Raw genomic sequence first — 448180 nt, forward strand, 5'->3', positions numbered from 1 at the left:
AGCAGAGACAAGGAGATGTTTTCTGTGTCTATCATTGCAATAATGAAGAAAATGGAATGTAAAGGTTCAAAAATTCCACAAACTATTAAGAAAAATACTCTGAATGGCACTGCACTAGTGGTTTGGAACACACAAGGTCAGATTTTTCAGCATATTCAAAATAAAGCAGCATTCTCTACATGTTACTTGGCAACAGAGGCTACCGGGTTCTGAAGAGGTCACAAATAAACATACTTAATATAAAAACATTAAATATAGAGAGAATTATTTTCACACATAAATTGGCACCTCTTAAATTCATTTAAAGTCTTTGGGATGTGCTGGAGGAGACTTTACAGAGTGCTCACCTCTTGCATTGTCAATACAAGATCTTGACCAAAAATTGATGATCTTGATGGAAATAAATGTTGTGATGTTATTTCCATCAAGAGGTGCATCAGAACTGTTCCCAAACATATAACATGCTAGAAACATAACAATCACTGCAATAATGATCCATTCATAGACTCTTAAAGGGATAGTTCACCCAAAAATGAAAAATTATTCCATATTTTACTCACCCTCAAGCCATCCTAGATGTAATATGACTATATTTTTTCAGACGAACACAACCGGATATATACAGTATTTAAAAATATCTTACAAGGCTGGCTCTTACAAGGCTGTACAAATCGATTTGCAGTGGAAGAGTAACCTCTGATCCAACGCGTGACATAATGACAAACACAGAAGCACAAAGGATAGAGCAAAACAAAACACCGGTCAAGAATTAGAAGTCTAAAACAAGAAATTTTAAAAAGAAATGACAGAGGATTTCAATATAAGAGAAGAGGAGCTTGAGTTTGTTGCCCAGCCCTATTTGTTTGAGGCGTCTAAGCTTGCGATACTCCTACATCCTGCATCACATCACGTCAGAGGTTACTCTTTTGGCCTAAGTCGACTTACGCAGTGTGCGTACAGTCGTCTGGCGGAAGCTAGTTATTTTACTTCATTAAGTTTTAAATATGGATATTTTCTTACAAAAACACATCAATTTACTTCAGAAGGCCTTTATTAACCCCCTGGAGCCGTATGGATTATATTTATGATGGACGGATGCATTTATTTTCAGCTTCAAAACATTCCACTGTTTACTACAATTATAAAGCTTTTATAAAGCAATTATAAAGGATATTTTTAAATATGTCTCCGATTGTGTTCGTCTGAAAGAAGATAGTCATACACACCTAGGATGGCTTGAGGTTGAGTCAGTCATGGGATATTTTACATTTTTGGGTGAACTATCCCTTTAAGAATTTGCCTAAATCCAAACAGCATTTTTTTTTTTTCTTTTTTTTTTTTTTTTTTTGCTGGGCAGTGTACATTAGTGTACTTATATCAAGTATATTTATAACCAACATTTTTCAATTTGTCGAAATTTGGCCAAATGAAAAAATCTTTCACATCATGAGCATGACTATGATGACTTTAAATGTTGCCTATGTAGGCAGCTCAATAGGTTTTGGAACAGATTCCTTTTTAGTTTCATATTCCTTAAATTTTGTATGACTGGCATTTACACCACATTTATTTAACCTTATGGCTTGCACCATATCCAAAGGAAGCCAGATAGTTGGTATCATTTGGAAAAACCCTGCGTATTTTGAACAGATTGCTGAATACTTTAGACATGTTTTATCAACAAATGTTCTTATGTGCTCCAAAGACATCAGACTGCAATCCAAGGTCTCTGATTGTCTCAGCCATCCCAAGGCCTCAAGTTCTGAGCCAACATGGCTGGGTACCCATGGGAAACGTGGGAGTTATCACTGCGGTCCGAGCCAGGACAGCGGTTTACCTCTGCGAAGGAGTTCATGCAGGCTCTCTGCGCTCTGGTTCAGCACGGCCCAGACCTCCTCCTCCTGCAGGGGCCCTCCTCTCACCTGCAGCGCCTCAGCCAGAGACACATGCATGCTGCCTGTGGGATCACAAAACACATCAATGTCATTCTTACAATAATCATCAGCATTGTACATAACACATCCAGGACATTTACAAGTGCTCTCTGAGGATTTTAAATTCTGAAGAACCCTTTTTTTTCAAATATATATCAGGTATTTGCTATTATTGCTAACTTTTGGCAAAACTGTAGAAAGTCTGCATCACCTACAACAGTAGCCTAAAACAATTTCTATGGTAAATAGATGTTTGGCTATTTTTTTACCAAGTGATGTCAGCCAACACACACTCACACATAGTCATTTAGACTTAGAGGAGGAGCAAGTAATGAAAGATTACAAAGATATTACAGATTACAAATTCATGTCAACACCGTTGAGTATTTTGTCTTTAGTCTTTGCCTTTGTCTTTTTTAAATATTATAAAGCGACGATAATATTTTTGGAGTGCCAAAAAAAAAAAACTAAATAACATCTTATTTAGTGATGGCCGATTTCAAAACACTGCTTCGAATCACAAATGAATCAGTGTATCGAATCTGCTGTTCAGAGCGCCAAAGTCACGTGATTTCAGCCATTGACAGTTTGACAAGCGATCTGAAGCATGATTCGATACGCTGATTCATTATGTTCCGATGCGTCCTGAAGCAGTGTTTTGAAATCGGCCTTCGCTAAATAAGTCGTTATTTTGTTTTTTTGGTGCACCAAAAATATTCTCGTCACTTTATAATATTAATATTGAACCACTGTACTCACACGAACTGATTTAAATATGTTTTTAGTACCTTTATGGATCTTGAGAGAGGAAATGTCATTGCTCCTTATGGAGGCCTCACAAAGCTATCAGATTTCAACTAAAATATCTTAATTTGTGTTCCGAAGATTAACAAAGGTTTTACGGGTGTGGGCAAGTAATAAATGACAGAATTTTCATTTTTGGGTGAACTAACCCTTTAAAAATGCGGTTTGAAATCGCTGGTGTTTCTTACGCCACAAACTACCTTGTAACCAATCATGTCAACGTGCCGGTGAGCTTTAGCATATCACTAACTATGACCGCTCTGAAGCATGGGAGTCATGTAACATTAGCAACACATTGTTAGCTGTTTGATAACGTAGTCAAGCAAAACGCTAATCATATTAAATACCGTTATGTGTCTGACCAATGTTGTAAAAAGCGATACCATTGTGGAGCGTTTACTTCAGTAAGTTAACCGAGTGGATTTCTGAGCTTGTGCGAGTGAGTGGAGGTGGGGCTAATTAGCATATTCATAGATCTGCATATACTAAATCAAGCAAGGTTGTAGAGTTACATTCAAGCTATTTTAAAGCATGAAGAAATTTTTTTAGGAGGAAAAAAAGTTTAAATATGTCATTTTGGTGATCAAAGAGTTTTATCGGATATTATTGACTACAGGGGGACTTTAGGTAGGCCTGAATGGGGTTCATTTTGATTTCATTCTGACTTAAAGAAACAGCCGCACATTTAACTTGTACCATAAAATGTACCATATTTCTGAGTGTAACAATTCCTCAGGCAATAATGTAGGGCAAAGCTTGATTTTAACCATTAGGATTGAATGGAACATTAAAAGTAGGCTATGAATATATATTATTTGCTCCACCCACATGGCCATGGTTGCATTCACCAGCAGACCAATGGAATATAGAGTGGGTGGAAGAAACCTTCTAAAACATTCATGATTATGATTGCAATTCCATTTGGTGCCATTAGTGGTGCAGAAATTATATACTTCAGCATTAAGAACATAAACAGATAGATGTAGAAAAAGAATTAACAAGGTATTATGCTTGTGTGCATGTGCTCTTCCTAGAAAGAACAGTTCATTCATCCTCTCTCCTGAAGCATGATTTCAGAAGTCATGCTGTTGACCCCAGGAGGCTGAATCATATGTTTGCTGAAGCTAAAGTGAGATCTCTACAGAATACCACACAGCCTACCAGGAATTAGGTGAGGAGAAATCTGTGATTCATTTCATTTTAAATGCGATTCTGTAAAAGAAAACACTACTGAAATTGTACAGCTGATCCAAATAACAGTCCATCAATCGTCTTAATGCCCAAAAAAAATAATAATAAATAAATTAAAAAAAATAAAAATCTGTGTGTCCCATTAGGTCTAATTGTCAGGGTGGGGTTGGTTACACTTGCAGTTAAATTGTTCTTCATTATGTCCAAACCTCTGCACTGCTGCCACAGCTGTAGTTACAAAGAGCCATAAACCCCTGGAAATCCCAGCATGCTGTGAGGCAAGAGAGACAGAGGAAGCTCAGGGTTTAAGGGATTACTTTTGAGCGGGCATTACACGGGGCTACCTAAATAGTAATGTGTCACATTTCAATTGAACTGTGGAGTCAGACTTTTCAGGCAGCGTGTACATGCTTGGAACATCAATGTTTTAGGAGATCAACTTTGTGAATTTTTCATTTTTGTATAAATATTTGATAAGTGATAAAAGAAGTTTAAACAAAAATAATTAATAAAGCCTGAGACAACAATGGGGGGAAAATACTCTCAAATATTTGTAAAATAATAATAATAATTATTATTATTTAAATATATTTAAATATATATATATATATATATATATATATATATATATATATATATATATATATATATATATATATATATATATATATATATACACACAAACAATAAATAAATCAGAATCAATAACCCTGATTTATCAAGTCACATTATACCAAAGTGAAATTATATTATATATAGCTTGTATATATGTACAACTTGCTGCTCAATATTTAAATAGCTGGTTAGCATTCACTATAGCAGTTTGCAACACACTAGAACTCCTCTGAAACTCTCCACCTTCCCCAGCTCCACCTGTATTGATCTGCTATGGGTAATTCTATACGCTATTTGTGCTGAAACAATATGTCTTACATGCTCACAGCAGTGTATCAGTGTATGTATTGGCAGTAGCAAGTTTCTGTACTTGCTCTGCAGCAGCAGCAGTAATAAACTACAACAGCAATAATCAACAGCAGCAGTGTAGCAGATATATTCCACCAAAACTAAATACATCCATTACCATGCTAAAAATCTTCAGAGAGTTGTGATGATTTGCATATATTCATACATACCTATGTATGTATTATTAACACTGGCAGCTTCCAGCATTTACAAGCAGATATGTTTAAAAGCCCTAAATCTGATTTTCTGAAACCAAACCCCATCAAGAATGCACTAAAATAAAGAGATGGTAATCACTTTCCATCTAAGATACTCAAAGCCCCAACAAAAACGGGTCATTCCACATAAGAGATAGAAAGCACTACAGATAGGCACATATTTATGCAGGAATGCCTTTGGGGATGTGAAACTCTGTGAAAGAGGGATATGAGGGGAGGAAAGTATGATCCAGACCCCTCCCGCATGCCTCATTAGCCTTTAGTGTGGGGGGCTGTCGTATGCAGATTGTTTTCCTCAGCTTTTGTTATTCCAACACAGCCACCGAGAGGAATGTTTTCCCCCGTCTCTCAGGGTGCTGTGGAGCACTGGGTCATTCCCACCGGTATGTTTAGCCACAGGAGAGAACCAGTGTAAGAATAAGGCAGATATTCATTCCTGTAGAGCAACACCAAGGTCATAGGTTTGATTCTAAGGGAATGCATGAACTGATAAAATGTCACTTTGAATAAAAGTGTCAGACAAGTGCATAAAATGTAAATATTTGGAATAGGAAACTGCCAACTATTTTTTTAAAAGCTGTATTGTGTAGTTTGCACAGCATGCACTGAATACTTGCATGACCTACTACAAGGAATACTATATCTCACAATGCAATGGATTTGATTTCACTTTAAAAGGAATAGTTCCGGTTTAGAACAGGCATAATTTGGATTACCACAAAAATTAACTTCTACGTTTTTTTTTTTTTTTAAAAAGCAAAAAGACTACACTGAGGCACTTAGGCCCTGTTTCCACCATGTATTAAGATACGTTTTGGTCGATTGGATCACAAGTGGCAATCCTAAATACAGGTGTAAACGGGGTTTACAATGTTTTGAGCTTGTCCACTCATTCAACCAGATTGTTTTCGTAGTGGAAAAGCTCATGTGGTTGAATGTGTTCAAACAGCCACAAAAGACCACCTCCTCTCCACCTACGGATCTAACGTGTAAGGTAAGTGTGCGCTAGCCAAACGGGATCTAAACTTTGTCGGCTGAGTCCCGTTTGGTTTGAAGATGAAATACGTTACCAGGCACAATGTTCTTAACCATTCCTGATTTCTAACACGCACTCACAACGTTCGGTGAAAACGGGTATGTGTCTCCCTCGTCCACTTGTGATCCGATCGACCACAACAAATCTTAATACATGGTGGAAACAGGGCCCTAGTGTTGTCAAAAGTCGATGTCACGATACCAGCATTTCCCTCTAGCTAGCATTTTGAGTACTGTTGAACGGATTCTCTGATTGGCCTTTGTGTGCTCAACAGATGTCTGTGATATATATATATATATATCACTCTAAAAAACAATGTGTTGGCTCAACAACAACAACAAAAATGCAACAGTTTGCATCAATTTTTTGGAGTTATGACAACTTTGGCACTTAAACAAAATGACTAACCTTATCCATTAAAGATTTTTCCAAATTTTCAATTTTACAAATTTGTTACCATAAACAACTAAAACAACTGTAAAATTATTATTTAAACAGCTTTAAAGTGCTAATAATACAAGTTAACAGAAGCATGAATTTAAAGGTTTTATAAAATTATACACTTCACATTTCTGGTTTTAAATCCTCCAAAAATTGGCCTCAATCTAAACGCCTCAGCATAACTCAAAAAATGATGCAATTGGATCGGTCCAATTCGTGAATGATTCATTCAGTGCAGTGTTAATCAAAAGCATTGGAAGCCTAAGTAGATCATACATCCATTGACACCATTGATCTCTATGATCAACTTAGCTAATCAATATGTTTTCAAGAAATGTATAGTACAGTAGAGTACAGAAACAAAGCAAAAATACTGTGTTACTGTCCATCACTGAAAAAAGGCATTTTAACTGTACTTACTGTAGGAGCCAAATTACACATGCAACTTGGTCATGTGTGAACAATATGTTACATACTGCAGACAGGATACAATATAAACCATGCAGTATGAAGCACGCTAGCATTCCATTCCGAACATACTGTAGCATACAGTATGTTACACCTTCCTAACAATGTGAGATCTCACACCCGGCTGTTTATTTAATTATGTAAATTTCAGAAAAAGTTTCTTTTCCCAGTCATTATGCATGATGGGAGTTATTTCAAAAAAAATGTTAAAAGGCATCAAGCAACTCAGGATAGGACTGCAGGGGAATTTGGGTTATGCGGTATGTAATCACTTAAAGGAGAAATCATACGCATCTGGGGAAAATGTTTCAAGAGGAGGAACAAGAAGGTTTTTTTTGTTTGTTTTTTTGTTTTTTTAACAACCAAAACCACACAAAAATAACACCGCTTCGAACTACTTCTGTAAGCTTTGGAAAATAAATAAATAAATAAAAGGCCATTTTTAAATGTTTTCCCTGATGTCCTTTAATAATTTTAGTCAAAGTTTCATGCAGAAAAATATACAAACATTACATTAAAAAGGCATAACATATGAGATTAATTACACCCCACCAGTGTTGTTTTAGTATCAGAGATTATATATTATATATCAGAGATAAATATTATAGTTATTAACATTTAGTCTTTTTATATTGTCTGTTTTGTTTAATTTTAGTTCAAAGTTTTAGTAATTTAATTTTATATATCAGTTTTACTTTTAGTTTATTAGCTAAAATAAAATAAGTTTAAATCGACATGAACCGGAAGTTGTAATATTCTTTTCTTCCTTATTGTGACTCAAACGAGAAAAAAAATGTAGGGCAGGACTTGACTTTGTCCATGGAGAATTGATTGGTTGGTTGTGGTTTGCTACTGGTCAATCTGACGTGAGTGACAGGTTGTCCCACCCTCGCGCCAGAAGAGAAGAGAAGAGAAGAGAAGAGAAGAGAAGAGAAGAGAAGAGAAGAGAAGAGAAGAGAAGAGAAGAGAAGAGAAGAGAAGAGAAGAGAAGAGAAGAGAAGAGAAGAGAAGAGAAGAGAAGAGAAGAGATCCCAACACGTTACTGAACACTGATTTTGATTTGCTATGTAAATGTGGACAGTTATATACCAAGTTGCTCAGTGTTGTGAATTTCTTAATGAGCCAATTTTGCTTATTTTCCATAAAGATCTAGGTGAATCTTTTAAATTATGGATATTTAAGATTTTCTCTGGACAGCAGCAATAAGCTGAGATGTGAAACTTTAAGCCCTTAAACTAGACAGTATTGAAAGAAGAGCTGCAATGGATAGTAGATTCAGGCCAAGATTATTCCCTCAGTGCCGAGAGAGCTGGGGAAACACAAACAATGAGCATGGTCAGGGTTTTCCTGGTCACAGCAATGAGGATTTTAAAGGGATTAATCTTTGAAACGTGATATTTCATCACGCTCCACATGCACCCCTTTACCCAAAACAAACTTTCCTGGTCTTGCAAACTCTTTCTACTTCACCTTCAAAATGTCACATTTAATTCAATGTGTTACTTGCCATTTCTTTATAACCATTTGTGAAAATTACTACAAATTTCTGAGTGAAAATCGTTTAGAAGTAAATCCTACACCAATTTTATTCAGACAAAGGGTTAATGAGATAGGCGAACAGCGCTTGTTTTAAGTCATCTTCCAGATGATACAAGCACTCTGTTTTTCCCATAAATGCCTGAGACCGGAGTCATCATTTCAGTATTTTCCATTTAGTTGCAGAACTTGGCAGTATGCAGATTCAAGAATAAAACTCTAGAAGCAATCCGTTTAAAAAAAGAAAGAAAGAAAAGAAAAAGCATGGGGTAACAGTTTCCAACAGAACACCAAAGCCCAATAGAGAGGATGTTTAATTTTCTCATAACATTAATCTGTGGTTGGACCCAGTTAAATCATCTGTAATTCTAAAAACAGCCTGATGCCAGTAAGCTGAGCCGAAAATCTTTCTTGGAGATGCTTTTGACCGAAAAAAAGCAAAAAAACACTCCAAACTCCCAGAATCCTTTACTGGATCCCCTTACCTCTTTCTCTCTTACTTGATCTCTGTTAAAAATAAGGAAAACTTGAGAGTCAGAAATGCCTCATACAAAGATTTTCCAAATACAGATCATTGAGACCTAAAAAGCTTGTATGACATAAAACAGAAGCAACTATGCTTCCTTCAATTAAGTTCAAAAGTGAGCATTAAAACAGTAGTTCTCAACTGATGGGCCAGGACTCAAAAATGGGTCAGTAGTGATAAGGCCATGGACAAAAAAAAACATGTAAAAAGTGAATAATAAAAAGCAACTATCCATATAATCACACAATTAGTAGAGTAAAAAAAAAAATCCATTAACAGGCTAGAATATGTTATTATTATTGACGGTGTTCAAATGGGCATGGGCAAAAATATAGGGTCAGTCCATGTCCAAGGTCCGCGGCTCAAATTTTTGATTTTGTTAATATTTCTTTCTGTAGAAAAACAAACATAAAAAGTGATGAAAGCCAAAATATTAAATGTCACAGATGTATATTTACTGATTAATTCACTATTTTGTAGAGGGGGCTCAAAATGACCATTTTCACCTGAGATATGGAGTCAAATTAGAGGGGTGTAAAATGACTCTAGAAAGATGGCAGCATCATTATTTATTTTTTACACAGAGATTGGTAGGTCTATTAGTAAAATCTGTTGACTTTAGCAATCTTTGTTTCATTATACCAACAATGAAAGTTCAAAAATGGCAAAAAGCACTTCTTGTGTTTGCATGCCTGTAACTCAAGAAGTATTAAAGATATCGTAATATCTTTAAAATTCTGGTTCTTAAAGTTTCCTTTTGGTATCTTCCTTTTAAAGGCCCTCGATGGCTCAATCCCAGAGATATGGAGATCTTAATGTGGCTTCATGAGTAAATCTGTAAATTGTTCACATTTTCAGAGGTCAAAACGCAAATGTGGGTCACTTTGCATACAGCTGATACTTTTTAATCTTTTAATCTAAAAGGGAATAATCTAAAGAAAAAAAATAATGATAAAACTAGAAATATATATTATATATATTACATACATACATACACCAATGAGTATTACACAATAATCCCTGACAACACACTTCGCTAAAGGCAGATCAGAAGAGTAGGCTTCTGTCTGCAGTATACAGGGCAGTAACACAGGCGACTGGAAGGACCAGATTACTGCACCATGATAAATCTGTGCATATTTTCTGCAGCAAAAACAAAACACACTTTAACAAGGTAGAGGCAGAACACCCTTTTACCCTGGATGAGTCACTACTTGGCTAAAAGATTGACCCCACCCCTGATCTTCATTTCTATTTCCCTATTCCACTACTTTGCTTGTTCAAGTTCATGATTGTTCATTGTGCAGGAAGCCATTTCTACACTCATCCCTGGCCCTTACTACTTTAATTTCTCCCATTTGTAGTAATAACAAGGTTGCTATGGGGAACAGAATTACGCCAAACAACTCTGCCTCTTCCCTTCTTCTTTCTTCCACAAGCTCCACCAGAGATGTCATGAAATTCCTAAATGAAATGTATTTAGCCAAATGAAAACCGTTTTAAAATCTTTGTGATATTCACAATCATCAGCAAAATCATTGCACAATTGTGAGTGGATATACAGTACGTCTGTACACAGGGTTGGACAATGAAACTGAAACACCTGGTTTTAGACAATAATTTGTTAGTATGGTGTACCATCAATTCATCTCGACAGGAATGACAGGTCTGAGTCCTTCACAGTGACCAGAGGGATTTTGAGCCATTCCTTTTCCAGAACAGTGGCCAGATCACTATGTGATGCTGGTGGAGGAAAATTAATGTTTTAAACTCGCTTTGAGTGTTTAAACTGACAGGACTTAAAAATCAGTCTATGATGGTTTAATTTTGCAATTAATCCACGGAATCACATGCATTCCAAACCTGGTCCGTACGGATCATGGATCAACTACAATTGTACATCCTGCAATGGATGCACATTGCACACATCTCGATGTCAATGCTGAAACGATATATTGTGCAGCCCTAATTTCATCAACTTCCAATGTACTTTAATGCCAAACACCATTTCTACAATGTTTGCTAGATCCCCCCCAGATTCAATGTCAGTTTTGTGATCCATTATGTAATGGTAATGCTTGTAATTCTCACAGGGCGGCTCTGATCCCAGTTCAGTGTGGGTGAGCCTTGAGCGGTTTCTTTTTTCTCCTCCCAATGGTGTGATTAATCAAACCTCTAAAGTAGAGCTCTGGAGAAATCCAGAGGCCTCCGGAATAAAACTGCCCACTCGTCGCTACTACTCAGGGTCAAGCGCACCAATATCCTCCACGTGTTGAGCCTTGGCCAAACGTATAAACACTGCGCCTGGGGCAACAGCCCGGTTGTGTTTACTTATAGATCACACAATATACAAGCTTTCAATAAGTTCCCATTCTGGAAAAAAAAAATCCAAAATATGTGAATTATCCAAGGAATGATTTGTTTACTGCACTCCTAAAAAAGAAAATTAACCCAAGCAAGAAAACAAAAACACCCTGGCAACCACCCAAGCATTGTGTTAACACAAAAGTTAAAAAGTTACTCGTCATATCAAATGACACTGCTGTTCAAAAGTTTGGGCAAGTAAGATTTTTTAAAAGTTTTTTAAAATAAATCTCTACACTCACCAAGGATGGATATATTTGATCAAAAATACAGTAAAAACAGTAATACTGTGAAATATTATAACAATTTAAAATAACTATAATATATGTTAAAATGTAATTTATTCCTATGATGACAAAGCTGAATTTGGAGCAATCATTCTAATATGCTAATCCGCTGCTCAAAAAACATTATTATTATCAATGTTAATATTGCTGCGCAATATTTTTATGGAAACCATGATACTTTTTTATTTTCAGGATTCTATGATGAATAGAAAGTTCAAAAGAACAGCATTTATTTGAAACAGAAATCTTTAATCTCACTTTTGATCAGTTTAATATGGAAGCTTGTTTCCGCCATGAAATAAAAAAAAAGTTAATTGCGACTTTTTATCTCATAATTCTGACCTCTTCTCGCAATTGTGAGTTTATATCTAATAATTCTGACTTTTTTTCCTCTGAATTGCGAGATATAATCTCAAAATTGTGAATTATAATGTGAGAATTGTGTGATATAAAGTTGCGAGTTATAAAGTCAGAAGTGTGCGATATACATTTAGAACTGCGAGTTAGGCTATAAAGTCAGAATTGTGAGATATAAACTCGCAATTGCATGTTATAATGTCCAATTGTGAGGGTAAAAAGACTGACATGAGTTTATAGGCCTATCTCACAATTCCGACTTTATAACTTTATAACAATTGCGAGTTATGAAGTCAGAATTGTGAGATATAAACTCGCAATTCAGAGAAAAAAAAAGTTTATATATTATATATAGTTGTATCTTGCAATTCTGACTTTGTAAGATGCAATTGCAAGTTTATATCATGCAATTCTGAAAAAAGTCAGAATTGCGTGATAACTCGCAATTGCGAGAAAAAAAAAAGTCAGAATTGTGACTTTTTATCTTGCAATTCTGACTTTATAACATACAATTGTAAGTTTAAATCTCGCACTTGCGAGATGAAAAGTCAGAATTGTGAGATAAAAATTCTCAATTTACAATGTTTTTTTTTTTACTTTATTTAGTGGTGAAAACAAGCTTCCATAATTTAATGCATCCTTGTTGTATAAAAATATTAATTTCTTTAAAAAAAAATCTTACTGACCCTAAACTTTTAAACAGGAGTGTATCATACTATCAAAGCTTTATTTCCGTGCCTAAAATGGCAATTTATTTCAACAGATCATTTAAAAATATGTATCAGCGCTGACTCAAAAACATAAATATGTCTGTAGTATAAAGACAAAAATGTTTTAAATTTTTTTTTTTTTTTAAAGAATGAGCACAAAGCAGAGTGCAAAAGAGATTGCAAATGCACGTTCTAAAGAAAAACACCTCACATAGATGGTTGAATTTAGCTGAACTAAAAACCTGAGCTGTGCGCGCCTGGCGTGTAAAAGCGCAGTGAACTGCGGTTCAGCAGAGATGGAATTTCCTCAGTGGAGACAGGCCAGAACAAAATAACACGCTGAAAGAGCAGAATTAGCATCAAAGGTGTGAGGGTGGGGCTTGATCCAGGAGGCCATCAAAACTGAGACTTCCGTTCAACACATTTCTCAATCCAGTGAGAAAGATCTCATCAGAGCACGAGCCGAAAAACACGTTGACACAATGCTTATGTTATTCATTTTGTAAAAGGAGAGGCCAACCAAGAATGTTGTGCCACTTTATCAAAGTCGCCTACAGAAGCTTCCTGTTCACCCAAATGTTAGGAAACAGAATAAACATTTACACACACGAAACACAAGCAAGCAAACCAACACTCGTGCCCTTTCTTACCCACCTGTCAAATGCACCATCCAAATGGCTGTTACATCACATAATCCATCTGAAAGGCTCATAGCACACAGAAATACATGGATTCAGACAGTCAGAGGTGACTTCATCCACTGGATGTAGGTAAACCTCTTTCACTGTCGGCCTACTTTCACATCCATCCAATTTCGGTACAAGGCTAAGACTGATGGACTGAATTGCAGAAATTCAAAAATAACTACATTAGCATCCACACCAACGCACAATGACATTCTGTTTATTTTAAGCACAAACTGCAAGTTTGTTGTCTGCCACTTTAAATGCTTAAGCTCTTTAAGGTCCAGTGGATTCTGATTGGCTGTCAATTTTTTAATCATTAATCATCTGGAAAAAAAGTTTTGAAGGTGATTTCAATGAAACCGTTCCTCTGTGTCGTTATGATATTTTATTTATTATACGTGCACACTGCAGTTACATCGTCTGCCACTTTAAATGCTCAAGCTCTTTAAAGTCCAGTGGATTCTGATTGGCTGTCAATGTTTTTATCGTTCATTAGCTAGAAAAATCATTTGAAAATAATTCTAATGATATCGTTCCTCAGTGTTGTTATCTTTATAATTGTAGTGTGGACATCTTTAATGCTTGTTCACACCAAGAATGCTAACTATAACGATATATTGGTAATCAAAACCAACAGATGGCAACAGTTTATTTCGTCTGCCGCTTTAAATGCTCAAGCTCTTTAAAGCAGGATGGATTCTGATTGGCTGTCAGTGTTTTTATTGTTCATCAGTTGGAAAACCATCAGTTTTGTGCGTGATCAAAACGATATTGTTTCTCTGTGTGCCGATATCATTAGAGTTGTGGTGTGGACACTGCTATTCTTTTTAAACTTAGAACTATTCTTTACCGTTATCATCCTTGGTGTGAACGGGCCTTAAAGTCGGCATGAAACAAACAAATTCGCCATAGTCTTTTCCTCCCTATTGTGATGTATATCCAAAGGAAACGCTTTTGTAACAACAAAAAAAATGTAGGATGAGACTTACGCTGCATCCGAAATTGCATACTGTCTGAGTAGGTAACTACATTTGAATTCACTTCATGACTGTTAAAGTATACACTCTATAAACTATGAATAGGTCTATGGGTAGTATGAATGAAATTCGGACATACTATAACCGCCAAATTGTTACGGTCACATGACCTAACAATGTCAAGTTGCGTTGCTTCACTTTCATTCATAAATCCTCTCCCGTGGCCTCACGGGATAGTAAAGCATCCATCGAATGTACACTTCAGAATCTCGGCGGTAGTAGTAAGTCATTTTAGGGAACTTTTCACCTACTGTTTTTCGAATTCCATAACTGCGTCCCAATTCAAAGGCTGCATCTTTCAAAGGCCGACTGCCTCAACGCGGCGCAACGAAGGCCGTCCCAATTCGAAGGCTCCTTCAAATACAACCTCCAAACACATCTTTCGTTTGCCATTAAATGATGGAAAAACAGATGGATCCTTTGCAGTCTTGCTAACCCCAGAATTCATTGCGCGACAGTGATGATGGAACATTTAAACGCAAGTACAGGGTTTCAACTTACTCAAATATCGAATGACACAAATGTAAAAAAAAAAAAAAAAAAAAAAAAACTGGACTTATATCTTATCAAGATGTGATTATATATATTTATATATATATATATATATATATATATATATATATATATATATATATATATATATATATATATATATATAGTTATATATATATATATAGTTTATACTCTTTATTATATGCAGAAATGGACCATGGTGAACATATTTAGACCGTTTGTGAACACTGTTTTGTTTACAGACAGTTTAATAGATATAACTTTCAAAAAAGTTGTTACTTCCACTCATCAACGGCAGCAGTCACGGTTACTATGAGACAAGAACAATCCTAGAAATTCTAAGTAAGCTATAGCGTTGCATTTAACAATGCTCTGTCCAATCTTCACAGCTTTTGAAGGATGCAGCCTCTGAATTGGGACACAGCTTATGTATTTGGACATATCTTTTTGCATACTGTTTTACGCATACTATACAGTAGGGAGGTATTCGATTTGGGATGCAGCATTGATTTTGCCCATCGAGACTTAATCATTAGATGGTTGTGATTTGCTTTTGCTGTGATCTCATGTGAGTGACAGGTTGTCTCGACCTCACGTCAGTAAACACGAGAAGAGAAGAAATGTGCAAGAGGGAGGTGAAGTTATTTTGATTTATGAAGTTACGAGAGCACATTAATTTAAAAAATAATGATGTGCATGGATACTCCACTTATAATAAATACCACAATATTCCATTAAAAAAAAGTCCATTTTTAATGTCAAGGTGACTAAGTCTAAACCATCTCCTGTCCTGAACAAACGAACTTTGAGATGTTTAGCTAGGCAAGACTACCGAGCCAGATTCACACAACCCAGATGCAAGCAGTGCCTGGACTGTATGAACTGCAATAGAGACATGAAACAAAAGATCCATTGAGCTCAGTGCAGAGGATAAAACAAACCTTCGGACCACCGCACAAATGAAAACAAGAACTTGTATTGGCCCCTATAACTATGGCTGGATGAATCAGACACCCTCAGTGTCGGGAACATTCCTCCATGGAAGAACCTTCTCTTTCACTGGTAATTCTGTGAACTGTAAACCACACAGCATAATTTCATGAGAACTTCTCATGTTTACACTGGAAAGAGACAGTTCCGCCTGCCATTAGATCAGGAGTGGGATCGTGAGATATAAGCAGACTAAAAATGACAAGTTTCAGCTCTCAAATGACAGCTTTGGAGAGCTGAAGTGCATGGGGATGAAAGGTTCCTCAAACTCATGATGATGGTCATTAGGATATAAAAAGCATAGTACAACCTTCTAACTTTTGCAAAAAAGTTCTGTGGAGGTATGTGAATGGTCTGGGATGATAATACTATTGCACTAAATGCAGCCATGCTTTATACATTACTTTCAGGTCATTTATGATTTCCGGATTTTATTCATATTATTTTATAGAGATGCGGATTTTTATGTCAGATAATAATCCATAGAATTACTAGATTGATAGCGCCACTCAAAAAGAATTGACTTTACTAGGCCTGGACATAATATTAAAATTCTCTTTCATTACCATCATAATGTATGAAAGATTATCATATCCATGTACAATGGTCATCAAATTAGTATGGAATTTGTTTCTAGCAATAAATACCATGGTACTTTACTGTTAGTTTGTATATACTGTAGTAGTATCACATTCAGACATATTTTATATACTAGAATATCCATGACATTAAACTTGTTGTGTGACGATCTGGCGGTCATGCTACAAAAAAGGAGCCAAAACAATGACACGCCTACAATAATTATACCAAATAAAGATAAAAAAGTCTTTAATGCCATTATTACCAACTGAAATTACATGTTAAAAGGCACAAAACTATCCAAAAAGACCCTCATGTGGACCAGTGACCATCAGGAAAACACCTGCGGTGCTTCACCATCCAACACTGCAACATTTCACACATTTGGTATTTTTACACATATAACACCTTCTTGAAACTTGCTGTAGGCTGTGATAATGAAACTCGAATAAAGTTCGGATAAAAGTCGCATTTTTGCTCGAAAACACATAAACCTTTCCTAATCCAAAGCCTGGTGCCTCATGGTGTGTAAAGCTACATGCGCCGTTTATAGACCAATATAAAAGCTGGTAAACTTTGCAAGCAGCAGCATCAAACTCAACAAAGTATTGATGTAAAAACAAAAACTTACCTCGCAAATAAGTGGCCTAACAGTTACAACTTCAAACTTCGCTCCAACTACCAGCCAGTGCGCAAATAAGAGTCCAGCATCGCATCCACCAGCAAACCTGAAATGGAAAACCAGCCCGGGTCGAACTGGCAACAGGTTTTACTTCATAAGATCTACTTCGACCGTAAGGTCCATAATCTCCATTTAAAAAAAAAAGTAACTCGGACTCCTTGGATTGTCCTTAAAAATTAATGCATAAAATCTTGCAGACTGCGAGTAAACGGAGAATATCTTTTACGCGGCTGAAAACAGGCAGCGCGTCTTAAGTTCCTTTGGGAAGCCGAGTCACCCTTCCAGCCCGAGAGGTTCAGATCTCTCTCCGTCTGTGAGCCCTTCTGCTCGCTGGAGAGAGGGAGTAACCAGACACCGCACTCCTGCCGCTCATTGGTTACTTTCCACCGGAGCAGGAACCGTCACACCAGCAACAAGAGGCGTCTCTATAGAAACTGTCCTCGACTGGGAGGAAAATACCACGAAAAGTTGTTATAGTGAGGCGCAGTCCACGGTGGCCACGCATCCAGATATGTAAGGCAACAAAAACAAAACATTTGAAGAAATGAACAGGTTTGCGTGTAGGTTTTCCTTATCCTTACCCCTTTAAACTTTTAAATGTGACGCATCTCATTAAATACCCACATATTTGCATATTAAGCGATAAGGCCTAACCAAGCTATTTAACAACAAATGTGATGCAAATTTGATTTAATTAAAAATGAATTCACGATTTTAGGCTTTTCAAAACGTGGAAGATATGATAGACTCGTCAGAAGATGGCTCAATTTTTTTTTTTTTTTTTTTTTTTTTTTTTTAATTGTTTTGTCTTATGGAATCAAATGTTTAGTTGGCTGCTAAATGTATTTAAATATAAAATCAGAATATTTAAATTAAGCACTTTTGTGTATGTGTAAAACAAACGTTTTTCTATGAATAGCCTATATAACATAATCCTTAAAAAATAATCAATAATCAAAGTGGCAAAATATGAAATTACAGGACAATTTGATGATATTTGTTATGAAACTTTACAAACTGTAAAACCTATTTTTTTTACAGTCTATGTGTAAAACATTATTGTTCATTTAACTTAAAAAAGTAAGTTACCTGGTTGCCGTAAAATTCTGAGTTCATTGAAATTGTTAATACAATGAAAGAGGTTGTTTTAATATATAGAATCTCAAAAATTATATGTACCACAATAATTATCTAAGTTGATTTGACAAAAGAAAAAAAAAAAGTTGTGATAGCAAATCATGACAATATATATATAATATATATATATATAATTTTTTTTACAGTATTGTGTTCACTTTAAGTACAATTTCACTTGTTTTAAAGTTGGGTGAGATGAAAAATAACATATTTATTCATTCTTTTAGCTTCATTTTGACCCTGGACCACAACACCAGTCATAAAATTGAGATGTTTACATAATATAAATATCCAGGTTTATAAGGATAGGACAATGTTTGGCCGAGATACAACTATTTGAAAATCTGGAATCTGAGGTTGCAAAAAAAAAAAAAAAAAAAAAAAAAAATCTAAATATTGAGAAAATCGCCTTTAAAGTTATCCAAATGAAGTCCTTAGCAATGCATATCCACTCACAAAAATACATTTTTGATATATTTACAATAGGAAATTTACAAAATATCTTCATGGAACATGATCTTTACTTAATATCCTAATGATTTTTGGCATAAAAGAAAAATCGATAACTTTGACCTATACAATGTATTGTTGGCTATTGCTACAAATATACTCGTGTTACTTATATACATTTTTTTCAGTTGCAAAATATTGTGAAGAATCCAAGTAGGTAATCCTTTATCATCATTGATCTCCCATTAGGAAAAAGAAGAAATATTGCTAGGTTATGTTTTAAGAGTTCACGCTGTTACACTTCACTTGAAATTCTGTTCTGGGGTCAGTCATACTCCCTAATGCTTGCCGTGTGTTGCCTGAGAGCTACTGAGGAATGAGAGTTTAGTACTCCAACCACAGAATTCCACCTCCACCCCTCCTCCCATCCCATATCATCTCCAGTCCTCTTCCCTTCACGCTCCTTTCCCTCACCCTGTGCCATTATTGACCCTGGAAGTCTTTCTTTTAAACTTGAGCAGAGCTTCCTACTTTACCTGGGGCCATAGGGATCACCACACATGCCTGCATGTGACCCCTGCAAGAGGTTATAGGTTGTTGCATACATATTGTTTTGATCAGAAAGACTTATTTTACTTTAATGCTTTCATTCATTCAACATTTCTGGAGCACTTAAACAGGGTCTTGAAAATGTCTTTTCAAAATGCATAATAGTATAACATGTCCGATGTAGGAAAGTAAGGGTGTGTGCGCAGTGAGTTAGCACTGTTCATATGACTAACGGGGGAAAACTGAGTTTCAAGCCACAAATAGCAGGGTTCGGATGAACCAAATGTCACTCTGAGGTACTGTGCTACAGCTTTGACATTTCTTCCTCTAAAACAGAATCCGGAGAAAGGCAGAATGAGTGCTATTTTAAAACAGACCGCTGGATTTTTGTTTTTGGGCCTGAATTGCCCACCTCCAAAAAGTGGGGCAAAAGGAGGTGGTGGCTAGACTGAACATGAGGGCCCTGAGGAACAGGATATGAAGAATTAGATGAGGAATATGGGACATGAAGTGAATGGAAATGCAATACCATTTTCCCCATATTTCATATATGTACACTAAATTTAGCTGAATTAGCAGATTAATTGAATGAAAAGACAAGTCATAAGTGAGAAAATGAATAAAACATTTTCAAAACACAGTTGAAAGCTGGGCATGATGTGACCCTTAAAAAATGAACAGAAAATTGACCAAAAACAAGCTAAATGAGGACAACTCCAAAATAAATCAGAGCATGTTTCAGCATGTAAACCACAAACTGTACAAAATATATCAATATGACAAAAAAATCTGTTTACAAGATTGTAATTGCAAGGGTAATGTTTATAAATGAGTTTAAGAGATTTTCTTTTATGTTATTTGTGATTAAAGATTTATGAGATGGTTTCTGAGTCTTATTTCCCAACAGACCATCAACACAGCCATTCCAAAATGTTATAAGAGTAGTACTGGAAACAATATATCTTTAAAACTAAGCCCGAATACATCAATAATGGGGGAAAGAGAGAAACAGATTCAACCAGCTACAGTATCGACAGGATACAATGATTGTAGAGAGAGCTGAGGACAGGGATTTTTAAGAAACTTGTCTTTTATCACTGTAAAAAAAAAAAAAAAAAAACTGTGAAATTTACGGTAAAAAAACAGGCAGCTGTGGTTGCCCAAAATTTACTATAAATAATGCGGTAGCTGCATTTTAGATTTTGTAGATTTAACTTAAATTTACAGTAAAAAATAAATAAATAAAATAACTAATATAATGTTAATTTACCAACCTATTGAAGTACTGATATGTTTTGTACCTTTGTAATACACTGACAACCACCAAAAACAGGTGGTGATGAGAAAGTCACATGATGACTCAAAGTTCTTCACAAGCTAAGAATGTAAATATTGCAGTAATATATAAAAGCTGCACAATGTCATTCACATAAATAATAAACACCATCATAGTAACACACACAGCACTAAAGTAATGCAATAAACATTAATTTAACAGCATCAGATGTAACATAAAACCTTAATGTACATAACTGAAAAAAAAAAAGAAGAAACAGTTTTTTAACGAAAATACATAAAATGTGAAAAGTCACACAGGGAATTCTGTAAATGTTTCACTGTAAAAGCTGATTTATACTTCTGCGTCGAGTGTACGCTGTAGCTACGTCATAGGCTGATGTGCACCTCTCCAAAAATTGTAACAACGCATCAATTCTACATGGACCGCAAACGCTGTGAGAAAAATCCGACGCAGACACCGACGTAGAAGAATAAATCAGACTTAAATTATACAATGACTTGTTCTTTTTCACTTCCAAAAACGGTTAATTTAACAGTAATTTACTGTAAAATTACAGTAAATGTACGGTTAGATCTATTACAGTTATTAAAGGTGCAATAGGTGATCTGAGAAATGCTAACTTTAGCCTGCTAGCATTGAAAGCGTACGTCCCATCCCCCCGGCAAATCGACGTCCAAAGCCACGCCTCCTCCAAAACACATGAACGCATACAGACCACAAGCGAGATGACCAGAGACAGCGTTATTGCATTACATCATGTGTCATTCACCGGTGAGAAACTTTACAGTACAATGAGCAACAGTACTACTAAACTGAAGTTTAGGTTGTTGCTGTTTGCCTGCCATTCTCGCTCTGTCTGCACAGCGTCCGCAAACACGCTGATGACGTATGATGTCTGCATGAACAAGCTGCACAGTGGTATGCAAACACACGTTGACTGACAGGGAACACATGCTTTCATTTCATTTGGACCGAATGTAATGATCGAACAAACATTTTATGGTCCTACATCTTCCACAGATGATATAAAAAAACATTTAGACCGCCTAACATAGTGATTGCCAGCATAATATAAAACGTTTCTGTAGAGAAACACCTATTGCACTTTTAAGGACCAATTAACATGTTGCATTTTCACAGTATTTATAGAGGTCAAACTTGTTGTTATGCTTTCTTGCTTCAAAATTGAAATTTGATACTGTGATTAATCTTGGAACTGTTTAGTTTATGACTTCTCTATAGAAGAATTTTTTTGGAATCCCCCAGAGAACCAATAGAAGAAACACTTTCAGAACAAGTCTCCATTTTTCACAAATTATCAGCTTTCCTTGTTATTTTTTTTTTTGTAGGTCATTAACTTTTAGAGAATGGGATATTCCTTGTCTGTTTGCATTTTATTTGTTTATGATGTCTGAAAATGTTCCACCACGACTTAATGGCGAGTGACGGCAGGCTTTCTCTATCCAGGGCTTTGGAGGTTTGTATCTACAGGGCAAAGCAGCACAGAGCTCTCCTGGCTCTCGACCAGGCCATTAAAACCTCTGTGGGGATGCCGGAAAGGAAAAGGGGAGGGAAAGAAGGCTTGATTGGTGGGTTTGGTAATTGCATGCCCTGGTTTTGCAAATATGCTTCCTCATGCACTTTTGCTACACCTCTGAGGGCCCTGAGTAAAACAGCATGTCCCAAAGAGATTCGAGTTTTCGACAGAACTGTATTGTTTTTGACTCTAAAGTTGTACTATAACAACTAAATGTTGTTCTTTTGCTCCCTAAAGGCCCAGTTAAAGGCATAAGCTGAATACGCTTTAATCCATCTGATCTCATACATCTGATTTGTACTGTTTACGTATACTTTACATAAGAAGCTGAACTCCAGGGTTAAAGTCCAAATGCAGTGGCTTGCAGATCACATAAGCCACTGACTCTCAGATTCAGTATGTTTAGTTTGGTTTACTATTTTCAACACTGATAATAATAATAATATAAGCTTTTTTAGCACCAAATTAGCATATAAGGAGTCTCTCACGCATCTCGAGCAAGCCTATTGCTTTCTGAAGGATCATGTGACACAAATGCATCCTTGATGAGCAGAATCTTCTTTCAAAAACATAAAAATAATTCAAGATAACACTTTGTTTCGATGGTCAGCCCAAATAAATACAACTAACTAATAACATGCATATTTTTATTTAGAGTTTTTTAGAGAAAGTTACCCCCATAAACATAAACAGAGAAATATAAAAGTCAGAGATTATCTTATCAGCATCACTCAGCACTTGAAATGTGGCTTTCAATAGCCAGAGGTCAATTCTAAGTTTGTCAGGAAGTAATTCAGCTTTAATGGCTTCCTTCCACTGAGTGTTCTGATGCTTTTGCGTTTATAATGCAAGACACGCCCCCTAGTGGAATTTTAGTGTCATTATAAAAATTAATTTCTCTTTGCACAGGAGGATTTAAAAATGTGTTCTTTATAACAAATCATATTCACTCTTTCTTGAATATGAATTCCAGTTTGTTGATTTTTTTTTTTTTTTTTTTTTTTTTTGGAATAAATATTAAGAACTTCACCGCCAGCAAAATGGAGCCATGTTCTCCAACAATCATGAAATATGTATCTGATTCTCCTTGAAAACACTGAAAGCCTTTTTATGTTCCACTCTGCTGAGTGTAACAGAGTGTATTAGTGTATGAAGCAAATACCGCATCTGGAAGATGGAAATTCAACAATAGGAGGTTAAATGTTAAACACAGTTGTGTTTATGTGGATTGATTATGTGAACGGGCTCATAACTTTCCCTGCACAGCATCGGCAATGTCTGCAGAGTAAGCCGATAATTTCCATAATGATATTACGTAAAGATTTTTTCGAGTGCTCTTGATTTCCAAAGTGGACCACTTCACTCTGGCACGGTCATTGTGAGGTATTTGTCTTCTAAAAGGCACAAATGCAGGCTTGGTCAATATTTACAGATGTCCAGACGCTGGAAGAACTTTGCTTGTTCTGTCACAAAATGTGAGCCAGTTGAGCTGTAATACCTATTTTGTGTTTGCAAACAACGATGACGTTTTTTGTGAGCCTACCTTGTGACAGTTCTGCAGTAATGTTTGCAGTCTGTGGAAGACACAAAATAAAAGAATAAACAAGTTATTGAGTTTATATCTCACAATTTTTAGAAGGAAAAACGGAATTGTGAGATATGTTTTGAGTTTATATCCTGCAATTCTGACTCTTTTCACACAAAATTGTGATATCACATAAAATAATACGCTTTATTTTCTAAGCACTTGGAGAAGAAATGTGTTGAAATAACAAATTATGTAACATTTAACATTTAATTTATTTGAGCATTTTGGAAAATTAATTGGCATAAACTCATACATTTTCAAATTAAAAAAGGCCTGTATATAAATTTACTGTATTTTAGCACTGTTAAAAAAAATCTTAAAGTGCCCCTTTGGTGAAAATCAAGTTTTTAATGTTAGTTATATGTCTATTTGGTGTTTTAACATGTTTCAAGTGCAAACCATGTGCAAAATTCATAAGTCAATACCATTGCTGAGTTTGTTCTCTTTAAAACTGCAGTGATCTAAAGACAGTTTCAAAAAACATGGTTTGAAATCGCTGGTGTTTCTGAGGTCACAAGCTACCTTGTAACCAATCACGTCAATGCGGATGGGCTCGAGTCGACCGAGTGGATCTCCGAGCTCGTGCGAGTGAGTGGAGGCAGGGCTAATTAGCATATTCATAATAATAACAATAAAAGTTTTTAGAGTTACATTCAAGTTATTTTAAGGCATGAAGACATTTTTTCACCTGGAAAACATTTAAATATGTCATTTTGGTGATCTAAATATGTCTACTTATTGACTACAGGGGGACTTTCCAGGTCTTTTTATTACTATAGGCTATTCATTCATGTTGCCTAGTGCCTAGGTTAAAGGATTAGTTCACTTTCAAATTAAAATTTCCTGCTAATTTACTCACCCCCATGTCATCCAAGATGTTCATGTCTTTCTTTCTTCAGTTGAAAATAAATTAAGGTTTTTGATGAAAACATTCCAGGATTTTTCTCCATATAGTGGAATTCAATGGAGCCAAAACGGTTAAAGGTCAAAATTACAGTTTTCTAAAAAAAAAATAATAATTTTATACGTTTTAACCATAAATGCACATCTTGAACTAGCTCTCTTCTTTTTCTTCTCTATTTGAATTCCGGCAGTGTAGACACTGCTAAGTGTATTACTGCCCTCCACAGGTCAAAGTTTGAACTAATTGTTATATACGTGCACTAGCATATTATATATCCCGCCAAAAACGCACTCCCTCAGCTGGACTGAGTGGCAAAAGAAGCTGCTGCGTGACTGGATTTAATAGGGGAAACTGCTAAAACGCGAGTAAAACAAACAAATTACACTAAAGGTTAGACTCGAAAGTGTTTCTTACAACTTGTCAAATAAACCTAATCCATGGATATTGACATGCAGCCTGGAGTCGTGTTTCCTGATATTTATATGTGCCTGATTTCGACGGCGGGGAGACACATAAAGCAAATCTGCCAGTGAATATTTTATGTAACTACAATATAGGTAGGTTTAAATCCGCGTAACCACTTATATCAATGTTATATTGTCATATTGTCCAGCCCTAAAACATATATAGTTTTATAGTATAGTTTTTGTCAGTGTTGTTTATTGAAAAACACCCACTTATGCAGAATATAAGATGGAAAATATTTAATTGATGAGTTGTCAACATAATATATAACAATACAATATATACGGTATGATTTTACCTCAAAATCCAACAATTTGACACAATGATAACTGCAAATCCATGTTTCTCTGCCTGGAGTCGAGCTGTTTCTGTGAATTGCAGTGATCAGTTTGCTTTTTTCCCCTGTTGCTTTCTTTAGTTTTTAAATGGGTTTGAGTCAAAGCTATTTGTACAGTCAATCACAAAGCTCTTTCCCGTTTTGGATGTGTTTTGTGTGTTTTTCGCAACATTCACGCTGAAAACCAATGCTGCCGCTCAAGGGGCTCGCACACCGGGCGTGAAGCTCAGTCTTTCAAATTCGAACGCATTGTTTTATATTTTTTTTCTGAGTCGTAGCTGGGCGCCGCGGACAGGCGCCGAATGTCGCCGCCGGTGTTCGTACACTCATAGAAAACAATGCATTCCAATTTTAAGACGTGGCGAGGCGCTGAGCTTCGCGTCCGGTGTGTGAGCCCCTTCAGTCTTTTGCCACTCAGTGGGCGTGACCGCAGTCGTAACGGTCGACTGTGACGTCACGTGCATACCCTCTATAAGGAGAATAATCCTGGAATGTTTTCATCAAAAACCTTAATTTCTTTTCGACTGAAGAAAGAAAAACATGAACATCATGGATGACATGAGGGTGAGTAAATTATCAGGAAATTTTAATTTGAAAGTGAACTAATCCTTTAATATCAGGAATAATATCCTAATATCGTGCGTGGGGTCGTTTTTTGACGAATGATTCGAAAGAATGTACGAGTCGATTCCTTTGAACTGATTCCCCGGAAAGAGTCGTTCGAATGAACCGACTGTTCCAAATGAACCGAAAGATCTGTGAAGCTGGCTGCTTTTTCTCCGCCCGCCTCCAAACACGCAGTCGGCGGTCATGTGCGCAAAGGCCCACCAATCTACAGATGCGAGATCAGAGCGCCGCTCCTCTCCATCTCCTCACTCCTATGAGACCGCTCTGGGCTTTGACGTCATCGTGTGCTCCCTCCGGTTGCTACGGCAACCCGTCTCCCGCACCCCCTCCCCTTCCCATCCCATCCCTACGCTGGTAGGATCCATAATGGTACAGGCAGCATCCTGCAGCACAATGGTGAGCGCGCAGTGATTCAGCATCGCAAACTCAGGCTTTAATCCTTCTCTTTTTATTTCAACTACATTTCTTTCTTTATATCTGTTTAATTCGTCCTCACAGTGGTCTTTAAAACCGTCGCCTACCGGCATGTTTTGAACTGAACAGAACTGGACTGTCACCGGACCGGGAACGTCGGACGGGCAGCTGGCACGGAATGGTAGGTCCGTGGGAGATGTTGTTGATGCGGGAACCTGAAGGGTGGGGTGATGAATATTGATCGCTATGAAGGTTAATGAAGTCGATGCCTTTGTGGCAAAGGAAAATAAATGATCAGTCACGATTGGCGGTGCGCGCGAGAACGATCAGACTCGTTAACGGCAGGATTTCTCCGGTGTTTACCAGATCCATCCATGTTTTTCCTGCATCACTCGCAGTCCTGCATCATATGTCCTGTTTGCAGTGACGGCAGGCCTTTGTTATTAGAATATAGACTGATAGAATCTGGAGTCACAATAATGACATGTATATGCAAATGCAGGTCTTATGTATAGGCTGGTTAATTGTAATATTCTACTTAAATTGGCTATATTTATTGAATTTGGTCAAATTATTGCCGTTGAAGAATTTAAATTGCATATCTTGAGACTATTTTTTGCAATTGATATTTTGAAACTGTTATGTGAGTTCATCCTGGAGTCTGAGATGGGGCATATGGGAAATGCACTTGGTTGATGTTTTTTCATGTAGGTGTGCTACTAAACAGGAGGAAGCAAATGTGTGAAACCACCTTAAAAATAGGGAATTAAAACATTTTAAAATTAGGATACACAAATTGATGATAATTTAGCTTGCCAAGCTTTTATTTACTTGTTTATTTCAACCCATTGTTGAATCTAAACATGATTCAGTAACAATTAAAATGTCATGAAACACAATTTTTTGCACATAATTTTTGAAATAAACGTCACGTAAACATCACATTTTTCATAAGACTGCATTGAATAAAAGCGATTAAAAATGCATAAGCACGTTGATCATATATATATATATATATATATATATATATATATATATATATATATATATATGTATATATATGCAATGCAGAATACAAATGGCTCTGCCTTTATAAAAAAATGGAATATAATATTTTTATGCATTTTGTTGCATAATATTGTTGCATAAGAATTTTGACGTTGCGCTTCGCCACTCAGGCTTTCTATGTTCTACCTTTTGTTTTTTTCGTGATCCGACGTGTGCTGAAATGTTTCTTGACACTTTAAAGGGGCTATATGTAGAATCAAAGACTATAGAATAACACAAGACGCGTCACTCGTATTGTTTTGAATGGGAGAAAGTGTAACGCGCAATATGGCGGAATAAGTCCCGCCTTCTAAATAAGAGCCAATCGCCAACTGGTAAAGTCATCGCGTCACTTCAACGGCCGTTAGAATCTCCGAAGAGACGCGCATTTAGGTCTGCGCATGCGCATTAGCTTGATCCAGCCTGAAAAATACCTTTTTTTTTGTCATGATTCGAGCGTTTAGAAACTAAATTTATGAGCCGATTGTTGTTAGATTTCATTGGTGATTTCAAATATGAAATTTAATCATAAGGTTGGCGAACAGTTTTGAAGAATTTGATGTTTCCCCATTCAAACAGATTGCATGATGCCCAGGATGCCCGAGAGGCGTTTCAAAGATGGCCGCCGAGTGAAATGACTTGTCTTAAAGGGACTTTGGTAGAATTCAGAAACACTTGTTATTAGCGACACTGGTGGCCGTTAAGTGAACTGCAGCCAGCAACTTATTGTACTAGAGACTGAATGTGATTCAAGGCCTTGATTCTTTTTCATTCTTTGTTTAGAAGTAAATACCTTGCAGTGAACATCCAGGCTCCATCCACGCTGCTTAGAGCGACATTTAGATGAATATGTAAATATGTTATGCGTGCTTTCCTCTCAGTAACAAAACACACAACAAAAATAACCGGTGAGAAAGCGGCAGTTAAGAAAGCATCTGATCATATGATGTGGATACAGTATGTTTGCACCAGCTCTCTCACTGACTTGATTTTGAAGTATATTTGAGACTATAGACTGTAGATCTGATTTTGTAAGACTATAGAGTGAATTAATACCTTTCATGTGTCTCTCGAAAGCGTGCATAACCGGCGAATCCTTTGGACTTTTCTTGGCAAAACTGGCCTGAGTCCCTGTGTTGCCAAGTCCTGTGGGTTGAAACGACCCCAAATAACATGATATTTATCCCCTGGAATGCGAATTTAACCAAGGGAACCCCGCCAAAAATATGGATTGAACGCAATTTTTACCAGGAGACCCCCCTGAAATGCTATTGGGCTAGTTTGAGTACCAATTGGGTGGGATTTGTTGTGAAAACCTGGCAACCCTGCTGAGTCCTTCACATAAAAATCAGTCCACAGGCTTTCATAGACAAACTAGTTTCATTACAAGCTGTTCACACGTTGGCAATACAAAAAGCGATTGATACATGAAAATTCTCGCATATGATCCCTTTAACCTGTTATATATAATCTCCACTGTATCACCCGTGGTACACATACCTTTCAAAAGAGACCAAAACCATGCATATACTCCAAATGGTTCAAGAACAGCATGCAATATACTTTAAGTATGGTTTTTTTGGGCGTTTTAGGCAATTTTTTACAGGAAAGCAGCGGCACAATGTGGCTTTTAAACATCAGTACTCTATTAAAATAAGGCCAATTACTGCAGGGCTTGGCAAGGCACAGTGCATAATTCTAAGGGACGCCCATGAACCAATCAACCGGAGCCCCCAAAAAGACCCCATATGGCTAATTAGGCTGTTCTATTGTGTCTGTATATTGTTAAATCACATACCAGTGGGTGCCCTTGTTAGACTCTGCTCACGGTTTAGTGTCAGAGGTTATCGTGATCGCCTGTATTCTCATATTCTCCAGGTATGCTGATATCAATAGAGTGATTTGGGAATGAATTAGTGAAGTGCTCAGCCTTGAGAAGCTGGCTTGGATGGTTCAGCAAACATTCCTTCTCTGCAAACTGACCTCGCTCCTAGGGAATTGTCACTGTTTTTTCAAGGAGTCTTTTACCTGAATAGTTTGTTGTAAATAGATGCTTGACCTATCCAGTTATGTAGTCCACTGCAATAGACAGGGTTAAACTTGTTATTTCTTGTTATTTATTGGCTTTCTTGTTTGGTTGTATGCATATTTAGCTATTGTTTGCATTCATGTTGGATCAGTAACCTCTATGAATCTTGATTTCTTGTGCCACGTCTATTGGACTGCAAAAGTAGTGTTTTGTATTACCAGCTAATTGCAGTTAATATAACAATATACAGTATTATGCTGTGGTCATCAAGTTTTGAGGTCTAAAATGAAAATTACACGTTTCTAAATGTCATGTACAAGCTCTGCAGGATTGCAAAATCATAATTTTAGTCTCTGCTGTACAGTCAAAGAACACTTAATATTGTATGTTTTGGAGCCAATAGCTTGTTTTGTCTCTGGTTGATTGTGGTTTGGATTAGTCGACCCCAGTTAAGCCATCTCAATGTTGTAATGTTTCTATCGCAGGCCTACATTATGCAACTAAATTCTGTGTGTTACAGGCCAAAGCCATTTTTAATGAGTTTGTAGATGATGTCAGTGCTAACCAGGGAAAACAATGGTATCAATGTTATTGGAATGGTATCAAGCATTACCAATCTGCTGTTATTAACACTTTTTAATGTCAATGTTTGAGACATTCAATGAATTTCTTGGCTTATGCCATGGCACATTTTCAGCGATACCTTTTTTTTTAAGGTCATTCATTTTGTAAGAGGGATTATTGGTAAATCGAATGTCTTTCTTTCTCATGCAAGGCTGCCATTTTAGAGCGAGTACTAGCAAATTTATAAATCACTCAATCAAAAAGACTTAAATGGGCAATTCTGGCATCATTTAGTCACCCTTATGTTGTTTTGAACCAGTATGACTTGGAAAGATTTTTATATGGACAAATAAATGTAAATAAGGACTATTGAAGTTTATTTTTGCTATGGATTAAAAGTATAAAAAAAGGTAACTTATCTCACAATTCAGACTTTTTCCCCCAAAAATGGCAGTTTCATATCTTAGATTTGTGAGTTTACGTCCCACAATTCTGAGGTTTTTTTCCTCCAAATTCTAATTTTACATCTTGGATTTCTATAATTTTTTTCTCAAGTTTCCCCCCAGAAATTTTAGACACCTAAACTGCATGAACATGCAGAATTATGATTAAAAAAGTCAGAATTGCAAGTTTATAACTCAATTGTGAGAAGTTGCAGTGTAGTGGTAGTGATATTTTTATAATCATGCTTAAATTTTGGATCTTTCAGTTGTTTTAAAGGCTCAGAACTCTGAATTGGGACTTATTGTAGGCATGTGTCCAGGATGGATGATGTCATTTGTGGGTGTGGGGTTACAGGATGCTCATTATACTAGTAATTATGCGAGAAGAGGGGCGTGGCTTTAGAAAGATCTCCACCTGCTCCTGTTCTGAGTGATTAGCACTCACTTTCTGATTATCAGTTGCTCTCTTTTATTATATATGCTGTAAAAGCAGATCTTGTTCAACAATAACCAACCCACACCATCTGTAGCATAGAATAGAATTTCAGATTTTTTTGTCTGTACTCCCACAAGCTTCCAGTGTACCATAAAGAGGTTTAGCACCACATTTGACTTTCTGTATGCCGTAAAATAATGTTTATCATCAGAACTGTGGTATTCTGTGAAATTTCAGCCTGGAGGAGAATGTTTCCTGTACAAGCCGATGGTTTTAAGATACATACCACAAAGGCTGCTGGGATTGATTCTGAGATTGCTGAACACAGCAGCCCACAGGAAGAAAACTTTATCAATAGCTTTCCACTTTAATGTTTCACCTCCCTGCATCACTTCAGAGGGAAAGTTAATCATGACTTAGTTTGCTAAATGTATGTGGGAAAATATTTTAGAGGATAAATTGTTTTTATATTTATTTAAAAAATATTTTAATTAGAAATTAGCTCTTTTTTTGAAACAAGATAGCAGAAAAAAATGTCCAATCTATCTGCATCTGTACTGGCAGACGTTGCTTTAAGTAATATCAGTATTGGTATCAACTTCTATGCCAAACAGACAGAAATTTATGTCCATAGTATACTCTATGAGCAATGTTAATCTACAATCCTCTGGTAAGTCGCCTTCGCTTTGATGAAAGCTCTTGAATTGACAGATGGTGCAGTTATTGACTTGCTGTTTGTATATATAATTACTTTCAGTTGTTCATTTGCATTTTATCTTATATAACTGATTGTCTCTCTGTAGTTGTAAATCCAGTAGCACTGCATCAACACACTTCTAGAGTTGTTTGACTTCTCTAGGCTGCTGTCATAGATTAGTGTTTGTTATTATTTTATAGTGATTGTGTCCTAGTGATGTCTTTTTTGTACATTTATTTGGTATTTGGTATTGCTATTTGGATAGATTAAATATGTCATAATGTAATGCTTGATATACAGTGATTCCAAGATTCCAGATTTTATTCCTTTGGCAGAATGCAAATGGAGATATTTTGCTTAATGTCCAATCTGTTCCATACAAATGACTATAGTGGGCAATGATTCATATTCAACTGACAATGCATTCATCATGGTATAGATTTCATCAGTTCATAAATTCCCTGGGAATTGAACCCATGACTTGCTATTGCTAGTGCGATCAGACATTCACTCTTTGAAGATCCAGAAGTATAAAACAAAATAAAGTGGTCAAATTGAAGTCTTCTGAAGCCACATAATATCTTTGTGTGGGGAATAGCATGAAAATGAAAAGGGACCTATTACAAGATGAAATATAAATCTCTGGTGTCCCCAGAATGTGTCTGTGAATTTTCAGCTCAAAATACCCCACAGATCATTTATTATAATTTGCTTCTATTTAGGTACGAGTAAAAACACAGTGTTTTTGTGTGTGTCCCTTTAAATGCAAATGAGCTGCTGCTCCCGGCCCCCTTTCCAGAAAAAGGGAGAAGCTTAAAACCTTGCAATTCGGTTGCTCAACAACAACAAAGCTGGAGAATCTCACGCTGCCAAAATGATTTTCAGTAACGGTGTTCAGCCTTACATTGTTCAAACCGGAGTCGGACACTGATAGAGAGACTTTTAGAATGAAACTGGACATTTCTGAATGGTTAGTGGATAAATTTATGTAGTTGCTGTAGAGTTGATTCAACTCGTCGACTAGCATGTGCCGTCATGTTAATCTTTTGTGCAAATTTAGCGTTGAATTGACCCTCGTTTGTGAAGCAGTCTGGGGTAAAATGACAGCATTGGTAACGAAACTACTACAACAACACTTCCTCTTCTCTAAAGCAGCCAGACATGGCCTCACCCCCTTTGTTGCTTGTTTGGGCAGGGTTTATGTAAATTTCAGGGTTAGTGATGTCACTAAGCTTGCTGTAGTCCCTAAACAGCAAAATCTTTAAAAGAAAATATCTTAACTTTGCAGATGTATATGCTCAAACAGCAACATTACACACAAATTAAAGTTAAAAAAGTGAAATCATAATCAACCACCCTTTAAGTCAAGAGATTGTGATGTGCCAGATTGTGAACAAGAAAGATTTCAGAGAACTGAGTGAACTATTCCTTTAAATACAGTACATCAAAACATCATTACTACTGGAGATAATAGCATCTTAAAGCTCAAATAGTAGAGCATGGCACTAGCCATGCCAAGGTCGTGGGTTTGATTCCCTGATTAAATGTATATCTTAAATCCATTGTAAGCTGATGTGGATAAAATTGTCTGTCAAGCACATAAAATGTAGATTCAGTGATGTTTAAGCGTCTTGACTATATAGTGTCGAATGAACGTTGATTAATGTCTCTGAACCATTGTTTTGTCAGAGAAATTAATCTCTAGAGGCATTAGAGTAAATGTCATGAATTCATATCTGTTACATAAATAGATTTCTACTTAATTGGTTTTATTAGGTGTGTGCTATGCTCATTTGTGACTATAGGTGTTTGTGTGTGAGTGAGTGTATTCAGTTTCATTTTCCAACACACAAGAGGGAAAGTGTAAGTCATCGTGCTCAGCTCAGTTTAGAGAGAGTTCTGATTAAAGCTGGGAATGTAACTGCAGCTGTCAGCAAAGGATTTATCTGATAGTATTAATGTGGACTGGAATTGTGGGATGTCAAACCACCTGAACATCTGCACTCACTATTTTTGTATTACTATATAGTGTATCTCTCAGAGTATTATGAAATTCAATGATGTGATTATTCATGTTCAGGTATAGCACATTCAAAATGAAGGAATATCACTTTTAAAGACATTATATATCTGTATGTTTAACAAAGATATGGAGATATGGAGGTTTCTAGTTCACTTTGTTCCAAGTATCTGAACCATGTTGAATTTGTTTACTGTAGACGCCATATTTGTTTCACATTCAAACAGAAATGACTCATAGCTGTTCAAAACGCTCAGTGACAGTACAGAAGAGCTGTTTGTGAACCCTCAACCTATGAGGCGTTTTGAAAGGTTCTTCTTATCAAGAATCATTCCTCTGTATTGGGGTTCCTGAGTTAGCTCTATGGATCTTAAGAGATTTTAAAAGGCCTTGATGTTACATTAAAGGATTTTTGGATCAGTGTATTGGGAGTGAAGTACTCATGGTTTCTTTTAAGTAAGAAAGTGGATTTGCTGTGGTTTGGAGACAGCAAGCATAAGGCACAGAGGAAAAGAGGAATATTAGGAAACACCAAACTTTAGCTCAGGGAAAATGAAAAAGAAAGAAAGAAAAGAAAAAAAAAACTGGCATTTGAGAAGTGGAGGGGTCAGGGCTTAAGGAGTGGGTTGGCCCCTGCCATCCGGTATGATTTGGTCTCATGCTGATCAGGGAGGAGAAAGGAATGAATGAACAAGTGTGTTTACTGCCTGGGAAAAACCGAAGACTCAGCATGTTACCGTGAAACCTCACCATATAATATAGATAGATAAAAAGGTAGATAGATAGATACATATACAGATACATAGATAGATTGATTGATTGATTGATTGATTGATTGATTGATTGATTGATTGATTGATTATGAATATGGATGGATGGATGGATGGATGGATGGATGGATGGATGCTTTATTGTTTTATAGGATGGATGGATGCATGGATGGATGATTAGATAGATAGATAGATAGATAGATAGATAGATAGATAGATAGATAGATAGATAGATAGATAGATAGATAGATAGATAGATAGATAGATAGATAGATAGATAGATAGATAGATGATTGGGTAGATAGATAGATAGATAGATAGATAGATAGATAGATAGATAGATAGATAGATAGATAGATAGATAGATAGATAGATAGATAGATAGATAGATAGATAGATAGATAGATAGATTAGATAGATGATTGGGTAGACAGACAGATGATAGAGAGGATAGATAGATAAACCATCTAAACTACAATCATTCTTTCGGCCTTTGAGTTTTTTACTCTCTGTATTTTGAAATGAGTTCAATGGCTGCATCTGTTAATCAGACTGCAGGAATGTGAATAATTTAGATGTTTTTGCTTTGCCCTATAGAGGCAGACCGTGTTATGCAAGAGACAACTTTAATTGCCTCTGCACACTAATGAGATGTTATTATCGCTGCGCTTTGTTTGTGTTCTTCTAAATAGTCATCCAAACAAGTGTTTGGACAAATGTCATTCCCCCCAGGATAACCCCCTGTCCTGGTGACTGCTTTCCTTCCACTCTTGAATCTACTACATGTGTTTGTTTAATTACACACATTTTGTCTTCCTAAAACTGAGGAAGGCGAGAGTTTATCCTTTTTAAAAATGTTTTTCACTTAATTTGGTTATCTTTCTAAATGATCAGCTGGTTATAGAGGCTGATTTTAAGATCTCAGGTCTCGAAAATGTACTATTGTCTTTCCAAATATTTCACTGAAGTAACTGCAAGCTATCCACTTCTACTCCGCTCTGAGCTGTGAGCCTGTGAGGTTCAGTTGTATGTCTTTCTTTAGTGTTTGGTTGAATGCATCTGCTGCTGCGGAGCTCACTTGACAGGATTTTAGGTTCCCCACAGCACCGTGGACAGAGAGAGAGTGAGAGAGGGAGGAGAAAGAGAGAGGAAGGAATGATGAGAAATATGGGACCAATGTGGAATTACTGGCATATTTATGTGATGCTTGTAAGCCGACTTAAGGTTTGCCTCCGGTGCACAGCAGAAAAGAACAAACTAAAAGCACTCTCACACACACACACACACACACACACACACACACATACAACAAGAGCTGTAAATAAACACACACAGACAGCTTGATGTGACTGTCATACACCTATAAGTCATTGAGAAACCAATCAATATGATATATTGTTCAAAAACATTTTTCAGATCGACATAAAATATTATAATTTAGGTGGGTTGTATACAGAAAAAATGGTAATATTGTCAAATTTTCTATTTGAATATATTTTAAAATGTAATTTCTTCCTGAGTCTCTCCATCAGTGTTCGACTCCGGTTTGATCAATGTAAGGCTGAACACCGTTATTGACAAACCTCATTTTGGCTGTGTGAGATTCTCCAGTTTTGTTGTTGTTGAGCAACTGAAGCTTGAGCTGTTAAAGCGCCGCCCTCTTCTAGAGAGAGGGCCGGGAGCAGCAGCTCATTAACATTTAAAGGGACACACACAAAAAAAGTGTGTTTTTCCTCACGGCCAAATAGGGGCAAATTTGTCAAGCTATAATAAATGATCTGAGTGGTATTTTGAGCTGAAACTTCACAGAGACATTCTGGAGACACCAGAGACCTATATTACATCTTGTAAAAGGGGCATTATAGGTCCCTTTAAAAATCTCATTAACACAGAACTTTTGAACTGTAGTGTATATTTTTTCCTAAAAAAATATTGGATGGATGGATAGACAGAAAGACAGACAGACACTATGCCCTCATGATGGATCTCCTAATTTGCTGTGTGGGCTCTGCCCCTAAGGGATGCTGCACTGTGATTGGCTGAGTTCAGATCGAGACCATGCTGTTTCCACAGAAAAGAGGATTTCATATTAACAGAACAGTGAGTGACATTTGCTTTGGACACTCAATGGCATCTGCCATTGTTAGCTCAGTCGTTCAGCTTGTTTTCTTCTATTGTTTTTAGGATGAAGGTGGTACAGCAAGTCAAACAGCTGACAAGATAATAAGAATCATAGTCAAAGTGGTGGAGAACATTGCTATTGACATCTTGAGTGTTTCGGCAGTTGCTAAGAAACTCGTTGAGTCACTGCAGAGAGTTTGAGTACATGATGAATGCTGAGAATAAGAGAGACATTATGACTGACTGATTGTAGGGGGTGTTTGTTATTTACTCCTCCCACCCAATGGAGGAAGGTATGGATCTGTCAAAAAGGTTGATGTGTCATATGAGAGTTTTGTGGTTTATAACATATTAGCTGTTTTTGAGCTCCTTACAGACTACTACTTTTTAAGGCGTCATAGGCAATAAGTCTATAATTGTATAAGTTAATACAATAAATTACGTTGCCTTCTCATTTTGGCATTATCATGTAAGAGGGCGATCCCAGAATGCCCTGTGACAAGGGAAAAACAAAATGGCGGAGTAGAAAGAAATGCATCAATATAGTATGGAAGCTTGTTTCCGCCACTAAGTAAAAAAAAATAAAAGAGGTAATTGTGACTTTTTATGTCACAATTCTGACTTTTTTTCTCACAATTGTGACTTTGCGAGATATAAACTCACAATTGCGAGTTATAAAGTCAGAATTCTGACTTTTTTCAGTTGCAGTTGCATGATATAAAGTGAGAATTGCGAGATATAAAGTCAGAATTGTGAGATATAAACTCGCAATTCTGAGAAAAAAAACGTCAGTCTTTTTTCCCTCACAATTGGACTTTATAACTCTCAATTCTGATTTTATATCACACAATCCTGACTTTATAACTTGCAATTCTGACTTTATAACTCGCAATTCTGACTTTATAGCACGCAATTTTGACTTTATAACTCAGAATTCTGACTTTATATCTCACAATCCTGACTTTATAACTTGCAATTCTGACTTTATATCTCACAATTCTGACTTTATATCTCACAATTCTGACTATATATCTCACAATTCTGACTTTATATCACGCAATTCTTACTTTATAACTCAGAATTCTTACTTTATAACCCACAATTCTGACTTTATAGCTCACAATTTTCACTTTATATCATGCAATTCTGACTTTATAACTCACAATTCTGACTTTATATCTCGTAACTGAGAAAAAAAATGTTGTATTTCATGGCAGAAACAAGCTTCCATAATATAGTCATTCATCAGTACTGAAAATATTAATAAATTGTGCAAAACTAATAAAAATGAACTATTTTAAACAATATTTTCATTTTTATTAGTGTTGTTTAATATACACTAGCATCAAACTATTGGAATCAGTGTTGTTATTGTTAACTAAATAAAATATAAATAGTAAATTATAAATAAAAAAAAAACCTTAAAATTAGAAATGTTGTGTTGAATTAACTGAACGAAGTACATTTAAGCTTAAGTACCAAAATTACTAAAACTAAAATAAAAAATAGAAATAAAAAACAAAAAATTAATAGAAGTGACAAGCACATCACAAAATTACTAACATGTAAACTACTGATTCAAGTAGTAGATTCAAATAGGAAAAAAAAAAAAAACAACCATAAAAAATGATAAAAATGACATAATAAAAGTATTAACTTAAACGACTGATTCAAAATATGACAAACATTCATATAAATATTAATATAAACAAAATCGAATATAAAATATTAATAAATAATATAATAGTATATAAATAGAATGAAAATAACACATTTGATTGGAATCAAATATGAGACTTTATCCAACATTTTGTACTAATTTTATATTTTGTCTTGATTTATTTTATTTTTGTTGCCTATATGAGCATCAAAATCAGCCACTTGTGGTTCCATTTCAGTTTGCCTGCTGTCTCAAAAAGTACCTTCATGAAGGCAGCAGTCATCAAGTCACAGGAAAAGAACTGAAAGGAACTTGACTGTTAGTTAATGAAAGAATCAAGCACTTAAACTCAAAGCTACTTTGTCTCTCCAAATACTTTATAAATAATAGAGTAACTGGATCTCCATTTGTTTCTGGGTTTCAGTCTTTTTATCTTATATAAAACACATTGTGATGTGCACAAACCCTGATATATTATAGAAAAAGTACATTAAAGCAATTTTGCTTTCCTTTTGTTCTGTTAACTTACATTGCATTGCTCTGAAGTGAATGAAAATGACCCACAGCATGAAAGTGGGAGAGATTTTCCTGTTCCTGACCTAGTGAGCAACTGAGCATGCTCCGTTCTTCTCTGTGGCATGAAGATTAGTTCAGCTGCCCAGCATCTATGGACACACTCAATTCAATAACATTAAAAGCTCCTTTGTCTTTCTGTCCCATTCATTTATTTAATATATACATATATTTATTTATTTCTCCTTCCTAGATAAAGATGCCCTGGGATATTACAGAGGTAGCCAATGTGCTATCCATCCCACATCCCATGGGACATTAATCTAAAAGGGCTTGTACGCTATTGTTGGTCAGAATAGCTTAAAGGTTTTAACCTGATAGAATGATCACATTATTCCCTTATCAATCTGCATCAGCCGAGCTCCAAAATGGGGATAAATTACATAACACACAGTCACTAGGTACTGTTCCTTGCAAAGAAATTTGCTTCATTAAATCCATTATTATAATCTGCTCACATCGGTGGTCTAATGATCAACCACACACAAAGACGTGTTGTCAGATTAACGTTGAAACCCAAGCTAAAAAAAATAAATAAAAAAACCTAGTTCTAATCCAGAGCGAGCCTGTAGATTATTTTTTACAGGGATTTTGCATAGCACGAGATGCAATCTAATGGGAGAGTTGGAATGGAGACATAGTTCTGGATTTTACCTCTCACTTTCGTCAGTCATTGTTGGCATGGATGTGGATCCATATTTGGAAACTGCCATACAATATTGATGTTATCCAGCTGGTGCTATATTTACAGCCAGGCCAGCAGTCAGATGTTGTTTCTATTAGACACTGTAGACAGGCAGAAAAAATAGGCATCTGCAACCTAACTGAAATAACTTGCAGCAAATACATTTTTGTACAAATAGTGCCTCTTATGTGAACCCCACAAGTGGCATTTGATGTTGCGAATCTAAAAATGCAATATTATGACCATATAAAATACATAGCACTATATAGAATACATAGCACACACAAATATTGGCTAAATTGACATTTTAATTTGATTTATTTTTTTTATATATTAAGTACTTTTCTTCAGTACTAAGATAAATATAATGTATTATTGAATAAATCTTTAGAGTGAATGATCTAAAAAAACCCTCATAAAGATGAATGTATCAGTGTTTAAAAAGAGCCGGTTAAGTAAATGATTCAACGACTCATTCATAAAGATGATCACTTGTTACATTCCTTTTTTTTTTAATCAAATTAATAGTTTTAGGCCTTGTCCACACAAACACTGGTCTTTTCAAAACTGCAGCTTTTTCTGTGTGGTTTGGCCATTCGTCCACATGCAAACGCAGTGTCCGGTCACTGAAACCAAACTTTTTTGAAAACTCCTGTCAGGGTGAAGATTTTTAGAAACTCTGGTTGCAGTGTTGTCGTGTAGATGTTGAAACCAGAGATTTTGGCTTGTGACTTGGCTTGGAACCTGTAATAACCTTTTTTCCAGGCTTCTGATTGGCCAACATGGCTTTACGGTTAGGGTTATATCGCCACCTGTTGGTTTGGAATGCTCATGACAGTGCTTCATAGCATGTTTTTGAGTTTTCATGTTCTATTAAAATGAAAGAACAAAACTCTGTTATAAGAACTAGGCCTTATTCACACATTAAAATGAGTTTTATTACTAAACAATTTATTTTTCTAATAAATGCTGTTCTTTTGAACTTTCTATTCATCAAAGAATCCTGAAAAAAAAAAAAAAAATTCCACAAAAATAGTAAGCAGCACAACTGTTAATAATAAGAAATGTTTATTGAACACCAAATCAACATATCAGAATGATTTCCGAAGGATCATGTGACACTGAAAACTGGAGTAATGGCTGCTGTATTATGAGAGGAAGAAAAATGGAATAGTAAGAACATTCAGTTGAGTAACGAACAGACTGTGAGTGAGGGGAGATATGAATTATTCATATCATTAAGCCATCCAGGACCCTGCAGAGTTAACAGTGAACTAGAGTGGGATTAGTCTGATGTCACACACATGTTGGGTTTCCATATTTTATGGGGACTTTCCGTAGACATAATGATTTTTATACTGTACAAGCTGTATATTATATCCCCTAACCCTAACCATACCCCTAAACCTACATTAAAGAAAGAATTTTTCTACATTTCTACATTTCTGTATGATTTTTAAGCTATTTTCCTCATGGGGACCAAAAAAAAATGTCCTCACAAGGTCAGAAATGATTGGTATTACTGTCTTTGTGGGTACATTTGATCCCCACAACATACACTGTAAACCTGAATAAGTTAAGCTAACTCAAAAAAATTGAGGTAATCAGTTTTGTCAAGTTTTGAGTTTGTAGTACTCATGCATGTTAATTGCTTCTAACTTGAAGTAATGAGTCATACATTTTGATAGCAATTAACATAAAAGATTTAGTTAATTTTTATTGAGTTATTTTTATTTTAACTTGTATTATTCTTGAAAATCAAATGAGTTATTTACTTCACTGTGAGCCCCAATAAGTTGTCAGAACTCAAAAAAAAATTGAATGAGATTTGAAATAGAAGTTAAGAAACTCAAAGTTTAAGTAAGAATTTTATAGGGAATACAAGGGCCACATTCAAACACACACGCACACACACACACACACACACACACACACACACACACAAGTACTGACAAAAAGATAAAGGCCCAAACTGAGAGAGCAAGGCATTTTAAGACCAGGGAGACCAAATGGAAAGAGAGAGAGTCACATTCTGGCATCTCACAGCCCTTTGTGCTGATTTACTGCTCTAGTCAATTATGTGCCTGGACTCCAGCAATGCGTTTGCGCAGCCAACTGCAAAATATTCGAGTGCTCTGTAATTAGTGAGTGATGTCTGCCATTGATTTAACAGTAAACAAAGCACATTACAGTTCTTCCCAGCGAGAGCTGAGACTCTTATGAAGTTTTGAGGGATTTGAGGTGTCTTAAATTTTTTTGGTGTCTTCTATAATCAGCTGAAGGGATTCTGTGAGAGTAAGGCTGGGCGGTATGACGTGTAAATTGCGGTATGCAAATATATAGCACTATTGACCCTTTACACTTTAATGAGAATGTAAAGAGTGGAAGTGCTTGATGTTAAAAATAGTTACGTATAAGCGCAATATATCCTGAAATGGAATTCACTGCGGTGCTCGTGCTGATCAGCACACTGCCAAAGTGCGCACACAGAAAGCTGCCTCTCTCAGAAGACGATCTTGAATTTGAGACATGCTTGATGTTAAGGATTAGTTCACTTCAGAATTAAAATTTCCTGATAATTTACTCACCCCCATTTCATCCAAGATGTTTATGTCTTTCTTTCTTTAGTCGAAAAGAATTTAAAGTTTTTGAGGAAAACATTGCAGGATTTTTCTCCATATACGTCACACGTGACCTTTCCAGCATGATTATGTAATGCATAGTGCATCGCAGAGCAGTGCAAGACAAGCATTTGTGGATAAAAAAGTATATAGTTTTTATTTTTTTTAGAAAATGATGATCGTTTCACTAGATAAGACCCTTATCCCTTGTCTTGAGCCCTTTGAAGCTGCATTGAAACTGCAATTTGGACCATCAACCCATTGGTAGGCACAAATAAGACAATTCACATACAGTAGGCCTGCAAGTATAGAGGTACAACTTTAATGTGAATAGAACAGCTCAAATATTCTCGGATGAATTTGATGTAAAATGTTTGAGTTCATATTGAGAACATGGGTTTTGATTATGACTTTGGTATCTTGGTGAATGCGAGCACAGTTTGAGACGTTGTTGAGATGTCTCATGAAACTGAGAATGTTGGTTTCTTTCCTCAGAAGAAAAGTATGAGAAGTGTCCATTTGCTCTCCATTTAATCTTATTGCTGTAAAGGAGCAATAATTGAAATAATAGTCTTTTTTTTCTTTCCTATTGGCAGCCATCAATGTCTGTTTTTAACTTTGTCAGCATGTTTGGGGGAAAATGATTGTAGGAGAAATGCATGCTTGTGTGTGTGTTTGTGTGGAGTGTGTAAAAATGAAAGTTTGACTGCAGAACTGCTGAATAAATCAGAAGAAGGTTGAAACTATGTCCCATTAAGTCAGAAAAGCTGAGGTGTTAAATGAAACTGTCAGCAATCAACAGTCAACAGTTTTGACTCACTCCCAGCTTGACTTTTACCTCTGAACAAATGAGAGTCAAATAAAAATGACATTATAAGGCATAATTTACGTAAGTTATCCTTAATAGACCAAATCCTAAATAAATGTGAAATGAAAATGTACCTTATTTACTTAATAATAAATGGCGCTGGTCTTATTGTGTGTGATTTATCAGTGCACTTTATTAAAAAAATATATGTTTTCAATATAAAAATGTAATATGTTTCTCTGCCTCTGATATTAATTTTCTTCTCTACTGATGTAACTGCAGCAGTATAGGCAGGAAAAAATAATATTAGCTAGTAATATCATATTTTATTAGGTCCTGTCCTATGTTATTTCCCACTAAAATGTTCTGTTTCACATAAAATTTGTCACATTACAGAAGTTTATTTCTCCCTTGTGGCCTACAGCATTGCTCTGGTGAACTAGAATACATTTTTACTCCATCCATCTGATTCCAGTCAGTTTTGTCTGAAATGCTCATCTGATACCAAAGCTTTGGTCTCGTTTAGAGGATGATATACTAGATAAGACCTTCTTTGAACTGCTTCTTATGGAGTATGTTGACTGGGATTTTGCCTGCAGGGATTTTCTTAATTCCCTAGTATGTCATACTTTCAGATTTGCTCTTTTCTGGCCTTTTCACCTTCGTTTGTCATCATTAATGCTACCTAGACAAATAATTCAGCTTAAGCAAATGCAACTGTGTTCAAACTACATTTTTTTTAATATACTTTTATGCCAAAGTAAATCTTAGCTTTTTTTCAAATGTTTTCAATTTTCATTTAAATTGTACTTTTAGTAATTTTATGTCATTTTATGTGACAAATTGTATTTGTTTTTTTTATTACTATTTAAATTAAATGTATTTTTATTTCAGTTTTAGTAATTTTAGTACCTCAACTTAAAAATTCATTTAAAATTCATCTAATATTTATTTAAGTTTATTTATGTTTCAGTTTTTCATCTAATACACCTTAGTCAGGATATCACCATATTTGTTTTTTGACAGAAATGAAAATGAGGTTGAGAGGGATATAAGTACGTTTTATAGATCATACTATTGTTTAACAACATACCGATTGTTCAGATGATGAAACGTCTTTCCGTTTCATCAAAAACTTCATAAAATAGTTATGAAAGTTGTGAGAAAATTGTGTGATCTACGACCTTTACCATGCATGTTGTCCCTTACAGCCTAGTTTTTATTCGTGTTAAATTCAATATGGCATCTAACCTGACTGAGGTCTATATATATTTTATATTATTTCGATTTTGTTTCATCTACTGATTTAGTTAACAATAACAACATTGGACTTTTGCTGTGTAGTTGCTAGGGTGTTCTGGGTGGTTGCTAGGTGGATGCTTTCCAGCCCAGTCAATGGGATTTACTGTATTCCGTTTAAGGGGGTGTTAACACGACACCGTTTTCTACTAAAAATGTAAAACTTTTTATGCGTTTTGGCCATTCATTTACACGAGTGGTGTTTTGGGGGCCTGAAAACGTAAACTTTTAAAAACGGGTTTCAAAGTGCACGTTTTTGAAAATAATACTGTTATTACGGAGCCCCGCACATGACATGAAGGAAAAAAAATTGTAGGCTAAAACATGCAAAGTAGTAAATCATGTGCACGATTTAGCAAATAGAGGGAACGAAATAGTAAATTGTGCACACGATTTAGTAAATCAAGGAAACAAATTAGTAAGTCGTGCACACTTTGTGCATGCATATAACATGTTCAGTCTATAGGCGCTTAGTTTTTCTTTACAAAGTGACATCTCCAACTACTGGCCTGGCAGCATAATACATTGTTTTTAGTGTATTCGCAGATCCGTTTGAACGGAGATTGTTTTGACAAAGTTGTCATCTGTACGCAAAAAACGCAAAGGAAACTCTTTTCCATTTTTAGTACATTGTGGTCATGTAAACATACCCTTTGACAGCTAAATTGACAACAAAAGAGAGATAGCATGCCTTAAAAAGCAATTATTAAAGGGTTAGTTCACCCAAAAATTAAAATTCTGTCATTTATTATTTACCCTCATGCCGTTCCACACTCGTAAGACCTTCGTTAATCTTCGGAACACAAATTAAGATATTTTAGTTCAAATCCGATGGCTCCGTGAGGCCTCCATAGGGAGCCATGACATTTCCTCTCTCAAGATCCATAAAGGTACTAAAAACATATTTAAATCAGTTCATGTGAGTACAGTGGCTCAATATTAATATTATAAAGCAACAAAAATATTTTTGGAGCGCCAAAAAAACCCAAAATAACGACTTATTTAGTGATGACCGATTCATTTGTGCTCCGATGCTTCATGAAGCAGTGTTTTGAAATCGGCCATCACTTTTTTTTGGCGCTCCAAAAATATTCTCGTCGCTTTATAATATTAATCGCTTTATATTATTAATTCTCTCTCCAATTGATTCTGAGCTTAGTTATAACAGCAGATGGCGCTCTAGGCTAGTTTTTAACTACACACTCTCAAACGCTCACGAAGAAGACTGCTGGACAGCGATTGTGTGTTCGGCTGAGTCGTGTAAGTGGTTAAATATACTTGCATCGTAGACTCAGAATGCTTTTATGATGCGGGACTTGTAATTCGCTTCAAACTTTTCGAACTGTATGAATGATTATTTTAGGTTTAAGTGGTGTGTGTAAAGGAACTGGAAGCAGGCAGTGTACGCGTGTTTCTAAAGCACGTATAGTAGTGCCATATGCTGTTTAAAAACTAAGCTTATAATCGATTCGAGAGAGAAATGCGAATCGCGATACATCGGAAAATATCAGAATCGCTCCCGATTCTTCGTATTGCAAATCGAGATTCCCAGCCCTAATAAACAGATGGTAATATATTAGATTCCTATCACACAGGACTTAACAAATGGCAACCCTATAGCATGCTCTGAAACATAAACAGCACAGGCAGCAGCAAGGACATCTGTCCTCTTTTTCAAACTGATTCTGTTCTACGGTATCTGCCGCCCACACACAAGATACCTGCTAGTGGTGTCAGCGAAGACGGCCCCCAGCCCCGCCGACAGGGCCCAGATCGGCTCCCGGTGAGCAGAAACGTTTTATGTCTTGCTACTTCCTCTGAGTAAATCAGCCACACTGCCATTGACAGCCTCTCAAAATCACATAAAAACATAAACACGTGATATAGAACAGAAACCATCCTGCTGTTCAGTTGTTTTCATGTTACAGGACCCTGAACTGCATTCAGATTTGACGTTCTTATTGTCTTGTCATTGGTTAAAATTGGATTTTGAGGCTCTGCAAGTCTGTAATTTGATTGTTTGTATTTTTCATACACCCGTAGGGATTTTATGCATCACTCTGGTTTTGGCTGTCATTGTACATTCTTGAGATAATAAGTCTTTGTCCTTTGGTATTGAGGTGAGCAAAACACAAATGTGACAGTCAACAGGGACCTTTTGACCCCTGTGTGTCTGAGATAATTTCCTGTTGAATGTTTTTTCTAAGCTGGATGTATTGTCAGAGGCAGGTCAGATACAGGTCAGGCCGGTCATTTGGGTTTTTACTTAACCTGCCAAGATTTTATATAAAACGATACATTGTAACATTTTTTTTTTTAACATTTGACATTTTTAATATTATATTTTCTACATTTTTAAATGTTCAAATGTTTTGTCTTCATTAGAAAATTGCTAGGTTTCTAATTTGCAATAATAACAGGAACTTATGTTATTGTATGCACTGCAGTGTTGTTATTGTTAACTAAAAGCTAATAAAGGTTCATTCAAAATATTAATAAATATTATAATAGTATATAAATACATATTTTAAAAATATATCTATCTTGTATTAGCCTGACATGGTCATACTCAATTCTAGTCAGAATATGAGTCTGATACTGCTCCATTGGGCTTTGATTATGGGGGTGTATTTCAACCGATCCAGGAAAGACCTCAATTGGATAGACCTACAACCAATCAGAGCTACAGAGTAAGTGACGTATGTTGAGCGACGCATAGTTGTCAACAGAACTCTTCTTAGCGACCATCGGGGCCAGCTGATAAATCAAACTTTTGCCGAATCCCGTAGGAAGGACGGCAAAGACATCTTTCCCATCGACAAATGCCTTGATCGCGGTCCTCTGTTCCTCTTTTAAAATTAATGCGCTGTCGATATCTTCTATAACGGACGCGATGGCGGAATCTACACATCTCAGTTCTTCAACAACAGCCATCATTGTTGTAAACTAATTGACCTTTTGCAAAGACTCGTCCCCCTTAGTTACTGTTGCTTTGTCCGACAAGCCGTGGCGCTGTCACGCCACACAGAGTGATAAATGCATCGCGGAGCAAAGAGGAAACTGACAACACATCGACAGACGAGACAGAGCAGGTTACTTATGATATTAAACAAAGTCCCAGCTTTCAAACTGTGTAGTTATTAAAAAAATTCAAACAATAAAAACCGTTTTGTGGCTCTTTAATGTGTTGTGACCATGATCGTGACAGATTGCTGTAGCGCCTCAGCTCAAGAGGCTCGTGAACCGATCATCTCTTCCTACTAGTCCATTTATAGCATCAAATAAACATGAATGAACATGAGAATGAATGTTGTTTCAAACGCGGAAAGACGTCAATATGCACAATTTTTCAAGTTTAACTCCACCGATGTTAATCTTCTAACTCCTGACTGCTTTGTTGGACAAAATGGCGGATGCAGCGTTCTGATTGGTTAGATCGCTTGTCAATCAAACTCCCCAAGCGCTCTTTGATGACGTGGGTGGTTACGTAACCGCAGATAGCCTGTACATCATCGATTAAAGCCCGCCCTGGCAATTTGATTGGCTCGGCCTTCTGGGAGCCGAGCATAATTACTCCACAATGGATCGAGTCCAGACCGAACTTCCCGTCCAAAAAATGTTGTGGGCGGGGTTCGGGCTGGCACCCAGGCTAATCTTGTATGAGATTAAGGCATGAAAAGCTGGGCTTCTATATGAAATCTAGTTTCATATAAAGATGAATCTGGGGTTATTAATTTAAACATAATTATGGTTACAATTATCTTTAATTCTTATTTTGAAGATTTTACATTTTGTAGTCATTAATTTACCTTTAAAGTGAAGTAAAAAATGCAATCCCTGGCTGAAATAAATATTATTAAAACAGAAATCTCTATAATTAAAGGTCATCTGTAATTATCCTTGCCATTCTCCCTGCCAAAAATGCTCTTCTCCATCTGCTCCCTTGTTTTATCCCATACCCCTCCTTATATGAGCAATATTTCAGCTTTTCGGCCTATCTATTAATTTCAGGAGAATTTAGCTTTTCCCTGACAACATATTCCTGCCAAACCTCTGATGATTGACAGATAGAGTGATTGAATAATATTAAAATCCCAGACATAAGCCAGAAAGGATGTGTCTGGCATTAAAGGGGAGAGGTTGAGTGTCTGTTTTTTCCCCCTCGTAATTATCATATCCAGCTTCCGTTTCATGCATTATTTTACGTCCTGTTTTTGTCACCTCTCTTTGCATATTTATGAAGGTTATGTGCATATCTTAACAGAATCTTATGTTACTCGTTAATATACTGGGGAACACTAGTGATTTGAGGGTGGCTGTAGCAAATCAAGCACAGTTGAAGTGTATGATGGTAATTATAGCACATCTGATTCTCAGGGTTTCACAATGCTGTCATGCTGTTCAGGGCTTGGTTGCCATGGCGTTATTTTAGTATTACTTATATACTATTATAGTATTCATTAATATTTTGAATGACCTTTTATTTTATATTTTTAGCTTTACCTTTTATTTTATATTTTTAGTTTTCATTTGAGTTTTATTTAGTATTTAGCAATTTTGTAAGCTTTTGTCATTTTTATTAGTCTTTTAAAATTTATATTTAGCTTTCATTTATTTTTATTTCAGTTTTAGTAATTTTGTACAAGCAAATTTATTTCAATTAGTTGCCAAGGCAACATTTCTAATAGACAGGGAAAACAAGGCTGTGAGGGACAGAAGTATAGAGTGTTTGCACTGTTGTTTAAAGGGGTGAAAATTCTGTCATCGTTTACTCACCCTCAAGTTGTTCCAAACCTTATGAGTTTCTTTCTTCTGCTGAACACAAAAGAAGATATTATAAAGTATGTTGGTAACCAGACTGCATACCGTATTTTTTTCTACTATGGAAGTCAATGGCTACCGTCAACTGTTTGATTACCAATATTTTTGGGTGAAATCTCCCTTTAACAACATACTGATTTACAGCTGACTAGATGTCATCCGAAAAAAAAAAAAAATTCAGTAGACAAAAACTTCCATAAAATAGATTTGAAAGTTGGTGTAAGACATTTATTCAGTGCACGCCATTGTAAAGACTGTAAGTCTATCCTTCACAGCTTCGCTTTCATCTGTGTTAAAAGTGCCGTAGAACGTCTTTTTAAAAGATGTAATATAAGTCTAAGGTGTCCCCTGAATGGTTCTGTGAAGTTTCAGCTCAAAATACCTCATAGATTTCTTTTAATTCATTTTTTTAACTGCCTATTTTGGGGCATCATTAAATATGCGCCGATTCAGGCTGCGGCCCCTTTAAATTCCCTTGCACCCCGCCCCCGGAGCTTGTGACTGCCTTAAACAGCATAAACAAAGTTCACACATCTAATATAACCCTCAAAATGGATCTTTACAAAGTGTTCATCATGCAGCATGTCTAATTACGTAATTATGGTATTTATTTGGATGTTTACACTTGATTCTGAATGAGTTTGATGGTGCTCCGTGGCTAAAGCTAACATTACACACTGTTGGAGAGATTTATAAAGAATGAAGTTGTGTTTATGAATTATACAGACTGCAAGTGTTTAAAAATTAAAATAACGACAGTCTTGTCTCCGTGAATACAGTAAGAAACAATGGTAACTTTAACCACATTTAACAGTACATTAGCAACATGCTAACAAAACTATTATAAAAAAAACAATTCACAAATATCACTAAAAATATCATGATATCATGGATCATGTCAGTTATTATTGCTCCATCTGCCATTTTTCGCTGTTGTCCTTGCTTGCTTACCTAAGTTGCGTCCCAAATGACGCACTATACACTATGCACTTATACACTATGTACTTGTGCACTATGCACTCATCCATGTAGTGCGTTAATTGTATAAGGTTATTTTGTCATTTAACATCGGAGTTTGATACCACCTCCCCCTCCACTACGTAATTAAAGCAGCGACAGTTGAGTGCATGAAGTGTCCAACATTCCACACTTCGTTTTTTCCGTTAATTTAGTGCATCATCCGGGTATTTAAAGTGCACTTTTTCTTTTTGGAATTTTCAGTGTGAACGCACAACTCGCACTATTTATACTTAAAAACGTCATAGAATAGTGCATAAGTACGCGAATTGGGACGCACCTCTAGTCTGTTGATTCATCTGTGCACAGATCCAGACGTCCTGCCCTTGTCTAATGCCTTGAACATGAGCTGGCATATGCAAATATTGGGGACGTATATATTAATGATTCCAACTGTTATATAACAGTCAGTGTTATGTTGAGATTCGCCTGTTCTTCTGAGGTCTTTTAAACAAATGAGATTTACATAAGAAGGAGGAAACAATGGAGTTTGAGACTCACTGTATGTCATTTCCATGTACTGAACTCTTGTTATTCAACTATGCCGAGGTAAATTCAATTTTTAACTCTAGGGCTCCTTTAAATTCAAAATGGTGTCTAACCTGACTAAGGTCTGTTTTAGTTTGAGGCCTTTTGTGTTGTTGTATATATCTTTATCGAATGAAAGAACCATTTTTCTTTTACTGGAGTGCTGATAGATTTGTTCTGAAGTTACAGCACAGTTTTAGGCCTGAAACAAGTATGTAGATGCTGATGTTTCTAGCTAGCTATGCAAGCATTTTGTTAGCAAGTCTATTCTAGTTGGCTGGGTTTAGAGGTCCATTTGACCAGCTTAAACCATCTAAGACCAGCCAACCAGCTTAGACTGGATTTAGCTGTATTTTTTCAGCAGGGTTATCCTCTTTGTTGATAGTTGTACACCTAGCATTGCATAGCATTGTTTAACCTCTGTAAAGCTAATGGATGGATGTAGCACAGCATAACTGTGGACATGCTAGCATTAACGCTCTGCACCACATTAGCAGAAACACTTTAGCATAGATTCCTCTGACAGATCATCAGTGTTAATTGACCTGAAAGCTCCAGACACAATAGACTAATTAATCAATGTTCTCCATTCAAGAAACTGAGTTGAAGCAAGAGACAAAGAGGAGGAAAGAGGGATGGAGTTTCGGTGATGTACACTTTCCATCTGTCGGGTCTCAGGGGTGATGATTCATTGTAGCTCTGAAATCACCTGTCTGTTCATCTCAATATGGCTGCCGTGTACTAAAGGTTTCACATGCAGTCCAAACACTTTATAAAATTAGCCTCTGGTGCGCACCACCTGTGTGAACGACAGATTTTGGCATAATAGCAGCAGACACACACACCCACAAGGGCTGGTGGTATGACGTATATACAATTCAGTGGTAGAAATGTGTTAACTAGTAGAGATTCTGCTGAACCGTTTATATCACTGTATATTGGAGACATATTTTTAATATAGTACTGTTTTGAGACATGTTTTTAACTTGATGCTTCATAATGTGAAGCTGACTCATTTTGTTGTTGTTGTGGATATTTCTTTATTTCTGTTTGTGTCCTTCAACTAAAATAAATAAATAAATAAATAAACAAACAAATATTTGAAAAAAAAAATCTAATGAGATGTAGATTTTGAGGTTTAATTTTTATGTAAAAAAAATCATGTATATTATTCAATAATTTAGGTTTGGTAAGATTTTTAATGTTTTGAAAGAAGTCAAGGATGCTTTTTTTTAACCAAAAATATAGAAAAAAATGTAATATTATTACAATATATTTTTAAAATATCATTTATTCCTGAATTTTCAGCATCATTACTCTAGTCTTCAGTGTCACATGGTCCCTCAGAAATCATTCTAATACACTGATTAATACATATTATAATTATAATTATTGGAACCATGATAAAAAAAAAAAAAATATATATATATTTGATGAATAGAAAGTTCAAAAGAACAGCATTTATTTGAAATACAAATCTTTTGTAACATTAAACACTAAAAATATTAATTTAAAAAAGTCACAAACTTTTGGACGGTAGTGTATATGTGCAGTAACTGTGATATAAAGTAATAAAATAATAAAATATGACGAATCATACCATTCACCTTCACATTAACAGGCTTGAAGATTGACTTTATTAAATATCTTGTGCACCCTAGCCACGTCAATAGGTCACGAGGGCTTACCCACAATCCAGCATTATTAAACTCACTCGCTCTGTTCTGTATCATCCAGAGGTTGGATGCTTGATCCACAACAGGAAGACTTTTTGTGCATTCATCAAGCTCTGTTTCTAATCTCCAGGCATCAGTTTTATTACCATATCTGCGCCCTTTTTGGACCCTTGGGAAGGCACAGTTCCTGCTCTCTGCTTTCGTCCTGTTGTCTGTTAATGTCATATTTGCACTCAGTAATTCATCATTTTCTTATCAAGGTTCTTCATCGGTTCTCGGTCTCATTCATCAGGCCTGACCTTGCCAAATCCTCCTTTTTATAGATAATATTTCAGTGCAGCACAACTGTGCTGTCAAATATTTATTGAAGAGCAGCTCTAGAGTGTGTATACGTTTATCCCAGATTATCTAAGCAATCGATAATGTCTAATTTAAGAGGATCACGTGTAAGACTGTATGTTACTATGGAGACTTTAAAAAGCAGTAGTCTTGATTTGATGCCAGACTAAACTCCTTATAAGATAGGAGTTTTGAGAATAATGAGATTTGGATGAATTTGCTTTTCTGTTATTTCTATAAAAGTCCATTATTTCCTATAAAACATTGTTCATCCATTAGTGGCGTTTGCCAAGTCTAGCATCACTGTTATTATTGAAAAAAGGGTGACAGATACTGTATAGGGAACAGAATATGTGAAAGATCTTTTGGGCTAGTAATCCACACCTTTGCAAAGCAACAACCCAGAACACACTAGAAAACACACAAGAATGTGCTAAAAACCCTATAGCAGCATGGCAGCATGATTCGCATGTGCTAGCACCACTTCCATTTTCTTCAGAAAATGTGAAAAGCTAGTTTTTTTGTTCATAATTTGTTTATTAAAAATCTCAAACACATCCTCGTTGTTTTCTGTTTTTGTTCCTTTGGTGAGAGTGTTGATGTGGTGTGATTTCATTTTAGCATTCATAGCTGGTGCTGCAGTAAACACAACCTTTCAACTGAAGGTGTTGAGAAGCATAGATTGGCCTTTCCCTTTCTCTCATCTTTTTTCCGTATATTTTTCTCCATCCATATAGGTATGTAGCATTCGCTTTTTACAATCCAGTCGATTTCCGATGGGTAAAAAAATCCCTACCTTATATCATTTCTCACTGAACATCCTGTTTCACTCAGAAATATGTCAGTTCACAGAATTAAATTGAGCAAAATGTGACTTTAAACCTGCTGAAGGAAAATTTTTGGAGTCTTGATTTTGTTTTGGGTGTCTACTATAATAGGTTTCCATGCACAGTAAAATCCACAGAGTTAAATCAACTCTGCTCAGATAACATTTGGTCCCTCTCTGAATAGTGTTTCTGAGATAATTAAGCTATTAATTCAGGGATGATTTAACATTAATGATGAACACCTACTGTTAACAAGCAGAATAACTGAAGAAAAGAGAAACACAAGAACTACAAGTGACTTCAGCCAAAACCGTTTAATTGAAATCAACTGAAGGTAAAAGACATTGTAGATCTGAACTGAATCCTCGTCCAACCCGCAATGGGTTGTGGGCAATATTAGCCTTTATAGTGTGCACGGATCCACGATTCAAAAATCTACCGGAAATAGTAGACCATCCGGGGACTTTTGGCACACTCTTTTCAACATACTATGCTTTGGGACACACCTATTTTAATCTCACATACTATTTAGGATGGATAGTATGGACATTGGGGCGCAGACATGCTCTGTCCATGCTCTGTCCAGGATAATATGGCTATTGTCCAAAATCGCCCCCTATACTCTTAAATAGGGCAATATTTGAGGGGACAGCCATTTGTAGTGGTATCCGAAACTGTAGTGCACTTATCAAGTGCACTCATTCAATCCCACAATGCACCGCAGTAACAAATGTACAACCAATGAACACTTAATGGCTAGAGAATACCAATAATGCACTGTGAGGGTTTTGCCGAATGAATTCCCGTGTTTGCCAGTTTGCTAAGTATCAAATAATTATTAAACAGCAAGCATAAACTATGCAAAAGTGGCAACCCTTTCCAACGCATTCACTCATTTTCATTAACTCCCTCAAGTGAACTATATTAGTGGACCAATGTAGGAAATAGTGAATGAGCGTATAGGGGGCGATTTCGGATACAGCTTCTGTTTAGTCTCCATGAAGGCCCTCTTTCCGAAAAGCGCAATGTGCTCTGATTGGTCGCTGGATCAGTGTGTTGTGATTGATCAACATCTTATCACGCATATCATGCCCATTATCATAACCGCAAGCTTCAACACACTACTGACTTTGAATTAAATGAGGAATATTGTGACATGTTCATTCCCAGTAGAAACTCAAGACGAGACATTTCAGGAAGCTCAGAAATGGTGCTTGCTTACAGTGGGTACGGAAAGTATTCAGGCAGTTCCTTTGACCTCATGATTCTCATTTGCTCTGACATGCACTGTGAGCTGTAAGGTCTTATATAGACAGCTGTGTGGCTTTCCTAATCAAGTCCAATCAGTATAATCAAACACAGCTGGACTCAAATGAAGGTGTAGAACCATCTCAAGGATGATCAGAAGAAATGGACAGCACCTGAGTTAAATATATGAGTGTCACAGCAAAGGGTCTGAATACTTAGGACCATGTGATATTTCAGTTTTTCTTTTTTAATAAATCTGCAAAAATGTCAACAATTCTATGTTTTTCTGTCAATATGGGGTGCTGTGTGTACATTAATGAGGAAAAAAATGAACTTAAATGATTTTAGCAAATGGCTGCAATGTAACAAAGAGTGAAAAATTTAAGAGGGTTTGAATACTTTACGTACCCACTGTATATAGAGAATAACCCCCTTTGGACTGACTTTGCAGATCTTTTTCATGCTTAAACAGCAACATTACACATTAAAAAAAATGTAAAAAAATGTAAAAAAGCACAACAGGACCTCTTTAAAATGTTAGCCAATGAAAAAAGAGTTTGAAAGCGGGCTATTTGTTTTCTGAACAGTTGCAGATTACTTATTTATCTGATCTGTTGTGATGTTCTCCCTGACAGCTGTGTGTCTCCTGAGCCGAATGCTATTTTACTAAATCAGTTTTGAAACAGTTCATTTGTTTTCTATAAAAGTATTGGTTTGCCGCCATGGTAACAGACTGTCCTAATGTTTGAATCAATTGCTCTTGGTATAAAGGAAGAGATGCCAAACAAATGAGGACACGACTCCATAATTGTGAGATTCATGATTTGTTAGTGCTTTATCAATATATAAAATGTTGTTACTCCAAGGATGTATTGAAATATTAAAAAAAACAATCTGTGAAAGTTTCAGTTGCTTGAAGTATTTGCGGTACATCAGCAAAATAAACCCTCATTTGATGCTGGATGCTTGTTTTTATGAGAAGCTTTCTGTATTGATCAGCAGTTTACACATCTGAACTGTTATTAGACCAACTCCAGACAGGAAATAATGAAGGAAAATAGTAATCAAGGAGCAGCACCCGCAAATTACTGAAGCAGGAGTTATTTAAGATCTCTCTCTCTCTCCCAAAGTGTCTCCCTCTCTCTTCCCTCTGGATCATACTTTCCATCACATTGACTCGTTTTAATCAATAATATTAAGGTTATCATGATGAAACTGCACCATATCCCATCATGCTCTTTGTCTCAGAGCAGACTGCAGAAGCAACAGTTCAGGTCTGTGTGTTTCAAAGGAAATGAAAGCAGTGCTGTTATTGTCAGTCATTTGGCAAGCACACATGCGCTGTAGGCAGTCCTCATGCCATTTACAAACACAGCTGTAAGCTGCCACTCAAAACCAGCAAGAGCATCACCTCAAGTGCTGGGCTTCACTGACACATCCTAACCATCATCTATGAATGTGTCAAAGGCACAACCATTGATGATATTTTAGATATTATACATATGTTGTTATTTGATTTTTAATGGCTGGTACTATCTATACAGCTGCTTCTGTATCGATTCCGCAGCATGTGTGTAGCAGTGGATTGGGCTTGATTTGAATACTAGAACAGCATTTAAAACGGAGTGGAAATGTGCTGAAAATTAATGAATATAATATAATATATAGGCTAGAACAAGGTTTAATCTGGCCTGCAGAGGAACATAACTGGGGTTGCCTGATATCATGAGACGTAATCCCCCAATCAGAGCTTCATACTTAAGCAATACGGAAATATCTGCTAAGTGTTTTACTAATTTTTCTCAACCTGGCAACCATGTGCATGCACACTGTGGATAAAAGGTCTCAAAATAATGAATTGGTTTGAGTAGAACAAAGTTAAATTAAACAAATTAGTTCAGGCAAATCAACTTTTATGAGTATTTAGCTCTTTCTTTTTCTTTCAAGTTCACAGCACTGATATATTTTAAGTAAACTGAACTGTTTGTTTGTTTTGAGTTTCATGAACTTATTTCTTTTAATTTCGATGAACTTAAGTTTGACTGAAACTGGGCTGGGATTTCTATTTTCCAGCATGCTTTGCCCATAGCACTCGACAGGGAGAGTAAATGCTAAAGTTAAGTGTTATATAAAATTTTTTTGTCTGCAAGATTTTAAGGTTAAGTGGGATATTTAGTACTGATTAATGTTTTGTTATGCTAATTTAGAATAATTTATGTTAATGTGGGTTTTTGGAGAGTTACCATCATGGTGACAAATGGTGCATTTAGCTTGGTTTGAGAGCAAATAAGTTAAATGCTTTATATTGCTGTACTCATTTAGCAAGTGTTGTACCATGCTATTGTTAACATGCTAGCAAATTAGCATTTTCTGAATTAGCTCGTTATGGCTAGCTAAGTTTACACTAATAAAAATATTTACTTTGAGGTAATATGATAATTTTAAGTGAAGCGTATAAATTAGTGTACTCAAACATTTCAAGTTAAGAACAATTAGAATGTATGAGTACAAAATAAAAATATGCCAGTTCTGCTTACTTAAACTTTAAAATTTCTTAACTTAAAAATTTTAAGGCAACTGATTGCCTCAACTTTTGCCAATTTAAGGCAGGGCAACACTGTGTGATTTTGTCCACGATTTGGTCATCTGAGACACATTTTGAGAATCCTAAAAGATTCCTATAATCCTAGGCAAAAATCTGTAGTTTTTGATCTCTAGTTTGACATGTTCACCAACATCTGATTAATGACCGTTGTGATCAAATTTTACCTCAGACGAAATTCTGGCAGTGTCAGAAGATTTGGCACATAGTCCTGCAGTTTGATATTTTTATACTTATATCAATATTATTATTATTTTTTAACATTCATACCAAGCAAAATCAGTAATAATAACCAGGAATGAAAAAACAAAGTCTGCAAAAACACTAATGAATATTTAACACTTATCCACAGGGCTTTGGTATCTTAAAAAGACAGGGTGCACAGCGCTTAACAAAAGCTCATTCACGAAGAAATAAGCAAACCAAATTAGCATACTGTCTTTGACTCCTGGATGACACTGACTATTCTTGGAAAGCCTGTTCTCCTCAGACACATACGCTGTGCTAATGCATAGATCCTCAGTGTGGCGAGAGCCGTTATATCCACAGGGCAGGGGCTTTGAGACAGAATAAAGATGGTAGATGTGAGAAAGAGAAAAAAAAAAGTGTTTATCATCTCAGCTCTCTCTCTCTTTTAGCACATATCATTATCTGAAAAGAAAAAAAAAAAAACATCTTGAGAAATGAGGACATTTGGAGATGAAATGAGCATTACGGAACAAAGCAAATATCTTACCACCTCAATATCAGTCTAGAGAAGGGAAAATTCCTCCCATTTATCTCTTCATTCAGTTTTTGATCTTTTCCTTCTTGTTGTATTCCTGTGTTTCAGGTATTTATGAACAGACGTTTCTTATATAACTGCAGTGCTCCAGTCCTGGATGTGAAGATTGCCTTTTGTCAGGTGTGTGTTCCATACAGGTAAATTAAAAGGTAGAGTATTCATTCACTTCCATTCTGCCTGTCATTCTAATGGATGTGTCATTGTCTAAAACTAATACTGGTGACAGCATGTCTGGGCCCTTAAGGAAGATGTACAGCTTACAAAGGATCAATTCCTCGCAGCATTCCAAGCCATTCAGAGTCGGGTTTCACGAAATGCATTAAGAGCATCTTAATACACTTTAAATATGCATGGAAGTGTTTTCTAAAATCAATGCAGTCATACAGATACATCATTCAAATTAAAAGCACTTAAAGGGAAAAAAGAAATTCCAAATCATTTACTCACCCTTGTGTTGTTGCAAAACAAAATGACTGTCTTTTTCCGGGAATGTGACTTTTTTATCACAATATTGTGGAAATATAATGGGTTGCAAATGCTTTTCCATGTTGACTTTAAAGTGATAGTTTAGCCAAAAATGAAAACATTTATTCAAACTCATGTTGTTCCAAACCCATATGTCTTTCTGTCTTCTATGGAGCACAAAAAGAAGATTTCTTTTTCTCTAATTTCTTTATGTTTTGTTGTTATAGACCCCATTAACTGTCCTTGTATAGACAAAAATATGTTTGGAATGAAATGAGGGTGAATAAATGGTGACAGAATTTTCACCTTTTGAGTGAACTATCATTTTAAATTCAATTTACAGATGTATATCTTCCTTAAATTGAGTCAAGAAACAGATTTTTTTTTTTTTTTTTTTTTAGAAAGTTGCATGATACTATATTGTAACAAATCGTATTAAATAACACAGTGGAAACACAATGATTCAATATCAGATTACATTCGTTTACCAAAATACTGTATAATTTCCTGATAATGATGGTGTTACATAATGAAAGTACAGTATCTATTCCCAGAAGTACAGTAATCACAGTAGCACAGCAAAACATTTAAAAAGTTTCTTGTCCTTCATTCTTTCATTTGGGCCTTAAATAATCCTCATCCCTTGTCAGAAAAACCTTAAGTGAGACATACAGATTACAGGTCAAGAGGGCAGTAGGCAGAGTTGATTAGAGGATAAAGATTTTCTCTGTTAACCAGAAGGTTGTAGGTTCAAATCTCACTGTGGCCTTGAGCAAGACACTTAACCTCTGTGTCCTCCACAGGGACTGTCACTGTAGTAAGTATACTCTAGGTCACTTCAAATAAATGTCTCTGCTAAATGACTAAATGACAACTGACTCCTGAACCAAGTGTGTTTCCTGTCCCTAAAAGTGTAACAGCTCTGTTCCAGAACCTGGTTACTGCCTATATGGGGCACGGGAGACCTGACTCTCAACTGATTGCAGTAGATTTTGATGCTAGCATGTCGCTAAGCTAACAACACTATACTCTAAAAAGCAGACATTTCCGACCTTAAAGGTATGACCCACCTGAAAAAAAAAAAAAAAAGAGTTTTGTTTTGGCTTTGGTTCAGGGTTGGCTGGTTACCCTATGATGATTGTAATCACCAAATGGCCTTAAACAATTGTTAAATAAACTGACAGTTTTACATTAACTATAGCCTGCGGCGCCATCTGCGGGAAACCCTTAGCATGTTAGCCAGTGTTCTAAGCGCCAAATGCGAATAAAAAATTTGGCGTTGAAGTGGTGTTACTTGAAGTTGCCCCATAATTTATTTTTTTATAAATTTTGACAATGCATGTGAGAATGTGATATGGCTTAGTGTGATCATCAAATCACATAAATCATAGTTTAAAAAATGGTAATAAAATATGACAAGATCTCAGAGTTAAACTGTGTCAGAAAAAAATAATATTAATTATGTTAGATAACGCTTAAGCAAAACATGGTCAGGTCAAAGTGTCTGAATAATAATTTTTTTATCATTTTTACTGGTAGTCCACATTATGAAGAATTTTTGGGTAAAATATGTCACAGTTTGCTTTATTTTTCTATCCTTACTTACATAAATGAACTATTGTGTCCTGCACCCACTATTAAAAAATATATAAAAAAAATTATATCTTGTGTCTGAATGATTTTTGGTTTGATTATAAATATATATAAATCACATGCCTGATTTATATATTCATTAAATGTTAAATGCTAAAAATTTAGTATTTTAAACAATATTTCTGTATGCTATGAATTTCTTATGCTTCTTAATGTTTTTTGCCTTAAAATGCCTTCTAGGTTGCTGGAACAGAACTGATTTCGCCACTATAATAAACCAAACCCTACTATGTGCTCTATCCCTTTTTTTTCAATAAAGGGCAGCAATTATTGCAAATCTTAGCTCATTAGCTTCAAATTAGCCTAGTCAGTTTAATAGGGGGGCACTGCAGTAAGGGGTGACTCCCATGATAAAGATAGACTTTATGAAGCACATACACACACACACTTAGAAATATATATATATTGCTCTCACTCGCTCTCTCTCACTAATTACCATTTTAGCTTGTGAAATTATGTGGACAGCTTCCTCCCTCGGTATACCCGGAATATATTCACTATGTGACAGTTAGTACAATCGATTACACAGTTGGCCCTTGTGCCATCGCTGGCATGAACTCCGGAACAAAGAGACCCCTGATAACCTTGATATTTGGATTTAATATAGTCTGATATCTGAGATCTTCAGCCAAGCACAGATAAGATGCTCTCTCTATAGTGAAACCAAGATGTTTGGATGTTATGCGCTTGTACCCAGCTAACAAAAAATATGTTTTCTTGAACATTTTGCTAATGTTCGTATTAGGTTATGAGATTGTTATTTCTGAATGTTCTCTGAACATTCAAAACGACCAGTTTTTTAAATTTTTTAAAAACATTTTCTTCCCTGGTTATACAATCGTTTCATTTTCCACTTGGTTATACAATCATTCCAACATTCTATTTTATCATACTGCAAACATTCTGGGAATGTTACTTTTGAATGTTCTTTAAAAAAATTTTAGACAAACATCCAACTTAAATGTCTAAACAATGTAAATAATGTTTCTGTGCTAATGTTTTGAGAACATTACCAAAAAGAGAACGTTTATTCATAACTTTAAGAGAACCTTTTCCAGAATGTTAGCAAAACTTCTGAGAAGATTCCCTGTTAGCTGGGAATATACATAATTTCCCCTGCAACTTTAATTTTATCTCACAATTGCAACATAATTATGTGAAATTAAGTTGCAGTTGGGCATATAAAGTTGCAGCTATGAGACAAAGCCACATTGTGAAACAGTGAGAAAGAGTGACTTAATTTATCACGTTAAAAATGTTCTCAAAATGAGACGTATCTTATTTCAAACTATTTCACAATTACAATTTATTGGCTTTCCATGTTTGATATTCTTACTGATATTATGGCTTGTAGATATAAATTCTTGCTGTGGCTTCATCTCAAATTGCTTATAGTAATAGTTGTAATATTTGTCTTCACTCATTTGTGACACCTCATTTCATTTAATTATTTTAATTTAGTTACTTAATGTGTGGTTTGTATGGAAGCTTGTTTCCACCATGAAATAAAAAATAAAACAAGGTAATTGCGACTTTTTATCTCACAATTGTGAGTTTATATGTTCAATATAAATTCATAATTGCATGATATAAAGTCAGAATTGTGAGTTATAAACTCAGAATTGCTTGATATAAAGTCAGAATTACATTATAAAGTCAGAATTGAGTTATAAAGTCAGAATTGCTTGATATAAAGTCAGAATTGTGAGTTATAAAGTCAGAATTGTGTTGGAAAATCAGAATTGTGAGTTATAAAGTCAGAATTGTGAGTTATAAAGTCAGAATTGTGTTGTAAAATCAGAATTGTGAGTTATAAAGTCAGAATTGCGAGATATAATGTCAGAATAAGATTTTGCAATTTTACATCCCACAATTCTGACTTTATACCATGCAGCTCTGACTTTATATCACGCAATTCTGCGAGATAAAATCATGCAATTCTAAGAAACAAAGTCAGAATTGTAAGATAAAAAGTTGCAATTACTTTTTTTATTTAGTGGCGGAAACAAGCTTCCATAGGTTTGACCTAAATATCAATGTCTGCCCTTTGCAATAATTTATTTATCTGCAAATCATTTAAACAAGCTCATTTGTGGTTTTACAGTGTTAAATGGATTTTCATATTCTGTGCTGATGAAGAGAATGTAAACAGTTTAATCCATACCTCTTCACACTGTTTATCTCACTATTGTAGTGAATCATAGAATCATTTGCCCAGGTTTTTATGACTTTATGAATGTGCTTTTTTAATAACAGCCTACGAGTGCTTTGGAGCTGCTTATCAATTCTCCAAACACAAGTTTTATGATGTTCTCAGCTCATACATCCATCTTTTTCTCCACACAGGGGTTTGGCAAACAAGTTGATGTTTCGTACATTGCCCAGCATTACAACATGAGCAAAAGCAAAGTGGACAACCAGTTCTACAGTGTGGAAGTAGGAGATTCCACCTTCACAGTTCTCAAACGATACCAAAATCTAAAGCCCATTGGTTCTGGGGCTCAGGGAATAGTGTGGTGAGTACTCTTGGTGCACCACTTGATGTTTATTAACATGAAATATGTCTTTATGGATATCATAATGATTCACAAACATCTTTCTGGTTGAGGCTTTGAATTTTAAGAGCGATATTTGGGAGTTTCTTGGCAGGGTGTGTGATGAATTGCAGTTCCCAGTAGACAGCAGCTAATTTGGATCCGAGTTCAGAAAAGAACCCATCCGTTTATTGCGCTTCCCAAAATCCAAACCTTATGATTTTTGCAATGAAAGTGCAAAAGTATCATGAGTCGCCGACTATGGGTAATCCCGGTGATGGTGGCTTTTTCCCTCCCCCATTCCTCTTTCCTTGCATCTCAATTTCAGTGGCAGCAAAATGTTGCAGAGAAGGCAGAGAGGCAGGACTGGACTGTTAATGACGTTGTTGATGTGTTCTGGCTGGTTTGCTTGCTGCAGTAATCGTGCCTGCTGGACGGACAACCCTGATCTAATTTAGCTTCCTCTCTTCAGCAGCAGTCACATGATGTAGCATGGCAGCTGTATTAGCCTAGCAAATGCCACATCATTCTCTGGAGAGAGTGAGAGAGGCAAAAGAAGGACAGTTTAAGAGGACTGTGCAAAGTCACATGTCTTCCACAGGCCCTGATGAAACTGGCTGTGGTTAGGTTACATTGCTGTATAATGTTTTAAAAATGTTAGAAGTGTGAAGTTAGGCAATTCACCAGTTTACATACAATTACTGTAAATTGGGATGATTTATATCATTTCCACTGTGAATGCATGTCTTTTTAAAATTGTTATAGAAACAATTTTCAATCAGGAATTGCTAGTAAATTTCACAAATAATTATAGAGTCTAGTGTTGTCAAAAGTACTGACTTTAATACCAAATTGGTACTGAAATTTTAAAAATGTGACGCTTTGAGCACTGTTGAGCGGATTCATAAACACTTCTGATTGGCCATTGTGTTCACTCACTCATCAGATATGTCTGTGATTGGCTACAATGATCAACACACGGAAGTGTTTGAATTTGAATTTGAGTTTTGAAAGTGGGAGTGGGAACGTTTGAAAGTAGGCATCCATCAATGGACTGGTCCACTAATAGACGCCTGCTTTCAAACGCTTCTGTGTGTATCTGTGTAAACGTGGTGAAGAGCGTCATTGATGACCGTTTACAACATGATTTTGAAGCCAATCACAGACATATCTGATGAGTGAGTGAACACAATGGCCAATCAGAGGTGTTTACCAATCCGCTCAACAGCGCTCAAAAAGTCACATTTTTAAAATTTCATTTCCGACTTGGTGGACACACAGAAAGACTAAAATAGTAGTTTCTTGTAAAATGTACTCCAATCATAGGTGTAATTTACGGGTGGGACACGTCCCCACCACTTTTTGCCAGGGTCGATATTGTCCCCACCACTTTTTGAAACATCTCTCAGCACGGACATATACTAATACAAAAGAAACATCTCTAGTTGATTAGCAGTTCATTCGTTTGTGTTAAATAATAGGCGATGTGTTGTTTTTGAAATCATGTTGAGTGCTTGTTGCTGCTGTTTTCAATGCTGTAAGAGTGTTCTCTTGGCGCTCGTGCATACTGCACAGTCTTCACATGGATGAGCGCTTCAATCTATCGCTACGTTTCCCTGCTCTTGATATGCAATCACTGACAGAACATCTTGGATTTTAATGAGAAAACAATAAAATAAATAACACAAGGAGGGCGGATTAGAACCCAGAACCTCTGGCACGCTAAACAAAAATTCTACCCCTCGTCCATCAGGACAATGTAGAATTAATTGCAGATCAAAATATTTATTGGCTAATGTAAATACTTTCGAGACGAAAGAACGAAACTATCGTACTAAACATGAGGTCTATGTCAATAAATTTTGTGCATTTATTATTGTAATGATACAATTACAATACACGCCCTTCCCCCCAACACACACATTCCTGTCCCACCCACTTTTTAAAACAGTTACACCACTGACTCCTATAATCTTTGCCTTATTTTAGTGCTGTCAAATGATTAATCACGATTAATTGCATCCAAAATAAAAGTTTGTTTACATATTATATGTGTTTGTACTGTGTATATTTATTATGTATATATAAAAACACACACATGAATGTATATATTGAACAAAAGTATATTATATTTATATAAAAAAATATTTATATATAATATATATTATATATAAATATACATGTATACATTTTTTCTTAAATAAATACATGTATGTGTGTGTATTTATATATATATACATAATAAATATACACAGTACACACACATATATTATTATTTTGGATGTGATTAATAGTGATTAATCGTTTGACAGCACTACTTTATTTAAAACTAATGAATGTGACAAAATCATTTTAGTGCTGACAAAAGTTTGATAACGTTTGCAACATTTCTGCAAAAAATACACTACTGACCAAAAGTTTGGAATATTATTGGAATATTTTGGAATAATACATTTTTTTGTTTTTGAAAGTCTCTTCTGCTCACTAAGGCTTCACTGATATGATCAAAAATACAGTAAAAACAAAAAATATTATTACAATTGAAAATAACTATTTTTAATACATTTTTTAAAATATAATTTACAGTATTCTTTTGATGATAAAGCTGAATTTTCATTCTAATATGCTGATCTGGTGCTCAATTTTTTGTTATCAATGTTGAAAACAGTTTTTGCTCATAAGTGAGCTGCAAATCAGCATATTAGAATGATTTCTGAAGGATCATGTGACACTAAAGACTGGAGTAATGATGCTGAAAATTCAGCTTTGCCATCACTGGAATAAATATATTTGAAAATGTATAAAAAAAGAAAAAGGTTAATATTTTAAAATATATCTCTTTTTACTGCATTTTTGGTCAAATGAATGCAGTCTTGGTGAGCATAAGAGACTTCTTTCAAAATCTAAGTGTATGTATTTATTTTCATTAAACAAACCAAACATTTATCAAATTATTAAGTATGTTGGTTAGGTTATCACAACATTTTCATGAACCTTTTTATGGCATAGTTTAGCTAGCTGGATCCGCAGAGTTATTAAACGGATCCATCATATCATTCACAGTCCATGTAGGAAAGCTACATGCTGAATATTTAAATGACGCAGTGCTGCTTCCTCAGAGTTAATACTCAGAGCCATGAGCATCTGGCTCGTGCTGCTGCTAAAGGTTCGGTCGCTAATAATTTATCATATCTCATACACACACACACACACACACACACACACACCCCAATACAGAAAATGAGATTCTGTGTCTTGCAGAGCTCTCTTCTTTATTGCATTTTGGTTAAAAAGGTGTGTGCCAAGAAAGTAAATGTATAAGTGCATACTAGTACATCAAGAAAAACAAACAAGCATGCACAACAACATCATGAACAAATGCAACAAAGCACTCTGTTTTGAATTACATAATCCATTATGCAATACCAAGGCAAATTCTCAGGAATCAAAAAGATGCTGTCAGACTCTATGGGGATTTTTGGGCCCAAATAGTAGAAGAAAGCAATATGCTATTTCCACATTTATGTGTTTCACTGACGGTAGCTTGATCTGTGTCCTCAAAGTGAGGGTTTGCAATGGCATACTACAATTTTTTGAACATTTAAAGTATTGTTTTATATCCCATACTATTTTTATGCATGTACTACCTAAAATCTTAGGGTCAGAACAATATTTATAATGTCACAAAAGATTTCTATATCAAATAAATGCTGTTCTTTTGAACTTTCTGTTCATCAAAGAATAATTCTGAAAGAAATGTAAAAATATGAAGCAGCAACACTGTTTTCAATGTTGATAATAATCCGAATGTTTCTTTGAGCAGAAAATAAGCATATCAGAATGATTTCTGAAAGATCATGTGACACTGAAGACTGGAGAAAATCCAACTTTGCAATCACAGGAATAAATTACATTATAAAAAAAAAATACAACTGTACCTATATGAATATATTTGTATTCTTTCATGCTAGATTTGTACAAATGAGGGTGATTTCTAACCTCTTCGCACAATCTGTAGTCTATGTAGGCCTCCATTGTCGCTGTAGCTTGCATGTGTTCCGGTCTGTTCTGTTGATGAAGTTTTTCTTCGACTACCTTGTGAATCGATGCCCCCAGAGCACGGTTGCCACCCTGTGGATAAACTAATTATTGCAAAAAAATAAAAAATAAATGCGCATGTGTGACCTGAACGTACAAAGTACAAAAATCCGGCAGGGAACGTACAGTACATGTTTCCAAGAATGTTTAAATCCAGAGAAATAAGTCATTTTAACCAGGACACAGACATGGACCGCCTATCAATGACATCATACCCGCGTTACCCTCAGTTTTCCGTTTTATTTTGTAGAAACCATGGAAACACCAAAGACACTTTAATATATTATATGTTTTGTTGGACAAGGGTACAACTGTTACTGGATACATTCATCAACAGAAAATGAATCATGTTATATAGCTCAACACAGTAAATCTAATTGTTTAAATCTCGTTTTCTTGATTTACAGCGAGTACTCTGCTTTACCATGCCTAATATCGATCTAGCTTACTGCAGTGTGCAACAAGTGTCTCATAGTAGCCGCTGAGAGAACGAACAGAGTAGGATTATAACAACTATAACAAATGTATCTAATATGATAAACAGTGCTGCGTTACCCCACATACTCATGACCGGAAACGCTCGTCTGCGGCATAATAAAAGCTCCACTGCTCTTGAGCCGTGTGTCACACTTGTCTCTCATTAGCAATCTCTCCAGCGGCCTCGTTCAGCTCCAACGGCTTTCAGCCACACCCTGCTTCATATTACAGTAATGTTAATAAATCTTTAATACATTAGCTCATCCATGAATATGAATCCCGTCGGATTCTTTTCCACTGGCTGTAGACATGAAGACAACATCTCCCATGATTCCGCGTCATCAAGCTATGCCTTTTTTTTTGCATATGCGACCTCTAGTGGCGAAAAATTACATATTACATCCTTAATACTAGTATGCAGTGAGCACTACGGTAGTATTAATTTCTAATTATTATACACCCCCATATCAAAATGCCTTTATTTACATGTCTTGCATATATGACAAGAACAATCTTAGGCACAAAGACTCTGTCATTTATGAAAGAAAAATAATGAGAGCACAAACAAGTTGATTGGACAGTTCTGAGCAAACTCTTGAGCAGCTGGCAGAGGAGCTGAACACTGTGATGAACTTAATGTCAAGTTAATTACACTAGGCTGTATTTAATTTCACCAGGCTGTCACAAAACTCAACTATGGCTGTCAGTGACTTAGTCATCGTTTCCACTTCTTCTCCACATAGAATTCTTCAGTGTTGGGTTTGGGGCATGAGATGTTTTGTGCTATTATTATAGTGATTAAATATGGACTTTAATGTATTTAAGAAAAAAATAAAATAAAAGTTGATTTTTAGTGTTCCAAGAATGCTGAAAGTTTTAAGGTGCCCCTGTGATGAATATCAAGTTTTTAAGTTATTTATATGTCTTTGTGGTGTTTTCAATATGCTTTAAGACAAACCATGTGCAAATTCATCAGTCAACACCATTGCTGAGTATTTTCTCCTTAAAACTGCAGTGATCTAAAGACAGTCTCACAAACACAGTTTGAAACTGCCTGTTTCCTGCCGTCACAGTCTGTTTTTCATACAAGACATGTCGTATGAACTTAAGTTGTTTTGTGACTTTTTTCTGGAGCTTATCAATACGAATTACAGTTTTTTTTATTCGCTTTGTCACTATTTTCACAAGTAAGGTGTACATTTTCAAAACTTTTAGTACTAATATCACAACAGATCATCAAAAGTGCACTTTTTTCAAACATTTCAGGATATTTTCAATTGTTTTAGTACAATACACAAAATCACAAAGTATCCTTTTCACTACACAAAATAAGTGTTTTTTATCTATACTGCAAATGAAACATTTATACAGTAAACTGCCTTTTATAATGCTATTACTATCAAACTTGTGATTTGCATCTCTTTTCGTTCAGTTTAATACATTTGTCTATTATTTAATCCAACTGACCTTAATGGTTAATCAATTAATCATTTGGTACACCTATAGGTATCTATAGATATTGATTCTATAGGCAGTTTCTATAGACATTTTGGATATGGATAATCAAATGTAATTAATTATAAGCAATTTATCTTAGATGATGACCACAATTTTCAAAGTGTGTATGTGGTCCTGCAACACTGCATTGTGAACCAAATATCCCAACAAGGATGGTAATCCTTGTTTGGACTTTTTTTTTTGGTCCCCATGAGGAAAACAGCTTATAAATCAAATGAAATTATATTTTTGTATAAAATGTAAAAATGCAGAAAGTTTCTGTGATGGGTACGTTTAGGGGTAGGGTTAGTGTAGGGGATAGAATATACAGTTTGTACATTATAAAAACCATTACGCCTATGGAGAGTCCCCGTAAACCACATATACCAACGTAACGTCTATAAGATCAGTTATAGATTCAGTCATATGGTACAGTGAGAACATTTACTGTATTGGCAGCAAACACTGTTCTGCATAAAACCTCATGACTGTGTCATACTTCACACCTTTTGATAACACACTGAATAGATACTATTACAAACTTTAAGGATTTTCTGTCAATTATGTAATTTAGGTAATGTAAGTGTATTTTCTAATTGTCGCATCCGTATCCTCTGTAAATGTTTCAGCAACAAGGGCGATTTGAAACATGTATCTTGCATTGTTTGCTATTGAATGAACTGGTTGTTAAGAGTACTAAACTGAAAGAAGATCATACTGTTGTGTTTCGGTTATTAAACCAAATGTTCTCATTACATATTACAATGATCTTGTGTTTGAAACAGTGATTATGTAAAATGAAACTTTTACAGCTAGAATGAAAGCATGAGATCAAATTTTAAAAGAATGACTAGCTGTGTTACAAGTGTGATCAGTTTGGATTTTTGCACACCTTACTTGTGAAAATAGTATCAAAGCGAATAAAAAAAAACTGTAACGATTATCATTTTCGTTACGTATCAGTTTTGTAACTCAGTTTTGACAAAACAACATTTTTTTCTATTCCTTAGAATAAAGAATATATTTATTTTGGAAAATGTGTAATGAATGATAACAGAATATTTTTAGACAAACTGTTCCTTTGGATTTCACTAGTCTGATATAGTGCCGGTGGTTATATGTCGGGTCTTTTTATTTGTATGAACTGTTTCCTATGCTGTAGCTTAAAATGTGCTGTTAAAGCAGTTAAAATGGTGTCTGGCTTGTGACAGCTGCCTGTAGGCAGGGCTCTCAAAGAGCAATACTGCAATGCATTAACCACCTAGAGAGACAGCCATGACATCATCTTTGACACAAATGGGTATCTATGGCCGCCATTAGCCAAAAAAATCTCTGAAACTGCCGTTACCATGGACACATCAGTCCTCGCTTCCAAAAAAGTGCTTTAGAAACTTTCATGCTCTTAGAGAATATCTTTCTAAACATTGTTTAGTGGACTAAAAAATTAGTGTATAATATGTGTGCATGTCTGCATATGTTTTTATGGTTTTAATTTTAGTCAACTATAACCCTGGTGTGTATGTACTGTAGGGTTTCTCCTCACCCCTCCTAGAAAACCTGTTTTGGTGTACCTCACCCCCTTCTGCTTTGACCATCTGCTGTATAACAAACCCCACAGCTCTTACTGTCCACTCAAATGATCCATAGGTGAATCAAAGATCCATATGGGCCTGTGCTTTCTTGAATTCACACTATTATTCAGGTGTAAACACGCATCTTTGACTGTTGGGTTGTAGTGGAGCTTTTAAAAAAAAAGTTACATTGAAAGCCGAAAAGAGCAGTAGCTCCTCACTGCAGAACATGAGATCCAGGATCCAGATCCACGGGGTGGAGATGGGTAGGTTTAGGGATATGTAAAGTGGGAGGAGTTGGATCTGGATCTAACCTTGCCCACTGGATCTCATGTTCTGCAGTGAGTACCATCTCGAAAAAAACTCCACATCACACATTTTATTCACACACAAGGCTTTTTAATACATTTTATGTGGGATTGAATGTCAGTTTTGACTGTAGAACATGGCAGACTCATGAAGTGCCACAGGAGGAAATACTTTTTCAATCACTGTTGTATTTCCTGGTCCTATGTGAGTCACATTGGTCTTTATTTTTATGTCTTTTTTTTTTAGCAGTGGCATTTTAACCTTTACCAGCGCATGTCAACATGGTTAAAGATCAGACTTTTTAAGTGCAGCCTTGTGGGTTGATGCATTTAGTCATAAACCTCAGCTTTCAGAACATGATGGCCTCTGCTAGCACTCCCTGTACCTAGTCGTAAAAAAAATATAGTGCTTTTTAACAACGTGTCTACTACTGCATATATATATATATATATATATATATATATATATATATATATATATATATATATATATATATATATATATATATATATATATCACCATTGGCCACCTTGTTTTCTGCAGTGCTTTGGAATTGAAGCCACACACACACACACACACACACACACACATATTGGGTTTTCATGTTTTTTTTTCATTGTTCGATACTACTGCTGCAGTTAGAGAGCTGTTAGATATACATCTGGGTCACTAAAGACCCGAATATGTAATGATTGGTGAAACATTCATGCATTTAAGGGGTCACATTAATAGAATGTTCAGTGTACTGTACATTCAAAATATAACTGACACTGGTGATGTCATTGTGATATTTGCTTACTGCTTTGTGATTGGTCTTCATTCTTGCATTTATTTGCATACTGAATTGTGATTGGCATTACATCTGTTCAAACTGAAAACAAGACGTGTGCTGACCATTTCATTTCCACAGAACCAAGACTTACATTACATAAAACTTTAACTATTTCTTTGTGAAATTGCAAATCTAGTTTATTTTATACCCTTCATAATTTTAGGTGATACAAATTGAAATTAGCTGCAAATTAAAAAAAGCATTTTGCATCTTTAATATTGCTTTCTAGGCCAATAGTTAGATGATAATTTGTGTTGAATTCCACTCTGAAGGGATTAAACATTTAAATGAATTTCATTATTTTCAATAACTCATTAGTTGCATCCCAAATAACCTCACTATGCACTTAAAGTATACACTATGATCCTATGCACACCATGTAGAGTCTGCGTAAGTACGCAAATTGGGACGCACCTATTGTTTTGCACACATTAATGTTGCTTTTTCTCTCTCTTTCTCTGGCAGTGCTGGATATGATGCTGTCCTGGACAGAAATGTGGCCATTAAGAAACTCAGCAGACCCTTTCAGAACCAGACTCACGCCAAGAGAGCATACAGGGAGCTGGTGCTTATGAAATGTGTCAATCACAAAAATGTGAGTGCCAGAGCTCAATATCTCTCACCCGTTGTCCCATTAGATGGCAATTGTTGCTAAAAACTGTTTCCGTGAGACAAAAAGTGGGCTCAGAAAGCTAAACCCTCCATTAAACTCAATTAAAAAAAAATCTCAGGGTGTTTGTAATTAGAGAATAATGACCCTGGAGGATTACCCTTTTGTAACTAAAAACTATACTCAGGCCTATTTAATGTGCCCGTTTTTTCTAGAGTAAATAAACAGATGATTTGTTTGTTAAACTGAAAGGCGGGACTTCTGTTCCTGCTCCCTGCCATATTGAGCATTAATGCAGTACCTGACACAGCACACAAACCTCAGGCCGATAGAGAGAGAGAGAGAGTGAATTTGGTGGCATTGGATGATGAATAACAAAGTAAGAGAGAAAGGGAGAGATAGTGTTAATAGACAGAGGAAACACTTTTTTGGCAACTGAAGAGTTCACTTCACAATGCTGCTGCCAGATCTCCTGTCCTCCCCCTCTCTCTCTCTCTCTCTCTCTCTCCCTCTCTCCGTCTCTCTTTCTGAGACTCGGGTTATAAAGGACAGTTGGGACGTGACAGAAATACAAATGTGCTTTTTCTATCATCCTCAACTTTTATTGATTGTTGAACAGTCCTTTTATTAATCTCTCAACCTCTTTTCGAGAAAAATAACTGGGCATAGTTTACTTACATATTATTCTAAATATGTAAAAGGAAAAAAAGTAAAAGGAATAGTTCAGAGATAAACAGTGCTGCCATTATTTACTCACCTTTGTGTCATTCAAAACCTGTGTACTGTGTGCTGTTATATATATATATATATATATTACAATTACAGGACTATAGACTGTACTTTACTTTTTTGTGAACTAATTCCTAATAATTCCTAATAATTAATCCATTGGAGCATTTGGTTACTCACCTTTGTGTCATTCAAAACACGTGTGCTGTTATTTATCCTGTGGAGCATTAAAAAAAAAAAATATATATATATATATATATATATATTAATACATTTTTATTTTTTGTTGAACTATTCCTTTAATAATTAATCAAATGGAGTATCATTGTATAATTTCATGATTTAATAAATTTCTTCTTTTCTCATCCAGATCATCAGCTTATTAAATGTCTTCACACCACAGAAGTCTTTAGAGGAATTCCAAGATGTGTAAGTAATGTTTGGCATTTTCCCGACATGAAGTCAGCTGATTATATAATAATAAACACTCTTAAAGTCTGGATATAAACCGTTTACTGCTAATGTTTAAACAACAATCATGAAACTGTGGCTCTGAAATCTGATTGGATAAACCACATTTTTTATTTTATTTTTTTAAGCTAAACTGCTTTCCTAGGGAAAGAAATATATGATCAGAAATGGAAGGGGACATTTATTGTTAAAAAGTGTTTGCATTTGAGTAAACACTATTAATAATGAAAATGTTTTTTATACATAATATGCAATACTGGTGTAAATATTTGCTGAAAAACATTGTATAGTCGGCTAGGGTGATTTATGATATTTTAGGTTGATTACATCTTGCCCCGTGGTGTTTGAGCTCATGCAGGGTCCCAATACAACTGCTGTGATGTTGCTGTGCAAGGGTGATCTATCACCTGCAGTCATTTATGCTCTCGCTCTCTGGTTGGTCTCGATGCTTGAATCTAGTGCCACCCATGCCTTAATTTATTCTACACGCTGTGTGGACTAATCTAGAGAAGGATCAATATGTTGAGTATAAAATGTCAAAGCCGGATGATTTGAGTGTTACGATGGATGGGGCATGAGTTCATGCAGACTAAATTATTATAAATCAACACCCCCTAAATGTTTGTTTGTTAATTTTTTTGTGATTTTTATACACACACACACACACCAAACATAATAAATGTAACACACTATTTTATATAAATTTTAATATTTAGAATAATTATAAGTAAATTTAAAATAATAATATAAAAAAGGAAAAAAAATAAAATAAAAATAAAATATATATTAATAATATATATATATATATATATATATATATATATATATATATATATATATATATATATATAATATCACATGATTAATTGAGGGTCAATTCTCAATTCTCTGTTTTGGAACTAAATAAATTAAAAATGTGATGTTTAATCCATAAATGTGCAGCCATGGCTTTTGAGCACTCAGCAGAATACAATTGACTGTTAGTATTCCATTCACCGCCTTGCTGACTGTCATCAACTGAAAAGTATTTTCTCTGCATAAGAGGTTGTAGAGATCCACATCGATCCACAGCAGTCTCGTTTGAACATTAAGAAGGCATGAATGAAGCCATGCCAATGAAATATGACAGAATCAATGCGACAGTCACTGTTGCTGTTGTCCGCCCTGTGAAATTCACATTTTATTTTTCTCACTTCTTTAGTTACCTGGTCATGGAGCTGATGGACGCAAACCTTTGCCAGGTGATTCAGATGGAATTGGACCATGAGAGGATGTCCTACCTGCTGTACCAGATGTTGTGTGGAATCAAACACCTGCATTCAGCCGGCATCATCCACAGGGTGAGAGACATGGAAACACACCGCAGGATCAATAATGATGTTAATAATAATGTTAATTTTGTGTGAACCAAAATTCATTCCTGGTTGGAAGGATCAATTTAAATAATCAATTGTCGTCAACTTACCATGACACATATTCCCCTTTAAGGATCTGAAACCTAGCAATATTGTGGTGAAATCCGACTGTACGCTGAAGATCTTGGACTTTGGGTTGGCGAGAACTGCCGGCACTAGCTTTATGATGACGCCCTACGTGGTGACGCGGTACTACAGGGCCCCGGAGGTCATTCTGGGCATGGGCTACAAGGAAAACGGTAAACCAATCACAGGGCTGCATGCAGATTGGCCAACACTTTCAAATAGCACTACAATTTTGGGTTTTATAGAATTGGAGTTGGAGCAATTGGAGCAACCTTTAGTCAATGTCTGCCAACAATTTTAGTATTTTAGTAAGTGTGTGAAGCAGTATGTTTTATGCAATTGGAAGTATGCTATATTGTGGTCACATGACTAATCACAGGGCTTCATGCAGATTGGCCAACACTTTCAAATAGCACTAGAATTTTGGGTTTTATAGACCCCATGAAATCAAAATTGGAGTTTTGTGACTTTTAGTCGATGTCTGCCAACAAGTTTGGTATTTTAATAACATTGTTTATTTAAGCAAGTTTTCATTTTGAAAGTAAATATGGTTATTTTGCATTTTGAATGACTGAACATGAGTGGGAAACTCTAAACTTTCCAAGTTTCTGAATTTGAAGCGTGTTAGTGAGAAAATATGTTGGATGCAAAGTCTGTATTGATTGTAAATTTGTTTAAATGAATGAAAATTTTTGTTCACAATAAAATAATAGAATATAAAATTAGTCGATGTATAGCACCTTCATAAATTAAAAAGATAAAAAAGCAAAAACACATTATTTATCAGTTGTAGAAGTACTGTAGCCATCTTGCTCCGACTAAAGTAATTTGAACGCACCTGATGTCGTAATTACGACTTTGCCACTCATAAATACGAACGTCCCAGGAGGACTTTCAGGAAATTATGTTAAATGACAATATTTATGTGTGAATGTGTTAAAATGAGCAGCCCATTTGGGTAAAAGTAAACAAGTTTGTGTTTGGGAAAGATACTTCAGTAGTTAGATTTCTTGCTTAACCTGCTGTTAATTTACTGAAATACTAACAGTTTCTCCACTGCTTGAAAACTCATTAATGCACTAAAGACTTAAATATTAGTGTGTATATTTAGAGTTCGAGAGAAATAGAGAGAGGTCAGGCTATGGATTTCCTGCCACAAATGGTCTTCCCTGAGGTTTGTCCCCAACTTCAACTTTGATCTGAGCAGTTGTGGAATAATCGTTTGTCTAATTACATGTGTGGCAGATATAATTAGCGAGAGTGATACAGCTCACATAGGTCTTTCTCTCTCCATCACTGATGACTGTTTTCGCTAACACTAACCTCTCTTTTTCTTTCCTTCGCTCTCTTTCCTGCTTCTGTGCCTGCAGTGGATATTTGGTCAGTTGGTTGCATCATGGGAGAAATGGTGCGCCACAAAATCCTATTCCCTGGGAGGGATTGTATCCTTCATGAATGGGTCCAAACTGACTTGATTTGACTAGCCAATAAGAAATTAAAATCAATTATTGGTGAAAACATCAGTTTTAACAAGCATAATAATAGCACACACTCACGTATAGTAATTTTATGAGTGTTATTTTATGGTTTTCATGGTTTTGTTGTCCACATGAGACTCAACCTGACTGGACCAGTGTTCATCTGTTCAGGCATAACTAATCAACTAAGGCTGTAGTTCTCCTAACTTGCAGGTTTTGCTCAGATTTTCTTATTTTTAGGTGTAGCTTAAATATCCAAATGCTGTATAAATCTCTTTTTCCACTTTGTGACACTTCTCTCATTCCATTAAGTCCCAGATGAATATTGAAGCTATGAAGCTGCGTTATGATTGGTTAGATCGCCTGTCAATCAAACTCCCGGCTAAGGGTCAATTGTAGAGAGTTAAAACAAAGTCCCTTTAAGACAAGTCATTTCACTCAGCGGCCATCTTTGAAACACCTCTCGGGCATCCTGAGCATCATGCAATCTCTTTGAATGGGGAAACATCAAATTCTCTAAAACTGTTCGCCAATCTTATGATTCAATTTCATATTGGAAATCACCAATGAAATCTAACAACAAAACGCTCGAATCATGACAAAAAAAAATGTATTTTTCAGGCTGGATCAAGCTAATGCGCATGCGCAGACCTAAATGCGCATCTCTTCGGAGGCGCGCGTCTGACTGTTTCTATAGAAACCGGTGATTCTAACGGCCGCTGAAGTGATGCAATGACTTTACCAGTCGGCGATTGGTTCTTATTTAGAAGGCGGGACTTATTCCGCCATATTGCGTGTTACACTTTCTCCCATTCAAAACAATATGAATGACACGTCTTGTGTTATTCTATAGTCTTTGTTTAAAACAGTGAACAGTGTTTGTTTTCTACTCTCCAAACTGCAATTAAGGTATTGATCCCGTAGACCAAGCTTGGCTTATTTGGGTCTTTTTAAAAACTCATTAACACATGCCTGAATGAACTTCTTTGCTGTGCTGTCTCTTCGATACCTCTTACCTAGTCAGCATCTACAGGGTCTACTTTACCAGAGTCTAAAACACTAAAGCTCTTTTAAGTTTTTAACATTTTCATTTTGGCTGCATTTAAAGAAGACCTATCATGCTCTTTTTCAGTGTCTTGATTTTGTTTCTGGGGTCTTCTAGAATAGATTTTTATGCTTGAATGTTCAAAAAACAAACACATATTTTACATTAAAACAGCACCCCACTTTCCAGTCTGTCAGTAACACTCTCTAGGGTGCGTTTCCCGAAGCCAAATATGGTCGCGAGTTCCATCATTACTAACACACTTCAACAGAACTTGCAACCATAGTTGGCTAACGATGCTTTTGGAAAACACACCCCTATTTAGTTCTTGTCTCTATGAAGCTCCTCCTTCTGAAAAGCATAATGTGCTCTGATTGGCCAGCTGGACCAGTGTGTTGTGATTGGTCAGCCGCTTCAAGCATGTTTCAGAAATGTCACGCCACTTACCATAACTGCAAGTTTCAACACACTACTAACACAACTCAACCAGACCTCGCCCCATTATCTGTGTACGCCAATAGCAGGAATTATTTAAATGAGGAATATTGTGACGTGTTCGTTCCCGGAAGAAACTCAAAACTACAATCGAGGTGTTTCAGGGAGTTCAGAAACAGTGCACACTGATATAGAGTATAAATCACTTTGGACTGACTTTGTGCTTTGTAACTTTGCAGACCTTTTTCACACTCAACATTACACACTAAAGAAAGTTGAAAATGTAATTTTGAGACTGATATGCCTGTACGTTTTTGGCCTTGATTTTTTTTTTTCCTGTATCACATTGTGCTAAACTCTTTTAGATTCTTAACACTAGAACTACCAAGGCAGTCATTTTGACCGTTTTAAAGATTTGCAATGTAATAACTTTGTTGAAATAAAACCCATATAACTACAGTTCCATGACTTTTCTTAAATTAATGTAAATTTTATTTTAACATTGTTATTTTATTAAAATTACAAAACACAAAAGAGTTCTGAGTATTTCTACCTTGAATGGCCATAGCGGTCAATTTGACCGCACATATTACAGGCGTTGTATCTCCTCAGCGCTTTTTCCCGCCGTTATAGATGTGCGTAGCTGTTGCCTAGCAACCTTTCTCTGGCAGTTTTGTATGCTTTTGCTAAGCTAAAACTTAGCTTTACCGTCAAAATGGCAACAAGAAAGAAAATGACTGTCACTGAGGTTTTATCCTTGCTTGAGAACATTGATAATGCAGAGTCTGATGGAGGAGCAGAGAGCGATGTCTCTTGGTCTCTTGACAGTTCGTCTGACACTGATTCTGAGAGTGATTTTATTTAGAGTTTATTCATTCTAGATTTCATTAGAGGCTGCATAAAATTGTTTCCGATTCGTGTGGTCCAAACATTTCCGATAATGCTAAAGCAATGTAAACTCCAAAAGTCAAAATGTATTGAATAAAGACAGATGTAATCATTTCCAAAATTCACAATATGTTTTTATCTAACGAAATATTCTGCTTCATTTTATATTTGTTGACATTTTGACTTTCAAAAACAACATTTTAACTGCGGTGAAAAACTATGATCTCCAGCTTACCGGATGCAAATTGCGGAAAGCAAATTGCGGCATGCACTTTTGTGGGAGGTCTAGTAGCTCTTACACAATAATATCACGAACATATTATATTATGTATGCTTAAATTACCCCACATTTTTCATAAAACATGACCATAGAAGCTTTGAAGTAAATATAACATGACAAAAATGACATTCACTGCTGTCTGGTATGAACAGTCAAAATGACCGCTATTGGCAGTTCTAGTAGTTATAGAATTCTGGTAGTGCTAGTGTTAAAGGATTGGTTGGATAATTTACTCACCCCTATGTCATCCAAGATGTCCATGTCTTTCTTTCTTCAGTCAAAAAGAAATTAAGGTTTTTGATGAAAACACTTACGGAAAAATTGGAGCTGGTGCTGTGTTCGCTTCGTAAGTAGAATAGGGAAGGCGTAGGACAAACAGCGTAAGCTTTGCAAAACCTGATATTGCTGAGTTCAACATGTTCCTGGGTAAACATTTTTGTTGATCCTGGAACAACATTCAAATCAACCAATCAGATTTGAGGGACAAGTTTATGTCAAGTTTCGGCTTAAAATCATGAATTGGTGCTTCTACATCAGTGTTATCCATCTATCATTTCCCTCTGATTTTGGGATAACTTATGGGTAGGGTTAGATTTAAGGGTAGGAATAGGGTTAAGACTAAATTTTCAAAATATGTTGACCCAGAAACGCATCTAACTCAGCAATATCAGGACGTGCGTAAGCTTTTTGAAGAATGCGAAAGTGCGGTTTTGCCGGAAGCACATGGAAAGGCGATCATTTGTTTATATAAAGCATATAAATGTACTTTTTTTTTTTTTTAAATGATCGATCGCTCCGCTAGATAAGACCCTTATTCCTCGTCTGGTATCGTTTAAAGCCCTTTGAAGCTGCACTGAAACTATAATTTTGACCTTCAACCATTTGGAGGCCATTGAAGTCCACTATAAGGAGAAAAATCCTGGAATGTTTTCATCAAAAACCTTAATTTCTTTTCGACTGAAGAAAGAAAGACATGAACATCTTGCATGACATGAGGGTGAGTAAATTATCAGGAAATTTTTATTCGAAAGTGAACTAATCCTTTAACATAGATGGCACTAATCTCCTCGTTTAATAATAAATTAGAATATTTAAATCATGAATATGAAAGATTGCTTTATCTCACTGAACCTGCGTGAGTTCATAAGTGAAGTGAGATTTTGAACAAAATGGAGGTATTGATGGATAATCTTTTAAATGTGTCACATGTGTACTATCCTCAGTCAGTACTCTTTGTAAATCTGTTGAGCTGCCTGCCTAGATCGCATTTTAAAGCAACACAACACAAGTGAGTGTTCCAAATTGTGGATAGCATTTGTGAAAGCATGAATCCAAGCAACAAACTGCATTGAAATCAATTGATTCGAGCATACGAGTTGCTTATGTAGTATTCAAAATCAGGTTTTGGAAAAGACTTATTAAATTAAAATATATAGTATGCGTGTCATTTTATGTGATATATTGAGTGTCTGATAGTATGTTGCATGTGTGTATGTGTGTGGTGTAGTGGACATGTGGTCTGTAGGCTGTATCTTTGGGGAAGTTATAAGAGGAACAGTGCTGTTTCCAGGGACAGATCGTATCCTTCCCTTCTGTCTGTTCTCCACTCTGCTGTCTTCTTTCATATTTTACTTGCCAGATATGACCATATGAATGTGTGTGTGTGCGTGTATATACACACACATGCATATTCAAATGTTAATATTCACTATATATATTTTAATGTTATTGTTTGGTGTCTGCTAAGATATCTTCTGCTCAACAAGGCTGAATTCATTGGATCAAAAATACAGAGAAAACATTAATATTGTGAATTATTATTATTATTATTATTATTATTATAATTTAAAAGAAATGCTTTCTATTTTAATATATATATATATATATATATATATATATATATATATATATATATATATATATATATATATATATATATATATATATATATATATATACACACAATTGCTGTAGATACTATTGGAAAATTCTTGCTAGACTCCTAGATCACATGAATCTGATAGAAACAAACCTGTTTTTTATTAGACTCACAATTTAACCTGATTTTGGAAGCTATTTGTAGAAAGAAAGCCACCAGGCAGCTGTTATTGTTTGTTTGGCTCCCTTAAATGTGTGATTGCAAGATATAGGGAGCGAGATACGGGTCTGGCTTTGTGTTTTGGGTGGGCGGGCCATTCCCTGTTGGATGATGTAATGTGGTCCTCGCTGCCCCGGCCCTTTGAACCAGGACCCCCCTTTGTGGGAATCATGGGAAGCCTGGGGAGCAAAAGCAGTCATGTGACTCCCCAAGGCTAACTGGGCTACCATGACAACATCCATTTCCCCCGTCTGTTGCTAGGCACCCATACAGACGGCTCTTAACGTCTTCAGGATCCATTCACTCTGTTCAGCTCAGACCTATATGCCGTAAACCATTCGCTTAAATGGCACTAATCAAGAGCGTTGAATTCCAGCAGTCTCTCTCTCCATCCCGTTCCTGCCCTAGCTGCTCTAATTTCCCACCGCTGCACTTCTGTGATAATGACACGAATGAATAGATCATTTTGTAGCAAGGGTGCAGTTCAGATTTATTAAGTAAGAAGTGTTAGGTAACATTCAGGTGTTATATACACTACTTTTGAGTCTCTTCTTGTTACCAAGGCAAATCAGCATATTAGAATGATTTCTGAGGGTGAAATCATGTGACACTGAAGACTGGAGTAATGATGCTGACAATTCAGCTTTGATCACAGGAATAAATGACATTTTAAAATCTATTCAAATAGACAACAAATTATTTAAATTATAAAACGGTCCTGTCCTTGATTCTGATTGGTCATTATCGTTTTCCTTCAGGTCAGTCCTATGTTCATATTAAAAAATCAGTCTAAATGTCCGATGTATTATCTTGTCCTTTTAACAGTTAAGGGGTTTTCCTGTGACTGACAGCGCTAGTCAAAGCATTTGTCAGTTGCGTCTTGTTCCGTGTTCACAACAATTCAGTCTTTTCAATGTAAAAGTCTTCGCTACTGACTGACACACTCATAAAGACAGTCTTTGCCGCCATCTAATGGCGTAAAAATGTAACTTCTGTTGCTGTTCATGGTCAGGGACTATTTTTTTCTGGCGGAAGGAAGGCTTATAGTGAAAGTTTACTTCATGAAAGTTGCATTGATACATATTTTTGCCTTTAATGTTTGTATTGGTAACCGTTTTATAAAAGCAATAAGGTACTCTAGGCTAGTGGTGTATCGTGAATATGTCACGGCTGAAGGGGTTTTATATAATAATATTTCACACTGTTACAATTTTACAATATTTGTACTGTATTTTTTTACAACCTTGGTGAGCATAAGAGACTGCTTTTAAAAACATTAGAAAATCATAATTCCAAACTTTTGGTGATATAAAAAAATTAAATCATTTTAATAAAATATTTGTTACATTATTAACTCATTAATATTAATTCATTTATTGCTTACAACAGGGCCGTAACCACCATAGACATTGAGGGGGACACGTCCCCTCCAATAATTTGAAATGGCCAAATCGCCCCCCCCCAATATTTGAAATTCTTGCACTGCTCTGCTGCACTTCATTACAGCACTCTGCATGTTGTTAGGATGACAAAAAGGTTTAAAAGTTACATTTTTATCTGCCTCAGCGGTCTAAGAACGCTCGTCAATGTCAAACTGATTGAGATGGCCAATCAAATTAAAAAGTAGACAGGGTTTACGTTCTCTTTTTGCTTGTGCACACAGTCTTCACAGCACAGACGGGCGCGTAATCGATTGCTTAACACCGTTGCGGAGGTTCTATTTTTCCGGTAAAATCACAAAACAACTGCACACAAATGTGTCCCTGCTCTTGATATACTATCATTGATGGACATCTTTGATTTTAATAAGCAAAAAAAAAAAAAAAAAAAAAACTATGCAAGGGTGGATTAGAACACGCAACTTTTGATAATGTTAACAAAAATTCTACCACTCGACCACTAGGAAAATCAATATCAATATTCATCGCGGACCTATGTATTTATTCAATAAATTGAAGAATCTCGGAACTAAAAATATATTGTATTATGACAATATCACATTAAACATGTACTGTTAAAATTGATTTCTGGACATCGTAATGTTATTTTTTTTTTTTCTACAATTGTTATTGTACATATCTGATAGCATTGTATTAGCAGCAATTTCATTCACTGTGTTGTTTCTTTATGCTTTATTAATAAAAAAAAAAAAGGTCCCCCCAATGTTCAATACATGGTTACGGCCTTGGCTCACAATATTAGGTCAGGCATCTGATTGGAACTGTTAGGCCATTATGTGATAACATCAACTCAAGCATGTGGTAATAGATCAGGGTCAGAAATGAACAGGGACTTGGGGCGAAAAATAACACAGAAATTGACAGAAATGCCACTGAAATTTGAAATGTTGGCGTAAACAATGTCGATAAAGGGTAATACATTTTCAATATAAATATTGAGTTTATGTTAATGAATGGATGATATTGATGCATTTGACATAAAATGATGCCACAGTACTATACAGTATATAGAGCAGATATAGAGCAGATAGGCAGATATAGCAACTTAATGAAAACATTAGTTCTCTGAAACTGTTTTTGCCTTTGAAATGAACTCTTACAAGATTTCAGTGAGAGTTCCACCTTATGAGTCTTATCCCAGGATGCAAATGCATAATGAAAATGACAGTTATAATAATGAGTAATATTGGAATATAAGGTATATTGGATCTTATGGTGTCAGGAGTTTGTGTTTGACACCTGGTTGGTGTCATCAGTATCAATTTCTCTTATCTCGATTTGGTTTCTTTTCCATTTATGTACTACAGATTCAGGCTTTGTTCACACAGAGAGTCTAAATAGGACTCCTCTGGGTGTTTTAATCTTCACTGATGTAGCTTTTATTATGCTTGGGAGGAAGTGTAATCAAACTTTATTTTATTACCGATGGCATTTTTGGGCTCACGGCACTTGTTTTTATGTTTGTCTTGTGTAATCATGTTAGAATAACCACATTATGTAGTTATCTTTATTTTATACTCTGTTTAAAAGTGAAATATTATGCTTTATGTAACGCATAAGCAACCTGAAGGGTGAGGAGTGTATATGTAGGTGTTTTTTTCCATGACTCCACCCACATTCAGACATCGACCAATGGAATAAGGTTATAGAGCAGCTCGGCACACCCTCTCCTGAGTTCATGAAGAAACTGCAGCCGACGGTGCGTAACTATGTGGAGAACAGGCCAAAATATGCTGGCCTGACCTTCCCCAAACTCTTCCCTGATTGCCTCTTCCCTGCAGACTCGGAGCACAACAAACTCAAAGGTAAGTAAGAATTTGTGCACATAAAATTTACTTTTACTTTAAAATATATATATATATATATATATATATATATATATATATATATATATATATATATATATATATATATATCAAAAATACACTAGAATACTTAAATAAATAGTCAAATGAGGTGAACACTGATATTTCTGTTAGACTCATCTCTCTTTGTATTTGTATGTGTGTTATTTTAATGGTTTGCCTGCAAGAATCAGGCAGCAATTTCCTTCCCATTTGCAAAATTGAGAGACGTTTCATGAAATGTTATCAGAGCTTCTGTTGTTCTTCAGGGGATAACAGAGGAGAATCATGAGCTTTTGATATGGAAATTGCATGGTGGAGTTTATTCCTGGTAAACAGACATCACAGGCCGATGCTGAATTTTCTACAGTTTGGGAAACAAAGAAGGATATAAGGCACTGCTGTGCTGATTAGACTCTTGTGTATTTGTGATTGTAAATTGTGTGGGTGAGACTAACGGATATGAGTGTGATTCTGAAGCTGCCGTTAGGGACAGCAGCTAAAGGCTCGGTCTGTCACAGTGTGATGGAGGAGAGGGTTCAACACATACTTAATTCCAGGGCTTGTGGAAACATTGCACTGCACATTTTTGATGACTCACTGATTCAACTCATCAGCCTGTTAGTTGAGGCTCCGTGAACTGTTCTGGGTGTGTGAGATAAGGAAAACATCCAATATGGGCTGTGCTGTGAACCAAAAGTCCAAAAATAGGAGCCACCTTATTTATTTTATTTTATTTTATTATTTATTTATTTTATTTTATTTCTATATTTTATTTTATTATTACATTTTAATATTTTATTTAATATTTTATTTTATTTATTTTATAATTTTGTCATTTTGTATTGTCATTTTGTTTTATTTTGTAAAATGACATGACCTAAAATAACATGAAATAAAAAAATGATAAAATAATAAAATATAATATAATAAAATATAAAATAAAATATAACATAATAGAATATAAAACAAAATATATAAGATATAATAAAATATAAAAATAAACTAAAATAAATAAAATACATAAAATGAAACAAACGCAAACTGAAATCACAAAAAGGCAAAATATTAATGCACAAAATGTAACAAACTAAAACAAAATGACGACAAAATGACGATATTAAATTTTGTTCCTTTTGTACATTAACTTTTTGTCTATTTGTGATTTCAGTTTGCGTTTCAGGTTCATTTTATGTTTTTTATTTATTTTAGTTTATTTTTTATATTTTATTATATCTTATATATTTTATTTTATATTTTATTATATTTTATATTTTATTATATCTTATTTTATTTTATCATTTTGTAATTTTATGTAATGTCATTTTATGTCTTGTCATGTTATTTTATGTCATGTCATTTTATATCGCCATTTTGTCGTCATTGTTTTATTTCTTTAAATTTTGTTCCTTTTGTGCTTTAACATTTTGTCTGTTTGATTTCAGTTTGAGTTTCAGTTTCATTTTATGCATTATTTTATTTTATATTTATTTATTTATTTTATTTTGTTATGGTATTTCATTATATTTTTGTTCCATTTCATGTATTTTATTTTATTATGTTACTCTATTTTGTCATTTTATTTTTGTTCAGTTTGACTTTTTTGCCTCTTTCTGTTTCTGTTTGCATTTCAGTTTTACTTTATAGTCTGCAAAAACTTAGTCAATATAAATGTAAAGTTTTTGTCATGTTAATAAAACATTTACATGACAAATTGAGATTGAAAGGCAGAGAGGGGGAGTGAGTCACAGAGAGTGAGAGTCAGCCATACGGATCTGCAGAAGCCAGTGTCGGCCATTTTGAAGTGGTCCAGCTGGTGGCAGAGAGAAGGGAGAGATGGGATGATGCTGTGAGAGGAGAGAGAAAGGGTCTGACTTTACCCAGCTATTTATAGAGCAAGAAAGTGAGGGAATCAGAGAGCGTACAGAGGTGGAGAGGAAGAGAGGGAAGGAAAGGTGAGAGCTTGAGGAAAGAAGAGCAGGAAAAGAGAGTGTGGTGTTTTCAGTGCCCTTGCCAAGGAACAAACAGAAATAGAGGATAAAATATAAAGATTGTGGTGTCTATTTTGTGAGGTGTTTGCACTGCATTCCTCAAACATCTGAAATCAACAATAACTATGTTTACTTGCTTAATACATTTCTCAGCTCTAATGCTATGCTATATATAACATTAGCTTTATAAAAATGATACACTTCTGTCAAATGCCCTCATTTTAATGATGTGAACATTTCTAAGCTCAGTTGTCATGTGTTTTACAGCTAGTCAGGCCAGAGACCTGCTGTCTAAGATGTTGATCATTGATCCTGCTAAGCGGATATCAGTGGACGAGGCCCTGCAGCACCCCTACATCAATGTGTGGTACGACCCGGCCGAGGTGGAGGCAGTGAGTGTAGCTCTCCCTAATTCTCTCAGCACTATCGATTAGTGCGCCTGGGGCCATCTGTCACCTGTTTATTTGGATTTGGCAGCCTCTCAGCTGTGTCCACACTACTGCTAGCTAATTAAAGACTGGCCACAGCTTTTATATACTCAGGCCTGTGCTAAAGTTTGGCCATATTCAGGATTTTGATTCATTCAGTCATGGTTGGACCACTGTGACCAGTCATGATATCCTCCATCACTCACAACTGATTGGATAGGACTGAAATTTGTATTTATTTTTTAAAATTATTTTATTGTTTATTGTTATACTATGCACAACACTATAAATAGGTACAAATCGATATGATATATGGTAAGACATATTCAGTCTAAATTTTCAGGACAAAGAAAATGTATGAAACGATTTTAAAATGAAACACTGAAGAATGTTTTTTTTTCTTGAATTTATTCAGATAATAAATTTAATTTATTTTCATTCACTCACACACTTTACTCATTCTTTCATTCACTGACATTAATTTGTTCACTAATTCACTCATTCATGCGTCCACTCATTCATTTGTTCACTCATTCATTCATTTTAATTCACTTTTACTCATTCACTTACTTTCAATGATTCTTTTATTCACTCATTCATTCATTCACTCTTTCATTCATTCATTGATTTTCATTCACTCACACTCATTTACTCATTAATTTACTCATTTACTCATCCATCCAAACATTCATTCATTTTCATTCATTCACTGACTCATTAATTCATTCACTCATTCATTCATTCACTCACTCACTCATTCATTTTCATTCACTCACACTCATTTACTCATTCACTTACTCATTTACTCATACATCCAAACATTCATTCATTAATTCATTCACTGACTCATTAATTCATTCACTAATTAATTCACTCATTCATTGTCATCCATTCATTTTCATTCATTCATTCATTCATTCACTGACTCATTAATTCATTCACAAATTCATTCACTCATTCATTGTCATCCATTCATTTTTATTCATCCTCTCATTCATTCATTCATTTTCATTCACTCACACTCATTTACTCATTCATCCAAACATTCATTCATTTTCATTCATTCACTGACTCATTAATTCATTCACTAATAAATTCACTCATTCATTCACGCACTTTTTTATTCATTCATTCATTCACTCATTCATTCACTCATTATTGAATTTAATAATTCCTTTACTCACCCACTTATTCACTCATTCATTCACATTATTATATATTTTTTTATTATTTATAAAATATTATAAATTAAACTCACTACATTAGGTTACACCAACAAAAATATTTTAATAAATGCATGCATGTACGAAATATCAAGAAATATCATGATTTTTACGTTTTTATTTATTTATTTATTTAAAAAAAAAAGACATTTAATAATGGATTGATTTAATTTTATTGATTTATTTTAATGTTTTAATTGTTTTTGTGTGCTGAAAAATGTATTCAGGCTAAAACAATGTAATTTTAGTCAAATAATCAGTAATATTGATCATCATTTGGATGCTTTGATGAAAATTATATTATATTATATTATATTATATTATATTATATTATATTATATTATATTATATTATATTATATTATATTATTTATACAGATCATACAGATCCTCACTCAGTAGTTTTAGATTATTAGCTAGGTTTACCATGTTGCATTTGTTCAGTTTGTAAATGTTGATGGTTGATTCTGGGGACCTTCATCAGTTTGAGAGGACACAAGAAAGGAGTAAAAATAACAGAAGGTTGTCCTGTTCTTTGATGAAGATTTCTAAACATTCAATAAGCATTTGACTGATTCTATTCACACGTCCCCTTTTGACAAACAGCCTATTCTTGTCTAAAGTGCGCTTCTGAACTGTTTCAAAGGGGTTTCAATGATGCAGCGAGTCTGGTTTTCTTGTTTTAGAGAGTGCAGAACACATAGTAAAAGCTAAAGAGACAAATTTTTAATGAAATACTAGCTCACATTTATTCTGTATAGCTGTTAGCAGATGCCATTTTATGTGAACATACATTTTCTGTTGATCAAACTATGAAAGGAAAATACTACTATGGTAGCACTATGATAGAAAATCTGACATAGTTTGTTTTAATAACCCATGAAGCATCGTTATGATTAGTGTGATTCTTTTCTCCTTCTCTCTGGTGTTTCTCTTTCTCTGATGAAGGCCAGGAATCAGCAGATATCTATGGTAAATAAAGACCATTCCACACCTAGGAAATCTCCTCATCTCAAATCACTCACACACCGATCTCTTTGTAACAAACATTGATGCCTAGAACGCAAAAACAGGAAAAAAAAAAATTGCAGTGTGTAGGGTGTGAATATCTGTGTGTATTTGTGTGTGTCTGTATTGTGTACTAATCTTGTAGAATGCAGCAAAGAGATAATGAATTTAGAATAGAATAGAATAGAATAGAATAGAATAGAATAGAATAGAATAGAATAGAATAGAATGTCAAATAACCTTCCCACAATTCTGGTTGGTGGTCAAATGCAAGACTCTAGATCCATAAATATTGGTAAATCATGATCAAACGTTAATTATTAAATTTTACAATGATGTATAACAATATGACATAATTAAGTACAACCAGTTAACAAATGCCTCCCAATCACACTGAACAAACAGAACTCACTTTTAGAGTATATCTACACTAATCTGGATGCATTTGAAATTGGTGTTTTCATTTCAAAACGCTCTCCGTCCAAAAGTTTCTTGTCCACACTGAAATGTCGGAAAACACTTAAATCATTCAACTGCACATGCTTAAAATGTAATAAAAGCTTACTGAGATGATACCAAGAGACCAGACATAAAAAAGTTGTCACGCTATTCTTCTGGCGCAAACATTTTATTAGCAAAATATCTCACACCGCTGTCAATCATGACATTACAACCCATTTTTATACCATTAAATAACTAACTAAAACCAAACTTGTTGGAAAACGAACACTTGAACATATGTGAATGAGGACTACCTAAAATGACAGAAGCCATCTTTGGGGAAAAAAAATGTGTAAAGTGTAATTGGATTTTTAGTCTGGCTCACATCCTATTCGATTACATGGAGAGGGCGGGGTCTATAACCTATACTGCAGCCAGCCACCAGGGGGCGATTGAAATGTTTTGGCTTCACTTTATAGGATGAGTGCAGCACACTTGGTATAAACATGTGTTGGGCAATTTTTAAATTTTTTTCCCCCGATTTATTCTAATTTAAAGTTTTGCCATGATTTGCCTCGAGAAATTGTGGTTTTAAATAAAAATGTTAGCAAACATTACCATTTGACTAGACATGTTGACAATTCAGCAATGATAACAGTTAAAGGGATAGTTCATCCAAAAATGAAAATTTTGTCATCGTTTACTCACCCTCAAGTTGTTCCAAACCTGTATAAATTTCTTTGGTCTGTTGAACACAAATAAAGATATTTCGAAGAAAGTTTGTAACTAGGCTGCTTTGGGGCATCACTGACTACCATAGTAGAAAAAAAAAAAAAAAAAAATACTATGGAAGTCAATGGTGCCCCAAAACAGTTCAGTTTCCCACATTCTTCAAAATATCTTCCTTTGTGTTCAACAGAACAAAGAAATTTGTACAGGTTTGGAACAACCTGGGGTGAGTAAATTTTAATTTTTGGGTGAACTATCCCTTTAAGACAAGAAAATGATCCGACAACATGATGGTTCGCCTGATTAACCGTTCTCGTGTGACGCTCTATGAACATAGAACACATCGCTAGTCTTAAGCGGCTGTTCACTCAGAAATGCGTTAAAAAAAAAAGAGACGTGGGCAGTGGAATGGGGAAAAAAGTTATTAGATGTGAGTTAAACTTTTTTTTTTTTTTACTTGAGCTCCATGTTTTTAGAATGCCATTTCATAGGTGAGATCCTGCAAAAGACGCAAGACACGAGTGCAACAGCCAAAAAACAATTGGAAAAATAGCACAGTGGAATGCAAAAACCTGTAAAGAACTACTACTGTATGTTTGATATTTCATGTTTGCATGATGGTGACAGGCTGAAAACTGTTCTTTTCTGTTTTTACAAAGCATTTGCTGTTAATAATAGTAGATAAGTTGCCTTTATATGTCATGCATGTTTTTTTTATAAGATTGTTAATAAAGAGAATGTTACTTTTTTAAGTTGACTAGTTAAACATTAAAAAAATCGAAATCGTGAATCGGTCAATCGTTCTGATTTTTTTTTTTTTTTGCCATATCACCGAGCCCTAGTATAAACAAATCTATCGTACAATATGCGTCACATGACTAAACGTGTCATTGTTTTCAAATTCCTCTGTTTTCACAGTCCACACTACAACACGAAAACAGCATTTTCAAATTGATCCATTTGGGAGAGCATCTTCAAAAAGCTCAGTTTTCACAGGACAAATGCCATCTCAGTGTGGATGGAAGGCCAAAACAGAGAAAAAGATGCATTTTTTTTTATGTATCTGGATTAGTGTAGACCTAGCCTTAGAAATATTTACTTAGTGTAAAGGCATTAAAATAACTGGTAACACTTTATTTTACAGTGTCGAAGTTACACGTTACTACATGTACTTACAATAGTAATGTGACTATGTAGCTACGGCACTGTAAAATAAAGTGTAACCAAATAACTCACCTGTGGGTTTTGTGAAATAAATATAAAACTAATACACTGTAAATTAATTATGCAGGTTATTTTGTGTTGAGGAACCTCGTTTTCCCATAATGATCCTTTCACTGCCATTTAATCACTCTCTTTCTCTTTGTATCTTTATATCTTTCTTCGACTCTCTGGCTTGTCGCAAAACCTAGTGAGCTGCCTACCTAGACAGCATTTTTGGCATCAACACTGGAGCATTTGAAATGAATCACATGTGGATGCCCCAAAAAATGCTCAGTTTGAACATTTAAATGCCTGAAAATGCTGCTGAGGATAGATTTGATCGTCAATGTATCCATGAAGCCCCAAAATGCAGTCTAGTTAGGCTGCTCACTAGGTTCTGAAACACAGCCTCTCTCATGTCTCTGTCTTGATCCTAAACCTGCAGACTTTTCTCTGATTTTCTGTCTTACTAATGGTGGTGTTTGGTCCTTATTTACTAAGTTCTTACTGTTGAACATGTCAGCTGCATGTGCAAATGGTGGTAACACTTTACATTACAGTGTTCATGTTATTTTTCATGCAAAAATTATTAATTACAATAAAGTAATTTAATAGACATGTAATTCACTCAATATATTATAATATGAACACTATAATGTAACATATTAACCCTGATGTTTTAACATTACAAATACTGTTTTCCCTCATACTGTTTTCTGATCAAGATCTATGCAAGATGAACATCATTACATCAAATAAGTGACTTTGCAGGAGCAGATGTGCTATATTTAGACATTATTAAACACTAAATATAAGTACATATACTGCCTGATGAATAAAGCATGAGATTTGATTCTTTTTTAACTGTAAGAATTGAATTGATGAGTTGAATTGTAAGAAGATTGTCTTTATGATTAAAGATGATAAAGCTTAAGACATAAGACACTCAATGTTTATGATAATGTTGGGGTAACGATTAAATGTGTTCCTCTTTCTCTCTCTGTCTCAGCCTCCTCCACAGATCTATGATAAGCAGCTAGATGAGAGGGAACACTCGATTGATGAATGGAAAGGTAGGCTTACATATGGAGCTCTCTGCATGTAGTCAAGTCAAGTCACCCTTATTTATATAGCGCTTTCTACAATGCAGATTGTGTCAAAGCAGCTTTACATTGATAATTGGTATATCATTTTTCCTTTTAAAGAATAGTGTCAATGCAGGCAGATCAAAAGCACTGTTGAATAAATGTCAAGGATACTGTTGAATATCAAATGTCAAGTCAAATTAAATTAGGGCTGCACGATTAATCGTATTTTATCACGATAACGATATCTGCTTCTCTCGATTGATTTTAAATAAACGTCACGATATTGGCCCGCTCTATGAAAATGAACATTATTTGGAAATATTGGAAGTAATATTAGGAATTTCGCTGTTTTATCTTTTGAAGTTCCTAAAGATAAAACAGCGAAATTCCTAATATTACTTCCAATATTTCCAAATGTAGACATGCACACGGTTGTTTTTTAATCATGGCCGCCACTTGTTTTTATACTGAGCCAATTAGTTTCTATCCTAGAATAGGAACTAGGATAATAATCTACAAGTAATTGTTCATTTTTTTTCCTTGTCTTGTTTTTTGTTGGTTTCTTATAAACCAAGTGTGATTTTGAGCTCATTAGCTCTAAACGTGTTCATTTCTCTCTCTTTTTCTCCACCTGTGTTTCTCTCTGGCTCAGAGCTCATTTATAAAGAGGTGATGAACTTCGAGGAGAGAACAAAGAATGGTGTGGTGAAGGGACAGCCCTCTCCCTCAGGTACTCTCTGTGCATAAGCTATGCTTCTGTAAGTCAATTTAAAGTGATTTCAGCTGTTTATGAGAAACCCTCCCATTGTGACTGCTCCATTTGTCCCTGTCCCCCTCTCATCTCGTCCGTGTGACTCAAATAAAACACATCTTGAGTGTGATTATGTGCTAGTTTTTCATTATGTTGGTAATCTGTAATTTTGACAATGTTGTCTGTTGTAGTCTTTGCTGACATTAATAAAAGGTGCTGTAAGCGATTTCAGCCACTACCGCTATTCTTTGACTTGAACAAATGCTGCGTTCACATCATGTCGTAGTAACCGAGGTGACTACACATGACGTTCTATTCGGAGCTGTTCGCATCCTCGGACTCAGAATTATGCTCTACTATGGCTGTTGAAGTCGAGTTGGAGCGCTCAGAATATTCCCAGTTTACAAGTTGTAATTATAAGTTCTATGAGGATGTGATCGCTTTTTACAAGCCGTAATCTTTTAATTAAGATAATTACGTCATAAAGCCCCGCCCCCAAAGAGATGTCAACTGAAGTGCATGCTGATTGACAGGCAGAGAGTGTTTTTGATTGGCTAAAAAACATGGGCCTCTCCCAGAGTTTTTGGTTGAGACTGTGAATTAGGAGATGTATTACATTTTGTCAGATTGTCGGGAAATTTTATTTGTGGTATACACCAAAAAATCTTACAGCATCTTTAAGAAATCACTTAATAACACTGTATTTAATTTAGCCTATTTTTCACTTGAAGAGTTACAATTGATCCTTTGCTAAGCCCCGCCTTAAAATGTTACTGACTAATCCAGCCCCCCATTTTCTCAGGCAAGCTTCATCTCGTTTACAGTTCGTACATAATTATGCAAATCGATTTTTGTCAAGCACATTTTATCAATTCCAAGCCACATCAATCTTAATAATTACTATTAATTTTGTATATAATCATTTATAAGTTATATATATAAGTATTAAAGAGGGCTGGAAGTGAAAAACAGACTTATATTCAGATGTGCATAATTATTAAGCAGGTTTTCTTTTATAGATAAGTTGCGCCAAAAAAGAGTTTTATTTCACATGGAAAAGTCAGAATTTAGGGTGCATTCACACTTGTAGATCGGTTCGTTTGGTCCGGACCAAAGAAGAAGAAAAAAAAAACATTTTGTCCTGGTCCGATTAGCGTTCAGATTGGCAATTTTATCACCGAACCAAAATATACCGAACCTAAAGGCATAGGGATACATTCATAACCTGACTGGTCGGATTTTATGACGTATTGCCTATTTTGAGACGGAACTTGCCGAACATCCAAAACAATGCTGTTTGCTGAGGTAAATGTGCTTAAGCTTGATGGTATTTTGGCCTGCTGGGAACTCGTGAAGAGCTTATAAAATGTGCAAAGTAGTCAAAACAGCGGCGGGAATCCCTCCATCACACACACAAATGATCTGCTGCGTGGACGCGCGTCTGATGCCTGTGATGGGCAAACTCGCGACTATGACAAGAAAAAACAACATGCGTGAGGATTCTGTCCTTTTTAGGGTCTCGTCTTCTTGTTTTTGGTTCGTTTACATGTCTTTGGTCCGTGTTGCATTCATATATCATTCGAACCGCACCAGAGTTCGTTTGGAAGCGGACCGAGACCCATCTTTTCAGCGGTCTCGGTCCGCTTGTTTGGTGCGCATCGGCAGCGTTCACATATGTTCAAATGAACCGCACTAACAGAGCAATCGCATCAGGGTTCGTTTTAATCGAACCAAACATGACAAGTGTGAACGCACCCATGAGAAGGATGTATACGGTGGCCGAGAGAGCTCAACGCGCTGCAAATGAAGAAAACATCTTTATCAGTTTGACAACACACGCGCTGCAAACTCCACAACACTTACAAATAGTGAAACGCGCTGCAAATAAAGAAAACATCTTCATCAGTTTGACAACACACGCGCTGCAAACTCCACGTTTTCTTTATTTGCAGCGCGTTTGTCTATTTGTAAGTGTTGTGGAGTTTGCAGCGCGTGTGTTGTCAAACTGATGAAGATGTTTTCTTTATTTGCAGCGCGTTGAGCTCTCTCGGCCACCGTAGATGTAATACTAATGCACTTGCATAATAATTATGCACACACTGTATAATGTAAGTCAATGGAGGATCTGTGAGCTTGGATAAACTTATACACAGTTCTATCAATTGAAAATGTCCACAATATACCACTTTATGAGCATATTTTAAATTCCATTAAGCTTGCTTGGTTAGCAACTATAACCAAGGGGCAGAGCTTAGCAAAGGACACATTTTGTGTTTTTTTTTTTTTTTTTTTTCTCCTTTGGACCATATAAATGCTATATGAATGTAAAAATATCCAATTAATGGTATAATTTTAACAAAAAAAACTAAGCAAATGAATGCTTGAGTTTAAAACATTGCTAAAATGTTAGGAACTGGCCTGGGTTAACTTTTAAAAATGTATGTATATCTGATTGTATATTTGCCACTGTATATGTATACATGTTTCATAATTAAGGCTGGAGTCCATGATGTCTGATATGAAAAACATAGTTCATTCAACACTGAAATATTTCTAGGATTAAGTTCGCATTAAGAATATGCTAATTCACTCAATGAACAGGCATTTTCGTGCAGTTTTGTGGGATGTGGAGTCATCAGCAGCCTGCAGTGTCTCTGTTTGACCTGTAGAGGGCAGCACATGTATGGGTGTTTGCATTGGTGCGGTGTTGCATGTCTGCAGTCCTGCAGCACTGAGAAGGTGACAGACAGTGACACGAGCTGAAGTTCTTCCCGTTCACTGTCATTTCATTCACTTGTTAACATCCGATCATGTCAATGATCTATTGGTTTCTAGCTGCTTATGTTTTGTGATATTGCTGGGATGTTTGAATTCATTTTGCATGAGTTGTCCATCTTTTTCTGGCCTCATTTTCTCTCTCTCTCTCAGTCCGTCTCCCCCTTTGTAATTAAGTGCTTGTGCTGAAGAAAGCAGTCGCAATGCAGCTCCGTATTTCACAGCAGTGTGGGTTAGTGTGTTGAGTCGCGTGTGTAGAAAATCACATATTCAGTTCAATTGTATAGCACTTTTCATGAACACACATTTATGATTTTAAAGAAACTTTACAAATTATGGTTTTACAAATTCCCACATATGTGGTTTATAAGTGTAATTATTGAGTACGTTTTATGAAAAAGTATTATTTGCATTTTTCTGACAGGTACATGGTGGGTTATTTCCAACACGCATTGATCACATGCCTATAAACAAGCTGGAAATCTTTTGACGAATGAGAATTCTTGAAGACTCGTGTTTATAGATGTCCTGCACCTGCAGTGGACTGTTGTTGATGTGGCGTCCTGTACTAAACAGTGATTCAGTGTGTTTGGTTAAAGCCACAGAACTGTACTGGGGTTGAAAATCGATGCTGGATATAAATCCTCATTCCCTTCCTGTTTTATTAAGGGTCTGGGAGTCAGAGATGCTGCGCTTTAAGAAGCTCCATCCTGCAGTATAAACCCGAGATTTATGGTGGTCTCTCTTGGACGCTGGAGGTGTCCTTTGTGGGGGATGACTGGAGGATTCTATTAAGTGAGATCAGAGCGATGTAGCTGAAAGTCTATTTTTCCACCCAAACAGTCACTGAAATCGCATGTTTGGGATATACATGTCATGATGCTGTTTACTGTGATGGGCGCTAGTACATTGTAAAAAAAAAAATATTTTCATTATTTATCTCTTTTTTTCTTTTGTCAAATCAACTTAGATAGATAATGAATGTGGTTCAGATGACATAATATTTTGAGTTTCTGTTGATTAAACCTATCGCCTTCATTGTATTAATTCAAATTTTTAATTTCAATGAACTCAAAATTTTAAGGCAACCAGGTAACTTATTTTTTTAAGTTAAACCAACAATTCTTTTTTACAGTGTATGAATTGTGGGTAAAGAAAAACCTGGTCAATCTAAAAAGAGGAGTTGAAAGGCAGAACTTTTTGAGATCGAGATATGCAGAAAACCAGTGAAGACAATCTGTACACTGAAAAAAAGTGTGCTTAATTTACATGATTTAATAGTGTACATTGGTCCCACATGAATCAATTAAATTATACAAATATAATTTGGTAATGTAACTTCAACATGATGAAATTAAGTAATTTTTAAATGACCCAATTAAAGGTGATACAGAGGATGTTTTCGACAACTGAGAAACCTAAGACTATTAGTGAGTTTTTGAAATAAGCGCATGCGTAAGAACAGCCCCCCTCCTTCACAGCTCATTTCGAGGGAACACCTCCCAAAACTCGTGCACGAATATGAAGCACCAGTCCACAGCCTAAGCAAATGCCCCTCTCTTCTCTACAATGGTAACCCAGTGAAATTTAAAACATTCTAATAATTGCAATATAAGTGAACACTGAACACTATTAAACACTATCAAGCATCCCCAGTTTTCATCTTACTGCAAAACATAAATAACATCAAATTTTTAAACATTTTCTCTCTTTATCCAGCCATATTCAATGCATGCTGGGAACTAACAAGCACCGCCCATTTTCAGTTAATGGAACAAAATTCATTCATGTAATAACAACACAAATGGATTAAGTAAACTTCAATACTTGTGTTGCTTTAGCTCATTTTAATTAAGTAAATTGATAAAGCAGCAAAAATAATATTTTTCAGTGTGTTACGTGTGTGTCGCCTGTGAGCAAGAGCAATAAGTTGCTGGCTGCAGTTCACTTAATGGACACCAGTGTTGCTAATAACAAGGGTTTCTGAATTCTACATACAGCCCCTTTAAGGCCCCGATCTTTTGCCGCTCAGATTGCACTCGCAACACGCGAATACACTGCAGGCTTACTCTCGCTCAAATCCAAGGTAAATCATCATCACTATCATCAGTGTTGCCAATTGCTTTCAGTTGAAAGTAGCTAAAACTAGTCAATTTTGACTGTTTTGAAGTAAACTGGCAGTGAAAGCCCCTTCAAACAGATGAAATGAGTCAGAGAAGAGCTCCGTGTGAAAGAAGGTGGAGCCTCAGCGTACACCGCCTACTATGTTATCGCCATGGACCAATGGTAGTGCGAAGGTGTTTAGCAGCTGGAGCGAACTTTTCCTGAGAGTTCGCTTTGTCAAGCCAAAATATTTGAAATATTACTACATTTTGAAATAAATAAAAAATGAAAACAGATATTTTAAAATGTAATAATATTTCAGTATTTCTGTTTTTGCTGTATTTCTGATTTTAAAGAAATGCAGCCTTGTTGAACAGAGAATTATGGGCAATGTAAGGAGGTTTTCCCCCATCTTCTATAGTGTTTGTGGAAAAATTCTTGTTTGCCTGTGCCGTAAGGCTCACTGATGCTCTCAGTGTGATGTGACATGTAACTAGCTATCACATTTTGCTGGTCTGGCACAATTCTAGAGCGAAAGAGAGAGAGGCTGAAAGAGAGACAGTAACCATAAAGCTGACAGCAATAAAAAACCCTTTCTGAGCCAATGTCACCCACCCTCTTCATTTTTTCTTCTCATTTTAAAGGGTAGCTTCTGCTTTCATCATTTATCATATTGCCATTATTTTTTCACCTTAACCACTGGTTCCAGCTTTACTCTGCAGTCACGCTTCAAAATTGCATGTTTGAAATGTTAATCTCAAATGAGGATGTGGGCAGTGTGGTATAAAGTTATTATAAATCATGTTCACAGCACTGAATTGGCATTAAAGAGCTGCCTTCTATTAAAATGAAAGATGTAGCCCGTCAATCAAGTAAATTAGCTTGTAATTTTATCGTAGAAAGCCGTTTAAGGGGTTATTTGCATTTGATTTTTATCAAAAAGCAATCTTCTTGCCTGTTATTGGAATGGGCAGAGCTTCTGTGCTGAAACAGATTTGGTGAAGGATTCAAGGATTTCTGGGTTGTGGATTTATAGGGCAGCCAGTGCAACTCTCAGACCTGATGATGAAAAATAGGGACAATTTGTCCTTTTTGCAGGAGCCTGTATTTATTTCTTCTTGTAGAGCGTTAGCGCCACCTAGTGGCATAACTCATATTTCATTTTTTTTACATTCATTGCATGTAGAAAGATTGTGTAACTAGTGATTTACTCATGTTTGGGATATGAACCTAACTAATGCTTCACAGTTTCTGCCACATAATTAATATTATAATCATGTAGCTGTCTACTTTATGATATATATATATATTAGAATATTTAGAATGACTAAGTACATTAAATTAAATTATTTAATTAAATTATTTTCATACATTTAGTTTAGAGTAACATACACACATATACATTTTAGAATACATTTAATACACTTAAAAAGAATTTAAGTTACCTTATATAAAAACTTTTACTACAGAGTAATATACAGAGAGAGAGGTGTGTGTATTATTTATATATATATATATTCTTTAATAATTAAATTAAAGGGTTAATTCACCCAGAAATTCTGTCATTTATTACTTGCCTTCATGCCGTTCCACACCTGTAAGACCTTCGTTAATCTTCAGAACACGAATTAAGATATTTTAGTTGAAATCCGATGGCTCCGTGAGGCCTGCATAACCAGCAATGACATTCCCTCTCTAAAGATCCATAAAGGTACTAAAAACTTATTTAAATCAGTTCATGTGAGTACAGTGGTTCAATATTAATATTATAAAGTGATGAGGATATTTTTGGTGCGCCAAAAAACCCCAAAAATAACGACTTATTTAGTGATGGCCGATTTCAAAACACTGCTTCAGGAAGCTTCGGAATGTTATGAATCAGCGTATCGTGATTCGGATCGCGTGTCAAACCGCCAAACTGCTGAAATCATGTGACTTTGGTGCTCCGAACAGCAGATTCGACACAAAAGATTCATTATGCTCCGAAGCTTCCTGAAGCAGTGTTTTGAAATCGGCCATCACTATATAAATCATCTTGAGAGAGGAAGTATCATTGCTCCCTATGCAGGCCTCACTGAACCATCAGATTTCAACTAAAATATCTTAATTTGTGTTCCGAAGATGAACGAAGGTCTTACGGGTGTGGAACGACATGAGGGTGAGTAATAAATGACATTATTTTCATTTTTGGGTGAACTAACCCTTTAAATATTTTAAATAAAATCTTTTAATACATGTAGTTTAGAGTCATATTTAATAGAGAGAGAGAGAGATGTGTATATATGTGCGTGTCTCTACTCTAATTTTTGGTATAAAAAGACAAAGTAAATATTTATATATCTTAAGAAAATAATATAGTAAAAAATAAAGTAAAAATAGTCTATAGTCACATTCTGTTCTTAGGGTTCAGGATGGTCATCTGTTAGCATTTGTACAAAAAATGTGGCTCAACATCCTACAATATCACCTCAGAGCCGACTCAGTCCATGGACTCCACCCTTAAAGACCCCACTTTCATCCCTGTGGGTTATTTGTACACGTTTTGTTGTTATTGTACTTTTTGATATTTGATCTTCTGCTTGTAGTATCTATTAGCCCTGTAGAGGGCACTGTGGCTGCTCTACTTTTTTCGTTGTAACCGTTTTTCCCCGTTACTTCCCTTAGCGCAGGTGCAGCCATGAACAGCAGCGAGAGCCTCCCCCCCTCCTCCTCCGTCAACGACATCTCCTCCATGTCCACCGACCAGACCTTGGCCTCCGATACCGACAGCAGCCTGGAGACCTCCGCCGGACCGCTGGGGTGCTGCAGGTGACTAACCGCCTGCCTGCGCAACCCCATGTTCTTCAGAAGGTGAACGGCCACCGCGACCCCGACCGAGTACAAATCCACAAACCTCTGAAAAAAATGTAATTAACGAAATAAAAAAATTAGTTAATATATGCGTAAAATAATGAGTAAATGATGACAAAGTATGCATTTTCATTCAAAGAAACGTCTGAATATGTATATTAATGAATCTTCACTAGTTGCTTTGCTTTTAATCCCCTCATATGGCATCCAAAAAAAAAAAAACGAGACGTCAAAAAAAGAAAAGAGAAAAAAAAGGTCCTAATCGGGCATCTCTGTAAAGTGTACATTGACTGGCTGATATCTATTACCTTGCGATTTTCTGTGCTTCAGTCGATGTGGCAGGGTGGGCTTTTATTTTTAAGAGCACTGTACTATATTCGATCAGATGATTTTATTTTGCTTGTGCCGAAACTCCCAACTGGTTTCGGATGGGCAGGTGTGTCTGTGTGCGACTCCTCGTAAGGTAAAATACTAATATGTACAATGGCGCCCCCTATCTTTTGTATATATGTAATTGTGTACAGTTGTGAGGTGTTCTCAGAGTGGGACTGACGGCCAGTAGAGGGAGTATTTGCACACCTTGCCACATTACAGCTAATCACCCGTTTCCCTTTGCCTGTAGTCTTGCATGGTCAGAGAAAAAAGTAATTAAGCTAATTATAACATATACAAATATAGATAACTGTGTTTATATAACATTTAAGGAGCTAACGGTGAATGTGGGCGTATCTGTCACTCGACAGGAATTGAGGCTGCTTTAAAGGAAGCCATTGGGGGGTACAAGCACGGTTGCTGTCATTTTCCGACTTTCAACAGCCCTTCCTTCGTGTTTGTGAAACTCGCCCTCTCTGCGACAGCCTTGCATGCTTCAACTTCACCTTTGAAAGGTGTGTGTCTAACTAAGTCGAGAGCATGCACCTCATCTTCACTTTTTGTTCCTTGTTCACATCCACGCAAAGTAAATCTCATCTCGAAACTCATATTTTTGTGTTGTCTGAAGGGAATCAACGTGCTTACTACCTAAATTTCACAGCTGGAGTTTATTATTAAACCTGTTTATTGTCGGATTTGGGAAGTGCCTTTGAAATAATGCAGTTTCCTCCTCAAAAACACGAGTACAGTAAACGCGACGGCTCTGGTAGAGGTGTTCCAGGTGATGTCGGATGTGTCAGGTCTGTTTACCCAATCCCACAATCCCCTATTCATATAGATTTAGAGATCTGGCTCTTGTATCCAAGTGTGATTTAAAGTCACTATATGTTAAAGAAAAAAAAAGGCACCTGGACAAAAATCTGTTATAAGCCCCAGATCTGAGAACTACAGTGGCCTCAAACAGTATTTGGGCATTTACATCACACTAAAAGTCAGTTCTCCTCAAGTTTACACAGATGTAGTTCATCACATTAAACTATGAACATGTTCCACTAACGTTTGACACCCCAAAGTGTTAATTTTTACATATTAGGTTGATCTTTGTTTGGAAAAAAAAAAAAAAATGCCACTAATATTTTGTTACATGCATTTTTTATGTCTAAAATGTTCATATACGCTTAGGGGCCACTGTTTGTTCCAATGTAACCCTCACCCCCCTCCTCACATTTAATTGTTCCATTTTTAAAAAGACGATTAATGTAGTTTAAATTTTCAAACACACATGGCTGATGTTTTTAGTACTACTAGGTAAAGTTTAGCTTCATTGAATATACATTATGAAGTACACAGTAAATTGAACATATAATATTTAAGTTGTACGGTTTTGTTTTGTACCTGTATTTGTCCAATTTGATCCGTGTACTAAACATTTTAATAAAGGGATGAAATACACATGATTTTTTGGTTTGTTTATGTAACAAAGCTCTCATTTTCTAACTCATTCTCACTCAGAAACACTCTTTTTGTGGATAAAATTTAATTATTATTAATTAGCCTAAGTTATTTGTATTTTTAATAACACATTTATATGGCATTGCATGTTAATGTTTATCTGATTCTGCTTAGAGGTACACTATGTATATATTTTGACTGTCTAGCGGTTAAAAAACAAAACCATGCATTTTTGCAGAAAAAAAAAAATATATTATTTTGGTTGTGCTTCGGCTCTGCGTGACTGTGCGGATGAATATGGTTATCATACTGCTCTCAAAACATTCACTACTATATAGAGATATAACCAGTTTAGATTGAAAGGATCTTAAGCTGAAGAAGTTACTGTAGCCATACCCATGAATAGACAAGAACTTCCTTAAAAAATAATATCCAGCACAGCGCCATAACAACCCATAATAAAATGACCCTTCAAAATACAATGAACTCTGTTAGAGAGCTACAAATGGCAATTTATCTGTTCAATAACATACCTTACTCACCTTTAGAGTAATAAAAACACCATCTCCATGTCTTGTTTACAACATTTCAAAGACATTTACAACCATCTCAGAGAAGCCAAACCAATGTTAATTCGTTTTATAACGAGCTCTCTGTCCAAAGATTATAGATATAGAAAGACAGTTCACTACTTATGAATGGGAGAAACTACAACGCGCAATATGGCGGAACACGTCCCGCTTTCTAAGTAAAAGAGCCAATCGCTGATTGATAAAGTCATTGCGTCACTGCAACTGCCTTAGAAGCTCCAGTTCCCATAGAAACCCTAGACTCACGTTAGAACTGCACATGCGCATTGGCTAGTCTGGCCGGGAAAAGAAGGTTTTTAACGCTATTTAAGCGTAAGTAGGACATTTCATGTCAGATTTTGTTGCTGATTTGAAATATATTGTTTGACTTCGCCCAGCAGTTTTTTTTTAATTAATTTATTTATTTTTTAAGATTTCTGGATTTCCCCTATTCAAATAGATAGGACTTGGTCTTGAATGCCCGAAATAGCTGGCGGGAGGCGTTGCAAATATGGCCGCCGAGTGAACAGACTTTCCTTGAAAAGGACTTTGCTCAGTCGCGTTCTCTTTTTGCCAACAGACTCTCTGTTCGGGTTTGGTGTTTTTTTAAACGGGTGATTCAACGCAGGTTGAAGACTTATGCTCCGTGTCAAACTTTCACTCTCGTTGTGAAAACTAACACTCACGCGTCAATGTAGAGCAACTTTTCTCTTATTTACCGTTATGGCGAGACAAGAACGGGCGAGTAACATACTTGTATGTACGAAAAAACCCCGCGAAAACCATCCTGTCAGGTCTAAAATATAAACAACTATAATAGGCTTACTGTGGTGAATCAGGGTACGACAAAAACACATTATATTATTATAAATTAACTACATTTTGTTAATTTTGAACAAAAAAGTTTCATAGTGTACCTCTAAGTACATGCTGAAGTTTGTTTATCAGTTAACAAATTGTGTTCAATTGAATTTTTGTTTTATGACAATCACATGCATTTATCACCCCTAACATCAAATATTGACCCTATAAGTGTGATTATATATTCTAGCCTTCTGACACTTTTAGAGCTGAATATATGAATTAAGTTCAAACATAAAACTTCAGAATGTTGATAAAAAAAAAAAAAAATCCTATTTTATTTGCATAATCATTATTATAAGTTTCCCAACCTAATCAGACATTTTCGACATAACAATCAACATCAAAAAACCTTATATGGTACAAAGTAATAGGCTATATCATCTCTAGAGGACAGAGAGGGGTTCTGGGAGGTCTCCAGTCTCTGCAAAATAATTCAATATGGCTGCTGATGATTTTACAACAGGGTGGACACTACATACAGTAGCTTTTGTATTTCAGTAGTTAGAATTCAATATTACTTGTAAACCGTTGCGTTGTGTTTCCAATTTGTTGATTACATTTCATTTTAGAATAGACGGACAACAATGTGGTGTGGCATCTTGCATTTTATACAGGTTATTTTTCGACGAAAGGACCCTCATATCTGTTGGGTCGCGCACAGGGTTAATTCATAGTCTCAGTTATCCATTTTGAACTTCGCATCACTTAAACCAGTTGTTATCACTTAAACTCAGCTCAAAGCGTTAACGTGATATATCAACTCAAATTCTAAGGTTTCCTCGTAAAAGAGGTTCAGCCCAGGAGTCTGCATTTCTCCCATGGTGCTTCAAATAAAAAAACTTTGGGATTGATTTCTCAGAATGGCTTTTGAGTAAAGTAGGTGTCAACATTGAATGTTTGTACTTTTCACAATGTTATAATGCTGCTTCTGAAACCATTATAAACCTGCGAGAGCGGTGATATACGCGGGATGCCACTACTGTTGCATTGTGGGTAAAGTACTGAGTGTTAAAGCTGCGGGTGTGGTGTAAGTGCTGTATTGTAGAGTTTGACTTTGTCTCGTAACAGTGGCGGTGCAGTTTGTGAGCCGGGAACGAACGAATGGAAATGATGTAATTTAACAATGTGCTATTATGATGTCATCATTTAAACTCAAACTGATTGGTCGAGATGGTGGCCTTAACAGAATTGTAAAATATCCCCAGGTTTTGTTTTTTAAGGTTTTGATTGTATCTGTTATTTAGTCCAGTTTAAACCCTGTTCATTATGCAGTCTTGTATGTTCATCAGATGAATGCATGTTCACGAGAAACAGCTCAGCAGCTCCAGTGTACACTTCTGTCATGTTATGTTTGAAATCAAGGTATATTTAATGTAATATTTTAGTATGAAGTTTCATAACAATCTGCACAACAATGTACAGTTGATGAATCTGTGTCACTGCAATCAAAGGAAACACTCTGAGCAATACAGACCACTACATCCTGAACCATTGACCTGTTTTCCTCTTTTTTCCTCCCTTCACTTTCCTTCTTCCTTACGTTTAGTTCCAGTCCTTCCTTCCCATATTCTTTTTTCCTTATTTCCTTTTTCTTCATTCACTTTCCTTCTTTGTTGCCTTTCCTTTCCATCCTTGCTTTTTTCCCTTCTTCTTCTTTCCTTAGTTCTTTATTGTTTACTTTCATCACTTGCCTTTGTCCCCCCATCTGTTTCCTTTCCATCCTTCCTTTCTTCCTGTTTACCTTTCTTCCTTCCCTTATTCTTTTTCTCTTTTAACTTCTTCCTTTACTTCTATTTGCTTTTTCTTTCCATTAATCTTGTTTCTTTTCCTATTTTCCTATTTTTTCCATGTCTTTTCCTTTATTTTTCAATTTCACTTTCTTTCTTTCATCCTGTTTGTCTCCTTCCTTACTTACTTCCTTATTCCTTTTTTTCTGTCTTCATTTGTCTTCCTTAACTTTTAATTCCTTCCTTGCTTCCTTCCTTCAATTTTATTAATTCATTCCTTCCTTCCTTCCTTCCTTCCTTCCTTCCTTCCTTCCTTCCTTCCTTCCTTCCTTCCTTCCTTCCTTCCTTCCTTCCTTCCTTCCTTCCTTCCTTCCTTCACTTTTATTAATTCCTTCCCTTTCCTTCCTTCCTTGTTTCACTTTTATTCCTTCCTTCCTTTGTCCTTCCTTCACTTTATTTCATTCACTTTCCTTCCTTTCTTTCTTCAAACCTATTTCCTTCCTTCCTTCCTTCCTTCCTTCCTTCCTTCCTTCCTTCCTTCCTTCCTTCCTTCCTTCCTTCCTTCCTTCCTTCCTTCCTTCACTTTTATTCCTTCATTCCTTTGTCATTCCCTCACTTTATTTCCTTCCTTCCTTCCTTCCTTCCTTCCTTCCTTCCTTCCTTCCTTCCTTCCTTCCTTCCTTCCTTCCTTCCTTCCTTCCTTCCTTCCTTCCTTCCTTCCTTCCCTCCATCCATCACTTTACTTTCTTGCTTTTTGTTTCCTTTCCATTCATTTCTTTGTTTACATTCCTTTTTTTTTTGCCTTTTTCCTTTCCTTGTTTCTCCTTACATCTTCCTTCTTTCTTCCTTTTTTCCCTTTCTGTCCTCTCTATCTTTTTCCATCTTCATTTTGTTTTCCCCTCTTTTTCATTCTTCCCTTATTTTTTTCTCCTTCGTTCCTTCTTTCTAAGGTTATTCAGTATCAGCGATCACAGTAGTGCAATAACTAAACTCTTTAATTGTGGATGAACAATGAATTGTTTTTCTAATCATGAATTCACACTGTGTACTAGTTAATGTTACGAGTCTCATGGTGACATTCAACTCAATCAAGTCTTTATGGTTTCATTTTGACTCAGATGGTATTTTTAAGCCTCTTTCTCTCTCCATCTATCTCTTTCTGTGCTGTCAGTGAGCCATTCTGTTGAGAGTTTAAGATGGAGGCTGTGGTTCTTTACGCAGTGCTTTCTGACATCTAACGCCATTTTCACACCTGCTCCAGGCTGTTGTTCAAATCAAATGATTCTACAAATGCAAGATAAGATGAGATGGTTTGGGGAGAAAAAAATTAAAAATAAAAACTAAAGATTTAAACAGCACTATGAATTGCTGTTAGCACCCGACATTTTAAAGGTACTGTGTATGTAATATAAATATCTGTATGTGACTGAAAATAAACTCCTTTGACCTTGAAATGAATTGTCATCGGTTCTTGAATTTGCATGCCTCATTGGTATTTTAATTTAAGCTAGACAAAGACATAGTGACTGGTACCTATTTATATGGGTTGTTGACAACATTTCAGGTAAAAAATTAAAGGTATGAGTGTGATTATTGAGAGAGAGAGAGAGAGAGAGAGAGAGTATGTGTTCAGAATGTGGGGTTAAAAAAAAGAAAGTGAGGAAGAAAGCAAGTTTTGGTTTTCAAATCCAACGAAGGACTGAGAGAAAGACTTCTTTTGTTCTTTTGGGTTTGGGTTTTCTTTTTACTGTTTTCTGAGAATCCAGTGAGCCAGTTCTTTAAGGAGAGCTGACTTTCTATTAGGGTCATTTTTGAGATTTGGCCCTTCTCAAAGCCGGCCTTGGAGATTCCTCAATTTAGGACACTCCTGAATATAAATTAGTCCTTCAACACACATAGAGGCTTCACCATAATATCTGCCTATTTTAATACCTTACCAATGTATGTTACTTCTCACATCCCATATGAGCAAACCAGGGAGTTTATAACATGGCACAAGCTCAGGTTTCCATAGGGTTCCTGTAGTCATGGAAAACCCAGAAATATCAGACACTTTTCAAAACTTTTTCATGAGACCTTGTAATTAGTTAGAAAGGTTGAAAATTGTGAGTTGGGCTGTATATTAAAGTTATAATTTTGCACCCCCATTTGTACCAAACCAAGACATGTGTCATTAAAATATGTTGTGAGTGTTTTTAATTTGTTTTCCAGGAATGAAAGTCGTGGAGTTTCTCTAATCCACAAATATTTCTTCAGATAGACATGTGCCACAGTGATGTCCAATTCATAAGCAAATTGAACTTTTGAGTTCATACTTTTCAAGGACTCTGTAAATCTGGCTCAAAAATCTTTCAAAATGATTCATTACTGGGTTTTTTTTTAATCATTTTCCGGTATTCAAAAATGACTGGAAAGGCCATGGAAATTCTTTTTTACCAAAAGTGTGGGATCTCTGGACCGTTTCAAGCTAAACATTTCAAAAAATGATTTAATGTTTTGAATGATAAAATAATTCAGCTTGAACACCTGTGTGAACTTCAGTTGAACTGTCTTCATCCACTATAAATCACCTTGACACCCAGATGATTTAAAAGTGACTGAAAAAAATGAAAAGTGAAATTCATTTTGATTAAAAACTTGCGGCATTTTGCATGGTTTGCATGTTTTGGCTCATATAGAACTCATACTTGAGGCCCAAACTGAGAAAAAAATATGCATTTTGGTGCAGTTGCTGGTATTTATGTGTCCAAAAAAGATGTCATTCTGATAATGTAATTTAAATCAGTGAGATCTTTATAACAGTATAGCAGACTACGTAAAATGCATATAAATATCAGTCACTCTATATCTTCCAATAATATATTTAAAAGCTTAGTTTTATGATAAAAGCTCTGTTGTGGGGGGCAAAACATATAATGCAATGCAATGATGATTGAGAGATGAACAATAAATGCTCATCAAAAGCCTGATGTATATATTTGATACTTACATTTTAACATTTTTTTTTTTTTTCTACAAAAATGATGTATGGATAATCAGCTGCTTCAGTCAGGTGTCCATCTTGAAATACTACTAACAATATAAAAGTTATTCTTATGTTTACTTTATAAAAATCATTAAAGATTTGAGACAACAGAAGGTATGATTGTGTACAACAGCAACGTTTTGATCATGTTGCTCATATAGAGGCCTTAGAAAGTAGTAGACTTTATAGGGTTAATGGTGTTTACGTGTGTGAGGGCCACTGTACAGTTTTATTCAACTCTCTCTCTCACACACACACACTTGACTGGAACATATTTATCATCTCAATAGCTCTGTTACCTACAGTGGACTTCCATCTCACTTTGTTCAGTTCTATAAAATGGAACAAAACCTGAATCGCCAACAAAAGCCGATCCCTGCATGAGAAGCACTCTATTATCTGTGCTTCTCTCCAGCTTCCAGAGGTTTGTATTCTTCAGATCAAGCTTGGCGTGAAAATATTCCTGGATCCCGTTCCTTTCTGTCGTCTGTAGCTCAGAATGGAATTTGCGGGCTGCGTTTACTTTGTCCGGCTGCTTTAAGCCTATTATCCAGGGAAGAAAGGTGTGGAGTGTGTGAGCCAGATTCCCTCTGTGTGCTGCTGGTGTGGGGATGGAGACCACAGGCCCCCTGATGTGTCTTCTAATAGGTTCAGGGTGAAATACATTATGGGATCTTTAAATTCAAGCAGACCCTTACTGGTAAAAATGACAAGGATGTTAATCCCCAGAGTGCACCGGAGCAGAGTTACAGGTCTGTGGCAAAGTTAAAGAATTAGTTAAAGGGGCTATATGTAAGAGTTTTCATGTAATAATCACTTTTTTATTGCCAACGTGTGAACAGCTTTTAAAGAAATGTTAAAAAATAAGACCTTCCCCAACATCCTAGGATGTCTGTGAAAGCCTGTAGACCAGGGGTGCCCACTCCTGTTCCTGGAGATCAACCTACCTACAGAGTTTAAGGTATTTTCATGCGAAATTTGTTATACAACTTTAGTCTCAGAATTTTCTTAGAGCTACAACTTGTAACACGTGACCACTACAGATTTAATTTGAAGTTAGGAGAAACGTAGAAGTCCGAATCTGAGGATGTGAACATCTACAAGTACAGTGTCATGTGTCGTCATCTTATTTACGGTAATTACGTCATGGCGTGAACGCAGGATCGGATCTGACCTTGATCAAACAAACCTGTCTAAGTGCTCCTGAAGATCTTAATTAGCTGGTTCAGTTGTGTTTGATCGGAGTTTGAGCTGCAGGAGGAAGGCAGATCTCCAGGAAAAGGATCGGGCACCTCTGCTGATTTTTATGTTAAGGGACATTTTTGCTGGGAAAATCTAAAGAATGACATGTTTGCGCTTCTCTTCCATTCTATGGCATAAAATTAATGTTTATGTTCAGGATAATGCCAAAATAACTATTTTGTACTGTAATGTTAATGTGTCGTGCAAAGAAAATGGAATCTATATAGTCTACAGTTTCAATATACTTTATAATCAAACTATCAACAGTGTGATGCGCGCTTAGGACTGCACATGCTCATTGGTTGGTCCAGCCTGAAAAATGCATTTTTTTTGTCATTATTTGAGCATTTAGAAACCAAATCGGACAGTTATTGTCAGATTTTCTTGGTGATTTTAAATATAAAATGTAATCATAAGCTTGCAAAGAGATAGGAGCTGTACTTGCATGACTGAAATAGCTGTCCGAGAGGCGCTTCAAAGATGGCAGCTAGGTGAAATGCCTTGCCTTAAAGGTGATAAAGAGGATCTTTTCGTCGACTGAGAAAACAAATTAAGCGTTAGTTCAGGCAGGCCTTGTAGTCAAGCTCCGCTATCAGCTGATTCTCAAATTCCAACCCCACCCATATCAGCTGATCCAATTTCTATGGACTCCATTGGCAACTCTAAAATAAGGCGCATTACTTAAACGCAGCTTCCGTCTCTCTGCTTGCTTGGCTGCTTCCACTGCATGCTGCTTACAACCCACCTCCTCCCCAGCTCCTCCTTAAACTTGTGTGTAACTTAATCAGTGTCATTCTGTTGTCATTGATGCCTGCTCTGTTCTCAATAGGGGGATTTTCTGCTGCTCTCCCAGTTAAAAAATGGGAGGTTGTCCCCAGAAGCTGCTGCTGTTCCCGGTCTTGGCTTTCATGGAGCTCATGAAAGGACGGGGAATTTAGAACAGATTCATACCACCAAATTGTAACTTTAGCAAATATGCCAATAAAAATTGACTAAATTTTGTCTCTTGTAATTTTTGACTTAAGTGGTCCTGACTGAAAGACTGTTAGTGAGTTTTTGAAATGAGCTCATGCGTAAGAACAACCCCCCTCCTTTAGAGGGAACGCCTCCCAAAACTCGTGCACGAGTATTGGAACACAAGTGTTTACCACCGGCATTCGCTGTGTCGTGTTAGTGGATTCATTATGTCGGACTCACCGCAGGTAACTCATAATCTGCAGTTGTTACTCCCGTCTCCGGACAAAAACATCGCATGCGGAACGTCATGGCAGTGATTGACAAGCCAGAGGGCCAATCCGCGCTCGTCTCTCACAAGGAATGTCACAGCAGTGATTGACAAGCCAGAGGGCCAATCGATTACACGATGATCTCATAAACGATTGGCTGATGTTTTTAAGGTCCTACCTCGTGCACAGATGATGTATATTAATATTATTCCTTTCAGTGCACCTAATAAATAGTCTTTTATCAGTTAGTAAAGACAGTTTCAAGTAATATTGCAAAAATGTATGAAACAAAACATCCTCTTTAGCACCTTTAAAGGGATTTTGCTATGGAAAGCAACATGATATGTAGCCAAATACTTGAAATTTGTGCTCTGCATTTCACCCAACCAAGTGCGCTCACACAGCAGTGAGTATTAAACACACAACAAACTCCCGGAGCAGTGGTTAGTCATTTTCGCTGCAGCACCCAGGAAGTTAGGTGCTTTGCTCATTTCTTGCCGGTACTGAGACTCTGACCCACAACCTTCGGGTTACAAGTCCGACTCACTAACTTTTAGACCACAACTGTCCTCTTGATAGCTGAGGGAAAGCAGAGGGAAAGTCAAAGGCACAATATGTAATTTTTTGCCACTAGAGGTCGCCTATCAAATCAAAGGTGTAGCTTGATGACAGAGATTGAGCTTTTATTATTGTCACAGTTGCCACTTCTGCTTCTTCCGGTCAAGCGTATGTGGGGTTATGAAGTGCTGTTTTATCATATTAAGGCAGGAACACACCAAGCAGACGGTCGGCCGTCGGGCAGTTTTTATTCGTTGGCCGACTAAGTTTTCTCAGTGTGTTCCACACCGTCGGCTGAAGTTGGTCCTCGTCGGCTATTTTTCGGCCAATTCGACATGTTGAATTGGCGTTGGAGCTTGTCGGTCCTACTGCCACCTGCTGGTACGGAAAGGCATTACATCTTACGCAGACGCAGAACGGACGTGCTACTTGGCCGTCGGCTGTCTAGCGTTGGTTTGGTGTGTCAGGCCAACTTTGGACACAGACGCTGCCGACGTGAGCCAACCCCGCAGTCTGCTTTCGTCGCCACTAGTTCGTCGGCATCGGCTTGGTGTGTTCCTGCCTTTAGATACATTTGAGTGTGTTGAAAAAGATGTTATAACGTCACTCTGAGCGTTCGCTCAACGCTGCCATGAGACACTTGTTGCACACTGCAGTAAACTAGATCGATTTTAGAATATCATATTGATAAATGCTGGGTGGCTTGTGTTGATAAATGGCATGCAATTCATTTAAAAATGGCATGGTGAAACATGGTACTCGTGGAAAATTAAGAAAACGAGATTTAAACAATAAGACTAAATGTGTTGTGCTCTATAACAATGATCAGTTTTCTGTCTATAAATGTATCCAGACAGTTGTTCCCTCGTCTAATAAAACATATATATTAAAGTAGGGATGTCCCGATCACGTTTTTTTGCCCTCGAGTCCGAGTCCGAGTCATTTGATTTTGAGTATCTACCGATACCGAGTCCCGATCCGATACTTCTATAATACATGAAAAAGAATAAAGAAGAGCGAAAAAACAGATCCAGGAACAGTGCTTTTCAGGTTTTTCAGGTATCTAACAGTCGTTTTCACGTACAGAAAATGGATAAAGTAATCAAATATAAAATATCACTGCATATTATCTTTACTGTATAAAATAAATAAAGATGAATAATTATTGAAGTTACAAATACTATTCCGTCAAGAGCAGTAAGTGATTTCTTTGTTATTTGTTGTTTTATTTAACATTAAAAACAGGCAGCAGGAATAGTTTTTCTCCCTTTAAGACATGCACAATCCAGTAGGCTACATACCTATACTGTTCCACATGCGCTGTCTTTCTCGACTAATATACGTTCACTTAAGACATAACCGACTATGTTTGCTAGGATACTCGCTAGGACGGGCATTTTTAAATAATTTTGTATGAATTTGTCCGCTGAAGCGCAAGACGTGAAAGAGAACTCAGTATTTGCGCGCTGACTGGAATAAGCGTGTACGCGCTTCGGATGAGCGCACACAAATCTTCTCACAGCGCGTGCGAGTTCTCTTTCGCGTCGTGTTCTTGAAGGTTTAAATCAGCAAGGCTTAAATGAGTTAGTTTAAACACAGATAACAACGTGTGCTGTTCAGGTCTCACCTGTATCAACACCCGGGTGATGACGGAGTAAATGACTGGACATGAGAGCATACGCCACTCGCAGTTAACAGTTTACAAAGAGTGACTGTTTTGTCCACGCTTTCTGATTATCGTTTTGCGCATCCATCGACTGAAACGTACATTATTTGAACTCTGTCTGTCTGTTTTCCACGTTGCTATTTTAACCATACGGTACGGTTTGATTTTTTTACCGAGAACCGTTGCACCCCTAATACATATCCGAGTCCTGATCGGGAGGTAACGTCCGATTCCGATCGAGTCTGAAACCACGTGATCGGGCCCGATTTCCGATCACATGATCGGATCTGGACATCCCTATATTAAAGCGCCTTTCATGTTTCCTTGGTTTCTACAAAATAAAGCCAGAAATCGAGGGTAACGCAGGTATGATGTCCTGGTTAAAATTGCTTATTTCTCTGGATTTAAACATTCTTGGAAACATGTAAGTAAACAAGTCAACAAAACATATAACATTGTTCTAGTGGTTTTGGGATATTTTAATCCAAAAATCTTACATATTGGGCTTTTAATCAGTGAAGAATGACTTGGAATATATATATCATAATTGAGTTCTATGGGGGTCATGCAGATAGGTTGAGTAAATGATGTCTGATTTTTTTTTTTTTTTTGTAAGAGATTATGATGCTGAGAAATGTTCTGCCTAATTAAACATCAACACCTGCAAATACATGCACAAATACACTGTAAAGTGGGAAAACATGAAAGCCCACCCAGGGAAAGAACAACAAGATCGGGTCAATATCCCCACGATTCTGTTGCATTCTGCGTCATTCTGTGTGTTTTATGTTGCATTTAAGAATTAACCATTTGACATTTTAAAACAAATCACATTTTTTCACTAAGGGACTTTTCATGGACAATGTCCAGAATTTGTTTGGGAGGATGTTGTATCGATTCATAATGTTCATTTTGTGGTTGTACACGTCAGACCACCCACAGATTTCATGTGTGGTCGGCCCCAGCGACTGATACAATAACACTAGACAATTTAAATGAGGTCACATAATTTAATTTCATTGCATTTCACTGAATGCATAAAGCTACAGTAGAAGACAAGACAAGGCAAATGACCCCAAACGCACAGACACGTGGTCCGAGAGATGAACAAACCCCATCGGGTTTGAATCGTCAAGTCTTTAGTCTTCATTTTAACAGACTTCCTCCCGTCTAGCACCACTGAAAGCAAATGATGTGCGACAGGCACAAATGACAAAGACAGGCTGAGCGTTTGCCCTGTTTTTACAAGTATTTACAGGTTTCCTTTTCTACTTGGTTTTGGTCACATGGGGAGCACTGTGGCATCAGGATGCACTGCAAAAAATCATGTTCTCCATCAGCATTTTTGTGTTTTCCCAATAAAAATATCGCAAAACCGTTACATTTTATCAGAGACATTTTTCAAAGTATGGATGTATTTATTTTATTTATTTTTTATTTTTGTGTGTGTGTGTGTCACTGGCCAAAAGCTATTTGTTTAAAGCAAAAAAATCCCTAAATTGTTAGATTTATGCTTTAAAATATATATATATATATATATATATATATATATATATATATATGCTGATGAAGAAACTGTTTATTTGCAGTGGTAAATTTATGCAAAAAAGCAACAGGGAAGACTTAATGATGCTCAAATGTTTGCCACATCTCATATTCGTACCAAACAACAGCAACTCGTATGCTTAAGTGCAAGGAAAAGCCTTGATATAAAATTTATATGTAACACATTGAGAATTCTGTTTAAATATCAATACGTACATTAAACATTACTTTAATTTGCAATTATACAGACATTTGTTTTTCATCGTGGAATTTTTAACATTGTTTCGCCTTTATATATACAAGAGGATACATGACAGCTCATGGACACATTTGGTTGGATCACAAGAAGAAATACGAGTGACATTCGTTGTTCTGTTGTCCTTCAGGAGTTTCCCCATCATCTAAGACTCATTGTTCATTCTTGTATATCATTCGTTTTCTCACATTCAACCGAGTTCATCTTACCATTCACTTTTAGAGCAAAGCTTTTCTGTCATTATTTAGAGTCAGAAGACGTATCTTTCTGTTTGACACTCATTTTCTGTCACATCCCCTTCTTTTGGTTTGACACTCATCATGACATCTTTTACCTTAAAATCCAAGCTGCATCATCCCATCATCCTTCTTCATGAATTCAACCGGTTCAATCCAACAGCAATCTCACAACTGGTCCACAATCAGCTCTGAAAATTTGGCTCAATGGGCTTCGCTCAGCCGTGTCGAAACTTTGCATTGAACGGACAGGTGACAGCGGCTGAGGAGATGCCATGAAGGTTGATTTAGTCACATTCTGTCTGAGCACGGCCCACACAGAGTAATGTTAATGGTAGACCGTCCTCAACCCAAGCGTGAATGAAACGGCTCACTGGATCCAGATGGTGTTGGCTCTGTCGGGCCGTCGCGGATCTGCGGTCAGGTCTCCGAAGGTGGAGAAGAACTGCTCCATCTCTTTCTGCAACATCTCGTTTCTCTTTTCTGCATCGTCCTTGGCTCGCTCGGCGTTCCTCAGCTTGATCTCCACCATGGTGTATTTCTTCTTCTCCTGGTCCAGCTCTTCATGTAGATTCGCCATCACGGTCTCCAACTCTAGATTCCGATGTTCTAGACTACAGGGAAGATGGGAAAGGTTGGGTGAATACACTTTTAATACTGTGATGGTTTAATGAGACCCTTGAAGTGTTCATTTATGTGAAAGTTAATTCTATCATGAAGTAGTTTTCCAAAAACAAACAAACAAAAAAACTCCAAGAAGAACAAACGCCATAAGTTCAGACAATAATCACAAAAAAAAAAAATAAAATTATATATATATATATATATATTTTTTTTAAGTGGAATATTGTGCATATATGTAGTGAAATGCTCCCCTCTACAGTTCATTCAACTAACATGCTGTGGACACTAAATGACTTGCCTGAGGTAAATGTAATGCTATGTGAGATATTATCCTCAAGCTGTTTTATTGATGTCTTTCCACAGTTGAAACACTGGTTGGGAGATTACACGTAAATGGATCTATGCATAGATCATCTGTTCTTCTTCTGCGCTTTTTTCCTGTTGTAGCAGTGTGGATCGCGTGTGACTGACTGTATGCACTGAACCTTGGCGTTTTGCACCGTGACGGTTTGGGATGAATACATGTACCGTTACACACCTAATATATACATATATACACACCTAATATATACATATGATGTTAGTTCTACAAAAGAAAGAGAGGCATGCAGGTTGGAAACAATGAGAGTGAAAAATGAAATGAGATTTTCATTTTCATTAAAACTGTGAAAAAACATCTCTTATTCATGTACTCTCCTACCAAAGACTAGGACAAAGGCAAACACTAGCCTCGCACCATTAGTTTTAAGTCAAATGTTCATTTTATGGTTGAGCATGGCTCTCACCTCTTGATCCTGGCCTCGTATTCATTCTTCTGCTTGAGCATTTCCTGTTTGAGGCTGGCCACCAGGCTGTGCAGTGCACTATGGTTGGTCGGTCCATTTGTGATGGCAAACGTTTCACTGTTATCACTGCTGCTGGTTCCTCTGCTTCCCCGGCCTCCTCCAATACTGGTCCGCTGCTCCCTGTCGTCCACCGCCAGTGCGTTGTCCTCCTGTACCGGCCCGTCCAACAAAGGGTCCTCGAAGTTGTTGCCAAAGAAGTCCTGCTCTGGGCACGTGGTCGTAGAGGAGCGGCAAGAGGTTGAGTTTTCCGGTAAGGATATCTCGCAAGACGAGGTGGACCATGTGGCGCTATCCACGCTCTGTTTGTCCTCACAGCTGCTGCTCAGACTGGGCTGTGTTGTCTGCTGCTGATGGATGTGGACGTTGTCATATGTGGACAGGCGGTTCGGTTGGTTCTCAGCATCTCGACTTTTAGCCTCGCGCATTGTAACGTGACCATTGGGCACCCAGAGTCCATTCCGCCCATTCAGAGTCCCATTCGTCACGTCAGTGCTGGATACGCCCATTCGAACGACACCATTCTGGACCCCCATCTTAGTGCCTGAGCCCTTTATTGCGCCCGTCCGACGGGCATGCAGGGTGCCCATATTTGGTAGAGTCTGACACTTTTCCTGATTGGCATCACCTGAAGACGATGACGACGAGCTGAACGATCCGTTAGTGACAATCCCACTGCCTTTGCTGAAAGCCGGGTTCTTTTTCACCGCCAGCGGTGGACTGCGAGTCACCTCGAATCGCTGTCCTGTAAAACCATTACGTGGGCTGCCCGAGCGGGGAGAGCCATTGTCCAGAGGAGCCCGGGTGGGTGATTCGGGTGCATCCCAGGTGCATTGTCGCACCCCACTGGTGTTATTGTTCTCTTTGTTTTGTAGCTGACCATTTGTAGGCCGTTTCTGTGTATCAATATTGTTATTATTAACCAGTTCCAGCGTGCTAGTATGGTCCTCTTCAGGTGGGAAAAGAACATCATGCCGGCCAATCAGAACGGCCATCAACTGCTGGACCAGTACTGTGCCTGAACACATGACAAACAGATTGCTCAAGCACTAAAATATTCATGATTGAGAGTCTGGAGTGAGAGATATGAACAAAAAGACTTACCTTCCATTATAGTCACTGGGTCCTCAACCTTTGGCCTCAGAATATTTGGCCCAAAGACCGTAGCCAGATTCTGTACACTCATTTTATTCACACCTGAGTAGGACTGAACTTCATCCAAAAACCTAAATCAAAAGAATGAATGGTCTTAACATTACAACTCAGATTTCTGCAACTGAATGTTCAAATTTGAATGGATAACAAAAGACGTAAATACAAATAAATAAATATGTAAATACATAAAATGACCCATTTTTATATCATGGCATATTTTATTTTTTACACTATTTAAAAATAGGCACTATTACATGGTTACTTTATTATTTATTTGATTGTTTATTGTTTTATTGGATGGAACTTCACTGTTGCAAACAAAAATAAGATTATATGATATCATGAGGGAAAAAATTAATAGAATTAATTCCCTTATTTTACAAATTGGTTTCCTTGTTTTACTAAATCATGGCTACATTGTAATAATTTAGTAAATTTACTAAAACAAGGAAAAAAATGTATTATATATATATATATGCATAGAATAAAGAACAGAATAAAAATAGCACCTACTTGCATATGTATTTAAGCAGATTGTAGTTCACCAGAGGTAGACCTTCTACTTGCCTTCTTAATTCCTTCATTCCCTGCATAGACAAAAAAAGAAAAAGAAAGCAAATTATGCATTTGTTTAAACTGATTTCCGTAATTACATTTTAAATGATCATTCTGGACTACATCATTTAAAGACTTACCAAATCAAAAGACACTTTAACCTGTCCCATTGCTTTTAAAAGTCTGCTGAACTCTTCCTAATTGACTTTAAATATTCACATTGCAATTTATTTCGTTATTACTATGCTATCCGTCTAGGCATGGGTCAATGAGTTTAACAATTGATGTAATGATGTGCTCCAACCCAGATCTGTTTTTATCATGGTCGATATGTCTTTTCCCTGCAGGCTCTCTGTGATGAAAATTACTTTGCTGCACCACATGAGAAAGCCATTTCTCAAAAAACAAATGGATCTAGTAAAGCCTTCTGCTTCATTTTGACATTGTACCACGATTCTTTGTGTGTACCATACTCGAGGGGTTCTCACAGGTACGAATCTCATTCAAAACCTTGCGGCAGTAAATTAAATTCAATGTTGCAAGACCCCATCGTGCACTTTGATTCTATCCTGAAAAGCCTCTAGCTGGACACGCTGGTGATTTACGCAAGGTAAAAGTTTAAGTTGAAAGTCAGAATGAGACTGTTTCCGTTCCTCAGGGTCAACCCGCTCAGCAAAAAATAAGGGAATGGATGTATGCAAGATGAAAGACGACTGCAGGAGAATAATGTGATGAGTCATATGCCATTCTCTCAGCCTGCTGGTGGGAACTGAACTCAAACAGAAATAAGAAATAGCAAGAGGAATGGTGCCAAAGATTTCAACAATACCTTGAGTCTACAGTAGGCTCATTATAACATCCTTTACATTTATTCAGTGCGTTTATTCAATACTGTTGAAAGTGGATTGAACCGACCACTAAAACACACTTTTAGCCAATCAGCAGTAAGGGGCGTATACATATAAAGGATATTAAGATATCTTTAATACTTCTTGAGTTACATGCATGCAAACTTGAGGCAAAAAACACAAGAAGTGCTTTTTACCATTTTTGAACTGTTACCGTTAGCATATAATGAAACAAAGATTGCTAAAGTCAACAGATTTTACTAATAGACCTACCAATCTCTGTGTAAAAATAAAATAATGATGCTGCCATCTTTCTAGAGTCATTTTACACCCCTCTAATTTGACTTCATATCTCAGGTGAAAATGGTCATTTTGACCCCCTCTACAAAATAGTGGATTACTCAGTAATTATACATCTGCGACATTTAATATTTTGGCTTTCATCACTATTTATGTTTGTCTTCATACAGAAAAAAATATTAACAAATTCAAAAATTTGAGCCAGGTACCCTCTGGTTGAATTGACACGGAATGACCCAAAAAGAACTCTAACTGACCCCGATATTTTGAACCATAGTGTATATATCTGGCAATCTGCACTCTTAATGGCACTCTTAAATATGTTACCGCTACTAAGTAAGTACAAAAGGACTGCATGCTTGCAATGTGAAGGTCAGCCATTCATGCCTCCATATATTTTATTAAATGTGTTATGAGGCGACTCACTTCATCCTGGTCTTTGCTGAGGAGTTTGGTGCAGGCCAGAAACTCTTCATATTTACAGAACGGGATGACCGGCTCAGGCAGCTCTCTCAAGTACAGCTTCAACAAGGATGCCACGGTGTGAACATCTGTGTTACTGCAGAGAAAGATGGAAAGTGTAGACATATTAATGTTAAAGTGTCCAATGAAAAGCTAGAATCATCCAGTTTTTAAACATTAAAGAAGAGATAAAGCATGTAAAGCAGTGTAGGACACTTTAAGGGTATGTTCACTCGTAGCAGGTTTGAATAAGTGTGAACACTGCCATCCGAACCCCTCAAAATGACAGATTGAATCCCTGTGTTGGTATCCCAGTGTATCTAATGAGGAGTTACAGGAAGCTGGTTCTAAATCAAAGTAAGTACTAGCATGTCACTGATCAGCCCTGTAACAGCCCCATAGAGTACCTGGGCTTGTGACAACACCGTAACTTGCTGGATTTATTGACACTTCCTGGGTGGGCTATACAGGAATATCCGGCACATTTATAATGTAACCGCCAAATGAATTTTCTGTGCAATGACCCTTTATAATTATCACCTTTGGTTCAGACACCAGTAAGATCTAAATGTGAACAGTGTTAAATATGCAGTGTGCTTTTCCTGACATGTCTCTTCCTGACAGCGTGATTGTGGAGCCCTGACAGCCATCGCTAAAATCACAGACTGTAAATCACCCGGAAAACAGCTGCTGGTGTTATCATGGAAGTGCAGAGAAAGCTTTTCCTGAAAGAGAAAGTGCCCACCGTCTACATTTTAATGTAATGTAATGTCCTGAGAGGACATTCCATTAAAATTGACAAAATGCTGCACTTTCAGTCTAATAATGGATAAATATCTATACTATATGGAAAATAGGTCATTTGGCAAATGTCATATACAGGGAGAAAAAGACAAAATAAAAACCTGGTGTTGTTAAAAAGGAAGATTTTGTCTTGCTAATTCATAAATGCAAATTTGTGGATGAATATTGCACATTAAGAAGAAAGCAAAAGAAAAGAAAGCAAATCCATTTGATCAAGTGAAAATCAAAAGATGGCATTCACTATTATGAAGTGAGGCTCTAAACAGAGCTGTCAATTGCATCTTTTTACTTTGATTTGTATCTGGAGCCATGTGTCACTTAAAAAAAAAATAAAAATTAAACTTTAATAATGCATTTAATTAGGACTCAGTTAAGACATTATTAAAAAGTTATGGTATTTGTAAAGAGGTCACCATTTAAATGTATGCATCTAGCAGATATGCTTGTCCAAAGCATTTCTAAATGTTTAACTGAATTCAAAGTTTACACAAACAGCATTTTTACCATTACTCCAGTCTTGAGTGTCACATGATCCTACAGAAATCATTCGAACATGTTGGTGCACAAGAAACTTATTTTCAATTCTGAAAACAGTTGTGCTGTTTCAAGATTCTATGATGAATAGGAAGTTCAAAAGAACATTTATTTGAAATGGAATTTTGTAAGATTATAAAAGTATTTATTGTCATTTTTGATCAATTTAATTCATCCTCTAAAATTATTAATACATTAAAAAAAAAAAAAAATTACTGATCCCAAACTTCTGAACAGTAGTGTATTAGTTCATACATTCCCTTGAGATTGAACCCATGACCTTAGCGTTGCTACCATCACAGTCTACTGTTAGAGCCACAGGAATCACCAGCATGTTGTGTTTTGGTCAAACAGATTCATCATAATGATCATGATGGTTAAAATTCCAGCACCAAACCAACACAAGTCTTTTCAGCCGGGGAATGAAAGATTGTGGCATTATATGCATTACATTTTAGCTCCCAGCCCACCTGTTTACAACCAAAATCTTGTTAAAATTCTCCATGACTATTACATTTCTCAATGTTTCTGAGACAAAGAAACACACTGGAGAGAGAAGATAAGAAAGGCAAGACAGATAATACAGAAAATCTGAATGAGATGCTTTAGAAGATTTAAAGTTGGGTACATCTGCATTCATACAGATTCATTTCTTATTCATAACAGAGACTATAAGCGTATTTAGAGCAAGTACCAGTCGAAAGACGGCTTCTCTCCACAGTCGAAAGCATCCTGAAGCTCTTTGACCAGGTTGGCTTGTCCAGGCAAACGGAAGAGCCCTTCCTCTCGTAGACCCCAGCGGCGGATGAAGTCCACGCACTGCTCCACCAGCATGGGAGCCATTTTGTTGCCATAACGACGTTCGTATCGAACTGTCTCTTCCAGCTTCTGACCAAAGATTCCTGAAACACAAGCCCATAGTTTATGAGGACCAGATAAGCTATGTCACACGTGACCTTTCCAGCGTGATTACATAATGCATGGCACATTGCAGAGCAGTGCAAGACAAGCATTTTTGTTAAAATTAGGACTGTCAATTTATGGTGTTAATTAGATGAATTAGTTACAGTGCTCAGTGTAAATGAGTAACATTTTGAAAAGTAACATTTAAACAATATCTCAATGAATACAAAAACAATTTCCAAAATGTAGACAAGACTGTTTTATATAACATCTGTTAGACTGTTTTATATAACATCTGTTTAACTTATAACATGAAAGTAAGGTTAATAATATAACTTCGATTACACATTTTTCAGTTTTACTCAAATTAGGGTGATGCAAAAATGAGTACACCCCACGACAAAAACTACTACATCAAGTAGTTTGTATGGCCTCCATGATTTTTAATGACAGCAGCAAGTTGGCAACATCTATCTTTTTCCATTCTTCAAGAATGACCTCTTTTAGGGACTGGATGCTGGATGGAGAGTGATGCTCAACTTTTCTCTTCAGAATTCCCCACAAGTGTTCGATTGGGTTCAGATCAGGAGCCACTGAATCACTTTCACCCTGTTCTTCTTCAGAAATCCAACAGTGGCCTTAAATGTGTGTTTAGGATCATTGTCATGTTGGAAAAGTGCATTACGACCAAGGGCACGGAGTGATGGTAGCATCTTCTCTTTCAGTATAGAGCAGTACATCTGTGAATTCATGATGCCATCAATGAAATGCAGCTCCCGACACCAGCAGCACTCATGCAGCCCCACATAAGGACACTGCCACCACCATGTTTCACTGTAGGCACCATGCAGTTTTCTTTTTGTATTCCTCACCTTTGCGACGCCATCCAGGTTTTAAGCCATCAGTTCCAAAATCATTTATCTTGGTCTCATCACTACAGTGTATAGAGTCCCAGTAGTCTTCATCTTTGTCAGCATAGGCCCTGGCAATCTCTAGGTGGGCTTTTTTTGTGCCTGGGCTTTAGGAAAGGCTTCTTTCATGGTTGACACCTATGCATGCCATTCCTCTGCAGTGTATGCCATATTGTGTCATGGGAAATAGTCACCCCAGTTTGGCTTTCTACTTCTTTTAATAACTGCAGTAAACTTGCATTCCAATTTTCTTCAACCCTTCTTATCAGAAGAAGCTCCTGTCGAGGTGTTAACTACCGTAGATGACCTGGACGTCTCTGTGAGAAGGTTGCAGTTCTTTTTAAAATTTTTGTACCACTTTTTTACAGTATTCTGACTGATAAGTAAAGCTTTGCTGATCTTCTTGTAGCCTTCACCTTTCTGGTGTAAAGAAATTATTTTCTTTCTCAGGTCTTGTGACATTTCTCTTCCATGTGGTGCCATTGCTGACAGCATGAAATGGGAAGGGTTTTTAACATCCTTTTATAGTCAACTGTTTGCTGGACACCTGTGTAATGAATAATTAGACTCACCTGTGGTTGAATTCTTGTTAAATTAGACATTTGTAGTCTAAAATTTAGCTTTGCTCCAGAGACATTCAGTGGGGTGTAATCATTTTTAATTTAAGTAAAACTGAAAATTTTGTTCTCTAACTTATATTATCAACCTTACTTTCATGTTATAAGTTAAACAGATGTTATATTAAACTTAGTCTTGTCAACATTTTGGAAATAGTTTTTGTGTTCATTGAGATATTGTTTAAAATGTTACTTTTCAAAGGGGGTGTACTCATTTACGCTGAGTAATGTCATTTAATGTCATTTAATTTGACATTTCATACAGTTGATTGATGAGGAATATGAAGCAGGGCAACAACTCACTGCGTGAAGGAGCTTATAGAATGCAGTTAGAATGATCATAAAATTAAAGATATCAGGTCAAAAAATGCCCCTGTATTAGTTGTCGTCTCATATTTATGTCATATGATATCTAGTTAAGCAATATCACACCAGTAATGAGCGCAATATCACACGAGTGCTGTTTTTGTCCCGAATAGCATGAAATATTGATTTTATAGGCTACAACAGTTCAATAAATCATAAGTTAATATTGTGTTATATTTTAGACATAATATTGTCTACTTTTGCTCAATTTTGCAGAAAATATTAGCTACCTATAAAGCCAGAGCAGAACGGTTGTGTATCCCCGAGCAACACACAACGGTTTAGTTTTGTTTCTGAATGAATCCGCGTTTTGAGCGAATCAATCGGGTGAATCAATGATTCATCGGCCTATTGATAAAGAGCGGCATTTACTTCATTCCTGAATGAATCAGCCGTTTGAACGAATCAAATGAATGAATGACTTAATGACTCACTCGTTAAGACATTTACCGCCACCTACTGGCAGTTTTAGATTCTTTTTTAGAGTATAACTTCTTTAAAAAAATTGTATTTCCATAATAATAATAATAATAATAATATAAATAATAATAAATCATTTCCTCACCCTCAATCTGAATCAATTAAAATATTTCTTTCTAAAGCTACTTTTTGTAATGACTGATTTCGCTACATAAGACCCTTATTCCTCAGCTGGAATCATATAGGGCCCTTTGAAGCTGCACTGAAACTGCAATTTGGACCTTCAACCCGTTGAACCCTGTTGAAGTCCACTATATGGAAAAAAATCCTGGAATGTTTTCCTCAAAAACCTTAATTTCTTTTCAACTGAAGAAAGACATAAACATCTTGGATGAAATGGGGGTGAGTAAATTATCAGGAAATTTTAATACTGAAGTGAACCAATTCTTTAATGTATTGGTGTGCTATTGTAATATTGTTATGGAAAATAAGCCTTGAGCTACCTGAAAATTAGTTTTTAACTCAATTGAAAAGTCCACATTGAAAAACATAGATTGATCCTTCTACTCCTGTATCAGAGACAAAAAAGCCCCATAAAAGTAAGGAGAGAGAGCTGCTAAAGAAGCCTGATTTAAGCTATTCTTTCATGTCATGCTCTCTGAGAAGAAAATCGCACACTTCCTCTCCTGTCCTGTTCTTTTGTCTGCATCAGTCAGGCTGAAAACAAGCGTGATTCACATGTGGCATGCATATGAGCGGGGATTAGGCCAGACTTCCTGGAAGCTTTGGATCGGTGGCGCTTTCCGGGTCTCCGGACACAGACATGGGGTACGAGATGGTACAAATTCAACTAAACCTAGAAGACAGGAAGAGATTTACCGCCCTTTCCTGTCTGAGCTGTTGGAGGGGAAAAGCGGGTTGGACAGATGAGAAAAACAACATTTCACATTTTCTTTGATTTTTCACATTCAAAAGAATGTCTGACTCACCATGTTTGAAGCTGACGCAACTTTTAATTTTACGGAAGACACTTCTGTGCATGAAACTATAGAAAAATAAAGGATGCAAGAAAGTGCATCCAAACTGTCTGCCTCCAAACATCTTCAACAAATAGTCCGACGTGGCCTGCAGTCACACTATGGCCGAACAAAAACACAATGGCACAAGAATCTCATCCAAAAGTCCCGGCTAGTAATTTCCCCCACCAAAGTCTTGGGGAAAAGCTTTGGGAACATACTGTAACTTTGAGAATATGTGCACTTGGATGACAAGTGGACCTCAAAATGCAGAAAGAAAAGGGACTTAATTCGTATAGTTTTCCATATAGATCCTTTCTGGATGAATAAAAACTGAAATTTCCTATGATGCATCTCTGGACAAGTTCTTATGGTGCCCACACAGGTGTGAGATGATGATCTGCCTAAAACACAGTAGGAACAAAAGTAAATAAACTGAATGTAGACATTGCCTTGGCTTCAACTCTTAATGATTTATGCAGAAGCTCTTGCATGAGTTTCTTGTTTCCCATGAAAAGAGTTTGATGAATCAGACTTGTGCTTCCAGCCAAAGGTAATCTCCTGATGGATTTTCTCTCCCTTCGGTGAGTTCTCCTGGCTTATATCTTGGTTTCTCATGCCTGGATCTCCTGTAAGTGCTCTGTTTGTGAATCCTTGGCTTAGAGCTTTAATATCACATTTGGGTTAAGTTGTCCCTCTGACTTTGACTTCACAATAGCAATAGGCAATTAACATCACTGGACAAACACACACACTCAACTTCATGGCATCTTCAAGCTGTCCAAAGCTTTTCTGCTGACCTCGTGCATTCAAACACAGTGCTCTTTGTGCTGCTCTGCAGCTCTTATCCTACAGAAAATCAAATTTGAGCAGCTGGCAGACCGGCTCTTCCTGCAAACTTCTCCTCTCATTACGGTCTTGCACCTTTTAGGTCTTACTGTCTCATCTCATACCTTTGAGGTTGTCTCTTCTTTTTTTGATGGTCTCTGATGGTCTTTTCTCATCACTTTTTATCCCTTGTTATGGTTTCGCACCCTTTGAGCTGTTCTCTTGCGGCTTCTTTGGTCCCCCCCTCCTCTCCTCTGATCCCCTCTCTTCATCTCATCTCATCTCCTTTTCGTCCACAGATTGGTCAGATTGCCCTAAAGCCATTCCTTGTACTTTCACTGTTCCCTTCTCCTGTATGTCTGGAAGCAGAGTGCTTTCCCTGCTTTAAGGAGGTTCGGATTCAAAGGGGAGGAGACGAACCACTCCATCCATCCAAAGCTCAGATCTGACCTGTACTAGAGAGCTGAGAGTATGACAGGGCCAAAACAACCCCCTTCCACTCCGTCCCCTATAGGTTAGTGTTAAAAAAAAAGCTGTTAAGCTCTTAGCTGTGTAATCGTCTGTTGTGGCTGTTCCCAGCCTTCTGCCCTCATTCCTGCTGTTCACACCGCCGTGTTTTTTGGTAGACGTTTGAACAACGGTGCTCTGCACAAAAGCTCCACAATAGCTGTGGGCAAATCACTCTCAGCCTAGAAGGTCTTCCAGTTCATTGGCGGAAAAGATTAAACACATAAAGATTGTTTCTTTGATCTTCCTCAATGAAGAATAAAAACATGCATTTTGAATGAATATTCTCTGTCTAAGCCTTCAGGCATAGATTAACATTTCAAACAATGAAACGAGTACAGTAAACATACACTCTAAAAAAAAATCTGGGTTGTTTTTTCTACCCAAATGCTGGGTTGAGCCTGTTGGGTAATTTTGTTGGGTTATTTTTTCCGTGGTTGGGTAGTTTTTGTGTTACCTAACTGCTGGGTTAGAGGCTGGTCAATCTCAGTGGCTACGTTTACATGCACCCAAATAATCCATTTGTAATCGAACTGACGGCTCAATCGGATTGAAAAACGTTCATTTTTCAAAATTGGTGATTTTCATTTTTGTGCAGAATCTGTTAGTTGCGATCATGAAGAAGCATCTCCTTGTTTTAGATAGCAGTATTGGTTTATTTAAAAGTGTACATTTTGAGGTTGAAATCGGCTTGTTTTTCAGAGATTCTATCTCGCAGTAGGGGCGTGTCATTGTCGGTTTGTATTTCCATACTGGAATTGGATACGCCGGCTTTTGTTTCTTTTGTTATTGCCGCCGCCCTCCAAGGGAAGCGTGGCAACTTAGTATGCAGCGCTCTGGCCGGCTCTAGCTGATATCAAAATTTAATGAAGATGGACGCCGCAAAGAATATCGCAGACGAGCTGAACCGTGGCCGTTACACCGAAAATGTTTTGAAGTACAACATACGGCTGGATTCTTTAGCTGCGGAAAAAGAGTGGCAGGACATGCGAATTATTGGACATTTAGAGGCAAACAGATGCATAGTGCAAACTTCCGAGATGGTTACATCCAACAAAGAAGACCCCGTCAAAGAGAAAGTGTGCCCGAACAACTTATTTCATTGGAGGCAACGAGATCTTTTCTGTTTCTTATGGGGTGAGTTGCCATAAACATCAAAGTTTGTCGTTTTGTGTTCATTCTAAGAACACGTAGGCTACACGTTATCTCATGTGTCTATTGTTATTAGCTAGCTCAGGACTGTCGTTTTAATTGTAATCGTTAGCATCGTATCACTTGCCAAAATCCCCCATTATTATAATGGACTTTTAGATGGTAATGTTAGCATGTTAATTTGAATAACGCTTCAACTGCTTGAATTGACTGGTGTGAATGACTTAGCTCATGTAAACCTTACTATTCTTGAATTGAATGTGACCCTAATAATTTTAGCCAGTTACTACTTCTTAACAAGGATTTACTAATGTAATAGTAAATGTATCAGATTAAATTCCTACGCAAGTAAAAGTATAAAGTATCCGTAGCTATAAAATGTGTGTTATAAGTCAAAAGTAAAAGTATTGAAGAGTTTAATGTACAGGATTTTTTTAATAATTTGACTCAAACCAGGTCTAATCACTAACTGAGGTCTAAATCAGGATTCTACGGTTATCATAGAATCCTGTTCAAAAAGTTCTAATGTCAAAAAAGATAAATTACTGACATTTACAATGCACATTATCCTTTATTATTAATAGTATGCGGCCCGATTTTCCCGTTGCGTCTGTCGTTGCTATGCAACCATGCAGCTTTACAGGGGGTATGGCTTATCTAAATGATATGTAAATGAGCCCTATTGTCACTCCCAGCAGGTGAGAACAGGCGAGAACTGCAAAATCTTTAGGTCATTCTCTGCCCTTTGAGCTTTTTTGAGTGCCTACCTTCAAATGGCCACAACTTCTCCAAATATTATCAGATTTCCATGTGTTACACATCGTTGGAGACTACACTTTCAGAATCTGTGAATAACTCAAAATGCCCCAGATCCGACTTGTGTCCCTACTTTCCGTGACTGGTCACATATGCTCTCAGAACTCTGTATTGTTTGTTTATTGCAGGTTATTAGGAGTCTGTCACAATCTTTCGGTTATGAGAAACGTGGAGCTGCGGTCATGAGGTTCGCAGCTCCCCCGCCGAACAGTGGCCCAGCAATGGCTCGGATTTCAGCAACACACCGCTGCGCCTACGACTGGAATATATGTGGAAAACCGAAGCGGAGAGGTGCAACGGATTTTGTTCCCTGTTGAAAAAAAACAGCGGGTTAGGTATGTTTTATACCATAGCAGCTGGTTTGAGCTGGTTTAAGCTGGTCCTTAATTGGTTCTTAGCTGGTCATGAGCTGGTTTAAGTTGGTCAAGTGCTGGTCCTAAGCTGGTCCTAAGCAATTAGCTCTATCTCAGGACCAGATTAAACCAGCTCATGACCAACTAACGACCAGCATAAACCAGCTCAAACCAGTTGCCATGCTTCAAAACGTATCTAACCAGTTAGATAACAGGGCGCTGCTTTTTTTTCAACAGGGTTGGCATGAGAAAAAAATACGGGAAGTATGGTGAAATTATTTTTCAAATGCAAGTTATTAAATATTTAACTTTTAAAAAACAATTTAATTTAACGATGTAAGCTGTATAATTGAGTGGTCATTCTTTTCTGCACTTTTTCACTCATGTACACATGTACACGTTGTTTTAATGCTTGCCTATATTTGCACACAAAAAAATATTCTTGTCACTTCATAACATTAAGGTTGCACCACTATAGACATTCTGGACCTTGAATGTGGTAATTTCGTTGCTTTCTCTTGGGGGTCAGAAACCTCTCCGATTTCATCAAAAATATCTTAATTTGTGTTCTATAGATGAACAAAGGTCTAACATGTTTGGAACGACATGAGGGTGACAGAAATTTCATTTTTGGGTGAACTTACCCTTTAACACTTACAACATTGTGTGACACTAAGAGAATCTTAACCAGGTCTGGATGTGTCTTTCCAGTGATGATGATGCAATAAAGTTTTAGTTCTAACCAGTCACAACATTTAACATTAAATTTCCTTGTTTAGTAACTTTTAACTAATATGTGATCTCTCTTGGATCACACAAGTGTCATCCTCAGAGCGTCAATACTCCATATTACAAAGACACTTAATTGTCCCTTCTGAAAGTTGATAAAGTTTTTGATAGAAATGTAATCACACAGCAAAAGCCAAATAACAAGTCAAAATCTACTTACATTTGATAATGATAATGATTATAAACGACTAGTCTGGCTATCACCAGACCAAGCTCAATTTAAAATTGAACATTGGTCTGGGGAGTTTGCTATGTATTTCCTTCTGCACAAGAGGCGTGATCAACGAGCATTAGTCACGCAATTGGATAGTCCTTCAACCAATCAGATCAACGATCCGGGTGACATACTTCAGAGCGATGCGAAAACTCCAGACAGGTTTACCGTGTGTCTAAATCAGCTCCCTAGTTCAGTAGTCAGGGCACTGATCAGGGAATCAGCCACATTCCCTTTCATGATATACTGATTCACGACCTAGGGAACTAGGAAGCGGATTGAGACGCAGGTTTAGTTTGTATTGGTTTGTAGCATTGATCCGCGGTTTGCAGAAGCAGCAATGGCATTGAGCGATTTTTGCAGGTTGTGCAAAAAACATGAAAGTGATCGGTATTTACACCCACTCGAGCAATTTGTTTGCTAACTAAAGAAGTCATTCAGCATCGTCGAGAGTTTAAAAGGCGACTCTGATACTGTTCTGGTTCAGTGTAAATGAACGCGGAATATAGCCGCCCTAAACTACGTCATTGTCATGACAACCAAAAAGAATTCCAGTCAGCTCATATAGAGCAACATATAGAAACATATAGAGCAAATAATAAAAATATTGTCTACCATCAACGGGCATTGAAGTAAAAGAGTCCTGTACTCACATTGTGAAGCAAACCACCAAAATAACAGCAGAGAATCATTGTGTGTCATCAATCGCCGTTTGTAATCACTATGAAGAGACTGTCGGATCAACGCTCTGCTACGTTTCTCTCAGATAAGGTAAATGCTTAACACAATTGTGTCACTGTGATTGTTCATTGTTATTTTGGAGTGACGGTCGTGCGAGAGACAGGTAGATCAGATAGAATTTGAAAGCTGCTTGCCGTCGCTTCTCTATCGTCATCGTGTTATACCTGCCAATAGCGAGCAAGGTGGATAAGCCAGTCTTCGATTGGTTCCCGCAAAAGTGTAACAGAGAGCAGTAGAAATGAATGCACGGCTTTCCAGACTGAGTTGCCGAGCGAAATCAAATCGCCGGCAGATCAGGATGGGTTTACCCAGACTAAGCAACGACTGCAATCTAAAGAATTATCAACTTGTTGCAGCTGCACACACATGCTCAAATCAAATCTGAGACAGAGATGTCAAAGGTCAAGGAGAAGAGACTAGAACACACATGCACTGCAACTGGGTGGTCGTGAAACCCCACAGAACCCCTGCAGTGGGATATTGTACACTGTTTGACTCGGTGACCTAATACCTATCAGGTAAATCAGCTGAATGTCACTTTCACAACTACAAATGTGAACACTAAATGCATTCCTAAGGAATCTTAATTATTTTTGGCTAAACATAAACATATTCAGATATAAATGGCTTTGTATACAGAAATCCCACCCAAGATTGTAACAAAGTCTCAATTTGTCAAAATCCAGTGAACCAGTTGATTTCACAAAGAAATATAGGTTAAGACAAATCAGGAGATTAAAGAGATTACAAACTGGTCACAAAAACACAAAAGCACTATCATGCTGACCCTAACTGAACTTCTGAGTAATTAAACAATTGATTTATGTAACACTGTGTTTATAAGAAGGACAAATATATTTCACGATAAGCCAAACCCAGCAGCGAAAGTTGATGCAACATCATGTAGGAAAGTAAATTCCACAACATGCCTCTCCAAGTTCAGTGCTGTCAGTCTGTATCACATAGCTGGGTACCCTCAACACTGAGGCCGGGTCAGATGTGCTTATTATTATGAATGGTTGATTTCTGCCCTCAGAGAGTGGGATCATTCAGACGGCCATGCAAGGATGAGCCATTCTTGCAGGCTGGTGAACAAATCTTTAAACCAAACTTGGAAAGTGGACAGTCTAATGATGTTGGTGCTGTATGTGAGGCTGAAAAACTGAGCACACCTTTAAACACACCAACACAGCAACAAACAAGATCACTCATTACCACGCTCAAAGAGAAACACGGATAACCAACAACAACTACCAGAGAGTCAATTGAATTGACAACAATCACAAAGACCTAATGGCATTTTTTGCATAAATTAAATCTATATTGAGTCTTTACGCAACCTGCTCCAACTTTAACCCAGAGATACCACTTGAGAAAGAACTACAGAAAAACCAGAAAGCCTCTAATAATGTAATTGTTTCAACCCCAAACCACTGCTAAAATTTAACAATTTAAATGTCAGAATGAATAAATGAATGAATGAGTCATTGATTAATTCACTCAACCAATTCATTTATAAATGCTGATTCAATCTACTGCATGTTGCTCAATGGATGATCCTACCCATTTTTTTTTTTTTTTAATATTGTATTTCCACACAAAAAAACTATGCTTGACTCACGCATTATAATCTTTTAACAGCCCTAATATTTTAAAGATGTAATGGAAATCACTTCTGAATGGTATAGGGCTGTTAACATTGCAAGAAGATGTTCAAATATTATTGACACCTTTAACTGGTTAGCGTTTGGTACTTATAGAGTAGCATAATATATAGCAAAGCTGAGGCTGTGCGAGTAAAGCAAAGTTAAACTGTGACCAGCCTGTTTATAACCATTAACCAACGCTGACTTATTCTGATAAATTGGTTGCAGAAGCTCACCTCCTCCAAATGGGGCCCATATCACCCTGCGGATGGTCTTCACCCAATCCTCCATGTCATTCTGTGTGCTGGCCATAAGTAGGTACGTCTCATGGTTGGATGTCATTCGCTCCCTGTCGCCCCCTACAGAGAGAAAATGGAAATAATGGTCAGATGTTTGTTGGTTTGAGTTGTTAACATTTTTCCTCATTTAAAAATATCAAAATAAATAAATAAATAAAATTGGGCATGAAATATAAAAATAAATAAAAAAAAACATTCATATACACAGTTCCATTTGCAAGGGCCAGGTAAATCTAATTCACCTCCTTCACTTTCAGTCCCCAAAACTTTCCTTTCAACAAACCATGTCAACAACCAATTAGGCCTCCGTCATTAAAGATGATAGGCAGAACATGCCTTTGTGTACTAAACCTCACTGACGCTTCTGTGATCTGTCATTAACCCTTGACTCAAAGCCATTATTTACAAATGTACAGGTGTGTTGACAGCTGTGAAGGGAGCTGAGCCTGAGACTTCTCACTGGGGGTTTGTCTCAGTGGATGTGTGGTGATGTCACATGTCCTGTTTGTGAGAACAGCATGCATGGGCCGCTTGAGCTGGCCCATGGAATTACAATGACAACTCTGATAGAGTGTTAAAAATAAAGATTTTTTACTTTAGGTTAATACTGCAACATTACTACTTACTATATATATATATATATATATATGGATGGATGGATGGATGGATAGATGATAGATAGTGCAGATCTTTTCCCACTCAAATGGTTTAAGCAAATAAATAGGACACACATTCACAGAAAGAAAAACCAAGAGAAAATCAGATCAATACCGGATATATCTTGTTTTGCCCCTCATCCATATGGAGAAAGATGATTACTAGTCTTTAAAAGCATGTCTGACATGTCCAATCCATGTGCTGAGGCAGAGTTTAAAGAGTTAATGGAGATATGATTAGAGTGAAAGATTAAATTATTCATTGTATTCATGTATGTAGTTCTCCAGGGATTTGTCACCATCTTGATCATTGATTTTCGTCTGCAACAAGATCAGTTTGGTGACCATTAAAAATGTATTTATAGACTGTCGAGAAGCAAAGCAGATGGAAATCGCTGAAGGTAAAACGATGTCAGCAGTGATTCCATTGACTTCTCCACGGTAACCCTCGAAACGGAGTAATTGATCATTCGGAAATAGCTTGTGTGCACAACCGAGAGTGTTGTGGCCTGTTTTTGTCAGATGAGTTTTTGCTTGTCAGATTTGCATTTCCCTTAATTCATTTGGGTAACCAAACAGGGTGTTAAATTTGCAAACACTGCCCTGTATTTTATGTTCTAGATTAAAGGTTTGCTGACTTGGCAATGGAATATGGAATATTTTACCAGAAAAACATTTACACAAACTCATCAGGTTTACAGGAGAAAACTATGGAAGCTTATTTCTGCCACTAAATAATAAAAAAGGTAAATGCAACTTTTTATCTCACACTTTTGATTTTTCTCTCAGAATTGTGAGATTTAAACACAGTTGCAAGTTATAAATTTAGAATTGCGTGATATAAAGTCAGAATTTCAAGTTATAAAGTCAGAATTGCAAGATATAAATTCAGAATTGCATGATATAAAGTCAGAATTGCGAAGTAATAATGTCAGAATTGCGAGCTATAAAGTCAGAATTGTGTGTTATAAAGTCAGAATTGCGAGATATAAAGTCAAAATTGAGAGTTATAAATTCAGAATTGTGAGATATAAAGTCAGAATTAAGTTATAAATTCAGAATTGTGAGATATAAAGTCAGAATTGTGAGATATAAAGTCACAATTGTGAGATATAAATTCAGAATTGTGAGATATAAAGTCAGAATTGGGAGTTATAAATTCAGAATTGTGAGATATAAAGTCAGAATTGAGTTATAAATTCAGAATTGTGAGATATAAAGTCAGAATTGTGAGATATAAAGTCAGAATTGAGAGTTATAAATTCAGAATTGTGAGATATAAAGTCAGAATTGTGAGATATAAAGTCAGAATTGTGAGATATAAAGTCAGAATTGTGAGATATAAAGTCAGAATTGGGAGTTATAAATTCAGAATTGTGAGATATAAAGTCAGAATTGTGAGTTATAAATTCAGAATTGTGAGATATAAAGTCAGAATTGAGAGCTATAAAGTCAGAATTGTGCGATATAAAGTCAGAATTGTGAGATATAAAGTCAGAATTGTGAGATATAAAGTCAGAATTGTGAGATATAAAGTCAGAATTGGGAGTTATAAATTCAGAATTGTGAGCTATAAAGTCAGAATTGTGTGATATAAAGTCAGAATTGTGCGATATAAAGTCAGAATTGTGCGATATAAAGTCAGAATTGTGCGATATAAAGTCAGAATTGTGAGATATAAAGTCAGAATTGTGCGATATAAAGTCAGAATTGTGAGATATAAAGTCAGAATTGTGAGTTATAAAGTCAGAATTGTGAGCTATAAAGTCAGAATTGTGTGATATAAAGTCAGAATTGTGCGATATAAAGTCAGAATTGTGAGATATGAAGTCAGAATTGTGAGATATAAAGTCAGAATTGTGCGATATAAAGTCAGAATTGTGCGATATAAAGTCAGAATTGTGAGATATAAAGTCAGAATTGAGAGCTATAAATTCCGTGTTATAAAGTCAGAATTGCGAGATATAAATTCAAAATTGCGTTATAGTCAGAATTGTGAGATATAAAATCAGAATGGTGAGATATAAAATCAGAAATGTAAGTTATAAAGTTAGAATTGCGTGTTATAAATTCAGAATTGCGAGATATAAAATCGATAGATATAAAGTAATTTTATAGTTTCATGCACCAGAATATCCGCATATTAGTTTTTCATGGCAATTTTGCACCTTTTCAGACTTTTTGTTTCTACCTTTAAAAATTGCTTTGACCTGTAATTGACTTTCATTATAATACAGTAGTTTTACCTATCAGGTCACCTATTAAGATACATTTTTGTTTACAAAAACACAAAAAAACATTAAAAAAAAAAATCTTTAACGTCAGCACAACCCATCTCATTTACACGTAAACTTGCTCTAGTGTTTCGGCATCCACACCTGTTTTACAAATGGAAATGAAGGAGACAAAAGCTGGAATGCTGAGCAGCAGCCCACCGCCTGAGGCTGGAGATGAATGGAGAGTAAGATAAGGGCAACCTAAGCCAAGACTAAAGTGTCATGGCATATGCACCGACCCGCTCTCATAGGAATGCATCCGTGCAACAAAGGGCAGACTCGACAGGGGTCCGGCTAGATCCCAGTTTACAGCCCATCTGCTGCGGTCTCATCTTCCTACCACTTGAGCACATATAACACATGCACACTCACAGACTGTCTGAGGAATAAAAGAGGAGGCTAAATGAATCGTAAATGAGTCTATCTAGCAGTAAACAAGGCCTCTTCACCAATTAACACAGCACCTGTTTCATCAAGAGAGAAAGAATGTATAGAAGTGCTAGCCAGCTCATTTCTCTCAGCTGCAATGCATGGCTGCTTTATCAGTGAGGCAAAAGATCTAGAAATAAAAGGAAAGACACTGTTGAGCAGTCACAGCCATGGAAAGGGATCGGAAATTACATTTCACAATTCACATGATGGTTCATCAAAACTATCTGACATTTAAAAATAGGTAATTTCTTTCCAATTCAGTGGTTAGAGAGTATGCTTATAAACCCTAAAGACCTGAATTTTAGCTCTGATTGTTATTACAGGTAAAAAATTAGCTGAATCAACAACTTCACAGCAACTACATAAAAGTTGTAACTTCTTCCTGAGTCTCTCCATCATGTGCTGAACACCGTTACTGATAATCCTCATTTTAGCTGCATGAGATTCTCCAGCTTTGTTGCTGTTGAGTATGTGAAGCGCAAGCTGTTAAAGCTCCTCACTCTTTTGGAAGCAGCAACGAGAAGCAGCTTATTTGCATTTAAAGGGATACACACAAAAACAGTGTGTTTTTGCTCACACCCAAATAGGGGCAAATGTGACAAGCTATAATGATCTGTAGGGCATTTTGAGTTGAAATGTCACAGACACATTCTGAAAACACCAGAGACTTAGATTACATCTAGTGAAAAGGGGCATAATAGGTCTCATTTAATATATTTTGAAATGTCATTTATTCCTGTGATGTAAAGCTGAATTTTCAGCATCATTACTCCCGTTTTCAGTGTCACATGATCCTTCAGATATCATTCTAATATGCTGATTTGCTGCTAACGAAACATTTCTTACTATCAATGTTAAAGGGGTGGTTACATGCGATTTCACTTTTTTAACTTTAGTTTGTGTGTAATGTTGCTGCTTGAGCATAAACAGTATCTGCAAAGTTACAGCGCTGAAAGTTCAATGCAAACGGAGATATTGTCTTTTAAAGTTATGGCATTTTATTGCCTACAAAAACGGGCGGTTTGGACTACAACGAGCTTCTTCCCGGTTTGGTGACATCATAAACCCTTGCTATTAACATAAACACTGCCCCCGGGAACACGCAACAAAGTGGGCGAGGCCATGTGGGGCAGCATAATGAAAGCGGAAGAGTTGTTTACACCGAACGCGAGCTGCGCGACGCGTCAAAAGACATAGAACCCATTATATTCTGTGATATTTTCTACACTGGATGCGGTGCTGAAGACAGCTTCCTGAATATACACGAGTTTAATGCTGGATTTACACAAAGACTTTTACTGAAAGATGAAGCAGTTCCTACTTTAAAAGCAGAAGCTGCTGTTTATTGTCTTCAAACTGTAAGTACATTTTATTGTTTGTAACTTACATGTCTTTTAAACGTAATGTTATAGTTCTGTTGCTGTTTTTAATGCATCTAGGACATATACAAAGAGCAACTCGTTTTTGCTAGCCAGTTAGCTAAATTCTAGTGCAACAAACACTAACAAACTTCTATGTTCATAGACAAACAGTTGTTCATGCTATAAATTAAACGCTACCTTTACAAAAATGCGACTACTCACAGTCATATATTCGGCTACAGTAAAGCTTTAATCAGGATAAAACTGTATATTGAAAGCTAACAAACAGCAGTGACAGCATATGTAAACACTGACAGAAATACTAAATAAAATACCATTCATAAACGTCCTTTAAAAGCCGCGATTGGAGAGGTTCTGCTTTATCCTCTTCATCTGGGTCTGATTCGGCTCAATTTGATACAGCAATATAGGCGCTTTTATTTACTTTCCACCTAAGCGCGTAATAACGGATGGTAAGGGGCGTGGCGTTTCCAGACGCTTCAGCGAATCACGATAGACTGGGCCAGTTACCAACCTGCTAACCAATCTGAGCACATTGCGTATGTCGGAGAGAGTGGCTTCATAGAAGCAGGAAGTCAAACGAGCCGTTCATATGACAGTGGAAACAGAGGTGTAGAATAAAGATAAAATATATAAAAAATACAGCGTTTTCAAAAAAACGAAGCATTAAGACATGTTATACTGTGCCCCAAAAACACAATCAAGCCTAGAAAAAAACCACGTAACCACCCCTTTAAGAACAGTTGTACTGCTTAATATTTTTTTGTGGAAACCCTGGTACATTTTTTTTTTCCAGGATTATTTGATGAATAGAAAGTTCAAAATAACGGAATGTATTTGACGTTATTAACGTCTTTATTGTTACTTTTGATTAAAAATGCATTCTAGCTAAATAACACTATTAATTTCTTTCAAAAAAGAATTTTAACAACCCCAAACTTTTGTACAATAGCATTGTTCAAAATCATAAAGCTTCTGAAGACTTGTATTATACAATTAAGGTAGTCTGAACTATTATAGTGCTTTTTTTGTTGATATTTTTGGAAATCAACAGCTTCCATCCCCATTCATTTCACTGCATGGATTAAAATGGATTTAACTGGTAAACAAATGAAAAAATGGTACAGGTACAACGAGCAGTTCTGCAACAAAAGCATTTGGTTTGGTACAAAGGGCTGGAAGCCATTCAAGATAATAAGCCTCTCTGATCTAGAATAGCATCTTACATGGAATTAAAGTACCAAACAATGGCATGAAAACAAATACCACTTGCCTAACTATACTGCATTTCCTAATAACCAACATCAGCACTGCTTCAACTACCCCATGATTCGATCTTCAATCATTTTACCCAGCACTTTAGTTCACTCCAGAGACCTGTGACCCCACTCTTACTACCTACAGATACTCTAATAGATTACCTTCCTCTCCAAATGAACTTAACGATCTATGACCCACACGCTCTCTCCCCTCCCCTCCATCACCTGGCTGTACATTAACCTTAATGTGGCTCTTTAAACTAGACTTTCCCATGAGTATAGATCCATAGAGGTGACCCATTTATGCTGTTCTAGGATCAGCACCCCTTTCCCAATTATAAACAGAAGCTTTAAAGATCTGAGATCACCGTCCATCTTTCGGTTCCTCTCTACCTCGCAGCGGGCGGGTGACGAGCTCTCAATGGTTCATAATGAACCAGCTTTTCACAAGCCCGCTGCCATTGATCCCGGTGCCAGTTCACACACTCGGGAGGCTAACGAGAGCCCTTTGTGCCTGCTGAGTGTTCAACAATCACCCATCTTCATGACCAGGGCACGCCTGAGCCAGTTAGCAAACCATAATGTGCCAAGCACGATGTCAACGCTGACAGATCTACTCCAGCGATCTTCAATAAATAAGGCTAATATGCAAATGGGTGAGCTAATTACATTTAAAATAACATCATTATGCTGCTGAATTGCATCATTGCATGCTTTTTGGTGTGTCTGTTTTTCCAGACGCTTTGCTTATACATCAAAAAGCACTCATGCAGTTGAGAAATTAATTATAGTATGAGTTATACTTGCAAAGCACATCATTTTGAGAAAATATTCTAAGCTCTTTTTGGATATATAATGCCACCAAATATGCAAATGCCAAAGTTAAGATGTTTATTGGCACCATTAACTGGGAATTCATACACAGACATAACACTGAGTAAACATAGACCACATAAAGCAGTATATGTCTATATAGAGAGCTATTTGACAGTGTGTTTAAGTACTAAAGGTAAGGTTTACATAGTGTAATGTATAGCCCAGGCATGAACCATTAGTGCATGGTGTGTGTTTGTGTGTGTAATAAACAACATAAGAATGAGCTGTAGACACACATATTCCTCCCATGCTATGTGTGTTTATCCGTATGTGCTGCTCTTATGGAATTCTCACATATGGAACAATCCATCACATGCACAAACCCTTAAACATCCCAGAAAGACAAACAAAAATGCTTCAATTTCAACATATGTCAAGATAATGTCATAATACATCTAGACGCATAACAGCGGCCTTATAATCTAAAGACCCAGGATGCATTCTTGCATACTTGTTTCACAGTTTAACCCTCTACTGCACAGTGGATGCAATGAGTACTCATTATTAATGACCATTTCATTGTTTAATTTGTTCGCTCTATATTTCAAAGTTCCTAACTGTATATGTCATTCCACCATGTAATGTTGATATACCAGCCTATCTGAGCTATTAAAACCAGTTTCTTTTTGTAAATTGTGCTGATAATAACACATGTGGCACAATGAAAAGCCAAATGATGACTTCAAGTTCACCAAATTGGTACTTCCAGCAAGAGTGGTCAATAATACTATAAATATAGAGCTGTTACCCACATAAACACCATCACTACATGACACTAATACTTTACTGAGGTAAATATGAACTAAATAACATAAATGTAACATAAAGAAACATTCCAATATACAAACTATTAACAAAAAGAAAATAACTTTTTAATTAAAACAAACAATTGTAATTATTGGAATGCCAATTTAGTCATAAATAATGAGGCGGCTCATTCATTTAGCAGTAAAATATGGTTAAAGTGATATAGTCCATTTTATTTTAGGAATGAGGGAAAAAAATACATTTCTTTAACATTACTTTCGTAATGCAAGCAATACGGTAGAGGGTTAAAAATAGTTCAACTTTTAAAACGCGTCTCGAGAGCCTTATTGCGTTACGTCTATTTTTTTAAACGCAAGAACAATCGCGTTCTATCTGAACCCTTATCCTCAGAGATATTTAGCACCCACATTTGCGATTTCAGTACATAAATCCAATGTTGTTTACACTCTCTGTAAAATCACACATGCAACAGTTACAGTCTCAGATTTTGCGCGCTTCAAAATGAAACCACCACACAAGCCAAAACTATAAAATAGCGCCTCAGTATGCATACTAACCCGTTGGCTTCCAGTTGCGGGTAGTTGTTACATACGTATGGACTCAAAGTACTGCAGAAATAAATCCCACTTATGTTCCAAACGGCCGCGCGCACTGCTCCACACACCAGCACCGCGCGCACCGGCTGCGCGAGACACAATAGGATTACCAGCGCTGTCAGTCCCTCCCCTCACGCGCTCGGTGCCACTACGCTGTTTGTTTGGCGTTTAGAGCTGCGTGACGTCATACAGACTGATGACTCTGAATGGAGGATGCTATTAATATTTTACTTTTATGCATTTATTCATATCTTTGAATTAGAAGGCTCACGTTTAAAAAAACACACACAACAAAATTTGACTTTTCTTATTATTTTGTATCTATTTTCAGTTAAATGCCTTATAAGCATAATGAGACTAATATAGCATGCACAATAACTTATCCCATATGTCACTGTTTAGTGAGTTGAATTGTATTATCTTTTCCTGAGAAATAATGGTGGAAAAAATGTTGCTTTTTTAATATGAAGCCAATTATTTAGTTTAAGATAGAAGCTGAATTTAAAATTAAATTAATTCATATTCACATGTATTTTATTATTGTTATTGGGTCATGTTTTATTAATGCAAAAATATAATGAGGGGAAAATAAAAGCTTACTAAGCTTACCACAATACTGTGGTTACCATAGCAATTTTTCATAAGGACAAAAAAAGACACATTCCATGCTATACATTAATTAAATGGAGCATAAATTTCTTTTCATGATGAAACACATCATCTGTCTAGTCTAGTCATCCTAACCCCCGACACACACACACACACACACCCAAGCATTATCTGTCAAGACTGACTCCCTGTTCAGTCATCTCTACAGCATTCCCTGCATTTTTCCTGTTTCCCTGATTTGGAAATGCACACCCTCCTTCCTCAGGATGTCCTGAACAACTGCTCCAGTGTTTCTGAACTTACTCATCTTTGCGTTCAGCATGAGTAAACCGATTAGCAATATCTTTTCTCCTTGAACAGCGTGTCTGTGTGTACCATGTGTCCGTCCAGTAAGTTGGTTAGTAACCAGTGACCCAGACAAACTCTTATTCATCTCATTAAATTAAATGAGATCTTCAAGATGGTGGTTTGATAGTATAGTAAATCTTAGAGCTAACGTCTGTCACGCATGCTTGTGGGTTTAACACCAACTGCACTGGCATAATCAACTGAAGGTCTTTATTCAGATGTCACTGGTGTTTAGGAAGCATTTTCCACACAGCTGTCGGGAGGCATTCGCAGGCTGAGCTGTGTGAACGGATTGTTACGCAAACATACTGAAAGCGTTTGACTTTGACTCTTTCTGTCCCTTTCCTCAGAGCAGGACACCAAAGAGTCCGTACAGACGTGAGTAACAGGAAGAAGGGACTTGCATGCCTTCCTTTAATGTAACAAACTCAGTGACCTCATTTTTCCTACTTCTTCCTGTTTATTCCTCCATAATGTCCAGGATGGACCAGACGGGCTGTGCCAGTATATTATGGTGACCGCCAGAATGCAAATAATTAACAAGCAAATACACTTAAACTTATGAGTCAAAAGCGAGATAAAGAGATCTTAAAGTCACCATAAAAAATCAAAATGGACAATTGTATTTTTTATGGAATATTACAGTTTTATCAGTATTTATTAAAAAAAAAAAAAAAAATATATATATATATATATATATATATATATATATATATATATATATATATATATATATATATATATACACATGTGCCCTCATAATCTTTAATCAAAATAACTTCCCCTCTGACCAATAGCAAACCACAACCATCCAATCAGTTCCCATTGGACAAAATTAAGTCCCGCTCTACTTTTTTTTTCTTGGTCAAGAAGCCGTTTCACTCAGATATGTCACAATAGGAAAGAAAAGACTATCACAACGTCCATTTCATGCCGACTTTAACTAGTCCACACATTCACCGGAACACATTTGATGTTTAATACACTGCTATTCTGTAGTATACTATAACGCAACCAATGGGATTTCATTGCGGACGGGGCTACCTAGAGTAATGCTGCAAAGTTCAAAACTAAACTGTCACAATCATGGCTTCTTAGGAAAAAAAACCTTAGATTATCATGAAAGAGAAGTGATTTATTGCTTCCTGTTTGGAACATGGTGTTAGCCTCCTCTGATCTAATGACCCTGTCATGAAAAAAGTCTTATATAACCCATTATATTGTCTAACATAGCCACAATGGAGAGGAAAAGAATACATTGAAAACTCAAAGCACTTTTCACACTATGCTTAACCCCTTCATTTCATGCACTGCATTTGCAGTGTTTTTCTCTGTTATTATGCACTAATGGATGTTTTTGACCATTTAGCTCATTTTTTGCAGTGCCTTGAGCATGAGCATTACCTTGCCTTTTTTAAAATGACACTTGATAAAAACAAAATGACAAAAAAATAGTTCTGAATGGCCCCTTAATCACCCCTTAAAGGAATAGTTAACCCAAAAATGAAAATGATCCCATGATTTACTCACCCTCAAGCCATCATAGGTGTATTTGATTATCTTCTCTCAGACGAACACAATCGGAGACATGTTTAAAAAAATCCTGGCTCTTCCAAGCTTTATAATGGTAGTGAAGGGGAGCGTGTTTTGAAGCACAAAATAAATTCATCCATCCATCATAAATATAATCCATACGGCTCCAGGGGGTTAATAAAGGCCAACTGAAGCAAAGTGGTGGGTTTTTGTAAGAAAAATATCCATGTTTAAAACTTTATAATGTAAAATAACTAGCTTCCATCAGACGACCGTACGCCTCACGCGATATATGAAGCAAGATGTAGGAGTATCGTAAGCTTAGACGCCTCTTGTGCTTCATACTAATAGGGCTGGGCGACAAACCATATTGAAATCCTCTGACATTTCTCTTTAAAATTTCTCATTTTAGACTTCTAATTCGTGACCGGTGTTTTGCTTTGCTCTATCCTCTGTGCTTCCATGTTCGTCATTGCATCATGTGTCGGGTCAGGGGTCACTCTTCCACTGCAAATCGATGCGTTTGGGCGTCTGGCAGAAGCTAGTTACTATAGTTAATAAAGTTTTAAATGTGGATATTTTTCTTACAAAAACCCATTGCTTCACAAGGCCTTTATTAACCTCCTGGATTATTTTTTATGATGGATGGATGGATGCATAATTTTTTTCTGGGCTTCAAAAAATGCCCATTATAAAGCTTGGAAGAGCCAGGATATTTTTAAATATATCTCTGATTGTGTTCGTCTGAAAAAAGATAGTCATATACACCTAGGATGGCTTGAGGGTGAGTAAATCATGGGATAATTTTCATTTTTGGGTGAACTACCCCTTTAGCTCTGGGTTAATCAATGTCTCACACTTGTATTTTTTTCAATGCACATCAACATAAATGCACAGGAATCACAATCATAGAAAAGAGTTTATCATTTATCTTTAATGTATCCCAACACATTCACACTTTGAAATTTAGAAAGTTAAACAGAAAAGCATAAACAAAGACTAAAGTGATTGAGAGGGTTAACAGCCTATAACATCACTATCTAACTCTATTCTATGGATAACCAATCATAATTTTCCTCAATGCTCACCTCATTAAATATTCATGAGCTTTGCACAGCCACAAAAAAAAAAAAAAAGTTTTTGCATCTCTTGTCCAGTCACTGGGTCTCAATCACTAAGTGTGCATGTGCACAAATGTGTACACAAAATCTGCATATGACAGTTTTTATGAACAAATCATGATTTAACTATAACTTTTGTTATTCTACAAGTAAGAAAAATGTGGGAAAACTAAAACCACAAACGCAAAAATCGAAATATACTTGAGTTGCACGTCTTTAAAGAGCATCATATTTTTGCTGAGAGTACTGAAAGGCTAAGTTGTGTGCAAAGACCTTATATGGAGATGGTTTGGGCATGTCTTATGCAAATGACCAACCTTGGGCGTGTGGTCGCACATTTAGAACACTCCAAGATCATTAACATTAGAACGACGTTAAGAACAAATTCATACGCGTACACTGTAAAACTCAATAAGTTCAGAATACTCAAAACATTTGAGGAAACTTATTACCTCAAAACATTTAAGTTAACTAACTTATTTTTTTTAAGTTAGTAGAACTTAATTTTTTTGTGACAAGTGGGGCGGGGCCGAGAGCCATGGAAGTGGAGCAATGCTAATGTGGTGCACAGGTGTCTCTCATTAACAATCACATCACTGGCATTCCTTCGCTCCCACAGTTCTCAGCCTCGCCCTACTCAAGTACATATAGTTAATTTACATCACATTCAAATCTTGGTTAAATGTTAGTTAGCAAAAAACACATGCTATTATAATTATCAAAGAGACTGTCAATATATACTTGCATGTATATAATCAAACAACATACAGTATATGTGGTCTTAAAACTTTTGCATCCCATCCTCAACCTAACCACACGGTCTACTCTTCACCAGAATGGTAACCCTACAAAACTAACATAACAGAACCCCCTGTCAATCCCAACATAACACAACATTAAACACTAACTTATGTCTCCCTATGTTAATCTTATGCAAAAACACACAAAATAACACTTTATTTCAACATTTAGACAGTCTGATGCAAAGCATGCTGGGAATTAGAAATCTGCTGCAACTAAAACAGTTTAGTTTACTTGAAATATGTCAGTGCTGTGAACTCAAAAGTAAAAGAAAGTTTTAAATACTCATAAATGTTAATTTAACTGAACTAATTTGTTTAATTTAAGTTTGTCCTACTCAAACGAATTAAGTATTTTGAGCATTAGGGTTTACAGTGTATGCAGAGGTGTTGTGAATTTTTTTTTTGTGAGAACTACAAATACGAAATAAAAGTTTTACAAATGTACTGCTTTAAAATGACTGGTTCTCCCTGATTCAAGCAGTAATGTTAAGATGCATACAGTCATTATAGTTCTGCAGGGGGTTGCCTGATAGCTGTTTACTGTTGTCAGGGAATCACCATGGTGTTGCACCTCTGTTGCCGTGGCAAAGGAATGAGGTGGAATGTTTACAGTAATCTCCAGCTAGTATGTTCCATTAAGTTAGCAAGCCGCAGTTCCATGACTCCTGCAAACAAAACATATTTCACCTTTTCTATTCTGTGCTTTCTTTCCAAGTCTCAGTCATACAGCAATGCTTATGAGCTCTAAGGGACGAACTCCGTCTCCAAGCGCTAATGTGGCATGAATGATTGATGTTGTTGCACGGAAAGCTGAAGTTTCTCCCTGCACTCTGAGTCCAGTGACATACTGAATCAATTCTTGTAGCTGTCACACTGCTATCATATCGCTCTACTGCACATCGCAATTGATTATTCAGCATTACGTCATTTAGATTTCAGCTGCGGCAATTGCAAATCGTGACCTTCGTGAAATGGTCTTAATGAGGAGTGTGGCATGAGGTATTAGACAAACTCACAAACAGTCTGTTGTGTTCGGGCCTAATAATCTTAACTTGGATTTACAACCCATGGCAAGGCTTACGCAGTAAACATGTCTCCATTAGTCAAAGTACATAAAACAAAACAATTTCATTATGTTCTGAATGTAGTACATCTAATAACTGCATTTAATCATGTAAATAAACCAGGTCGTGATCTCAAAAGCTTATCGTTTTTGCACAGAGACCACCCTCTTCCTGCGATAGCTGGCGAAACTGAATAATGTAGAGATTCAGACTCACCGTCATGATAAATATGAAACATAATTGATGAGAATTTGATGGATTGCCTGTTCAACAGCCCAAGCAGCTGTCGGAAGATAACGTTGCCATTAGAAACTAGATCTTAGAAAGTCATGGAATAAATCTAGCACTTGATTAACATGCAATCCATTTTAGTCTTTTTATTAAGGATGATCGAGAGACCAAGTTGAACAGATATGTGGCATAAACATAATCAGTTTACATAAACTTAATTAGTTTTCGGCTGAGGAATCTGCTTTTCAACACTATTTATTAAACATATTCTGCTGCACTGCAGGTTTGCATGATCAAATCCTAGAGTGACTGCACCTTAACTTGTAATACTTCTTGAATTGACACTTATTGTGACAAATTGATCATTTAGTTTTATCATAAAAGAAAAATGATTAGCCAGTAAATCCAATGGCTTTTTTTATGGCTGGCAAAGGTGAGTGAACTAATCTGAAGGTACGTAATACAGATAAGGTGAATCACTGGCTAATCACAGTCCCTGATCTCTAACAATTAGATAACACAGGCCATTGTTTCCATCAGTAAATCCAATCAAAGGCACTATGTCAATCTCACTCTGCTGTCTGGGAAAACATAGAATGAGATAAACCAAGTAATACAGGGGAAAGTGAAAGATAGCAGGGAGACTTCATGCTTGTCAGGAGATTTGACCAATAAACATGATTATATCTCCAAAGGTGGCCGTTTTCAGTAATCCCAAGTAAATGGCGCTATTCTCTGTTATTGTGAGAAGTTTCTCCATGCCCATTTCAAATCTGCTGACCTTCACGACAAATAACATTTGTGATTTGGCTGAAGCCAGTGAAATTTTCTATTGTGACAAACTACAGAAATAAGTTTTGTTGGCAGATTCAAAGGCATTTTCTATATTTATAGCTCCTGTTAACTGCATCACACAGAGATTCATCTGAGGTGAAATATGTTTCTGTCATGACAACTCTCTGAGTGTTTGTGTATGACAATGTTGATATGTTTGGTCTTGGCAGAATAGATCTGCTACGCTGCTGCTGCAGAGCAAGTACAGGACTTGCTATACTGCCAATACATACACAACATGCTGCTGTGAGCAAGTAAGTCATGCTGCTGCTGAACAATATAGCGTACATGAATTACCAATAGCAGATCTATACAGGTGGAGCTGGGGAAGGTGGAGGGTTTCTGAAGCGTGCTGCACTGCTAAGGCAATACTACTAAAGTATTTTAAAGTTTGAGCATGCAAGCTTATTAGCTATTGGTACAGCAGGAACCAATCAGCTGCAGGTTGGGTTAAAGGACCTATTAGCCTGCGCCATCTAGAGTTTCATTATAGAACTTTGTATATCTAGTTCATTAATGAAACTCTACAGGGCGCCGGCTCAGATCCTTTACATGCAATCCGCAAACAATTACAATTACATCATTACCGCATGGCACAAGCTGATTGGCTTCTACTGATCTTGCAGCCAATGAAATTGCTTGCTCAACATTTAAAGGTCCACTGTGTAATATTTAGAAGAAATGCAATATAATATACACAACTATGTTTTCAGTGGTGTATAAAGACCTTACATAATGAACCATTTTGGTCTTATTATCTTAGAATGAGCCATTTCTATCTCATACACCGCAGGTCCCCACACATGGAAGTTGCTATTTTATGCCGCCATGTCTCTACAGTAGCCCTAAATGGACAAAATGCCCTACAGAGCATGTTTTGTCACTATGTTGTTGTTCTTCGTTGGTGTTTTTAGAGGCAGCTTGCGCAAAGAAGCCAGCTGCTTCACTACTCTTACCTTGTACTAACTAGCATGCAAAAAAGCTAGCTAAAGTCAGCGAATAAAACACTGACACAATGATGAACATGTAACAATAATATTCACAATAACATATTGTTTTACTGAATAATTAAGTAAATATAATTTTCTTAATTTATCTTTGTAAAGAAACCTCATTGCTTGACTGGCTACTCTTTACTGTCTCAAACAACAACATCTTTGTCCTGTGTCGGCCACTGTAGCTTCTCTAAGTGCTTCGAAAGGGAGGGGCGACCGGTGGACTGAGCCGTTGGTGCAATTCGCAACCTTAACACTAGATGCAGCTTAAATGTACACACTGAACCTTTAAATAGTCTGGTTCATTGCTTGCTGTAAGCTAGTCCTGCAGCATTTCAGAGTTTCTCTGAAACCCTCTACCTCCCCCAGCTCCACCTGCCTAGATCTGCTCCATACTTTCTCTGCAGCAGCAGCAATAATCAACAGCAGCAACATAGCAGATCTAGTCTGCCAAAACCAAATACATTGCCATATTCCATACACTCTAAAAACTGCTGGGTTAAATATGGACAAAACCAGGAATTGGGTTGTTTTTACCCAGCCATTTTTTTCAACCAATTTTGGATTTATTTTTTTAGCCAGCAATATATTAATATAGTAAAAGGCATGTTTTTGCTCACCCCCAAATAGGGGCAATTTTGTGGGGTATTTTAAGCTGAAACTTGACCATACCAGAGACTTATATTACATCATGTGAAAGAGGGCATAATAGGTGGGTTTGTCCATATTTTACCCAGCTTGGGTTTTTTTAACCCAGCATTTTTTAGAGTGTAGTATGCTAAAACTATTCTGAGAGTTGTCATGATTGATTATATATAGCAACAATTTATATTAAAGAGGTAATAGATGTTTTATGTTAATATAGGATCAAAGGAGAAGGGAACTCTTCCTTGACTGTCCTCTAATTAAAGTCTTAAAGTGTCTGTGTTTCTGACTGAAGCAAAATAAAAGGGTAAAAGCTTCAGTCAGGCACTGTCTGTTGTCTGTTAAGACTTCCAGTCTCTGGGTCAGTGTCTGTGTTTGAGGTACCCTGAGACTTTAACAACTCAAAACCCACACCATCTGCCGCTGATGGCATGTGGCGATGGGCAGACGGCTCTTCTGAACCGACCAGACAACCTGTCACGCCACAGGACTCTGAAAGGAAGCAGAGTGAACTGTCACGGGAATAACAAAAACAGTGAGACCCGAGGCTTTAAACTCAGGATCTGTTCCACAAATCTAGAAAATGCATCATAGGCACGCTCCTGGTGCAAATACTTCTCCAAAAAAAGTTTTCTTTTTGATAACTGGTTTTCGAACCCATAATGCATTACAAGAAGTGAACAAGATGGCAGAAAATGTTGATTATAAACATAATGCTCTATTTTTATTTAAATGATTTCATACATACATTACCGTTCAAATATTAATATTCAGCAAGGATGCATTAAATTGATCATAAGTGACAGTAAGAGATTTTATTCATTAAACACTTCTGAAAATGAAATTGTATCATGGTAAGATCAACATATTAGAATGATTTCTGAAATTCAGCTTTGCCTCTCTATTTTAAATTGTAACAATAATTCACATTATTACTGTTTTTTGATCGTATAAATGCAGTCTTGGTGAGTATAAGAGACTTTTAAGCCAACCTTTTGAACAGTAGTATGTGCATACATTTTTAAAAAAATGATAAAATGTATTCTTCTAAATGTGGAGGCATGTATGTATGTTTTGTGCTGTATGTCTCTTCTTGTGCATGTGTCTCGTCAAATATGAGCTCGGCTGCTCTTTAATAAGTGACCTGAGCTATAAGACGGCTCAAACCAGGTGGAACCAAACAAAAGGGTTATAGTGAGCAGCAATTACTGTCACATACCTTCACCAGAAACGCCCCCTCACCCTTAAATGCTCCATTATGTGTGTTCCCATCATTGACTTTGCTAATCCCAAAGATCAACAGCCATTTTATTAACAAAACAGCCACATAAATAAGCCCATTGTTACATGGGAATCATTTTTGTGGTCGCACCAACAATGCAAAGATACAGATAATAATTTTTTCTTATGTTCCTTTCACAGCAGTGCTTGGTGAAACACCAAAAATATTTGATTTTGATGCTCTCTGTACTCTAAGGAAGCACCAGGAGTTGGCAGGAAAAAGGACAATTGCAGTATAGCATTGTTTGCCCAGGATAGACATAACATATTTCATACATCCTGGTTGAGCTTGAACTCCTCTCAGCTACCGTGAAGACTGTTTTTAAAAGCCTTAAGGGAGCCGCAGAGAAATATTCATGGGGATATCATGCAAATATTAATGGCTTTGTATTATTTTAACAGAGACTTAGTTGAGTTGCACAACATAGAGAGCATCTGAGGTACTCATAGACATAAACACATCTGAGAACATCATGATGAAGAAACACAGAAACTAGGACTGTTTGGAGGAAAAAGTGAGAGCGGGAAAGAAAGCAGAGACAGTTCGTTGTTCATGAAATTGTCTAAACTCATAAATAATGTCTGACTCAGACAGACACAAGGGCCCAAACATGATTATTACTACAAATACAACCATTCTGGCATCTGTTGAAAAGAATCTTCAGTTTACCCGAATGATTTATAGAAAATGATTGGCCTAAATTATTTATGTTTCCACATAATGATTGAATAACGAATCATATAAAATAAGCTGAATGTGACCTAAAACTACAATTAAACACACAAATCAGACAAAATCAATACAACTGAACTTGTAGCATATCTAGCCGCAAACTAAAACAATTCTGTCAACTAAAAAGCTTCTCAGCTGCAGTACTGAACGTTTAAGAGCAGAATTACCTGCAGATGCAGACAGACACTCGGATATCCCATATGGAGATAGCTGATGTCCAACCTGTTGCACCACCTCCATTATGAAGCAGCGCTCCTGCTCTACCTATTCCAGAAAAGAGGCCTCAGAAGTGGGGAAGAGCTGGAAGGAGAGTGGGTCTGTCAAGAGACTATGGGCCTGCAGACGTGAGGAGCGCTGACATGGTCCATAGTGAGGACCGAGGAGGAGGGAAGAAAGACCTGAAGGGGAGGGGGTCGGGTACACCCACTTCTCTCTCTGTGGCTCTTGGTGAACAATAGAGAGTTTCAACAGACCCAGAATCTCTTTAAAGAAAAGAAGAGAAAACGGCCCCTTCTCCAGAGAGTCTGTCAGTCAAACCTTTGAATAAATTGTTTCAGTGGATCCCTTTTTTTTAATTTTTTTTTTATAAAGACTGTTTTGGGTGGCTATTTATAGCATATCTTTTAAACAGTTTCTGATATATACAGTATATATATATATATATATACACACAGTATATACACACACACACACACATATATATATATATATATATATATATATATATATATATATATATATATATATACACATATGTATGTATGTATAAAGATTCCTGAAAAAAAAATATCATGGTTTCCAAAAATAGAAATTATATATATATATATTTATTTAGCAGCACAACTGTTTTCAACATTGATAATAATAAATTATATACAATTGTACAATATACAAAAATAATATTTAACAGTATTACTGTTTCAAAGAAATTGAGCTTTTACATTCATAAAATTATTTATAAAACGGTTAGTTCCTGTCCTTGATTCTGATTGGTCAATAGCTGTGTTTTATTCACAATAAAACACGGCTATGACCGCTTCACCCAACGGTTCGGTGTATCACTACACAACACCCTTAGCAACCACACTTAGCAACGTACACTGTTTGTTCTCAAATGATATTGTTCAATGAAGCTTAATGTATTATGTAGAAGAGTTTTGGAGAGATGGAGTGAGCGAGTTTATTACCTGCATTCAGATTTATAATTTTCTTTCAGGTCAGTCCTATGTTCATAATAAAAAATCTGTTTAAATGTCCGATGTATTATCTTGTCCTTTTAACAGTTAAGGGGTTTTCCCATGACTGACAGCGCTAGTCAAAGCATTTTTCAGTTGCGTCTTGTTCCGTGTTCACAACAATTCAGTCTTTTCAATGTAAAAGTCTTCGCTACTGACTGACACACTCATAAAGACAGTCTTTGCTGCCATCTAATGGCATAATAATGTAACTTCTGTTGCTGTTCACGGTCAGGGACTATTTTTTCGAGCAGAAGAAAGGATTTTAGTGAAAGTTTACGTCATGAAAGTTGCATTGATACATATTTTTGGCTTTAATATTTTTATTGTGTGGTAACCGTTTTATAAAAGCAATAAGGTACTCGAGGATAGTGCTGTATAGTGGAAAAAGTCACGGCTGAAGGGCGCTGTTAGGCACGACATGAAGCGATATGTGTGTGTGTGTTTATATATACATGATTATTAGGGAATGCTGAACTAGTGTTTTCCTCAGAAGTCAGGAGGTCAGGGGTGTACTACACAATCTACGCCATTATCATCATTAACCAGAAACATCAAAGGAGAACTTTTGAATCTTATAGTTTGTTTAAGATAACATGAGGTTAAAACTGAGGGCACTGATGAGGGTGATGAAGACCTATCTTCACACAACCTGATTAAATACTCAAGCAGACTCTCAGGTTTGAACCAACTTGGTCCATTCCAACTGCAGATAAACGCTTCGACTCTCTTTGAACAATGAGCCTCATATCTCCAGCTCCTCCGGTGCATGTCTGGGGGTCTGGTTTCAGTGCCCCCCACAGAGAAGGGGAAAGTGGGAGACTGGGTTTATCTGATCCACCATCAGCTCACAGACTCATATCAACAGGCTCCGTCCACATCTTGCGTCCACAAGCTCCCATCAGACATTGTGAGAGTTCGAGCTCAACTCCAGCGGCGGAAGAGCCTCATCTATAGCCCACTAGATATCCATTGAGACTGAGATTGAAAAGACCAGGTCAGGGCAAAGGTGAAAGGCTACTCTAGTAGTTCTGCTCTATATATCTCTACCGGAATAGTTACCTCCCTAAAAGACAACCACAATGAACTAGCACTGACATTACAACATGACACCACTTAGTGCACTTCAATGTGTCTTAATGACAGGGGGAGTATTCTTTGCAGTGTATGGTTACGTGGTCGCTAGGTTCATGACTGTAACTCAGTACGTATGTGAAAGTAATCTCGGCTTGCGTATGAGCCACACTAAAGTGCACAGAGACCAGACATACATTCACCTGTGAGGACAGACGCCAATCTCTATTGTAAAGGAGCTGAAGTAGACGTCCTGCTCATTTAGATGAAATTCGATGCAACTTCTGAGCCATATTGAGAATCTGTAGCTAAAGTGCTTTAAAATGTTATTTAAAGGTGAAGTAGGTCATTTTTGTTATCTTTAAATACTTTTATTTGAGTGCATCAAAAGCCAATAGTGTGATTTTCCAGAGTTCTCAGAAGTGGAAGTTGTAATGCACTCTTAAAGGGGTCCTTGATTATGATTTCACTTTTTTAACTTTAGTTAGTGTGGGTATAAACAACATCGGCAAAGTTACGATGCTCAAAGCTCAATGCAAAGGGAGATATTTTCTTTTACAGAAATCACTACAACAAATAGCTGGTAGGGACTGCAATGAGCTTCTTCCCGGGTTGGTGACATCACAAACCCTGAAATGTACATAAACCCTGCCCCTGGGAACAAGCAAGAAAGGGGGTGAGGCCATGTTGGGCTGCTTTAGAGAAGAGGACATGCTTCACAAACGATGGTCAATTCAACACTGGATTTGCACAAAAGATTAACATGACGGCACATGCTAATCGATAAGTTGAATCAACTCCACAGCAACTACATAAATTTATCCACTAATCATCCACTAACTACTGAGTCACTCCATCAGTGGGGTCATTAGTCATTTTGGCTGCATGAGATTCTCCAACTTTGTTGTTGTTGAGCAACTGAAGCACGAGCTGTTAAAGCTCCACCCTCTTTTGGAAAGTGTGACACAAAAACAGCATGTTTTTGCTCACACCCAAATAGGGGCAAATTTGACAAGGTATAATAAATTATCTGTGGGGTATTTTGAGCTGAAACTACACAGACACATTCTGGGAGACTTATATTACATCTTGGGAAAAGAGGCATAATTGGTCCCATTTAAAAATAAAGATTCTTTATTGGCATTGACTGTTTCATGAAGAACCTTTAACATCTATGGAACTTGTACACTGTACAAAAGGATCTTTATAGTGGAAAAAGTTTCTTTAGATTATTTATTGTTTTTTTTATTAAACAAAATTAATGGTTCTTTTGAGAAATATTCACTGAAAGGTTCTTTTGGGAACCCAAATTGGATCTTCTATCTATGCCATCACTGGAAAACATCAGACATTAGAGTAACAATTACAGAAGAATAAAAGCTTGAAAGGGTTCAGTTTGAGCAGATGTTTTATGCCATCATCACTGTCCTCGTCAGAGCTCATTTCCCCATAAATTCAGCAAATAATAGGCTAGTTTTATGTTTGAGGACACGAACATGAGCCCATTCGCGATCTCAAATGTATTCTCAAACTATATAATTTTCAACATCTTCAAAATCAATATTTCGATCGCTAACAGCTTCACCAGATCCATTAGTGACAGTTACAGTCATATTTGATTGTTTTCAGTACTCGCTCTGCAGTAAATCGCTGAGCCATTTCATGTTTTTCTTATTATTTCGTTTTCTGTCTGAATGAGTCGTCACTTCAGCATTGTGTATCAGACATTGCAACCTTGTGGAATAAAGGTGAATTGCACTTATTCTGTCATCTAAGATTCAATTATTGTTGTGCAGAAAAAAATATACATACACTCATACACACCTCGGGTCGTTAGCGACCCTATACAATTTTTACAAAAAATTAATACAAAAATAGGCATTCTTTTATCATTTTATGTTTTTTTTTCTTGTTATATTCTTTATAATAAATTGATTGAGGAATAGCAAGAAGGTTGATGTCTATCTTTAAAAAATGAACGAGGAGGAGGGTAGTGAATGAAGTCCCGGGTCACTAAAGACCCGAGGTATGCATTTAAGGGTTGAGAGTGTTGTTTGGTAAACTTCTATAGTGACGAATGGAAACAAATATACATCAAATATATTTTTTGCATTCCTATTTGCTCCAATAGCAAAAGAAAAATCCATGATAGCGTTTCAATGACTTTTTGAGAAAAAAAGGGGGAAAAATTGAGAGATTGATTACGTTGTCAGAGCAAATGATGTTAAATTTGTCTTCACTCCCTCAGCTGTTGTATTAGAAACACTCACGCATCAGAGTTAACTAGTTTTCTGTAATTTAATATCAAGGTAATATAACCCAAAGTGTAGTGTAATTAATTTATATTTTAAAAAATGAATTTATAAACTGAATTAATTGGTCTGAATTCTGGCTTTCTGAGCAAAATTAATCGCCAAGTAAAGGTATTGACTCAAATCCTGCAGCAGTTTTGTAATGACATGATGAAAACCTTGTCACATACAGAACAATATTGAATAGAGAGAAAAACTCTAAATAGACTTTCTTCTATCTTATTTTGTAGTTTTTTTGGCAAAATGGAATGAGACCTCAGCTCACTGCTGCTCAAGGAATTGCTGCAGAATGTCTGACTGCCAACAGTAGCCAAATTTAATCTTCCCACAGTCTTTGACTGTTCAGGCAAAGAAACTCATCAGATAATTCTCTCTTATTCTGCCAAATGCACAAACTCTTAAACAGTGCTGGTTAGAAAGGTTAGCAAGTTGTAAATCCATTAAATACATGCAATATAAATTATTCAACTCTTTTGTTTTATTAATTAGTTATTCTTTTGAACTGGTTCTTTGATTCAAATGATTATAAACATCATATTCTTTGCAAAAACAATAATAAGGCAATATATGATTTATTATATAAATCACTGGACTGTGGTAGCTGGAATACCTGATGTTCATAAAAACATCAGCATTAAATAAATATTTGAGAATATTAAAAAAAAAAATGTAACAGACTCTGGGAATTCTTTGGTATAGTGTCTTAAATGAAACATTGAATTGATTCAAACAAATCAATGAATCAACACAAATGGATTGACTCAAATGAATCAATGAATCAATACAAATGAAGAGACTTACTAAAGTGCATCAGAATTCTCAGTGCTACTCTTTCCAAGCCTTTTCAGAATTATGTTCAATCATGTGTCTCAAGTTTAAAAGAGGTCATCTTGACAAATGGTCAAACAGCCTCTGTGCCTCAGTTCGGGCCAGTCCCATTTCACTGTATAAAATTTATTATAGTCATTACAGAGTACACAGAGAACTATCAATATTACGAGGGTCAGTAGCACATAAGTAATGCTGAATTGCTCAAAGTCTGCTGATCCATCAGAAACGACTACTAGGAAACAAATAACAAGGAAGTAAATTAATCACATTGCTTAAGCTTGGGAAAACAACGAAAGTGGCAAATTTAATAGTAAAACAACACTACAAAGGCTTAACATATTAATTTCATTGTAGCCTACATACAATCAATAGTCACATGGATGCTCCTAGTGCTCTGACTTCATTATGTTAAGCTAACCTTTGCCATTAATGAATGCTAATAAACCAGTTAAAAGCAAATGATTCAGTCAAACATACAAAGTCAGCACTCTAGTACAACTGATATAAATATATAATATATATATATATATATATATAAAAAGTTATGAAATTTAATTTTACCCTCAGCCAAAATGATATGCCCGGGAACAAATAATAGATTCATGAGACCAAAGATTGCCCATTAGACAAATTATATCTCATATTTAACCATTATAGAGACATCAGAGCCAGTGGCAAATGTCAGAAAGACTAGCCGGGGTACATGGGCGTCCCGTGATCGCCTGGATCTCACAACTCCGAAAACAGAGAAGCAAATTTTCAAATAGGCACTATCTTTTTAAACCACAGATTTGATCCACATTCTCAACTGAAAAACTAGTATTTTTTTAAATAATGCATGTTTTCTCATCTGCCATTGACACTTGCTGGTTGGTGCGAGATGCATTCTGGGATACCAGGCTGTCTCAGGTTAGCACAAGTCACCTCCTGATGTATCCTTGATAATAAGGGTTGAGCAAAGAACACATCTGGGGATTTGAACTGTACTTGGCTAGATTTGAACTTGAATTGGAACAGTACTTGGGCAGCGACTAATTACGTTTCACAAGAACACAAGTACAGCATACTGAGAAAGGGTTTAGGTCTTACTAGGTATGCTAGAAACTTCCAGGCAGATGTGTTGAAGCAACTTGGAGCTAAACTCCGCAGGACAGTGGCTCTCCAGGACTGACTTATCAGCAGACACTGTGGTTTATTTCCGGGCTGGTACACACGACACCTACACTGGTTGGAATAGCAAGACCCGAGGTTGCAATGGAGGAATGATTTATTGTCACAGCCGCAAGTGTCGTAGTAAATCAAAGAGAACAGGTAATTGAACTATTAGGTAATTTACTCCATTAGGTACTTCTACCCATAATATATTAAGTTACTAAAAGATCTCCTCCCCCCAGGTCTGTCTTCAGAGAGCCACAGGCCCGACTTTAATATCAGTGACCTTCTTCCACACTATATGTCGCTTTTTCATTGCCTGAAGGGATTGACAAAGGATTAATGTTATTTGAAGTCTGACACACCTGTGGGAGAGATTTATACGGTACTCTAGTTGCTGATGGGGAATCAGATAATTTGGGATCTTGACTCATGAAACTAGTGGAAAATTGGTGCTATTAATATAAAATCTAAAATCTAAAACCAATATGACGCAACAATTCACAAATAAATAACAACTGAGGCTGAGAATGAGTTTTTAATACTTGTAAAACAAAGGGGTAATTTATCAGCATTAACATGTCTACCACATCTATACTACTAAAATCTCATTCTTTATTATAACTATTTTCCACTTTTTTAAATAAAAAGGTTAGGGCTATCAAAATCATCTGATTCTAAAATTATGTAAATAAAATAGTAAATAATGAATGAAATATAATAGTTTATTAATAAATTCATAAGCTAGCACAATTTATTTGTATCTTTATTTTTATTTAATTCTTTATTATGACATTTTTCACTTTTTATAATAGTAAAAACTAATCTTCAAAACTATGATTTAACACTGACAGAAGTATGAATAAAATGTAGAGACAAAAAAAAACATTTAGAAATGAATAATTTAATAAAATGAAAATTTACGGAAGAGGATTAGGGCCATGCAATAATAAAAAAATAAAACCATCTCGAGATTAAAGTTGTTAAATTTCGAGAAAAAAACTTGAATTTGTTCTCGTAATTTAACGACTTTTTTCTCGTAATTTAATGACTTTATTCTCAACATTTTAGCTCGACATTTTTCTCGAAATTTAACGAGTTTTTTCTCATAATTTAACGAATTTGTTCTCGTAATTTAACGACTTTTTTATCGTAATTTAATTACTTTATTCTCAACATTTTAGCTCGACTTTTTTCTCGAAATTTAACGAGTTTTTTCTCATAATTTAACAAATTTGTTCTTGTAATTTAACGACTTTTTTCTCCTAATTTAATGACTTTATTCTCAACATTTTATCTCGACTTTTTTCTTGAAATTTAACGAGTTTTTTCTCATAATTTAATGAGTTTATAGTCAACATTTTATTTAGACTTTTTTCTCGAAATTTAACAACTTTAATCTGGAGATGGTTTTATTTTCTTTATTATTGATTGGCCCTAATCCTCTTCCGTAAAAATTAAATTAGTTTTATAGACAAAAATAAACTGTTCCAAGTTACTTATGAATTCTAAATATATTTATATGTATTTTTAAATAAGTATTTTAATTCATTTAAATAATACATTAATATTTTCAATAAAATAAAATACACTTATAATTATGATGTAAAGACATCATAAGCTTCCACCAGTGTTGGGTGTAATGCATTACTAAGAAATTAATTACTGTAAAAAATTGTACTCTTTATTATTACTTCTGATGTAATTGCATTAAATATGGTATAGACTATAGAACAATTCTGTATAAAACAATATTGGATTTAACATCAAAATTTAACATTTAATGTTAAAATGTAACCTTCTCCCTTGAAATACTTTGGTCAGTTCAAGAATAATTTTTGCAATTTTATATTATTTTTTTGAAAGATATGTAGGCTGTTTAAAGTAACTGAATTACACTGTTGAAGATATAATTATTTAGTAGCTAGCAATTAATTACTACTTTAGAGTAACTTACCCAACACTGGCTGGCACAATTTTATTTTTTATCTACAAAACCAATTTCAAGTAAGCATAAACCTGAAAAATTGTAGTCACGTCTGTCCCAAACTTTTGACTGGTAGTATACTTTATAATGCAGAATTTGTTTACATCAGCAAACAAACATTACAAGCTTTGCTTGCATTATCCTGTTTTAGGTTATCGGAAGAGACTCCCGTTTCCCACTGACAGGAAGACTGAACATAATCCCTGTATAACTGACGGGACTTTCTACAGGAAATCCAGAGCTGAGTTCTACAGGCTAACGCACTTAACACCTGTTACAGCACATGTTGTGTCAGTTATCGATGCATCCCCTGAGATCACATTCACAAGGCACAACAAGAGCGCTAATGCTAAGGCCCAACTCACTTTGGAAACGTTTATATTTAATATTCAGTTTGAATCCCTGAATTATAAATAGTGATGCTTACCTAATCAAAATCTAACAAACACACATGATAGCATAATTTAAAGTGTGTGGAACACGTGTACTTCCTACATATTTCAGTTATCGTTTTTCACTCGCCATCGGCAGAGACAAATAAAGCACAAGCTGTCCTAAACCCCTGCGTGCAGCTCCAGAGATCATTATTCACACAATCATAAACATTTCATTTCTGCACTGCGCTCGAACATTTACATTTCCAAGATCAAATTCCTTCGTGGAGCCTCGAGCAACAATCTGACACTGCACACATCAATCTATCAGACAGTTTCCACTGCGTCCCTGCCCTGAAATACAACGTCAAATTAATATGAGAGACAAATATCTCAGATGAAACCAGTAAGACAGCCGTGCATGCATTGTGCATGTGGATATCACATATAGCATCTGTAATTTATGATTTATCAACGTCAACATGACACTTGAAGGCAGAACTGCACATTATGGTGTTGGTGTGAATCCCTTGAGCTAACAGCCTGATCGAATCAATAGGCCTCTGTAGACAAAACATAGGGCTCAATATCTCCAGCTGTCAGACAAGTTAACAGACACAGATTGAGGCAAATCGCAATACCAATCAATGCCAACTGTATCTTTTCAACATCAACCAGTGAAATATGAAACTGAGCAATATCTCAAAGGCAAAGCAGCAAAACTATTTTTTTTTTTTTTATCTTACATTCATTTAACCGATATCAACATTTAACCAAGCTCCAAAAACATTTGAATATTCTGAGATCTATGGCGTCTATGTGGGTGTCACATGGGCAAATATATTCGCATATTACTGCCTCCAGAGGAAGACATTGATGAATAGTTTTAATGCACACTGGCATTCAGTCGCTTAACGCCTGAAACCTTTCTACACCTGACACGAGCATTGTGTCTTGTCAAAACTAGAACCCATTAAAATCATCAACGTTATAATATTATAATATGTTTGTTCGGAGCATTTGAACGCATCATCTGTTTACTGACAAGCTTTAAAGAATTCACTCCTTAAAAATGAATCATTTCAGACAGAGGGTCAGAATGATTTTTGAAAAAATATTTTTTTCTGCATATATTTTTGTTGTTTTTTGTGGAAAAAAAGCTTTAACATTATAAGATAACCTCATGGAACATATTAAAGAGGTCATGAACTGCATTATTTTATAATGTTTCCTGGGTGCACTTATAATGTTAGTATGCTTTTTACATCAAAAATTTTCATAATTTAGAAATAAAAGGCATTTTAACCTACCCTGATTTTAGCGCTCTTGTTTGAATGCTCTGTTTTAAGGGGCGTGTCTGCTGAGAGACTTCAGTGTAAACACTCACTGCTGTGATTGGCTAACATGTTTGTGTATGAAATAGCTAAGTATTACCTCTCTCTCGAATTTTTTTTTTTTTTTTTTTACGCACGTTTTTTACTATTACAGCTCTCAAGGTTAACTAATCATGAAAAGTGTTGATTAGCATTACATTTAGATCTATGGCATTATACTTAAATTGTGGGATGAAAGGCTGATGAACATTGTTGCCGATCACAGACATGTAGTTGAGCGCAAGAAAGCAGTTATCTTGTCATTCGAAATTTCTACACACTAACAAATGCTTTAATCATAACTAACAGTGCAAATGTGATGTAACTAAGAGATTCGTCACTCGAGTTTTGTCACTGATAAACTCGCGCTGTTTGATTGACAGCTCCAGCGATTGTAAAGGGAGCGTTCTTTGAACGCTTTCTATATATAATTTAATCACCTTTTAAATAACAGATTTTTTTCATTCTACTAAGAGAAACAACGTGAAGTTGACCATTTAATTGATTTACTGACGCTAGACAAAGGACATCTGACTGTACATGAATCATTACACATCAGATCAGGCGTTAGAATTAACAAAGTTACTTACATGTTGTTGCATTACTGTCGATTCCATGTCATAAAAATCTGTTTGCAAAGCCTGCGCCGAAATGCGATTGATTTACAAAAGAATTCACAGTGAAATGTTTCGACTACAAATAAATAAAGCTCAACTGAGACATTCACATGGTTGAAAATAAATAACCATATTCCTAGCATCAGGATTAATTGAAAGGTAATGTTATTTTTGTCCTGTATCGCTCTTCTCTCCTTGTCATCTCACTAATAGGCAAGGGGGCGGGGCTAACGCTGCAATGATGAAGTAGGCATTGATTTCTTCTGCAGAGGCGGTGTTTCACCGATCTATTAGGTGCATTCGGCGACGAGTCATTCACTGGGACTGGTGTCAATAAAAGCTTGTATTGGACTACAGCTACAACTACAAGGAAAAGTTGATTTCTCCATTCCTGACCCTTTTTAAATACTAAAAAAAATAGATTTTTCAAATGTGAGCATCCTCAAAGAAAGAGTTTGTCAGATTTAATTCACTTCCAGAAGCATATATGTCCCCAAAATATAATAAACCTAAATATGTACATATACATTCTGGCAAGCGGCTGGCCCTGTTCGGATTATTATAACAGTTCTTACGCAGCGTCCGGCCCAAAAGCGTTCGGCCAGCTGATAAGAATGTTTGTATTGTAATCCCCGAGCACTCCAGTCTGCTTTACCAGTCCAGATCGAGCTTGTTTGCTCTGGCAAAGCTGCTGGCCAATGTAAGCTGCCAGAACGGAGAGCCTGTAGAGAACAGAGGGGATTGTGGGATTGAGATCTCCAGTAAGATAGGGCTTAGATAGAACTAGTGAGAAAATGCTGACGATTATAGATTTAGGCTTTAGGACATTAGGAAACACCCTGTAATGTCATTACCTCATTATCTATCAGCAAGATCCAGGCAAAAACAAGCACGCGTACACCCCAAAACACCCCATACATTAACATACAGCACACTTTGTGTTCTACATTGTATTTTTGTGCAAATCAGTGTACCTGCTGGAGGTGTCAACAAATTTCCAGTCAAACTATTTATTTATTTATTACATTTTCTGTGGAAACGTGTGATGCTAATGTGTTCTGAGCATTTCATGCAGATGCTAGGGTGTTGCCAGGGTGTTGATAGATGGGATGTTTTTTAGATATGCTGTTGGTGTTTTCTGGGGCATTGCTATGCAGTTGCTAGGTGGGTTTATTTACAGTGGTTTATACAGCTACAGTATGTAATGTGTTTGGTAGGATGTTGCTAGGTGGCTGCAGTGCAGTTGCAAGTTTTTGAATGGTTGCAATTGCAATGCATTTAGTGTATTGTGGATGGATGCTAGGTTGTTGCTAATGTAGCAATTCTGCTGTGGTTGCTAGGGTGTTGCTATGCAGTTGCTAAGGTGTTTTAGTGGTTTGTACAACAATGTAATGTGGTTGCTAGGTGGCTTCTAAGGTGTTGAGTGTTTTTTAGAATATAGAAATTCTGCTGTGGTTGCTAGGGTGTTGCTATGCAGTTGCTAGGGTGTTTTTAGTGGTTTGTACAATAATGTAATGTGGTTGCTAGGGTGTTGCAATGCAATTGCTAGGGTGTTTTTAGTGGTTTGTACAACAATGTAATGTAGTTGCTAGGTGGCTTCTAGGGTGTTGAGTGTTTTTAGAATGTAGCAATTCTGCTGTGGTTGTTAAGGTGTTGCTATGCAGTTGCTAGGGTGTTTTTAGTGGTTTGTACAATAATGTAATTTGGTTGCTAGGGTGTTGCTATGCAATTGCTAAGATGTTTTAGTAATTTGTACAACAATGCAATGTGGTTGCTAGGTGGGTGCTAAGTTTTTGAGTGTTTTTAGAATGTAACAATTCTGCTGTGGTTGCTAGGGTGTTGCTATGCAGTTGCTAAGGTGTTTTGAGTAACTGCAGTGCAGTTACTAGGGTGTTGTGAGTGGATGAGACTTTGCTATGTGGTTGCTGAAGTGTTTTGAGTGTTTTTTAAAGCAATGTAATGTGGTTGCTAGAATGTTGCTAGGTGGCTGCTAAAGTGTTCTAAATATAGAATGTTGCAGTTCTTCTATTAGGGTGTTATGGTTGGTTACTAGAGGGTTGCTATGAAGTTGCTGAAGTGTTTTGTGTGGTTGCAATACATTTAGGGTATTGTGAATGGTTGCTAAATCTAAGGTGCTTCGAGTGTTTTTCACAGCAACATAACTTGGTTGCTAAATGTTTTTTGAAATGTTGCAATTGTGCTAGGAGCATTGGACATATAAGGAGCATTGGACATTTAAAAATTATAGTCTGTTCAAATGAGATTCTGTAAACCTCACAAAAAAGATAATTAAAAGTGAAACACCATAGGATTAAAGTCTTATTTATGACATCATTTATCATTCTGGACCACAGGCCAACCATCTGTGCAGACGCTAAGGTGAAATGACACCATCTTTAGAAGCAGCCAAGGGCTCCACATGACCTTGTGACTCTTGGCTCTGACTCAGAATGAGACTTTAGAAGTGTGAGGTTACAGACTTTGTACCTTAACATCTCTTCACATCACAAACCTGACAAGAGATAAAAGACAGGGATATAAAAGAGAGGCAAAGTGAGAAAGAGAAGACAAGGGGACATCTCCACCTTACATTGCTGGATATCTTCCTCAGATCACTGTCTGACATTCACCATATCCTCTCCTCCCACCTATACTGACAGGTTTAGAAACCGATCACTATTATTTTATTACATATATTTATAATTATATTTTTCATATGATGTATTAATCATATTTGCATATTATGTATTATACATATTAATTATACACATTTTATATCAATCAGAAACAGAAGTCTGTCCATTTGCTCTCACTGACACAACTGGGTTATTAAAGATTTAATTTGAGATTGTTCTCTCCTACAGTCTATCCATGAGAAACAGAGATCTAATTTTTTTTTAACAGCGCTGCTTTTCCCCTGTCTAATAATCCCACGCTGAGACTGCTTAAGTAAATGTCATCATTTCTGATGAGTACTGCAGTTGATGGATGACCGCTGCAATTTCAACATCGCATGTCACTGCAACCGCTAAACATCCTTGTAACTGGATGTTTTTGTTGAAGGCCTCACAAGGGTCGTTGACAGGGGAAGTACTTGAACCTTATCTGAACCAATCACAGCCTCCGCTCTGACATTATGACAAATCCCATTCAGTCCTATTCAATTACTTTCTCTCTTTCTGTCTCTCTATCTCTGTCTAACCAACTTTGACAGTTCGAAATGTGAGTAAAATCTCTACAGGACAACGCAAACCCTCAAGAAGTGTTGACAGCTTTCACTAGGAGATGAGAATCATGACATCTGCTAATCTAATGTAGACAGTCTCTTGGGGACTGGATGTATAAGACAGGTCTGTCTTCGACAACGACCATGGGAAATGCAGCAGACATGCCTTTATATCTCCTCTATGTTCACAACACTAAAAATATCATCTTACATTCTTGAGTACTTGCGCTCTGGACATAATATTCACCTTTGAGCTGTTAGGAGCCAGAGGATTTAACAATCTTGTGTAATAAAATGAGGTGAATGATGACATTGGTGGATTTGCATTAACATTCATCCAACTTCATAGATTTGGGGAGGATCTGTTATGTGGGCTAGAAATGCACAATTATCCAGATGTATGACTGGGAAAGTTATTTCTACTGCCTCATATTTATTATGTGCAATTGATATACAAAGGTAGAGACACGTAGACCATACAAATGTTTACAAAAGAGACCTACAAATAGAAGGGAATCATGTTGTAGCGTGAAAATGGTAGTTGCGTAGACTGTCAATGAAGAGATAGAAATCTCTCAGATTTCATTTAAAATATCTTTAATTTGTGTTCCAAAGATGATAGTTTTGGGTGAACTCACCCTTTAATAGATATAAACACCAGCATTACCTCTGTTATAATTGGCTACAATCTTAAATAATAATGCCTGGCCAAGTTGCTGAATACTTGTTTGTATCTAAATGTGAGCAGTCACATGGTTGTGACATCATAACAGTTAAAGAGATAGTTCACCCAAAAATGAAAATTCTGTAATTAATTACTCATGTCGTTCCAAACCTGCAAGACTTTCGTTCACCTTCAGGACACAAATGAGGATGTTTTTAATGAAATCTTAGAGATTTCTATCCCTCCATTCACAGTCTATGCAATTACCGATTTGATGCTTCAAAAAGTTCATAAAGTGATCGTGAAAGTAATCCATATCAACTGGGTGGATTTTGTGAAGAGACACGATCGCGTTATATGATGAACAGATGTAATTTAGGCTTTTATTCAGATAAACATTCATCAACACACACATAAGTTAGGCCGTGTGTCCACCAAAGCTTTTTATTCCGAGGCAAGCATATTTTTCCAATTGTTTTCAATGGGAGCACTGCGTTTTTAAAACGGCAGAAGCTCAGAGGCGATGAGCTGAAGTGCTGAGCGCTCTGCATTCTTTACCGGTCACCGAGAGTTGAAGAATGTTCGACTTTGGATAAAACGCAGCGCTCATCGCTGTCACTTTTTACCCAGCTGTCCAATCACAGTGGAGAAGGGGCGGGACAAATACAACACCGACGAACCGCCACAATCTGCTTGTTCAACGTCAACAGATGACAACAACAAGAAAATTAATGGAACAAAATAATTTAAAATAAGCCATAACAAATACTTTACATAGTATCATCATTTTTTTTTATATAGAAACACTACAGAAACAAACCATCTGTGAAATGAGATACTAGTAATACTTCTGCAGATTTCCATATCATAGCATATCATATTCCATATCAAGTCTCAACTGAAACTGCTGAAGCGCTCTCAAGAGCTCACAGATAGACATTTTCAGCAGAGCACCTAGTTTTCAGCTGGCTTTAGTGGACACACAGCCTTTTGGTAAACAGAAACTCAAACATGTTTGTTTGACATGCAAGAACCAATGAGATTCATTCTTGTGTGTTACGCAACACATCTGAGTTTCCGCAAGGACCATTTAGGTTTGTTTTTGCATGTCAAGCAAGTTCGGTTGAGCTTGTGTTTATGTTTGCTGATCAATGTTTATACGTGAATAAATTGAGTCATCATATAAAGTGATTGACTCTATTCAGAAAATTTGGACTAAACCATTCTATTCATATGGATTAGTTTCTCTTTATGAACTTTTTGAAGCATAAAAGTGGTACTTGAATAGCTGTCAATGGAGGGAAAGAATGCTCTCAGATTTTATTAAAAATATCTTAATTTGTGTTCCAAAGAAGAACGAAAGTCTTACAGGTTTGGAACTACATGAGGGTGAGTAATTAATGACAGAATTTTCATTTTTGGGTGAACTAACCCTTTAAGACAAGCAATTTGTGCATTTTAGCTTTCATAAATAGTCTGTGTGGATATTGGAGTATTTCAACAAAATGATCTAATTCTTATTTTTTAAATTGGCAAGAAAATCCTATTTCCCATATGGCCTCTTTAATCTATCAGAGCTACAGCAGTGCAAGAGGAACCGTCAGAGAACATTGACACCCCAAAGTGCCACGTCAGCCCTTCAGATAGCCTTAAAGAATGGAACGCACAAAGATAAGGAAAGCGAGCCAAGAAGCATCTGAATTGGCTCTGAAATCACTCCAAGAATGAAGCACTTAACCACAGAGCCAGAAAGACAACAGAGAGACAGGAAGAAATCTCCTTAAAACTCTGTCTTTCATCTTTCTTATTCATGCAAGCAAATAATCATGCAAAGAACTCAAAAATGCACCACAGAAAATACACAGCTAGCAGATATGCAGTTGGAAAAATGTCAAGCATGAGAATATTCTAATGCAAAACTACATTTTTACAATTTTTGGTGTTTTAGATGGTTGCTAGGGTGTTGCTAGGTGAGATTCTTGTCTGTAGATATGGCTTGGGGTTCTCCTTTATTGTAAAACTATGCATGATTGTACACATTTTGTGTTAAGTTGGTTTTGAAAAAATAGTCATATTAAATACTAATAGTAAAAGCACAAATTTATTCACTGATTTATTCTCCTCCCCTGTTGGTTTTATCCAATAAAAAGCTTCCTGAGCAACTGCACTTCCAGACAAACAGGTTCAGTTTCCATGGCACCCACCTGGGTTGTAGTTCAAGTCCATGACGGGACGGGAGCTCTATCTATCCAGCTTTTGTGATTCAACAAGAACACAAAGATCCGTCCTGCTCTTCTCATCTGTGCATTTCTCAAGGTTTTTCTCCTCTCCTCGTCCTGTTTTTATCTCCCTCTAGCACAGTATTCACTGCGTCTGATCTGATTTGAGTGGCAATCTCATTACGTAGTCAGAACATCACTGGTCAACAGGTTCTCTTCCTTTCTATAGCTGTGTGTGCAGAGATGGGGCAGATCCTTGCCTGCGTCTTGGCTAGGATGGTGTTGAATGATGCACTGTGACGATCTAGCGGAAGGCGAGCAGGGGAGCTTGGCTCATAAATCACTGCTAGGGCTCTTGGGGGTCTCGGCCTGGCCTGTAAATTTGATGATCGAAAAGCAGGCACTCGGCCAAACAGCTCGTCCCCTTACTGTGGCTCTATAAATACAGACAGAGCTGCTACCGGTCGCTACGGTGAGGAAACTGATTCCTCTGTTGCACTTTGATCTGTAAAAATCTTATAATCCGCTAATTTTGCTTTAATCTGCCTATAAGGAATGAGGTGGATGATTTAATTTCTTCTGTGGAAAGTGAAATGCAGCTCCAAAAATGACAGAAAAGCACTGTGAAAGTAGTTCATATGTTTTGTTTTCGATTATTATTTAGTGTGACATGTCTTCATATGCCATATTTGGAAGTGGAGGCCAGGATTTTAGAGAATAACAATTTATGAATTAATAAATATTTACCACATATTTATTAACAAATAAATATGTATCATGTATTCATAAATAAATGAATACATAAAAATTCTAAATAAATTAAATAAAAACCTAAAAATAATATTTAACGTATGTATTTATTGATAAATAAAAAAAAAGACTTTTGATGAATTTCTAAATAAATAAATAAAATGAATAAAATGTTTTAACGTCTTTATTTATACATGAATAAATAATAAAAGCAATAAATAATAAAATAAATTAAATAAATACTTAACATGTAGGTAAAATAAATGATAAAAAATAAATATTTGCCATGCATATCTTTATTAATAAATTAATATTTTTCATTAATTAATAATATAAATAAATATTTAATGTATGCATTTATAAATAATAAACACATCAATATTTTTCATGCAAAATTAATATTAATTAAAATGTTTCATAATTATTTGATACTTAACTGCTCCAGTAGTAATGAAAAGATTTAACTTGACCTCTGTCATGTAAACTAGCATGTATAAACCTTAATTATTAACAATTTAATCAATCAAAATTATTAAGCCGTACCCACATTGGACCAGCGGTTTGGAAAATGGATGGATGATTCAGCTGTGGGTGTCATGTGGCGCAACATTCACAGTGCATTATGGGTATCCTTTAGCTGTTGAGTGAACATCAGCTGTACACTCGTTATTGCTGTGCTTTATGGGATTGAACGAGTGCACTCGATAACGTCCACTATGGTTCCGGACACCACTACAAATGGATTTTCACTCAAATAGTACCCTATTTAAGGATATAGGGACGATTTCGGACACAGCCTGTGACTATTCCTTTATGTAGACGTTACCCAAACAGCTTTAGCATCCACGGACCAAGCAGTCAATGACAGTCTATGACAGCTTTAGGCTGCTGACACTGTGAAAAGCGCCCTGTTTGAAACCGCCATGTGTATTCCAGTTATATCTGCTATGTTGGATATGTCAGGGGTTCAAAACAGGTCTAGAATGTTCCCTAGAGTAACAACACAGTGTTCACTTACACATGTTGAAGATGTAGACGTTGAAGATATGTTGAATGTAAAGGCTTAACCTGATCTGTGTGGCTATGAGAGGGAAAAAGAGTATTTAAGGGGCTAGAAGTTTGCTATGACAGCCAAACATCCCTAGGTTATGTAAGCGTCTGTGTTTCCCGTTTTGTCTCTGGCATCTGTATGGCAGCTCAGACACACACAAACACATACACATACACACAGTCAGTTGGGGTGTAGCAATTCACTCTTTCTGAAAATACACACTTCTTGACCTCTCACCTAAATTGAAATTCTCTCATCAATTATGACCCGTGAGTCTCTTTCTGAGAGCATGGACCACATCTCTCAAATATAATCAGAGCTTCAGTGTCATGAAGTGACGCCCAAGCCCTGTTTAGCTCCAATTGCAATGCCAGAACCCTCCATCGGTGGACAACTGCCAGAAATGTGTGACATAATTGTGACTGAGAAACACAAACACACACATTTCATCCTGCAGAAGGATTAATAAAGAGATTTGGAAGCTAAATCCAGACATCAGACTGTTTTACGATGAGAAGTTTTTTTGTATTTATAAAACGTAAGCAGGGCTTGACATTAACACCCTCCAAATGCAGGTGGATTTCAGCAGTGGTGTGTGACGCAGTCACTCCTACTAGCCACTTTGGCGGGTTGAATTTTAGGTATAATATATACATTTTTCAATTAAAAAGGCATTTGAAATAATAAACTAAGTGTAGTGTTGTCAAAAATATCTATTTTTCGATACATATCAATACTGAAATATCTGAAACACTTCCAATACTCATTTACCGCAGAGTAGAAATACGATTCCAGCTGCACTTTCTTGCTCTCTCATCTCTCCAACAGCGCGTTGACACACAAATCTGCCTCCCTTCACTCACTCATTAAATTTCGCTGTGGGGTTGCGCGTATTACACATATTTTACTCATTCCTACAGATTTTCTTGTCACCCTCAAAGTGTGCACACATAAAGCCAACTCTCAGCACAAAATTGAGTTCTTTTTCCACATTTATTGCGCTTAAACAGTCAAATACACACACAAAAAAATGTCAAAATGCCAGTCTTGGTGGGTATTCTATGTTTGAAAGTCAATGTAAACAGTTGAGAAAGAAAATCCATGTGTAGCAGTATAATAGATCCGTGTGTAAGGTGTTAAAGTGACAGCAGCCTAATATACCTGCTGTCAAATTATGAGATAATATTAAAAATATCTATATGGCCATTTTTACCCATGGTATCAATGTTAAAATTGTGGCCACTTTGGAAAACCACTAGCCAGAGTGACTGGTAAGCAAAAAAAGTTAATATCAAGCTTTGAATGTAAGCAATACAAAACAGCAAAGAAAGCTAATGTTTTAAATTAAAATAAAAATGAATTGTTGTATTTTACCATTATTCTGAATGTTCATTCCTATTAAATAAGCAACAGTAACTAAGGGGGTGGAGCTTCATGAAGGGTCAATCTGCAAAAACATTCAAAATAAATAGTTCAAAAGTTTAAGATTATTTTAAAAATGCATGAGGAAACAATACAGACACTAAATCTTATGTCAGAATTATGGTATATCTGTCTGTTTATGACCAGAGGTCTGTAGCTTTACTTTATATCTGAATATTTGAAGGAAGCCGAGAGAGAGCGACAGAAAGATCTAGACCTTGAGAGAGACAGAACAATGGCAAACTCATTTTCCTCTTCTCTGTCTTTTCAATCATGCTGAGCACACAAGACATATCCCACACCAAGAGCATTCTGGGATATCTGCCGTTCCCTCGTGTTATTGCTGATGCCGTTTTCAATCTCAGCTAGTATCAATCATTTCCTTTGACGAAAAGCCCAGTCACAACTTTAGCTATATTAGATAAAGGCCTGAAGAATCAACCAGTTACCCTTTATAATCACATGTATCTTCGATTAAACAAGTTGTTTTGTGATTTTAGAGTTAAAATGTTCTTCTATGCTTCATTAAAACCCTGTTTAGTGGATAATTTATTTACAACTTAAAAAAGAGCTTTTATGTGCCAATGTATTCATTTTTTCTATATTAATCCTTTGTACAAGAACACAGACACCAAGCGGGATATGTATTCATGAATATTCATCAGTACATCATTCTAATTGGCTGATTCCACCGCTTTTGCAAGTACTGTTATTAAAAACATTCCTGTCCTCTCTAGAGAATATGTTAAGTATCAGTAGCAAAGCAAACCTTTTACACCCTTTACACTTTTACACCCTTCCTCTGATTTACAAAAGATGCTCCGTGCTGAGGTGTTCAAATGATATTGCTTTCAAAATAGGACATAAACACAATATTCCTAAGGTCAACTCCAGCCCACATAGGGTGGTTCTGACATCTGGAAATCATAAAACACTCAGTAAAAATGGCTGACATGTAGATGTAAGGAAAAATAAAGCTCATATCGCCACTTCCTCTGCCAAGACGAGTTCTGTGAACTTAAATACACATCAGAGGGGTATTTATGGTGTGCGAAAGCTCAGTGATGACAGAAAGCGCTTGAGTTTCCCCTCAGCCCAGGATAAAAACTGGAAAGAACAGGAGAACCTGCCTGCGTAGGTTCCCCTTACCCCAGACGAGCTTCCTTGACCTAAATCCTAAGCTGAGTAATAAAAGGGTTCATTCAGGTTTACAAAAATGAAAATCACCCAATTATTAAAGTATTTTCAGCACACTCTTAAGGCAATTCGTACCTACTTTACAATTTAGCATGACCACTTCGTATTAGAAAACATTTAAGGTTTGGAGGTGGACCTTAATGCTTAGGTTTTTTTTGTTTTTCATGTGTGAAATTGTATAAATTCATATGAAGTATGAAGTTACACTTCTGCATGAGATCAGGTTGGCATTTTCAGTGTACCAAAATAATGGCTGGATTATTATAGATTTTCCAGTGCTTGTATGAGAAAAAGATCTGTTAATGTCGAACCAATTCACTAGAATGAATCTGATTTCCCAATGTTTGTATGAGAAAAAGAACCATTTATGACTAATCATTCACTAGAATGAATCAGACTTTATTTTAATAATAAATATGAGAAAAAGATCCATTAATGTCGAACCAATTCAGTAGAATGAATCTGAATTTCCAATGCTCGTACGAGAAAAACACCATTCATGATGAATTTATTCATTAGAATGAATCACATTTTTTAATACTAAATATGAGAAAAAGAACCGATAAGGTCGAACCAGTTCACTAGAATGAATCAGATTTTTCAATGCTCATATGAGGAAAAAAAAAACATTTACGATGAATCAATTCACTAGAATGAATCAGACTTTTTTAATACTAAAAATTAGAAAAAGAAACGTTACAGTCGAACCATCTCAGTAGAATGAATCCGATTTTCCAATGTTCATATGAGAAAAAGAACCATTTACGATGAATCAATTCACTAGAATGAATTAGACTTTTTTAATACTAAAAATTAGAAAAAGAAACGTTACAGTCAAACCATTTCAGTAGAATGAATCCGATTTTCCAATGTTCATGAGAAAAAGAACCATTTACGATGAATCAATTCACTAAAATGAATCAGACTTTTTTAATACTAAAAATTAGAAAAAGAAACGTTACAGTCGAACCATCTCAGTAGAATGAATCAGATTTCCCCATGCTTGTATGAGAAAAAGAACCATTTAAGATGAATCAATTCACTAGAATGAATCAGAATTTTTTTAATGTAAAAAATTAGAAAAAGAAACGTTACAGTCGAACCATTTCAGTAGAATTAATCAGATTTCCCAATGCTTGTATGAGAAAAAGAACCATTTACAATGAATCAATTCACTAGAATGACATTTTTTAGAATGAAAACTTTTTTAATAATAAAAATTAGAAAAAGAAATGTTACGGTCAAACCATTTCAGTAGAATAAATCGGATTTTCCAATGTTCGTATGAGAAAAAGAACCATTTATTATGAATTTTTAAAGACTAAATTTGAGAAAAAGAAACGTTACAGTCGGCTCATATGAGAAAAAGAACCATTCATGACATATTGATTTACTAAAATGAATCAGAAGTTTTAATTCTATATAAAGGTACCTACATTACTTATCTGCTTATTTTTCACAGCAGTTATATTTTTAAATATATGACTATCCAATTACATATTTTTATCATTTAATCAGAGTCACATTTATTTGAATGAAAAATCTGAACAGGTGACAACATCAAACTAGAAACTTGAACAGATAATTACAACTAAAAAACTAGAATACTGTATCATTTATGACTCAAAGACAGTGATTAACTAAATATTCTGCTAAAAAAATTGGTTCATCTTTTTATTTAATGTTAATTTACTAAAATCATCCAAAAAGAACTGATTGACTAGAATAAATCGGATATTCCAACACTAGAGGGGGACCATTTATGATGAATCTATTCACTAAGACTTTCAGATTTTACATACGAAGCAATTCACTAGAATTAATCAGACTTTCCAATCCTACTATCTATTTTGCATTTTCTTATATTGTTTACCAGACAAATGTTGTTCCTTGCGTGCATTATTTATGTGAGTCTGCGTCACCAAACCAGAAACGGCTGTGCTAATATGTCGTTTTTGTTCTTTTATAACATTGGATGTTCTAAGGGGGAAAAAATAAGCTTTTTCCAGGAAAATATTCAAAACTCAAGCACATTTCTAAACCTTACAGCATACCAGTAATTTTCCAAACCCTGCAGTAAGAATCAGCAAACAGGTCTCAGATCAGCATGAGAGCTACTTATTCCCACACAGAGCACACTGAGAAAGAGGTATAGCTGTGATAGAAATCCCTCCGTTTGTCACTGAGCTACACTGTTCTCAATCAGGTACGAGATTGTGCTATCAGCACCCCTGCAGACACTTTTGACTTAAGAAATATCAGTTCCCAGAGCCATGACAGTTCTCACATGTGACCAGAGGGTTATGAAAGACTGAGAGAGGAGAGAGACGGGGGATTAATCACACTTGAATGAATTGAAGGATGAAACAAATTGAGTACAAACTCTTCCTTTGGTCCCCCAGGCTACAGGGTGAAAGATGAGGGGACGAGGAAAACACGCCGTGTGACAACATGATTCAATGAATGACCGCCATCAATCACACACTTCAGAGGATGAAGGAACAGCGGGGAAAACAGACTGAATGCAAGAATGAAAACAGCAGGAGAGCTCAGAGAAATAAACGAACACACACACAGACAGATGTCGGCCCTCACAGCTGGGCCTGAAACTGTTTTTTTTTTTCTAATCAGTTTCTTAATTAGGATGAATCCATTGAGCTTCAATGCATGAGGCTCTGAATGGACTAAAAGCTGCTTTATCAAATGCACAATTGTGTTAGAATTGGAATATAAGCACATACTGAACAGTCGCATATCTAGGATGTTTAGTATGTGAATCATTACACTGATAAAAACTGGTGTAGGATTTACTTTGGAGCAATTTTTTTGGGAATTGCTAGTAAAAATAATTACAGAAATAATTAAAAAGAAACGGCAAATAACACATTGAATTAAAAGTGAAAATCTCAAGAAGAAAGACTGAAATAACAGTTTTCATTTCATATTCATGAATGTTAGATTTGACAGCTCTATTTTAAACACAATACCACTTTAGGACACTGACAGATTTATGTGGAGAAGCCAAAAGGAGACATAAAGATGATAGACTGTGGTGTTCAATTACTTTATCAAAGGAGATTCAATGTATAAAATGAAATGGATGAATTGTATAAGCACCTTCACCTACAAATCACAGCAGAGTGCCAAAAGTCGACTGAGAAAACCGTGAGAGATAAAACTGAATCCCTCTTTATAAAAAATATCAGACTCGCTCTGTCAGACTCATCCATGTGGAAACAAGTAGAGAGAATGTTTCATTCACCTGAGGCTATTTCATTCTGAGGCAAATACTAGTTTACAATAGGATTACACTACTTTTTAAAGGACTAGATCACCCAAAAATGGAGGTTATGCCTTTATTTACTCACCCTCATGTTGTCCAGAGTAGGGCTGAACCGATTAGTCAACATTATCGACAAAGTCGGCAATAAAAAATTGTCGACAAGTATTTTTGTTGTCGACATGTTTGATCTCGTATGACCTATTTAAGGGACTGCAATAACGCGGTTTGACCAGTGGGGCGATGTAGCGCAATACTGTAATGCAGCTCTCCCGAATTGAATCCGATAGAAGACACATGTGCAGTGTTTCTGAGGGCATAGTGCAAACGAAGTCAAACCCATAAAATATGGGAGTTTAACATAGCATAAAACATAAGGTTTAACATAACTACAAAAAATGCTGTCATACAGGACCACCAACTCTCATTTAAACTCACTGTTCTCATGCCACATGTCCATTTTCTCACGCAATGAAATATACATAGCAGAGCAAAGAGGACAGACAACGTGCCGACAGATAAGACAGATCAGGTTACTTTTGACATAAAACATCTCAGCTTTTAAATTCTGTCAATTTTACTACGGGATTCAAACAATACATGTGGTTTTGGCGCTCTTTAACCCTCTGGAGTCTGAGGCTGATTTTGGGCCTGGAGAAGTTTTTGACATGCCCTGACATTTGTGCTTTTTTCAGTTGTTCATAAACATATTAATGACACAAGTGTCATTACACTGTATTCAGTACAAACTAGGCTACCGTAATATGTGAGGAACATGTATGTACATGTTTTTGTTTTTGAAGGAATAATGTTTATGCATGGTTATTGAAAAAACAAAAAACTTAAGTAACTGAAATAAGGCCAAAAAAAGTATATTAAATCTAGGGCTGGGTACCGAACTCGATACTTTTTAGGTACCGATCGAACTGCCTCGATACTACCGAGTATCGAAAAGTGTCTTGTCATTCGGTACCAAATTTCGGTACCTCAGAATGGAGCCGAGGAGAGGGGCGGAGAAATGCTTTCGCTGTCTCGTTGAGGAGCAAGTAACGCTGCGCTACATTGTTATTTATATCTAAATATATAAAACTATACGCGCGAGAGAGACCCTATGTGCGAGAGGGCGATTGAATCAACGGTTTCGTTTTCAGTTTATCTCCGAATGGACGGGTGAGAAACGGCTGTTTATGTGAGCAGCCGGTTCACTACAGATACTGTTAACAGAAAACAAAAGTGTAGCACTGCCTGCAGAAACAGCGGAACGCGCAATGTTTTTTGTAGTCTAAGGTACAACACACAGCAGCTTTACATCAGCGTTCGTCCCTCAAGTCTATGGAAACACGCGACCGGTTCATGACAGGCTCGTTTGCCTGCACGAGCACAGGCTCTGCCTCTGGCTCCAGAACGCGAACAATTCTGCTGAAAAAGAGGTATCAGCGTCCTCCTGATACTGCGGATAATCTGCGGGTCGGGCCAAGTAATAAAAAAAAAAAAAAACATTCAAATTAATTGCGGGTGGATGAGAGATGAATCATTAATGTGTTGATTTTAATAAAGACAAGAACTCTTATTTCACAGTAAGACGCAACGAACTTGCGTCACTCTTACTTCCACTTTGATCTTGTTAATAATAATTAATTTTTTGAAGAACAATTGCTGAGTGATTTAAAAAAGAGCCTCACATACTTAATTTTTGCATTGAAAACTAAACTTTATTAAAACTATTTGCACTGATTTATTGTGTTGGGTAATTTTTTTTAATTTGTGCTTTTTTTATTCCCCGCAGTGGCTCAGGAGATGAGTCTTTGAGTCTGAAAAAAAGTCAACAAAGTTAAAATATAAAACCAAAGATTTTTTTGAGGTTATGTAATCTTGTTTAAACATATTTTATAAAACTGGTACCGAAAAAGGTATCGTTTAGGTATCGGTATCGAAGTCAAGGTATCGGTATCGTCTCGGTATCGAAAATTTTTGAACGATACCCAGCCCTAATTAAATCTGTGTTCACAAGACTTCTGGGTATTAGAGGTTGTAGACTAGAGTTTTTGCTTCAGAATTATGTAAAAATTATGCTGCCTTCTCCTTCATATAAAACAATATATTGATTTAGTTTTTGTAAGACACTTTTTGTCAAGAAACACAGTATGCGTGGAGGTGTGAATCATCATGAATAATGGCTCATTTACACCTGAGAAGACAAAAGACTCGCATAATAATGACCTGAAATGACTTGCATATTAATGAGGGCTTTCAGTCAGGTAGGGTGTGAAAAAACCCTCTGTAATCATGTCTCAGCTCAATTTAAAATAATGGTATTCTATTATATTCTTTAAAATATAATGTATTTCTGTGATGCAAAGTGTCTGAACAATTATGTTACCTCTATGGCATTGCATATAGGCTTTTAGCTTAAAAGCATGCACATTTGGAGAAATATTGATGGATTCTTATATGTTTATGTCAATTTTCTATACAGAGGAGTAATATTTATTCAATGTTTATAGTCAACACTATGAGTGCTGGATACTGTGTTTTCAATTCATACTTGCAGCCGGAGGGCGCTATGTACACCTTCAGGCCACAAATTCATATAAAGAAGAAAAGGAACCAGGAACTAACGGCATGTCTTCTAGAGATCGCTAATCGGGGCTTTAACATCCAGATAAACACTTTTCAGGACAATAAATACATGACTGAGACAATGCATACAAGTATTGCTTCTGAATTTGCCTCTGAATAGCGCTGGCTTCATGGGCGTGGCCGCATTAGCGGATAATGAGCTGAATAATTTATATCTGAAAAATCGAACAAAGCATACTTTAATCAGCGTAATAATCAACGATTAGACGATTAATCGTTCCAATAGTCGCTAGATTAATAAATTATCAAAATAATCGTTTGTTACAGCCCTAGTCCAGAGGCTTTCAAACTGCAAAAAGATGCAAAAGCGACATAAAAGTGGTGCACCCAACTATATTCCGAGTCTTCTTAAGTCAAACAATAGCTTTGCTTTGAAAGATGAACAAACTCAAGATACTCCTTAAATCTTCATATCTTGACATCTAGCTCTTCTTGATATGTTTATTGAGAGTTAATGAGAAACATTGCATTATTTGATTTGTAAAGGAATTTGTAAAGTCAAATGGGCAACTTTTAGGATATTTTTCAAGCTTAACAGCTCCAGTTCCTATATATTTTCATTGCATGGAAAACAGCGACCTATATAGTTAATTAAAATTTCTCTTTTTGTGCTCCATGGAAGAAAGAAAAACATGAGGGTGGGTGAATGATGACAGAAATTACATTTTTGGTTGTACAACTACTATTAATGAAATGCACATATAATTTACAGGATAGCCAATATATTGGTACATAATCTACTTACGGCCTCCCTTCATACTAGCATGCCAAGTTATAACTCATTTCAGCCATCTGAGCTTTATTTATAGTAGACAGAAGCACAGATAAATATGAACCATGCTGACATGAGGAGCCCATAAATAAAGCCCAAAGAACAGGGGGAAACCATCAAATTAGACAGGACAAACAAAATGGTCGATGTCTGCCAACAGTCAAGAATGTGTCAAGTAAAGAAACACAGAACTGATCAGACATCAGTGGTGTTCTTTTACTAATAGTAGTAAACGCTAAACAAGTACCTAGAACTGCATTACAGGAAAACTTCTAACACTAGCAGAAGTTGTGCATGAGAGGGAACTGATACGTATTCTGTGCTAAACCGTAATGTATAATGGTTCGATTGAGCAAATTGCCGAGGGCCAGAGGGGTTCAGAAGACGAGTGAAAGAAATCGAACCACAAAGTGCACAGTGATTCATTTTGTACGCTGCTTCTGTAAGATTAAATAAAACACTGAGCTTTTATTTCCATGATAAAAACCAGGTATATCATTTACACACACAAACACAAGACATGTATAGCTGTGCTAAGTTTTCTGTGAAGGTCAAATATCAATGTAACACTGTACTATGAGAACAAAAGTTATTTTATTTTGTGTCCCAGAGCATTATCTCTTAGCAGAATTTTGATTTTGAGTCCTGCTTTCAGAAAGCATACAGTGAAGGCAGCCGGGCATAACAAGCTAATGTGGAAAGTCATCAGTTTTGTCTTGAAAAATCCACAGCTATAAAATGTCTCTAATTACTCAGAGGATATGGGAAGGCCACATCTTCTATGAGGTCACTGTCTCTGGGGTGCTTCTGACATCACTGTCACTGGAATGATAATTAACTCAATCTCATCTAACTGGGGACTAATAAACGCTGGATTGCTGAATACATAATCTCTCTCTTCAAAATAGGAAACCTATCAAGAGGGTAAAGATGAAATTTTAAAGATTACATTTTGGTTTCTTTATACAACTGAACAAAAATCAAAAAGAACAAAACATAACCCCCTCAAAAAAACATACTAAAACAGAACAATAGAACAAAATAAACCTAAACAAACATCCTAAATCAAAACAATTCTAAACAAAACATACTGATCCTAAACAAAGTAAAACAAAACAAAACAAAATAAACCTAAACAAACCTCCAAACACAAAACAATAGAACAAAACATAATGAACCTAAACAAACATACTAAAACAAAAAAGCAAAACAAACCTAAACAATACAAAATAAACCTAAACAAACATACTAAAACAAAACAAAACAAAACAATTCTAAAAAAACATAATGATCCTAAATTAACTAAAACAAAACAAACCTAAACAAAACAAAATAAACCTAAACAAAACTCCTAAAACAAAACAATAAAACAAAACAATACTAAACAAAACATAATAAACATAAACAAACATGCCAAAACAAAACAAACCTAAACAAAACAAAATAAAAAACCTAAACAAGCCTCCTAAAACAAAACAATAGGACAAAACATAATGAACCTAAACAAACATACTAAAACAAAACAACAAAGCAAAACAAAACAAACTTAAAACAAAACAAAATAAACCTAAACAAACATACTAAAACAAAACAATTCTAAAAAAAAGCATAATGATCCTAAATGAACTAAAACAAAACAAACCTAACAAAACAAAATAAACCTAAACAAACCTCCTAAAACAAAACAATACTAAACAAAACATAATAAACATAAACAAACATGCCAAAACAAAACAAACCTAAACCAAACAAAACAAAATAAACCTAAACAAGCCTCCTAAAACAAAACAATAGGACAAAACATAATGAACCTAAACAAACACTATAAAAACTGCTGGGTTAAATATGGACAAAACCAGGGATTGGGTTGATTTTCCCCAGCCATTTTTTTCAACCAATTTTGGATTTATTTTTTTAGCCAGCAATATATTAATATAGTAAAAAACATGTTTTTGCTCACCCCCAAATAGGGGCAAATTGTGGGGTATTTTAAGCTGAAACTTGACCATACCAGAGACTTATATTACATCATGTGAAAGAGGGCATAATAGGTGGGTTTGTCCATATTTTACCCAGCTTGGGTTTTTTAACCCAGCATTTTTTAGAGTGAACATACTAAAACAAAACTAAATAAAAATTAACAAAATAAGTTTGTCAAAACAAACAGGGATGTTGGCTCGAGAAAGCCTGGCCAGAAAGTTTGAGGTAGTTTTTATAGTTTTAAAGTTTGTGTTGGTTCCAAGACCATTCGGTCTATCAGATTTACATTTTTAAATTTTAATTTTTGATTGCTGGACTTCGAAGAGTCTTGGTTAATTTGAACATTCTGTTAATGTAAGTCTATGGGATTTTGAGCCAACAATAGAATAGAATAGAATAGAATAGAATAGAATAGAATAGAATAGAATAGAATAGAATAGAATAGAACAAAACTAACCAAACATCAGGCAACAGAAAAGGACGGAATAGATACTCAAAAACAAAACAAATTAGAAATTAGAATATATCAAAACCAATATACTAAAACAATATATTCTTTCCATATGTTACATTGTTAGTCTTGCTACATAGTCATTGAAAACTAGTCAAGCTATGATTGTGTCAGACTTTCATGCAGGTTTGTTCATTTCTATCTTCTCTGATCAGATTAAGAAAATTTCATAACTTCACTGCATATGAGGACATACACACAGCATCAGTTTTTAAGTTTATATAACTCACAGATTTTATAATGATGGATGTGTCTCATTTTCTGGAGTTTGAGTCGTTTTATTCTGACCTTTTGGGTGGAGAATGAAAAACGAGGTGGGACTCACTCAGTGATTGAAGATTCAATATACTGGCTGGAACGTAAAGCTATTTTTCTTATAAAACGACTGAGGTGCAAACTAGGATGGAGGCAGTGTCGCTCCATTGACTGGGTCTCGGACTTATGTCGTTGCCATGGTTTCCTGTCCTGCTAGGTTAATTACACACAGTGTAGTATTCTATGCTTGTTAAAATGTACAGTTAACGATGATAGATGTAATTGAAGAGTCTAAATTTAGCCTGACAAATCATTTAATGTATATCACATAAACATACACACCCAAAAACACAAATATTGGCAGGAATGTTGATAGGGAGTCACAGCTTTTTTTGCAACAAGCCAAAATGGTGCATATCAGGTGCTCTAACCAAGTCTTCAAATCACCTTTGTTCTGGATACTGCTGAGCCAATCATGCTTATTAATGATTAAATGTAATCAAAACAACATATAGTTATAGTACGGAGATAAGTAACTCCGTACCAGAAACCAGAGAGATATCTACAAATTAATAAGATTTGCATTCAGTCCAACTGGGAAGTGGAAGAGTGTGGGATTTAATAAACCCTTGTGAAACTGACTATACTGTATAATTCAACCAAGCAAATCATCAGAAAATGACCATTTTGTCATAATTTTTAAATCAAGCATTAACAAGAGTTTTCTAATCCTGAACACCCAATAGCATACAACTGAAGAAAATAATAGCACTGTGGTACCATTAAACTGCTGTTCATTCATCAAGCGCCTTGGGCATCCTGTCAAATTTCTAATCATATTTGGAGACTTTATAACCTTGGTTCTCAGAGAAATAATAACTATAAAATTTGTCCAACAACAATCTCTGTCAATTACACTGTAATCATTCCTAGGACCCATGAGAATACCTGCTGTAAAGACTTGACAAGTTTTCAAATGACATGGCATGAAAAACTCCTGTTAGGATGAACAGAGGAACAACCGAAGAAGATAAAGCGTAAAACAAAACCACAATTCAGATTCCTGCAGAATATATGAGATGTAGCAGGTCATGAAGATCACAGTCGTATTGATTCCTTATGAATATTAAATATTATAAATATGCATAGTTATTGATTTGACAAGATAACTAAAGGGAATTGAATGGAAATGAGTGTATGACAAGCACAATAACGGCTCAATGAATATTTAAAAGCAAGCGTAATGTCTTCAGTGATGTATGGTCTGTGATATTATTGCTGTAAATGACCGAGCGACCACTTGGGGGCATCAGCGTCATCCTTATAAAGACAGCAGCCCTCAAAGCAGAAAATGAAAAGAACTAAAAATATTTTAGGACAGACTAAATGATAATCCAGCTGTCAGATGTAGTTTTATAGCCTGCAAGAAAGTTGTGAGAAAGTGGGAGTTCAAGAAGTTTTGTGAGAGAAAAACCCTGGAATGCTTCGAAGTTCGAACAGCAGCAGGCTTTAAAATAAACTGCAAACTCTTCATTATTCACACTCACACTGTTCAAAAGATCTGCAAGGGCTTATTAGACACAAAAGAAAGAAAACACACACACACACACACACACACACACTCACTCTATCTCTCTTCTCTCAGTGGGCTGTTTTCACTACTAAAGTTTTTTTCTACAGCACTGATTTATTAACCTTTCTTGACCTTGTGCAGATCTTTGATGTTCTGAGCCTTATGACTTCACAATATGAGATGCACAAATTTGGCTATCAATTATATTGTTTACCATCATTATGCAAAAAAATATTCAACAGCAGAATGTTATGCCTGACCAAACAGTGTCAAATATGTCTTGGAACTTCATAATAAAAATAAATAAATAACATATAATGAATGTGTGATGGGTTCTGATACAGACAAATCAGCTGGAAATAAATGAGAAAAATCTCCAGTATCAAATGCATTTTTTTTTTTTCATTTCTCCAAAAGATCAAACCTGTCGTTTTGGCCTTTAGTGCCATCTCTGACCTTCAGTCGTGCAGTGGCTAACAAAATGTGGGCTATTCTGTTAAAATAAATAATTTAAATACTTTGTATGCTAATGAATTTAGGAGAACAGAAAAAACATGTGTTTTAAAGTAACACTGAAGCTAAGCAGAAACACTTAAACATCCAATACCGAACGATAAATATTCCGCACTGGCTTATAGCAATACATTTTTTAAAAACTACAGATGTGGGGCTGAAATATTGTGCACCCATAGTTTTTCAGTGTAATGTATTGCCCCATGAATGTCAACTGTAAGTGCATTATATATATAGAGAGAGAGAGAAAGGACCTCGAGCCGGGAATCAAATTCGGATCGCCGGAGGTGCAGTTACTCTATATATCGGAGCACTGCTATGAGGCTATTGTCTCCAACAGTGCATTATATTTAAGAGTTCAAGCTTATAGCGCTAAATCACTATTGTATTTGTTAGGATTTTCAAAGATCAACATTCTGGCATAAAAGTGATTGGGCAGACCAAACTGTAAGTCATTGAGACGACTTGAAACTTTGGGGGATGGTAGTACTCACCCCATCTACAGTGTCACCAAGGCTCGCCCCGATCGGCCTGATGGTGGCGCTACAGCGATTAAAAGTATGAAATTGCTCCTAAACCATAAATCTTATATCATTGGAATTATTGACTGAAGATGAACAAAACTACACTTGACTACACTTTCGGATGTTTTGGATGTATGGAAAAACCTACTTTTGCAAATTAGTCCTAGGTTCAAACTAGTCCTTTTCACCCGATCGGAACCAAACCAGTGCAGAAAGAGTCTGATTGTCAATAATTATCAAAAAAAAAGTCAATATTTCTAATGATGTTAGCGACAGGACGCAAACAGGACCAAAACATTCAAAGTGGCCGTGGCCACTTGTACTAAAATGGCTATAACTCTTGAATGGAATGAGATAACTTTCCCAAACTTGGTACACCTATGTGTGGGCTCAGTCTGTGGTCGCATGAAAAGAAACGTGGTGACTGGCCACTTGGTGGCACTATAAAATGGGGAAAAACAACAACAACAACAACAACAACAACAAAAAAGCTATAGCTATGCAGTAATCTGTCCGATTGACTTGAAAAGTGGCATGCAATGTCTTTATCCAAGGTGCCGTGATTATCTATGAGGACACTCATGTATCTCGAAAAACTCGGCCGCCGCTGACCAATGAATTTTGAGCACCTGTTAGACAAGGTTAATGGAGGCCTTAAGATCAGCATCCCCATTCTGAACAACTTTACCTCTAGGATTACTGCTGTCAATCAAATTGTTTGGTAAAAATCTTTAAAAACCATATATTCCCTTAATAAATTGCCTGTAATGGCTGTAAAAGGTCTTTTTCATATATGATCCATAGTGGTTATAAGCTTGCAAAATTAAAAACATAATAGCTTTTTACACATGCGCTTAAACTCCGTTAACTGCTGCTTGCAGCTATATTTTTGTTTCTATGTTAACCCATAATGTTGAATAGAGCTCAAGTTGTATTGAACCTGGAATATTGTAGCAATTTTAAACAGTACAAAGTATATAATATAGGGCCTTTAAAAGCAGATTTAACTAACCCGATCCAACCCACACGCTGACATCTGAATTTTTATGTTTTGATTCGCACAAAAAAAATATGATTTTTAGAAAAAACTAAACAAAGCATGAAGTTCCACCACTAAACAGTAGATTGTACAAAAACATATGAAGGAGCTTGTACAAATTCAAACAAATTTGCTATTAATTAGCCAAAAAATAATAAATAAATTGAATTTAATAAAAAAAAAAAATATTCCAATCAGTGTTAAAACCAACCTATAATTAAAATCTAATCCAGAGTTGATTTATAAGCTTCTAACTGATTTAACGCCCTTTTGCATTTGTTTACACACCCTTCAAATATCCAGAAAAAAAAAGAAAAGAAAAGAATGTTTGCCTACAGGGGAAACCACATGCACGACTCTGATTCCACATCCTCTGCACATGTTTCAGCATGAGGCCCACATGCAAAACCATCACAGCAAACCAAACATCTACGTCATGGTGCACTCGCTCCATCTGGAGAGGGAGATAATGATGCCATCCATATGAATAGGACACTCTCTGACTGAACAACTACAGCCTCGCAGAAAACAACAATCCTTTCAGAACACGCTGGAGGGGATCTCATTTATACGTTCCTTTGTCGGCTCCAATAACAGCTCCATGCTTTTGTGTTGGATGGAGCAGCTTAATTTCATGCATTAACTGCGGTATTATTCTCAGGTTTTAAAAGCTGATTTACGATTTTGCAAGGAAGCTTTCAATCTTGTTTTCAATCTGCCACCTTCCAGGTATCAGCACAGCTCTTTAACTACCATGTCATCTGCTATATTTACAAAACAGAAGGATCATATGATGCATTTCCCAGAAACCTCAGCTACAGTATGTCTCACCGTTAAAAGTCTAGAAAATCAAAACAGTCACGCCACATGTCAAGCCTACACAACCTCTCCACAAAGTTCAACCCGCATAGGGTCAGTCTGGCTCCCATTTAAGAGTCCTTCAAAACAATCATGACCCTGTATAATTACTCATGGGAAAAATAACGTTTTAAAATTATTAACGCATTTAATGCACCCCTCCAAGATTAACGTAGTTCATCTTATATTTCATAAAGCCACCGCAAAGCTGTTGTATGTCTGAGAGCAATACACAGCAGTGTTTCCTTTCTGAATGAATCCAAATTTTGAGTGAATATATATATTCAATGACAAAATGGGAACTAAAATGCTTCAACCTCTTCTTTAATTTGTCATCTAAAGTCACTTGCTCCTAAATGTTTTATTTTAGGAACCAGTGGTTCCCAAGTAATTTTTAGTGTGAAGCCCAGTAGCATACATCTCTATACAAAGCAGACAGGAGAAAAGGTCAGCTTGTTTCACGCCCAGAATGAGCTGCTTCACGCAATCTTTAGCGGGCCACACACACCTGGACACAGGCCAGTCTGCACAGTCAGGACAATAGACATCTTTGTTCCGTCTTCTTCCATATCGCAAGTTCCCTTGCCCTTTCTCTTCAGGACAGATTTAGCTTTCGGGAATTTGTTTGTCCGATGTTCATGCCGGCTCTCTTAGGGGTCCTTCATAGTTTTGGCCATTGCAGTGCTTCTACTTTCCATCTGTTTGGAATGGACGGGAATGTCACAAAAGACCAGAAACATTCTCTGGGACAGCTGTGAAATATCCAGAAGGTCATCTTTTTCTCATCAAATAAAACTATTGAGAATATCAACGATGAAATATCTTCCTCATAGTTTCTGCATAGCACTCAATTGAATCGTTAAAATGGATTGTTCAGTTTCAAAGGCTGTAAACATGTTTTGGACATTAGAGACTGAAAGTACCTGAATAAACCACACTGTAAAAATCCCAACTTTTCCCAACTGGTTTTGTTGTGTTGGTTCAGCAAAACGTCCATGAAAAAGTCAGCACAACTATGTTTCATTCATGTAGTCAACCTAACCCAAGTATATATTATATTTTATATATTATATATATATATATATATATATATATATATATATATATATATATATATATATATATATATATAAACTTAAAAAATATGAGTTCTGTGAAAAATGCTTTGCATGTTCTTCCCAAAAACATTCTGCCAACTTATTAATTTGAGTTTAGTCAATCTCATATAGGAACTGCCCTTCCATACAGTGAAGAGCAAATGCTAATTGCTAAATTGCTATGTTTTCAAAAAAATAGTGCTTATATTTTAAAGCTTCTTTATTGGCATCTATAGTTCCATCAAGAACCTTTAACATCCATGGAGCCTTTTCAATGCACAAAACATTCTTTATACTGGAAAAGAGTTATTTAGATTAAAAAAAAAAAAAAAATGGTTCTTTTAAGAACTGTGTGCTGAAAGGTTCTTTGGGGAACCAAAACAGTTCTTCTATTGCATCACTGCAAAGAGTGTATGAAATTTGTATATGGACATTAGAGTGCTGTGCAGCCTGAAGATAAATTTGAGTGTGTGTTTAATGCAAACATGCAAAACACGTTGGTCGTCTGCATGCAGAAATTGTTCTGCAGCCCATGAGGGATCGCTTTATTTCTTATCAAGGAACAATTTGTTACATAAACACATTTGAGACACATCTTTTCATTTGTCTTCCTAATCTTTAAACCATTTTTCTAGCATGTGTCATGCAAGATGTGACGTCTTTGCATACTGAAAAGCACAATGGGATTTGTACAATTCAGAGTTGTTATCTCTACACAAGTTTCAAAATAAAAGAAACAGTTCACCCAAAAATAAAATTTCTGTTATTATTTATTCAACTTAATGTCATTCCAAACCTGTATGACTTTTTTCTTCAGTGGAACACAAAAGGTTTAGTGAGCTTTGAGAACTGAATTGAGAAACAGCACAATATATGCTATAGACCTTAGTCAGGATAATGGCAGTGCCATCTTTAATTTTCGACATGAATGAAAATGAGGATGTGAGAGAAAGAATTACAGTGCATTCAATGGATTATACTGCTGCTTATCAACATACCAACTGTTCGAAATGTTTTTTTTCTAAGAAAAACTACATGAAACAGTTTTAAACATTGTGAGTTGTGAAAATCATGTGATCTACAATATGACTTTTATTCAGTGCACGCCATTGCAAAGACTATATCCTCATTTTCATTCATGTTAAATTCAAAATGGCGTCTAAACTGACTGAGGTCTATATTCCAAATCTTTTTGAAAGAGTTTTAGACAAAATTCAAAATGGCAAAAAACAATCTGTGGAAAGCCTTCAGTTCACAAACCCTAAATACGGTTTGTGGCTGTATATTTTGTAAAAAATTTCAGTTCACCCACCATTGGCATAAAGGGGTGATATAAAGTTAATATTTTGGATCCTGTCTGTATACTGCAAGCTCACTGCTGAAAATATGTGCCATAAGAGAGAGATGCTTGGCTACAGAATCCTCTAGATGTGGCTCTGATTGTTTTTCCTCACGCCATCTGTGAAATACAAATTTCACACTAAGGTTTTACAGTGGCAGAACAGATGGAAAAATAACAGACTGTCTTGGTTGTGCCAGGTTAGAGGGTACAACTAAAGTTTTCTTCAAACAAAAAACATCTAGGATGATGTCAATATTAGATGATAGCTAAAATAAAATAAAATAATCATCTTATTAACTCAGGCCGTATTAAACTATCATGTCCCATACTGTGTTGACAGCAGCAGCTGAAGGTCTTTCTGTTAATTGAGCTGCATGTCATCAGCTGTTGCCATAGAGATGATACAACTGGAGGTCAAAGGCAGTGACCCTAAGCTGTCACGACATGCTTTTCCTGCTCCTGTGAAAGGAAAGTGAAAACCTCACTGCGTGAGGCCTGTGTGCAGTGTGACAGGTGCACAAAGAAAATACGGCACACATCCAAAAAATTTATCAGAAAAATAATGAAACTATAGTACAGATGCATTTTTAGCCATAGAGATGTTACTTCATTCTTTTCATTTTTTAATGATTTTTAAAAAAATGATCCAATGCAAACATCCAAGGATGTTTCAAACTGAATGTTAAATCTATTTTGGAAAAACCTTGCATTATTAAAAAGTCTCTGAATAAACATTTTGGCTGGAAAAGTCTTTTTTAAAGCTGATTGTAATTGTTTATGACTGCATTCTGAGCATATTATATATATATATATATATATATATATATATATATATATATATATATATATATATATTCTTTAAAGGTGCCCTAGAATCAAAAATTGAATTTATCTTGGCATAGTTAAATAACAAGAGTTCAGTACATGGAAATGACATACAGTGAGTCTCAAACACCATTGTTTCCTCCTTCTTATTTAAATCTCATTTGTTCAAAAGACCTCCGAAGAACAGTAACAGTCGGGATCATTAATATGTACGCCCCCAATATTTGCATATGCCAGCCCATGTTCAAGGCATTACATAAGGGCAGCCAGTATTAACGTCTGGATGTGCACAGCTGGATCATCAGACTAGGTAAGCAAGCAAGAACAATAGTGAAAAATGGCAGATGGAGCAATAATAACTGACATGATCCATGATTACATGATATTTTTAGTGATATTTGTGAATTGTCTTTCTAAATGTTTCGTTAGCATGTTGCTAATGTACTGTTAAATGTGGTTAAAGTTACCATTGTTTCTTACTGTATTCACGGAAACAAGAGCTGTCGCTATTTTCATTTTTAAACACTTGCAGTGTGTATAATTCATAAACACAACTTCATTCTTTATAAATCTCTCCAACAGTGTGTAATGTTAGCTTTAGCCAAGGAGCACTATCAAACTCATTCAGAATCAAATGTAAACATCCAAATAAATACTACACTCACATGATCCGACGCATGCATGACGAACATCTTGTAAAGATCCATTTGAGGGTTATATTAGCTGTGTGAACTTTGTTTATGCACTGTAGCACTGTGTACTGTGAGATTTAAAGGGGCCGCAGCCTGAATTGGTGCATAGTTAATGATGCCTCAAAATAGGCAGTTAAAAAAATTAATTAAAAAAAAATCTATGAAGTATTTTGAGCTGAAACTTCACAGACACATTCAGGGGACACCTTAGACTTATATTACATCTTGTAAAAACTGGTTCGATGGCACCTTTAACAAATGTTCAAAATAAAACCCTTATCTACTCAAAGACTTATAAGCACAAAATTATTATGTTATTATAAAAAAAATATTATTATGTAAATATAAAAAAAAGTGCAATAAAATTTCATTACGACATTTAAATATTTTATTGGTCCAAGAATTACACTGTAAGAAAAACGAACAAAAAAATCCAGGATAAAACACCTATGGGAAATCAATACGGAAAAGTACATTGGGCCCTCAAAAACGACAGAAAAATGTCAGCTATGTCCCGCTCCCTCTGTCTGCCGGGTGACCTTTCACCTTGTCTATGATAATATATGTACAGCCTGTGGCGACGTGCCTATGAATATCACATTTCTTAAAGCATGCAAGATATGCAAGGAGGGGTCCGAGTGACATTGGATGATAACACAGTAGACGCACATCTATAGCACTTTCTTTCTCACCTGCCTACGCCAAAGAATTAAGTTACTGCTAAGAGGATTTGACGGATGACGGATTAAGGATGAATGTTGTGAGTGGGGAAAAAACCCATATAATAATAATACAATACATAATAAATCCATAATACACTGAGACAAAACTCACATGTACATGTATGATTCATTATATTCACTTTTATAATTATTGATGCTGATGTGTCAAAATGTAGTTAAAGTAATTATATTTATATTAACTTTGTATTAAATATACAGAAGTACTACCTATTTAACTATAGAGTTAAACTTTTTAGGAGGCGTTGGTTCCAGAAGTATTTTTTTTCCATTAATTTTTCTCCCATAGGGATTTCAAAAAAGTCTTCATTAAAACATTTTAAGCCATGAACCAAACTAACCAGCTACGAGGGGAATTATAACATTACAAACTTTGATTTGAAGCAAAAATGTTTTTGAAAATCAGACAAAAATACAAAGGTACAAGGTGTAGTAGTTAACAGGTATAGTGATGGGAAGAACTACAATCCAATGAAGCATTGCGAACAGCAAATTTTTAATCATTAAAAACAATGGAATTTAAGAATTTTGAGAGTATAAGGAGATAATTCACAGTGCTTTATCTGAGTGGGCGGAGCCAATAAGATCTTTGGGAGTGTTTTGCATGTTTCAACTCTCTGATTGGTGGAATTTTCCACATCATGGGTAATGTAGATTTTCCACCACAAATTTTTGCTGTTAATTTAATCTTAGAAACATTTAAAATGCAAAAACGCATCTTAAATGGGAAGGTCTAAGCTAGTTTAAAGTGGTTCCCCTGCCTGGCCAGCTGAAAAGTGCTCAAAAACCCTCTTAAACCAGACAAGCAAATGAGCTCCAGTCTTTTATTTTTTGTATGCATGGCATCAACCAACTGCAAATTAATCTTCAAATGAATTTGTATTAATAACTAGTAGAAGTTAAATCAGTTACAATTAAACAATGTACCTGGATTTAAAGCAGTGTTGCAGACTGAAATCTGAGTCTGACACAAACAAACATTAGTCTAACTGGGCCTGTTTGTGATTCTCACTACATTAGGACCATCCTGGCAGGGAGTCGAAGCTAAATGTGAAATAAATTGCCATGCAAATTACCAGCGATCAAGCCAAAGAATAACGTCTGAACAGTTGGCGGTAAACGAGAGGACACGACTCGTTCTCCACTGCGAAGACACACAGGCAGCAGCAAGAGCATAAATAAACAGCAGAGCAGGGCAGCCACGACCTTCAGACAGAAGCCCCTGGATTCCTTTCAGTCACCCTCGGACCCCCTGATGAGAGCTGTCCAGTTAAAACACTGATTAACTGCTGCTGTTATTCTGTACGGGTTCATGTCTTCAGAGAGCCAGAGAGAATCTGAATTCTTGTGGAAAAACAGAGCAATTTCAAAGACAAATAATGTTTTGTTTCACATTTTATAATAACGTTCATTAATCATAATATTATCATCTCAGTAAGCAATGCTAAATTAGTTAAACTAAAATGTGCATCATATATTGATGTTAACCATGATATAGTCTTTTGTTTTTATTACATTACACGCGTGACCTTTCCAACATGATTATGTAATGCTTGGCACATCACAGAGCAGTGCAAGATGAGCATTTGTGGCTAAAATGTATATAATTTTTATTTTATTTTTAGAAAATAACCAATCATTTCACGAGATAAGACCCTTATTCCTCAGCTGGGATCGTGTAGAGCCCTTTGAAGCTGCACTGAAACTGACATTTGGACCTTCAACCCGTTGTACTCTGTTGAAGTCCACTATATGGAGAAAAATCCTGGAATTTTCAATCAAATTTCTCTTTGATTGAAGAAAGAAAGACATACTGTAAACATCTTGGATGACATGGGGGTGTGTACATGATCAGGAAATGTTAATTCTGAAGTGAAGTGAACTAATCCTTTAATTTGCATGTTGCTATTTTTTTTATTTGTTGGGAGAGGTAAATTAAAAAAATAAATCTGGAACGGTATCCTCTTTGTTTCCTGTTAGATCCATTTGGCTGCCAGAGCTACGGCTGTACAGTATAGACCCAGAGTCCTGTGGTTGCAGTAGCTTTTTGACCCTGACTTTGACATTCATCTTCAGAATGAGATTACAGCCCTCGTAAATCTCAAGGGTTCACAACCTCCATGTTTTATACTGCACACTGTTTTCTAGAAGTCACCTGGTCTTGCCAGTGCATGTGATGGAGTTGTTATGCTCTGTAATTAAGTCATTCTAAATGTGAGAATAATAGTTCGCCGCAGGAGATTCAACGATCACTCCATTACGCTCTCATTTATGTAGGTCAAAAAAACAGAAAGAAACAACTAAGCAATGGAATAAATGAACAAAGTAACAAATGAATAAACTAACTGTACAATGAACAAGTAAATGAATGAATGGAGGAACAAAGGAAGGCATGAACTGAAAAAGGAACAAACAAATAAGAAAGAAAGAAAGAAAGAAAGAAAGAAAGAAAGAAAGAAAGAAAGAAAGAAAGAAAGAAAGAAAGAAAGAAAGAAAGAAAGAAATGGAGGACTGAACGAACCAATAAAATAAACAACCAAACAAACAATTGAAAGAAAGAGAAAACTAAAGAAAGAACTGACAAAAATGGAGGACTGAACAAACAAATTAACAAGTGAACAAAGAAAGAAAGAAAGAAAGAAAGAAAGAAAGAAAGAGGACTGAACGAACCAACAAATAAATAACCAAACAAACAATTGAAAGAAAGAGAAAACTAAAGAAAGAACTGACAAAAATGGAGGACTGAACAAACAAATTAACAAGTGAACAAAGAAAGAAAGAAAGAAAGAAAGAAAGAAAGAAAGAAAGAAAGAAAGAAAGAAAGAAAGAAATGGAGGACTGAACAAAAAATAAAATAAACAACCAAACAAACAATTGAAAGAAAGAGAAAACTAAAGAAAGAACTGACAAAAATGGAGGACTGAACAAACAAATTAACAAGTGAACAAAGAAAGAAAGAAAGAAAGAAAGAAAGAAAGAAAGAAAGAAAGAAAGAAAGAAAGAAAGAAAGAAAGAAAGAAAGAAAGAAAGAAAGAAAGAAAGAAAGAAAGAAAGAAAGAAAGAAAGAAAGAAATGATTTTGTTGTTTCTCAGTCTCAGTGGATGATTCTGCAGGTGTTCTCTGAAAGCACAGTTTCAGTTCTTCATCTGCAGGTTTCTGCCCATTGAACTCTGACTGACTCCCACTCATATCTGTGAAACAAAAACTCTCTCTTTCATGACCTTCATGACAGAATACAAGCCACTAGATACAAACTATTCCAGAGCTATTCCTGGAGAAAGAGAAGCAGAAACGCTCTTCAACGCACTTCAGTTTTCAGGTTTTCAGCATTAGCTTGACTTTTTCCTCAGTTCCTCATTATTATCCTGTTTCACTGGATGTCAGTGAGTTATAAATAAATTAGAAGTTGATAAATAAAGGATCAGTGAGTAAACAGTGGTCCAGATGGGGAAATGATTAAAGATTATGAGGCAGGAGCCATTTTCTGTCTGGTTTGGAGTTATGAAACAACACTGTCAGTTTAGTGTTTGTTTTCATTTGCTTTTCTAGAAAAATCTGTGTGAAATTTGTCATGCTGTGGTATGATCATCATGCATTGCGAAACCAGGTCTGATATTTCATTCTGGTGTTCACTGGCTGGTGAAGTAATTATTCACATTATTATGACAGTAGATTTGTCTGAATGATAGAGAAATGTATTATGAGCTGTTGGACTGCAGCAACAGATAGAGCAAATTTGAACCCCACACATTAAAACTTTCAAGAAAAAAGGTTTTAATTAAAATCCAATTTTGCCTTCATGAGGTACTTTATTTTCTCTCCTTGGTCTGAAATACAAAGCAACAGGCCTATGAAATTGGAAAGGAATCCTAATACTACACTGTGGAACCTTCGCAATTCACATTTCGACCTGACTGACAGATAATGTCATTTATGTTGATAGGGCTGTTGTATCGCTCAAAAATGAATCCAGGAATGTGTGCTGATTCTGTATGTGAATCAGTGAGTCTCATGTCAAATTATATCCCAAAAGCCATGGTACTAGGGCTGCAACGATTAATCGCGATTAATCATTTGCAAAATAAAAGTCTGTGTTTACGTATTATATATATGTGTGTGTTCTGTGTATAATAATTATGTATATATAAATACACACACATACAGGTATAAAGTTTAGAAATATATGCATGTATTATAAATATATAGATTTATATATATATATATATATATATATATATATATATATATATATATATTACATATAAACATAAATATTTTATATATAAATATAACATTTTTCTTAAATATATATTTTATATATATATATATATATATATATATACATGAATGTGTGTGTATTTATATATAAATAATTATTATACACAAAACACAAACATATATAGTACGTAAACACAGACTTTTATTTTTTATTTTATTAGTCGCAGCCCTAGATGATACTACACAATGGTACACAAACATCTCTATCTCTTCAAGTTACATAGATACCAGGTGGGGACAAGTGATTGTCTTTCAGTCATCTGTTCATTCAACCGATTTGTTCAATGAGTCATTGAATCATTTACTAAACCAATTCTTTCAAAAACACCAATGCTGCATCTGAAATCGCACACTGTATAGACCCCTTAATCGCCTAGTTCACTGTCACGTCACCGCTCTAGCTGGAGGCAAAACATAAATAAGAATTCATAGTGGGTGCACAAAAAGTTTGAGGTTTTGACTTTCAAATGTCGTCTTGTTGTGTTTTTGGCTGCCGGAATAGAAGGAACAGGACTTTTGGTTCAAAACTAAAGTTTTAACACATCCCGGCAGACATTCCTTCACAGAAATCAAAAAGATAATTGTGGTTGAATGCAATACAGCGTACAGACTGGACGGAGACTATCATAAATAATACTCTTGTTTGCAGTGCACACTTCATATTAGGTAAAATAATCGATGCATATGTAATGGTGTGTTGGTTTTATCTAGTACAAATCAGCGAGTTTCTGTTTTATAGGTGAAAAGTCACCAACTTTCAGCGCACTAGCTAAATGTTAAACAAACATACAGTGATAGATGTGTGTGCCATCCTTTGAATGGTCTCTTAAAATAATCCACATTGCTAATCATAATTAGCCCAGCGATAGGTTACATTAGACAATAATAAACCTTGACAAAATTCCCCGAACCACCCAAAAGTAATTCATATGTTGTCTAGGAAATATCCAAAACTTAATTTACAAAAATAGCTGTCACGGTCCCGCAGAGTCAGTGACTGTACATATTCGGACAGTTCTGAACCTTCTTCTGCATCTATGTTTAATAAATCCCTCCTAAAACATGCTAGCTTACACTTGTCAACATTGAGTCCAGCGTCTCTATTTGCCTCCAGCTAAGCCCCGCCCACCAGGAAATGTTGCAATGTTTACAAACTTTTAAGGGGTCTATAGTAGGTACTACATTTGGCTTTAAACTTGTTTGAAAGAAAGTATGTTCTATATGGTATGAATGTGAGTTCTACATCCGCCATATTGTCATTGTCATGTGACCTATGCCGTCTAGTCGCTTCACCACCATTCACAAATCCTTTCCCGTGGCCTCATGAGAGAGTAAAGTGTGCATCGAATGTGCACCTTAGAATCTTGGTGGAAATAGTGGGTCATCCAGGTACATTTCACCTACTGTTTTTCAAATACTATGTACTTGGACATACTACTCTGTTGATGTGCTGTTAGTAGCGACATATTCAATTTCAGAAGCAGCATAATTCATTCAGGAACAAAAGAAGTGATTATTTTCACGACTGAGTCATTGAATCAAGAATTCAAGAATGAAACGAGTGACCGTCTTTGAGTGAGTCATTAGATCGTTCACTGAAATGATTCAGATTCTGAAATTCATTCATAACTATAAGCTATTTGTGTGTGTGTCCCTTTAAATGCAAATGAGCAGCTGCTCCCGGCCCCCTTTCCAGAAGAGTGTGGAGCTTTAACAATTCGCACTTCGGCTGCTCAACAACAACAAAGCTGGAGAGTCTCACGCAGCCAAAATGAGGATTGTCAGTAACGGTGTTCAGCCTTACATTGTTCAAACCGGAGTCGACACTGATGGAGAGACTCAGGAACAAGTTACGACTTTTAGAGTGCAACTGGACGTTTCTGAATGGTAAGTGGATAAATTTACATAGTTATTGTGGAGTTGAATCAACTCATCGACTAGCATGTGCCGTAATGTTAAACTTTTGTGCAAATCCAGCGTTGAATTGAACCTCATTTGTGAGGCAGCCTGGGGTAAAATGACGACATTGTAACAACGCTCTACTACAACAACTCTTCCTCTTCTCTAAAGCAGCCCAACATGGCCTCACTCCCTTTGTTGCGTGTTCCCGGAGGCAGGGTTTATGTAAATTTTGGGGTTTGTGATGTCACTAAAGAAGCTCGTTGTCCCCAAAAAGCGTTTTCTGTATAAGAAAATTTCCCTTTGCATTGAACTTTGAGCGTCGTAACTTTGCAGATGTTGTATATGCTCAAACAGCAACATTACACACTACTCAAGTTAAAAAAGTGAAATCATAATCAAGGACCCCCTTAAGCATAACAACATTGATTTGACTTTGACAAAAACTATTGGCTTTAGTTTTTTAGTGTCTTTTGTTTTTACAGATGACATAGTATGGATTCTTGCTTTTGCCCATAATTTTAATATCATTGCATCCCTAACAAAAAAACATGCACAATTATCCAGCTGCTAAAAAGGTTTTAAGTCCAAATTACATGATAAAAAAAAAACAAATTAATAGACGACAAGAGAACTGAATTGAAATTCAGTCCATGTTATCCCCACACAAAACACTCCCATCTGTAGTTATGAAAGAAGAGAGGAAATTAAATGCACTTTTAACAACCCTCTTTTATGAACTGAGCTTTACAACATTACTTCCAAAAAGCCTTTTTCAAGGACAAGTGATTTCATGGCCTATGCAGCAAAAAAACACGCTTAAAATATTCCAAAATACTGCTGAGATGAACAATGGAATAAACGGGATAAAGATGATAAAACGCTACTGTATGGAAAAGTGCACGTAAGCAAGGAATCACTCCTAAACGCCTTCATCTAAGACTGACATGCTGAACAATGGCTCGGGTTTTTCACAGTCCGCTGGCAGGACAGTTGGAGACGTGCTGCGTTTCCAAAGAGCTGAAAACATGCTATAAATCTCTGTTTCTGCTGTTTTCTGGCACAGTGCGCACACTCTCACGGCTCTCTGCTGGGGATACACAGGACAGGATGGATTTCTACACACAGGCCAAAGAAGCCTGTAATACCTGGAGCTATTCATTAGCATTTCCATTTATCTCAACTGCAGTAGCCCAGCTAGCGCATAGGATTGTGATGATATTGGTGAAAGATACAACGTGGCATTTACCTCCATCACTAATAAGAAGAACGTGATGACAGGGTCAGTAGCAAGTGATGTGTCATATTAATCTACTCCGCAAAAAGGCCTTATTCATGTAAATGCCACAATGTCACCATAGATTAAGGTCCAAGGCTCTGCAATGCTTCTCAAAGTACAATTACAAAGACCTAAAACTAACTTTTGGCCTTCTACAAGGTCACAAGTCTGTGAAACAAAGACAAAGTGTGCTCACGTGCTTCATCAAACAAAGATGACAACAGACGGTTCGTTCCAGTGCAGAAGTTAATGCGAACGTCACGGTAGAAATCAGATGCACACCACGTCTGCTAGCAATGTAAAAGCATGCTAAATGCTCCTCTATTTCATCACTTAGGACCCTATCATACACCTGGTACAATGCAGTGCCAGGCACGATGCAAGTGTTTTTGCTAGTTTCAGCCTGACGCAGTTATCATTTATCAATAGCAAATGCATTTGTGCGCCAATGGGTGTGCTGATCTGAAAACGAGCTGTGTTCAGGTGCATTGTTGGTGTGTTACTATTTTGTGACTGCGCCTTTGACCGACTGAAACCTTGAGTCAATGGCGCAATATTTGTTTTGTTATTTAAAGAGTGCGTTAGTAATATGCGCCTATATGCGGGTGCACAGCGTGCGTACACTCTGCTTATTATACACACAGTGATGCGCAGCAGCACACAAACATGCCAAATATTAAAATAAAAGGATTACAATGTAAAAGATTATTATTGTATCCATAAAAGATAAAAATGCTCTAGTGGAATCTGGCTTTTCCCGTAGATCCGTTTCCTAGCTAGAGAAGTGTTCAGTTTTTCCTTGCAAATTCCACCATGTAAATAACAAATCTGCCATGGCATGAGTGCAACTGGTTTTAAAGGGAATGGGAGATGAGACTCTGATTGGTTTATTGCACATTACGCCCAAAACACACTGATTACTCATTAAGGGTGCTTTCACACTTGGTTCGATTGCCTGGACCGAACCCGAGTTCGATTGCTCCCCCCTCCCCCTGCCCCCACTGGACTGTGCTGAGTAAGCCCAGCTTATTTGGGTTTATGGTGAACCTGTGAACAATCTACGTATATGCAAGTTGTTGGCCATGTTTTATAGACAAGCCACTTAGGATGAAAAAAGTTAAAATAGCATATTTTGGTAGGGCAATTAGCTTGGTATATTATCACTTAATGAAATAATACCACCATATGCAATCCCGTAATACCTGAAACACTGTCATTGCATTTAATAGTATACACACTGTATATATGCATGCTTCAGCAGACTGATTCAAACCTGTAACTTCTGAGTTTGTAAGTGTTGTTACCACATTTCCAGCTATTAGAAAGCAGATATCTGTTTAAGTAATTTATTTACATTCAAACGTAGGTGTGTATGTTATCAGAGCGTTCCCTAGAACTCAACAGGAAGCATCGCTGTGGTTCTGTTGCTCCTTAAGCACTCATCTGTCCTCAGTGATTCATCATCCACCGCACGAGAGGGACATCTGTGTTTTATCTGAACCCTTTCCAAACACAACCAGAGCCCGACGAGAGAAAGACGAGTGTGATCTGTAAACTAATTACAGCAGGTGGCAGATCCAGCATCATTCATCACTAAGCTGAAACTGAAAAAAAAAAAACGAATAACGCACAAACTTTTATAAAGACGTACCTGCCTAGAAGATTTATAAAATAACATTGTTAACAAATACAAGAGACTGCTCAACAGAAATGACACAGACTTCCTGTGATTTGTTGCATGTGTCTGGAGCAGAATTCAGCTGTGTTTGTCAGTGAGGTGCCCAGTGTTGATCTGTTCTCATTATCTCTGATGAATGTCTTTGAAGACCTCTTCTCAGCGAATGAGGTCATTGGGGTCCCATCATAAAAAAAACTAAAGGAAGACTGTATTGCAAAAACAGACATGGTAAAAAAAAAAAAAAAAAAAAAGAAACGGTTTCTCCTTACCTGGGATGACTTCAAATAGGAACTTTCCGCTTTCCTCCCCATTGCTGGGATGTTCAGTGACTCTGTTGCCAGGTAGGAAAATGGTGCCCTAGAGGAAACAAAAAGCCAAAAAAAAAAAAGTCAGAAACAAACTGCTGAGGAAAGCAAGACATATAAGAAAAATAAATCGCAGTAAGGCAAAAGCTCAGATGCAATGAACATAGAATATAATTGTTAGACTGAAAAAAATGTGTAAATGTGAAAAATTCCTTGCTTGAGACTTACTTTTCAGTTATACATTTTGATTTAAATTTTGATTAAGTTTGATTTAATATACAGAATTAAAAACTAAAAATATAAAAAACACATTTTTAAAAAATGTAATATATTTTATATACAAATACATAAAATAAATAAAAATGTAATTGCTGCTGAAAATTCAGCTTTGCCATTACATTAACAAATTACATTTTAAATATATATTCAAATAGAAAAAATAAAAAATGCTAGTAAAAAAAAAAACATTAAATAAATGCAGCCTTGGTGCATTTGAGACTTCTTTCAAAAACATAAATAAACACACTTATTCCAGAATTTAACCAGTAGTGTATTAAATATTTAATATTTAATAGAATAGAATTTATATATATATATATTTTTTTTATAAAAAAACATTACTATATATAATATATTTATAGTAATGTTTCACTTTTATAAAAAAATAATTATATTTTTATATATTATATATTAAATTATATTTTTTATTTAATATAGATTTAATTATTTAATATATATATATATATATATATATATATATATATATATATATATATATATATATATATATATATATATATATATATAGTTAGAAGCTAAATTTTATTTATTTATTTATTTGTTTACACACACACACACACACACACACACACACACACACACACAAACACACACACACACAAATATATTTTGTTAAAATCTAACATTAAGTCCAGATGTGCCCAGAGTGAAAGGCAAAGGGATGAGAAGTTGGAAACCATGGATGGAAACCATCTCATCATCTGGGCATTAGTTGGAGCCAGAAGCCAGAAATCAGCAGTACTGCCAGTTCAGAGGTTACAGATGGATCTCTTGGGGGTCTGTATGACAGAGCGCAGGCGGCATTAGAGTCGACAAAGCTCTTGTTATTAAGCAGAAATTGGATCCTAAGCAGCACTGTGACTGCTGTGGCATTATAGATCAGTGTTTGACACGCTAGATGAACTGGTGCTTTAAATAGACCTAACATCAGTGCACTACACGGGCCATATTACCACCACCAGAGGACTAGTAAAGCAGCCTGATTTCCCCATTGCTCTCATCTGTCTGTCTCTTTATCCTCCTGGCATATATATACATATATATACACACTTTTTTTTTAGGTAAATATTTTCCAGATAATATTTACATACATTTTTTACATTTTTATATTTATAGTATAAATTAGTCTTTACAGATTAAATTAAATTGCTGCCTACATTTTAAGAAGGGGTCTTACACAGCATATAGGGATCTACGGTATATCCAAAAAAGAGCATGATTATTATTTTGTAACCTAAATAACCTTCTAAATGCCTAAAGGGAATTTCCCACCATTTTACCGCCAGGTGTTACTTCATCCTTCTATTTCAATTACAGAATCAAGATACAAATGACTGACAGTCACACATGGTCAGACGGCACAAAGAACGCCATTAAAACAACACATGTTGAGCGATGTTTTCATATAGATCTTTATAGTAGCATTACAGTACGCACTAGCACACTGGGGTTATTTATGGTATGCAGGGTAACAACTGCAGAGGTCTAAAGTAGTCACCTTTGAGAGAGAGTATTTCATATCTGTGCTACAGTGGGGCTTAAAAGACACGTTTTCATTGGGAGAGAGAGAGACAGAAAACATAGCTCAGTTACATCCTTATCAAATATCAGTACATATGTTTAGTATCCAGTATCTCGACATGCCTGGAAACACTGAGAACATTTAGGATTCAGAGATTTAAGAGGGATACTTAACATAGTGGCTGATACATTATTCAAATCTCTGTGCTACAGTTTTGGGTTACAAAAATCAAAAGCAATTTATAATGTTACAAAAGATTTGTATGTCTAATAAATTCTGTTCTTTTGACTTTTCTTTTGAAAGAATCCTGAAAAAAAGTATCTCAGTTTCTGAAAAATATTAGGCAGCATAACTGTTTTCAACATTATCATAATAGAAATGTTTGTTGAGCAGCAAATCCGCATATTATTCCTGAAGGATCATGTGACACTGAAGACTGGAGTAATGATGTTGAATATTCAGCTTTGTTCATCCCAGGAATAAATGACATTTTAAAATATGTTCAAAAAGAAAACTGTTATTTCAAGTTGTAATAATATTTAAAAATATTACTGTTTTTACTGTATTTTTTGATCAAACACATGCAGCCTTGGTAAGCAAAAGAAACTTCTTTCAAAAAACCCACATTTTGAATGGTAGTGTATGTCTAAATAGTATAATATTTATATGTTCAGATTCCTGACTGTAAATATGAGTGATATAGTGAGGTCTGCATTAATAACGAGTGGGTTTTCTTTAAGAAATCATAAACATGCAGCAGTGTCCATAAATGTCACAAGCCAGTTGTGTTTTTCTAGACTTCATGGAGTCTTTAAACCATTAGGATCGGTTTACTATGATATAAGACTCAGTAAACAAGACCTTATAAAAAATACTTGGTCTAGAGATTGTAGGCTTCCTGTATGTAAGTGCTGCCTGTTATGGTAATACGAGTGAAATAAGTAAGAAGCAGCCACATATGACGATCATTACACAATGACCTCTTTCCCCCGGGGTTTTAAAGTCTCTCTGCATGTGGTGCATTGACTTGCTTCTGTTAAAACATCATAAACCTTTACGAGATCAGAAAGCGGGATCCTGCTGACAGTACATTCCTGATGAAGTTGAACTCGAACTTCTTAAACAGCGGAAACTCTACCTGCCGCCCCCATGAGGAACATTGGTGGAGCTCATGAAGATAGCACACATTTCAACCCACAATGAGGCCAGGTCACCAGTTTGATGTGGGCAGCGCTTCCTGTTTTAGAACTGGAGGCTTGAGGGTGGGTTGCTAAAGACACGGGCCTTTCAATTATAAGGCATTTTTGTTGCCCCCAGAGGGCCTCCATGTGGAAAACATGGAAAGACACATCATCAAAAGGCCGGGAACAAAACCCCAGCCCATTCAAGAGCAGTGGAACCATTCGTCTCCTTGTCACACTTCTTTGCTTACTCTACACTAAGTGACGTGAAAGAATTAATATTTGCTTTGGTGAACAACAACAATGATCATGATGTATATATATATATATATATATATATATATATATATATATATATATATAGTGGAGTGCATCATGGGATTACTCGTGCAAGCCAACTTTAATATAAAAGCTACATTTTCACTGTACTATTCTGGGGTGCGTTTCCCGAAAGCATAGTAAGTCCCATTGAACTCTATTGGTAACGACGGAACTTGCGACCACAATTTGCTTTGGGAAATGCACCCCTGATCTACATTTGGCCAAAAAGAACTTTTGTTTAAATAAGCAGTTTATTTTTATATTTATAGCAGTTTACAGTAGATTAGTTTACCACAGTAAGAACGCATTGAACTACAGACTTGCGTGGGATGGATTTTTCAGTCCTGCGCCCGCCAAAAGGATTCTGTCCCATTCCCGCAAGATTCTGTCCTGCTGCCGCCAAAAAAAATATGTGAGCTTGTCCCGCTTCTGCCTGCAAAATCCCGCATAAAAGTAGCCTATAGCCTATAGATTTCTGTCAAGTATATCCATGAAATGTAGACCTACATGAAATTATTTCATTTAACATTTATCTTATGTTCAATGTTTGCGGAAATAAATATGGAAAAAAAATGGATTCGTGGCCTTTGAGAATCGATTTTGAATCAACCACATTTTAAAAAACGATTAATCCCCCCCCCCCCATTGTTTATAAATACACTGTAAAAAATTACTGTGATTTTAACAGTAAAAGACTGTAAAAATGCTGCGGTGAAAAACTGTTAATTGGTTTACAGAAAGTTTCCGTACTATATACTGTGAATAACTGTAATAGATCTTATGGTACATTTAATGTAATTTTACGGTAAAATACCGTTAAATTCACAGTTTTTGAAAGTGAAAAACTGACACTTCACATTTGATATATTTTTGTTGAAATAACTCTGTTTCTTCTTAGTTTTTCTCATTTTTTTTTAATCAGTTATGTACATTAGGGTTTTATGTTACATCTAATGTTGTTAAATTAATGTTTATTGCATTTTTAAAATTTCATGCATGTTACCATGATGGTGTTTAGTGTGTGTGTGAATGACACTGTGTGCTCCTTCTATATATTAGTATTGTCCTCCTCAGCTTGTGGAAAAGCTGCTTGTGATGAACTTTGATTCATCATGTGACTCTTATCGCCACTGTGTTTTGTGACTGTCAGTGTATTATAAAAATACAAAACAGATATTAGTACTTCATTAGGTTGGTAAATTAACATTATAACAGTTAATGAAATATGTTATTTTACCGTAAATTTTACTGGGATTTTTTTTTTACAGTGTACTGAAATCCAATGTTAAATATACATATTTAAAATGTAAAATTCACATGTAACTCCGTAAGTATGTTTACGGTTTGATGTCATTTTTACAGTATTGTTCTGGTAACCACAGTTGCCGGTATTTTTTCCGTAGAAACAACGGGATTTTTTTTACAGTGTATACCTTTTGTAATGTGTTTTTATTTTGCTTCTTTTATGTATCTTAATTATACTTATGTAAAGCGCTTTGAGAAATGACTTTTAAAAGCGCTATACAAAATAAAGTTATTATTATTATTATTAAATATTAAGTTATGTGTCGCCACAACATCCCAGCATAAACGCTCCCGATAAAAAATTTGTTATTAAAGCATCAATATTCACAAGCCACAGTTAGTTTTACCCGAAAAGCAAGCGGCTGATGGTTTGGTATGGCAGAATGCATGCAAAGAGCGCTTCCTTTTTAATGACTAAAAAGCTGACATCTCAGTTCATCGCGATCTCACAAGCTCCATTATAACACAATGAATATATTAACAATGAATCTTTCATAATGTCTACACTTTGTGTTATAAAAATAGGATTTGTGAGCACGCAAATTTCAGCACTGCATAAAAACTCCTGCTTTTTGAGCGGTGAGAGGATTCTAACATAAACACCACTAGGGCTGGGTATCGATTCAGATGTTCCAGATCGATTCGATTTCGATTCACAAGCTCTCAAACGATTCGATTTTGATTCTCGATTCGATTTTCGATTCTCGATTCAATTTTATGTGAAGGTGGCATCAACGTCGACAAAGCACCTGAAACCGCCATTTAAGCACTGAATGAATGAATGACAGGTTCGCCTCTCGCTCCTTGGTGACATCGCGCAAGGCAAATAAGAGGGTGACATCTAGTGGAGAAGACTCATAATTAGATTAACATTTATCTTATGTTCAATGTTTGAAAAAATGGATTCGTGGCCTTTGAGAATCGATTTTGAATCAACCACATTTTAAAAAACGATTAATCGAAAAATTGATTTTTTTTACCCAGCCCTAAACACCACTGACTGCTGTCTCAGAAATCAACAGAAATGTCTGTGATTGGCTTCATTGCTCAACACTGCAAACACATGTTATAAATAGAATCTCTCATGCTTGTGGCTGTAAATCATTTTTATTTTATATTAGTTGTTCTTGTTGCTTTTGTGCAATATATGAATAACAATTTATTGGTTTTTAGATAGGCCTATTTTATGTTTAGATATTTCGATTTTGCGGGAGTCCAGCAAATCATTTTATTCTCCTGCAACCTGTCTTACTGCCTACGCCCGCACGCGCCCATCAAATGTTGTCCCGTGCTGCACTCTGTTATGTTGGGTCCTGCGGGAGTGCAGGGCAGCATTTCCCAAAAGCCTCGTAAGCCTAAGTTGATCGTAGCTCCATTGGTTTCAATGCTATTGCACTGTGCTACTTTTCCATTGTTTTTGTGAACCTGCGTTAGACTGATGTGTTTGACCACTCATGTCTTTTGCAGCATAACACAGCGCTCTTCTAAAAACGCAGTGCAAGTTAAAATAACTTTTAAAAAAACGTGTCTTTAACCCGAAAAAATGCATTCTGTGTGAATAGCCTCTGAGACTATGGACAAAAAAAGCTTCCTAATCGAGTTGTCTATTAAATCGGACACTGTTTGCTAAATATTTTTGACTCTTCAAATTGCTTTTCTTAAGGCTAATAGCTATTAAATAGATGATGTTTAAATTCTATAACATTTTGTAAAAAAAAATAAATAAATAAATAAAAAAATAGACATTTTTGTAGAACTGCGAATAAGATATTACATTTAACTGTGTTTTTAAATTATTAAAAATGAACTTTAGGTCAGATAATGCCAAAATTAATGTAAAAACAGATGAAATGACCATTCACAATTAAGTATCCAATACTCAGTGTTGGGGGTAACGCATTACAAATAACGCAAGTTATGTAATCAGATTACTTTTTCAAGTAACTATTAAAGTAATGCATTACTTTTTTGCATTTCCCTCAGCCTGAGGTATATTAATTTCACTTCTGGTGTGAAAGGACCTTTACATTTGCAAAAACAAACAAACAATAACACAAAAGTAATGTAAGGCATTACTTTCCATATAAAGTAACTAAGTAATGCAATTAGTTACTTTTTAAGGGAATATAACACAATACTGTAATGCATTACCTTTAAAAGTAACTTTCCCCAACACTGTCCAATACCAACCAATACATGTAGTCGTGATATCTTTCTTATCCCAATGACTGGTGCCTATTTAAGTAAAATGATTATATACTTGTATATTTTAAAAATTTTAACTGAAAAAAATTGTGTATATATATATATATATATATATATATATATATATATATATATATATATATATATATATATATATATATATATATATATATATATAAAAGTTTTAATATATTTATTATCATTATGTAATAAATAATTTAAAAGAATAAATAAATGACTAAATACATTAAATTAATCAGAATACGCCGCTAATTTTGAATGGAAAATGGAAACCATTTTTGAACCATCAATGGAAAGACTTCTTTTTTTTTTGCCCACAGAATGGTGTAGTTACCAATCCTACTAGTAAAACCTTGAATTCCCATGGTCTTTGCTTTGGGACAGCAGTTCATCTCCCAGCAAGGTGTTGCACCTCGCTGACCTCTGGAGACCTGGCTGTTTTATTACGTCCTCATTAACACCTCAAGCCAGACCACAACGGTTCATACTTTGACACAACCAACCAGAAATATACTGCGAAGACAGATCAAAGAGACTACCACAGGCCTTCTGGGTGAACTGGACAGCACAGGAATGGAAACTGTGGGAAGAGGAAATGAGACATCGGGTCCATCGCCCCAGAAAGCTGTGCTAAGCTGAGCTGTGGCAGAGGTTAGCTTAATATCATCTAAGGAATTTCCCTTCCTGCTTGAGAAAAAAAAAATAATAATAAAGTAGAACAAAGCAAAAAATGTATTTGTTATGTCACTAGTGTTTATCTTTAATTAGATTTCAGTCCCCATGGTGCCAAAATGAAGTTAGCTTCTCAGAAACTTGCATTACACAGAGCCAGCGGGTATGTGGGAATCCCCCATAGAGAGACAAAAATCCAGATCGGATCAGAAGAGCTGCTTCATTTGTTTATCAACCAGCGGAGATTGATGGTGGAGGACCAAAGGCAACAGGAGGAAATAAAATAAGCTACAATCCAGTACTTAGGCCTGAAGTCCTAAACGGTCCCATGGAATTAATTAAGGGAAAGCCATTTGCTGTGGAATGGTCCCATTAGGTGCACATTTGAACATTTAACCTTGACTTTTCTCAGAGGGTTGCCCTCACGTCTTATTCATTAGTGGCCCCTGTTTGTCCTGCAGCACTTTTTTCACACTTAGAAGCCTCATTCACTATCCTTTCTTTCTTTCTGCTTTTTAATATGCAGTCTTTTGCCTGCAGCGAGTACGAGTGCAACAAATGTGCCTGTATACAGGTGAAATCAGCTGTTTACAATGCAAGTACATTCATGGACTGAGAATGATTTAGCCTGAAATCACGCTTGTCTTTTTTTTATTAATACAGATTCTTTTTGCCTCTAACATATTTGCATGTAATATACTCCTATAGTGTAGACAGATTTGATGTTTATAACAGCAGCAATCTAATATTTAAAACATTTAAAGTAGCGTTATATTACACGAGTAGTGTTCGTCCATCCATCTGTTAGTGCTCCTCAAGCATGTTTTTCTTCCGATGCAGACCAAACTCTGTACTAAAAGCACCACTGCACTGCTACAGAATCTACAGCGATATCTGTATAGTTGATTACAGAACCAATTACTCAGTGAGACCGTTCTTTTTAGTGAATCAGAAACATACAGAGCAACAGTGTAATATGATTTTGAACAAATTACTCTTATAAACCAGCTCTTTTTAGTGAATCAAAATCATACATTGCTACAGTATGCAAGGGCGTATATTTGGTTTAAACTTTGGGGGGGGGGTTGTAACTGATGACTTTGAATGTTGGGGGGGTTACCTCCCCCCAACCCCACCCACAAACTACGCCCCTGGTAGTATGATCCTGAATTAATTACTCTTTTAAAATGACTCTTTTTAGTGAATCAAAAACATACAGACAACAGTGTAGTATGATTATGAACAAATAACTCTTATAAATCGTCTCTTTTTAGTGAATCAAAAACATACAGCGCAAGTTGCAACAGTGTAATGTGATTCTGAACAAATAATTCTTATGAACCGGCTCTTTTCCGTGAATCAAAAACATACAGCATAACAGTGTAGTATGATTCTGAACAAATGAACTGGCTCTTTTTTAGTGAATCAAAAACATACAGTGCAATAGTGTATTATGATTCTGAATGAATTGCTCTTATGAACCAGCTCTTTTTAGTGAATCATAAACATACATTGCAACAGTAGTATGATCCTGAATTAATTACTCTTATGAACTGACTCTTTTCAGTGAATCAAAAACACAGAGACAACAGTGTAGTATGATTCTGAAGGAATTACTCTTATGAACTGGCTCTTTTTAGTTTAATCAAAAACATACTGTACAGCGCAACAGTGTTGTATGATTCTGAAGGAACTGCTCTTATTAACCGAATCAAAAACATACAGCACAACAGTGTAGTTTGATTCAGAATGAATTGCTCCTTAGAACCGACTCTTGTTAGTGAATCAAAAACATATAGTCCAACCAGGGTAATATGATTCTCAACAAATAACTCTTATGAACTAGCTCTTTTTACCGAATCAAAAACATAAAGCGCAGCAGTGTAGTATGATTCTGAACATATAACTCTTAAGAACTGGCTCTTTTTAGTGAACATACATTGCAACAGTAGTATGATCCTGAATTAATTACTCGTATGAACCGATTATTTTTAGTGAATCAAAAACATACAGCACAACAGTCTGAACAAATGACTCTTATGAACTGACTCTTTTTAGTGAATCAAAAACATACTGTACAGTGCAATAGTGTAGTATGATTTTGAAGGAATTGCTCTTATAAACCGACTCTTGTTAGTGAATCAAAAACATTTAGTCCAACCAGGGTAATACGATTCTCAACAAATAACTCTTATGAGCTGGTTCTTTGTAGTGAATCAAAAACATAAAGCGCGACCAGTGTAGTGGCCTATGATTCCTGAACGAATTACAAAACATACAGCGCAACAGTGTACGATTATGAACGAATGACTCTTATGAACTGGTTCTTTTAAATGAATCAAAAACATTCAGAGCGACCAGCCTCACAAATTCAATATGCAGAACCATTACCATCCTGACAACTTTCAACTCAAATATATGCCACTTAATGAACTATTAAAAACAAAATCTTCCACAGAGTAGCCGCAGGTAAACATCATTACTCTCACCGCAGTTTGTGGTTGTCTAACAGAAAACAGGTGGGCAATTAGCTAGTTTGCCAAGAGTTTAAATCAAAAACTAATTGTGATATGGACAGCATCCATCCAGCCATTTTGATTGGTCACAACTGAGTTGCATGCCAAATGTGTTTCTCTGTTTGTTTAAATTTGTTCTGTGCCACTGAGGAGGCTAAACCTATTACTGGCAGTAATATTATAAATGCCCACAATGGCAGACCTGATAAAATCAGGTTTGGCGTCTGGTGTACCTGTAGATAGAAGGGTCTGCCCACAACCAGACTGCAGCAGTTCAGAAATGTGATTAACCTCAACTTTCCATTACCTACATCCTGACCAACGTACAGTTTTCCCCTGTGAGATGCTCTATATACAGTATCTGGAAACAGAGATATATAGGCCACATAGTCTGTGTATGTGTGTGTTTGTGTGAGAAAAGGTGTCTTCCTGTGAAAAATTTATGTTTTTTTTTTAAATAAGCCTCTTATGCTCACCAAGGCTGCATTTACTGTATTTGATCAAATTCAAATTCAGTAGTACTGTGGAATATTATATATATATAATAAAAATTTAAAAATTTTATTTATTCCTGCAATGGCAAAGGTGAATTTTCAACATCATTACTCCAGTGTCATCAGTACTTCAGTGTCACATGATCTTTCAGAAATCATTTTAATAATGCTGATTTGCTGCTCAAGAAACATTTCTTATTATATCTTATTATTATGTTGAAAACAGTTGTGCTGCTTCATATTTTTGTAGAAACCATGATACATTTTTAGGAGTTCAAGCACATAGTGGAACGAAATTAGATATTTTCACGTGAAAAAGGACGCGGCAACTGGCCACTTGATGGCGCTATAACATAAAAAAACAAAAAAAACAAAAAAAAAAAACATGAAAACGGCTAACTACTTCACCATTAGTTCGATTGACTTTAAAATTGGCATGCAGTGTCTTTGTCCGAGGTGCCATGATTGTCTATGAAGACACTGACGCATCTCAAAAAACATGTCCACCATTGTTCTAATGAATCTTGAGCAGATATCAGACAAGGTTAAAGGAGGCTGATCAGAACGAAACTTCTGAACCCTAGAGGCCTGTGGGAAATTCGAAAGAAATGGGCCACCGAGGGCCGCCTTTACATTTTTCATGTGCGTAAAGGATTGTGTATCGCACAATTTTTTGCACACGTCCACAACATTCATATCACATCCCAAACAGCAACATAGTGTAGCCCAGATCCGGTCCACATCTCATACATGTGGATTACATGCGGACCAGATGTGGGCCGGAACTGGGTCAACACCATATTGCTGTCAGTGATGTTAGAACTCCTCATTCTGAGGACTGCCGCTGTCCATCGAATCACTCGTTAACCAACATTAGCAAACTAGTCTTTGGCGCAACCTCTAACTGTTAAAAAGCTTTAAAAAAAAAAAAAAAACTGATTTCCTATGGTAAATACCTGTATTGGCTGTAAATGGTCTTTTCCATCTATGATCGAGATGGTAACAGGCTTGCTGATTAAAACATAATACATTTTTATGCATGTGCTTAAAGGCCTTAAAACACTTGAACCCCAATAATTGCTGCTTGCAGCTATATTTTTAGATTATATATATATATATATATATATATAATATGTATGTATATGTATATAGACAGACAATACTGTCTATTATTTTTAAAAACACAGAAACCAGGGTACCAGCATCCAAAACAAAAGAGGCTTGGTATTTATTGGATCCAAAAATCAATGTTCATTTAGGCTGCAGAAACAATATGACTCATCTACCTCGTTTTTTTTTTAAATATATATTTCAGAACTCTAATCTCAAACAGTAATGGCACTGAGGCAAAATGTCAAATTGCCAGCTAGCCAAGCATACCAATGACCAATCATGAATAATACGAGAGACATAAGAGGGCACATGAATCACTTTAAATTGACTTTTTACTGCAGGATTGAGATTTGGTAAGAAAATCCTGCATTCAAAACCTGTAACATTGAGGGAATCATGCTACACACCATCTCAGAGCTGAGAGGTCTTTCATTTTCATGTTCATTGTTTTGTTGTGTTGTGTTCAGTGAGGTACAAATTCACTCCGAGCGCATCTCTGCTCAGTTTAATCTGATCGTTCCTAGCTCAGAGTCAAAAACTGCAGTTTGTACAACAGTATCCCTCAGTGTTAAATAGATTGGCTACCTTCACCTTTTCCTTTCCTCTAAAAAAGATCTCTGTTCCATCCAAACATAGTGTGCTGCCTCATGTCAAAACAACAAGCCAAGCAAAACAACCACATATAACAGAGCTCCTCACAAGAAACTCGACTAATGCTCACTGTGACCTTCTGTCATCAATTACTCAGCCTCATGCAGTTCCAAACCCATAAGAGATTTGTTAATCTTCGAAATGAAGATATATTTAATGAAATCTGGGAGAATTCTGAATTTTATTTCAGTTAAAGGGCTATATGTAAGAATTTTCATGTATAAATTGCTTTTTTATTACCAATGTGTGAACAGCTTGTAACGAACTTAAAACACAAGACCTTCCCCCACTTCCTAGGTTGCCTATGAAAGCCTGATTTCTATGTGCTGGGAAAACCAAAAGATGTGACGTTTACGAGCGCTCCTGAGGGCCTCTATTCTATTCAAAGACACATGAAATGAATGCTTATACAATGTTCAGGATGATGTTGAAAGAGACATTCTGTACTGAAACGTCAAAGTGTCATGCAAAGATAAGGGAATAGTCTGTAGTCTCTAGTGAATTGCAGAGCTTGTGCAAATATATCCACATCGCTATGATCCGACGCTTTCTTAACTGCTGCTTTCTCACCGCTGATAGGAAAGCGTGCAGCACATATTTACATATTCATCTATACGTTACTCTCTGCAGCTCGGATGGCGTCTGGATGTTCGATAACAGTATATTGCTGCAAGGGTATTTCCAACTTCTTTTTACTTCTAAGCAAAGAATGGAAAAGAACTTCGCCATGAGTATATCGGAGCACTGAATCAAGTTCAGTCGCTTGTACGTGTGCACGTGTGCGAGAACGAGGAGTTAGTTGCAAACTGCAGTTCACTTAACGCCCACCGGTGTCGCTAATAACAAGGGTTTCTGAATTCTACATTCTACAGGGTTAGTTCACAAAAAAAAAAAAAAGAAAATTCTGTAATTAATTACTCACCATCATGTCGTTCCACACCCGTAAGACCTTCGTTCATCTTCGGAACACAAATTAAGATATTTTTGATAAAATCTGATGGCTCAGTGAGGCCTGCATTGCCAGCAAGATATTTAACACTTTCAATGCCCAGAAAGCTACTAAAAACACTTTTATTTATAATAGTTCATGTGACTACAGTGGTTCAACCTTATTATGTATCAATAGGTCTATTTTACTTTTTAATTTTATTAATTGCTGTATCTATTGGTTCCTTGTCAAGCACTTTGAATTGCATTAATTTGTTTAGAAAAGTGCTATATAAATAAAATTTGCTTGCTTAATGTTAAGAAGTGACTAGAATACTTTTTGTGGGCCAAAAATACAAAGTAACGACTTTATTCAACAATATCTAGTGATGGGTGATTTCAAAACACTGCTTCATGAAGCTTCGAAGCTTTACAAATCTTTAGTTTTGAATCAGTAGTTCAGAGAGTGTATATAAATGCCAAAGTCACGCCCCCCAGTGGTGAACTATTGAAATTTCGAAACACTTATGATGTAAAGAAGCCTCGTTTACTGAAATCACGTGACTTTGGCAGTTTGATACACACTCCAAACCACTGATTCAAAACAAAAGATTCGTAAAGCTTTGAAGCTTCATGAAGCAGTGTTTTGAAATCGGCCATCACTAGATACTGTTAAACAAAGTCGTTATTTAGTTTTTTTGGCGCTCAAAAAGTATTCTCGTCGCTTCATAACATTAAGATTAAACCACTGTTTAAAATATGTTTTTAGTAGCTTTCGGAGCATCTGAAAGTATTAATTGTCTTGCAGGTAATGCAGGCCTCACTGAGCGATCAGATTTTATCAAAAATATCTTAATTTGTGTTCTGAAGATGAACGAAGGTCTTACGGTTGTGGAACGACATAAGGGTGAGTAATTAATGACAGAATTTTCATTTTTGGGTGAACTTACCCTTTAACGTTTATTTTATTAAAAGTAAAAAAAAAAAATGTTATGGTTTTAGTTTTAGTTTTAGACATGTTTGTCAGCTTCGAATACACAAAAGAGGAAAAGAGTCATACTCCCATTTCCTGCAGTGGTTGTGCAGTATTGTTTTTCACTTACTGACCACAGAGCAGCACTGAGCTGCTATAGGAACCTGTGTGTTTGCACTCTTGCTTGACATTCTAATATGATTTGTCCTGGGAAAGCAAACTCATTGAAGATCATTAGATTGTGATGTAGAGTAGTTTATAATCACATCAGTCACTAAGTGCTTTCTAAGGCCAATTAGCCAGTTTAAAATGCTAAAATGCTAATGATCTAAGTAGGATAACAAATGCAATGGAGATAATTTATTTGTCCAGAGCTTTATGCCTGAGCACTGGATGCTAATTGCTTCTAATGCTGGTGTTCCACTATTGTTTGCTATTACTAATAGGACCTAAGAACCTTAAATAAGAAGGAAAGTAGAATAAGAAATAAGAAGGAAAGTAAACTCTCTCAAAGTTTTTCAAAGCTATAGTAAAGTAAAGTGAACTGCAAAGTCACATAGTCTCTCTCTTAGGCCGTGTGTCCACCAGAGCGTATTTTTTCAATTGTTTTCAATAGGAACGGCGCGTTTTTTCACGCTCAAGCGCTGCGAGCTCGCCGTTTTTTACTGGTCGTCTCGAGTTGAAGAATGTTCTACTTTGAGTAAAACGCTGCGCTCATCACTGTCACTTTTTAGCCAGCTGTCCAATCAGAGTGGAGGAGGGGCGGGACAAATACAACACCGACCAACTGTCACATGCTTGCTGTACAGCGACATCAACAAACAGAAACAAAATGGGTGAGAAATTAATATTGCTGGTCTCCGAACATACATAGCAAGTAATTCCGCATTGTGTTAACATTTTTAGTCTGAAACAAATTACCTGAAAAATCAGTTATAAGTAACAGTGACGCAGATATTCCGTATCATAGCAACAAAGCGTCTCAACGGAAAAAAAACGCTGTGCTGCAGAAGCGCTCTCAAGCGCTCACAGACGGGCGTTTTAAGCAGAGCGCCTGGCTAAAAACGCTCTGGTGGACACACGGCCTTAAAGTCGGCATGAAACAGAAGTTGTGATAGTTTTTTACTCCCTATTGTGACGTATATCCAAGTGAAACAGCTTCTCGAGCAAGAAAAAATTTAGGGCGGGACTTCATATTTTACATGGGGAATTGATTGTGTCATGTGAGTGACAGGTTGTCCCACTCTCATGCCAGTAAACACAGGGGTTAAATTGAGCCGGGGCCGTCCGGGGCTGAGCCCCGGCACATAGGCTTATCAGGGCTCGACATTAACGCTTAATTTCTTGAAGGGGCAAGAGAAAGAGAGCTTTACTTGTCCTGATTAAAACATCAATAACAAAAATAGTTAGGGAATCACCAAAACGCAATCATGATTCTGTTAGATTTAGTGTAAGTGGCGATTGATAATGGATAATATAAATATTTAATAATAAATATTTTATTAATGAATGATTCAGTGTTTTGAACAAATCGGTTGAGTCAAAGATTCAGTAATAGCCTATTCCAAAACACCTGCCTCATTCTTGAATGAATCAGCCGTTTGAACAAATCGTTTGAATGAATGACTAGGACAGTCACTTGCCGCCACCTACTGCCAGTTCAGTTTCATGTTTAAACTTTCCCAACATTTCTTATTTGTATATTCAAAAATATTTAAAGAGTATCATAACATTATTTAATGCAGTTGTAATTTTTCAGTGTAAATTATTTAATTTGATTCATAACAGTCCTGCTTTATGAAAATGAAAAATGAAATAAGATTAGGGGAAAAAATGCCCTTGGGGTAAATATCACAAATATGCAGATATAAATATGCAAAAGCTGACGGAACACTGTTGAGAATATAGCTTCAGAATAAATTATATTTACACCAAAAAAAAAATAAAAATTTTTCTAGACAACTTTTTTTGGTCGGACAAGTGACCAATTTACTTGTCCAAAGGACAATACCCTGTATTTTTTATTGATATGCTCTCCTTTAGGCCTACAGAAAGATTTTGTTATCAGATGTAGCTTTGCACACTGCCAACATCTAGAATGATTTTGATCTGCATTTTAGTGTTCATAGCAGAGGGCTCTGTCGACTTATTTTTAGTTTGTCAATTGATAAGATTTTGTAGGCTTTGCATACTCATGTGCACTCCTCGAAAGCCTGAAACCACAGAGCCCCCCCATATAAGAAATCCCAATTTAACCCCTGAGTAAACACGTCATTTTGTATAATGTTGCAATTTATACAACAGTTTGTTCTGGTTCTCGAATATGATTGGCTGAGAGGTCTTTCCAGCCATGCGATATTATACCAGTATCACCACAGGAACCGTTTCACCATTTGAATCAGCATTCTCTCAGCGATTGTTATGACGGACGATCAAACCTACCATATTTTTACAGATACTACTGTTATTGTGTCACGGAATGTAGTTTTAAGAATTTTTTAGGAAAGAATGTAGTTATTTAGACCTCAAATATGCAATTTATATGTAAACATAGTGCTTATTTTTGGATGTTTTTAGACATTTTTGAAGATGTGAGCTCCAGGCCGTCAGCAGCCGTTCAGCGCTCGTGTACCCGCAGAGAACAGCTTCATCTTGGCTAGTCCTTCGGGAATTTGCCGCTGGTGATATTGCTCTATATCGCATGGCTACGAGAGTGATATTGTGTGCAATGTTTGCAAAAATTATCTTCTAAAGACAGCAATATGGGTGCATTTATACAGCTGAAATATTGCTTTTTAACAAACTTTTGTGTTTACTGATGTTTTACGGCCTAATCAAATGAAAGTATATTTTTTATGGTGATTATACACCATGCTGTAAAGTTATAGTGCCACACATTTTGTTCACTGGAGGATGGATGGTGACAAAAGATTTAGGGAGAGCGAGCACAGAGGACATAAAGAAGATTACAGAAATAAGACATAAAAGTTACAGCCAGAACTTCAGTCTGCTCAGAATACTAATTACTCTTATATCTGATGCTTGAGAGAGAGAGGAGATATTCAGACTGCACTCAAATGCAGGATTCTGTTCTTAACTACAGCTGATATACCGGATAATGAGAGATCACCTGTCACAAATCCACAGCACATTACAGAGGAGAATAAAAAGAAAGATTGAGAGAGAAACTTGCATAAACCTTCAATCTGTCTGGTTGTCTCCTAGATTTGGCAAAGTCCTGGTCTGACAAGTGTTCAAGGACATAGAAGTGTCTCAGAGTGTGTTCACGCATTGTTTGGTTCAATTAAAATAAATTCTGGTGCGACTGCTTACTTAACGAGGTTCATTCGAGTAAGTGGTGCGCACCAAACGAACTCTGGTGCAGTTTGACTGAAATATGAGCGCAACTTGGACCAAAGATACACTATATTACCAAAAGTATTGCGACACGCCTCCAAATCATTGAATTCAGGCATTCCAATCACTTCCATGGCCACAGGTGTATAAAATCAAACACCTAGGCATGCAGACTGCTTCTACAAACATTTGTGAAAGAATAGGTCACTATCAGGAGCTCAGTCAATTCAAGCATGGTACCGTGATAGCTTGCCACCTGTGCAATAAGTCCATTCGTGAATTTTGCAATTGGGAACAACAGCAACTTGGCCACGAAATATCACAGAGCGGGCTCAGGTGCGCAGAAGTCGCCAACTTTCTCAGATTAGCTCAAGAACAGTGTGTAGAGAGCTGTATTGAATGGGTTTCCATGGCCGAGCAGCTGCATCCAAGCCTTACATAACCAAGTGCAATGCAAAGCGTTGGATGCTGTGGTGTAAAGCAAGCCACCACTGGACTCTAGAGCAGTGGAGACGTGTTCTCTGTAGTGAACAATCACGCTTCTCTGTCTGGCAATCCGATGGACGAGTCTGGGTTTGGCGGTTGCCAGAAGAACAGTACTTGCCTGACTGCATTGTGCCGAGTGTAAAGTTTGTTGGAGGGGGGATTATGGTGTGGGGTTGTTTTTCAGGGGTTGAGCCTGTCCCCTTACTTCCAGTGAAAGGAACTCTTAATGCTTCAGCATACCAAGACATTTTGGATAATTTCATGCTCCCAACTTGATGGCCCCTTCCTGTTCCAACATGACTGAGCACAAGTGCACAAAGCAAGGTTCATAAAGACATGGATGAGCGAGTTTTGGTGTGGAGGAACTTGACTGGCCTGCACAGAGTCCTGACCTCAACCCGATAGAACACCTTTGGATGAATTAGAGCGGAGACTGTGAGCCAGGCCTGACCTCACAAATGCACTTCTAGAAGAATGGTCAAAAATTCCCATAAACACACTCCTAAACCTTGTGGAAAGCCTTACCAGAAGAATTGAGGCTGTTATAGCTGCAAAGGGTGGGCCAACTCCATATTAAACCCTACGGATTAAGAATGTGATGTCATTAAAGTTCATGTGCATGTAAAGGAAGGCGTCCCAAAACTTTTGGCAATATAGTGTATCTACACAAACCAAAAAATAGACATGATTTCACAAGATGTGAACGCTCAGGCAGACCTGTCATTTCTTGTCATAGAAGCTGTGTTGCCCATTAAAGTTTGGTAAAGGCGTCGAAACCCAGGGTAAAAATAACCCCATATTAACATGCATAAAACAAGAGCATTTAGCACACAACATTGTTTATTGATGTTTGGTGAGTTCTGTCACAAAATATACATCATAAATGCTGTTTAATCAGGTTGTGACCTTTTCCTTATGGTTTTTGGTTTTGTAGTTTTAGTTTGTAGTGTTAAAAATGACAGTGTGAACACCAAGCAAACTATAACTAAATGTATACGGATTAAAAGAACCAAACTACAAGTGTGAACACACCCTTAGAGTAAAACTGCTGATCAACTCATATTTAAAGGTGAAGCATTATGAGTCACAATATCGATTAGCAAAAATAATGATCCATGACCTTACCCATTTTCACATAAAAAAAAAACTGCTACAAGTATGTAGATCAGCACTATTTCTCTAAGAAAGCAAATTCCCTTCTGATTATGCTCAAAGTTAATGGCTCGTCCCTGTATAAACTAATATTTCAGGTGTCTATACACCCTCCTTTTATACCTAAGATTAATATTAGCTGACACAGCCTGTTCTCTTTAAACATCCCTTGTGAACAGATTATTGTCTCTATTGTTTTTCATCCTGCTTTGTAACTTATTCCCCTGGCTTCATTTACTGAGCACTGAAAGATGCTCCGCTCCCCAAACGACCTCTGATGTCTCTTAGTACAGTGAAACAGGAAGTACAAGAGGAAACAGTGGCTCAGCAGGTCATTTAGGACACATCAGCGAAAATGCTCATGAAGACAGACGCTGCTGTGCATATAATCAGGGGTTTGATTGCTCATTGAATACTTGTGTGTTCAAGACAAGTTTAGCACTGTAGGGTATAGTTAAAGGTAGGGTAGGTAATTTCAGAAAGATTAGCAATAACCAGCTATGCATAAGAAGGCAGACCACTCTCCAAAGCCAAGCCAAAACACATGAACATGCACAGCCAGAGCAGAGCCTGCAAAGCGTCACAAAAGATGGAGTTACATTACCTCGTCTCAAAGCGCATAACATTACAGTAATAATTCATGTAAACAACTTATGAGATCTGACTTGTACCACCTGACTGCTTCAGATTCATTTCAGCACTGATAGTTCTGCCATAGAAACGCATAACTCTGAGAGCAAGAACGTCACGGGTTGAAATCTCGTAATTACTGTTACAACTTAAAGTGAACGGCATATTTGCCAATGATTGTATGAACATTTTTTGGTTCTGAGACTTCACCAGATGATATATGTAAAAAAAAATTAATATTTTGACCACTTCTATTGATTGCTATCAGAGATTCAACCAGCATAACAAATACCTTATCTTAAATATGACTACTTTTACACTGGGGTAGAAATAAATCTCACATAAATACTTGTTAATAAATTTGAAGGACAAAAATAAAATAAAATAAAAATAAAGAAATAAAATAAAATATTATATATAAACAAATATCAAACATTAATACAATACATTTTCATGTTTTTTTTTTTTTTTTGCAGGAACTAAACAATTAAAAATAACAAATAAAAAAATATTTTTGGCAGATAATATAAAAATAATGAGTGAAGAAGGTTACTGAATCAAAAAAGATTTAAAAATAAAGTAAAATAAAATGGATTTAAAAATAAAATAAAAAATTGTTTTAAAAATAAAATAAAAAATAGATTTAAAAATAAAATATAGATTTTAAAAAAAATAAAATAAAATTATTACATTTCGCCAGATTTATTTTAAGAGTTTCACTGTTCCTAAAACAGCATTCAGACCCCAGTGTCATCACAACATGTCCAATTATTCTACTTCCAGCTGAATTACAATAATTATGCAAACCATACCACTGGACAAAACCCTTTATGAACATCTATCTGTACTTGAGTGCATAAAATGAATCCACATACGTTGGTTCCCTGCCCACTAGTGCCCTTCTCTGCATGCCAGTAGATGACCTCTGACCCTTCCAGTAGCGGCACTGTGCATTCCGAACATGACAGACGCACACGACCCCAGACTGTTGCGAAGAACCCCGCGTGCCTAACTTCATGCTGTTGACGCAAGTGTACAAAGACCCTCTCTATTTCAACTTAAATAACTATATATGGCCAGAAACAGGCACGTACTTCAAGAATATGATCCTGTCACTGTGTGTATGTGTGTCACGGGGCCACGTCTCCTTGGGCAACATTAGGGGGCAGATGTTCATGCACAGGAATGAGAGACAGCAATTAAGCTAATGAGGCAGGTAACTAATGGAGCCATCGCTTTGAATGAAGATGCCAATTAATAGCCACTTTAATGACAGTGCTTCATCACCTCTTGTTGCATTGTGGGATGTCTTAATTACACTTCCCTCCTCAACTACAAACAGATGATTTTTGAGATTTATTCTGACAGTATCTGTGGTCTTGTATGCACGATATAACTTTGGTGTCATGACGGGGGTTTTTTCTCGTTCTTTTTTTGGTTCGGAAGGTGTTGCGGGTGTTTCTTTCTGTTTGCTGCATGACAGTTTGGGGAGATTATGGGCTCTGTGCAAATAGCACAAACAGTCTTCGTGTGCCCTACTTACAAAGTTTTCCATCTCTGAAACAATCTCAGCTGGTTGTTTATGCTGTACAGAAAAAAGCAACATGGAGCATGTTGTAGGTGAGATAGTTGTGATTAATTCACTTGTCTTTGGTTTGCTGGTCACCTTTATTTGTGGAAAAGAGAGAAACACACAGGATCTAAATATACCATTTGTGTTTTCCTAAAAGGGGTCATATGAAGAAACTGCGTTTTGGAAATAAAACTATGTAGATATACTGTAAGATCCATAACAATCTCTCCCAAGTTGATGTGTGAATTATTACTTTTTTAGTTAAGTCAACTTATTTTAATGGAATTTATATAAAGTAATTTTAGGTGAAATCTGTATAGCGCTGAGACAGAAATCTTTGTCTTTTGCAGCCATGATAATTAAACATTAAATTTCTTTAAAAAAAAATTACCAACCCCAAACTTTTGAATGGTAGTGTAAACATATTAACATGTGACCGCCCATGTTTACATATCAAACCTACTGAGTATTCACCAACTAGGCCACCCAGTCTTAAAGGATTAGTTCACTTTCAAATTAAAATTTCCTGATAATTTACTCACCCCCATGTCATCCAAGATGTCCATGTCTTTCTTTCTTCAGTCGAAAAGAAATTAAGGTTTTTGGTGAAAACATTCCAGTATTATTCTCCTTATAATGGACTTTAATGGAGCCCAAATGGTTGAAGGTCAAAATTAGTTTCAGTGCAGCTTCAAATTATCGCCTTCCAAGTGGTTCCTCCAAAACCGCACTTTCATATACTTAAAAAAGCTTACGCTGTATGTCCTACGCCTTCCCTATTCTACTTATGTAACAAACGCAGGGCCAGTTCCAAAGTTTATTAAGGTGTAGGACATACAGCGTAAGCTTTTTGAAGAATACGAAAGTGCGGTTTTGGCGGAAGGACTTGGAAGGTGATCAATTCTGTTTATAAAGCATATACATTTATATATATATTTTTTTTAAATGACCGATTGTTTCGCTAGACAAGACCCTTATTCCTCATCTGGTATCGTTTCAAGCCCTTTGAAGCTGCACTGAAACTGTAATTTTGACCTTAAACCGTCTGAAGGCCATTATAAGGACAAGTCCACTATAAGGAGAATAATCCTGGAATGTTTTCATCAAAAACCTTAATTTATTTTCGACTGAAGAAAGAAGGACATGAACATCTTGGATGACATGGGGGTGAGCAAATTATCAGGAAAATTTTATTTGAAAGTGAACTAATCCTTTAAAGGTAACAAAAAACCGCCTGTTTATGAGGGTCAGAGAGAACTAAAATATGACTGTTTTCAGTGTAAGAAACTTTGACTAACATTATAAGTAGACTTCAGGTGGAAAAATAGTATTCTACACTTCTCACACATTATAGGTGGACACAAGCCCTTGAAAATATACATCTGTGTTCACTTCACTGAGAGGTCTTGTATTGTCTTCCCTGGCAGGCTCCATAATATTCCACATTTTGAAGTGCATAAGGGATCTCATTCATAAAACAGAGCAGAACAACAGATGCATTGTGGGCTGATGGTTGTTCTTTCCGTTTGCCGTCTAGCTCCCTTTTTCTGAAGGCCTAACCTTTGTGTGTCGGCTGGAGAGATGAACAGAAACAGAATATATTTGGAAGGGTTAGGCTAAATCTTGGCCAATGAAAATCACATGCTGTAATGCTTATGAATACTTAAATGTGTTTAAATGGTATTCAACTTGTTTGTGATGCATACTGTCAGTCATTCAATGTCATGTTTTTTTTTTTTTTTTTTAGATGACTAGAAATATGCAGAAATATGCCAAAAGACATAGTACTCTTGCTTTCTTTGTGAATTTCAAAAAGAGGTTCAGCATGGATTTTTTTTTTTAGCAACTTTCAATCTTTTAGTGTCATTTTTCTTGCTATCTTAGAAAGACATGCTCGGAGAAGCAAAGAACAAGCAAGGTCTTATAAGGCGAATCCGCTGTTACACTTCTTACGTAAACACTTTTTACCGACTTTCACAAAATGACTGCATTTATAAGATCAAAAGCAGCCCTGACTTATAAAGTTTTCACATACTGAGAATATTTGTAGGCTTTGAAGCCACTGATATTAAACAGGATCATTTTCCTTACTGTTTGATTTTGTCAATAAGCTGCACTGAAGCTAAGTTGGGTCTTGTGAAAGCAACCAAAAGACTAAATATAATCGTTTAAATATAGTCTAATGCAGAAGTTAGAGGACTACACTTTTCAGTGTTACAGGCCATTGTGTTTTCTTCCTATTTCACATTACATTTTAAAGAGCTATCTTGGGAAACACTTTTTGCATTATAAGCATTTTCTCTACAGTTTTTTTTATTCACTTTGGTAACCTAATCTTAGTACTAATCTAACAACAGATCATCAAAAGTGCACTTTTTTCAAACATTTCAGCATGTTTTCAATTGTTTTAGTACAATACACAAAATCAGAAAGTATCCTTTTCACTATGCAAAATAAGTGTTTTTATCTATATAAATGTTTCATTCGCAGTAACTGCCTTTTATAATGCTATTACTATCAAACTTTGCATCTCTTTTCGTTCAGTTTAATACATTTGTCTATTATTTAATCCAACTGAATCAGTGGATCATCTGGTACAACTATAGATTTCTATAGACATTGATTCTATAGGCAGTTTCTATAGAAATGATTTGCAATTTGGATAATGGATAATCACATGTAATGAATTATAAGCAATTTATCTTAGATGATGACCACAATTTTCAAAGTGTGTGTCTAACCCAACAAGGATGGTAAAACCAGTAATTTAAGACCTTGTTTGGACTTTTTTTTGTTTTGTTTTTGTCCCCATAAGGAAAACAGCTCATAAATCATATGAAATTATATTTTTATAAAATGTAAAAATGCAGAAAGTTATCTGTGATGGGTACATTTAGGGGTAGGGTATTGTTGTTGAACTGGTTGTTAAGAGTACAAAACTGAAAGAAGATCATACTGTTGTGTTTCGGTGATTAAACCAAATGTGCTCATTACATATCACAACGATCTTGTGTTTGAAACAGTGATTATGTAGAATGAAACTTGTACAGCTAGAATGAAAGCATGAGATCAAGTTTTGAAAGAAATTACTAACTGTGTTACAAGTGTGATCAGTTGGGATTTTTGTATTAAGAGTTTTGAAAATGCACTCCTTACTTGTGAAAAAGTATCAAAGTGAACAAAAAACTGTAATACAAACAGTAATCCATGTATTTTCAGAAATAATTTTAAACACTTTTAAAGAGTAAATGCATTATAAAACATAATAAAAACCCATACAGACAGACAGACAGACAGACAGACAGACAGACAGACAGACAGACAGACAGACAGACAGACAGACAGATAGATAGATAGATAGATAGATAGATAGATAGATAGATAGATAGATAGATAGATAGATAGATAGATAGATAGATAGATAGATAGATAGATAGATAGATAGATAGATAGATAGATAGATAGATAGATAGATAGATAGATAGATAGATAGATAGATAGATAGAACCAGACGGTTGAAGGTCAAAATTACAGTTTCAGTGCAGCTTCAAAGGGCTTTAAATGATACCAGATGAGAAAAAAGGGTCTTATCTAGAGAAACCATCACTCATTTTCTAAAATAAAATTAACATTTTACACATTTTAACCATAAATGCTCGTCTTGAAGTAGCTTTCTTCTTCTTCTTCTCTATTAGAATTCCGGCAGTGTAGACACTGCTAAGTGTGTTACTGCCCTCCACAGGTCAAAGTTTGAACTAAAGTGTCATATACAATATACTAGTGCAAGTACTGTATGAGTTTCGTTGCAAAACGAGATAACTCCGTTTTTTTAATTTTTCAAAAATCTTGTTTTTTGGTTGTGCATTCCAATTAATATCAATTCAACTGCAGTTGGTTTGTTTTGATTTAAACCTTCATAACTTTAAAAATACAGCTAAGTAGCACCATAAAACAAAATAGTAACATGATAACATAATAATAAACATGTTTTGACAAATGTTAAAAACGGAGTTATCTCGTTTTGCAACGAAACTCTTCAACAATGAGTGATGGTTTCTCTAGATAAGACCCTTATTCCTCGTATGAGATTGCATAGAACACTTTTGAAGCTGCACTGAAACTGTAATTTTGACCTTCAACCGTTTGGAGGCCACTGAAGTCCACTATAAGGAGAATAATCCTGGAATGTTTTCATCAAAAACCTTAATTTCTTTTTGACTGAAGAGAGAAGGACATGGACATCTTGGATGACATGGGGGTGAGTAAATTATCAGGAACATTTTAATTTGAAAGTGAACTAATCCTTTAAGAAAGCCCATTTTGTTAAACAGCAAACAATTGTGTGTTTCTCATGAGGCGGGTGCAGAATACATAGCAGATCTTCTTCTCTCCCTCAGCATGAAGACAGTCAAGACATGATTTGAATCTTCTGTCTGGTGTGGTGTCAGTGGTTTTCTCTGTAGCACTGCAAGTCGTTGCCATAGAGACCTCTGAGACCAGCACAGATACAAGGAACTATTTTGACTATGTCTGTGCATATGGAAGACTTTATGGCAATGATTAAACAATATGCAAAGAAAAAACAAAAGCTGCTCTTTCATGGTTGAATGTCTGGTTATTGTGTCAACAACAGGCTGTCATAACAGTCACTGACTCATGTCTGCCTTTCCATTCGTTCTTCAAATACACAGCAGTGCCTCTAAGAAGAAAAAAAAAAGATCAAATGCATGAGTATATCCTCAGTTTTGATGTTTTGATCAGGTCATCAGAGGTCTTATGAATCGGTTTTGTACACAGTCCATCTCTAGGCACATGGATTTGATTTATGAGTCACATTAATGCACTTGCTTTGTCATGGCAAAGCAAGTCTGAGCTCACCTGACCTATTGTTTTCTCCCTCATACACGTGTGTGCAAAGATGTAAACACTGACACACAATGCAAACTCCAAGCAATAGTCTAAACATAGTGGGCATTAACACATAGAAAACTCATGAATGAGAATCAATCATTAATTCAACTTGTTTGACAGAAATATTTGTCTACCTGACTCCAAAAACACTTTAGGGACTTTGAATGTCCCTTATTTACAATGAAATGTCATATAAATAGATTACAGCCAAAGTCAATTCATACAAAACTCAATTCATGGAAACTCAGCTTCCACTAAATGTAGCTAAATAAATCAAATGCTTCACAAAAATTGCTCTTTATTATATTTTATTTTTATTTATTTACTATATAATATTTAAAAAATAAATATCCTAATAAAAATATTTTAATAATAAATGAAATATCATATTATAATAACAAATATAGCATATTAATTATGTTAATAAATAATTCATTTATTTATTATATTTACTTCATCATATTATAAAGTTTTATATCAAATATTATTAGAAAATTAGAATATAGAAAAAAGTGAATATTACAAAAAGTTTAAAGTAAATATGATAAATGTGAAAGTAAATATGATGATAAATAAACCCCACCTTAGAATATTTATACTAAAGTATTATTTATAAAAAAGTTTATTAATGGAAATTTAATACAGATATTATAATAATAAAGCAAATATGATGATTATTAATATCTCTGTCTTAATACTCTCTCATAATAATAAATTATTGGGATTTATTTATAGTCATTATATTATAGTTATTATCAAAGATTTACTTTATACAATTGCAAAATATAAATATATTATCATAATATGATAAATGTAAATCTAAATATTATTATAAATCTATTGCCAAATTATTTATAACACAATAAAATATTAAAAATACCAATGTTTATTAAAGTAAATATTATAATGAATATATTATCATTTTAAAGCATACAGTACATGATTACCATGTTAAAGAGTTATTATATTTGCTTCATAATATTCATAATATTAAAACAATATACATAATATTATTAGAACATTAAACTAAATAGTATAAAATATTATGATAAATAAATCACTTGTTACATTGTATTATTTATTAGAATATTTATTTATAATACTTATTGCACTATTTAAAAAAAAAAATAAAAAAAACATGGCCAAAAAATGCCATTGCAAGGTTTATTTTCAACAAAACTACTCAAAGTAGAACACACATTAGTATTTTGATAAAAGACTTTCTTATATTTGTGTAAATATTTGCCAGTGGATTCTAGAAGAGCTTCTTAAGTATTTTAACAACCTCAAATATGCTCGCCTGAAGAACTTCAAAGTCTCCCGTTTTCTTTAAAAGGTGTATTCAGTGTCCTTTGATAACTTTGTCAACGAAACCCTGAATGAAGATGCTGCCAACCCTTGAAATCCAATATCTGACTGCTGAGGAAACCTGCGACAAGTTCTACCAGAACATTAAACATGAAAATTAAAGCTGAACATGGAACTTCAAAGATATAGAGGAGCGAACTTGAAAACACAGAACTGATGGTATAAATCTTTAATATTCCTGTGGGCAAAGAGCCTGTCTCCCTTTCTGTTGAGGCACAAGACGGGACGGTTTTGAGAGAGATTTATGGAACCTTCTCAAATTTCCGCCTGATTCCACAGTAAACACTTTTGTCCACCTACTCAAAACCAGCTGCATGACCTCGAGGATACAAATCTCCATTGTTGGACGAGGAACCGTGACAAGTCATCATTCAGGAGAGGTTGATGAGAGGTAAAAAGCAGGTCACAGGTCTTTCTTCACCTCTCTTCTTTGGGTCTTGGCATGAGATTTGAACTTGGAGAATGTTGTGATATTTGTGTGAACGAAACGGCTAAAATGTGTAGAGTGTAAACAATGTAATGTGCACATCTGTGTGTGTTTGCATGTAAAGACGTGGCCTGTCAACTGTGAGCTAAAGAGAAAGAAATTTCTCACCAAAGCCTTGGTCTCATCCTCGTCCTTGTAGTAGTGCAGCTGGTCTCCTCGGAGGACGAACCAACGCGTGTGCCAGGTCTTCACGAAACCTCCTTGCTTCCGGAGCCAACCGCGTCGGAGAACGTCCTGCCTGGCCGATCTGCAGCCGTGCTGGGGGCTGTTGCCCGCGCTGCCAGCCTGTTCTTCCATGACCAAACAGACAGACCTTCCCTTTACCAGAGACAGAAGGCGAGATGGGTTAGTTTTAGCATATGATACAAATAAAAGCGTGGTAAAAGTCACATGACTAACATCTCAGGCCAGTATTCTGGTATTAATACAAAAAAAGACAGCATCGTTGCCCTGCTATGCATTTGCATTTGTCAAGATAAGCAAATACTCACAAAACATTAGTTTGTGTTCTAAGGAATTGCTTATTTATGGCAGCCAAAATATGTTTGTTCAGATGTAAGGGATATAAACATTTCAGATATGAAAATTCAATGGCATGAACATTGTTGACTTCAGCGAAATTCAGCGACTACATCTTTAACATACTCAAAGTCTCTGAGAAGTCTCTACTTACAGTACTTTTAGTTATGTCTGTCTATATAACATATATATACACACCACAAAAAAATTGTTTATAGCTTGTCAAATTTGTCCTTATTTGGGTGTGTCCTTTTAAATGCAAATGAGCTGTTGCTCCTGGCCCCTTTCCAAAAGAGCCTTTCCTTTAACAGCTCGCGCTTCGCATTCTCAACAACAACAAAACTGGAGAATCTCATGCAGACAAAATGTCAGAAATTGAATATATAATCAGTAATATCTTTATAATAGAGTAAAGTATTAAAAAAACTAAAGTATATTAAAGTAAATATAATAAAGTAAATATTATAATTATAAAAAATATTACCAGAATAAGAAAATATTATCCTAATAATAATAAATAATAATTGAGATGTATTTATTATGTTTAATTAATATAATATTTATGCATTTGACAGATGCTTTTATCCAAAGCAACTTACAACATTATACACAGCAAATATTATTAGAAAATTAAAGTGATTATTATATTATACTCAAAACGGCTGCATTTATTTGATCAAAAATACAGTAAAATGGTTCATTTGTGTAATATTATTACAATTATTAAAATAAATGCTTTATTTTTTCATATATTTTAAAATGTAACCTATTCTTCCACTGTAAAAAAAATAAATAAATTGTTGGTTTAACTTAAAAAAGTAAGGTACCTGGTTGTCTTAAAAATTTAAGTTCAATGAAATAAAAAAATTGAGTTAATACAATGAAGGCATTTGATTTAATCAACAGAAACTCAAAATATTTTGTTATCTGAACTACATTAATTATCTACGAAGCCCCTCACATGACATGCAAGAAAAAAATTAAATCGTGCACACAATTTACTATTTCGTTCCCTTGATTTATAAATCGAGGGAACAAATGGTAAATTGTGTGCATGTTTTAGTAAACCGAGGGAACGAATTAATAAATCGTGCTCATGATTTAGCATTCTATTTTTTTCCTGCATGTCATGTCTGGGGCTCCGTAATTATAAAAAAAAAAGTTGATTTGACAAAAAAAAAATGTATGATAATAAATCATGAAAATAATTTTTTTACAGTGTGTGATAATTAGGATTCTTTGATGAATAGAAAGTTCAAAAGAACAGTACTTATTTGAAACAGAAATCTTTTGTAAAATGATTAATGTCTTTACTGTCACATGAACAATTTAATGCATCCTTGTTGAATAAAAGTAAAATAAAAAAATCTTACTGACTTTTTTGAATGGTAGTGTATGTGCAAAAATAAATAAATAAAAGTTAATAAAAAATAATATTTTTAAATATAATTGTTTTAAATAAATAGTAAAAACAAATGGTATAAATAATAAAAAAATAAATATTGTGTGAGGGATTCTGATGGACTTTCTCCTTGATATAGAATATCTACCTTTTTATCAAAAAGGTATGTTGACATATTCATATTGGCTTAAAGGTGCCATAGAATCAAAAATTGAATTTACCTCGGCATAGTTAAATAACAAGAGTTCAGTACATGGAAAAGACATACAGTGAGTCTCAAACACCATTGTTTCCTGTTTTACGTAACAGTCGGGATCATTAATATGTATGACCCCAATATTTGCATATGCCAGCCCATGTTCAAGGCATTAGACAAGGAAAGGCAGTATTAACGTCTGGATGTGCACAGCTGAATCATCAGACTAGGTAAGCAAGCAAGAACAAAAAAATGGCAGATGGAACAATAATAACTGACATGATCCATGATAGCATGATATTTTTTGTGATATTTGTGAATTGTCTTTCTAAATGTTTCGTTAGCATGTTGCTAATGTACTGTTAAAAGTGGTCAAAGTTACCATCGTTTATTACTGTATTCACGGAGACAAGAGCTGTCACTATTTTCATTTTTAAACACTTGCAGGCTGTATAATTCATAAACAACTTCATTCTTTATAAATCTCTCCAACAGTGTAGCATTAGCCGTTAGCCACAGAGCATATAGCCTCAAACTCATTCAGAATCAAATGTAAACATCCAAATAAACACTGTACTTACGCTATTAGACATTCTGCATGACGAACACTTTGTAAAGATCCATTTTGAGGGTTATATTAGCTGTTTAAACTTTTTTTATGTTGTTTAAGGCAAGCGCAAGCTCTTGGGGCATGGAGCACGAGATTTATAGGGCCACACACCCTGAATCGGCTCATTTCTAATTATGCCCCAAAATAGGTAGTTAAAAAAATGAATTTTAAAAAAAACCTATGGGGTATATTGAGTTAAAACTTCACAGACACATTCAGGGGACACCTTAAACTTATATTACATCTTTTTAAAAAAAGTTCTAGGGCACCTTTAAAGGATTTGTTCACTTTCAATTGAAAATTAGCCCAAGCTTTACTCACCCTCAAGCCATAGGTGTATATGACTTTCTTCTTTCCGATGAACCCAATCGGAGATATATTAATAAATATCCTGACACATCCAAGCTTTATAATGGCAGTGAACAGGAGTACTTACGAAGAATGAGTACTTACGAAGAAAACGGAACTGGGGTCACATCAGTTAAGCTTTTTCCGTAAGTCAAATAGGGAAGGTAAAGGACGTAGCATAAGCTTTTTGAACTGCAAGAGTTTTACACTTTCTTCGTAAGTAGAATACAGAAGGCGGTCTGGCGGAAGCTAGATATTTGAATTGATAACTTGTTAAATATGGATTTTTTTTTTTCGCTTCGCTTCAAAAGGCCTTTTTTAGAGCCGTGTGGAGTATGTTTATAATGGATGGATGTAGATGGAGGCACTTTCTTCGCTCGCTGACATTATAAAGCTCGGATGCGTCAGGATATTTATTAATATATATCTCCAATCACCTAGGATGGCTTGAGGGTGAGTTAAGCTTGGGCTAATTTTCAATTGAAAGTGAACTAATCCTTTAATGCAGAATCTAGGTATCTATACTCACCCCTCTATTTAACCTTTTCAGCCAATCATTTATTTCGCAGTCTGACTTCTGCCCCCACTGGCTTTGTGTTATGACCTACATTAACTTTCACAATGATAACAAGATCTTTGCAAGTCTTCGCTTTATGAGTTCATGTAGCGATGGAAATAATCGAAAGCTCAGCAAATCGGAGTTCAACAGAAAGGAAGTGACCTCCAGTGCACTTTTAACTGATCTCCTCCACCACTCACTCCCCTTGCTCTTCCTTTCCATTTTCTCTTTCAGCTTCCCAAAAGAAAACCCAAAAGTTTGCAGTTGGAATAAGACTGTGCCTTTTCATGAGTCTACGAGATCACCAGACCTTTCCACAACAACATTCTGCTCAAGAGATTAAAATCGGTGCCGCACACAGAGCCAGGGGATGCCTTCCAGGAACAAAGCATTAAAAATTCAACATCTAAACAGTTGCTGCATTTGCTGGGAGCTGGAATTATAAGTTTGTATCCGTCCCCCACAAGTGCTTCAGTGAAGAGAGACAAGTCTGGGAATCGCATATCTGCAAAACAGGGCAGTCGGCCAAACACCTGACGTTCATTTAAGTGACTGTCTGACAACCAGACATGAAGGCATGAAATCATAAAAGGGTGTTTTATGTGAGTGTTTATGATTTTAAATGAAATCTTTCAGAGAAGATGGGGCGGAAGGTGCTGCCAAGCTAGAATCTTCATGTTTGTGCCCATCGAGATATCACTATAATGTCACGGCCGTCAGTGTAGATTTGTTACTCACTGCCTCAGCACATGTGATGCTTGCCGTTTGTGTGTATGCTAGTGTGTGCGGGAAACCTTTTCCTTTGAGTAAGTTTGTTTTTCTCCCATTTAAATCAAAGAGTGGCACAGGACTTTAAACTGAGGAAACATTCATCACATTTGGTCTTTTCCTCAGTATGACCAGAGTCTGTCTTCAGCTTCCAAATCTGTTATGTGTTGTTGTTGTTGTTGTACCAAACACAAATGTTCCTATCTACCTAGAAAGTATTTTAAGTGTTGTATGTGCACATTTGACTATTCAAAACACTACACAGTAAAGTTGTGGTGAACAAGACAAAATATGCAAAACAGTCTGCAGGATTTTCTAGAATTGGTTTACAGTAAACGTGATCAAATGTGTTTAAACCTCAGGTGCTCTTACTATTTCTTACTAAACCCAAACATTTGAACAGTAGCTAAGCTAAGCAACATGTTAAAGGGATAGTTCACCCAAAAATGAAAAGTTGATGTTTATCTGCTTACCCCCAGTGCATCCAAGATGTAGGTGACATTTTTTCTTCAGTCGAGCGCAAATTATGATTTTTAACTGCAACTGCTGCCGTCTGTCAGTCAAATAATAGCAGTAGATGGGAACTTCAACTATAACAGTAAATAAAACTTGCTTAGACAAATCAAAATTAAAACCTGCGGCTCGTGACGACACATTAATGTCCTAAGACACGAAACGATCGGTTTGTGCGAGAAACCGAACATTATTTATATCATTTTACCTCTAATACACCACTATGTCCAACTTCGTTCAGCTTCCTGTTAGTGGGGTCAAAAAACGCGTTCTGGTGACGGAAGTGATGTCTCGCCCATATACTTCAATGAGCGCGAGACATCACTTCCGTTATAAATACTGTTCGGTTTCTCGCACAAACCGATCGTTTCGTGTCTTAGGACATCAATCTGCCGTCACGAGCCGCAGGGTTATTCCAGGTCTATGGAAGTTTTTTCGACTCTTATTGTTCAAGTTCCCAATCACTGCTATTATTTGACTGACAGACGGCAGCGGTTGCAGTTAAAAATCATAATTTGCGTTCGACAGAAGAAAAAAAGTCATCTACATCTTGGATGCCCTGGGGGTAAGCAGATAAACATCAAATTTTCATTTTTGGGTGAACTATCCCTTTAATGTCAGATTCAGAATCAAGATGCTAACTATTGGAGTCGTAGTCTTCACTAAATCTTTCATAACCCTGAGAAGATTACTTCTGAATTTATTATCTGATTTTGAGGTGAACATGCTGTATCTGCTAAAGAACCGCGATGCTTCGTGCAGAGAAAAATAGATAACACATGCAAAGGGGAAAGAAAATAAAAGGGTAACAGAAGTAATCCTCTTGTTCGTGTCATATTTAGAGGTCAAGGCTTATATTCTCTTGCTCTGAGCCTCATTAATGATTCAGACAGTGGCAGAGCCAGAACATGTTGAGCCCCAGACAGGATTTTGAAATACCGCCCCTGCATCTAATTTCCTCAAACAGCTTCGGAAATGAACTCAGATGATGGTGTTTCTCAATGCTGACGGCACCAGAGACCCAAAAATGGTTCAAATAGGGACATGCACACACTGTTTTTCTTCAGCGGGAAGCTGAAATGGTGTAAGTTTCAATACTTAACAACTCAACAACTGTAAGCAATTCATAGATTTATATCCCAGAAATCATTTCTCTGTTTGTTCATTCTTAAAACTACAGATTAAAAAAAAAAAAAAAAAAGTTTTATTCTTAGTGTGAAGAACTTAGAAATTAGTAACCAAAATTACCTTTTGTCGAGAGGAAAGGACCGATTCTTCATGGATCCATAGATGCCAATAAAAACTTTTAAAGGGGACCTATTATGCAAAATTCACCTTTATAATGTATTTGAACACCAATGTGTGTCCACAGTGTGTGTAAACAACCAGCCTATGATGGTAAAAATCCACCCACTCCTTTTTTTTTATAATCCCCATAAACCATAAACAGTCTCTCCGAATGCGGATGTCCCCCTACACTTACGTAAAAGTAGGGGAAAACCCTGCCCATGACTGCTGACGATCTGCCCTGAGAGAGCCACAACAGTCCGCCATTTCTGTTTACTCGCTGTAGCAGCTGGAGATGTACAATGTCTTTGCCAAAAACATTACAAATGTTCTGTTATTGGATGTACCAATAAACATAAAAGTCTCCATAGATTCCCTGCATCTGAGCCACTGAGGACACTGTGGTTGAATTCCATTAAAGGTGCCCTAGAATCAAAAATTTTATTTATCTTGGCATAGTTGAATAACAAGAGTTCAGTACATGGAAAAGACATACAGTGAGTCTCAAACTCCATTGTTTCCTCCTTATATAAATCTCATTTGTTTAAAAGACCTCCGGAAAACAGGCGAATCTCAACATAACACCGACTGTTGCGTAACAGTCGGGATCATTAATATGTACGCCCCCAATATTTGCATATGCCAGCCCATGTTCAAGGCATTAGACAAGGGCAGCCAGTATTAACATCTGGATCTGTGCACAGTTGAATCATCAGAATAGGTAAGCAAGTAAGGACAATAGCGAAAAATGGCAGATGGAGCAATAATAACTGATATGATCCATGATATCATGATATTTTTAGTGATATTTGTAAATTGTCTTTCTAAATGTTTCATTAGCATGTTGCTAATGTACTGTTAAATGTGGTTAAAGTTACCATTGTTTCTTACTGTATTTGCGGAGACAAGAGCCATCGCTATTTTCATTTTTAAACACTTGCAGTTTGTATAATTCATAAACACAACTTCATTCTTTATAAATCTCTCCAACAGTGTAGCATTAGCCCATTAGCCACAGAGCATATAGTAGGGATGTGCACAAATAGTCGAATATTCGAATATTCGTTCTGTAATTAATATTCGAAAAATAAAATTAATATTCGAATTTTACTATGTTGCTTTGCTGGCCGTAAATGCAGTGAATCCATGATAAATCCTAAGCACTAAAACTCGCCGTTATAACTAAATGCACCGGGTGGCGCTGTGGAGCGTGTTTAAATAAGTTTATTTTATTTGATCGTCACATAATGTTGTCGTCTGCCTCGCAAAGTTTGGAATTACTTAGATGAAAATGATCTTACAAAATGGAATAACTTTTGATCAAATTAATTAATGAAACAGAGTTATCATCAATATCAACACCATAATGAGAAAGCACATAAAATCTAAATACCCGTCGAGTGAGGAAAGACAGCTGTCCATCACTGCATTCACGACAGGTAAGAGCAGCTGTAAGTTATCCCCGAGTGAGCCAAGATGATCACTTATCTGATAGCAAAATGATTTTGAGACATAACCTATGCTTCCTTTAAGTTTCGTTGAGGGAGATATATTTACGAACAGAAAACAAAGTGCTACTGTTAGAAACTTAGCTTAGCACACAGTTATGTATTATTATCTTTGTGTCTTTGCAACGTCTGTCAGCACGGCTCGTTTTCTCAACCGAGCATGTGGATATTATTGTTTTTCTCAACATGAACATGTGAAACAATATAAACACGATAATCATATACAGACTCGAGTGTATTATGTACGTTTTGTACAATAGCTCCCACTCGTGCTGCTTGAGATTAAATGCTTTTGTTCTTAATATTTTCTGTTTACACATATTATTTAATCCTTTGAACTAAAAGAAAACCTTAAGACATAATGTAAGCTTAATGTAAGCTTGTTGTGTAAAAATGTAAGCTTAATGTAAGCTTGTTGTGTAACTTATATTGCCTAATCGTAAGCTTGTTCAGAAATGGTTACAAAATATTGATGAATATAAAACAATAACGTCTTTCTCGTTTAACCTCATTTAAATAAACGAATATTCGAATATTCGTTTTTTTCTAGCCCAAATATTCGAATACAAAATTTTGGATAAATGCCCATCCCTAGCATATAGCCTCAAACTCATCCAGAATCAAATGTAAACATCCAAATAAATACTATACCAAAGTCCCTTTAAGACAAGTCATTTCACTCGGCGGCCATCTTTGAAACGCCTCTCGGCATCCTGGGCATCATGCCCTATATCTTTGAATGGGGAAACATCAAATTCTCCAAAACTGTTCGCCAACCTTACGATTACATTTCATATTTGAAATCACCAATGGAATCTGACAACAGCTGTCTTATAAATGTTTTATCCAAACGCTCGAATCATGACAAAAAACTATTTTTTAGGCTGGATCAAGCTAATGCACATGCGCAGACCTAAATGCGCGTCTCTTCTGCCATGTTTCAGAGGCTCGCGTCTGACTGTTTCTATAGAAACCGGTGCTTTTAACGGCTGCTGCAGTGACATGATGACTTTACCAGTCGGCGATTGGCTCTTATTTAGAAGGCGGGACTTATTCCTCCATATTGCGCGTTACACTTTCTCCCGTTCAAAACAATATGAGTGACATGTCTTGTGTTATTCTATAGTCTTTGAATATACTCACAGGAATCAATGCATGCATGCAGCATGAATGACGAACATCTTGTAAAGATCCATTTGAGGGTTATATTAGCTGTGTGAACTTTGTTTATGCACTGTATAGCTGCACTTATAGTCGAGAGCTCGGGAGGGCAGGGAGCGAGAGATTTAAAGGGGCCGCGCAGCCTGAATCAGTGCATAGTTAATGATGCCCCTAAATTGGCAGTTAAAAAAATTAATTTAAAAAATCTATGGGGTATTTTGAATTGAAACTTCACAGACACATTAAGGGGACACCTTAGACGTATATTACATCTTTTGAAAAGACATTCTACGGCACCTTTAATGAATAAAATGTGTAGACGAAAGTTGGTAAAGTGTTATATATTTGTGCAAAACATTTTACGCTGATGTGACGGTTTGTGTTACTACCCGCTCAGATTTTTTGTAGCACAATCTGATAGGTAGCACTATTCGTCAGAACACCGGGCTGCTATACAAACGAGGGTCAGTTCAATTGACATGCTAGTCAATGAGTTGAATAAGCTTAACTCCACAACAACTACATAAATGTATCCATTAACCATTCAGAAATGTCCAGATGCATTCTAAAAGTTGTAACTTCTTCCTGAGTCTCTCCATCAGTGTCCGACACCAATTTGAACAATGTAAGGCTGAACACCTTCACAGACACATTCTGGGGACACCAGAAAAGGGGCATAATAGGTCCACTTTAAGAGAATTTTAAAGTGCCTTTATTGTGCTTTTTCAAATATTACCTTTCATGCAGTGTGTAATGTAGCTGTTTGTGAATGTAAAAAGTCTGATCAAAGACAAATAAATATAATTTCCTAAAAGAAAGAAACAATTCTGAACTGCTGAAACAAGTCGTCAGCAATTCCAATCTCACTTCCTGTTTCAAACATACATCACAATGTAACAAATTTGCATAATGCCATCCTATGGTCTTCATTAGCTACCCGCAAACAACATCTACTTTGACCCTCCCTCAAACACTGAGGCCTGGAAGAGTTTGATTTGTGTTGTTGACATGTCGAGAATACTGTTTTTAGAGCTGCACATCTACTTTGCATGCATTTAAAATGTCTCACGCTGGAATTGATATGGAAAAAAACAAAGCCATTGTTCGTATCACTGTTTATCAAGAGCTAAGGAAGCCTCAGAAGCTGAAATTCACAAATGGTAATAGCCGTTTAGTTTCTGACTGGCTGTAAGCAGTAGGCCAATCACAACAGACTGGGCCAATCTGACCAATCAGAGCAGAGTAGGCTCTTGGAAAGAAGAAGTTTAGAGAGACTGAATCTTTGAATTAAGAGTTTTCAGACTCTTTGAGAAATAAGGTGATGTGTATATTATGAAAAAAAATAAAAGTGTTTTTTTTAACGTTGGATGCATGTAAAACTATTGTAGGAGAACTTCAAAACAAAATTAGGAACCTTTAAAATAGCATAAAAGGGGTACCTTAAGAGCAAAATTGGCATAAATTAGCATGTATTCTAGTTTTTATTTGTATTTTGTGTAAATTTATCTTGTGAGGACGTAGCTGGACTATAAAGTTATAATGCTATAGAGATGTCTCCAGAAATAAAAGTAATTTCACAGTGAGAAAAGTAGCACTGCCACGTTATCATATGCACAGAGGTGGCGGTGTGTGTGGGTTACGATGAACTCCAGATGTGCTGCCTTAGCAGTCTGCTCAACTACCGTCATCTGCTTAGCAAGTGCAGGGCTGCAGAGCGGAGAGAGACCCTGCTGATGGCTCTGATATACTGCCATCGCACACACATACATATAAACACACTAAAGCTCTATTAGAATCGTATATAGTCACACTACTCCCATTATTTCTGCAGCACTCAGTATGTAAACTATGAGCAGTATGTAAATTTTATATGCATGGAATATCCAGGTGACACTACATTTGCCAAAGTACACAACTTGAGCACACATTGCATGGAATACTGTAAGCCAGAATGTAATGTACAATTGACAATTGACTTTCCATTTCCAAAACTGAACCCAAAGTAATATCAGTCACATTTTTTTTCTTGAATTATTATCTAATGTGACTGCCAAGAGTTTAGGTCAACATGAACTCAAAATCGACCCTATTTATTTCCATAATGCATCTTTTTCATTTGTGTGCATTATTCCAAAAACAACACATTGGGAAAATGTGCCTGTGACGACATTTCAGCAAAATGATATTACTCTGCTTCTTGCACGTTTTGTGACATTTAAGTTACTCGTAATGCATTACCCCCATACAACCTATACTAAATCATATCCTACATCTAAATAATAGATTAAACCAAAGTAAATGTGAGAATAACATATTTGCTGAATCAATCAACCCATTTTAGTTTGCGTCTACAAGTTTTTGAGCTGTTTTATCGTGATTCATGTTTCATAGGACTCTTACCCAGGCGTTTCGGATTGCAAGTACAATGCTGTACCAGGTGAGCTACCGAGCAAGTTTACTACATCAGAAAATAATGTACATATGGAGGTGGTTATGTGATGCAAATGTCAAAATATATTAGAATTGCAGTGCTGCAGTGAATTGTATGTACTATAGATGTGCTTTTGGATTTTTGCGAAAAAAATGTGTAGAAGAAAGAACGCATTTCCAATGAGCCTTTTGTAATAATTAATCAAAATGATATAACTGACTACAAAATATCAACAGCCAAATGCCTAATTACACATCTATTAAGAAAACTCTCTCTTCACAATCTAATCAATTTCTGATGGAAAAAGAAACCCAGAAATACAACACATTATGACAGTAAAATGCATGGCAAACATGAATTCATATTGATTTTATAACAATTTTACATTAAATTGTTATGCTCAATAAACACGTTTATTTCCATGATAATGTCTGCATGATACCCATCATATTATGAAACATGCAATATGAGGTAATGTGACAACAATGTAGCATACTTCAGTTTGAAAAGTCTTATCATTGTACAAGGTTTCACTTACTATTTTTTTTTTTAGAAAGTATGCAGTCAGAATTTCACTCAGAACACAAATATATACGTTAACCGACGATTTTGTTATCTGCCCCCTATACAATAGGCCCAGTCTATATAGATGCCACTTATTGGTGGGTCTGAAGACTTTCGACAATATTGTTTTTGAGATTAGACTTTTCTAATGCACCTGGTTTGAATGAGACTACGAATACAGCTCAGCATGCAGCGCAGAAGAGTAAAACTCTGTCACTATGCCAAGTCTATGGCTCTGTGATATATTAGTGCTGTCTGCTGTCTGTGTGGGGCGTCACTGAAGTTTCCTATCTATAAACTCCTCTCTGAAGACCCAACAGCTGCGACAGGGATGCTGGGAACACTCAAGACATCAAAAACAGACTCTTACCACAATAATCAGAGACAAAAAAATTTATTACATATTACAGAAACAACTTTTTATCTCTCTCTCAATCTCACTCAAAAATAACAGCCTGGATGTGCTGGAGATGCCAAATGTAATTCAAAAAATAATTGATTGTTGTTTTTATCAGTGGTGTTTGGTGAATAATCACCTTGCAACCATCCAGAACACCCTAGAAACCACATAACAACATCCCGGCAACCACTCACAACACACTAGCCACTTTACAGTGAGTTTTGCTTGTGTAAGCACCATTCACATTTTCCACAGAAAACGTAAAATATAGTTTTCTGTTTGCTTTGTATAAACGCAAAATGATGAAAAGCCTACATAACACATCCTCGTGTATAATCTTGGAAATACACACATTAGAGATTTGAATGAAATCTAATGTCTCTGCTAGTCGAGTGACACTCAATTTTGTCATTTGTATAATTACCTTTTGTACAATTTAGTAAAGCCCTTCTCTTTTCCTCAATTATCATGTCAAACAACTGATGAGGCTATTAGGATAACAAGATAATAGAGGAGGTGACAAGATGGGCATCAAGTGGGGCGCGTGTCTATGTGTGTGTGTGTGTCTGTGTGTGCTTATGTGGGTGGATGATTGGTCTTCTGATGACGGAGACAGACGTGTCCTCCCGCACAGCCTCTCTGTCTGGCATAAAGGAGTTTATTGATGAGCTTCATGAATTAAATATCCCCTGCAGTCTGCTTAATAGAAGTGCATTATTAATACTATTTTTCTATGAGATCTCCAGTTTTTTCTATAAAAATAAAAGCAATACAATGATGAATAGATATGAATTACTAAGGAATATATATATATATATATACGTACACTACGTACTTGTGCCATATCTGTACCATATACTGTATTTATTTTATCATTATCGGCCAATATATATACAATATGGACTAATACCCCCCCCCAAAAAAAAAGATCACTAATTTTGGGTGATGGTATCAAATTGGACATTTAATTAATTGTGCATGATTATTTCGCCTATTTTTAAATTTAGATGACCACTACCATCATCTAGTGCTCACTAAGATGTGTAAAAGATACATTTATTATAAGTAAAACATTGTTACATTTTAAAATGTTTTTCATAACATACATTATAATGTGATGCCTAAATAAATTGTCAAAAGTACGACTTCGGTATTACGTCGGGACTGAAATTTTGAAAATGTGATGCTTTGAGCACTGTTGAGAGGATTCGTAAACACCTCTGATTGGCCACTGTGTTCACACACTCATCAGATATGTCAGTAATTGGCTTCAATGATCAACGCTTCAAAAACGTAAATAGTCATCAATGACTCTCTTCACCGACTGCTTACACAGATTCACATGGACCAATCCGCTGACAGACGTCTGCTTTCAAAAGCTCCCGCTTTCAAATTCAAATGCTCCTGTGTGTTGATATTTGTAGCCAATCACAGACATATCCAATAAGCACATCAAGACAATGGCCAATCAGAGGTGTTCACGAATCCGCTCAACCGCACTCAAAGAGTCACATTTTTAAAATTTCAGTACCGATGGGTACCAAAGTCAGTACTTTTGACAACTCTACTAAAGAGCATGCAGGTTCAGGAAAAAAAACTATCAAAGAATTGGCCCTGTTAGCTGCATTTTCTTGTGAGCAGGCAGTTTCCTATATAGGAAACAGTCTACGGCTGTTTGTTTATTTCTTTAATTTACAATTCTGGAATCCTACACTGAATATCTCACACTCTTTGACCTTGGGACTGTGTACATGTTTGTCTGTGTCTGCTGTGAGAATATGAGAACAATGTCTATTAACAGGAACATGCATAGAAGAAAATCTCCAGAGGGAACCAAATCCCATGCTTATGGAAAGGAGAAGATGGTTAGACAATCCCTCACAAGACTCTGGCTCTGAAGGCTCTGACCAGAACTGATCTCCAACCTAATGAAAATTCATAGTTCGTTTAACAATGTTATTTTTAGTTAAGACTAGAGCTGGGCGATATATCGCATGCGATTGTCAAGCGCATTTCGTCAGTAAAGCCGGTTCCCTGATTACCGCTAAATCGCCATCACCTGCTTTCAAATGGAGCGGCATTTAATAGACAGAACCGTAGATCACTGACAAGATACACAATATCGCGTTCATTATCGAAGGCGATTCATCTGAGAGACAGATGCTGAAAACTGTCGGGAAACATAGGTGAGTTGATTGCGTGTCTTTATGTGTATATATATATATATATATATATACACACACATAGGTCTCCACATAGGTCTGTTGATTGCTGTCTGCTGGTTGGAATGATGCGATGATTAGATTGAACGTGTTCCTCCTGAACTTTGTTAATAAAACATCATATTGTGAGTAATTTTCATGTAAATTTCCTTAAATTCTTTCTTGTCCCTGGCTTTGCTCTTCTCAGAATCTGCTAACTATATGCAAGGTCCAAGATTTCCATGCAGATCCTCCTCAAACACTTCCAGAAAATTGTAAGATCACCCTTTTGAAAACCAATGCGTATTTTCTCATTTTCAACAATCAACAATTAAAGTTTAGCTTATTTTTTCAGAGACATTGATGCTTTTTTTCATCCGAGTTTGACTTTTGTTAAACAACCAATGAAGAAAACAAAGTATGGCAGATGTACAGTACTGCAAGCTTCAAATAAAAGCATCTGCTCTGACCAGAACAACTGATTTTGCTAATAAGTATAATCTCCTCACTGTTCTCTGCAGAAACTGCAGCGTGACTGTGAAAGCTTAACATTAACATGCAGATCCAGTCATTCACTGCGGTGAATCTTCAGCCAGTGACTGAACACAATTTATTAATTGCTCCTGATCAATCTCAGAGAACAAATAAACATTTTAAGCCATCCAAGTACACAATGGAAGTTTACTCACAGCAAAGACAACTGGCTTTCATTACAGTGGACAGAAAAGTTCATGTGTGTATATCTGCAAACATCAATCAAAGAAGAACACAGAGATCCCAGCATTATGTTCTGATCTGTGGTGTTATGTCTAATAGAGGCTTTGACATTTATGTCAATGCTTGGCTAGTGTTCCCTAGCATATGGATGAAGAAAACATCCTGTGCAGTTTTCTGTAAAAGACATCTCAGTAAGATATAATTGATTACTTGACAAGACTTTTCCTGCAAGAACTCGGAAACTAAAGCAGACAGGGCTAGTTTCCCCTGATGATGTCAGGTAAATAGTGTGTGATTTTAATCCCATCTGAAATTGCACACATGTTTTTTCTCGCACAAGAAAAACTGATGAAGCCAATTACCTGCTGTTTTGAGGCTAACTTGGGCATTCTGTGACAAATCTAATCCTGCCTGAACAACAATCTCTTTGATTCTCTTCATTTATTTCGACCTTTTTTGAAAATAAAGGTAATTTCCATGTTTAAATCTTCTGACTATGGTACATGTTCATTGATAACTTTGCTAACATGCTGATCAAAAAATATCAGTTTGACGTTTAAGATATTAAGCCGGATGTGTCTTTATTTATTTGTATAGCTATAAATAAAGTATTTCAACTTTAATTAACTTGCTCAGCAAGATACACAAGATATACAATGAAGACATCACAATGAAAGTGAAAACTACCTGTTTTCAGAAAGTATTGTATTCAGTATTCATAAAGTGTTGTCAGAAGTACCGACTTTACAGAAATTTAAAAAATGCGATGCTTTGAGCACTGTTGAATGGATTCGTAAACACGTCTGATTGGCTATTGTGTTCATGTGCTCAACATATATGCCTGTGATTGGCTACAATGATCAACACTTCAAAAATGTTGTAAATAGTCATCAATGACGCTCTTCACCGTGGGAGTGTTTGAAAGCAGGCGTCTATCAGAGGACCAGTCCAATAGATGCCTGCTTTCAAGCACTCCCGCTTTCAAAACGTTTTCAAATTCAAACACTTCCGTGTGCTTTCAAACACCCATGTGTTGATCACTGCAGCCAATCACAGACGTATCTGTTGAGCGTGTGAACACAATGGCCAATCAGAGGTGTTTACGAATCCGCTCATCAGTGCTTAAAGTGTCACATTTTAAATTTGGTACTTTTGACAATACTACTACCTGTAGAAGAAAAGTTCATCCTAATTTATACTATGCAATGCATGTTTATGAATTGTGATCTGCCACATTTTTGATTCATTTGAAATCTCTCTCCTGTATCTGTATGAGTGTAGCATCTGCTCATGCTTAGAAATCTTTGCTTGCTAAGCATGTTTACTCTGCACATGGGAATGTGACAGGGCTGAGCACACAGAGCAGGCCTCAGTGTTTAACATGGCTTTGTTTGGCCCTTTTATTACTGGGAACCACTTTCTACAGCTCATCATGAGCTCTGTTTGAAGTAAAAAAAAAAAGAGAGAGAGAGAGATCTGGCCACCTAGACAATTATTTTAGGGGTTATAAGCATACGCTGGATCACTGTTCCAGATGAGATATCATCTGAAGCAACTCATGTGTCTTGTGCAGATTTCAGAATGCACTGCAATTAGATCAATGAAAGTGTTTAAGCAAGATGGTAAATGGACGCAATATGAAAATGTAAGTAAGTTCTAAAAAGGAATATAATATATATATATATATATATATATATATATATATATATATATATATATATATATATATATATATATATAATATAATATAATATAATATATATATATATATATATATATATATATATAATATAATATAATATAATATAATATATATATTATATTATATTATATTATATTATATTATATATATATATATATATATATATATATATATATATATATATATTATATTATATTATATTATATTATATTATATTATATATATATATATATATATATATATATATATATATATATATATATACAGTGGGTACGGAAAGTATTCAGACCCCCTTAAATTTTTCACTCTTTACTCTTTAAAACTGATATTTCAGTTTCTTTTTTAATAAATCTGCAAAAATGTCAACAATTCTGTGTTTTTCTGTCAATATGGGGTGCTGTATGTACATTAATTAGAAAAAAAAATAACTTAGCAATATAATATAACCAATATAACAAACATTGAAAAATTTAAGGGGGTCTGAAATTTATTTATTTATTTTTTTTTTGAAAGAAGTCTCTTATGCTCAAGGCTACATTTATTTATTTATATATATATATATATATATATATATATATATATATATATATATATATATATATATATATATATATATATATATATATATATATATATATTACTGTAGCAACCCCAAATGTGTGAACAGTAGTGTACATAAGGGAGTGTTTTGTAGATACTTGAACATCAACTAAAAAACACTAGCAACCAAGCACCCAATGGTCTTAGCTTAAAATTCAGTGCACCTGCATTAGATTCATCAACTAGCGCTTTGATCACTGGTGAAGAGAACTTCAACTAACAGCCATTGCTTGTGCTAAACCAGGACCACTAAGAAAACCCACAAAACATTGCTTATTAAAAGCGTTAAGATGCAAAAGATGCCATGAATCTGGCATTTTCAGTTGCCCCAAAGGGCAGTAAATCCCTTGAGTGGTCATGCATTCTTTATATCGGCCAGTTCTTTGTGTGTCTAAGTAAGTGGTCTAAAATAGGCACGTCGTATGCTTTATCTCAGCCATCTGTCTGTCTGTCTGCCTGTCTGTGCTTCAGTCTGACAGCTGCTGGTCACTTCTGTCTATAGCTAATGCTGTCTGCTAATGCTGACAGCCACATTCAGCCCAACTGACCGTGAAACACAAAGTCCTGGTACCAGACCAGAGAGCATTAGAGATATTGATGTCTGAAAAGACATACAGAAAATAGAGAGGAGAAAGAATTATGCATTTTAGCCACGTAATGACCTTGCGTGTAAAGTTGCTTAACAAGATTTTAGCACAGAAAATAAAAGGAAAGAAATGCATTGCATGTATCCTTTATGGATTAAGCGATCCCAGAATGCATTGCAATGAGTTAGTGGGAAAAAGCATATTAATTCAGTACTAAAAATAGTAACTACTAACTAACTACTATTTTAAAATAGCTTTTTTTTTTTCAATATTAACTGACATAAGAATATCAGAATATAAGAATCTGTTTGCTGAAGAATCCTCATATTTAGAGGGTTTGCAGCACTGAAGGATAAGTGTGTTAGAACGGAATGAACCTGCCAAAATCACAGAGGGGTGTGATATCCGTCTTTCTGCCAGTGTGCATGACCACCGCCAGGGTTCGGCTGTCACTGCTGTTTGACTGACACATGTGACATATGAAGTGAGTATGATGTCATAAGGGTATGCTTTTTCCTTTTACCAGTTCTAAAACATTTAGCAAAAGTAGAAATAGTTCCACTTTCGGTTTCTATTCTACAACCCGAATTCCGGAAATGTTGGAACTTTTTTTTAAATTTGAAGAAAATGAAAACTAAAAGACTTACAAATCACACAAGCCAATATTTTATTCACAATAGAAGATAAATAACATGATGTTTAAACTGAGAAATTTTACAATTTTATGCACAAAATGAGCTCATTTCAAATTTGATGCCTGCTACAAGTCTCAAAATAGTTGGCACGGGGGCAACAAATGGCTGAAAAAGTAAAAAATTTTGAAAAGATTCAGCTGGGAGAATGTCTAGCAACTAATTAAGTGAATTGATATCAGGTCTATTACATGATTAGCTATAAATGGGATGTCTTAAAGAGGCAGAGTCTCTCAGAAGTAAAAATGTGCAGAGGCTCTCCAATCTGTAAAAAAGAGTGTATATCGATTGTGGAATACTTTAAAAACAATGTTCCTCAACATCAAATTGCAAAGGCTTTGCAAATCTCATCATCTATAGTGCATAACATCATAAAAAGATTCAGAGACTGGAGAAATCTTTGTGCGTAAGCGACAAGGCCAAAGATCTTTATTGGATGCCCATGGTATTAGGGCCCTCAGATGACACTGCATCACTCATCAGCATGATTGTGTCAATGACATTACTAAATGGGCCCAGGAATACTTCCAGAAACCACTGTCGGTAAACACAATCCGCCGTGCCATCTGCAGATGCCAACTAAAGCTCTGTCATACAAAAAGGAAGTCATATGTGAACATGGTCCAGAAGCCCCGTTGTGTCCTGTAGGTCAAGTCTTATTTAAAATGGACTGTTTCAAAGTGGAAAAATGTTCAAAGTGGAAAAATTTTCACAATTTTACTGTTTTAACAGTATTTTGGAGGAAATCGGTGAACAAATAAAGTTTCATTATAATTTTATATCAGTAAGTCTTGAGTGATATGTTAATAAATGTTGGATTTGAAGTATACTTAGTATGAAATAAATGTATTTTAAATAGATTGATTGATATAGCTTTTTATTTACTAGGGAGTGTATATCAAAATTTCATTCCAAAAATTGAATCATCATTTACTCACACTTTACTCTTGGCTGCTGTTTTATGTACAGTGAAAGTGGATAGGGACTGGAGCCGTCTAATTCAACTTTTTAGGAACTTGATGGCCCCCGTCCCCATCCATTTTCATTGTACAGAAAGAGCATTTCATACTGAATAACTTGTGTTCCACAGAGTAGATATTTTTTTTTAAACATGAGATTGAGTACATGATGACACGATTTTCAAGGTTGGTGAACTTTAATGAGAAATTTAAAAAGGTCATGAACCTGATCTGTCTCATTGCCACAAATCAGGTTCTAACTAACATAATGCCACATAGTTATTAAAACTTGAGGAATCCTTCTTACATCTGTGCAAAACCACACATCTAGGCATATGACTGTCTGAGTCATTTGGGGAAATTTTAGCAGAAGTGGTTTTTAAGTCAATGGGTGTTGGCCTCGGAGGCATCTCACTGGCTTTGTTCATACGAATAAGGGAAAAAAAGAGTTGCTAAAAACAGAAATTCTGGAAACCAATTGTTAATTTGAGGATTGTGATGATGATACTGCAGCCACCTTCAGATTGGGATGGATTTGGCAGTTCAATGGGCCGCCTGACTGTCTCTTTTTGTTTGAGGTTCAGAATATTTGGACAAGTTAGTTAACCAAATTCTGAGCCTATAGAACTTTACTGCTTTCACACCTAGGTGGGAAACTTTTGTCAAACCTAGAACTTTGCAAACCATAATTCAAGACAGTTACTTTCTGTAGTGTCTCCAAAAGAGATCACCCAAAAATGAAATTTCTGTCATCAATTATGTTGTTCCAAACCTATAGGATGCCTATTGTTTATCTTTGGAACATAAATATATTATAAAAATATTCTTAAAGAAATCTGAGAGATTTCTGTCCCTCCACTGAAAGTCTACACCGTAAAAAAAAAAAGAATTGTTGGTTTAACTCAAAGTAAGTTACCTGGTTGCCTTAAAAAATTGAGTTAATACAATGAAGGTGATGGAGCGACAGAAATCTCTCAGATTTCATTAAAAATATCTTCATTTGTGTTCCAAAGATGAACAAAAGTCTTATGGATTTGGAACAACATGAGGGTTCATTTTGGGTGAACCCCTTAAAAATGGCAAATGAGCACAACACTCTTCTCTTCTTTATGAATTTCCCTCTCTGACTTCGGTTGCTCCCAAAGACCAGATGAGTTTGCAGTGAATGCCTGAACGAGACAGAGACAGACATGCTCACATCACAAACACAATCACAGCATTGGGTCATGCAGGGTTTGATGGGGAAAATGAAAGGAGATCAGTCCTCTAAATAGCCACAGTTATGTCGCTTTCTCCTCCGCTATCTCCTTACTGGCAAATAACGCTCTTCCATCAACGTTAAAGCACCATAATGTGTCGTAATAAGGTTAGGAGATTGGAAGAGAGTTAGGACCTCTGGTATGTTTTGAATGTGATTTTACCCATAGAAAAGAAAAATCAAACATTTCTCCTAGATAAAGAAATTAAATAATTAAACACACAGATACGATCAGCATTTCCCATTCTGTTTCTGAATTATCGCAGAACTGTATGTTCCCTTCTCTTTCAGATATCATCATCTCCTACAGTGTCAGTGAGCTGACAGATTGTTGTTCATTCCTGCCTCTTCCTTTCATTAGTTTCTATCTGCATCTCCGTCTACCTCTCCCCCTCTGCCGCTCTCCTCCACACCTCCTCTAACTCAACATGAACCTCAAACTGACTGCAGATGCTGACTTAATTCAGTGTGATCAGTTTATTAGTACACAAAATGAAAGATGCTTCTCTGTTTATTGAAAATAAATACCACAAATGAGAGCTTGTTAATATCTCAATTATTTCAGATAGCAATGAGAATATATGAAGAGTAAATGGCTTTAATGCCCTGATTTTCCTCCTGCACTCTCAGAAAAAAAGCTGTCACTGTCACCTGTACCTAAAGAGTGCATATTAGTAACTCAAAGGTATATTGGTATCAAAAGTGTACATATTAGTACCTCAATGATACATATTATAACCTTATTAAAGTGTACCATTCCAGTGACAGCTTTTGTACCGTTTTTTTCTGAGAATTTGATTAAAAACACCCCAGTGTTAGAAGAGGTCTTTACAATATTCTCAAATTTGCCAAAATCTGCATTCAAATCTTCCAAGCCATAATAACCCATGCTAATGCTTTTCACATTTATTTACCTCTGCTGTTACTGTATGTCAACATTCATTTGAGTCTATTTTCATTGCTCCCAAAAAGAAACAAGATCTGAAACAAAGTATGTAAAACTGAGAACTCCAACCTCTGGATGCCCAACACAAGTGTTTCAGACAAAGCTAAAATGTAAATGCTGGAAAAGGAGAACATCTGATCTATTTTAACTCTCCTCCTTCCTCAAATGATCAATTCATGTAGACAACAGCTGTAGAAATGTGAAACTAGCTTTGTCAAACAATGAGACATGGAACTTATTAAGGATTGTTTGAATATACAATACACGGATATTTGACAAATAACAAATAGCATGTCAAGGAACTTTTTTTCATTTCAAGATTTTAGATTAATATATAGCCTAAGCCTACAGTATGTCATTCAAGTCTACAAAAATGTAGTATTTCTTAAAAATAAAAATATTTCTTATATGTCATATATATTCAATAAATAAATAAAAATAATTATATATATTATATATATATATATATATATATATATATATATATATATATATATATATATATATACACACATACATACATACATACATATATACACATACACAAACATGCATACATAGCCTACATACATACAAAACGGTTTAAAGTAATAAAATATTATGTAAAACTTGTTTGAAACTTGTTTAGTTTCAGGATGTCTCACAGCAAGACGCTGTCACTGCTTGATATTTCACGCCAACCCATATAGATATAAATAAAAAGCGCAACACTACACACTGATTATAGTTCATTCTGTGGCTATGGCAGAAATAAATGTACACACCATACTCTGGTGCTGGATGACCTCTACATCTTAGCAAAACATACACGCCTCTCGCGACAGAAAATAAGCACATTCACACAGCCAACTTGTCATTAGCAACATCCAAATGACTGTAAACAGACTATTGTTACCTTAAAAACTGCTATCCAGAAAACGTCCACAGAAGTGAAGTGAAAAAAATCCAATAAAACCAAAACAAATGCAGAACGTGGATTCACTGTGATCCAAGACTCAATCCCGAACGTGACTCCGTCCGATACAAGTGCATTACTGACTCAAACAGCCTGGTAAAAAGTCGTTAGCTGCATCGGTAAAATCAAAAAGCTCCATGGGGCAGTCTTGAACCGAAAACAGCAGAGCTGTCATAAACTTTTCCCCTCACTGCTCACACCATCTGCATTGGGGTCTCTGGGGGAAATCGACAGCCTCCCTTCGCTCTCAGTCAGGACGGCCACGGGGGGCTTTGAGTTCAGCCCCTTAACATACAGTCACAAACACTACATGAGCCTTGCCGATACACACTGACAGGATGACTGCGACCTCAGAGGGAGGGAGAGCGAGAGAGCGTGAGCTTGTTTGAGGAAGTGTGAGAGGAGGAAAGATCCGAACACCTCACACACAAACTCCCTGATCGGTTCAGATTGCATACAGACTCACAATGACAGTCACCCTCCTCACTGCCCCTTTTGGCACCCTAGATGCGAGATGGTAATGTCTTTTTTATATTAGTATTGTTAGTGTTTTCCAACGCTTTTGGTCTAAAAATTTCCGCACCTGCAGTGAGTCGTCCACAAGCGGCTCACGCAGGTGACTTTTTACATCGCAGGTTTAGTTAATGGATTTTGTTGTAATGGATGTGTGTGAATATCCACTTAATCCAGTGATCTGATTGTTCTCTGCAATCTGAATTAAGTTTATTTATTTATTTATTTTTACAGACTTCCCCTCAAATTATTCAGCGCGTGAGTTTCCGAATGATTCACACTTAATTGTTTCAAAGACCGTTTGAACCGTTTGGCTGTTCATTGAAAAGAACCGATTCAAAAGAGCGATTCATTCGCGAAGTTTCCCTAATACACGACATGATTTATCAAATATCATCAGGATTCAGGGAACATGTTTCTCACGTGAGTATATCCCACAATTAATTTATCTGTATTTTCCTGGGGTTTATGATCTGTGTGTTTTTTTTTTTTTTTGTTTTTTTTTTTTTTTTCAACACAACAGTCCAAAAAGACAGCGTGTTTCCTTTGTCACACACAGCTGTCAATGACCTCACTCTTAAAGGATTAGTTCACCTTAAAAAAAAGTAATATTCTGTCATTAATTACTCACCCTTTTGTTGTTCCAAACCCGTACAGTAATCTTCGGAACACAAATGAAGATCTTTTTAATGAAATATGAGAGCTTTCTCCCAGATAACAATTTTTGGTTCCCAGAATGTTATGTTATTTGGTTAGCCAGGATTTTGTATTTTATCAGATTTTGGTTTATAGAACGTTATTCCTACATGAATCTAACATTCCATAAACATTATTATAATGTTAGTTTTTGGTTTGTAGAACATTATTCTAACGTTAATCTAATGTTCCCAGAATGTTACTATAACATTAGTTTTTGGTTTGTAGAACATTATTTTAACGTTAATCTAACATTCCCAAAACTTTACTATAACGTTCCCAGAACGTTAGATTTTGGTTTGTAGAACGTCATTCTAACGTTAATCTAATGTTCCCAGAATGTTACTATAATGTTAGTTTTTGGTTTATAGAACGTTTTTCTAACGTTAATCTAACGTTCATCTTCAGATCACAAACAGATCATTTTAATAAATATGAGAGCTTTCTCCCAGATAACAAAATTTTGTTAATCTAACGTCCATTAAAATTATTATAATGTTAGTTTTTGGTTTGTAGAATGTTATTTTAACGTTAATCTAATGTTCCCAAAACTTTACTATAACATTCCCAGAATGTTAGATTTTGGTTAGTTGAACGTTATTCTAACATTAATCTAAGGTTCCCTTAACGTTATTATAATGTTAGTTTTTGGTTTGTAGAACATTATTCTAACGTTAATCTAATGTTCCCTTTACGTTATTATAACATTAGTTTTTGGTTTGTAGAATGTTATTCTAACATAAATCAAACGTTCCTTTAACATTAATATAAAATTAATTTTTGGCTTGTAGAACGTTATTCTAACGTTAATCTAAGGTTCCCAGAACATTACTACGACGTTAGTGTTTGGTTTGAAGAATGTTATTCTAAAGTTAATCTAACGTTTATCTTCGGAACACAAACAAAGATCTTTTTAATAAAATATGAGAGCTTTCTCCCAGATAACAATTTTTGGTACCCAGAACATTATATATAATATAATATAATATAATATAATATAATATAATATAATATAATATAATATAATATAATATAATATAATATAATATAATATAATATAATATAATATAGTGTGTGTGTGTGTGTGTGTGTGTGTGTGTGTGTGTGTGTGTGTGTGTGTGTGTGTGTGTGTGTGTGTATTTATGTATGAGGGAAGGTTTTGCTTAATTAAAAACATTTTATTTACATTTTATTTTATACGTAAAATATTCTACATTATAGTAATGTCTATAATGTCTGGAATCTAATGAAAACCACCATTATGATAATGAACATTTGACTTTAAAATGTGCTTTATTGTCTTGAAAATAATATCACAGTTCAAAAAAATCTTACATTTGACATAGGCATGTTTTTTCACCCTTTAAGTAAACAGTTTTTTTATTAAAACTCTAGTATTTTGTCTCAATCACACTTTTATTCTGACTGATCAAACCTGACTCTAAATTGATTTAAATTTCCCTACAGTATTATGACTAAATGAGACTCTTTAGTATTCCAGCTCAACTGTGGCTTGATCTTTGTGTCTTATAGTGACATTTCAAACAGACGTCTAACATCAAACACTACTGCATTCCTGAACGTCGCTTTCCACGACTTTATCAAACCATCAAACACAATGCGGCAACAGGGTGGGGCTCCACAACCATTTAAACTAAAAAATGACTTTGGCATTAAATGTATGCAAGAAGAAGTGCCACTGTAATCCAAGATGGTGCTGTGCTGTAAATGAGAAAATGTCAAAACGAGGTTAAATCAAGTGTTCTGTGAGAAAGAGGATTATCTTTAAAATTAAATGTGCTGGCCAGATATTGTGTGGACAGACTGTGTGCATGTAAACTTGGAGGCAACATGAGACTGAAGTTATATGATGTGGTCAACCGGAAATTGAATGTTGGTTGATGCTCTTGTCTGATTCTTTTGTTTTTATGAATTTTATGTACAATATGTAATTTTATGTACAATACAGGCACATAAAAGTGAAAATTCTTTGATTCTAAATATTTTTTTTCTCCAAAAAGCTGCTTCTGTTTATCAGGACAGGATGCTTTTCTCTTGTTTGAGATGGTTGCTTAAATCCTACTGTTTTCTCTGAGGTCCTTTCGACAAGATTGCTGCACAGTTTCAAGTGGATACATTCAGGCAGGAGGAGAGAGACGTATGTGTGAGGTACAGAGGGAGGATTGACGGCTACTGCAGACTTTATTATTGCTGGTGTGAGTTAAGTTTTCTTTTACTGCTTTGAGACTAATGCTTGACACTGTAAAAGTGTATAAGACTTTCAGCTGATCATCTTTACAGAGCAGCAATTGCATGTACAGTATCTACCATGTCCATAAACATGAATCCGGATCTAATGGGATGTGATTTGGGATCTAATTTTGAACATGGATCTAAATATAGTTTTGGATCTGGGTCTAGACTTAAATGTGGATTTGAATCTGAATGAAATATGACTCATACTAGGCATTTCAATACTTGAATTGAATCTGAATTCTAATAAATGAATCTGGATCTAATGGGATCTTGTTTGTGTTCTGAATCTGGATCTCAATCTTATTCTTAATTTGGATTTGAATCTGAATAGCCGGTATCTGGATCTGAACATAGTTTTGGATCCAGGTCTAGATTTATATGTGGATTTTAATCTGCATTCAGATCTAAATCTGAACATGAATTTGAATTCTAATAAATTAATATGGATCTCTTTTAGGATCTGAAGCTGGATCTGAATATAGTTTTGGATCCGGGTCTAGATTTAAATGTGGATTCAAATCCGAATTTGCATCTGAATATAAATCCGACACATACTAGGCATTTTAAAATAAATGAAACCTGGTACAGTCTGTAATGATGCACAGTACCTATTATTTTGTATTTTTAAGTGTTGTTGAATGTTTACATATGATTATAGTTTGCTGTGCTGTTCTTTAACAGAAGAAAACAGCATATTAAAGATTCAGGGCATCTGGAAAATCTTATTTAGTCAGTCAGTAAAAAGTAGCAAGTAAAAATAACCTTAACTTGTGGGTTTGTTAAATTTATCTTTTGTGACTACTCACAAACATTTGGTTGCAATTATCACTCTGACCTGCTTTTATGGCCCATTGGGTATGAACATCTAACCCTTTAAAATCTAACTTAAAAGTATTTTGGAGCTGTTTATTCTGGGAAGATGCCTCAAATTTCAATGCAATATAATACTGTGCAAACTCACACCCCTGATCAGGTCAATTTAAGCTGCACAGGCTTAAATATATAGTAAAAAAGCATAAATATCCTTATCATGATTAGAACAATTAAAAATATTAACCTTTTTCTGTATCCAGATGGAATTCCGCCCATTTCATTGGTGCAGTTTGTCATCCACTCAAGAGGTTCCAGATCTCTGTGTCATAATTAATCACTGTGGTTACATTGGGCAGCCGTGACCCACTGTGCAACAGCTGCTGATATTCTATTTCCCACAATGCACAAGGAGAGACAGAGGTCACAATGCTTATTGGGATCATCAAACTGTTGCCGTGGTGACCGACCACTGGAAAGTCTGAATCATGATGGAAGGTTTGAATTTTTGAACTTTTGAGGCACAAAGATTCATTATTTATTGAACATCATTTGTTCTCATTAGACCCATAGCTAAAGATCCACTCAGCTTTGACATGGAGTCTTTGGGATGCCCTCTAGTGTTATGACGAAACTGAAGGAAAAAAAAACCCATACATTTACATACCAGCAACCTTTCAGAAACCACTCAGAGCATCTTAAAGCAAGACACAGGTGAAACAGGTGAATAGGGTAAAATATTTTAACTAACTAACAGATATCCCTATATATATACCCCAGTTAATTGACTCACAGTACATTAAATGGGTTAGTTCACCCAAAAATGAAAATCCTGTCATTTATTACTCACCCTCATGCCGTTCCACACACGTAAGACCTTAATCTTCGGAACACAAATTAAGATATTTTGATTAAATCAGATGGCTCCGTGAGGCCTCCATAGGGAGCAATGACACTTCCTCTCTCAAGATCCATAAAGGTACTAAAAACATATTTAAATCGGTTCATGCGAGTACAGTGGTTCAATATTAATATTATAAAGCGACGAGAATATTTTTGGTGCGCCAATTTCAAAACACTGCTTCAGGAAGATTCTGAGCATAATGAATCAGTGTATCGAATCATGATTCAGATCGCGTGTCAAACTGCCAACCAGTCCTTCCAGAAAAACGCAGATTTTTTTTTTGTGATTGTTGCGGGCAAAAATCCTTGATTATGCGGCACGTTTTCTTAAAAAATGCGATAGAATATGCGGGATTTTTTGGCAATTTTATGCGATGAAATTGCGGGAACTTGCACAAACTGCGGTTTGATGAAAAAGAGAAAAAAAAAGTGATTTCCCCAACACCCTGTTTTCACTAGGCTACTACCTTAATGTAAAGAGTCATTTCTTATTACTTCATATGATAAGCAAGCATACTAAATCACAGAATATTTAAGTTCTCATTCTGTTTTATTTCAGCCCTTAATTAACGCATGGCTCAAACTTCCGTCTGTGGTCCAACACGCAGTTACACGCAGTGCAAAATAATTTGCCCCCACTGTCATGTAACACACCGGGAAACACAGTCTTTTGCGCTTATTTTTGTTGGCAAATGAGAATGATTTGCGTGCTTCATCATGGTATCACTGATTTCACCGCGGGGGTTTGCAGATGATATTCACGTTGCGTAATTACGTCACTTCATAAGGTTCCCATGGCAATAGGGGGAACAATGGCGCTTTACTTGAAGTAAATGCAACATTTTTCAACTTTCTGCTAAGATATATGTGACTTTTTTGCAACGAAAATACAGGGATTATGAAATCATGCTAACCCCGCATATTTTGCTTGCTGAAATCGTCAATTTATGTGGCGAAAGTGCGGCATATTTGAAAAAATGTGACCCCCGCATAAATATGCGGACTGATTATGCGTTAAATCAGGCGATCGCATAATCGCATTTTTCTGGAGGGACTGGCCAACGGCTGAAATCACGTGACTTTGGCGCTCCGAACAGCAGATTCGATACACTGATTCATTTATGCTCCGAATCTTCCTGAAGCAGTGTTTTGAAATCAGCCATCACTAAATAAGTCATAATTTTTTATTTTTTTTTTTTTTTGGCGCACCAAAAATATTGTCGTCGCTTTATAATATTAATATTGAACCACTGTACTCACATGAACCGATTTATGTTTTTAGTACCTTTATGGATCTTGAGAGAGGAAATGTCATTGCTGGCTATGGAGGCCTCACTGAGCCATCGGATTTAATCAAAATATCTTAATTTGTGTTCCGAAGATTAACGAAGGTCTTATGGGTGTGGAACGGCATGAGGGTGAGTAATAAAGTCCCTTTAAGACATTTCACTCGGCGGCCATCTTTGAAATGCCTCTTGGGCATCCTGGGCATCATGCAGCTCCTATCTCTTTGAATGGGGAAACATCAGATTCTCCAAAACTGTTCGTCAACCTTTCGATTAAACTTCATATTTGAAATCACCAATGAAATCTAACAACAACTGACTCATAAATTTAGTTTCTAAACGCTCGAATCAAGACAAAAAAAATGTATTTTTTTCAGGCTGGATCAAGCTAATGCGCATGTGCAGACCTAAATGCGCGTCTCTTCGGAGGCGCGCGTCTGACTGTTTCTATAGAAACCAGTGATTCTAACGGCCGCTGAAGTGACGCGATGACTTTACCAGTCGGCGATTGGCTCTTGGCTTTAGAAGGCGGGACTTATTCCGCCATATTGCGCGTTACACTTTCTCCCATTCAAAACGATACGAGTGACACATCTTGTGTTATTCTATAGTCTTTGGTAATAAATGACAGAATTTTCATTTTTGGGTGAACTAACCCTTTAAGACAATGAATTTTGTATTCATGAAATTTTATGTTTAAATATGCAAATAGAAATTATCTAATTAATAATGCACTAATTTGCATACATTTCCAAAACAGAAATCTAAGGATTGGATAAATCCAGGATCAAAGTTATGGATCAATTTTGATGACATATCGGAGTTAAAAGTTTTACAGTGCCGGGTTTGTATATCTCCTTTTATCACTCCATAAATCAGAAAATACTCTCAACAGCCAGAAAAAAAAAGCATTTTCACCACGTTTTTATGAATAAAATGTATGAAATCAGGCCAGTTGTATAAAACCTTCGAAATACAGATAGGAATAAAACTGGAAAGTTGTATGTGGCATTGAAGTGAGCATTTTTGCCTCCCAAACAGATAAAGTGCAATAAAACAAACACTTAAATGTGTATTTTGGATGTTTTACATGTTATGGAAGCTAAAAAATATCCAAAAAATGAGCCTCTTAACAGCAAATGAGTCGACTAAAAGAACTTAGATTTTCTTTTAATTCATCTGCAGTATCAAGCCATTAACAAGTTTCATCGGCTCTATAAATGGAGCTGCATGGTTCAGACCTGCATAGAGAGGCTTCACCAGACTCATATCATTGAGGTGGGAGTTGTTCAGAACAGTTGGTCAGGTTCAGTCTCCTCCTGGTGTTTGTGGACGGATGGGGGAGGGCAGGCAAACACATGGCATGTTTGTTCAGGGCATGTGTCTTTGTAATTGGACGCTAAAATAATAGATGCTTTCCTGCTACCAGTCAGGCATAAAATACCAACAGCTGGGCTGACGTAAGGCCTTTAGCAGGGTTGTGCGCCATTCAGAGATAAATTAAGAATGCCTTTTAAATTCCAGTTCAGTTGCTGAATTTGAATTGAGGCAGCAAACAGGATTCAGAATTTGAATGTGAATTTGAATTCATATTTAATATAAGTTTTTAGTAATAATACATAACATTTATCAGTATGAATTATACATGAATTACACAACAGACGTTTTCTGTTATTTTATGCTTTATATACAGTGCCGCTTGAAAGTTTGTGAACCCCTTGCAGAATCTGTGAAAATGTGAAAGAGGAATCATACAAAATGCATGTTATTTTTTATGTAGTACTGTCCTGAGTAAGATATTTTACATAAATATGTTTAAATATAATTCACTAGACAAAAAAAATAGCTGAATTTAATTGGAATTTATTCAAATGGCCTGTTCAAAAGTTTGTGAACCCTTGATTTTCAATACTGTGTGTGGTTACCTGATGATCCACAACTGTTTTTTGTTTGTTTTGTGATGGTTGTTCACGAGTCTCTTGTTTGTCCTGAGCTGTTAAACTGAGCTCTGTTCTTCAGAAAAATACTCCAGCTCCTGCAGATTCATCAGTTTTCCAGCATCTTTTGCATATTTGAACCCTTTCCAGCAGTGACTGTATGATTTTCAGATCCATCTTTTCAAACTGAGGACAATTGAGGGACTCAAACTCAATTATTAAAAAAGGTTCAAACATTCACTGATGTTCCAGAAGGAAACAAGATGCATTAAAAGCCGGGGGGTGAAAACTTTTGAACAGGATGAAGAAGTCCAAATTTTTCTTATATTTTTTAAATATATTTTTTTTTTTTTTTTTTTTTTTTCATTTAGTACTGCCCTTCAGAAGCAACAGAAGATACTTACATGTTTCCCAGAAGACAGATTAAATACAATTTACCTTGATCTTCAAATTCAAAAAGTTTTTACCCCTCGGCTCTCAATGCATCGTGTTTTCTTCTGGAGCATCAGTGAATGTTTGAACCTTTTTTAATAGTTGAGTTTGAGTCCCTCAGTTGTCCTCAGTGTGAAAAGACGGATCTCAAAATCATACAGTCACTGCTGGAAAGGGTTTAAATATGCAAAAGATGCTGGAAATCTGATGAATCTGCAGGAGCTGGAGGATTTTTCTGAAGAACAGAGCTCCGTTTAACTGCTCAGAACAAACAAGAGACTCATGAACAACCATCACAAAACAAAAAAACAGTTGTGGATCATCCAGGTAACCACACACAGTATTGAGAATCAATGGTTCACACTTTGGAACTGGGTCATTTTAATAAATTCAGCTATTTTTTTTTTTTTTGTCTTGTGAATCATATGTAAACATATTTTTTTGTAAAATATCTTACTCAGGACAGTACTAAATAAAAAATAACATGCATTTTGCATGATCTCTCTTATTTTGTTTCTTATTCTGCAAAGGGTTCACAAACTTTCAAGCGGTAATGTATACATACAGTATATATGTATATATAATTTTACTCATATTAATTCTTATAATACTTATAGTATTATCTCATGTATTATATATATATATATATAACAATTACAATAATACTTTTTATTATATGAATATTCACATTTTAGTTATTTATTTTTTCATATTTATTATTAATATTTTATTTTTTTTAAACTGACAACAATATGGTTGACAATTTGTGATGGTGAGTATCAAAATTAAAATATACTTTGATTTATAAAATTAAAATATTTTTTAAATATATACATTATAAATTAAAATGAATTTGTGGCAGTATTTAACAGTATTCAACATATCAGCAAATAAATAGGTATAATTACAAAAAAAAAATTTGTTTTGTTGTAAAACTTCTTAAATATTTGTGTAATGAAATCTCTATGGAAGAGGATTAGGGCCAAGCAATAATAAAAAATAAAACCATCTCGAGATTAAAGTTGTTACATTTCAAGAAAAAAGTTGAGATAAAATGTTGAGAATAAACTCATTAAATTATGAGAAAAAAAGTTGTTAAATTACGAGAACAAATTTGTTAAATTACGAATTTGTTCTCCTAATTTAACAACTTTTTTCTCTAAAATTTTTTTTTGAACATTTCATCTCGACTTTTTTTCTCGAAATTTAACGACTATTTTTCTCATCATTTAACGAATTTGTTCTCATAATCTAACGACTTTTTTCTCATAATTTAATGACTTTATTCTCAACATTTTATCTCGACTTTTTTCTCGAAATTTAACAAGTTTTTTCTCGTAATTTAACGAGTTTATTCTCAACATTTTATTTCAACTTTTTTCACGAAATTTGACGAGTTTTTTCTCTAAATTTAACTACTTTAATCTCGAGATGGTTTTATTTTTTCATTATTGCTTGGCCCTAATCCTCTTCCTTAATTTTTTTTTTTTTTTTTGATAAATCATTACATTTCTTCTCATTTTATTCAAATTCAATTTCTCATTTCTTAAATTCTGATTTTTTTTTCAGACATTTACACATATTTTTACAGAGAAAAACCCCAAGTCAGAGGTCATGATGTCCAACTCTTAGTGTGTGATGTTTCCCTGGATGTATCTTGAAAAACAGTTATTTTCTTTTAGAATGATAAACATGAGACCTTGTTGACCTTTTGATGTACAACCATAAGCATCTGTTCCACCAGTAAACATCACAAATCGTGTCTCTTTTCCCATGTGCAAATGTTTTCCTGCGTGTGCGTGTCTGTCTGAAGATTCGACCTCCATTTCTCACAGACTCTGAGCCCCAGGGTAGTAACCTTACTGTCTTGGCGATGGGACGGTCACCCACGTTCACAATGTTAAAGCCAGGTCAGGTCAGAGGTCACAGCAGACCCTTATAAATTGTTCCGGGGGACCAGTAGAGCAAAGACTGCTGAGAACGGAACTCGTGAGAGATGTTTGTCCCTGCGAGATGAACCTCCTTGTTTACCCAAGCTGGGAGTAGAGAGGAATCTGCTTGTGTGGTGATAGTTTCTGTGTTGACACATTCCACAGTTTCTAAGCTTTCTTATGTCCTGACACATGAAATAGATGGACTCCATCTCTGAGGTTTTGAATGGTAGAATTTCATAAAAGACAAAATAGAAATGTTTTATTCATTTAATATGAAGTGAGATAGCATTTCAAAGTAAAAAAAAAAAAAAGGGTCCGAATGTAGAGCCTTGAGGGACACCAGTGTCTCAAACCCTAGAACAGTGGTGTTCAAATTGTGGACCGTGGTCCAGTTCCAGACCCAAGCTTGGTTCCTTCCAGACCGCTGGACATAATTGTGCCATTTTACAGTTTCTGCAGATTAACGTGAGCAGCAAAACAACGAGCGTTAAGTTTGGCTTTAGATATTTTTTATCTAAAGCCAAACGCGCCTTCATTCAAGCCATTTCCGCTCTGTGCACGTTGCCACATTAAGAGCTGCAGATGACACGGTTACTTTAACAACATAGTGAGCAGCAAAATAGATACTTTTGCTAAAACTCTGCAGAAAACGAAAATGCAGCAAATATAATTATTTCTATTTACAGATAGAAATGAAACCAGGTTTGTGACAAGTTAACACATAGCTCCTTTAGACGTTTAGTTTTTTTCCATATATTTAACATTATTAATCAACATAATAAAGGTGCAATATGTAAGAATTTTGCAGTAAAATATCCAAAAACCACTAGGCCAGTGTTATATATTTTGTTCAGTTGAGTATTTACAATATCCCAAATGTTTCCAACTATTTGTAAATCGTGAGAAAATTGCAATTTTAACCAAGGCTCCGGGACGTGTGAGGAGTCGCCTGTCAATTGCGTCATACCTGCGTTACCCTCGGTTTCCGGTTTTATTTTGTAGAAACCATGGAAACACCAAAGACGACTGTGGCATAATAAAAGTTACGCTGCTCGTGAGGCGTGTGTTGTGTAATTGCTCCAGCGCCTCGTTCAACTCCCACAACACTCGGTCCTGCTCTGCTTCATACTACAGTAACGTTAAAGGTGCCCTAGAGGTGCCTTTTCAAAAGATGTAATATAAGTCTAAGGTGTCTCCTGAACGTGTCTGTGAAGTTTCAGCTCAAAATACCCCATAGATTTTTTTTAAATTAATTTTTTCAACTGCCTATTTTGAGCCATTATTACATATGCACAGATCAGTGATGCGCAGGTCAATGTATAAACAACCCGCACCCGACCGACGTTTTCAACTAACCCGCCCGCAACTCGGACCGCAAAAAAAAAAAAAAGAAGAAAATATTGTACCCGACCCGCTTCCTGACCCGCATTTTTTTAAAAGCAGTAAATGCTCATTGTAGCGTCATTGGGCCATAGACGTAAGAACCCCCCATCAGCCTCCCTGGCCAATAATATCCGGCCTGTGGAGGAGAGAAATATTTCAGGACCTGACGTGGTGCCCTCAGAGGTGCAGCGGCGAGAGCAGGCAGTTCTTGAGGCGGCCCATCATTTTCCATTTCAGCTGTCAGATGCATATTATTGATGAATGCGATGTTTATGTTTCGACCCTGCTTAAAGAATTAGCCTAATCAGCAGGTCAACTGAGAGAAGGCCCACTTTTGGAAAAGTGTGAAAGCCCTTAGGAGCGCAAACCGTTCTTTTTCTGAATGTTGTAGTGTTATGTAATAAAGGCTTGATTTATTCATTTATTTCGTTTCATTTTCTTAACAATTAAGATGCTGCATGTGTTTATCCAGTCTAATCGAAATGCGCGTCTCTCCCCCGACTTTCCCAACAAAAATCCCGCCCCCTCTTAGAAAATACATAAAACTGACATTACTGAGCTATAGGCCTATGCGTTTAAAAGTAACGTAGCCTATTAAAATTGTACAATTTCATTGCTCAGTTCAACGTGTTGGGAAATCGGGCATTTTGTCCCGCGTCAGCATTTATTCAAAAGTTAATAACGCTCAACATTCAAAAGGTAAATAAGGATTTCTCACTTGTATTAGTAGACTTGGCTATTTCGCCACGTGAATGCCCAATTGAAGCTCTCACAAGCACAAAATGCAGGGATAGAATATGTTAATAAAGTATTTATTAACGCATTTTAGACGAACAAAAACAGGTAGGCTAAGCCAAAGACTGAGGCTACAATAACCATAAATAAATGTTCACAAATACCCATGAAAGTAAAACTGAAACCTTTATTAAGTAAAACTGAAAATTACAAAGGTTTAATTGGCATCTTTATTTCAAACGACCCGACCGACCGCGACCCGAATATCATTAAAAATATTTTTGGATGACTCGTAACCGCGGGTGACCGCGGATGACCGCAGGCACCCGCTCATTTTGGATCAACCCGCGCATCACTGGCACAGATTAAGCGTGCGGCCCCTTTAAATCTCCTGCTCCCCCGCCCCCGCGAGCTCTCAACTGCCTTAAACAGCAAACGCAAAGATCACACAGCTAATATAACCCTCAAAATGGATCTTTACAAAGTGTTCATCATGCATACATCGATTCCTGTGAGTATAGTATTTATTTGGATGTTTACATTTGATTCTGAATGAGTTTGATGGTGCTCCGTGGCTAACGGGCTAATGCTACACTGTTGGAGAGATTTATAAAGAATGAAGTTGTGTTTATGCATTATACAGACTGCAAGTGTTTAAAAATGAAAATAGCGACGGCTCTTGTCTCCGTGAATGCAGTAATAAACAATGGTAACTTTAACCACATTTAACAGTACATTAGCAACATGCTAGCAAAACATTTAGAAAGACAAGTTTACAAATATCACTAAAAATATCATGATATCATGGATCATATCAGTTATTATTGCTCCATCTGCAATTTTTCGCTATTGTTCTTGCTTGCTTACCTAGTCTGATGATTCAGCTGTGCACAGATCCAGACGTTCTGCCCTTGTGTAATGCATTGAACATGAGCTGGCATATGCAAATATTGGGGGCGTATATATTAATGATCCTGACTGTTACGTAACAGTCGGTGTTATGTTGAGATTTGCCTGTTCTTTGGAGGTCGTTTAAACAAATGAGATCTATATAGGAAGGAGGAAACAATGGAGTTTGAGACCCACTGTATGTCATTGCCATGTACTGAACTTTTGTTATTCAACTATGCCGACGTAAATTAAATTTTTGAATCTAGGGCACCTTTAATAATCGCATCCATGAACATGATTTCTTCCCGAGTCCTATCCCAATTGTTTTCCACTGGCTGTGAGATGAAGACCACATGTCCCAAGATTCCACTCTCAAACTTGGCATAAGCAAGCTACCCATTTGTTTTGAATGGGCCTCTAGCGACCTCTAGCAGACAGAAAATATTACATATTGCACCTTTAAGAGAATTTTATAATTGCAGTATTATAATTTGGAATTTTTTGGTAAATATTGGTAAGAATTCACACTGCTTTGGCTCTCTGAGCCCAAGATTCTCATCTTTGATAACTATTTTGATTGTGTAGGATTTTTTTCTTTTACAAAGTACTACGGCTGCACCAATGGAAATATATAGCCTAACTGTTCCAAAAAAGTATAGGCTACTGTCCAGACTTCCGCTGGGAAGGAAATATAGAGACCGGACCTCTTGGAACTTTAATTGAATACTAGAACAAGGTTCGGGGTATTGTGATGTGGGTGGTTGCCAGGGAGCTGCTATGCAGTTGCTAAGTTGTTCTGAGCGACTTTTGGCATGTTGCTAAGCAGTTGCTAAGGCATTATCATTGTTTTCATTTCTAGTCCAAGTTGAAAGAGACCCATGCTGAGTCTCTATTATATTCTTTAAAGTACAGCCACCTTTTAGCACCTTTTTATATCTCCAACAAACTGAAAGTCATTCAGTTCCAATAGAGAGTAGTATGGGAGATGCATGGGAAATTTTCTCACTTTAAGCTACAGATGCATTGAAATATTTGAACTTTTGCAGCTGCCAGTTGGGAATAATTTAATCAAAATTATGAGATTAGTCAAGAACAAAGAAAATGTCTAATATTTTCACTAAAATGTCAGAGATAATAGAAAGATGGCTTAAGTCGGTTGGATTTTCACCTATTTATTGAGTTGAGGTGAGCGGCCAGTTCCTGACACTTATTTCCACACTACTAGTGTGAAGATTGTGCCTGAGTTGGCATAAAGGGCTCTAACATGAAAGTTTAGAGTTACTTTCCAATGAATAATTCAACTAATAAGGATTTACAGGGATTTTGAGGTGTCTTAAGAAAGTATCTGGAGTCAGGTTGGAGCGATCCACTGACAGATCAGGCATGCTGGGACAAGCGTGGGACTTGAGTATCAAAGCGGAGGGGTTTGTTCGCTCTGACAGGTGCTGTCAGGGGTCATCACCCTCTCTTGGTTTTATGACAGCTTTATTTTTATTTATTTATTTATTTAAGTGTTTCAAAAAACATTCTATTAACTTATTATAAGTTAGCTAATTTTTGCATCTTTCATCTGAGAATTTTAAAAAGGGACAGGTGACAAGACCATTTCAAAATAAAAGAAAGACAAACAAATACATAACATCCTAAATTGTGCAATGACTTTACATGCATACAACAAACAAAGCAGGGCTGCAATATGAACTTATTCCTAACCGAAAAATATGTAATTTATTAAATTTACTTTACTTTACTTCTCTCTTCAGCACACTAAACAAATAATTACTAATCATTATAAATAATATATTATGCAAGGTCATGTTGGTTGGTCTACTATTTGTCAGAACTTGAGAGTGAAAAGATTATAGTAAAGAATGAGGTTATGAACATATTTCTTAGACATTAGTGCCACCCAGTGGCCAGAATGTCTCTGTCTAAACCAGGGTTGCCCAAACTCAGTCCTGGAGGGCCACTGTCCTGCAGAATTTAGCACTAACTTGCCTCAACACACCTGCCTGGAAGTTTCTAGCTTTCCTTGATTAGTTGGTTCAGGAGTTGTTGTTGTTGTTGTTGTTGTTGTTGTTGTTGTTTTAATTCAACATGGATACTTTAAATTAATCAAAAGTGACAGTAAAGACATTACTAATTTTACAAAATACTTATTTTCAGATAAATGCTTTTTACAAACTTTCTATTCATCAAAGAACCATTCAATTTTATCAAGGTTTCCACAAGAATATTAAGCAGCACAATAAATGTTACTTGAGCAGCAAATGAGCACATTAGAAAGATCATGTGACACTGAAGACCAATGATGCTATATGAATATATGAAAATAGAAAAGTTCATTTATATTGTAATAATAATATTTTACAATATTGCTGTTTCCACTATATTTTTGATCAAATTAATGCATCCTATATATGAGCATAAGATATAAAAACATTACAGACACTGAACTTTTGAACAGTATTTGTTCCTCGTGCATGTACATTTTATTACATGGTTGTGTGAGAGTGAAGATAAAACATCATTTTTAATAGATTATACTTTACTCTTGAGTTACTGTAATTTTCTCAGTGTATATTATTACAGTTCACTTGTCGTTTGTTTGTGACATGGCTAGCTGGTATTTAATTGTTGTTTTCTCCTTGAACTACCTCACTCTTTATATTAGGGTCATATTAAGGTTATATTATAGTTAACACTTAATGTTTATGAGATACTATACACTTTAAGTCATGCAAATGGTCTCCATTTGAACCGTTTTTTCACCATTTTGCTTTCATTTTGCTTTCATTTTATAATTGCAATGACCAATGATTTTCTTAAAAATACAAAGCGTATGTATCGTAAATAACTGTAGATCATTTCCTCAGACATAATGAGCTGTTTGTGTCTTTCATCTTGTTTGTGAAATGTTTTCTTTCCGTTAGATAACAGTAAGTAGTGAGAACAACAGGAGGTATCAGCACCGCTCGCACGCTCATCCCTCCCTCACTCACATACCCCATGATAAGACAAGGAAAAAAAAATCATCTACAGTATTCTGTGATGTGATATGTAGATCTGTGAACAGTGATAAGAAGCCTGAGTCTTTTATAAAAACAAAGAACTACGTGATGAACAGTCATGCATTGAAAACATCAATATTTGCATATTTTATGTGATGGAATGTCAGAAAATATAAAGGAAAAGTGTACAACCATTATACTGACTGAATACGTATACCAAAGACATAAGCTCTGCAGGTTAAAATAACCCAGAATATTTATCACTGAAATACAGATGTGTTACCTTTTCTTGAATAACATTATATTCAGGCAGTTAAAGGTGGGATCTGAAAAAAAAAAACAATTCAGTTTGACTGAAACAAATTACAGGGTTTTTTTTTGTTTGTTTTTTACAATATGTGATATGTAAAAATAGGTAAGAAAAAAAAAGTTTCTTAAGGATATAAAAAAATATTTTTGCACAGCAAAATCTTCAGAGTTAAATAAACTCTGCTCAGATTACATATGGTCCCTCTCTATATAGTGTTAAATTAACACTGAAGCAGAGTTAAACTTAATGAAATAATTAAGTGATTAATTAAGTTTATGATTGAGCATTAGTGATGAACACCTGCTGTTAACAAGCAGAATCACTGAAGAGAAACACAATAACTACAAAGGACTTCCAGCCACAGCCTTAGAATAAATGAAATGAAGATAAAAGACATTAAATCTCTCAAGATCTGATTAAACAACTCCACAAACAGCATATTTTCTCATTAACTTTAACTCTGCTTCAGTGTTATTTTAACTCTATGTAGAGAGGGACCAAATGTTATCTGAGCAGAGTTGATTTAACTCTGGGGATTTAACTATAGGGAGCCCTTATTTACATATTACTAAAGGTTAACAACAGAGCCCAAGCTGTTAGCCTAAATTCAGTTGCTATTTATTTTTATATATAACACTCAAATAACAAATTGTATGCAAACATGTAAACTGCACATAAGGCGTTTTTTACATTAACTTCTAAATCTAATTATAAAATTGTGTTTTTCCTTGTTCAAATAAAACCATTTACACAGTGGCTGACATTTTCATGACAAATTTTAAACGTAATTAAATAATCAAAACATCACTAGCAAGTTAAGTAAAATATAATGTATATATAGACTAATATGGTGCATATATTTAGCAAAAGAGTTCATTTCTCTGGCAAACTAACAAGCTGTGGACTCGCCTGAGGTAAATGCCAGGTGACAGTGTTTACAAGCTGTTTTATTGATGTCTTTCTGCCTTTGAAATGCTTGGCTTGTTCGAGATGCATCGGCGTATGACATCAAAGTACCGCGTTTGGAGAGCAGTACTTTGATGTCATACGCCGATCAGTCTGCGTAGCACCGATGCATCTCGAACAAGCCTACTGATGATAGAGCGATTACATGACATATTATACGTTTCTGTAAGTTGTGCTTTATCTTTCAACATACCTTCAGATGTTCATTCATGTTTATTCTGTAACTAGTAGTATTAAAGGTGCCATCGAAATGAAAACTGAATTTACCTCGGCATAGTTGAATAACAAGAGTTCAGTACATGGAAATGACATACAGTGAGTCTCAAACTCCATTGTTTCCTCCTTATATAAATCTCATTTGTTTAAAAGACCTCCGAAGAACAGGCGAATCTCAACATAACACAGACTGTTACGCAACAGTCGGGGTCATTAATATGTACGCCCCCAATATTTGCATATGCCAGCCCATGATCGAGGCATTACACAAGGGCAGCCAGTATTAATGTCTGGATGTGCACAGCTGAATCATCAGACTTGGTAAGCAAGCAAGGACAACAGCGAAAAATGGCAGATGGAGCGATAATAATTGACATGATCCATGATATTTTTAGTGATATTTGACAATTGTCTTTCTAAATGTTTTGTTAGCTGTTGCTAATGTACTGTTAAATGTGGTTAAAGTTACCATCGTTCTTACTGTATTCACGGAGACAAGAGCCGTCGCTATTTTCATTTTTAAACACATGCAGTCTGTATAATTCATAAACAAAACTTCATTCTTTATAAATCTCTCCAACAGTGCGTAATGTTAGCTTTAGCCACGGAGCACTATCAAACTCATTCAGAATCAAATATAAACATCCAAATAAATACTATACTTACGCGACTAGACATGTTGCATGACGAACACTTTGTAAAGATCCATTTTGAGGGTTATATTAGCTGTGTGAACTTTGTTTATGCTGTTAAAGGCAAGCGCGGGCTCCATGGGTGGGGAGCGTGAGCATTTAAAGGGGCCGCAGCCTAAATCAGCTCATATTTAATGATGCCCCAAAATAGGCAGTTAAAAAAAACTAAAAATTTAAAAATTAATACAAAATAAATCTATTGGGTATTTTGAGCTGAAACTTCACAGACACATTCAGGGGACACCTTAGACTTATATTACATCTTTTAAAAAGATGTTCTACGGCACCTTTAAAGAGGAAGAGATGATCACGATGATGACTCGCCTGTGCAGTGATCTGTCACACCACATTAAAGAGCATCAAAATGCATTTTTTGCTTGGAATTTGAGATAAAATTGACAGAATTTGAACGATGACGCTATGTACTTTATCGAAAGTAACAAAATGTGGAGCTTATTATTGCTATTATAGGTGGTTAGGCTACAACGCTGTATTCGTTGTGTAGATCCAGTGGGCCTAGGCGGGGCGCTTTCGGTACGCCATGAGAGTATCGTAGTATTACCATGAGTGGTGCATCGCGGTTTTTCGGTTTGCTTTGAATATCGTTATACCCCTAATAAATATTTGATTAATAAGGGAAATAGCATTGCTAAAAGTAATCTGCCATTTTACTTATTTAGTTATATATTAATTGGTAAAGAATCTACCATTAAAGATGATTTCATTTAATGTAGGAAAAATGTAAACTATTGTTCAAAAAAGTTGTTTTTTGTAACAATAGTTGATCAATAGTGAGAGTAAAGAATTTATGTTACAAAAAAATTAAAATTGTGACACAAAATGCTGTTCTTTTGAACTTACTGTTTGAAAAATCACAGTTTTAACAAAAATATTAAGCAGTACAACTTTTGATATAAGATAATATAATATAATAAATGTTTCTTGAGCAGCAAATCAGCATATTAGAATGATTTCTGAAGGATCATGTGACACTGAAGACTGGAGTAATGATACTGAAAATTCAGCTTTGCATCACAGAAATAAATTACATTTTTAAAAAGATATTCAAATAGAAAACTGTAAATTTAATTTGTAATCATATTTAACAATATTACTGTTTTTACTGTATTTTTGATCAAATAAATGCATGCAGCCTTGGTGAGCAAAAGAGACTTCTTTCAAAAACATTAAAAACTCAAACTTCTAACTCCATTTGACACTAAAGAAAATGGTCTATTATAATACGATGAAATATGTGTATGAAAAAATGTTATTTCATCAAAATGCAAATGCTGCTAAAAAACAATTGATTAGGCATCAATGTAAAAATAAAAAAAATTAAATCATTTGCGTCCAGATGGTGTAGTGAAAGAAACTACCAGCAGGGGGCTAACAGAGCCAAACCTTGACCCATCAGTTCTAACAGATTAGGGATTGTGGGAAATGGTTTATTTCACACACATTGTCAACCTAAACACCTCCACAAACGGTGTAAAGTTGCGACCGCTTTGTGTGCAGAAATGTTGGCTGTCGGCTTCAAAGCCACTTCGAGAAATTATCGGAGCGTTTTCACGACTCTGTAGGCCTGTGGAATTCCAAACATCTAATCAATTTCTCGTCTGCGTATTTATTCCTAAATTTAGACATCCGATTCATTGTTGTTGAAGTGGACAACCCAGACGTCGCTTCATTTCTGCGAAGGTCGTGACCTAACACTCATTCGGGTTACCGTTATGCACTTCGCCCAGGCTAATAAACAACCTGTTGGCGTCGAAATATCAACACGGCCCGTTGCTGTAAATCAGGCGTATTTACGAGGTGCTTTGTACACCTTTGTTTCTGAAGGGCGATGTTGACGTGTTCGGGGAGTCAGATAAAGGGTATTTCTCACCAACTCCTTCCTGTTTTTCCGAACGAGGCCTTTGTTTGGCCGCGGGACTCCTGCTCCTTGGTTCTCAGGGGAATGATGAACCGCTGCATTCGTGCCTGAGTGAAGCACGGAGCAGATCTGTGTTATCAGAGACCTCTTCAACTCTCTCTCTCCTGTTGTCTGTCTCTCCGTCAGCATGTTTTGTGTCTTGACCGGGTCATGGTCACGCATATTCAGAAGAGTTTAGTGAAAAATAACCAAGTGTCAGTGACGTCAGTTTATCTTGCAAAACTCCACAGTTCTCCTTCTTCTCACTTGTACATTTCCAGCAAAAAGTTTGAAATAATTATGTTTTTGAAGGAAGTCTCTTATGCTCACCAAGGCTGCATTTGTTTAATCAGAAATACAGTAAAATGTGTAATATTATTTCAATTTAAAATAATTGTTTTCTTTTTTAATATATTTTAAAAATGTAATTTATCCCTGTGATGGCAAAGCTGTATTTTCAGCATCTTTAGTGTCACATGATCCTTCAGAAATCATTCTAATTTGCTGCTCAAGAAACATTTCTTGTTATTACCAATGTATTTGCTGCTTAATAATTTTGTGGAAATTGTGATATACTACAATTAAAAAGTTTGGAGTAAGTACGATCAAAAAAAGAAAGGAAAAGATTCATACTTTTATTGAGCAGATTGATCAAATGTGATATTAAATACATATATAATATAGCCTATCAGATAAAGAGCATGGCGTTTCTTGCACATATGAGATTCATATACCCTACCATTCAAAAGTTTCTATTCATCAAAGAATCCTGAAAAAATATATCATGGTTTCCCCAAAAATATCAAGCATCAAAAACTGAATAATAAATATAGCTGCAAGCAGCAATTCGGGGCCAAGCCCCAGTAGGGGCAGTAGCGCAATATGGAGCAGGAAGAGCAAAAACAGCAGAAATTGAATGTACATGCAAAACATCTGGTTCAGAAGGACAGGTGGAAATGAAATGAAAATCAATAGAAGTTCAGAGAACGAACACGGAATGAACTAAAAACACTTGTATCTCATTGAAGAGGAATAAAGATTAGCACAATCCTTATTTGGATAAAAAAGGTATCAAAATGACTCATTACACACAATTGTATAAAGGAACCCCACACAAGATTCGAATCCATGACCTCCGGGTCCAAGGTCCATTTCTCATCTCATTGCACCACTGTGCAAGTGAATGTTTCCACACCTGCCGAAGTTTATTAGTTCATGTGAAAATGAACTCAAAATGAAGAATTCTTATAAAGCTGCACTGAATATTATATTTAATAACTACTTTAGATCATTCTGCAGCTCATCATGCTGTAGTGCAATACAGAGCAGGAAGAGGAAAAACAGCAGAAAATGAACAAACATGAAACAGCTGGTTCAGAATTACGGGCAAGAATGAACTCAGAATGTACATAAGCTTAGATGAAAATGAACACAGCATGAAACAAAAAGCATTTATTTCTAATCCAAGAGGCAGTAAAGGAATCAAAACACACTATTTTATAAAACCGCTCCACCTGGGATTCAAACCCACTAACTTCGGATACAGGGCTCTTCAGATAACTGGCTTTACACATTGAGCTACTTGAGGATGCACATTCAACAGACTGTGGAAGAAACCTTTTAGTCTAACAAAGAATTCACAAAAAAGCATTACTTAGCATGCTATCCATATTAGCATGCTAAGCTAACTTAATGCTAATGAAGCTCATGGTTAACTTGATAACTGAAGAGCCACATTAAAGAGAATGACAACTGGTTAGCATGCTAAGCAATTAGCATGCTAAGCTAACTAGCATAAGACAACAAACACAAGCAAGGTCACATTCAGAGATGAATATCTTGGGAATGGTAGCGAATATCAAAAATCCATTCAGTCATTTCTGTGCGGCTCGGTCCAAAGATCACCTGAGCTGATTTTGGACAAAATTGGACAAAAATTGTAGGAGGAGTAGCGAAAAAACTGTTTTCCATTTATTTCAATATGGCGGACAGGTACATTTAAGGAAAATGACAAATGACACATCGTCGAAATCGGCATAAGCCAGGGAATAAAATGACATAAAGCATACACATTTTGGAAAGTGTTTTCAAAAGTTATAAGTGGTTTTGCAATAATCATTACATCTGTGGAACAGTAGGTGGCGCTGTGTTGAAACTTCTCAGGTACCTTCAGGACCTTCTAAAGGTCATACATACCAATTTGTGTGAAGATATGTCAAATTGTTTAAAAGTTATTGCAATTTATGACAAAATTCAAAATGGCGGACATGCTTTTCATCCGATGTTGACAAATTCCCGGATTCGGCATGGCCCAAGGAATCCATAGACACCAAGATCTTGATTTTCTAATGAAGTGTTCAAAAGTAATTGGCCAAAATAGCCATTTTTCATATCTCATGACCTGTAGGTGGCGCTGTTCCCAAATTCGGCATGGAACCTTAGATCATGGTCTTGATCAAGGGTACCAATTTTTGTTTCGATTGCTCAAAGTTTGGCCGAGATACAGCCTCTATAGCAATTTCGGGTCAACCTCGTTAACTTCGTGACATCATAACTTTTGAACAAAGATGAATAAAAAAAATCTGTTCAGTCATTTCTGTGCGGCTCAGACCAAAGATCACCTGATCAAAGTCTGGACAAATTTTGAAGGAGGAGAAGCGAAAAAAACAAATACTGTACTTTTCAAAATGGCCGCTACTGTAATGGGTGGAGACTTAATGTAAGAAGTTGAATAGCATCAGCATGAAGAGACGAATCAGATGAACTAAATTTAATTTTTCTATGACAAAGAGTTCAAATGTTAAAACCGTTAGAATGTTGAAATTTTGAACTGGTGGTGGCGCTATAGAGTTGGTTCTAGAGACTCCAAATTTGGTCCAATCACTATTCATGAGCATTTCTACAACTGTGCCAAATTTCATCATTTTCTCATGTTCCGTTGATAGGGCTGCCATAGACTCCCATTCGGGAGGAAGAATAATAATAATAAAAGGGAAAACGTACAATTACAATAGGGGCTACAGCCCCTTCGGGGCTTGGCCCCTAATAACTGAGCAGCAAATCAGCATAAAATGATTTCTGAAGGATCATGTGACACTGAAGAATGGAAGTAATGCTGAAAATCACACAAAAAAATAAATTACATTTTAAAATATATTCAAAAAGAATATTTTACAATATGGCTGTTTTTACTGTATTTTTGATCACGTAAATGCAGCCTTATTGTAAGAGACTTCTTTCAAAAACATAAAAAATCTTGCAGACTCCAAAGGTTTGAACAGTTAATGGATACATTTTGTTGTTTTATATCATAATATTGTTCACTGTCTAACATATCAGAGAATTTAGTTTTAGATTGAGGTAGATTTTATCAAACATCCTGATTCATCTTTGTTAGATCTGCTCTAAATCTTGGTTAAAGTTGCAAAAGAGCAAATAGTGTATTAAGTGTGTGTGTGTGTGTGTGTGTGTGTGTGTGTGTGTGTGTGTGTGTGTGTGTGTGTGTGTGTGTGTGTGTGTGTGTGTGTGGTCCTGGTAAACTCTATGTTATTTGTACCCCACAAAGATAGTAATACCAGTGATTTTTGACTTTGTAGGGAAATTTTTTTGGTCCCCAAGAGAAAAACAGTTTATAAATCATACGGAATGATGTTTCTGTGATGGGTAGGTTTAGGGATAGGGTTAGGGACAAGGGATAGAAAAAAGTGTGTGCATGTGTGCATGCATGTGTGTGTTTTACTGAGAGTCATAGGCAGTGCCATGAAGTCAAAGGTGTCTCATACTAAAGCTCATTGTGGCTTATAGAGGAAAGAATCGTTGCGCCTGTTGAGGAAACGATGCATGAAAAGAAGGAAAATGCTCAAGAAATGCTCCCGAATGGGACTCTAAAAATAAGCTTTGACAGGAAGGTGGGCTTTTTGGCCATTAAAAAACCCTAGATGGAAATGACTTGAGCTTATGTGTTGTTCTATTTCCTTGTATGACCCAAATGACAGTTAAATGCATACATTTCAGGCTTTGTGTCATAAGAAATCGAGTCCCCCTCCAGGAATAAGTTCTCCTTTTCGACACAGGCGGTAATACCCGATCAAAAGTTGTCATTGCAATGTTTTGACTAATTATAACATATTTGTATGATGTTTATTACATTGTGCACAATTAACATACTTGAAATATGAAATGAATGCCTATGTATTGCGTAATAAAACAAACTGGAAACACACTCATGCCTAAAAGTATTGTTGGAACATACTATGTTCTGTAAAGGTAATTTAATGGTAATTTTACACAAATAGCAGTGCGGTATAGTATATAATAATAAGATAATACATTTTAAATACATTAATTGTCATGCTAAACATCATTTATTTGAAACATGTAATTACTGGAAGTAAAAAAAATGAATATTATAATCTAAGCTAGCAGGCTAATAGGGTAGATGTATGCTATGCTACATAATCTAATTAAAAAACAATACACAGTAAAATCCCCAGAGTTAAATCAACTCTGCTCAGAGTACATATGGTCCCTCTCTAAATAGTGTTAAAGTAACACTGAAGCTGAGTTAAAGTTAATCAGTTAATTAGGCAATTAATATGGCTGTGACTGAAGTCAGTTGTAGTTCTTCTGTTTCTCTTCAGTGATTCTGCTTGTTAATAGCAGGTGTTCATCACTAATGTGCACTCATTACTTAAATAATTGCTTATTAACTCTGCTTCAGTGTTACTTTAACACTATTTAGAGAGGGACCATATGTACTCTGAGCACCTATAGCTCTGAACCTATAGCTTCAGTTATATACTACTAGTATATGAACCATGTAATTAAAAGACATTAATGGTCACATTTTAAACAATATAAATCATAACAGGAATTGTAATCAGGCGCTAAAAATACTTCCCATTAAAAGTCTGTTGAATCAATAGGATCACTCGGGGTCCTAAAGGAGACGTGATTGCTGGGGGGACTCGATTTCTCAGCACATTTTATTAATTATGGCAATGTGTTCATGCAATGCACGTTTATGAATTCCATTTACACTGAGACACTTTTTGTCATGTTTTTAGTTTTTTAAGTAACACAATTTTGATTTCATTCAGAAACACATCAATAAATCTGTTTATGTTTCAGTGACATGAAGTTTGCTGCGCTGAAGATATTTTGTTAACCTGCTGCGATGACGGAAGCGTGACATTCCTCTATTCCCGTTCTGTCCTGTGGTGACGTGTGTCAGTTGAGAAATTCCATCCGTTTTTGAATCCTGTCCCAGAGGCAGACACAACAACAACAGGAAGTAAGGCCATTTTCACAGGTGTCAGGAAACACAGGAAACAAACAAGTGGGATGCTGGGAAACAGTCTCATATGAGAACTCTGCGAGGTGAGGGATCTGACGGTTATTAATAGTCAGCGGTGGATATTTTCAGAACTTGTGTTGAAGCGCATCTGCTGTACTGCTCAGGATGAGGACGGGTCACGGGGCAGTTTTCATACAGAAACCTCTGTAAAGGAGGTCAAAGCATCTGAATGCACTTTACATACATTTTCAAAAAGTTTATATTTTATTTTAAAGGGTGTAGAATATTTGTATTTGGTTTTGTATTAGTTAAAAAATGTGTCTAATTGTAAGCACAAGGCATATTTTGGATGTTGGTTTTAAAGTCCCCCTAGTCAATCATTTCATCCCTTAAAACTCCTCTTTGATCATCAAAATGACATATTTAAACTTTTTTTTTTTTCCATTCTTTAAGCCTTAAAATAGCTTGAATGTAACTCTACACCCTTGACTCATTTAGTATATGTGGTCTGTGAATATGCAAATTAGCCCCGCCTCCACTCACTCACCAGTTCAGAGATCCTTGAGATCAGAGATCATTGACGATCACACTTTGACGCGATTGGTTACAAGGTAATATGTGACATCACAAACACCAGCGATTTTAAACTGAGACTGTCTTTAGATCACTGCAGTTTTAAAGAGAAAATGCTGTGCATTGGTGTTGACTTGTGAATTTGCATATGGTTCATGTTAAAGCATATTAAAAACACCACATAGATATGTGATCGACCTTAAGTTAAAAAAGTTAATGTTTTACTTTTTTCTGTTTAAAGTTTGCTAAATCTAACTTTCCTACAGTATAGTTTTTTAAAGACATAGAATTTGAAATATAAAATAAAGCTATAATTCTCAAATCAGTGTCATCAACATGTCAACACATGTATACTGAATGTATATACAGTATATATATATATATATATATATATATATATATATATATATATATATATATATATATATATATATATATATACACACACTACCATTCAGAAGAAACATTATTTTCAATGTTTTCGAAAGAAGTCTCTTCTACTCATCAAGCCTGCATTTATTTGATCAAAAATACAGAAAAAAAACAGTTAAATTTTAAATATAATTACAATTTAAAATAATGGTTTTCTATTATAATATACTTTAAAATATAATTTATGTCTGTGATGCAAAGCTGAATTTTCAGCATCATTACTCCAGTCTTCAGCGTCACATGATCCTTCAGAAATAATTCTGATATGCTGATTTATTACAAATGTTGTGCTGCTTAATATTTTTTATAACGAGATACTTTTTTCCAGATTCTTTGATGAATAAAAAGTTAAAAAAGAGTAGCATTTATTTGAATTAAATCTTTTGTAATAATATACACTAGTGTTCAAGTTTGAGGTCAGTATTTTTTCTTTCTCTTTTTTTGGAAGAAATTAATACTTTTTTTAGCAAGGATGTGTTAAATTGATAAAAAGTGATAGTAAAGATGTATATTGTTAGAAAATATTTCTATTTTGAATAAATGCTGTTCTTTTTTTACCATTTATTCATCATTGAATCCTGAAAAAAGCATCACAGTTTCCAAAAAATATTAAGCAACACAACTGTTTCCAACTTTGAGTATCAAATCAGCATATTAGAATGATTTCTGAAGGATTATGTGACACAAAAGACTGAGTAATGGCTGATGAAAATTCAGCTTTGCATTACAGAAAAAAAAAATCATATTTTAAAGTATATTAAAATAGAAAACCATTATTTTAAATTGTAATAATATTTCACAATATTATTGTTTTTTTTCTTTTTTTCTGTATTTTTGATCAAATAAATGCAGGCTTGATTGAGCATAAGAGACTTCTTTTAAAAACATGACAAATAGTCATGTTTCCAAACTTTTGAATGGTAGTGTTTGTGTGTGTGTGTGTGTGTGTGTGTGTGTGTATATATATATGTGTATATATATATGTGTGTATATATATATATATATATATATATATATATATATATATATATATATATATATATATATATAGAATGGTTGGTTTAACTTAAAAAAATAAGTTGCCTTAATTTTGAGTTCATTGAAATAAAAAAATTGAGTTAATACAATTAAGGCGATTGGTTTAATCAACAGAGACTCAAAATATTATGTTATCTGAACCACATTAATTATTTAAGTTGATTTGACAAAATTTGTAATTTTTATATATATATATAAATTAATAAATGAAAAAAGTGTGATATTTTTTTCCACACTTTTAAAATATTTAAAAAAAAGATTCCATTTTAAAAACATGACAAAAAAAAAATAGAAAAATAAATCAAGAGACTTTTTTTCCCCTCATAGAATGACGTTTTTATTTTAAATTTCATACATAAAGCAGTAAGAACTCATATCTCCTTCAAGAGGGATTTAAAGCAAAAATTCACTGAGAATAATTTACACACAAATCAGAAGGATATACAGTACATAATTTAGAATAATCTCCTTGGCCTTAATATACCACCTTAAAAACAATTGTTTAGAATCACAGAAACCATCAAATATGTGTTGCCATATTAAAGTCATAACTGATGCTAATGCTGATCAGTCTTGGATCTGAGTCTGATATATAATCTTAGAATGTGTATGTAATTAAATACGATTATATAAACACTGCTGCATGTTTAATTGTATTACATTCATAATGTGCAATTGTTTGTGTGTGTTCATTCAGTTCAACCACAATTTTGACATCTCATTTGTGTGTTTCAGCATAATAAGTCACTGAGGGAACATTATTATTGTGTTATCAAACTCTGATGGATATTTGCATATTTATTTGAGTGTGTGTATGTGTGTGTGTGAGCGAGTGACATGTGAATTCATGGTGACATGCTTTGGAATAAATACATAACTTGCATACACATCTGTAAAATATACAGAATAAAACATATCGTTTCTTTGACCATTTTAAACATATTAAAATATATCCATTTGGTCCTTTAATATATTATGCTACATGTACACTAACTGAAGAGTGAGAGCTGCTGTCAGCGAGGGGTGAGAAAATTGCGAGCGGAGGATCGATTGCTGCTGGTTTCAGTGTTCGCGTCACCCGAGCCCAATTCATTACCTGTCATATGATAAAAAAAAAATTCATAATAATAATATTCTACACAATTTCACTTTACATCAAAGGACACTTCAAGTGATTTTTAAAAATCTAAAATTATTACTAAAAATGATTTTGTGCACTTAAATAAACACTAAACTCACCTTCACTTGAATGGGATTTCAGCATGGCCATTTTAGCCAAGAATTTAAAGGACAGACAAGCTCCCGTTTCTCTGTCACACAGTCCACCTGCTTTACAGTTGCATGCTTTCCGACATTCCATACCGTAAGTTCCATACATGCAGTCTGATGAGAGAAACAAACACGTTTAGCTATTACAGGATCTGTAGGTAAATATTTGCCATGACTTTTCCACTTTTCATTGGTAAATACTCTCTTTTTGAAGATATTTGCTCATTGCTGATCCAGTGTTTGTGTAAAGTGTAAAAGGATCAGACAGGCTCACTTACATCTAACACTTGTGGTAAGGCTCTATTTAAGGCCTGAGTGAGTGTGTTCCCCTAATACAAAGTGTTCATTCACCAACTCACGTTGTTCTTACATAATACATTAAGTAATAATTTGAGGGGCCCTAGAAGGACAGAAAAGACACTCTGGGGTGAGTTTTCTTTAGTATATATATATATATATATATATATATATATATATATATACATACTAAAGTAAAATTCCCAAATAACTCAAAAAAAAAAAAAAAATCTGCCGTTAACACTAATATTTAAAAATTATCACTAATATACAGTCTTTTCACTTTTTCCATTGTGGACTGTCATTTTGTCACTTTGTTACTGTTTTAGAATTTTTTATTTTTTTGCATGTGTAATCTGCATTTGAATTATATATATATTTGAAATATATAAATATGATTATACAAATATGATTTTATTTGTAAAGGGCATTTAAAAAAAACTATATGTATATATAAATATATATATATATATATATATACACACACACACACACACATTTTCTTTTCTTGCATACACATATTTTCTCGTTTTGAACTTCCTTTATGATTCTTCTTTTTAAAAAAAAAAAAAAAAAAAAAAATGCCTTTATGAAAACTATATTGATCACAGGAGACACAATATTAAAGCTTTGACATAAATTATCTTATATCTTATTAAACGTCCGCAAAAAGCAAATACATTTTTTTTTACAACTACTTAGTAAAAAAAAAAAACTAAACAAAAAAACAAAAACTAATATATCTCAATTAATTTTAGACATATAGATAGAACATAAATTTACATAAGATATATTACAGATATGGATGCTATATACCAAGTATTTGTGTATATTTATATATTCAGTAAATTGCTTTATATAAAGAAATGATCTGTGACTCATCTCTTTGGTTAGAGAAAAGTAATAATTCACTGTTTTTCTGTCTTCACCTTATTTTTAAATGTTCTCTTGCTCTGAAAGTTGCATTTGATTTTAACTTCAGTTGTGTTAATACTGAAGACATAACTAATTACAAAATCATTACTTTGAATATGTGAATTCCCCATGCACAACCCTATCTGCCTGAGCAGGTGCACACAGCAGACTGTACCTTTACAGATGCCATATTCATCTCCATAATCATCCTCATCCTTGTAGAAGTCACAGAAGAGTCCCGGTCCGCACTTGACGCCGTGCATCCCGGACACGGTGCGGTAGCAGTGCTCTCCCCGTCCCGCCGCACAGACCTGGCAGCATCCGCAGTCATCCAGCACCGTGCGCCTGCAGCGCTGCGTCGAGCCGCACTGCGCGGGGTTGCATTTGTCCGGGCAGTTCACGGCATATTTACCACCGGGACCCCACGCGTCAGCAGCTCCAAACACCATCAACAAGAACACGGGGATCGCGTAGAAATGCATGACTTGAAGTGATGGCGAACACCACGCTGGATGCTGTGCTCGGGTCTAGTGCACTAGGGAGGAGCTGTCCTCTTAGATGTGATAGTGAATTAAACAGCTCGGACTGCATGGCTGTCAGCTTTAAACAAGTTTGTTTTGCACATAGTATGCCCTCGTCAATTTCCTCAATCCGGTGTTGTTGTCTATTTGCCAGCCTCCCCCCCTTCCCTGTTTTAGAAATCCGGCGTGGAAGTGGAATTAGAGCTGTGCTGCCATCCAGGAATTGATGTCATCACTGAAGTCTGGAGTTGTTTGTTTGAAGGTTTTTAAAGATGACCTCTGTGACCCCCGCGGCTCCGCGTGAACGTGCATGACAAGATGTTTTGGGTTGGAGGGTTTAAGTTCATCATCTCAATTTACATGAGATGTATTATAGTTTTTTTTTACTAAGTAAAAAAAAAAAAAGTTTATGAAGAAAAAGTTTTTAAAAAGTTTAATATATATTAATTGTATATTAAATTGTATTAATTTTATATTAAATACTTTTAATTATATATATATATATATAATATATATATATATATATATATATAAACGCTAGAAATATTTAATGCTAGTCAAATTAATAAATTAATAATTATTTGATAAAATTAAATAGGCTATTATGTGAGTCTATAGCAAGACAACCATTGTAAGTCAAGCAGTGTAGCCTATTATAATTATTATTTTTATTTATATTTATATCATAGAATGACATGAAGAGTGTCTTTGTGGAGATTGTCCTATATGGATTAATTCAATATAAATAAAATATGTTCAAGCTTCAATTTGTATTCTTTCAGTATTATCTGAACAATAGGGGGCCATCTAAATATTTTTGGAAAGTCATTTCATAAAGTGACCCATTTTAGCTAACTTTTTTTCCCATAAAATAATCTGGTTATTTTTTAATTTTTCTGCTATTTTTTCTTGTAGAGAACATCAAAAGATCATTTATGATGCTTTCAGAAATTTGACATTTTTACAACCCAAATTTTCCTAAATTTGTTAGGAAAATACATTTATTAAAACATTGACTTGATAGAAATGTTGTCTTGAAATAATCTGATTTTATTACGTTTTGATAGCACACATAACCTACATCTCGGAGACATCTATTGATGTGTGTGTTTACATCTGGAAGATGTATTTGTTAGAGCGTTTGCTCATCTGCAACAATGGAAAGCATCTGCTGTTGACAAACATCTGATGGATGTCTTTAAAATGTCAGTTTTACGTTCATTCTAAATCATAAACATCTTAAAGACATTTTCTAAACGCCTATTTAACACTATTTTTGTTTTCTGTCAGATGTTAAATAAACGTATAGAAAATGTCTTTAAGATGTTTATAATTTAGAATGTACATAAAACTGACATCTTAAAGATGTCCATCAGATGTTTGTCAACAGCAGATGCTTTCCAGATTAAGTGATCTATAACAGACATCTTGCAGATCTAAGCTCAAAAATAAGCTTCCCGCTGAATATTAATGAGACTTTTATACCTATCTTGAAAGTCAAACTCTGACTTCTCTTTTCTGCAATCGTTGTCCGATTTTGTCTTCATAAATATATTGGAAAGGAACACAAGAGCCTCATACGCTCAGGGGCGCTGCAATGCAGGCAATCTATCACTAGATGTCGCTGTTGCATAAAATAATGGCAGGAGATCTGTGGTAGGTAGAGGGAAGGCTTAAACTGGGTGATTTAAGAAATAAAACTAAACTTCAGTGTGTTTCCCAAGCAAAATCATTTTGTGCCATCATACTTGTAATAGAGTGCAGTCGTATGGATGCCTTTTATGATACTTATAGTGCTTTTGCTTTCAACCACATTCAACCACTCCACACTCCAGTCCAGTAGTGGGCGGAAATGCAGCATTGGCTTGTCAAACGCCAGAACAAGTATTGCTTTCTTGTGCATGCATTGGTTGTAAACACAGACACAACTCACTTAAATTTCTATAGTTTTAGATGTTTGGTCTTTGCCTTGAACTTGAAGCTTTATGTGATGTCGTGCGCAGCTATAAATTGTACAAATCGCCACTCACAAGGATCTAGTGTACAATTTTTTCGGTAAGTTAGATTTACTATGAATGATTTGACTTTTCTTTATGATTTCTCTCTGACATTATTTAATAATAATAATACTAGTAATAGTAAAGTACTCCGATAAACAGAAACAGAATGACATCTTTTCCCCCCAGCAGTACATCTCATATTTAATCACATTTTCAACAGTTGTGAGCAATGCTTCTTTTGAATCGATTCTTTGAATCTTGAAGTGAATCGATTGCTCCATACTATATACATATACTGTCTTGAATGTCTTTTTCCATTTGTCTACTTATCCTTATATCTCATTCAGTTTCCCTTTAGGTGATACCAGCAGGCTGCAGCAGTGGCTGGTGAACATCAGACGGGACAAGTGGAAGCCAACTCCCTCTTCTCGCCTATGTTCTCTCCACTTTGAAGATAACTGTCTCTTTACAAACAATAAAGGCCAAGTGCGCCTTACTACAGCTGCTGTTCCCACCATCTTTGCCTTCCCTGACCACCTACAGAAGCGGTCACAACACATCAAGCGAAGGCAGAGGAGTGGAGATGTTGTACTGAGAGACGCTGAAGCTGTGGAGGAGATTGTGAGGGTTATTGTGGATGAAAGCAATGGGGCATCAGAGATTCATCCTGGTGGACTTTGTAACATTTCATATAGCCATTTACCCAGCCATCCTTCTGTGGCATCAGACACAGTTTGTCATCCATTGGATCACACTTACATGGCCAAATCGCCAGAGACGCTGACAAACAATTTAAACTTGGCCAAGGGCAAGCTTGCAGCCTACAGGAAACATCTGAAACTGCAGAGCGCAAGGATTAGAAGGTTGAAGAAGAAAGTGACTTCACTGTCCTCCATCGTTTCAGAGTTAAGACGAGAGAGAAGACTTTGATTTGTTTCAAATTGTAATAAAAACTCTTTTTGGAAAAATGCTATGGTTTCAGTGTGCTTTTGTTTGCAGTTAAGCAATATTAATGTGACCAGAAGGCAGCCGTTGCAATTTGGAAGCCCCTTTCACAGGAACAGTCGGAAAGTTACTTTTAAAAGTAATGCATTACAATATTGCGTTACTCCCTTAAAAAAGTAACTAATTGCGTTACTTAGTTACTTTTCATGAAAAGTAATGCATTACATTACTTTTTCTCACCTGGGCTGGGCTGTTTGTTTGTTTTTTTTAATAATAACAAAAATTATTTTATTTAACTCTATTTTTGGCAAATGTTAAGTAAGGTAGCCCAGTAGTGCACAACACAACGAAATTAAAAAAGCAAACATAAGTTCACAACACAACGAAATAAAGCCACAATACAAAAGTCACAAATGTATATCGACATTAAATTTTAATTAAAAATCTACTACGTGCACAATAGCTTCATACTTGTGACGCGATACCACGGCGCATGATGAAGGGAACGTCTGCCAATTCCACCAAGTGGTTAAAACGTATAATTTGTATTCATTACAATGACTTTTATACATTTAAAAACAGACTTGTTCAAATTCCAAAGCTTGCTAGTTCATGTTGGTAAGACTGACAAGCTTTGTAATTTGAACATGTCTGTTTTTAAATGTTAAAAGTAATTTTAATGAATACAAATTATACGTTTTAACCACTTGGTGGAATTGGCAGATGTTCCCTTCATCATTCGCCGTGGTAGCGCGTCAAATCTTTCACAGGTATAAATATGAAGCTATTGTGCACGCAGGTGATTTTGAATTAATATTTTATGTCTATATACGGTGGTTACATATATACTGTTAAAACTAATCGTGGTGGTATTGATATCACTGCCGAACAGTGGGAAGGAAAACTAACTTTACCGAGCTCTGAGAGCCCCCTAGTGGTCGGGAGCATTTCCGTTGTGTTGTGGCTTTATTTCGTTGTGTTGTGACTTTATTTCGTTGTGTTGTGGCTTTATTCCATTGTGTTGTGGCTTGATTTCGTTGTGTTGTGGCTTTATTCCGTTGTGTTGTGGCTTTATTCCGTTGTGTTGTGGCTTTATTTCGTTGTGTTGTGGCTTTATTCCGTTGTGTTGTGGCTTTATTTCGTTGTGTTGTGACTTTATTTCGTTGTGTTGTGGCTTTATTCCGTTGTGTTGTGGCTTGATTTCGTTGTGTTGTGACTTTATTTCGTTGTGTTGTGGCTTTATTCCGTTGTGTTGTGGCTTGATTTCGTTGTGTTGTGGCTTTATTCCGTTGTTTTGTGACTTTATTTTGTTGTGTTGTGGCTTTATTCTGTTGTGTTGTGGCTTGATTCCGTTGTGTTGTGGCTTTATTCCGTTGTGTAGTGGCTTTATTCCGTTGTGTTGTGGCTTTATTCCGTTGTGTAGTGGCTTGATTTCGTTGTGTTGTGGCTTTATTCCGTTGTTTTGTGACTTTATTTTGTTGTGTTGTGGCTTTATTCCGTTGTGTTGTGGCTTTATTTCGTTGTGTTGTGGCTTTATTCCGTTGTGTTGTGGCTTGATTTCGTTGTGTTGTGGCTTTATTCCGTTGTGTTGTGGCTTGATTTCGTTGTGTAGTGGCTTTATTTCGTTGTGTTGTGACTTTATTTCGTTGTGTTGTGGCTTTATTCCGTTGTGTTGTGACTTTATTTTGTTGTGTTGTGGCTTTATTCCGTTGTGTTGTGCACTTATGTTTTCTTTTTTAATTCTGTTGTGTTGTGCACTACTGAGCCACCGTAGGTTAAGGCCCTTTCACAACAAAAGTGAAATGAATAAGCCATAGGCTGAAGGAAATGCTTATTTAAGCCTGTACAGTAGAGGGCGCAGCTCAAACAAACCTTTCAGCTGTGCTGCCATTCTGGATTAAAGAAGAACAGGATACAGGAGAAGGAAATTCAGTACTCTTATTTCTAAACATAAATAATCGTAAGTCATTTTTTCTTATTAGTAAGGTTGAATTAGATAATTGAAGGTCAGCAGCAAAGACAGAGGTTAATAAAGTGAGTTTAAATAAAGTATATTTGTGTTATTTAATATAGTTAATTATTACAGGTTTGCGTAAAATTCTGAAATTGCATTTCACTGTTTTTATTCATTTTGAGGAATACTGCATGTTTTCGTGCAAGTGAGACGAGTAAATGTATGTTCACATTTAGAACTACAATAATGTTTTCACAGCGCACACAACACCTCTGCACTTTATTTCTCTCAGCATGGGGACAGGAGAGCTGTCAGTCAATAACTGTGAAAAAGTAACTAAGATATTTTGTTGTAAATTGAAAAAGTAATGCATTACTTTACTAGTTACTTGAAAAAGTAATCTGATTACGTAACTCAGGTAACTTGTAAAGCGTTACCCTCAGCACTGATTGTAACAATCATGACTGAAAACAAAAACAGCATTCGTCCCTATCTCTTTCCCTCAGCTAAAATAAAATGATGCTATATCCGCCAGGAGGTGGCAGCAAATCATTGTCTTAAAGAGTTAGTCACTGAATCATTCAGGCAAACGATTTGTTCAAAAAGGCTGATTAATTCAGGGACAAAGCAGAAGTTACTGAGTTGGCGTTCATTAAAATTATTTGTTCAAAAATTCTGATTCATTCGGTAGCAAAACTGAAATTATGCTACTTGGAGACGCGCAATGGCTTTACTATTTGGAACTATTTTTGTTGGCAAAATAGAGAAAAACAGTATTGACAATATTGTGTCTAAAATGTAAGTCACCTAGAGCCTATTTACTTACCTTTAATAAACTTATTGTTTATTGAATTGTTGAATAAAATCACTATCGCATTTATAAACGTGCTGATATTCAGGAAAAAAGGACTTTTACTCTTGTGTTATTGCTTATAAATATTAACAACAATAACTTATATGAAGACATTTTTTTGGCACTATTTCTTTTTCTTTTTTTTTTTTCTCTTTTATCAATTTTGGTGACATTTTAGCCCTAAGCCCCTGTTAATTTCTTCCTCTGGTGTGTGTGCGTTTCATGATGGCACAGGACGGTGCTCCTTTTCGAGCGCAAGCGGATGCCCCTTCTGTTGCGAGGCCCATTTTAAGTGAAACGGGTGAAAGGCTGCTATTGATGTAAAATTGGAAAGTATGGAAAAAGTACTTTGTTCCCTTCACGTCACTTTCCTCATCTTAACAGCCTGGAGAGTCTGAATTGTGGGCTGCAGCTTGATCTCACATTCATAGTTGTTCAAGTGGTTCAAACTTGCCTTGAAAGAGGAGAGATCCTGTTCTGCTTTCAAACCAGCGTAGTTTTTGTAATTTAAAATAAATTTAACTTCAATTATTTTAATAGTTTAATGATAGAATACTACCAATAAAAGAAAAAAAAAATGAGCACGATATTAAATAAAGTACAGTGTTATTTTAGTGTTATTTATATAGCCTATTATTGTATTTTTTATTAAAATGTTGAATTAGCTTTCTATACTTTCAGTTTTGTTATCAGCCATTATTGTTATAAATATTTTTAAAATATTACTATTTTATTAATTTCTTTTTATTTCAGTGTCAAGTTTTATTATTATTATTTAAATTTGATTTCCATTTTAACTAAACGACAATTACTGAAACAAGTTTGTTTTTCATCTAATATTTATATTTTATTTCAGCGCTATTTCAATAAACAAAACGTAATAATAGTTTTACATAACGATAATAACTCTGACACATTAATGGAAAATAATATCGCAAAAACAAAAGCTAAACATAACGGACCCTTACGATGTAAACGTCATGACGTCACGACACTACGCCGTATGCGTAAAATCCAGCGCTGTACGCGCATTCCCGAAAACGAACGCCGCTATTTTTCATGGCAACAGCTTGCGGAGCGGCAACCTACCCTACTATAAACACCCTCAGCGCGAGATTAACCGGCATTTCGTCCTCGCATTGCGTAACTCCTCTTTGCCGGGTGGCGTTTAGTTATATTTAATTCAAAAGTGTTTATTTGTAAAAGTATATACAGGATATGGTTCATAATAAAGCGTTGCATTCACGTCCTTTCTGGTAGACAGCAGGTTTAAAGAGCCTTGCAGGGGGCAGTGGGTTGACTGCTGGGCGTGAATGACATAAGGAAGAGAGAACATCGGATCGTTTGGTAAGCGTTATTTACACTGTCTTTTATATATTTTATTCGACAGCATGTGATAATGGGTTGTCGTATCTGTAATTGATATGGTTTAGCTCTTTAAACAGTTGAGCTCGTCATAGTCAGCTATTTTTGTATCTATCACTGTTGTTGCTTTGAGTCCCAGCTGATGCAACAATAAGTCTTGTCCAAGTGACAGTTCATGCATGTTGCTGTGGTAACTGATCTGATTGTGATCACGTTTTCCATAATGTGTGTATTGTATTAAAGATAAGGGTTTTGATGCATAGTGGATTGTTTCACAGACCATATCTGATGCATTCTGGTCCACCATTCTTAAGAAATAGCAGTGATGTGGTGTTGGGGTTATAGATTGTAGGTTCAAACCACTGTTGCAATAGACTGAGATGTGTTGCTTTAGAATGCCTGAATGCTGGTGTCTGTACATGGGTTTTGACTAGCTGAACAAAGCAAGCCTCCTTTGGTTAACCAGCCTCATTACTGGTTGACCAGGATTTTTTTTTTTGCTTAACAATTTGGTTATACTGGTCCACCAGCTAGACAAGCACCAAACCATAGAAATTTATGCTGGTCCAAGTTGGTCTTTATGGCAGAGAGCAGGTGACCCGTGAACTATCACCATTGTTCCTTCGAGCAATGCATTTAAAGGGACAGTTCACCCCAAAATGAAAATACTGTCATCATTTACTCACCCTAACCCTTATGTTTTTCTTTCATTTGTGGACTGTAAGTAAAAATATTTTGCAGAATGTCAACACTGATCTTTTCCATACATTGACAGTGAGTGCACATGATAAAAATATCATAGAATTAATTCATATGACTCCAACTTGAGCCAGGTTTGAATTAAAAAATAACTGGTTCTTGCATGTCATTTGTTAAGTCAGTTAATTTAAATGTATGCAAATGCAAAATATATTCTGGAGCCAGAATGGAAATTTGTAGTAAATAACTTGAATAATTTTAATCTGTTCCCAGACCAAACGATCAGATGGTTGCAGAAATCCTGGAATATAATGCACAAGTCTTATGGATGTGTTTATGGTGCTTTATTTGACATTTTTGAAGCTTGATGGCTCCAGTCCCCATTTACTTTCAATGTATTTATTTTATGCAAAATATATTAGTTTTCTTTTCACAGAAGAAAGAAATTCATGAAAGAAATTCGTAAATGATGGCAGAACTTTAACATCAGGTTACTCCAGGGTTACTGTGCCCATGTACTGACCGTCACTTTGGCTAAAATAATAATCATTCTAGTTTTAATAAAATAATAATTCTAATTAATAGGCTAATAATTAATTAGTTTCTCAGTTCTCTGAGAGGAGCACTTCACCGTAATGCATGTCATAATAAACATCTTTATTGTTTACTTCTGCAAACAAGTCAGTCCAGATCTCATAACTTGAGCCAGGCACCTCAGATATTTTTTATAAAGTATAAAGAAACGGAGCAGTGAATGAAATTCTAGGTCTAATTCTATATGGGAAATAATAAATCATTTTGAACTATTTACAATTAATATATACATTAAAATATGCACATGTACATTTATTTGTATACCTTATATTTTGAAAACCTAAAACGTTTCTTAACTCTCTGTTAGGAATTACATGAATCACGTTTTCAATTCAAAACGGCCTTATTTGGGAATAAAGTCCAGTAGTTTTATGTCACTGTCGGTCGTTTATCATTTCTTTCGCAAAACAGTTGATGTATTAAAGGTGCGATGTGCACATTTTAGGAGGATCTATGTATATCTACATACCCCGTTCTACATGTTAAAGGTGCCCTAGAATTTAAAATTGAATTTACCTTGGCATAGTTGAATGATAAGAGTTCTGTACATGGAAATTACATACCGTGAGTGTCAAACACCATTGCTTCCTCCTTCATATGTAAATCTTGTGCGTGAAAAACACCACGGAAAAACAGGTGAATCGCAACATAACACTGACTGTGACACAACATTCGGGATTAATTAATATGTAAGGTCCTAACTTTTGCATATACCAGCCCATGTTCAAGGCAAGCTGCACAGCCGAATCATCAGAAGATCTGCAGGTATTGTGAAGCAAGCAAGGACAATAGCGAAAATGGCAGATGGATCGATAATAACTGTTGTCTTTCTAAATGTTTCGTTAGCATGTTGCTAATGTACTGTTAAATGTGGTTAAAGTTACCATCGCTTCTTGCTGTATTCACGGAGACAAGAGCCATGTCGTTATTTTCATTTTTAAACGCTTGCAGTCTGTATAATTCTTTATAAATCTCTCCAACAGTGTGTAATGTTAGCTTTAGCCACGGAGCACTAACAAACTCATTCAGAATCAAATGTAAACATCCAAATAAATACTATACTCACATGATCTGATATGCTGCATCACAAACACTTTGTAAAGATCCATTTTGAGAGTTATATTAACTGTGTAAACTTATTCTGTTTATGTAATGTATTATAGAGTTGCGACTCTTGCGAGCTTGGGGGCGGGGAGCACGAGCATTTAAAGCATTTAAAAATTGTACACGCACTGAATCGGTGCATTTTTAATTACACCCCAAAATAGGCAGTTAAAACATGCTATAATTAGGGCTGGGGGATACATTGCATGCAGTTGTCACGCGCATTTCGTCAGTAAAGCCGGTTCCCTGATTGCCGCTAAATCGCCATCACCTGCTTTTAAATGGAGCGCCATTTAATAGACAGAACCGTAGTTCACTGATAAGCCACGCAATATCGCGTTCATTATCGCAGATATCGAATTCGATAATGAACGCGAGATTGCGTGGCTTATCAGTGAACTATGGCTCTGTCTATTAAATGCCGCTCCATTTGAAAGCAGGTGATGGCGATTTAGCGGTAATAAGGGAACCGGCTTTACTGACGAAATGCGCGTGACAATTGCATGCGATATATCCCCCAGCCCTAGCTATAATAAATTATCTGTGGGTTATTTTGAGCTGAAACTTCACAGACACATTCTGGGGACACCTTAGACTTATATTACATCTTGTGAAATAGTGTTCTAGCCCTAAACGGACAAACTGCTCTACAAAGCGTTTTGATTGACTAGCTACTCTCTGCTGTCTCAGCTGATTTACACACTGCAACTTTAAATGTTTAGCTATTTACGTCTTACAAATAAACGTTAAACTGACGCTTCAGTAAACCCTGCCTACTTTGATTTGATTGGCCATCTCAATCATTTTGACATTGACGAGCACTGTTAGACTGCTGAGGCAGACCAGACTAAAATGTAACTTTTAAACCTTTTTGTCATTCTAACAACAAACAGAGCGCTGCATAATGGAGTGCAGCAGAGCAGAGCAAAAATTTCAAATATTGGGGGGGATGATTTGGCCATTTCTAAATATTGGGGTGGACTTGTCCCCCTTAATGTCTATAGTAGCTATGGCCCTGGTGTTCAGGAGACATGTGGCTCTCAACACAAATTCCAAAGCTCAGCTTTTTAGTTTAACACCACAGTTGTTTGTGCGTATACCATCTTCTTTTCATGTTCTATATATTGATGGCCTCTGTATGAAATGTGATCACACTGGACGGAAGTTTTAGTTGTCGCAGTTGCCCTGGATTAGTCAGGTGTTCAGACTATCAGCCCCCCAGACCATTCTGACTTGCTGAATTGAATACACTTCAGTCTCACTTCAACAGAAGGTCAACAGTGATAGGCACTTGGCAGTGGAAATACTTGGCTGGGGATCTTTATGTTTGTCTGGCTGATTCAAGCTCAGTCCTTCACCTCTGTGGCTGGGATTGACCCTGTGGTTCCATGCGCTGTCTGTTTTTATTTCGGTTAACATCCTTTGTGAGTTTAAATCACTTGACTGTGGGCTTATTTCTAACACATGTATCTGAGATTCCATGAAATACTTGAAAACATGTCATGAATTATACCAGACAAACAAGACACCAGATTGATATTTTTTATTATACACATTTTACTGGGTCATTCTTGTTATGCAGCATTCTTTTGAACATGTAACTTAAAAAAAAGAATATTCTTGTGTTTATTAAATTATTAACGAATAATTTAAGAGCGTATTTACATAAAAAGGTGTCACTGACTTTCATAATTAGGCTTTGGTCAGATGTGATTTTTACACAAAGACAAAGAAAATGAACAGGATGCTTGCACGAGGGTGTCAATGTTAATATTTAATTAAGATATTTTTAATAGTTAATGTGGATATTTTTAATCAGTTTTGTTAATAATATCATAATGATTTCTCTAATTGTATCAATCAGGATTGAATTTGTTAAAGTTACACAAAAAAGTAACAACACATAAAAATCATAAAATCCATTGCTGGTGTGTACTGATTGTTGTGCTGTTGTTTTCCCACCAAAATGATGTCACTTCCTGGAAGATAATGTTATTAAGGAACTGGCTTTTAGTTAAAGTGATTTTACAAAAGACTAACAGGATGGACAGTGATTATTGAGGACACACAAAAAAAAACTGTAGATTAATTGTCAATTAAAACACTATTCCCAAGAAAAGAAATGCTTAATCTAGTCAAACGTTATTTTTATTTTTCTCAAACCAAAGTAATTCTAAAAGATTGCTAATACAAAAGTTTGGGGTCAGAAAGATTTCTATTTCCAATATGCTGTTCTTTTGAACTTTTATCAATGATTCCTGAACATAATGTATTACATTTCCCAATCAATATTAAGCCGCACAACTGTTTTCAACATTTAGAATAATAAGAAATGAGCGACAAATCAGCATATTAGATTGATTTCTGAAGGATCATGTGTCACTGAAGACTGGAGTAATGATGCTGAAAATTCAGCTTTGATCACAGGAATAAAGTACATTTTAAAATATAAGAAGATAGAAAACTGTTATTTTAAATTTTAATAATATATCACATTATTACTGTTTTTACTGTAATTTTCATCAAGTAAATGCAGACTTGGTGAGCATAAGAGACTTCTTTCAAAAACATTAAAAAAAATCTTACCACCAACCTTTTGAACGGTAGTGTAAGAAAACTAACCAATATCATTTTCATATTTAAAAAAAAAAGGCTATTTAATTATACTATATGTCCAACACATTTAGACATTTGAACATGAATCTGAACTTCTTAGACGGAATGACCCAACAGCTATTTTGTCCTCTAGTTTAATTCGGAAAGGACACCCATGAGCTATCAGATCAACACTGCCTTTAAACTGCATGTTCTCTGCTTCTATTTTTAAACATGATCTAAAATTACTATTTGGGTGCATAACTACCTCTTTCTCATTATTAATAGTAACTTGTAACCTAAGATTGTCTATATTAACACCCATAGCATTGTACTCACACCAATATGTCTGTTGTGAAGTGGAAACACCTCAGAGATAAGCTCAGCATCTCTTTTCGTAGTCCGCCACGTTAAGGACTTGTTGTTGTCATGGTTTTTGTAGGATTAGTCAGAGTTCCTGGGGAATGTGACACTTGGTCCCACAGCGCCTCCCACATAACTGTGAAGCAGCTTTGAGAAGCATCCTTTTTATTTTTATACATAGTGAAACCGTAGAGGTTGCCGGGTGTAATACATTCTGGGGTGTAAGACTGGGCAGACGTGGAAGTGCTGGGTCATGTTGCTCATGGACACTAACCAGCTGGGGGTGGTGGTAACTTGCTCAAAGTGATTAAAGGCCACTGGGTTCACTGTTGTGAGAGTTTTTAAGCAAAGATGGAGGCAGGTGTCCAGGTTGCTCAATTCACAGGCTGATGGTGTCATTCAAGTTTTTTGACCTGGATTTCCATTTTAGATCTGAGTCATACTGCTGTCCAAGTGTTGGATTAATCATGTCAGTCATTACTGATTGAACAGCTACTGATTTCCAAAAATAATCAAGTAAGGTTTCATATTCATATGTTAGCTAGTCATATGTTTTCCATAACAGAAATAAATTATCATGAGTACGTCTCTCATCCTAACCACCGGAGTTTCCTTATTTCCTCTTTTTATTCTCTAAAATGCAAGTAATCCCTCTACACAGCACTGGAAAAGTTGTGCAAGTTAATATAGTGTGTGGTAAGTAAAAGATAATGATAGTTTTGGGTCAGTAAGATTTTTTTTTTTTTATGTTTTTGAAAAGTCTCACAAGGTTGCATTTATATGCTCACATTATAGGTTACAATGTGATTGGTTTGTACTTTGTGTACATTCCTGTGGAAGCTTGTTTCCGCCACTAATTAAAAAAATTAAAAAGGTAATTGTGACTTTTCATCTCACAATTCTGACTTTTTCTCAGATTTGCAAGATATAAACTCACAATTGCGAGTTATAAAGTCAGAATTGCTGGGTATAAACTCGCAATTGCGTCTTATAAAGCCTGAATTGTGTGATATAAACCCACAGTTCTGACTTTTTTTTTCTCAGAATTGTTTATATCTTGCAATTCTGACTTTTTAACATGCAATTGCAAGTTATAAAGTCATAATTCTGAGATACAGTCTAAACAGGTAACTGAGAAAAAACGTCCAGTCTTTTTTCCCTGACAACTGGACATTATAACATGCAATTGTAAGTTTATATCTCACAATTCTGACTTCATAACTTGCAGTTCTGACTGTATCTCATGCAATTCTGAGGGGAAAAAAATCAGAATAGATAAAAAGTCGCAAGCTTCCATACATTCCTGACGTGTAAAATTAAAAGGACGGCAATAAAAAGTGAGTGCTGGAATAATAAAAATGTCTCCATCGTTGGAGTATACACGTATAGTTTGAACTAATACATCACATTCTCAAATTGAGTTTTTTTTTTTAAACATCACAGCTCTCAAAGGGATATATTCATTGTTACATCTTCAGATGAATGCTAACATTCTCTCAGGTTGGAAAAAGACCCAGAGAGGAGAAACTCTGGTGCTTTGAGGCTGTTTTCATCTTAACATCACCTCTCATTAAATTATTTGTAGGCTAGTTACAGCCGCTGGAGTCTGTAATCAGTTTTACACATAATAACTAGATTAGGGTGAAGTCTAAACCTTCTGATTAATGTGTCACAAATATGTGGGGGGTGGAGGGGGAGGGGGTTGGGTCAGTGATTAATCGCTTATTAATCTATAATGCATGACCATCATTGTCATTTGCAGCAGCAAGTAAGCTGTGCTTATGTCAATTATGTTCCTTATGTTCAATCAAACCGTGCTTCAGGAAAGTGACCTTGATTGACCTTGACATCTTTTACTGCCATTTGCCTTAGAGTATCATGAACTTAGAACAACATCAGTCTTGCTGAAGCAACCTGGGGTTAAAGGTGTTGTCACATTAGCAGCACAACAAAGTTTTCCAGGAAAAAAGGTCCAATGTCTATTGTCAACAGTGTTATGATGCATGAAGCGGCGCTCACACGTAAGTCACTTTCAAACTAGGCAGGTTTCTGTTGGACAATCCGCGAAACATGCAAAACTGATCATGCATATTCCTTTTGAAAATAATTGGATTTCACCAAGAAATATTAAATGTGACCACACAAGAGTCTTGTTCAGGAGTACAATGGCCATGCCTCATTTTATGGGGGCAACTTTCTGATTTGTTTGAAAGTATTGGACTCATATTGAAACTCTAGATACATCTAGAACAGTATCTTATGTTTGTTCTTTCTTTCTTTCTTGCAGCTATGTGCCTCTTGTGTGTGAATAATGCACAGTGATGGTGCCTTCACAGACCCACGTGATGCTCAAGTGGCAGGAGCACCTGAACAGCTCCTGGGCAGCGGAGGACAGCGTTCAGACAGCCACACGGCACGGAGCAGCTGCTCTCTATGCAAAACTGCTCTACAACAAGGAGGTTGTAGGCTTGGCCCAGCCGGTGCAGGACCTAATGGGTCCCCGCTTGCCTGACTTCCAGTACGAATCCAGTGCTGAGGAGGAGAAGGAGGAATATCTGTCCGCGCTGCTACACAGTCAACGATGCCTGGCCCACCGCATGCTGGCAAGGACCCCCTTTGCCCTATCCCTGCACCACAGGCTGGTGATCCTCCAGAGGGTGTTCTACGCCCTCCATAGCAAGTATCATGACCGATTCCGAGCACCACTGCCTCCCCAGCCCTCATCCTCCAGTGCAGACGGGGGCACTCTGGAGTCAGTGTCTGAGCCTTGGCCAACAGGCAGTTCCCGTTCAAAGTCAGGCACAGACGTTCTTATCGAAATGGGTGTCCGGACTGGGTTGAGTCTCCTTTTCGCCCTACTGAGGCAGAGTTGGCAGCGGGGGCGTCTTGAGAACCCACCAGATGTCGCTTTGTGCAATGAAGTACTGGCCACTGCGTCTTCAGTCCTGGCCGCACTGCCTCCTCTTTCCTTGGCCAATGAGAACAAGATCCCAACTGTGGGGCTTGACTGTCTTGCACAAGTTGGAGACTTCTTGAAGAAGACTGCAGTCAGCGGGTCCGGGGCGGATCGGGCAGGTCGCAGGCTAGCCCTGGAGCTCCTTCTCTCGCTAGCCTTACAAAGAGGGTCCTTGCGCTTCCTTCTGGAGTGGGTGGAGGTGGCGTTGGCTGCCTCTGCTTCTTCCACCACCTCTGAAACAGTTGGAGTGGGCTACGAGCTGATCCATCAAACACTACAACAGATGCGCCAGCACACGGTGTGTTCCTAGAACATGCGGTTGACCTAGCGGTCATGCTAATAGCATGAGTGAAGTAGTATACAGTAATGCTAATGGATAATGGGCACTAATATAGAAAGCTGTGCCTCTTTTGCACACACAGAGAGTATAGAGTTACAGTGCTGAGGCTAAGCTAACACCCTCCATTTGTTCATTCCTCTCTCTGCACTTAAAGGAAATTGTTGTTGCTAATTGTAACTGCTAATACATTAGCACAATAGAGTACCATTATTCTATATTCCTCTCATGGAAGGCAGGAATGGCTCAAACATTTTTCCTTGCTCTAAATAAGATTGTGGCTTTCATTTGACCGAGAGCTCTTGGCCGTCTTCCCAGCTCTGAAAGCCGCCTGAGCCACACCAGACCCGCCATGTGCCGTGCTCTAATTTATTCATGTCTTAATCAATCTGAAATATGTCTACTTCAATGCTTTTGTGCTTGAAGTTCAGCAGAACTTGTTCCCCATATTGAAGCAACCGTTTGTTTATAGATTCCCTTACTGCAGAGTACAATGTTAATTTGTTATCTGAAAAGCTAGCTGGTTAAGCACATTGGTGCCAGTATGGAAACTAAGACTACTGTATCTTCTTAATCTTAAATCAAAATATAATGAACCAATTTTCTTTTCATGGTAATGTGATATATGTTGCTTGGCCACTGGATAACCAATAGCCAATCAGTGGTTTAGATGTTGCATTTTAGCAAACTTTAGCTTTTAGGCCACTTTTTTACCTCACAAGCCCTACTCTACATGCTGTTTTATCACTCAATATTTTGTAAAGTAACATGGGTTGCTAATGTGGCTTCATCTTGCATTCAAATTGTTTAAAGGTGCAATGTGTAAAATTTAGGAGGATCTATAGAGTGCCTCAGGGATGACGCATTTTTGTAGGCAAAACCCGGAAGCGAGTTAGCATTTTTGGACTTCCGGTTCCAGCACCGTAAAGTCTATGGGTTTTTTGAATGGGTTTTTGCTAAATCGCCTGAAATAAGGTCTGTGGTTAACAAAGCCTCTAAATACTTTCACGTTTTTATTTATGACTTAAAACACACCAGTTATAACCTACTTGTGATTTTTTTAAACTTTTACTGTGTCTTAAAATCGGCGGTTGCTAACAAATTGCTAAAAGGGACTACTTCCTTTGGTGGGGACTTTAGACGTCATCATTAAAAACGGGACATTTGGACAGCATTTCTCATGAAAAAGTGGATAAGTATTCATACACAGCGCATATCATAATCAGCGAGCATGTTTGTAAATAAAGTTGTTTTTTAAATACAGTTTGAGGAAGCTTGGTGGTGACGACGTTGATCCGCGACCATGGTGTGCTGTAGTCCGTTTATAGCCTACTGTTAGCCTTTTATATCTGAAGACTTTATTTAGGCTTCAAAATCTATAAATGTTGTGTTCACTTGTAAAGATTATCTTGATGGACAAAACGTGTAAATGTCATAACCCTTTGTTAAACACAGAGCTTATTTTCTGTGATTTTCCAAAAGTCTATGGGAAAAATGCATAGGCTTTCAACCGAAGGAACCCGTGAGCTGCTAACTTCCGGGTTGGCCTACAAAAACGCGTCATCCCTGGGGCACTCTATAGACAGAAATGCAATATAATATACATAGCTATGTTTTCAGTGGTGCATAAAGACCTTACATAATGAACGGTTATGTTTTTATTACCTTAGAATGAGTCATTTCTATCTCATACATCGCGGGTCCCCCCTCCATGTCAAGTCGGCATTATGCGCCGGCATGTTTCTACAGCAGCCCTAAGCGGACAAACACTCTACAGAGTGCGTATAGTCACTGTGTTGTTGTTCTTCTAAATCGTTAGTGTTTTTAAATGCAGCTTGCATCGTCACTTCATTGAATACGCACAAAGTAGCAGTAGTAGTAGTCGTCTGGTTTATTAGAAGCAGAGACCTTTCTTTGTTGGAAGGCCACCGTAGCTTCTCTGAAAGAGAGGGGTGCGAGGGGTGTGCGACGTTAATTGCAGTTCGCAACCTCACCGCTAGATGCCGCTAAAATTTACACATTGCACCTTTAATTGACCATCTGAATGCAAATTTGGAAATATGAATACATGCTACTTGATCTTCCGGTGAAATGACAGACTTCTATTATTGTGTAATTTATTGTTTGTTGTTTCAGGCTTTTCGTGGTGAATCCGTCAACACTCAGGTGCTGAAGAAAGATGCAGACGGACTCTGTAGCCTCTCGCATGTTGCTCTTTGCCTTTTTGAAGAGGTGTGTTTGTGCAAATAAATCTATAAGCAGTTTTGGGGAAAGTTCCTTTTAAAAGTAATGCATTACTATTGTGTTACTCCCTAAAAAAGTAGCTAATTGTGTTACTGTTTATGGAAGATAATGTTAATTTTGCGTTACTTTTTCTCATATGGGTTGGGCTGTTTGTTTAATTTTTTTAACAACAAAAAAATGTATATTTTTGACAAATGTAAATGCCCTTTCACACCAAAAGTGAAATGAATACTATTTGAAATAGGGCTGGGCGATATATCGCATGCGATTGTCACGCGCATTTCGTCAGTAAAGCCGGTTCCCTGATTACCGCTAAATCGCCATAACCTGCTTTCAAATGGAGCGGCATTTAATAGACAGAACCGTAGATCACTGACAAGCTATGCATATCGCGTTCATTATCGCAGATGAATCGCCTTCAATAATGAACACGATATTGCGTAGCTTGTCAGTGAACTACGGGTCGGTCTATTAAATTCTGCTGCGTTTGAAAGCAGGTGATGGCGATTTAGAGGTAATCAGGGAACCGGCTTTACTGAAGAAATGCGCGTGACAATCGCATGCGATATATCGCCCAGCCCTAATTTGAAAAAGTAACTCTCTGTTGTAAATTTAAAAGTAATGCATTACTTTACTAGTTACTTGAAAAAGTAATCTGATCATGTAACTTGTTACTTGTAATGCGTTTCCTCCAACACTGCTTACCTTATTCACAGACTGAAATATCGGGTGTTATTAAAGATATCTCGTGCCAAGTCAGAGAGACTTTGGCCTTTATAAGTCTTTATTCTCATAAATAAATCTTTTATCTGTGTGTGTGTGTGTGTGTGTGTGTGTGTGTGTGTTGTAGATCTGCACCCTGGCCTCTAACTGCTTGTGCTCATGCAGCACAGGCTCTTCCTCTTCCTCTGGCTCGGAGAATGATGCTGTCATGGTGTACGTGTGGGGCAGCAACAGCAGCCATCAGCTCGCTGAGGGTACACTGGAGAAGATTTTACAGCCCAAACTGGCTCAGGGCTTCAGCGATGCACAAATGGTGTGTGTGGATTTATGTTACTCAAGTGTATTGAAAATCCAAATAACTAGAAGCGATCATGAAGCTAACATTAGTTTCAACATAGACAGTATGAGAAGCAGGAGAAACACCACTCGAAGAAAAATTTAATGAGACAGATCGCAATGCTCAATTTGACAGCTGTACAAAAGAGCTTTTAATTAAAAGATCCAATTGTTTTCTTGGTAAAGGCACTGTCTGGGCTGTAAGCTCATTTATATTAGATTGACAACTGGAAAACGTTATTTGTAGACTAATATGTGACCCTGGACCACAAAACCAGTCATAAGTCGCACAGGTATGTAACAATAGCCAACAAATACATTGTATGGGTCAAAAGTATCGATTTTTCTTTTATGCCAAAAATCATTAGGATATTGAGTAAAGATCATGTTCCATGTAGATATTTTGTAAATTTCCTATTGTAAATATATCAAAAATGTATTTTTGTGAGTGGATATGCATTGCTAAAAACTTAATTTGGACAACTTTAAAGGCGATTTTCTCAGTATTTAGATTTTTTTGCACCCTCAGATTCCAGATATTCAAATAGTTGTATGATATCTCGGCCAAATATTGTCCTGTCCTAACAAACCATACATCAATGGAAATCATCAATATTTATTCAGCTTTCAGATGGTATATTAATCTCAATTTTAAAAAATTGACCCTTATGACTGGTTTTGTGGTCCTCTCTATAAGATTTTATGGATGGGAGAAATGCTATTGAAATGTTAGCTTGGTAAACTTTTTGGAGAAAGATTTAACTGTTCAAGTAGATAGAAACGGAGGACTTTGGTTCCACTTTCCTGAATGAGAGAAAAAAGTGAGATGGTGTAAATTAAATTATTAGTTGCATGATAAGAAATGCATCATATATGGCCAGTGACTGTCTTTTTCTGTTTTTGTATATTTATTTATTTATTTTATTGCTTTTTTCTTTTTAATTACAACTTTAAAACGCAACAAGAAGTGTTAGTTTATATTTATTTATTTATTTTTTACAGTATATAGTTTATAATGCAGCCAGGCTCGTATTGGTTATTGACTATATTATAAACAATAGTAAACTGTACCGATCTAAATTTCTTTGTTTCCTCTCTAACAAAATCTATGTGTTGTGCAAAGTTTGGTTATCTAATCTGGAGTAGCGTCCAGGCCCAACAGTCTCTGCTTTTTAATACAGACATGTCTTTTCATTACTACTGCGAAAATACAATTTAGAAGACAGCAGCTGCATCTTAATAAACTGTGCCCTTTCACTAATACAGTTTAGACGTCCTCGATCACAGTTGATTCGATTCACTCGGCTCTAAATGGCGCTCTTCTTTTTCCACCTGCAGATTGAGGCGGGCCAGTACTGCACATTCTCTGTATCTGCTGATGGTGCCGTGAAGGCTTGTGGGAAGGGTAGTTATGGCCGCCTGGGACTGGGAGACTCTAATAACCAGTCTATGCCCAAGAAGCTAGTTCTGGAACCGCCTCGCACCATGAGGAAGGTGTCATCTTCCAAGGGATCAGACGGACACACGTTGGCCGTCACGGCGGAGGGAGAGGTGTTCAGCTGGGGAGACGGAGATTACGGCAAACTGGGCCACGGGAACAGTGCCACGCAGAAATACCCCAAGATTATTCAGGGCCCGCTTTTAGGGAAGGTGAGAGGAAATAGTGTTTTCTACATGCAGAATGTAGCTTTTTTTCTAATTGTGTGTAATTGAGGGTATTTGCCTGGGATCTTTTGACTTGGGTCAGTAAGAAACTCCCAGAACACTCTTTAACAACCACCTCGCAAGCACCCAGAACACTCTGGTAACCACTTACCATTAGCAGCATCCTAGAAACCCTAGACCTGAAACTGTACAAAAATGCCTATGCATTCCAGAACACCTTAGTTGAACACTAATATTTTCATATATTCAGAAAATGTAAGCAACTTTATTATCATTGCATTTGTAAAAGTGTGCATGTTTCCTGTGTGTGTATTGCAGGTGGTGGTGTGTGTGTCTGCTGGATACAGACACAGTGCTGCAGTGACTAATGACGGAGAGCTGTACACCTGGGGGGAAGGCGACTTTGGTCGACTTGGTACATCACTCTCCTCTTACAGACCCTGAACATCACCAAACACACATACACACACTTGTGACCTGAGTATATGTTCTCAGATGTAGTGTTGTCAGTGAAATACAATTCACTATTGATTTCTGTGAGGTGGTTTTTACGGTTTGAATGACTGCTGTGCACAGTATGCACTGCACAGAGTTTTTTTTTTTTTTTTTTAATCCACAGAGAAATTTGTCAGGCAGTCGACAAGATGTCTGATTCCTCAGACTGAGTCAGACTGTTGTCAGTCCTGTCTGTCTCTGTCTTATTTTTACTCTGTCTGTCTGTCATGTAGGTCATAGTGACAGTCACAGTCGTAATGTGCCCACTCTGGTTAAAGACATCAGTGGGGTCGGGCAAGTGGCCTGTGGCAGCTCTCACACCATCGCTGTGGCTCAAGATGGCCGAATCGTCTGGTCCTTTGGTGGAGGGGACAATGGTAATATTTCATTTCCACCTTATTTTGCGATGCATAAAAAGTCTTAAGATTAGTTTTATGATTACGCAAATACATATTTGCAATATTAATTTGAATAGTTCACAGAAGTAGTTCACATTTTACACCAAAATCAGTAATAATTTAATTTCCCATGAACATTTTCCATCATCTCGCTGAAGTGTATTCACAGACATTACCAAACAAAAGTAATTTAGTAATCCCATCACAAAGGGCACTTTTTCAACATGTACTAACTCTGAGTTATTAAATTTGCTATTTGGTGATTGAAAATCTTCAATTCTTCATGAAGACCGAAGTAATTTTATTTTAATTTTTTTGACCAAAGTAATTTTATTTTATTTTTATGTTTACATATATTCACACTGATATTCTCTACCTAATTGGTTATAGGCTCTACAAATAATTTCACCTTTTGGTGGGTTTTTACAGGCAAAGTAATTGGAATTTTGTTAAAATATATAGTGTGTTATAAATAAATGTATTATTATTATTATTATTGTTAAGTAACATTTTTAGCTTAACACAATATCTATCTATCTATCTATCTATCTATCTATCTATCTATCTATCTATCTATCTATCTATCTATCTATCTATCTATCTATCTATCTATCTATCTATCTATCTATCTATCTATCTATCTATCTATCTATCTATCTATCTATCTATCTATCTATCTATCTATCTATCTATCTATCTATCTATCTATCTATCTATCTATCTATCTATCTATCTATCTATCTATCTATCTATCTATCTATCTATCTATCTATCTATCTATCTATCTATCTATCTATCTATCTATCTATCTATCACCCAATGAATATATATGAGAATAGTCTTTCATGTTTTTTCACACAAATTGAACAATTTGATTTGAATGGCACACAAAGAGGAAATTTTTGACTCAAGTTTATTTTCCACAACAATTTTAACAGCTATACACAGTTTACAGCAGTTTTGCTGCTTGTCAAGGTAACATTCTGGATCAAACCCACATACTCACATGCTGTACACATACAGTATGAGACAGTAAAGCTCTGTATCCTTTACAAGGGCTCACTTCTGCCTTACAGAGTGAGCAGGACATGGTGACACTTACTTTTCATAAGTATAGCAAGAAAAATCCTTTAATGCAACACTATCAGACATAATATCCACAGACAAGCCTAAACATGTTTGAAATGCAGCCATTGCAAAGTGTTTTTATAAGGCAAAATATAGAGCCAGTTGTTGAAACAAGTACTGGCACGACCTCTGAATCTGATGCACCTTAAATTACTGTTGTCCATGTAGGCATTCTGTGTGTGAACGTTGTGTTTGTGTTAAAGGTAAACTTGGACATGGTGACACAAACCGTGTGTACAGGCCTAAAGTGATAGAAGCCCTGCACGGCTTCATTATCAGGAAAGTGTGTGCCGGGAGCCAGTCGTCACTGGCTTTGACATCTGCTGGCCAGGTATACACAACCTCTCATTTATCCCACTGACTTTAACTAAGTAAATATGTACCGTTATATACACCCATATAAATTCTCCTGTTTCTATGTTCTCCTGTGCGTGCGATGCAGGTGTTTGCGTGGGGCTGCGGCTCGTGTCTCGGCTGCGGCTCGTCTGAGACCACCTCACTCAGACCTCGACTGATAGAGGAACTCAGCATCACTAAAGTCATCGACATTTCCTGTGGAGACAGCCACTGTCTCGCTCTGTCTCACGGTACATAACATAACTAAACATAAATGGGAAGAGTACATGAGAAAATAGTATTAAATAAGATAAAAAAAAATGAAATGTGTAATTTCTGCTCCACTAGTGGCAACTTGTGCTGTCCGCAATATTATTATACAAAAATTTGCATTTTTCTAAAGTATACAGTGTTTGATGTGTTGTTAACAGTATTTAAAATTAATTTCAATTAAATTACATTTAAATACTTCCATATGAATAATTTATTTTGTAGAAATTAATTGTAGATCAGTGTTATTTTATAATTATTTATATGCTTGTGTATTTTTTGTGTATTTTTTTTTTTTAATTTTTGCTAATTTTAGTACTTCAGTTTAAACTTATTTATTTCAGTTAGTTGCAAAAGCTACATTTTCTACATTTTGTTTAGTTTTTTTAAAAATTCTTTTTAATCTAATATCTGTATTTTATTTTATTTCAATTGCAACATTCATGTTTTTCCAATCCTTTGATTTCTTTCTATTGTGGGACACAAAAAGAGTTTTTTTTTTTTTTTTTAAGAGCCATACTAGTTACTTTTTTCAATATAAATACAATAAATGGCAAATAATGCTTTCAAGCCTCAAAATGGACAAAGGTAGGTTCAATTTTTTGAAACCCTATGATACCTGTGTGAGGAAAAGACCAAAATCTAAGTTGTTATTCACTGAAATTAAATTCTCAGATTTATGCCACATTAATTTTTTTCTTTATAAAAATGCTTATGTAATTTTATTGTTTTTTGTTACAGAAAACGAAGTGTTTGCTTGGGGAAACAATGCCATGGGCCAATGTGGGCAGGGCCACACCTCGACGCCAGTCACCAAACCCAAGAAGGTGATTGGTCTAGAAGGGGTTTCAATACAGCAGATCACTGCAGGCACCTCCCACAGCCTGGCCTGGACCGCAGTTCCCACAGACAGGTAAAGAGAGAGACAAAGACATATTTCATTAGTTATGATGAGTGATTTGATTGACAGTATTTAATTTATTATGCCTCTCATTGCCTGTGGATAGTGGAAATAAAAAACCCTCACTTCCTTATCTAAACCCAAAACAAAAGCAGTTTGTCCTGAAATGAGTTTGAGTCTACAGGAAACGACAACATTTTCATATTCATCATGCAAATCAAAACCCTTATCGCTCCATTTGGAGTGAGTTTCACCACTAATGTATTAAAGCAATCGCAGAACATTTTCCATTATTCAAAGATGTTCACTTAACATTGTTTTCCTGGCATGACTGAATGTGAATTATGTGCCTGGCAGGCAGCTGGTGGCTTGGCACAGGCCGTTTTGTGTGGACCTCGAGGAGAGCACGTTTACATACCTGCGCAGTTTCCTGGAGCGTTACTGCGATACCATCAGTGGAGACACACCACCTGCACCTTTCCCCTCTAAGAGGTAAATAAACACACTTGGACCAGCACCAAACACATAGATTTACAAATGATGTCCTATGAATTGTGATTTTACCATTAATGATTAAACAATAATATGTACAGTATAATTTATATAGAGGCATGCAATGTCCGTTATTTCTGTTGTAGAAACATAAATCATGCAACAAATCTTGTAGATAGATAGGTTGGTGGAGAGGTGCATGGTGTGAAATTAGAACCAGCTACCATCCAGGGGGTCTTTTTGCACAGTGGTGGGCAGCCCGTGAGACTCCTGACATTTGACAAGAAACACTTGGAAGCAACACACGTGCTTGAAAATTCACAACAAAAAGAAAGCAGACATTAATAAATACATTTTAATTAATTAATTAATTAATTTAAATGTATTTATTTCATTTATTAATTAGTTTATTTTTATTTATTTAAATAATTTTAACATTTTTTAATTAATTATTTTAGTTTTATATTTTGAATATTTTCATTTGTGTTTAAATTATTAAAAAATATACTACTTTATAAAATGACTGATTATATATTGATATATGGATCATTGAGATGCTATTATAGTATTTATATAATATTTTATATTAGATTTAATGTTTAGATTTTACATTTTCATTTAATTTAAGTTCAATTTCACTTCAGTTTTGTAGTGTATTTATGTCTTCTTTTTATAAATATGTCTATAAAGATTTTATTTATTTTTTATTTCATTTTTATTTTTTGGTACATCAAGTTAAACTAAATGACTTTTTTAATAATTCAGTTAACATTTAATTTATTTCTAGTATTTTTTTTTTTTTTTTGGTAACACTTTACAATAAGGTTTCATTAGTTAACATTAGTTAACAGCTTTAGTTAACATGAATTGCACTTCTGAAGCATCTATTAATCTTAATGTTAATTTCAACATTTACTAATACATTATTAAAATCAAATGTTGTATTTGTTAACATTAATTAATGCACTGTGAACTAACATGAACAAACAATGAACAGCTGGATTTTTATTAACTTACATTAACAAATATTAATAAACACTGTAACAAATATATTGTTCATTGTTAGTTCATGTTAGTTAATACATTAACTAATGTTAACAAATGAGACTTTATTGTAAAGTGTTAACATTTTTTATTTATGGTTTTAGTTTTAATTTCAGTTATAATAAGAACTCTGATATGGATTGATGGATGGATGCTTAAACCATGCCAATCTGATGCATGGACGTTTGCAATGTCAGATGTCAGTAGTCTACAACTTCAAGCTTTAAGATTACATAAGAGCTGTCATACAGATTATATAATATCGCAGATATTTTCCTGCTGAGTCCACAAGATGGTAAATGATGTATGTTGACCTTGAGGTCAGAACTTTTAATTGTGCAGCAGTATCTCTAAAGAAAGAGAGAGAGTGTGTCAAATGTCTTGATGATCCCATTATGTGGAAGCTCCCAGAATAACTTTACCTTATATGCTTTAGGCATCTTTATTTTTTTAGCAGCCCTAGCAAAAGTGAGCATTATGGTTACCACTGCTCATACTTTTCAAACCCTTCAACTCTAGCTTCTAAGTTTTTGCATACTTTATGCAAATTTATAAACTTTGGATCACTACATAGAAACCTCCCAAAACAACCAAACAACTGCATAGCAATGCCTTAGCAACCATCGAGCACACCTTAGCATTGTGGTGAGTTTTGCATGGGCAAACAAGAAATCTGGTTTATCGGAGTCAACGTCAGCTGCTGAAAGACACTCATGTAACAGGAATGTGACACACACACACACACAGCCGCAGGGGTAACTGGCACAAGCCCATTACCATCTTCATACCCACAGGGATGGGGTCAGAGCAACATATGGCCTGGCACTCGGTAAAGGTCACTTTAGACTTCTCATCTTTAAACTTCTCACTCTCTCCTTCTCGGTTTCTTTCCCAGGGAACATCACCAGTTTGTGTTGTTGTGTATGAAACTGTTGTCCATCCACCTGTCGCTCGCCCACGCAGGAGGAACAGGGGCCACAGTGCTGGGTGCTCAAGGTCGGCCCCTCAGGAACCTGCTCTTCAGACTCATTGACTCTAATGTACCAGACTCCATACAACAGGTCTGCCATGAAGAGTTGTTTATTGTTGCTAACTCAGTATCATTTACAGATGTTGTTGTGTAATACACAATTTTCATATATTTACATTTATAATCCACATATATTCATATATGTGGTTTAAAAAGATAGACAGACAGAGATTTATGTTCAAGATTTTTTTACAACACACACTCCAGCAGCATTACAAGATCTACTTTTTGGCTTACACAACAGTAAAACAGTAAACAACTTCAGCCAATCAGAATGCTCGCATATGCTGCTGGAGTTCTGCCCACATGTTAAAAACACTAAGATGATTGAATCTGTTGGCTCTGTTTTCTCTTCGAGGGAGTTTGCAGGGGACACGACTTTTCACAACCTTCAAGACTACAGTGTAACTGTTTTGACTGAGTCATTTGTCACAATGCCAGTATTATGAGTCATTCCCTTCACCGTGGAAATGAACTGTTGTGTGTGTGTTTAGGCTGTAATGAGCACGCTGTCCATCGGAGCGTGTCTGTTGCTGCCTCCTCTCAGGGAGAGAACGGAGTTGCTGCACTCGCTGTTACCTCAGGGCCCGGAGAGCTGGGAAAGCCTGTCTAAAGGACAGGTACTCCAACACAAACACTATTAAAGTTTGGGCTGTTAATTCATTCAAACTTTGAAATTACTCACATATCCATATTTGCTGAGAAAAGTTCTCAAATGAACAAAACTCAAGTTAAAACTGTTTCTCATTCCTTGCGCTCTAGTTGTTGTTACGGTATCATGTAAAATTGTTTGCTGATTATTCAGTGATATTACTGTTTCCCCTTCTACAGCGCCTACAGCTGGATATGGTGCTGAACAGCCTGCAGGAACAGAGTCATGTGGCATCCCTGCTGGGATACAGCTCACCTGGGGAGTTGAGTGCAGGTCTGGCACTGCCGCCCACCCCTGATCGCCCCACAGGAAGTGTTAGCTCAAGTTCAGAAGCTCCAGACCACCTTCACCTGGCTGAGGTCCTCCTGAAGACCTTGTTGCTCAGCATTGGGTTCTATACGGTCAGTCCAGTGGTTCAACAGTTGTCCACACTGACAGACACAAATTATGCTTTCTATTTCCAAGCCTTGGTTTAATTAAAATTTAATTTAAAGAATTTAAAAATGCAGCAAGCATATTCATTTGCGTCACTCCCTCTTTCCCAAAGACATTTTGGAAATTGACTCCTTGATTTAGTAATGATTCCAAGGTTTTTTTTTTTTTTTTTTTTAAGTCATGATTTTTTTAAGTTTTCCCTTTGCTGGTTTCAGAAAGGAAATATGCTTTTAAAGCTGACGTTTGATAAACTGACATTCATATACCTGGCATTTGGTCCCCGACATTAGAAAAAATTGACTACTTTTGGAAAACCACTTTTTTAATCTAGAATTTTTTTAAACGTTATATATAAATAATAATTAATATAGGAAAATGTAATTGATAATATATATGTAATATAATCATTTATAATATATACTACTGTTCAAAAATTTGAGGTAGGTTAGATTTATTATTTGACTAAAAATACAGTAAAAACAGTAATATTGTGAAATATTATTAGTTTATTTATATATATAAAAAATCTTACTGATCCCAAACTTTTCAGCAGTTGTGTATTATAATAATAAGTTAATATAATAATTTATATTTACATTCATCTAAACCCCTCTCTGATCCTCTCTGGCTTCCTATAACTCCTGTGTAGTAAATGGACATCAACTGAGGTATCATGGGATATACATGAAAAATTTATGTTCAATATATTTTGAGGAAACTTTTAGCAATCAAAACACACATGTTCTCCTTTCCATTACTCAGTTCCCCTTTTGAATGTTGTTTGTACGCACAGGAGCGTGCATTTGGTGAACTGGAGAAGAACAGTGATAAACAGCGGTTCAGTCAGTCCCAGAAACAGACGGAGGCTCCATCACACTTCCACCACCTGCTGTCAGCCCTTCACAGACACCTGCTGGCCCACTGCTACATCCACACAGGCGCTGAGGTACAACAACAACACATTTACTGTTAAAACCTGCTCCATATGATGCCTCCCTCAGGCTGCCAGTTGCAGTGGTTACGGATTGTAGCCTTAAGAAATAATATTCTGTTGTGTGGGCCCGTTTAGTCAAAGATGCTTAATTCTTGTTCCAGAACACAGAATTGGAGGCGGACTGCATAATGAGTGTTTAAAGAACATTGTTTTGTTGTTTGTATCTGTGTAGGATGACAGCAGCGTAGTGCTGCTCCATAAGCACCTATGCCTGCTGCTGCCATACGCAGCCGAGACCTTCAGGAGATCCACCATTCTGCTGGAGGAGAGCACACTGGACAAACACGTCATTAAGAAACTACACAGTAAGAACACATGTTATGTGCCATCCATTCTTCCATCTAACCGTCCATACATCCATCCACTAGGGGTCAAACGGTACAGTTCAGTACGTACCTCAATACGGTATGATTTTGGTACAGCAAAATCAAACCAAAATTAAAAATGTCTGTCAATATTGCTGTAACTGACAGTAACACACAATGCAGTTTATGGTGCGTTTGTAATTGGGTAAAGAGATTTGAAGTGCTTACACATTTGCATATAAAATATGTTAGCAAAATATTTATAGCAAAATAATAAGGTTAGAATTTATCCATCCGTCCATCCATCCAGTTGTCCATGTATTTGTTGGTCCGACTATCATTCTGTCTATCCGTCCATCCAGTCTTCCATCTCAATTCATTCTTCTATCTCAGCCATCCATCCCTTCATCTGTTTATGTAGCCATCCATCCATCTGTCCATCCATCCCTTCATCTGTTTATGTAGCCCTCTGTCCATCCATCCATCCATCCATCCATTAGGGCTGCACGATAAATCGCAGTTAACATGAAATTGCACTTAAACCGATTTGGCTTAGTGCTTTTATGAAATTGCAAAGCCTGCAATTATTATTATTATTATTTTTTTTTTTATATATATATATGCGCAGCTTGTCAGTGAAGCACGGCTCTGTGATCATTAGTAAATGCTGCTCCGTCTGAAAGCACTGCAAGTTTGAGTCGCTTATAACGTGCAACACGTGTCAAACATCTTTCCAAACATGAGAAGCATTTATGAAACTCGTGTCCAACAAAAGACAACACATGTTTTTACTCTAAACTCACTTCATAACGTCAGTTGAGTGTTTTAAAACATCCTTCTGTGAGATGATGTGGCTTCTTACACAGAATAAGGCACACAACATATTATTTAAAGGCTAGAGGGCATATTTAAAGGCATATTATTTAAAAGCTTGATTAGCTTTGCATTATAAATATACTTTATTATCATGAAAATACCCGAGAAGGCTTGAAGACCTCAAATAAACCATATATTGTCATATATTGTAGTTGTGTGTTTAGAAGTCATGTTTAATCAAAGCATTTCAATCTTCTGATTATTCAGCTACAGCAATAGTATTATGCCCATAGGGATTTGAGATGGAGCAGCATTTACCGCTTATCACAGAGCCATGACAAGCTGGACAAAAAAACGCAGCCTTTGCCAAATTGCATGTGGCTTAATTTCAGTTTATCGTGCAGCCCTTCTGTCCATCCGTCCGTTTGTCCATCCATCCATCCCCATTGTATTGAGTTGTTTGTGTGTTTCTCTCTAGCTGTGCTGTTTGGTTCGGTGGCGGGCAGTTTGCTGTGTCAGGTGACGTACTCTCTGCTCCTGCTGCCATTGGCTGTTGTCAAACCCCTCCTCCCTCACCTGCTCACTCTGCTTGAACATCTCAACGAGCTCAACTGTTACCTGCCCAACACTTCACACCTGGAGGACATGGAGCTGGAAGGAACCTCACAGGGTAAGCACCAGAATTCAGAATTTCTATCATTCTCTGAAAACATTTCAGATACCTTAATGATTTGTTTGGCATCCAAACAATTCAAAAACAACTTATTCAATGACAAATGACAGATCATCACTGTATGATACACTCTGAAGAAATTTACTGAGATGGGCACAGTACTGCCAATTACACACCCTTCCTTCCTGTTGCAGAATCATCGGAAACCTCTGACCCAATCCTGGCGCCAGAGTCAGATGACTGGGCGTGGCTTCTTGATCTGGAGAGGTCTGTGGCTCTTGCCATTGGCCGTTGTCTGGGAGGTATGCTGCAGGGCTTGCCCCCTTCCATCCAGGAGAAGACGGCAGAGTTCTGGCTGTGTAACCCACTCTTGAGAAATGGGCTGGAAATTGAATTTGAACAGCTGGGTAACGACCTGCCACCTGGGGGCAGCAGCCCTTGTTAATATTGTAAGGCATAAATGCATAAATAAATATAGATAAATTAATAAACACTCTATATTCTATATTACTGTAGACTGGGCAATGGGTTGGCTGACTGAGGCCGTGTTCATGGGTTGTGGGGACGTGAGACTAGCAGAGTTGCGCCTGTCAGAAGAGAACACAACGCTAATGGAACTCGCTCTCGGCTCCCCACGAGAACCTGCCAGCGCCCTCTGGAGGAAGATGAAGGAGTATGCAGCAAGTCGAGGTAAGAGAGGCAGCATTTGTTAAGGTTTATAGAATAGAATAGGAATATAAGGTAAAAAAAAGAAACATTGCAAGACATTAATTTACAGACTTTTTAACTTTTCTGCGGCACTAGTGCCATGTGTCCCATTTGATTTAACAAGCTTGAGCCATTGTTATTTTGTCTGGCCTGTTTGAATTGTTTTTGAATTGTTTGGAACAGTATTTGTTTGTTATTGAAATACTGCTACGGTGCTTGTCCAAATTTTGACCTTGACGTGTGTGTTTTTATGTAGACTGGGACAGTAGTGGATCAGTGGGAGACTCTCTGTTAGAGATGGCGTGTCGCTGTAGTTTGGCTGCTCTGCTCAAACACGCCGGCCTTCATGAAGCCTACTGGCAGGATAAGTGAGTGAGATCCACACATCGCCCTCTCTCTCTTTTTACCTAGATCTGTTTTTTACACCTCTATCTCCCCACATCTCACTTATGCCATAGCATTAATGAACTCTGTAATTAGTTGACCCAGATTTAATGAATATATGCTCTATTTAAAGAATGGCTCTATATGTGAATATTTAAGTGTCATTCCCTGTCCCTCTCTGTGCTGCTTGAAATCTCACATGATAAATGCCTCAACTATAATGACTCATTTGTGAGAGTTAAGTGAATATGAATTGACAGTCATAATCTCAAATAAACCTTCTGGAGTGTTTGGACAGCAGCAGGGATGAACTGATAGTTTAAACAGTCCGCTAATGTTTGTGTGTGTGTGTTTGACTGCAGATATGAGCCTTGTGAGGTGCTGACTGAAATATATCAGGTGGTGTATAAAATCCGCAGCACTCTGCTGTCATATAAAGAGAGCATAGGAAACACAAGCAGTGCCCAAACAACAACTACCACCAAACAGGTAAAACACATGAATAAACCAGTCACATTTTACTTAAACATATATGATGGGGTTTAAATGTGTACGCTAGTGAAAACTGGTTAAAATTACATAAATGTTGGAATATCACATGATCAATGTCACACATTTTATTTCATTATTCTAAATATTTCTTCATTTTTTGTTAGAACTTGTCTTTGTTTTATATACACACCCAATTAATTTCCCAGTTTAATTGATATTTTTTTTCCAATTTAATTTATATTTTAAATCCCAGACTTTTGGACCACTCTATATTTATATATTCTCTTTTATATTTACAACAATTCAAATGTTTGGGGTCAGTAAGATTATTTTAAAGAAATTCTTTCATTAGCAATGACACATTAAATTGGTCAAAGTGTTAGTAGAGATATTTATAATATAATATTTTAAATAAATGCTGTTCTTTTGAATTTTCTATTCATCAAGAAATTCTGAAAAAAATGTATTGCATTTTCGACAAAAATATTAAGCAGCTCAACTCTTTTCAACATTGATGATAATAAGAAATGTTTCTTGACGACCAAAAGTTGCTATAATGAGTAGTGATGCTACAAATTCAGCTTTGCCATCACAGGAAAAAAATAATATTCAAATTATTTATAAATGATAATAATATTTCAGAATATTACTGTTTTTAACATATTTTTAATCAAATTAATGCAGCTCTGGTGAGCATAAGAGACTTCTTTCAAAAACATTAAAAATCTTCCTTACCCCAAACTTTCGAAACATTAGTACATGATATTGTTTACGATATTATGACCTATGTTTGATGCACTTATTCTTTAGAAACATGCTAATGAACTTGGGAAGTTTGTCACAAATTTGTTACATTTTAAGACAACATGAAATGTAATAAAATGCAATAACTTTTCCTACCTCTTAAACAACTTTATGCAACCAGGAACAAAATGACATTAACCAACGTTATCACTGTTCTCACATATTTTGTCCTATCCAGGCTTCACTGGGCTCTCAGAGCCCAAGTGAGGAGAGGCAGGAAGCAGGGAGCTCAGGAGAGCAGGCAGGAAGAGAGGCAGATCCCAGCAGCCAGACGCCTCATGCAGCTGAACACAACCAGGACGATCCATTAGAAGAGGAGACGCCCAGCATCAGCAGTATGTACCTGCCGGGTAAACGCTCTGCTTTCTGTGTTCTTCCCTCTGTGCTGAGTTCTTTTTTATTTTATACAAGTGAAGAGTAGTAATTACTAGGGGGATATTCACACAGGACATTTGCATGGTTTTTAGTTCATTTAGTTTTTCATATCTTAAACCACCTATTTGCATTTTTTCTCTTTTTGTATTTAACATTTAAAGTTGTGTTACACTGAAATACATATATGCACAAATAATTACAAACAAACAGTAACACATTGAATTAAATGTGAAATTTTGAAGTTTTTTAATACAGTATTTTCTTGTAAAACTTACTCCAATAGCTTTAAAAATGAATTTTGAATGGTGTAGATGTGTCATGGTTGCGATTGATATCTGGCATTATTTGCTCTGAAATACTTACTCTGGTGTTGTGTAATTGCGAACCGATTGCATGTTTCCTCCTCCCCGCAGAGGTGCTGCAGTGTTTCCTGGCCACCCGTGAGGCCATGCAGCTCCAACAGAACGAAACTGTGTACGAGTCGTCTGGCACTAGCACGTTACCCAGCAGCACAGAGAGCCCAGGAACGCCAGACAGGGAGCCTCCCCAGCGGCCCTGGGACCACCACAGCACCACTGACCAGGGACTGTCCTTCCCGGCCGCATGCCACTTGCTCGTCTCCCGCTGCCTTTTCCTTCTGCTGGGGGTCCGAGCCGCTTGGCAGGAGGAGATTGTGTCATCACAGACGCCCACTGAGAGCAGCTTGGCCAGGTTTGCATTTGTGTACAATTACAGAACATTTGCTTGCATGTGCGGGTGGGCTAAAACTATTGTAAGTGATAAATCTCTGTCACTCCACAGATCTCCACCCTACTATGAGGCATTAGGAACAAAGATGGAGTTACAGTCCTCCTCTGAGAGAAGATTCAGTGAGAGAGAGGTATTTATGTATCCCATGTTTCCCCCTAGATTAATATTGATGAACTGATCTCTCGTTTGGGCCTTGTTCTTTGTTTTTTTCATATGTGGTCTGATTTGTCTCTCTTTTAAAGACACTAGATCAGTCTAAAAGCTCCTCAGGGTCATTCAAGAATAAAATGGGTGAGTGTATATAGTAGCATATTCACATGTCTGATCTCACGTTTTTATCCGTTACTAATTTATTGTCTTATCTCATGTCTCATCTAACTTAACTGTTCTCTAACATATCTGATCTCACATATTTTACATCTTGCATATCTGATCTCACACATAGTGCATTTGTTTCTCCTATAAAATTAAGTCAGATCTTTGACATCAGTTTTTCACATCTGATCTCAACTGTCTGATCTCACATTTCTAATTTCTCATGTCTCATCTAACATAACTGATCTCTCACACATCTGATCTCACATACAGTATGATTTCTCACATCTGATCTCACATACAGTATGATCTCACACATCTGATCTCACATACAGTATGATTTCTCTCACATCTGATCTCACATACAGTATGATCTCACACATCTGATCTCACATACAGTATGATTTCTCACATCTGATCTCACATACAGTATGATCTCTCACACATCTGATCTCACATACAGTATGATTTCTCACATCTGATCTCACATACAGTATGATCTCACACATCTGATCTCACATACAGTATGATTTCTCTCACATCTGATCTCACATACAGTATGATTTCTCACACATCTGATCTCACATACAGTATGATTTCTCACATCTGATCTCACATACAGTATGATTTCTCACACATCTGATCTCACATACAGCATGATTTCTCACATCTGATCTCACATACAGTATTATTTCTCACACATCTGATCTCACATACAGTATGATTTCTCACATCTGATCTCACATACAGTGATTTCTCACACATCTGATCTCACATACAGTATGATTTCTCACACATCTGATCTCACATACAGTATGATCTCTCACATCTGATCTCACATACAGTATGATCTCCCACACATCTGATCTCACATACAGTATGATCTCTCACACATCTGATCTCACATACAGTATGATTTCTCACATCTGATCTCACATACAGTATGATCTCTCACACATCTGATCTCACATACAGTATGATCTCTCACATCTGATCTCACATACAGTATGATTTCTCTCACATCTGATCTCACATACAGTATGATCTCTCACATCTGATCTCACATACAGTATGATCTCTCACATCTGATCTCACATACAGTGATTTCTCACACATCTGATCTCACATACAGTATGATTTCTCACACATCTGATCTCACATACAGTGATTTCTCACACATCTGATCTCACATACAGTATGATTTCTCACACATCTGATCTCACATACAGTATGATCTCTCACATCTGATCTCACATACAGTATGATCTCTCACATCTGATCTCACATACAGTGATTTCTCACACATCTGATCCCACATACAGTATGATTTCTCACACATCTGATCTCACATACAGTATGATCTCTCACACATCTGATCTCACATACAGTATGATCTCTCACATCTGATCTCACATACAGTATGATTTCTCACATCTGATCTCACATACAGTATGATTTCTCACATCTGATCTCACATACAGTATGATTTCTCACATCTGATCTCACATACAGTATGATTTCTCACACATCTGATCTCACATACAGTATGATTTCTCACATCTGATCTCACATACAGTATGATCTCTCACACATCTGATCTCACATACAGTATGATCTCTCACATCTGATCTCACATACAGTATGATTTCTCACACATCTGATCTCACATACAGTATGATTTCTCACATCTGATCTCACATACAGTATGATCTCTCACACATCTGATCTCACATACAGTATGATCTCACACATCTGATCTCACATACAGTATGATTTCTCACACATCTGATCTCACATACAGTATGATCTCTCACACATCTGATCTCACATACAGTATGATCTCTCACACATATGATCTCACATACAGTATGATTTCTCACACATCTGATCTCACATACAGTATGATCTCTCACACATCTGATCTCACATACAGTATGATCTCTCACACATCTGATCTCACATACAGTATGATCTGTCACATCTGATCTCGCATACAGTATGATCTCTCACACATCTGATCTCACATACAGTATGATCTCTCACACATCTGATCTCACATACAGTATGATCTCTCACACATCTGATCTCACATACAGTATGATCTCTCACACATCTGATCTTGCATACAGTATGATCTGTCACATCTGATCTCGCATACAGTATGATCTCTCACACATCTGATCTCACATACAGTATGATCTCTCACACATCTGATCTCGCATACAGTATGATCTCTCACACATCTGATCTTGCATACAGTATGATCTGTCACATCTGATCTCGCATACAGTATGATCTCTCACACATCTGATCTCGCATACAGTATGATTTCTCACATCTGATCTCACATACAGTATGATCTCTCACACATCTGATCTCACATACAGTATGATCTCTCACATCTGATCTCACATACAGTATGATCTCTCACACATCTGATCTCACATACAGTATGATCTCTCACATCTGATCTCACATACAGTATGATCTCTCACATCTGATCTCACATACAGTATGATCTCTCACACATCTGATCTCACATACAGTATGATCTCTCACACATCTGATCTCACATATAGTATGATTTCTCACACATCTGATCTCACATACAGTATTTTACATATCTGATTTTTCATGTCTGATACCCGATTTCATTTCAAATTTCTCGTCTCATCTCAAGTCTCATCTAACATAACTGATCTCACCCGTCTTCTCTCATTTCTAATTTCTCATCTCACATATTCTTATTTCTAATTTCTCACAACTGATATCTCACATTATATCTCTCTCCCTTCACATATACTGAAGTTATCACTTTTAGTTAGCTTAAAAATCATACATATGTGCTAATGAGGTCTATTTCTTGCTAGGACTTCCGCTCTGTTCTTTGGGCATCATGAAAGACGCCTGGGAACGACTGCGGCAGTGCATCAGTCCCACTACTGTGCTGTGCCCGGGCGGAGGTGGCACACCCATCCTGGGCCAGGTCTTCCATTTCCTGTGTGGGAGCCTCCTCCGGACCTCTTCTCTAATGGACAAAGATGGAGGTGCACAGGCGGACCCCAAAGCCATCACTGTAGCCATGGCACAGCAACACCAAAGAGCTCAGGTGGGAAAGCCATGGCAGATCATTTTTATGTTCAATAACTGGCTAAAGTTCATAAGAAAGAAATACATAAGAGTGTATTAAAGGGATAGTTCACCCAAAAATGAAAATGATCCCATGATTTATTAACCCCCTGGAGCCATATGGATTACTTTTATGATGGACGGATATATTTTTTTGGGGCTTCAAAATCTCACACCCCATTCACAACCATTACAAAGCTCGGAGGAGCCAGGATATTTTTAAATATATCTCCGATTGTGTTCGTCTGAAAGAAGATAGTCATATACACCTAGGATGGCTTGAGGGTGAGTAAATCATGGGATAATTTTCATTTTTGGATGAACTAGCCCTTTAAAAGTTAAGTAGTGTTCTCACACAGTAATAATAAAGATGTAGACACTACAGTTGTTTTCGTACCCTCTGTCCAGGTGCGTTTGGAGGCCTTGTGTCAGATTTCCTCTTTCCTGTCAGAGATGGAGGAAAAGAGTGTCAGCTCGCTAGCGCCCCCACGTTTTCCAGGCCTTCTGCAGTCAGTGCAGCTGCAGTTCCTCTCTGGCTGCTTTGGCCTGGGAGCCCCGATCACCGGCAGTCTAGTGGCACCTAACAACAAGATTCACCATTATACTGTAAGACATGCTGTTTATTAGACATTAGCCTAAATACAAATTCATTTTAGATCATGCTTATTTAAATTTTATTCAATGAATGCAAGAAATGGTGAGGAAATAACATTTATAGAGGCAATAATTAGGTATAGGCAAAAACAAAAGCACATATATCCGCAACATCTTATGATCTTCAAATTATGGAGAATCTGTGTTCTTATATTAGATGCACATTCACTGTAATCTTACATGCATATTAAAATATGACTTCAGGTGTCTAGATGACTTTGTTTATGTGTTTGTGTGTAGGCTGGGACTCAGTCGGCTCCTATCAGTGTTCAGAGGGAGTTACAGTCTGCCGCTCACACACTCTATCAGCAGCTGGTGCGTGTGCTCAGACAAAAGGTGGCGCTAGAGAGAGAACAAGCTGGTGGGTAACGCTTCTTACTCACGCACACCTTCTAAACAGGAAAAAAACATTACATTTGTATTTAAAGATACAATATGTATAATTTTTGCAGTAAAATATCCAAAAACCACTAGGCTAGTGTTATATATTTTGTCCAGTTGATTACAAACAGTATCTCTAATGTTTTCAACTACTTGTAAATCATGAGAAAATTCCCATTCTAAACAGTGACACGGGGCAGTGCAGTCGCCTGTCAATGACGTCAGTAACCTTTGTTACCGCCTTTACTGACGTAGAAACCACATGACAACAGTGCGGTGAACAAATGCGGAAGTAGAGTCTAGCATCCAGCAAACCACTAGCTTGCTTCAAGCAGTTCCTTATTTACTTCTTGCACATTTTATGGTGGATTGTGTTACTTATTTATGGAACATAATTACTGTTTACCATCTGCCGCTGGTTCTGTAGACAAGGACAGCTCCCGTAAACTCATGACCGGAAAAGCGGAAGCGGCACCGGTGACTGTTTCATAATAAAAGTCCCGCTGCTCGTGAGGCGTGTGTTGATCAATCGCTCCAGCTCCTCGTTCCGCTCCCGCAACACTCAGTCCTGCTCTGCTTCATACTACAGTTAACGTTAATAATCGCATCCACAAACATGAGTTCTTCCAGACTCCAATCCCTATTCTTGTGCACCGTCCGTTGAGTTAGAGACCACATGTCCCAAGTTTCCGCTCTAAAACTTGGCGTCATCAAACTACGCCTTTGTTTTGAATAGGCTTATAGCGACCTCTAGCGAAAAAAAATATCACAAATTGTACCTTTTAACCAGCTAAATTTAAATATGCTTTGCATCATTTCATATATTTTTCTTATTTTTAGTTTTATATAAATACTTAATTTTTAAAATTACTTTTCATATTAATAATATAAATTATTATAACATAATTAAAATAATATTGATTACATTTAAACTAAATATTTTTTATCTGCAATTTTATTGCTAATTTAATTTTACTAAATTTTACTAAATTTATTTTATTTTATAGATCATAAAAAATCTCATATAAACAGTATAAAAAAATTAACTAAATTTAAATAAACTATTTTGTATTTTACAATGTATCTTGATGATATTAAAGGGTTAGTTCACCCAAAAATGAAAATAATGTCATTTATTATTCACCCTCATGTCGTTCTACACCTGTAAGGCCTTCGTTCATCTTCGGAACACAAATTAAGATATTTTTGATGAAATCCGATGGCTCAGTGAGGCCTTTATAGTCAGCAAGTTAATTTACACTTTCAGTGTCCAGGAAGCTACTAAAGACACATTTAAAACAGTTCATGTGACTACAGTGGTTCAACATAATATTATAAAGCGACGAGAATACTTTTTGTGTGCCAAAAAAAAAATCAAAATAATGACTTTTCAACAATATCTAGTGATGGCCAATTTCAAAACACTGCTTCAAATCTTTTGTTTCGAATCAGCTGTTTGGATCACGTGTCAAACTGCCAAACATGGCACATGACTCCAAATCACTCACTGAGCCATCGGATTTCATCAAAAATATCTTAATTTGTGTTCTAAGATGAACGAAGGTCTTACAGGTTTGGAACGACATGAGTAATGCCATAATTTAAATTTTTAGGTGAATTAACCCTTAAATAAAACTGATAAATAATAAACTGATAATATTACTAATATTTAATATAGTTTATTTTCTTATTTACTTATTTAAAGCATTTTTTAATGTTATCATTGCACACTGATTAAATCATTTGTGATATTGCTTTGTGGTTAAAATTTAGCTGCATTTTAGCTGCATTCTCTAGTTTCTCACAGTCCTAGTACTCTAATATACCAGTTTAAATAAGTAGTGATTTAACATAGATTTGTCTCATTTCAGGCTCTTATCAGCACCTACTGTTGGCTACAGTCTTTGCTCTGAACTTCCACTATCAGCCAGTGGATCTGGTAGTGATCATTAAATGTGGTGTCCTGGAGATCTTGTCCACACTGACTGATAACACCTGTGTGCTGGTGAACCAACGCTGGCTGGCCGCCTCCATGTCCGGTCACATGCAGCTTGGTGGGGCGGTGAAGCTGGCAGCTGCCAGACTCCTGCAGATATTCGCCATAGCAGCCAGGTGAGATTAAAAACTAGTTAATTAAACACAAAACGAATGAACACATCCCGTAATATGCCCTGCAAACCTCACACTTTGAAAACTGCTGCCTTAGATAATCATGTTCAAAGTATTCTTCATGTTAATATCATAACATTGCTTTTATGCGACGGTTTTGCATAGTAAAGAAAGTGTAAATGAAAGCAATTCCATAACATAATTTCATATAAAAGTTTTAGTATTAGCAAACATCCCTTCTGCCACATGCTATCTGGCTACAGATGTCCCATGTTGTACAGTTGCAGTTAACATGTGTGTTTCTTCAGTTCCTGTGAAGAGACATTGCCGTTGGACGTGTCCCAGGCTCTCATGGATGTAATGAGCGAGCAGCTGCAGGGATTGTTACATGCAGTCCACCAGCAGGAGGTGCTAGAGAAGGACCCCACAGAACACCAAGAAGAAACAACCAAACAAGAAAGTGAGTCATTACAACACAAGATTAAAGCTGTGTCCCAGTTCTCCGGAGGTCGCATTTGAAGGCTGCACACGTTATCGAGTCGGTCTCATTTAAGAAAAGTAACCGTAATAAAATTCCTTGTGTGGTGTAAAATAGTGTAATTTCTTTATTACTTTGCAATCTAATGGTTACTTTTCTGACATATGCAGCCTCCGGAGGATGCAGCCCCCGAATTAATAACAGCTACTACTGTATGTTCTTTAGTGTAGTATTTCTTTATTCTTTACTTTTTCATCATACTTGTGTGTGTGTGTGTGTGTGTGTGTGTGTGTGTGTATATATATATATACAGTAAGTGTGGTATGGTATATTGTATTGTATTATTATAAATATAGAGCTTTTTGTTTAATTTTAGGTGCAGATATAGTTCGCAGCAGCAGGGTTGTGGAGTCCCAGCTCGCTGACTTTCTAGTCTTCCTAAGGCGCATTTTGTCACTAAGGATCGCCAAAAGAGTCTCAGCGTTTGTCAAGTGGATCGATCCATTGATGGCGATTATCTCATACAAATGCAACTCGGGTAATCCACATTTCCACAACCTGCGGACGAAGCTGCTGGCCTTCCATATTCTGGAAGCTCTTCTCCCTGCATGTTCAGATCCTGTCGTCATGGAACAGGTCAGAAAGTGCTGTTCACTTGATACTGAATGATTGGTGCTTGATTGATCCCGACTATAAACATTTACCATGTCGTTTTTGTTTTATTTCAGATTGTGGATCAGTTATTTAGCCTTTTGTCATCATACATGTGGGAGGAACCTGTGGCCCTGAGAAAGAAATTAGAAAAAGAGAAAACTTCTGAGCATACAATTAGGGTATACAACTCTATCTGTCCACCGCACACATTTTACAAACTTATATTTGTGTCCATGGATTTTAGATTGTTTTATATGCACTTATATGTCTTCCAGGACAGGGGAAGTGAAGATGAATGTATTCCTATTGGTGATTTCTCTTTTGACCCACATAAACTGATCTGTTGTTCTCTGGAGAGTGGAAATGTGCTATCTCACGGATCGGGGGGGAAAGGATACGGTTTGGCCACCACTGCCATCACATCTGGATGCTTCATCTGGAAGGTACCAATGCAAAATACAGTCACTGGTGTCCTTTACAGGATCCATGTTCTAATATGTTTTATGTCTCCATATCTTAGTTTTTTATAACTAAGGAAAACAGGGGAAATGAAGGGACGTGTATCGGAGTGTCCCGATGGCCCATCCGGGACTACAACCATCGCACCACCACAGACATGTGGCTGTACCGGGCCTACAGTGGTAGCCTGTATCATGGAGGAGAACTGGGCCGAGCCCTGCCCTCCTTCACCCAGGGCGACACAATAACCTGCATCCTAGACATGGAGGCTAGAACTATCTCCTTCGCCAAAAACAACAGGGTCAGTACACTTTTTCCCACTTAGCTCAACAATGTAAAGTACAATTCGCTATAACATTTGAATTATAATTGCCATCAAACAGTGTTGCTTGATTTAGAAGCTACAGTAGTTACACTTATATATGACAAGAAATAAAAATTATTTTGTTAGATTTAACCTGATAAAGGGCCTCTAAATTATTAACATGATCAAAACTTTGCTGAAAAACCTACTAAATGCTTTCAAATAAAGCACCTTTTAGTATCATTCTAAGAATGTCCTCCTTCAGGTTGTGGTACTTGTGACTTTTTGTTGTGAAATCTTTAGTGATTTTTATAAATTTACTTTTCAACTTTTATATTGTTAGCAATATTTCAAGATGAACATGTACTTGCAGTGTTGGGAAAAGTTACTTTTAAAAGTAATGTGTTATATTAATGCTTTACTTTCTAAAAAAGTAACTAATTGTATTAGTTACATGGACTGAAGCAACTTTTATGATTATCTCAATTTAAAAAAAAAAAAAAAAAGGTCATGTTAAAATGTAAGTATCAAATGTGATGCATCAGGCTTTTGAGGAACGTTTATTTGTATATCTCAATCATCATTGTATTGCATTGCATTATATATTTTGCACCCCGCAATAAAATCTACAGAGCTTTTATCATAAAACTAAGCATTTAAATATCTTGTTACTAAGAAAAATTATTGGGAGATATTGAATGACTACTGATATTTATATGCATGTAAAGTAGTCTGCTGTACAGTCATTGATTAATTGTAAGCTATCAGAATTCTGTCTTACTTTTCAGCACTACAGTGTTTTTTTGTTGTTGTTGTTTTTTTGTTTTTTACTTCTCGAGTGTGAGCTCTATATTCTCTTATGTATATCATACTATATGAGCCATAAAAGTTTGATGTATCAAATATGATACTCAAACACACATACACATTATACTATTCCATAAAAACTTTTCTATTGTTTTATATGCCAGGCTTTACAGGGTTGATCTTTATATATTTATATTTATATTTTTATTTTTTATATTTATATAAAATATATATATATATATAAAATATATATATATATATATATATATATATATATATATATATATATATATATATATATATATATATTTTATATATATATATATATTTTATATATATTTTATATATATATATATTTTATATATATATATTTTATATATATATATATATATATATATATATATATATATATATATATATATATATATATATATATATATATATATATATTTTATATATATATATATATATATATATATATATATATATATATATATATAGATATAGATATAGATATAGATATAGATATATATATATATAGATATAGATATAGATATAGATATATATATATATAGATATAGATATAGATATATATATATAGATATATATATAGATATATAAAAATGTGCACAAATGTCCTTAAGGAAAAAATATTTTTCTTGATATAACCTGAATTGGAAATTGCAGAAGTTTTTTATTTTCAGTTTGTGTAACTGTTTTTTTGCCAGAATGGGCCAGAAAAAAATTAATTAATTAATTAATTAATTAATACTAAGAAAAATAATACCTTTTTAATGATTCAGTCCCAATGGATAAAATCAAATCCTGTAATATTTCACTTGGAAATATTATGATGTATTATGAAGTTGTTTACATGTATCTGATTTAAAAGCCAAAATTACTTTTATAGTATTTTTTTTTCTATTGCAAATTATAATTTTGATTTGAAGTCTTTTAGCAAATTTTAAGGAATATTTTAGGTTAAGCTCTATTATTATTGAAAATAATTTTGTACGAATAAATACAGCATAAAATAATAAAATATATATATAGTCTAATGAACTTGAGGGGCAAACTGAGTTCCGAAGTCCTGTAATTGTTTTTATGTGTGTTTAGGAGCCCAAGTTGGCGTTTGAAGGAGTGGATGCCGTGGAACTCTACCCCTGTGTACTGTTCTACAGCAGCAACCCTGGAGAAAAGGTCAGCTTCTTAAACCTATACACTAGTGGCCCAATTTTAAGCAGATGATGCCAGAACTGAAACACAATTCATAATAAGCTTGCTAAAAATAAATGAGCAAATCTCTACAAATCAACTTTAAACTTAAAAAACACTCTTGTTCCTTCACTGGCCTTTAGGTGGCGCTGTGTGACCTGCAGATGCGTGGCATGCCTAGCGATCTTTTACCAGGGGAGCCACTGTGCAGCCCGCGGGCGACTGTTCTGCTGGAGTCCACAATTCAGCTGCTAAGACGACTGTATGTGAATGATGACTGGGTGCAACATATCAACCAGCACATGCTCAACAAACTACAACTCATCAACCCTCTCATGAGGGAGGGACATGGCAAGATAGGTCAGTTAACTCATCTGCTTAAACGGTTACTTGGATAGCATATACAGTTCTCACAATTAACTAACTATTAACTATGACTTTTGCATCAATAAACTCCTAAGTACTGCCTATTAATACTTAATAAGGTAGTTGTTAAGTTTAGGTATTGGGTAGGATTAAGGGATGTAGAATATGGTCATGCAGAATAAGGCATTAATATGTGCTTTTTAAGTACTAATAAAAAGCCAATATCCTAGCAAAATGCATTCTAATAATCAACTAGTTAGTGAGAATTGGATCCTAAACTAAAGTGTTACTATATTATATATAGTCTTATATAGAATGATTGGGAATTCATCATTGCAAAATAAAATTCTATAAATAAACTAGATATTTAAATAATATAAAATACAAAATGTATATATAATATATTTAAATGTGTACAAAATATATTAATATACATTTTAAAATGTGTTTTATCTGGACCTAAAATGTTTATTACATATCTTGTTTGCAGTAGCATAATATAAATAAATTTTTTTAAGTTAAATACTTTTATAGAAAAGGCCTTTTTTAATATGTCAATATGTCAGTTATGTTCATCAAAACCATATCATGGGACCTACTAAACTTACTAAATTATCTAAAATACTGGCTACAATATACAGTAACACACTAGATTTGTATTTCCTAGAGGAAATATCTGTACTACTTGCAAAGCAAAGTGTGAAAAAGACCAATTACAACTCATTATGCAAATATTACAATGTCGCCATGAATGACAGTTGGATTTTCAATGGTGAATAAGCTTTTATTGTAAGATTTTACAACTAACTAACTCTTACAGTTTTTAAACAACAAAGTTTATTTTAAAACAAAAAACAGTTATTGTAGGAAAACAGTAAAATGTCCATGCACACACTGAGGATGATTTAAAACAATGAAGAACAGAATCCTTATTTAAAGGTTAATGTATTCTGTATTCTGTCCTCTGCCAGCAGGTCATGCCAGTAAGGAGTCTGATGAGAAATGTGGGGTGAACAGAGAGAGGGGCTCTGCTTGGGTAGATGTTGGGATGTCAACAGACCATCTCTCTGGCCCGGCGGGGCTATCTGATGCCCAGCTCAGCGTGTTGTGCACTGAGGTCTGGCCGGTCATGGCCCTCATCGGAGGGGTGGACAGCGGTCTCCGTGCGGGGGGGACCTGCCTGCACAAACCCAGCGGTCGACGGGCGACCCTGCTTGGGGTCTTGAAAGACGGAAGCCCCCTGGCTAAGCTTCAGTGGGAGGAGACAGATTTCACTGTGAGGTAAGCACACAAATATACACACATATACAGTACTCTTACAGACGTGCAAATAATTGAAAGTTTGTATTGTAATCACTATATATGCTTTAATATAAAATTAGGGAGCAAGAGCCTTTCACACAAAGAGCTATGTGATGGAAAATGGAATGGAAAAAAGTTCACTGTGAAAATGCCCGGTGTAAACAAACGGTTTCAAACTGAGTTCTGAGGGTGTTTGGGGGTCTGCAAAAAATGTAAAGGTGCAATGTGTAAAATTTGGGAGGATCTATTGACAGAAATGCAATATAATGTACATGACTATGTTTGCAGTGGTGCATAAAGACATAATGAACCATTATGTTTTTATTACTTTAGAATGAGTAATTTCTATCTCATACATTGCGGGTCCCCCCTCCATGTCAAGTCGTCATTTTGCGCCAGCGTGTTTCTACAGCAGCCCTAAACTGACAAACACTCTACAGAGCGCGTTTCGCCATGATGTTGTTTTTCTTCTAAATCGTTCGTGTTTTTAGAGGCAGCTTACATCGTCACTACATTGAATATGTACGAAGTAGTAGTAGTAGTCATCTGGTTTATTTGAAGCAGAGACCGTTCTTTGTTAGAAGAAGAAACCTCATTGCTTCAATGGCTAATGTACTCTTTGCTGTCTCAGATGACGACATCTTTGTCTTGTGTCGGCCAGACGGCCACCGTAGCTTCTCTAATGGTGCGTTCACACCGGACGCGAATGAAGCGGTAAGCGCGAGTGATTTACATGTTAAGTCAATGCAAAGACGCGAATTGACATCCTGCGGCGCGATTCGCGTGAATGAAGCGGCGCGAATGACGCGATTCGCGCGAATGACGCGGCGCGAATTGAGCGATTCGCGCAAGTTGAAAAATCTGAACTTTGGCGAATTTCCGCGCCGCGTTAACCAATCAGGAGCTTGCTCTAGTAATGACGTGACATAGCGAGCTGAGGCAGAAATTCGAAACAACAATGGAGGACAAAATCATCGTCGCTGTACATCTTCATACATTTATAGAAACAGAAATAAAAAGGATCGTGTTTGAAAGAAAGTGAGTGAGGAGGTCGGACAATCTGATAAGTTGTAAAAAACGGTCTTTACTCAATTTGAGCTATATATATATATATATATATATATATATATATATATATATATATATATTTATTTATATATATATATATATATATTAAGACTACAAGCCAACTAAAGACGACCAATTGAGCTTATTCGCTGTAATTTACAATTATTTCCCCACTGACAAGTTGTGTTTATTCAGAGGAAGTGTGCAGAAAGCAGTGGGAGAGTCTGGGACACACAAAGGAGCGGGAGAGCCCCTCTCATGACGCGAATTCGCGTCTGTTGTGAAGGGATTTTCAAGCGCGAATGAAGCGAATGTCACGCGCGAATGAAGCGAGTAAACTCAAAATGTTCAAGCGTCCAACTACGCGCGAATAGCGCGATTTATTCGCGCAAGTCGCGTCTGGTGTGAACACAGCATAAAAGGGAGAGGTGAGCTCTGTTGGTTGCAGTTTGCAACCTCACCGCTAGATGCCGCTAAAATTTACACACTGCACCTTTAAGAGAAACAAGACTATGAAATTACTATTTATATGTTACTGTAACTTAAGATATTGAGTATCTTATTCGTAATACAATATATTTAACACATTTACCAAATTCAGTATAATTACTTTTTATATATATTTATCTATTTATTTATTTTAGGGCTGCACGACTAATTGAAAATAAACTGAAAGCGATTTGGCAAAGGCTGCGTTTTTTTATTTTTATTATTATTATTTTTTAATGCTCAGCTTGTCAGTGAAGCACGACTCTGTGATCTAAAAGCCAGAGGGCGCTCTCCCGCAATAAAGTATATTTATAATGCAATGCTAATCGACATAGCCTTTATCACTGTATAGAATACTATGAAATAATATGTTGTGAGCCTTATTCTCTGTAAGAAGCCACATCATCTCACAGAAGGATGTTTTCAAACACCTAACTGACGTTATGAAGTGAGTTTGGAGTAAAAACATGTTACTAAATGTCTTTTGTTGGACAAGAGGTTCATAAATGCTTCACGTTTGGAAAGATGTTTGACACGTGTTGCTCGTTATAAGCAACTCAAACTCGTAGTGCTTTCAGACGGAGCAGCATTTATTACTGATCACAGAGCCGTGCTTCACTGACAAGCTGCGCATAAAATAAATCGCAGCCTTTGCGAGTTCAAACCGGTTTAAGCGTGATTTCAGGGTAATAATTGTGCAGCCCTAAGGTATATACATTTAAAAATACTCACATTTTCCAACTAATAAAATTTGATTAATTTGTTTTTAATTTAGTTCAGTGACAAAATAAAAGCCAATTATTACATTTTAGAAAAAAGATGTTGTCCTTATAATATGACGCTTAATATTTTCTCACACATAACAAATGGATCTTAATTCATGAACATTTTTAGCTTGCATTATACTTTAAGAAAGAGGTCCCTCATATTTTGGTGTCCTTGCCCTAAAACCCTTGTTTTAGAGTAAATTTTTTTTTACCCCATGACTTAATGCTCTCCAGCAGTCTTTGGGTTCTGTGTTAAGATGCCATTGTAATTTTTGTATATTTTGTATGTTATATCTGTCCTGTTCTTTTTGCCAGTTGCATGCATTTTTCCTTTTCGATTTCTTCACTTCCCTTTTCTTGTATTGTCTTTTGTCCTCTTCATTTTTTTCTAATCATGGTATCCTTTCCTTTCCACTCTTTTATTTCTGTCTTGCCCCTTCCGTCTCACTCCTCTCCTCATCTTCATACTGCTTGTGACCTGCTGTGGTCCCACTAACCCAAAGCTTCCTGAATTCTTGGTCACCTAGCGACACACCTCTTTCCTCCCTGGAGCCGTGCGACATCCCCCAGCTGGACGTGTCCCGCTGCCGTGGCCTCAAAGCGCCTGTGTTGTTCGACCTCATCCTGATGACCGGCATCTTGAATGAACAGGAGCTTCCTTCCGGATCATCTGGAACTTCTGCATTGCCACGGAACCGAATCAGCTCAGAGGGCGGCCCGCGTAGTGAGCTAGAGAGACGTTTGGACGAGGACATCGCTCGCATTATGATGGACGAAGAGGGAATGAGCTGTCCGGTGGTTGAGGACAGAAATAACGCAGAAGAGAGAAGAGAGGAGAACCCAGATGACATGTTCAGAACCCTCACACAGTCAAACGAGGAACGTGCTAGCGCCCCCTGTCCACCAATACTCGCACCCCAACCTAGGGTGGACTTCTTTGCTTTGGAACTTCGTGCAGTCCGCATTTCCTACCTCCTCTTGGGGGCGCTAAAATCTCTGGCTGTCATTCTGAGCTGCGGGAAGTTCACGGATCTACTCCTGGTTCCCAAATCAGATGCAGGGGTCAGCGTAACTAGCCCTGACTCAGCGAGGACCTCTGCTGGTGGGGAGGAGAATGCAGAGCTGCGCTCTGTGCTGCAGTTCGTGGTGCGGAGCATGGTGAAGTGGGCCGTCAGACCCTGTCCGATTAAACAGGCCATGGCTTTATCAGACCTCGAGAGGGCCCAGATCATCATCTTTAAAGGAGCACTGAACAGACTGCATGAGGATGGAAGCAAGGAACACAAAGGTTTGTTGATTTTGCATGAACATGTGAACAAGATAAAATGCTGAATACAGTTTATTCAGTTGTTTACCACATTTAATGTTTAAAAATAATAATAAGTCTGGTTAACTAAACTTGGTGTTGTTGTAGTAGTAGTAGTAGTAGTAGTAATATTAATAATAATACATTCTTATTATTACTCTTTGTGTATTTGTTTTTAATTTTAATATAATAATTTAATTTATTATTATTGTAATTATTATTAATATACTTATTATTATTAGCTGTTTTACAGACTTGTACCTTGTAAGCTAAATGATAATAATAATAATAACAATAATAATAGCAATAATAATAATAATAATTTTTATTATTATTATTATTATTATTACTGTCCATTTATTGTGATTATTAATTAATATAAAGTAATAATTCTAATATAATAATGTAATATAATATTAATATATATTAATATTATTAATATCAGTATTATTATTAGCTGTTTTACAGACTTGCTTTTTTAAGCTACTGTATATAAAAATAATAGTAATTTATTATTACTACTACTAATGCTACTACTGTACATTTATTGTTTTAAAATATTTATTTAATAATTCCAATATAATAATGTAATTTATTATTAATACAGTATTATTGTTGTAATTATTATTATAAATTATATTATAAATGAATTAATATAATTTGAATATTGTAATTTAATTTATTATTATTATTATTATTATTATTATTATCATAGTTTAGAAAGGCAAAAGTCTGTAAAAATAGCTAATAATAATAATCATAATAAATTATTATTTTGATCTGCTGTTTGTTTAGGTTTTTATTATTTATATATTTAATATAATTTAATCATTTAATATAATTTTGTTTATTATTATTATTATTATTAATAGTAGAAGTAGTATTTCATATAGCTTAGAAAATTAAAAGTCTGTAGAAATAGCTGCAGCTGCTGCTGATAATTATTAATTAATAATAATTGATTTGTTTTCTTGTGTATTAATTAAAATTACCACTTGTTCATGTGTGTTTTTGTGTACATAGATTCAGGGGGTCACTCTTCCTCTCAGCCTGTGTCCAAATCCTCCAGTTCGGTCTCACTTTACAGCAATGGCTCTGAGGGCACTGCCATTTTCGGCCAGTCAGCTTCACCCTCCACCAATGACCTCACAGCCTCCCTCCTCACCGCACTGCAGGCTGACGGCCTGGAGAACTTTAACCCTTTCCTGCCCATCAACCTGCTACAGTGAGTTTCTCTTTGGTCTGATCCCAATCTATTCTGTGCATGATTTCTTTGCAGTGAGCACTCAAAGGTGAAGTGTACAATATCTACACCACTAGTGTAACCATATTATGTAATAAAAATAGAATAGAATTAAAAAAATATTAAGCAATAATATAATGTATTATTTTAAAAAATATATAATCGACAATAATATAATAATTATATTATTATAAATAATACATTATTTTTGTCTTTATACAAGTAAAAACATAGCTATTGTATGTATTTCATAGAGCATGATCATTTAAACAGCAGACTTGTTAATAATCACAGTATTTTTTTGCAAAATTTATTTGCAGTTCATATTTTTACAGAAATCAGTCTCATAAACTCCTTGATTTTTTTTTTTCTATGTAAACCTCAAAAGAAACTTTTTAAAGTTATATCATAAAGTTTTAACTATATATAAGTTGAAAAAAAGTATATCATAAAGGCCAATTCACACCACACCAACAGATGCAGACAAAAACGGAAAATCACCAGATTACTGTACGTCACTTCTCAAACCGACAAGTGCCGATTCAACATGCTCCATCTGCAAAAACAAGCTTTGACAGATGAAGACAAGAGTAACACACTGTTCCGACAAAACCCACTCTACACTCATCTTCCGGTGCAGAGTGAATTGGCCTTAAAGGAACCTATGAATTAGTGAAATAATTATGAAGTACTATGAATTGATGCCAGTTTTTCCTGAAAGGTAATTGTTTTGGCACTTAAAAAGTGTACAGTTTGTAATTTCTGTGCCATTCACTGTCACTTTGAAGAAAGGAACATGAGAAAGGGTTTCAGTCTAACACACACACACACACACACGGTAAACTCTCTGACATGTCTGGATGTTCTCACTCCAGATCGCTGTCAACTGAGACACACACACTCGCACAGGTTACTGAGAGTGTGAGTGAGAATACAGGTGAGTGTGTGAGTGTAAAGCTGTGTTTTAACCCCACAAACACGTGCTCCTCTCTTAAACTCAAGTGCTGAGCATGGCTGAATGACACTAGGATGATTAACACCTCAATATAACACACGCTCATACTGAAGGTTTGCTCTAGAGCTGGTGCTAGCGGTTCTCCTGTGTCTGTGTGTGTGCATGTGTGTGTGGCTGGGCTCCTCTAGGCGGATGGTGCTGGCCCGTTTTCCCACATTGGCAGGGCTCGTCCACAGTCCAGTTCTGCCCCCCGGGCTCAGCCTGACGAGCTCAGTGTCCTGTGAGGGCTTCACTGAGCAGCAGACCAGCTTCCTGGAGCCCTGCGGTCAGACCAGGACCCCCGTGGGTAAGACTGACTGCGCAGGTTTAATTACACCCAGACAAACTCTTGGAATATAAGGGACTAGTAAGACTGGATCTCTAGCATGTGGTGTCCTTGGGCACGGAACTAACATCGAGATTGATTTTATGAAGCACCAGATGTTGAGACGTCTCCTTCAACTGAACCCTGATGGCCTGAGCATGTTTTACACTTGAGTCTTGCTTTGGAAGTTTTTATTCATTTTGTTTGTCGTATACTCACTGATTGCAAGAAATTTGTTTGCCTTTTTTGTGCATCTTCACACCCAGTTGAATTGCACCTTGAATCTCACAAAGAAATACAAGACCAATTGCTTTTATACATATATTTGTATATTTTTATGCAATTTTATGCAATTTCTATGAAAATATTGTTATTATAATAAAGTAAATAAATAAATATATTTGTAATAATTAATATAATATATTTAAAAATATTTGTACTAATGCTGTCAAACGATTAATCGCTATTAATCGCATCTAAAATGCTAAGTTTTTTGTTTACATAAAATATTTGTGTACTGTGTAAAATTATGTATATTTATTTATATATATACGGTATATAGATGCAATTTTTTCTTAAAAACATACAGTACATATATATACTACAGTATATATTTAAGAAAAATTTGCATGTATATTATATATAAATATTTTATATATAAGTATAGCATATATATGAAATATATTTAAATATACATAATACGTGTGTGTGTGTGTGTGTGTGTGTGTGTATATATATATATATATATACACAATAATTATACACAGTACACATATTATGTAAACACAAACTTATTCTGGATTAATCATTTGACAGCACTAATTTGTACATTAAACATTAATATATTTAATTATATTATCAGCATATCAGTGAAAAGTAAATTGAAAAATTATTACATTTAATTACATTAATAAATAAAACTTAAGTTTTATAAATAAAAAATAAGACATTCTGAAGCTTTTTTATTTTAATTGTTAATATCACAAATATGATTAGTGATTTAGATTAATTATCTTAAGTATTTATTTTTTCATTTTAATTTTTTTTTCATTTGTTTATTTTCATTTAAATTAAAAGGGTTTCTGATTCAATGTGGTTTCAAATATTAACCTTTATTAAATGTAATAAAGTAAAGTAAAATAAATGAAATAAAAATATAATATAAAGTGTAAACTATAATATAAAATAAAAAATAAAATTAAATATAAAATACAAAATATAAAATATAAATACAAAACATAATGAAAATAGTAAAAATAAATATAAAATAAATAATTGAATAATAATAGAATTTGTAGTCCAAGTCCCCCGCCTTCTCTAGCAAACTGACCTGTGATTTATTTTAAAATGCAGATATTTTATAAATAATTAATTAAAGAATCATATTTTCCTGACTGGATCAGTCAGCCCAGCCCAGACACATTCTCATTCATTACTTAATAATTTTTATTTCTGTCCTTCAGAACAGCCCCAAATGTTTGTCCCAGTTCGCTTGCTTGAAATGGGCTTCTCAATGAGACACATCTACAGGGCCATGGAGGCAGCAGGTACCAACAAGTGCTTGCAACATCTAGACTCATCCTGTTTAAGAAGGAGTCAACCATGTTATTAGATGACTGTTAAACTCCTCTAATACTGTTACAATAGTCAGTTCTATTGATTTTTCAAAGATTAGAAACCTGTGATTACAGTACAGTCATTCACAAATAGAAATATTGCATAGTTATGTCGAGTTTTGTACTGCATTTGATTGTTTTTGTCACAAAATAATTATTTACTGGTAAATCACTCATTACACTTCCCCTGTGAGATCCTGCTTCAATTTACCCCTCACTGTTCCCCACTGGAACACTCAGCTGAATCATGGGAAATATTAGTGGAGCACCGCATGAAGTCTTGTTTAGTGTTATAAATGTTATGTTTGCAATTCCAGTAAATTATTTCGAAACGTTTTCATAATGTTTTGCATATTTTTTGCATACTTACTGCAATCAAACAATAGTGTGTAAATAGTGTTTGTGTGAGTGTGTGTTTGTGTATATATATATATATACATACATACATACATACATACATACATACATACATACATATATATATGTTTGTATATATGTGTATGTGTATATATATATATATATATATATATATATATATATACATACATACATACATATATATATATGTTTGTATATATGTGTATGTGTATATATATATATATATATATATATATATATATATATAAAATGTGTGTACATATGTGTGTGTATGCACTATATTTTTTTGTATTATTTTTTGTATAATTTTTATTGTATACTTTTTATTATTTATTTTTAAATTTGATATATTTTTTTATTTTTGTTTGTAATTTTGTTTGTGTGTATATATATATATATATGTATATTATTTATTTTTTTCGAAAAAAAAAATATATATATATTGTCTGCTTTCCCTTCACTATCTGGTCCAAGTCAGTTTCTTTTTTTTTCTTCTTTTTTTTTTTTTTTTTTAATTAAATTTATAGATTTCTAAAGAAATGAATTCTCAAACACAATTTATATTTGACTAAATTCAATCATTAATTATACACCTTCAGACCATACGGTTTTTAAGTTCACGAGAAACATATATTCAGCCAAGTGTGTCCAAACTTTTTTTGTTGTATTCTCCCTGACCTCTTTGTGATATCTCTTAGGGGTCACTGGAGAGGTGGACTCACGCACCATCGAGGTGCTGGCGAGCTGGATGCTGGAACACCCCATTGCAGAGGACCAGCAGACGGGAGAGAGCTCATCTGCAGGGGGCACCACTGATACACCGTCATCTGAAGGGCCAGAGGCGGTCCAGTGCCCTGAATCTCCTGCTCCTCTGACCCTACAGGAGAGCAGAGAACCCAACGAGAGGTGAATTCACACATACTCCACATATCAACCAGCCACAACAAAAAATGACAAGCGATAAATCACATCTCTTGCATATTAATCGGCCACAACTGATAGCAAGATATTATGTACAGTATAAATCCCTCTTTGCCCAACAAAAAGACTCTTGTGACTTTGCCTCAACAAATGATGACTGGATGACTGGACTAACCAGCAGACCTATTTCATTGTATAGCAACTCAAATGTTGGTTTAATCATTCTGAAATGCCTGAGCCCAAAGTCTGTCATTAAAACGATTTGGTATAATTACCTCCTAGTCTAGAACTGTTTCACACAATTGCATTCCCAAACACCAGGCATCCGCCTCAGAGCGCAGCATACATTAAAATGACAGGGTTTATTGTGTTTTGTGTGTGTTCTGAGGCGCAAGTCATTTCTAATGTATGAAAAAAGAGCCTGAGTGGCTTCCACAATTGCAGCAACTTTCATTTTTATGACAGATATTTTGTGCTAATTTTCCAGGAAGTGATGAGTTTGTTGTGTTAAACACATGGGTGGGATTTTTTGCGATATTCGAATTTTGCGCCTAAGTTAAATTTGCAACTTTAGATGGAAACATATCTAGTGTCTGTTTTTGGAATAGCATACTACTGTGAGCATTTCTAGTATACAGTATCTATAGTTGCACAGTATGCTTATTTTCTCTTTCAAGATCACAATGACCTACTGAATCTCCTAAACAATAAAAAATGGTATAGAACAGAGCACACTGCATGGAAAATTGTATTTATTCACTGTGTGTCTTCTTATGTGTTTTCCAGTCTGTTAGCAGGTTTGGACTTGGTGGAGAGAGAGAACTTCTTAGATGTTCACCTCACCAGGAACAGACCTCCACCTGCACGGAGACAGCGGTCCGGAGTAGGTCAGAGAACATCCTTCAGGAGAGCAGGTCAGATCTTCACACAATGTACACTAATTACTTAGCTTTAAAAAAATGTGACGCTTTGAGCGATATTTGAGGCTCTTCATTAAGCGCTTTCAAAACGCTGTCAAATTCAAATGCTCCTGTGCATTGATCATTGTAGCCAATCACAGACATATCTGTTGAGCGCATGAATACAATGGCCAATCAGAGGTGTTAATGATTCTGCTCAACAGCACTCAAAGCATCACATTTTTAAAATTTCAGTATCGCAGTCGGTACTTTTGACAACTCTAATATACAGTACACTACTGTTCAAGAAGTTTTTCTTTTTTTTTTTTTTTTTTCAAAGAAAGTAATGATTTTTTTCATCAAGGATGCATCAAATTGACCAAAAGTTTGAGTAAAGACATAATGTTACAAAAGCTTTCTATTTCAAATAAATTCTGTTCTTTTGAAGTTTCTTTAAAAAGGATCTTGAAAAAACATTTGTCATGGTTTCTGCAAATTTTTTTGTTTTAATATTGATAATAATAAATGTTTCTCGAGCAACAAATCAGCATATTAGATTGATTTCTGAAGAATCATGTGACACTGAAGAATGGAATAATGATGCTGAAAATTCATTTTTAAAATCGTTAAAATAGATGTTATTTTAAATTGTAATACTATTTCACAGTATATACAATTATTTTACTGTATTTTTGATCAAATACATGCAGCAGGTGAGACTTCTTTAAGAAACATTAAAGGGATAGTTCACCCAAAAATGAAAATTTGATGTTTATCTGCTTACCCACAGCGCATCCAAGATGTAGGTGACTTTGTTTCTTCAGTAGAACACAAATTATGATTTTTAACTGCAACCGTTGCCGTCTGTCAGTCAAATACTGTGAGTGGATGGGAACTCGAACAGTAAGAGTCGAAAAAACTTCAGACCTCACTAAGCGAGTGCTGAACGCATTTGGACATAGTGGACATAAAAATTATATAAATACTATTCAGTTTCTCACACAAACCAATCGTTTCATGTCTTAGGACATCAGTGTGTCGTCACGAGCCGCAGGGTTTAATTGGGATTTGTCTGTGCATGTTTTTTCGACTCTTATTGTTCGAGTTCCCATTCACTCGCATTATACGACTGACAGACCACAACGGTTGCAGTTAAAGCAGAACTAAGTAACTTTTTTTACCTTCATTAATAGTTACGATGGTTAATTGACTTGTAGTGGTGTGTTTGAGGCATGCACTAACCCCCTCTAGCACGTCATCGCCAGAAAACAGCACTTGCAAGTTGAGCTGCGCCGACCCGACACAATCTCGCCTCATGTTCACGACAAAATGATTTACGGTAATTCAAAAACAATGTATATATTATGACGTTATAAGACAATTTCTAAAATGACCCACCTCCATCGAGATTTCTTGTACTGTGTTTGCAAAACTACTAGGCTGGTGAGCGTTGTAGTCGTTGTAGTCCAGAGCTGCGCTTGGAGTATTTACAACAGTGTGATTCACTGAAGGAACCTGTAGGGGGAGCTTCACAAATCTTACTGAGTTCTGCTTTAAAAATCATCATTTGTGTTATACTGAAGAAACAATGTCACCTACATCTTGGATGCCCTGGGGGTAAGCAGATAAACATCAAATTTTCATTTTTGGGTGAACTATCCCTTTAAATATTCTACTGAACTCCAACTTTTAAATGGTAGTGTACATGGATATGTAACTGTATGTGGATGTGAACTGATTACTCAGAGAGTACCATAGGAAAGACACATTGAGAAGGACACATTTCAGTGATTCTGCCCTGATGTTTGCTCACTTCTCTTGTCTGTTTCAGACTCGCCGTCACCCAGTCCTATCCCAACACTGTACAGACAGGACGTGGGAGTGGCAGAGTGGCCAGAGCGGGCTGAAACACATCCATTTGCTGCTGAGGAAGACTCAGAGCTGGGCTACATGGATGATCCGTACCATGAAGAGCCCTACGAGGAGCTGCTTACCCCAGAGTTCATCACCTCTGAGAGGGACACGCTGTGGATGGTAGAGGTGCTGGAGACTATATCTATCTATCCATCCATCCATCGTTCTATCTATTCATTGTGCATCATTCTCCATTTACCATTTTTTCCATTCATAAAACCATTATTTTATGTTTCAATAAAATATAATTTATTCTTTTTCATTCTATCATTTATCACTTTATCATTCTGTTCTTTCATGTATTATTCCTGTTGTTTGTTGTATTCTATCTGTCTATTGTTCTGCTGTGTGAATATTATTTGTCCATATATGAATGTATTTTTAATTTCTTCTTCACTGTATCTCATAGTTGAGTGAACATGCGTCTGTTTTGTCTCAGGGAAGAGAAGAGCACCCAGAACCCCATGAGATGGTGGAGTGTGAGCTGTGTAACACTCTCACCCTGCAGTTCAACAACCACATGAAGCGTCACCACCCGGGTTGCGGTCAGAGTGCCGGTCGCCGTGGTTACCGCAGCAACGGGGCCTACGTGGACGGCTGGTTTGGAGGCGAATGCGGATCAGGAAGCCCATACTACCTCCTGTGCAGTGCATGCAGGGAAAAGTATCTTGCCTCCAACCTGGGCGTTATGAACTCCAAACAGGATAGGTGAAGATGAGGAAATTATGAGTATGTTGTAGGCATCTACCTTTTCTGTATAGCAACCCAGATGTTTTTTGTTTTTTTTTTTCAGGGCAAGAGGTTTGGCATCTGATCTGATTGGTCAGTTGGATGGTACATCAGAAGGTATTTGTGTGGTTATTTTTCTGTTCAAAATGAACCCAGTTTTTAAGCTTTCGAATGATATCTAATTTATGATGATTACAAAAAATATTTGATATAAAAAAAAGGCAATAAATAAAAACGGCGCCAAGCGTCCTGCTAGCGGGTCGGTGAGAGTTAAGGGGTTAAACTACTGTATACCAGGGGTGTCATGCCTTGAATTAATGTGTAATGATTTGAATGTTTGTGTGTGTGTTAGATGAGTGGGATCCAGGTAACCAGGAAGACTCAGACTCGGACCGGCTTACAGGTTTGGAGGACTTTGGGATTCTTCTGAGACCTTTGGGTTTGAGTGAGAAGAAGCCCGTGCCCGACCCCATCCCCTTCATGGAACACGACCCTCTAGGAGCTCTGGTCAGTGGCTTGGTCAGTGGCGACAACAATCTGCTTTACAAAGGTAATATTTTCATATTCAACAGCTATGTTTAATATTGTCCAAGACATTCCCAAAATCACAGTGAAATGCAGCACATTGTTGTTTATTTATTGTGTGTAGGTATTGTTAGCACCGAGCTGAAGAGCTCCTCGGTTCCTCTGAGTCTAGGAGAGCAGGCAGCATCCCTTCGGGAGCCCCAGGAGAGACTGTTGGCTCTGAGGAGAGTCACTTCCACAGCTCAGATCCTGCTGGCCTACAGTATGGTGATGAGAGCTCTCTCACAGACCTCCTCCAGGTAACAACCGCTCGCACATCTCCGCCTGACTTCCCTGCAGAATATCATCTGCTCTGTGAACTCCTTCACAGCGAATCTGACATGTCATATGAAAATATCACATTGTTCTCTGTAATTAACTTCACAATGAATCCGAAATACTGTGATGATTCTTTTTCCGATTGTTTCTTCCCCTCAGACTTTCCTTCCTAAAAAAAAAAACTAACTAACCATAAAGATAATACAGAAAATTCAAAATCAAACTTTTGCTATAGTTTTATTATATTTTATTATATTTTCAACTACCAATATAGTACTTTCAGCATTATTTAACCCTCAGGGGTCTGAGGATTTTTGGGACCCTGGAGAAGTTTTGACATGCCCTGACATTTGTTCTTTTTTCAGTTGTTCATAAACATATTAATGGAAAAAGTGTCATTACACTGTATTCAGCACAAACTAGACTACAATAATATGTGAGGAACATGTATGTACATGTTTGTATTTTTGAAGGAATAATGTTTATGCGTGGTTATTGAAAAAACTTTTCCTAACAACGCCCCTTAGCTGTTATGAATTCACTGTAAACCACAGCTTCTTGGGGCTTATTGCTTTATTACCCCACAATTGTAAATATTTTTCACACAAATACAAATGACTATTACAATCTGTTGATTTCTGGTGTTCTATTAAAATTATTCTTTTATTGATCAAAAACTAAAAACAACAACAACAAAACAACTCACAGACCATTACAGAAAATAATCAACATCATATGGATAGAACCCAGCCCCCGCCCTTCATTTTTTCTTTTTCAGTAATCTGTTTTTTGGATGTACATAACAATTAGGGCTGTAACGATATGCGATATGAAACCGAAATCGCGATACGCAGGTCCACGAACCTGTATCGCGATGTGAGAAGGCAGAATCGCGACACACCCCTTCCAACTCCCAGAGTTATCCTTCCTGTCCAGATCCAATGCTACCACATTTTTAAATTACTATAAGTATTAGGGGTGTAACGATTTATCGTAGATGGTGTGTCTCAATCAGCTCTCTAGTTCAGTAAGTGTTTCGGGCACACATTGAATCTTGCAAGCAGGTTTAAACGTTTCTCATGTCAGTCTCTTGCATGGTCGCGTGAGAAAAGTCGTGGCTTTCTTTCACCGCAGTGCACAGCAACAGCTGTGCTCACAGAAAAGCAAAAGACGCTTGCGATGCTTTGCTTTAAGTTCTGTGGCGCCGTTCACATATTGCGTCTTTTCCGCGTGCAAGTCAGTTATTATTTTCAAATGTAGCCGCACGGCAGGCGCGCTCATAATGGGATCGACGCGGTCGCGACGCGCATGCAATTCTCAACTTCTCAGAATGCCGCAAGCGCACCGCAGGTCGTGTGACAAGAATCAACCGATCAGCTATGGCCTTTACAAAACATCAAAAGCTCAGCCGAACAGCTGATCATAGCTGTACATGGTGGTTTTTATATCTTATCTCCATCAATATATCTCGTAGTAAAACTAATGCAAGGGCTAGAAATCATTTATCCTTTGCAGAAACATCCTGATCCTCTTGGAGAGCTCAGTTCATGGTTGCATAGCAACGACCGACGCCACGGGAGCGCAAGCGCTTTGGAAAGAAGGAGAAGCGGTGCGGCCGCGCGTTCCACGCGTTTTTAGACGCGATATGTGAACGGCCCCTATTCATAATTCTAAGTTCATGTTAAGTTTAACATTTTTTTTCAGTGACAGACAGCCCTATTCAACTGTTAATTTGAATACAGAAGGTTTTTATTAAAATTTTATATTTATTTATTTTATTGAAATGTGATCTTGTATGTACAACAAGGAAAATTATTGAAATTTGTTAATGTTTTTTTAATAAATCTTGTTTGAATTTCAGTTTCATTTTGTTCAAAATATCGTGATACGTATCATATCGTGAACTCCGTATCGAGATACGTATCGTGACCTGAGCGTATCGTTACACCCCTAATAACAATACGAAACACATTATCTGTTGCTACTTCCATTACATCACAGCATAGTCTGTTTTTATATACATATGTATATACACAGTGTTATTGTACATTACGATGTACATTATGAACTGTCTCTCAAAGCTCCCTCTGTCCCTGTGTGTTTCAGTAGTTCAGTGTGTAATCAGTCCAGTGTTCTGGAAGCTCTGGGTCTGGCTGACATCCGTATCCTGGTGCGACTGATGTGTCTGGCAGCAGGGGGGCGTGTCCACACAGGCGTGGACCAGCAGGGGGTGGGGCGTGGCTCTGTGAGCGATCACACAGGCTCCGCCTTTCTGTCCTTCCTCAGCTCAGCGATCGGCAGTTTAGTGTCCCACAGTCCTGCTGCCTACAGAGAGTTAGTAGACATCTGCACTCAGGTACACACACTCTCTCTCCTTCCTCTCAACTCCTCTGCTAATGTTTCTCACCTCATTATCCTTGCTATGCTCTTCATCATTCTCTCCGTTAAGCTCATTTAATCATCCTGTCTTCCTCCTAATCATGCTGTCTCACCTGCATGTCCTTCCTCTCAGGATCTCATGGCAGCAGCTACAGGGATGAACATCAGTGCTATCACTGATCCGCAGCAGAGAATGAGGCAAAGCTCCGCCCTGAAGGGGGCACTGCAGGAGCCGAGAGAACTGACCCCACCCACTTTCCTGGTCACACAGAGTCTGGTGTCCCTCCTGACAGAGAAAGGTGTCCGATACCGTTACAAAGTGGAAAGAAGCGAATCCGCTGAATCAAAGGGTAAAAAAAATGTTTAGACTCAAACATGTACATATATTTTATTAGGGATGGGACAATAAATCGATTCTCGATACAATGAATGCCATTCTGCTGTTAAAAACTAAGCTCAGAATTGATTCAAGAGAGAATCGCGATACATTCGGAAAATATCAGAATCGATTCAGAATCATTGTATCACAAATCGAGAATTGATTTATTGTCCCAGCCTTATGTTTTATGATTTTAATTCGTTTTTTAATATTATATTTTATGATTTTATGATTTTTTTTTTTTTTTTTTTTTTTTTTGTATTTCATCTTTCATAAGTGTTTAGACCAGGGATTCCCAAACTTATTGTCAGCCAAACCCCTCAAACCTAAAATGATTAATCGAACAATTGACATTTTAAGTTAATATTTCAATAATATAACACATTTGCATATTTAAGGTCTTTTGATTGTGGTAAATATCCACGTCATGCACAAAAGTATTTACTAAAATATAAAATACTAATACAATATTTATTTTAATAAATTAATGATTTTTTTTTTTTATTAAGTGATTTTAATTTAATTATTTTGAATAATTTATTTTACATTTTGATTATTTAATTATTATTTCATCATGGAAATACTGCAGGTATGAGGATATTTTAATTTTATATTTTATTACATTTTAAGTTAAAATTTCAGTAATCTAATAAAACATTCACACACTTTTCATAACACTTTAATGGAAATCCTGTATGTATCAGGAATTTTTTTTTTTTTTTCTTAAACTGTTTATTGAAGTGAATTACATTTTTATTATTACATTTTAAGTTAAAATTTCAGTAATTTAATTAAACATTCACACACTTTTCATAAGTCCCACTGTCATTGAAATCCTGTAAGTATCAGGATTTATTTATTTATTTATTTATTTTTCTTAAACTGTTTATTGAAGTATCAGGGATATGTAACATTATGAATGCCAGGACTGGAAAAGTCATAATAAGGAAAGTTCTATAGTAAATTTAAATATTTTATTTCTAAAATATGTCATTGGTTAGAAAGTGTTCCTTGAGAATGCAATCTCTACCAAAATAAATAAATAAACCAAGAAATTAATTTCCAGTAATCATGAATTGATGAAAAACTCATGAACAGTGGTCCAAAGTTTTGGGAACCCTGCTGGTTTTGATTCTAATGACTCATTTATCTACCCATATATCAATTTTAATTACCAATAAAAGATTTGCTATTAATTTATCCTAATTAATGCCACATGTCATTGGACAGAAGGAGGAAGCTCTCCACCCTCAGGTCTGCCTCTCTCTCAGGCGGGAGTGCGGGTCGGACCATTGGAGCTGGCTAATGCGCTCGCTGCCTGTGCCCTGTCGGCCAGGCTGACCAGCAGACATCGCCAGTGGGCGGCACAACAGCTGGTCCAGGCCCTGGCAGTTTCTGAGAAAGACAACACTGGCAGACCCCAGACATACAGTGACATGGCCGGAGATCTGCGCAAGTGCCCCATAAGGAAGCTGGAAGGACATCAGAACAGGGTAAAGAGGACGTAGATACAACACTTAAAGAAACATGCTAGATCTCCTGTATGAATTTAACTATATATTTGGGGTCAAATAAGGTTTTTTCTTAAATAAATACTGCTTTTATTCAGCAAGGATGTATTAAAATGATCAAAATACTAGTATTTCAATAATATTAGTAATATAAATACTTATATAAAAAGAGTTTCTAATTGGCTGTTGTGTTTGTAGGTGAGCAGCTGCAGCTGGAATGCAGAACAAGGTCTGTTGGCCACCGGCTCACAGGACGGAACCGTTCGTCTGTGGGCCATAACGCCAAACACAACAGAGCTGCAGCACACACACACCTGCAGCGTCAGGTGAGACAGGCTCCTTGCTTTTCGTCTCTTTGATTAGGACAGGGAGAAATCCAAATGTTTCATAGGTCTGATGGGAAATTCTTTTTCTGTAGAATGAGATGGAAATGGATGCTTTGGGCTCTGACAGCTCTGTGTTTGTGTGTGTCTTCCCTGCAGTGAGGATGCTCAGAGCTCAGATGGGTCGATGGGATCTCATCTGCTGTCCGCCGTATTGTGGAGCGCAGGGGGAACTCTTCTGGCCGCCTTCCAGAACAAACTCATCAACATCTGGACTGTCAATGGTCAGACCAGCATCCCACTGTCACATTTCCACACACACAGTTACAGTGCTACTGCTGCCAAGTCTTATGTGTAATCCCACAGGTGTAATGTACTTTATAGTTGACTGTAATAGTATGAAGACACTATGAATGCGAAATTATCTCTATTGCTGGTCTTATTGTGCACAATACATCAGTGCATATTATTCTAAAGAAAAAAAAAAGTTACCCATAATCTAGCATCAGAATAACTTTCTTTGACTCTGAAACAACCTTTTTGCTGATGTAACCAGTGTTATTTTAGTATTATTTAAATACCATTATCGTATTTATTAATATTTTGAATTATTTAATTAATACGTTTTTGTTTTAGTAATTTTAGTACTTCAACCTTACTTCAAACTTATTTCAGTTATTTGCCAGGACAATATTTCTAATTGCCTTTTAGGTTTAAAGGGGTGTTTTATTATTTCACTTTTTTAATTTTAGTTTGTGTGTAATGTTGCTGTGTAATATTTAAGAAAAATATATTATATTTCTATACAAATATTTACATTTATATATAATTTAAATAAAAAAAAAAATATATATTTATATATTTATACATACATGCTTATATTTCTGTGTGTGTATACATTTATATTTATATATACATAATAATTAGACACAAAACAAACATATATTACGTAAACACAGACTCTTATTTTGTACACGATAACCACGGTTATCGTTGAACAGCCCTAATCTGAATATGTCCTGGACAAATTGGTTGTAGTACAAACACCTTTATTTGGTTTCCTGTAGGTACTCAGGCACACATAGAGGCTCAGTCGTCCTGGGTCACGGCGCTTTCGTGGGTACAGACCTCCACTCCATTCCTCAGTCAGGAAGCCTGTAGTCAGGTTAACCCTCCTGAGAGTCTGCTGGTGGGCCGGCTGGATGGCTCCCTCTCCTGGCTGGAGGTCACAGAGCACTTGAAGGTGGAGAAAACCGAGCTCACTCACTGCCACAGGAAGGAAGGTTGGTGGCATTAAAAAGTGCTGAAGATCTCTATTTTAATTTGATTCCTTCTGTGGTGAATGAACTGTGTTTTTCCTTCTTCTGTTCAGCACCTCAGTGTCTGGCCTGGTACAGTGTTGACAAACCCTTTGCTGTGGGATATCCTGATGGCAAAATTCTCCTTGCAACAGCAGAGAGCTATGAAACCGACCCACCCATTCTGCTAACAGCATTTCCTGTGAGTAAGAAGTCATCAAAACACACACGCTGCGTCCGAAATCACATACTGTCTGATTAGGTACTGCATTTGAATAGGGCTGTGATGGTGGCAATTTTATGCAGAAATGCACAGTGCAGAAATTATGCTTTAAATGTGATTCAAACTTTAAAAGTGAATTAAAATTTAAACTTATCTGCAGTCTTTAAAAATGGAAACCAAAAGAAATTACACAAAATTTTGAAAGTAAGCCAAGTTTAATCTTTAATTATATTGTATATCCGACGAGCAGGACAGAGTCCATCTCTTTTCTAATATCTTTGTTTTCTCCCAAATTTCCAAAGCAACTGACACTTTGATGTCATGCTCTTCATTTGTTGGCACAGCCCTTCATTCATAAAAAAGTGTGTCCTTTATAGTATGCATATGGGTAGTATGAATGAAATTTGGACATACTATTTTGTCACTGTCACATGACCTACAGAATCAGTTGTGTTGCTTCACTTCCATTCATAAATCCTCTCCCTCGGCCTCATGGGATGGTAAAGTATCCACTGAATTTGCGCTCCAGAATCTCATTCAGGTACTTTTCACCGTTTTTCAAATATTATGTATTTGGACGTACTACTCTGTTGGCCTACTGTTATAAATAAAAATACACACACACACACATATATATATATATATATATATATATATATATATATATATATATATATAAGCAACATAATGGTTTTACACTTCAATAATAATAGAAAATGTTTTTTTAGCACCAAATCAGCATATTAAAATGATTTCTGAAGGATCATGTGACACTGAAGACTGGAGTAATGATGCTGAAAATTCAGCTTTGCATCACAGAAATAAATTACATTTTAAAATATATTAATTTAGAAAACAGCCATTTTAAATTGTAATAATATTTCACAATTTTACTGTTTTTACTATATTTTGATCATATAAATGCACATAAGAAAGCTTTCAAAAACATTTAAGAATCTTTTGAACCATAGTTTATTTCATCACAAAAATAAATGTTATTTATTAAATAAAATGCTACATAAGGACTTTTTTTAATAAACAATTCAAATGAACTGATTTAATAAAAATAACTCTGAACAGCTTAGACAGATTTGGGATACACTGTGTGAAACCCAACATATACTTTTACACAAATAAACCCATATTTTTTGAGAGTGACACACTTTTTTTTTTTTTTTTTTTCCTTTTTTCAGGAGAGTGTGAGTGCACTCAGGTGGGACCCTACAGGACATCTGCTGCTGTCTGTTGGCCGCTCCGAGGTGGTGAAGATCTGGGGTCGTGCCAGCGGCGCGTGGGTCACTCTCCACTCTCTGTTCCACACGGGCATTGTCAACACGGCCGAGTGGTGCCCTCTGCCTGGGAGAGGGGCGGAGCCTCGTCTTATGATGGCAGTGTGAGTGTGGCATGCGTTTAATAATCATTAAAGGATTAGTTCACTTTAAAATGAAAATGACCTCAAGCTTTACTCATCCTCAAGCCATCCTTTCTGATGAACACAGTCAGAGTTGTATGAATAAATGTCCTGATGCATCCGAACTTTATAATGGCAGTGAATGGAACCAACGAGTATGAAGCTCAAGAAAGTGCTTCCATCCATCATAAACGGACTCCACATGGCTCTGTTGGGTTAATAAAGGCCTTCTGAAGCGAAGCGTTTGTGTAAGAAAAATGTCCATATTTAACAAGTTATAAAGTAAAATATCTAGCTTCCGCCAGAACGCCTTCCATATTCAACGTAGGACGTAGTATAAGTGTTTTGAACTACGAGAGTTTTACACTTTCTACGCAAGTTGAATACAGAAGGCAAATGCACTTTCTTGAGCTTCATACTCGTTGGTTGAAAGAAGAAAGTCATATACACCTAGGATGGCTTGAGGATGAGTAAAGCTTGGGCTAATTTTCATTTTAAAGTGAACTAATCCTTTAAAGCAAACTTATATGTTCAGAAGTAGTGCACAATAACATATTCCCATCCATTTCAATATTTAGCAACTTGCTGGTGGAATTGATTAAACATTACAGTTTACAATAAAAAATGATACATGCATGGATTAATTGTTTATAATAAGATCTCTAAAATGCATTTTGAAAATAGGTTTAAGGTCCAAAAGCACAACCTAAAGGTCTTAGAGAGGGTGGAAAATAGAGGAAAATGTCTAAAATTAAATTACGACAGCTTTGGTGGATGAAACATAGACTAACATTACAAGTAGACTTAAAAAGTGCTACAAAAGTGTATAATATGGCACTTTTATTATTTCATCACACCATTTACTTGAAGAATGGGTTACAGATATCTCAGAGGAGCTTTTTGAGTGCTTTAAATCAGTACTTCATGAAGTGTTTTTAGGATATATAGACATTTAGCTGTCATGTTGATACAAAAGGATGCACAGGTGTATAATCCATCATCCAAGTGTTCAGATTTTCCTTTCTTCATTTCCTCAGTGGATGTCAAAATGGCCTCCTGTATGTGTGGACGCTTCCTCAAGGGGGCACTAATGTTTCAGTGCCCAATTTCCTCACCCCGTCTACCACCCAAGACAAGAGCAGTGCCATCAAGGTCAGAATTATATATTTATCTTTTTTTAGGGGGGAGATAATTTACCTGGAATAAATTAAGCTTTCTTATTTATTAGCTGTTTAACCTCACTTTTTAATTCACTTTCACTCTGTTAGATTAAATGTGTTGCTAACAGAGTTTTTTGGAGTTTGTTAGCACAGTTTAAGGAAGCTGTGTGTGTGTTTCAGCGGGGTAATGCTAAATGTGTGTTCCGACTGAGCGGGCACATTACCGCGGTAAAGACGCTGTCATTTTGCCCCAGTGGACTTGCCCTGGTGTCTGGAGGAATCGGAGGGGTGCTCAACATCTGGTCTCTCAGGGTGAGTCAAATGCTTCTTATTGGTGTGTCTTTTATTAGCTTTACAATACTCCTGTTTTTAAATGTAAACTCCTCCCCTCTGTTCTAGGATGGTTCAATCCTGCAGACTGTGGTTACAGGAATGGGCTCTGTGGTTTGTACCACCTGGATACCACACGTAGGAGTGACTGCTTGTTCTGGAAGATCAAAGGTACCAAATATTTTCTGAATATTTAAATCAGAAATTAAATTAACATATAATTTAAAATAAAAAATGTTTAGGTAATGTTTAATTCTTGTACCCATCTGTTTCTCCCATCTCAGGATGTTTTGCTCGTTCGCTGTACCCCAGACTGGATTTCTCAGAATCACATTCTGGCCTCCTGCCGTTCAGTTCTACGCAGTCAGGGCATTCTGGGATTGAATCGTGCTCCCTGCATGGCTGTCTTTCTTGAGCGCCTTCCCACACTGCTTCAGGAGCAGTACAGCTATGAGAAGGTACATACGCTTTCTCATCAAAACTGAAAATTCAAAATTCACTACGTGTCCATTTAATGAGGTATATTTTTCTGTCTTCATGTTATGGCCAATAACTGATAAATTGCTTATATTATGATATTATGTATAAATCTATGGTACTCTGTGGAGAAAATTTAATATTGGCAAATTACTATTTTATTTATTCAAAATACAAATTAAAATACATATCAGCCAATAAATGTCCAATATTCTCTATAAATAAAATAAAATAAAATTACTTACAAGATATTTACAAAATATAGTCACATACAAAATAAAAAAAATGCCTGAAAATGAAAAAGAAAAACACTTTAAAAAAATGGGAAATGGAAATAAAAGAAAATGTCAGTAGTTATGATGATACTAGACAAGATGCAAAGGTTTTATATGCAAACGAGTGAGGTTCTAGAACGTGTTGTGAGAATTGTTTTGTAGTTTTCTGATATTCTGAATGTAGATTTAAAGGTGCCATCGAACGTTTTTTTACAAGATGTAATATAATATGTGTTTGTGAAGTTTCAACTCAAAATACCCCATAGATTTTTTTTTATTAATTTTTTTAACTGCCTATTTTGGGGCATCATTAGAAATGCGGCGATTCAGGGTTGCGGTCCCTTTAAATCACACGCACAGTGCATAAACAAAGTTTACACAGCTAATATAACCCTCAAAATGGATCTTTACAAAGTGTTCGTCATGCATGCGGCATGTATGCGCCGGATTATGTGAGTATTGTATACTGTTATATTGTTTACATTTGAGGCTGTGCTCCGTGGCTAACGGCTAATGCTACACTGTTGGAGAGATTTATAAAGAATGAAGATGTGTTTATGAATTATACAGACTGCAAGTGTTTAACCCTCTGGAGTCTGAGGCTGATTTGGGGCCTGGAGAAGTTTTGACATGCTCTGACATTTGTGCTTTTTTCAGTTGTTCATAAACATATTAATGGAAAAAGTGTCATTACACTGTATTCAGCACAAACTAGGCTACAATAATATGTGAGGAACATGTATGTACATGTTTGTGTTTTTGAAGGAATAACATTTATGCGTGGTTGTTGAAAAAACAAAAAACTTAAGTCACTGAAATAAGGCCAAAAAAAGTATAATAAATCTGTGTTCATAAGACTTTAGGGTATTGGAGGTTGTAGACTAGAGTTTTTGCTTCAAAATTATGTAAAAATTATGCTGCCTACTCCTTCATATAAAACAATATATTGATTTAGTTTTTGTAAGACACTTTTTGCCAAGAAACCTAGTATGCGAGGAGGCGTGAATCACCACTGAAAATGGGCCATTCTCACCTGAGAAGACAAAAGACTTGGATAGTAATGAGCTGAAATTACTTGCATATTAATGAGGCATTTCAGTCAGGTAGGCTGTGAAAAAAAACCTTCTGTGATGTCTCAAGCTCATCATGATATATGAAACATACAGAAAAATATTATTACAATATAAAGTAATGGTTTTATATTATACTTTAAAATATAATGTATTTCTGTGATGCAAAGAGTCTGAATATAGGCTTTTAGTTTAAAAGCATGCACATTTGGAGAAATATTGGATTCTCATATGCTTATGTCAATTTTCTATACAGAGGAGTTATATTAACTTAATATTCATTGTCATTACTATGAGCGCTGGTGTTTTCAATTCATCCTTGAAGTCGGAGGGCGCTCTGTGTATTTTAGTCCACAAATTCATCTAAAAGAAGAAGAGGCTATTCCATGAATGGAGTTTCCAATACATACTGCAGCCGGAGGGCGCTAAAGAAACAAAAACTCATCTAAACTTCATCTGTAGAAGACAAGTAAACAGGAAGTAACTGCATGTCTTCTAGAGATCGCTAACCATGACTTTTACATCCAGATAAACACTTTTCAAGACAATAAATACACGATTGAGATGATGAATGCATGTATTGACTGAATTTGCGTCTGAATAGCGCTGGCTCCGTGGGCGTGGCCGCATTAGCAGATAATGAGCTGAATCACGGACTTCTGACATGGCTCTCTTTTCATACAGATTACATAAACAAAGAAGGTTTGTTTTCGATTTGACTTACATGATTTAAAACCTGACATCTTAACGTTTTTTTAGACATAAGTGTAATTTTTTTGTCATTAGTATTCACTAAGTTACAGTTCATTTTCTGAGAACTATCAGATTGGAGTTCGTTCAGAGGGAGACGAGAGATCACGCATCATGTTAGTTTTCTTTATTTTACAAAAAGCACAACATTCTGTTTTTACTCTGAGTGTACACAAATGAAAGAAGATATTCCACAGATTAAAATGGTGTATAACTCTTAATTGTATGTGCAACATTGACGGAGTATTTTGAGTCTCTTTCACACTGATAAGAAAAAAACCACGGTGGTATCGCCGGCGATACCGTCAGACCTCAGAGTGTTAATAATGAAAATAGCGACGGCTCTTGTCTCCGTGAATACAGTAAAAAACGATGGTAACTTTAACCACATTTAACAGTACATTAGCAACATGCTAACAAAACATTTAGAAAGAGTTTACAAATATCACTAAAAATTTTATGATATCATGGATCATGTCAGTTATTATCGCTCCATTTGCCATTTTTTGCTATTGTTCTTGCTTGCTTACCTAGTCTGATGATTCAGCTGTGCACATCCAGACGTCCTGCCCTTGTCTAATGCCTTGAACATGAGCTGGCATATGCAAATATTGGGGGCGTATATATTAATGATCCCGACTGTTACGTAACAGTCACTGTGTGTTCACACCGCCGGCGGTGAGAGCGTCAAAGTGACGCTAGTCATTCATTTTCAATGAGAGCCGGCGGCGAGCTCCGGCGAGAGCGGCGCGGCGCGTCTTGGACGGTGAGAGCGTCGAGGAGAGTTGAAATCAGGTTAACTTTATGGTAATGAGCTATGACGCGGTTCGGCGGCAACCAATTAGAATGTAGAGGTCCTCGCTTGAGAGGCTTCCGATTGGTTGACGCGACTTGTCATTTACTTTGGCTCTGCTTTGACCCTCCCGTCGGCGGCGGTTTGAACGAACAGTACAGCGTTGTTGGCAGGGCGGCCAAGGCGACTGTTGACGCTCTCGCCGGCGCAGGTGTGAACGCACGGTCAGTGTTATGTTGAGATTCGCCTGTTCTTCGGAGGTGCTTTAAAGAAATGAGATTTATATAAGAAGGAGGAAACAATGAGAGTTTGAGACTCACTGTATGTCATTTCCATGTACTGAACTCTTGTTATTTAACTATGCTGAGATAAATTCAGTTTTTAAGCATTTTATGTATGTTTAAGTATAGTAGCTCTTCTTGTGGGCTGACACTGTTACATTTGTTTTTGTCCATTGAAATTAATTTGCAGGGCCTTTATGGGTAGATTTAGATCACAAAATATGCTCGTAAAACAGGGAAATCTGTAATCATGTGTACTTTGTGATGAAATGAGATGACACAGCAACTCTAAACTCTTAAAGTTTTCTAGAACACTATAGAAATAACATAACTGTATTCAATACATTAGAATAACTGCCACAAACATATTTGCCTTAATTCTGACCCAGTCTGAATCTGAGTTTCTGCTGAGGCTGTTTGTTCTGCTGGCACATTGACTCTTTGCCCAGTTCTGCCGCAGAGTTTCACTTAACAGCCTCTATTAACGGCTCATTATTGTCCTTGGTTAAATTGCAGTCCTGTGAGGAGAGACCAGAGTCGCTCATTTCACACTGCAGCTTCTGCTCTGATAAATGAACCGCAGCTCTCTGGGTCAACATCATCTCAGTACCACCTATTTTTGCTTCATTGGAGCTTTTTAAACAGCTCAAGTACATTAAATATTCCTCTTGATGTCAGTAAAGTTATGTTGAATGAAGACATCACAGATAGATCGGATATTCAAAAACAGCTCTGTAACAACCATCAAAGAAACTTTCCATGAAGCTTTTAGCTTTCAGTCCAAATGTTAGGAATGTTCATGTCTTTTATGTTCAAAAAAACTGTTTATTTGATCAAAACGTACAGTTATTATGACATAAAATAACTTTTATTCAAAATAAAAAAATATATATACAAAAATAAAAGTAGGCCTATTTTTTTAAAAGAAATTAATACTTGTATTCAACAAGAACACAATAAATTGATCAAATATTACACTAATGACAATGATGATGTCACAAAAGATTTCTATTTCAACTGAATGCTGTTCTTTTAAACAATAATTAATAATTGAGCACCAATAAAAATTGAGCACAAAATCAGCATTTTAGAATGATTTCTGAAGGATCATGAAGGATCAAACTTCTTCTTCTTCTTCTATGTAATGATGCTGAAAATTCAGCTTTGCCATCACAGGAATAAAATATATATTATAGAGAACAGTTATTATAATGATTATAATATTTCACAGTTCTATTCTATTTTTGTTCAAATAAATTCAGCCATGAGAGACTTCTTTCAAAAACGTAATAATTCCAAACTTTTAACACGTAGTGTATGTAATGCATTATATAGATATTCTCAGTGCATTATAGATATTATGTTACATCATATCCCTTCATCTGGTCTTGCTCCTCAGAGTCACGTGATGGCGGGTGATCAGTTGACCCACAGCGCATTTCTTCAAAGTCTGGCCACACTGGCCGTGGGTCTCTTTTTGGATCAATTACTGTGCCGTCAACCCAGACCTCCTCACCACAGCGGGACAGGGCCGGATCAGGACGGGGCCCCTGGATCCTTCTGCCCCTCAGAGTGGAACTGGCTTTCCACATATTCAACCACAGTGAAGAGCGCAGAGGCGTTTGCTCGCGGCACGCCCTTTCCAGAAGCCTTCATTGCACCCGAGTTCCATTATTCTGGAGCCACGGAGTACACCAAACCTCTGGTAAGAAGCAAAATGAAGTTAATCCTTGTCAAATCTGTAATTTAGGTAAATCAGATATTTAAAGGAACAATATTCTATACTGTTTTGCACGACAAACAGTCATAAATTACTTATTCATGACCATTTTTGACCATTACACTGACCCTTGGAATATTAAAGGTACACTATGTAACTTTTTTTTGTTCAGAATTTATATAATGACCAAGTACATCATGAATCCATCTTCCAAACCATTTTTGTCTAATCCTGAATTACGTACGCCTATAATAAAGATTTATATCCAGACTATTTTTACTGTGTGTATGTATGTATATAGATATATATATATATATATATATATATATATATACATATATATATATATATATATATATACATATATACATATATACATATATATACATATATACATATATACATATATATATACATATATATATATATATATATATATATATATATATATATATATATATATATATATATATATATATATATATATATATATATATATATATATATATATATATACATATACATATATATATATATATATATATATATATATATATATATATATAAAATAGTCTGGATATAAATGCATATTTACAGTGCATATTTCCTCTTAAAGGTTATTTTGATATGAGAATATATGCAGTGTCTTTTGTTCTCTTTATAGGACAACAGTAAATGGAGCTTCATGATGGATGAACAACTCATGTCCTGGGCGACCAGCAGACCTGAAGTAAGTCTGTGTGTTCCTGAACGTGTGTGAGCTTTAGCAGATATGTTAAAGTGTGCGTTAAGACATCCGGATCTTCCTTGATCTTCCTCATTCGTCTCTGTCAGTATAGTCTTTGTGTTCAGCATTGTTCTTTCAGGCAGTTTTTTATCGCTTTTCACGTGTTTTTGTTCATTCATCTTTTATGAATGACCTCACACAAACGCTACCAGCTAGCTACACACACAACCTGGCTGTCTCTACATAAAACTCCTTTCGTCCTCATTTAAAGCATATCTCATTTTTTTTATTTCTACAGCTTGCTGAATTGGCTGTTTAATGGACATGGTCTTATTTCGCATCAGTACATTGAGATTGCATTCAGAGAATAATGCTTTTGTAATTTGTTGTGTATAAAAGAAATATTGTTATGATTTTAAAGTTCCCCTATTATGCTTTTCTGATATTACCTTTCATTTAGTGTGTAATATAGCAGTTTGTGAAGGTAAAAGGTCTGCAAAGTTTCAAAGATCAAAGTTCAAGACAAATGGAGTTATTTTCTCCCAAAAGAAAAAAACATTTCTGAAATGCCTGAAACGAGTCATCAGTAGTTTCAGTAGGAGTCATCTATGTAGGTTTGGAACAAATTTGCATAATGCCAGCCTAAGGTCTTCATTAGCTGCCCATGAACAGTGTCAGCTTGGAGCCCCCCTCAAACACTGTAGCTGTTGCTGAGACCTGCAGAGAAGATACATTTTTCTGCGGTAAATCCGACGTCATCGTTACTGTTCTTATCACTGTGTATCAAGTGCTAAGGAAGCCTACACAGCTGAAATTCAGATATGGTAATGGCCGTTTCATTTCTGACACACACTGTAAGCAGTAGACCAATCATAACAGACTGGTCCATCTGACCAATCAGAGCAGAGCAGGCTCTTGGAAAGGATGGGTTTAGAGAGACCAAACTGATTCAGAGGCTGTGAGATATGTGAGATGATGCTTCAATGTATATTATGAGAAAATTAAACTGTTCTTTGACCTTGTATGCATGTGTTGGAAATCTCAGAAGCATAGACCAGGAGACTTTGGGATCTCTTGAAGCAGAAGTTACTCTTTATTGAGAAACACGCTGTGCGTCGCTGTGGTCATCCAAAATCTAAACTAAAGCAGTGACTTGGTAGTTCATATACATTCAAGGGGGAGGGATACATAGAGTAGAGGTGTGGACAATCTAAACAAAGGATGCAAATGCAGTACAGGAATCAGATCATTGCTTACATTTCCTAGCCATGATCTAATCAGCATAACTGTGTCATTCAAATGCATAGGTGCTAATCCAATCAGTCTGGCAGTATCACCTATACCTTTACATTATCATAGAGACAAAAGCACTGCTGTATCTTGAGCTTGTCCTGCCAAATGGTCAGGATGTAGGATCTGCAGATTTTAAACAGATTCTTAAATTTGTAATTCCACAGTTCCCCCTTTGAGAGTTCTAATAACTCTCACATAATACAAATTTAAACCTTCTTAAATCCCTTCTATAACATATGTTTGTTAACATAAGTTCCATCTTCCAGTCATGCAACTTGTAACAGTTACAGGCACATACATCTTATTCTGTGTCGTGTCCAACATTTACATAAGTGTTGTTCTTTAACTTGAGTATACTGTTGACACATATACAACGCAGGGTGGTAACATGTTGTATTAACTACATGATGACACAGAAAAACCATGTAGCATAAGCGTGGAAGTCCTAAAAGTCCATGGTGCCTGAATAGCTGTGGAGTCTGTTCCCTGTAGAGTCCATTTCCATGTTTGTCCCAAGATGATTCTTTGTCGTTGTGCAACTCCGAGTTGCTCAGATGACTCCGTCATCATGAAGGTTGTTCATGGTTATCTGAGGTGATGCTTTACACCAGGTGCTGCTTGAGACGTCATGGCATATACACATACCTGCACACAAGAAAACAAAGAAAAAGCAGACCAGCAGTATTCATGCATAGACTTTAGTACGTTACACCTCTGATGATCCTATAGTTTTTCTGTCTAACTCTGATCAACATAAACTTCTAGTGATCGTATAGTGGTTTTGTTCTTCTTTTTCTTAACCTAGTCTTAATCAATTTGACACCTATAGACCAGTAAGGTGGGGATAAACTGAGAGAGGGGGAAACCTATGAGGAAGTCTTCACCACAGGGTTTAGCCCCCGAGGCCTTATGCACTTCGGTTCTTCCCTGGGCTCCTCACTGGTCTGTGTGTCCTATTCTCTCCCTGTAGTTAGTTTCCAAATTTAAGGTGCTACATCTCCATCTTCCATTGAAACATCAGTCATAGCAGACATCATACCCCATTGAGGATGGACAAGTGAATGGAGTGTGCTGTAGCATAACATTTAAGGCTGTGAGTGTACTTAACCTGTGTCCCCAAATGGTGGAAGTGATAGTCAACTTTCTTTTGTTCAGAATGAGTCTTTAAGCTTTCTTGTAAATGACTGGGGAAATTAAGCACTCACAGCCCAAACGGTTAGCATGTCAGCAAGCTGCTGCTCCAAGAGTTTGGAGAAGAGGGGAGGGGCAGTTTCAATGTAGCAAGTAGACTGAGTAGGAGCTGAGTAAAGCTGTTAATTTCTTTTAATGTCTTTTTGTTTTTCCTACACTCTTTCATCCAATGTCCAGGTTTACCACAGTAATGACATCTGCCTTCTCTCTTAGGACATTTACGTTTCTGTCGATTCTCTGTGTTGACCTTAAAGGATGCTGCTGCAATCTTTACTCTTGTCTTGACATCTGAGTCTCTTTCCCAAATAGCTAACCTATCCAAGTTGTTTTGCAGGGTTCCATTGGACCATGTGAGGTCTAAGAAAGGCAATGCATTTCTGTATTCTGATGAAAGCCCATCAAACCACATGCGGACCAGTGGTCCATTATCCTCTAACACCTTCTCTGGAGTGTCAACTATTCCACTGTATGCTGCCGCTGACTGACAAAATCTTTCAGTGTACTCACTTACAGTTTCATCCTTCTGTACACAACTAGTGATCTTTGACAAGTCTACCTTTGGTCCAACAAGGTTCTGTAACACTCTCAGAACTCCTTCTCTCAATTCGCCTTTACTGGAATGCTGAAACTCAGAATTATTTACAGCACTTTCAAAATCATTGAATTCTGACTCTTTCAGGATTTGTGACATTAGCTGTGTGACTTCAGCTAGGGACATATCGTAGAGCCGCATCTTTTTTGGACAATTCTCTCCTAAACTCAGAAAAATTTCTATGCACTGATGGCAAATTCTCAGCAATTCTTTCTATGTCTTCAGGACCTATAGAGGTACTGACTGCTTGTAACTGCAGTATGGGGGTTACAGATGGAACTGTGTCAACCCCTTTTGCCCTACTCTGAGCCTTTTGTCTCGCTCCACACACTTCAACTGCATTTATATCTTTATCCATGAATCCAGTATTGCTATTGCCCTCTAGTCTACAGAAAGACTGTAAGTCAGGATAGCTTTCATCTGACTGTTGGTCTTTTGAGTCACATTTGGTTGAGGCTTTGTTAAGGACCAACTTCTGAGTGAGACGAGACACTCTAGTGTGCAACTGTTTGTTCTGCTCTTCTAACTTAGCAATATGTTGGATTTGTTCTTGTGCAATGGATAGAGTAAATTCTTTGTGGCAGCAGATAATGCCCTTCATATTTTTCTTCTGAATACAAGCACCAAGTACCTTTTTGCATTCTTCAATGGACCAAACTTTTTCTGGATGAATCCCAAATTTCTTTGTCAAATCCAATCTGACTGACTCAGTCACTATTGAGTCCATGTGTTTTCCTAACACTGATTTGAACTCACTATCTGTCCATAAAGGAGTAGCTAGTCCGCCTTTCTCAGTTGTTGGAATAAGTCTAACGTTCTTTCTCAACATTGTGTAATGTCTTTCTGGTACAACAATACACTTCAACACTTCCCTGACAGAGCAGAGGTTAACCTAGTTAATACACATCGTAATGTATTCAACCTTCTCTGACGAGCAGAGTTGAAACAACTTGCTACCACACTTTAACAGTTATAACCTTCCCTGAATTAACAGAGGATGAACCTTCTTCTCTAGCAAAGTAGAGGATGGCTATTCTGTTAACACACCACCTTCCCTGATAAAACAGAGGACAACACAAATTATTAGCACATTACACTAATTCTTCCCTGCCTGAACAGAGGATACCTAATTATTAGCATGTGATGCTAAACTTCCCTGCCTAAACAGAGGATAAACTTCATCTCTAAAAGAACATTTTTAGAGGATAACTTAGTTAACCAAACCCTACAGCTGTCTGTTAACTCTTCTCTGACGGCGCAGAGGATAACAACTGGTCTTAATGGTTCTTCTGGATAGAGTATCACTCACCAACCCTTGGGTGTACAGGAAAATTCAGCCTGGATCTTCTTTTGGATCAGATCTCTGTTGTGCTTGAAGTTCCAATCTGGATTGAGGTGAGAAGCTCTATCCGGGTCACGGCACCAAAACTGTTGGAAATCTCAGAAGCATAGACCAGGAGACTTTGGGATCTCTTGAAGCAGAAGTTACTCTTTATTGAGAAACACGCTGTGCGTCGCTGTGGTCATCCAAAATCTAAACTAAAGCAGTGACTTGGTAGTTCATATACATTCAAGGGGGAGGGATACATAGAGTAGAGGTGTGGACAATCTAAACAAAGGATGCAAATGCAGTACAGGAATCAGATCATTGCTTACATTTCCTAGCCATGATCTAATCAGCATAACTGTGTCATTCAAATGCATAGGTGCTAATCCAATCAGTCTGGCAGTATCACCTATACCTTTACATTATCATAGAGACAAAAGCACTGCTGTATCTTGAGCTTGTCCTGCCAAATGGTCAGGATGTAGGATCTGCAGATTTTAAACAGATTCTTAAATTTGTAATTCCACACATGTAAACCTATTGTAGGTTTAAAATGGCATAATAGGGGCATATTAAACATATTTTAATGTAATAAAATTGTGTTTGTGTTTTTACAGGACTGGCAGCAGGGTGGTAAAAGTGAGGTGTACCTGTGGGGTAACGGACGTCATGGGCAGCTGGCAGATGCTGGAACCAGTGCATCTGTGCCCACCCTTGCGCCCTCCCTCTCTCAGACTCAGCAGGTAGAGTGCCAACATAAAATGCATGCAAAAGTTGCCATGTTCATTTAAAGGATTAGTTCACTTTCAAATTAAAATTTCCTGCTAATTTACTCATCCCCATGTCATCCAAGATGTTCATGTCTTTTTTTCTTCAGTCGAAAAGAAATTAAGGTTTTTGATGAAAACATTCCAGGATTATTCTCCTTACAGTGGATTTCAACTGACTCCAAACGGTTGTAGGTCAAAATTAAATTAAAAACAAAATATATTAAAATTAAATTAAATTTTTAAAAAATTAAACATCTTGAAATAGCTCTCTTCTTCTTCTTCTCCTCCTCCAATAGAATTCCTGCAGTGTAGACGCTACTAAGTTTATTACTGCCCTCCACAGGTCAAAGTTTGAACTAAATTGTCATATCCAATATGCTAGTGCAAGAATATTACAATTAGTTCAAACTTTGACCTGTGGAGGGCAGTAATACACTTAGCAGTGTCTACACTGCCGGAATTCTAATAGAGAAGAAGAAGAAGAGAGCTAGTTCAAGACTAGCGTTTATGGTTAAAACGTGTATATTTTATTTATTTATTTTTTGGGAAAATGACAGATCGTTTCGCTAGATAAAACCCTTACTCCTCGTCTGGGATCACATAGAGCCCTTTGAAGCTGCACTGAAACTGTAATTTTGACCTTCAACCGTTTGGAGTCAGTTAAAGTCCCCTATAAGGAGAAAAATCCTGGAATGTTTTCATCAAAAACCTTCATTTCTTTTTGACTGAAGAAAGAAAGACATAAATATCTTGGGTGACATGAGGGTGAGTAAATTATCAGGAAATTTTAATTTGAAAGTGAACTAATCCTTTAAAGAAAGAGTTATCCTCTCCATTTAAACTGCGCACACACTTAACGATTGTAAGGCCGATTATGAACGTAAATTGATATTTATGACTGATCGCGCTCAAACGCATCCAGTCAGAGCCAGTTGCGTTCAGTCCGCAATTACAGTCTGTGTTCAAATTCCATGTGTGAGTATATAAATTGGCTCCAGTCGAAGGAAACAATCGGTATGTGTGTTCAGTTCAGTCTTAGAATGTTTCAGCTAATCGTTAGGTGTGTCCCCGGCTTTATTTCTGATGTGTGTTTCTTTCAGGTTGTGTGCGGTCAGAACTGCACATTCCTGGTTCAGGCTAACGGTACAGTTCTGGCTGTAGGGGAGGGCAGTTATGGGCGACTCGGACAGGGTAACTCAGACGACCTCTACACCCCAACTATCATCTCAGCTTTGCAAGGTAATGCATATCACAGCAAACTGATGACTGGTTCATGTCACATATGCAGCCAATGAGCTTGCTGCTCACAACATTTAAATAGCTGGTTAACATTCACAAATATATATAAATAAATATATTTTTTTCCCTAATAGGTTATGTAGTGACTCAGCTAGTGACCTCATATGGGTCAGATGGACACTCACTGGCTCTCACTGAGACTGGAGAGGTGTTCAGCTGGGGTGATGGGGATTATGGGAAACTCGGCCACGGGAACAGCGAACGGCAAAGGCGACCCAAACAGATCGAGGCTCTGCAGGGAGAGGAGGTTGTGCAGGTATAAGAAAATTTCTGTCCAAAATAATCACCAAAACCATCACATGATCAGCTTTCATTTGAACATGCTTTTCCCTTCTCAGCTGGCATGTGGGTTCAAACACTCAGCTGTCGTCACATCAGACGGAAAACTCTTCACCTTTGGTAGTGGAGATTCTGGACGCTTGGGTCAAAGGTCAACTTCGAACAAGATGGTCCCGGAGAGGGTTACAGCACTAGATGGATGCCACATTGGACAGGTGCTACTTTGCCTTGGTTTGACTTTGATGCTAATATGATCTTTTGCCAATGCTTGATGAGCGTAGATGACCTTTCCTCTTGTGTTTAGGTGTCATGTGGTATCAATCATACTTTGGTCCTGTCATCAGACGGCCTGACCGTTTGGGCCTTCGGAGACGGTGATTATGGTAAACTGGGTATCGGGCCATGCACAGTGAAGTGCTACCCACAGGTACTGTCATACTAATCTTCTCACTGGCTAAAATACCTTAAAAGTTTGGGTTTGGTAAGATTTGGTTAGATATTTTTTGAAAGAAGTCCAAAGCTGCATTTATTTGATCAAAATACTAATGTATTGTAATTTATTCCTGTGATGAAAAACAAAACAAAAAATCAGTATCATTACAGTCTTCAGTGTCACATGATCCTTTGGAAATCATTCCGATATGCTGATTTGATGCTGCTGATCTAGTTATCGCTAATGTTGAAAATGGTTGTGCCGCTTAATATTTTGGAAACTGTGATATATTTTTGTTAGGATTCTTTGATGAATACACAGTTCAAAATAACAGCATTTACTTGAAGTAGATATCTTTTAAATGCCCTTATGGTCATTTTTGATCAATTTAATGCATCTGTGCCAAATAAAAGTATTACAGGTGCCATCAAATGTTTTTTTACAAGATGTAATATAAGTCTAAGGTGTCCCCTGAATGTTTCTGTGAAGTTTCAGCTCAAAATACCCCATAGATTTTTTTAAATTAATTTTTTAACTGACTATTTTGGGGCATAATTAGAAATGCGCCGATTCAGGCTGCAGCCCCTTTAATTGCTTGCGCTCTCCGCCCATGGAGCTCGCGCTTGCCTTAAAGAGCATAAACAAAGTACACAGCTAATATAACCCTCAAAATGGATCCATTACAAAGTGTTCATCATGCATGCTGCATGCATACATCGGATTATGTGAGTATTGTATTTATTTGGATGTTTACATTTGATTCTGAATGAGTTTGATAGTGCTCTGTGGCTAACGGCTAATGCTACACTGTTGGAGAGATTTATAAAGAATTTAGTTGTGTTTATGAATTATACAGACTGCAAGTGTTTAAAAATGAAAATAGCGACGGCTCTTGTCTCCGTGAATAGAGTAAGAAATGATGGTAACTTTAACCACATTTAACAGTACATTAGCAACATGTTGACGAAACATTTAGAAAGACAATTTATATCACTAAAAATATCATGTAATCATGGATCATGTCAGTTCTTATTGCTCCATCTGCCATTTTTCACTATTGTTCTTGCTTGCTTACCTAGTCTGATGATTCAGCTGTGCACATCCAGACGTCCTGCCCTTGTGTAATGCCTTGAACATGAGCTGGCATATGCAAATATTGGGGGCGTACATATTAATGATCCCGACTGTTACGTAACAGACGGTGTTATGTTGAGATTCGCCTGTTCTTCTGAGGTCTTTTAAACAAATGAGATTTATATAAGAAGGAGGAAACAATTGAGTTTGAGACTCACTGTATGACTGTATCACTCTTGTTATTCAACTATGCCAAGATAAATTAAATTTTTAATTCTAGGGCACCTTTAAATTTTTAAAAGAAAATCTTACTGACCCCAAAATTTTGAACAGTAGTGTATGTCTTTTGTCCATTGGCTGATTGTCCTGTGTTTCTATTGTTTGACAGAAAGTGGAGGCTCTTTGCAATAAAGGAGTCAAAAAGGTTGGATGCGGAACGCATTTCTCAGTGGTTCTGGCCAAAGATGGGCATGTCTACACATTCGGCCAAGGTAGACCCTTAAGGAATCATCATCAAAATGTGTTTGTGTGTCAATGTGGCATCATTTAAATTTTTTAAATGAGATGTCTGAACGGACAGCCCTGATTGTGTGTTATATTTTCACAGAGCGTCTGATAGGCCTGCCGGAAGCCATGCTGAAGAATCACAACCGTCCACAGATCATTCCTGCTTTGGAGGGCGTGTTTATTGAGGACATCGCTGTGGGCTGCGAGCACATCCTTGCTTTATCCAACACTGGAGATGTGTATGCATGGGGCTGCAACTGTGAGGCCCAGGTAAAGTCAGCTGAAATAGCGCACTGACCCTTTACTATCATGTGCAGTGATGTTTTCTATAGATCTGGGTAAATATTTAGTTGAGCTTATGTCCTCTATGTGTGCCTTGCAGCTGGGTCTGGGCCATTCCAATCCTGTCAAAGAGCCCACTCTGGTTACAGCTCTACAGGGAAAGAACATCAGGCAGATCTCTGCTGGACGCTGTCATACCTCGGCCTGGACCACACCGGCTCTGTCAACCAGAGCTTCAGGTACACACCACAGGCTTGGAAACATATCCATGTGGGCTGTTTGGAACCTTATAAGTTAACTTTTTGAAATGTTCCTCAAGGGCAGCAGGGTTAGTTCACCCAAAAATGAAAATCCTGTCATTAATTACTCACCCTCATGTCGTTCCACACCTGTAAGACCAAATTAAGATATTTTTGATAAAATCCAAAGGCTCAGTGAGGCCTCCATTGACAGCAAGACAGATGCCCAGAAAAGTACTAAAGACATATTTAAAACAATTCATGTGACTACAGTGATTCAACCTTAATGTTATGAAGTGACGAGAAAACTTTTTGTGTGCCAAAAAAAAACAAAAAACAAACATTTTAATCAACAATATCTAGTGATGGGCGATTTCAAAGCACTGCTTCATGAAGCATCAAAGCTTTATGAATCTTTTGTTTTGAATCAGTGGTTCGGAGCGTGTTTCAAACTGACAAAGTCACGCCCCCCAGTGGTGAACCATTGAAGTTTCAAAATACTTATGACCTAATGAAGCCTTGTTTACTGAAATCACATGACTTTGGCAGTTTGATACCACTGATATCCTTATCAAGTATTCAAAACCCATGGAAAAATCGTGGGAATTTATTGGTCAAAATGTATGAAAATATACACAGTTCAGATATGCAACATTTTTATGCTGGATCCTGGCATAATTCAGCTTTACATCTCTTTAGTCTTTGACCTTATCAGTGAACTGTACTGTTCAGGATCAGTTCCTCAGGAGTTAGATGTAAGATTTGTTTTTGCATCTCATGTCAACAACTCTGTGTTTTGCAGGTTGTTCAGGAATACAGCTGGGTTTGCCCCAGTCCGTGCCCCCACAGTATAACGCCCTTAAAGACTGCAGCCCGGAAGTGCTAAACACCCGTCTCAGAGTGCTTTACCACTTCTCTGATCTTATGTACAAGTCCTGGAGGCTTCTGAACCTCGACCCTCGCAGTCAGGTACGCATAATCAATAATAAAACATAAACATGCATTCATGTCAATCACTGCGTTGTGCGCTGATGTTTCACTGTACTCTGACTCCCTGCCAAGAACCTTTCATCATTTTCTAAGCTCAGCTGAATTTGTGTCCAGTGTGAATGTGTTCCTTGTTTTGATTCCTGTTTTTTACCTCCAGACTAATAGGTCTCTGTCGCTCGATATCCGAGCAGGAGTTTTGTCTGACAGTGTCACTCTGGCTGGTTTCCAGGTGAATGCTTCCCGCTACAGCTCAGGTACTGCTGCCATCGTACAAGGCCAACTCCGAGGCCTCCTGTCCCCGAAAGTCAACACCCTTCCTCTCGTTCGCACTATTGGCAGAACCATGACCCAAGGAAAGACCTACGGCCCTCAGATTACAGTCAAACGGATCTCCACCAGGTGTGAAAATGAGAAGAGCATCCCAAATTGGACGTGAGGCTATATCTCTGCAACGCTTTAGTGTATTCAGACCAAACTTGGTACATGTCATCACAAGCATGACCTGAGGCTACATGCTGCGTTTCTGCACAGTGGCACCTACTGGTCCGGAGATAGCAAAAAGTGATTTTTTTGCTTATAACTTCTGAACGGTTTGGACAAAAATGATAAGTCGAATGAGTCGAATGATATCCAATTTTACCATATCGGCCATTTTGCATTTTGTTGCAAAATGCTGTATTTTTTTTTTTAACACATTAGCATATCATTACGAAACTCAGTGTGGGTCATCAGCACAGTGCCTAGTGGTGAAACTAAATATTCATATGCTAATAACTTTTGACTTATTTTCATGGGAGTCATCTCCTTAGATTCCTGAATCCTTGCTGAGTCCAAGATACCATGCTAGGTTTTGCCTTATGGTTTGTGCAACGCTGTGATTTAGCTTTAAAACAATGTTCGCGAATATCTTCAAAACAGTTAGGTCGAGACAAAACCACCATAGGAAATTCAAAAATGTAGGTCGTTGGCTATACATTAATGCCCAAATGCCAAAATTCTGATAGTAAGTATAAAAAAAATGCAATCAAAGTCGTACATGGGCCATTTTTATGTACTTATACATATACATGTCTATAACTCATAAACGAAATGAGATATTTTATGGGAACACTCTGAGGACACATGAAAAAAAGTGGTGGGATTGCACCTGTTGGTGGCGCTATAAATGAACAAAATATGAAATATTGCCACTAACACATAAAATATGATTTCTAGACCTGGAAAAGTCATGTAAATCAGTCTTATAACTCCATGGGCATTTTTATAATGTTAAATTCATTAATAAATTCTTATCTTTAAGTCAAAAAAATAATCAAATTCATGGGGCATATAAATATTTTTGTGGACAGTACGGAGCCTTGGAGTCAAATGTTAAGAACCACACAAGAAGTGTAGAGAATGTATAGACAGATAGTTAATAGTGTTGGTGAGCTACAGATTTGTTTTTTCCAAATTCACAGGGGGCGCTCTAGCAAGCCCATTTTCGTACAGATCGCCAAGCAGGTGGTGAACCTGAACCCTACTGAGCTACGTCTGCCCTCCAGAGCATGGAAGGTGAAGTTAGTTGGAGAGGGGGCAGATGATGCCGGGGGGGTGTTTGACGACACCATCACTGAGATGTGCCAGGTAACTCCAACTCTTTCTTCCTCGGTGGGTCACATTTCATTCATGCATTCAAAACTGAATTCTCTTTTCCCAGGAGTTGCAGTCTGGTGTGGTTGACCTTCTTATTCACACTCCTAACAGCACTGCAGATGTTGGTAGTAACACAGACCGGTACGTTGTAGACACTGAGATGTGTAAGCAGAATGTAATTGAGTGCTGCAGTGATGACTTTTTTTTTTTTTTTTGTAGGCCAACAACCTGAAAATTAGAATCACCCTGGTTCCCTTGACAAAAACCCAATAGGATTTTTCCATTGGCTTTTGGATTAATAAGCTCTTTGACCAAAAAAAAGTTTGATTCTTACATGTTTTGTTCATTATGATAATCTCAAATGAACACCGCTAGCCTAAATACAGTTGACCGCAGTAAAAAGTTAAACGGAGTGTCTCGTTGGTAAAGGCTATTTACACTAACTCTTCCCACAAATGTCAGGTTGGGCCACACAACATTAAAAAAAGATGCGTGCCACTCAACGTCTGCAGTGGCGTAGGCTTTAGGGATTGTGGCTCGTGGAAGTAGCTTTTGAAGTGATCGACCCGAGTTCGAATCCGCCATTTGCCAAACTAGCTCTTCTCCCTTTTTCCATCACATATCAAATCGGAATAGCATTTATTTTCAATAAAAATGCATTAAATATTTGAAAAGTGGAAATAAAGTGTTTAATAATAATAAAGTATTTGTCGGGTAGGTTTAGGGGTAGGGTTTTATTGTCCCAAAATGGTGGCATCCATTTAATAATTGTAATAAATATAATAATTTACACTCTGTTATTATTGCGTCCTGTTAATGTACAATACTGAGGTAAAAATAGTATCTGCTACAATTTATAAGTATAAATGGCATATAACAACTATTTGCAGTTATTGCAAAGAACTGACACTTTTATATAGTGTAAATAGCATATCGCTAAAAAATGCTGTTATTGTCACTTAGTATAAATAGCATCTACAGCTTATTTGCACTTTGTGTAGATAGAATCTATAACAACTTGCACTTTATGTAAATAGAATCTGTTGCTAAGAAAATATGCTATTTTCACTTAGTGTAAATTGAACTTAGTGCAAATAACAGCTGCCAGTTTTAAATGTAAGCTCTAAGTTAACTTCAGCATGACCACCATTAAAGGGATAGTTTACCCAAAAAATTAAAATTTGGTCATCATTTACTCATCCCCATTTATACTTCCATAGTATGGAAGTCAATGGGGTCCATCAACTGTTTGGTTACCGACATTCTTCAAAATATCTTCTTTTGTGTTCAACAGAAGAAAGAAACTCATATAGGTTTGGAACAACTTGAAAGTGAGTAAATGACTACAGAATTTAAATTTTTGTGTGAACTATCCCTTTATGCTTTAGACAGTTCTTTCAGTCTTTATTTAAAAATATTTCCCCTGAAAGTTCGAGTTAGAGTTTGCAAGAGCACAATTATAAACACAATAAGGCTGTAAATGCAGACTAGTGAGCTGATAAGTTTACCTGTTCGGCCCGATGACGTTTAATGTCCCTAACAACCTCTGTACCATTACCAGTACCATTTAGCCACACAACCACCTTTTGACAAAACAAATAAAACTTAAAATACATCAGTATGACACCCTTGTGATTTTTTTATTTTTTTTATTTTTTTAAATGTCTTAAGAATAACATGTCTAAAATCTGAAAATATCTTGAGATTGTGTTCACCACAGACCTTAGTTTTGGCATTTAACCAAAAACCCATTCAAAAAAAAAACAAAAAAAAAAAAACAGGACGCTGGAACCAGTAATGCTAACTTGTTTCTGGGTTTTGGCCTACAAAAATACGTCATCCCTGGAGCACTCTATTGGCTCTAAAAAAAGAGACTGTTTTTCTGCTAACCTCCATTGTCTGGACAGGTTCCTGCTGAACCCAGCAGCAGTCTCGGATGATCACATGGTGCAGTTTCGCTTTTTGGGGATCCTAATGGCGGTGGCTATTCGAACTAAAAAGCCCTTGGATCTGCACCTGGCGCCGTGGGTGTGGAAACAAATGTGCTGCATTCCTCTGGGAGCCGCTGACCTGGAGGAGGTGGACTTGCTCACGTACCGCTCCCTTCAGGGCATCTTACACCTGGACAACAGTGTGATCAATGAAGAGAACTTCACAGTGGTGAGCCATACAGCCCGGAGAGACTAGCAGAGATCACCCATTCAGACATCAAACACTTTCTCACACTCTGGTCTTTTTTCTGGATTTGTAGATGATCCCTCTGGACTCATTTGTGGCTCACAGTGCTGATGGCACATTGGTTCCAGTGATTCCTGGTGGACATAACCTCCCCCTGACATTCTCCAACAGGAACGATTATGTGGAAAGAGCCCTGCACTACAGACTTCATGAGATGGACAGACAGGTATCTGCCTCTCCTTTAAACACTTTGGAATTACAGAATTGGATTATATTCGCTAAACTTTTCAATTAAAGCCACAATTCACTTAAAAAAATGGAAATTCTGCCATTATTGTTCCAAACCCATATGATTTTTTTCCCCCATGAGAAACAATAGGTTTTAGAAGAATTGTACTGCATGATTTGCATACTGCCAGCTTGAGATGCCCCATGATGATGATTTTTCATTAAAACATAAAAGTGACATGATTAAAAAATTTTAAAAATAGTAATCAGATAATAGCATGTTAGGAATTCACTAGGGCTTTTTGAAAAAGTGATTTATTTATTTATTTATTTATTTAATTTAAAATGTGATTTTAAAGGTTTGTTGTGCTTGTTTGTAGGGCTGGACAATTTGGCCAAAAAATGTATAATAATAATAATAATAATAAATAAATAAAAAAAAATGTAATATTTGAATCAATATGACTGCATTTTTTAAATAATTAATAATACTAATAATGTGGTTGTATTATTATTTGCTATTATTAAAGAAAATATTAAATAAGAAATATATTACTTCTGTAATACTATTTCACTGTAAGATAAATTTAGTATTTAATTTACAGTACAACTGTATTATAGGTTTATAAACACTTCTCATTACAAATATTATGAAATAATATAATATGACATTTTATTTAGTCAAAATGCACAATAGCTTTGCAATGACTGTCGATGGAGAAACATTATTAGTCTTTTCAGAATAGTGTAGTGCTTTATTGTAAAAAAGTGTGCCTACACCAGTGAATCATCAGTATTTTGTCCATTTTCCTGGAAATTGAGTGCACTTTCTGCTAAAAGGGAATTTGTCAACATTTGGAGTATATTAGCATGTAGATGATCTCCAAGCTAACATATATGAACCTAGAAGCCACAATAACTCAAAGATTGACTCTCTCTCTCTATGATTAGAGTTAAATGAGAACAACTAACTCCCCATCAAGCAGTGTTAGAGGCTCTGCAGTATGTAATAATGCCAAATAATGCCAATAAACTTGCATGTGTGCATCTGTGTTTGTGTAGGTGGCAGCAGTGAGGGAGGGCATGTCCTCAATCATCCCTGTCCCGTTGCTCTCCCTGCTCACGGCTCGGCAGCTGGAACAGCTGGTGTGCGGCCTGCCCGAGGTCTCTGTGGAGATGCTGAAGAAGGTGGTACGATACCGTGACGTTACTGACAGCCACCAACTCATTGGTTGGCTGTGGCAGAGCCTCGAGGAATTCACCAATGAGGAGAGAGTCCTGTTCCTGCGCTTCGTGTCCGGACGCTCCAGACTGCCATCCAACCCGGCTGACATCACACAAAAGTTTCAGATCATCAAAGTTGATCGGGTAAGGCCACCGTTAGGTATAGAATATTTTTTTTATTTAAAAATGATTAAATATTATAATTAAATATTATTTCAATTAAATATATGATAGTAAAGATTAATTATTAGGTGTCATTACTCCGGTCTTCAGTGTCACATGATCCTTCAGTAATCACAGTGTGCTGATATACAGCCATTTCGCACGGCTACGAGTGTGATATTGTATTTATACAACAGTTCGACAGCATGAGTGTGTAAATAAATAAGAACAACAACAGAGTGTCTTTAAGGGTGCGTTCACACTTGTCATGTTTGGTTCGATTAAAACGAACCCTGGTGCGATTGCTCGGATAGTGCGGTTCATTTGAACATATGTGAACGCTGCCATCCGAACCCTGGTGCGCACCAAACAAGCGGACCGAGACCGCTGAAAAGATGGGTCTCGGTCCGCTTCCAAACGAACTCTGGTGCGGTTCGAATGATATATGAACGCAACCCGGACCAAAGACATGTAACCGAACCAAAAACAGGAAGAGGAGACCCTAAAAAGGACAGAATCCTCACGCATGTCGGTTTTTCTTGTCATAGTCGCGAGTTTGCCCATCACAGGCATCAGATGCGCGTCTCCACGCAGCAGATCATTTGTGTGTGTGACGGAGGGATTCCCGCCGGTGTTTTGACTACTTTACACATTTTATAAGCTCTTCACGAGTTCCCAGCTGGCCAAAATACCATCACATGCAGGCTACGCACACACAACGAGCGCATTTACCTCAGAAAACAGCATTGTTTTGGATGTTCGGTAAGTTCCGTCTGAAAATAGGCGATACGTCATAAAATCCGACCAATCACGCTGTGAATGTATCCCTATGTCTGAAGGTTCGGTATCTTTTGGTTCGGTGATAAAATTGCCAATCTGAACGCTAACCGGACCAGGACTAAATGTTTTTTTTTTTTTCTTTGGTCCGGACCAAATGGACCAAACGAACCGAACTACAAGTGTGAACGCACTCTAAAACCCTCTTTTGTGCAAAACTACTTCTTCCGCCACGGATTCAAACCTCAAGTTGTCAGTTTGACCAAGCCTCCATTACTAATTCTAAAACGTTACTTTAGAACTAGTAACGAAGGAATGTTGAGTTCCTCATTGCATTTTTGAAAGAGAGAGAGAGATCACCTGAGCGAGCATTACCTGTGTCTGATATAACATTCATTCTTCAGGTCAATGTCCATAATATTATATCCATTTGAAAGTCTGCTGAGGAAAGCGATCTTTGAATTTGTCCTTTTTACAGTTAAGGGAATTTTCCATAACAGCGCTAAAACAATGTCCTTTGTTTAAAAAAAAAAAAAATCCTTTTCAATTTAAAAGTCTCTTGCGACTGACTCATTCACTAAAGTTTTCTGCCATCTAATGGCGTATTAATGTAACTTTCACTCAATCCATATTACGCACTAATAGACCCTTGCTTTCTCAATACCAAATACAATATATTATTTATATAAAATAATATTATAAATAGCCATTATAAATGACAATAGGAAATAAACACAATTGTACAATTCAGTCAAACATACAAAAGCAGTGCTCTACAGGACGCAAGTTAAATATAGCCTTAATATTAAATTATTAAATTTAACTAAATTTGATTTGCTCAGGAACAAGTAATGGATTAATAAGACCAAAGATTACCTGTTTTATGTACCAAAAATTAATTATATCTCATGTTTAACCACTATAAGAGACCGCAACGAATCCCAGAAGCACTGGCCGAGATAACTGTTCTCAGCGGGTACACGAGCACTGAACAGCTGCTGACAGCCTGGAGCTCCATCTCTGAAAACATCTAAACAAACTGTAAAATAGATGCTATGATTAAATATGAGTCACGTATTTCAGGTCTAAACAACGACATTCTCACCTTAAAACTACAGTTCGTGGTACAACAAGTGTAGTATTTGTAAAAAAAAATATGGTGGATTTGCTCGGCCGCCATGACAGTCGCTTCAAGCAAGTGATACAAACGCTGAAAAGGTAGGAGTGCTGTTATCAGTAGAATATCGGCCAATCAGATTCGAGAACCAGAAAGAACTGTTGTATAAATATATATAAGGAATGAAGGTTGTCAGTAGATTTGGTAACTAAAAGAGAAGTTCCTGAAAGGTTTAAAGGTATTAGCCAATGATAATATTGGCAGATATCGCCAGATTATTCAGCTTGGCTGATTAAAGGTGTCTGGAAGGTGTAGTCAGCATACTGTAGCATGTACTTTCCATGCATATTAGCAGTGTGTGCGTTAAGATGAAGCCCAGGTCTTTACTTTCTCTTTATGTTCTCTCAACAGCCTATGAACGGCCTTCCTACGGCCCAGACGTGCTTCTTTCAGCTCCGCCTTCCTCCCTACACAAGCCAGGCCATATTAGCCGAGCGCCTACGCTACTCCATTCACAACTGCCCCTCCATAGACATGGACAACTACATGCTGTCACGCAACACTGACCCAGCGGACGGCTCTGACACAGAATACTGAGGCGGTGCTCCCAAAAACAGACAGTGTCATGCTACAAAGCACAACAAAATAACAATATCATAAATGCCTCCGGCTGTACTTCTTCCTCATACATGCAATACAATTCTCAGTCATAAAGCCTCACGTACGTACTCTCTGCAGTACCCAGAATGCACTGCGAATGCCAGTTCTTCCACCAGGTCAAAGGGAGAATATCTAAGCAATTCATTTAGTTATTTATTCATTTTTGTATAATATTCGTGTCTCTGAATGTTGCAGAAAACTTCCAAAAAACGAATTTCTAAAAAATATTACACTAACACCATTACAAGCGCTGTGCCTGGAATGGTCGCGAGGTTTCTCTTGGCGTTAGCGACAAAAACTGGGGTCAGTTTGTGGGTGAGCACTTGGCAGCTAGCTTCCTGTCCCAGTTTATGCCAAAGGCTTTTAAACTACTGTACTGTACTATAGATGATACCTTCTGACTCAGTGGGGGAAAAGTACTGTTAGTCTGGGAAACGAGCCTCAGAGCAATCGTCGTTTGGGGCGCTGGGGCGTTTGTGCGGAGCTAGCTTGTATCTTAAATGAATGTATACTTGCAAATGCCATGCACGTGTGCACTCAACCCTACTTTTATTTGCCAAATACTGTACTGAGGCTGTACATTAAATAGGGTTTAATGAATTTTAGCCTTTTTTTGCAACTGTGAAACAGTGTGTGGAGACATTTGGTGATTTCGGTGTTCGTCTGTGGATTCTCACAGAGCGAGAGTGCTGGTTTTGTTACGCTATGCTGATCGATCATCAGTGTTATGTGTTTCGGGGCTTGTGTGCCTCAGTGCTGGATGTAAAACATGTTTTGACTGTTTTTACTCATGTGGTGAACATGCGTTTGACAGAGGAGATTCCCTCCTACTTCTGTATGTGGTGGTTTACAGTATTGCTAAATTATTATTATTTGTTTTTTTCCCCCTAAATATTTATCTGAGTGAGCTTTTTGTGTTGGAAAAGAGAATGAGGACTGTTGCGTTGTTTTGCACTTTAGACCTGTATGTATTGCGCTTTAGCAAAAGAGGAAAATCTTATTCACTACAATATTTACAGATTTCAAACTCCTTTATCTAGAGATTCTCTTATCCTGAGCCACTACTGATATAAATCTCCTGGCTGAATTGTTTTTATTGAAGTATCCAGAACTAACTTGAACAACGAAAGATTTCTTTAAGGCTGATTCATTAGGCTATGATATGGTGGCATTTTAGGATGCTTAAATTTCAGATTAAGCCATAAAACAAGAATGATTCAAAAAGATTCCTTAAACTGGATGATATCTTCTGACGATGGCCTCTCAGATGGAAGATGCACTGTACTGTAAATTAAATTTTGTGTACAGACTTTTGTGTCAGCTTGGTAAGTCATTTTAATTTGGTTGTAAATGTTTTTCTTTCTGATTATGCACAGGCTAGTTTTTGTTTATGTCTGCCATGATTTTCTTATATTCCAGCTGTTCTAGTGCAATCAGAGTCTCTCATTTCCAAAGACAAGACAAGGGGGAAAAAAACCCTGCATTTCCTCTCTGAATCAATCTACTCATCCAAAGGATTGGAAGTTGCGTGTGATACATATAAAGTATGTATGTGTGTGTGTATGAATATGTGTATATACAGTGGGTACGGAAAGTATTCAGACCCCCTTAAATTTTTCACTCTTTGTTATATTGCAGCCATTTGCTAAAATCATTTGTTCAATTTTTTTTTTCCTCATTAATGTACACACAGCACCCCATATTGACAGAAAAACACAGAATTGTTGACATTTTTGCAGATTTATTAAAAAAGAAAAAGTGAAATATATAATATATGTACAGTACAGTCCAAAAGTTTGGAACCACTAAGATTTTTAATGTTTTTAAAAGAAGTTTCATCTGCTCACCCAGGCTACATTTATTTAATTAAAAATACAGTAAAAACTGTAATATTGTGAAATATTATTACAATTTAAAATAACTGTTTTCTATTTGAATATATTTCACAAAGTAATTTATTCCTGTGATGGCAAAGCTGAATTTTCAGCATCATTACTCCAGTCTTCAGTGTCACATGATCCTTCAGAAATCATTCTAATATGCTGATCTGCTGCTCAAGAAACATTTAATGTGTACAATTGTACAAACTATTTGTGTACAATATTTTTTTTCAGGATTATTTGATGAATAGAAAGTTCAAAAGAACAGTGTTTATCTGAAATCTAATCATTTGTAACATTATAAATGTCTTTACTGCCACTTTTGATTGATTTAATGCATCCTTGCTGAATAAAAGTATTCATTTCTTTAATTTCTTTTCAAAAAAATAAAAATAAAAATTCTTACTGACCCCAAACTTTTGAACGGTAGTGTATAATGCTACAGAAGCTTTGTATTTCAGATAAATGCTGTTCTTTTGAACTTTCTAATCATCAAGGAATCCTGAAGAAAAAGTACACAACTGTTTTCAACATTGAAAATAATCATAAATGTTTCTTGAGCAGCAGATCAGCATATTAGAATGATTTCTGAAGGATCATGTGACACTGAAGACTGGAGTAACGATGCTGAAAATTCAGCTTTGCATCAGGAATAAATTACTTTGTCAAATATATTTAAATAGTACACAGTTATTTTAAATTGTAATAATATTTTACCATATTACTGTTTTTACTGTATTTTTAATTAAATAAATGTAGCCTTGGTGAGCAGATGAAACTTCTTTTAAAAACATTAAAAATCTTAGTGGTTCCAAACTTTTGGTTTATATATATTTATATATATATAAAAGAAAATTTACCGGCCAAAACTATTTTTTACCAGCCATGAAACAAAAACAAGCAGTTATGACACCAATATTTTAGATACTAGTGAAAATTAACAATCTTCTATTCCACTTTCGATACCACGGCTAAAACTACTAGCTTAACTAATATAATTTTTATAACAGTCTAACTGTAGTTTTTGTGTGCAGAAATTTAATAAAATAGGCTAATCAAATAACACTGCATAAACTTCATATCCTTTTTAAAGTTCAAGATCAATGAGTGACTTTTTTTTTTCCTTTGTTGTTTGATTTACATTAAAAACGTAGACAGCAGCAGGATTATTAGGATGCTGTCACTTTAAGACCGAATGCACACGCGGCGCAGATCAAACATTGCTAGACTATGCAGTGTCATTTATTTGATTAGCCTACTTTATTAAATTTCTATACCTGAAATCTACTTTCTCAACTGAAAATAAAACCGAAGGACTATGTTTAGACGGGCATTTTTTGACATTTTCAACATGAATTTCAGTTTGTCCGCTCAAGCACAGGAAGGGAATGAAAGAGAGCTCAACTTAGTATTTGAGACGTGGCTTTCAGGGCGCGCACTTTGGATGTTTCGGATGTTGAACTTTCCTCACGGGGTGTGAGTATTGAATTCCCTTTTGTGTGTTCTAGCTCTTGAATATTTACAATGGAAAGGCTTAAACTTTCGTGATGACACAGCACTGACCCGTCAACTGTACAGAGCATCATTCACATTGGTTCACGTTCATTTTCTCACACCATTGCATTGTTAGAATTCATAAAAATCTTACCGGCCATCTGGCAACTGACACGGTTTCATCGCCGACATCGATTTTTACTCGCATTTGGTGCTTTCTGATTGTTCATTTTAGGCCCCTTAAGATGTGCTCAAAACACTCTCTACACAAGTACAATACACAAATTGGTTGATGTCTGATTCACAAACAATTTTGTTCCAGTTTATTTTTAGTGAATCGCAATCATGCAGCGTGACCAGTGTAATGTTACACCAATCAGGGGTGCGTTTCCCGAAAGCATCGTTGGTGAACCATGGTCGTAAGTCCCATTGAACTCTATTGGTAACGACCAAACTTGCGACCATAGTTCGCTTCGGGAAACGCGCCCCTGATCAGACTATGGATCAGACGCGTCCTCACGCGGGTCTAGAGACGCGATGCCCCGCCTTTGGCATGTATGCCCCATAATACTAATAATTTTGATCGTTATAATGGAATACGTTTTCTTTAAAGATACAAATCAAAACAACTCACCTGTCGAGTAAAACACAAGCAAGATCGGCATCTCTTTCTAGGTGAAGTTTGTCATGAAGCTCCCCACCTGTTTTTCTTAAAATAAGCACTAGAGGTAGTCAATATACATTTTCACTGTTGCTATGCACTACGTTTGACAACGGGGATAAACAAATCTCCTTGGAGAAGCTGACACCAGCGACGTATTTGAAGAGAAGAGGATTAACTTACATGATAAGCGCTATAATTTTCAGATATTAGTAAACAAGTGTTTAAAAGAATATTGTCCTGCAGGATATCACAGTGATGTATGATAGATGAATAGTGAAGTCTGTAGTTTGAGAAGATATCTTATTTATAAGGAATATAATTATATTTAAAAATTATTTATTTATTTTTTTTTAAAAGTCGTAGCTTGTGGGGTAAAACGCCCCCCAGAGGGCATAGTTTCTCTCTATCATAATTACTATAATAACATATTTCTGTCTATCAAATCATTTGTTTTACACTTAATGCAGTATAACTAGGTGGTAAAATCAAAATATTTAAACAAAATTAAAGAAAATAAAATAAAAATTACCTCAAGTGAGCATTAGGCTAGCTTGATAGCACAGTTGGCTCACTGATGGAAGGTGGTTAGGTGACCCAATGAAATTTGGTGGCTTTTAATGCATTTATTGGATATATTTTACTACATAAATATACAAATTTATAAGTTTATATTTAATAATATTTATTTAGGGTTTTCTGTTTGTCTTGGTGATAGTGGTGAACAAATACATCAATTATCAAATGTAAAAAAAATTGGATATGTTGGATATTCCTCAAATAAATATTAAAAATATTAAATATATAGGCCTATACATGTTGATACATTACTTGCCTTTTACTTTTAGAGATTAAAAACTAGTCTGTTCATTTTGCTGTTGATCTATGAAGCAAACTGTTTGGTAAAGAAAAGGGGGCATTTTACCCCACCTTGGGGGGCGTTTTACCCCACCGCTGGGGCAAAACGCCCCCTTTGTACAAAAATATTTTCAGTCAAAATACTAATTAATTATGAAGGCTGAGCAATTTTAATATTTGGTGAATAACTCCTGCCATAGTCACTCAAAACCGGGATGGCAATTCTAGTCACATTTATGTTTTGTTTCACTGTAATGTCACATTTTCCTTAAGGGGGGCGTTTTCCCCCACTCTACCCTATATTCTATTTTTTGGCAGCAGTTACAGAAACATATATATATATATATATATATATAATATAATTTTAAATCTTCTGATTTAACCTTGAGATTTGAATTATTATTACCAAATGATGAATAAGAAAAAAAAGAATACGACAGTTTCGGACTCAGGGTGCAGGGTGCAAGGACCTTAAACTTTTGAGGCTTGCGCAGCTTCTCGAGGAGAAATCAAACAAATGAGCGCCGTTTTCTAAAGTCTATGATTAAGATAAAGTCTAGCACACACAAATAAACTAAATTGACATACTGCAGTTAAATTTCAAAATGTGGTGTTTTTATATTTATAATATTTGAATACAGTTCAGCAACATACATCACACGACCTGACGACCAAGAGAGCTGACAAATGAGCATCACTTAATTGACCATCACCTCACGATTGAAAATGTGACACTGATATGACAGTTCAACAAACAAGTTAATAATATTAAGTCACTTACATTTTAGACGAAATAATGACTGTTTAGCAGCGAAAATAGATCCGATGAATCCAAACAAAGATCACAACATAGCGCATCTCACAGCAACACTCAACCGTATTTTGAATGATTCAGTGTTTTGAACAAATCTTTTGCGTCAAAGATTCAATGACCCATTCACAAACATCTGTCTCATTCTTGATGATTCGGCCGTTTGAACGAATCGTGAATGAACGACTCAATGACTCGCTTAATAAAACCGCTTATCACTTGCATTTGCGCTCACTATTGACAAACCAATCAAATTTGTTCAAAACTTTTTTTTTTTTAATCAGTCCAAACACATTTTAATTTTTATTCAGGAGTTATGTATATACAAAACTATAGCTTTTTATGACAGTAGTTTAGTGATTAAAAAAAAAATTGCAAATGTTTTTTTTTTTTTTTTTTTAAGTTTTTTTTTTTTTTTTTTTCCCTCCCATCCTGTAGCCACTCGCGCCCCCACCGGTTGAGAACCACTGATCTAGAAAATGCAACACCGATATTGATCTTCGCTCTTTCTCTCTTCTTGTCCCAAACTCTTCTTGGGTCGTTTGGTTGGCCCACCGTTTACGGGAGCTGTCCTTGTCGACAGAACCAGCGGCAGATGGTAAACAGTAATTATGTTCCATAAATAAGTAACACAATCCACCATAAAACGTGCAAGAAGTAAATAAGGTACTGCGTGAAGCAAGCTAGTGGTTTGCTGGACGCTAGACACTACTTCCGCATTTGTCCACGGCACTGTTGTCATGTGGTTTCTACGTCAGTAAAGGCGGTAACTGACGTCATTGACAGGCGACTGCACTGCCCCGTGTCACTGTTTAGAATGGGAATTTTCTCATGATTTACAAGTAGTTGAAAACATTTGAGATATTGTTAGTAATCAACTGGACAAAATATATAACAATAGCCTAGTGGTTTTTGGATATTTTACTGCGAATATCTTACAAATTGTACCTTTAAATTGATGCAGCAAGGATTCATTAAATTGATAAAAAAGTAACAGTACATTCTTGAATATTTGGTTGTATCAGTAGTATCGTAATTCTGTAAGTATGGTTCAAAAGTCTGGGGTCAGTTTTTTTTTTTTTTTTTTTCTTTTTTTTTATTTAAGAAATTAATACTTTTATCAAGCAAGGACACATTTAATTGATCGAAAGTGTTATGTTACAAAATATTTCTATTTCAAATCAATGAATGAACTTCATTCATCAAAGAATCCTGAAAAATAAAATATCATCCCAGGTGAAAAAATACTATACTAATTTATAGTAAATAATATAGTGTTTTTGAACCATACTATAGTAAAGTACTTGAAAAAGCTTAACTTAAGCTTTTTCCATAAGTTGAGCATCAAAAAAAGTTAACTGATGCAACTGATCCATTTTCTTCATAAGTAGAATAAGGCGGTCTGGCGGAAGATATTTTACTTCATAACTTAAATATGGATTTTTATTTTTTTTTAACACAAACGCATCGCTTCGCCTCAGAAGGCCTTTTTATTAACCCCCTGGAGCTGTGTGGAGTACGTTTATAATGGATGGATGTGGATAGATGCACTTTCTTCAGCTCATACTCATTGATCCTACTCACTGCCATTATAAAGCTCAGATGTGTCAGGATATTTATTAATATATCTCCGATTGTGTTCATCAGAAAGAAGAAAGTCATATACACCTAGAATGGCTTGAGGGTGAGTAAAGCTTGGGACTAATCCTTTAAAGAAAAAGCAGATGTTTTAAATTGAAATAAGTTTTCACAAAATTACTGTTGTTACTGTATTTTGATAAAATAAATGAAGCCATGGTGAGCATATGAGAAAAAAAATTAAGCAAAATTGACAACATAACTGACATATACACAAGTGAATCAGAATCAAAAGAAATCAAATAGAAAGCTTGTGAAGGGGAATCGAATCAAATCATGCACTTGCATATTGTATGTTTTAGCTGTCAGACTAGCTGCAGGCATTACAGTATGCACACACAAACACAAAAACACGGTTACATTGTACTTTTTTATGCGTAATTTACTGTTATTACTAACATTGTAACTACGTTACCTTAAAATTAATGTTAGCAAAAAAAGAGTAAAACAGAATATAACTTTCTTCATTCATCGGTTTTGGTTTCTTCAAAGAATCTGTGACAATTAAGCTAATTTTTTTTTCTTCCGTTGTTTAAAATATATAATTAAGCAATGCATATGAGATTACAAATTCCATCTTTCCATGTTTTTTTGGACAAATGGGGTTGTAAAAATGCCCCCTGCCACTGACTCTACTTTATATTCAATTAACAGCAGGGTCTATCAGATGACCGAACGGAATCAAGCTGAGCTCGGTCTTATCATGCTGCGATAATTCGGTTGAGTGCAAGCGTATTTTTAGTTTCTTTACTCAATTACAATACTGTTTTTAGACAAACAAATCATTTATCTCCATCTTTCTTCATATGCATCCCATAACAAAACCTAATCAGATTACTCTCTTAGTATTGAAGTGGTACAATCAAGCTAAATGTGGTGGAAAAGCGGGCAGAAGGGGCCAAACCGTTCTAAAGTTGCAGACCACCGTTAGCACAAAGAGGTGCATTTCGTTCTCCAGAGATGCTATCGTTTTGATAAATTGAGCATGCCACCCGTCCTCTGAGACAAGAGGAAAGGGATTGTGATAATGAGCATTCTTGACTTGCTCCAATGAATTATGGGAGGAAGCGAAACCCGCCACTGATGACTGAGAGGATCAAAGGGAGTGAGAAAGAGGAGGGGGAGACGCTGATCTCAACTGCTTTGATGTGTTAGAGTGCTTGTGTTCATGCAGGTCTAAAGAGACGTTTGGAGAACCATCCTGAAGAGCCTCAATCATCATTATCATCATCTCGGTCTTCTGCTGATGACATGGACTTGAGATCTTAACTTGCTTTTATGTGAAGCTCTTCAGTGTTCAGATCAACAAATTTGGAGGTAGCCAGACTTTTGACTAATAACATACAATCTACTCCATACAGTGCTAGTTCACACTGTTTCAGCAATCACCAACAGCCTAATCACCATTGAAATGTTGTGTTTGTCGGGGCAAACTAGCCTTTATTATCGCCAAGAACCACCCACTTAACGAATGTGATAAAATATAAATATATATACACTACCGCTCAAAAGTTTGGGATCGGTAAGATTTTTTATGTTTTTAAAAAGTTTCGTCTGCTCACCAAGGCTTAATTTATTTAATTAAAAATACAGTAAAAACAGTAATATTGTGAAAAATTATTACAATTTAAAATAACTTTTCTATTTGAATATATTTTACAAAGTAACTCATTCTCGTGTTGGCAAAGCTGAATTTTTAGCATCATTACTCCAGTCTTCAGTGTCACATGATCCTTCAAAATCATTCTAATATGATGATTTGTTCCTCAAGAAATATTTGTTATTAATGTTGAAAACAGGTGTGTACTTTTTTATTTTTTTTTCAGGATTCCTTGATGAATAGAAAGTTCAAAAGAACAGTGTTTATCTGAAATACAAAGCTTCTGTAGCATTATACACTACCGTTCAAAAGTTTGGGGTCAGTAAGAATTTTTATTTTTATTTTTTTGAAAAGAAATTAATATTTTTATTCAGCAATGATGCATTAAATCAATCAAAAGTGACAGTAAAGACATTTATAATGTCACAAAAGATTAGATTTCAGATAAACACTGTTCTTTTGAACTTTCTATTTATCAAAGAATCCTGAAAAAAAAAAATATTGTACGCATATTTTGTACAATTGTAAACAATAAATGTTTCTTGAGCAGCAGATCAGCATATTAGAATGATTTCTGAAGGATCATGTGACACTGAAGACTGGAATAATGATGCTGAAAATTCAGCTTTGCCGACACAGGAATAAAAAAAAAAAAAAAATCTGTCTGGAGCCACAAAAAAATTAAAAGCCTTAGAAACACTTTCGAGTCCTTTAGTGTAATTCGTTTGTTTTACTCGCGTCTTCGCAGTTTCTCCTATTAAATCCAGTCACACAGCAGTTCTTTTGCCACTCAGTCCAGCTGAGGGAGCAAGCTTTCGGCGGGAAAGTGACGTCGATGCATACCCTTCGATACCCTTGTGAATTTTATATTTATTATACACATTTTTACAGCATTGGAAAACGTTAAGAATGTTCATGTTTGTCTTCCTACAGAACCATATGAAAACAAAAAATATTTTTCCATTTTCATACATTTTTGAAAAAGCTCCAGGGAGACACTAGGGAGGCGCTAAAGAGCCGCACGCCGCTCTAGAGCCGCAGGTTGCCGACCTCCGATCTAGTGGGACATTTTATATATATTTATTTATCAAACCAAGCTATGATTAAACTTAAGATTATTTTAAAATTAAGATATTTTTGATTAAATCTGACAGGATTCTGTCCCATCATTGACTGTCTTCACAACTGGAACTTCAAAAAGTTCATAAAGAGATCATAAAACTAATCCATATGAACGATCACTCTATATGATGAACACATCAGTTGTGGTAAACAGAAGCTCAAGCATGTGAGAAGTGCATCATTCAGGTTCAGTTGAGCTTCTGTTTATGTTCGCTGATCAATGTTTATGAATAAAAGTCTAAATTAAATCTGTTTATCATATAAAGTGATTGAGTCTCTTCCAAAAAGTTGGACTAAACCACTTCATATGGATTTAGTTTTACGATCTCTTTATGAATTTTTTGAAGCATCAAAGTTCCAGTTGTGAAACAACTGGAGGGACAGTCAGATTTCATCAAAAAAGATCTTCATTTGTGTTCTGAAGATGAACGAAACAGGTTTGGAACAACATGAGGTTGAGTAATTAATGACAGAATATTCATTTTTGGGTACACTAAACCTTGAAGGATCTGCTGCTAATGTCTTGGTGCCAGAGACCACAGGACACCTTCAGGGGTCTTGTAGAGTCCATGGCTCGGCAGGTTGCCGCTGTTTTGGCAGCACATGGAGGGCCAACAGCATATTAGGCAGATGGTCATAATTCCAACTACATTCTTACAACAAAATGTCAGAGCAAAACTGAATGCCAATATGCTAGCGTTTTGTGGGTACTTGTTAAAGAGGGGTTTTGGACAGTTTAGTTATAACTTTGGACTGATTCATGTTTTTATTGGTCTATTGTGTACTAACCTTAATAAGTAAAGCTATAAAGATGTGCTGACTCAAATCAAAAAATCTGTGCAGAGTTTTGCCAATGGGGGAAAGTTGAACTGTACATTAACATACTTCAATTATTTTGCAATTTAGAAAACAAAGTATTTATTTTCATCTGTAATGATAATTGCAATTTACTTTAGTGTGTGTGTGAGTTTGTGTTTTTATATATATATATATATAAGGTATAGGATTTATACACGAGACATTCCTGGAACGGTGTCATCTAAATCTGACACTACTGACACATAAACTAACAATTGTGCGTTTTAAACTCACAATTGCGACTTATTTTCTTGCAATTAAGTCCAATTCTGAGTAAAAAAAGAATAGGAAGTTATCGCAATTGAGTGTTATAAAGTCAGAACTGCAAGATATAAACTCACAATTTTGAGTTATAAATTTATATTATGCAAGTCAGACTTTATAACTCACAATTGTGAGTTTATATCACAATTCTGACTTTATGCAATTGAGTTTAGTTTATATCACAATTCAGACTTTATAACTCTCAATCGAGTTTATCACACAATTCTGAGAAAAAAGGTAAAAAATTACGAGATGTAAACGTAAACGTGCAATTGCGAGAAAAAAATAAAATTGTGAGATTAAAAAGTCGCAGTTACCTTTTGATTTAATTCAGTGGTGGAAACAAGCTTCTATAATTATTGGTTAAATGATGACCCTGCACAACTCCTAATTGTACCGCTATCACTGTGACTTAATGTATGCCCAGTTTGCTGAATCAGCATCCATGAAGCCCATTCCTCAGGAATGTTTTGTGTGCAGAGGGAAAGCTACTGTTGGCTGACCTTATTAGGCATCTGTTTTATGCATGTACCTGTGAGAGATTCCCGCCCCAGTCAGCAGCCTTGCAGCTGGTCCAGGGATGGTGGAGTCGTCAGCTCAGGGCTGTTTTTATAGGGTCATTCATCTATCACGGGCAGAGCGCACAAATTTAGAAAGGGCATTGGAGAATGTCAAACCAAAATATTACTGCTGAGCTAGAACTGCACGGAAAGAAGAAGACCAGACAAGAGAAAGAAAGAAAAAGAAGTTTCATTAGGGTGTCTGAGTCAAATCTGTGATCCAACCCACTCGGCAGTCAGCCCCACGTTTGACCGAAGGAGGCCATGTAACGTGAAGCAGCGTATAACGCTGATGTAGATGAAACTTTGAAATCACATGGGGAAACAGAACTGGGTGAGTTCCCATTTATACAGATGAGAGAAATTAATTCACTCCAGCATATCAGAGTCATTTATAAACTATACAAACTACAGGATCTGAGTTAAAAGTTTTGCATAGAATAAAAAATGAATGTTAATACAATATTACATAGGGAATAGTGGGGTAAGATGTGTCAGTGGTAATTTGTGTTGCACCGTTAATATTTGTCATCTATCTATCTATCTATCTATCTATCTATCTATCTATCTATCTATCTATCTATCTATCTATCTATCTATCTATCTATCTATCTATCTATCTATCTATCTATCTATCGTTTATCGGTCTATATCTATCTATCTATATCCATCTATCATTTTTCACTCGTTTATCAGTCTATATCTATCTATATCTATCTATCTATCTATCTGTCTATCTATCCGTTTTTCACTCGTTTATCAATCTATATCTATCTATATCTATCGTTTTTCACTCGTTTATTGGTCTATATCTATATCTATCTGTTTTTCACTCGTTTATCAATCTATATCTATCTATCTATATCATTTTTCACTCGTTTATCGGTCTATATCTATCTATCTATCTATCTATCGTTTTTCACTCTCATTTATCGGTCTATATCTATATCGTTTTTCACTCGTTTATCGGTCTATATCTATCTATCTATCTATCTATATCGTTTTTCACTCATTTATCTATCTATCTATCTCTATCTATCGTTTTTCACTCTCGTTTATTGGTCTATATCTATCTATCATTTTTCACTCTCGCTAATCGTTCACTCAGTCATTCATTTTGTTTGTCTGTCTTTCTATCTACCTATTTATCTATCTATTTATCTATCGTTTTTCACTCTCGTTTATCGGTCTATATCTATCTATCTATCTATCTCTTTCTGTTGTCCGTCCATCCATCTATCCATCCATCCATCCATCCATCCTTACATAAAAAGTATAATATTTATGTACCATATAGTGTTTAGGTGGAACTACAAGGCACTGCAAAGAATGCTGCTACCAGCATTGCTGCTAGTTCTATCCGAAATGTAATCAAATTACATTTATGGTAATTATACAGAACCACTGCATTCCCATCTGATACCATGGTCATAACTGCCATTGTACTCTTTGTAAAGGTGTCATCTTGGAAGGAAAAATATGTTGCAGCTAAATAAGTACATTTGTGTGAGTCCAGAAGTTTTGCATAAGAGTTCTTGGTCAGGTTTACAGTGTTTATGCATTGCTGAACATATTGTTTGGTTGCCTATAAACCACTCCAAAATCAAGCGCAGCGTTAGTTCAGTCAGGCCACGTAGGCATAGTGCTGCGACCAGCTGTCAGCTGTCAGTTCGCTCCAATCATTACCATTCTCCTATTAGACACATATATACGTGGCATTACTACTCTGTAAGTGCTCAAACTGCTCGCAACCCTCCCTCTCTCCCCATTATAAGCATGAGCATATTACAGTGCACCTTCTGGTTGTCGTCTTCTTTTATTTCAGATCACTAAGGCTTTCAAGTCCTGGCTGGCATGGACCTCACTTCTGAGAGACACTCATCCTCATAAACAAGCTACAGTAGACATCCCACTGCCACATCTACACATTACCACTGTTCACTTTTAAAGACATCACTAAGTGTCTTAATTGTCTCTGTATTTCCAAGCTGATGGTCCCGGTGGGTTAATGCTAAAGCTCTTGTATGTTCAATTAATTTTGGAGCAAGAACCCCCATAAGGAACCATACCTCCAAAGATAAATTGTTTCAATAAACTCAAGTAACTTGCCAACGTGGTCCTGTCTGAAAGAGTTTTAAGTTGTATTTGTGTTGTATTTTATTTGCACAGATGAAGGGGATTATGTGGTCAGTTGTTTGTAACAAATTACTTTGTCATTTGTTCTGTGCATCCTGATGTTGTGATTAAAAAACAGGCCACAACTGAATGGTGCTATGAGCGGTCACTATGTGAACTCTGATGTCTTTGTGACATCATCATTCCCATTGTTTCCAAGGCAACACAGCCAGCTGTGACGCAGGTGATTTGATACTCTCTGTGGTCACATAAGCTAATGTTTACTTGCTGCAGAAGATGCTGTGAAATGTTGAATGCATCATCATCTCTACCACACGCAGTGACAAACATACTCACCACTGCAGCATGTACAAGAGCACTCCGATAACATTCATCTGCATAATAAACATACACATGTAATGGAAAGTCTTGTGCATGCAGGAGAAATGAAGTCTGGCATCTGCTCTGCTACATGCACTGTGAGAAGCTGCATTCAGCCTTTACAGTGGATACATCATAACTGACCCGTGCACTGGGAGTCAACTGCATGTGTGTGTGCATGCCACTCTTGATCTGTGGGAATGTGATGATGGCTGCTGTTGGTATTGTGCACCAGTGGATCATGCAGTTGTCTGAGCACACCAGAAATTGTTACATAAATTAATGTATCAGATAATCTGGCAGTGACTCTCAACTGGTCTGATCTGAGGGTTGTAAATGGCAAAAAAAAAGGTAAATGCAAATAATAAAATGCCATTTAATTGTTCATAGTCGTGATAGCAAAATAAATAATTTAAATTGCTTCAAAACGTGAAGAAAATAACATTTGTATTTTGTTATACAAACTGTAATTTTGGTGCAAAAGTATCTTTCACTTAGTAGAAGCTAGTTAGTCTTATTCCAGTATTTAAAAATTGAAAACATGAGCACATTGATGCAAGATTGAAATTATCAGCCAGACTATTTGCAGGGATAAACATGGTTTGCGTCAAACACTGCATTTTGTGAGGTGAATTATTGGCTGCAGAGAGCATGAAAATATCAAAATTCTCTTTTGTATGCTAGACAATTTTGGTACTGTGTTGTGTTGCAACTTGATCAATGAATAATCTGGGCCTGAACCAAACCAGTTGGAGAAAGTTACTTTTAAAAGTTATGTATTACAATATTGCGTTACTCTGTAAAAAAGTATCTGTTTACTTAGTAAGTATACTCGGTTACTTTTTATGGACAGTAATGCATACATTACTTTTTCTCACCTGGGCTGGGCTTGCTTTTTTGTTTTTAAATAAATAAATAAAAGTTCTATTTTTGGCAAATGTAAAGGCCTTTTCACACAATAACTGAAATGAATAAACCTCAAGCTAAAGGGAATGCAAATTCATGCCGGTACAATAGAGGGCGCTGTTCAAACAAACCTTTCAGCTGCCAGGATTGTAGAAGAATTTTTCAGGTAAAAGTGGGCACAGCCATTTGAAAATTTATTGTGTCTGGCTTCTGGTGTCATTCGCTTCCAATTATTTTTAGCTGTACAAAACAGCTAGTTATGCTAGGCTAGGCCTACTTGATATTGCAAACTGGTATTTCTTATATTATTTCAATGCATTGTCTTAATTCTAAACACGCTGGTTTGTAGCGCAAACAGTTTTACAGTTTACTGCACTTTGTTCATTCACAGAAAACACCTTACTTCCGCATTGAAAAATAAGGTAGATAGGACGCAGGAGAAAAAAGTTTGAGTCTGCATCCATAATCGCATACTTCCCTAATAGCCGAAAAACAGTGTGTGAAAAAAGAAGTAGAGTTGTCAAAAGTACCGACTTTGGTACCAAGCAACAAAGACATCGGAGCACTTACTCCCGATTTCTCTCAACATAGAAACAGGAGAGGCGTCAGTCAATAAATGGAAATCTTGCATGACTTATTTGAAAAAGTAACTACACAGTAAAATCAACTCTGTTCAGAGTACATTTGGTCTCTCTCTAAATAGTGTTAAAATAACACTGAAGCAGAGTTAAAGTTAATGAGATAATTAAGCAATTAATTAAGTGATGATTAAGCATTAGTGATGAACACCTGCTGTTAACAAGCAGGTTGTAATATGTTCCCACCAACGCTGTTGAGAACCACTGATTTCAGACTTGCAAATTTATTAATATACAAGTTATTAAGAGTGTTTTTCTTGCCCAAGTTGATCCTGATTGCTCTCATGCCAATTTGAAAACCATAGTGGAGTTCACGTGACCCGTTTGGGCCATGCTACATATGTTTTTATTTTTCTGTTTTTGAGTTTTTCTTTGTGTCTCAAAAAAAGTTTTTATATTTATATATAAAATAAAATACTGTGTGTCCACTATGTGCCAGTATCTGTGTGTGTGTCTGAGATATGACCAGATTTATGACTCCTGTCGACTCTCTGGTAAGAACTGTTAAGATATTCTCATAGAATGCATAATGAACTCCTTATTTTATTTATAAAGCCGAGGTGGCAAGAATGCACAGAGGGCCAGAAATAGAAAATGTGTGTGTATATACTAATTTGGTCGTTGATGATTTATTTGTATAGAATATATAAACATCATATTTCATTCTGCTTATCAGAATATCACCCACTACAGTGCTATATGTGGATCTGTGCAATAGATTAACCTATAGCTAACTTGCTGAATATGCAACATAGGCCTATATATTTTTGTATGTTTATTTTTGTGCATGACCCTGATATGTCATAGCAATAAAGCTGCTGTTCTTGACAATAAAAAAAAACTATCATCATGAATAATGAAAGTGTGTAGCAGCTTACAGCTTGAGCAATTATCACTGCTGTACCTCTCCTTTCCAGTAGGGGCCAGTGTGTTGATTGAGATGGCGCTGCAGTTGTGCGTGTTTCTTCCCAACGCAAGGTCACAGACTGTCCGTCTCTCACTCTCTCCGCGCTGTCATTGGCTAGGCAGGTTCTGGTTTATCTAATCCCCGCTGGATCTGCTGTACCCAGAGAATGAAAAGAGATGGATTAGACAACATGAAACAGGTGATGTTGCAAAGCTTTTTGAGCAAGAAAAAAGAGGAATAGGAGAAATCTCCCACAGTATATTATTCAGCTCCACCCACTCCTCGCTGTCCCCTGGGATAATTACTGTGGTGATTGACAGGTGCACTGACCTCTCCCGGCTCTCTGTCTCCATTTGTCATTCTTTCTGATGCTGACAAATGACTCTTCCATCTCCTGTTACCTCATGACAGCTGTCAGGATCCCCGTGTGGGCTTTTACCTCATTTGCTCCGCATTGTGTTTACATGTAGCTACACCTGCTTACTTGGGTTTCATAGCAAACTGATGGACAATAATCTTGGCGCATTGTGAGGATTTCTTAAACGGGTACGGTAACACATATAACATGCTAGGAACATAATAATCACTGCAATAATGACCCAAACATAGACTCTTCAGCATTTGCCTATTTAAATCAAAGTCCGTTCACTCGGCGGCCATACCTATTTTGGGCATCCAAGACCAAGACCTATCTATTTGAATTGGGAATCCTGAAATCTCAAAAACTGCTTGGCGAATTCACAAATAAATAATCTATTTCAAATCAGCAACTAAAACAAACATGAACTGTCCCATAAATGTTTTTTTTTTTTTTTTTTTTTTAATGCTCAAATAGCGTTTAAAAAGCTTATTTTTCATGCTAGACGAGCCAATGCGCATGTGCAGTGCTGCAGTGACGCAATTACTTTATCAATCAGTGATTGGCTCTTTTACTTAGAAGGCGGGACATATTCCGCCATATTGCGCCGTTGCAGTTTCCCATTCATAACTATAGGCGTTTCTCAATGTCAAGGATGCTTCCTTGGCAGGACTGGTCCTTCCAAGTCACTTCCTTCAGAGTCTAGGAGAGGCTCCTCTTTAGCATTCAGAGAACACGTAAATGGAACAGACTAGCAAGTGCACGTCATTGCGTCATTACCCCCCGGTAAACAGCTGCTTGTTTTCTACCTTTACAGTCTATGTTTTATACACGGAGACGTATGAACGCCTCCGTTTGTTCCTTCGTCCCTGTTAAAAAAATACGAGAAAGCTATGAATAACGCTGTGAATGTATAAATGGTATAATATTAACGTTAAATTACTTTAGACAACTTAACTAGTTATTTATAAAGGATGCCGGTGATGGCAAACAAGCTAACAACGGTCCGGTTCAGTTAGCCATCAATAACGTAATTTGTATTTGTATAATTTATAATATCAATACGGTAGTAATTTGTACTGGCATTTAAACGTTAAACTTTATTTATCTGACATATTTACTACTGTTATAACAAATGTTTGGTAACGTAAATATACTTACATTTGAAAGCATATTGCCCGCTAACGTCCAACATTTTTTTAAAACATTTTTGAACAAGATTGCAAAGCTGCACGCATAGGATTGTGGGTGATTTGAGAGCGCGAAGAGCGCGAAGGATACACATATGCATCCTTTCCTGTGTATGGGATATTTTTCGAACGAAGGACTCAGTCCTTGTTTGAAATTCCGAGGATCCTCGACATTGGAACAGTCCTTTGACGGATGTCGATGACGTAGCATCCTCGAAATTCTGGCTTCCGAGGATCCTTCCTTGACATTGAGAAACGCCTAGTATATATATATATATATATATGTCTTTTTTGTTTGTTTGTTTGTTTAAATTCAAATCCAAACCGATTTTTTTAAATTATTTATTTATTTTTTATTTTATTTTTTGGCTGGGCAACATTAAAAAAATTTATATTGTTATATTATTATCATTATTATTATTATTATTAATAAACAATATCTTAAATATAGTAAATTATTTACAGTAGCTAATTTTTTATACCCTAAATAACTATTTTTAACATTTTATATTACTTTAATAATAATAATAATTATAAATTAAATATATTTTATATAAATTCACAAGGATATTATATTAGAGTATATTATATTCAATTTATATAATATTAACAAATATTCCATGAAAGTCCCTGTTGAACTTTCCAAGTGAATTTCCAGGTCAAATTGACTCTAGCATCTGGATTTGTTTAGTGGCTCTTTATCCAGTAACTCCTTGTTTGTATTTTGTGAATTAAATTTGCACAGGATTTCAGTCCAAGTTTAATGTAAACAGAAATGCTCAATCAAAACTAAACAGATTGTGTGTTCATAAATCAGTATTTGATTAACCCAACAACATTAGCTACAGGCCTGATTCGTTTTTTTAGACTAATTAATTCCCAAAGCCATAGCGTGCCTGAATTTCCCAGTGGAGCAAATGGAGAAAGTTTCAGATCACTAAAAATATTTGCTTAATATTTTTATAATAAATAAATAAATAAATATTGAATAAGATGTTTTAATTGCTTTCTTATTTATTTTATTCTTCATAGTCTGTGCCCATGCCACTTGCTGTGTTTGCTGTGTTTAAAGGTGCTGTCACAGACTTTATTTCCAGCGCTATTCAATTTGCATGTCTTTGACCCACAGCATTATTTTTTTATTTGAGTGTGGAAAAGAGTGGGCTGAGGTACGAACCATTGAAATGAGTTAGGAAAGGTCACTGAATTACAATGACGTGTGCGTATGAGAGTGAGCGGGTAGTTTGAGGCCGTGTCTGTTATCCGGGGTTGTTATTGGCATATATATATATATATATATATTTATATAGGTGCTCACGCTTTGAGACCACAAGTCTTGCTGTTTTAAAGGTGAACTTGATTTCTCTCCCACTGGGTCTAAATAAAAGAGGGGAAGAGAGCTAAAGAGAGAGAGAAAGAGATTAATCTCCCCCCTCACTCTCTCTCGGTCACCCTAAATCCTAGTAATTTGGCAAAACATTGCAAAGTTTTTCTGTCAGTATCTAGTCTGGTACACATTGCATCTTAATCTACGGGCAAAAACCCTCTAAATACAAAGCAAAAGACTGTGGACATGTAACATGGCTGCTTTGCTTTTATGTGCCATTTATCTGAAATCTTTTGCCACAATAGCAGAAAATATATAGACTTTAGAATTTGTTTGATCAAAAAATATTTTCTATAATTTATTTTGTGATACTCAGAATTAAATTAATTAAAGTTTATTTTATTTATTCTCTATTTAATTCACAGTAAAATATTTAGATATTCATGTATTCTAATATATCTAAAACGGTTATATATTGTATTATATAATGAATATATTTAGAAATAATTATTAACTGTAATAATAATATCATTTTTACATATTTACATTTTTAATTATATAATATTGTATACTACTCAATGACTGTAATATATATAAAATTCACAGTAAGATATTTAAATATTCTAATGTATATATTAATTAATTAATTATTAATAATCATTTAAATACATTATTATACCTAAATATTTTAAATACTTTCACTGTGAATTTTATTATGTATATAATATATAGTATATATAAAAAATATTTTTAATATATACAATTCTCAGTAATTATATATATATATATATATATATATATATATATATATATATATATATATATATATATATAAATTATTAATAATCATTTAAATACATTAGAAAACATAAATAAATAAATTATTTATAAATTAATAACTATACATATTTTTACAGTGAAATGTATACATATGTGCCTGTATATATGTATATATATATATATATATATATATATATATATATATATATATATATATATATATATATATATATATATATATATTTATATATTATTATTATTAATAATCATTTAAATACTTTAGAAAACATGAATAAATATTTTTACTGTGACTTTTATACATACAAACACACACACACACACACACACACACACATATTATATATTACTTAATTATTAATAATAATCTACACATTGTAATACATGAATAAATATTTTTACATAACACAATGTTTTACACAATTTAATTTTACACAATATTTTATATATATATATATATATGTGTGTGTGTATGTGTGTGTGTGTGTATATATGTATATGTATAATTCGCAGTAAAATTATTTAAATATTCATGTATTTTAATGTATATACATGATTATTATAATAATTATACTAATAATAATAATATATAATTATAAGTAATATAATTATTATAATTAATATATAATTAAATTAGTAAAGATATATAATTATAAGTATGTTTAGATATATTCATATATGTAATATTTTTTATGTTGCACAGGATTATATGTATATTATAAGAATTTACAGTAGAAATATTGTAAAATCCTTTTTTTAAGTAGCTCTTTTTAAGATTTGATATATAATGTGACTAACTTTTTATTTACTTTGTTTCCAGACAGACTTATAAAATCCCTGTGTGTCTAGTTGCATAATGCCAGCCAATGAGAACTGGTGGTTTCAGCTGAGTTTTGTGTGCAGTGTGTGCATCAGATGCTCAGTGAATATACTGTATGTATCAGTCTGTGTAAGCCATATGAGCTCAAAACTACCCTAAAGCAGCTCTGCTGAGGTTCTGGGGTTTGATTCTGTCCTAAAGTTCCATCTATCATCATATGGCACAATCATAGATGGAGTGTGAGTTGTGAGGATTTGTTGTCTAGAACTTTTTGGAGTGTGACGGTGTTGTTGGTACGAGCATGACAGACTTCTGATCCCTGTGGCTCTCCAGCACTGCTGATGATTGTCACTCTGACCGACTGGAAATTGGACACATCAATCCTGCACAAACGCATAAGTGTTTCTGTCTTTGACTCTGGTCCATCTGATATACAGCTTCCTGAAGAGATCGTTTCATCTCCAAATGAAAAATCCCATTCAAAATTGAATTTAGTAAGAACATTATCTTGAGTTTATGATGGAAAACACTTCTACAACCTACGTCAGTGTGATTTCAACTTAAACATTTTTATCAAGTTCCTGAAATATGGTGATAAACAATATACAAAATTCATAGAAACGATGGTGAATTACCATAGCGAGTCCATAAATACCTAATGGTCTAATTTTTGTATTTGTGGCTGATCAATATGAGTTAATAATTAATAAATAATAAATTAATTAAAGATATAATAAAATAAATTCATTACGAGAACAAATTGGTTAAATTATGAGAAAAAATTTGTTACATTTCGAGAAAAATGTCTAGATAAAATGTTGAGAATAAACTTGTTAAATTACGACATTTTATCTCGACTTTTTTCTCGAAATTTAACGACATTTTTCTTATAATTTAACCAATTTGTTCTCGTAATGTAACAACTTTGTTCTCGTAATGTAACAACTTTTTTCTTGTAATTTAATGACTTTATTCTCAACATTTTATCTCAACTTTTTTCTCAAAATGTAACAAGTTTTTTTTCTCGTAATTTAACAAGTTTATTCTCAACATTTCATCTCGACTTTTTTCTTGAAATATAACGATTTTTTTCTTGTAATTTAACGAGTTTATTCTCAACATTTTATCTCAACCTTTTTCTCGAAATTTAACGAGTTTATTATCAACATTTTATCTCAACTTTTTTCTTGAAATTTAATGAGTTTTGTCTCATAATTTAATGAGATTATTCTCAACATTTTCTCAACCTTTTTCTCAAAATTTAACAAGTTTATTATCAATATTTTATCTCGACTTTTTTCTTGAAATTTAACAAGTTTTTTCTCGTAATTTAACAAGTTTATTCTCAACATTTTATTTAGACTTTTTTTTCCTCGAAATTTAACAACTTTAATCTCGAGATGGTTTTATTTTTTTATTATTGCTTGGCCCTAATCCTCTTCCATAACTTTGCCATCAAAGTAATAAATGACATTCAGATAGGAAACAGCTATTCTAAATTGTAATAATAATTCACAATATTACTGTTTTTACTATATTTTTGATCAAATAATTTCAGGCTTGGTGAGCAAAAGAAACCGTATTGACCTCAAACTTTTGAATAGTGGTTTCTTTAGGCTAATCTCTAAGCAAAACATTCACGTCTGTCATGACCTCTCACCTCGATCTCTGACCTCAGAATAACCCCTCTGTTTGGTCCAAAGTAATTCAAGATTCACCCATAACCCTCAGCTGTCCTCTTTATCAAAGATTGTTAAAGTAAAAATTGCTGCTTGATCACAGTCAGCACTTTCCACAGTTCAGTCTTCTATACCTGCAGACTGATTGGAAAGGCTTTGAATATTTCTCTCTCAGCATGATGAAATTACCAGGGATGGAGGACACAGTGTTAATGTTCCCTTCTGTGTGATATTTCTTTTTTGATGTGCGTCCTGCGTTTTGTCGAGGCAGGTCTCTGCTGCAGATACGCTTCATTCCAAATTGTTTTCCGGTGTCTGTTCTTAAATGTGGCGAGGCGGCCTCCAACAGCTGCTGTTTCTTGCTTTAGTGTTTAAGTGTGAGGGCTGAGATTGCTCCCTAATTCCTTCCACTCTCAAGCTGTATTTGAATGTCTGCCATAAGGGCTTTATTGATTTCTTTATTTTCCTTTCACACATTTTGCCTTTGTTGCATTTTGTGGTAGTGGTTTTTCCTCCACACATCCCCAGTCATCCCGTATCTCTCTTGCTCTGTCTGTCAATCCTTCTGCCTATTTACAAGTATATTGGATGAACTCTGTAGTTTTTGTGCTTTATCAAATCCATCTGCTTGAAAAGTACTCTGTGATATACAAGACTGTAAGTGTGTTCTCATTTATAAAGGTTTGTGTTGAGGTGTAGAAGTTGTGTGTGAGAGAGAGGAAACAACAAATTGATGGAAAGAAAGAACAGTTTGAACTTATTATAGCCCCAGTGTCTGAAACACAAACTCTTTACAGCTCTGAATGTCCTGAAGCACATTATGTTCATTGTTGTTTCACACGCTCAATAAAATCTCTCTCTCTCTCCCTCTCCGTCTCTAATTCCAAGTTTTCTAATAATATTGACAAGGCGCAGCATGTATATTGAAAATAGCAGAGGGCCTAACACAGACCCTTGCAGCACTCCATAATTTACTGGCGTTAACTTGGATAATTCCCCTTTTAAATAACCAAAATGATAAGGGTCTGAAAGGTACAATCTAAACCCCCTTAATGCCTGTCCCTGAATACCAGTGTAATATTAGTAGACTATCTAAGAGTATATCATGATCTTAGATCAAGCATAACTAGCATTGAGATGATGAAGATTTGAAATGAGTCTGTAATTTGCCAATTCATTTGGATCTAGTTGTTTCTTAATGAGAGGTTTAATAACTGCCATCTTCAAGGGTCTTGGAACCTGACATAGAGAGGAGTTAATAATATTGAGAAACTAATGAAATATATGAAATATGTGCTATTTGTTTATGTATACACATGACAAATATTTTTATTTATATAATATATTTACAAAATCATATTTTTTGTTATTTTATTTATTTAAGTCTATGTATAAAATAATATAAATATATTAAATAAATAAAAATAATAAATAAAATAATATATAAATATATTTTTTAAATATGTGCATGTGTGTAGGAAAAAAAATTATATATATATAATATAGGTATATATGGGCTGTATGTTTTTATTTTTAGATATATATATATATATATATATATATATATATATATATATATATATATATATATATACATATACACATGATTAATAATAATTGATAATATATAATATGTATATATGGGCTGTATAAAAGCATGTAATGTTATATATATATATATATATATATATATAATTGTTTTTTTTTTATAATACTTTCATTTCTGTCTTTATGATTATGTCATAAAAACTAATGGTGGAAACTACTTCTCTTTGGAACAGCACTTTCAAATCAAGAAGCGAAGGAATACAATCAGTTCAAACAAGAGAGAGGATGTGAAGATAGAAATCATGGGGGAAAAATACCAAAATTACGTATGTGCCTTTACATACAGTATAAAGAAACAACATGTACCTACCCACAATGTACTGGGATTATTTATGCACCTATGTAAAACTTACAGTACAAAAGAAATGACATTTTCATCATACTGTATAAGTACATTTCCACAAATAACCTCTGAGTCAGAAGCATAACCCAGATTTGATGATAAGAAAAGAATCAGACTGCAAAACCCATAGAAACATGGGAATTCACATCTTCCTTTTGCTTTATTTTTACTCGTACACAGCTTTGTATTAACGCACCCTACGGAGTGATCATATGTTCCCTACCCAAGGGTTTCATGAGGGATTGAGTGAGTGAGAGACAGAAGGAGAAAAATTAGGGTGTTTTTATATTGTTGTTTTTTCAGAAATGACATGTTTTGTTTATAACAGTTTTTCTTTCTATATAACTAATTAGTTGTTTATAATAAGGCCAGAAACTTATAATAAAGGAATATTCTGGCTGCAAATTAAGCTCAATGTGGAGTAACGCAGTAATATTTTTTATCATATTACGTACATCTGTGTGTTGAAATTTGTTATAATGCTACTTTGTGCATTACTATAAGACACTGCAGTAAGCTAAATTGAGCATGGTAAAACATGGTACTCGCGGTAAATCAAGAAAATGAGATTTAAACAATAAGACTTACTGTGTTGAGCTATAGAACAATGATTAGCTTTCTGTTGATGAATGTATCCAAACAGACTAATAAAACACATAATATATTAAAGTGTCTTTGGTGTTTCCATGGTTTCTACAAAATAAAACCGAAATCCGAGGGTAACGCAGGTATGATGTCATTGATAGGCGATGCAAGGACATGGTCCATTTCCTGGTTAAAACATTCTTGGAAACATTTGGGATAATGTAAATACAGAAGTCAACAAAATATATAACATTGTTCTAGTTTTTTTTGTATGTTTTTTTGTGGATATTTTAATCTAAAAATCAATATATTGTGCCTTTAAAGCGGAACTCAGTAAGATTTGCGAAGCTCCCCCTACAGGTTCCTTCAGTGAATCACACTGTTGTAAATACTCCAAGCGCAGCTCTGGACTACAACGACTACAACGCTCACCAGCGCAGTAATTTTGCATATACAGTACAAGAAATCTCGATGGAGGTGGGTCATTTTAGAAATTGTCTTATAAAGTCATAATATATACATTGTTTTTGAATTGCCGTAAAGCATTTTGTCGTGAACATGAGGCGAGATTGTGTCGGGTCGGTGCAGCTCAACTTGCAAGTGCTGTTTTCTGGCGTAGACGTGCCAGAGGGGGTTAGTGCTCGCCTCAAACACACCACTACAAGTCAATTAACCATCGTAAGGACTTAGAAAACTATTTATGAAGGTAAAAAAAAAGTTACTTAGTTCTGCTTTAAAGGGCGTGTCCGTGGCGGCCTGACAAAATCTGATGTTTTGCCATGAAACAGGAAGTTGTTATAACTCAGGCATACAGTGTCCGATCTGCCCCAAACTTCACATGTGTGATAAGAGTCCTGGCCTGAAGACATCTATATGACAATATTCAGTTAGTCATAGCACCACCTGCTGGCAACAGGAAATGGCATGCTTTGCACTGTAATTTATTCCCTGAAACACATTTAAATATGCCATGAAGTTCCAAACAAGCTAAAAACACGTTAAATCATGCAACACTTGGCTAAATGCTAATGTATGCTATTAGGGCTGGGCGATGTATCGAATGCTTTTGTCACGCGCATTTCTTCAGTAAAGCCGGTTCCCTGATTGCCGCTAAATCGCCATCACCTGCTTTCAAATGAAGCGGCATTTAATAGACAGAGCCGTAGTTCACTGATAAGACACGCAATATCGCGTTCAATATCGATATGTATCGCCGTCGATATTGAACGCGATATTGCGTGTCTTATCAGTGAACTACGGCTCTGTCTATTAAATGCCGCTTCATTTGAAAGCAGTAGTGATGGGCATTCCGGCTCTTTTTCGTGAGCCGGCTCGTTTGACTCAGCTCCCTGAAAAGAGCCGGCTCTTTTGGCTCACAAACGGCTCTTTAAATAATACATGTTTTAACTATGACTTTGATTATGATAGGTGTGAAAACAGTTCTAATTAAATTATTAAATGAACTCATACTCACAATGTCTCACAATTTCTTTAAAAATGCATTGATTTGTTATAAAAAAAAAATACTATTAAACATTTGTATTTAAATTACAACTTTTTAATGTATAGAACCAACATTCAAAACAAATAAAATATGAACAACATAATAGAACCCATATTAAATATTAAAGAAAAATAAATAACTGAAAGGATTAAACTGGTCCCTCTTTTTCTCTTTTTTTATTGCCATATGAGCTCTCACTAGTTAGGATATATTATTCATAATGAACACACACACACACACACTGCTGGCCATATTTTTATTTTATGAGAGATTTGCATTCAGAAATGCTGTTTTTCCTCTCCTCCGAGTTTCGAATACAGACCGTGAGGCTGATCAGACAGTCGAAACGAAAGAGTGTGTGTGCTTATATGGCCTAATTATAATTTTTTGTGTTGTTCTTTGAATTATTAGTCTATTGTTTTAAATAAAATTAAAACCATTCATTACATAATGATTTAATTTCTATAGGCTATATTTTGAAAAATAGAGTCGGCTCTTCAGATATGTGAGCCGGCTCCCGACGTTCACATAAAAGAGCCGACTCTTAGAGTCGGCTCGTTCGCGAACGACCCATCACTAGAAAGCAGGTGATGGCGATTTAGCGGCAATCAGGGAACCGGCTTTACTGAAGAAATGCGCGTGACAAAAGCATTCGATACATCGCCCAGCCCTATATGCTATTTATGCCACGAAACAGGAAGTTGTTGTAACTCAAGCATACAATGTGCGATCTGCTCCAAACTTCACGTTTAATAATAGTCCTGGCCTGAAGACATCTACATGCCAAAATTAAGTCATATCTCCACCAGCAGGTAACAGGAAGAGTAGAAAATACAAATGACTGACATTATCCTCCTATATTTATGTACTTAAAAGCATATTGCCCACCATGCTCTTTTTTCATAAAGTCACCATGTGGTGGTGGCACGGGTGCGAGGGCCCTTTAATCGCTGTTTTTCTTTAATTCAATGAGGCAATATGAATGTGTAAATGCATAAAATAAGCTTGGATTCTCCAAAAGTGGCCACCATTTTTTTTTTTTTTTTTTTTTAATAAAACAAGGGATGAGTCGAAATTATTTTTAACTTTACTCAACAAATGCTCTTAAGTTAAACTTGCACTGAACATACTGTAGAACTTCAATTTTAATTTCTCAAATAAAATCCATGAAATTCTCTTATGTTAACACACACATGCTTAAAGAATCCTTGTGGAATTTAAAAAAACACTCCGATTTAATCAAAGCTGAAGTAATAAAGCGCATCCTTTGATGTTAGGAGGTGGTTGGAGAGAGAGGTGAAGCCGCTGGGCTTCCACTCGTTCCTCTCATTCTCAGTTCTCTCTTATTCTGATTATATAATGCTGACGTTTTTGCCAAACCCCATGCTATCATTTTTTAATGTGTCTCTCTGAGGTTAATCCGTAACACGGCCCCGCTGAAACGTCACACCACATTCTGACATGTCTCTAAATTTACCACCGAAAGGCCAGACAGTCCAAAATGCATATTACATCTGTAACCATTATAAACGAGAAAGCGAGCTACAGTGTGTGAAAAAGACTTTTAGTGTTGATGTTTGTGAATACCTTCAGTTGTGTACTCCAGAGCACTGACTGCCTTATTAAAATGACTTCATGTTGAGGCTGCACTGTGTTGCAAACTGTGCTACAAGCTTAATTGAAAAACTTGATTTTTTCATAGTTTGAAGGAACCTTGCTTGTGCAAAAAGTGTCTGTGATGTGACTAGGTTCATCCAAACACTTGTAGTAGTAATTATTTTCCATAATGTGAATAATACTGACATGCATTTGGTTAGTAAATGGTTGATGAGATAAATCAAGTAAGACATCTAATACTAATTATTAATTTGTAATTTATCATTTTAATTTATTAGGTACACCTGTTCAACTCGTTAATGCAAATATCTAATCAGCCAATCACATGGCAGCAACTCAATGCATGTAGACATGGTCAAGATGATCTGCTGAAGTTCAAACTGAGCATCAGAATGTAACATGCATCAAAAAAGCGAAACAAGGGGGCAAAAAATGAAGGAGAATGATCAATTTGAACAGAGTTTTGATTTGGTTTTCTTCCTGAGGGGGAATGTGTCATCCTCTCTAGATTGATGTCAATATCTTAGTTCATTCATTCCCTTTTAAATTTAGGATGAAATATGATGTATGTTTTTCCTGAAAATGACATGCACACTTCGTCTTGACCAATAAAATGAGCTGTTGCCATAATAGTGAATGAAAAATCCATCTGATCTTTTCAGTGCAACACTCAAATTAGACGTAAAAGCTGTATTGTGTTGATGCATTGAAATAGTTAGAAACAGTTAAAAATATATATATTTAATCATCATTTACTGACCCATATGTCATACTTGCATGTCATGAACAACATAACAAGTTTGAATATATGCATGAGGAAATGAGATTTTAGTGCAAAATTAAGATTTCTTAAGTTCTTGCTTTACTTAAGATTTAATATACTGCATGTTTACTTTTATTTATTTATTTTTACTTAATTGTGTAATTTTAATGAATGATTTATCTTTTTTTTCTTTTGTCAAATCAACTTAGATTCATTAATGTTGAGTAAATCAGTCTCTTTCTTTGTATTATTTTTATTTTTATTATTCTAATTAACTCAACTTTAAGGCAACCAGGATACTTTTCCTTAGGGAAAAGAAGCAAAATATTATGTTGGCATGTGGGTGACTAAATAATGACAAAATATATATATTTTTTTATGTGAAATATTCCTTTAAGAAAATATAAAGAAGATATACATTGTTTATCAGCTTTGTAAAATCTTGCATAAACTATATAGGCTCTGTTTATACAATATTATCTTGTGCCCAAATATGCAGGTACACAAACACATTGGTGGATATAAATTGGATAATGATGTGAGAATGATGTGAATTCAACACTGTCATGGCAGCTTGCAATAATTTGAAAAAGATAGCAAATCGTATGACTTTGATTGCGCAAAAACAAACATTGTGTAGGTATTTTTTTATATTACAATTATGGTTGTTATTTTTTTAATGTTAAACATTTTACCATCTCGTATGACTGCTTACACTTTCACCATCTCGTACCAATTTTCACAATTTTGTATAAATTCGTACACTTTCACCATTTCATTTGAATATTTCCGATCTCACCATCTTGTACAAATTTCTTATATCGCGTCATCTCGTACAAATTCTAACGATTTTGCCATAATTTCACCATTTTGTATGAATGCTTACAGAATGCTTACGTTTTCGCCATCTCTTACAAATTTCACCATTTCATACAAATTCTTACACTTTCACCATCATATCATTTTTTAGATACAAATTGTACAAATTCTTTAGATCTAGTCATCTGATACAAATTCTAACACTTTCTTTCTGTCTTATACAAATTAAGATTTCGCCATCTTGTATGAATTCTTTGTATCTCGCTGTATCGTATGACTTCTAACGATATTGCCATCTTGTAAAAATTCTTAATGAATGTTTACACTTTTGCCATTTCATAAATTTTTTTTACGATTTTGCCATTTCGTACAAATTCCTAAACTTTGATCATCTCATGAATTTTTCCGATCCTGGCATCTTGAACTAATTCGTTAGATCTCATCAACTCACACAAATTCACTTTTTTCACTTTTTTTTGCTACCTCATATGAATTCTTTCGATCACGCCATCTCGTACAAGTTATTACAATATTGGCATCTTGTAGAAATTCTTACTATTTCACCGTCTCTTACAAATTTTAACAATTTCGTCATTTCATACAAATTCTTACTCTTTCACCATCGGATACATTTTTCTGATCTCGCCTTCTTATACAAATCCTTAGGATTTTGCCATCTTTTAGAAATTCTTACACTTCAGTCTCACCATTTCATACAAATTCTTTGGATTTCACCATCTCTTACAAAGACTACAATCTCGATCTGATTTTGTATAATATTCAATATTCATAATATTCAGCTATTCATCATAAAACAGTGATTGCAGAGTTATATTTACATCTAACAGAAGGCTAGAAACCACAGTGTATCTGTTTCTGAATCTTCTGAGTCTTTTGCATTCAAGTTTTGTTGCTTGGGGTCAAATGATTGAGTCGACTGAATTGGACTGCTTTAGTTACTCAGTAGCCTTTGGTATTGGTAGCCAGCTCACTATACTGGAAATCATTGAGGGGAATTTTTCTTAAAGGTGCCGAAGAACATGTTTTCAAAAGATGTAATATAAGTCTTAAGTGTCCCCTGAATATGTCTGTGAAGTTTCAGCTCAAAATACCCCATAGGTTTTTTTTTTAATAAATTTATTTAACTTCCTATCATTATAAATGCGCTGATTCAGGGTATGCGGCCCTTTTAAATCTTGTGCTTCACGTCCCAAGAGCTCACGCTTGCCTTAAACACCATAAACAAAGTTCACACAGCAAATATAACCCTCAAAATGGATCTTTACAAAGTGTTCGTCATGCAACATGTCTAATCGCGTAAGTATAGTATTTATTTGGATGTTTACATTTGATTCTGAATGAGTCTGATGGTGCTCTGTGGCTAAAGCTAACATTACACACTGTTGGAGAGATTTATAAAGAATGAAGTTGTGTTTATGAATTATACAGACTGCAAGTGTTTAATAATGAAAATAGCGATGGCTCTTGTCTCCGTGAATACAGTAAGAAACTATGGTAACTTTAACCACATTTAACAGTACATTAGCAACATGCTAACGAAACATTTAGAAAGACAATTTACAAATATCACTAAAATATCATGATATCATGGATCATGTCAGTTATTATTGCTCCATCTGCCATTTTTCGCTATTGTTCTTGTTTGCTTACCTTGTCTGATGATTCAGCTGTGCACAGATCCAGACGTTAATACTGGCTGCCCTTGTGTAATGCCTTGAACATGAGCTGGCATATGCAAATATTGGGGGCGTACATATTAATGATCCCGACTGTTACGTAACAGTCGGTGTTATGTTGAGATTCACCTGTTCTTCTGAGGTCTTTTAAACAAATGAGATTTATATAAGAAGGAGGAAACAATGGAGTTTGAGACTCACTGTAAGTCATTTCCATTTTCTGAACTCTGGTTATTCAACTATGCCGAGGTAAATTCAATTTTTGAATCTAGGGCACCTTTAAATGATCTTATAAGAAGAATATACTCAGCCTTTTGCCATAGGCATCTAAACACTGGGAGGGTGATTTACTTAAACACACAAAATCCCATTTGTTATCGGACTTACATTTGTAACCAACTCAGCAATCTGAGAGAATACCTTGCTGAGCAAGTCAAACAGCAGGGCTATAAATACAATAGGAAATGACTCATCCCATCCATCCCAAAGGGAAAACGTAAACTGGAACGCCCAAGTGACAAACTACCAGAGTCAGTGCAGGCATGAATCTCAAATCTCGGCTTTCGCCCTCAGTCATCTTGTTTCCTCGCTTGCAGTTATTATCAAGGCATTAATTTGTTTTTGTCCTGAAAAATGTTTGTCAGCTGCAATGTTTGGAAGTTTTCTTGTCTGGAGAAGCCCTGTTTCACCCCGCCTTCATATGCTGTCGACCATGTGAAAATAATTGAAACATATTTATTTATTTGCGTTTATTATTCGTTTTCATAGTTATAGTTTGTTAAGTCAAGTTAAGTTAATGTTTAACAATTATTATTATTTTAATAATAATTATTATTTTATTTATTATTAATTATTACTTTATTTCTATCAGACCATAATTATTGCAAAAATGTTGTTTTCATTTATTTTTATAACACATTTAATGGCTGTATTTTATACAGTATATTTAATAAAGTATATTAAATAATGCAATAGTACAAATAAAATGAAACATGGTTGAAATAAATTAGGCTTTTTGGCTGAAGTGTTTCCATCGCTGTTTTCCATTTATTTATTTGACAAAGCCAAATACTGCCATTTTGACCAAAATATCCCAATCGGCTCTTTCTCTTTCAGTTTATTTGGGGGTCCTCAGCTGACTCAGCTGTTAACCAGCTGCTGTATCAAACCACTTGAGTATGATAACGTTGGTGGTCGACAGAGCATGTGAAGGCAGGGTTGGTTCCTAAGAACATTACTCATTTCTGTTCCTTGGGAATGTCATGACAGGAAAGCAATCGAGAGGATGGGGAAGAAAAGCATTGCAGCTCTTTCTCAGGTCTGGTTTTGAATACATCAGTGCAATGAGAAGTGATGAATTCATGTATTAGTCAGAAAAGTGGCCGTGTTGTCCTCGGCCGAGTTCTCATCTCTAATGGCTTATCTGACCAGGCAGCTGCCTGCTCACAACTATTTGAACAATGAACCTCCTGCAAGGGCTGCATAAATCAGCGCAGCGTCACATGAATACATGCATGCGAACGAACCTGTGAGCACCTGCAGGTTTACTGTGGAGTGCTGAGCCTGGACTTGATCAGAGGGGTTTTGAACGTGCTTGGACTGGAAATGAATGCTCCGGGCTTTGCTGACCAGCGCAGGATGCTTTTCCACGCTCTGTTAACATGCATGCTTCTATGATGTTTATCAAAGCTTTCTCCATAAACAGAGCTCATTGTGGTTCTTTCTTTTACGTTTCAACCCTATCAAAACCATGTTTGCTGGGGTTTTCCACCTGCACTCAGCTGGGCTTTCATAAACTATTATGGATCACTAGAAGGTGCCATTACCGGATTGGCTCTGTTGAAGTACGCAGGTTCACACAGACCATTTGAAGACAAATGAAAGGCAATTGCAATACAATTTTGTGGAAAGATGGGAAAAGATAAAATTTTTCTGATACTTTCCTGTTTTGCAAATTATTACAAATGCATGGGTAAAACTTTATATTTCAACGGTCCAGTTTAGACATTCTACTAAGTAACTTTGCAACTACATTTTAGCTACCAGTCATTATAGAGTATTAGTAGACTGTCTGCTTAATATCTGCGAACACTTTATTTTGATGGTCCCCCAAAAGACATTATTCATACATGTCAGCTTATTCTACTAACCTAACAGTCTACAAATATGGCAATAAGAGTTAGTTGACATGTAGTTACAAAGTTACTTATAGTTAGTAGAATGTCTAAAGTGGACTATCAAATTAAAATGTAACCTACACTGTAACATGTAACAAAATACTGGGTTAACCTACAATGTAACAAAATACTGGGTTGAAAATGGACAAACCCAGCGACTGGGTTAAATGTTTGTCCAACATGCTGGGCAGTTTTATTTAACCCAACTATTGTTTAAAAATTATATATGGCTGGCTTAAAATGAACCCAAAATAGGTTGGAAATAAATCAGATACATAATTATTAGAGGCAACAATAATAATCAAAAGGTGAACATTTATTAATAAGCAATTTAATAAATGTTAATTGTTTAATTATTATTCATTAAACTTAATAATACATATTCATTTATTAAAAATATTAATAAATGTTAATTTCCAACATAAAAACAATAATTTAAAAAAAATAGTTGAGTTAAATAAAACTACCCAGCAGGTTGGGTACATTTAACCCAGCATTTTTTAGAGTGTAAAATGTACTTCAGTAATTTAGTTTAGAAATTTCTTTGACTTCATGTGATTTACTTGCTTTTATTTGTTTAGTGCAAACACTTAAAGGCATTCACAGACCATAGACTGTATAAAACAATGGACATATTGTCTGTGACATCACCATAGGTTTCTAAAGAGCATTTTTGATGCCCAAAGTGGGCGGAGCCGGCTGTCGCCATCTTGGCAGTTTTTTTTTTTTTTTTAAATAAGTGTTTTCTATCAAATGTTGGATTTCCTACATTTTAAATCGTTCGGTTTTCAAATGGGGACAATCACAGAAGGATGAACTAATAATGTTGTGGTCATCACATTAAAAATAATATTTGAAGTGCTGGAAAAAAATACCTGTGCGTGTCTAATTACAGACACAGCATTTCTTAAATGGTCCCAATAGCTTTATTGCAATCAATAAAACTAGTTTATTTGCACATTAGGCAACCTCTGATCTTTTTTTTGTCTACATACATCTCGTACAGAATGTTTGGTTAACAGTTCACCGGAAATGCCCAAGCTGGCTTAATGACAACCAGGAAGTAACCGTGCATATAGTCAATTGTCATGTTAGCTATATAGACCAAAACTACTTTTTGTTCCAGGCTGTAAACATATTTTTTTCTTGTGTAAAGTTGGGCATTTTAACATGGGGTCTATGGGATTGACTCCCTTTTGTAGCCTGTCTCTAGCGGCCAGTCGATGAATTGCAGTTTAAATTACTTCCGTGTTGGATTCAAGAGAGAGACCGGAAGGTTGTCGCTTACAGACAGCGATTTGCAGCGACCAATTTTCAGTTAGTTTCCAGAAATATTACACTCTAAAATATGCTAAATATAAATATGTTAAATGTTTGCCCAACGTGCTGAGCAGTTATAATAATCAAAAGGTGAACTTTTATTAATAAGCAATATTTTATTTATATAGCACCATTCAATACAAAGTAATCCAAAGTGCTTTACAATCCCCCCCCCAGGTCAGGTTGAGCAAATGTGATTTTAACATTTAAAGGTGCCGTAGAACATCTTTTCAAAAGATGTAATATAAGTCTAAGGTGTCCCCTGAAAGTGTCTGTGAAGTTTCAGCTCAAAATACCCCATAGATTTTTTAAATAAATTTTTTTAACTGCCTATTTTGGGGCATCATTAACTTTGCACCGATTCAGGCTGTGCTGCCCCTTTAAATCTCACGCTCCCTGCCCTCCCGAGCTCTCGACTATAAGTGCAGTTATACAATGCATAAACAAAGGTCACACAGCTAATATAACCCTCAAATGGATCTTTACAAGATGTTCGTCATTCATGCTGCATGCATACATTGATTCCTGTGATTATAGTATTTATTTGGATGTTTACATTTGATTCTGAATGAGTTTGAGGCTATGCTCCGTGGCAAACGGCTAATGCTACACTGTTGGAGAGATTTCTAAAGAATGAAGTTGTGTTTATGAATTATACAAACTGCAAGTGTTTAAAAATGAAAATAGCGACGGCTCTTGTCTCCGTGAATACAGTAATAAACAATGGTAAATTTAACCACATTTAACAGTACATTAGCAACATGCTAACGAAACATTTAGAAAGACAATTTACAAATATCACTAAAAATATCATGTAATCATGGATCATGTCAGTTATTATTGCTCCATCTGCCATTTTTCACTATTGTTCTTGCTTGCTTACCTAGTCTGATGATTCAGCTGTGCACAGATCCAGACGTTAATACTGGCTGCCCTTGTGTAATGCCTTGAACATGAGCTGGCATATGCAAATATTGGGGTGTACATATTAATGATCCCGACTGTTACGTAACAGCCGGTGTTATGTTGAGATTCACCTGTTTTCCAGAGGTCTTTTAAACAAATGAGATTTATATATGAAGGAGGAAGCAATGGAGTTTGAAACTCAACGTATGTCTTTTCCATGTAATGAACTTTTGTTATTCAACTATGCTGAGGTAAATTCAATTTTTGATTCTAGGGCAACTTTAACTTACTAATAAATGATTTTCTGATTTTAATTAAACTTATTAATAAATGTTCATTTATTAAACATATTAATAAATGTTCATTTCCAACATATTTTGGGCTCATTTTAAGGAAGCAATACAGTCATTTTTAAACAATAGTTGAGTTAAATAAAACTACCCAGCAGGTTGAACAAACATTTAACCCAACCGCTGAGTTTGTCCATTTTCAACCCAATTTGGGTTGTTTTTAACCCAACATTTTTTAGAGTGTAGCAAACGTTGACATGGTGACAAGGTGCACACAGTTTATTTTTATGCAAATGAGCACCGAGACTCTGTGACCTCCAGTGATTTAATTGATGTCAGTGTGTGAACGCACCTTTACTCTTAACATCTGTGTTAGTACCGGATATAGTACCATATTGAATGGCTAAGATTGGGCCACAGTATCTTCTGAGTAAATGAAATGGTTGTGGATTAAGCCTTGTGCATTAATATCCATAATTAACAGCATCTGTTTGTTAGACATTGTTTTGTGCTGTTAAAAGCTTTGTTGAAATTGGAAACTTGGGTGGTTTGTTTTCAATACAGAAGTTTTTCTGTTGCATCATCTATAATGCATTATATGTAATAGGTTGGATAGGTTTATTCTTGTTATTTTTTCAATGTAATAATTAAAACATTTAACAAAAGAAGGTTTGGGATTGATTATGTTCTTATTAAATAACTGGAACTTTTTCTTTCCTTTGTGATTTAATAATTCATTCATCACAGTCCTAATAATCAGGAGTCACGAATCGGCTTAAATCGTCAGGTTAACATTACTGCTCACTTACATGATTAATATCCCTCAATGCTGCACTAGCCAGTGCGGAGCATCCTGGCAATTATACAAGGTATCATATTGCATCAGAGTGATGTCTGCCATTGGCTGATTAAAATGGCAGATTTTCAGCCATTCCTTAACAAGGATTTCATCATGATGTAATAGTTCTCTGCGAGCGAGAGGAAGCAATTTAATAAACACTTCATGTGAATTCGCGGCATTCTGAGCACAGCCGTGAGGCCGGCAGCACCGGCTGCAAAAGACAGTACAGGCTAATTTACGGGTTTTATGCTCGGGCAATCTTTCTAATCTTCATCAAATGCATTTATGCACCCCCCACCCCACAGGTTTTTTTTATATTTTTTTATTCCAGCCCATGTAAACGTTAGCCTTTAATCCTTGTCAAAACAAGAGCCAGACTCACCGGCTTCCTGCTCAATCCTCCTACCAATCCAAACTGTAATCAAACCACTACAGATCATCACATTGAAAGCATGGTGGACGGAATTATGCAATGCTCTTAGGTCACTAAAAACTAAGTCTTAAACCTTTAGCTCATGTTGAAAAACATGGTTCAAATTCAGTCACAACAGAAATAATATAATATAGTGTTTTATTCTAAAACATTAAAGGTTCATTCAGTAATTTTTAGTTGCTTCTGCATATGGCAGCCATCTTGGACTAAGCACAAAAGCAATGTTTTTATTTACCAATGGCATTGAATAAATGTGCTCTTTGCAGTCAGCCATGATTCATTCATTCCCTGAGCACAAGTGTCCAGTAATATGCAACAGTCGGGTTCTGGAAGTAAACTTCTAAACCTTTAAAGACAGCCTTAATATAAGCTGCGAGGTTGTGACCAACACTATTTGCTTCTGTTGAAGCCGATAGCCTGCATTATTTCAACTTAGTTTAAAAAAAAAATCATGTTTAACAGTGGTGGGAAAACTACATTACCCATGATGCTGTACAGAGAATTCCGCCAATCGGAGAGTCGAAAGAACCAAAACCTGCCAAAAGATCTTGTTAGCTCCGCCCACTCTACTGAAGCACCGAGTCGGTCTCCCTATACGCTCTCAAGATACTTAAATATTTGAATATATATGCATATTTTGCATTAAACTTAAAATATATCATTTTTACATATTTATTCAGCTTTTTTTTTAAAGCTGCTGTCTGCGTTTTTTGGCCCTCTAGCCATTAATAAACAGAACTGCATGCGTCTTGCGGAGGAACATTCTAGCCGGAGCTACTTTTCTCCATGTATGTCTATGGCGAGTCACGCAGTTACTGTGATACTCTGCGGCGAGTCCTACCAGTCCGGTCTGAACTAGTCCGAATATAAACACTTATTATAAGTGTACCATAATGATTCAGGATAAGACAAAAACACGGTTTGGAAAATTGATTCATGTTGTATATTCTCATTATATAATTTTTGTACATTTTTAACACAAAAAAAGTTGCGGACTGCAGCGTTAAATGAGAAGTTGTAAATTTTCACCATTTTGATTTTGCTGTTCGCTATGCTTCATGGGATTGTAGTTCTTCTCATCACTACAGCCGTTAAGCATACAGTCTTGTACCTTTGTATTTTTGTCCGATTTTCAAATACTTTTTTGCTTCAAATCAAAGTTTGTAATGGTATGATTCTCCCTCATAGCTGCTTTGTTTGGTTCGTGGCTTAAAATGCTTTAAAAAATACTTTTTTGAAATCCCCGTGGGAGAAATGAATGGAAAAAATACTTCCAGAACCAAAGTTGCTGAAAAAGTCGTGACTGAGTTTTCCTGTTCTGTGATGATGTTTGATGTCCCCAACAACCTCTGTAGTCCCATTTAGACACGTGCTAGCAATCAAGTAAAAGCTTTGGAAAAAATCCCAAGAGAACGTATTATTTGTGTCATAGAATACATGAAACATGAAAATATCTTGAGCTTGTGTTCACCACAGACCTTATTTCAGGCATTTAAGCAAAACCCCATTCAAAAACCCCATTGACTTCGGGACGATGGAACCAAAGTGCTAAAATGCATCATCACTGTAGCACTCTTTTTAGTTGGTCATGTGATCTGAACAAAAAAAAAACAAAAAAAAAAACAGCACTATTGCGTATGTTGGCATGTCATCGAGGTTGGCTTGGCGCAGACTTGGAAACCCTGAACATGTATTTAATAGTGCAGTTTAGGTCACGCTGAACAAGCAGTTCCTTTAGCTTTGTACTAATGCCAGCTAAATCCAGACAGATGCTGTCGCTGAAGTCCTCAACACGCAACACACAACTCATTACTGAGTCACCGTTTAATTCAAGCCTACAGGTCTTTAATTGCTTTAATTATTATGCACAAGCGTCTAATTATTATTTAATTTGTAGTGTTCCTCTGTCTTTTTCATTACATTTAAATTTCAAAATAAGAAACTGAATTTAGCAGCGACTCGTTTCTGCTGTTTGACTGAGTTCAGGTTAAATGAACACTTGCGGCATTTGTTCAGTATGCAAATGTCTGTCAGTGCTGTCAGTATGAATTGTACAAGAAATGTGTCACATTATAAAACAGAAAAAAATATTTCTGCTTTTATATTTTACTTCTATTTTGCATATTTTTTTTTTTTTCTAAATTATTATTATTATCATTATTAAATTACAAGTTATATTATTACAATTTGATGTCTCAGACCCCACTATATTTAGTAGCTTAATTTGTCAGTGCAAACGTGTATGAGACATTCATAGGTTGAGATATTTTAAATATTTTTGATTTCTTTATTAAAATTTAAAAGTCATCTTGTGGACAATAAGCTGAAAGGCCGTATAAAGCTTTAAATTTGACTCGTGTTTTTTGAGATTAGGCCTCTGGGGATTGACTTGCGGTCTTGACCAGATGCGTAATCCTCTGTATAGCCCAGACACAGGAGGAAAATTAATCATCATCATCATCATATTTAACAAAAAATAAAACCGCCAGCTGTGGGGAAGCTCTGTTATAAAGCAACCAAATTATAGGATCACCGATGTGGTTAAAGAAACCAAAACAAACCCCATGAAGCCCATGTGCTTATAAAGCCATAATCTCAGGGCACTTAAAACTCTGGATTATTCACTATTATGCAGCTGGCGCTCAATATCACATGTCCTCTTGAAAGTGACCTATGAAATTAAATGGATGGCAATTGAGCATTAACTAATGACATTTAGATTTTAGATAGTAACATTGTGATTTGTGTCCATGATTGGTTTGCCATTTCATTTCATCATATTATATTAAAGGGGACCTATTATGCCCCTTTTCACAAGATGTAATATAAGTCTCTGGTGTCTCCAGAATGTGTCTGTGAAGTTTCAGCTCAAAATACCCCACAGATCATTTATTACAGCTTGTCAAATTTGCCCCTATTTGGGTGTGAGCAAAAACACGTCATTGTTGTGTGTTTCCCTTTAAATGCAAATGAGCTGCTGCTGCCGGCCCCCTTTCCAGAAGAGGGTGGAGCTTTAACAGCTCACGCTTCAGATGCTCAATAACAGCAAAGCTGGAGAATCTCACGCAGCCAAAATGAGCATTGTCAGTAATGGTGTTCAGCCTTACATTGTTCAAACCGGAGTCGAACACTGATGGAGAGACTCAGCTGGACGTTTCTGAATGGTTACTGGATAAATTTATGTAGCTGCTGTCGAGTTGATTCAACTCATCGACTAGCATGTGCCGTCATGTTAATCTTTTGTGCAAATGCATTGAAGCATTGAATTGACCGTTTGTGAGGCAGTCCGGCTTTAAGTAGTCTAAGTTGTTTTGTTGGTGAGTCTATAAGTAACACCAATACATTTCTGTCAAAAAACTTCTGCATAATGTAATAGAGTGCATTGCTTCCCACACATAGACTTTACTTGGGCGGGCCGCCCAGGTATATTAACGGCCGCCCAAGTATATTTGGAGACACATTTTTGCATTTTTATCCTCGTATACTTTTGTATCCACCCAAGATAATGAAACCATCCGCGATCGATTAACTAGTCGTTTCGTACCTACTCGTTATGTGTGCGTCAGAACTGTTTACTCCCGCTGACATTCCCACGGGCGCTGCCTTTTGCTGTCATGAGGGGGCGCTGTTGCGCGTTCTACAAGCTCGCGCAACAGCGCTTCAGACTGCTTCGATTCTCAATCAATGAAAAGCGCAGAATTATGCCAAGCAATTGCTAATGAACTCAAGTTGATGAATTATTATAATGTCTACCTTATTGGCTTTATATAAAATGTTTTATACGATTGTAAGAATCTGAAGGATCAGCCTGCAATAGTACATACATTTCAAAATAAGAGTCCCTGTGTATTTAGGGCTTGTTTATAATTAAAAGTCACACGCTAAGTTTTTTCTTTTGGGCATTATTGGTATTTTGGTTACACAATAAATTGTATTTAATTTGATTTCCATTTAATTAATAGTAAATCATTGTAGTCTCCCCCACAGGAGGAAAAGACTAAGAACATTATTTGACACATATATTATTCATTATATAAATTTTACTCTGTGTCAACGAGAGAGACACTATATGACAGCAAGGAGAACATAGGATAAGGAGAACCATTTAAATGCTGTAATTTTGCATAATTTACATAATAATGCATAATATTAGTATGTAATTAAATGTAATAGAATGCTATGTAATAAAAATTAATTTCAATAAATAAAAATACTGTTAAAGGAACACTCCACTTTTTTTGAAAATAGGCTCATTTTCCAACTCCCCTAGAGTTAAACAGTTGAGTTTTACCGTTTTCGAATCCATTCAGCCGATCTCCGGTTCTGGCGGTACCACTTTTAGCATAGCTTAGCATAGTTCATTGAATCTGATTAGACCGTTAGCATCGCGTTAAAAATGACCAAAGAGTTTTGATATTTTTCCTATTTAAAACTTGACTCTTCTGTAGTTAAATCGTGTACTAAGACCGACAGAAAATGAAAAGTTGCGATTTTCTAGGCTGATATGGCTAGGAACTATACTCTCATTCCGGCGTAATAATCAAGGAACTTTGCTGCAGCAGGTGCAATGATATTACGCAGAGTCTCTCACAAACGTCTCCATGGTTGCACGGCACGTTCCCTGTGCAAGCAGGGGCTCACGGGCGCTGCGTAATATCATTGCACTGCTGCAGCCATGATACGGCAACAAAGTTCCTTGATTATTACGCCGGAATGAGAGTATAGTTCCTAGCCATATCAGCCTAGAAAATCATAACTTTTTATTTTCCTTTGGTCTTAGTACACGATTTAACTACAGAAGAGTCAAGTTTTAAATAGGAAAAATATCAAAACTCTTTGGTCATTTTAAATGCGATGCTAACGGTCTAATCAGATTCAATGAACTATGCTAAGCTATGCTAAAAGTGGTACCGCCAGAACCGGAGATCGGCTGAATGGATTCGAAAACGGTAAAACTCAACTGTTTAACTCTAGGGGAGTTGGAAAATGAGCCTATTTTCAAAAAAAGTGGAGTGTTCCTTTAAAAATCACACATTATTTGTTTATCACATGTAGCAGACCATTTTTGTGCCATGGGTAACAGGAGGCTTTTTCACCCGGCTACCACCATAAGTATATTTCAAACCTGCGGGAAGCACTGGAGTGTATGGAGTCTAAGGGAATTCACAGAAAGTGAATCTGCCTGAACCGAAGAATCACATTGCATTACTTAAAAATACTTACATTTTCTTCATCTGCAGCTTTTCCTCACTTGCGAAAACAAAATGGCGGTGTCATGGGTGGAAACGTGCAGATTAAAGGGCGGTAATATTATAATAAGACCCCCTTCCAAAAGGGAAGTGAAATCTGAGCGGCTCGTTTTTTCATATGCTTGCAGAGAAAGGCTTACCAAAACACAGTTACTGGGTTTTCCTTTTTCACGTTTTCTGGGTTGGTACATGCACCCGATTATAGCAGTTAAACATGGAAAAAGTCAGATTTTCGTGATATGTCCCCTTAAACAAACAGTATTCAAGCATGGTGTTCTTTAAAGTGCCTTGGACCACCATGAATATTAATGTCAGTCATTTTTTACTATGCTAATGCCCCCATCTTTGCACCATGGTACTCAGTGTGGGGTGCATTTATGTCAAGATTGTAAAAAGTCCCCTGGGGAAAATATATTACAGTGATTTACTAGGTTAGACTCAAGTTTTGCTTTTGATTTGTTGTATTTTAAGAAGTGAAATTGGCTTGATATTTCATGTACTGAAAATGATAAGCCACAGATCCTTTTTCGTGTGTGAAAAAATGCTTATATGAAACTCGTTGTTTTCCCGAGCATCCATCACTGCTTAAAGCAGGAGTCGTGCTGTTATGCAGCCTTTCTAGTTGTATTTGGCTCTGAATGGACTGGAAAATAAATCAATACCAGGCAAAATGGCCCAGAGGGTATTCAACATGGTTAGCGCCGCACCTCCACGCTGGTTCACTCAGTTGGCTGCTGTTATAAACTGTCATGTTTAGCTCTGCAGCTGCACGTGATGCTGCATACATCTACATACAGCCATATAGAATGCTATGAATTATTGCTTTTGGCATATCCAGATGGCAGAGTAATTAAACATATACATGTCAAAAATGGCTAAAAACAGAAAGAAATGTGCACAGACTTGACAGATGGTACAGAAAAGACTGTAAGGGGAAAAGAAAATGTGCTTCTTATGCAAAACTAGAAGTTTATCTTAGTTTTTAAATGTATAGCTGCTCACACAAAAATTCAAATTCAGTCATTTATTTTGAACACAAAAGGTGAATTTTTAGTAATTGGCCACTGTTTAATATAAAGAGAGTGAATGGGAAACATGCAGGGGCAATCAAGCAATTTAAAGGGTTAGTTCACCCAAAAATGAAAATTCCGTCATTTACTCACCTTCATGTTATTTTAAAACCTGTAAAACTTTCATTCATCTTCGGAAGACAAATTAAGATATTTTTAATGAAATCTAAGAGATGTTTGTCCCTCCATTGACAGCTACGCAACTACCACTTTGACACTTCAAAAAGTTAATAGAGATCGTAAAAAATAATCCATATGAATTGAGCGGTTAAGTCCAAATTTTCTGAAGAGACACGATTGTTTTATATGATGAACAGTTTGAATTTAGGCTTTTATTCACATATAAACATACATCAACTTACACACCAGCTTTCGCAAGAACCAATGAGGTTTGTTCTCCTGCATCAAGCTTCTGTTATATTCTCTGATCAATGTTTATATATAAATTCAGTCTGTTCATCATATAAAGTGATTGAGCCTCTTCAGAAAACCGCTCAATTCATATGGATTAATGTCTCAGATTTCATTAATAATATCTTCATTTGTGTACTGAAGTTGAACAAAAGTCTTATGGGTTTGAAACGTCATGAGGGTGAGTAATTAATGACAGAATTTTCAACCCTTTAAATTAAAAATTAATAAATTCCACTTTACTTGTACATTATATTCCAATTTTCTGAAGCTTTGTGTAGAAAACAGAAAGCAATTTAGTTATATTTATTTAAAATCTTGATGTGGTACAACGTTGTGCTTTTTCTCAGACATAAGGGCTTGAGTTTATACAACATGCTCTGATTGCCACACAATTTTGATACAAACATAATTACTTAGAAAGAGGAGATAATGGCTACTGCTGATTACAATGATAAGTCCCTGAACCCTGTGAATCAGAGAAACGGGGTGTGTTTTGACTAAAAGTGGCTAGTAATGTATTTTTTTGTGTATTTTAGGCAACAAGCTAGCATGACGTCTCAAAAAGAGACACCATGTTCTCCTGCCTCCAGGTGACTGGATATATTTTCCCTGATTACTCTCTCTTTAAATATCTCCCTCCTGCCTGCCTCACTGGAACATCTTAATCTAACCTCTTTTACATTAGCCGAGGTGATTTCAATAGCCTGACAAGCTTTTTAATGTTAGACTCCTTTGTTTTTTGGTGGATGCTATTTTTACACATTAATGCAAGACAGGAAAATAGCTTTAGGATGAATGGGATCAGGTCTCTTTGTGTCAGCATTTGTAAAAAATTTGTTCAGGAAGGCAGATGAGATAATAACATTAAGTCTTAGTTAAGTGAAATTGGATACTTTATCAATGTGATAAAATATCAGTGTGACTTTTTTCATATGATTTTTTTATCTATCTATCTATCTATCTATCTATCTATCTATCTATCTATCTATCTATCTATCTATCTATCTATCTATCTATCTATCGTTCTATCGTTCTATTTATCATTCTATCTATCTATTGTTCTATCATTCTACCTATCTATCGTTCTATCTATCTATTGATCTATCTATCTATCGTTCTATCTATCTATTGTTCTATCATTCTACCTATCTATCGTTCTATCTATCTATTGTTCTATCTATCTATCGTTCTATCTATCTATTGTTTTATCTATAATTCTATCGTTCTATGCATCTTTAACTGAAATTAAATGTTCTATGTGACTGGATTTGAACAGATGCCAATTTATTGTTGTCTTGACTTGAAAGCTACCACGATAAGAAAAATATGTTTTAAAAACATTTTACTTGCTCTCTTGCTCATATACTTCAATGAGTGCGAGACATCACTTCAGTTGTCAGAACGTGTTCAGACCTCACTAACCAGATGCTCAAGGCATAGTGGTGTTTTAGAGGTAAAAAATTAAATAAATACTGTTTGGTTCCTTGCACAAACCAATCGTTTCGTGTCTTAGGAAATCAGTGTGTCGTCACGAGCCACAGGGTTTAATTTGGATTTGTTTGTGTGTGTTTTTTTGACTCTTACAGATGGAGTTCCCACTGACATGCATTATACGACTGACAGACCGCAACGGTTGGAGTTACAGTTTTTTTTCCATTGGTTTGGCTCATTTCTTGAAACAGAAATTACATTCTCAAAACTCTAATATCATTTGGCAAAACAGTCTTACAGTTCAGCACAACACTATAGCTCACTTGCAAAAGCTCATACCTTTCCCAAAACTGTTCACTCATGTGTCAAAACTAAATTTCCTTCTCATTTAAACAGTCAGTGCCCCCAAAATGCTTCATCCCTTTGGCATTGTGTAAGCACTGCAAGTCAAAATGTTTAGATGTTTTGTCACTATGGAAGAGGACCTTTGAAATTTCCCTCATGTCCACCTTTCAGTCTTAGCCCAGTCCTTCACTGACAATGGTGACTGTACTGTTTTTTGTCTAGCTAACAGAATACAATTGTGTATAAAACTGAAAAAAAAGAAATAGGATTTTAGTGTAAGATAGCCTCCAAGGTTTGACATCACACATTGCACTCATACTGCCAAGGAAATTATAACCATTATCATTCACAAAAAGAAAATGTACACAGCATAATATACTGTAATGTAAACACACAAACAAAAAACAATGAAAATTATATGCAGCCTACAGTGCTGTAAATAAAGCTGGAGTTTCACAACCAACAGTTCTTCACTGGTCGCTTGTTTCCTTCCAATGCCATTATTCTCTACAATAGCGTTAAAAAAGAAAACATCAATTCAGTCATATAGAGTACACTACAGTTACAGACAATTACATAGGAATGTTTTATGTTCTCCACAAGTTCATTATACTACTGGCCACTACTCCAGTGGTTCCAAACCTGGGGTACATGTACCCCTATGCAGAGGTACTACAGGGGGTTTTGACAGAAAGGGGAGGGGGAAAATCATCAATGACTAGACTTACTGAAATGTTACAGTAAAACCCACAGTATTACAGTTTTTCTCAGTTGCTTCGGTGCATTTCTCACATCACTATTTACATTTGCACAACAGTTAGTTCAACCTCCACAACATTTAGTCATTTGTGCACACCATAGTTGCAGTTTCTCATTCCTTTGAACAAATTGCAAATGCTTTTGGACATGCATCAATTGCTTTCATACAACTCTCTGCTGTTTTATAACATTATTATTTGTCAGTCAAAATTAATTATACTTGTGAATGCTGAATAGTCATTCCATATAAAACTAATAGTCCTCATTTCATTGCTTGAGTCATTACATACAAAAATGTTGAACTAGTTTTCAAAATCTGTCAAGCAAATTTAACACATTTTTTAAAATCTTTTTTTCCTGAAAATGTCTCCTAAATTGAACAATTTCTCTCAAGTGAATCTCAACTTTCACTGATGAGAAGGGGTGTGTAAAGCATTAGTTGCAACCAATGATAAGCCACTTCTCTACAATCACTGTCAGAGCTGAATCCCATAAACCCTCACTTTACAAGCATATACGAACCAAGCAGGACATAGTGTGTACCATTTCTACAAAACTGTGACACAGAAATGGAAGGTCAACCTCGTGGAAGAGGGGTAAAGGTGTGGGGAGGAAGGGGTAGGGGACAAAACAGAGGAAGAGGAAGAAGAGGCCAAGTACATAGGCAGATCCTTGATGAAATCAGGGCTACAATTGTTGATCATGTTGTCAATCACAGCCTCACAATGGCTGAGGCTGGTCGATGGGTGCAGCTAAATGTTGGGAGAACCACTGTAAATTCAATTATTCAAACATTTTGTTGGGAGAACAGGTGTGTATAAATGGACAGTAATTCAGCACTAAACAATCTGCACTGCACTACTTGTACTCAGTTACGTCACTAAATACAGTAATGTGTAACTTTACTGTATTTTTCAAATGGCTGTGCAAATAGTATATAGTGCTGTCTTGAGCATTGTCAGGTAGTGTCACCAAGATCTGACTTTTTTGCATTGGAAAACATTGACAGAGTAAACTGTCATAATGAAAACACGACAAAGCCATTTGACTATCTCGTTCATAAACAATGGTGTCAGGACTTTTCATCTTGATGACAATGACACTTTCATTGACATGAATACTTGCTTTTGAGGAAAGACCTATCCATTTTGAGCAAGTGACACGCTTTTGCAGGTTATCAACTAGGTTTTGCAGTTTGTACTAATTGTTTTGAGAACTGCATTAACTGTTGTGCAAATGTGAATAGTGATGTGAGAAATGCACCAAAGCGACTGAGAAAAACTGTAGATAGATTTACATAGGAGGCACTAATTGCAGCTCTTTGACCAGAAACTGACTTACATTTTGTTGGCATGTTAGTCAAGTTCTAGTTTCTCCTGACTGTCAATTGCTGTAATAAATTTATCAAATGTTCCAAGTATTCATATATGGTATTATGTTCTTGACTAATTTTGTCTGTTCGACAGTTGTGCATGTGATGACTTATACAATGAAATGACGCTGACACGTTTTGGAGCGAACAACCATTAGACTGAGAATCAACAATCACACTCAAAAAAATGATTCTAGCTGCTTGCTCAGTTTATTTAAATAAAATAAGCTGAACCAACACAAATCTTTAGTTTTTTACTTAATTGGCATATGCACTCAATTGTATCATGTTAAATGAAATTAAATTTGCAAAATGTTAGGTTAACCTAAACCATTTGTGTTAGGACTACACAAATCATTTATGTTGCATTTATTGAAACTGGGCAGTGGATTTCTAGTTCCCAGCATGCTTTGCGTAGGGATAGATCGGGACAGTAAATGTTTAAATTAAGTGCTGTTTAATGTGTTTTTTAGGAAAGGGGAATACCTTTTAAAGTTTGATGTTCAGTTATATTTGACATTTAAAAGAGTTTATGTTATGTCGATTTTTATGAGGTTACCATTATGCTGAAGTGTAGACCTTGTGGTTAGGCTATGGGTGGCTACATGAAATAAATCTATGTTGTTCTCAACAAGCTTTAACTGTGCTAAAGTCAGTGATGAGAAGTTCTTTACCTGATCATTACTTGCATGCTACAAATGTTTCACAGAAAACTTGAGCAACTTTGCACAAGGGCACCAGTCTGAATTGCAATAGCACTGGTTGGATCAACAAGAGTGAATTATGTTCAGGAAACATTCACAGATTACGTCAAACGAAACTGGTGTGAACTCATTCAATTAGGATGAAATTTACTCATCAGTACAATTAACCTAGCTTAAGTTTAAATAAATCATTTCAAATGTGTGGAAATAGGTGTCATAATTGAATTAAGTTAGACCAACATGTTATTTTTTTGAGTGCAGTTTAGATCAACAAGATCTATTCACTTGGAAATTTTGCTAAATGTAGGCTACCTGTACTTAATCATTTGCAAAGATGTACTGAGACATTGAGACATGTACTTAGACATTTGCAATTTGATGAAATGAATGAGAAAATCAATTCTGTTGTGAATTGCCAAGTGGTATAGAGGTTTGTCCATGTTGATTTGAGAATGTAATTTCTGTTTCAAGAAAAGAGCCAAACCAATGGAGAAAAACTGTAAAGATCATCATTTGTGTTCTACTGAAGAAACAAAGTCACCTACATCTTGGATGCCCTGGGGGTAAGCAGATAAACATCAAATTTTCATTTTTGGGTGAACTATCCCTTATTAATATCCCCTATCCCTCAGGATATTTATTAATATTTCTCCAATTGTGTTCATCAGAAAGAAGAAAGTCATATACACCTAGGATGGCTTGAGGGTGAGTAAAGCTTGGGTTAATTTTCATTGAAAGTGAACTAATCCTTTAACGAGAATGTTAGCCAAAGATCTGAGAACATTCCTGTTAGCTGACCTTTCAAACAGGAGTAAATGTGTCTCTAGGTTAAAGAGGTGGATATCACTCTAAGGGAGTAAGTGTTTCTTCTTAGTACTGTTAAGGTCAATTCAGTAAAGGTGACACGAACACTATTATTCACTAGAGAAGAGAAATTGATTATCACACTTGTAATATAATCAAAGTCTCAGTTCATCTCTCTAAATTGGTACACCTTTAGTTAACCTTGCAGCATGTTACCCATTTATCATCTGAATAAAAAATGTGTTTACTCTACAAAGATGAAAACACTCTCCACTCTTTGAAGCTAATTGGATCCTCATTAGACCGTTAAAGTGTTTTTTAAGCACATAACAAGGTAAAAGGTTAAAATTCTTTTCTCATATACACTACCAGTCAAATGTTTGGACACACTTGACTGAATTTATATTTGTCATGGTCTTAGAAACCTTTTGATCTAAAGCAGGGGTGTCGAATCCTGCTCCTGGAGGTCTCCTGTCCTGCAAAGTTTAGCTTCAACCCCAATTAAACACACCTGAAATAGCTAATCAAAGTTTTTAGGCATACAGGAAACTTCCAGGCAGGTGTGTTGAGGTAAGTTGGAGCTAAACTCTGCAGGACAGTGGCCCTCCAGGACTAAGTTTGGACACCCTTTTCTAAAGGCTTCTGCTTGTATGTATGTATATGTCACAATACTCTTCTCTTTTATTTTCAAGTACTTTTAGTTTGTTATTGTCATTTCCTGTGTTTCCTACTTTACTTTAGTACTCAAATTACTTTACTAGTTACTTGAAAAAGTAATCTGATTACATAACTCAAGTTACTTGTAATGAGTTACCCCCAACACAAATTGTAATATTGTACAGCATTTTGGTCAATGCTCTGTTGTTTTAATAGTGCTTAATAAATAAGCTGAACTGAATATCTAATGATACAAATGTAAAAAAAAAAAACTTTGAATCGGTTCAAATGTTGACATATCTTACTAAGATGCGATTTTATATAGTTTATACTCTTTATTATGTACATACTGTAAATAGACCAGGTTGAACATATATATTTAGACAAGCTGTACACCCTGTTTTGATTTCAGACAGTTGAATATAACTTAAAAAAAAGTCCAGTACAAACGTTACTGCCACTCGTCAACGGCAGCTGATTGTCAGCAACTGTGGCTGTACAAAGCGCACAATGAAGCAGTTGTAAGTAAAACGGTTGTCTATATTATAATTTACAAAGCAAACTCAGGTGAACATTGAGAAAACACAACCACTCATAACATTGATGAACAAAGAACTGAATCAACTGAGGGCTAATATACGCACATAACTCAATCAATGACCATGGAGATAAATTAGCGAAGGAAACACTGGCAAACAGGGACTGAACACAATGAATAAAAAAACAGAACTGATATAACTGACAGTTGCTAAGCGACAAGAACAATCTTCCATAGGCTACACCGTCCAATTATACAACGCTTAGTTTGGCCCTTTGTGGACTTTGAATGAATTGGGACACAGCCATAGTTGCTCATTGTTTCATTAATCATTTACACCTGTTCCTCATTTGATCATTTGTATGTGTATGTGTAGTCCTGGTAAACCCTACATTATGGAGACAAAATGTCCCCACAAAGATGGCAATATCTGAAATCCTTGGCCTTGTGGGGACATTTGTTGGTCCTCTTGAGGAAAACAGCTTATAAATCATGCTAAGTGAGGTTTTTTGAAAGTTTTCTGCGATGGGAAGGTTCAGGGGAAGGTTTAGGGTTAAAATATACAGTTTGTACTGTGTACAAATCATTATGTCTTTGGAAAGTCCCCATAAAACATTAAAACAGAAAATAATAGCTAATAAAAATATATATAAAAAAGAATGAGTAGGTGTTTTCAAACTTCTGACTGAAAAACAATTCCTTAGCTTGTGCACGACTTTACTAGAAAACCTGAGGGAATCACGAACAAACCTCTCCCTCCTTCTGTGCTCTTTGCTCTGAGAGTTGCTCTTTGCTGGGGGCGCTGAGAGTCTCATAGAGCTAATCTTGATTGACTTATCTCTCTCCACACACTTCATTATCAGACGGAGATCAGAGGACCAGGGCTCTCTACATGACCTACAAAGAAGCTATTGAACCTGATGCCTCCACCGCCTGAAGAGCTGCATTTTACTGCTGAAGCACATGCTGAGTTGGTTTTACCTCGGTAGGAAGATTGTTAATATTCTTGGTTCCAACACACTCTTGAATGCTCCCCGATTCCCTGAGTTGCTTATAGTAGAATGTCTAAAGTGGTACATCAAAATAAAGTGGTACCTGATTTTATTATTTACTCAAGTCAACTTATCATTTGAATGGTTTAACCTGATGACAAAAAGTCATTTAGTCCATTTTTATAGGGAAGATCAGGTAAAAATAGCTCCTTTTGCAACCATTACTCCTAAATTGCTCCCAAACTGCACATTTTCACTTTATAAACTGTATGCAGTGGTAATTTAGACCTTTTTTATGCCTTTGGCAGACACTTTTCTCCAAAGCAACTTCCATAGTAGCAATTCAGTTGAATAAACAGTTTTGCTAGAAAGCTGACAATGTGTTTTGACTCCTAATAGTCCACAGTGGTCATTCTTTTTGGAGAACAGGCTATTTATTTTTCCTGCTCTGAGTTGCATTTCAAATCTTTAAATCTCAGCAGACAGGCCAGATTTCTTGGGCTTTATTGTGCTACTTTAAAGTGCCTTCGGTCAGAACTTTTAATAACAGAAGATGTTTGCTCCAGGTCTCCAAGATTCAACAATGACTCCGCAGAGAACTGTGAGATAAATTCCAGGAAAAGCAGAATTCGGTGAAGTGAGAAAAGGGCGAGGAACACCACACCGTGGTCTAAGGACTTGTTCTTTTGTTTACAGGAAATCCGTTTATGCGACGATAGTACTAAAAAAATCACAAACCTGAAAAATTGTTTAGGACTCCATTTCAAGATCTAGAAATGGATCCATGCGGAGTAACCTTGTGTCAAGAGTGAGAGAGGAGAATGAGCTTTTAGATATCCACTGGAGCAAATAACAGAAAATGAAGCACAATCAATAAATATCTATTAGTCTAATGCAGGTCAAAATTTTCCTTGAACAGATTTAGCTTTTAGGAAATGTCTTAAATTCACATAAAAACATAAAAAAAAGAAGCACTGAACATAAACAGCGTACGAGAATGACACAGAGAGAAGATATTGTTAAAAAAAGTTTTTTCTCGAGTATTCTCGTCGCTTCATAACATTAAGGTTGAACCACTGCAGTCACGTCGACTGTTTTAACGATGTCTCTAGTACCTTTCTGGAACTTGAAAATTGTGGTAAAATTGCTGTCTATGGACGGGTCAGAGAGCTGTAGGATTTCATCAAAAATATCTTAATTTGTGTTCTGAAGATGAATGAAGGTCTTACGGGAACAAATGAAGGTGAGCAATTAATGAAGAGAATTTTCATTTTTGGGTGAACTAACCCTTTGAGCATTCACTTAATCAACATTAACCAATATATGTTTATTAAAATCAATTAAATCAATAGGCAGTGCACCAATAAGTACAAACTCAATATTTTAAAAAAGAATTGAAGTTAGCTAACATAAGTCAGCACGTCAAGATATTGATGTTCGTTCATTACATGACAGTAATTTTGAATATAGCCTTTGCAAAATAGTATAAAACGTGCAAAAAAGTTGTTTGTCGACTAGCAGCAGCAGTATTGTTTAGTTGACTAGTCTCACACATCCCTATTGAACTTAATGTCTTAATGTTTCTGGCTCTTTTTCTCAATAAAATACAGAGATATGAAAAATGTAACCATGCATTTCACAAGCAGAACAAATCTCCAGGCAGAAACTAATGAGTCTGACATATAAAGCAATGATCACAGAAACATCTTTCCAGCTAATTAAGAGAGCCAGTATGGAGCAAACATCTCACAGAGAGCCATGCTGAAAGAAAAGTATGCTTATGAGGGAAATCTCAGTGTGGGAGATCAGAACTGGCTTTGCTTTTTGAAGAAGCTTCCAGAGAGTGTCTGATGTTCCACTGGTGCTGCATTAAACTTTTTTTTCCTGTTAAAATCAATGCTGTCTATATCCTTTTAACCTCTTACACCTCGTCTAAACTGAGATTGCAACATAATGCAGCAAAACTAAAAGCTCCCATTACAATCAATGTGCCTTTTGATGCACAGCTCTGTTGATGGCAGCTCTCTAGCTGTATTGCATTTTTCTCTTGCAGTGCAGATGCTGTTGGATGAGAAGGGCACTATAGCATGATCTTTACAGACACTGAACCAAAGCCCTGGTTAAAGCTACAAAATTATTAAAAGCAGTGAGTGATTTTCTTTTTCTTTTGTTTTTTGATTAACATTAATGGAAGACTGTAGCAGGTTTATTAGACTGCTGTCACTTTAAGAACTGTCGCATATGACGCAGATCTGCATCCTATTTTCTTACTTTATCATTTAAGACTGTGCTTTACAAGGATATTCGACAAAACGGGCATTTTAACTGAATTTTGTGCGTTTTGTCTGTTCACTCGTGAAAGAGAGCTCAATGCGACCGTTTCTCTTTCTGAAGTGGCTTTCTGTGCGCATGAGTCGTATGTCTGTCACATGGGCAGGAGATTCAAAGACGGCGCTCGTACAGATTTAAGTTCTTTTTGTTTTTGCATAAATGGATTAATGGCACTTGAATGAATGATAACGTGATCATATAATGTAAGTTAACGCAAGCTAAAGGATGACGGGAAAAAAGGATGCTGGGTTAAAGGTGCTAAAGAGGATGTTTTGTTTCATACATTTTTACAATATTACTTGAAACTGTCTTTACTAATTGATAAAAGACTATTTATTAGGTGCACTGAAAGGAACAATATTAATATACATCATCTGTGCACGAGGTAGGGCCTTAAAAACATCAACCAACCGTTTACGCGATCATCACGTAAACAATTGGCCCTCTGGCTTGTCAATCACTGCCGTGACGTTCCTTGTGAGAGACGACCGCGGCTGCGCGCTCCAGTAACTTTCCACACTCCACAGGCGCCGCATGCAATGTTTTTGTCCGGAGACAGGAGTAACAACTGCAGATTATGAGTTACCTGCGGTGAGTACGACATAATGAATCCACTAACACGACACTGTGAATGCCGGTGGTAAACACTCGTGTTTCAATACTCGTGCACAAGTTTTTGGAGGCGTTCCCTCAAAAGGAGGGGGGTTGTAACAGTCTTTGTTTTCTCAGTCGCCGAAAAGATCCTCTTTAGCACATTTAATTGTATTAAAAAAGCTATTTTTAACGGGTTAAACTGAAAAAAAAAAAAAATTGCATGCGTTAAAAAAAAACTAACTAAACAAAATGACAAAAACAGAATAAAATTACTAAAACTAAATAAAATGTAAATGAAAATGAAAACTACAAACATAAAAATGTATTCAAAATACGAATTCAAAGTATCTCAGTGATGCTAAAATCTTCTGCAGTAGATTTTTTTATAATATGGGGAAAAATACAACTCAAACAAGGCAGCATTGTATTACTAACAATAACTTTTTTTTTAATTCTGTATATTTTTTGCAATTAATTCAAGTTCAGTTTTTATGTCACTTTTTAAATTCAGATTTACACTGAATGTCTAAATACACTAAATCTAATAGTGTGCAATACTCACATTCTGCTTTTTAATTCGTCTTCTTTCTTGCATTTATTTGCATACTGAATTATGATTTGTTGTTTTTCTTCTTACACCATCATATCTGCCTTTTTTTCCACTGGAAAAGATTAGTGTTACATTTTGAAATTCATGGATGCATGCTTACACAGAAGCTTAACATCTAAACTTGTGTAAAACTTTTAAAACTTTATTTATTTGCATTGGAAGTACTGCTTTTTACTAGCAGTGCAAATGCAAATTACGTTTTTCTGTATTGCTAACTGATCAGTTGACTTCATCTGTTCTACAGATGCCCTTCATTGGTGTCAAACCCATCCATTTTCCCTCATACACCTTCTGTGTACCCAGACCCAGCTGCCCGGACCAGAGCCTCCCAGTGGGGCAGCGGACAAAACTACCACTGTCAGTGAGCAAACTGGTGTGTTCACAGCCAGAATGTCACCTTGAGAGCTGTAGGCATGAGTTCTGCTTTCATGCTGTACTAGTATCCGGCTTAAACTGAGATATCAGATATCTGAGATCTATTTATCTTTTTGCCTCATTTGAAAACCTAATTCATTTGTTCACTTTGCTTTCATAAAAAAGAAAAATCTTTAAAAATAGAAGTGTGGAACATTGTGATAAAGAATAATGTGTGTTTTTATTCAACATGCATGATGCATGAAAAAATGATAAAGAAATATATTTCATTAGTAGGCTGTGTTTCCACTGTAGTGACCATCATAATTATTTCTGAACATAAAAAGAAAAATCTGGCATTATTTGTTGTAGGGGCTTATTGTCCTAAAAATGAATCAAGAATAAGATGCATATGTTTTTTTTTTTGTTGTTGTTTTTTTTTTTTAAATGTTCATTTATGTCTCCTTGAACAAAATGGCCATACATCATGATTTTAGACTGGCAATTTCTAGAGCAAACCTACTGAATTTGACTGGGGACCTAAGCCAAAAAGTCCAAAGACAACAGCTGCATCTGAATATGCATTCATAGGTTTAATTTGATCACTAAAGGTATACTTTATACTGTCTTCCACTGTGATGCTCTTATTTTGTTAATTCTAATAGTTGTTTCCATTAATTGTTTTGAATGTATGTATATAATGCAACTGCTAACTGTTAGCTTAAAGGTGCCCTAGAATCAAAAATTGAATTTATATTGGCATAGTTAAATAACAAGAGTTCAGTACATGGAAAAGACATACATTGAGTGTCAAACTCCATTGCTTCCTCCTTCTTATATAAATCTCATTTGTTTAAAAGACCTCCGAAGAACAGGCGAATCTCAACATAACACCGGCTGTTACGTAACAGTCGGGATCATTAATATGTACACCCCAATATTTGCATATGCCAGCTCATGTTCAAGGCATTACACAAGGAAAGGCAGTATTAACATCTGGATCTGTGCACAGACAAGGTAAGCAAGCAAGAACAACAGCGAAAAATGGCAGATTGAGCAACAATAACTGACATGATCCATGATTACATGATATTTTTAGTGATATTTGTAAATTGTCTTTCTAAATGTTTCATTAGCATGTTGCTAATGTACTGTTAAATGTGGTTAAAGTTACCATCGTTTCTTACTGTATTCACGGAGACAAGAGCCGTCGCTATTTTCATTTTTAAACACTTGCAGTCTGTATAATTCATAAACACAACTTCATTCTTTAGAAATCTCTCCAACAGTGTAGCATTAGCCGTTAGACACGGAGCACTATCAAACTCATTCAGAATCAAATGTAAACATCAAAATAAATACTTTACTCACATAATTCGAAGCATGCATGCAGTATGCATGACGAACATCTTGTAAAGATCCATTTGAGGGTTATATTAGCTGTGTGAACTTTGTAAATGCACTAATATAGTCGAGAGCTCGTGTGGCAGGGAGCACGCCATTTAAAGGGACGGCGCTGCCAAAATCAGTGTATAGTTAATGATGCCCCAAAATAGGCAGTTAAAAAAATTAATTTAAAAAAAATCTATGGGGTATTTTGAGCTGAAACTTCACAGACACATTCAAGACACACCTTAGACTTATATTACATCTTGTGAAAAGGCATTCTTGGGCACCTTTAAAACTCCATCTAAAACTCTGCTAGACAGAATTTTCACATTTTAATATTTAAAAAATGTCGTATTAATGTCAAGCATTCAGTTTTCATTGACAAAATTCATGGAATCGTTTTTTTGCAGGAGCACCGAAATTATCTAAAATCTTTTATATTATGTTTTACTTTATATTATGTTAAACTTAATATTTGAAATGCATGCAACCAAAATAAAATGGAAACGGAGGTGTTATGTTTATTTTTTAACTACTAAAATACTGAATTTTGATTAAGAACAATTGTTGTTTCATCTATTGTCATGCTTAATGTTTTAACCCCAAACAATCTCCCCAGCAACCTCTGTTATTCAATAAACTTTAATAATGTGATTGGCTGGAGGAAACTGCATAAATTGATCTCAAGGTCTTGACAGCGCCGTAATGAAATTCCAATGTATAAGCCCATACATTTGGAGATATGAATCTTTTTTTTAATTCTCTACTTTTATCAAAGCCCCCTATCTACGATACACAGCCATTATGAAATAATGCAATTACAGAAGTCACCTAACACAAGATTACTGAGCGGCATCCTCCATTACACAAAGGTAACCTTCAGCTGCACTGGAAACCAATAAATCAAGGGCTTGTGTTTATCTGTGGTGAGGGGGGCTAACGCTAATTCACTTTCTGCCAGCGGTTATTTACATCCACACAAATTCAGATGAGATACTTTAGCATTCCTGTAAATATTCATATTCTGAAGATAATGAAGCTATCTGTGTGTATGTCTGAAACTTTCGCAACCCATTGTGACTGAAAACGTGTTCAAAACGTGTTTTTGTCATACCCTGATTCACTATGGGAAGCCTATTATAAGTGTTTTATTTTAGTCCTGTCGGGATGGTTTTCGCCAGAGTTTGCATACATAAGAGCTGAAGCACAACAAAAACAATGTTGTTCCACAAAATGCGCGCAGTTTTGTTTTTGTGTGACTTTAATATAAATAAGTGTATTTAGGGGTTCAAGCGTGTAGCTCTGAAACCCTATTGTAATTGTTAAAATTTCAAAGGATCAGCATTCTCCCTTAAAAGTGACAAAACCGTAAGTCATAGAGACTTGAAAATTTGAGGTCTTGTAGTACTCACCCAGTCTATGTCACCTAGACTTGCCCTGATTGGCCTGACGGGGCGGTTTAGCAGCAAAAAGTATGAAATCGCTCATAACTCCTAAACTGTTAGGCATAGGAACCCTTGACTCAAGATGAACAACTGCCTCAGATTTAATCATCGCTCTTGGCAAAATTTCGAATATTTTGGGTTTTTTGAGGTTTTTGGCCCGATCAGAACCAAACCAGTGCAGCAAGATTCTCTGGAGTCTAACTATCAATAATTACAGAGAAAAAAAAAAAAGAAAAAAAAGAAGTTGAAATTATGATTCACGGTCTCTAAGGGCTGCCAAAATGTCCAAAGTGGGCAGAGCCTCTTTAACTAAAATGGCTATAATTCTTGAACGGAAAGAGATATTTTCACCAAACTTGGCACACATATGTAAGAGCTGACATTCATACCACATGGTATAACTTGCTTCTAGGACTGCCGTTGTCTATTGAATTCATTGAAAATATTGGAGATTATTCAAAAATCAACTTTGGCAAACCAGTCCTAGGTTTTTGGCTCAACCTTGATAACTGTTCAAAAGCTTTAAAAAACATAAATTTCCTATGGTAAATTGCGTGTATTGGCCGTAAATGGTCTTTTCCATCTATCATGGAGATGGTCACAAGCTTGCTTATTAAAACATCATAAACATTTACACATGTGCTAAAAGCCTTAAAGGATTAGTTCACTTTTAAATAAACTTTTCCTGATAATGTTCTCACCCCCATGTCATCCAAGATGTTCATGTCTTTCTTTCTTCAGTCGAAAAGAAATTAAAGTTTTTTTATGTAAGCATTCCAGGATTTTTCTCCATATAGTGGACTTCAATGGGCACCAAACAGTTGAAGGTCAAAATTAGTTTCACTGCAGCTTCAAATTGTTCAAAACAATCCCAGATGAGAGATAAGGGTCTTATCTAGAGAAACCATCGCTCATTTTCTGAAAAAAAAAAATGAAAATTATATAAGTTTTAACCAGAAATGCTCATCTTGAACTAGCTCTCTTCTTCTTCTCCTCTATTAGAATTCCAGCAGTGTAGACACTGCTGAGTGTAATACTGCCCTCCACAGGTCAGAGTATGAACTCTTTTTATATGCAATATGCTAGTGCAAGTATATAACAATTAGTTCAAACTTTGACCTGTGGAGGGCAGTAATACACTTAGCAGTGTCTACACTGCTGGAATTCTAATAGAGGAGAAGAAGAAGAGAGCTAGTTCAAGATGAGCATTTCTGGTTAAAACTTATATAATTTTCCATTTTTTTCAGAAAATGAGCAATGGTTTCTCTAGATAAGACCCTTATCTCTCATCTGGGATTGTTTTGAACAATTTGAAGCTGCAGTGAAACTAATTTTGACCTTTAACCGTTTGGTGCCCATTGAAGTCCACTATATGGAGAATAATCCTGGAATGTTTTCATCAAAAACTTTAATTTCTTTTCGACTGAAGAAAGAAAGACATGGACATCTTGGATGACATGGGGGTGAGTAAATTATCAGGAAAAGTTTATTTAAAAGTGGACTAATCCTTTAAAGCGCTTGAACCCCAATAATTACTTTTTTGCCTCTGGAACAACATGGGCCCGTGAATTGTTTTCATGTTCACAAAAAAAAAAAAAAATTCTCCCCATAAAAATCATTTATAATATGCAGGGTAGAATAACATAGACTTGTGAATTGTTTCCTAACCACTGACTTATACTTATAAAAAGATCCTCAGTTCTTTTGACCTTTTCCAAACCCACAGCTTGGTTTCTTAAATTACTTTTGGAATATAAAAAATATGCTGGATTGGCACAGTTGATAGAAATTCTAGCTGAACTGGTGTCATGTGAAACCCTGCCGTTTTTGCTGATGTTTTGAAGGTCGGGTTGCCTGAAAAGATGAGATTAATGGATAAAGGTTTTACCAACAGCATTAAGTCACGTTTAATAATAAATCAAAATTAAAGTGGTATTATAATATGTGCTAATGTTAATTTGTCACAGCTTATAAGGTTAGTTCACCCAAAAAAATGATTCAACCTCATGTTGTTTCAAATCCGTATGACTTTCTTTCCTCTGTCATTGACAAAGATGTGACGCATACACTGAATGCTGCCGTATTTGATTTGAGAGCTACGGAAAAGATTTTCAGACTTCTTGCAATTTTTCGCATCTGTTCCATGTGTTATTTTGGTAAATCACATTTATGCATTTAAAAATCTGTCATCTTAACCATTTTTAAATGTTGTTTGGCCTATCCTTATCCTTAAAGCATCTTTTGCTCTGACCATAATCTGAACTTTAAACCGGCTGTGTGTGTGTGTGCTTCAGTAAGCGTGTGAATGCACTTCATTATCCTGCTCATGTCATGGTCCTCTTTAATGGATTCATCTGTATTCTGCTTTGCATGAATTCCATTAAGAGCCATTTGGAATTCTGAATGGGCGGATTTGACTTATGTCAAAGGTCTTTCGCCTCGGCTGGTTTTGTGTTGCTGTTTCATCTCCTCTGTGAAGTAATACGTGAATTAGATTTGGAGTAAAACTTCTGGCTCCTGTCAGCCACTGAATTTGGAAATCTTTCTTGGTAATTTAAAATATTTGGTGTGTAGAGATTGGTTATTTTCGGTCTGATTCATTATATTCATCAAAAGGATCAACTGTGATAATACTTCTAGGAAGTCATGTTATGGGGTTTTTGATCTGACATGAAACGTTCTTTTGTGATGTCAGCGTGTCAATTTGACTGTCAGCTTCGCTTTTATTTCTGTGTGTGTGTGTGTAAATAGCACATTCATGCACATCCATTGACGCTGGGGAGTTTATTTGAAATCATTTGTGAACAAGTTGTATTCACGTGTATTCAAACAATTACTAGGATGTGGATTGATTACTTAAATTAAGATGTTAATTAGTGATGCTGATGGTTTGTTTCAAATCCGAACTTTAAATTTGAACTTGCACTGTTGCTAACTTGCTATAAACATGAATGATACCCCTGAGAAAGATATTAGCATGTTATGTGTCTGAAAAACAATTAAATATTTTCACACATTTTGCACAATTAGACAAAATTACAGCTTGACTGGAAATAGTCTCAATAATATTTATTATCTTTCTTTTTTTTTCTCCACACCATCACGTTTTGTAATGTGTCTGTCTGACTATATATATATATATATATATATATATATATATATATATATATATATATATATATATTTTATATATATATATATATATACACTCCTGAACAAAATCTTAAGACCATGGGAAACATTACAAGTATTCGCTTTTTGCGCTGCTGGATCGTAACTAGATTGTAAGTTCTGCTTCAAAATGCCAAGAGAAGAAAAAGGAACAAGAGACAAAAAATAGAGAGTAGGTAATTTATTGAAAACTGCATTTAAACTCAAACAGGCTGTTCATCAGCTGATCAAAAATTTAAGACCATAGCCCAAAAAAAACCCACAATACAACTAAAAGTCTCAAAAAAGGACTCAGTAGTGAGTAGCCCCACCATTCTTGTTGATCACTTCAAACACTCGTTTTGGCATGCTTGATGCAACTGTTTCCAGGAGGCTGATGGGAACAATGCTCCATGTGGCGAAGATGGCTTCACGAAGGGCATCCATGGTCTGGAACTGACGTCCGTTTTTGTAAACTTCTCTTGCCATCCATCCCCAAACATTCTCAATGGGATTTAGATCAGGGGAACATGCAGGATGGTCCAAAAGAGCAATGTTATTCTCCTGAAAGAAGTCCTTCGTCAGGCGGGCGTTGTGAATTGCAGCGTTGTCCTGTTGAAAGACCCAGTCATTACCACACAGACGAGGGCCCTCAGTCAAGAGGGATGCCCGCTGCAACATGTCCACATAGCCAGCCGCCGTTTGACGCCCCTGCACAACCTGAAGTTCCATTTTCCCATTGAAGGAAAAAGCACCCCAGATCATTATGGAGCCTCCTCCACTGTGCCGCGTAGAAAACATCTCCAGTGGGATCTCCTTGTCATGCCAGTAACGTTGGAAGCCATCAGGACCATCCAGGTTAAATTTTTTCTCATCAGAGAATAAAACTTTCTTCCACCTTTCAATGTCCCATGTTTGGTGCTCCCTTGCAAATTCCAAACGGGCAAGTTTGTGGCGTGGGAGGAGACGTGGCCTTTGAAGACGTTTTTTGTTCTTTAAGCCCTTCAGTCGCACATGCCGTCTTATGGTTATTGGGCTGCAGTCAGCATCAGTAAGGGCTTTAATTTGGGTTGAGGATCGGCCTGTGTCTTCACGGACAGCCCGTAGGATCCTCCGGCTCAGTGCAGGTGAAATTTTTTGGGGTCTACCACTTGACTTTTTTGTCCCATAACTTGCAGGATCTTTTAAGAAATGTAAAATGACTGTTTTACTGCGTCCAACCTCAGCAGCGATGGCGCGCTGCGAGAGCCCTTGTTTGTGCAGCTCAACAATCCTGCCACGTTCAAAGAAAGAAAGCCTTTTTGCCTTTGCCATCAGGAGATCATGACAGTGTGACTGTATGAAGGACAATGACATGAAAGCCAAATTTTTGCACAGATTTGAACTTTTTAAGGCTATGGTCTTAAACTTTTGATCAGCTGATGAACAGCCTGTTTGAGTTTAAATGCAGTTTTCAATAAATTGCCTACTCTATATTTTTTGTCTCTTGCTCCTTTTCTTCTCTTGGCATTTTGAAGCAGTACTTACAACCTGGTTATGATCCAGCAGCGCAAAATGCGAATACTTGTAATTTTTCTTCCGGTCTTAAGATTTTGTTCAGGTGTGTATATATATATATATATATATATATATATATACAGCTATGGAAAAAATTAAGAGACCACTCCAAGTTCAGAAACCAATGTTATATATATATATATATATATATATATATATATATATATATATATATATATATATATATATATATATATATATATATATATATATATATATATATATATATATATATATATATATAAACAGTATATATATATATATATATATATATATATATATATACAGTATATATAGCGTTTCACTTTTTCCACATTTTGTCAGCCTTATTCTAAAAGGGATTAAATTATTATTTTCCTCAAAATTCAACAAACAATACTGCCTTTGCCATCACACTCAAAATTGAACTCAAGTGCATCCTGTTTCCACTGATCATCCTTGAGATGTTTCTACAACTTGATTGGAGTCCACCTGTGGTAAATTCAGTTGATTGGACATGATTTGGAAAGGCACACACTTGTCTATATACTGTAAGGTCATTCAGTTAACAATACATGTCAGAGTACAAACCAAGCCACGAAGTCCAAGGAATTGTCTGTAGACCTGTATTGAGGCACAGATCTGGGGAAAGGTACAGAAAAATGTCTGCAGCATTGAAGGTTCCACAGTGGCCTCCATCATCTTTAAATGGAAGAAGTTTGGAACCACTGGGACTCTTCCTAGAGTGGGCCGATATAGCCAAACTAAGCGATTGGGGGAGAAGGGCCTTAGGGAGGTGACCAAGAACCTGATGGTCAGTCTAACAGTGCTCCAGCTTTTCACTGTGGAGAGATGAGAACCTTCCAGAAGAACAACCATCTCTGCAGCACTCCAACAATCAGACCTGTATGGTAGAGTGGCCAGAAAACATTCCTCAGTAAAAGGCACATGACAGCCTGCCTGGAGGACTCTCAGAACATGGGGGGAAAAAAATTCCCTGGTCTGATGAAACAAAGATTGAACACTTTGGCCTGAATAGCATGTCTGAAGGAAACCAGTCACGGCTCATCACCTGGACAATACCATCCCTACACTGAAGCATGGTGGTGGCAGCATCATGCTGTGGGGATGTTTTTCAGTGACAGGAACTGGGAGACTAGTCCGGATCAAGGGAAAGATGAATTCAGCAACGTACGTACAGAGACATCCTTGATGAGAACCTGCTCCAGAGCGCTCTGGACCTCAGACTGGGGCGACGGTTCATCTTCCAACAGGACAATGACTCTAAGCACACAGCCAAGATCAAGATGACAAAGGAGTGGCTATTGGACAACTCTGTGAATGTCCTTGAGTGGCCCAGCCAGAGCCCAGAGCCCAGAGCCCAGAGCCCAGAACCTGATAGAACATCTCTGGAGACATCTGAAAATGGCTGTGCACTGATGCTCTCCATCCAACCTGATGGAGCTTGAGAGGTTCTGCAAAGAAGAATGGGAGAAACTGCCCAAAAATAGGTGTGCCAAGCTTGTAGCATCACATGACTTGAAGCTGCAATTGGTGCCAAAGGTGCTTCGACAAAGTATTGAGCAAAGGCTGTGAACATGTTTTTTTTTTTTACATTTATTTATTTATTTTTTAAATTTGCAAAGATTTCAAACAAACTTCCTTCTTGTTATCATTATGGGGTCATTGTATAATTTTGTGGAAAATAAAAATGTTTTATACCCCTTTTGGAATAAGGCTGTAACATAAAATGTGGAAAAAATTAAGCGCTGTGAATCCTTAGAATCACTGTGTATATATACTGTAATGCTGTGAGATTCTGAAGTGTGCATTCGATATCCTAGGATTTTATGAATCGCAGTGAAGTGATGCAACTGACGCCGTAGGTCACATGACAGTGACAACATGTCAGATGTAGTTTATTCATTCTTCCCATATTCATGCTGTACAGAACATCATTTTTTTTAAACTGTCACAAAGTTTCAAACCAAATAATTTCGGTCCCAGTGATAGTGTGATGAATATACTTTTACATGTTTGTATTATGAATTCCTGATTAATAACCCAGTTTGAGTTATTAATCAAACTCTATAGAGGATTTGCATTTGAAGAGATGCAAATGTTTCATTCTATCTCACTTATTAAACATTCAGAAGTCTAATAATCCCTATTGTTGAGAGTGAATTATGAATCCAAACTGTGTGTAAGGTGTCCTGTTAATCAGAAGCAACTGTGAGAGGGTTCTGTCAGAATGTATGAATACTTCATGACTGATAACTGCAGAGGAGGGTAATGAATGGAAATCTTGACCATCCCAAAGAGAGGATTTTTCATTTAGCCACAGGAGTCACTGATATTCCCTCTCTGTTCCTCCCTCCAGATTTATATTTCACTGTCTTCCAATGTCAGTCACACATTTACTTTTTATCTCTGTACTTCTACAGCATAGAAAGAGAAAGGCCAAAGCAAGATGACCTTTACACTAAGAAACTGTCAGTCAAAGAGTTCATCATTGTTCATTTCATTACGACATTGGATTTAATTTCAATTAGTCATACATAAAATTCCTTCTTTTTAGCTAATTTAAAACCAATTAATTTATAATAAAACAACATTTATATGCAAACATGTACATATATATTCTCAAAAAAAAAAGAAAAAAAAAAAAAGAATTTGAAAAGTGCTGTTTGGATGTACGATTTCTGGAGACAACAGGAAGTTCAGGGGACTTTTAACTAGGCTTCCTCTAGGCCTTTTTCACCTCTTGCAGGTGCACCTGTTTTGGGCTTCCTTTTTTTTTTTTTTTTTTTTTTTCTTCCTCCAAATAGACAAAATGGATGTGGCCTTGAATTTACAGTCATATTCTGTGGAATAATCATGTATTTAACTTTTGGACACAAAATGGAGGATTCAAGTACATGGGAACAAAAGGATTTGGTAAGATCAATTTTCCATTTCTTTTTACTGTAAAGAGATTGGACTACTTTCTGTTCACAGGAAGTGGATGGATTACTGTGTTGTTGTCTATTGTTTGTATAAAGCAGCAACTATCTGATTGTATCATTGATGAATATCCAATGACAATGTCTGAATTTATTTAATGTCTTTTTATGTGTTATCAGATGTGTTTCAGGAGCATTGCAATGTAGTTCTGAGGTGTTCTGAGTGATTGTATGTTGCTGGGTAGGCTCATGGCTCAATTCAAAACAGCCCACCCTTAAGTTTCAATGGTTTTTCCCCCTTAAATCTGATTTTTTATTTTTTTTTAAGTCGGCCTGCTGAAGTGGACTGTCACTTTTACTAGCACATTCACATTGGCTGTAACACTTGGGTAAAGTTGGTTTTATATTCGCACATTCGGACATCCGTATTCAATAGCCTCACACTACATTGGACATTCACAAGTAAATATGCCATTAAAACAATACTTGCCTATTTTGATCGACTGTGAAAAAATGTTGTAAGTTGACAATCGTTGGTTGTCAATATCATGTCGCTGCTTAAAATTCGCAAACATTAATTTATTGCACATTTATTGGAAAGTCTGAATTTATCAGAAGTCTGAATGTGCGAATATAAAACCAACTTTACCCAAGTGGCTGTAACCATGCCTGAGCCTTTCCAGAAGAGGGCGGAGCTTTAACAGCTCGTGTTTCGGTTGCTCAACAATAACAAAGCTGGAGAGTCTCACGCAGCCAAAATGAGGATTGTCCGTAACGCTGTTCAGCCTTACATTGTTCAAACCGCAGTCGGACACTGATGGAGTTACAACTTTTAAAGTGCAACTGGACGTTTCTGAATGGTTACTGGATAAATTTATGTAGTAGCTGTGGAGTTGATTCAACTCATCGACTAGCATGTGCCGTCATGTTAATCTTTTGTGCAAATCCAGTGTTGAATTGACCATCGTTTGTGAAGCATGTCCTCTTCTTTAAAGCAGCCCAACATGGCCTCACTCCCTTTGTTGCGTGTTCCTGGGGGCAGGGTTTATGTAAATTTTGGGGTTTGTGATGTCACTAACCCGGGAAGAAGCTCGTTGTAGTCCCTACCAGCCGTTTGTTGTAGTCCTTAAACAGCGAATTCTTTAAAAGAAAATATCTCCCCATGCATTGAACTTTTGAGTGTCGTAACTTTGCAGATTTTTGCAACTTTGCAACATTACACACTAACTAAAGTTAAAGCATAATCAAGGACCCCTTTAAAATCTGAACCCATTCATAACAGAGTTCACAACAGTAAAGCACAGCTCAACAAGCCATGCAATTTCACGTCTGTAGATGGTACCACTAATATTAAATAAAATAAAGCAAAAGTTGAACTTAACAAATGGCAACTCATCACAAAAACACACAGAAGCCTGGTGGTAAATGGCAATAGTTCTTTTATTTTTCTCTATATTTTAAAGGTTTATTATTTACAAAGAAAAAAAAAATCAAAATAATTTTTTGACAAACACCGTTTGTCTGCATATATGTATAAGAAAGTATACATTTACCTTTCTTTATTCAGGATCAAGTAACTAATTGTTCATGTTTTGTTATTTATTGAATGATTTTTGTCCCCGTTTTTTTTTTCTTCTTTTTTTTTTTTTTAAACCAAGCGTCGGTATGCATGAACAAGCATAATGGAAAAAAAAAATCAGCTGAGATTAAGAGTTTGAGGCCTGTTCTAGAATCTTCCATCATTTGCATCACATCATAGAACACATCAAACAAAATAATTTCACCTGAATCTTAGAGGCTGCAAACCAAACATTTCGTTTTTCCCTTTATTAAAACATCACTCTTCCCTCTTGTTCTTTTGCATTGTTCATTTCCCATGACATAAACACAAATATATGATAAAAATAAATAAAAAACAAACAAACGTACGAAGATATGTGCTGGTTTTCTTAAACACCTCCTCAGAAAGTGACAGCATTTTTTTTTTTTTTTTGTTAAGTGTATTGTATGAGTGTCTCTCCTTCCCATTCTAACAGTATTTAAAGCTGAGAGAAAAAAGCACATTAACACGGGAAGCATTCCCCTCCGAAGGCAAGTACAGTATCAAAAAGTAGCAGATATCTGTACACTAGTTTCTATACACTATGGCATAGCAGGAGTTAAACACTTTTTGTTGTGTTTAACCCCTTTATTTAACCAACTAATGTACAGTATATGTTTCTGCTTCTAGATTTCTCTCTCTCTCTTTAAACAGAAAGTGCAATTCACAATGAAAGTTTGTATCTGAAAAGTTTCGCTTTGGCCAGTTTCATTCCACACAACATCAGTGGCTATAAGTTTAGTCCCACACACATTTAACCATTCCCAGGATCTATCATGATTCCAGTCGATACTGATTAGTTTGTTAAATGCGAATATATATACTTGGTATTTTCACTAGTTCATTAATGCCAAGCAAAGACCGCTGCGATCCCGTTTGTTTTTTTTGCTCCGATACTTTTGGCCATTCCCATTGCTTTTTGTTCTCATTGGAAAACATTGAACAAACACGTATACACTTGTTTACATACAGGTGTGTGTGTGTTTACACACACACGAGTCACACTCATGAAAGGAACAGGATGAAACATGGCTATAGTTTAGGCACAAATACTTAAGAATGTCCTTTTCGTGAAAATTCAATGTTTCTGATACGCACAGAGAACGTCTAGGCAGACAATAAACAAAAAAACATAATCTCACAATACATTTAAATCTCAACATTTTTTAAATAGTTTCTCTTTTTAAGTATTCATGTTAATGCATGCGTTTATGGTCGCTGTATGGGATTTGCACTGGTACAGAACTGACACAAGTGGGGTTTTTCTTTCTTTTTTTGACATTGTGCAAGGGGGCTTGGAGACTTTGCACGGGTCAGGACGTTTTTGCTTTAGTCTACCGAATTTCGGTAGCAGTATTGTAAGAATAAATTAAAGTAGTCAAATAAGTCACAGCTGCTTGTTACCTCTAGTTATGCCCAATACGGGCGACTGACATGCCATTTCAAAGTCTTAAGCCCCAGACTGGATGAATCGACGAACGGGAGAGATAAAAACCTTAATGCAAAGCAGCTTCTGTTTTTCTTTCTTTGAATATCTATATTTGTCCATCTATTCTTTTCTGACACTTTGTTGGATTCACATAATTACTCTTGAATATTAGTTTCTGCTTTCATTTGGATAATTGTGTTGTGTCTGCAGTGCCGTCGGTTTACAGATTATTATGTTGCATAAAGGTTATACTTAAAGGTTGATGTGTTTTTTTTGTTGTTTTTTTTTTCATTACATACAGTGAAAATAAATACATAAATAAAAGTTATGCTTTCACAGTCTTTAAATATGAAAAATAACGGAAAATGCATAACCATAACATCTAGTTCTATGTAATAGTATGATGTTAGAGTAGTGTGTACATAATACTGATCCATGAGATGAACACTATTAATATAAAACTATCATAAAAGAAAGCGTCTGTTGATGTACACAGACAGCTGGTGGCTTCCTTATATTACGTCAGCCCAGGAAATGTTCAAATAAATACATTTGATTTCCATTTACGGATTGTAAAATGAATACGATGATGTAACATTTGCATTAAGCCTTGCTGCTGATGAGCTGATGATGTTGATGATGAATACCGCCCCCCTCCCCAAACCCCACCCGTAAACCTTTACATTTGACCAGCAAGATATTTTGGAATACATATAGTGCTACCTACAGTATAGTGCTACTATTTGCATTAAGGTTTTCTTATCTCTAATGATTGTTTCTGATGTTTGTTGTCACATATTACCATTTGAATATATATTTATATATATGCATATATAGACATTACCCAGGCGGCTGACAGAGATAAGACATTGCCATGTTGAAATGCACCACACATTACTTTTTTAAATACTAGTTCTACAAAACTATGTACAACACACATATAGGTAATCTTTATATCACAGTCTATTGCATAATGGTGATAATCTTTAGTTTTATAAATATTGTAAATGTACAGTCTTTAAGTGACATTTCAAAATGTCTGACTCGTTCTGAAATCAGATATAGAAAATAAAACCATCCGATTTGACCACACATCCTTCGTAAAAATAAATTAAATTAAAATAAAAAACAGAAAAAAAAAAAAAAAATACATTTATTCCCTTTAATGCACAAAGGCTGTCTTGAAACACAACGCAATTACTGCACAACACGAAGTATTGCAGATGTCGGAACTGCACCTTGATTTGGTGCGCCGAGCATTTTCTGATATTAACTTTTTTTTTCCAGCCGGTAAAAGTTTGTAGATGTGCTTTTTATACATTTCAGTATTTCCCAGGTTTGTTTTGCGCAAACATTTTCCACAGTGATGCCAAAAGCTGCTGAATGCTGGACTTGTTTTGTCATCTTCTCGTCGAGAACAAAAATTCAACAAAAACACATTCAAAAACATCATTGCATTCCCGTACCAAAAACGAAAAATCTGAACTGTAATGAAAAACGTCAACAGAAAAGAACATCTTCAGACACGTTATAGTCACATATGTTAGAGAGGAAGACTTGCGTTTATACTAGAGTTTTTTTTTTTTTTTTTCCCATATGGTCAATGCCAAATATTCTAGTTGGATTCGCACATATATATT

The 448180-nt window shown here is 36.1% G+C and overlaps 6 protein-coding genes and 1 long non-coding RNA gene across 28 annotated transcripts in view; 4 read left to right on the forward strand and 3 right to left on the reverse strand.

The window, feature by feature from the left end:
- The window catches only part of ptpn13 (protein tyrosine phosphatase non-receptor type 13), an 86321-nt gene extending 68704 nt beyond the window's left edge, over positions 1-17617 (reverse strand). For all 5 annotated transcript variants that reach the window (XM_067375934.1, XM_067375935.1, XM_067375936.1 and 2 more), the window contains exons 1-2: positions 17272-17617; positions 1838-1957 (exon numbers count right to left, since the gene is read on the reverse strand). In XM_067375934.1, the coding sequence (XP_067232035.1) occupies positions 1838-1952 (115 nt within the window). In that variant the 5' untranslated portion in view covers positions 1953-1957; positions 17272-17617. The remainder of the gene's footprint in view (positions 1-1837; positions 1958-17271) is intronic.
- Positions 17618-26638: 9021 nt separating this feature from the next.
- mapk10 (mitogen-activated protein kinase 10) lies at positions 26639-102895 on the forward strand. Of its 7 annotated transcripts, XM_067375280.1 has the most exons (14): positions 26639-26811; positions 58294-58365; positions 62710-62879; positions 72147-72276; positions 73391-73449; positions 74693-74831; positions 74980-75145; positions 80606-80677; positions 84279-84461; positions 86759-86883; positions 89090-89113; positions 92532-92595; positions 93263-93340; positions 100909-102895. In XM_067375280.1, the coding sequence occupies exons 1-14, from the start codon at positions 26809-26811 to the stop codon at positions 101049-101051; spliced, it is 1428 nt and encodes a 475-aa protein (XP_067231381.1). In that variant the 5' UTR covers positions 26639-26808; the 3' UTR covers positions 101052-102895. The 7 variants fall into 7 exon arrangements, with proteins under 7 accessions (XP_067231381.1, XP_067231373.1, XP_067231380.1 ...); XM_067375272.1 differs by lacking the exons at positions 80606-80677; positions 84279-84461; XM_067375279.1 differs by lacking the exons at positions 80606-80677; positions 84279-84461 and having other exon boundaries at positions 93263-93368; positions 100904-101036.
- Positions 102896-115364: 12469 nt separating this feature from the next.
- arhgap24 (Rho GTPase activating protein 24) lies at positions 115365-253082 on the reverse strand. Its single transcript, XM_067376490.1, has 10 exons — positions 252524-253082; positions 229809-230018; positions 201500-201587; positions 133467-133589; positions 122646-122853; positions 120578-120710; positions 118962-119035; positions 118398-118519; positions 117237-118311; positions 115365-116441 (listed from the first exon to the last, which is right to left on the reverse strand). The coding sequence occupies exons 2-10, from the start codon at positions 229995-229997 to the stop codon at positions 116198-116200; spliced, it is 2256 nt and encodes a 751-aa protein (XP_067232591.1). The 5' UTR covers positions 229998-230018; positions 252524-253082; the 3' UTR covers positions 115365-116197.
- Positions 253083-255350: 2268 nt separating this feature from the next.
- LOC137013223 (uncharacterized) lies at positions 255351-279467 on the forward strand. Its single transcript, XR_010893681.1, has 4 exons — positions 255351-256008; positions 257122-257581; positions 259808-259891; positions 278603-279467. It is a non-coding gene; the product is annotated as an uncharacterized lncRNA (long non-coding RNA).
- A 1665-nt stretch (positions 279468-281132) lies between these two features.
- On the reverse strand, positions 281133-283886 carry esm1 (endothelial cell-specific molecule 1). The gene is made up of 3 exons (XM_067376454.1): positions 283468-283886; positions 282051-282194; positions 281133-281907 (listed from the first exon to the last, which is right to left on the reverse strand). Exons 1-3 carry the CDS (start codon positions 283772-283774, stop codon positions 281825-281827), a joined length of 534 nt encoding a protein of 177 aa, XP_067232555.1. The 5' UTR covers positions 283775-283886; the 3' UTR covers positions 281133-281824.
- Positions 283887-285689: 1803 nt separating this feature from the next.
- LOC137013259 (THAP domain-containing protein 1 A-like) lies at positions 285690-286770 on the forward strand. The gene is made up of 2 exons (XM_067376938.1): positions 285690-285868; positions 286161-286770. Exons 1-2 carry the CDS (start codon positions 285804-285806, stop codon positions 286741-286743), a joined length of 648 nt encoding a protein of 215 aa, XP_067233039.1. The 5' UTR covers positions 285690-285803; the 3' UTR covers positions 286744-286770.
- Positions 286771-290616: 3846 nt separating this feature from the next.
- LOC137012022 (probable E3 ubiquitin-protein ligase HERC1) lies at positions 290617-378718 on the forward strand. 12 transcript variants are annotated; one of them, XM_067374958.1, is made up of 79 exons: positions 290710-290726; positions 290826-290912; positions 298573-299539; positions 301715-301810; positions 302673-302858; positions 304220-304531; positions 304865-304961; positions 305275-305418; positions 306771-306898; positions 307010-307154; positions 307915-308086; positions 308432-308566; positions 310506-310671; positions 311135-311260; positions 311472-311693; positions 312521-312673; positions 312894-313026; positions 314321-314512; positions 314710-314922; positions 315032-315205; positions 315480-315591; positions 315970-316096; positions 317082-317253; positions 317692-317989; positions 318080-318158; positions 318271-318319; positions 321214-321452; positions 321881-322078; positions 322367-322487; positions 324379-324619; positions 324925-325076; positions 325471-325730; positions 325823-325927; positions 326024-326191; positions 326269-326508; positions 328435-328518; positions 328677-328893; positions 329871-330180; positions 333029-333813; positions 334855-335056; positions 336218-336375; positions 337857-337940; positions 339086-339293; positions 340095-340222; positions 342039-342247; positions 342561-342829; positions 342915-342967; positions 343203-343400; positions 343500-343674; positions 345800-346049; positions 346206-346422; positions 347682-347944; positions 348161-348288; positions 348445-348569; positions 349353-349568; positions 349658-349785; positions 351000-351199; positions 352255-352369; positions 352558-352689; positions 352777-352878; positions 352992-353165; positions 357753-358058; positions 358738-358803; positions 363821-363946; positions 365074-365212; positions 365347-365528; positions 365611-365766; positions 365856-365978; positions 367447-367549; positions 367666-367835; positions 367948-368086; positions 368889-369055; positions 369234-369475; positions 370537-370702; positions 370776-370852; positions 372619-372871; positions 372963-373115; positions 374180-374485; positions 376809-378717. In XM_067374958.1, exons 3-79 carry the CDS (start codon positions 298607-298609, stop codon positions 376992-376994), a joined length of 14478 nt encoding a protein of 4825 aa, XP_067231059.1. In that variant the 5' UTR covers positions 290710-290726; positions 290826-290912; positions 298573-298606; the 3' UTR covers positions 376995-378717. The 12 variants fall into 12 exon arrangements, with proteins under 12 accessions (XP_067231066.1, XP_067231062.1, XP_067231067.1 ...); XM_067374965.1 differs by having other exon boundaries at positions 290617-290912; positions 369306-369475; positions 376809-378718; XM_067374961.1 differs by having other exon boundaries at positions 290617-290912; positions 347685-347944; positions 376809-378718.
- Positions 378719-448180: the final 69462 nt, after the last annotated feature.

This window comes from Chanodichthys erythropterus, chromosome 22, assembly GCF_024489055.1.
Source record: "Chanodichthys erythropterus isolate Z2021 chromosome 22, ASM2448905v1, whole genome shotgun sequence".
NCBI classification, from domain to species: Eukaryota; Metazoa; Chordata; class Actinopteri; order Cypriniformes; family Xenocyprididae; genus Chanodichthys; species Chanodichthys erythropterus.

What these genes read in the sequence shown, in the direction of transcription:
- arhgap24 (XM_067376490.1), bottom strand. Translation starts at nt 229,997, where the DNA reads ATGGAAGAACAGGCTGGCAGCGCGGGCAACAGCCCCCAGCACGGCTGC. An exon ending in GAGAAGCCGTCTTTCGACTG is followed by an intron (nt 120,711 to 122,645) that starts GTACTTGCTCTA and finishes CTTTCTCTGCAG; the next exon opens with TAACACAGATGTTCACACCG. An exon ending in CCCAGTGACTATAATGGAAG is followed by an intron (nt 118,312 to 118,397) that starts GTAAGTCTTTTT and finishes TCATGTGTTCAG; the next exon opens with GCACAGTACTGGTCCAGCAG.
- esm1 (XM_067376454.1), bottom strand. Translation starts at nt 283,774, where the DNA reads ATGCATTTCTACGCGATCCCCGTGTTCTTGTTGATGGTGTTTGGAGCT. An exon ending in TGAATATGGCATCTGTAAAG is followed by an intron (nt 282,195 to 283,467) that starts GTACAGTCTGCT and finishes TTCTCTCATCAG; the next exon opens with ACTGCATGTATGGAACTTAC. An exon ending in GAAATCCCATTCAAGTGAAG is followed by an intron (nt 281,908 to 282,050) that starts GTGAGTTTAGTG and finishes ATCATATGACAG; the next exon opens with GTAATGAATTGGGCTCGGGT.
- mapk10 (XM_067375280.1), top strand. An exon ending in CTCGATTGATGAATGGAAAG is followed by an intron (nt 92,596 to 93,262) that starts GTAGGCTTACAT and finishes TCTCTGGCTCAG; the next exon opens with AGCTCATTTATAAAGAGGTG. An exon ending in GGGACAGCCCTCTCCCTCAG is followed by an intron (nt 93,341 to 100,908) that starts GTACTCTCTGTG and finishes CCCTTAGCGCAG; the next exon opens with GTGCAGCCATGAACAGCAGC.
- LOC137012022 (XM_067374957.1), top strand. Translation starts at nt 298,607, where the DNA reads ATGGTGCCTTCACAGACCCACGTGATGCTCAAGTGGCAGGAGCACCTG. An exon ending in ACAAGATTCACCATTATACT is followed by an intron (nt 322,079 to 322,366) that starts GTAAGACATGCT and finishes GTTTGTGTGTAG; the next exon opens with GCTGGGACTCAGTCGGCTCC. An exon ending in AGCAGAGAACCCAACGAGAG is followed by an intron (nt 339,294 to 340,094) that starts GTGAATTCACAC and finishes TGTGTTTTCCAG; the next exon opens with TCTGTTAGCAGGTTTGGACT.
- LOC137013259 (XM_067376938.1), top strand. Translation starts at nt 285,804, where the DNA reads ATGTCGTGCGCAGCTATAAATTGTACAAATCGCCACTCACAAGGATCT. An exon ending in TCTAGTGTACAATTTTTTCG is followed by an intron (nt 285,869 to 286,160) that starts GTAAGTTAGATT and finishes TATCTCATTCAG; the next exon opens with TTTCCCTTTAGGTGATACCA.